The 475152-nt window shown below is 43.0% G+C and overlaps 5 protein-coding genes and 2 non-coding genes across 9 annotated transcripts in view; 2 read left to right on the forward strand and 5 right to left on the reverse strand.

Moving 5' to 3' along the window:
• DENND4A (DENN domain containing 4A) overlaps positions 1–53269 on the reverse strand; it is a 119320-nt gene extending 66051 nt beyond the window's left edge. Inside the window, exons 1-7 of one of the 2 annotated variants that reach the window (XM_034783867.1) lie at positions 52646–53269; positions 51986–52106; positions 31647–31781; positions 8378–8707; positions 7176–7425; positions 2791–2860; positions 733–902 (exon numbers count right to left, since the gene is read on the reverse strand). In XM_034783867.1, the coding sequence (XP_034639758.1) occupies positions 733–902; positions 2791–2860; positions 7176–7425; positions 8378–8685 (798 nt within the window). In that variant the 5' untranslated portion in view covers positions 8686–8707; positions 31647–31781; positions 51986–52106; positions 52646–53269. Of the gene's footprint in view, positions 1–732; positions 903–2790; positions 2861–7175; positions 7426–8377; positions 8708–27903; positions 28040–31646; positions 31782–51985; positions 52107–52645 lie in introns of those variants that run through there. The other variant, XM_034783868.1, reaches the window with a different exon arrangement.
• TRNAQ-CUG lies at positions 52713–52784 on the reverse strand. Its single transcript has one exon. It is a non-coding gene; the product is annotated as a tRNA-Gln (tRNA).
• Positions 53270–53425: 156 nt separating the features above from the next.
• RAB11A (RAB11A, member RAS oncogene family) lies at positions 53426–77840 on the forward strand. The gene is made up of 5 exons (XM_034783872.1): positions 53426–53584; positions 63893–64088; positions 65470–65663; positions 68720–68800; positions 76232–77840. The coding sequence occupies exons 1-5, from the start codon at positions 53545–53547 to the stop codon at positions 76369–76371; spliced, it is 651 nt and encodes a 216-aa protein (XP_034639763.1). The 5' UTR covers positions 53426–53544; the 3' UTR covers positions 76372–77840.
• A 3036-nt stretch (positions 77841–80876) lies between these two features.
• Positions 80877–337736, reverse strand: MEGF11 (multiple EGF like domains 11). The gene is made up of 26 exons (XM_034784777.1): positions 337648–337736; positions 331272–331395; positions 327531–327632; positions 325597–325697; positions 303261–303353; positions 203631–203877; positions 201450–201570; positions 194127–194263; positions 187607–187819; positions 178272–178446; positions 155513–155633; positions 153268–153431; positions 152745–152847; positions 135778–135924; positions 132976–133110; positions 128314–128442; positions 125463–125591; positions 124644–124772; positions 120110–120238; positions 119764–119997; positions 111836–111954; positions 101420–101486; positions 93833–93889; positions 85391–85573; positions 84213–84419; positions 80877–83762 (listed from the first exon to the last, which is right to left on the reverse strand). The coding sequence occupies exons 2-26, from the start codon at positions 331385–331387 to the stop codon at positions 83602–83604; spliced, it is 3519 nt and encodes a 1172-aa protein (XP_034640668.1). The 5' UTR covers positions 331388–331395; positions 337648–337736; the 3' UTR covers positions 80877–83601.
• A 106803-nt stretch (positions 337737–444539) lies between these two features.
• Positions 444540–460922, forward strand: DIS3L (DIS3 like exosome 3'-5' exoribonuclease). Of its 2 annotated transcripts, XM_034783046.1 has the most exons (10): positions 444549–444917; positions 446627–446788; positions 447620–447867; positions 448932–449024; positions 452161–452694; positions 454361–454515; positions 454617–454795; positions 458565–458710; positions 460065–460239; positions 460321–460922. In XM_034783046.1, exons 1-10 carry the CDS (start codon positions 444717–444719, stop codon positions 460624–460626), a joined length of 2199 nt encoding a protein of 732 aa, XP_034638937.1. In that variant the 5' UTR covers positions 444549–444716; the 3' UTR covers positions 460627–460922. The 2 variants fall into 2 exon arrangements, with proteins under 2 accessions (XP_034638936.1, XP_034638937.1); XM_034783045.1 differs by having other exon boundaries at positions 444540–444917; positions 460065–460922.
• Positions 460923–461518: 596 nt separating this feature from the next.
• TIPIN (TIMELESS interacting protein) overlaps positions 461519–475152 on the reverse strand; it is a 20463-nt gene continuing 6829 nt past the window's right edge. The window contains exons 4-8 of the mRNA XM_034783047.1: positions 474450–474525; positions 471937–472059; positions 470416–470479; positions 466501–466704; positions 461519–462722 (exon numbers count right to left, since the gene is read on the reverse strand). Coding sequence (XP_034638938.1) covers positions 462568–462722; positions 466501–466704; positions 470416–470479; positions 471937–472059; positions 474450–474525 — 622 coding nt within the window. The 3' untranslated portion in view covers positions 461519–462567. The remainder of the gene's footprint in view (positions 462723–466500; positions 466705–470415; positions 470480–471936; positions 472060–474449; positions 474526–475152) is intronic.
• On the reverse strand, positions 468370–468505 carry LOC117884575. The gene has a single exon (XR_004647596.1).

A 475152-nucleotide genomic window follows, 5' to 3' on the forward strand; every position in this document is an offset into this window, starting at 1 on the left:
CTTAGAGACTAACAAATTTATTAGAGCATAAGCTTTCGTGGACTACAGCCCCCTTCTTCGGATGCATCCGAAGAAGGGGGCTGTAGTCCACGAAAGCTTATGCTCTAATAAATTTGTTAGTCTCTAAGCAAATCAAGAGTATTCTATAGTGTGATAAATTGGACATATGTATCTTCTGAAATTTCTTTAAAAATATTCTTATGATCACATATGAACCAGACCCTTTTAAATGAATTTAAAAAAACAAATATAAAGCCATATATGAAAAGGCAAAGTTAAAAGCTGTTCTTAGGGTACACAAGGAAATAATGATACAGAGTACAGCTGTCTCTGTCACTGCCCTTTAAGCTACCTTTTGGGCTGCTCTATAAGCAAATTTACTTTACTCTCTTTTAGATTTCTGTTTTCACACACTAATGTAATTGAAAAAGGGGGAGGAAGGGAATTTTGTTTTAGGGGCTGATCCAGAACCCATTGAAGTCAACAGAAAGACCCACTATTGTCTTTAATAGTCTTTCAGTCAAGCTCTTAAAGAACAGGATTCAAGTTTTTTTTAGTTATCTGGGTGAATGTCTTTTATTATCACTCTAACAAATGTCAAATTGTGTAACAAAATGTTTTACTGATGTAGTTTTCTTGTGCTTATAATCGGTTACTTTTCTGAACATTAACTATACAAGGTTATTAAAAAAAAATCACAAAATTTAATATTTGTTAAGTTTTTTCCAATACCTTTTCAGCCGAAGCTCCAGTTAGTACAAATGTAGAAAAAACTGGAAGGGGGTATTTACTGTTAGATGGCCAACACTCAATAGATGCACCCATGGGTAGACAAAAAAGAGGCACTGATTCTGGTAATGGGAATGACTCGTAGTCTTCTTCAGGATATCTGCATATTAAACCTATTAAAGCAATTGTTAAAAAGGCAGTTACAGAACAAATCCTATGTTAGAAGTGTGTGAGTGTGTATATATGAACGGATTTCACACTAACACATTAATTATATAAAAGTACAAATTCACGTCAGGAGATCTAGAAGAAGTTTCAAAATGTCAGGCCTAGCGTATGATTATCAGGTTAACAGCACAATTCCAAAGAACAGGAATCACATGGCTAAGCACAATATTATGAATTATTTGATTCTCTAGGTACTACACAGTAAACAATCTTATTAATTTATTTTTCCATACCTACAGGCTTAAGTACATTTTCATCTATAAATATTATACAATTTTTATCACAAATATCAATGAACAAATTAAATTTCAGATCCACAAAGAAAAAAAACCTGAATGTGATGAATAAAGGTAATAAGTCTTTGAATAAAAGTTAGTCTTCTAGTAAGATTTAACAATGTGTTTAAAAAAATATATAGGGAAGAAAACTTTAATGGTAATTATATTAACTTTATATAAACTTTAATGGTAATTAAAAGCCAGAGAGCTCTTCAGGGGACATAAATGGGAATAGCTCCATTGACTTCAATAAAGTCATACTGATCTACACTAGCTGAGGATCTCACTCTAAGTTTTTAAGATATATGAGAGTAACCATTTTTATTTCTAGCTACAACTTCAAAATACATCAAGTTCTAGAGCAAAGGTTTTTCAGCCTGGGGGTTCTGAACAGGTGTCAGGGAGTTGCAACCACCTGTCCTTTCCCTATTACTAGACAGTTGGGAGCATTCGGGGGTCACAGTATGGAAACAATTGAGAACTGGTATTCTAGAGAAACATGAAACCCTATAATACAAGGCTAGTCTCAGGAAGTATAATGCACTGTAAATTAGCAAAGAATATTTTCCTTCAATCAAATTTAACAGAAAAGCATTTGTGTTTTATATATACAAAAAATCTGTGCAAATTTACTACTAGAGGCACAAAAATGTATCTTTTTTTTTTTACATTAGTAAGTACCTATTAGCCAGAGCCCTAACCTACACTAGCATATGTGGGACATATTCTTACCACATCCCGGTAAAAACACAAATGCATTTAAGACCACTCCCATCTAATGCTGACTTCAGTGGGAAACAAGGATGCTTATCCCCATGCATCATCAGGCCCTCAGTGAATTATATTTCCTCCCCAAAACAGGAAGTTTCAAAATACGGTATAATTAAACAGATCTCAAGCCAGTTGACCTTTAGGGCACTACATAAGCCTCTTCTATTCCCTTCAACTTCTGCCACAGGCAGTGTGAATGTGAAAGAAATATTTCAGAATTGAGTTCATTTATTCTGATATGGTCAAAAAGTCTTGGTATATGCACTCAGGGTTACAGTACGAGGGGTTCATGACAAAATGAAAAATCAACTATGTTTTATTAAATAAAATTACAAGACTATTACAAAACATTAGGTGAAATCTTGACCTCACTGAAGTCAATGGGAGTTTTGCCATTGATTTCCATGGGGCCTGGTTTTAAACCCAAAAGGTAATTACAGTACCTTTGCCATATTCTGCAATAGAAATGGGAATTTACAGTAAGACTGAGAGCACTACAATGAATTAAAAAGAAACACACACAAAGATGACTAAGCCTATATTTAAATACAGATTTTTTTTAAAATGAAAGACATAATGGTACAAGACAGTAGTCTGGATTTTTTTTTTTTTTAAATTAGAAAGCTCTTTGGGTCAGAGGCTTATTATATTTTTTACAGTGCCAAAGACAATGCCTGTATTTAGATAAATAATTCCCACACAAAACTCTGTCAAGATGAAGGTATGGCTGAGTGTACATATCAGTAACTTAAGAGAGCAACAAAGCTATAAAATAATTACTCACCAGCTTTATATGATATGGTATTGGTTTTTGCCACAGACTTTTTGTAACATAGGTATACTGCTGAGCCCCACTGTAAAAAACAACACAAAAGTCAACACATTCTTATTGATTTACTTGACAAGGTGTAAAAAAAAAGAAATGAAACAGAGAAAAGAACTAGTTTAGGGAAGGACTCCTCACAACTCATTATCTTTCATAGAGTCATGTGCTAGGAACACAGGAATTACCATATTAGATCAGACCCAAAGTCCATCTAATCCAGTATTCCATTTCTGACAGTGGCCAGGAGCAGACAATTTAGAGGAAGGTGTAAGAACCACACAGGAGCACATGTGAGAGAATTTGCCCCTCATTTTAGGTCTCCTCCTATCTCTTATAGTTAGAAATTGGCTTAAGGGTCAAAGCATGAGGTTTAATACCCCTTCCTAATTTTGTTTAGCATTAACTATAAAACTCTAGATATTCTTGGTACCCAGACGCATGTCTGATCCCTTTTGCTAAACTCTTGGCTTCAGTTATGCTATTTTACTCACACTGACAGTCATGCTGATTTCAGTGGGAACTACTCACATGAGTCAGTATAATAGCATGATTTGACCCATAAAGTAATAGATTTTTCTCTGCTAGCTTTTCCACTAATCATGTTGACGCATAGTCTTAACAGGCTTGCTCCACTTAACCTGTAATTTCACACTCTGTGAAACATTTTCAGCACAAATGTCATAATATTTTACGATTTTCAAACAACACTAGTTCTCTTGTTGGTAGTGATTTTTAAGCCACAATAATTATAACTTTTCACTTAAAGGAAAGTGTTTTCGTGCCCCAACTCCTAAATGGGAAGGCCTTAGAAATAAGAGCCAGGTCTGCTAATGAATGTATGCAGAACATAGAAAATCTTCCAGGGAGGAAAGGGAGGACGCATGCAAGTTAGCTCACTGGACATTTAAGTGTCAACTACGCAAAGTCGACAGAGTGACTTTGGTAGAACTAAAGGAGCAATTTTAAAATATCTGTTCTTTAATAAATTTCAGTCGATAAGGCAACATTGAGAATTAAAGGGACAATCAATTAAAAAAAACCCAGAAGTAATGTTTTTAAAAATCTGCTACTGTTAAAAGTAATACCAATAAATTACTTTAGCACAGAGATCAGAAAAAATGTCTGATTTTTCGGGGGTTTTTTTGCATATGATAACATTCAGTGTACAGAGTCAATATTTTTTGCCTGTTTGTGTGGGTTTTTCCCCCCAAACAGCAGTAGAGAAGAGAAACTGAAAAAAAACAAAAAACAAACAAAAAGGAACAGGAAATGTCGGTAAAACCACAAAAACTGGCAATGGGCTCAGAGAAATTACTTTTAAACTCGAAACTGACAAAATTTCAAGTTGACAGTGTCCCTTTAATACCAAGTACAGGTCTGTCTCCTCTTACGCAGGGGTTCCGTTCCGCGGTTAGCGCGTAAAACGAAAACTGTTTATAGTCAAAATTCCATTGAGTTCAATGGCGGGCGGAATTGCACGCACTACAGATATAGTATTAAAATTGTTATTTTTCTCTTATTTTTTTGTTTTTGCCGACCACGTAAAGTTGAAATCGCGCATGTTAAATGCGCGTAAGATGCGACAGACCTGTATGCATGTTTTCCACCATTATTACTTGACTCTACATGCTGATTATTCACAATACAAAGAAAGCCACATTATACTCAAATTTTAGCAGTCATCTTTCCTGTTACATATTCATTGGTCCATGTTTAAGACTGTAATATTGTATCTGTAATATGGGCGCTGGTACCCAGTATTTCCTCACTCCTCTAATAGGAGTGGAAAGTCCGGTCTTACACAGATGTGTAACCATCAGCTCTTTCAGAATCAACTGCTTTTAAGTATTTCTTTGCTGTCATACCAACATATATCATGCAGGGCAACAGCAGGATCACAATGTGAAACAAAGGTCACATTTAAAAATAATGAAAAGCCTTTCAGCACATGAAAACCCATCTTTATGTGCCTATCCAATCTGCATGCTCAAACATGGATTTTCATATATGCAAAATTTGGAGGCATAATTTTACATTGCATTTTTGAAAACCTGATCACAGCATTCTGTCTTCAGAGTAAAGAGTGGATATAGCATACAACAAAACCCAGTATGTTTGGCTCTTAGACACCTGCTGGAGCTGTTTCTGCACTGTTAGCTACTATTTAAGGACTGAGCCTATGCCCAATTGAAACGAATGACAAAATGTTCACTGATGGGAGCAGGATCAAGCCCTGAACATCAACCTACATGAAGCCTGAGGGCTTGTTTACATGGCCCAGCAAAGTGTGATAGAGGGTTGTGATTTGTAAAACGCACTACCGCACTGCACTCTAATTGCCTCGTGTACACCCTGCTGGCACGCTCTAAAAGCCACTTAGTTTCTGTTAATGTTGTCCTGTTTGAAATGGGACTACGTGAACACGAACTAGGTATCTTTTAGAAGGCACCAGCAAAGTCTACACGGGGCAGTTAGAGACCAACACACTACAAATCAGATGCCCGGCGCTGTGTAGACAAGCCATTAGAAAGTTCTCACGTGGAAAAAAAAGAAGGAAAATTGCCTGACCACAAGCCACAACATGAAACAGTAGAATGAGCAGCATAATGACTTAGACTCAGAAAGTTAACAGTCTGCTGACAGTTTATTAATTTAAGCTTCAAATAGTTATCAACTATCATAACAGCAGTGTTTCTCTTCTAATCCAGAAACTGAGTGGCATTCTTTGAAGCAGCTGTCCCAAAAAGGATCAAACACTGCTCAGAGAGAATATACCTCTGCAACATTAAGCAATAAATAAGCTCATCTTTTATTAAAGAGACACTGTCAAAGTTGGTACGCCCAGAATAACCTATTTTTCTTTTTTGTAAAGTCCATGAAATTGTTTTTTCTCTTTACTACTATCCAGAACATACACCACATACAAGATCCCCCCCCCCCCAAAATCAAAATAATTATAAATAAATCTATCAACAGCTATCTTTACACCATGCATATCACTGTGGTGTCTGAGTGCCTTTCTGCACAATAAACTAACAATAATAAGAACGTAATAGTAACATATACCAAACAGTATTCAGTCTGCAAGTTAAATAAAAAGGGTATGCAGCTGTTTAGCTGAGTAACAGAGATTAATAGATATAGAAGCAGTATGCTTTCATCCCTTTACAAGTGTTCCACATTCACCACTTGCTTTATCCACACAGTCACAAACTTTGGCATTCTTTTATGAAGACACTGTCAAATTTTCACTCATCTCAGGAACAGAAGATTTACTGAACAACTAAGGCAAAAATTTATTTTTGCCTTTTTAATTTTGCCAAGCTGCAGTTTAAATATTAAATTAAAATATAACCAGAATATTTGCGTGCTCACCAACATTATGCCAGACTTAGACATCAGTTAGTGCCTATAGAGAAAGGTGGCTGGCATCCATGACCAGAACCATGAATATATAATACATAATCTCCTTTTTTTAATTCAGCTAGTGACTTTTGTCTTCTTAAATATTTGTAAACTGGCAGAAATAAAGACTCAATTCAGTTCTTGAATTGATTAATGAATCCTGTCTTATTTAGGTAATTAAACAGAGCCTCTACCCAAATGGGGATCAAAACTGCTAATAAAAATTTTCCAACACGGTTATTGCTAGCAGTAGTCTAACATGGAACTATATGGAACAAGATTTTCTTCTGAGCATAGTGCTGGTGAAACTGCTAGAGAAGCTACCTCCACTATCTACTCACCCCTTATGTAGTCTATAGCATAGTTTTGCAATATGGTTAAAACACAGTTCTCAGACTTAGAAATCCCATTCTACTTTGAGGGTGGGTAACTGTGTTGGAAATCTCACTACATACCTCCATGTCTGCACATGGCTATACAGTTGTACATGACTGTACTCTAAGGCCTGACCTAAAGCCTACTGAAATCAACATACTCCTCTACCCCGATATAACGCGACCCGATATAACACAAATTCGGATATAACGTGGTATAGCAGCGCTCGGGGGAGGGGGGGGAGGAGGGGGGCGGGGCTGTGCACTCCGGTGGATCAAAGCAAGTTTGATATAATGCGGTTTCACCTATAACGCGGTAAGATTTTTTGGCTCCCGAGGACAGTGTTATATCGAGGTAGAGGTGTATATAATCCAGCATTTTTAGACATTCCCACATAGGGACAAAGGAAATGTTACCCCCTTCCAAAAACACCTTTTAATTACTTGCTAGAGATAAATCAGTTCAATTATTCACCAGCGTCTCTCAAAGATTCTTGGTATAAATTCTCTATAAACATTAAAGCGTTAAATGTTAACCGAACAAATCCAGACATGTAATCTTACCATACTGTTATTAAGATTCTTGTCAACCTTGCAGAATGTATGTGGAGGGCTCTCTCCCTTACTCGGTATAATTATACATATATCTGTGACAGCCAAGGTGTTTTGGGTCATATTTTCGGAGGCTCTTCGGTAAGTGATGTATACTCTTTGTGATGAGGCACTGCCACTAATGTTTGCAGGACGACCAGATGGAGTGGCTTGAATGATTTCACAGCCCTGTATTAATCTCTCTTTCCCATCATATAAAACCCTATATTAAAAAAAAATATCAAAGGGCAAAAGTAATTGTTTAAACACAGTGAAGACTGATCCAGAACTGTAATTTAAGACTATATGTTTAAGAACAAATCCTGTCGTGCCTCTGTTCAGAATATATTTTCACTGAAAAGTAAAGCTACTTCAGTTCACATTATATAAAAGCATGTTCCAACAGGAAACTTCCATTCTGATGCTAGATTCCCATTTTCTTTGTGTATAATTACTCTTTAATGTGTATTCACATGCAGTTTTCAACCACTGAAAGCCTCCTAAGCTGTAGCTAGAGCTCTCATTATTGTATCTGTGCTCATAATTCAACAGATCACTATTCCTGACATATGGGAGGGAACCATCGCCCAGTGGTTTGCACACGGGTGTCAAGACTTCTTTGGTTCTATTTTCAACTCTATTACTGCTTTATGTGATATCCTGGGCACATCACTTAGCTTGTGCCTCATTCATGTAGAAAATGAGATATGATGTTTACCTATCTAAAGAACATGTTGTGAAGCTTAATTTTGTAAAATGCTGCAAGTCTCCCCAAAAGTGTAGAGGAGTATTGCTGTCATTAACTAAGGGCTTTTTGACACCAGCGCCAGACTTTTACTGAACTGTAGCAGGGTCACACAGTGAGTTAGTACACAGCAAGCTGGTGCACGGTAGATTCACACCTCAGCTTGCTGCACACTAACTTGCCACACAGACAAGGCCTAGGATCCAACATTTACTAAGTATGATGTTCTTCTACAATAGAGGCCAGATCTAAACCCAACTGAAGTCAACAGGACCCCTTCCTTTGAGGGCATTGGATCAGGTCCTATATGTGTAAATACATCAAGTTCTTAGTATTGCATGTATTTTTGTAAAACATGTACTATGTTTGTTAATCGTTGGTACCACTTAAAATTACTCGAATCAATAGCACTAATAAAAAAATTACTCACCCCAGATCAGTAAGTGGAGGCTTGTCCCTTCCTCTCCTGTAGCAAAGGAATATCTGTGGACCCACAAGACTCCCATTGTTGAGATCTGCTGATAGTCCTGATGGAGTAACATCTATGCATTTATATCCCTGAGGCACTTCCTCCCCAAGAGATTTAATAATTACTGTCACATCAGTGATGGGTTCTTTTGGTTTAGCTATTTTATGGCAAGCATCATTGAAGTGGATTTCTTCTTCTAGTGGTTTTGAAATATCTGTCAATCCTGCTACAACAAAGTAGTCAGCAACACGAGCGCCTTTGTCTTCCATCTTCCATCACAGAAAGTTATATCTGGTAAGTAATAAATATAGATATGTTTTTGGAAATAGAAAATTCTCAAATATGTAAGAAAAGCACATTAAGCATAAAAACCATCACTATAACTATATAGTTAAAAAAAATCAAAAAGTGTGCATCATAATATGAACTACAAGCCACAATATGGAGTATACTAAAAAGAGACACCCACACCTAAAATTAACTGCTGTAACATTTTTCATTTCTAATTACCAGTTTGCAACACTTAAGAATTCTCACATTTTGTCTGTATTGATTTTTGGCTCATACTATTTGACACAGATTTTTATCTTTCTAAAGGAAAGGAGAACTCATATGGCCTCCTTTTGTTATTTACATACTAGTGTATCAGCATCATCAGCGAAAGCAAGAATGTGCAGTTTGGGAAAAGCTCGTTAGTAAATCTCGCTGCAGAGCCAAATGTCAGTGCTCACATATTTAGCATATGCTCACATATTTCAATATGTATCACAAAAGTGGATTTATTTTTGTATAATCTTCGTCAATTAATTTACTTTTTAAATATATATACACACATGGGCAGGAAATGTCCTCCATATTCTAAACATAATAGGTTATATTATGTTTGAAGTCATATCACCTTGCACCATGAGCTCATCAGATCTTACAACATAACCAGGATTAAGGCCAGACCTGCAAGGAATATTTTGGTGTCCTAATAACTGGTACCAATTCAATAAATGATACAGCTCCCTTGGGTCTGTATTCACACAGAGTATCCAGAATACAACTAGATTTACTGTGCAGCTGGAGAGGTGAGCCTTTGGATGACATGTAAAACCAAGAACCTGAACATCTAGTCCCTTCAACAATCAAATGATCAGTATAGGGAAAAAAAAAAAAATCACATGGAATTTTTCGTAACAGTGGGGGATGCTAATCCTGCTGTTCTGGACAGATCCCAGTTTGGGAAATTATAGTCTATCTACCTAAACTACCCCATTATATCAATTGAACAAGGAAATCTTCACATCCAATCCTAATTTGTTTTGCATAGTATTATTGTGCAGTGTTTAAATAGCTGTCATTTTCTACCCTAGGGCGGGTGAATTTTAGTGCAGGATGAAGTGATCCCTGCAAGATGAAAGGATAGCCTTGAAATTAAGTCCGGGGACTAGATATCTAGAGCAGGGGTAGGCAACCTATGGCACGCGTGCTGAAGGCGGCACGTGAACTGATTTTCAGTGGCACTCACACTGCCTGGGTCCTGGTCACAGTCCGGGGGGGGGGGGGGGGGGGGCGGCTCTGCATTTTAATTTAATTTTAAATGAAGCTTCTTAAACATTTTAAAAACCTTATTTACTTTATATACAACAATAGTTTAGTTATATATTATAGACTTATAGAAAAAAAACTTCTAAAAACGTTACAACGTATTACTGGCATGCGAAACCTTAAATTAAAGTGAATAAATGAAGACTCGGCATACCACTTCTGAAAGGTTGCTGACTCCTGGTCTAGAGATTTAGGTTTATTCCCAACTTTATGCCATAGATTCCTAAATGACCTTGGGCAAGTCATCTAACCTCTCTGTGTCTCATTGTCTCTATCTGCAAAATAAACATAATAATACTGTGTAATGCAGGGGTCGGCAAGCAGCTCACCTGGGCAAGCACCCTGGCGGGCCGGGCCAGTTTTATTTACCTGCTGACACGGCAGGTTCGGCCGATCGCGGCCCCCACTGGCTGCGATTCGCCGTCCCGGGCCAATGGGGGCGGCGAGAAGCAGCGCGGGCGAGCGATGTGCTGGCTGCGGCTTCTCACTGGGGTGCTTACCCTGGTGAGCCGTGTGCCGAACGTTGCCGACCCCTGGTGTAATGGGTCCTTATGGACCATTACCATAAATCTTTGGAAAGCTGCCTAAAAATCATTTATCAAAGTCACACTAAAAACCACCCAATCCATGCTGAAACCTTGCCAAAGCTTGTTTCACGAACTAGACATCTGTCACTTTGTTCTGGGGCTGTGAGGGGAGGCATGTTCTGAAATTACTCAAGGTCCTCTTGTTTTTGAGCTATCTGTGTCAGAAATAGCACTGGAAGACCCTGTAAGGGACTGCTGTGAAGAACCTAGCAGTAGACCATGGAACAGCATTGGTCTTCTGTTTATTTCTGTCAGTTTTGTTTTGATTGCTTTGTGGCTGTTTTTTCTTTTGCTTTTCATTATTTTCTGCTCCAGGTTATGGGTATCAAGCCTCACATCATGGTATTTATTCAGTCTTACTCACAAACCTTAGCTAGTCCTAAATTTGTTTTGCTTGGTCATCTAGCATTGGAAAGGAGGGAGAGAGGAGAGAGAAGTGAGACGACTCTGTCCAAAGTGGAGACTGTACCTTTGATCCAGCTTTTCCAACCTGACTTCAGACGACTAGAGGAAAGAACCATAACAGGAAAACCACCCCCATCATCCACCTGACCAGAAGAGAAATTCAAATTTTGTTTTCCTTCTCCCATCATCTTTTCCGTGTTCGGGTGGAGTAAATGACTTGACCTATTTATAAAGTTGCACGTAAACTGAGAATCTTTTGGTTGTATGCAATGTTGTTGTAGCCATGTTGGAAGAGCTCTGCATAAGCGCGAAAGACACTACTTCACCCACTTTCTCTCTCTAATCTTTAGGTTGTAATTTCCATAGTTTAAGATGAGGGTTGTGAAACAAAGTTGGCTGTAACTTGCAATTTTTCCTGCATACTGAGTAAATGAAGTAAAAGAGTTTAAAGTCACGCATGGTTACTGAGAAACTAATGCCCACAAGTGCAATAAAGAATCTTGAGATACGGCACTCGTAGTAGAGTGCAATAGTTACATCTAACTAAGCCTTAAAGTACCTAGACAGATATTGACCTATATCAGAGAATAAACATCTTTTTTATCTAGTTCAACCTTCAGGACTAATTTGATCAAAATAAATCAGGGTTCTGGTATAAATAATAGAATCAGGAGAATAAGAGAGAAGGTATTGCTAACAAGATATATATGAAAGTAATGACTCTATAAACTCAGTCAGAACCTGATGCTGAAGGAATACATCTGAGGACTTACAAGTTCAACAATAATGTAATATGTGCTGTATCTGATGCCCTCAATAAAACCAGCACAAGCTAGCTACAGTACTTAGAGAGATAAGGCGATTTAACACAGTGTCTCTAACCTAATTTAATTCCAAACACTAATATTTTGCAGTTATGCAAATTCAAATAAAATACTGTACATATTGTGATACTATCATCCTCTATAAAACTTCCCTACTGTATATTAAATATTAACAGAGAAGAAAACTTTCTCCTTTTACCAAGCAGCTGCCACTCTGAACCAATGAATGAATGATCACAACATTTTTTAGGATACAGTACACAAACATCTGTTACTATCAGCATAAAAACATACAAAAGAGCTTATGCAATTGCCTAAAAATATCAAATCATTTTTGAGAGTGCACTGAGAAACGTATCAAGAGGAAAATGCATGCTTCATAATGGAGATCACAAAGTAATAGTGGTCAAAGACAGTCCACCAGGTAAATAATAGAAAGGATTTCTTGAAATACAAAGAAGAGCAAAAGGGTTACACTGAATGAGGCAGGGGCCCTGTGGGTGGAAAAAATAGTATGTGATCATGAATTAATGTAAGTAATGTGATCATGTAATTAATGCATACGCACAAAGGGGACATATTTAAGGTTGCACAGGACTTAATTCTGGCATTTTCTACCTTTTGAGTGCTTGACTTTGCAACCTTAACAGCCTTTTAACATTTTGGGGAGGGGGGGTTGTGTGTGTAATATTACACATAGTTTGTAATGCATTTTGAGATTTAAGGTGCTAAATGATATGTATGCTATACAAGGCTATTAATAAGCCAATAAAATCTCATCAGCATGTGACAGTAAATTGGTGCTGCTGGATAGACTAGAATGAAGCTACATAGCACCTCATAGGCAACACATTAGACTTAGGTTACGTAGCAAAGAACATCTCCCTGAATTTATATTCCAGTGTGCATAGAATTCTGGCAGGCTGCTTCCCCAGATGCAAGACTCCTACACTGTGCAGGAGTGTGGCTATCCAGAAAGGAAAACTGCAGGATGGCTGTGTAAAGATGGGAGAACAGGCAGTTGTCAAACAGGCAAAAGCACATGAAGAGAGAAGGGGGAAGTGGCTGCTATCCAGGACACACACATTCACACATGCTCATTAAATAATACAAATGACTGTTTTTCCTGCAATGTATATTATAAAGCATTTTTTAAAAATTCAATAAAGAATACAGAAATAAATGTTATTCTTTAAGCTCAATCAACACTTAAATGTAGTATAAAATTAGCATAGCTGCTGTGTTGAATAATCAGTTAAGCAGAAAAATGGAGGACACTTTCTACTATGATCATCAGTTTAATAAAATAGTCAATTTTTAGTTGAAAGTAGTATATACTTTTGTGAAAGGTCTTTAATTTGGATAGGCTGGGAAGTGTCACTCAAGCTAGTATTAATGCAAAACAGAATTGAAATAGCACTTCCCAAGGATTTCATGAAAATGTGGTGGTAAGCGTGGTCAAAGCACTGACCTGAGGATGTGGGCCTGTCTTATATAAGGGGTTTTTTGTTGTTGTTGTTTTTAAATGTACATTTAAGACACAGACATTTATTTATCAATGTTCTCCTACCTATGCTTGACTCTATATTTATATTGCCATTTAGCATGCAGGGGGTTCTTGCCTAGAGCATCTCTCTGAGCATTCTACAGCCATTGAAATTCTCACCCAGAGCATCCCCCTAGAATGCTGTTGGTACTTGCAGGAGTCAAACCAAGGATTCAAGTCAGGGAAGTTGGGCCTCATAAGAGGATGCTGTGAAGATCACACCTATGGTCATTGTCACTTGAGATGCAGGTTGTTCCAAGAGAATATTTTATTAATCATGTTTCTTATGGTAGTGCCTAAAGGCCAACCAAGAATGGGTCCCCGTTAGACACTGTACAGAGTAAGAGAGACCCATGCCCTGAAGAGCTTACAATCTAACTAGATAAGAGAGACACAGGGTGGGGGGAAGGGCTATACCACACAAGTAAAGTAAACAATGTGTGATGGAAAATGGCATGTTAGTGCAACAATTTTTGGGGGGAAGTGAGGTTAGGTAAGAGGAGATCAGCTAAATGGAAAGAAAAGTGAAGGGAGAGAGGACATTGAAAGGAAGGGAGAGAGAGGGACAAGGCAGGAGAGAAGAGGATGAAGGGGCAGGTTGGAGTGAAGGTGAGGTGAAGAGACTCTGAGGGAAGAGGAGTGGAAGCGTTGGAGCAGACAGCCAATCAGCATAGGGCAGAGACAGCCCAGTCAAAACTGAAGAAAGTTCTCCATATCTAAGACCAAAAGATGTTCTCTGCCTGCTGCTGCTGCCCCTACTGGCTGGAGTCTATGTCTGGCTCCTTGCCACAGTTTTCCCCCACAAAGCCACATTTTTGGGAAGCTACCACCTGGGTCCTAGTGCTTGCAAACTCAAAGTCTCTGCTGCAAAGTTCTGGGTCCAGAGGAGTGGCCCTGGCAGAGTCACATTTTATCCCCTCTGCCTCTAGCCCAACAGTACATACTTTGGCTTCTTCTGCCCATGTAAGCTGAAGTCTCTGTCTGGTTCCTCTCAACAGTTTTCCATGCCAAGGCTTATCTCCCCCCTCCCCTACCTACAGCTAGTATAGTGTGAATTTATTTCCCCCATTCAGAGCAAGTAGCATATAAGACTCATTGAGACATCTGAAATTTATCTGCAACTTTTGGAAAATTAAGGCGGTGGGGGTGCCCCCTAAATTGGGTGGGATCCTTCCCTGCACAAGTGAGACCTTTGAGACTTTAGCTGCTACCACTGAACCTAGTGGCCAAACTGAAAATTGTGGATCTTCGTAAATGTTAGAGATATTTTTCATTCATATTTTGTTTTTACGAAGTTGGGAAGGATAGTGACCCCACACCATACAACCATTTTTGGGGCGAGCAGAAAGGAATGCTGAAAATGTACTTCAGGAGACTGAATAAAACTAGCACAAAACTAGATTTTGAACTGAAATGTAATGCTTGCTAGAGAGCTAGATTTCTGAGTTCCGCAAATTTTACATTTACATTATTTTATGGCCTTCTTCTGTCACCTTCAATAGCAATTTGTAGTGCTCATTTATAGGGGAAGTATTGAAATGTTGCTTTATCATATCAAATAACATACACACTATGATTGTTAAAACTACAAATAAGAAACCATACACATACACAGAATACGTATGTACAGATGGTAATGTGTTGTAGATATCCCCTTCTAACATCTAAGCATCACATTTATTTCACTTAAGATCCTTCTGTAGAGTCATTTCAGCACTATGTTATATTCAAAAAACTATCAGCTCCAAGGAGAGGTGCTGGCAATGAGAGGTTACATATAAATATGTGATCAAATTAATTGCGCTCCTACTCACTGAACACTAGGTTCATTATAAATTACGTCTTAACACATCTGTGAAGCTAAACATCCCTTTCTATTTTATTGATGCTCTGCCCAAAATCTAAGAATCCCCTAACCAAATTAGTAGCATACATTTAATCCCAGACAGACAGATTCAAAAAGGCAGAGGCAAACAGCTACCCATTTATAATAGACATTTTCTATATAAATCTTTTCCATGTCAAGGCTTATCTTAACCCTCCCCCCACACATACTGTATGCCTAGCATAGCCTGAATTTATTTCCCCAGGTCAGCACAAGTCTCGATGATTCTTAAATGCTACTTCTGTCATTTAATTGCAACTTTTGGAAAATTAAAAAAAGTAAGTCTAAGTGATGCCACTGCTCCCCTTAAGATCTTTATTTTTCTTGATACAAAGCCTTGCAGCTATTAAATATATGATAAAACAAAAAATAGGTCAAAAGTTAATTCAGTGGTTGATTATTCAAACAGATTCTTATACTTATAGATTTGCTGAGAAGGATTCAAATGCAGTTTTTGATGTGATGAGATTACATGAATTGTACACTTCAGTCCTCAAAAAGGGGAGAGAAAGGGGTAATACTCAGGTAATGCAGAGTAAACAGTCCTTGTGCAAATATAGTACACACACAGATTAATCTGAACAACTGTAACAATATAGCTAACAGAGTAATGAACATTTCTATAGCAACTTTCATGCCAAATGACTCCAAAGTACTTTATAACTATACACATACGATACCATTCTGCAAGTAGATCCCATGGAGGGAAGAGACAAGGTACAGCACACCACACTGCACAACACTTGTGGATATGAGCACGTTGAGACAAAGCTCTTATGAAGAAAGCCATATGGTCTTAATGTAACCGGTTACAGAGCTCTCTGGAGGTAACTATGGGTTTCCACTCCATTCATGTAGCCTCTAAAACTTGAAAACAGGCCTTAAATTATACAGATTTGGGATATTTTCCTTTTTAATTTTTTTTTTAAAAGAATAGAGCCCTATCAGAGGTTCGACACATATACCTAAGAGTGTACCGATATAGCTTCTTTTTAAGGTAAGGAAACACTAATTGTGACAGGTGAGAACAACAAAAGGCGATATTCCCTCGTGCTTAATACCCTGCTTTACTTTTTAAAGTAATCTATTTTTAGATTAACGCATAAAGAATTTTTTTATTTTATAGTTAAAAAGCAAACACTATTTCTCAAACAAAAAGCAGCAATATTATTATGGACCTGATGGCAATTATGCAAAAGGAAGAGTCTTGAAAAGATAAGACATTTTAAGACTCATTAAATGTATGTATCTTATTTTAGTGCTGAATAAAGAAACCAGGCTACCATGTGTATGGCGTGAAACATTCTGAGGTTATAAACAGATGCTTAGAGGCGTAGGACAGCATAATAGACATACTTTTTCAGCCTTCAGAGGGGTAGCCGTGTTAGTCTGAATCTGTAAAAAGCAACAGAGGGTCCTGTGGCACCTTTGAGACTAACAGAAGTACTGGGAGCATAAGCTTTCTCTTGCATCTGAAGAAGTGAGGTTCTTACCCACGAAAGCTTATGCTCCCAGTACTTCTGTTAGTCTCAAAGGTGCCACAGGACCCTCTGTTGCTTTTTTCAGCCTTAATGACCAGGAACTTAACAACTGGAAAAAGTAATTTAAAAAAAAATCATGTAGTTTCAGAAGCTGCCAGTAAAGAATGGCAAATGGCAACACACTACTACAATACCTATCATACAGAAAAAGCTGACCCTTTTAAGACAAGTGAAATATCACTGGGATTACAATGTACTGCACACATACTAGTTTCACCATTACACTTCCAATAAAGGCAAGATGTGGTTTTCTGTTGTTTTTTAGAACTGTTTGCAGCTTCCATTCAAACAAAATGAAAAGAAAAATCACAAACAAAACAGTGGAATTAGTGGGTATCTAGACAGCATGCTGGCCCTCAAACCAGTTTATGTACATTCTCAAGTAAGAAATTAAGAAAAATGTTCACCAACTAATCGATCTTCAGTAACAAACATATTTAATAGTTTAAGTGATCCCACTGATCTTGCAAGATCATCTTTTACTCTTTCTGTCCTGATTCCCCTTCCTGCCTGCATTTTCCTTTGAGAATATTCAACAGCTTGTTATTAACTAAATTTTCCTGTTAGGGGCCAACTGGTATTTGTCTCTGCTAAATATGTCTGAAGTAGAAGAGGTTTTCTTTGTTTGCCTAGCTGTAGAGCGATGCTCTACCAAAGAACAGGGGATAAAAATCTCCATTAGCAAGTAGAAAACTTTCTCTGCAAAACATGGAAGACTACATCGTCAGTTTCTGCATAATTTACACACTTTCATTTAGCAAAAAAACCAAACCAACCACACAAACAATTTTAAGGCCAAAGTTCTCAGGCATATTCACTAATACTGCAGTCTTAAAAAAGAAAAAAAATCTTCAATTTGGATCCCCAAAAATTGAAAAACACAAAAGAAGGCAGTGGCTGCTTTTGGAAATTTGTCTGCAAGCTTCTAGTAGCTCTCGAGCCCTCCAAAGAGGAGCCAAATGCAATATTTCCTTCCTAAGCATGTAAACAGAATACTTCAGGGCCTTTACTGCTGCTCATAACTTTGCCAAGCAGCAGGAGAGTGAAATTAACAAGAACTGGTCAGTTTCACTGTGGCCATTCAGAACTATTTATGGGAAGTAACATGGTCATGAATCATGTCACTATGCACTGCAACTTGGTGAAACTATGAGGAACTCCAGTTATTCAAAGCAAAGGACCCACAACTCTCCTGTGGCAAAAAAGAGACACCGAGTGAGAGGTAGAGTACTAGAGGCCCCATACAAATAATACCTTATCAGCAGCCATAAGATTCTGGGAGTGGATGGGTCATTACACAAAGTAAAACCTATTTCCCCATGCTATTTTTCCCCCCTCTCCCCTCTACTGTTACTCAACTGTTGGAAATGGGCCATCCTGATTATCACTACAAAAGTTTTTTTTCCCCTCCTGCTGATAACTGATTACTCTTGTTATAGTAAGCATGGCAACACCCATTTTTCATGTCCTCTGTGTATATACATCTTCCTACTGTATTTTCCACAGCATGCATACGATGAAGTGGGTTTTAGCCCACAAAAGCTTATGCTCAAATAAATTTGTTAGTCTCTAAGGTGCCACAAGTACTCCTCATTCTTTTTGGAAAGAAGGCGTATCAGAGCCTCTCCTCACTTGCTGCCCCCCCCCAAAGAAAAGTTACAGAAGAAGTGGAGCTTCAAACTTATTAGCCAGTGTTATCCAGGGACCAATGTTATCCAGGAACCAGAATAGCAATGTGATAGAAATATCATCAACCTCTCCCATCTGGCTACCTATTCTGTTTTCTAGCAATGCTCTCACACACTGTGCTGTCTTCACTGCTATTGTTATCCATGCTTGGTGGATTCAAGCTCATTTGAGTAGGCTAGCCCATGCACAACTTCTGGTGTGTAGACATAACTGTAATTTGATTTCACTTCTTTCACTGTCTTCTGATATCCCAAATGCTCTTTCATCCTATTCGGGAATTTTCTATCTTCCTCTCTGAAGTGTTTTTTTGCACTTATTTTAAAATGAAAGTGTGTTTTGGGCTTGGGTTAATATTCTTTTGAGGTTTACTTTACAATGTCATTTCTCTTTTCAAGATCTTTATATTCCAGCAGATTCATCTCATCCCTCCATCCTGTTAGCAATGCACATTCTCTATCCTGCCCCTAGTTTAGTACTTTTCCTACTATAATTAGATGCTTCCTGCCCATTTGCCATTATTATTATACAGATGGGATTAGTTGTTCTTCAGATGTGGTACAGTCTAACTATTTCTAATCTAGAGAGACAAGGTGGATGAGGTAATATCTTTTATTGGACCAACTTCAGTTGGTGAGAGAGAAGCTTTCAAGCCCCACAGAGCTCTTCTTCTGGTCTGCATATTTCTATTCTAGACTATTTATTTCACTATCCTCTCAATGATTTCTTCTGATATATTTAAAGATTGAGTTGACTAGACACATTCACTGAATAAGTGTTAACTTTTATTTTACAATGAAACATGCATGAAAGGCCACCTCCAACAGGCAACCCTCTGTTATATGTAAATGCCTCAAGGCAGTAATTCTACAGCATTGCTATTCTGAAGACCACTTCATAAGAGACATACTCAGAGGCTTTCATCCTCCACTGCTTAGTTCTCAAAATGTTTCTTTCTGTGGACAAACAGAAATGCTCCATGGATCCAAGATTGAGAATGCCACTCTAAAGTATCCCTAAGCTTTTGGGACATTTCTAGTGATAAACCTGCCTGAGCCAGAAAACTGATTTTATGGGGGGGGGGGGGGGGGGGGGTCACTTGCAGAGTTAATGACAGATTTCACTGTACTTAAAAAAAATGCATACACATGAATAAGTTTTTGAAATATAAACTACTTGTGTTGGCCCTAATCCATTTAGATTTCTACTTACTAGTAAGTTTCCATGTTGTGTATCATCTGACCTCAGCCCAGTTTTTGTCATTACCATTTCTCCAAATTAAGTGTTCATTCCTAATAAAACAGTTCAGTGCTTTAGGGGGAAAAAAAAAAAAAAAGGCAGACCCCTCAAACCATGTAATTACATTTTATAAAATATTCCCTCGATTAGCAATTCATTTCCAGCTGACTTATCTCATAGATGTGCATAACCATGTCCTTGCTAGGAACGGCCTCTTCCAAATAAGTAGCTGTAGTTTAAACGTAATGCCTGTCAGTGCTAGGTAAACAAATTATGATTTTAAATATATTCTCCAAATACTCACTACAGAAATTACTTCCAATTACTTTGCAACATCTCACTACTACAGAAGGTAACTATTTCACTTTCCTATTTCTATACTGGATGAAATAAGCAACAATTTTACTTAGTCATTAGAAGAATAAATAATACAGAGGGCCAACCTCTCCCTATGAATGAAGGCCACTGGCTATATTTACTCTAGATTTGCCCTGCTCATCTTACCATTGCTACCAAGGGTACAGTTCCTTCAGTGGTAACAGCAGAAGATCCAGTGTCAACTGGTCATCAGCATTTTAGCCACTGTGTACTTGACCAGAATTGGTCTAGACAACACTGTGGTTAAAAAGATGGCACTGACTAGCATCTTATCTATACTAGCATTTCTATCATTGCTGCCACTGGTGGAGCTGCATAGGTAGAAGAATTGAGGAAACCAGTCTAACATAGACAAGGCTAGTGAGAGCAGAAAACTGTAGGAAGAAATTCTTTGTGTGTTTCAACTCAATCCTTCCATTAAGGAGTAAGGAGTAATTTGCCCTGCCTAAGGAATGAGTAAAGAGTTCTGCCATCCAGACATGAAGTTTTCAGGACACTTGCAAAGAACAGTGACTACACAAAGCTTCCAGACTACTACTTCACCTGTGGGAAAACAAGGCTCAGTGCACTGCCCCCAACACCCCCAAAGGAATTTTCATGACTAACACTAACACACAACTAGTGTAAGGTAATGCCCACTCCACCTTGGTTGGTAGGGCACTGACCCCAGGGTAGATCTACAAAAGCCTCCTTCGCAAGACTGAGGGAAGGAGAAGCACGCGAAGCAGCCACTACAATATTCTGCACTAAGATGCACTTGATCCAGATCACCTCTGCATCCAGTAACAGAGGGCCAATAAGAGCTCAGTTATGTGCATCAAGTCCCCCACTCTGAGACATGTGGGGTACTGAACAGTTAAAATTCAATTTAAACAGATGGGTATTTAAAAGATAAACAAATGTGGCATAATTATAAAACGGAGGATGGAGTACCGCATAGGGGCCAATGGTAATCAAGATGCATTTTAAGTGACGGGCCCTATTTTTCAGAATGAATGTATGCACACTAAATGTAACTACAGGCAGTTTTGGTAACTGCATATGCAAATGGCCAATTATATGCGTAACTGCTCATTTGTGCTCTTTCCACAACTGCATGTGCAATCACAATAAACATACATGTTACGGCCAGATTCTCAGACCCCATTATGCCCCACATGTCTATTAAAAATGGGAAGTGAGGTGATATAAGTGTCCAATAAGATGAGAGAAACCACACTTTAGGGAATAATTAAGCAAAAGCGTTATCATCTGCAGCAGCCTTAAGAAATGTGTGGTGTCAGAGTGCAAACAGTCTCCTGGAGCTTTGATATGTTGGATGGGTCAAACCCCTAGCCCTTCCCATTGAAGGCTCTGAAAACAGCAGGAGCCTGCAGGGTAGAGAAGCCAGGGTAATATGATCACAACAACCGAAACCAGAGAAATGTACTGCTGTGTCCTATACATAACATAAGAACGGCCAGACTGGGTCAGACCAAAGACCCATCTAGCCCAGTATCCTGTCTTCCGACAGTGGCCAATGCCAGGTGCTTCAGAGGGAGTACAGGTAATCATCAAGTGATCCATCCCCTATCACCCATTCCCAGTTTCTGGCAAAACAGAGACTAAGGACACAAGCCCCCCTGCCCATCCTGGCTAACAGCCATTGATGGACCTATCCTCCATGAATTTATCTAGTTATTTTTTGAACCCTGTTATAGTCTTGGCCTTCACAACATCCTCTGGCAAGGAGTTCCACAGGTTGACTGTGTTGTGTGAAGAAATATTTCCTTTTGTTTGTTTAAAACCTGCTGCATATTAATTTCATTTGGTGACCCCTAGTTTCTGTGTTATGAGAAAGAGTAACTAACACTTCCTTATTTACTTTTTCCACACCCGTCATGATTTTACAGACCTATCATATCTCCCCTCCTTAGTCATCTCTTTTCCAAGCTGAAAAGTTCCAATCCTAATCAATCTCTCCTCATACAAAAGCTGTTCCATACTCCTAATCATTTTTGTTGCCCTTTACTTAACCTTTTCCAATTCCAATACATCTTTTTTGAGATGGGGCAACCACATCTGCATGCAGTATTCAAGATGTGGGCATATCATGGATTTATATAGAGGTAATATGATATTTTCTCTTATTATCTATCCCTTTCTTAATGATGCCCAACATTCTGTTAGATTTTTGACAGCCGCAACACACTGATTGGATGTTTTCAGAAAACTATCCACAATGACTCCACGATCTCTTTCTTTAGTGGTAACGAATAATTTAGACCCCATCATTTTATATGTATAGTTGGGATTATGTTTTCCAATGTGCATTATTTTGCATTTATCAACACTGAATTTCATCTGCCATTTTGTTGCCCAGTCACCCAGTTTTGCAAGATCCCTTTGTAACTCTTCGCAATCTGCTTTGGACTTAAACTATCTTGAGTAGTTTTGTATCGTCTACAAATTTTGCCACCTCACTGTTTACCCTTTTTCCAGATCATTTATGAATATGTTGAATAGTACTGGTCCTAGTACAGACCCCTGGGGGACACCATTATTTACCTTTCTCCATTCTGAGAACAGATAATTGATTCCTACCCTTTGTTTCCTATCTTTTAACCAGTTACTGATCCATGAGAGGACCTTCCCTCTTATCCCATGACAGCTAGTTGCAAACAGCAAAATATGCCTGCTGAAGCCCAACTCTGAGGAAGTTATACATACAGCTCTTCGCAGTCTGCTTTGGACTGAACTATCTTGAGTAGGTGGCTTTCACCTTATCAGGTAGGCTAACAATGAATTTGGATTGCCATCCTTCTCCACCCCAATGCCTTATTTTCACCCCATGCTCCAGATAGCCTGTCCCTGAATTCCTTATGTACCCAACACCCTTTCACTATGCACTGTCTACATTTGCTTTTTTTCTTAAAATTTCCTACAGTTGGACTACACTGCTGCAGCTCCACAAATGGTAGCAATAGGGAGAAGTACCAACACAGAGAGAGCTCAGATGGTCACTGTTTGATTTTAAACCACTACACTGTATAGGTCTCCTCTGAGCAGGGGACCAGCCTAGACTAAGCTCCCTCTTCCCCAATGCTGAACTGGAGGTGGAACAACTGCGGGAAGTTTTAAGAAACACATTAGTATACAAAGAGCCAGTGAGTAGATTGGCAAGCCTACATGTCAAGTTTTGTGCAGCTCTGTAGGACATTTCTGCACCCCAGCAGAGTACATAAGAGTCCAGGCTGTGGGAATGTGTGAAAGGTGGCCTGCATGCTTGAATGTCACATAAGGTGAGTTCAGATCCAAGTGCGACTTAATCCAAACCAAAGTTCAAAGATAAAGCTGGTTAACATTTTTCAAATGAAAATTTGTTAAAAAAAATTAAAGAAGGGAAGAAAAGCTTTGTATTTTTTGGTTTTCCTTTTAGTCCCTTTTTTGGGGGCAAAATGGATAACAGAGAAAAAGAAGATGCGAGAAAGGAAGAGGATGAAATCCCCCATACTCCAAGTTTTCAGAACTAAGAGCTCTCAATGTTTTCAATGTTCTAATCCTGTAGAAGACTTTTTTTTTTTCCCAAAAAGACTTGAAAACGTCTACCATTTTCCACCCATCTCTATCAGGAAGTGCATGTGAGGCTTAAAATACAAAGTCTGTTTTGACCCATCTCTTATTTTCAGTTTAGTAGCTCAGTTACGTACAAAAAGTTGTACGTTTAAAAATACAGAAGATAAAAAACATGTGCATTGCCCAGAACTTAAATTCACTCAACACCTTCGAGCCAGAAGCAGAAGTAAACATGTACAGCAAGGAAAAAATACGCAATGTCCAGGGCCAAAGCTGTAGTGAGAAACTCACCCTCCAAACACCTAATGAATGTGAACACACTGCCTAAAATATAACTAAGTATCCTTTCACCATTCTCCATCTTTGGCCAAGAATAGTGATCTTCTGAGTGCGTTCTTTAAAAGTGATCCAATGGTAGGAAATTGGTGGAAAAATCACAAGGAAATAGTCTTTCTGTAGAGGTTTCCTTCCCTGCCTGAGTAAGAGCTCAAGCATGCAGTCTGACTACAGGATTGCACACTTGGTTTCTACATATAGGTTTGGTTAGCATGACTGTAGTAGGGATCTAATTACTTTTGCACTTGCAGCATTTGAAAGGAGTTGGGTTTTTTTCACTAAGTTTATGCAATTATACAGCCAAAGCTACCTACTTTTGTAAACGGACAGCTCAGAATCTGGCCCAGTCACACAACTGTATTTTCACAATAATTCCACTGAAGGTAATGAGCTCATTCTGAAGTTACAGAAGCATGACCAAGATCAGAATCTGACCCAACAGTCATTTTCTGCTTACTTGTATAAGCTCGCTTCAGCAAAAGGGGGTTTCCCTCGGACTTTTTTTTTTATTTGCCTACAAATTAATCAATTTCATGCCTTACACTTACTGCTGGGTTATTTTTAGCAGCGCTGTGAAGTGGGCAGTGTAGACACGCTTTATCACTGGGGGAGAGCTCTCTCTGGCAATAAAAAAAAAAAACACCAAACCACCCGCTGTTTAAACTGGCACTTTTTTTTTGGGGGGGGGGGGAGTTTCACACCCCTGAATGACTAAAGTTTTAGTGCTGAAAGTGGAAGTGTAGACTTGACCAGAAGAGCATGTTTATTAGATCTGTATGAGCATTGGCATGCTTCCCCTCTAAGGCTTTGTTCACAAGGCAGTAGAATTTATTCTACTTAAATTCCCTCCTATGTCAAACAGGAAGATATTAGGAAACTGCTATTTTGCTACTGGGAGCTAAGCCATTGTTTCTGAACACATATTACATCATATTTTTCTTTTTTATTAGACCTGACTTAAGTTGTGCAACTTGCTTTAATCTCCAACTTTTCAAAAGCATGCTGCCACTGTGCTTATAAATATGTTCACAGCAGAGTGAATAAATGGTAATCTAACAAAACAGAAGGTTTTCTGTAAGTATTAGTTTCACTAGTTAGCAGAAGTCCTTTCAGAATTGTTCTGCTTTCTGAGACATACCAATTTAACTTTCTCCATGATTACACTGGCTTCTGTAGCTATTGTTTTATGAAGTACTACAACCTGTCCTGACTTGCAAAAGAAGTTCCAATTCTCAACAAATATATGTAAAGGGAATGGAAGAGGAGAGATTTTCTACATTTTAAGTATAATATTTGTTTGTCATAACTTCAAATTTCAACTTTAGAAACCTATTAATCCAATTACAATTATTCAAATTAACCAGATGACAACATTCAGACTAGAAAATGTGCATATAGATGATTCAGTGATAAACTATTCATCTGACCCTGTAGCACAAATTCATGCTACGGTAAATAAATTGTTTAATGTATTTAATTGTGGCAGCTCGTGTCAAAATGGTGGTGGCCACAGTTCCCAGTGGAAAAGTGATGTGGGGTGGCAGCATGTAGAACTTTCCCTGATGTACCTTTAATATATCCACCACAGTAACAAGAATGAACTGGGGCCCCATCCTCTCCAAAAAAAAGAAAGAATGGTTGGCCAGACTTGTGTGTTTGCTGCCTAGCAATTATTTTAGAACAGAAAAATTGCCCCCCAATGCTATCACTAGATCAGCTACAACAGTGGGAGCCCTATTGGAGACAAGGCTCTGTCAACTGTGACAAGGATAAAAGTGTCAAAAGCTAAGTGTGCTCACATATAGAATGTATATCTATTACCTCCACACAGACAGAAATTGCCCCAGAGATGTTTTATAATCACAAATGAAAAGCAAGTAGTCTGCAAGAATGTTAAAGTGTGGCTGATACTGATACAAAAATAATCCAAGAACTCCAGTATATGAATCTTCTTAATATAGAAGTATTTATCAATAGATAATTGTTACTTTTGAATGAATACTGAACAAGAAAACCACAAAGAGTTCTGGTCCTACAATAAGCCGGAAAACCTTGTCCACACTAGTTTCCATAAGTGGATACTCTCCTGACCTGATTAGACTCTTAGATAAAACTTGCTTCAAAGGGATGGAAGCTCCTCAGCACCTTTGTAGGAGACTCCTCACATCAGTGGGCCCTTAAATTTCAGACTACATTATTTAAAAATCAATTCTGATTAAAAGATGTGCATAATAAGAGTCTAATAATCAGAAACCATGCAAAGGCTGTAGGTCATTATCCTTTTTTGTCCTTTGTATCTCTTTGCAGACTATGTGATTCTTTGCAAGAACTGACCACAAAAGCTTTAAGGCTCTATTTCCTATAAATAAATAGGAAGTCAATGCCAGGAATCATGAACAGCCCAATGAAACCTGAATGTGTTTAGAGGGATTAAGCTGTCAAGGAAACAGTTTGGTTTTCACATTCATTTTACAATAAAACTATACTCAAGATCCCTACTAGTTGATTCATTTTCAGCAGCATGATTCTGAACACCTATAGGTTAAAAGATTGTTGCAAAGCTGGGCTTGCACATCCAGCACAAAGCAAAGTTCACCCGTGTACTCCTCGACCCCTTTCTTGGCTAGACTGATTCAAATAGTTTCCCTAAACCAGAGGGCCTAATAACATGATTAAACACAGAAATATTTAATCTTTCTGAAAGTGAAAGATTATGTATAGTACATTTTATTTTTTTGACAGAAAACACTGGCTGAGCAACAGTTCAAGAAGAAATTGTGAAATGAAGTAAAAAGCTGTCCAAAACATTACTCTTCTGATCAGTTTAATTCAAACATTAAACATCAGCTCTAACTGCCAAGTCCACATCTCCTAATTTCCATTGTAAACAGACCCGTATTGGGGTGCTGGGACCGAATGCATTCTTTAAATAGAATTTGAGATTAGCAGTGGCTCAAAGCCATCAAAATAAATAACAATCCATTAAACATTATTAGCATGTGGCCCACTGAGTCTGTAGTAAATTCTGACATTAAGACAGCACAAAAATCTCAGGGCTCTAGAAACTACTTTTTTTTTTTTACCATGATGCTGGATGTTACACTAATCCAACAAAATTGCAGTAACCTGTATGGAGCCAAGGGAAAATCATGGGGGAGGAGGAGATAGCATAGATCTATGCTTGTAATCCCCATTAGTTATCTAGTAAAGTGAATGGGAATTTACAGATTCCGTGAACGGAAATCTCAACCCGTTTCTTCCCCTGCAGCTGCCCAAGCCAGCTCTCCCGGTCCTGCCCTGCGTGGGGAACATGGCAGGGCAGCCGGCGCTCCAACGCACCGTGCACACGCGATCTCTCGCAGCAGGGGATCGCTGCCCCTGCACGCTGCGAGGCCCCCACGTCTACACAGCGGCGTTACACCAGGGCCATTTTAACGCCCCTTTGGGGAAGTCACACGTCTGTCCGCATCAGACAGCGCTGCGGCTGCTGCCGTGCAGCCAGACACCCCCACCCCCGCTCCCCGGGGCGCCCACCCCACGTTGGCAGGATCTTGCCGGGAGCGGCCCCGGGGACAGGACTGGCGAAGGAACGCCTCGCTGGGTGCCCCAAATCCCCGGCGGCTAACGGGCGGGCACCGCTTCCCTTCCGTCGGGCGCGGGATACACACACACGCCGCCCCCGCCCCATGCACGCTCGGGAACCCCCGGATCGCCCTACTCCAGGGTGCCCCCCCCCGGTCGTCATCGCCAGGCCGGCTCCCTGAGGGGTTCCTGCCGCCTCACCGACACGGCCCCCGCTGCCCCGGCCCCGGGCTAGCGCCCCACGGCGGCGGAGACACCCCTCCCCTCCCCTCCGGCGGTGACAGCTCCGCACGTTCCCCCCGCCGGCCGGTGTATACCGGCGCTGCTCACCTCAGGCCGGGGCTGCGCTCCCCATGGGGGCGGCTGCTGGGTCCGCCTCCGCCCGCCCTGCGCGATGGAGAGAGCGAGCGCGTCGCGAGCCGGCCCCGGCGCCCTTATCTCATCCTAACGGGAGCCCGAGCCGCCGCTGCCTCCTCCCCCGCCCGCCTGCCCGCGTGGGTGTCTCAGGCGGGATCCCCCCTCCCCTCAGCACCGCCTCCTGCCGCCGCCATCTTGCCTGGCTGGAGGGGGGCGGCCGCCGTGAGGGGAGCGAGACCAGCGCTCGGGCTGGGCCCGCCGGATGTGGCTGTAGGGGCCGCCCTCGGCTCCCCTCCCGCGCACGGGGCGAGAGCCGGGTTCAGGTGGGGGCAGCAGCGCCCCCAACCGCTTCCCTCTCCCCGCGAGGAGTGCCCCTTTCCCCGCTACCTCCAGCCAAGCTGTGCCCCCTGCCGCTCCCCGGGGCACCCGCCTCCACAGACCGACACCGCTCCTAGCTCCAGGAGCCTCAGAAACCAGTACCCAACAGTCAACAGTACCCGAAAGAGGCACAGTCCTGCGACTTCATACTAAATGAAACACTAGGACTATATATTCCGCTTCAAACACCATGCCAGGGGAACTATTGAGTTTTTATATACATGTATATTAGTCTTACAATAATATCTGGCCAGTCAACTGTATCAACTACAGTTGGTTAGTAACATAATAAAACATCCTGAGTGGCTAATAATTAAATCACACAGTGTTTTGATACCATATGCTGCAAAGAACTACAGGAGACCTTAAAGCAGGGGGTCCTGAGGTTATTATGTGGGGGGTTACAAGCTGTCAGCCTCCACCCCCAACCCCGTTTTGCTTCCAGCATTTATAATGGTGTTAAATATATTTAAAAGCATTTTTAATTTATAAGGGGGGGGGGGGAGGGTTGCACTTAGAGGCTTGCTATGTGAACGGGGTCACCAGTACAAAAGTTTGAGAATCACTGCTTTAAAGAGTCACTTGCAGCTCAAAAGCAACAGAGGGTCCTGTGGCACCTTTGAGACTAAGGCTAGGTCTATACTACCCGCCTGAATCGGCGGGTAGAAATCGACCTCTCGGGGATCGATTTATCGCGTCCCGTCAGGACGCGACAATCGATCCCCGAATCGGCGCTTTTACTCCACCAGTGGAGGTGGGAGTAAGCGCCGTCGACAGGAAGCCGCAGAAGTCGATTTTGCCGCCGTCCTCACAACGGGGTAAGTCGGCTGCGATACGTCGAATTCAGCTACGCTATTCATGTAGCTGAATTTGCGTATCTTAAATCGACTCCCCCCTGTAGTGTAGATGTACCCTAACAGAAGTACTACTTCTGTTAGTCTCAAAGGTGCCACAGGACCCTCTGTTGCTTTTCACAGATTCAGACTAACACGGCTGCCCCTCTGATACTTGCAGCTCAGGTGCCTCACTCAGAGTATCACTGGCCTAGCTGATTCAGTAAGAGCCCCTGGCTTGTTACCAGGCCCCCCCCCAGAGAACTTTAGGGCCCCACTTCCCACCATTTTACATTATTTACAGGATTACAGACTTTGGGATGGGTGTCCCCTGAGCTCAGGCCCAGGTGCACTTGTCTCTCCCCTTAATTCCCCCTCCCAATCAGACCTGCCTGTTACAAACTATTTGAAACCAGCTCACACCCAGATGGGCGGTATAGCTTCACCCAGCTTCTAGAGAGACAATCCCCATCCCCTCTGGGGACAGAATGGTTTGTACAAGAACAGTCCATGCTTTCCCTCTCCTTGTAGTTACACAAGGTTGGTCCGTGCTGTTCCCTATTCTCATCAGTTGTAGAGTCTAGTCTTCAGCTACCTACCACTTCTCTATATACTGCCTGCTCCTTGAAGAGACTATGCCCACTTGGTCTGTGCTCTGTAGAAATACTGGCTAGTTTTTACACATTTCTGGGTTTAAGAGTACATGGGGCAGGGACCAGGAGAAGGAGATAAGAATCAATCTTAAATTCACCCTAGACTTACTTCACCTTTAAAAGCATCCCACCCTTTCCTAGCCATTACACGATCTGTATCATTAGATTAGTAGGACCTTCCTACAGCTGAACACATCAACAATAAAAGCCAAGGCTTCTGGTACCCACAGACCAGATATTAATGGCTCAGGGACAAGTAACCTCCCCTCTGACCCAGCTCACTTACAAGAGAGAAGTCAGGACAATTATTCCCTGAAATTTCACCCCAGCAAGATACTTTGTGTACAGTGACAACTAGAATTCTACAGTGCTGTACAGTCAAATGGGTTTGAGGAAGCTTTAACATAGTAAAAAGAACAGGAGTACTTGTGGCACCTTAGGCCTTGGCTACACTTACCCGGTAGTTCGGCGGCGAGCGATCGAACTTCTGGGTTCAACTTATCGCGTCTAGTCTGGACGCGATAAGTCAAACCCGGAAGTGCTCGCCGTCGACTGCGGTACTCCAGCTCGGGGAGAGGAGTACCGCGGAGTCGACGGGGGAGCCTGCTTGCCGAGTGTGGACCAAGGTAAGTTCGAACTAAGGTACTTCGAACTTCAGCTACGTTATTCACGTAGCTGAAGTTGCGTACCTTAGTTCGAATTAGGGGGGTAGTGTAGACCTGGCCTTAGAGACTAACAAATTTATTAGAGCATAAGCTTTCGTGGACTACAGCCCACTTCTTCGGATGCATATAGAATGGAACCTTTAACATAATAGTCATGAGTGCTATAGTAAGACAAGATGTTTTTCCCATTGCCCTCCCTCTATTTATAGTTCTTGAAGATCAAAGGTAGGGAAAGTTTCTTGATAGAAGCATACCTCACTCAACTTCAACACAACTTTCTCAATTCCTGCTCCTGGTATCAGGAACACCAACAGAACTAGTAGTAGTTCTTCTGGTTAGTCCCCAATGGAATTGCAAATGCTTTCTCAACACAATTGCAGCAAGGCCTGGGGCAGAAAAAAACCCAACAACAGTCTCTCCCCTGTGGGAACAGGTTTTCAGGATCAAGTGATTCATATAGATAGCAACACAGCTGACTAGATTCTGAAGTTTTACATATATTCTTTCCAACACAAAACCAATCCTAATTCTTATTCTAAGCCCCTGAACCACACAAATATTGTATAGGACTCCTCATTGTCCAAGCAGTTTCCTTCACCAAGCCCCTTCCAAGTCAGCAGACTTGCAACTATACTTTAAGAAAAATACATGATAAAATTTAAAATATGACTTATTGATCATTTCCCTGATTCCTATTTCTAAGCCCACATGTAGACAGCTGCTTCTTTCTCGTAAGAGATCTAATAAACTCATCTCTAGCCCCAGAAGTTTATTGTGGCTTCTGAACTCACCTGAATATGGTGAAACCAATTAGCACCTAATCAGGTGTCAGCTATCTTCAATACACATGAACAAGCAGCCAGAGAACCTTAGGTTTCAGAGTAGCAGCCGTGTTAGTCTGTATCCACAAAAAGAAGAACAGGAGTACTTGTGGCACCTTAGAGACTAACAAATTTATTAGAGCATAAGCTTTCGTGGACTACAGCCCACATCAGGTTGTAACATCAAAAGTATAAAAGAATAGGCACTGACATTGTTCAGTGCTAAAGATTATAATAAATCCTTGTTTTGAGCAAGGAATACAAAACACCAGCTACCTGCACAGCCTCACCACAAAGACCTTCTAGGGCCTCTTCTAGACACAATGTTCCAGGCACAGAGTCAATAGAAGTTAGGAGCCTACATACCTCTGAGGATCTGGGCCAATGGGATCAACAAGACATCTATATCCAAAGCCTCTTGTAGTTTGCTGCAAACTGGATGAACATTCTGCAGCAACGTCCTCAGACTGTGCAGTGCTCTGGCGAAAATTCTTCAAAATTCTGTAGTGGATTAAGATATAATTTAATAATAGAAATTTGTATTTAATTAAATATGAACATGAATAACACAATCTATGCAATTACCTATGTTATTTATTTTGATAATACATTCAGAATATTTTATCCTATCTGTACATGCTGAGTTTTCAATTTAGTGTCGTCTTCAGGTTTCAGTTAACACCTGACTGGGATTAATGGAGCATTTCACACCTCTCAGAGCTATTGTTCCAGGCTTTCTGCATTCATGCAGACCATCTCTGCATTGATTCACAGCGGGATCACCTCTTTGAGGTTGTCTCCACAACACTCCATCACTAGGAGTAGAAATTTATATTTGTAATGAAAGCTGAGATTCTGAAGACCATTATTTAGCAAGGGGAAGAGTCTATGGCTAATTTTGTTGTCATGGAATCCAATGGTGTCCCTAGCCTCTGTTTGCCAGAAGCTGGAAATGGGCAACAGGGGATGGATCACTTGATGATTATCTGCTCTGTTCGTTCCCTCTGGGACACCTGGCATTGGCCACTGTGGAAGACAGGATAGTGGGCTAGATAGATCTTTAGTCTAACCTAGTATGGCCATTCTTATGTTCTTATACATCTTGGAGCCCCTGCTGCATGGAGCAGGACCCCATTGTGCTAGGCAGCATACAAATAAAGTGTACACTGATCACCCCACTCAGCTCCAACCTGCTCTCTGACTTTGACCCACCTACCACTCTTTCTTCTTGGTCAGTCAGGGTACCCTCAGATCTGCCCCAAGCTCTTTGCTACAACGATTTAGTCTTTTACTCATACAGTCCCGGGTACTCAGAATATTCTCCCTTCCTCTGAGCCATCAAGCCATCTCGCCCACTTTAAAACAAGCCTTAAAAACTTTTCTGTTTGGCTTGTCATTTACTTTCTCTACAAAGCCTTGTGTAATGCCACATGTGAAGACAATGAGTATAATACTGTATTTGTAACAATGATAATCAGAACCAGTGAGTAGAGTGCTCTTGCAGGCTCATTACACAGAAGTGATTTGTTAGTCAGTTGTGCAAAGCCCTTCCCTTCAACAGAACATTAGAAAACTCTAGGGAAAACTCCTGGAATTTCCTCTAGACAGATCTTGCCCCCACATGAAATCTGATTCAAAGTTAATTGAGTCATTAGGTACCTTCCCACTTATTCCAGTGAGTTATGGATTACATTCTTACTGTGCACAGTAAGTAAATTGGGAACAATTGCCACATAAGTGGGCTGGAAACATGAGTGCCTAAAGTGGTACTAAGTATCAGGGGGGTAGCCATCAGGGGGGTAGCCGTGTCAGTATCTACAAAAACAACAAGGAGTCTGGTGGCACCTTAAAGACTAACAGATTTATTTGGGCATAAGCTTTCGTGGGTAAAAACCTCACTTCTTCAGATGAACTTTCACTCTATACATCTGAAGAAGTGAGGTTTTTACCTACAAAAGCTTATGCCTAAATAAATCTGTTAGTCTTTAAGATGCCACCAGACTCCTTGTTGTTTTTAAAGTGGTACTGTAATACTTAGTCCTGCCACGGGTGCAGGGGACCGGACTAGATGACCTCTCGAGGTCCCTTCCAGTCCTACGATTCTATGATTCCGCAGCCTAGCATTTCAGAGTCTGAAATACTGGGTGGAGCCTCATCAATCATATTTAGCCTTCTCAACAGGGCAGCCAGGGAATTTCGACGAGCCAGCAGCCACAGAACCGTTTCTTGTCCATGCTGCAAACCAAAATTTCTAACTTGTGGTTTTAAAGTCATTTTCAGAGCATGGATTTTATTTTAAGTGAATTTTACACATGGGTAAACTGAAGCGAGACAGAGGTTAAGTGGCAGATGGTCAGTGGAAGAGCCAAGAATACAACCGAGAATTCGTGCATCCCAGTACCCTGCTTTAAAAATTTTTATCCCAATGTTGTGAGGCTTAACTCCATAATCTTTGTGATGGGTTTAAAAGGTGCTAAGAATGCACATTATTATTACTACTATTATTACTTCCCTATAGAAATTGTTTTTTTCACTGGCATGACAGGTTTTTTTAACCTGGAACTTTGGGGCCTTATTCTGGTGACACTCACACTGGTTTTACTCCTGTGGAACTCAATTGGTTCTGGTGTATATACTCCTGATATACATTGATGTGAAAGGAGAATCAGATTTCAATATGTTGAAACAAACAAAAACCTGACAGAACATCTTTTTAAAAGATGTGACATATCCATAACCTTGGAAAAAATAACTATAAAGATAATGATAATGGGTAATTATAAAACTTGTAACTGACAAAACAAGACTCTGCATTTCAGATGATAAATTACCTTATTCTCGCCAGTAATCCACTTGCAATACAATAATGTATCTATATCTTGAGGGTTATGCACTGAAATGGAGGTTTTGGCAAACTATATTCATACTGAAAATTGGGCAGCAATTTCATGAGGAATTTTTAAAAAATAAGCCTGTTTGAAAATTTGGCATTGATCCCTTTTGACTTTCCCTGGTTGGAATGATTAAACTTTAGCAGGAGGGACAAAATAGAGTATTCAAATGTTATGATGTGGCAGTAAACTGGTGCAATCACCCTTCACTTGGTTGCTCTCAATGCAGTGTTTTTCAGAAAGGCTTTTAAACTGCAGGGACACTCACTGCCTATAAATTATAAAAGAGGCTACAGACTATTGTGCATGCAAAAACAAAAACAAAAAAAAAAACAAAAAAAAGATTTCAAACACTTCTCCAGATATGGAAACTTGGAAAGTGCTACGGCAGCTAAAAATGTGAATAAATTAATCAAACACAGGGCCTGATCCAAAAACCACTGAAGTCAATGGAAAGTCGCCCATTGATTTCAATGGGCTTTGGATCATGTCCATATGGTTAAGGCCATTTATGACATGAACCAGTTGATTCACAAAAGCACAAATTTCTGCCTTCAGTGATACGTCTCTTGCCCCTGATTGCAGTGCAAATAACAGTGCAGAATATTGCCCCAAATGAGCAAGGATGACAACCACCCTACTGCACAGGGATGTGGGCTAGAATAATGAGAACCAGCAGCTGAAGCAGCACTCTGGTCACTGTACATTCAATTAGTCCCACCCCCCTGCATCCCAAGAGGGCCTAGATCAGCCTGAGCTAGGGGGATCTAAGGAGATAACTAGCCCATTAACTAGATGAGTAGAAAAGGAACACAGGAAGGATGAACACAGGAGAGTAGGGAGCAAGTAGCTAATCAGGAGAGATCTTTGCATGGATGGATTTCTCCTCTTTGGTAAAAGGGGATAATAATTATATGTCACTGTAAATAGCCTTGTTGCATTGAACTGTAAAAGGGTGGTGGCTGATATAACACAAATAAGGTACACAGCGGTGGTAATAAAGTGGAGGTGTCGGCGCCATTTCTGCAGGAAGCCAGGAGCGGACGACCATGCCGTGTCACTGCAGAACACAAGGCCCGCTCCACCATTTAGTTTGTCAGGGTTTGGCCCTCCAGTCATTGGACTCAGTGGTTGTGCTTGCTTGAGTAAAATGAGCAGACGTGTCCCCTCGTGAGCAGATTGCCTTGGCAAGGCTTTCTGTGGAGTACTGATGCAGGACTTCAGCCAGTAAAGGAGGCCACAGACGCAGACATGCAGAAGGACTGGGAAACACAAACAACAAGGAAAATATCTCTAAAGAAGTGACCTACATTTCGTTCTGTCTTTTCTATAAACAAGAGTCTGATAAAAACTCACTCTCGTTTCATTGTACAGTGAGGGTTTATGTCCTCAGACTTTTAGAGCGAGCACCAGGAAATTATTCTCCACTAATGTTAGAACTATTTGCAAGCTGCTCCAGCTTTGCAACTTTCTCCATGCAAATGTCAGGAGGTCCAAATACACTGGCAGGATGTCTGCACTAATGGGAGGGGAACAGGGGACAGTTTTGCCATTGTGCTTAGCTTTGTGGCTATGATAGGACGTTGGGCTAATGTGACACTGAGCATACGGGATGCCATACATCTTCACTTCTTGTTGCTGTTGGCCTATAAATACCTACAGCTGGACCATACTAATTGAATGGCCCCTTCAATGTCAGTGATAAGGGGAGACCTTCCATGAGAATGAAGCATATGTAATAGCAGCCTGCATCCACACCATCTTTGCTGTGCTCCTGTCAACTCACACAAGAAAGGCCAAATCAGTATTGAGGTGGAAAACTGTTCAGAACTGTGTGCTCTGGGAAGGCATGTAGGTGATTCATCAGGTGGCATTATTTTCTCTGAGTCAGTAGAGAACCTCCTGCCCAGAACAGTGCTAGGAGGTACCACCATGCGGGAGATACCATCCTTTAGAGAGGAGATACAAAACAAGGGTTATGAGCACCTTTGCTCACTAAAGATCTCATGCTTTTACCTCGTGGAAGAATAAGTCTTCTCTCCAGAATCATGGCCAGACCCCAGTCCATGTAATTACACTCTATATCTAAACTTTCCATGCAATTTCCATTGGTCAAGATAGTCATTTTCCATCCTAAACTTTTATGCAGTGTTAGACTGAAATACTTTCCTCATGGACTGTATTTTCTAAATGGACAACCTACCTAATTCTCAATTACTGAGGGGCAATCTCCACTCATTGTTATATTTTGCTTTCCACAACCAAATCTCTGTACAACTTTTCATGAGTGATGTACCCGAGTATTTGGATTCTAATATCTAAACTGTATTGTTAAATCTATTCACCTAAATGTGGGTTATTGCTGATTATGTACTCTGTGTATCATACAACTTTTAAAAACTAACTTTATATTTGTGGATGATAAGCACTATACCTAGATGCACAGACATTCTTTTCCCAACCTATGTATTACATAATTTTTTAACATTAGCTTTAATAACTTTTTAAATAGCTGCTGCATTCCAGAGACTACTATATATCACAGTGGGTTAACTGAATTATATGTGTCACTTACCTACTTCTTAGAGATTTTATGAGGCTTAATTAATTAGTGTTTGTAGAACATGTTGAAATCCCCAGAAGAAAGCCACTATAGAAGTATCATTATTAATTTACAATCTCCTGTTTATGAATAATAGGCTAATATCTTGGCAGACATGGGGAAAAGAGAGATGTAAAACTGTTTTTGGCTGAGCAATCTTAAAACTATACTGAGAACCAGGTCTCCATTTACTACTACTGCTATGTGGTATGTTATGATAGTAACCTTCTGTTGTTCTGCCTTGATCAATACACTTAAAGAACATATTTTCTTTAATCCATAAAACAGTCTCCACCACATGTATGGCATGTTAAAATAATACAGGACTCAAAATCAACTAACTAAATCAACTCAAAGACACAACACATCATGACCCGTCTCTAATTTATTAATTATTCAGAGTATAAAGCACCCCATTTCTGTACATATCTGGGGGGTATAACCTGACAATTATAAACTCAGGACACCTAAAAATCAGACTGAGAGCTGTTAAGATACGACCAGGAGATTTGTTGCTGGGTTTTGATGTGCGACCCATGTTTATAACTGTTCACACAGATAAGAAGCCTTTTATTTTCTTCCAAACAAGCTTGAACGGGACACCTCATTGGAAACACAAAGAGCACTCCATCCAAATGACATCACTGAGCATAACAATTATTTTGTATGGCGAGAAAACACTGGATGCCTCTTCTGACTAATTGTCATGGATGATTTCCAAGAAAATGCCTCTTCAGAATAAAATGTAACCCAGTTATCCAACCAAAATAACACCATAACTTCCTCGCTAGCTTGTCCCTAGAAAAACCCAACCAAAGTATCCTCAAAATCCAGTCCCTGCTAACTGTAGGAGGGCAGTGCTTACTTTGTGCCAGGGTTTGCAGGGCTGAGCCCTGGGACCTCTGGCAGTTCATAGCTCTAGCACCACTGGGCTTGCTGCATCAGTTATGAATGTAAAAAAAATTGCTTGAGCCCTGGTACCTAATTGCTTGATCCGTGGTACCTCTTTCATTACAAACGAAGCACTGGGAGAAGATGTGTACACTTCTTAATTTTGGGAGACACTCAGATACCACAGTTCTGAGCATCATGTAATAGCACAGACAGACAGGGATGTTATGGATTGATTAGTGAATGCTTGTACACTTCCTCAAACATGTAAAATTGGCTGAAATAACCCCTGAGTATTAGTATGCCCCCTGATTCAGGAAAGCACTTGGGCATGCATGCAAGTGTTCTGAATAGAGATGCTTTTGTGAATCAGGACCCGGTAGCATTATGGGATACCTTGCACACTGAAGGAGCTATGTAAACTATACTTCTATCTGGGTGAAGATTAATGGAAAACTGTGGCTTGTGTGTGAAACACACCCATCCGTTTGTGGCACAAAATTGCCCTGAAATCTGGCAAATTCCTTGAATCACAGTCTGACTTGCTGTACAAAAAAAAAAAAAAAATTAACTATAAATAACAATAGTGGGGGAAATGTTCTTGGCAAGTCAGCTTGTTTCACGCTGCTGATAGTTCCTGTTAGTGATATGTATTTTTCTTACTGAGAAAACAATGGAAAACAGCTGCTAAAACACTAACAATGGGGCCAGGGAAAAGCAGCTTTTCCAAAATTTGAAGCATGCAGAGTAAAGCCCATTTAAAATAGAATTAATTATTATTAAAATAGAATTAATTATTAAACCTAAATCCTTTTTGGTAAAATGAAGCCCTCTTAGACCATCTAGTTTGTCTCTCAGACAGTGCAAGACTATCTCCTATTGTACATTTACTAATGGTTTGTCCAGTCTAAGTATTAATATCTAGTTTAAAATATCAGTTATGTACAGATATTCATTATCATTACCATCCATACTAACATTTCTTTGCACTTATAGCATGTCTTGAATCCTTAAGACTCCCATGTGTGCAAAATGGATATTGTTATCTCCATTTTACAAATGGGTTAGACTGTGTTACAGGGTGTTAACACAGGCCTTGCAAAAAGTCAAGAACGAAGTCAGTGAAAGAACAAACCCCAGAAGAACAGAACAGGAGCTATGAGTCCACTGCTCTAACCATTAGACATACTCCCAATTGAAATAGACTAGATTTCAGTGACTCCTATAGGACTGTTCTTGTGCAAACCAAGGTTCTACCATGCACGGTGCTGATCACGCTGGTCTTGATCCAGCAAAACACTTGAGTCAATGAGACTACTCACATGCTTAAAGTTAAGTAAGTGCTTAAGGGCTTTGCTGGTTTTGGGGCTAGAGTGCTTAGCACCTTTCAGGATTGAGCCCCATATGAGTTAGATGTACCAGTCATTCACTAAATCAAGGACTCTAACCACAGCAGAGGAAGAGGGCTACTTGCATGCATTATAGTCTAGCTCTGATTCCTCACCAGAATTTTGTCCCACCTACTATACAGCTCTTCCTAAGCCTTCCGCTTTTCCCACCTTTTATGGTGATTTCCATTATGTCTGAAACAGTCTCCTTGTCCACATCCAGCAAGTATCCTCACTCCCCTGAAAATCCTTCCTCTTCAAATGGTCCCCCATCTCTTCTCCTCCTCACCACTCATCTCCACAACCTCCCTCTTCTCAATGCTTGTCTTGTGTCTTGTCTTGTACATGCTTAACTTGTCTCTTCAGGGCAATGAATGTGGGTTATCTATAGGTCTGAGCCAACATGCTCCTAGGCCCAGATCCTCAGACATTTAAGCACCTACTCCCAGGCTTATTACCATGAACAGTCCCATTAGCTTCAAGGTAGTAAGCATTACTGGTATAATTTTGCAGGATTAGGGCCCATGTTTGTAAAGTGCCATGTAGCTTTATAGTTCTATAGAAATAAAACATATAATAATAATTTCATCAATAGATGTCTATATACCTACAGTGACAGTCAATGCAAGAACTCTTCTTCAAGGCTGCAGTCCAATGCCCCAGCTGCTAGGAAGGTTGCAAAAGTGAAATGAATTGTGCCCTTTCTCCTGATAACATCACGTGTAACACTATAAACACCTATGAAGCAGCAGTTGCTCTGAAACCTCTCATTTCCCATGGACAGTGTATAATCATGTCTCAGACAGTCATGCCAGATACAAGATGTTATTTTTGATCTCCAACATCAACCTCTGTCTACAGAGCCAGAGGAACCACTCCAAAACTATTTTTGAACTTAACTTTTAAAATCTCAAAGCAAAAAACATAGCAGCAGAAAGTCATGGCAGATACTTCTGAGAGGGAAAAGAAAAGTGTTTGTGAAGTGGTTGTCCTGATTATCTGCAGCCTGATTATCACATGCTAGGAACATGCCTTGGTTTTACTAAGTCAGTTTAAAAATCAATCTAGGTAAACTGATACAAGCCCCTAATATAGATGCACTTGGTTAATCCTTGCTTATATCAATTTAAATTAAACTTGTAATTTATGAATGGAAGCTAAATCCACATAAGCAAGGATTTATACCGGTTTAACTGCATCTACATTAGGGGCTAGTGCTGGTGTAACTAAATTGATTTTTCAATTGATTTAGTTAAATGGATGCTCTTTTCTAGTATAGACAAGGCCTCAGAAGAACACACTGGTCTGGGATATATTGCTGTTTATTTCAGCATGCAAGAAGCAATATACAAAGAATTAACACATTAAGACCAAACTAACACATTTGGTGACCATAAAAGTGCAGGCAAGCAGGCTGAAGTTAATAATGGGTTGCACAGCAGGAAATTTATGCAAGCAAATGCTAGTTCACATCTTTTAATTACAAGCTTGCAATTAACACCATTTAAACAGACTAGCCATGCCATTTACCAATTGTTTAGTATCATGAAGTTGCATTACACTGACTCTGCTCTGGCAATTGTCCGAATGAAATGGACGTGTTACTTACTTATCAGGTCTTCAGTTAAAAGGATTCCATTGTAGGTGCAGTAAGCAACAGTAATTCTGCGATATTTAAACCCATCTTTACTGAATATAGTAGTAACATTTGACTTATTTCCTGTACTGTCATTTGATTGTCATTAGATTTCAAGTCCAGTGACTAATGAACTTCCTCAAAGTGTTCAGGGAGATTCTAGTAAGAACAATTCTTTGGTTGACTATTTCAAACCAAATATACAGTAAATCACTCAATGTGTCAGTGTTGCATAGACTGTGTTGAATCTCCATAGTTATGCTCAACATAACAACTACAAAGGAGAAACATTTTTATAGTGGTTGATAAGTATACAGGAAGTAAGCAACATCTGTTACAATTTCAGGAGGTTTTGCCTTCAGCAACTGCTGAAAACCTTCAGATCCTGCATTCCTGATACCGCTTGCTTGGACTTTAATACTAGCAGCTGTTGAACAGCATATGTGCAAAATTGTAACTTAAAAATAATATGTAAAGTCTTTTCTAAAAGATCACTGCCATGTAAGTTGTTAGCTGTTTTTAATGTATTTTTTTCTCTCCATTGTCTACAATACCCATTAGAAGGTTGGGGAAGGGGGAAAAACGGAGGTGGGGGGAGATTTTTTCTGCAGATTTTGTCATTTTCCATTTTGCAAACACTGATGTTTTTTAAATTCAGTGTTTTCCCTTGGTGCAGAAATTAACATGCCTGTTTTTGTTTTTTTTAAAGAAGACCAAAAATATATTCCCTGTTTACAGAATAACAACTAGAACTCTGCTTAGGAAACCACATCCTTATGTGCTTTCCTGAATCAGGGCCTATGGAGACCTATCTACTTGCAACCTAATATCACTGCTAAGGTAAACCCTTCCAGCTACAATATGTAGCACTCACAGCTAAGGAAAAGGTAGTTAAATATGTACAAATATCAATCAATTCTTAGTGAACAGGACAGAGCTACGCCCTCCCCTGCACAACACAGATGCACCAGGAATGCATACTACATCTATTTTTCACTTACAGCTGGATTGAGCAATTTCGTGCAAACACTGTTTCTCTCTAAAAGATCAGGGAACAACTGTAGAACATACAAATTTAAAAAAAAAAACTTAAACATATGGGCTAAATTCTCTGCTGGTGTTAATGGGCAAAACTCTCTGGCAGTCAGTGGAGCAGCTAAACTCGTGGAAAATTTGATCCTATATTTTTGTTTGCATTTAACCAACAGCAATTATCACATACTTGTTACAGGACTGGGGTTCGTGTACTGTAAACACTTACGTTTTCATATACTTCCTTTGAGATCGTAACTTTCCCAAGGAAATTGCAACAGTTATGTCGAAACTGTATTTATCCATATATGGTAGACACTTTGGACCTGACACTAGTGAAATGGAAATGCATGTCAAAGCTCAGAGAGCTAGATTCTGCTGTTACACCAGTGAGGTCAAAGGAGATTTGCACATGTATAAATGAGAGCAGAATTTGGCCATGAAAGTCCATAGTGTTATATTTTGGAGTCTTACGGAGTTCTTTGTGTGTTGTGTTCTTAACCTATTGGTGGATGCCCTTTTATTTGAAAATACATTAAATAGAAAGATGCCTTCAAATATTTATTTTCAGAAAACCAGGACCTTAGTTTGGAAAACAGACACAGCAATGCTACATACTAACACTCAAACTGAATTCTATCAAGTGCCATTGCTAGTGAGATCATAAAGGCTGAGACATACTGATCAAAGCAAGAAACGTAATGCCTGCCATGTCATCCTTAAATACAAAGCACCCTCTTATGTCTAGAACCAGAAGTTTATGTGGGACAGGGACATCGTAAGAGGGTCTAAGGAAATACAACATAGTAGATACTTTGGCAGTGTATATTGCCTACTATTACATTTTAAATAATGTACATAGGAAAATGCACTAACTTTAAGTGGTTTTAAACCCTGGAGATTGGTGAATAATAAATAAAAGCTTTTATCCTTTTATCAGTGACTCACATCTGCTCATACTGGTCTGGTGTGGAGAGTGCTGAGAATGAAGCTGAACTATATTAAGTTGGAAGTGTTGTATTATTTGCATAAGCATAACATTCTATTACTTCTTCGATTTCACAGCAAACTGACTTTTTCAGATTTATTCTCAAGGAGCGTGGCACCAGGAAGGCTGGTCTGGATTAATCTGAGTATTGTATCTAACCATCTTGGAAACAGGCCAAACTCTGAAATGATCTTTCATTAGAACTCCCATCATGGAACAACAAACCCATCACTTGTTTTTCTCTGTTCTATTAATTCGGTGTCTGGGGAAACAAACTTGCACCTGCCTCGGGTGCGTACTTGCACTGTGCAGACTCCCAAACACAGGCACATTCTGTATGCCTGCTTCTCTTATGCTTTGTGGACATTAGAAACCAGCTACTGAGCTGCTGTAAAGTGGTGTAACTCCACGATCAAGCTATAACTATCTCCAGCAGCGCAGGATCTAGTCCTAGACGCACAAGAAACCATCACCAAATCTTAGCAGTACCAGACCCTACCACCCTCTATTTGGACTGCGTTCCCTGATGCATCTTCTGGTAATCCATCTCCTATTGCAGCCTAGGATTTATCTGAATTCCTGGATCCTCTAGAGCTGGGACCATCTAAATAAACTAGGTGTGACCTTTTTTTCAGTCTGTCAAAACCATAGGGCCCGGCCCTGCATGGTGTTGAGCAGATACTAATGACTAGTCATGCAGGTAGATTAATAGTGCAGTTTAGGACAAATCAGAATTCTAGATCAAACAATGTTTTATGGAATACCCCAGGGGTTGGCAACCTTTCAGAAGTGGTGTGCCGAGTCTTCATTTATTCACTCTATGTGTGACAGTAATACATTTTACGTTTTTAGAAGGTCTCTTTCTAGACGTCTATAATATATAACTAAACTATTGTTGTATGTAAAGTAAATAAGGTTTTCAAGCTTCCTTTAAAAATAAATTAAAATGCAGACCCCCTTGGACCGGTGGCCAGGACCCAGGCAGTGTGAGTGCCACTGAAAATCAGCTTGTGTGCCGCCTTCGGCATGTGTGCCAGAGGTTGCCTACCCCTGGAATACACTCTACACTGAACATCTTGCACAGCTTGCTATGACACAGCTGATTAATGAGAAAAGCCTTATCCCACTGGGTTTGTCCAAGCACATGAAACCCATTTTTAGCATCCCAAAGGTGTTCACACTGACAGACCTAACAACACAGTCTGCCTGACTGTAACTCTCTAGAGTAGCAGGAAGGATGAAATGGGTCATGAAACCAGTCCCCTAGAGGGAGAATCTCGAGTAGAATGTCAACAGATCTTTTTCGTCTCCCTCACTTCAACGGTTTGTGCTTTTACAAATGAGGCATCCACGGTGTTCCAGTTTGCTTCTAAAGATGCGGGACCAGATGGCTCCCACACATAATGTACTGACTCATGGCAGGGCCTGAGGTATTTGTTATGTATGACAACAAATATATGTGCTGGACCATTTTGGATTCCTGAATATATTCCTTTTCAGGGTGAGCTGTGCATCCCATATGGACAGCACCAGAACAGCTATCTCTGAATCACAAACGTACGGTTGAAAGATTAGGCCTTCTTTTTCCCTCGCAGTGTGGTGAGGAAACACTCATCAGGCACTTAACACAGAGGGCAAGAAAGACACCCAGTAATGAAACATGCAGTGTGGGAGATATGCAAGGCATTTCCTCGGTGGCAAAGTATCAAGCAGCAGAGAATGCTGATGGCCCAAGGCTGTTGTCAGAACCCAGCCCCATTTAGGGTGACCAGATGTCCCGATTTTATAGGGACAGTTCCGATTTTTGGGTCTTTTTCTTATATAGGCTCCTATTACCCCCCACCCCGGTCCCGATTTTTCACACTTGCTGTCAGGTCACCCCAGCCCCATTCCCCTTATAGATAATGCCATAAGCTGTTGTAGACACCCTGTCTAGTGCCTATTTGTCCAGTTAATAGCTATAAGGATATTTCTGGCAATGAAGCTTCCTAAACATAGTAATGAGAAGGTGCTAAACTCATTGTCTGACAATCCACCTGTCTCCTGCATTTTCAGGAATATGGGCCTGATTCCCTACTCCCTTACCCGGAGTAAATCAGGAGTCACTCCGTTACACTCAAATGAGTTACACTGTATAAAACTGGTGTAAATGAAAGGCAAATCTGGCCCATAACGTAGTCTTAGTGCCAACAAAGTTTGCTTAGTGGAGGGATGCAACATTATAGCGCTTCTGCGGAGGGTGATTTGTGCTTCAGTGAGAGAAATGCCAAAGAAGCAACTTCGCAACCATCCCTCATTGAGGAGTTGCACATACCCCCCTTGGGTAGATAACTGAACCCTGAAAGAGACTGGAATGCTAGTAAAATGCTCTGATACATCTACGAGTATGAATCCACTAAGAAAGTCTGGAATCCCAAGCTGATATTCGAGGCAAACAAGAGGGTCTCCTGGACAAGAGAAGCCACTGTTTGCTCTTCTGCAGCCTGTCTCTCTTACCAGCTATTTGCCAGCCACACTGTACTGGAACTGACAGAACACCTTCTGAGTGGGTACAGTGACAGCCTTAGCAGATAGGCGTGAGTGCTGGTATGCCAGAGCCCCAGTTTGTGCATTGCGTTCAAGTGCGAGGGGCTGGAATCTTGTCCAGGAATGTCAAAACTGCACTATTTGAAGAGCTTCTGCAATTAAGAATGTGTCATCACTGCCTCCAGGTCAGCACAGGACTCACTTTAAATCTCCTATAAATAGCTTCCCAAGGCGGAGTAAGGCAAATATTTGGCTCTGGTGAATCTAAGTTTTGCATTCTCTAGGGAAGGAGGCAGATTCTTTAAAGAAACCTCCATCCTTGCGCAGGTCTTTGTGGAAAGCTCTTGTGGATATTCACCAGAATGAGCCAAGTTTCTTGCTTGAATACCTCAGCAAGGTGCAGAAAGCAGAGCTTTCTTCACCACTGAAAGTCCAGGTTTAATATCTGCTAAAGAGAAAAATGAAGCCCAAACTCAGATACTAGTGAGATACTCTCTGCATCTTAAATTATTTGAAAAGGGTAGGACACCTAGTGGATTTCTAAGGAATATCTTCAAGAAGGATTATTATCAGCACTTTGTCAGACATTTTCCTGACATAATGAACCATGAATATGTTTGTAGAGGAAGGATAGTAAAATCAGGATCTGTTTGCTAAATGAATCTAGATACAGCTCCCCATTTACCTTAAGAGGCAGCTACTATTATTACTAGACTGTATTCAAATACTATTACTTTTATCTCAGTGTCTTTAAAAAAAGCATTATGGGAAACTGGCTGTATCTGAGGACTGGAATCGTGATAGAGAGCTCTTCACCTGATCAAAACCAATGTTGTCTGGCAGCAATGGATAGTGGTCCCAGCTGATGACTGTTCAATGATCTAAATGTGATGAGTTTGATAGTCTCAGTCCAGTTCTTGGCAGACAGGTGCTTACGTGGCAAGGAATAGCACTGTGCTGGGCACTAATTGCCAACATTGTTGGCCGTCTCAGCAGCAAGAGCAGGGATTGAATTGGCCGTGATGTTTAAACTGCTTTCTCAATCCCCTAGAGCCGGTCCCTTCAGATTAAAATCAAGGTGTTTTGGTGGGCAGGATAGAGAAGCTTGTTCTGGTGCTGCCCTTGCTGCACTTGTCCTGTGGATTGTATTTATACTCAGATAATCTACCTAGATGTCAGTGAAGTGCAACGGGTGTACCTGAGAGCAGAATTTGGCTAGTTGTAGAAAATAACAAGCGGTACGAAAAGTTGTGGAGCTGAAGCACAAACTTCAGAAATTACTTCTTGACCAATATGCCATCACGGAGGAGCCAGCGCTCTCTTTCAAAATGTGTCTGTGGAGGCAATAGGCCAGGGAAGTTTGTTTGTGGAATCCAGAATGGAGACAGGGAATAGATGATTTCACATCATGACAGACTCACCTCATCAAGCACTGAGTCATCTGGTCAGCTGCATTAAATTCCTGTTCCCCACAGAATGGAGAAAGTTTTTCTTCCTTCCCATTTACTTCAACACTGATCTACTTTAACATTGGTCCCAGAGAACTGCTGACTTTTTCTAGACCTACTCCCTTCTCTTTCTCCAGCAGAGATACACAGATAAGTAGGGAGTAGCAAAAGTAGGGCTAGTTTTGAAAACATATCTAGGGTAATTTCAGATCCGGGTCCCACGTTATTCAAACTCTGCAGTTTGGGGAGAGGAAGGTTGATTTACAGGAAATGACCTAGTCAGGGCCCACCTCTTGTTAAATGAGCTGTAGAACTAGAAAGTATAGAGTTTAGAGCTGTAATTCAGTTAGGTAAGCTATTGACCGCTTTGCATTTCTATTACGTTCACCAGTGCCAGGGAGAGTGGAACTCCTTGTACACCATAGTCCCTTTAATCTGGTCAGGTCTGTTTAAAAAGGAAGTTTGTTATGTAAGCGGACAGATTTTATACTCAGTTCTTTTTCTGAGTGACATTATGTGAGACTGAAGCTGGTGAGGCCTAAAGTGACTCTTCTCTTCTATAATTTAGAGGCTTGATTGGAAAGCTGAGTGAATTACCTCTGCATCATTGTAATGACTCATTGCTTGTTAGAAAATTGGAAAGTATTGACTGGATTTCCCCCCTAGGAAATATTTCTCCTCTGAATGAGTAGTGTAGGTTGTGTTGCTCTGCTTTTGTCCCTCTTGCCTGTTAACAGGGAAAGCCAGTTGTCCCTTTGATTGGGAAAGTGGGAACTTGGGTCATCAGCCATTCAAGGACAATTTTGAATTATTGTCACTTGCTGATCCAAATCATTCTCTGAACTGCTCATTGTTTGATGGGATTTGCAACACATATACTGGAAATGTAGGGCCAAGTTCAGGCATCTGCCAGAAAACCTGCAACCAGAGATGGTAGTGCTGGACAGTTGCCAACCTTCATTTTGTTTCCTTCAAATCCCAGGTAGAGACCAATCTGCAGGGTGAAATCATAGCACCATTGAAATAAGTGGGAAAACTACTATTTAATTTAGTGGGACCAGGATTTCATCCTAGAAGTTAAGGGTAGATGCCTATGTGTTTTTGACTATATACCCTTAACCCATCAATGGTGCCTTGTTGATCTGTGCTTCTTGCAGGTCTCATTCACAAGTCACGGACATGCACGGCCTAGCTCATAGTTGTAACACAGATACCTACATGCATACATCAATGGTGCTGTTGCAGCATGTTTCTGGGCTTGTTTTGGTAGCTAGTCTATGAATTTCCAGAACATAGCCATAAATGAACAGTTATAAGTGCGACCTGGTCTCCTTTTCTCCTGCACATAAAACATTCAGGAGCTATGTGAATCTCATATTTTGTCTGTGCTCTAGCTTTTGGGAATGTGCTGTGTCTCTCTGCTCACTACAGAAACATGTGCGTCTAAAGGAAGAATGGAGAAACTATGATGTGGTGTCTGTTTTAGCCACTCTGGTCATCACTTTGAACTCTACTGCCCTGCCCTCAGGTGACCAACCGTCAGACCCGCCCTTTAAATTCTCTGGGAATTTTGAAAATCCCATTCCTGTTTGCTCAGCAAGGCGGAGTGCTCTCAGCGCATCTTTCCAGGTGACCATGCCTCCACGGGCCAGACGATCCCCAGTATGGAGCAATGGCGAGGTGCTGGACCTCATCAGTGTTTGGGGGGAGGAAGCTTCCAGTCCCAGCTGCGCTCCATCCGTACGAATTACGATACCTACGGGCAGATATCAAGGGCCATGATAGAAAGGGGCCATGACTGGGATGCAGTGCAGGGTTAAAGTGAAGAGGCTGTAGAATGCCTACCACAAAGCACGGGAGGCAAACCGCTGCTCCGATGCTGCGCCCATGACCTCCCATTTCTACAAAGAGCTGGATGAGATGCTTGGGGGCGGCCCCACCTCCACTCCGAAGAGCACCATGGACACTTCAGAGGCTGTGGAAGCCCAGAGTGCAACAAGGCAGCAGGAGGAAAGTGGGGAGCGAGGGTGCTGAGGAGGAGGGGGGCCCAGAACCAGAGGATGGCCCAGCATCCATAGATGCATGCAGCCAGGATCTGTTTTCAAGCCAGGAGGAAGGTAGCTAGTCGCAGCGGACGGTGCTTGTGGAAGAACAAACAGCAGAGGAGGTGCCTAGTAAGCGGCTTTTATTTTGGGAAGGGAGTTGTTCGGTGCAGGCTGTTGGAGCAAGGAGGGTTGCAGAAAGAAGCGTTAGGACTGCATGCATGCCTAGATGCGGAATAGGGCATTGATGTGCTCTCTCACATCGCGGTAATCGGCCTCAGTGACCTCATCGAAGGTCTCATGCGGAAGCTGGGCAATCCGCTTGTGCAGGTTCCTTGGCAGAGCTACTATGCTCCTTGTCCCAGTCAGTCTAACATGTCCGCGCCACTGTGCCATGAGGGGCAGGGGGACCATTGCTGCACACAGGCAAGCTGCATAAGGACCAGGGCGGAAGCCGTATTGTACTAGAAGACCCTCCCTTGCTTCCCAGGTCACCCTCAGCAGTGAGATATCTTGCAGGACGAACTCATCCTGTGGAAAATGTGGGGACAATGTTCAGTATAGGGGCCCCCTGCAGCTGTTGGCTCTCCCCAAGGCACAGAACCCCAGAGGACAATATGGCCTTGAAACAATCAGTCCCCCTTGCCCCTGTGGTTACTCACCATTTTGGGGCTTTTGTGGGTTACGTATACTCGCTTTGGGATGGGCACTTTCTGCTATTGTGTGCACTGTGCTTGTCTTTAAGTTCGGCCGAATCATTGCTCTGTCTAGCGTGAACAATGCTACCTCTGTTAAATGTTGCATTTTGGCTTTACAGATACAACCTTGAGATCCCAGCCATCCTTTATCAACAGCCGAAAGGCTGCAAAGAATGAGGAAGCGGCCGCGAAGAAGCAAGGAGGACCTTCTGCACGAAGTCATGCAGCAGTCCCTTACTGAAAATCAAAAAGTACAGGAGTGGCGCGAGACTGAAAGGAGGCTCCACTAGGAGAATGCGGCTCGCCAGCAACAAACCACGGAGCGGCTCCTAAGCATTATGGAGCGCCAAGTAGACTCGATGCAAGCGCTCACAGCACTGCATACAGAGCAGATCCGCGCCGGCTCCCCCCTGCAGCCCTTGTGCCAAAACTCTTTCCCTTGTGCCCCCATGTCACTGCAAACACACTTTCCCCAACATCCAGTTTCTTATCACCACCAACTGCCTGCAACACCTATACATTCACCACCCAGCCCTGCAAACTACGACCCTTACCCACTGCACTCAACCCCCATCACCATGCATTTTAGCCAGCCTGAAGAGCAGCACTCATTGCACGGCACTCCAGACAGGAAGGCTGAATATGACAACAGGACATACACAAATCTGTGATTGTTCCGTTCCCCACCCCGCCTTCTTCCCTCCTCCCACACAGCACAGATGTGTCATGCCATGTGTGTTTCCCCAGCAGTTGTGTTTCTTTTCAATAAATGAATTTTTTGGTTTTGCAAACATTCTTTATTGCATTAAGTAAAAGAGAGCATAGCCCAGGAAAGCAACAGGCACTGCAAGTCAGTGCAGCAAACACAAATGCCTACTAGCATTGGAACCATTGCACTTCACTCCCGTGCAGGGCACCAAACATTATTGGTGGCTTTCAGCATTAAATTGCTCCATCAAATCATCTCTAATCCTTACAGCCCTGTGCTGGGCCCCTCTACTAGCCCTGGTCTCTGGCTGTTCAAATTCAGCCTCCAGGTGTTGAACCTCCGTGGTCCACGCCTAAGTGAAGCTTTCACCCTTCCCTTCACAAATGTTATGGAGCGTACAGCATGTGGCTATAACTGCAGGGATGTTGTCATCGGCCAGGTCCAGCTTCCCATACAGACAGCGCCACCAGCTTTTTAAATGGCCAAAAGCACACTCAACAGTCATTCTGCACCGACTCAGCCTGTTGTTGAACCAGCCTGTTGTTGAACCTTACTGCTGTCAAGGCTCCCTGTGTAGGGTTTCATGAGCCGTGGCATTAAACGGTAGGCGGAGTCTCCAAGGATCACAACGGGCATTTCGATTTCCCCTACGGTGATCTTCTGGTCTGGGAAGAAAGTCACGGTTTGCAGCTTCCTGAACAGGCCTGTGTTCCGAAAGATGCATGCGTCATGCACCTTTCAACCTTTCAGCCTGCGTTAACGTTCGTGAAACGTCCACGATGATCCACAAGCGCCTGGAGAACCATCGAGAAATACCCCTTCCGATTTATGTACTTGGAGGCTAGGTGGTCTGTTACCAGAATTAGAATATGCGTGCCATCTATCGCCCCTCTGCAGTTAGGGAAACCCATTTGTGCAAAGCCAGCCACAATGTCATGCATGTTGCCCAGAGTCACGGTTCTTCTGAGCAGGATGCCATTGATGGCCCTGCACACTTGCATCAACACGATTCCAACGGTCGACTTCCCCACTCCAAACTGGTTAGCGACTGATTGGTAGCTGTCTGGAGTTGCCATCTTCCAGATCGCAATAGCCACCTGCTTCTCCACCATCAGGGCAGCTCTCAAACTCGTGTCCTTGCGCTGCAGGGTGGGGGTGAGCTCAGCACACAGTCCCATAAAAGTGGCTTTCCTCATCTGAAAGTTCTGTAGCCACTGCTCGTCATCCCAGACTTGAATGACGATGTGATCCCACCACTCAGTGAGTGTTTCCCTGAGTCCAAAAGCGGCGTTCCACTGTGGTGAACATGTCTGTTAATGCCACAAGGAATCTCGTGTCATATGTGTTATGCGTGTTGACATCATCGTCGGACTCCTCACTGTCACTTTGTAGCTTAAGGAGTAACTCGACTGTAATTCGTGATGTGCTGGTGAGACCCATCAGCATATTCCTCAGCAGTTCGGGATCCATTCCCGCAGACCAAAAAGGAAGACAGAGCACGCAGTAAAAAAAAAACCAAAAAAACACTGAAAGATGGCACCAAATGTGGACGGAAGCACAGGGATTGCTGGGATGTGAAGCGATGCATTGCGGGGCATTGGGACAGGACCCAGGATGCCCCGTGCTCTCTCCCCCTTCCCACAAGCCACAGCGCCAGAATGGGAAGAGGTGCTCTGTGGGCTAGCTGCCCATAATGCACTGCTCCCAATGCCACTGCAAGTGCCACAAATGTGGCCACGCCACTTCGCTTGCAGCTGTCAGTGTGAACACATGGCAGCGCTTTTCCTGCTGCTGTCTCCGAGGGCTGGTTCAACTTTCGGCGCTCTACTTCTGCAAGTGTAGCCATGCCCTTACCTTCACTGTCCTTGTTGATGTGACAGTTCTGCCAGATCACCGACATCTCACCGGAGACTCCCACAACTGGAGAGCATTTCCTTCAGCTGACTGTTGTACGGAGTGCCGTGCTTGGTAATACCTAGAGTACAAAATCCACCATGTAAAACTCCTATGCTGTTGTTCACACCTTGTGGGTGATGAGTTACTTGCATGTAAAGCATCCCTCCAGAGGGTGCTTTGTAGTCATAAGGCCAAAGAAAGCTATGTGAAGGCTGCACATTTTCAATTCAAGCACTTCCCTAATAATACCTGTATTGGAGAGATTCGACCTAGCCTAGGCAAAGGGACTCAAACCCCAACTCAGCTTTGATTTGCTTGTAACTTGGATGGCTTCAGCCCACAGGGTGCTATTGCTGAGAGGTTTGTGAGAGCTGACCTAACTCTAGGCTGCTCTTTGTAAAGAGACTGCTGCATGGTTTCACACATTGCCTCCTTCTGAATATCAACCCACCCCTAAGGATACATTAATAATAATTAATAAGGATAATAGAAAAACTATATTTCAACTACGGGGATGCAAACAATAACTCCCCAATGCACTTAGGCTGGGTAAGGGATTCCAAACGGATAAATACCGTATTTTTATTGAAAATAATGATTCTGTTATTATAAACTCACGGGAAAGGCTGTGTAAGATACAGAGGAACCTTGCCTCGCTGTAGCTCGGGGGAGGGCGAAAAGGAACAGGTTCCACCGAGATTTGAACTCGGATCGCTGGATTCAGAGTCCAGAGTGCTAACCATTACACCATGGAACCGCCTTGGCAGTAAGACGCCCCGGCAGCCTGTCATCCTTGCTGCGGGCGGGCTCCGACCCAGCGCCAGAGACCCCCGGGTATGTGCCCCGACCCCAGCACCCCCTGCTCCGGCACAGCCCCCTGCCCCCGCCCGGTGATGCCTGCGGCGGGACCGCCCTGCGGGGTCCTGCCCGTCCGGCGCCGAAGGGAGCAGCCGAGTCCGGGCCCCGGGGGTCGGAGCAGGAGGGGGCGAGCGGCGGACAGACCCAGGGGACGGGGGGCAGGCGGGCCGGGCCTAGCCGGGGGCAGCCTGGAGGGACGGGCTATCGCCGGGGCTACGGGCGGGTACAGGGCTGGGGAGCGCCCGTCTCTGGGGGACGGAGGGGAGTCCGGGTGCCACAGCCTATCGCCACGCCCAGGGGCGGGCCCGGTCGGGCGCTCCCAGGCACGGGCACCGCATCGCCCCGTGAGGCGAGGCGCGGCGCGGGACAGCGCTGTCGGGCCGTGTCGGAATCACGGCGTGAGGGGCCGTCCGCAAAGCGCGGGAGGCGACGGCGGTGGCAGACCGGCCCCGCCCCGCCGGTGGGCGGAGTCAGCGCGGTGACCCCGGAAGGGCTGCCTCCCCCGGCCCTGCTCCCTGGGCGCGGTGACCCCGGAAGCAGTTCTCCGGTGGTGGGGGGGCGGGGCGCCGAGAGCGGAAGTGCCGCAGCGGCCGTAAGGAGGGGCCCCGGGTTCGGCTCCTCAGTCCTGCGGCGGCTCCCGCTCTCTGGCTCCGCGCACCATGGGCACCCGCGACGACGAGTACGACTATCTCTTCAAAGGTACGCGGGCGGGCCGGCCGCCCGCTCTGCCCACGCCCCGCCGGGGCCGGGCTGGGCTGGGCTGCGCTGCCCTGGGGGGGGGGGGGGCGGGATCGCCTCCAGGCCGGGCAGCGCTCAGCACCGTCCGCAGCAGGGACAGCTCAGCCCGGAGCCTCCCCGCCGGAACGTCCCTTCTGGGCCTGCCTCTCCTCCCCAAGGCGTGGGGGGGTTGGGGGGAGCAGCCCCCTCTCCCGGGCCAGCCTTGTGCCGCTGCGAGATGCTCCCGGCTCTGGGCCAGGTCCCTGCATTGGCATATCAATGCCCCGGGGGGAATCGGCCCCCTCGCCTAGCCGTCCCCCCACCAACTCTTGTCCCGGGCCACAGCTTGGTGGTCCTGATTGGTGCGCCCCAGCCTTTGACTGAGGGGATGCCGTGAAGTGTAGTCCGGTGGTGGTTGCTTCACTATTAAAAGAAACTTGTTTTTGTAAACCCTTTCCGTCATCATCACAAAGCAACTTCAGTGTCTTTGATTTCTCCCTGGGGGTTGAGTAAACCTCAAGCTTGGTTTTCTGTTGTGGGGCCGAGGAAATGGGTTGGCCGAGATGCTTATTCTTGGTTTGATAGGGTAACACGTGATTTAACATTTACATTTCAGTTTCTAATTATAGTCAGACTATAAGATGGAGACCTGCCATCTGTTTTGGAGGGAGCCTTGTGTTGTCAGGTTCTTATTCGTGCCCAAAGAAGGCTGAATGATGATCACCAAAGAGAAAACTCCAGAAACCCTTTCAGATTTTCTCCACTTGTAGAGTGTTGGTTTTAAATACGGAGGTGTGAGTATTGCTATACTAGCCTTGTAGGGGATGGCTGTCGCTTTGGACAAGCCCACTCAAAAGTGACCAAATAAAACTAAATCTTGGAGCAGTTTTAATGTGAAACAGTCATCCTGGGCTGTGATCTTTGTGCAGTGCTGCTCTGCTCCTGAACTAAGAGAACAGTCAATGTGCTGAATAAAATAACTAGTGGTTGCACAGAGGGAAAGTAGAAGTCACTTCCTATTACAGTTTACAGGTTAAACAGCATTGTTAAGGCAAATTATGCCTTTTTGGAGGTTGACGTTGGCATCATAAGCACAATTAGTTTCATGCAGTAGTAAATATTGCATTACTTGCCTCATACTGTGCTTGAGTTCTGCTCCAGTGGTTACTGTAACCATTATCTCTCACCCACTGACCTCACTTCCTGTCTTGTCACTTCATAAAGCTCCCGGAAGATTAAGGCAGAAATTCCTTGTTTTCCAGGGTCTAGGCAGATTCTTCTCATTTTGGTTCAACTGAGTTCTGTTAAAGATGCATCAGAATGTAGCAAATGGTCCATTTAACCTTTATCTTTCTGACAAAATGAAACGGCAGTTGTTGGAAATCTTCATAAGTAAGACATGCTGCAAAAGCACAGTGAAATGGTGACATTGAGTATTTACTAACTTTAAAGCGAACACTTAAATTGCCTATTTTGAAAATATTTCAGCGGTAACTACATGCTGTAATACTAGAGTGGAAATCTGCATGTATTGAACACTGGATTTAAAATATTAGTTTGTACCTTGTAATAGCAAAGGAGCTCTGAAATGTTACTGTCATAGCAGTAAGGATGGACCTCAAAAGGGAAAATGCAACGATTTTCTCTCCCTATATTTAATTGCAATAACTTAAATAAACTTTTCTGTATGTTCTTCCATTTGGAAAGCAGTTTTTTATCATACTTTTCCTTAAGTACAACATCTGTCAGGGTAAATATATATTACAACTAAAACCAAGTCAGGGAATCTGGTTACAACAGCAATTGTTACCTGACAAGGTTACAATCCATTTCCCTTTTGCAGTGTAGAAAAACTATCTTGGTGGTCATTAATTTAAGCACATCCGGTGCTCTTGTCTTGGTTACACTACTGTTTACACTGAATTATTACACCACCATCCTAAATCACGAGCACTACAAAAATTGTATAAATTGGACATATTAAAGGATGTCTTTGGTATGGAAAAATGCAACATTAGTTTAAATGTATATAAACTGATTACTTCTCTAATCCAAATGTTACACATGTTTATCCTCAGAAGAAGGAAAAATGCAAGAAAATAAAGTGAGCATAAGGGAGGTCTTATGGATGAGGAGATTGAGTTCAATCTTCAACCTACCTTAAAGTAACAGGGGTGATATCTTCTATTCCTGCTCTTACTCCTCCTCCCCTGTTTGTATAGGACCTACAGTATTAGTTCTATAGAGTCAGAGACTGACAACCTTATCTCCAAATCTGTGTTGATAATGCTGGCGCCTAGGGTATGGGCCAACCTGCACTACAGTGACAACTAAGTCAGAGGAGCTGTTGCAACTTAGCTGTCTCCTGACTCTGTTGTTCAAGACTTTAGCATGGTTCAGTGGGACTTACAAAAAGTTGGGTTTTGTCATTTCTGGCTGTCCCGCTCCAATGTGTTGCCCTTCAGGTTCCTATCTTTGGACTGCTTGAAAGACAGCAATGGCCTGAGTACTCGGAGGCTGCACAGCAGAAAGCAGATGAGATCTATGAGCTTTAGTCACTTGATTTTTTTTTTTTTACTTTTATTTTAGAAAAAAAGTCCTTGTGACAGCCACTGCCCTCTTATGACCCTATTTAGGATTAGATAGAAATTTATCTATTTTTATACCCATGTTGTAGAACCAGGCTGTTATCTAAGCAGCATATCACTCCTTAGAGTAGACAGTGCAAACTGTTGCCCACTGTGAGTTTATGTATTGGATATGTTATACGAATCTTAAGATGACTTTGCTGCACATTGTCAATTACACCCTCTGTGAAACTCTTTCATGCTCATCCTGATCTTTCGGTTCTATAAAAATCGTTCGTAGGTACTAGTCCAACCAAATATCTCCATTTAAAAAAAAAAAAATGATGGTTCTGTATTTATGGAAATAAAAGTTGTCCAACTGGCTGGATGTTTCGTTGAGCTACAGTTCAGTGAACTAGCAAACTCGCTTCCCCATTTCTGAATTTGGGCCTGACTGCACTGACAATCAGCTGACTGGTAGATATGCTTGACAGGAGGAGGAGTTATTGCATCTTGCTCATTTTTCTCCAACTTGATTGCTAAATCAAAGAAGCTCTGCTAAAGCTGCACAAACCTGTTGGTCTGGGTTTCAGACCTCTCATTACTGTCTCATACTTGCTCTGTTCATGGAAAAACCTGTCGCCTGAAAGCCACTGCTATTTAGAATGCTAGCAAACCCTATTGGGGCCTCTCTCTCCATTACAAATGAAGGCATTTTCTTGTGATATAGCAAATCTCATTGCTGCCTCTGATGAATGTGGAGAACAAGATTTGTATTTATTCATTTGTATTATGGTATTACCTAGAGGCTCCAGCTGGGTTGTGTTATGCACTACAGATACATAGAACAGACTGTCCCTTAACCCAGAGTCCTCTGGTGTTAGTATAAGATGAGACAATTGGTTGACAAAGGGGGAGGGCACAAGATTAACACATTATGTTTATCCTCTCACTGTTATCACTGCTTAACAACTGCCTAGCCATTATAGAGAGGTTTTTTTGGTCATCACAGCATAAGTGGGTTTTAAGGAGAGATTTGAAGGATAGTATAGTAACTTTGCAGACTCTTATAGAGATCCTCACATGTATAAGGGATATAAAGACACAAAATATAGGAAAGGTTTGTTATTGGATACAACTGTCTGTGGTGGGAACAAAAGCATAAATAATAAACCCAAGTGTTTTCAGAAGTAACCCTTCAGTGCTTGTAAATGTGTCCTAAACTTTGATGATGCGGTTAGCTGTTGTATTCCACCCCAATCTTTATCAGTGATACATTAGACAATGCAAATTTGTAGTTATAGGGTCACCATTAATGTTTAAACTGGAGTCTGAAAATATAATTTCTCAAGTGTTTCAACTAGCTAGTGAAAATGGTTGCTTTTAAGCTTTAAGGCAAAAGCTAAACATGGGTTTTCATCTTAATAGTTTGGTTTTCATGCAGCCTAAGATGCTGAATTTATATACGTTTTAGACTTGTACAGAACTCTAGAGAATCTAATAACCAAACAAACAAACTACAATTAAAGGCATTTCATTTTGTTCACCAAAATATGGGATTTGCTATGGCAGTAGCAACAGTAAAACTATTAACATTTAGCTGAATTATTATTGTAAAGTGTTGTACAAGTGCTTAGTGTCATGCTAACACTAATTGCACTAGCTAAACGTAAGTCACATAAGGACTACCTTTTAATAGGATGGAAGCTCGGTATTAGAAATTGGAATCTTTCATTAATTTTTTTGATCTTCTAGATCAGTGGTTCCCAAACTTGGGACGCCGCTTGTGCAGGGAAAGCCCCTGGAGGGCCCGGTTGGTTTGTTTACCTGCTGCATCCGCAGGTTTGGCCGATCGCGGCTCCCAGTGGCCGCGGTTTGCTGCGCCAGGCCAATGGGAGCTGCTGGAAGTGGCAGCCAGCACAACCCTTGACCCGTGTGGCGGAACAAGTTTGGGAACCACTGTTCTAGATGGTGGACATGCTAGCTTTGGTGGTGTCACATGTTTAAAGGACCATGGCAAGAGTTTTAAGCCTGGTTTGATTTCGTTAATTGCCACTCACAAGAAAGCAGTCTCCTAAACTGTAAATAGATTTAGGTGATCAACAGTTCAGTTGCTTTTACAGTAGATTTCAGTATGATTTAACAAAAGTATAATATTTTCCCTGTTGCACAGTGGTTAACTATAAATAGCCCCAAAGATCTGTTCACTTGGATGCTGCTTTCATAGAGATTTGGTCATACTGAGGATTAAAAACAAATAGCCATATTTTTTACCTTCATTCACAAGTAACAATCAGATACAGCAACCTGGCAGGGGAGAGTGAACTCAAAGGAGAAATGTTTTGCAATCCGTCAAGGTGACTAAAAATGAAGTGTCTCAATTGAAAACTGGGAAAACACTTGCCGAGGCGCCTTTTAAAAATACTGTGTTCAGTTTGTTTGCTAGCAAAGAGTAATGAGCTGAACTGTTCAGTAAGAAAGTGGCTCTTGGGAAGCTGGGTTATGGAAGCACTCTGGGCCTCGTTCTGCAGCTGTGAAGGCTGCGGCTGGTACAGATGCCCAGCCTTAATGCTCTGTAAGCCTGAGTCGTCTTGTAGCTTTTTTTTAAATATACCTTTTCTCCCATCTGCTCTCCCTACCTTGATACTTCTCCGATCCCGATTGCCATGTGCAGCTATAGACTGCTCCAGAGTATGGGACTTACTGGCTTACATCCTAGATCAGTGACTGCTAATGCCCATTGTGTGGCAAATGTAGGGTATGTCTACACTAGAAACTTCAAAGTGCTGCCGTGGGAACGCTCCTGCGGCAGCGCTTTGAAGTGCGAGAGAGCTTTCTAGCGCTCCTGGTAATCCACCTCCAGCACTTGGAGCCTGTCTACATGAGCACTTTAAAGCGCTCAGACTTGCTGCGCGCAGGGGGGTGATTTTTCACACCCCTGAGCCAGCAAGTTACATTTTATAGCACTCTCAGTGTAGACAAGTCCGTAGGTCTTGAAACAAATGCCATAAAACCCACTGGAAACCCCAGAGTTGCATACATAATTACTTTCAAGCCCTGATGGTTAGGACCTTTGAATTACACTTTGATCATCCTTGTTTTTCTCCCACACTTCAGTTTTGACCAGAATTTTAGTAGCTGTTCACTTTTGGAGCTAGTACAGTGTGTTTCTATCTGAAAGCATGGGATCAAGCTTCTGCAGGATTGAAAATGTTAATTTTTAAGGATTCACAAGAATATTGGATGGTATCAAAATGCCAGAATTGAAGTGGGTATGTGTGGAGGGACGAAGAGACTATTTTAAAAAGTGTTACCAAATTTAGTTTTCAGTATGTGTGTGTGTGTGATAGCTATGAACAGCTTCTTAATAGTTTTTAAAGAATAATAATCTTGCCTTTGCTTTGCCTCTGTCAGGCTTAGAGCCCAGTTGTCTGCTGATGTTGTGCAAAGTCCCCCTGCCATGGACAAGGGGAGCTACAATGGCCCAATTAAGTGGAGAAAATACAGAGATGGGGGAAGAGTGTCTGATATTTTCTTCACTTAATTGGATCACTGTAGCTCCTTTTGAAATTTGGCACAGTAACTGTTCACTCATGTCCGCAACAGCATGGGACTCAGGCTAGCTGAGAGAGAACCACGGCAAGTTTTGTGGAATGACTGAAGTTTTTCATGTTTAATACTCAGGAAAAATAGCAAAAACATTGGTGATGGTGGGAGCAGGGATAGCTAAACTAGCTGATATCCATGCTGCAGGGTCATACTACACAACCTGCTGGGGACAGGGAACTTGGGGAAAGCAGAAATCTACCTAAACAAGAAAACTCTTCAATCCCTAGCGTAACAACTGGCTGCTAGGAGATTGATTATAGGCGATAGAACTTGGTAAAAAGGACTTTGAAGGGTTCCCTCTCCCAATAACTTCTACAGGTATGCAATTTCTGACATTGTAAAACTTGGCCTAAGCTTGCCAGAATAGATTAATAGATTTCAAAGCCAGAAGAGGGACCATTGTGGTTGTTTAGTCTGACCTCCTGTATAACAAAGGCCATAGAACTTCCCCAAAATAATTCCTAGAGCAGATCTAGGAAAAAGTCTAATCTTGATGTTAGAATGGTCAGCGATGGGGACGCCACCATGACTTTAGTAAAGTGTTCCACTGGTTCGTTACTTTTACCATGAAAAATTTACACCTTATTTCCAGTCTGAATTTGTCTAGCTTCAACTTCCAGTCATTGGATCATGTTATACCTTTCTCTGCTAGATTAATTATCTGTTACCCATGTAGGTACTTGTAGACTAATAAGTCACCCCCTTAACCTCGTTAAGCTAAATAGATTAAGCTCTGAGGCGCCGTCTACAGTAGGAACTTCAAAGTGCTGTGGCGGGAAGTGCGAGTGTGGTCATGTGCTCCTGGTAATCCACCTCCACGAGAGGCACAGCTCTGAGCGCTGGAGCTCACACCCATGTGCCAGCAAGTTAGAGCTCTATAAAATGTAAGTGTGATGAGCCCTCCGTCTCTCAACATACCTTTTAGTTTCTAATAATTCTCATGGCCCTTCTGACCTCTCTCCAATTTATAACGTCCTTCTCAAATTTGTGGGGACTGGAACTGGGTGCAGTATTCCAGCAGCGGTTGCATCAGTGCCAAAAGCAGAGGTGAAAACCTCTCTACTGCTACTTGAGATTCCCATGTTTATTCCAAAAATTGCATTGTCCTGTTGGTTACTGAGTTTTGCCAACAAAAGGAAAACCCTATGGTAAATTGTCAGGTGACACTGATACAATTAATACTCCTGAGGGAATTCTGTGCAAAAAAAAAAAAAAAAAAAATATTCTGCAAATTCTATTTGTCAATAAACAAATGAGGCTCCACTAGCTGCACAAAGGTGGGAGATCAACCTGCATCCTCTCCCCCCCAGGACATGGACTCAACAGTGATGTTGCACCTGACCCAGCCCCAGTGCAATGGCTGGCCTGCCTCAGAAACACCCCGGGGCCCTCCCCATCCCTGTCAAGCACACTGGGTGTGGGCAGGCAGGCTCAGCCCAGCAGGATCCAGGTGTGGAAGGGCTTAGTGTGTGTGTGTGTGGGGGGGGGGTTTGTGTGGGGCAATCTGGGTGTGGGCAGCTTAGTGGGGATCTGGATGCACAGGGACTTGTTGGGAGGGTTCCGGGTGCAGTTGGTTAGGCCTCAGCGGGGGCAGAGAGGTCTGGGTGCAGAGGGGTGGGGGTTGCTGGGGGGATCTGGGTATGGGGGCATCCAGATGCAGGGGGGCTGGGTGGACAGCCCCCCATATAGTGACTCCTCCTCCCTGCAGCTAAGGAGTAATGGGGCAGGAAGTGGAGTGTGTGTGGGGGGGGGTTTTCTGACCAACTCCGTAGTGGAAGTGTGTTCCTCCCCCAGCCCAGCTGGGAATAGCTGCTGAGCCCGGTGGCAGGGTAGGAGCCACCACATCCCCAGCCCTGGGTAGGGCTCGGTGCGGGAGTTCTGGGTGCATGGTGTGAGGCTCGGCTGGGGGTCTGGATGCATGGAGGGTGGGGGTCTGACCTCCATGCATGAGGGTGGGGGGCACCAGTCAGGGCATCCCCAGCCTCCCCACAGTGATTTACCTCTCAGCTGGCTGCTCTGGGCACCCGCAACCACTTGCCCACGCTGCTGTGAGGGGGGGCATGTGACCACTCATGTGGCTTCCCTTTGCTTCTGGGTCAGAAAGACGGTTTTCTGCAGGGAAGCAAAGAAATCTGCGAATTCTGCATGTGCACGGTGGAGCAGAATTCCCCCAGGAGTAAATTAAATAGACTTGTCCCTTGCACCTGGGTTGTTCCAATCCTGCATCTCCTGTGTTAGCAAAATCAGCTATGGGAGGACAACTGAAATTTGACAACATTGAGCTGTCATTCTTGACTAAAAGCCAGATTCTGTCTGTATCAAATGTGGATGTCACAAGCCTAAAATTACCCGATCTCTAAACAAATGGTTAACGGAGACTTTGTGCTGCGTATGGCTTCTGCAGCATGGCTAGCTTCTTGCTGAGTCAGCTGGCAGAGGAAGCCAGAGAGATGTTTTCATGAAGTACTCCCTCTAAGGCCGTTCTTAATGCTATTGTATGTGTTCCTTTTTGTGGCAAGGGGGGGAGTTCAGAAGATGCGTCACTGGTACGATGGCTTTTATAATAAAGGAAAATTCCTCTTACCAGTGTTGCTTTTTGAATTTTTTTAAATTAGGCCCAGAAGCCTCAGAAGCAGTGGACAGTAACTGGGAAAGCTGCCGTGTTAAGCTGCAGCAGGTCTCTCTGCAGACGTAGAACTCAGCCCGGGTTTGGTTTTTAATACTTGAGCTGTGTTTAATTACACCATTCCACTCTTCTTATACCTTGAAAGAGTGTGACCCTTTCAGAAGGCATCCTCAATGTACTTGTGCTGGAATACCTCCATTTTTAATGCTAAATCGGAGGTGCTAGGAGGAAATATTGCAGACTTTAAAAACAAAAGCTGCCCAGCAAAATCACTTGCCATGCAATTGTGGGCTCTCCTTTGCTGTTGCTGGCGTTGACTCACTCCCAGCTGTCAGGTTATCTGCCTTCCTTCTCTAGGCCCTTATTTATCCTGTTTGTTTTCCCTGTTATCAGTGCAGTGTTTTATCGCTGTCCGGGCATAGGATCATCCGGCTGGTCCATTGTTGCTGTGAATCAAAGGAATGGCATGGCTAGAGTTTGAATGTGTCACCTCCACGCTGTTGTGAGCCCTTAGGTTATACCCAAAGCTGTATCTTTAACCTCAGCCGCACAGCCAGCTCCAAATAACCCTCACAAGATCATCACTTGCTCCAGGAATTGGATTTTGGACCTGCTGTCCGTCTCCTTTCTTCTGCAAATGTATCCATAGCTGAATCCCCAAACCATAGCTGGGGTGAGGCTCATGGTGTAGCCCTAAGGGGGCAGGTTCCTGGGTCTGGATGAGCTGGATTTAATCGGCAGGCGAAATGGTGGGGGCTCTAATATCTTTCTGCTCCACTCATTCTGGAGCTGGGCAAAGGCCAAAACGGCTCTGGTATGATGGACTGCTCTAATTTTTACACTGGAAAGCAGCATCCTAAAGCAAATTCTACCAGCAGAGGACTGCTGAATGTGTTGGGTTGTGGCTTTGCTTGCACTCTACCAGGCTCAAGAAGGTGACAAAGCTGATTGACCATGTTGGTTTTTTGCATCCCAGGAATTCCCCTGGTATTAGGAATCCCTGACTTTCCCCTTGGGGAAGCTCGTGGTTCCCTGCCAAAAGACACAAAGGAGATCTAGTTGAGAGCCCACGGACTCTGGTTACAGAAACACAACTGGCAAATTCCAGCTGACTTTACTCCAAGGATCGCCTTGATGTGAAATTCAAGTTGTTGGCCCTTCTGAGGTGCTCAGATATGGCTCATTACCGTAATAAGTAGCTAGATAACTATGGAGTATTTTACTGCACTGTGGGAGACTAAGATTTGAATTAAATAATGGTAAAAAGACCCTGTTCAAATGGTGTTGGATTTGGTATCTCCACTTGTTTGGAAGCGTGGAGAATATTTGAGCAGTTAAGACAGCTGGCTTGGCTTTGCTGCCTTCTTTTGCCCACATCTCATTGTGTAAAGTAAATGTTTCTGTGAATAAAGCTAATTATAACAATTGCTCGGAGTATATTTCCGGATGATGTGCAATTCTGATGACATTTTTTTGTCTTGTCTTTAGTTGTACTTATTGGAGACTCTGGTGTGGGCAAGAGTAACCTCCTTTCTCGATTCACTCGCAATGAGTTTAACTTGGAAAGCAAAAGCACTATTGGAGTGGAATTTGCAACAAGAAGCATTCAAGTTGATGGCAAGACAATAAAGGCTCAGATATGGGACACAGCAGGACAGGAACGATACCGAGCTATAACATCAGCGTAAGTGATAAGCACAGTGTATATTTTTACTGGAACTAGTGTTTGGTTTCAGTTTTCTCCTGAATCTGAGAGAAATTAGAACTCCGAATCCTTTGTGCCGTAATGAATGCTTGAAAACATCTCCCTGTAAAGTGGTTAAACCGGAGACTGGTAAAAGCATGGTATTTTGTAGGCAAACTTACTGGGTTTCAGGAGTAAAAATTGTCTTCAGTGTTATATATTTCTATTAAAAATTCTGAATTGGATTAATTTAGCACCCCTTCAGATACACTGAGTATATGGGGCTATTTTAATATTGGTGAGAGGAAATGGGATATTTGGGATCTTATAAAGTACATCCGATGTCACTAATATATGGATGGAAGTCTGGAGTAGCAGTCTTAAACCAAACCAAACCCCAGGTTCTTTAGCCAGTCCCTGACCAAGGCATCTTACTTGTCTGCTTCTCTGTCCATCTGTAAGTAGCAATATTACTTACCCACTGTGCAGGGCCAGATTAACTCTCCTGTGGGCCTGGGGCTATTAGATTTTTGGGGGGGCCCTGGGGTTTGGAGTGGGCTGGGGCAGGGGATTAGGGTGTGTGTGTGGGGGGGGGGGGGTGCAGGCTTCGGTCAGGAGGCGCTTACCTCGAGCGGCACCTGGTTGATGGCGCAGCAGGGCTAAGGCAGGATCCCTGCCTGCCCTAGCTCCATGGTGCTCTGCTCCCTGGAGTGGCTGGCATGTCTGCCCCTAGGCATCGGGGGCCAGGCTGATCTGCAAGGTGCAAGCTGCCCGTGCCCACAGGTGCTGCTCCTGCAGCTGGGGGCAGTGCACAGACATTCCCTGAAGGCCCCTCACCTAGGAGCTGCAAGGGCACATCAGCGAGCCAGCACTCGCAGCTCTGGGCCTGGCGCCGAGGCTCAGGGACTGGTGTCCGGCCCACGGCATGGAGACTTGCCGTGGACCGGATGAAAAGAAGCAACGGGCTGCATCGGGCCTGCGGGGCCCCCCTTAGCTGCAGCCCCTAAAGCCCCTGCATTAATTCAGCCCTGCCACTGTGTAAAGAGCTTGGAGACCCAGCTACCTACAAACTATTTATAACCCTTTTTAAGTTTTTTGGACTTTGAGGTTTTATCAGTTTTATTGTAAAAGCCAGAAACCCTAATAATGCTGTAATGGACACCACTAGTCCCCATGCAGCAACCTTAGCTAATTGGAATAACTGTCTGGCTTAAAGTGTAAGGTAAATGAGAACAAAATGGAATTGGGTCTGCTTATTCTAAGAATGGATTGTCAAATAGCACAGTCAGTGAGATTTGATTCACCTTCTGTTACGGCACAGAGGAAGACTGTTCGAATCATGTTGTTCGTTGCTGATTCAAGAATACATGTCTGCCCACAGGTACTACCGTGGGGCTGTTGGGGCTTTGTTGGTTTATGATATTGCCAAGCACCTTACCTATGAAAACGTGGAGCGATGGTTGAAAGAACTGAGAGACCACGCTGACAGTAACATCGTCATTATGCTGGTGGGTAATAAGAGTGATTTGCGTCACCTGCGTGCAGTCCCTACAGATGAGGCCAGAGCTTTTGCAGGTTAGTGGATTAAATGTAGTTTGTTGATGGTAACCCCTCTCTGGGGATTGGAAATCCAGACAGGCTTTTAAAGAACAAAGGAGTGAGTTGTTACTTGCCCTCTCAGCCCACTGTTAACACACTTTCCCATAGACATCAGTGCTTTGCTCTTGGCAAGCAGTCTAATGGCACCAATCCTGATACCATTCCTTGGATCAGCCAGAGGCATTTGGGCTGTGACAATATCCATTTAAACCCAGGTGCAGCGTCTCATGTGTTCCTGAGCTCCAACACTCTCAGGGATGCTAAGACCCTAAGTCTCTTGGGCAGTAGCACTGCCAATCCCTCTAACCCGCCTTTATTTCATTGGCGGCATGTAACCTGCCGGCTGGGTGAGGCTAGCCCCCAGCCCCACCCCTTCTGCCCAAGGCCCCTCCCCTTCCGCTCCCCCCACACACAGCTGCTGGCCTCCACCTCAGGCTAGCGTCCCCAGCCCTGGTGCCAGGAGGGTGCGCGCCGTTGAGCAGGAAGCAGGATAGGGTAGGGGCAGGGCCACGCCTGGCTGTTTGGGGGGTGCACAGCCTCCCCCAGCCTATGATACCCACCACCCATGCGTTATTTAGTGTTTACAACTGTAGACACAGCAGTGAAGGCAGCAAATATACAGACATGAGACTGGTTTCAGTATTAGTCTGTATCCGCAAAAAGAACAGGAGTACTTGTGGCACCTTAGAGACTAACACATTTATTAGAGCATAAGCTTTCGTGGGCTACAGCCCACTTCTTCGGATGCATAGAATGGAACATATATTGAGGAGATATATATACACACACATACAGAGAGCATGGAAAGGTGGGAGTTGTCTTACCAACTCTGAGAGGCCAAGAAACATGAGACTGTTCAACTTGGTTTTGAGCACCCCCAGCAGGTATCAAACTCAACTGGTAAGGCCTTTTCATCAAATGAGAGCTTTGTCTCTCAGATCATTGACTTTAAGGCCAGAAGGGACCATTGTGATCATGTCAGTAATGTGCAATTAAATTCTGGGGTCACCTGCCTGGGTCAGTCATTGTCACCTTCATAAATAACAAGTTTCAGGCCAAGTTTCTTTTGTACTGGAACATGGATTTGGGTTCCCTGCATGAATAATAGTTAGTCACTGATTTATGCAGGTGCTTGCACACAGCTTGCCTCACAGGCTAAGTGAGGATGTTTGCATGCAAGTAGGATGACACCAGAAAACTGCATTTCTGGACTCAAAATCCCTGAGGATCATTCCCCTCTGACACAGGGGACAGCTTTGAGATGCTTGCAGGGGGGTTTCCCTCTTTCATGTAACACTTAACATCCAAACTTGAGGTTGAGAGAATGGAAGAAACCACAACATGGAAGTCAAACTTAAAAGAACTAAAACAGACTCCTTGCCCCTTCCTGCACTCTGAGTGATCACTCCTTGCCTGAGGCGACTCACACCTCAGTGCTCTGGTGACACTGAAGTGAGGTTCTAGAATAGCTTGGGGGGAGAGGGGTAAAGTTTGGATACCAAGCTCTCCTTTACAGGACACTGGAACAACACCCTAACCGTACCCCTGCAGAAGCAGCACTACCTCGTTCAAGAAGTTACATCATAGAGTTGCTGTGGCAGGGCGGAGATATGGCACTAGCTGAGGAATAACCCTAGAAGCCCCCCTCGCCCCCCCACTGTGTGGATGTACTAGAAAGCAGTGTCTCAACCTTTCCAGACTGCTGCAGTCCTTTCAAGAGTCTGATTTGTTGTGTAAACCCAAGTTTCACCCCACTTAAACTTACAAAATCAGACAAAAAACAAAAGCGTCTCAGTTCACTATTACTGAAAAGTGCTGACTCATTTTCTACCATATAATTATAAAAAATCAATTGGAATATCAATATTGTACTTACTTTTCAGTGTGGAGTATACAGAGCAATATGAACAAATCATGGTTTCTGAAATGTTAGTTTGTACAGACTTCGCTAGTGCTTTTTATGTAGCCTGTTGTAAAGCTAGGCAAATATCTAGATGAGTTGATGTACCCCTTGGAAGACATCTAAGTCCCCCAGTGGTACACATACCCCTGGTTGAGAACCACTGCTATAAAGTCTCACTAGCACATACTGGGGTAGACTGGTGCCTAAAACATGCAGCATGTGAGTGTGTTGTTACTGGCACTGGGCATTCATGGCAGGTGGCCATCCTAGTGTCCCCTCATGGTATGGGGAGGCCCTGCAGGCCTGGTTCTCTCAGCTACCTCTTCTGGAGTTCAGAAATAAACCACCTTCATCCAGAGTCTTTAAACAATATTCCCCTACTTTTAGGGTCTAATTTATTTAGTTTAATAAAGAGAGCTTCCCTTTAGGTGCAGGGGTCCTCCAGCCTCCTCCTTGGTACAGAAGTCCACAGCCCAACAAGGAGGGCTGTGCTCATTAATTCAGGACAGCTGTGGCCTCTAACTAGCTCCTCCCCAGCTGGCCCTTCTTACCTGAGTGCTTTTCTCCCTGGGTTTGGAGAGCTTCCTGGGTAGTAACCTTCTCCTGGTAGTGGCTCGCTGCTTTCAGAGAAGAGGCAGAATATATACAGCCCTCTTTCCCAGACCTAGTCCTGGTTGGTTAGAAGAGCAGGGAGCCTTGCCCCGCCCTCTTTACAAGGCTCCTGGCTCTGGACCCTTAAAGGAACAGTAGCACACATTTTCCACAAACACAAAGTATTCTCCCCATGACCACTTCCTCTCCCCCCATAGCTGCCTCTGCCATTTTCTTAATCCCTTGAGTACCTCAGAACTCCCCAAACCTCTCAGCAGGGCCATGCTACAGAACAAGGCTTGGCTGACCCCCTAGGCTCTACTGTCCTTATGGGGACAGACTACCCCCATTACAGCACTGTTCTCCTTGTCCCCTTTAGAAGAGAGAACATTTGTTTTCGTAACTACACTTATATCGGTACACAAGGTTTTCAACACTAACTGCAATAAATCCAGTCTCTGGCACAGGAGGACTGCTTGATGGGAATCACTTGTGCGATGCCTGCACTGTAATTTACGATCTCTCTCTGCCCACACAGAAAAGAATGGCTTGTCATTTATTGAGACATCTGCTTTAGACTCTACGAATGTGGAAGCTGCTTTCCAGACTATTCTGACAGGTGAGCCTTGTAGTGCTTTGTGCAGTCTGTGTGCGCTGCTCAGGGGAGGAACTGCAGATTGTGTGCAACTTTGCCATTTAAACATGCAATTTCCCCTAGATTTAGAGACCACGGGCCAGATTCTCTAGCCTGCTGGTTACAGCACTAGCCTAGGTCTTGGGAGATCCGGGTTCAATTTGCTGCTCCGTCACAGACTTCCTGTGTGATCTTGGGCAAGTTGCTTAACCACTCAGTGCCACAATTCCCCATCTGTAAACAATGGAGAGAGCAGCACTACCCTACCTCCCATTAGGGTTGTGAGGATAAATACCTTAAAGATTGTGAGGCACTCAGATAGTATGATGCTGGGGCCATGCAAGTACATGAGATGTCCTCTACTCTGCACAAGCAGTACATAGTGGCTGGAAACTGGCCACATCTGGAATTCCCAGCAGGCATAGCCAGCTTGAACCCCACCTCCTGCAGTCCATGACATAGTAGGGCAAGAGGAGCCATGTCTGCCTGCAGCATGTGTAATTCCGACAGTTCCCTAGTTGATTGCTCCTTACTGGCTATAGCCAGCCAGTGCAAATTAGAACAGCCCAGAGGGCCCTCTAAACTGCTAGAATCTACACCAGACCAGGACTGGAGTAGAACCAACCACAGCATCAGAGAGCTGCAACCAGCTCCTCTGTGGTGCCCCTGCAACTGTATTCAGCAGTGAGTCTAGCCCAGGGGTTCTTAAATGGGTGGGGACCCCCCAGGGGGTCGTGAGGTTATTGCATGGGAGGGGGGTCACAAGCTATCAGTCTCCACCCCAAACCCTGCTTTGTCTCTGGCATGCATAATGGTGTTAAATATATAAACAAGTGTTTTTAATTTATGAAGGGGGGGGGGGGTCGCACTCAGAGGCTTGCTATGTGAAAGGGGTCACCAGTACAGAACTTTGAGAACCACTGGTCTAGCCCATATACCTTTGCATCTATCCTGTGCCTGGCTGGCTGCCCTGCCCTGGTAGGAGTGCAGTCCTACTTCTAAATTATACCTGTCTCTGTACTGTTCAGCACCCGCCCACGGTCCATTCCTGTGGTAGCAGGCACTAATCTGTTTGAATGTGTTCTTCCATGGAAAATGCCCATGTATAGGCCAGAGAATTTAATACTTTGCGTCTTTAAAATGCACTGAAGACTACCAGACTGTCAGCAGCTATATTAGAATGTGAAAATGTAAGTGAAGATAACTTGCACCAATCATTCAATATTCATGAATTACCTTGGAGATCACTTTGAGGCAGGACAATTACTTATAGCAATTGATCTTGTCTGAGTTTACATCTGTTGTAGGAACAATGAAGCAGTCCTTGCTGACTCCTAGGTAGTTTGCATGTTTTGCCAAGAACAGACAGGTATTTGTTTAAACTAGGGAAGTACCCCAAGTGTCAGGATTTTTTAAGAATGCTACATGTTTGAGACAGATTCTCCTCTTCATGAATTTCCTGTTTAATAGACTTAATTATTACTGCAATTGAAATTACATTTTTAATGTTTCTTGGAGGCTCCTGAAATGCTTTTTTAAACCCCAAATCCCTCAGCATCCCTGTATAGTACATAAGTGTACCCATTTTACAGACAGGTGATCGGAGGCCCAAGGAGGTTAATTGACTTGCTCAGGTCCATGTAGAGCTGGGATTAGCATGCAGGAGTCCTGATTCCCAGTTTCTGCTCTAATCACTGTTCGTGGCTCCTTTTTAAAAAAACTTCAGATCAGTCAGTGGTGATTGCTATGAATACTAAAATTAAGGCTGAAAGAGTAAACTTCATAAAACTGGACAACACACGGAGCATTATCAACCTGCATATCTCTCTGCTGAGTATCTATCGATGCTATTTCTGGGTGTGGGGCAGGGGAGTGGTTGACGTGTAATAGGTAGACAGCATTAGACAGGTGCTAGCAAGCTTGTTGGAATTCCATTCATTTTCATTTCAGGCAGTCTGCAAGGTTCAGCCTGAGGCATGCCAATTTTGCACAAGTGTTTTGGGAGAAGCAGTCTCTCCAACTGCCCTCCACCAAGTCCCAGCAACCAAATACCTTTGCCATCTCTCAGGGTCATGTACATTTCAGCATGTGATCAGAATGTATGTCTGAGTGTGCAGTGTGTATTTATGGATGTGTTCTACACTTCAAACTGAATAGCTTCTTTTCAGCTACACTGCCTGCCCTATCTTGACTGGTAGGGGTAAAGACCCTTGGCACAGGTGTTAGTATTTAGCTTATTAGTTCAGCTCTGGCAGTGTAAAGGAAACCGAAATCTGGAAATCCAGCAGATAGAATGCTGTGTAAGTTGGTTTCTTCCAAAGCTGTCAAATTCTGTATAACTCATCATCAAATTGCCCCTAGTTTATTGCTGCACCGTACTGTTCCATAAAGGCGTTTGTTGTTTGCACCAGGCTGCTGTCTTAGCTACACAATCAGACTAATATTCTGCTAATGCCATGGGGAAGCAATGTACTTCTTGGGGAATAGCTAGATGAATGAAGGCTGTTCTCAAAGCAGCCTATACTACCTTGTCTTACATGCCCTTATCAGCATTTTTTATTCCAGAAGTTGTTTTGGATTATAATTAGTGGATGTTCTATTTCCCATGCTTAATTTTCCTTCACGAGGTGCATTTTGTAATCGGAGAATAAGTGAATCAAATCCTGCCCTCACTGGCTTCAGGAAGGTTTGGTTGCTGCTCAACAAATGTAGATGTTCCCTGTGTGTTGTGGTGACAGTATTTTAGATAAAGAATTGTCGGGCATGCAGATGGTGTTCCTGTTCAGGGGGAGTTGGATCATGTTTGAGGAAACACTTCTACTGATTAGAGAGCATGTGGCTTGTTCTAGTTGAGCTCCTGTGTCAGGGAGATAAAATGAAGTAAATATATTCGCAGCAGGTTGCCTCCATCCGCACTTCAACTGGCGTGTGAAGGATGAATGTTCTCCCGGTAAACTTCTTGATAACACTTGTCATAGCTGGCTCTTTCCAGCCAAAACCTACTAATGATTATGGGGGGTTACTTCAAGGGTGTGAAATTCAAATTGGTTGGTGCTACCCAGCCCCTACTTGCTCTGCACAATTTACTCTTAGCAAAGAGTTATGTCCCTGACACCTCTACGAATAGGGTGTTGAGGGTGAAGCGTTTCTTTTTCTTCTACAAAGCAAATCAGAACGGAGCCATAATAAACCTAAAACCCGACAGGCTAATAACCAGTGTGACACACAGAAGTAGAGACTGACTGCTCGGTCACGTCCCCCAGCGTTAGCAGGGCTGGAACCGCCTTGTAAACAGGCGACTGCTGCTGTTTTCCACATCTAGTTGCTTATGCAACCCTGCACAGAGCCGGTCTGACGTGGTGTTTCAAAGCACTGGCAGCCAGCCTGTAGTAGGGCTCCCAACGCTGCTCACTGCACGTCAGCTGAACTGGTGTTAGTTATAGCTAGAGCCATTTCTCTGCAATGTGTAGGACCAGCGAGGCCAACTTCAGGGTTCTCCAGCACCCGATAAGAACAGTGTCATTCACGGCCTCTCCTTTTTTTAAAAAAGCAGCTTTAAATGTTAGGGTTCGTGGGTATGGGAAGGATGGGTCCGCTGGTGTTATGGCAGCTTACATTTGTGCACGTACTCCACCCCGATTGCAGGTGGAGAGGGGCAGAATGCCCTTTCGTAGCCTGGCTGCTCGTGACAAGGTGGAGCTGGAGTAGAAGCTCAGACCCAGTGAGCGCCCAGCTTGGTGCAGGGTTCAGCTGCTTAGGAGTACAGGTTCTGGACTGTTATCAAATCGGGCAATGTCTGTCCTTGCAGATGATCCAAATGGCCTTGTTAACACGGCAACATTTAGCCCTCCAGGGCCCGATTCCCACGGGCACCGCTGCACACTGCTCTGGCAATGCACGGGGGCCTTACAGTGAGTATTTGTTATAACTACAGCCACTGTCAAATCCTCTGCATGGCCAGAGCAAGGGACAGTGGCCTTAGTGTAAATGGGAATCGGGTCTCAAGTGTGTGACGTGCTGTCTCCTCTTCTGCCCTCCCCCACCCCCATCAGCCTCTTTCTTGCTGCTCTGCCCTTCCTCTGGGGCTGCCTTCTCACCTAGTGATTTGTAATGTTACCTCTATGGGGGGTTCCCACCAATGACGACAACCTGGGGATTTTCCCGTTAAAGAGCTTGGTGCGCCTAAGAATGAGGGCAACATTGCAGGCCCTGTGCAAGGTTCCTCCTAGAGCAATGTCACTTGCCCAGCCCTGTTGCAGTGCAAGGCCTTTTCTGAGCAGAGATTGCCAATTACAGTGACCCGTGCTACTGACCGAGCACTTGATAGGGACTTGGATTTTGTTACTGAATGGAGTGTAAACTAGTAATCTCTCTCCTCCTGCATGTCTTCATTAGCGTGCAATCCTTAGGGACTGGCTAGTTGTAGAGCATAGGCCTGGAGATGTTGATCATCTTCGTGCAGGCCTCAGAGCCTCTGCTGCTGTTGCCACAGGATGATGCCGTGCGGCAGGCAGGCTATAGATATCACATGTCAGACCAGGGTAAATTTCAGCACCCAAAGGAGGAATCAACAGTGCATCAGTCTGTGAAATGCCATCCAATTCTTGGGTAGTGGTGGTGAGGGAGCTTGAAGCCTGTAGGATATGGGGATGTGAAAACAGAAGCCTCTCTTGTGTAAGTTGCAAATCTTTGCTCGCAGCTGTGGAACAGGACGGGTGTGATGTCTAATGTTACAGGACTGTTAGTGCTAATGCACTGGAGTGTGTGCTCAGTAATGCTGCTTCATGAAAATACTGTTTTCAAGCTTGGTGTCGGCAGAGGTTATCCACTGGTGAAGTGCTGCTCGTGAGTTATAACTGTAAAGGCAGCGGCATTCACTTGTTCTTAAATAGTAATAGGTCAGATTCTGCCCTTGGACATGCACAGGAAACTCTACTGACGTCAGTAGGAGCTGTGTGATGGTAAAACTTGGCCTGAAGATCTTGATGCCTGAGGCGCTCCGATTCCACCCCACCCAGCAGTACTTCAGGGTGAAATGCCCTGATACATGATGAGTTGCATGTGTTATCTAAAGAAGAATTTTCAAGTGTTCCATGGGAGGTGATGTGTGTTGGTTTTTGGCTTGTAGAACAGACTTTATATGATGCATAAACTCAGAGCGTGGGCCCTTAGAATTGCTATCTCCGCAATCCTGGGGACTTAAGTGCTGGAGACCTGTTGGAGGAATGTGTGTGTTTCATTGAAGTTCACCCCATTTACAACCTGAATTTGCTCCTATGCACAAGAGACCATTAATGCTATTTCAGGCTGCTTTGGAAAGACCTGACTGAAAACTGTAGTAATTCTGAAACCAGAAACCCTCTTCCTTTCAATGTGGCAACTGCTGGGTTTGCTTAGATCAGCAATTCACGTGTGTAGCCAACTGTGTCAAACTGAGATCATCCTAACAGGTTCTTCCTCTTGTATTTAATGAGAGGTGGGATGTGGTGGTTCTGAATCCCCAACTTGCTGCTCTTCTCTGAACGAAGGTGCCACTGGCAGATAGTGGTATTTTCTTTGTATTATCAACAAGCCTTGTACGCTGGGCTCATGTGATTTTGTCCGTTTACCCTGCTAGTCAGCATTCAGATGCTGTATGCACTTGTGCTGCCTGTCCTGCAGGAGAACTTCAGGTCTGACTTGCCTGTTCGGTCCCTGGGTGACTGCATTTGCTGGGGTTTAATTTTGTTCACAACTTGTTCAAAACGCTGCCCTTTGCCTGCACCTTTATCCCAGTCCCATTTGCTGGAAGACCTCTTTCTAGCACACTTCCTATTAGCTACAGAAGCAGACACAGAGCTGTGTGTATTCAGCCCTTAGCAGCAAATGTTAGACTTATCTGCACGTTTGCTCAATTTGCTTGTGTTGAAATGTCCGGCTGTTCACTTCTAAGCAGTTTATTGCTCACATTCTGAACAAATGCTACTCTCTAGTGGAGGAAATATTTCTTGGTTTGGGGTTAAATAAGGTGCCAGTCAGGCAATTGTTACTGTACCGATAACTGACTGGGACACTCCAAGAGAACTCGGATCACAGCTTTTTGTGCAGCGAAGGATATTTGCTGAGCTATGCTTTTTCCTCGTTCTGCCCTAGAAGAAAGAGTAAAGTGCAAATGTCTCGTGCTCCAGCCCTTGGAACTCTTGGTGTACTGCGTAGTCTGGAGCAGCAAACTGCTGGGTGGAGGAGTTCATTTATTTTCACCCCCTCCCCAGAAGAACAGTTCCCCTGGCTGTAGCAGAGGGTGAGGCAGTACCAATTGGCATACTTACTCTAGTTTGAAATCCGGGTAGCTTTGGACTGATCTCAAAAAACTTGTCCACTTACCTAAGAAAAGCTTGGAAAGGGACTGTAGTTTTGAATAAGAATTTGCAAGAGATTCTCTCATTTACTCCTCCATTTTGAGGCAAGTAGTAAGTTTCCTTGCTAAAGCCAGCGCGGTTATAGTGTCCTTTCTTTCTCTTTGAGCATTTGAGATGCATTCACTACAGCTGCAGAAATGCTTAATGCCCATGGTCTGCTTTGCACTCACTAACTCCAGGACACTTTGAGGTGAGGCTTCAAATCCAAGTATGTGCTGCACCTCTGAGGCACTAGGAATGGAACAAGAATTTGAGCTGAGTTTTCCATTTCAAGCTTTATTTTCTTTTAGTTTGGAGTCCAAATTTTGTCTGTAGATTTAAAGTCAGAGCTTTGCTGTTCAGACATGGGGTACTTTCTGTAACTCTCCCCAAGTTGTGTGTTCTGGATCTAAACATAAACAAGGCCTGTCCCATACTCTGGACACCTCTAAATAACTTTTTTACAATCTAAGACTGCTTCTCCCAACAGCAAATACATCAGACATAAGATAGGCCTGAGGGTCTTTTGGAGCGGAGGAGCAACTGCCTCTCTGAGCCCTCTCCAAAAGGTGGGAATGTAGCAGCCACCAGCTCCATTCAGCCATGCTAGCATCTGCAGATGTATCCACAGCCTTACGATCATCAGGAGCAAAAGCCATATACAGCTCTTAAAAACCAGCATGGGCATTTCAGTCTCCCATAGCCTAATTCTCTTGCTTGCAAGTTCTGGCTGCAAAATAGCTCTCTTCAGGGGAAGTAACCATACAAGCAAAGGTGTAGGGAGCTATAAGTAGTCCTGTAAAAAGCAAATGAGCCTTGGTCACAGGATAGTGGAAACGTGGTGGTACAGTTGAACTGATTGTGAAGATCCCTAGATGATGTAACCTACACAGCTGTGCTTCTCATTTTGTTACCAAGTATTGACCAACTTTGCTGGTTTATATATAAAGTCCAGAAGATGCTAAACGTGAGTAACTTATTGGTGTTGCTGTGATTGAAAATATGTGCATAGTAACTGGTTTCTGTTCTCGTTTTGCAGAGATCTATCGTATTGTTTCTCAAAAGCAAATGTCAGACAGACGTGAAAATGATATGTCTCCAAGCAACAATGTGGTTCCCATCCATGTCCCACCAACCACTGAAAACAAACCAAAGATGCAGTGCTGTCAGAATATATAATTGTTTCTTCTTTCCTAAAAGGCTGTGTATATTCCCCAGGTCCAAGATTTAAATCTATTTGTAATTCTTGTGGTTACTTCTTTGTGTTCAATTACTTCCTCTTATTATTCCTTCTGATCTTTTTCACGTCTTAACACTTTGATTTTAGTGTTAAAATCATTATTGCTTCCAAATGGCTGCAGCATTTTCACAACTCTGACTCGCCAGTCTTGGTTTAATAAATTGTTTGAAGTTCTGATTACTTTCCAACATGACTACTAGTTGGGTTACTAGAATGTCATTTTGTAATCCAGCTCAGAAATGTTAATTCTGACCTTCCCAAAACATTACTGTCAATGTTAGTGAATATCTCTGGGCTATTTAAACTAGATCATCTTTCTCCACTCCAGCTGTTAGGTCTTGCATCCAAAAATTGCTTATGAAACACCCATTGCTCTTAAATGCAATTTTACAGTAAAGCTAAATGTTTCGGTCACATCTTGAGGTGATCAAGGTATGTGGATTTTTATTAGTAAATATTATGGCAAAAACGATTCTTGTTTTGCATCGAAGCTGCAGACTTCATTATGTGCAATGGTGCTCTTGAGTTCTAATTACTGTGCAAATGAGGTCATCATGGGCAGGAGGAAGTGCTGCTGGGAGGCTGAAATGGGAGATAGTGGTGGGAGCTCATTCAAGGTGCCTCTTCTGAAATAAGACAAAGCAACATGAGTTACTTAACGGATTCACTTTTCTCTCTAAGATTGGAACTTGCCGCACTTTGTGTTGCCCGGGAATTGCACTCCATGGTACAGGCAGTATCCGAGGATGAGACAGTTCTTCCTTTCCACCAATGAGTAGAAAACTTGAGGGAGATTGTGTCATGTACCCAGAGTTTATTTATATTTGCAAATGCTTAATGCTGGGGGTCACCAACTTCCATGATGTTTAAAGTCTAATAGACTGATTTCAGTACCAGTCAGTCAGTCAGCAGTTGCCATAGACTGTTGAGGGATAAGGTTGTGAACTGTGCCTTCTGTCACTAGACTTTTGAAAGTACTCCATAATACTCTTATCTCCGAACTGTCCAGTAAATGGTTTGAGTTATTGGCACTTAAACTCCTACAGTACTTAAAAAGCTATGAAAAAGTATTGGAGCGGCGTGGGTGGGAGGAGAGACATTCCTCAGCCAGTGATACAATCAACCTGGAACATCTGTATGTGGGCATGCACAAATTGCTGCATTTATTAGCCAACTTTTCTGTCTTGCGGTGCTCATGATGTGTAAGGCACACGGAAGGCATTGCTGTAGTCAGTCATTTTTTTTTAATTCATTTCTCCTGTTCGTGTATCAGTTCTGAAGATGCTATTGGATCTGTTTGTAAATTACTTTGTATTTTATGCACGTTCTGTAACTTGATTCTTTTTTTTAAATATTGATTTAAAATACAGTCATTCATGATAATAAAGATTTACAGGGGACTATTCCAGATAGTGTCATGGGTACTTTTTTGGGAACTGGAGTTTGATTTGGCAAAATGATGGGTTGTCTTTCAGGGTACATGTTATGTATGCAACTAAGGATGTGCATTGTAATGGAAGAATTTCCCAAGGGTACATCTGGAGTACACCTAAAGCAATTGACAAGGAAGGGACAATGCTGCTCAATTTATCTCACCTGCGCTTGAAGTGTTTTGAATCCAGGCCCACAGTCGTCTGTTTCAGTGACATACACATTCACCAGAGATTGGCAGCTCCAAGACATTTTTGTGCCCTCAGCTGCACTCCATGCCTTGTCATTTTCACTTGAAAGAAAGCTTGCAGAAGCTATTTACAAATAATGATCATGTAGCCAAGAAAATTAGCAATAGTATTGGAGATCAAATGCAACACCCTGCCAACTCTTTCTTTCTTCAATTCTTTCAGTTCCTTCCTGCCAAAGTTACTCTTGGAGCACTAGAACTGGATAAGGTGTTACCTTTGCCAGTGTTAGGGACGCTGACCGCTGTTCTAAGCAGTCTCATGCTTGGTCAGTACAGATGGGAGACTTCCAAGGAAAACAGTGTGGCAGGCAGTACTACGGGTGATCCAACAGGTGGCACTCACCCTTCGGAGTCAGCACTGAGCCAGTGACTGATAGGGTTTCTGAGGAGAAATAACACTGAGGCTCTGCCAATGGTTGTGACCACTAGAGTAGTCTCATCGTATTTCTTACAAGACTTGATTCGTTACATGGACAATGACAAACTGCAAACACTGGAAGCCTTTTCGCTTTCCCCACAAACTTTTGTCATGTTGTGACTGTCCAGCTCAACAAATAATTCACCTCATGAAATAGATAGCCATGCTAATGCTTAACGGCAGGTTGACATAAGCCTTCTATGTTGCTTAGCATACCTTATGTAAAACATATCCTTTCCTTGCTGATGCCACAAAAAATGAAACCCACCAAAGTGCAGAAATTCTCACTGAAACCTGCCCAGCTTGTCTCCCCACTTGGCCCCTCTTAGCATGGAGGGTGACTCCAAAATTGCCTTGTGCTTGCTGCATTATTGGTGCCAAAAAGGTAGGATAACTGTAACGATCTGGGCAAGATTTAAAAACATTAAATCTTACACAGGAATCCCTTGCAGGGAAAAAAACCCCTAGATTCTGTACCTCTCATGGATTGCTGCAAAATGGAATTATAAATTAAATTTCATGAAATACTCTGCAAAGAAAAATCTTACTAAATGATAGATATGCACATTTCAAATATAACAAAGCCAACGCTGCTTGCTTTTCTCCTACTGAGGTGAGTTCTTACCCATTAGAAGCCTTTGCTGGTAGTTCCTGTCTCTGCAGTATGTTTTGTCCAAATATGTAGCACCAGATTAAGCTCTGATCGCATCCACCCTCCACCTGTAAACAGGGTTGGTCTTGCCTGTTACTCAGCTGGGAAAACCCCCAAGGAATAAAAAAGGTGCTTAAAGTCCCTTTAAGTATTCACTAAGTGTAACAGTGCCTTCTGAGCTGCTACTGAACAAATGACCCAGCAGGGGCCTTACTGCCCTTCCATTACAGATTAAGCTCTCAGCAGTGTAGGTGACACTGAATCTTCTCTTCTCACATAGGTGACTTTTCATTATACTATATAGAGCTTGGGCACCAGCATAACTTTAGAGGGCCCTACAAGTTTTTCATTAAATTATGAAATGGGGGTTATCTAGCAGAAGCCTTTACTTACACATTTTTTTTGAAAGCCCAAATCTTAGCAATTATAAACCCCTATTGCAAGCATCAGTAGTTTCCACCTTGTATTTGTGGTAAAAGGTGCAGAATTATTGTCTATAGCACCTTATTACAATTACTTACATCTAGCTGTTTAAACCTGATGAATTTCCAGAGCTGAATAGCTTAGTGAGTGGCAAATAAGAGGATTGTGTATGTGGCTTTGATTAACAAGATTTTTTGGACATTTGAATTACAAATATTGAAAGTCTCAATTTAGCAGCTCACTACACGGCCGTGGAGAGAGCTTAATTCTGTAGCTGCTTCTGCTGCACAATTTAGCTTGTAATTTACTGATTAGCATTAATACATACAATAGACTAGGCCCTGACACCACATGGCTGGACTACAGTGAGCCAGCTGAAGTCAATGGGGCTCCCTGTGGGTACAGCTGTGTACAATAATTAAGGCTACATTTGTGTCATGGAAGTCACGGAATCTGTGACTTCCAGAGACCTCCATGACATTTTCTGCTTCAGCCCCTGGGGCCGAGGCACTGGAGCTGGCAGCCAGCGGGGCCCCCCTGTGGGGTTCTAGCGACAGGTGACAGCCGCCTCAGGGTTCCAGCAACAGAGGACAGCCTAACACGTGCAGGGAACACCACAGCTCCCAGTCACCACGGTGTCAGAAGAAACATGGAGCTGCAGCAGCAAAAGTCACAGACAGGTCACGGCTTCCATGAATTTTTGTTCATTGCCCATGACCTCTCCATGACTTTTACTAAAAATAACCATGACAAAATCTTAGCCTTAACAAGAATGTCTGTTGCAGGATCGCAGCCTCAGCGTACTGCATGAAAAGCCTAAAGGGACCTCACCGTTGCACCTTGTTTGAAATAGCTCTTACAGCTGTATGTGAGCTGGGTCAGTCTTTGACAGCACCATTATGATGCTCCATTCTGCTTATGCATGTTTAACTTATGGGCAAGGAAAAGTTGCCAGAGCAACTGATGAAAAGGTACTTACCTGGTACTTACAGCTTGCTTTAAAGCTAGGATGTGACTAGCCCCTGGCTTAGGAATTATTCTCTGATTTACTTCATTTTGGGGCTGAGATTCACTCATTCTCAGAACTGTTGAAATTAACTTTTCTACTTTCCTTGCCTGATATTGGCTTGAATGTTCTCAGAGTTGTTTGGGTAGCCAAATGTAAGCCCTTTGGTAACCAGTCCTGTGGTACGGAGCATGTTCATGCCTCCAACATGTTTAGGCTGCAAATGAGTACGTTTGAGAAGTGCACATTGAGAGAAACGCCATTTATTTTGTACAAGGTAGAAGTACCTTAGCACAGTGAACAAATATATTACAAATCTGTCTTGCTTTAAAAAAGTATTGCCATTTCAGTGTCTAATTTCTAAACTAATGCTAATGTACAAGAATGTATTTTTTCCCCCCTCCTGTTAACCTCTATGCACATCATTTCATTTGGTTTGGAAATCCAGCTTTGAAAAAGTCAAGCGTGTCGCTGCTCTCCAAAGTCCCATCTCAGACTGTACAGTAACACAACATACACGTTGTTTAGGCTTGCAGCTTACATTGCTGTGTGCTAGTGTTAGACGTATGGTAAGTCTCTAACAATAGCCGTACGTAATTAACTGCCTTTTTATTGATATTTCTGAGGTAAGTCTTTCTATATGCTAAGTAAAATATATTCCTACCTGGCCCTACAAAAGAATTGTCTAGTTACATCTTGAAGAAGGCTTTTCTGGAAAGCAAAATTACTATTGCTGATCAATCATTTGCCCCCATGCATACATGCAGCATTCATGTAAATATTTATGTATTCCTTGCAACGTGAATATCAGCTTCTTTTGAACCCTATGGGGAAAGAGCTCTCTGGAGTTCTGTCTGAACTGCAGAAGTTGCCAGTTGCATAAAGGGTTTCTGAACTTGTGCCCACCTCTGCCTATGAAAGATTCCAGCTTTTTTTTAACGCTGTAGTGCCAGTGCTTCCCCCCACCCCTTGCCAAGAGAACTTAGTACGTTACCGGATTGACAGCAGTGAAGCACAAAGAAGTAGAGTACAGGCTCAGTCAGCATTAATGCAAGCTTCTTTGCACAGCCCTGGCGCTAGGCCTCGATCCCAGCACTGAGCAGGTAGTTCAGTCTCCACAGCACATTTGGCTCCTGGCCTCTGGGCGAGTACCATCAAGGGTTCAAACTGCGATGGGCTTCTCCATATGACATTAAACTCCTGTCTGCTAGGAACTAGACTGGCCCCCGGACCAGTTCATTTCCTGTAGGCCTATCATCCACTAACATGACTCCCAGCTGGAGCTGGATTCAAACCGGGGATCTAGAGGTGAAAGGCTCTGAATCTTACTACCAGGCCCTTAGGCCACTATTTCCTGCATTATTATTTTTAACTAATCAATTCGTGCGTTAACAAACTGATCACAGTTGCTTTTCTTTCTCTTATAGTTCCATCAGAACAGCAAAAGCGCAACAGACTTTTATATTTAAGATGCAATCAATTTGCTACTCCCACATTTGCCTAATAAAATTACATACTTAGCATCAATACTACTTCATGCTCAAGATCTACAAGAAACTGCTTAATAGCAAGTATTCTATTTTCTATGTCAAGGACTACAAAAAATAATCTGGGAGGCTTATTCCAAAGCCATACCACAGGCAAACCTCATGGTAATTATTCCACAAACAGCTGTTTAAAAAGGAAATCCGGTCACAGCTCAGTTTAATGACATTTCAGGTAGACTCAGCGGTGGATAAAGTTGCACTACATGGTAATGCAGATGAAATTAAAGGGTTTATTATAAATGGCATGCAATTAATTTAGCTACGATGGAGTGGCTTGTAAAGATGGTCTAGAAAGCCCATGATGGCTTAGAAAGCATTGGTTTGGGTGCAGAACAGAAACAGGGTTAGATTTTTGACACACTGACAGTGGAACAGCTTCTCAGCCGCTGTGAATCTGCAGAGCTCCATTGAAGTCACTGAAGCTCTATGCCAATTTAGAGCAGACGACAGTCTGGGCCACTGTATCGAATAAAGTAGCAGCTGTATAAGGCCGAATAAAACACCACCAACAATCAAAGGCTTTCCATAGTTTGTTAAAAATGTATTCCTAAGAATCTCACCGCCAGATGCTGGGGATGGATCACTCGATGATTACCCTGTTCTATTAATTCCGTCTGTTGCCTCTGGCAGGATACGGGGCTAGATGGACCATTGGTCTGGCCCAGTATGGCCATTGTTATATATGTTGCGCATGAGAGCTCTATGGTTTAGATGAGCTCTATAGTTAAAGATCACTGGAGACTTGTGAAGATTTACATCGCTTAAAGTGAGCAGGAGGCATTGAGAATAACCATAGACGGTGTATATGTAATAGTCCTCTACTAAAATATCTTGGCAGCCAGCAGAAACAGGAACTTATTACAAAACTAATTTACCAAGAATAAAATCGACATGTACATAGAATGGATATGACGACAGCATGAACCAAGGTTTACAAATTATATCAGCTGAATTAAACAGCAGTCTTTCCTGGGTTTTTTGAGTGTATCCTTTTCCACGATGCGTATGTAAAATATATTCCAGCATCTTTTTAGACATCTTGTTTCTAACAGTAAAGGTCTCTTTATGTGGGTGGTAGAAATGTACATCTGTAGCTGTAAGTACTTACAGTTGGGGGTGGGTGGGTTGTTTTTAGTTTACAGTTAAGAGAACACAGTCTGTAGAGTCTTTGACTGGACTATGCAAACTGCTTCCTTGAGTAATTATTCCAGTCAGATGGAGATGATGGTTCTTTATTTTTCTGTGATCTGTATAAAAACATCTTTTTCCATATCATGCAGCAGCAAGTTGGCCCAAACGAATGTTCTGTTAGGTTAGGTTCCTTGTGTAATACTATTTCAAGTCACGTCAGTGTATTGCAAAACCAAAAAGGATTGTCTTCGTTTCTTTCATTTAGTCAGAGAGAATGTTCGCAGCACATTGCGACAGCGAAGCGTATCCCTTTAAGACTGCTTGTCCCAAGATGCCCCATGGGTAGGGCTGTGTCTTACAGGGAGAAGGTCATAATGACTAGGAATGTGGCTGTTCCTCGGCAGGTCATATGGATTCTGGTTGTAATTAGCACTACGACCACGGGCTTCTTGGACCACACTGACAGTGGGCTCTGAAGATACAATGAAAAATGGGTTACAATGACTAGCAGGCTGCTAGTTCTGATTGTCCGAGTTTTACATGCTCACGTTAACACATGCATAAAGGCAAATCCTTTCCAAGCTCTTTCTGCTACTCCAGACTTAGTTCCAAGGGCACTGCAAAGAACGCTTTCAAACGATCTGCCATTTCTTTTTTCATCTTGCCATTGGGATTTGAAATTCAAACCAGTTTAAAACCAAGCAAGCTCACAGAAGGGTTGTGTTCCTCTTTGATCCCAAACTTGGGACCCTAGAGAGGAAAAATCAACATCGTCCCTATCCCATAAAGCACAGTTGTCTCTTGATTCTGCCAAGTCCTAATGACGACTGCCCCTAATGTAAAACTCAAGAGAGAATACTACTAAAATTAATGTTTGCTTCTGCTGAACTACTGAGCTTCCTTGGTTATCTAGGACACTTACCAACTTCATATATATTTTTATTAGTCGTTGATGAGGTTGGCATTTCTGAATAGGGCGAATCCCTGTGAATGGGTGATTTCATTTCCACATAACTGCTCTCCGAGTGTTTACATGTCAAGATGGGTGGATCCTTAATGGTGGCGTATGGGTTTTCGCTGCTGTTCAGAGAGCAGGTGCTTGAACTACACACAGATTCTTTCATATACTCTGCAAAACAAGAACAGAGTAGATTTCTTAGAAAGGCCAGATAGATGTGAACGGCGACAACTGAACCTCTGCAGAGAGGGGGAAGAACTTTAATCGTTGAGGCATCTAGTACAAAAATCCAACACTTACACTTTGGGCACATCCAGAGCATGACATCTAGAAATCATCCCTTTATCCAAACTCATCCACAATCCATCTCAACATTTAGTAGGAAAACCCCACTTGGTACCAAGGCCATTCCTGTAAAAGGGTCTAACTGCCCTTCATGACACTATTTGGCAACATCATTTAATTTCAGATGGCAACTTTCCCCAGCCCTCCAAAACCCTCAAGGACCTACGTGCTAATGTCATCCCTTCTTTATATGCCCTGACCCAGGGAAGCATGCACAGGTTTGCTCTGAGCCAGCTTTGAAAGTAGTCATTTCTGTTGGTACTTGGTATGCTAGACAAGCTACAGGGTTAGCGTCCCGAGCTGCAGTCAATAGCAAATGCCGTATGTTTGAAAATTAATTTTTCCAGCAGCCCTAGAACTGCTTCACTCAAAGTGGTTAGTGGGTCTCTGTGAGATGTAATTTCAGGGGCTATCCAGCACTGGAAGGATTAGATTTCTTCTTCATGTTCTCTTCTGATGATAAAAATTCTGTAAGGGAGACCCCTGTTCTCAGAGAAATTCTTCAGGCTCTCCAGGGGGATGAAGCCCATCTTACGTCTCTTGGGGTTTTTTGATGCTGTAAACACTGATCGTTCCCTTCCCCCAATACGAAATAAAGACATCAGACTGTAACACAGGCAAAATTATAAGAGGAGAGAAAAGTTGGCATGAGACAAGGAAGCCGCCAAGAACTACCCAGTCCTGAAACTGGCCTGAGACTTTCAGCCTTCTACAACCAGTAGTGCCAGTCGTGCTATTTAAAAAGAATAAAAGAAGAAAGAATAAACAAGTCTTAACATTGACTTTCAATAACGTGCCATTGCTGCCGTGTGCAGTCCTGCTGCTGTGCATTGCCATTAATTTAGAACTAGAGCGATGCAATGAAAGATGAGGCATTTTCTTGTGCTGGTTTACAGTACAAAGGCAGATCCTGGTATCTATGAAACACGCCCGGTGCAATGGTGGGACTTGCAAAATATCTGAATTCCCAGTTGCCCCCGCTGTCTAGTATGGGAGACAAAAAGAGAAATTCAGGTTAAGAAATAAACAGACAACAAAGACATCTCTTCCCCTTTACAAATATTTCTCTGCTGCTATTTGTTTCCACTACTATGAGATACTTTGTCACTTGATGATTACCCGTTTTGTTCATTCTCTCTGGGGCACCTGGCATTGGCCACTGTCAGAAGACAGGATACTGGGCTGGATGGACCTTTGGTCTGACCCAGTATCGTATGTTCCCTTTAATCTGCTGTGTAATCATCTCCATATAAGCTTTGGGGATGCTGTACCAGGAGTTCGTGTGTATGTAGAGTCTAGTACAGCCCCCGCCTGTGGGATAACGATGTTTGGGATAATACATGAACCAAAAAGCGTTGTCTGATCCTGTGAGGTGCTGAAAGCTTGTGACTCCCACCAAAGGGGATGAGGGCACCCGGTATCTTGCAGGATCAGCCCCTCAGCTGAGGTCAGCAAGGAGCAAACTCAATCTCCTCTCTTCACAGACACAGTCTGGGTACCAATCCTTGTGGGAAAGTTTGCTCGCTGATTCAGCGGTGTGTGTGTGTGTGTGTGTGTGTGTGTGTGTGTGTGTGCGTGTGTGTGATGTCCCAGGGCCCTGCTACACCTCCCCACCCCTTCCTGACAGCATGATTCCATTAGGACAGGGGCCCAGATCCTCAAAGGTATTTAGGCACCTAACTTCCACTGAAATCAGTGCGAGTTCAGTTCCTAAATACCTTTGAGCACCTGAGCCAATGTGCCTTCCCCTCCACCCTGCCTCCCTGCTCCTCCCACACAGCTCTTTGGACCAGAGGTGTGCCCTCCCTTTGGAAAAGGCAACTCCACGTAGAGGGGTTTGGGGGAAGGGCGGGGCATTCAGGCTGTCTGTACTTTCCCATTTCTATTCTGATGCTTGGCTTCAACTCCAGAAGGAGATCTCAGATTGACAACAAAATCCTGGAACCCTCTCTAAGCAGCATCTGCTTGGGAAATATTTTGTCCTCCCCATTTCAATGAAGGTCTGTGACTGAGCAAAAACCACCCATCAAAAATTAATGGCATCCCTATACTAGCTACACTGTGAATCTCACAGGAGGAGTTGAGCAGAAGCCAGTTAACTCATGCTAATGACCAGGAGACCCACAGTGCATTTCTAAACTTTGATCCTGCAAACCCTTGCTCTTACAACCATCCCACTGGCGGTTATTAATTACTCGTGTGAGTAAGGATTTACAGCATCGATCTGTGTAGCAAGAAAGCTAACAGCAGGGCAAAAACAATTCCAGAATCCTGCATCACAAAACACACATTACTTCTTTTGAAAACCGCAGCTGATTTTTCAGTTATTTGCAACCCTTCACAATGTCCAAGTAAACCTGCTAGAGTGCATTTTGCATAAGCACTGGAATCTTGGCAACAAGGGACCTTCATTGTAACACTCGGCTCTTAAACCTTTGGTGAGAAGTCAAGTGGGGCGAGACCAGTGGGGGAGTTTGGGGAGAACGAGCAGGCTAGCAGATCAGCGAGGAGAGACGTGGAGAGCTGAGCTCCACAGACCAGACCCACAAGGCGTGTACATAACGGATGAGAGCACTGCAGGAACCAGGGTACCAATGCAGTGCATACAACCATCAAATTAAGGCTCTCCTACCGTTACAAAACTACAGGTTTGGAAGGATATAAAACAAATCAATTCTGCTCTGTTACATCAATGTAAGTGTGGTGTTACCCCACTGACTACAAAAGTTACTCCAGATTTACACTGGTGTGAATGGGAACAGAATTTGGCCCTCTGACTTTAAGAGCCTGGTTCAGCATCCATTGAAACCATCAGGAGATTTCCACTCCCTTCAATGGATCAGGCCCCAAAAGATCAAAGCCTCCCACGCTCCAGCGACTTTGTGTTTTGTCCCTTTCACACTGTATTTGAGTTCATAAAGATCTGTGGTGCATTCCTGCTTAACAAGCTGAGGGACGATATACACAAAGAATACAGGAATCGTGCAAAGAAATGGAAAGCCCTAGAATGAAAGGACCTGTATGCATTGGGCCCAATTCTGCAGCCCTTACCAGGGCAAAACTCTCATTGACTTCAGTGGGAATTTTGTCTGAGTGAGGATTGAGGGGCCTGATCCTATAAGATGCTGAGTGCTCCTGGCTCCCATTGGGTTCACCTCAGTGAGGGAGCGCTCAGCACTTTAGAGGGACAGGCCCTGACTAGGACTGCAGTATCAGGAACATTGCTTTTAGTCCATTCTAGCAAAAGGAAGCCCCAGCTAGCGATCAGCAAAAGACATCCTCTAGTGGCTAGTAAATATTCATAGCAAAGACTGTTCATGTGACAAATTACCCTTCACGAGGAACTGATGGACAGACCTTAATAAAAATGGGCTATAAATTCTATGGAAACAGAAACTGTTTAATCAAGTAAAGTGATTAAAGTAGCAAACCTACTTCCCTCGCCCCATTCATGGTGATGAATGGGTGTACCCAGGAGACGAAAGGCAGTAATCAATAGGCGCCCTGTAGCCTTAAGGACCAACAAGAACATCATAAAGGTCAAAGCAAGCTGAAAAGATAACCAGCAGATTTCAAACTGCCCAAGAGTCCACCGGCTAGAGCCGCCCGAAGGCCCAGCACAGACCCGATCTGCACAGGTTTGGGGATTAAACTCTTGAAAAGTAGATTCCAGCAGAACAATTTCATCTACAACTTTTAAAAACATTTATTTCTGTTCTGCCTGGAGCAAGTAAACAGCTGAACTAATCTGTGCTGTTTCTTACTTGAAAATGTGCCCATCGGATCTGACCCAGGCCATTCCCACCCTACAGTGAACGTGATTCAATCCGGCTCAGATATTTGTATCTCCCAAATGAGGGTTTACAAAGAACTGCTGCGAGAACCGTAACTAAAGTGCAAGCAGGGCCTCAGAGCCGGGTAAATCAGAAGTAACTAGTGAAATCAATGGATTTATGCCATAAAGTATCGGAGAAGTGTCACACTGACCACATAGATTCATTTGCACCATTCTGTGGCCAAATGCCTTTAGCAGTGGGCATGGAGAAGCAGTATCTCAAAGGGAAGATCCCTGCTGACATTAATGGGAGTTATGTGCCTAAACAAAGAGACTCGACCCCTCGCTCTGAACAGGATGTAATTTATAGAGCACGGCACGTACCTGGAAACATGGTGCACTTGGGAGCCATTATCAGCTAGGTACAATATGCACTAGAGCACAGTGAGTTTAAACTCTAAGAGGACTGAAAGAGTCCGTGTTAGTTTGTTATTAAGATGATTTGGGAGAAAAAAAAGGGCTAACACGAGGTGCTAAATTTTGTTACAAGACCCATTTTTAAATTAAGTTTAACTCAAACCAATTTACTTATAATTCGCAGAAAATTCGTTCTGTGCTCAAAGCATCAGTATGGGGGGCTTTTTGGGAGAGGGTGTTGCTAAGAGCTGGTAAAAATAAATTTCCTATCACACACAAAAAATCAAGATTTAAAAAATAAAATTACCCAAGTTCCGAACAAAATGCCAAAATTTCAACTTTTTTTGTGAAATGAAATTCTGAAAAAAAATGTTCATTTCAAATTAATCCGAATGTTTCTTTTTGATACATTTGGAATGTTTAATGTTTCATGATACATCGGAATGTTTCAACCCTTTTATTTAGTTTTTATCTTTATACAATAAAGTAACTGTCAAAACTAAAATAATTTAGAAATGAAAAAAATCAAAACTTTTCATTCCAAAAATGTTCAGTTTTTTTTCCTAAATGAAATGTTGTCAAAATTGATACGACTGCATGAAAGATTTCAGTTTTGTTGAACCAATGGAAAACTGTTTTGACAAAAGAATTCTGACCAACCCTAGGTATGCTGTATTTTTTATACAAAGTGGCTGAATCCTTGAGTTAAGTGCAAAACTCAACCTTAACTACGGGATCACAACCAGCACGTCTATATTTTGCATTTATGTTCAATAAATATATTAAATGGGACACAAATAGAAATCAAAGGAATGTCTGCTCTTCATAGTTTAACCCCCTGAGCCCAAGTTCCCCAGACACTGTGAGGACCATGCCACAGAATGAGATTTCATTTTTTCTACTAACATCAGAATACGCTACTCCCTTCCACAGATCAGCCTTCATGCCCTTTTGCTACACACTTCCTGAGTATCCTAGGGCATAATAATGACAAGACTTAAAATGTATAATCATGAATATCAGAAACATTATTTATAAAAGCCATGACAATTTACATCCACCCACACCCAAAATACACACCCATGCAAAACACAGTTTGAGATGATTGCAGACTTTACTAAGTTATGTATCATTGGAAGCTGTTTTAAAGCAGACTCAGAGCAAAACAAGAAGAAAAGGGATGAGATGGGAGAAGGGGAATGCAGCAGTATTCACCATAGACCTCGTGCTAGCTTCCTCCTTTTTATGGTTGCTACTGTCACCTGCTCTCTGCTGCTGAGCTGTATGCAACTCTCTGAACTCATCTGCCGAGAATGAAAAGTCATTTTAAAATGCAAAGCAGGTTTTCTCCAGAAACAATTGACATGGGCAAAGGCAGAGCTAAGCTCGGAGACAAGCATGGTCTTGTGGAGCGGGACTGCATTGGGAGTCCAGACACTTCTATTCCCAGCTCTACCACTGAGCTGTGTGTGACCTTGGGTAAGCCACTTCCTCTCTCTGCCCCTCTGTTTAAACAGTAAGCTCTTCAGGGCAAGGGGGATCTCTTCCTGTGTGTCTGTACTGCTGCCAGCACCATGGGGCCCTGACTGAGACTGGGGCCTCTAGGGGCTGCTGTCACACAAATAACAAAAAGAATGCGACATTCCTTATTGGGAAATAGAAGGGTCAATGGCCTGATTCTCCAAGCCCTGCTCAGGTTAGTCATCCCATTGCTGGGAGACTTGGGTGAGTAGGGTCTGCAGGATCAGGTGTCAGCATTTTGTATCAATGTTTCTTTACGTTTCCTCTCTGTGTATGTGCAGCAGTAGGGGAGCCTGGCACAATCTGTCCCCATTGAGTGATCTGGATTTCTACCACCAACAGAGCTCAGGTGAACCCACGCCTAAGCAACCATGACTTATATGCATGGTTAGGGGGATAAATGCCAAAGCTTTTCTCTGTGCCACTCCAATTGTCCTGGGACTGTCTTTTCTGAGTGACTCAGCCTGCAGACATGCTGCTGCTCTCAGGGGCAGAAGATGGGTTCGGAGAGTTATGTACAGATCAGAAGCCTGGGTGCTGTGAGTAGAACATGCCCCCGCACAGAACTGAACTCATCGGATGTTTCATATACTGCCTTCTATTAAAACAAGATACTTGCTGGATTAAGAGCAATAGCAGTGTACTGCCTACACTCCAGGAGTTCTTCCTCTCTTCCCCTCCCTTTTTTTCACCCTCACCGCACTCCCAAGGGCCCAGCACCCCAGACCGCAGTCTCAGTAGGATGCACACATTTCTGTCGTTTAACTGCCTGTTCGCTGCAGAAAACCAGTTACTCTGAATACTTGATGCATGAATCACATTAACCGTATACAAATTACTGAAAGTGTTCTGGGGAAAACCTCATGACCGGGTAGAGGTCTGTGACACAGCTCCCTATGCGCTGTACGGCATGGAGGCTAACCTACACAGAGTGACTGCACACAAACAATAAACCCGGACACGCTTACGCAACCCCACCTGCCCTGCTGGTGTCAACAGGCAGAATTCCGCTCACACCTACTGAGCTCTGCCCACTGAGTGCAGTTCTTTTGAAATTCCATCACAGCCCCTTTTGAAAATCCCACAAGGTGCCTCTCTGCATCTGCAGGCACCTAAACTCCTTTGAAAATCCAGCCCTGTCTCATTGCTTATTGCAGTCAGTGACACACCCCTTTAACGATCAGCTGTGTGTGTTTATAGTGCTCGAACAACGAATGAAGACCTTTACTTCCAAGAGAAGTAACGGAATTCTCAGTGGCCTGGACCACTTGCAGGTGTGAATTTTGAACAGCAACAAGCAAAGTGAACTGATCATGTGAAGAAAAAGGCTAAAATCCTAAATAAGTAATGAAATATGTGGGGAAAACCTTCCATAGACCATTGGGACTGTGCTTCTTTATCTTCACATATGTAGTCATAAATATGTCTCTCTCTATATATATATTTTGGCTAGGCTTGGAAGGATTTGATTTTTAATCGATAAATGTCGATTTCACCATACACACACACAAACTGATGAAAAAATATTTTCATCAATGATCATGAAAATCGGAAGCTAGGCAAATAAGATGAATGCTGCTTGAGAATTTATTAGAGTTTGATTGAAGGATATTTACTTTGTATATTCTGACCTGTGATAGGGACAATTTGTGCCTTAAGGGTTCTAAAGCTTTAACTTTTTGAATATCAGTGTCTACTGTCACTGTATTGCCTAATCCCCCATAATTGTGAAAAATTAAATCAATACCAGAAAAAAGCTTAAAAATAAACATCAATATTATCCCGTTGAAATTATAAAACAATAAAATTTGAATTCTGCCAAGCCTAATTATTGAGACAAGATGGGTGAGGTAATAACTTTTATTGGACCAACTTCTGTTGGTGAAAGGGACAAGCTTTTGACCTTACACACAACTCTTCTTCAGTTTAATTATGAGGTGTGCAGGTGTGAATTCAGACTGTGTGTTTATATCATTATTTTCACTTTGTAAAAATAAATGGTGATTTATTTTAATCTACTTTTGTACTGATAGTTTCTTTGACGATACTGTGAGTAATTTATTGTACAGTAGATTTTCTTTCATTGGAAGATAAAGGGCTTTTGCTGAACAGGGATATCAGTCAAGTCACTGGAAGCAATACCAGTCAATGGAATAAGGAAAAACATATGGAAAACTAACATTTTTTTCTCTTAATATTTTGACAGATCATGTATAGTGAGTTTCCTTGAAGCTGTACTAACTATTCTCACTTAAGGCAATGGGATAAATCAATCTTTTCTTACATATTATATTAGTTATTTTTATGAACAAAAAATATTTTCATTCTCTAGGCCTGGCTAAGGGCTAGTAATACACCTCTCAGGGCTGGTCATTGCCATATATATGTTTCAGACTCATGGGCCATCTTCCATCAATTTAATCAAAAAGGGCCAGATCCCGCAACTCTTACTCACATAGGCAGTCCCATTTGGTTTCATGTCAGGACAGCTTGCACAAGTAAGGTTGCAAAGTATCTTATTGAAGGAGACTGTCAAATATTTAGTTCCCCAAATCAATACACAGGGCCAAATTCTCAGATGGTGCAAACTGAGGTGACTCCATTGAAGTCTACACCAGCTGAGATTTTGGCCTCATAAACCTGCATATTCTAGAGGGATACTGAGTCCTCCTCGTTTCACCTTCTGGACCAACCCTGCAGTCCTCACTGGCCCAAAGGTTCATGGAAGTCAATGGGAGTCTTGCCTGAGGAAGGGTTTTGTGGGCTTAGGGCTCACTATGTGTGTGGTTCTCGCCTTCAAAACCGGAATAACCCAAGTCAATTAGCAATAAAGCAGCCCCTGGGTTTCTGACATATAAAGAAAGCTGGGCTCGGGTCTGAGCAGTGTTCAGGCAAGTCCTGTGTGCTCCACAGTGCAGTGCGAGCTGCACTCAGCTCAGTGTTTGTTCAATTATTTAATGCTGCAGTGATTGATTAAAATGCCTGTTGTGTACATTCTCTTTGGGTAGCGCACAGACAGAAGCCAATTTGTTTTTATGAGAGTGTTGTGCACACTGAAAGGTCCCCTAAAGAGCTTTACCATGCAATATGTTTAGTGACTTAGCAGGCATACACAGCAGCCGTTACATATTCAGCCATTGGTCCCCAAAGCCTTGGTAGGAATGCAGGCTTAGGGTCTTCAACTGGGCTAGGGACCTTTAACTTCCACCTAGCTAGACACATCTTGGTCTACCAACTCATCCAAATGACAATGGCAGTGCAGCACCCCTCCAAGTATTGCACTAGGTATTAAGCCTATGACCTCGTGAAGACTTGCATCCATCATTTAAGGGTCATACACCTCTGGCTCAGAGTCAGGAGGGCCACCCGCTGAGCCATGCAGGCGTATTTTGTACCTCATCCTTCTGTTGCTTTCTTTTCATAGGCAACCGTTTTTCAGGTGTTCAGGATTCCTATCTCACCTCTTCTACCACACCCCTCCTGTCAACCTCCTTGCTAGGGTTACTGCAGGCATTCAATACTATACCTTTGAAGTTTTTTTCCATTATGTATGTGTTCTGACGTCTATCCATCCCACAAGCACCTGCATAAAAATGATATATAATGGAAAACAAATGAATATTTATGTAAATTGGAGTGCTTTGACTAATGCGTAGCATATATTCTTTCCCCTCTGTTCATTAAGGATCCTATTCGGGGACACGCTTAGGCATGGGCTTAGCTTTAAACATGTGCTTGAGCCCCATTTTGACTTCAACAGGACTTAAGCACATGCTTAAAGTTAAGTTCCTACTTAAGAGTTTCTCTGAATAGAAGTGCTTTCCTGAATCAGGACACCACTTCTCACCAAGAACAAACTACCCTTCTGGAGAACAGAAAAAAAAATCTGCTGATAAGTTCACTCCTGAAGCAATTAGTTTAGAGATGTATGCAAAAAACAAAACAAAAAACCACCCGAACAAACCAATATAACACTAGACGTTTCAGATTATGGACCAGGTTATATTGCAAGACAGTTAATTTTAGGGGCTATTTCATCTGTGGATTTGAAAGTTATTTATTCACTAGCTTTGGTTCAGAGACGTTGACTTCATTTATCTGCACATGATTTAATAAACAGACAAGACAATTATCCTGAAGTGGTTGCACAGTGGCTCAAAGTGTAGCAATTTACAGCAGGCTGCCAATTTCAAAGAAATCGACGTATGAAATTCCATAGGAACATGCCTCTCAAGTTACTTGCGGGGGAGGGGATCCTATTTGAGTTTACTAGCTGGTGTTGCTTAAAATCACCCCAGGTAACAACCAGGTTTAAGAGAACACCAACTGTAGCTCCTACATTCTTCTTAACTCCATCGTCTGGCATTTCTTACAGTCTAGCAGAGCCAATGCAAACTCAGTTACAGAAATAGCCCCATATAACTTCTAACATTCACAAGCTCTGTTATTCGAGACGCCCTGTGAATAAGATGTTCAAGGATTCTCCATGGTTAGGAGAATCCTTGAACATCTTATTCACAGGGCGTCTCGAATAACAGAGCTTCCTTGGTCTCTGCAGAGAACAAGAATAATCTCTCACCCCACCCCCCACAGCAGCAACCTGCAGTGTCCACACGGCTCCTTCTTCATGCCAGAGGCTGTGGCTGCAGCCTTGTTTTTCACTGAATAAGTCACCATTGCCCTCAGGCTACCAACAGTCCAAAGTTACAAACCATCGGCCCTGATTCACAACTGCTCCATCCCTGAGCAGAGCACAGGAAAGGGGGCTGGAGGAGCAGGGCAGAGGTGGCTCTGCACCACCTTCGTGCTCCCTGTATTCTGGGGCTGGTCGAGCCCCTGGCAACAGTAAGGCAAACTTGCACTTTGCTTCCCATAGCCCTCTATGAACCACCTTCCTGTCCCAGCCTGCCTCCTCCTTGCCCTCCGCCCTCTCCCAGCATATCCTCCAGGAGCTGGGAGCAGCGGGAAAGGGCTACGCTGGCAGTTCGAGGCCAGTGGGGGAGCCCTCTTACATAGGGGGATTCCCTGGGGGTTATTTCTACCCTCTTGAAGACCCTTTTATTTCGCCAGAGTTGCAGAAAGGGGCTCTAAGCGCAATGGAGAACTGGTTCCAGTGCAGCTGAAGTGGAAAGTAACCTTGTAAAAACGGCACTTTCTCACTCAGTCCAGCGTCTCCTGGTGTGTATCAGAGTCTTATCTGCTTACATGCATGGAGCTATAAGTGGGCACATGTCCCCTGGGGTTGGTGGTGCTCCAGGAGGCTTCCCCTTTGAAGTGGAGTGTGCACCAGCTCCACAGCATCCCCAAATGTGGGGCACTACCTTAAGGGGACATTGAGCCCTTAACAGTGTCCAGAATAACTGTCGAAAGAGTCAACATTCAGAGCATCAGCACAAGGAGCAGAGCTACCTGGCCAGCGTCCTTGCAGAAGTGGGGATGGAGAATGAATGGGGGGGCAGGGTACTGTTCAGGGTTGGGCAAGGAGATGGAGCCCGATTACAATCAAATAGTAATTGGGATGGAGCTAAGCAGTTCGGCCTGCATGGAATAGAGATAGCGGCAGACACCTCGCTTGAGGGTTAGTGAGGTGGAGTGGGTTATCCCAGTATAAAGGAAGCAGCAGCAGAGACAAAGCGGAGTCCCAGTCTACAATGAGCAATGGGTGGGGACCATAGGAAGGGACACGGCTTATGTAATGCAACAGTATCCCGTGAAGAGTCCCTGACCTACAAAAGCAGTAGCAGAGCAGAGAGAGGAACCACCTTGCTTGGTGGCCCAAAATCCTCAGAACATGACCTAGTCCCTGCAAACGGCTTGAAAATATTGACTAACGTCATCATATTTAGAGACAAAACAAGAATGGAAGAAAATTGGAGCGATGCTGCAGGGCGGTATCCCAGTAGATGTTAGGGATTAATGAGCAGATAAAGATGTCTGTAGAGAGGAACGGCATGATTTAGTGACTTATCAGGTCAAGTTTTACCCCAAGAAACAAGAAGTCATCTTCACTGAAACATGAAGTCAGTCTATGTACGGTACTGTTATATCTATGCTGGGTGCCCTCGTGAGATGTATACAGAAATCTCTCCATTACACCTATGAAGATCTAAAGCAACATCCTGATGAAGAGTTCTGAATAAATGATCGGTGACTGTTGTCTAGATCCACTATCATGCTCCTGCAATTTGGTAGTTCAGAAACTAAGCATACTGATGATTAGCTAAAAACATAAAATCGGCCATACTGAGTCAGACCAATGGGCCACCTAGTCCAGTATCCTGTCTTCCAACAGTGGCCAGTGCCAGAGGCTTCAGATGGAATGAACTGAACAGGGCAATTTATCGAGTGATCCGTCCCTTGTCATCCACTCGCTGCTTCTGGCAATTAGAGGTTTAGGGACATCCAGAGCATGAAGTTGCATCCCTGACCATTTTAGCTAACAGCCATAGATGGAATTATTCTCCATGAACATCTCATTTTTTTTTAACCCTGCTTTACTTTTGGCCAATCACAACATCCCCCGGCAATGAGTTCCACAGGCTGACTGTGCGTTGTGTGAAGTACTTACTTATGTTTGTTTTAATCCTGCCTCCTATTAATTTCATCAGCTGACCCCTGGTTCTTGTGTTATGTGAAGGAGTAAATAACATTTCCTTATTTACTTTCTCTACATCATTCATGATTTAATAGACCTCCATCATATCCCCCCTTAGTCGCCTCTTTTCCAAGCTGAACAGTCCCAGTCTTTTTAATCTCTCCTCGTATGGAAGATATTCCATATACCTAATAATTTTTGTTGCCCTTCTCTGTACTTTTCCAATTCTCATATACCTTTTTTTGAGATGGGGAGACCAGAACCGCACACAGTATTCAAGGTGTGGGCATACTATGGATTTACAAAGTGGCATTATGATATTTTCTGTCTTCTTATCTCTCTCTTTCCTAATGGTCCCCAACATTCTGTTTGCTTTTTTGACTGCTGCTGCACACTGAGCAGATGTTTTCAGAGAACTCTCCACAATGACTCCAAGATCTTTTTTGACTGGTAACAGCTAATTTAGACCCCACCATTCTGTATGTAGAGCTGGGATTATGTTTTCCAATGTTCATTACTTTGCATATATCAACACTGAATTTAATCTGCCACTTTTTTGTCCAGTCACCCAGTTTTGTGAAATCCCTCAGTAACTTTTCATGAGGGCCAGATTCTTGATCTCAATTCCCTTGGTGTAATTTCAGTGGAGCTTGTACCATTGACATTGGCAATACACGTACTCCTGATTCACTCCAACTGAGAGCGGAATTTAGTGTGTGAACTGCTTGGAGCAGGGACCTCAGCTTTTATTTGTCTGTCAACCACCATGCACGCTTATGGTAGTACAGGAATAATAATGAGATCTGCCTTTTCCAATTACTTTCCAGGCAGGTCAATATTTTGCTGCATAACCTTGAATATATCCTTTATATTTAAGATTTGTCTATTTCTCATTAAAAGGAGAGAAGAGGCTGAATCAAAACTCATGATCCAGACGCCCCAATCATCCCAAATGTTCCCATCCAAATCCAGCTTGGGCCCGTCTCTAACAGTCGCCTCACCTGTTGGTTTTAACCATTTGTTAGACCAAGCTTTTCTGAATGCACAGGACTCAGTCTTGCAAACTCTTACCCATGGAAATAGGCCTTACCAAGATGAGTGGACCATACCTGCGCAAGTCCCACTGAACTCCATGGGGCTACTCATGTAAGGACTACTTGCTTGAATGAGGGTTTGCAGAATTGTGCCTGTAAAGCCCAATTTGTAAACAGAAAGAACCTCTGGAGATTCTCCTTGATTACCGAGTTTTCTGTGAGTGTGTATTTGTGTACCGTTAGGCAATGGGCAGTTGAAATGGAAAGGCCAGGATTTAGCAGGCTGGGTTAGCATAATGCACCTGCGCTAAAGGTAAGAATGCAGCATGGGCATGAGGAAAGCTGCTATCTGCCTAGTGAAGCACTAACCCTAGGACTGCAAAAGTTTAAGTTAGGTCTCTTTTACCTATTGCAATGTCAATCATTTCCTTATCCCCCAGTGGAATCAAACGTGATCTTTCAAAGAACCCCACAGTGTAATTTTCATGACTTTTCCCCTCTTTTCTATTGCCTAATAAGCTAAACACAAAACCAAAACAGGCCGGAGAAGTGGAACAGAGAGGACATGGAGCCCAGAACAGATCATATGTTCACTAAATGTTGCGTAAAAGTGTCAGAAAACTAGGACGACTAATGTTTTAAAAACATACTGGTAGGTGCCCTGTGGTAAGGCAGCTGCCAAAGACAATAGAATTGCTAGTTTTATTGTTGAACAGGATACCAGACAGACCAAAATAATGATCAAGTCACCTTCCACTGAGCCAGAGAGCACTGGTTGACTGATCCCCATGTATATGTATTCCCCATGTGTTCCATACATATTGTATATTTCATAAATGTTTCTTTTGTTGTAGGTATCTGGACTCAAGATTTGAAAGAGATGAACGGAAAATTAACAGGAGTAACATCAATACAATTCAACCTAATTTCCAAAACCGTATAAGCAAGTTAACACACCCACCCACCCACCCACTTTGTCTCTGCTACATCATGCTTTCATAACCCTCTTTTGATACTGGTGTTTACAACACTCCTCAACATTCTCCTGCAGGCCCCCAGAGCTGCTGAGAGATGTGTGCTCTAATATTTTAACTGGAATGTGAAAATACATAAATATTCCAGTTCTGGAGATCCTGAATTTAGGGAAATTTTAGGTCTGGGTCTAAATCCGGTATGCTACTAGCCTCTTCTATTACAGACTACACCAAAATCCTGGATTGAAGCATTCTCCCATACATCCTGACCTTTGAAACAATTTTGAACCAAATTTGGATCCAAACATTGTGGATCTCAAACAACTGAAGCATATCTGCATTTGTAATGGCTGTTTAGTTGTTGCAAACATACCCCAAACCAGGTGCTCAGACACTGCATTTGGGGACAGTCTTATAAAAAGCCCCATGGCAGACAGCATCAGCCATTCTTGTTTACAGCATGTTGCTTCTAAGACTTGATTTAATTAGCAAAATAATGTGTTTTTTTTGTAACCTTATTGAGTGGTTTGAGACTTTGGACCTATTTAGCATGGGCTCCGGAGGCTAAAATCTGTACACTTACTGGTATTTTTTTCTCCATGCACACACGTACTAGCTTGTTATTTTAGGGCAGTGGTTCTCAAACTGGGGCCGCTGCTTGTGATTCTGAGCCTTTTATTGCTCAAAAGCAGCAGCATTTTCAAATGAGAATCTGCTAATTTTTCATGCAAAAATGGCCTTGTTTTGGAGCAAAAACCTCAACATTTTGAAAGTGAGGCTGGGTGATCATCAATTTCCATGCTAAAACTCAGAGAAAATGCACATTTTTTTATGCTTCCATGTGAAACTGAGCGTTTTCTGGAAAATTTGGTCTAAAACAAGACATCTGGGCAACAAAATGCAATGAGATCTCTTACTAATCTGCTCATCATTATTGAATGTCACTCTTTTCATATCCAAAGGCACCTAGAAATGCTTTTGCTAGTAAAAAAAAAAAACACGCAGGTGTGCAAACCAAGTCTGGTACACAGGAGGTGCAAGAGGCCACAACCAAATGAAAACAGTGTTTGCAAGTAAAGGAGTGATAAAGTGGTAGAGGAAAAACTAAGATGAAGATAAACTTCATTTGTGCAGAATTCATATGCCTTCCCCTCAATCTCTATATACGATAGGCAAACACACATCAGGATAGCCAGCAGCTCTATGAATTACCATGCAGATGAGCACATCAATGGCTGGTGAGACAGAAAGCTTTGCATTGAAATCCTACAGGTTTGTGATTTTCCTGAAGCAGGAATTGAAAATGACACTTGGTCTATGGGTGTAGGCATTGCTATCCTCAGTGCCAATAAAGCACTGTTTAACCAAGGGAATAGTGACAGATGTAAAGCCCAATGGTATTTCACATTCATTCCTCTGCCTAGAGTGTTCTGAGATCTCACATAATTCTGCTTACCACTAGCCTTTCTGCACACTTTATTTCCAGCAAGATTTCAGCAGCCAATACCAGAAGTAAGAGACAAATGCTTTCTGCCATTGACGAGCTACATTTCAGGTGTTCAGACAGGATAGTTTTTCAGCAGCATATAAAATATGGCATTTTACCTACTTGGAGATGCCAGCTGCTCAAACCATGTCAGAACTCATGCTGGGGAATGGAAAGGAACATTGGGCCTGACACACTGTTATAGTTGGGTTGCTTTCTACCACACTGGTGGTGCCAAGCAGATCTAAAGCTGGCCACTGGAGGATTAACTGGGATGTAGTAGCGCCTACCTCACCCCTCCTTTCTAGCTACAGGCTTCAAAGGGAATTTTACTGAGTAAGGCTTGTAGGGTTCCCAACTTATTTAATAATTTATATCACTTAAGCAGGAAAGAGGGACAGAAATCTTAACTTGAATATGTTTCACTGTTCTAAGTGAGTTCCGAAAAGACATCCCATGCATGGAATAGATCAGGGGTCAGCAACCTTTCAGAAGTGACGTGCCGCGTCTTCATTTATTTACTCTAATTTAAGGTTTCGCATGCCAGTAATTTTAACGTTTTTAGAAGGTCTCTTTCTATAAGTCTATAATATATAACTAAACTGTTGTTGTATGTAAAGTAAATAAGGTTTTAAAAATGTTTAAGAAGCTTCATTTAAAATTAAATTAAAATGCAGAGCCCCCTGGACCGGTGGCCAGGACCCGGGCAGTGGGAGTGCCACTGAAAATCAGCTCGCGCGCCGCCTTCGGCACGCATGCCATAGGTTGCCTACCCCTGGAATAGATCAATGTGGTTCAACAGACCAAACCAGAAAGCCAGACCGTCCGCTCAATTTCCACAAGGTGTGGTTTGTGGTAAAGAAAACTACTGTCAAGTCTAGATCTTTCATCGCTAGTAATTCTTTTAGTGAAATAAAGACAATGCCAATATTATTTTATTGTTAGTGCCTTTATGGATGACTGAACTGGCCTTGGAATTGCTCTAAATTCTACTTAAACAATTAAATTGTTTAAAATTACTGACCTAGTTCATTCAGATAGCTGTACGGTCTCCGGTCTGCAGTTTCTCTGTCAAGGACTTTGTTACTGAGCTGTTCAAAAAGCATGACAATGAGTTAACACTGAAACAAACAACCCCACCACTCAAGACCTTGACCCTACTATACCATAAACCAAAATGGTAGGTGAATATTACTTCTGCCTCACCAACTCAGTTCTTCATATATATATAATTTGAAAGTTTTTAGCTACCATACGGGAAAAATCACAAAGGAAGGACACTTCACTAAGCAATGTACACAAGCATGCTGGAAAAATGCATGACTTCCTAGGGCAACCATTAATTATAAATCAAATGTTTGTGCAAATGGAGAGACATACTGGCAGCTTCAAAGCAAATGATGACGATGAATATAGCAAAAAAACCTACATAAGCATGCAGGCATGAGCTGTTTGGAATAAGGGGAATTTAATTATGCATCGATATATTTAGTGAACAGATATAAAAGATACAAGATTTCTCACAATTCAAGGAAAATAACATCAAGAAGAACAAGGCATGAAGCCACAGGCAGATCTGCCAACACCATCAGAAGAGAGTCCAGGGCTTCCATCCATACACCACTGCTGGAAAGTTTTATCTTAGAGACTGGCATCTGGGTCATGCCATGTGCCAAGGCTGCACTAGCAGCTGGCTTCTGGGCTAGAGCAGATAGAGAAAGTCGAAAAGGAAAACAGCCCAGGTTGCCAGCAACAGAAAACAGCAGCGGCCGGTGAAGGCACGTTACCATATGCTCTTGAGTTTGCTGCCATTTCTAGAATGTATGTCAAGAGAAGCTTAAACTGAGCCAGACTAGCATTTAGCCACAAGCCTGGTCTAGGGGGCACTGCAGAGACATCATGGCCCAGAAGCAGCACTGGAGAAATCGGCATCTATCTGAGGCATGATCTCCCTAGTACTGTTCTAGGGTGGGCACTTTGCAGCAACCATTGAGTTGATGCACAATGCTCCCCTTGTCTGTTGACCTATGCAGAAGGATTAGGACTCCATCCCCACACTGGAAGGAGCAGAAGGGAAGAGTCCTTATGCACTCTGGTGGTTGTGCAGGGCTCACTCAGGTTCTGGGTCTCTGTATGCAGAGACGTTAGCACTATTGAATTTATGGACCTTACATTCAGAGCCAAGGTGCCTATGGATAAACAGGAAGGGCCTGTGATTTGCTGTAGCTGGTTGGGAATTTTCCAATGAAATGTTTTGTCAGAAAATGACGATACATTGAAAACAAAACTGTTTGCAGGAAAAGGGCCATTTGGACATCTCTCCTGATTCAAAACATTTCTGGAAAGAAAAAAAAAAGTTTTGAAATCTGTCAGCCATTCCATTTCAACCTTTTTAAATGAAAATTTTGGGGTGTTTCAAATTTTCAATTAATTTATACAAAAAAAAGCAAAGGTCAAACTCAAAACAAAACCTTTCAAGTAACATGATTTGAAATTTCTCTTGGATTATTGTTTACAACATTTTCAAGATTCTGATAGATCTGGGGCCAGGAAATTTTTTTGAAATCTTGAAGACTCTGCTGGGATTGGAAAATTGTTTCCTGCCCAGCCCTAGCAGTTATCTGGTTACTGTGGACACCATTTTACAAAACACATTTATTTCCCATGCTCCGGTGTTTGACTTTAGCCCAGTGTTTCTGGCATTCCCTATGGTTAGAATGGAAATGCCATGGTAAATTTCCAACTGCACGCAGTGAATCTGATATACAAGCGTCCATTTTTATTTCAAACTCAGACCAAAAGCTACCTCAGACTAAATTCTTCTATACGATATCTATTGCCGTGTACTGAACCGTATGTAGTGTGCTTATGGCTAACAGCTTACTCACAAAATGCATATAAAGTGGCACTTTAGTGGAACAATCTGAAATTCGCTATTCCTAGTGTAGAACAAAACTTCACATGGTACTGGGTGAATGCTCCTAGTGCCATAGTGAGACTGGAACTGTGCAAAGCTCATTCACGCTGAGTGTGATTCTCATGTGTTCGTACCGCCAGAATTTCACTTTGTTCTGGGTTTGAATGGATCCATACCTCCGTGTGAATTCCAACTGAAACCGCCAAGTTTCACCTGGCCTCAGCGCAAAGATGTCCAAAGTCACAGTTCTAATGTGAAAGCATGAATTGGATTTGCCTGAAGGGCTCAGGGAACTTTCCTAAATCACGGCTGAGTTTGGAGTTAGTAACCGCACATGGAATCGGACAAGATCCTTAGGGGCTGGGGGCTTGTTATTAGCATTGCACGCAGCTCTGTACTGACGCTCTCTTTTAGGGAGTGCAAGGGATGCATTTGTATTTTTACTGGTGAGACTTAGTTTTGTGCAATTAAATCTGTATGGATATGGTAGGGGCTGTGGGCACGGTAGGTTTAAAAAAAAAAAAAGACTGGTACATGGGAATCACAAACCCTGGAGCCATTTGAAGCTAGTGCAGCTCGTGGTAGAGGACAAGGCAGATGCACACTGCTCCAGTGGGAGCTTCAGAAAGCCATGTGCCTGCAGCATGCACCATGCTCCCCAGAGCTCAGGGGAGGCATGGCCACTCTGCCACCTGTTGGAAGTCTGCTGCCAGGCACTCCCTTCTGCGTGGGGCAGCTCAGCTAGCTGCTGTAGAGGTGGGGAGCAGGGCAATTGGCTCATCCCATTTAGGTGCCTAGCCCTGTAGGGTCTTTGTGCTTGGGTGGGTCCAATTCCTGCAGCCAATGCACAGGGGTACAAGCTGGGGGGACTCCTTACGCCATCTCCCTTTCCTCCTGCACCAGGGCAGGGTTGGACGCTCTTGCTCTTCCGTTTTCCTGGAGTTTAGTTTAAGGGAAGACTTGTAATAACCATGGACCAAATCATGCAGTTCTTGCTCCCCCACACTCACTTCTAATTGTTTGGAGGAGTCCCAGGTGTTTTATATATTGAGTACCAATGTGCATTAGTACACCCACGGAGAACCCATAGAATCGTAGAAGTTCAGGACTGGAAGGGACCTCAATAGGTCATCTAGTCCAGTCCCCTGCACTCAGTGCAGGACTAAGTAATAACTAGACCATCCCTGACAGGTGTTTGTCTAACCTGTTCTGAAAAACCTTCAGCAACGGAGATTCCACAACCTTCCTAGGCAATCTGTTCTCGTGGTAAACTACCCAGGCAGTGCTAAACTACCCAGACCTAATGTCCAACCTCAATCTCCCTTGCTGCAATTTAAGCCCATTGCTTCTTGTCCTATCCTCAGAGGTTAAGGAGAACAATTTTTCATCTTCCTCCTTGAAACAACCTTTTATGTACTTGAAAACTGTTAGCATATCCCTCCTCAGTCTTTTCTTCTCCAGACTAAACAAACCCCATTTTTTTGATCTTTCCTCATAGGTCGTTTTCTCTAGACCTTTAATAATTTTTGTTGCTCTTCTCTGGACTTTCTCCAATTTATCCAGATCTTTCCTGACAGGTGGTGCCCAGAACTGGACATAATACTCCAGTTGAGGCCTTATCAATAGGGAGTAGATTGGAAGAATTATTTCTTGTATCTTGCTTACAACACTCCTGCTAATACATCCCATAATGATGTTCGCTTCTTTTGCAATAATGTTACACTGTTGACTCATATTTAGCTCATGATCCACTATAACCCCAGATTCCTTTCCACAGTACTCCTTCCTAGGCAGTCATTTCCCATTTTGTATGTGTGCACTCAATGTATAAAATACAAGAAATGATATCTACATGTACACATGTAAACCCATAGTACTGTGGTTCTCTAATTGCTTTCTGAAACAGTTGAGCTGAAAATAAACATGAAGACATGTTACACTGAGTCCCCATATCTGGAGTTATAAAGCGGGGTATTGTGTACACAAATGGATACTTGGGCCAACAAATGCTGGTTTGCACATCAGAATAAGGGTTCAGGCCATAACAGGTGGGATTACACCCATTAAACACACACACAATTTGGACTAATGCTAGAACACTAGATTTGAAGGAAAAGAATATCCAAGTCGAATTTTTTCCTAATCTCTGTGAAAGATATACTTCAGTTCTACCACGACTATTAATCCAGGGTAGTCCTATGACCTGTGCTAGGCACAAGGTCAGACTAGAAGATCACAATGATCTCTTCTGGCCTTAAAGCCTAAGACTCTATTAATCTAACATTAGATAGACCAGACAGAGCAACAGTAGCAATGTCTGTTGCTTTATTCTATTCCTTCAAATTTTCTGTCTACAAGTGCCTTGCTCAATCAGCAAAGCTAAAATGTGTTATCAGCCCACTAGTCATCTCCCTGCCAGCCTCTCTTCTCATTCCCTCATCCCCAAAAGATAGACAGAAGCAGAGACAAAGATGATAAACCTTCTGGTTGTGTGTGATATTTCTAATCACAGTCATTCCGCCTGAGAACAGTGGCTGGTGATTGGGCATGCTCACACCTGGCTGGCTCCTCTGTGTATCTGGACTGCACTAATAGACAAGACAGGAGTCATTCGGTTTTTATTCAGCATTTCCTTGTTCTCTCTCTCAACCAAGGAAAGCATTGACAGAGATGATCATATGCCACGTGCAGAGATGGTACAGTCATAACAAACACAGACAAGTAGCAATCAATCACTAAAAAGCAGATAGCTTTGCAACTAGGCGTGGAAGGATTAGATTTGTATCGGTAAATGTCAGTTTCACTGTACACATGAACCAATGAAAAAAATATTCCACAGATAATAATTGATATGTAGATAGGCAAAGTACGAAAAATGCTGCCCGAGGACTTCTTAGAGTTTGATTTAAAGAATTTGCTTTGTTTATTTTGACATGTGATGTTGACAATCTGTGATTTTTCAGTGTTGTTGTAGCCATGTTGGTCCCAGAATATAAGAGAGAGAAGATGAGTGAGGTAGAATCTTTTATTAGACCAACTTCTGTTGGTGAGAGAGACAAGGTTTTGAGCTACACAGAGCTCTTCTTCAAGTCTCCGGAGGAGGGAGGGGCAACATGTTTCCAGGCACAAGCAAGAGATCCCCAGCTGCTTAGCCTGGATTAGCCCTATAGGGCATACAGAGCTTGCTAATTATAGAAGCTTCTATTACCTTTTGAAACTTAAAATTGTAACTCATTTGTGTATCTAAGTTTATCTGCTTTAACCTTGTAAACAACTCTCCTGTTTAAGGAATCTTTATAGAGCTTATTATAGTATTGGCTACAAGTGTTGTCTTTGGCGAGAGATCTAAGGTGCAACTGAACTGAGGCAAGTGACTGGTCCTTTGGGACTGGGAGTAACCTGAATATTGCATCTGAAGAAGTGAGGTTCTTACCCACGAAAGCTTATGCTTCCAATACTTCTGTTAGTCTCAAAGGTGCCACAGGACCCTCTGTTGCTTTTTACAGATTCAGACTAACACGGCTACCCCTCTGATACCTGAATATTGCTGTGATTCTTGGTGTAAAGGACCATCTATCACAAAGGCAGGCTCAGCAGGGGGGCGAGATAACTGGAGTATCCAAGGGGGGCTGTCTGTGACTCCATGTTAAGGCTGTTCTAGTGCCTGAGTAGTTCCCGCTAAAATTGGTTGGTGAAATCTAAATATAGAACAAACAACCAATCTGGGGTTTGTCCCCTGGTATTTAACAATCTGCCCTGAGGTTGGTTGTCTGACACCTTCCTCCCCACTAATTTTGCACAACTGTGAACATTTAAAATCAATAGAAATAAAAAAATGCCTTTAAAAATAAGCCTCAGTATTACCCACTGAAATTATTAAAAAAAAAAATAAAAAACAATCAAATTCTGCCAAGCCTATTTATCACATTGTAACACAGAAAGGAACCACACAATTTGGGCCACATCCTTATATGGTGTAAGCTGGCACAGCTTCAATATCTGTTTGTACCAGCTGAGCCAGTGGCCCCCTTCTTTTGGTTTGAGGCTTTGCAGTAGCAACACCGAGTAACGAATGGTGATTTCTAATCCAGCTGCACCATTTGGGTCCCAGAGTTTCATTAAAAGCTTTGTTTTCCCAGGGTTTTTAAATAGGTCTGGCAGAATTAGATTTAAAAATAAAAAAGAAATTCTATGGGTAGTATTGATATTCATTTTTAAATTTTTTAAATTATTATTGATTTAAAATTTTCACAGTTGTGGGAAATCAAGGGGAGGTTCAGACAATAACTGTTTAATGACAATAGACATTGAGATTCAAAAGATAAAAGCTTTAACACTGTTAAAATACAATTTGTCAATATCACATGTCAAAATATGTAAAGTAAATATCCTTAAGTCAAACCCTAAATTCTCAAGCTGCATTTTTCTTACTTTGCCTATCAGTAAATTTCGATTATCATCAATGGAAGTATTTTTTGTTGGTTGGTTGGTGTGTGTACAGTGATTGACGTTTACTGTCATTCACTGATAAAAATCTAATCCTTCCAAGCCAATTTAAACTCAGCCCACTGAACGAAAACTGGACATAAAAAAAAAAACCAATTCTGGTCCAAAGCTGTTCAATTGAATAGTTTTGGGCCATTTCTGAATTTTTACTATGCAGTAATTGCATGAAGTCTGATTACAACTGTCTTTTTGTGCTATGTTAAGTTGTTATTTTCTGCAAAGATGGAATATGCTTTTCATCTTCCGTGGAGAGCAACTGTTTCTGGAATATTTTTCCCCTTATAGTAAATTTTCCCAATGAAAAAAATCCTAGCATATAAACTTATATAAGGCTGAAATCTAGTTCTTATCTGGGCAAAACTTCCATTGAGATCAATGAGAGTCTAGCCTGAGTATAAATATCTCTAGGACTATCTGGCCAACCATTTGCAATCTGACAAGGATGGAATTTTTGAAGAAGCTTAACGTTAGCTAAGTAACTAACTCCCTTAGGCACTGATCCTGCACCACACACGTCAATGGCAGTTTAGCTACTGATTTTAATGGCAGCAGAATCAAGCCCTTAGGAGCCTTTCACAGTCCAGCCTAAGTCTCTGTATAAGCTACCGAGGACCAAGTGAACACAAGCCTCCTTTTTCCATATTTGCAACTTTCATTCCTTTCTTTGGTAAATTTAAGTCAAAACTACTTTAAAGAGCTTTTTTGTGTGATCAAGTTAATTTTAACTAGTGGGGCGTCCCAGCGACCTCTGTTTTGCAATTTCTTATTTTATGTGAAGCTTTTGGTGAAATTTAGAAACTGCTTTAACAGCTGCAGATAAATCGGGAGTCTACGGGATTGACGCTTCAGCGCTTAACAGCACTAACAGTCCTTCTTCTCATGAATGATCCCAGTGAACTCAACGGGAGGTTTTGGTCCACAGCACATTTAAAAATCAGGGGAGGCAACTAAAAGGACCGACATGAAGAATGCAGATACGGAGTTGAATGCCCAACTCCATTCATCCACACTGGAGAAATTTGGCCCCGCAAATGTTATGGCACAGTTGCAGGGAAGTCAATGGAGTTAATACCAGGGATAAATTTGTTCAAAAACCAGCAGAACCTGAATCATTATTCTGATCTGGTAAATACCAGCAATATGCTTGGTGCCATATAAGACCCAAAAATAAAGACAGTCCCTGATTGAAGGGGCTAACAATCCAAGAGACAGGTAGAGACAACACGAAGAGTGAAATTCTGACCATACTGAAGTCAATGGAAATATTGCTATTGATTTCAGTGGCAGCAGAATTTGACCCAAGTAATTGGACTAGTAACCTCACTCTTATGGAAGGAAGATGCTAACTTAGTGTAACAGGGTGTCCCATGGTCACACCCTGTACAGAGGCATAGAGCCCTTCTATTGCCTCACTTTGGAGTCAGGAGCTAGGACCCTGCATGTAGATGCTGAATTGTTCTGCTGACTCACACTGGCAACCAGACCAGGCTCTCTCTCTCACTGAACTCAAACTTCTAGATTAAGGGATACTTTTACAATCTGCAAGGACCAAGCAACTGTCAAGACCCAAAAGGGGAAATCAGGACATAAGCTGCCCCCCTCTTTCTAGTTTCACTGTCAGAAAAGAAGACAGACTTGTCTCTCAGACTGAAGTCTGGCAAGAGAGGGGTCACTAATGGCTACTCACTTTGCTTCTGCTTAAAGCCATCCCCACCCACCTTGTTTCCCAGTTAATCTGGCCAACATCCTGACCTCTCTCACATTCGATGAAACTGACTTTCTGCTGCTGCAAGCTACACTGAGCGGGGGGTGGGGGGGAAACAGGGACATAGTACAGGAACTGGGGAAGGAGAGAAAATAGGCGAGAGGATGGAAGATAGAGAAAATGCAGGGGGATGAGACAGGACACAGGTAAAGGGATAAGAGGGGGGAATGGAAAGGATAATAAAGGGAGGGGACAACAGGGAGCAGGAGAGGGAGTGAAAAAGAAGAGACTGGTAGTGGGAGGAAGGGAGAGATGGGGAGAGAGAGACAGCACTAGAGAGAAAAAGAGTTCCCAACCTGGACCAAGGTTTGTCCTCTTCTCTTACCCCTCCACCCATGTTGTCCCCTGCCCTCTAATAAGGAAATCTTAGAAGAACAGCTCCCGCTCAGTGCCTCCAAGGCCTGCTGCCTCTTATCGAGTACAGGGATGGTTATAAATCCAACTTTCTCTGGTCTAGGCACACTCAACACCCCAGGGAATTCCTGTCATTTTCTTCTCGCACTTTTCTGTGCTCTGTCCCTGGGACCGTTGTGACCCCAGCCCGCACTGTAAATAGACATGTATTCCGAGTACGAAGTGTGCACATTTCACTGCAGAGAGGTGGGATGGCATCAGACAAACTGATTAGGAAATGAAAATCGTTAAGGTGGCCGTTAGGGGATTTATATGCTCTTTTGTCTTACTTGTCTAGAAAACTGCATAGAGAAGCAGCATATTAGAGGCCAGCCTAGCTAATACAATGCGGTAGCACATTCTCATGAATAAGTAAGACAGTGGGGAATCTAAAAGAAAAGCCAGGCCATATATTTTGATAAGTACTCTAAGAAAAATATAAAATCCATTGTTTTTCCATTTAACACACCGTGACAACCTTTTAACTGAATGATTGACAGAGGGCAGTAAAGGAAAGGAAATGGCTTCCAGTCTGGTCTAAAACGTTCTCTGGGTTTTATTCCCTTCCAGCAGCTGAATATTTTAAGAGGCGAGGTGACAAACTGGCACTGCAGGCTGGGAATCCAAGCTAGGTGCTTGCTTTGACCTTTTCAGAATTCATTGCAATTATTTCAGAAGGATTAGCTGTGAAGGCTCACGTTTGTGGAGATGAACCTCAATTTTGACAACTATTAGCATTTGCACTTTCAATCTGGGGCGCAAAACCGTATAATGCGGAGGGGGGCATCTGCGTGTAAAAAAGAATGCATTATTAACAAAAAACAATCAATCAATTGAAAAGGCAGTTCCATTATTTACATATCTGCCTTAACTTTTCTCAACGAAATCTGGGGAGCCAAATTTTCTATTATGTTGGAATGAGATTTTCTTTTAGTATTCAGGAGGGAGGATGCGTGCAAGCATTTTGCATATCCTTTGCAGTAGTATAACTCTTTTTTTCTTACTATTGCCCCGGCGGCTTTCTGGTTAGAAGCGCTACATTTGATCAGAATGACACGGACCACAGCATACCAACACTTTTTGAGCAGACGTCCCCAGTTAAATCAATTACGACTTTTTCCTAAAAGAATCGCTTGCTTGGTGTGGCCCCACAGGAAGAGGTATTCTCACCAAAGAACAGCGTCTAAATGTCATGCCAAGGTGTCACATTCTGAACCCTTTATTCACAGTGAGTAGTACCTTAGACTATGAATAAGTCCAACTAAAGTCCATGGGAATGTGTTGAGTAAGACACTGCACAATGTAAGGGTATTATACTCGACCTGAAAGAACCCCTACGGAGCAGCAGTGAGTATCAACAGAGCTGTTGGTGCTCCCTTAGAACAGCATAACATTCACCAAGGGGCTAGATAACGTCTTGCAACTTTCCTTTACATCTGAGTATTCTGCACAGGGATCGATCAGCTAAACAACTAACAGTGACGTTATATGGCTTACTGAATTTATGGCTCATTCATTTACTTTTGTTTTATTCAGAAGTGGAGATTTAAATTTAAATAAATGCCAGGACAGCTATTTGTTGGTTTTTCCATGAAGTAAACTCAGATTGCTAAAACATTGAGGTCTATTGTCCCCTTGTTGCAGATGCTGAAGCTCCAATTAGCATGCACAGAGATCATGCAGATACACATATGGGACAGCAGAGGTTTTTTGCTGTAACTTAGGCTGAAGCATTAGGATTCGTCATTATTAGAATATTACAATCAGGCTGGGAGAAAGCAGCAGTCAAAAGGCATTACTTTGGTATATTTCCTTGAACTGATAAGAACATTGCTACATTGGGGTGTGATAATATCTACCTTACTGGAGCTGTTTCCATCCAGATTATTGGTAAAGAAGCGTGAAGTCACACCACATGACAGAGTGTGGTAGCTTGGATTGGAAAAACAATGTACACTGCCGCTACCTTGAGATACATCTGGGAAGAAAACAAGTCATCACAAAATACTTTGGAAGCCATAAAGATAATTTGGAAGTCGCAAATGGGTAATACACTTTAGGGAAGATCAGGTCCCAGAAACTGATGAGCATACACTAGTAGATATATCATAAATTTCCAGATCAGTTAAATTATCTTGTATTGACCTAAGGTTGGGCTGGATTCTTTACTATTAACAGACAAACGATTACAAATCAGCCACAAAAGCAAAATATTTAAGGAACATGTCGTTTTATCTTTTTGAAGATCATCAATAAAAAAATAAAACTATTTTCTGGTAGACAAAGTGCATTATATTTTAAAGATGAAATGCAAAACTTGGAGAATGGCAAGTCTATCGCACACTTTCTTCTATAGATTAAATCATCTAACAGTCAGTTAATGAAAAAAATATGTAGGAAACATTTAATTACAACCTTTTATTACGCGTGTATAATATTAGAAAGAAAGGTCCTGTCAATGTCTGTCCCAAGGGTTAAACATCTTTTCTATACCTGTCTTTGATCAAAGGCTTAAGGGAAGGAGTGCTATACCACTGAAATGCAAACATCAGTAATTGTATTGGTGAGTTAAAGGCACATTTCCATATTTCTTTTGTTAATTAAGAACACACTTATTCATTGTACATAATATTTTACCAAGAGTAGCATGGTATCTATCCTGGCAGTTCTCCTGTAAACACCAATCCAGATTTTTTTTTTTCAGTTTAACAATAAATTGTTGAAATGTGTCTTTGAAAAGCAAAGGAAAGGATGACAGGTTAGAAAGGTTAAAAATAGAAACAGCACAACAAGCAAAGCTCTGTAAAGAGCAAACGGATTAGTTTTACACAACACATGTGCGTATTCATGGGAACATGTACTTTGCTCTGCTGACATCTTGTGGAGATCTAGTTTGCAAAGGGTTCAGTTGTAGGGTTTCATCTGTACTGTGCACCTAACAGAAGAGCTAGGGCAGAATACAGAATAAAGAGGCACATATGAACCTACACCTTTGACCATGCAGACTTGTTGCTGGATCACCCAGAGCAATTTAGTGAACAGCTGATGGCAGCAAATATACTTTGACTGCAATATAGAGCTGAATTCTTGCATTAACTGTGAGACAACCTTTTCGTTTCAGATATTTTTGTGAACCTATTGCCAACAAAGTACATCACACCAGAGTATTGTGATTCCAGGCCTGGAGGATTAAAGTTGGTGCACTGTATTCTGGTCACATCTTACACAGGGTTTTGTTTACAGGTCTTTGTATTTAACCTCCTTCAGCTCGGATTTGTGCGTTTGTCTTTAACCACAGCACCCAAAAAGCTAAACTCTTTCCCCTAAGTACTCAGCTACCACAGTGCGAGGGGCGATATAAGTATCTAAATATGCAGACAGACAGATCCAGAACGAATATACAGTATGGGCAATGCTGCACATTGCAGGGGACAGGGAGCCTAGACGGCCTGCCAGGACCTTGCCATCTCTTAGGACTATAATTCTGTGACATTTACAATCGAATTTAACAAGACATGGCCACCGCTGTGCGACTGCAAACGAGAACTGCAACTGGAGCACAAACGTGGTAGCCATTATGTGCTCATCAGAAATACAGTAGTTCACACACAGCCTGAACCGGCTTTATTGAGAGACTGAATGTTCTCCGGGATACTTGGGTTCTTCCCCTCTTCTAAAAGACAGAGGATCTTTAGCTTTCACCGAGACAGCCTCTACAAAAGATCAGATGGGGCAGTACCCCTGAAGTATGGGTCAGTATTGTGTATGTCCCAGTTACAGACTTGAATCCATAACCTCCTGGCCTAGAGGTGAATGCAACCAGCTGAGTCATACTGACATGTAACCGTCACTGTTATCTGTGATGCCCCTTTTCATATCGGAGAAGAACCAGTAGCTAAAAGCAGCTGAAAAAGTGTTACCAGGCTGCCCGAATACCAAACTCAATGCCGGATTAAGGAGTCTGTAGTCACTGAGAGATACATACACAAGTTTGAATTGCCAAAAACCTTTTCTTCCTTTACTACCGGCACCACCACATACCCAGAATGACAACGTCTATGCAATTCCATTAAGTATCCGCATAGGCTGATTCACCTTGACTAGCAGTGTCCAACTTCTACACACTTGTTCAAGAAGCACTAATAAATGCTGGCTGAAAATGCGTCAAGTGCAGATCAACTGCTGTCCCCATTGAAAAACAACTTCTCTTGTATCCATTCCAACCGGTGAAAACCCAGGGATGCCAGGCTAGGGTTAATGCACATTAGAATGGAAGGATCTATCCTGCTCAGGGGTCCATGAAGATAGCCTCTTGTGCTTGTGTGGAGGGGATCAATTCTGGAAGGTGCTGAGCAGTCCAGTAAAAGCACTTAAACACATATTTAAACTGCATGAGTAGTCCCGCTAACACCTGGATCAGGGCCAGAGTGCTCAGCACCCAGGGGTGCTGGAACAATTTGTATAGTGGGGGCGGCTGAGAGCCATTGAACCGTGAACCCTGCATATGATGGAAACCACTTCAAGCCAAGGGGTCCGGTAGCCCCCCCAGCACCCTAGTTCCAGCATCTCTGTCAGCACCTAGCAGGATCAACACCCCCCTCCCGGACTTCAATGGGACACGGTACAGGTGTTACGATCCAGAGTCTTGGTGACGACAGTGGGACAACAGGAGGACACAAGGATCTGCTCACACATGTCCCCTGGTGAAATCAGGCCAAAGAATTCAAAGTGAGGCAGTGGCAGCCAGGCCCAGAGTCTGGTAACAAAAGAGGGAATTTGGAAGCAATGAAATAATTAAAAAACAAACCACACACCAGTGTATTGTTTTCTTCCATCGCTTGGCCATGATCCTGGGATAGGATCTGCTGCAGCAGCCTCCTACACCCATGCAGAGACTCACGGGAGCATGTGGACTCTGACTGTGAGGGTTGGTGCTAGCAGATCACACGGCAGCACCAGGGCCCTCATCTGTAAATGTCTTTGTTATATTGTGAACTCTTCGCAGCAGGAGCGGGGTCAATTGTACTTATCGGGCTGGTGCTTGCACAATTAGGGGGTTTCGGGGCGAAACTCACCCCTGAGCCAAGAGTGGACACCACTTAGCCCCGTAGCACTTTGTGCTGGTCCTCACCCTTAGTGCAAACAAATGAACAAAAACATGTAGTTGGAGGAATCCTTAAAATAGATCATAGAAACGAAAACCCCCTTAGCTCTAAAGCATTATGGGGCTGTTTATACTGAAATTAGAAACCAGCGGCTGGCCCAGAGGTGCCAGCTGACAGAGGCTTGCAGGGCTCGGGCTAAGCGGCTGTTTAATTACAGTGTAGACGTTTGGGCTCGGGTTGGAGCCCCGTCTCTAGGACCCTGCTAGGTGGGAAGATCCCAGAGCTCGGGCAGCAGTATGGGCCCAAATCGCTCCATTGCAATTAATCGAGCCCGTAGCCTGAGCCCAAGCCCAGTAAGCCCGAGTTGGCTAGCACAGGCCAGCCGCAGGTTTTTTAATTGTAGTGTAGACAGACCCTCAGACACAGTAAAAATAACATGACCCTCTGTTATAGCTCTAGTTCTGTGATATGTGGTTTAAAATACTCTGCCGGAAGTGAGTGTATAGTTCTCATCTTTGGGCGTATGTACTTGCTTTCAAGCTTCGGGGAGAACTTTTGCTTTCAGATCCACGTGATGCAGTTCAGAGCCAATATTTTGCTCTCCCTGCCTGGGATTGCTCTCTCTCCCATCGTTAGCCAGGCAGAGCTGAGAGCAGAGAGTCTATTTTACTGCCACATTCTTTGTCCACTGATGCAAAATAGTCTAAGGGCTGCCCATGGGGCCCTCTGTTTTTATAATCTCTACTACACATGAGCATGGATTTTTGGCCTCAATAATGTCTAAAAGTCAAAGCTCTCACTCCATCTCTCAAAACTAAAATAATGTGTGACTTTGGAAAGGAATTTCACTGTTTACTCTACATCTCTGGGAGCCAGCAAGCCGAAAGGGAGCAGACAGACTCCAGACACAGGAGCAGCCCTAGGCCACTAAAGAAAACTAGCAAAATAATGGTCTTGGCATCACAATTTGTGCACAGCACAGAGGATAACCATGTTGTGGAGCTGACCCACTTAGGGCTTGATCATGCAGTCCTTATTCAGCCAAATTCCCACTGATGTCCCTGGGCACTGACCCTTCATACTTCCTAGCTGGTGGCAGTGTGGCTACAGCTAGGTAAGAAGCTGCTCCATAGGGGTGAGGAGGACTAGAGAGTCACTGTAGGTACCTGGGAGTAGAAATGACCTTATCCTATTGTGCCCTCAATCCATGTACAGAATTCCAGTGTCAGCCTGAGGTGTAGGTGACATGAGTGGTGGCACTGAAGTCATAGAATCCTAGAATATCAGGGTTGGAAGGGACCTCAGGAGTCATCTAGTCCAACCCCCTGCTCAAAGCAGGACTAATCCCCAACTAAATCATCCCAGCCAGGGCTTTGTCAAGCCGGGCCTTAAAAACCTCTAAGTCCTATCCTCAAGGTTCACTGCCCCCTTCCCACCACAATCCCCCGGCCCTACCCCAACCCTCCCGCCAGACTGCCAGCCTTCCCTATCTGTGCTCCTGTCTGAATCACTAGCCCCCTATTTCCTTCTCTGTGCTCCACCTCCTGGCTTTCTGGGCTATAGAAGGAGTAGGCAGCAGAGGTTGCCGAGCATCCCAAACAGGTGAGGGAAGGGGTCAAAGTTCAGGGCGTTACAGACAGGCAGAAGATAGCTGGGGGCGGAGTTGACGGGCCCAGTCATAATTGGGCAGGGAATTGCCTGGAGTCCCCATGTGTTACTTCGCATCAGGCCCTATGAAAATGAAGGCCTCTGAAAATGAATAGCTCTGCAGAACTATTTTTGACACCAAGAGGAGATTTTCACAAAGAGAGCGGATAGGACAGCCAGGTCAGACAGCATGATATATCTTCCTACCAGCACATGGAGACACCGGGGGGAGGAGGGGAAGCCCTGTTCTTGTGACCCCTGCAAAAAGGTTTGGCTGACCCTTCTCAGTTACAGGTTCCTGAGCAATAACAATTCTATTGTCAAAAAATCATATAAGGAAAAATTCAAAAACATCCAAACCCAGACCTAAACCCCCCCAGCTCTAGCTTCCATCGGACAGGATGAGATGGACTTGGAAGAACTAAAGTAATTATTATCCAGTGTCCCTCAAGGGAAGCCTAGACAATGACGCCGAGCCCCAGTATCTGTTACTTGGAACAACAAGGAGCTGGCCCGTCAGCCTGTAACTGGGCCACCCTGGAATAGGGCACGACTGTCACATGGAAAAGGATTTATTTTCTATCCTGGCCCCAGGTCCCGAAGGTGTCCCAGACGCTGCAGCACGTGGAAGATGTAGAGCTCCTATATTTGTGCAGCAGCCTGGAAGTCACCCATTCCCAGGACCCTTTCCCGCGGCATGTGCGGCTGCTCAAGAGATAGGCCAACAGGAACAAGTGACAAGGGCATAATGAGTCCTGGGATGGAAGTTACAAGTCAGGGGGGGATGGAGAATGTGGTCTAAAGAGATTCAGCAGCCTGCGAAAGCAAGGTTTCCTGGGCTAGTCCTGGGCTGCCACAATCTTAATGGCTTTGTCTACGTGGCATGGGCAGAGGAGATGTTGGTTAGGTGTAACTTGCAGGGATGAGAGAGGCCGTGTTCACTCCCAGCACTAGCAGATCTTTTGACCTGATGAAGAACGTCCGACTGGGAGGCCATCAGGTTTAACTGAGTTCTCCATTTGCAGCAAATCGAAGAGGAAAGGGAATGGGTGCAATTCTCACTCCCCTGTCTGGCTGGACCAGCTCTGCCCAGCAATTCAAAACTACAGCAATATTCCTCTATTTTCCAATGCGCCTCTTGCACATACTGGGTGCCATTAATTATAAAACCAAACAAATATATTAAGTTGATTAAACCTTGTAAAGAAATTAAAACCAACCTGAAAGAAAATGAACGGCCAAGAGGATCAGAACGTTCCTCTCCACTTAGGGGAGGGTTGGCTGGCTTTGACTTCATACCTATTCACCGTCAGCCCTGTTGCAACACTTCTCTTATTGGGGGTTCACAGCTTGGCTCTTCCGATCCTGTTGAAGTGGCAAACTGCATGCCAAACTGTGCTGGTCTCTGGTCTGATGGTCAGAGGAGCCCTCTTTGGCAACTGTCCCACACTACAATCTACCCAAATAGGCAGCTCCGTCAGAGAGTTACGTACATTGTGACTAAAATCCAACAAGAGAGACAGGCAGAGGGGATCTGAGGACTATTGTCGGCGGATTTTATCTTGTAGCTACCAGGTGAGGAAGGCTAGGTGGACCAGAGAAGAGCTCAGACTGAGTGGATGAGAAGCCAAAGTCTGAGATGCTGCATATCATCTTGTCTCATTTTTGGGGGTTAGCCTAGATGACCCTTGTGGTCCCTTCTAACCCTATGGTTCTAGGATAGCCAAGCATGCAGATGCCATCAGAACTGAAGTCTTGATACTTTTGTAGAACCCAGCACCTGAACACATCCAAGTTGTGAGTGAGTCTGACCAGCTCAGACTTTGTTGGACACGGACAGGCCCCCTTCCATGTCCTTCATAGACAGTTATATCCACAAACTGGCAGCAATTCACACCCAAAAGAATTCCTTTCACACAGGGCATGATTTCTCCATGTCGCCATGGTGGCTACCGCAAGTCAGACACTTGCATCTGAAGAAGTGAGGTTCTTACCCACAAAAGCTTATGCTCCCAATACTTCTGTTAGTCTTAAAGGTCCCACAGAACCCTCTGTTGCTTTTTACAGATTCAGACTAACACGGCTACCCCTCTGATACTTGACACAGCAGTGAGTAGCAGGACTCCGAGAGCAATGCGGGACTGGTGAAAACACACGTGCTAGATCTATCTCCACCAGTTCCTGAAGTCTCTGTTCACCTCAAGAGCAGGAGCTCCAGCCTCTCAGCCATTTAAGGGACAAACCACAGCTAGAGGGCTAATGCTTATAGGGAGCTCCCTACAGGGGGCAGGATACAACCTTTCAGCAGAGAATTCACCATGGAGCATCCTACTCTATGTTAGTGAAGGAAGAACCGAGAGGGGGAAAAGGTCACTAAAGAAAAGGGACATTTCTCCAAAACCTAGCCAAGCCAACAAGAAGAGCTTCTTCCAACTACTGAAGATAAAGAAAACAAATGAGCAGAACTGCCCAGCTACTATTAAAGCTCCCTTTAGACCATCACAAGAGCTTGGTTTTTCTCTCACCCATCTTCATCAGCTGGTAAGAGGATGGCAGACAGGAGCTGCGGAGAAGAAGGTGACACCACCTGGGAGGGGGCAAATCTTCCCTCCCAAAACAAAAGATGCCACTGTCAGATAAAATCCCACAATTAACACAGTCATCCCGTTCCTCACTTGAATAACCTGGATCCTGCAGCTCCTCCCAGGGGAAACTCCTATCGACTTCAATGGGGAATGCAGTCCATGTAAGGGCTGCAGGGCTGGGCCCTATATATTAAACACTGCACACATCGTGCCATGGTCGCTGGCAATATACTGTAGTTATTTTTTCATATGCTACCTAGTTGATATCAAGCTGTGCGTTAGGCATGCCCCCCAATCCCTTAGTGAGTGTAAAAGCTCACAGCATTTGGAGGAAGAATATAGGTACAATTATTCCTGAAGCAAAGTGCTGCATATTGTACACAACAAACTCATTTTTTCCAACTGAGAGTAATGTGAATCCCCATTTGATTAACATAAAAAGACCCTTACCAGAAAGTGAGTAATCTGTATTAGTCATCCTCATGGCTGGAGTGTAAGATACACTTGGCATGTCATGCCCCTTCTCCTTCTGTTTCCGTCGATACCACACAAACAGTGCCAGCAAAACCATAATAATTAGAAGGAGAATAATAATTCCAATGATTGCTCCCACTGAGTGCCTCTCTGATCCGAGAGCGGGGCTAATTTTAGTATAGGGATTTAATTCTTCCATCATAAGAGCCGCTGTTAAAAATAATTCATAACACACTGTAAATTGAATAGGACAAGTCATATTTCAAGGTTTATTTTTAAAGAAAGCACTTTTTTTTTTAAAAAGCACAGAATTTCATCATACCTTGATCGCACCTGATTCCTTTGAAGCCTGGACTACAGTAGCATGTACCAGTGACATGATCACATGTAGCATTATTCATGCATTCGCATAGCTGTTTGCAACCATAACCGAATGATCCTGGTGGACACTCTGTAAATTCAAATACAAGGATTGGAAAGAACCTTATTACTTTTATCAAGGAAGGGGGAAATCTGAGCTTGACATCAATGGGGCCAGGATTTCACCCACAGAGTTCATCTTAATATTTTAATCCAGGAGGTAAATATTCTATATTTATTGTTCCCTTCTACAACCCTGCCTGTCTGTATCCACCATTGTCTCTTGTCTTATACTTAGGATTGTAAGCTCTTTGGGGTAGGGTCTGTCTTTTTGTTCTGTGTTTGTACAGCGCCTAGCGCACTGGGGTCCTGGTCCCTGACTAGGACTCCCAGGGGCCATGGTAACACAAATAAACAACAATAATAATAGCCTGGTGTGCTAGTTAGTGGGTTTTAATTTTACTTCTGGAATAGTGTGATATGACTTTATGGGGATGAAATCGATAGGGTTCTACAGAAATGAAAAAATCTCCCTAACAATTGCATTAAATGCCTACAGGTCCATTCTACAGAATTTCAGAAGCTGTTTAAAAATTCTAGTCAGAGGTTATCATTCTCCATTAAATTCTGTAGAACTTTTCCAGAAGAGTTTCAAATGTGATTTTTAATGTATATTTATAAGAACCCAATAGATTTTTATTAAAAGACCACATACATTCATAATTACCTCCACTAATACCAAAAGATAGACAGAATAGTGCAGATGGAATTACAAAATTGAGCATCTGAATGGTTCGGTTTGCTCTGCTAATATGATATTAGACTTCCTGTATTTCTATCACAGACAAAATGATTGAATGTCTAACTGAGAAATTTATTCATACAATTACCATGATGGCCTATTATAATAAATCTGTAGGCAGCTTATTATGCTTCTTCAGGCAACATTCAATAACAAATTGAAAGAAAGCCCGTAAACAAGTTCTGGCAACTCCTACTACTTTATATAAAGAAGGCGCATTATTGAATATATATATATATATACAGTTGCTATGTTTCTCTATAATAAATGTTACTGGTTTTAAGATATGACTTCCTATATTTTACTATGAGCAAATGGCACCGCATGATGACACCTTCCCAATGTCAACCTTAGATAAGTAACTTCTTGTAACCAAATGTTAATATTAAGTATTGAATATTAGCCAGTATCTGTATAATGATTCATAACATATTTAATAAATTATACAATTGTTTCTCTCTCTCATTATGCATGCAAATTCCTAGATGAGAAAAATAAAATTGGTCTAATTAGTGCCCGGTTTGATATCAACGCAAAGGCTGAGTTTTCAGAATGAGGCACAAAAAAGGTATTTGGATTTGTATGCTGTGTCCGATCTTTGCAGGGTTCCAAGAAAGTTTACCCTTTCGTAAGGATATCAAGAACGTTGAGAGTGACTGTAAATATTAAAAATAAAAACGAGTTTGGGAAGCATCAGAAACCCTTAGGTTTCAGGGCATCAGGCAAGCGCCAACTAATGGGGGAGGAGGAAGCCTTCAGTGAAGGCAGGTTACCCCATAAATGCCTATTGCATCTTCCTCTGCAGCATCTGGTACTGCCCACCGTTGGTGACAGGATGCTGGATTGACCAGACCACGCGTCTGTTCCAGTATGGAATTTCCTATGTGGTTATGTTCCTATTGCATGCGCAGTTGCAATAAGTGTGCATACAAATGGACAACTAAGATGGCAATGAGCCTCTTGTACGCAATCTCTAACTCAGCATACTGAGCTAACGAGTTACACATGTTCTTGCGTGGCACACACAGGCAAACACATTCACGCATCTCATCAATATATACACATATATCTGAAAGGATGAATAAAAGAACACATACTTAGAAGCTCGCGGATATTATTTTCTAGGATTTTATTTGCAATTCTGGCAGAAATGTTACAATATCATCTGAAGCAGAGCTCTGTGCAAGCTCAAAAGCTTGTCTCTCTCACCAACAGAAGCTGGTCCAGATATTGCCTCACCCATCTTGTCTCTACAATTATCAGCTAGGCATACACCAGTATGCAGGCAAAGAAATCAATCGGACTAATGTCATGAAGAAGATGAGCTGGATTTCACCCTATATTTGGAATTCAAATAAGTGTGTGGGAATTCTCTTTTGATTTACTACATTAGACAAGCTGGTAATTATTCAAGTACAACACATGCAGGATCCCCTACCCTATTCTTTGTTGTTAGAACAGTGTTTCTCAAACTGGGGTCGCCGCTTGTGTAGGGAAAGCCCCTGGCGGGCCGGGCCTGTTTGTTACCTGCCGCGTCCGCAGGTCTGGCCGATCGCGGCTCCCACTGGCCGCGGTTCGCTGCTCCGGGCTGTGGTTCGCTGCTGGAAGCGGTGCAAGCCAAGGGACGTACTGGCAGCTACACATAGGAGTAAGTGAGGCTACTTCTTTGCTTGCCACCTCCCCGGACAGGGAGAGGAAGGGAGTGGGCAGAGCCGCCTTGCTCCTTCCCACCCAGACCTCACTTACTGGGCAGAATGACTGAGCAGTCAATTTATTGCTGGCAAGAATATACACCAGGAATAAATTACTAATCTCTGGAAGCAAGGAGGAAGCAGGGGAGGACTTGTTACTCAGAGGGCTGTCCTTGAGACACGACGCCACCTGAGGCTGCTTGCACACTACCCCTTGCCCAAGGCTGTGCCTAAAATTCATCTCTAGTCTCTAGCTGCTGTAATATCATATTGGTTATGGAAGTCAGAGGGTGACTGTGAGAGTCCTGGTGCATTGTAGCAGTGATATCTGCAGGTGTGGGGCAGTGATAGGGTGGTGCACAGTGAATACCCCTTAGTGATAGTAAATAATTCCCCAAAACGGCAGGGCTGGCAACTCACTAGAGGGAGATTTTTCAAAGGCATAAAAGGGCCCTAGGTGCCCAGCTCCCATTGACTTTCAGTGAGAGTCAGGGGCCTAACTGCCCTGCGTGCCTTTGAAAATTTCCCCCACGGCATCTAAATCAGAGAAGACTGGTGAAAATGCTTCGATGCAAGGGTGACTGGGTGCTAGAGAGGGTGACAGGTGCTACAGAAATCCCTAAGGAAGGAAGGCAGAGATATAAATAGAAATGTCTCTTTTTGACAGGCCTCCTCCTGTTTCTTAAAACTCTTGTGTGTGAATCGGCTGCTTGGGCAGCGAGGCCCTCCTGACGGCTACAGCTGGGGATAGTGTCGAATGGTTCAGAGCCAGCTTTGCCAATCAGGTTTTTTCCTGACATCCCAACACTCCCTGGGATGCAAAGACAGTCATTTGTAAGGTTCACAAATGGGACATTTCTGTTTTAGCGGCTCTTTGCTCCCCCGTGGCTAAGGAGAGCCTGCGTTCTTTGCTTTCCATAGCATGAAATGCATGGCATGCAAACCACGCTACAGTCCATGTAATTCCGAAAGCCAAGGGTTATCTAGGAACGATGCACACATTCCAAAAGTCAATGAACACATGACCACTGGGTCTGCAATACCTCACATTTGCATGTACAGCTTCCTGACTGCATGTCTAACTAGCTGATTTGCATGCACAACTGTGGATGCAGCTTTTGCATGGGCTTTTGAAAATCTGTCACATTATTTTATTAGTACTAACAGGAGCTCCGCAGCAAATGCTCTGTGTACTGAGGTGAGATAAAGGACTTGTTGGGATAACACCGAAGGGCTTCAGGAAGCAAAAATCATTGAGCACAAATTTGAGAGCATGCCTGTAGCTTCTTACTAGGAAGGACTGCCCCACCCCACCCGACCCCCTCTCCTTTTTCATCCAGCTGTCCCAGTTTTACACTGAATTCGCTGTACTGTTCCACAGCCCCACAAACAGGCTGAAATGCCTCAAAGGACCAAATGCAGTATTAGTTTAATATCTGATAGACCTGCCTCCGGGAACTGACTCTATCCCTGCACTGTCATGAGGATGTATTCCATGAATTCATAGGTCTCTTCCATCTCTGATATCCCTCCATGACTTACGAGTATTTTAATTTTAAAAAGCATTATATTTGGAAACATCAGATTATTCCATATTTTGCTACTTAGCAAGCATTTTGTCAAGAAAAAGCATGATTTGTTACTAACTGCCCAGTGCCAAGTTAGAACCCCAAGACAAATAAAGCTCCAGGAAGCCTGGCACTGTTGGAACCCAAAGGCAGAGACGCTCCATGAAGCCTGTCATTCTGTATTGATTTCTATTTGGGAGACAAACCCATGTTCCATTCCTTTAAACCTGACAAACTACAGTAGAAAACAAAGAGAAGATTAGTGATCAGCCTGAATATTTCCCAGTTTGTCAAAGAAATTCAGGGAATATATTCATTACAGCAAACCTCTTTCAAGCTGAATTGCGAGCAGTACCACATCTATAATTTCCACCAAGGTTCTAAAGTGAAAAGCACCTCAGGAGACATGGGAAATGAAGAAACGTTGCTACTTACTTTGCTCACACTGTTTGCCCGTAAATCCAGTTCTGCATGTGCATTGCCCAGTGATGTGGTCACAATCTGCTCCGTTCTGACACTGACAAACATTGGCACAATTTCTTCCATAAAAGGCAGCTGGGCAACCTGTCAAAAATCAGAACAAGGAAAGAATCAGAAATACACAAACATAAACTTAGTAGCATTAAAAGTACAAAGTGTTTTAAGATCTACACATTTTTAATAATATTTTTGGTTACTCTAAATGCAGAGAGGAACCTCCAGTCAATGTTCTTGGACAGTGTTTCCCTGCATCTTTTAGAACTGCCTCTTTAGTGATTCAAAGGAAAACCTGACCATCTATATAAACTGTACTTTTAAAGAGTACAAGAAGATGGTTACAGAGAGAAACGATCTTAAAGGCTACAGATCAATCAGTTATTTGCAAATGACGGCAGCTTCTTGCATGCCCTCCAAAATTCCACCTTCTCTCTTACAGGAACCTGCTCAAGGCTTGAAACCTGGCCTTGACAGGTCAAGAAGCCTGCTGTATTTTTGTCTGGAGTAGGCTCTAGGTATCAGGGCATTTAAAGGCCTGGATCTTACTTATAGCTTGTGAAAATATGAAAATAAGTCACAAAACTATGTGGCTGGTGCCCTTTTATTAGGGACGTTCATTACCGACGGGCCTTTTTTGTGGGTGATATGATAAAATGATTCGCAGATGCTAGTATGTGTATTAACACACAGTGTTGTAATGCCCAGAACTGACACAAGGTAGCAGCATATACTCTGGTAGATTCACCAACAGGTGAACAGTGTCTCTAAAAGCCTTACGCTGAGTACAATAGAGCCCAGTCCAACCAGCGGTACATCTACATTCTCCATCGTAAGGATTGCACATTGCTCCATTGTGGCAGTTGCACGTGTGAAAGCAATCTGGACCCCAAAAACCAGCTGGACAAGCTACAAAGACAGAGAGAGAGAGTGCAATTAATAACTCAGACTAACATGTGATTATTACTGATGGTTGTTAAGTGATGACAACATGCTTGGTGCTGCACAAAGATACAAAGACAGCCTCCTACACACTGCAGAGCTTAATTTCATGACAACAGCAATTAGCTTCAAGCCAAGGAAAACCTTCTTCAAATTTAGGCCCACATCCTGCAACCTGATCCATGCTGGTAGATCCTCACACCCAGTGAAATCAGTGGAGCTACATATTGGTACACTGGTCCATCAGCCAGGTCATTTTGTAGGTTCAAGATTTTTGATTCATATGTGCAGGGGCATTGGCCTAGAACTTGGGAGCCACTGGTTCAATCCCCTATCTTGCCATAGGCTTCATGTGTGACCAGGGGCAAGTCGCTTAGTTTCTCTGTGCCTCAGTTTCCTATCTGTGCAATGGGGATAACAGCACTGCCCTACCTCACAGGTGTGTTCTGAGGAGAAACACATTAAAGTTGTGAGGTGCTACAGTGGTCTGCTAAACCCAGGGTTGTTAGTTCAGTCCTTGAGGGGGCCACTTAAGGATCTGGGGCAAAATCAGTACTTGGTCCTGCTAGTGAAGGCAGGGGGCTGGACTCGATGACCGTTCGGGGTCCCTTCCAGTTCTATGAGATAGGTATATCTCCATGATCCAGACAGCATATTGCTCTAACTATTCTATTCAATCTTATTGCCTCACTGGCTTTTATTTGCAGAGTCAATTTAGACAGAGTTTTAAGATACGAAAATAATTTAATTTCCCCCCTCATATTCTGGAATTCCTGCATAATACAACACAGCTATTCACAGTTTACATTTGATTTGCAATCAAGTACTAAAACTCCTGACTTTGTTTGTACTACAGAGCAGTAGTGAAATGTTGTAAAAGAGTAAACAACATAAAGTGTAAATTCAAATCCATAACATCCAATTGTTTATGTTGATGAGGATTTTTTTTTAGATAAATTAAGGTCTTCAGGTATGCTAATGCTTTTTCAAAAATTAGCGTGTCAAGCCTCCTCCTGTGACTGCAGTAAGTCACATAGTTATTGGTACCAGATAAAAAGATCCAACCAGTTAATAACCCTTCAGCATAACACCTATATTTTTGCTGCCTTTCAAAGAAAAAACATTGATTTCCATTGATTCATACTGAAGACATGAATTTGTAAGGCAAGAAATAGTTCACAGACAACCTGAACGTAGAGCAGTGGTGAACATTTCCATGCCGCCTGATATGCAGAGTTCTCCCTCTTTCGGTGTTGTGGGCACTCAGTTTGTAAGAGAGGGATACAACCGCTGTGTTAGGGTTTGTGGAGTAAGCCATGCTGCCACATACGTTGTACACAAATCTCTGTGCGCTAGCCAGCCCATGAAATTCCACTGGCAGCAGCTTGGAAGGTAAATAACGGGGTTCTGGTGTATGACAGACCTACCTAAGTGGGTGGCCAGGATATACAGATAAGATGACTTAAACTGCAGAAAAGATCACTGAATTCACAAGGTGCAAGTTAGGGGAGGATCTGGTGCAAGGTATTCACACTAGAACCCAGCAGAAATGCCCATCTGGCTACATTGCCTTTGTGAGAGGAGACTTGCACACTTCTCCAGCTGCTTTAGAACTGGCTTTGGGACTCAGGAGCCACAACCGTCTCCTTTGCAGCTCCCCCTCTCACCCGCCCCAAGTAACTTTCGGTGTTTGGGAGGTCTGATCCCATTTCTTTGTGGGAGAATTTACCTATTGACTTCAATGATTGCAGTAGACAGCCCTAGAACTATATCAGCTAGAATTCAGAGTTCATTTTGGTGACTTTCACATTTTCTAACCCCGAAGAAACCATCAGGTCCCACTCAGCAAGCAAAAAACCCAATTTTTTTTCAAGGTTAACAGACACTAACAGTCATTTCCCAATTACATGGTTAAATATAATGAACAATCCATGGAGTTTACAGCTTTTTTATTTTTTTGAGTGACAGCAATATTCTGCCGGTGGAAGACGCACAATAATAGCAAAATTACAGCCATCTGTTTTTATCCGATTCATACTTTATCACCCGAAGTTTAATATATTTTATTCTGAATGCTGTCTAATACGCTAGTTGTATCCTGAATATGAAGTAACGTTTCGGAATGATAGGATATTGCTTCCCACTGTGATCTGTCTTCAATTAAGGAACATGTTCAGGAAATGACACTTTGGAAGATCAGCAAATGTCAATCTTCTACCTGGGCAATTTTCAGCAAGAAGCTATGCATCCCTCCAAACCCACATTGCCTTTTACAATTAAATTACGTTTAATAGGAATATATCATCTTCTGAATTTCTCAACGGTGTGGGCCTGGTACCTAAAAACATTTATTGGCTAATAATTTCTCATGTAATAGGTGAAAGATTAAAAATGGAATTCAACTAGAAATTAAAAGGGAGCATGGATCTTTCTTTACCGAGAAGAGCTTGTGACCTTGTTATACAATCATAGGAGCTAGTAACTATCCATGCAAATTCCAATGCAGAAGCTAATTCAAGCCAAAGCTAACAGATTAATTAAAAGAAATAAGCTATAAAGAGAATAAAGCACTGGCTGCTAGAACACTTTAGGGATTTCCCTGGAAATATCATTTTTGTCCTTAACTTTAGAGCATTTAAAACTCAAATAAACTTAAAATAAGATATGTAAAAACCAAAATTTTGCTTACTCTGAGAGCAGTCTTTCCCTATCCATCCTGGAAAACATTGACAAGTTCCATCAATAGGATTGCATGTGCCATTGTTGGTACATTGACAGACCTCAGCACAGTTCTTCCCATACCTTCCACTGGCACACACTGTAGAAATACAAGGCACAAGTGTTAGGAAATAATATGACTTAATGGCTAGCGATTACTGGTTAAAAGTAATAATGATATTCACCTGTCCTAGAAAGGGTGTAAGTCAAACAGGGACAACTCTTACTCCAAAAACAAAACAACACAACAATAAAACAAAATAACCCTAGAAGGAAGAAGCTAATCAAGTCCATTTTGGCTGGCAACATTCTGGGTATAAAACATGTTCTTGTAACATTGGCACCTCAAACCCCATATTTCTGATTGAAAAGGTGGTTACCAGTAACACCTAAGATTACAATAACTGAAAGAAATTAAAGAAAGGGAGGGGGCAGACCAATCAGTTGCAGGCACTGCAGTACCAGAAAGAGAAAAACAAATTGAAGGGAATTCAGAGACATAATTGAGGGGGCAGAAGGGACTGATTTAAGGAGTCAGCCAAATGATGCCTACAGAGGGAAGAAAACTCCAAAGAAGGAATGGGACTGTTAAGGTGGCTCAAGGAATTATAACCAGGCATACATCTGTCAGGGACAATCTCGGTATACTTGATCCTGCTTTACATATGAGGACCTCTTGAGGTCTTTTCTAGCCCTACATTTATTTGATTCTACAATGATTGGGATTAAATTAAGGAAAGGAATAATTTACGCTGAATATCAGAAAAAAAATGTCCTAATGGTGGGCTCTCCTAGGACGGTGTTTCCCAAACTTGGTTTGCTGCTTGTTTAGGGAAAACCCCTGGCGGGCTGGGCCGGTTTGTTTACCTGCCGCGTCTGCAGGTCCGGCCGATCGCGGCTCCCACTGGCCACGGTTCGCTGCTCCAGGCCAATGGGAGCTGCTGGAAGCAGCGGCCAGTACATCCCTCGGCCCGCACCGCTTCCAGCAGTGCCCACATTGGCCTGGAGCAGCGAACCACGGCCAGTGGGAGCCGCGATCGGCCGGACCTGCGGACGCGGCAAGTAAACAAACCGGCCCAGCCCACCAGGGGCTTTCCCTACACAAGCTGTGTCCCAAGTTTGGGAAACAATGTCCTAGCAAAATAGCCTCAAGAAGGCTAGACTTATTCCCGTTGAAATCCAGGAATGTGGACTGAATATAGCTGGAAGCTACAACTGAGGCGCTAACTGCATCTGCCCTGCATGCTACTGCAAGCTTTCTGTGAATAAATCTTTGGAACACCGAAGAACTATACTGCACATCTTTCGGCAGAGCACTGGAAGTTATTGACACACCAATTATCTGTGCTCTGCCTGTCTGGCCCAAGAATGGGAGTCTCATTAATGTGATGCATATTATGAGGAATCGAAAACATTTCTTTTTAACCTGGCACAGATGTCTTAGGTGGAAAGGTAAACAACCGGAGTACCTGAAGTCATTAATGCACAGAGTGTAAGTCTCTCATATTGGGATGCACAGCAGCCTACAAACCAGCAGGAAGTTTGCCTATAATATACAATCCCCCTTCACAAGATCACTAGCTGTACAACTAAGCGTATACGTGTGAAGAAGTGTAAAATTATTTTCACGATAGAAGAGACTGATGTGACAACAACACTGCATTAAATCCTGCAAATCTCAACATGACATGAGGAGGGAGATATGGAACTTGTGCTTCTAAATCCTTTAGGCACTTCTAAAAATCTCCCCCGAGCTTCCCAACTCTCAGCAAAGTCAATGGGAGTTGGGACCCTCAGCACCTTGCAGAATCAGGCCCTAGGAGGATAATGGAAAGGCATGACAAGCCAACAAGGCCTGAATATTTACAGCTTGGAGAAAGACATCTGCCACAAGGAAGCACAAGTGCTACTGCTGAAAATTCAGGCTTCGCTCAGTCAGCATCTATCAAGCTATCTACACAAGCGCAGCCATCACTGTAAGCTAAGTTTTACCATTATGATAAAATCATAACAAATAATCATGTTTATCAATGGATCACAACAAAAGTCTTAGATATGCCTGTATGTGCTTTATTAAAAGAGGTATTCCACAAATTAAAACAAACCAAAACTATTCCTATAGGGTCACCTGGCGCAGTTTACTCAAGAAGATGGGGAAAAAAGCTGTGTCTGATTTTTCTCTGCAGTGTAGGCAAAGAAATATAAAAATGAATAGATAGGTATGTCTTTAACTTCCTACAAAATTATAGAAAATCTTTAACATTAAAACTGATGGAAAGCTTTGCTCCGTATTTGTCTTATTCTGCACAATGAATGAATTGTTGGGTTCTTATTGGCTGTGCTCCCTGACAAAAACAGATGTCTGTTCAAAACAAGATAAAATACACAGTCCATCTCTGTGAAGAATGTAACAAACGGAACTGGACTTCTATCCTTGTAAATAATAGTGATGTCAAAAAAGGCACTTCTCTGAATTATTCAACTATTTTACCATTTCAACTATTCTCGCTTTCTTATATGCATTCACTGCAGATGACCTCAATCTATTCTGAATGTGAATCAGTCGCAGATTGGAATCCTGAGCTGTGATTCATTTGCTCTTATACAGTATACCATCCTCTACCCTTACTACAACAGAAACCTAAGAATGGTGAAGAGGACAATAGCATATAGTCTAGCTACAGACTTATCTCCAAGAGGGATAAAGCTGACTTTCAAATTATGTACTAAACAGAATAGTCCTCTAAATGAAAAGAGATAAAACTACACAGAACAAAGAAGAAGAAGAAAAAAAGTTAGAAAAACCAGCAAGCCGCAGAAAGAACTAAAAGGCTCTGTCAACCTGTGCTCTGTCCCATTATTCCATCCCATGCTCTATTCATAGTACTTCAATTCAATATTTTTATTGCATCTTTAAGATGGAAATAGATAGCATCACTTAAATGAGAGCTGGATTTTTTTTAAATTAAATAACAGTTCTCAAAAAGCTTTCTTAAACATGTAGTTGATTTACTCTGCAATATGGAACACTAGTGTCTGAGAATAGATTTGTGATACTAATTCTGACACTGACACAGGCAACAGGCTACATATCACACAAGTGAAACTTCCGGTTACAGGAGATGGAGGATAGCGGTGGGATTGTGTGAGCATCTGCTTGTCTTTCCTCCAGCTCGGAGACTGGTACCATGTACTACAGGATGTTAACACAGAACGAGTAGAAGAACTATTCTGCTAACATGGTTGCTCTCCTTAGGCTTGGAAACCTGGTTACGATCTAATATGACGACTCTCCTTTCAAGTGGTGAGCACCAAACAAACATTTATTATTAGCTTCAAGATATTTTTAAACACAGCTCTGAAATAAGGACTACTAGTGCTTCTATATGCAAGTATTGTGTGGGTAGAACAACCCCGATTGTGATGTTAATTAGTTATAGAAGCTCTGAAGTGGGACTAAGAGTCCCACTGAGATGTCAGGTGTGTTCTGGCAGCCGCAATGTATCATCAATCCAATTTGATACATGATTATGAAAAAATATTTATAAAAACAGCTGCTCAGTTGCTTGCTGCTTAGAATTCTAAGCAAAACTGTTTCAATACATGGAATTTCTGATGTTACAGAGTGTACTGTAGGTATGAACAAATGCTAGCATTCTTCTTTTTAGAAATATAAAGTTACATGATAACGCATTAGGACAAATTGCAACACAATTTGATTTTAATTAGGACATTAATATTTTAAAGTGATTCTGCTGGAGAGATCAACATTTCAAAGTAAACCCAGAAGTACTCAACAGTTAAGCAAAAATAAAATTGAGTTTTCTTAACCAGATAATTAGCCCAGTTCTCCACTTTGAAATTTGGCTAACTTTTCAGGTCCTGCACAACATGGCAATGACTTTGCAGGTGGTGTAGGATACAACTAAAAAATGGAGGCCAACATTTTCAAACATAGGTGCCTAAATTAGCTAAATAAGAGTGGCTGGATTTGTAAAGGTGCTCAGAGGTTGACTTTAATGGGAGCTAGGGTCACTCTGCACTTCTGAAAAATCAAGCCACTTTGATTTAAGTGCCCCTGGAACAAATTTCCTGCCTCCCTTCCTTGTGTTCAGTAATACCTGATTTCAAGGCCACCATTCACGGAGTCAGGTGCTGTTCACTGCCAAGAAGGGTCGCATAAATTATCTGGCCCTATATTTAGATTTAAGTACCCAAGTTTCAGCATGTTGGCCTTTATATTTATATTAACTGATGTGAGCCTCTTAGGTTTAAAAAGTGTCCTAGAAAGTGTCACCATACCTTTAGGATACACTAGGATTAACAGGAGGAAAATGAAAAGGTAGAACAGCAGATTCATTTACAGAAAGTGTCACGTTTTATATGCGCTTCAATACTGAGCTGCAGAGCTGTTTTATTTATGCATGTCAGAGTACAACATATTTACAAAAAGATGACTAAGTACCCATTTGCATTTCGCCTGTGAAGTAAAACAGTTTCTTGTGATCTCAACTGCTGAGACTAAAAAACAAACCAGATAACTTGAAAGTGGTCTGTAAGAGTTCTTGCTGCAAAGAGTCCCTTGCACATAAATGTAGGAAAAAGTAGCATGAGAGTATCTTGGGATTGGTACCTTGGTTGCAGAGTGAGCCAAAGAATCCAGGCAAACAATCACAACGTCCAGTAACATGGTGACAAGGCCCGCTGCTGTGCACACACGGGGGACATGCTTGACTGCAATGATGCCCATAAAAGCCAGGTGAACAAACTAAAGCAAGAACAAGATCAAGTAGTCACTGGAGTTCAGAGGTCTTCTCATAGACTTTAAGATCAGAACCTTCTCCCTTAATCAGTTTTATAAGGCTCTCGGCCTGTGCCATAATCTAAGGCAAACAACCTCATTTAATTTCTAAAAATATCAGATAAAATATATTAGAAATTGCTTTCAGTTACTTCCACCCCCCTATATTAAGTGCCTGATTTCTAAACAAATTAGATGCAGAACACATGCGCAACTGGACATCTAATTTGTACATGCAATTGCAATGGCAGCACCCAACGAAGGTAACTGTGAGAGTAAAAGGGTAATTATGGTAGCGACATGCAAGATTACCCAATTTGCATGGGCAATCACAACAGATGCCTATATCAATTAGTACAGACATTGCGAGCTTAACTTGTTTAAAACTTAAGTCAAAAACGCTGTAGGATTTGCACACAAATGAATAAAAACAGAATTAGGGCTAAGTGTCTTTTCTAAACCTGCACTGTTGTTCTTAAGCATGTGGTGTATGGAAAACCCTGCAACAGGCAAACTGCAGTAAGAAAAACGCAAAAATTATATCATGTGTTTCCCCTTTTTTACTCATGAGATTCCCCATTGGCTCAGTTTTAGAGCCAAACGATGACTTCTCTGCCAGCTCATAAATTCACTATGGGATCGAGGTCCTTATGTTACTACAGATTCCGCAGTTGAGACCTGGCTGATAATTCTGTTGATGAGACAGTAGCCATAAAGCAATCCGAATCCCTCTCCCAGATGGGTCTGCAGGGCTAACAACTATCCAATCTTTTTGTCAGTGAAGTTATTCTGGATACACACCGAAAGCAAACCGGCTGAGGAAGAAGGTACCGTTTTAGCAAAATTGCCCTTTAGCCCTGGATTCCATCCCTAACTCTGAATTTCCTGAAGGGGAAGGGGAAGGATTCTGAGAACAAGCTTAGGGAGGCCAAACCCTCCTGCAGCTTCAGAGCTGTACTCTTTAGGGGAATTGTAGGGTCAGCGTGGGAGAGAGCTGGATCCTCTAGCCATTCCACCACAGAAGGGGGTTTCAGAGGCTTGGAGCTACTGCACGAACAGCCACGGATTCCCTCTGTGGCTTAGGGAAGAATTCCTCTTCCCGCAAGTACCCAGTGGATCTTGTCAGGGCACAGCCTCATTACTGGAGCTGTGCTCTGGGGACAGGAGATGCCCCTTACGGCCTCCATGCCTCCAGCTGATAAAACTAAGCTGTTTTTCAGCTCAGGAAGGCCAGAAACTATTAACTTCCTTTGCTTTTGCACTCTTAGGGCTTCAAACTTGTAATACAATTTCCTGCCCAATTCCCTGAAGCTTTGAGTGCCATGTGTCAGCCTTGGAGAGGAGTTTTACAGCGGCACAGATATGCTGAAGCACCCGGAAAGAGGGGTTTTTAATGAAAATGCTTATAGGCCATTAACTACAGCAGTGACAGAGGTCATCACTATAAGGGCTTTAAATAAAAACTGGCAGCTACAAATTATTTTTAGAGATGAGTGTGTGCTGGTGGCAAGTGTTGCCTGTAAAAATCAGAGGAGGCGTGTGATTTGGGGTTGGACAGTGGGTGTGAAGGGGTACTGCAGCAAAAGAAATTAATAAAGGTGAATCCATCTCTCTTTAGATAGCAAGAAAGTGGTGTGTGGCCTCCATAGATGTATGAAGAGCTTCTAGGCATCAAATGTGGGGTACAGGGGAAGAGAAGTGGTTTTCTAGATAAGGCAAATGAGAAGATTTTATCTCCTTGGCACATTTTAATATGCAGCAGGAGACTGCAGCTATACCAGGTTGGCATCTAGCCTGTGGGTTTCTTTTTCTAGAGTGCAGGATCTTGAAACTAACTTTGGCATTGACATGATGTTGCCACATGATTTTGATAGCCAATGACTAGCCACTCTTCAGTATATAACAGGCCCGATCTGACTTCCATTTATCATTGTGCTGGAAGGACGATGATCTCTACTTCCAGAGTCTGTTACATTTGTTCACTGGACCTCATGTGACACTCAAGCACAATAATAAAAATAAGCATAAAAAGCTCCTCCATCTCTCCCATTTCTGTTTGTGCGCAGCCTGTGCTCTTTCACTGAATCCCAAAACAGAGCATCCTACAGTTACCCTGGCACAACGTTTAATTCCTGAGTTCTGTACCCACAGAGGTTGCGCCTTTCCAGCAGTAAATGTCCCCTCCCTAATGGCTATGGAATGCCGGATAAAGCATTGTAAAGCCGTCCCTGCCACCCCGCCACCCAATTGACTATGTCAATGAGGCTCTTGGGAAGGACAATGGGGGACTGGTTATTAGGGCTGTGCATTCAGGTTCTGCCTACATCTAAACAACTTATTAAACAAGAATATCGTGCCCTGTGGAGTCCTTTTTTATTCTCTAGACCCATTTATGGAGCTAAAATAATACAAAATCTGGTATTCTCTTGAGAACTCCACCCTCCAGGAACTGAATTACCATGCTACAATCCTTCTTGTGGGCTGGGCAGTCCCTAATGGGTGAAGGAGGCAGGAGCATGGTGCTATGAGATCTCTTTCCCCTTACTACCACAGGGCCTTTTCTGGGCCTCTCTTTCGTCCTGCTTCACTTTGCTTCAGAAGCACCTTGCCCACCGCAGAAATGGTAAGTCTTACTTCTCTGGCACATGGGTCCTCTATATCCTGGCGCACACTCGCAAGTCCCATCCTCCGGCGAGCAGGATCCCCCGTTCTCACAGTTACAAGAGATGGAGCAGTTTGGTCCCCAGCGGCCCTGTGCGCATACATTATCACAATGGATGCCTACAGAATGCAAATGCATACATTAGCTTTCAGCGCAGCTCATTCAGTTCGCTGATAAAACAGATGCTTGGGTAGGCTCTTAACTTACAGGGCATTAGAGCAAGCAAGGAAGCCTGGCTAGAAAATAACTATTCTCCTACCTGCCTGATAGGTTGAAGGTTCAAAATGCACAACAGTGAATCCTGCAAGTTGGTGAACGCCATGCAGGATTGAGCCCTATGGGTATGTCGACACCACAGCTGGAGCAAGCCGCCCACCCCAGGTAGACAGATTCATACTAGCGGAGCTTGAGCAAGAACGCTAAAAATAGCAGCGTGGATGTGGCACCCTGGGCTCTCTTGAAAGCCCGAGTTGCAACCCAACGTCCGTCCGTCCACACCGATATTTTTAGCATGCTAGTTCGAGGTCCGCTAAGGCAAGTCTGTCTGTCCAGGCTGGAGTCTCACTCCCCGCTGCAGTGTAGACGTATCTTAGTCATCTTCGGTGGGATCAAGGACTAACAATTTTTAAAGATCACCAAGTATCTCAAATAATACGTCTTGAAATAAAGAGTCAGTTGAAATCCGGTCACAAAACCATTGCTGTGAAATAAGATTGAAAAAGAAAAACGAATCACAGCACCATGAAAATACTTTAGTTCTAAAATTCCCCACTGTACTTAGATTCAATTATATCCAGTATATTTGTCATTTTCTGTCCTAAACCGCTGTATAGTGTCTGTGTTATTGCACCATTGCCATATTTCACCCCAGAGCTTGCTGTGTTTTCAACAGAGGGTCTGTATGTTAATACGTTAATGTCCTGATCCCGCAAGCAACAACATGTGGGCAGGAGTTTGTCGGCACACAATTTGACATGTAAACAAGTGGAGACTGGCAATCGCAAATTCAGCCTCAAATTATTCCCAAGGCAATTGTTTGACATTTATTCTTATGACAATCAAAGCTTCAAAGGGGCAGAAAAACCCTGCCAGGGGACTTAAAAGCTGCATTTCTTTAGTATTGTTTTCACTGGTGACATTTAAATACAATCCTGTGCTGTGTCTCTGTAGACACCTGAATCAAACTAAGGACTTGACCCTGCAAACCCTTACCCCCATGAGGAGCCCTTACTCATGTGAGTAGGCCCACTAAGATCAACCAGGACCCGTTACTGAGATCAACAGAACTACCTGCATGATTAAATGCTCCTCAGGTGAGTAAAAGGTTGCTGGATCAGGAGCTGAGACATAAAGGGCTGCCAGCAGTAGGAAGTGGTATTAGCTTTGGCACATTGTAGATATCGATATAAAAAATATCTATTGGCTTAAAAATTCTCCTAACAGCATTACCACACCAGGTGCTTTACAACTGCTGCGCCAGGATTTCATGGTGTACACGTGCCCCAGCTATTTTCTCAACATGAAGAAGTTCTTTATCATCCATGCACATGTTCCCACTGCATAATGGGATAAATGCAGACAAAGATGCTGAAAGATCCAGCCTCAGCCAGAGGCTGGATTAATGCACTACTAAGGATAAATACAATCCCAAGTAATTTCCTACACCTCTGATATCTTCATCTGGATGCTACAGGTAATGTACTGTATTTGTGAAGCTGTAATCTGTACCGTCACCAAATGTTGAGGATTATTAAATCAGCTAAAAGTCATTATAAACACACTTACAGTGCAGTTTCAAGTTCATTTTATAACTCTCTGAAGTAAATACACTGAGAAATATCACAGAGCCAAAATTTCCTGTTTCTGAAGATTAATCACATGATTATGATGAACCTTCCTTGAAAATCTTAACCAAGGTCGGCAGGGGTGGAAAGTTAAAAGTTCAGTTTAAAATGGAGTTTCTAATAATACATCCTCAGAGCTTTACTTAAAGAGCCACAACCAAGGCTGTACAACTTAAAAAGATAAAAAACAAATGAAGATACAAGAAAACCCATAGTCAAAACTCCCCCTCTTCACATTTTAATACACAAACCCAAACAGAAAGGGTTCAATATAAAGACAAGGGACTAGAAGAACAGGGGAATTTATATGAGCTAAATAATACAAGGGAAAGCTGCAGTCATAACAAAAATATCTCTGAAATAAAAGAAATCGTTTGGCTTGTTTAGGTTAGCGAGAGAGAGAGAGGGGAGTAAGTATATAATGTAGTATAATTAGTTCAATAAAATAAAGTACACATTTTATATTTACACACTATAAACGTTTATTATTTATACTTTTAAATGCCCCCATTTCAGCTCCCAAAATTAAACCCAAGACATACATTTAGAGGGATGGGTGCCTTTTCCTCCCGACTGCAGTATTAAAAATACAATTCCCCTCCTGTGGAGGGGCTATTTATAAATGGAGACAATTAAGCAGCATTATTTCTGGTCTCTTTTCCCAAAGTTGAGAAAGAATGACATGGACTCCTCTCCTTTCAAAGTAGCTGAATTAAAATGCCATAGATGTTCTTTGCAGCAGAAAAGACTCTGCCTAAGTAATGAATAATGAGGGATGTCTTCTCCTTCCTAACTGAGGCAATGAGTAATTGTGAGGCTGATTGTTCTAACAAAATGTAGAAGGGGGGAAAAAACCAGCCTTTGTAGAAGACAAATTCCACACATTACACCTCCTTATTTATTAATATTCAAAAGACCATTGAAAAGATTCTGCAATACATTTTTACAGAAGCCCCTTTGTATTATTTCTAAAGTAATTCTTCTGGAAGACTTCTCTTTTGGAGGCTCAAAAACAATACCCACCTCGCATTGCAAGTGAAAACAAGCAGTTAAATTTGAACCTGGGCATGTGCATTGTATGGAATTTTGCTGAAGAAGCACCTTCGTTTACACTTCCCTAATTTGACAGTATAGTAAGGTTGAGTATATCACACCGAGCTACTTCACAATCAGAGTTACTGGAGCATGAAGCTTCCTTAATGTAAAACTTTAATTTTACTTAGAAATTTGCAGATGAACGTTTTTGATAAGCAATTAGTGTTCAATATGTAATTCCCAGAAATATAAAAAAAAATGCTGAATTCCACACATTTCAGCATAATTTCAACTTGCAACCAAAGGTTCGTGATTTATGAACAAATGCCTCATTTCACATGTGTTATGCACAAATTAGGAAGACAACTACCATAAGAATACATTCTCAAAGCTGCAGGAGGCAGTTCCACTCATGAACCCCATTTCCTGAATGCTAGGAAATGACTTACTGTACCAGCGTCTTGTTGCAATTGCTGATGTGAGAATAAAATCACGCTTCCCTGGTAGCACACCAAGAGCTTTTCAAACAATGATTTGGGGATAGATAGTGAGTGAAATTCATGGTCACTCACGTAAAGCCAGAGTCATGGGCTGTATGTGAGCAAAAGATGCAGGTGCTGGGGGCCAACGCAAGATTCTTGATCCCAGTCCTTAAGCCAGCTTGCAAAATGGAGTACTGGCCACTGTCCCCTCTATGCCATTGAGGTATGGGAGTGTTTAGGGTCACTGGATCTGCATAGTCAATGATCCCAACGCCTGTTGCCATGATTGGCATTTGAGCTGGTTGATTGTATTTGTGGTCTTGTATAGCCACTCTCCCAGTGGGAAGGGATAGCTCAGTGGTTTGAGCATTGGCCTGCTAAACCCAGGATTGTGAGTTCAAACCTTAAGGGGGCCACTTAGGGATCTGGGGCAAAAATCTGTCTGGGAATTGGGCCTGGTTTGAGCAGGGGGTTGGACTAGATGACCTCCTCAGGTCCCTTCCAACCCAGATATTCAAAAGCACACACCACATGGCCTGAGTGGTACAGAGAGCCTAGCATAGTCATTTACATCCAATAAACAAACCTCTCTCAACAGACATGGACCCAAGCGTGTGAAATGCTGATTTTTAGTTGTTATTATTTTAAAAGGGCAGAATTTATTCTTAGCACAAAAGGCAAGCGTGACCACCCTCATATGAAGCAGCTCCAGGGCGGTTATGTGCTACGCAGTCTCCCCCCAGGGTTCCGTCAGGGCACCTTAATTCTGCCTGGCAAAACACCTGCTGATCTGCATTTCATCAGCGTTTGGCCCATCTTGAGCCCAGGCATGGGTGAGATGGGGAACATACTCCTTAGGCCGCGCAATGAGATAATCTCACTCTCTGCAATTGGGAGGATTTGAACACAGGTCTCAAAAAGGGAACGGTCAGTGCCTTTAACGACGGCACTAGTTCTGCATTAACCCTCTGGTGCCAAGGCTTCCTCTGGGAAAGGAACATTCACTGAAAAGCTGGGATTCGTGCTCCTGTAAAAGAAAAAACGGTTACGCACCTTCTCGTAAAAATGGTTACTCACCTTCTCGTAACTGTAGTTCTTTGCGATGTGTTGCTTATTATCCATTCCAATTAGGTGTGCTTGCTGCATGCACAGTTGTCAGAAAGTTTTTCCCCTAGCAGCAGCCGTCGGGTTGGCTGTGGAGCCCCCTGGAATGGTGCCTCCATGGCAGTGAATATATGACCCTGCTGATCCGGCACCGCCTCAGTTCCTTCTTGCTGGTTACTCCAAGAGCAGGGAGGCGAGGGGGATAATGAGCAACACATCTCAACGAACAACAGTTACGAGAAGGTAAGTAACCGTTTTTTTCGTCGTTGAGTACTTGGTCCTATTGATTCTGAATAGGTGACTCCTTACCTACGCGGTGGGGTCGGAGTTATGGAGCACCACTCTGCCAAATGCTGCAATAGTCTCTGGTGTGCTGGGTAATGGTGTAATGAGAGGTGAACGTAAGAACCAAGGACAACGTTGCCACCCAGGGGATTTCTTGAATTGGGACCCGGGCTAGGAACGCCGCGAAGGAGGCCTGTGCCCTTGTGGAACGCACCGCTGGTGCCTGTGTCAACCATGGGGTCCTCAGGCTCAACCACCTCCTCCGCCTGCAACTCCATATTGTGGGTGATCCTGTGTAGCCGGCCCCGATGAGCCCTGCTATCGATGGGGGGGCGATCCAGAGACAGAAGATCCTGTCACTGCTTCGTCAGGTGATGAAGTCGACGAAGCCAGAGGCGGCATCGTGCCCTCCTAGCCTTCCAGCTGCCTGTTGTCGTCCCGATCAGCCCCATGGCTCTCGCTGTCGACTGCAGTCTCGGTGCCGGGCGCAGGTGCAGATGCTGGATCTCGCAGAGTGCCACGAGCTGACGTGGTCTCGGAACCCCAAGGAGGAGGACAGTTCCTGGCTGGTGGGGGTGCGCCTCCCTCAGAGGCCACCGACTGCGGGCCCCTGGAGAAAGAGCCATGGGCCTGGTGGTAGGCCCACGAGGTCCAAAAGGACCATTGTGCTGGCGGCTGCCACGGCGCCATACTAGCGTACTGCCTGCGCCTGCCCAAACGGTACCGACTGCGCCTCGAATAGCAGGAGTCAGCCTCTGAGTCCAATGACCTGGACCTAGACGTCCACGGTGGTGCCGAGCGGTACTACACCGGGGAGCAGTGCTGCTGATCTGGTGCCAGAGACCAGTGTCTCGGTGCCGGTGAATGGTCCCGGGAGGTTGGTACCGGGGTCCCTCACTCCAGATTGCTCATGCTCAGTGGTTGTATCTTTTGCTCTTAAAGAAGCCTGCTGTTGTTTTTCTAACTTGCCTCCAGAAGAACAAAGGGGAGAAAAAAGTGACCGAATACATGAGAGCCAGTGTCCTGTTTTGGGCCAATCTATACTTGACATTAGCTTCTGCAGCACGATCCATGTACTGCACAGAGTAATTATTTTCCGGGGATGATAAATGATAGGAAGTAGGTTTTTTCCTATGTACTTTAACTATATATCTATTGATGTACAACTGTAATTATTTCTCTGAATGAGGTCTTCAACTTTTTCTCAATAATCACAATCCAAAGACAGATGTAATGTGAATTAGCAATGACAGGCGTGATTTCCATAGACATTTTGGATCCAACACAAACATTTCACTCTCTTCCACCTGTCTCTCAGTATGATATGATGTCATAATAATCTCTTATCCTTGGCATTTAAATAGCTTTGGAAAGAACTGCTTTTCTATGAACAAACAGGCATCAAATTTGTGCAGGAAATACAGTGGAAGCCTGAAGCTTGGTGTTTCACGCCTGATTTTCTGGGTTGCCAGCTGACCTTTATCTCCATCAGTAAAATTCTTAATGCTAGTTTGTGGACACCTTGAAACCATAATAATATCCACTTTAAAAAACGGGTAGATCTCCTAATGACCACAGGCTGAAAGACTGCTTTAGACATGTATTTATTTGCTGACTTAGGGCCAGATAGTGCCTTGTGTGGCTTTAGCTCCAGTGGGAAATGTGCCTTCACAAAACACAGTCCTGCCCGCCTTTATCATGTGGGGCAACCTGCTTGCTGCACCATGCTTAGGAAGCAGCCATGTGCCCCAATAGCTGGCACCCAGTTTCACACCAGGGAGCTGTCTTGGGCACTCAGGCACCCAAATACCCAGTCTAAGTCCTCACCCCATGAAGCCCACTGAATTGGAACTCTCCTACTGACTTCCAGGCTTTGAAACAGGCCCTTAGGCCCAGATCTTTAAAGGGATCTAGGCGTTTCTCCGCTCACTGCTGCAACACCCAACTGATTTAGAAGCCTACAGCCCACTGACTTTCAAGTGGCTTTTGGAAATGAGACTTAGGCTCCTAAATCAGCTGGGTGCTACAAGGCTGAGCAGATCAACACCCACATACATTTAAAACTCTGGGCCTTAGTGTCTAGGTGCCAGTGTTTGCCCCTCACTGTAGAACCAGGCACCTAAGCAAAGGTAGATAGCCTGGCGTGTGAAGTTCTGCCATGACTGAGTTATGCTTTTTTGCCATCCCCTTGACTTCAGTGGGACAGCAAAAGGAAGTCAGAGTGCAATTAGCCCAACGTGTTTAATTAACAAGGAGATGCCATCAAGATCAGAACAGAAAAGGGTTTCACCAAAAGCTGGGAATGCTAATTTTCTGATACATAACAATCAAAGCAAATGTCTCAAAAAATCTATAATAATCTCCTTATCCTTCCCTCTTCTCCTCCCATTGTTCATTTAATATGGCTATACTCTTGTTTTAACTATAACATCTGCTTAAATCTGTTTCGTATTACAGACTGGATCTTTGCTACGTACTGCTTTGCTACGTACTGAATATGTTGCTGCTTCCGTCTGCATTAGGTAAAGGAAAATTCAATAAGAACACTAGACCGAACTGTGTCTGATTAGCGCTTTACCATTCATTCAGAAGGGATTATGGGTAGCACAAATAGAATGGCGTAAAGAATTCTTGATGCTTTCCTTTTTTCCCCACATCTCTCTGTTTATTCCAGTTTCTAGACTTGCCTTGAGTGGCTGATTCAGATCCAATCAGGAACACCAGAGTAAAATTCAAAAGGACAAAATCGTTCAGCTCCTGGAACGCCGGAGAACCAGAAAATTCTGTTTGTGAAGAGCAGGAGATAGAAACAAATAAAACGGGATCTCCCTTAAAGGGAAAGGAAAACACTAGCAATTGATAACCATTTGTGAAGTCTGCAAAGTAGAAGCGATTTTTGTTTTTACACAGCGAAATTATTCTACAGAGGAAACAGCCAAAACATTCTTTGTAGTCTTCAGAGTGCAATTCTAGCCAAGAAGCCATCCTAAGCATTAAGTTGTGGAACCAGTTACATCTCACCAGTCAGAGCAATGGTTCCATAGCCTGGCCCTAAATGATGAAGTACAAGGTTTGCTCCAGCAGCCAGTGAAAGATTAAATTGTCTTTTCTCTCATCAATGCATGGGGGATATAAACGCCCATTACTGTAAGTGTTTTTCTGATTGTAATTCATTTACAGCCTACTGCACCTCTATGGAGTGCCACTCCTACCACCATTTTCAATTATCTATAGAACAGTTCAGATATAAAGCATGGAAACCTGGGAATTTGTACAATAAAAACTTTTAAGGTTTTCTTTCTGCCTTAAGGATTGGCCAGTTTCCAGGATTATGAGATACTCTCTGGGGCTCACTAGGGAGGAGGGAGAGATTATGGCCACCAGGGAGAAAGGATGATGAAGGGAGGAGGGTTCTGGGCGGGAGTCAATTTCAGCCCATTCCTTTTAGCACCTTTCCATTATACCTCACCCCATACTCTTGACATGACTTCTGGCCAGGGAGCAGCAGGAATGAAATGGGGCAGAACCAAGCTATCCATCTGCTGGCAAGGGAGGGGCTTTTTAAAGGTAGCAATTTAAACTGTTGTCCAGTCCTTTTATTGATTAATCCCTACAATAACTCATGAGCTGGGAAGATCGTTGGCAGGATCTTAGTCTACTAGTAGAGCTGGGGAAATGATTTATACTGAATAATGTTTAGTGAATTTCAATCTTTTCTCTTTTTTTCCCCAAAGTTCTTCATCAAAAATGTACATGAAAATGTTCAGCCTACTAGTTGTTTTTCAAATAGCTTTTATTTATTTCTTCCTTCCTTCCAAAACACAGCGCTCTGACATTCAGTATTTAATGAACTGTATAGTGCCTAACTTATTTGCACTATTATTCACCCAGATCTACTTACAGAATAACTTACCGTACACGTATTCAAACTTTTATTTAACATACATTCGTGTTTGTTAAGTGAAAATAGCTGCATATATCTAGCGCCAAGTTAAACTTTTTGGACCAAACCCTCGGCTGGGTTAAGTCAGCATAGCTTCAATGAAACCAATGGAGCTACATCTACTTACACCAGATAAGAATCTGACTATGTATGAAAACCAAAAGGAATTAAAATTGTACTAAATTATGTTCATACTTTCCCTATTTATGGCCCTGATCATGCACAGCTTACCTTTAAGCACAAGTGTAGTCTCATTGGAGTCAATATGCACTATCTTCTTGTACTCGGATCCTGCTCCCACCGAGCAGGACTGGACTGTGCCCTAAATTTGGTTCAGATTTGGCTTAAGACAAACACAACTAAGTCTGCTTTAGATGAGATTCTGGGGCCCCCTAGATATCGGTCAAGGAATGCCACTGCCATAATTAATAGTGGGACATCAATGAAGTCTTTGATATAACTTCATAATTTATATTTTTGAAAATTTGCCTTATATCAGCAGGAACCATACTTAAAGGATCCCATCAAAGAGAGAATGTTTAAGCACAGAATGACATTAAAATCTTATCAACTCACTTGAAATTAAGTCAATGAAAAATTAAAGCTAATTTCTAATAGGCTTATGTTACATTTATAGACTGAAGGGCACTTGTGGAAACCCAGAGAGTAACCACATACCTTTTCAGATGGAAATGATTTTTACATTTGAAAGGCACCATCCAGAGGATAGAGAGAATGAAATGACTCCTGAAATGTCTAGTTTTCCCATCTGTTTAAATCTAATATAAGGATACAGAATAATCACAAAAATAAATTATTAATTTAAAAATCTGGGATAAGACTGCCAAGAATGATAAAGTTTAAAATATGGCTTGTAAAATGGTATTAGACATCTAGAAATTGCATGTTTAATAGGAATTTGCTGTTGCTTCATTCTAATATTTTATGCTTAGTATCACAAACCAAGAAAGTGTGAAACAGTCTGATTAAAAGAAAAAGGCTTATTTGTATCACAACATAATGCACTTTGAAGTGCTGTGTATCAACCTACTGTTTATTTATTTGGCATATGCAATCCGGTCAAGCCAAGCCACAGAGATCTTATTAACGATGTTCAAGGCATGAGGACTTCCAGGAAGTGGAGTTAGTTTGCAGTCCTCAACAATATGTGCCATTGTTTGTGGCTGCCCACACCAACATAGTAGCCTGTCTCAAACGCCACTGAAATTCTGCTGCAGCACAAATTCCATGTCCAGTATGAAACCGATTCCGGGGGCTCCATTGCCTTTGCGGTTAACCAAACCCGGGTTGATGTTGATTGGGGTCCGAGACAAGATAATTATTTGTCAGTTTCTCTATGGATCATGAAGCTCTCCACACGGTCTCTATCGTAAATCCCTCACCTGGTAAACTTACCCACAATGGGTGCTCTGAGGGCAGACGACTATGTGGTAGATTAAACAAGTTTTTAATTAATGGTCGATGTGGCATATCACGCGGTTTTGTCGCAAGCTTTGCTACGCTTTCCTCTCTGCGAATACTGAGTGAAGCAATATTGCAGAGAACTAGTAACCACGGTAAAGGAGTAGCTTTAAGTGTGCCTGAAATAATATGTATCCAACTACTTAAAAACCTAGTGTAGTTACTTTAAAATGCACAACTTCTAGATTTTCTCCTGGTTTTAAATGCATAGGGCCAGAGTCTATCCTCAGTTATGGAAGTGTAAACCTGGAGAATCTCCATTGATGACAACAGAATTATTATTACACCGCTACCTCGATATAACGCGACCCGATATAACACGAATTTGGATATAATGCGGTAAAGCAGTGCTCCGGGGGGACGGGGCTGCGCACTCCGGTGGATCAAAGCAAGTTCGATATAACGCGGTTTCGCCTATAACGCGGTAAGATTTTTTGGTTCCTGAAGACAGCGTTATATCGGGGTAGAGGTGTATAAACCAAATATTGCAATAAATGGGGAAGGATCATGTTAATATAAACATTCATTTTTATGGCATTTTATATTTTTTTAATGGAAAGTCTCTCTCTTTCCTCCTTCCTTGCAAAGTGTATCATCTTTTCACAAAGAGCCCAAATAGAGAGAAGTTAAAAATACCTCAGAGCTTACTGTCAAAGTGGACACTGTTTCTTTAAAATTCAAAAAGGCCTTCCCTTGAGTAAAAGGCTTATCAGTTTTACTGAATTAATGTGTCCACAGGAGAGAAGAAACATGTTTCTGTGTTTGAGTGACAGTGCAGATGTCGCTTGCAGCCTGCAAATTCTCTCCAAGGCAAAGTCTCATGCCTCAAAGCTAACCTTATCTGTGACCAGCCTACATTTCCTGACCCCATTAGCTCACTTATACAACCACATGAGGAAATCCCTACAATTTGAGACTACCACACCCACTGTACCATATTTCTGGATGTAATAAGAGACAATTAGGCTTTATATGGCTAGCGATTTATGAAAGCGATTAAGATTATGGATGACAGTAAATTCATATTGTGACTTTGTATTTGTTATGTCAGAGATGCAACTTAAACTTGTGAAACACAAACAAACTGAATTGTTTAAAAGCATCAGTGAAATAATGGGATACCTTTTTCTCAACAGCACAATCATTTCCCGGACTGTGTTTGCAGTCCTGATTAATTAAAGGTAAACAATCATGGGACCGTGTATAAAAAAACCTGCTGATTCTTCCCAGTGGAGTTTATAATTAGCCACACTGTTGAGTATTTTCCATTTTATGTTTACAGTACAACCCCATTTATTCTGCATGTTTTGGGGACATCAAAAGCATTTGGATAATCAGAGGAGTTACTGGCTAAACTAAACTATTCGCATTGGGAGAATCTAGATATTATTGGCATTCTATAAAAATCAGAGAAACAGAAAAGAAGACAATCAGGATTCAGATTAGAGCATTTCAGATTCAAGGAATTCAGCTAAACAGGATTGTGCTGACCTTAACTTTAAAAGGATCTGAAAATTTCCCACTATCTTATTTAATCCCACTGCAATATCAAAAAGAATAGCAAAATGTACACCATCACCATTAACTCGAAGGGTTAGGCAGAACATTCCGAGTCAGAGCAGAGAGGAATTAGACACGTTGTGTGTGTCAGCACAGACTGATGGCTTTGTTTAAGTGTGTGTGTGTGTGTGTGTGTGAACGTGGTGTGCAATTGTGAAAGGTGTTGCAATGTCGATCTTGGAGATGCAGCGCAGCTCTGGCAGTGCATGGTTCCACACACAGTCCTGCCAATGTCCCTCTGTCCTGGCACGGAGTGTTTTTCCCATCCTGGGAGAAATTTTCAAGATTTGAAAATTGTTCCCATCCTGAATCACGATGAAAAGTTGAACTCTCAGAAATTTTCGCAAGCCTCACAAATATTTTCAGTTTGCGTCCATCAAAATGTTTTGATTGGATTTCAACCCTTTTTTTCTCCCTGTTAGTCTAAATTTACTGACATTTCAAAAAGAAAAATCATTTTGACTTAAAACCCCAAAATTTTCCAATTCAAAAAATGTCAAAATGGAACCATTTCAATTTTTTTCCATAATTTTTTTTGAGTCGAGATTTGTCAAAACCGACCCAGTTTCGTGAACAGTTTCTGGTTAACAAATCGGCACTCCTTTAGAGGAGCCACCTGCAGTGGTGAGAGAACAGATCCATGTCCATGACTAATTCAGCCCTTGGCCTTTCTACTGAGACTACCAACTAAGTGGCCAATTAATGACAACTGGATGCTGGTATCTGTGATGAGGTCATTGTCCTTGCAGAACTGAGCTGCAAACACCAAGCTCATTGGGCCAGACTGGGCTCATCTCCTGCATGAGGGAGGGGATAGATGCAAGAAGCTGCCCCACTCTTGTGCCTCTGCGCAAGAGTTGGGCCCAACTGTAGTCCTTGAGCTTCTCTGTGTGCAAGGCCTATTCCTGGCTCACACCACTAGCCACAACAAAGGAAGGGAGGGCCAAGCAGGCAGGGCTCAGAGAGGAGCTCCTGCAGCACCTCCCTTTTATAAGGGTGGCAAAGTAGCTGTACTTCCTGGGACCTGCAGCTGACATTATGCCTACTTCATGGATAACGTCTACCAAAGCTCACCCTGGGCTGGGCCACCAAGGCAAATGAGACCATTATTTCTAATTTCTAGTTACAAAACCCCAGAGGATCCTGGCCTGAACTTAAGTCCAGAGCGCAATGCCTGAATGCCCCTGGCTTTCACCAGGTTATCTAGGGACTCTTGATTCTCTCTGCCCTGTTTGCTTGCACACTGCTGCAAACCAGCAAATATTCCAGCCTGCACTTATCCTCCAGCGTTCACTATCTCACACTACAGTGTTTACTATCTCACAAGGAACTCAATGTGCATGACGTCCCAAATTAACCCACTACAATTAACATTAAAGCACTCCATGTTTCCTCTCCTGTCTAGCAATGAACTCAAACATGTGCTCTACTTTAATTGTAATGAGACTACTCAAGTGCTTAAATGCAGTGTTGACTCAGGGCCACGGGCACTCAATTCCCTGCAGGATTGAGACCTTATTTCTTAAAACATTTACCACTTCCTCCATGTGGAACAAAATTCAGCGGCATGTGCACATGTCTGAGATCTGATTTTGGCCCAGGTTGAACACGTCTCACTTGGCTTCTACCATCTGAGAGCCCTTTGCCAACTTTTCTTGTTCTTTTAATCACAGATGCCCTCCAAGAGATCTCCAAAGCTACTAGTAACATGATATTTATGTGTATCAGGCCGAGGTGTCCTTTGGGGGTTAATTTTCAGTAATAAAGACATGGAGAAATTGTCTCAACTCTCATCTGTTTAAGTGGGTCCAAGATCTACCTTTGAACGTGTGTGGGGGACTCCCACTGACGATAATGTACATCTCTCTGAAGGTGGGATCTGGGCCAGAGTGAGCCCTTACAGTTTGTTGCTGACATGGTGAATTGCTTATTTATGCACACAGCTGGTCTATGCAACTTTGTGATTCCATTGCTGATGCTTCTGACTCCCTCCACCCCGCTGTCTGTCACAACCACTGATTGCATCTTGTCTTAATCTAGGCTGTATGCTCGGCAGGATACAGACTGTCTCGTGCATCGTACAACTGAGTCTCAATAGGTGCCATCATAACATAACAGGGGGTTGGGGGACTACTAATAAGTACCCTTGTATACTCAGTCCTTATGAGGCTTCCCCCCCTCCCCCCGAGTTTTCTTCCCCAGTCTTTCCTGTGTGCTCCTATCATCTTATCTCTCTCTGAAGGTTTATATCAGTCACATCTTGAAAACCTACTTTAAAGAACATGGGCTGCATCTTCCCCTTGATCTTTGCACAGAGCACTGCCATCAATGGGAGTCCCACATGTAGCATGAACATACAGAATATGCTATTTCAGATGAAGTTTTGTGGCTATTAGGATCGGAAAGTCACATGAATTTCTCTGCCTGGTGTGAGTGGGTAATACAAATCTTCAGATGTTCCTGAACTTTCCTCATCTTTTACAGGCCATGTCTAATTAGTAGCAAACTCGGAAAGCACAAACTTTATCCTGAATTATTTATCCCATCGTGTTTGTAAAGCACACATCACAGAGTAGTTCACAACAACTTCAGACCATAAGATTAATCTTCTCTGATGACATACTCACCAATGTGAACATATAATTATCTAACTGACGAGTCTCTGAAATTACATACTTTCAAACACAAATGAGTCGAATTTATCCTTTTATTTGGTGTGAAGCCAAATGGAAAAACATTGAAAGCAGAATTGACAAAATACCTGTTGGCTCTGTCTATCAGCATTTTTTATGTATCCATCATTTTACCATCTAGATGTCAATTTCAACCGGGGCTGAAATTCTAACCTAATATTTTCTTCCCTAATTGGAACGTGATCCTGAAGTTACTGAAGTCAGTGGCGTTCCATGCCTGGAGAATGTGCAGGGTGCAGTTAGGCCTTAGCAGGTAACAAGTATGTATATTATCCAGTAGTGAAAGAAAAAACAAGGGCGGTAGTGTAGATATTACCCTTACTTTTAGCAAGAGTGGCTTGCGCCTGCGTGTGTGGTACATTTGCAAGTGTGCCTGTGTTTGTGAGAAGGGTAGAACATTCATTGGAAATCTTCCTTTTGGCTATATCAGCCTGAGGTACAGAATAGCAGTTGAGGACAAGAAACACTTTTTTGTGGAATGCTACATGCAAAAAGGCGTTCAAAAAAAAATATCCTAGAACATAGTAAACTCTCCTCCTTCCTACCTCCAAAACTATACCCAATTCTGTGATTAACTGTACTTTCATAAGATCATTTAATCTCTTTTGAAATGGTGGCCAAAAAACGGTCGGAAGGGAGTACCCTCTAATTCAGGGGGTGGCCAACCTAAGCCTGAGAAGGAGCCAGAATTTACCAATGTACATTGCCAAAGAGCCACAGTAATACATCAGCAGCCCCCCATCAGCTCCCCCACCCCGCTCCCAGTACCTCCCACCCACTGGCAACCCTGCCGATCAGCGCCTCCCCCTCCCTCCCTGCACCTCCTGATCAGCTGATCCGTGGCCTGCAGGAGGCTGGGGTGTGTGTGTGGGAGGAGCGAGGGTGGAGTGGGGGCAGGGCCTGTGGCAGAGCCAGGGGTTGAGCAGTGAGCACCCCCCCGGCACATTGGAAAGTTGGCACATGTAGCTCCAGCCCCGGAGTCGGGGCCTATACAAGGAGCCGCGTATTAACTTCTGAAGAGCTGCATGTGGCTCCGGAGCCACAAGTGGGCCACCCCTGCTCTAATTCCTCATTGAAAAGTCATCAATAACACACGATCAGCCTGATGCATGGATGTACTGATGGCAGAGAGGCACAAGGACAGCTGAACGCCTCTACTCCACTCTCACGTAGGTATACTGAGCGAGGAATGCAAAGCCCAGAGTATGTTAGTGACCTTATAAAACAGATCTTCTTGGGGAAGGCCGGTTTTAAAGTATGCGTGTCCAGTATGCTGTTTAAAAAGCAGCCCAGTTTTTAAACAGTGCACTGCACTTTTTATTTTTACATCTTATTTAATTATAAAAGTTGTTTTCAAATGTTAAACACTTCACGTGGCTTTGTCTGCTTTTCTCCTTAGGAACCTGAGCTGCTGTGCTGAGACGTCCACTCGGCATGAGGGGGGCAGTGGCTTATGCCATTAATTAGGACTTGGGTTGCAGGACCCTGAATGTGCTGGCTGCTTTTAGCTCAGACCACCGAGTGCCGCTCCTGCTCCAAATCTTACATTTCTTAGGAAAGCAGCTGCGTTCCCCAAAGAAGCGACCGTTAATGCACCTGCATTGTTACTGCATCTCCATTGCTACTGCCACCCTTGGGCAGCCGGGATAATGATGTGACTTTGCATTCAAAGCCACGAAGATAAACTTCCATTTTTTAAAAGCAAGTCTCATAGGTTTTCCAGCTGCTGCTGCCCTGCTTCGAACAGAGCAGGGGCTTTGTGTAAGCTGTGGGTTATTTTCATTGCTGTCCTCTTAGAATCACATCAATATTCAAGGACCCAAGACCAGCAATGGCCACACAGACTCTTTAGCACTAGACTTTCAGTTTGAGCCAGACAGCGTTTTGGGATCTCCAAGGCTGGCCAGCACTCTCTGAGATCTTATGGAAAGCCTCTCTCTGCTCCTTCTATGCAATCAGGAGAATGGATTGCAGAGCCAGCATCAACTTGCTCTCCAAACCTACTGTTCTTGGCAGCGTGGTTAATGGGTAAAGTATAAATATAGAGGAGACAGCTCGCGGCCATATGATTCCCATAGGAGCTACGCTGCCACAGGAGAAGCAACAAGTGTAATGCATTTCTGGATCCCTGTGTTTGCTAGCTGCTTTCCCTGATATGCAGGTCCCAGGCTCCACAAGGCCACAAATGTCTCCCTATGGAGAGGACAATAGAAGAGAAAACTGCACAAGGAAAACTTTGCAGGTTTCCAAAACAGCTCCTTCGTGACCAAGAATTCTTTTTACAGAAGGGTAATACCTGGCTCAAGGATTTGAAGCCTTCTTCAATGAATATGAATACAGATTTAATCAAAGCCATTTAGCCTATCCCATCATCATGAGCATTTCTGATCGGCGTATTCTTATAATCTCTCGCCTGTATATTTGGTTTAAAATTATACAGCCAATTGAGCTAAGGAGGTGATAGAAGAATCAGAACCGTGCATATTACACAGAATAGCTTAGTAATGTTACCTGTCCACCCGGCAAGACAGCAGCAATAACCAGTGACAGCATCACACCCGTCTGCATGGCTACAGTCACAGTGTTCACTGCAATTAAGGCCATATGTTCCATCCTTCCAAAAACATAAATTTAAAAGCGCCTTAGTAATCAGATTTTGGTCCTTAAATGTGCACAATCATCTATCATGCCCATTTTAATGCTAAGTTGCATTTTTTTAAATTAACATGCGACAGTCCGGGCGAAAAAAACAGGATGCCTACCACTTCTAAAAAGAACCAAACTCAGAACACAAAACAATGTTCAAGAGACACCGCAGACGACATGATCATAGCTCTGATAGCATGTAGTACAAAATGTAACTAGTCTACCCGACTACTTAGAACTTTGATCGGTTATTTACAGATTGCTTTCTTCATTCCTCCATTAGAGCCCATGACAAAAATGTTCTATCGATCTATCATATATATGTGCCATGCACATCATCTGGGGATATTACTGAAAACAGATGCAAATGTACTCTACTAATACTTACAGGGCACGCCTGATCACAGTACTCTCCTTGCCATCCAGGCGAACAAAGACAAAACCCATCCACTGGATTGCAGGCTGCTCCATTGTTACAGTAACATGTTTGGTTACAGTTAAGACCCCAAGTTCCACTTGGACATGGAATGGAGCAGTCAACCCCCTGCCATCCTAAAGAGACATGCAACAGAAACAATGTGCGGTGATGTTTCCTCAACTGTCATTGTTAGAAAAAAGAAAAATGAATGCAGAGCTACGGGGCGTCCATTTGTAGTATGACACTGTTCTCTACAGCCAGCAGGTTAATAAGCACAGCTTGTATCATGTGCACTTTCCACACAGACTGAATGGCCAAGATTCTCTGTTGCACCTAGGATCTGTAAGGTGCAATAGGGTGGAGGTGGCAGGGAGGAAGAGCACAGAAATTGCAGCTTTCTGATTCTCGCTGGCCCTGGCAGATGTTAGAGCTGCCTCGAGCTAAGGTGTGCCTGCTGGTTCTGACTCCTAAGGGCCAGGAGTTGGGTGGGGGAGACACAGGAGACAGCTATGCTGGCTGCACCAGCTGGGGAGACCTGGGGGCTCTCTGGCCCCAGCACTGCTAAGGGTCTGAGGCAGGGAGAGAATCTGGAACAACCAAGACCTTTTGCATACTGAAGAGCTGGTATACAACATAAGCGGAAGAACAGTTACATGACACTGCTGGTTCTTTACATGCTATTTTGGTGGGAATGCTCTTTAATATAACACACACACACACACACACACACACACACAATTGAGGCTCAGCTCTTAACTGCCAGACACCGAGTGGAATTCAATACGCTGCCACTACATGTAATGGAGTTCAGCAGAAATACCATGATTTAGGCACAGTAGTGAAATGGAGTTATACAGTGATTGATTAATTCCTGCTTGAAATGCCAGCTTTTATTATTGTGTGCAGCGTTGTTGTAGCCATGTTGGTCCCAGGATATGAGAGACAAGGTGGCTGAGGTAATATCTTTTACTGGACCAACTTCTGTTGGTGAGAGAGACAAGCTTTCAAGCTTACATAGAGCTCTTCTTCGAGTCTTTATTATTCTTTGCTTCAGTGTGGGTTTAGGGTTCAAGCCTGCCATATGAGGCCATACAGACACAGCTGCCTGTCAGGGGCAGTGAGAAGATGCACAATCCAAAGAGGGCTTGGAGAAGGCACTGTGGGTCAGGAAGGCCGAAAGCCCCAGAGCTCCCCACGAAGGAGGTGCCGCAGTCTGCAGAGAGGTGTGTGCAGAGCCGGCTCCAGGCACCAGCCGACCAAGCACATGCTTGGGGCGGCACCTTGGGGCAGGGCGGAGCTCGATTTTTTATTTTATTTTATTTTTTGATTCGGTGGCGCGGCGCTTGGGGGGGGGGGGGTTTGGGGGGGGGTGGGGGGGTGGGGGGGCGGGGGGGGGGGGGGGGGGGGCGGGGATTTCGGCGGCTCTCGCGGTGGGGGAGGACGGCGGGGCGGCAAAAAAGTTAGAGCCAGCCCTGGGTGTGTGTATCTGAAGGATGGCCCAGTGGCAATGCTAGCCACATCAGGGTCTGTGTTTGGGGAAGCACTATGGCTGCAGTTGTGGAGGTCTCTGGATGGAGGGAGGTTCCGGTTACCCAGATGGGAACCAGCCGCATTCAATCAATATTTGCAGTAAGTTAACTGAGTAATAGCACAGGGCTAGACTGGCACAGTCCTTGCTCGGCCACACAGCGGAAGAAGAGGAGGAAGGAAGGCCTCAGATTGTGGGAGAGCACGAGCTACTCACCCTGAGAGAAAGGGGCAGAGAGTGTGAGGGGCCCTAGCTCTGCTCCCTTCCATTTGCCAGCCAGAGAGGCAGTCCAGGTGCACACCGGGGAGTGAGCTGCTACACAAGACGCGAAGAGGTAACTAATTGCCCCTAGAGCAATGGGCAGTGGGGGAGGAGTTGTGACTCTGAATCACAATTTGTTTGCTGGTCTACTAGAGAGGCAGTACAACTCCACACCGCCCCTTCATCTGGGCAGATTGTCAAATGCAATCTGGCCTGTAGTGAACCCTGCCATTTCAGACTCTTTCAGAAACACATGGAGACAGTTAATAATTTACAAATGGAACACACTGGAGCTGCTGACGGCGCAATTCTGCTTAGTTGCAAATCAATTACAATTTACATACAGTTGCATTGTTTTAACTTAAAAGGGACAGCGACATTTACGGCACCCAATGCAACCAGCTCTTCCATCTGAATTACGTTTACCTTCTCTGCAAAGACAAAAGCCATCCACGGGGGAACATGCACCATCATTTTTGCAGTTACACACTGACGAGCAGTTGGCTCCATAGGTTCTGGCCCCACAAGTAATGGAGCAATCATCTCCCTGCAATCCAAAATAAAACCAGCGTCAGGCAGAAAAATATGGATTTCAGGAAATTCTCGTCTGCACATAAAGGAGGCTTTCACTTTCAGCAAGGTACACAGCACACTAAGACTTGATAGCTTAGTCTTCAGTGCTTGAACAGTCACCTCTGAGGCCTGTGATTATGATGCAATTAGTGGTTTGATTGACTTGGAGGAAAGGGACAAGTTTCTGGCTGCCATTCAACAGGAGGCATGAAACTTCCAAAAACAAACTGCCTAGAACAGATGTTAGTGCCTTAACCAAAACATCGCTTACGAAACACTAATCACAAAACACAGAGTCTGAAGCTCTGCAGAGCTCGGTCGCATCTGAGCCGACACAAATGCTCCAAAGAAAGGATTTTTCAGTAGCCGAAGCCTAACAGAGCTCATGTGTATGCATCCACCACAGATCATGGACGTGAAAAATTAAGTAGTGAAGTGCATTAGAGCTTCATATTGATACACTAACCTAGCTGGCGCATGAATTTGTTTAGGGCTGGACTGTGACTTTTGACAGAGCCTTGAACAAGGGGTGATGCGTAACCTGAATTGCTGGAGAAGCAGCTATGGATGCATTGTGACTCAGACACCTCTTTGGGTGACAGCCTGGCCCCTGTTTCTGCCTAGCTCTAGGGTAGGGGCTCTAGTAATTTGGCGTGCATTAGCAGTAAATTACAGTGTTCCCTGAGCTGTCTCAGTTGTACTGGTCGGCAAGTAGGGAGATGGAACCAAGACTTTGTCCATACCCTCTCCACCTGCTGCAGCAAGGGAGTAAAATGGTGAGCAGTATCCCCTTAGTCCTGTATGCCCAGACCCAAGATCTGAGAAGCTCGCGGAAGTGTACAGGGAAAACATACCCTGTCTTCTACTCCCTTGTGCAGCAATGTTGTGTAAGTCACAATAAGCTCTTAAACTAAAGCTCTTCTTCAGTGAATTCAATTAGAATATGCAGTTGTATGTCACAGAAAGCCACCATGCACTGCACTGACACCCACATCTTAAAGATCAAAGGTGCAGATTTCATGTGTGTATGCCCAGGAGAAGAACCATCACTCCTTTGATGTGACTACGCATTTATCAGCAGATACAAATGTACAAAATGTCAATTTGCTTAGGCTCTAAAAAAGCACCACCTCACTGGGGGAAACTACGTATTACAGCACTAAGCAGCAAATGAGACATCAAAAGGAAATAGGGTCAGATTTTATAGTACTACAAATCCACAATGGTTAAGAGAACTTTCAGCTTTCTATTGTACAGTAAGAGACTGTAAGTAAGAGACTTTCAGCCTTTGCTGTACAGCGAATCCTTGTTTTAAGGGGATGGTAGCTAGATCATACAAATATGCCCTGTCCAGAAGCAAATCCTATAGTTTAATTTTTTAGTGAATGTTGTGTTTGTAAAAGGTGATGGTTTTAGTGGAGACCTTAGTGGAGAGAGAGAGAGAGAGAGAGACAAGGCCCCCAAAAACGTTTGGCTGCACAGAGGAGTCGGTTTGACAGCCAGGGTGTCTGAAGTGCTCTCTTCACCCACACTGCCATATGTGCCTCCAGACTGATGTGGGGGAACCGGGAGTTGATCTGGATGTTAGAGAGACATTCAGTCTCTATGCCCGGTCAGTCCTTCGCCTTTCTGCTGAGAGCGACAATGAGGTGGCCAATTAGTGCCACTTATAGATCAGATTGTTGTGATGGGGAAACCTGAATGAGATTTCCAACTCATTTCACACAGGAAATGGAACAGCCAGTGGTCACTACTAATTTTTGATGACTACAACCTGTGCTGGATTAGAACCGGTGATCTAGAAGTAAAAGCGATTTTCTTGTAGAAGGAAAGAAAAGCAAAGCTATTTGTAAAGTCTCGTGTTCAGTCACCCCATTGTGGCAATATAGGGCATGGATCTAAAATGCTCCAGTAAGTAGGATGAAGGTGTGGCCTAGAGATGGAGTGTCTGGACTTCTGGTTCTGTTGCTAACTCGGTGACTATGGGTATGGAGATGCAACGTCCCCCTGTGCCAGCTGTACCATGGATACCAAGGGGCAGATCCTCCCGTGGTGCAAATTCCCTGCAGAGTTATCACTATCTGCACCAGCTGTAGGTCTGGCTCCAATAATATTTTCCCACTTTAGTCACAGGGATGAGGGGTGTAAATGTTTATAAAGCACTTTGAGCTCGTAAGAAGAAAGGTGTTATAAAAAATGCCCAGTACCACCATGACAATTCAGCCTTTACTCTAAAAGTCTTTGGGTTTTGGGGACCATTAAGGTACGTAATTTAAGTACACCTCTACCCCGATATAATACTGTCCTTGGGAGCCAAAAAAATCTTACCATGTTGTAGGTGAAACCGCATTATATCGAACTTGCTTTGATCCGCTGGAGTGCGCAGCCCCGGCCCCCCGGAGCGCTGCTTTACCGCGTTATATCCGAATTCATGTTATATCGGGTCACGTTATATCGGGGTAGAGGTGTATACTGTACTTTGTGGCTTAACCGCAGTTAGCTACTTTGTCCCTTCGCAGTTATATTTATTGTGTGAACAACCTTGAATTAAAAAAGCAAAACAGAACACCTTGTCTCCCCCACCTAGCTGGCTTAATGAGATTTCTCTCCCTGGTTATAACTAGCCAGACCTCCAGAACGCTTTCTGAGTGACAACTGCCACATACACTTAACTTCTTAATTATATAATAGGAAAATGCACTTGAACTGTAGCACTGGCTCTAAGATATTATTAATTATAAATGCAGAACCAGTTATTAACATTTTGAACTTGATTTGGGAGACTGACCTGTGAATTAAATACATTAAGGTACTGTTAAAGATATGTAAATTCCATGCACCTCTTCCCACCTGCCTCACTGGATAATATTGCAGTACATTTCTATCCAGTTGTTAATGAGTTATATGTTCTATTAAACTGGAATCAAATGTTGTTTACTGGATCTTCCCTCTTGCAATATGGCACTTTATATTTCTATCCTATTTAGTAAAATTAATCAACAGCTGTGCACCTTATGTTGATTATTCTTTTTTTTCTGTGAAGTTCAGAAGGTTAATGAGTATAGTGAAAAGCCTGAATCTGGTATGTGAGATGGGAAGGAATAGCTAATTCAATCAAATGTATACCCCTGAAAACATTACAGCGATATTAAAAAAAATCTAGCTATAAATAACCTGATATTTAACGTCTCTCTTCCATACCAGAGTGATCCATATGGACATCATAAACGTTCAGAAGCGCTTCATTTGGTTGCTCCGGTATTTCAAGTTGAAGGCTCAATTCATCAAAATGTATGCCCCGTATCCATCCGAACAAAACTTTATGGCTTTAAGGGTCAAATTCGACTCTCACTTACGTCAATGGAAAGACTGACTGGCTTTAACGGGAATTGGATCAGCCCTAATTCAGGAAACTGTGACATTAAAGTCCATCTCCCCTTGTAAAGCAGCGTCTGCCTGATTCATGTTCTCTCACTTCCCACAACATCTTCTTCAGCCCCAATCCTGTGAAATACTGAACACCTCCATTCAGGGCTGGCTCCAGGCACCAGCCCACCAAGCATGTGCTTGGGGCGGCGGGGCGCTCCGGCCCGAGAGAGGGGCCGCGACTGGGCTCGCCGCCCTCCCCGCGGCGCTCCGGCCACCGGGGAGGGGAGAGCGGAGCCGCAGTGGGCTCGCCATCCTCCCCCCAGTGCTCTGGCCGCCGGGGGCTCTCCGCCATCCTCCCCCCAGCGCTCTGGCCGCCGGGGGCTCTCTGCCCTGCTCCCGGCGCTCCGGCCGGTCAGGGATTGCAGGCCCGCAGCCGGGCTCAGCGCCCTCCCATGCCACGCTGGGGGTGGGGGGCCGGCGGAGGGTGGCTTTTTTTGCCTAGGGTGGCAAAAAAGCCAGAGCCGGCCCTGCCTCCATTTAACAGGAGCGAGGCTACTCAGCACTTCTTGGCATGCTCAGCAACTAAAAAGAGCAGGCCCTTCATTTGCTCTAATTCTGAACATGATGGGAACATCACAGTGCACCAAGCATACACACATGGGATGTCTGACACCGGTGACGCCAAAGAGTTGACTTGTAATCAGAATGAATAGTTGATTAATAGTAACAATAATACAGGAAATATTAGCTAATTGTTGCTAAAACTAAATGATAGGCTTTTACATTCCTTGGCAGAGATTTGGGCATGCAACGCTCATTATTGTTAATTCTCCCCTAAGTATTGATACGCTAGGTCCAAGGAACCCAATTCCATCAATAATGCAAGCTGCCAGTTCACATCCATCAGCATCAAATATTAATAGACTCATGAGGGCCAGAGCATCCATCTTCCCAGATGGCAGTCGATAACATGTCTTGTTTCTGTTCACAAGTAAGGTGGAGATTTCCTTTCCCCAAAACAGTTATTGTAAAATGGGAAGCAGAGCTTATAAACACACCCAGGCTTTAAGTGCTATTGTGTGAACAAATTCTGGATCCTTAAAGAAATAAGCACTTTTCCTGTTCATGATTGCCTTAACAGCATGTGTAAGCTTATTTGTTTCTGTTAAAGGCATGCTCTTGCTATACTTTAAACAATGGCGCTCACATTTTAAGGGCCTGTTACAAAGCTCATCGAAGTCCACAGAAAGACTCTCACTAACTTTAATGCCCTTAAATGCCTAAAAAGCAGCCTTCGGGGGGAAAAATATTGGAAATTGGTATCCAGTATTCTGATGCCAGCTGTGATTCTAAAAATGAGCAACTGTGCCAAGCACAAAGCTGTGGCCATAATTGGTGGCTTTTGTATTTTGAACGTTTAAGAGATGAGAAATTAAAACTTTGAAAAGTGGATAAAATCCAGCAGAAAAGTTTACACTGCGGGACCAAATCTAGATCCATTGAAGCCAATGGGAAAACGGAAAATCAATTTTCCACGGCTTCTGCAGTGCAGAAGGCTAACAGAGTTGTTACTGAGTGTGGTCTTAAGTTCACATTTTAAAAACCTAGGCGACAGTTTTGTGTAAGTGTTCTTAAGGTCCACGCAGCACCCTCATCGCCTAGCAGAATCAATAGAAATTTAAGACATTTACTGTCCCACATATTTGGGCCAATAATAAACTGTACTCACTATATGGCTAATTTGATATTCTGAAAACTGAAAGATTTACAGAATATCTTTTTTGCACCACGTGAGTTATATATGCAGTTCCTATCAACCACAACCTGGGATGTCCCACGCACAGGCTCTCCGAGTTTACAATGCATGCATAAAATGGTTGCAGAAGGGCAAGTACAGTGCATTAGATATGTAGAGATAAAACAGATCAGGAAGACAAAATATGGATGGATGCTGTTTGTGGCTGGTGTCTGTGTGTCCAGATAAGCTGATTGCTATGGATTTACTCTATCAAAGTACATATTTATATGCGCATATATACATAATAGGACACACCAACGTGCTGGTATACAGGATCTGTGCACTGGTGCAGATCACAGATACAGCTCTGTAATATTTACTTATTTAATTGTGACATTTACAATCAACCCAAAGTGGTTCTCTCCAAACATTCCCCCAAGGTAAACATATGGTATCCAGCAAAGTGAACTGGTGGAACTGACTAATTTCCCTAATGACATTCCAATGGAAATTTTAACGTGCTCTTCTTAGGCACATTAACAGAAATATGAAACTTTGAACTTTTTATCTGTTTTCTCCTCCACCCCAGACACCAGCAATTTATTCATGACCTTACGCTACAACATCTTTAGTTTTCCAGACATAATGATGTCCTCCGGCAGAATTCCTTTCCCCTCTGGGCGATACTAATTACTCCCTGCAGATGTTGTTATTGGTGCTAATGATAAAATGCAGAAAAAAGGTTAGTGCAACAGCCATAAGGTTCTTGTTTCTAGTATAATCTAGGGTTTAAATTTGCAGATAATCACTGTTCCTGAGAAAGGACACATTTTCCTTTACTCGGTTTGTTGTGTCATTTGATGTAGCTGTGCCAGATATTTAAATACACATACATACGGCAGTAGCCACTGGGAAACCTTTTCCAGTGACAGTTTCACTTCATTATTTCACTCTTTGCTTTTCTGTTAGATGGGGAGGGGATGGGAGAGGGAGGGTGATGCTTGTTTAAAGAGGGAATTTAGTGCTCCTGAAAGTTACAGGCCTTGAAGGTCCTGGAGACCGAAGTCCTCTATTTAGTCATAAAGCAGTTTCAATATGGCATCAGTGAAGGCTTCCCCATTCTACTCCTCTGAGGGCATCATATCTCTTCTGGAGACATCAATTCTAGAAGTGAGGGGTGAGTTCAGTTTCTCCACACCCAATCAATCCCAGGGCATTCCAGCGAGACTAAACACAACTATACCAATTAGTGCCACATGTGGCGGTGATGCATTTGGATGTGGGTGCGATGTGTTGCTTTTTCTTCTAAAATCTGACCCCTTTATCCCTTGCTGTTTAAATTACATCCTCTTATACTGATTTACCAATGGATGTAACTGACATTGGCATTTACTTCACCTCTGAACTTGTCCTAATATATTAATGTATACAGTAGATATAGTAAATGCAGAGTTCAAAAATCTGCCTTCCTGGTAATAATTCTGAAATTTAGTTTATTGTAAAAGGGTTTTAGTGAAACAGAAACAGAAAGCTTGACTTCCTGGAAAGGGTTAGTCAGTAAAATAAAACATACTTTGAGTCCTGTTGGTAGATATATCGTGAGATCTGAGATACAGGTGCATAAATCCCAAAGATCAGAACAAGGAAGTACTGGCTACATTTCTAATGGTGTAACAACCAAAGCCCCTGCTGTGCATAAACAAAGCAGAGAGAATTGAGTGTGGAAATTGACAACAAAACTAAACACTCCTTGGTGTTTTGTTTCCAATGCAGTCTGGATGACAGTTGTATCTAGTGAATTGGAGCCCAAATGTTTTTTCTATGGGCCTATTTCCGCCACTTTACTCATGGTGAGCAGTACTTTACTTCACAAGCAGTCCCATTGAAGAAAATGGGCCAGAACCTTGAATGTGGCCAGACTGTGCTCTAAGCTACCTTTCCACTCCCCCATTGGGGCCACTTTATTTCCCAGTGTCAATTAGAGCAGCCTAAGGGCTGCTCTCGGCTACACTAGCAGTTCCCTAAGGATGTGCCAGTTTCACAGAATAGCACAAGCTATTCTGGCCACACTCTGTCCAGTGCTTAGTACTAACACACCTCATGCATCAAAGGTGGGAAATGTTCTGGCTCAATGAAATTACTCGTGGCATGAAGTAATGCTCAGTGTGATTAAAGGGCGGCAGAATCTAGCCTTGTGTGATTTTTTTCCTCCTTCACATTATCAGTTACAACAAATTTTCAATAAAAATAATTTATTCTGCATATTAAAACCATGGGCCTGATTCCAGGAGTAGTTTTATTCCTATGATCCAAATCATCTAGACATGCACGTTAAACAAAATACATACTGAATTGAACAAAGATAATGGGCCAGATCCAGAGATGGTCTAAATCAGCATTGCTCTGTTGACTTCAGTGAAGCTAATTTACACCAGCTGCATGACAAGGGAGGGCAGAGAAAGTACCACTGGCTGCTCCATGAGCTGCTTTCCTGCCAGGCTCTGGGAGCCCCAAGGAGAGCACACCAGAAGCTCACCTAGCTCTGACCGAGCTCAGGGAGTGCCTAGTCAAGGAGGGCTTCCCTTCCTCACATCACTGCCCAGGGCAAGGCACACAGAGGGGAAAATGAGAACCAACAACTAGCTGAGGCTCCCTGATTCTCTGATCCAGCCCTGGCTCAGGGTAACTCAATCTGGGGGTGGCTCTAACTTTAAGAAACCATACCACCAGCTGAGGATAGCCAGAGCACACTGCACTCCGGCCCCATCCCACTCTGCTCCCCGGACAAGGAGGACGATGTAGGAGCTGGCTATGCCAACTCTGCATCGGCTGTGAATGCCTCCATGTGGGGGAAATCCCCAGCTGGGAATTAGGAGTGGTTTCTGCTCATTTTGCACTGCCAAAGTGGCACAAAGGAAGGGGGATTGGACAAGGATCTGCCTCCAAGTATTGATTGCAGCCTCTTGCCTTTTTGGAACTAGTACATTTGGCCCCCAACTGAGAAGGCTGCACAGCTCTGCAGTAGGGCGGTCAGCATAAGCAGAGAGCTAAACGTACAATCTAGCACTCGAGAGCATCCTGTAGTTTTTGCAACACTCCCCGGAGGTCCAGAAGTCAATGACTGGAGTCCATCATTTCACAGATGTAGTCTTTTTCTCTGTTACAGATCTACTAGAGAACTGGCAGTATTCTCCGACTTTGTTAACCACCTCAGGACACCGCTGGTGAGAGAATTCAATGGAAAGCAAATTACTTCTCAGAGAAACACTGACATGTAGGGCCAGAAGGGACTGGGGCCTTGAACCTGGGCCCATGGATCCCTGGGCAGAGCTCAGCCCATGGCTGCCACCAGGCAGTTCACCTGAATAACTGGAGATGTTAGCCAACAAAGCGCTAGCTCACAAAGGGACCTGCCCACAAAGCTCCCGACTGGGGGAAACTTCCAGCATCGCTAATTGGCTGGGGAGCTCTATTTAAACCAGAACGAGGCAAAGGAAGTTGTCTGAGAAATTAGAGGAATCCCTGACTGGTTGCTGCCACGGACTCTGCCTGCTTACCTGACTCCAGAGCCCTGCCTTCCTGCTTGTTCCTATCCTCCTTATCCTATCCCCATCTGTTCGTGGTCCCTGCTTTCCTGCCTCACTCCAAGTCCCAGTTCCTATGTCCCACCCTTGAGACTGACTCCATCTCTGACCTTTGTTGTGGCACCTGACTAACCCATTAGACATGACTGCCCATGCCCGAGTCACTACAGGTCATGTAATCCAGCCCGCTGTGCCGAGTCAGGACCAAGTAAACCCAGACCATCCCTGACATGTGTTTGCCTACCCTGTTCTTAAAAAACTCCAGTGATGCTCTGTAGGTGAGAAGGTGCTTTTTATGGCAAGAACTGAACAGCAGAGCGGGTGCTGGCTTTAGGCTGAGGTACATCACCTTTTGAGCAGCCAGTGTAACATGACTTCCTCTTCAATCATCCCACACTAAGTGCAGCAAGCCTGTAGTACAAAATGTGACAATATACTGGGCCAAACCCTTTCCTGGGTGAGTCTACTCACTGCAATGGGCTTGCACCAGGGATGAATTCGGTCCATCACATTTTTCAGTGCTACGTATTTAGGGTTCTACCAGTTTGAACTGGGCAATTTAATATGCATATATTGCATTGTCTACTTAACATAATTCTGGTCACTGCTACTATCTGATCTGTGCATGTTCATTAAAAAAAAAAAGACCAGGGTTTCAGCTCTATATTGAATTGTCAGAATACTGAAGACACACACTATAAAATCATGGCAATACCTCCGCGGTTAAGAATGTGCGCGTGTTAATACAAACATGTATGTACACACACAGTAAATATGGCTTCAACACTAAACCACGTTTAGCCGAAGCAAAGAACCCATTGACAGACAAACAAGACATACCTATGCACGCACACACAGCCTGAAAAAACAGACTAGTATCTGGTAGAAGTTCTGTTGCCCTCACGAGAATGCAAAATTACGCTGGGATTTTGGATTTACGTGCACTTTTCTAAAAAGGATAAAATCGAGCCCTCAGAGACCACAGTTAAATAGAAAATGAAATGAAAAACTAACCAATGATTTACATTCTATTGTAGTGGTTTTAGCAACCCTTAAGTTTTCAATCTGGAATCTGAACTAGAAAGAGAATCAACTAGCAACTATGCAAAGACATGTCCACAGCTACGCAAATAGCACCAATGAAGATATTTAAGTTTAGAAGCTTAATAGTTGGAGACTAAACAAACAATAGATTTCCCTGCAAAATTCGTATAAAATAACTCAGTCTGCAGTTAGGTACTGAGCCCCTCTGGTACTGGATGAGGCTACAGAAATGGAAATACAATTTGACATAGCCACATTGCCAATTAAAGGTGAAACAGAAGCAATATGTCAACTGGTAGCAAAGAGAAGCATTCTGAGTTCCTATATGAAACTAGCTCCTTTGGACCCACTTACAAAATTCTGGAGTACTGAGGTAAATAGAACAGCAGCAGAACTTACAGGAAAAAGCAAACAAAAGAAGAAAGAGGAGGAGAATTGGGACTTGACTACTGCTGTTATCAGATTATACATGCTGCATGTAACTGAACAAGTATTAAAAAGGGGGACAACAGACATGGCTCATTAATAGAGGAAGGCAATTCTGTTCTCCTGTAAATCTGGGGCAATGCCATGGAAACCAATAATTGATGCTAAAGTAAACCTGGAGTAACAGAGCAGAATTTGGCCTTCCCAGTACAGGGTTCAAAGGCTCCTCCACTGGAGAGAGAAAAACAAAACAAAACAAAGGAAGTTCGTAACGGAGATTTGAAAAAAAACTGCAAGGATTTCAAAGCAAGAGGCATAATTTCTGCAAACCATGCAGAACCACTGTGAACTGCATCCATTGACCTTGCTAAATATTTCAGCACAATAGTTCACCTCTTAAAAAGCACACAACACATGCCTGTGGGTGTAAGGGGACCCTTCATTATGTCCCCTACAGCCAGAGGCTGATGTGAACATTGTCAGGTTTACAGACACAAAGATTCCCAGACAGTGTAGCTGCCAGTGATCCAGCAAAAAGGTCTAATTGGTCAGCAGAAGCTCCAGGGGGAGAAGGAGGACAAGTTTAATAGGCAGCAAGCACCTGGTCTGTTGGTATAAAAGGCAGCTGGGAAGCAGCTGTATCTGAAAGCCTGGAAATGGACAGGGGGTCTCCCAATAATGACCCTACTTTGGGATCAGGTTGCAGGATGTCTTATTGTTTTACATTCTGGGGCTGAGAAAAAACTTTCCTCTCTTGCAATTGGCCCTGATTAAACTGTGCCTGCCCAACTTCCAGCTAAACCATTTCCCCCCCAATTCTATAGGCTGCTGCTCTGGCGGTGCCATTCCACAGGGGACCAAGTTTTCAAAAAGGCGTTTACAATGTAAGAAAAACAGAACACAGTTTGGGATGAATGTAATGCTCGTGAAAGGCGCCAGATTGACAGTTCTAAGGGACGGAGTTCTCTATTTATCCACAGAAACACTTCAGCCCTGGATTGGTATTATAAGCTTGGTCACATGGCCCCATCATTGACCTTGACCTTGAGGGTGAAAGGGTGGTTCAGTCTAGCAGCAAGCTTGCCAATCAGTGCCAACAGAGATGGGATTAGTGATGTGGACACATGCCCACTGGGAGCTGGACTGAGACCAAATTCATTTCATACAGGCCATTGAACAGCCAACAGAAGATAATTTCCAATCTGTACTGATTTAGCCCAGATTTGCACCAGTAGCCAAGGGATGAAAGGCTTATCTCCTGGAACAGCCAGTCCCCTATGCCCACTAAAATGGCCAGGGCAGCCATTTTGGATATGCAGATCTTTTGTGCATGCAAGCAGATAGGTTAGCAAATTCAGAGATGATAATTTTGCAGGGGTATCAAGGTGGGACCCAACAAGGACCTTCCGTTGATCTCTGAGCATTCAGTGGGGGACTCCCAGGGATTACAAGTCATCCATCTGGCTGAGTGCATTTTTGCACAGGAAAGCCAAGCCTTCTTAAACCCTTTGCCACATTAGGCATCCTTGCCAATAACCAAATGAGAGTGGCTACTTCACCTGGACATGAACAAAGACAGTTCCTGGAAATGGTTTCAGATGTCTGCTTCTCAAAAGCAACTTGTGACAGGACGGTGGCCTCCAACTGCTGGTCCTGGATGGGGAATGGTAAAAACGAGTAAGGTGGACCCTTGTAGAGATGCTGGAACTTATTAGGGTAGAACGGTGTGGTAAAATATGGAACATGCCACAGAGGACTCTCTTGGACACCAATGAATGGAGGCCTACAGGCAGGCAGTCCAACTGACAGAGGAACTTTCTGTATGACTTGGAATTATCAATGACTAAAAACACTTCCTTTCACCTCTATCTCACCAGAAAACTCCATCTCCCACTTTCTGGATGAGGGTCAGGCTGGTGCAAGATGTAGTTGCCTGCCTCCTCCATGGTTTAGGTTCATAGAATCATAGAATATCAGGATTGGAAAGCATCTCAGAAGGTCATCTAGTCCAAACTCTGCTCAAAGCAGGACCAATCCCCAACTAAATAATCCCAGCCAGGGCTTTGTCAAGCCAGGCCTTAAAAAACTCCAAGGAAGGAGATTCCACCACCTCCCTAGGTAACCCATTCCAGTGCTTCACCACCCTCCTAGTGAAAAAGTTTTTCCTAATATCCAACCTAAACCTCCCCCACTGCAACTTGAGACCATTGCTCCTTGTTCTGTCATCTGGTACCACTGAGAACAGTCTAGATCCATCCTCTTTGGAACCCCCTTTCAGGTAGCTGAAAGCAGCTATCAAATCCCCCCTCATTCTTCTCTTCTGCAGACTAAACAATCCCAGTTCCCTCAGCCTCTCCTCATAAGTCATGTGCTCCAGCCCCCTAATCATTTTTGTTGCCCTCTGCTGGACTCTTTCCAATTTTTCCACATCCTTCTTGTAGTGTGGGGCCCAAAACTGGACACAGTACTCCAGATGACATACCAATGCTGAATAGAGGGGAATGATCACGTCCCTTGATCTGCTGGCAATGCCCCTACTTATACAGCCCCAAATGCCACTAGCCTTCTTGGCAATAAGGGCACACTGTTGACTCATATCCAGCTTCTCGTCCACTGTAACTCGTAGGTCCTTTTCTGCAGAACTGCTGCCTAGTTATTCGGTCCCTAGTCTGTAGCAGTGCATGGGATTCTTCCGTCCTAAGTGCAGGACTCTGCACTTGTCCTTGCTGAACCTCATCAGATTTCTTTTGGCCCAATCCTCTAATTTGTCTAGGCCCCACTGTATCCTATCCCTACCCTCCAGCATATCTATCACTCCTCCCAGTTTAGTGTCATCTGTAAACTTGCTGAGGGTGCAGTCCACGCCATCCTCCAGATCATTAATGAAGATATTGAACAAAACCAGCCCCAGGACCAACCCTTGGGGCACTCTGCTTGATACCAGCTGCCAACTAGACATGGAGCCATTGATCACTACGCGTTGAGCCCGAGGATCTAGCCAGCTTTCTATCCACTTTATAATCCATTCATCCAGCCCATAGTTCTTTAACTTGCTGGCAAGAATACTGTGGGAGACTTTAGCAAAGCTTTTGATACGGTCAAGAAATAACATGCTTTCCCCTCATCCACAGAATCAGTTATCTCATCACAAAAGGCAATTAGGCTAGTCAGACATGACTTGCCCTTGGTGACTCCATGCTGACTGTTCCTGATCACTTTCCTCTCCTCTAAGTGCTTCAGAACTGATTCCATGAGGACCTGCTCCAGGATTTTTCCAGGGACTGAGGTGAGGCTGACTGGCCTGTAGTTCCCCGGATCCTCCTTCTTCCCTTTTTAAAAGATGGGCACTACATTAGCCTTTTTCCAGTCATCCGGGACCTCCCCCGATCGCCATGAGTTTTCAAAGATAATGGCCAATGGCTCTGCAATCACATCCGCCAACTCCTTTAGCACCCTCGGATGCAGTGCATCCGGCCCCATGGACTTGTCCTCGTCCAGCTTTTCTAAATAGTTCTGAACCACTTCTTTCTCCACAGAGGGCTGGTAACCTTCTCCTCATGCTGTGCTGCCCAGTGCAGTAGTCTGGGAGCTGGCCTTGTTCGTGAAAACAGAGGCAAAAAAAGCATTGAGTACATTAGCTTTTTCCACATCCTCTGTCATTAGGTTGCCTTCCTCATTCAGTAAGGGTCCACACTTTCCTTGACTTTCTTCTTGTTGCTAACATACCTGAAGAAACCCTTCTTGTTACTCTTAACAGGTCTTGCTAGCTGCAACTCCAAGTGTGATTTGGCCTTCTTGATTTCACTCTTGCATGCCTGAGCAATATTTTTATGGTCCTTCCTGGTCATTTGTCCAATCTTCCACTTCCTGTAAGCTTCTTTTTTTATGTTTAAGATCAGCAAGGATTTCACTGGATTTCACTCAACAAATCTGTGCTCTAGTCCCTCCATTGGTTCCCAGTGCACTTGTGCAACGAGTCTTGGGCATTGGTCGTAATCTTCAAAGCAATGAACAGGTCTGGTTCCAGCTACATTACAGACTGCATCTCCGTCTATGAAGCACCAAGACAGAAACAATTAACTGGGCAGTGCAGATCACTAAGCCCAGAACCAAGTGTGTGGGAGCTGCGGATAAAGCATTCTCAGTGGAGTGGACCTGGCTGTGGAACGAACTTCCAGACAAGGTCAGATTAATTCAGAGTGGACAATGTTAGCATCCTCCCTCTCATTCAGATCCATAACCTGGGCATCATCTTTGATGTGGCCTTCTCTCTAGACCCACACATCCACAATGTGTCTAAATCTTGTACTTCTTTCAGTACAATATCTATATCCACACATCTAAAACTCTTATCCAAGTCTTTGCTACCATGCATGTCAACTAGTGAAATCTCCTTCTTTCTGGCCTTGACAAAAGCACCTTGGTTCCTCTAGAATCCATTCAAAACACTGCAGCCAAAAATCATCTGCCTCGCTCATTGGTTTGATCATGTTACTCCTCTGTTTGCATCTCTACATTGGCTCCCCTCCCCCTTCCACCACCGCAAATTGGTCTTCACTTTTATAGTCCTTCATGGGTTACCCATGTCCCACATATGATCCCTGTCTCTTAACTTCCTGGGTAGCTGAGATAGTGGAGATGGGTTCAGATAGGCACTCCTTCTCTGTGGCAAGATACTAAGCCACAGCTGACAACAATGCCCAGCAAAAGAGGCAGAATACAGGAGAGGTCACAAAATGCCCCATTTTGTGGCCTCACTCCACCTCAGACAGTTAATCCCCCTAGGGACAGTTATAGGACTATAAGGGAAGGAAACAAAGGAGGGGCAATAAATGGCATGTTGAAAAAACATCCGGGGAGGAGGAAGAGTGCAAAGGCTGATGGTATAAAGCCAGGTTGCTTCCTTATCATGCTCCAAGCTCAGACTCTGGCCACACAAAGTCCTTTTTATTTTAGGGACCTTGATGCAGGGTGGGTTTTTTTTGGTCTTGCAACTGATTATTGATTCAGCCACACCTTGCTAGCACCTGAGCAAAAAGCCACATGTGCAGCCTCACTGTTGGCGGTTGCCACTATTACTAGTACTAGGTGTTCACCTTCATTCTGAAGCAGTGGATTATGAATACAAATGGGCAAGCAGAAAATGCAACTTGTTTGTGCCATTATGTAATTCGTGAAATAAGACAGGGCAAACTATTTTTGTTGCCTGTAATATTCCAGCTGATTCGACAATCGCTGTGCCACAAAACCTTCCCCGCCCCCACCAGCCAGTAAAATTTATATTGGTGATTGGTAACAAAAACACCATGATAAAAGAGTTGAATTTATTTGATACTTGTAAATGAAAAGAGCTGTTCACAAAGGGGGGTAACCGATATGCTCGGTAAATCAAGGATAAAAGGAGAGAGGCTCTATTGAAGATTTTTCCCCCTCTTTTTTTTTTTAAATCTTTTGATGAGGTGCCCTGTTGCTCTGAGATGAGCTTCCACTGAAGTACTTTCAGAATTGCCTCAAAGAGAAACTGATCATTTAAATGAATTAAAGACCCCAAAACAGATCCACTATCTCAACCCTAGGATCATTTTTCATAACAAGAATCCTGTGAAGTTTATAAAATACCTTTACTACTGAATCAAGGGTTTATGAGACCATGAAGAATCTCATTCATTTGCCAATATTGCTTCTGAAATGGTGAAGGATGGTACATTTATAATAAAGGTGAAAGCAAATATGTGGAAGAATGTGATTCTTCTGATACATTTATATTTATCAATCATGAGTGTTAGAGAAAGCACTGGCCCTTTAAATTCCTCCTGATCTGCATGGGATTTCTACCCTGCTTGGTAAATTCAGCTGAAGAACACTAAGTTTCTGTAAGATGCTCCCTTCCTTCAAGGAGGAGGAAATTTTAAAGGGCCAGAACTGGAGAGTACCAGACGTAGTTCTGTTTTGCAGAAAAAGTATGAGGGAGATTTGGTGTAGGTTGAGACAGTTACACCACATAATGCAACGTGACAAGACATGAACCAACATTCAGGATAGAAAGACAGTCACTTTCTGTACGTTCATTTACACAGTCAAGGTAAAAATACCAAGGATGTTCTCATTTGACCCTCTCTACCATGCTTCGTTGCTAATTTAAGTTAAATTCTGGCACAATGCATCTCTTCCCCCCAATTCTTTCCAGGAGGTTACTATCTTCACTATTGTGGTCCCAAGACTCTTTGCTCTCAGGCCAAAGTGATGGGTGAATAAGGGCTGCAGATGAACGAATGGCTTTCCTCGCTTTTGTGTATTCCCTTCAAGGATCGAGGAACAGATGTTGTGTGCCAGAGTCCAGAGGGAACACTCAAAAGACCAGTTCAGTCCCCCTTTACAGATTTAGAATGTGAAAAAAGGTAGTTGGTGGTTTTATTCATTTTGGTGTGGGCTGTGCGGGCCTATCTGTTTCTTTTATAGGAGCTGAAAACTGGCCAGAGATTTTTGTTTGTGTTAACTGATAGATTATTTGTTAGGTTTGTTCTGTATATTGTAATAGAGTTCTATTTAATTATATTATACAGTGTTTACCCTGTTATTTATGGTGTGTTATAGCGGACAGATTCTACTCCAAACATGTGCAGAAACGTATATGTAAACTCAAAGGCTGAATTTGTTTCTCAGTGGTGGACCAAGGATTGCATTCAGAAACTACCACTTAACACACAAAATTAAGGATTCAGACACACTTGGGTCCAAAGTCCTCAAAACTTGAAGTCCTTCTGCAGACAAAATCCCCATTGAGCTCAATGGGAGTTACATCCACATAACAGTTTAAAGATCAGGATAGAAACTAAGGACACCCCTTTATTAATATTTTTAAAATCCAGTTTTGATGGAGTAATAACAAAAGATTCAAATGACTATAGATGCATAATACAGGGTCATAACTGGGCAAGCCTAAAGGACTCAGAGGAATATTCCAAAAGAAAAGTCATCTCTTATAAAGAGATATTATTTTTATAGTTTCCATCCCTTTCCTTACCATATAATACAGGGATGGGCCTCTATCAGAACTACCAATATAGTCAAGAAAAAGAAGTGTCAGAATGAATTCTTTCATTTCGGTGATGAAGTGCTAGCTTTGCTTGCCAGCATGCAGGGTTCAATAAAAATAGACAGGTCTTCAAAAAACTGCGGCATAAATAGATGAAACCTTTAAAGTAATATAAGTTCTGTCATCCAGATATGAAATATAGACTTTGCGCACCCACCGAAGTAAAAGCTGACCAAACACTCCATCTACAAGTGTTAAAGTTTGCTGAAAGTGTCTTAGCCTGAGAAATGTTCTTATGCCGTATCTCCTTACAACACCAGATAGCAAAAAAGAATCTGAAGGTAAATACGTTTTTCAAAGGAAAAACAAAACACCCCCAAAGAAAAAAGGCATAAAGCCAAGTAAGATCTCAGTAGCTAGTTAACCACAGTTTCTCAGAGAGCTGCAATTATTTGCAGAATGGAGAGTGTGAACTTTTCAGCCTGATTTCAGCAGCATATATAATGACTTGAGTAACTGGAAAGCTGATAGGTATGTGCTGGGGGTTGGTTTCAAGATTTCCTTGCGAGACAGAAGGTCAGGATTCCTGTGGTCTTGTGTCATATTTAATTCATATCCTCTGGCCTTCTTTGCCTCGTTTATTGAATTACAGAAATAAAATTCAGTGAACCAAAAACAAAAGAAGGGTCAGGGCAAATCCTGACTTCACTTACAGCCCAGTAGCACCATCGCCTTGCGTGGGCTTGTAACAGTGTAAGTGAGGGCAGAATCTGGCCTTTAGACTTTTGGAAAACAGACAAAACCCTAAAAACTTGGGAAGGGAGGACACAGCGAGTCAGTGTAAACCCTACTGCCACCTCCACAATTACTTTCAAGTCATTTATCACGAGGAATACAGAGTGACTTTCTGTGGCAGGGGTGAGTGGGTGGAATTTCTACCATTAGAGAAGTTTCCTCTGCTTTACAGTGGCTTCCTGTATGTGTTTATCAGATTCTTCCGTATCACTAGTGTGCATTCCCAATATACAGGTACGGCTGGGGGAGGGCTTTTCAAATCCATGATTGGTGCTTAAGCAACTCAGTAATCAGGGACTGTCCTCATGCATGTTTATTAAAAGTGCTGCATACTAACTTCCCAGTGGGCTTGCTTGTCATTACAGTGCTCCATAGTTGTCTTAACGGCACAGCTGCGCCCCTCAGATCCCCTGCATAGGAGAGACTCAGCAGCTGCAGGACCAATTACAGCCCCGATGTTGCTGGAGCAGCTGTGGAGCCAGCTCTGCAGCCAGCGGGGAGACGATTCTGTTCCCCTCAACTCCCCTGGACCCCCCCCCCATCACACAACCCACTTTCTGCTTGTACACTGGGGCCAAGATCGGAACTGAAATGTATTAATAATCATTCGTCTCCCCTACCCAATGCCCCATTACCTCAAAACAGACAAAAACACTTCCATTTGTATTATAAAGAAGACACCGTCTAGGCCACCTCACCACATACACACGGTATCCTGCCGCCGCCGTCTGGGCCACCTCACCACATACACACGGTAACCTGTCACCACCGTCAGACAAAGTTCCTATCTGCTGAAATTTGCCATCTGCCCTATACATTAGCAGATGCGTAAAGATACGGACATAGGCATGTCCTTGGTGGCTACATTTAATGTTTGGAACCACAGGTCATCTGCAGGGCTAGAACCGATAGACTTCAGCACCACAGCACAGACTTCTACCTCTTGAGCTAACAGAATAATTCTGTCACCTTCAGAAGTAATTGGCTGTTATCTTCCATGCTAGCCATGAGACAGGGATGTGACACACACCTTACATGTGAGTTACATATTCATCTGAAGACTCTGTTGGCAGTGGGCTAGATTCTGTTCTCACTTCCACCAATGTAAATCTGAACTCTGTTACACTAGTGCAAATCCACAGTAAGCGAGGGAAGCAATTAACTCCAGTGAGTTATTCCTGGCAAGGTCAGGACTCAGTTAAACACAATTAGGAATATGGGAAAATTGCACAGATCAGTTAGGTTTTTCAGACATCCCTTAGGGCTGGTCTACACACAGTTTTTGTACCACTTCAACTATATTGGTCTAGAACCCAATATTGTTAAAGTGGTCTAATCCCCTAGCGAGGACAGAGTTTTACTTACTGTACATTTGCAGAAACAAGCAATACCCCTACAGGCACCTTTAATACCAGCATTAGTCACTTTTTGGAGACATGTATGTGGAGATCTGGCAGCAGACTTTCATCCAAAATGTCCATCAAGGAAAATAAAATGATCTGAAACCCCATCCAAGATGTTTTAGCTGGCCAATATTTTGCTTTGGCATTTGAATTTTTAGAAGTGGCACACCTAATAAATATTTTCACAGCGATACTGTACGTTTTTATTTTAAAACTTAAAATCTGTTTAACTTCCAAAAATTTAGCAAACTGCTCACACGCATTTCAACTTATGGGATGGCTGTATTTCCACTTAAATACATTTAGCAAAGGTGACCAGATGCTTTGTGTTTTTAATGGCTTGTTCTACGTCCCAACAAAATTTCCCAGTTTTGGCTGCATTCGCAGATGACTCATTTTGAAACCCTGCCCAGCTGCCCTGACACAGACGAGCCATGGCACAGTTAAAAAAACAGACCATCTGTGCAAGAAAAGTGGGTAGAGGGAGTTCTTTGCCAGGAAAAGGCCCTGCCATTTCTTGGTCACTACACTCTCTAGCTATCCAACAAACTGAAACGTTCTAGTTCCAACCTATCTGCCTTTCCAGCTATTGCACATTAAACAGCTTCCTATCTTACATGAACCCTTTTCCCTTACCCTGCTATGGAAACTTCTGTTTAGATCCAATACTTTTGCAGAATGTCTGATTTTTATCTCACATTAATTCTTTGCAATTACATGTCACAATTACTGCCCTCTGGGCTACAGCAACCAAGCTTCACATTAGGGAAAAAAAAACACGAAACAATTCATTTATGCCAACCCCGACTAATTAGTTCTGTCCAGTTCCATACCAGCTGCACTCTATTGTCTGTGCTGCCATGTGCCAGCCACCCACATTCAGAAACACTCCATTCACACCCAGGGCTGCTGGAGTCCAAGGGCAAAATTCTGCTCTGACAGCTCCCCACTGCTCCAGCCAGAGCCGTGCGTGCATACCTGGGGCTGAATCTGGTCTCTAGCCTGTCACTGAGATGATCTGCTTTGTGACATGAGAAGGTTCTGGCCCCACTGCATCTACAGCACAACCTGCAGGCTGCTCCATGGTGGAGCATTAATATTTGCTCCACACCCGGAAGATGGAACGTGCCGGAAAGCTAGTTCAGTGGGGGAAAGGGGTTCGAGGTGGGGAGAAAAGGTGGCTGAGATTCTGCTGAATCTTCCTTGCAGTCTATACTCTCTATCATCTGAAAAAACTATTGTAACTTGATTCATCTGGCATGCGTATGAATGACAAATACACTTCAGAGGCAATAAATTAGCAATTTCAAGGCTTTACATCCCCTCATGGACTAATTGCCAGAGATTATAGTACATTATGAGAAAGCAATGATACTAATGCCTAAATATGCTTCAGTGACTATAGAGCTATCCTCAATAACCACGCTGCTTAAATGTCTGTGCAAGAAGCCTCTTCATTATGAGATTAAATATTATTTTGAAGCAAGATTATAGGAATTTACTAGGCTTCATCTGTGCAGTAATGCAGCCTGGGAGCACTATATATTGCAATATATATTTTTACTAATAGGAAGAGTAAAGGATCCCAAAATATTTGTATGTTGTAAATCTGAATGGTATTCCTGGTAAGAAAGAGGATCTTTATTTTACAGTTGCTATTAGCATGCTGTGGGCCTGATTTCTCCCTCTTTCTTACACTGGTTTCTCAGTGGTGGATAGACTCCTGATTTATTCCTGAGTTAATGAGTGGAGAATTAGGCTCCCTGGGCTATATTTTTCAAAATGCCTAAGCAAGTTAGGTGTCCAACAACCACTGACTCCCCACAGGAATTAGGCACTTACCTTCCTTAGGCACTTTGGAAAATCCTACCCCACACGTCTAAAAATATATACTTCATTGAGACAACTGCTAAAAAGCAGACTGGGACTCCAATCCTCAGGTTCAACTCAGAACCTGCAGTAGGGGACAAAGGAGGCTTAAATCATCGCTGCACTCCCCCATTTCTGGAGACAGTAGCTGGGGATCATCAGAACTCATAGACTCATAGACTCATAGACATTAAGGTCAGAAGGGACCATTATGATCATCTGGTCTGACCCCCTGCATGCTGCAGGCCGCAAGACCCTTCCCTGTACTCTACCGTTGAAGTCCCCAGTCCTGTGTTTTAGTGACTTCAATCGGCTGAGACCCTCCTGCTAGTGATCCCTGCCCCATGCTGCGGAGGAAGGCGAAAAACCTCCAGAGGCTCGGCCAATCTACCCTGGAGGAAAATTCCTTCCCGACCCCAAATATGGCAATCAGTAATACCCCGAGCATATAGGCAAGAGTCTCTAGCCTGACCCTTGTTGGCCATTATGTTGTTCATGTACCATTGCTTGGTTTTCCTTGACTACTATGTTTTATCATTAAACCATTCCCTCCATAAACTTATCCAACTTAATCTTAAAACCAGACAGGTCCGTCGCCCCCACCGTTTCCCTCGGAAGACCGTTCCAATATTTCACCCCTCTGACGGTCAGAAACCTTCGTCTAATTTCTAGCCTAAACTTCCCCCCGGCCAGTTTGTATCCATTCGTTCTCGTGTCCACATTAGTACTAAACTGGAATAATTCCTCTCCCTCCCTTGTATTAACCCCTCTGATATATTTAAAGATAGCAATCATATCCCCCCTCAGCCTTCGCTTTGTCAGACTAAACAACCCAAGCTCCTCTAATCTCTTTTCATACGACAGGTTTTCCATTCCTCTGATCATCTTAGTCGCCCTTCTCTGCATCCGTTCCAGTTTGAGTTCATCTTTTTTAAACATTGGAGACCAGAACTGCACACAGTACTCCAAATGAGGTCTCACCAGTGCCTTATACAACGGAAGCAGGACCTCCCTATCTCTACTAGATATACCTCGCCTAATACATCCCAAGACCGCATTGGCTTTTTTCACCGCCACGTCACATTGCCGACTCATAGTCATCCTGCGGTCCACAAGGACCCCTAGGTCCTTCTCCTCTTCCGTTACTTCTAACCAATGCGTCCCCATCTTGTAACTAAAATTGTTATTATTCGTCCCCAAGTGCATAACCTTACACTTTTTACTATTAAATTTCATCCTATTTCTAATACTCCAATTCACAACAACAGGACCAATGAGACCAAATTCCTCTTTTATTGTTTGCAGGCACCCCATGTTAAATACCCAGTTATTTCTGTCTCTCTCTCACCATATATCCTGGAGCACAGGTGCATTTTCCTGTCACACTACCACAATCTGCACCGTTCTGGCAAAGGCAGGTGAGCTGGCAGCCTTCGCCATAGGATCCAGGAGGACAGGTGTCGTTGCAATAGAGTCCAGCCGAGCCAGCTTTACAGGTACATTCTCCAGAGAGTGGATGGCAGCTAATGAAGAAAGACAGGCGTTATGGAGAGATACAGATGAATAAACAATGCTCTTTGTAAATAGCAATAACACCTTAAAGTAGAAAATTCCAAGTCAAATATCTGCCAGAGTTAGATTATAAATGACAAAAAAGCTAAAATTTGTTCAGGGCGGCTATAAAAGGCAGGAAATGAAGGTGACGTGACGCCAACCTGTCACAGGCATTCAGAAACCTGCAAAGAGCAGAGGATTTCACACATCATGGCGTTTGCTCTTCTCCCCCATTCAAATCAATGTGAGATTTGGCATAGACATCAATGGAGGCCTCACATAAACGGCAGTATTTAGGCACAATATGGTCAGTTTAGGATGGGCAGGGGCTCGGAACAATTTGAAGATAACAATAAACTAAAGGAGGAGGAGATCGCTGTGTAGTGATCAGAGAGGAAGGGAGCTCTGAACAGAATCCTTCCAAGCCTCCTGGCACAGAGGTGAGTGATGACAGGGCAGAACCTTTCAGAAAGGGCAGCTAAACTAGACACAGGGAAAGTAGATGGGGACATCTCTTCTCTCGCAGAAAAGACCATGCCCAGAATCCTCAGCTAGATCAAATGGGGCCCAGCAAAGCCACAGTCCTGAAGCTGTGCACAGGGCTGGAATCAACGGGAGTCCTGTGACAAATTCTCCACTGAGCAGAGAGGCAGGCCAGGGCCTCTGTGAGCGTGACACAACAGAACTCTCTAAGGTACCTGAATGCTGAATAGCGAGTGTTTCCACTAGCCATTAAGGGCCTGAATCCCATTTTCACGAAGGCCCCTTGGCACCCATCTGGCAGCAGAAAGGGGCCAAAGTATAAATAAAAATCAAGCTATAAGGGCCAGATTGTGCCTGGTCCTCATACAGGTCCCAAGGTGGGTAAGGGACAAGCATCCTTCTTCCCTTTGTCCCTGCATGCCTCCCCCCCACACACACACACAACATGGAGCAGCCAGTGGGCACCCCCTTGTGCTTCCTCCCGCACTTCCTCCTCTCTGTGCAGAAACTGCTCCCTTCTAGCTCCCCCCATCACCTTGCCGCTCCTCTACACTGACCAGTGAAGCCAGCTGGATGCAGAAGATGTTACATGCTCCAGGGGATGAGCTTCTCCTGGGTGCTGGGGTACTCAGGGAAGCACTATTCTCCTTCTGGGCCTTTGCACCATAAGACTTGGTGCCTTAATGGCACCATCTGGCCCTCGGGTAGAGAGAAGAGGAATAACTTTGCGACAAGTGGGGATTTCCTCTCCTATTCTCGAACATAAAATCTATAGAGAGAGAGAACATCCTAGGAATCTTTTTCCTGGTTCCTACCAATCCAGACTCTATTTACTGTTTATAGTTACTCGTTGGCATGGCTTGATTGAATGGGTTTCTTCGTAGCTTTACCATTAATATCCTCTATGTTCATTTTAAAGGTAACCTCATAAAGTCTCGCTTGTGAGCCTATTTTATGCACTCATTGGTAGAAGAGATTAGTCACATATTGTTGTGACTAAGAATCACCACATTTTGCGACTGTCATATGTTTCATCATAAATAGTGTTTTACTGACTAATTAAAACAATTCATCAGCCTAATGAACCACCAGCCATGAAATTCTTCTGACAAAGCATCCCCTGAAATGATGGTTGCTCACGCAGCACCTCTTAACATTTAGATAAAAATAATAAAAGCTCATTTTTTCTCCCTGTGCATCTATTCATCATTATCTAATGGGAGCAGAAAGCCAAACATTAAAGGAATATTTCTGGAAAGGATTTTTTTTTGTTTGTTTCTTTGGTTTTGTTTCTACTGCACGTATTATAGGGTTTCACCGGTGCGGCATCTGTTGTCTAAATTAAATCTTTCAAAAATAATATATGATCACAGCAGTTTGAATCAGTCTATGACAATTCAATTGAAAATACTCTACCCCGTAAGCATTTCTGCTTGAAGGCTGGCTCCTTTATCAAATAGGACAGCTTTTTTGCATGGGATGCAGGCTATTTATTAAGGGCAAAATTCATCCTAACACCCGCAACAAAACTAGAGTAAACTGGCATTGTGCAGGGAGCGGCAAAAGAGTTGGGGGAATGGAATCCACCCCCAGGTCCACTAGCAGGTATGTGGAAGCACTGTCACCCCTCCATGGATCCAATTCCACTTCCAGACTGGAAGAGGGCAACGATCTTGCACATGCCCGACAGAAGCTTATGGCCTCTAGATTCACATAATCAGCCTTTTCTTCCAAAGTCCAAGCATACTAGAGAAACGAGACTTTTTCCCTCAGGCCCGGTGCTCGTCTTTCTTAGGATTCTTCGAAAGGTATGTCCTATATGTTCCATTAAAGAGTGCTGCTACCAGAGAACCAGGAAAATCCTCTAATAAAACGGAGCTTTATGGTATCTTTTTTCTATTCTGTGGAAGTAGAAACAGTAGGTGAACATCCCACAGAGATACAGTGCACTGAAACATAACATTAATCTTTGATAGCCAGGTTGTATTGATGGACAGCCTTACTCGTGGACTTAGATTGGCTCTATGCCAGAAGTCAGAAAACCTGAGTTCTCTTCCTGATTCTGCCAAGACCTTGGTCAAGTCACTTACCTTCGCTCTGCATCTCAATTTTTCCACCTGTAAAATGGGATGATGATGCCCTTTGAGATTTGTAATTGATAGCGCCATACAAGTATTGAGATATTATTGTTGAGACTCTGGTACTTGTGAACTATACCACTGCATTCTAATGTCAGTAGAGTTACATAATAATCTAAATGAAGCCCCTTGTCATGAAAACAGAGACAGATTTAGGAATCTCCTTTTCTGTTTCTTCTTCTTTGTGATCACCATTCTGTAAAAATCCAGTCCATGTGTAAACTTAACTATATATATAATTTAGTGAATTTAATTCACCACATACAGTAGGTCAAAGTGACACTGTATTAGACTTTAGACACTGGAAGGTAAAAGTTTTAAAGTAATGCACAGGAAATTCCATTAACAATCAGATAGATGTGCATAGTTCTTCTCTCCCCATTTTGAAAATGTCCCCTTCAAGCCCATCTGTCTACATTATGCTCAGGCAGCCTGATGGATAACATGTAAAAGAAATTTCTCCCTGCCAGCCAATAAGCTGAAATTAAGAAACACAAACAATATAGACAATCCAATGAGCTGGTAAGGGAACATGAGACCTGTGGACAAATCGGAGAAAGCAATCTCACTAACATCTGCTTTTCAATCTCTTGCAGCAAGGGGACATTCGTTTCCCCTCATGCTCTTGCAACATCTTGCAATGTGTGTTTCTATGTTAAACCAAGTCTTATCAAATACGATTACTTAAAATGTCCCCCCATGTTAGGCCGGAGAGATGTGGAAGAGACAGAATGAATGCAAAGGGCCAAACATGTCCCTGGCACCAGGCCCAAGTAGCCAGGCTGGGGGCAGGGGAGAAATGGAAATGGGGAGTGATCTCCCCTCTGACCCGGCATGACAGTGGAGTTGCTCTGGTGCAGCCCGTAGGTTAGAACAGTCTTCTCCGCTCCTGCACTCCCATGTAAAAGCAGTACATTTCCCCCACTCCGTTATTTTGCTATAATGAACATCAGCCTGACTCCTATTAATTATTTGCTGTTATTTTACTATTGTTGGTGCCCCCCCCCGCTCAATTTCCCTTTAAGAAATGCTTTTTAGGGTACGTCTACTCCGCAATCGTGGGGTGCGACTGCAACTCGTATGGACAAACCCCAGCTAGCGTTAATCTAGCCAGCAGAGCAGTGAAGGCACAGAAGCACTGGCTTCAGCATGGGTTAGTCATTACTCAGGGTTCCAGGTGGGCTCGTACATGTGGGCTGAAGCACAAGGAGTCCTAGTCCCCTTCTTGCTCTGCCTTTGCTGGCGGGGACAAAACGTTTGCCGCTGGCCCATGCTAGCAGAAAACTGCTAATCCCTGTCGCTGGCTCAGCTGCACTGGCCAGCAAGTTGGGGAGATGAAGCCAAGATTTCGCCCATCTGCTGGGCATAAGGGAGTAAAGCCTTTTGTACTCTTGCACACCTGCTCTCAGTGTCCAGGTAGACTCTGGGCAGGAGTGGGGGTTCTTACACCTTTACATTCCTCTGCCTCATCGGGTATACAGTTCAAGTCACAATTGAACCCTTTGTACTTAGCGCTGGGATTGGCTGAAACCCTGTACGGGAGTTCCCAGAATGCCTTGGTGCAGGAATTATTGGGCCTTTGTTATGCAGGAAGCCAGACTAGATTATCATGATGGGCCCCTCAGGTTTTATAATCTCCGATTCTATGGAAAGCTGATCTTGTATTTCAAATCATGTTCTCCCCGCCTCCCCTCAAAAAGCTACAGTTTAAGCTAGTTGTCCAAGGACTGAACTCAACAGGACAAAACTATTGACAGAAAAAGAAGCCGGCCTCTCCCATCCATCCTATCCAGTGGCTAATAACATTATCTCAGATTGTTAAGGTCTCAAAACAAACTAGGCATCAGCTTTTAATGGCAGTTTTGGAAAGCAGTTGGCTGTCAGAAACTGAGTCACTCTGGAAGCCAGCAGCCCCAGGAGAGATAAAATCTGGGTAAGGAATGCACTACATGGGACCAAGTAGAAAGTCTGTACAAAGAGTTGTTCAAAATATGGAATGTCTTTGGAGAAGGTCATTTCCTATCAGCTCAGACACTCCTTGGCTCAGAAATTGGCAGGATTCTGTGGAGTTCATTGAAAAGTGGAAGGCTGAAATACCAGGATGAATGAAAAAACATTTACAGCTCTACAGCTTGCTGGTATCTCTCTGTTCCACAACAGTGGTGATAAGATGCAGGGAAAAGACAGATTTTTATCAATGGAGAGACTAGACTCATTTATTAAGGAGAGTGAGATACCATCTTGAGCAGACGCTGCTGCAGGTGAAGCTGATGGGGCAGAGATGGAAGGAAAGGCATTGGAAGCACTGGCTGGGCAGCAACCCAGAGCAGATCAGCTGTAGACAGTAACTAACTATTACAGGGGATCAAAGCTAAGAGGGGCCTCGATCCACCAACATTTCGAGTCTCTCTAAAAACACGTGCCCTAACCCTCCTTGAGACACTGTTCATCCTAGCCCGTCCCCACGCAATGCAGGTTCTTCCAGCCAGCCCAACCAGCCACTCCAAAAGGATCTTCCTTCTACTCCCTCAGAGTGTGCTCACCTTTCTTACACTCCTGCCTGAGTCCTTCATCTTCCTCCATGGGCACTGGGTGAACTCCCCATTCGGTGAGGATAGCCCCCTGACCCCGCCCCTTCTGCCTGAGCCGCCCCCACCCCCGCGGCCGGAGGAGCCCCGGTCCGCACGCTGGCCGGCCCCAGCCAGCCCAACCCCTGGGCTGCCGGCCAGCTGGCTGGCCCGAGCACCATGTTGCCGGCCAGCCCGACCACTGGGGCCCCTGGATGCTGGCCTGAGCCGTTAGGGGAGAGGGAGAGCAAGGGCAGGGCCTTGGGGCGCAGACACGGCCTAATTGGGGAGGCTTAGCCTCCCCTGGCCTACGATACCCGCCGCCCATGTCTTCCTCCCAAGTGAGACAGCCCTGACCACTCCAGCCGGCAACTGAGCCAACAGCAATCAAGCGGGCCTGCACTTGTTCTGCCTCACTACTACACTCAGTCCTCCTCGGAATAAGGATCCGGCCTTAACCCGCCGTGTCTAACTCTCAGCTAGACACTCCTAGCACTCTTATTCACTGCAGTGGCTTCCATGCTGTTCTATAAAATACTTGTGAGCTGTGTGAGCCTGGTCTTAGCAGGTGCAGACTCTCCTCAGAGGCAAACCACGCAGTGCAAGCAACAATTTCACTGGGGAGAACACACCTGTAATTGTGGCTCTGCTCAAAACCATGGGGTTTTTAAGTCACCCATAGTTGCTAAAGTAAAAGTGCCAAATCTTAGTGTCGCAAAGTCTTAACACTCACAATTGAGCTATTCCACGTGAAAGATCACCTGATTGTTTTCCAGATTGATACCGTCTATGTCAAACACAGCAACAGATTTGCCTGAAGTATTTTTATATGTGTGCAAGAATTTAGTTGTGCCACTTACATATATAATTAAGGAGTAAGGATTTGTGTTTTAGCAGGCTGCAAGATTGCAATGTAGGTCTGTCAGCAGCAGCAGTCAGGTCTCCACCAGTCTGGTTTAAAATTGAAGAATATCTATATCAAGGGCACATCTGCTTGAGCATCAATTATCCCTACCTCTTTATGAAACCTACAAAACCCTGGCCGGGCTGTGAATGTTTAACGGTAAGGGATGGGACATCAGGAATCAGAGCAGGAGGGAGAGTAAAAAAAATCCCTTTCATTTATTAATCCAAGCCCCTACATTATCCCGTTCTATTGTTGCCTGGTAGAAAAGTGTCAACATACAATGGCGTTAGTCTGGCAGATGAAGAGCCCAATTCTGAGCACTTCCTGCTAGGTGTTCAGGAACTCACTGAAATCAACTGGGAGCAACAGGCACTCAGCATCTTGCAGGAATTTAGTGATCAGAACCTCGCAGGATTGGGTCTTAAATGAAGCAAAAAGGAATAAAAAATTAAGAGCTGACCTTTTCAGTAAGGTTTATTCCATTTCAGGTACCCTTCCCTGATAATTATTTTCTTGAATATTTTACACATGCACGTACTAAACGAAGAGCAAAAATAGGCACATATGAGAAGGGGAGATAAGTCTATTTTGACAATGTTGACTTCGTTAAGAGTGCGGGAGAGTGACTGGGGGATATTGATTTACGTCTATTTATACATCTGCCTCAAGTGTTTTCAACAAGGTAATTTGCCATGAGACATAAGATGAAGCAAATTAGATTTCATTTTGCAACTGTGTTTGGAGTGCGTAGACTCAACAAGGAATTTCATGTCATAAGCCGAGTCTGAGAGATGGAAGTTAGTAAAAAAATTCTGTTTTTTGAACTTCTGACAGGTTTTTTTTAAAAATAAAAAATGCAAAATATTTTTACTGAAAATTTAAAAATGACGTGTTCAGCATCATGGTGTTATCCATCCAATCTTTGCAAAGTTTTTATCCTTCTGATGCTTTATGTGATGATAAAACATGTTGTGGTCGGCATCCTTTCATCTGTGAGAGACAGTGAGAATTGCAGCCTATGATACAGATGGTTTGCAATGTCTCTAAAAGGGGTAGGCATAGCTATAAAGGGCCTCATATTACAGCCTTTACTTGTGCAACTAATCCTGACTTACACGAGTAAGGGTTACCGGATTGGGACATAGATCAGAATGTGCAGGACTTCAGTGGGACTACTCGTCTTCCTAAAGTTAGACTCGCGCTTAAGTCTTGTGCTGAACTGGGACTTAAGATTCCAAGCCTGCAGACACTCAAATCAAAGAAATAATTCACAGGCGTTGGATTGGACCCTAAGGAAAACTGCTGGGAGAAAGGGATGGAGTCAAATACAGATTTTTTTTCCTCAATGCTTTCTTATTTGTATCTATTAGTCCTGCTCAGGGGCAGCGCTAGGCACCAGCAAAGCAAGCACGTGCTTGGGGCAGCCCATTTGCAGGGGCGGCAGGGATCCAGCGTGGGAGCTGAGAACCAACAGGGGCCCTGGGAGCTGTAGTTCCTTGGTTAGCTCCCTGCCTATAGAGCCAGCCCTGGAGCAGGGAAAGAACTACATTTCCCAGCATTCCCTTGGCCACTACCAACAGGAAAGAGGGGGAGGGAGTGAGGAAGCTGAGACCTCATGTTACAGCCTGCTATGAATGGAGAGCTGCACTGGGAAGGGAAGGGATACCATATTTTAACATTCAAAAAATAGGATACTCCACAGGGAGGGAGGGTAGCCCCATCCTGCCACCATCCACTCCCTCCGACTGCCCCCCACAGAAACCCGAACCCATCCAACCCCCCTGCTCCCTATCCCCGATCACCCCCTCCTGGGACCCCTGCCCGTAACTGCCCCCCAGGACCCCACCCCCTATCTAAGCCCCACTGGTCCTTGTCCCCTGATTGCCCCCTTCCGGGACCCCACCCCCTATCTAAGCTTCCCCTCTCCTTGTCCCCAACTGCGCCCTCCTGAGACCCTCCCCCAAGTTCCCCCCTAGGACCCCACCCCCTACCTGTCCCCTGACAAACCCCTGGGACTCCCATGCCTATCCAACTGCTGCCTGTCCTCTGACTGCCACCCCAACCCCTGACCCATCTACCCCCTTCTCCCTGCCCCTGACTGCCCCCCCAAACCTCCGCCCCATCCAACCCTCCCTGCTCCCTGTCCCTTGACTGCCCCCCCGGAACCTCCTACCCCTTCTCCAACCTCCCAGCCCCCTTATCGTGCCACTCAGACCAGCGTGTCTGGCTTTGCGCAGTGCCAGACACGCTGCTGCATACATGCTGCCGTGCTCCCCTGCGGAGCCACAGCCCTCCCCCGCCCCAGCACCTGCCTTCCAGATTTGAACACCTCAAAATTCAGGAGTGCTCAAGCTCAGTTTGGGCAGCTGTTACTTCATTTCTCCCAAATCAAATATACTGATCCACTGTAACTTGCTGTAGAAAAAGTAGGATAAAATTGAGCAAGAAATGCTTCCCAGTGGTTATTAGGACTGGAATTGCTATTTTCAACAGCCATTGCCTTTTTGTTTGTTTGTTTAAAAGGAAGACAGTGATATTGCATTGGCAAATTCCCCATAGAAAGAAAGAGTGGAACAAAAGAATAATAAAGGCACCTCAACTTTTCCTCATTTATGGAGGATAGTCTTACAATATGCATCCAGATATCCTCCAATCACACAAGCTGAAAATTGTTCCACTTTACTGCAGTTCTGTAACCATATGGGAACCAATCCTGTCTGTGCTCTGTGCACATCTAAAATTCCTGCTGAATGACCTGCCCTGGGAGCGAGTTACCAGTGACCCAGGGCTGCGGCGGAAGGAGGGTGCAGGTGTCGGGGGATGGGGGGGAGAGCCCAGGGCTGGGGCGGCAGGAGGTGTGTGTGTGGGGCAATGGTGGGGGGGTAGGGAGAGCCTAGGGCTGGGACGGCAGGGGGGTGCGGCGAGGAGCCCAGGGCTGGGACGGGGGGGCAGCCAAAACTTTTTTTGCTTGGAGCGGCAAAGAACCTAGAGCCGGCCCTGGTCCTGCTACTAGTAGAAAGTATGATGTACATACCTGAGAGTGTTGTTAATATTACAAGGACATTTCTTGTGGCATTTTAGGCCATAAAGCCCTTCTGGACACATTCTTTCTTGGCAACGAATCCCTTTAAACCCAGGGTCGCACATACATGCTCCGTTTATGTGGTAACACTTTGCACCATTTTGACAGTCACATTTCTGAGTGCACTGAAAGCCATATGTCCCAATAGGGCACTCCTCTTGACACCTGCAAAGAAATATGTGAGATCTGATGAAGGCCAAATGCTAAAGAGAGGATAGTCCATTTATGAGTTTTCTAAGGGAATATTTTGGCTGATATATTAAGCATAAAATCATACCTCATTTATTTAAGTAATGTACTGAACAAATGAAATCATTGAGGTGATGTGTTATCTTGAGCATGTAAATTGCTGCTAACCTAAAGTGTATTTAATCTTTGTCCAATTAAATTTCACAGTATTTACACTAGTGTTAACAAAGTGACTGCGCTATCACTTCCTCAATAATTACGTTCAGAAAGCATGAACAATTTGATACACAATTAGCTACTTTCTTGAAAGAAAGTCATCTATATTTGCTTTTTTCAAATTTTCAAAGCACTACACACTTCCTTAAATGTGTACCATACACTTGGAATGCTAATCAGGGCTGAAAAATAAGCATGATCAATTAAGCAATCTTAAGAAAAATGTGCTACAACAAAGAATGGTTTTATTTTCCCTTTATGCTGCTTTTGCACCTGCTTTATACCAAAAGTGAATCTGGCCCCTTGTCTTGTTGCATATGTACTGTCTATTGACAGTAATTTGAACTTAAAATCCTCTTTTCATTTATGATTACAGGGATGGTCACTAGCACAAAAGCTCAGACAGACAGTTTTCACCCTCAGTGTAGTTTCTTCTCCAGAATTAACAACATTTGTAATAACTGATACACACAAAACTGGAACCCCATGAACAGTATATACAGATAGTTTTTAACTGCACCTTTCCTGTAATATTTCAAATATTTCCCTACTGGATGATTTATGAAATGTTGGGGCAATACATTCTAAACAGTCTGTTTCACAGTGCTTGTGCAAAGCAATCCAAGAGATCCCATTTCCTACTTGAAAGGTTTTTTGCTGTCCCAAGCTCAGAGAGCGCAATTGTCCAAGAACAAAGAAAGGGGGGGGGCCGCAACAGCCCAGAATGCCCCCCCCCTGGAATTGTGCCGCCCCAAGCACGTGCTTGCTTTGCAGGAGCCTAGAGCCGGTCCTGAATAAAAGTCCTAGAAAATGGAACTGTTTCTGTGCCTGGTGCAACTTGATGGGTTCCGAATTTTACAAGGTATTAGTACCTCAGTTTACATGATTCATCATGAAGCACAGCTATGCTTTATTCATTTAAAAACCCAATTCCCTTATCTCATGGATACCAGATATTGGAAATAGCCTATCAGCATTAATTTAATCCCATGCATTGACTGAAATGTATACTGTAAATGCAGTGGAGAGAGGTCAGTGTTAAATGTCTTTCTGCAGGTCATTTCACAGCTGGCATGTGAGACTGAATATGTAAAAGATTAAGGTACAACGCAAGCCTAGCAAATTGAAATGAACACGCTCAATATTTAAGAAGAGAAATCACAGCGGCAGCCTCAGATGAAGCTGTTTTACTAAAAATAAACAAATAAAGTAAAGTAAAACAGCCCAGGTAGTGATTTAATTACAGCATATGTCAGCATGGTCGTTGTTGCACTGTTCAAGTTCAGACTTGGGATCCAACGTTAGAGGAACCTGTGGGAAAAATGGCCGTGAAAGAACTCTTAAGAGTCACCCTGAGCTAACTATTGGCTGCTCGCTTTGCTGTCCTCAGTGTAGTCCAACTGCGGAGTAATAGCCAACAAGGAAGAATGGGAATAGGACTGAAACACTTAAAACAAATGAAATGCAATGAATGTATTAAGATGTCTTATGTTTCCACTGCCACATGCAGCTCTACTAGTGAGCAGGAGACGACTGTACTCAACAAGATGAATGCACAGTCGATGGTGCACTATATCATTCTATATTTATAGAAGATGAAGCATTACACAGAAGGGAAAAAAGCATCTGGAAATGAAATATTGACGACCTAATCCATTTACATAATTAGCCATTTTCTACTAACAATTTAACCAACTTATTTATTTGGAGATCAAGCAGCTACTGCTAATGAATTTTATACGAAGAATACTAATAACGATTCCTCTGGAACGTAAGGATAATCACAGCAGGAATTAGCTTTCTACTGAAACATCCTTCCTTAGCAACATATCAATCTAATGTGTCCATAACACCATTAACAACCAGATACATTGCTCAATTAAATTACAAAATGAGCTGCTAAGCCCTAGTTGTGTTTCTTGTTTAATTTACATGGCTTTCTGCCTATCTGGGGAGACTCGCATTATAATATCTACTGAACTTTAATATGTTCTACAATTATTTGGGCTGGGATAATATGGCTGTCACCTGTAGAATTAATGGAAGCAATTTCACAAAATATTAAACATAAGACAGCCTGTTTAACAGAAGAAAATATTACAATCACCTACATTATTTTCCAATATTAGTGCTAGGAATGGTTCTTATGGAAGAATAATGGCTCTGTTTTCTTTACAAGGATCACCTTTTGTACAATAGACAAAAGCTGTCTGAAATACACTTAAAAACTGTGGAGATCAGTTTTCATAGCTATGAAATATTTATACAAACAAAACAAGAGAATAGGTTTGCTTATTCTATCATAACAAATGTAGTATTTATCCTATTAAGATTCAATCTATCGGCTCGATGGCGAGATGGAAAACCCAGCTAAAATGGTAGGTTCACTTTTTTGTTGTCAGCCATAGAATTTTCATACTTTTATGTCCAGCATCCAGTTGTGCTTTTGCTATTATTCCATTCAAATAATTTACAATACAGACATTTACATGGGCGCTTAAGTCATTTTAGTTCAGCACAAAGCTATCTGGAACTATCAATAGTGCTTGTCAATTTGCTCTAGGTAAGTAGTGTGGTCCCACTTCCCAGAAAGCAGGGAGTGAACAAAAAGTGACAATTACACTTCTACAGGCTTTTGTGTCTTAGTTAAGTCCACAAATATTTATCTAACTATATGTCATTATCTGTCTTACAGGACTCCAGACTGTATATGGCTATTTACAGACCATTAAAAAGGAACATCGGCAGATAATCAAGATCTAGTAAAAATGATTTTACAATATCTAGTATTAATAGAAATATTCTCCCGATTTAAAAAAAAAGTCAAAGAAAACATTGTTTTGTTTGGAAACTATATTCCCCTGCTGCGGCTGCAATGAATGTTGTAGCATTATGATAGTATGAGACCCGGAAAGCAAAATGGACTATAGCCCTAAAATGAATCTGATTAGTTTGTCCCATTGTCCCAGCTGAGTGAAATCACAGCATTAATAGGTAACGGTAATTTAGATTTGTTAAATATTAAGCCTGCTCCTGCTACCATTAAAGTCAATGGGGGATTTACCATTAACTACACCGCTACCTCGATATAACGCGACCAAATATCACACGAATTTGGATATAACGCGGTAAAGTAGTGCTCGAGGGGGGGAGGGGGGGACTGCGCACTCTGGTGGATCAAAACAAGTTCGATATAACACGGTTTCACCTATAACACGGTAAGATTTTTTGGCTCCCGAGGACAGCGTTTTATCGAGGTAGAGGTGTAGTTGTATTTGACAACAGGTAAAAGAAGTGTGCCCACCTTAAGAACAAATTTTTACAGATGAAAACCTGTCCCCACTGAAGTCAATCGCAAAACTCTTCAATGACTTCAGTGGGGCCAGGATTCTACCCACCGATAGGTAATTCTTTGGGCTTCCCATAAACTTTCCGGGGTTCATCTAAACTGAAGAGTCTTTTAAATAGGGGGTGGGAATCTCCAGGCTGCTCCCAGCCTCTCTTGCTGCTAGAGAAGTTGAGTGTGAAAGTCTATGCATATTGGCTTTGAAAACAGATGAATCTCCTTTCCTCTTATTCTTCTCCTATTCCCTGCTTCCCTTTGGGATACCCTCACTTCCTCTTGACCCCCCTTCTCCTGTCCTTCGTGTCTATTTTGCTCCTCACAGCTCCCAGTCCAGCAAATCATATAAGCATCTGAGCAGTTCCATCAGGCCCTACTTACTTAGGAGCTTTGATTGGATCGGGGCCCATATTCACACCTCTCTATCTCCCTGGCTTGCCCATTTTCCATTGTTACACCTTCCAGTTGGCCCCTATTATTTCCTTTCTCTCCCCTCTGAGATCCCACCTCCTTCCAGGGGCCACATCCTCCTTATTCTCTCCCCCCCCACACCCCTCTAAAGCACAACCTGAGTGTGCTCCTCTGTCCTTCCCCCCATCACTAGGTTCCCCCCTTTCCATTCCCTGGCTCTGGGGGTTGCTGCCAAGAGCATGGGCAAACTCGATCGCTTCTTCCTTTGCCCACTGCTTGCGGTCTCCTCTTCCAAATCCCCAAGGGACTGATGCTGGTCCTGTTGCTGCATGCACTCTGCCTGTGTTGGGGGGCGGTTCCCTTTATTTCTCACAGAGCCAGTTCCTTTGCGGCGCCATCCCCCGTTGTGGCTGGCAATGGAGTGAAGGAGCTGGCCTATCTGTAGGCTGCTGGCTGGGAGCTCATGACAACTCTAGCACTGTTGAGTTTCCCAACTAACAAACCAGGGACCCAGAGCCATTGGCTGGAGAGGCCTCAAAACCAGTCCTTTGTAGCTGAGGCTAAGGGTATGTCTACCCTTACCTCTGGAGCAATCGATCCAGCGGGAGTCGATTTATCGCGTCTAGTGAAGACGCGATAAATCAACCGCCAAGCGCTCTCCCGTCTACTCCGGAGTGAGAAGCGCAGGCGGACTCAACGGGGGAGCGTCAGCAGTCGACCTACCTCAGTGAAGATACCGCGGTAAGTAGATCTAAGTACGTGGACTTCAGCTACATTATTCACATAGCTGAAGTTGCGTAACTTAGATCAATTCCCTTCCCCGCCCAGTGTAGACCAGGCTTAAGTATACAAAGAGCCTCTGATTTCAGGCACAATCACCATGATAGACAATCAGCCCTGGCGATCACTTTTCATTGGAAAGCTATCTCCATAATTAAAAGAAAGTTAAAGCTAAGATTAGCCATGACATTTAAAGGCTCCCCCAAACTAAAGGGGCACTGGCTTTGTGCCATGGAGGTCCCAATCACCAGCTTTATAAAGAGCGCTGCTGTAATAACTGGGGATTTTCCTTAAAGCAACGTTCCCTAGAATGACTTCTACTTCTATCTGCTTTACCTAGCTGCAGCTGCTATTTGACACATTTCCCAAAGCAAACACTGGTATCAGTTACATGAAGACACCTGATTTCAACAGAAGTTACATGGCTGCAACACAGCAGAATGGCCTTCTAAATGTAAGTGTAGCATTTACGGCTAGTTTGCTTGTGTCCTTTGAATAGCTGACAGTTACACAAATAAAGACGAAAGGAAATAAGACACTCCAACAAACTCTAAACGTCCTTATGCACTAGGGCGGTGGCTCTCAACCTTTTCAGACAACTGTCCCTCTTTCAGGCGTCTGATTTGTCTTGCATACCCTCACTTAAAAACTGCTTGCTTACAAAATCAGACACAAAAAAACAAAAAAGTGTCTCAGCTCACTATTACTGAAAAATTGCTGACGTTCTCATTTTTACCATATAATTATAAATAAATCAACTGGAATATAAATATAATCATTATTTCAGTGTATAGTATATAGAGCAGTATAAACAAGTCATTGTCTGCATGGAATTTTAGTTTGTACCAACTTCGCTAGTGCTTTTTAGGTAGCCTGTTGTAAAACCAGGCAAATACTAGATTAGTTGATGTACCCCCGGAAGACCTCTGCGTCCCCCACGTACCCCTGGTTGAGAACCACTGCATTAGGGATAAAATTCAGTGGGCTATCACTTAAGATGGACTTAAGTGATGTATAGGCCCTCTGAATATACTTCAATGAAGTCGCTTAATCCAAGACAGCTTTGTAAAACAATATCATCTTTTCTGATCAAATTAAGGCAGCTCCTCTGGTTTATAAATGTTGAGGATTTATTACTTTTTGCTGATGTCAGAGACTGCAGCAACCCAGATGGGAAGGGAGGGACATATTAAACTGCTGCATTGCTTACTCTTGAGGATATTAATTTGTATAAATATGGTTCATTTACATATCTTGTAAACATGTAATGCTTTCTATTAAATTTGTCGCTGTAAATATCTAAATTTAATTGAATCCATTAAATTTTTTAAAAGTTACAGTAAAAAAAAAAAAAAAGAAAACGAACAGTAAACGGCGAGCACTGCCACTGAAAAGTAATAACAAAGGCATATTTATAAAGCCTGAACCGCTCTAGGAAGAGGCACCTAACTGCAGCAATAGGAATGTAACACACAGTTTTCCAGAGAGCAAGATTGTCTAAGATTAATATTGAAGAGCAATGTGTTTTATTACCTGTCTCCCATATATCCAGCGGTACACAGGCATTTTCCCGTCACATGATCACACTGTCCTCCGTTATGGCATGGACAATCCTGGCTGCAGTTCATTCCAAAGGTTCCGGAAGGGCATGGCTGGGCACATACAAAACCCTAGGGAGGTGCAGAAAGAGCAGCGTTTCAGTGAAAAGTTGCAACGTTCTGAGCTTATATTTGTGGCTAGTACAGCGGTAGGCAACCTATGACACAGGTGCCGAAGGCAGCACGCGAGCTGATTTTCAGTGGCATTCACACTGCCCGGGTCCTGGCCACCGGTCCGGGGGGCTCTGCATTTTAATTTAATTTTAAAGGAAGCTTCTTAAACATTTTAAAAACCTTATTTACTTTACATACAACAATAGTTTAGTTCTATATTATAGACTTATAGAAAGAGACCTTCTAAAAACATTAAAATGTATTATTGGCACGCAAAACCTTAAATTAGAGTGAATAAATGAAGACTCGGCACACCACTTCTGAAAGGTTGCCGACTCCTGGGCTAGTATATTTATTTGTCCGTCTTGCAACACCTTGATTTAAATGAGCTGGCAATGTTTCTTGTGGACGTGGTTTAAGGTAAGATCAAAACAAGCCTAAAAATTCTGCCACCCAAATTAACTCCTGCCTTCCAGCCCTCCATTTACAACATGTCTCCCTAGTGATGACAAGTCATTGGTTTCTCTCTGGGGGCTTCCTCAAGCAAAGGCAGCAGGTGTAGCAGGAGGCAAGAATGCTACGGACTCTGCGCCCCTCAGAAGCAGAGGTGGGAGGGCTTGAGGAGTGCCAGGGGCAGCTGGTTTCAGCCTGTCTTGCCTTTCAACCCCTGGCCTCTCCAACACTCCTGCCCCAATCCTACTCCCTTCTACTGGCCCCTCACCTCCCCTGCAGCAAGGCACTGAGGGTATGCCTACACTACCCGCCGGATTGGCGGGTAGCGATTGATCTATCGGGGATCGATTTATCGTGTGTAGTGTAGACGCGATAAATCGATCCCCGATCGTTCTCCCGTCAACTGCTGAACTCTAGCTCAGCCAGAGGCAGAAGCAAAGTCGACGGGGGAGCTGAGGCCGTCGATCCCGCACTGCAAAGACGCGAAGTAAGTAATTCTAAATCGATCTAAGATACGTCGACTTCAGCTACACTATTCTCGTAGCTGAAGTTGCGTATCTTAGATTGATCCCCCCCGCCCCCCAGTGTAGACCAGGCCTGAGAGACAGAGACGCCTCCTCCTCTAACCCAGGGGCACTATGCTGGCTGCAAACCAGCAGGAGGAGTAGACAGCTGCCAGACAGGTGGCAGAGAGGCCGTCTGGCTGCCAAGGCCCATCACTACTGCGGGTGCCTAGTGGCCAGGAGAAGTAACTGCAATGAAACCTCTGCTCCGTCCCTGCAGCCATGTGGGGCGAGGACATGGGGGCCTGCTGACATGACTGATGCCAAAGCGTGATGCAAGGCACAGCTACCTGGCAGCTCTCTGCACGGACAAACCAAGATCCGTAGAGATATAACTGGATTCCTCACTGATGTTCATCTGCATGGCTACAGAGCCATGCCCCAACTTCCTTCTCTGCAGCCTCCAACCTCGACCTCTGCAGGGGACGATCCCTCTGAATTAACCTGCATACGCCATGACTACTTAAGGCGCTGTCCATAAATGATGTACCACATTTTTTGGTGATTTTCAAAATCCACCCACCTCCTGTAACACTGAGACAAATACACACATTTAAGGACCCACTCACCCCCTAATGCATTCCGTAATTTGTGAACAGCCCTCAACCTGCCACTTCAGTATCTCTCTGCACACCTATTCCCAGCCTTTAGACCGGCTGAGCATTATCCAGCACAGACCGACGAGCATCATGTACAAACCCCATCGGCCTATAAACTAAAACATGTTCATTTAAAATATGCTCCTGCAGCCCCTTTTCACCTGAAAGTGTTAAACCTAATAACAGTCAGTTTAGAATGCTCTTCCCACTGAAATCAAAGGGGAGAGAAAATATTCCCATCACAACTCAACAAACAACAGGCTGTTCACACACGGTGAAACTCACCCTGGGGCATCAGGCCACCAGCAAGCCCATACACCACCCATGGCCCATTTGGGCCCTCCACATCCCAGTCCCAATCCCATCCCCTTGGCTCCATGTTTCCCATCCCTCTGCTCCTCCCACCCCCTTGTTCTCCTCCCTCCTTCTCTATGCTGTCTGGGCAGTAGCAGCAGAAGAGCTGAAGGCCGGGAAGACAGCCTCCCTCCTCTCGGTTCCAGGGCCGGTACCATAACAACCCCCCGACAGCCAGGAGGAGCAACTGCTGTGAAAGTCCTGATCCACCCCGGTAGCCCTAGGATAGCACATACTCAGCATAGATCGCGTCTTGGGACAATTGAGCTGCCAAACTCTAACAAATCACTACAGAGCATGTACCAACTGAGATTTCCAGAGGCTCACAACTTCACCAAATTTGAGCAGGTTTTTCCAGGGATGATTAAAGGCACATCTGTAACTCCAGGGCGATGCCCCTGCCAAATTTCAACCCCCTGCTCCAAAGCATGGAGGCACTAGAGCTCCACAACAAAAAGGTTATAAGACTTTAACATGGGCAAAAGAACAGGTTTTCCCTTAACCTCAGCCTGAGGCAGACACCTAGCATGCAAAATTTCAGCCCAAACCATTCTAGTTGGACACGGTATAAGCAACTGAGGGAGGGTCTTACAATGGAACGTGCTGGGAAACCTGAAGCATGGGGGGTACTGCCTGCACCACCTACCACACACAACATCTGACAGAAAAGCAGTGAGGATTTTCCTTGAAGTGTTTTTTTTTTTTTTTTTGGTCTCTGTGAAGTCTCATTTCCCCAACCAAGTGCCAGGGCTCCTCGTTTTGAACAAAGCACCTATTGAATAAATCTTACACAAGAATGAAAAACGGAGCATCACAAATGAGGATATTCACTGTTACAGCTCCTCCTCCAGGGCCCAATGTCAACAGCTTAGGAAGTTCTGTAATAGCAACACACCTGCAATGGAAAGCCTGCCCCTCTCTCTAACCATAAACCAGATCCCTCAAGCCTTTCTCAACCTTGTGATAGGTGGTTCCCTGGCTAGAAAACAGACATTTTGGCCTCAGTTCAAGACCGGTCATATTCTGCTGTAACAAACATGTCTCTCCAGGCTTGAGTAATAAGCAATACTATATTTTTGGAAATGCAGGTATCCATTTATCTGGATAAATGCATTTTCACTTCATGTCTCAAAAAAAAAAACAGGATTTCTATCAAACAATGACAAAGTAATACTCTGAGATCTATCCCCTGTAGCCAAAGGAATTAATGTGTGCTAAGAGAATATAAAACGCACCTCTGTGGAAGATCAACTGTCAGACCAAAGTTTCTAGTAATTTACGCATCTTATCAGCAAAGTTTATTTTTGAAGACCCCAAACTCTCGGGCTTCTGCTTTTAATACAGTTTCCCAGCATTATTAGGAAGATTATTATTCCCAGCATTATTAGGAAGATTATTAGAAAAGGTCTTCCCACCCCGTCGTTTATTTCATTTTACAAAAACCACAACAAAAAACCTGCACATGGCTGAGATGGAGGCTAAAGCACCCACCAACCAACACCCACATACACTGGAGTGAAAAATGCCCAACACATTTTAGCATTAGAAGCCACTCTTCTAGTGTAATACTTCATACAATAGGCTGCATGCTGTCCTGGTGAAAAAAACACGGGGAAATAAATACTCAACATAAAACATGGAGTTATGTAACTTGCTGCATTTCTGTCGGATTCCCCCTTCACAGGAGAGGGTTTTACAAAGCAGCTTGAGGGGTAGAATAAACAGCCTCCCTCAGAGGCTGATCCAAGGGGAAACCAGAGACTACCTCCATAGACCACTTTTACCCATTCAATGTGGTGCCTAGTCCCCCAGCTCCTAAGGAAGCAAACCTGTTATTAATAACTCCCATGTCTGCAGCCCAGGAGGAACAGAAAGTACAGTGGGGCAGGTCCCAGGAACTATAAAATCTGAGTAAATTTACTCAGTACTGGAGTATAAATCCAGAGAGAATTCTCTCTGTCACACATGCAGTGTGTCTCCAGCGCGCACGCGCGCACACACACACACACACACACACACACACAGTCTGAAGTCTCCTCTGCAAGTAAACTTCCGGTTGTCAAAGAAAGACTATCAATACTATAAAATAAAATGAACACAATCTAGCAGCCCCATCTCTTCTGCTCATTTATTGCCCACCTGTGTCTGGCTGCACAAACCACGGCACATGCAAGAGTTAAAACTCCAGCAAGAGAGAGGAATTAGTTGCTCTTTCTCTAGGCATTGGATTTTCAGCCTTTCATGAAAACCCTGGAGAGTCCCTTTAAATTTAAAATCCCAACATTTACAAGCTGAATTCTTCTGCTTATAATTTCAGTTTCTTCCCTCAGAATATTTGATCTCTCACTTCAATTTTTAGTTATGCTCAGTTCAAACACATCAATTGTTAACTCCAGGTTTTGCTCTGGAGACTAAGCAGCCAACAACAGAGTTTTCAGGAAAGTTCCTCTGGGACATTGAGTATTGCAGAGAAAATTCTAAGCTTCAAGTTGCACAGCACAAACGGGACAGAACGAATAACTGCACCTGCTCCGCAGTATCAGCCCACCTTGCACCTTAAAAGACTTCTAAAACTTTCTAATCTTTCTCTACATACTTGTTTTTCTTTAGTGACATTTCCACCCTGCGAGAAAAGGTCTCCTGCCCAGACAGCAGATAAGGGGGAGTCCAGTAAGACAATTTAGATTCTCAGAAATGCTGGTATGTGGAGTACAAATATTAGGGGAGCACTGGTGGCAGAAAAAAAAATCCCTGGGTGGCATACTGATGCTCATTCCTTTTTACTAATCATCTATCAGGGGAACTGCAGTGTGGCAGCATCGCCTGCCAGCCTGAGAAAAACAACGGGGTTGCCTGCCTCATCTGTTAGCTACCCACCCCTCAGGAGGAACGGTCTTTTGCTCACCCACTGAATGCCAAATGAGGGTGACTTACCCTGTTGTTTTTGGACCAGCTTCGTGCCATCACTGTGTCACCACTCACTTTGGCTATGAGTGTCTTATGAGAGAGCTCCACTAGGAGTTCTTAACATAGAGAAAGACTTAGGTTGAAAAGTCTGTGAAGGGATGGTTCGCTCATGCATCCCTATCCTCTTGTGATATCTTACAACCTGCCACCAGAATCTCGAGGAAAGTATCTTATCTGGAGCTAGCACCATGATCAAAATGTCTTTGACAAGCTAATTCAACTCTCTCGCAACCAAAGTTTATCTTCCAGGTAACGTGGCTTTTTTAAACCTCTTTGGGGCCAAATTCCTTGTGGTGTAAGCTGGTCCAATCCCACTGAAATCAATGAAGGTGCACTGTTTTACACCTTGCATGGTGTCAAGTATCAGGGGGTAGCTGTGTTAGTCTGTATCTACAAAAACAACAAGGAGTCTGGTGGCACCTTAAAGACTAACAGATTTATTTGGGCATAAGCTTTCGTGAGATGCATCCGAAGAAGTGAGGTTTTTACTCACGAAAGCTTATGCCCAAATAAATCTGTTAGTCTTTAAGGTGCCACCAGACTCCTTGTTGTTTTACACCGGCAATGACTTTGCACTCAGTGTGTTGGCAGATTCCTATTACTGACAGGGGATGAAAAAAAATGTCTTGAATCAAATCCATCTCTGGTTTAATTCTGCTGACTTCAATAGTTACACCACAGTGACATTTAGATCACCATCTTTCAGTGTTTGGATCCAAACACCAGTTCTATTCCCCTGCAAGCTTGTGACTGCTAACAAGGAGGACACTGTTAAGGATCGGGCTACTTGTCATAGCAGAACGATGCATCTAGAAAAATCAAAGAAGCGGCACCTGGATGTCTTTCTGGGAAATGGAAGATGCTCATTTGTGTATCAGAGGAGGGAACTGGGTGAACCTACTCTACATTAGCATTCCATACACAGGATATGCTGCACAATTCTCCCTCTTCCATCCTGCACATGGAGGTATTTTAAAGAGCTAGAGGAATACAAAGTCCCCTCTCACTCCCGCACTTCCCAGGTGGAATTAGGTCCTCATCAAATTGTAATGTGTGATGATCTTTATAGCGTACCAGGTATTAGAAAAAATCACAGGCATTGTTTTCCATTCAATTCTGGCAGGACTGCCAAGAGACTAATTGCTAATACTGGCAAAGTGCCAGGTAACGAAGCACAGCTGAATGGTGTGCAGGCCTGGGAGATTTGACAAATCCGGAGAGAATTAATTATCACATTATTGATAAAGTTAAGGATTTTTAAATGTTTGGCCTTGCTTTCTCGACACACAGAACGAAAGCGGAGGGTAATTTGCTCTCTCAGGGCCAACTGTTTCACGCAGGCAAAACTCCTATTAAAATCAATGGGAATTATGCCTGTGTAAGGACAGTAGCACTGACCCGATCTCCATGGCCCCGTGATGCTGTATCTATTCTCTCTGTAGCATTGCCTGTCAAACCACGGCTGTCCTCTCACCTTCTCCCTCTCCCGTTATGAAAACAACACCGTGCTTAGGACTTCGTTGGGCATTTGCTCAGCGTTCTGAGTAAGGGTGGCATGTAGCTGCACTACCCCAGGAGAAGGCGCAAGGAGGAATTGTAACTCAGAGAGGCCCAATTCCTCCCTGCTCCCCGCTTGCCCACAGGGGTGCTGTTGGAGGAGGGGGAGAACTGTGTGCCTCAGCTCTTTGTGGGGTGTAGCACACTCCCGCTCCTAGCACAGGCTCAGCCCTGCTGCTCAGCACTTGAGTGTGGGGGAACCATGCTTCTGCCCGCTCCTTACCCCTCTCTTCCCTCTCCGTACCCGGCTGCTTAGGGAAGTAGCACAGGGCATGCAGCCCCTGCTCTCCTCTCCACACGTTCAGCTGTGATGTGTGTGGGGGGGGTCCATATGGGGGTGCAGGAACCTTATTCCTCCTCGCTCTCCTGTGCAGGTGCATTAAGGCCAGTCAGTCTCTTATGTGTTTATTGCTCTGCAGTAGTGCCTCGGGGCCCCACTGCGGTAAATGCTGTACATGCACATACTGAAAAGACGGGCCCCACTGCAATGTGTTGACAGTCAAAGCCCATGACAAGAGACCGCCGGTGGATACCGGGAGCAGACAGAGGGAGCCCCAAGGTACCGACGGTGAGTAAGTAAATTATAATGTACTTTCAAAGTAACGATAAGCAAAGATCTACAGGTGGGGTGAGTAATAACTTGTTACATACCATCCATCCAGGAGGACAGGAGCACTCGCCGGTGATATGGTGACAGACTCCCCCATTCTGGCACGGGCAGCGCAATTCACACTGAGCTCCGTGACTGCCTGGAGGGCAGTGCTCTTCACAGCTTGGCGGGGGGCAAGTGGGGTGGGGACAGGGGGGGAACAAAACACAAATCAAAACACGTTAAAAGCAAACATTAACAAGAAACGGGCAAATCCACACCACAGAGCATCATGGGAGCTCTTATGCAAATCAGTGAAGTTTCAATGGGCAATGTCAACAGTAAAAATCAATTAACTAAGAATTCCAACATTTAAGTTCCTCCAAGACGCTGTGTCTGTGTTCTGAGGAGCCAGTCCTGCAAGCCTAGTTCACATGTGTACTCTTTGCTCATGCATGAAGTCCCACTCATGCACTTACTCAGTCAAACTGCTCCCGTGAGTAAAGACAACTCGTGCACATCAGGGTTGCAGGATCAAACCTTTAAAGCTTAATTACGCAACGCAGCAATAAAACAAGCCGCAAACAAAATAAAACAACAGGATTAAAATGCTGCAAAACGTTGAAGTGTTTTGTTCTTCCAAAATTATTACAAAATGTCAAATGAAATTCCCCCCTGTGCAGAGGGCAGGCACAAGGCCACCTGAGCCCCGAAATTCTCATCCAATGCCCGCTGAGGTCAATGCAAGGACTGCATGGCTTTCATGATACTGAAGTGACCCAGATAGGCATTATGCTAGCTCTCTGCACCTGGGTGCTTTTCACCACATTTGGCTGCTGCTTTCTCATATTACCAGTTTTAACAGATTAGGCTCTTCACAAGCAAACAACCGACTATTCCTCCAAATAGAGATGCTCATGCAACATATTAGTTGCTGACCCTGCAAACACTTTACTGCGGTGAGTGGACCCATCAATGTGAATGGGATTACTCAACAGTAAGCAGAACCTTTGGTAGTAAGTGCTTATAAGATTGAGTCCATAATATTGCAAGGAAATCAGATAAGTAGTAAAATATTTAAAGGTACACAATTTATTGGTACAGGTTAATACGATCTTTATTTTCTATCTAGGCATAAGCATTCTTTCCTTCATGCTGACCCATAAGCAATGCTAGATTACAATACCCCTCCCTCCCCCTGCAAAAAAAAAAAAGTAGAGAGACAAGGTGGGTGAGGTAATAACATTTATTGGATCGACTTCTGTTGATGAGAGAGACAAGCTTTTCAGCCACAAGAAGCTCTTCTTCAGGTCTGCATCAGTGTCAGTGGGACTGAAGAAGAATTCTTTGTAGCTCAAAAGCTTGTCTCTCTCTCCAACAGAAGTTGGTCCAACAAAAGATATTACCTCAGCCACCTTGTCTCTAATATCCTGCGACCAACACAGCTACAATTACCCTGCATACAGAAAAAAAGTAGGGCATTTGTCATAGATTTTCAAAAAGCTGTAAGTAGGCCTCAGTGAACAAAATACCCCTTCCCCCCTTCTCCCCCCCAGGAAATTCTCCTGTTTCCTTTAAATAATTTTGGAAAGCATAATTACTACTGAAACTACTGCAAGATCTCTAATGAGAACCGACGTTACACCGTGGGCAATTTTAAACAAGAAGCTATTGCTCAGATGCCCTAAAATTAATATGCAGATTTGGTGAATCTAACTCGTAAACTTTCAGCGTGGGATATGGGGATTTAGCGACATGATTCTCGTCACAGTTAACGGGAGTCACAAAGCTAGAAATTTGCCTCCTAGATACTAAGCTGATCGAGTTATCTTCAATTCTTCCTAAGTTATATTGAAAGTCAGATAAGCCAGAGAAAAGGAGTTCCATTTGGTACTGCATTGGATCGCTAAACACGTATATCCGATTGTTTGTAAGTACAGCACTATGGTTTGATTCTCATATTCACACCACAGATACAGTAATTTTACTCACAGGTAAATCTCCTCAATTTTTAATCTCTCTCTAGACTAAAATTTGATTTCCACATGTTGACAGCTGTAATTAGCAGTGATAACCAATGCTCCTTTGTTCAGTCTCCCATAAATCCTGTTACCTGGTTTCTAGAGAGTAAAAAGTATAATGTATCGATTGTGTACATTTTATCAAATATGCATTGCACTAAGCGGGGTCAAAGCAAGGCTGTTAAGTGATGCACAGTAAAATATGCCTGTCATTGAACTTACAATACCCCCGTGTATCCCGGAGCACAATGACATTCTCCTGTTTTATGGTCACAGGTTGCTCCATTGTAGCACTGGCATTTAAACTGGCAGCCCTTTCCGTAAGTCCCAGGGTCACAGAGCTCTTCACAGCGCCATCCTTTGTACCCATCTGCACAGACACAGGCGCCAGTGATAGGGTTGCAGAGAGCCTCGTTCTGGCATTGGCAGCGGTTGCTACAATGTGGTCCCCAGTGATCGCTATCACAACCTGTAAAAGACACGTTCATTTACTGAGCTGATTAGGGGAGTGCATTAATAGAGTCTCATTCTATCCTCCGTAGCTTAGGCTGGCACGCACAGAAAAAAGGCATGGTTAATATCAGGCACTTACTCAAAGGTCTTTACGCTTGTTTAACGAAGGCTCTGATCCAGCAAGGTACTTTAGCACATGAGTAGTGCACAGGATTAGTCCTGTGCTTAAAATTAAAAGCACAGTGTTAAGTGCTTTGCTGGATTAGAACCTACATCTTTTAATCTCCTCTCTGCCAGTATGCCTGAGAAAGCTGGAAGGAGCAAACCCAGGGTGGAATTAGATGTATAGGTTGAAATCCTGGCTGCACTGAAGTCAAGCTACACATGCTTCGTACTGCTGTTGCAAGACTTCAAAATGTAAAATGTAAAGCCAGTGTCATTGGAAGCACTCGTCCTACAATCAGCAAGGTCTACTCTACTCTTCAGATAGCTTCCATCAGAGGTGGAGTCTCTCCCATGAAAAATAGATAATAATTTATTGTCCTTCTTATTTCTGGAAAGTTGCGTATTAGTGGCTTGGAATGAGGAACTTCAGCAAGGGTGAAGAGAAAGATATATTATTCAACCAGCATTGCTGATCTTCAATTTTTTTTTAAATAAAGCCTGTATTGAATAGCATAAAAGGCCAAAATCAACCTGGGAGAAGGAACAACTCCACTGGCTTCAAAAAGAGGTGCAGCTGAGCTACCTGTCCTAGGCACAACTTTATCTCATTAACTGTACACCTACATGCTGCATGGAGAGAGGTATATGGCCTAGTGACCTGAGCACAGGACAGGGTGTGAGAAACGTTGGCCTAATCCTCGCTCTGCCTTATGCAAGTCACTTTATTGCTCTGACTCAGTTCCCTCAAGTATACAACAGGGACGATGCTTATCAAAGTTGCAGGTAGCAGCGTAAAATGGTCTGAGAATACAAATCTCTCTGTTCACATGTATTGAATTAGAATCATGGACTTGTAGGACTGGAAGGGACCTCAAGAGGTCATCTAGTCCGGTCCCCAGCACTCAAGGCAGGACTAAGTATTATCTAGAATTATTGAGTGTCTGTGTGAAATATATGTATGTGTGTATCTCGTAAAGCATTAAGAAAAGTATTGTATGTAAGCTGGAGGGGCAGGGAAAGTTGTCTATGTTTATACAGTGGCTAGTCCAGATTGGTCCCCTAAACACCACTGCGATATTACTTCACGTTTATATGTGCCCATTTTATTTAAACCTTTATTTCAAATTTCTCTCTTTCTCTAGCTTTGCCAAATTTCACTCCATGCTATAATCATAGAATCACAGAAAGGTAGGACTGGAAGGGACCTCAAGAAATCAAAAGGTCCTACGGTGAGGCAGGACTAAATAAACTTAGACCAAACCTGTTCTTAAAAACCTCCAAAGATGGGGATTCCACAACCTCCCTTGGAAACCTATTCCAGGGCTAAATTTATAGTTAGAGAGTTTTTTCTAACACTTAACCTAAATCTCCCTTGCTGCGGATTAAGCCAGTTACTTCTTGTCCTACCTTCAGTAGATATAGGGAACAACTGATCCTTTTTATAACAGCCCTTAACATATGTGAAGATTCTCAGGTCCCCCTTCATTCTTCTTTTCTCAAGACTAATATGCCAAGGTGTTTTTATTCACTAGGAAGATCAGGGTGCACCAGGAAGGAGTAGCAACTCCTCTGACTGGCTGTAACATTTTAAAAAATTCGGATAGTAAAACCGGCCTGTAGTGGATGGGAAACTGGCTGGCCATTGGATGGATTTTTCAAAGGCTTTTAAACACAATGCCTCAATGCTCACACATTACACCACTCGGTATGTTTAGCTCAAGGTAGCCAGCCAAAATGTTTTAATTTTCTATTAAATAAAACAGCTTGGCACATAACAGATACTGAGAATGGGAATTTCATTGGGACAAATTTAAAAGAAGACATACAAATAAGGATTAAAAAGACAGCAGACTCCTCATGGAAAACACTGAGGAGAAAAAAAAAAAAAGATGTGGCCAGATTTGTTTCTCATTTCCAGTGCCCCAGGGACCAGATCCAACTCCTGCTGAAGTCGATGGAGCCTTTTCTACTTTACAGAAACTACAGGCAGGTTTGAATCACAATTTCGGAAACAGTACATGGTCAAGCTATAGTCGGTCACTCTCTGTCGCCCTCTAGTGGCTAGATCACATTTATGAGTCCACTACTTGCCTCTGAGTTTGCAGACCGAACCCTTTATCTCAAGCAATAAAGGTTCATGGGTTTAGATCCAGGGGTCTCTGATTCCATCCCTATGGTTACATTCAGCACTGTTCACCCAGTGTTGATGCCTATGGTCAGCATAAAATAATTTTCATGGTATAGATAACGCCTAGGAGTCTTTCCACTAACTTCAGTGAGAGCTGGATGAAGGCCTATAACAGAGGTAAAGCAGGTGAACTCAGTACCACTGTGCTGTTGTAAAACGGGTGTTAGAGGAGTATCAGCTTATTGTATTCAGAGGTGTCATGGGGATTTTATACAAAGCATTTTGGATTTTCATTACCTCCATCTCCTCCAGGTTTAATGTCTGAGCAATTTAACATGAAAGTTGGAACTTTCTCGCTCAAAAGTGTATCAATTCCTGTTGTTTACTCCTCACTTAAAGCCATAAACCTCTGTGACAAACTGTGTCGTTGCTAGATGGATCATTGTAAAATAAAAATAAAGTTTGGGGTTTGTGGGCCAGATTCTGGTTCCAGGAACATCAATATAAAATACTTATATTGGGTCACCCTGGATTTTCACCTCTGTGTCTGAAAGCAGAATCTAGCCTTAGGACTTTATTTTATATGATATAATATTTATATTGCAATAGTTTCCAGGACCCCCGTTGTGCTAAGCACTATACAGACACATGCAAAGATACAGTCCTTCCCCCAAAGAGCTCATACACTAAAGCCTAGATCCTGCAAATATTTACGTCTGAGTAGTTCCACTGTGCTTAAACGACTACCCGTGTGTGTAAAATTATTCATCTGGGTAAGTGGTTGCAGGATCAGGGTCTAGCTAGCAGTTCAAGTTGGAGAATAAAACACTAGCAGCAGATGAAACCTTAACCAGAAAAGAACCTTTTTCCATGGAATGTAGTGTGTGAAATCCTAATTTATGTCCCAGTAGTGGCTCCAGATTCAGATACCCGTGAAACCAGTGTAAGTGGCCTCAAGTCCCATTGCGTGGACTCAATTCCAGGTGAGGATGATGGAGTTCAGAGCACTCGGCATCACACACAGTTAAGCCTCTAGGCTGAAAGATCCTTGGGGCAGAGAGCTGTCATTTTAAAATCTTTCTGTAAAACATTGTGTAGGCCTGGCACAGTTTAGCCCTGGTCCTGATGGCGCCTCTAGGCCAGTGGTTCTCAACCTGCAGGCTGCTTGTGGCCCAATCAACTCACAGCTGCAGCCTATGTGACCTCCTCAGGGCCATACAGGCAGTATATCTATTGTGTGAATGCAGCCCACATAATGCATAGAACGCTGCAGACATGGCTCACAATGGTAACTAGGTTGAGAACAACTGCTCTAGGCTCTACTGTAATAGAGAAATAACAACAGCAACGACATGAGAGTGGGAGACTGATCGAAGCTTACATAGGAGCTATACTGTAAGTGCACGTGCTATTTAAAATGTCAAAATGATGCACAGACTGGAACCGCAGCATCAGTAAGAGAGCCAGCTGAGAGCGGTGATGTCAGGGAGATATGAGTGCTGCTTCCAGTGTGTGTGTGTGTGTGTGTGTGTGTGTGTAAGTGTAAGTGTAATCACAGTTGTCTGCATATTACAGATCTACAGGTGAGCAAGTCATGCCTCTGCAATACACACGGTTCCAATAGAATACAAAATATCAGGCCTAGTTAAAGTGTATGTTAATTATATCGTGCACTGGGTTCTGAGAGCTACTATGACATGTATTATCATATCACCCAATTCTGTTCTTCCACTGTCAGTTTAGTTTCACAATACACACCAAATAGGGACATGTCTGAGAAACCCATCCACCTCGGAACAACTGTATTCTCCCACTGTGTTCAGGGTGAGTAGATCTACCGAGAATCTAGCATGGCAACACAAGTTGGACAAAGATGAAGCAAACAGAGAGGTCTAAAAATCAAGCGGATAAATAAAATGACTTCCAAGGAAACTGCTCCATTTATCAAACGACTTATGCCAATGAGAGACAGTCATTAGTGCCCTTGTGGTGAATTTCCATCACACTCTAGATACACTATTAATATGAAAAAGACACCCTATATAGCACCAGCACCACAGCCTGTACCCTTAAGGGCTGTGCTTATTTGACCCCACTATCATCATTTTACGTGTGTGGTGGGTTCTTGTTTTTTTAAACAGTGACCAAATTCATACTCTATGTGCGTACAATCAACAGAATCTTATTGACATTCTATCAAAGATAAAGCAGAGAAAAGTAACGTAGGCATCCTTATCTCAGTGTAAGAAAAAAGGGCCAAATTCGGCTGTCAGTTATGCGGATGTCAATCTGGAGTTACTACATTACCTTCAAGGGATTTACTCCAGATTAACACCAGGGTAACCAAGAGCAGATTATAGCCCATAATCACTATTCTGGAATATTTTTAAATTCAATTGGGAATGTTTAAATAAAACACTAGCCTTGTTATATATCCTCTTAACAAATCAAACGAAACGACCTGAATCTGAGATGAGAAGGTGCCTGTAAAGTAGGATTATCGTGAGTTATTTAATGCATTTTTTGAAACCACGAAGAGTTTCTGCCCTTAATATAACTGTACACCTGCAACATTACTGAAGTTAATAGGACTGCATGGGTATAATTAGTGCAGAATTTAGTTCTATATTTGTCTTTAACTCTGCCTTAGGACATAATTGCACATCTCTATATGACACTGAGTCTGGAACACATGACCCAAGCCTCTAACAAACATGAAGAGACAGCAGTAAAACCTAAAATACCCCACGCCAGGACACTAGGAGCAAAGAGTTAAAATAATCCATTAGCTTTGCAAATCCTGTACTATGTCAAGAGTAAAAATCTGGTGTGGTCAAATTCTTGTACTCAGCTGACATTTACCCATGTTATAACCACACCATTCAGTTTGGCACGATTCAACCCAGTTGGCAAGAGATGCCCAGGACTGGAACAAGATGCAGGAAAGGGGAATCTTTGGGGTCACAAAGGCAGTTCACACTACCATGCATTTGGCTCCGGCCAGTTCTATTAATCCCTCATGTTAATGAGCATTAAAAATCACATCAACATCTGTTTTAAAGGAAAGATCCAGGAGGATACAAATCTCTTTCTGATCTGCTTGAATCTAAACCCAGAAGACTGCTTATCCTAACAGCTTCCTACACTTGCCTTACAAATCACAGCTGTCCTCAAAATAATCACAACTTCAGAAGATCCTTTCAAAGAATTTTGCACAAAAGCTCGGTGGCAGAAACATCAAAATTATGCGATGGCAAAATAATGGAGAACCATGTCAAAATGCCAGATTTCTAGAGAATACAGATGGATAAAGATGCACTATTGAAACAATGCTTATTCCCAACACTATCAAGATAGTGATGATAAACTGCAAGTCGAGACACATTGCTCAATCCCTACAGAACTGAAAGACGTTACAACCATTAAAGAAGTTAACACATTGAGTTTCTGTAGATAAAAGATCTACTGGGACATTGGGACGTTAAAAACTATATTTTAATACTCTGTTACAAAGATCGTCTTAGATTATCAGAAGGGTATTGGTTGGTGGATGCAATAGTTGCTGACATAATAAACTTCTGTAAAGCGTTGGACTTGATACCCAAGAACATTTTGATTAAAAACACTAGAATGCTACAAAATTAACATGGCACACGTTAAATGGATTCAAAGCTGGCCCATTAATAGGTCTAAAAATTTAAGCGTAAATGGGGAATCATCATCAAACAGGTGGGTTTCTAGTGCGGGTTCTGCAGCGATCAGTTCTTGGCCCTATGCTATTTATCATTTTTATCAATGACCTGGAAGAAAACATAAAATCATCACTAATAAAGTTTGGAGACGACCCAAAAGTTGGAGGAGTGGTAAATAATGAAGAGGACGGGTCATTGATTCTGAGCGATCTAGATTGTTTAGTAAGGTGGGGACCTCTTTCCTGGAAAGCAGTGACCGTCAAAAAGATTTGGGGGTTGTAGTTGATAATCAGCTGCATATGAGCTCCCAGACACTGTGGACAAGAGAGCTAATGCAATCCTGGGATGCATAAACAGGGTAATCTCGAGTAGGACCAGAGAGGTTATTTATTTTACCTCTGTATTTGGTACTGGTGTGACCGCTACTGGAGTACTAGCTACAGTTCTGATGTCCAAATTTAAGAAGGATGTTAATACATTAGAGAGGGTTCAGACAGCCATCAGAATAATTAAAGGATTAGAATACATGCCTGATAGCTGGAGACTAAAGGAACTCAATCTATTTCTCTTAAACAAAGAGAAGGTTAAAGGATGACTTGATTACAGTTTATAATTATCTACATGGGAAATAAATACTTGATAATGAGCTCTTCAGACTAGCAGAGAAAGGTGTAACAATTCAATGGCTGGGAGTTGAAGCTAGACAAATTCAGACTGGAAATAAGGCATAAATATTGAATGGTGAGGGCAATTAACCACTGGAACAATTTCCAAGGGGTCATGGTGATTTCTACATCACTGGAAATTTTGAGATCAAAATTGGGTGTTTTTCTAAGATATGTGCTCTAGGAATTATTTTGGGGAAGTGCTATGGGCCGTGTTACACAGGAGGTCAGACTAGATGATCACAATGGTCCCTTCTGGCCTTGGAATCTGTGGACCTATGAATTATAGGCAGAACTCGTACCACTGCCTATAGTTAAGATTCTCCATCACTTTCCACTATAAGACCCTGCTTTCATTTGTTTATAACACTGCCATAATTTAACTCATCAGTCTAAATTTTCCCATGCCAGGTGTCTCCCTCAGGATGACTTTTTTTGGATAGTTTCAACCGAAATGATTCTGCTGTTTCAGAGACTGAAAGCAGGGGAAAATATATTGTTTTGCCCATGTTAAAAAAGTCTTACAACTTTTGCAGAGGAGCTCTAGCACCTCTGTGCTTTGGAGAAAGGGATTGAGATTTAGCAGAGAGTTGCCCGCATGTCACTGATATGCTTTAAGTAATCCCAGTGAAAATCCACCCCAATTTGACCCAGTTTTAAAAATTGCAGTTTGCTTGTGCTAGGTATACATTTGTTATAGTTTGGCAACGAGTTCTCCTAAAATACCACCTGCACTGTACATGCTGTAGCCAAGCACTTCAGGGACTTAGTAGGACTTTCCTTGCAATTGCTCTTCCTGGCAGCCCGGGGTAACGGTCTCTCTCATCCCGCTCTAGTGACTGGTGCACATAGAGGACGACAACCTTCTACTATAAATTCATTAGATCAAGTGGCAGAGGTCTATGCTATGGAGCTAAAGATTCCAACCATGCTGATGACTCATGTGGATGTCAATTTGTTTCTCACTTGATGGAATATCTGTTTCTTTCAGTTTGCTTTTTTAAAAAGCTATGATATTATACCCAAAAAACGATCATAAAAGAACTGCAAAGAATTGCAAAGAGTTACAAAGCCCAGCACTCAAATGTTAGGATGTGTCAGAATTAAAGTCGCCTGTGCAACCTTAATTCAGGCCCCTTGTGTGTATGCATGATGATAGTCTTTCATTACATGATCACATACTATTTTTCCCCACATTCTGGCATTTCCTAACTTTTGCGTGCTTGACTCTGCAACCTTAATGTTCTTGTTATGTCGGTTGTTGTGTGTAATAATACTATATATACACACCACGCTTTGAACTTGTTGGAACCTTTATCTTGAGTGCCAAATTTTCAGCCCTGGTGTCCAATATTACACCAAAAGAAAATGCTCATCTTAGTCTTTACATCTGCAAGACTGGGTGGGGCACACACTTTCCACACGCAAACAGGCATTTGAGAGATCATATGCCTTAGTTGCGTGTGGGAACATAGGTGGACATAAAATCAGAGGTTGATTTGAAACCCACTAGAACTTGAACTCAATGTAATTTCCCAATGCTGGAGATCTTCCTTCATTTGCGAGAAGGGAAAAGAAGGGAAGGTAACTTCAGTAGCATCAGTGATTTTCCCCTAAACTGATTAATTTCGTCCTGTGAGGAATAATCTATCTAAACTTCATTTTTTAAATGGATGCAAGGAAGTCCTTGAATCCTTCAGGGAAAGATTGTACTGATTAGTTCTCTGTCTACATCTGACAGGAACTGTATGGTAATACAGGTCATGATTTAATCTTGGATGATGATCTTACTAGTCATTGACTCTCCAAGACGTGGAGCCTAATTCAATCGCTGTACATTTGAGACCTCCCGGTTTCCTTAGCTAGTGCTCCTTGTGGAAATATTTTCTTCTCAAAGTAATCCTAGTTTAAAGAACATCCCCACAGTGTTCTGTGAAAAGGCTAAAACATTTGTACGATTATTCTCAGACATTTTACTCCTTGTTCAAATAAAAAGAAAATCATCCTAAGTCCTCCTTTAATTGGAAGAGGAAAGTTAGAGTGTTTGCAAGTGCTATAATGATCTCTCTATATTTTGGAAGCAGTAAAATGGCGGGGGAAGGGAGGAAAATGAGACCTACTCCTGATAGAGACATCAAAGAAGCTTTTTAAGAATTTTCATCAAGGGCTATTTCAGGGGAGGATTTGAAAGACCTGAAATTTGATTTTTTTTTTCCAGAGAAAGCCGGTCATTTCCTTTGTAGAAATTACTGCTCGGTTAAATGAGCCTTTAAGTCTTCTGACATTCCAGACATTACCAGAAGTTCAAAATCATGAAATGCTTCATAAGAGATTGAGAGAGAGAGAGAGAGAGAACATTGTATACAACACTGGCTGCTTTTCTTTGCATTATAAGGTTGGTTTAAAAAAAAGATGCTACAATCTTTAAAATGTTTCTTTAGAGTCATATTAATGGGAGGTAGGATCTGTTCTTTAATTAGAATTTTACTGCACTGGAGGAAGAACGCATGGGCACCAAGCGTCTAATAAAACCAAATGAATTTGCTGTCTTTCCTCTGCTTGGTTCTTGCTCGGACAAAACTCGCATCAGTCTCTCATTTTTTCACTGGGAGTTTTGGCGGAGCAAGGACTGCAGTATTAGGCTCTGTGGAGTGAGTAAATCCCTCCACTAATAAGGCAAAATCCTTTTTTCACACTGGCAGTGGGCACCTATACCTGCCAGGCACATTACCATTTGCTGTGTATGGTTGCATGAAATTTGCTCTAATGCCTCTGCAGGGAAGCATTACTGGTTTTCTCTTTAGGAAGACTCTACAAGGAACAGAAACAAATTTGGATGTGCCTAAGGCACTTTGGATTGGAAACAGTATATTGAGAACCGAACAGAAGAGAGGCACAGAGGAAATGAACGAACAGATCAGCTTCCTTCTAGAAGGGCATAAACCAAAGCCCACTGATGTCAATGGAAAGTCTCCAGTTGACTTCAATAGGCCTTTTGGTTCGGATACAAAGACAGTGTCTGCAGTCAGTAAGGCAACACAGATGTTTGGGCAATGCAATAGCTATGGACTGGAGCACTACCAAGAGCATGCAAGAATAGGGCTAACAACCCACAGCCTTTATAACTTGCTTTCCCCCGACCTTCAGGCACGCAACACTTCCAGCAACTGAGTCTACACGAGACTAAGAGAAAAATCCCTCCCTTTGTTTCCATCTTTCTTTCCTCTTTTTCTTTAGCAAACAGCTCACCGTTTAACAGGAAAGGCAACTGGGGTCAAACTGCTGAATTATGGAGCATACAGCTGTGGCCACCATATCCCTGGGAACAAAAGTCTCCACCCTCAAGGGAGGTGGAGGGGTCAGGCATGTCGCTGCCCCAACAGGAGCTACACAATGCCGATGTAGAGATAGAGGAAGCCCTCTGGCACTGAGCTATGGTGACCTATGGTTACAACGTCTAAGCTCCATATACTGCAGAAAAGACAATTACCTTTTTCCATAACTGGTGTTCTTCGAGATGTATTGCTCATGTCCATTCAACTTAGGTGTGTGCGCTCGCAACATGCACTGGTGCCAGAGGTTTTCCCTCAGCAGTATCCATAGGGGACTGGCTCTGGCACCCCTGGAGTGGCGCATGTATGCAGCGGCATATAGGGCACTGCCGGCCCCCTCCATCCTTAGTTGCTTCTTGCCGGAAACTCCAACGGTGGGGAACGAGGGCAGGTCATGGAATGGACATGAGCAACACATCTCGAAGAACACGTTATGGAAAAAGGTAACTGTCATCTTCTTCTTCGAGTGATTGCTCATGACCATTCAACTTAGGTCACTCCCAAGCAGTACCCCTCGGAGGTGGGTAGACGTTCACGGACATGTACATTGCAATACAGCTCTGCAAAACCCAGCATCGTCCCTGGCCTGCTGTGTGATGGCATAGTGGGCTGTGAACATGTGTACCAAGGACCACATCGTGGCTTTACAGATGTCCTGAATCAGAACGTGTGCCAGGAATGCTGCCGAGGATGCCTACGCTCTAGTCAAGTGGGCTCTGACCATCGGCAGCGGAGGGACTCCGGCTAACTCATAGCAGGTGTGAATACAAGAGGTGATTTAGTTAGAAATCCTCTGCGTGGACACTGGGAGGCCCTTCATCCTATCACCTGTAGAGATGAAAAGCTGAGTCGACTTATGGAAAGGTTTTGTCTGATCTAGATAGAAAGCCAGGGCCCTTCTTATGTCCAAAGCATAAAGGCGCCTCTCTTTACCAGTCTCATGGGGCTTAGGGCAGAAGATTGGAAGGAAGATGTCCTGGCTCATGTGGAAAGCAGACACCGCCTTGGGAAGGAAGGCCGGGTGGGGCCAGAGCTGGACCTTGTTCTTATAGAAGACAGTGTATGGCGGTTCTCAGGTCAGGGCTCGCAGCTTGGAGACTCACCTCACTGACGTCACCATCACTAGGAAAGCTACCTTCCACGATAGGTGAGACAGAGAGCACGAGGCCAAAGGCTCAAAGGACGGACCCGTGAGCCTGGACAAAACCAAGTTGAGATCCCACTGAGGGGCCAGGGATGAGACTTGAGGAAAGAGCCTCTTGAGGCCTCTAAGGAACCTGACCATCATGTCATGGGAGAACACCGTCTGCCCCTGGATTGGTGGATGGAAGGCCGAAATGGCCACCAGATGCACCCCAATAGAGACGTGCATCAGGCCCTGGTTCCTTAAATTAAACAGATAGTCCAAGATTGACTGCACCGAAAAATGCAAAGGGGAGATGCCCCATTCGGTCACCCCGTGGGAGAACCTCGTCCACTTTGCCAGGTAACTCTGTCTAGTAGAGGGCTTTCTACTCTCGAAGAGGACCTTCTGGACCCCGTCCTAACAGGCCCGTTCATCCGGGTTCAGCCACGCAACATCCACGCCGTGAGGTGGAGGGACCCGAGGTTGTGGCGCAAGAGTCGGCTGTGATCCTGTGACGGCAGGTCTGGTCGGTTCGGCAGGAGCCAGGGAGGGATTGCTGACAAGCTCAACAGCATCCCGAACCAGTGCTGGCGAGGCCACACCGGGGCCATCATGATAACCTGAGCCTTCTCCCTCTTGGTTTTCTCTAGGACCTTGCTGATGAGCGGAATCGGAGGCAAGAGGAAGGCGTCGGAGAGGGAGCCCTTGCCCAGACCCCGTCCTGATCTGCCTGGTGGTGAACAAATCCACTCGGGGAGTTCCCCACCTCTGGAAGATCGTGCCGGCTACCTCTGGGTGGAGCACCCACTCATAGTGAGAGGAGAAGTCCCTGCTTAGGTGATCTGCTAGCGTGTTCCTGGCACCTGGAAGGTGACACGCTGCTAGATGGATTCTGTGGCCGATGCAGAAGTCCTAGAGACGGAGTGCCTCTCGGCAGAGGGCCAAGGATCGCGTTCCGCCTTGCCCGTTGATGTAGAACATCGAGGCTGTGTTGTCCGTGAGGACTCTGACCACTGTGCCCGACAGGTAAGGTATGAAGACCGTGCATGCTCTGTGCACTGCCCTGAGCTCGTTGACATTTACGTGTAGCATCGATTCCTCTGGGGACTGCATACCTTGGGTCTGGAGATTGTCAAGGTGCACCCCTCAGCTGAGGTCTGAGGCGTCCAAAACCAACTCGACTGAGTGAGAAGTGCTGACGAAGGGAACTCCTTCCAGGACTTTTCTGGGGTCAGTCCACCATCGCAGGAAGGTAAGTACCGTTGCAGGGATGGTGATGACCTTCTCCAGGTGGCCCCTGGACTGGGAGTAGACCGTCGCCGGCCATTGCTGCAGGGGTCGCATCTGGAGCCTGGCATGGCGCACCACATATGTACACACTGCCATGTGACCTAGTAGGCGCAGGCAAACCCTGGCCGTAGTCAGGGGAAACGCGGGGACTTCTGCAATGAGGTCTAGCAGTGCCTTGAATCTCTCCAGTGGCAGGCACGTCCTGGTGCAGGTTCAGTCGAGCACCGTCCCGATGAACTTCAGACTGAGGGTGGCATACCAGTCTCCCGGATCTAGGGAGGGGATGATGGAGGCCAGGGAGACCATGTGGAACTTCAGTTTCGCTAAGAAGCGGTTCAAGTCCCGCAGATCTAGTATGGGCCACAGACGGCCCTTGGCTTTGGGGATTAAAAAGTATCGGAAATAGAACCCCTGGTTCCTGTACTCCTCAGGAACTACCTCCACCGCACCCACCTGTAGTAGACTCTACCTCCTGTACGAGAAGATTCTCATGAGAGGGATCCCTGAAGAGGGACAGGGAGAGGGGGTGGGAGGGGTAGTAGAAAGTAACTGAAGGGTGTAACCCTGCACCAACATATTGAGGACCCATCGGTCCGATGTTATAGACCCCCATGCAGGGAGGAAGGAAGAAAGGAGGTTGGCAAACAGAGGGAAGGAAGGATCAGGGGAACATTCCGGTAGGTCGCCCTTGGATGTACCCTCGAAACGGGCGCTAGCCCGTCTGCTTACTGCGAGTTGAGCCCGCCTGGGATGTAAATGGGGGTTGGTGGCCAGGGTGCCTGTTGTAGCCCCTGGATCTTTTGTGGGGAGGCTCCTGGCGAAGAAGGTGGCTCCCCTGGCTCTGAGGCTGCTGCAGCTTAAACCATGAGGGAACCTTTCAGGCCATGGAGTTTATTGTCCGTGTGTTCTGCGAACACGGCGTGCCCGTCGAAAGGGAGGTCTCGCAGTGACTGCTAAGCCTCCAAGGAAAGACCAGAGAGGAGCAGCCATGAAGCCCTGTGCAACAAGATGGTCGATGCTATGGTACGGGCGGCAATGTCCTCCATGTTCCACCACCGTCTGGAGAGTTGCTCTGGCCGCCGGCGAGCCCTCATCCAGGATCGCCCGGAACTCCTTCCTGGAAGCCTCAGGAAGGGCGCACTCGAACTTGGTCATGACCTGCCACATATTAAAATCATAGGGGGCCTAGTAACACCTGATGGTTGGCCACCTGCAACTGTAGACTGGAGGACGAATAAACTTTATGCCCAAACAAGTCCATTCTCCTTGAGTCTTTATTCTTAGGGGTAGGCCCCACTTGACCCCATCTCTCCCTGTGATGACTGCCTCTACCACTAGGGAATTGGGAGCAGGGTGGGTATAAAGGTACTTGGGGCCCCTGGATGGCACAAAGCACTTGTGCTCCGCCCTCTTGGAGATCGGAGGCAAGGAGGAGGGAGTTTGCCAAAGAGCATTTATAATTTTCGCAACCTCCTCATGTAGGGGCAAAGCTACTCTGGCTGGGGCCACAGGGCAGAGAACATTAAAGAGGGCATCTGCAGGTTCCTCTAACTCCTCTGCGTGGAGGCCCAGATTGGCGGCAACCATCTTTAACAGCTCCCGATGAGCCTTAGCATCATCCTGGGGCACTATGGCCTCGTCTGGTGACGAGGAGGAGGAAGCCAGTACCAAGGGGTCCGGTGGCTTGCTCGCCCACTTCCTTCTGTGCTTGCAGGATGCCTGCAGTCGAGGCCTCTTGGGCTGGAGGGGGGCAGGAGAGGGCGGTAGCTGGTCTCTCCAAAGCTCCGGATACCGAGCGGGCGGTCTGAGAGGGCTGAGTGAACCCCCATGGGTTCCAGGGGTACCACTGTGCTGGCCATGGAGTCTGAGGCTATGGGCTCAGCCGCGGTGTCGCCAATGCCGGAGCCTGTCCCGCTGCTAGGGAAGTTTGCTCCGAACCTGAGCCAGAGCCTGAGCGGTCACTCCTCTGCAACCAAGATGGGGCTGAGTGGTGGCTCTGTCCCGATTGGTACTGGTTGACCTCGACGAGTGTCTGGATTGGGCCTTGGCGATTCGCGGTGCTCGGTGGATCCGGGCCAGGGATCTAGGCCTCACGGTTAACGAGTGGTACCGAGGCAGAGTCCAGTTCAGGACCTACTAAGTCTCTAACTTAACAAATAGTTAAACTAAACTAGAGGGAAACAATATGCAACAATATTTGCAAGAGGTAAATGAGTTCGAACGAACGAGAAGCAACAGCTCTAGCTGAAGCAGCACCAGTTCCGTGCACCGTCATTGGCAGCAAGAAGGAACTGAGGGTGGAGGGGGCCGGTGGCACTCTATATGCCGCGGCATACGCATGCCACTCCAGAAGGCACCAGAGCCGGTCCCCTATGGATAATGCTGAGGGAAAATCTGCCGGTAACGGTTCATGTGGTGAGCACACGCGCCTAAGTTGAATGGACACAAGCAATCACTTAAAGAAGAACTAAAAACACCTAAGAGGCATATATTGCAGAATCTTTTTGTACTACAAGAAATGTAGGGCCAGATGCTCAGCTGTTTTGGTCTTATGCCTGGCACCCTAGGGTTGGGTGAGGAGAGGCAGATTCTCTTCCCCTCTCTGGGATATTAGGGCCACTTAAAGCAAGGGCCATGAGACCTTCCAGCAGCTGGGGATGGCAGTAACACAGAAGCACACCAACCATGCCGGCTGTTCCGTGGCCACGCCCTCCAAATGCTCATGGCGTTGAGCAGGGCAGTAGTGTGGGCCCTCTGTGGATTGCCTATGTGAAGGGTAACCCTAGCTCACTAGTTTAGACACCTCCTTTGTAGGGCAAAGCAGGCAGAATGGGGGCCAAAATATGGCCCGCAGCGTGCAACTCCTCCCGAAGCATGACTCAATGCATGCCTGGGCCCAGCATTTTAACTGTCCCTATTTATTTATTTTTTAGCAGCACATAAACAGAGCATCCAAAGTGCAAGTCCAGAAGGTAACTCTGATGATGCTCTCTATGGCAGTCAGGCAGTGTAGCTATAGCTACAGGTACATTATTAAGGGTAAAACTGAATACTCTGTCACAAAAACAAGTGTTGTAGAATGTGTTTCTTCTCATTCTCCAGTGTCAGCCCAACTGCTATGCCGAGGGCATCTTTATCCCTTCAGTTCCACATAGGGTGACCAGATGCCCCGATTTTATAGGGACAGTCCCGATATTTGGGGCTTTTTTTAATATTGGCTCCTACTACCCCCACCCCCTGTCCCGATTTTTCACACTTGCTATCTGGTCACCCTACTTCCTCTGAACAGGGCAGTATGCAAATTCATACAGTCCATTATTTAATTGGCATTTTAAAACATATGAATGATCTATGAAAAAAATGGTGCCGAGATAAAACAGCGCTGGGTATAGAAATGCCACAGCTACTAATAAAGATTCCCCATCAAGGGGACAAAGAACCGTATCCCTTACACGTAGCGCAGCACAATGCTAACTCATCCTTCATTTTTAATGTGATCAATAAGCAATTCATTCTAGTGCCACACTATTAGATACCAGAGTAAACAGTGTGGGTTCTGATATTTGGCTTTATTTTTGACAGTGTGGCTGTAAAATTAACAGTGCTGCATCTTCCCATTTGCCACAGCACCTACGCACCCTGTTCTAGCAGTTGTGCGCAGCTCCTTAACTAAACGAGTTTAGTTTTAAGGGTGCTGTGCCCCCAGTGATCTGTTCCGGCTAGGATCTTAAATGCTCTAAAGCAGTGGTTCTCAAACTAGGGCCGCCGCTTGTTCAGGGAAAGCCCCCGGCGGGCCGGGCCGGTTTGTTTACCTGCCACATCCATAGGTTCGACCAATCATGACTCCTACTGGCTGCGGTTCACCGCTCCAGGCCAATGGGGGCTGCAGGAACGGTGGCCAGCAAATCCCTCGGCCCGCGCCGCTTCCTACAGCCCCCATTGGCATGGAGCGGCGAACCGCAGCCAGTGGGAACCACGATCGGCCGAACCTCAGACGCGGCAGGTAAACAAACCAGCCTGGCCCACCAGGGCCTTTCCCTGAACAAGCGGCAGCCCTAGTTTGAGAACCACTGCTCTAGAGGGAATTATGTTCCCTAAGAACTTCAGAAGAGAATTAGAGCAGCAGCATGCCTGATGGCCTTTGAAATACGGGTATCTTTCATATCTAAAAGAGTTCAAAGATTTATAAAAGTCTAGATGCAAATATCTACACATGGCTACTTGCTGTTCTCTTTTCTAAGAGGCATATTTAAATCTTCACAGGTCTTTAACATTACATAAAATCTTCAAGGTAGCTTAAATACACTGCTGTCTTTCTCTGACAATAAACTATTAACACCAGTGTCCCTTTTAGACACATAAAAGGAAGAACTCTTTTTTTTCTAAAGTCCTGGTCAATGCTTTACATAAGCCGGTGAAGACTAGGAAGTTCAATCATCAAAAATTTATTGTAAAATTGGACATAGCCTCTTCGAAGCAGCTTCTGGTATTTATCATTAGAAAACAGTGGAGAAATACCAGCAAGCATGAAAGAGACCATCCTAGTAACAGGATGAAAAAGAAAAATACCAGTACAGGCAATTAATCTTCGCAAGGTGAGAATAAAACCTATTTTTATTTGGAATATTATACCTCCTTTTTTACTGTTTTCCAGGGTCTAGGTACCAAGGCGATGGGTGTTACAGTAATACAAAAGATAGATACAGCAAGATAGAATGATACTGTAAATGATATCTAATTGCAAGGGGTGGAATTGTTTTACCCTCATAAAGCCCAAGTAATTATGGTTTTATGTGGATGCTGCATGGCAGGTTTGAAGGGACAAAATGCCCACCGCCAACCCAACAACAGGGCATAGGAACCAATTCCCTTCACAGCTGCTATGCTATTCCGAAATAGGCTGCAGCCTCTCCACACCATTTGCACAGGGTGCTAAAGCCAGTGGATCTGAACCACCGCAGATCTAGTGACCTTTGTCCAGTGCCAATCCGTGTAGGATCAGCACATTCATTATCACCTTCCATGACATACAGCCTGCCCTACTGCTCCCCTGGTGGCCCCTACCACATGCAGTCCCACTGCAGGGCTTAAGTTGCATGGGGTGGAAGGAGGCAGGAAATCATTTTCCTGTCCCACAGGAGTTTTTGAGATTTCTAATCCCGAATCAGGACACAATCAACATTTTCACAAACTGATCATCCAAAACCAAACTGGAGCAGGTCAACTAAACATTTCATTTTGATTAGTTTGACATGCTTCATTTTGATTTGACCATTACTACTTTTTTTTAAACCTCCTTTAATAGTATAAATTAATTACAATTTTAAACCAAAATGTTGTTTCAAACCAGAAAATGAAACTTCTCGTTTAGAAAATGGGACGGTGCAACAATTTCAGAACTCTTTTTTTCCAAAAAGTTTCTGAATTGGGAGATTCGTCAAAACTGCCGCTTTTGGGCAAACTGTTTCCATTTCACCAAATCAGCATTTTCCAGTGAAAAAAACATTTCATCAGAAAATTCCTGACTGGCTCTAGTGCGTAGTGATAGGTTCGGGCCCTGTGCACTAGAATGCATTTCACCCATCGTGGACTATTGCTCTGACTAGCCTCATGTGGAAAAACAACAGTAATCAATAATTAGTTTACCCCTTTCTCTTCAAGTTTATGCCTCACGGGACGGTAGCTCAATTTATGTATATGGGCCCAGGCCCACTGACGGTAATGAAGCTGGAAACATTTACAGCAATGGAAGCTCGGCCTGTAGCATCTTGCTGTGTTGAGCGTCGGTGTCAAGGCTAGCAGTCTAAAGCAACTAACCTACTGTAACAGTGATTGTCTGGTCATCTATCTACTTTTTAAAATGACAGCTGCCACTGGGAAAATGAAAAAGTGAAATAATAGAAGCATGCGACTTCCTGTTAGAACACCAGCAAGGGAACTGCATGTGATTGCACTATGGAGGACAGATTATTTGTATACGAGGCTGGGAAGAAAAATGACCATGACCTGAGATCATATCATTTTCCTAGCTGTTAGACAAGAAACATCTAGGGAAATAGTGAACCCTATCTGGTAAGTTTGTCAAGAACAAGGTGATTCAGAAATTCTTCTGACGTGTGTACACAAATCGGATGAGACAGAAAATTGGCATTTTTTTTTGGAAGACGTTACTAAAAATAACTTATATTAAGATTTAAGTTTATCTGTAGCATGTTTTTGTTATGAAGGTCTTCCTTCCTGATCATCACAGGCTGAATTTCAGTCTATGACATTCAATTTTCAAGGGATTTGTGTGTTTTATTTTTACAAACAATTGCTAATTGCAGGATTTTCAAAATAATTTATAGAGAGGTGCTGGAACAATTTGTATAGTGGGGGAGCTGAGCGCCATTAAACCAAATTGTAAACCTTGTATATGACGGAAACCACTTCAAGCCAGGGGGTGCTGCAGCACCCCCAGCACCCATAGCTCCAGCACCTATAGAACAAAATACTACATAGTTAATATTAATAGCAAATACTAGCAATGATATTATGCAATAGTTTAGGGTTCTGATCCTACAATCGGTCAGGGCCCATGGACCTGACTGCAGGATCAGGGCCTTTATTTTCAAAGTATCGTACAAACATGAACCAAACTTCATAGCATCTTTATAAGCCAAATATGACTGCTATGTTACAGATGAGAAACTGAGTCAGGCAGGTTGCAGTAAGTGACTTGTCTGAGGCCATGTGGAAAGTTTGTGGCAAGGCTGAAATAGATTCAGATTGCAGAAATAAGACCCAGAGCATTTGATAAATACTGTATAATACATTCCTTAATAATTTTTCTAATTCCAAGCTTTACTGAATTCAGAAAACATAAGGTTAGTTAATGATTAATCAATATGTTGAAAGGTGTTTCTTTTAAGCATATAGAGATAGCAGCTGCAGATGGAAAATTTTTTCTTTATCTCATCAATATTACTGTATAAACTTTTTTTTTAAAATAACCAACCCTAAAACTGAAGTAGCATATGCAATATCTTTATCTATGTTATTTCATTTTCTGACTATGGCAGTTTCATTAGATAAGCTGTCACTTCTAATTTGCTGAATAGTTTTAAAGATATTTAATTATCAAATAATTGACTTGTTCAATCCTTTTCAAACAGTAACAAAGAAGATATAGCTGGCTGGGAAGACATCACAGTCCCCAGTGACGTATAATTTATACAAATCCAAAAAGGAAGCTGAAACATATGACTAATAAACATAGCAACACACACTACCATTCCCCTGATGTCTATTTGAGAAATGATAGACTCACAAAAAAATAACCAGTCACACATGTCAAAGAAAAGGAATTCAGAGTAGGTATAAACTAACTCTGATCAAAAAATGAAGAAGAAATGTTCTGGACAGCAATACAGTTGTGTAGAAAATGGGGTTTCACAGAAATTGTAGATGAAAACAAAATCCTATTTTTCATCAGAAAATATTTTCATCTAAGCTTTTCATACCAGCTCTAGTTAAGATACAAAAAATGCTAATAAGTGACACTTAGGCCTGGTCTACACTGGGGGTGGGGAGAAGGGGGATCGATCTAAATTACGCAACTTCAGCTATGTGAATAACGTAGCTGAAGTCAGCTTACTTAGATCGACTTACGTGGTGTCTTCAACACGGTGAGTTGACTGCTGCCGCTCCCCCATCGACTCTGCCTGCACTTCCTGTGGTGGTGGAGTACAGGAGTCAACGGGAGAGCGCTCAGGGATCGATTTATTGCGTCTAGACTAGACACGATAAATCGATCCCTGCTGGGTCTATCGCTGCCCACCGATCCAGCGGGTAGTGTAGACATACCCTGCGTCAATGATTTCTTTACAGGAGATTTTGATTCTACCTAGAGAAGGCTAAAACAGTAATCACTTTTCTGTTTTATCTACTTCCCCTCCCTCAAACTTGTGGAATATGAACGAAATGGGACCTGGATGGACAAAAAAAGAGATAAGCAAATGGGCTCTCCCTAGTCATGGAGCATTCCTGTTCCAGATTTAGATGTGAAGCTAACAGCTAACATTTTCACAAATATTAAACCGCATCTCAACACAATGAAGCTTGCAGAAACTTCCAAGGCCAAGTTGGAGAGTTACAATGAACGCAATGCAGAAATTGAATAAAAAGATTCCAAATCAGGTGATTCTCATCCCCCACTTCACAATGCCATGTTTGAAAAGAACTACAGAATGGACACAGTTAGAACACTCAGTCCCCATTCTGTTTCTTTATACTTTCATCTATCAGCATTTTCATGCACATTACGCATATCAGTTCTCAGTACCATGTTGCTTTCCTCTTTATTTAGTCTCCATTTCTTTTGGATCTAATAAAAAAAATTCAAGAGCAATGATTCAGTATTTGCCACCATTTCCTTCAAGTTACATTGGGACATTACATATTGTTTTGTAACTGGGTGGCAGGCTGGGAGAATTAGACTTTGGCAAGCCCAAGAATTCAAAAGGCCGTAAAACTTTGTGTTTAGATATTGAAGGAGCTGATACTCATTTTTATTTTAAAGTCTTCTTTAATTAAGATCCAGGAAGTGTAAAAGGAATTAAGTTCACACTGTAGCAAAGAAGCTTTCCTCATTCCTTACAGAGACGTTCTAACTAGCAAAGCTTAAACCCTGTATTGTTCTAGAAATCACAGGTACGCAGGCTCTTCTGTTCAGCATATCTGTTATTTCTGGAGTGCTAGAAGGATTTTAATAGTCTCACTTGTAAAGCCAGTGTAAGTACTGACTGAAGCGTAAATGTCCAAATGTTGAGCATATTTCTCTTTCTTCCCCTCACCCCCAGTGAATACGAAATAAGAAAGACTTGAAAGTAACATCATGAGTCCAAGATTTATCCCTTCTTTTTTGATGGCATGCAGAAAATTAGTTTTCAGTATTGGCATTAAAGTGATGGAAATAGTTGGATCTACAAGCTTAAAGACGCAAGAGGGTACCCTTCACAGACAGGTTTAAAAGGAGGGAGCCCATGAATAGTTTAAAAAAATAATTTGTTTTTACATTTTAAATTTCCTCTCATAAGCAGATCTTGAGGAAACACAGTAAACGTAGCAAATCAATCCACTTCCTTTGAACTGTATTGTGGATCTCTCACTATTCTAATTCTTTAACACTAATGGGGCAGTCAAACATGGCAGGTCTTTTGCTATCTAATTGGAACATCATCGAAAACAGAAGCTGAATGGAGTTAAAAACAACTCAAAAACACTGTTAGTAACTGCATTACAAAATCTCTTTTAAACTCAACGCAAAGGTGGATCCATTACAGGTTTTATGCCTAATGTCTCGGAAAACCCTAATGAGCCCATAGTTCATGCTGTCTATAACTTCGAAGTTATAAATGATTTTAAGGCAGCTAGTTCTGTAGTTAGTTCTAACTGGGTACCTGTCAATGTTCCAAGTTGTTGTTATTAACACAAGCACTATCTTGTCTCAATGTTCACTGTAAGAGGATGCTAGTAGGAGAAGTAGAGCTAACTTTCATAGCAAACTGGGAACGTTAAATGTTAAAAGGTAACATTTAAATGAGCAGTGTGTTATTTTACCTGTTTGCTTGAAATGAAGGACTATATAATCAACAAAATGAAAAAAAAGACACAATATACTTTAAAAAAAAAAATCTAAGCTCCACAAGGATAACACACCACTTTGTTGCCAAGAAACAATAAACACACTTTACGCCGAAGTTAACTAACAAATTCTATTCCCTGAGCTTCTGGAAAAAAAGTTTGTAGATCACTAGCCTTAAGCATTTTCTAGTTCTGGCCAGAGAGTTGATGGTAAGATTGACAGCCGTTTGCCATCAAATTGTAGTCTAACCATTGTTACTGATTAGTATTTGAATTGCACTAGTGTCAATGGGCCTTAGTTATGGACCAGGGATCCACTGTCATAGGTACATACAAATAACAAAAAGCAGGTTCCTGCCCCAAAGAGCTTACAATCAAACCAAGGGCCTGAAGATAAAGCCCTTTGAAATGAATGGAAAGAGTCCTTTCATCTTAAATGGGCTTTTGATCAGACCCTAATGGCAAAGGAGACCACAGAAGTCTTGTTAATTGGGTCTAAGCACATGCTAAGTGAGGTTTTCAGTTTAAGGAAATTCCACCTGATAATACTCTTTTGAGACCATCACTGAAAATAAAGAGTTGGAGTGTTGCACTGTCATCCAGTTTATCCATTGATTTGTTCTGGTAAGATCTAGCTACGGACTATAAAATATTACTGGGTCTAGACCCTTACTTAGCAAGGAAGATTCAAAACTGTTGGTCCAAGTCCCTGTTGTCTACGGCTCAATTATAGTAACTTTTCCCACGGGGGTGTTCTTTGTTAGGTCCCATTCGGCACACAGTTCAGGATGTGGCTGCCAGCGTATATACCTGCTCATGGGTTCTGATTGCTTGAACACATCCAGCATATTTTACACTATTTACATTTGCTCCCTGTAAAATTAGTTCTTGATGCTAAAGTTTCGCAGCTTATTTTGCAGGCACTCAACAGTTGTGTTCCAACATATCTGAATGATCCTCTGAGGTATCCCTATGTTCTCAATTGTTAGTGAGGTCACAACTGACAGCTTGCTCGGTCTGCCCAAGATATAGCCATAAGTCTTTGGAACCAGGGCTTTTAACAACTATACTTTTCCTGATTCCTGCACAAAGTGCTCCATCTGTCTTGGCATTTAAACTAAAGACATTTGTATCTGCTGCTGCTACTTTTGACTGTTCCTGGAAATATACTTATATAAAATGTGATTACTATTATTACAAAATACCTTAGAAACCATGGATGAAGAGTACCACATAAATGCATCATAATCAATCAAACAAAAGTAGTCCCATTCAATTACATCATATGACGACAGGCAACTAAATATTGACAAATTTTATAAGTGCTTGTATACAAATGTTAGACATCTAAATACTAAGATGGGTGAACTTGAGTCCCTCGTATTAAATGAGGATATTGATATAATAGGAATCACAGAAACTTGATGGAATGTTGATAATCAATGGGACATGGTAATACCAGGGTACAAAATATATAGGAATGACAGAGTAGGTCATGCTGGTGGGGGTGTGGCATTATATGTGATGCATGGAAACTGTGAAAGAAAGCATAGAGTCAAATATATTAAAAATCTTTAATGAATCCAACTGTACCAGAGAATCTCCCAGGATAGAAATCCCAGGCTTGAATAAGAAGATTATAGCAATAGGAGTATACCACCGACCTCCTGATCAGGATGGTAGCGGTGATTATAAAATGCTCAGGGAGATTATAGAGGCTCCAAAACCAGAAAATTCAGTAATAGTGGGGAATTTCAACTGTCCCCATATTGACTGACTACGTGTCACCTCAGGACATGATGCAGAGATAAAATTTCTAGGAGCATCCAGTCGTGGAACCAGGACCAGCTCCAGGGTTTTTGCCGCCCCAAGCGGCGGTAAAAAAAAAAAAAGAAGCCGCAATCACAATTGCGATCGGCGGCTGCTCCACCGCGCTGCTTTCTTCTTCGGCGGGAATTCGGCGGCAGGTGCTTCCCTCTGAGAGGACCCGACGCCGAATTGCCACCGAACAGCCCGACGTGCCATCCCTTCCCCTTGGCCACCCCAAGCACCTGCTTGCTGGGCTGGTGTCTGGAGCCAGCCCTGCGTGGAACTCACAAAGGGAGAGGCAATTCCTGATTCAGTCCTAAGTGGCATACAGGATGTGGTCTAAGAGGTGAGTATAGCTGAACCACTCAGTAATAGCAACCATAATATAATTAAATTTAACATCCTTGTAGGGGCAAAATACCAAAGAAACCCACCACAGTAGCATTTAACTTCAAAAAGGGGAACTACACAAAAATGAGGAGGCTAGTTCAACAGAAATTAAAAGGAACAGTCACATGAGTGAAATGCCTTCAAGCTGCATGGAAACTTAAAGAACACCATAATAGAGGCTTAAACTATATGTATACCCCAAAATTGAAAAAAACACAGTAAGAGGACCAAAAAAATGCCACCATGGCTAAACAACAGAGTACAAGAAGCAGTTAGTGATAAAAAGGCACACTTTAAAAATACGAAGTCAAATACTAGCAAGGAATATAGAAAGGAGCATAAACTCTGGCAAGTCAGAGTAAAAGTATAATTAGGCAGGCCAAAAAAGAATTTGAAGAGCAACTAGCAAAAGACACAAAAACTAACAGCAAACATTTTTTTAAGTACATCAGAAGCTGAAAGACTGCCGAACAACCAGTGGGGCCCCTGGATGATTTGAGGTGCTAAAGGAGCACACAAGGAAGACAAGGCTGTCGTGGAAAAGGTAAATGAATTGTTTGTAGCGGTCTTTACTGCAGAGGACGTGAGGGAGATTCCCACACCTGACCCATTCTTTTTACATGAAAAATATGAGGTGTCAATAGAGGTGGTTTTGGAATAAATTGTTAAATTAAACAGTAATAAGTCACCAGGGCAAGATGGTATTCACACAAGACTTCTGAAGGAATTCAAATGTGAAATAGTAGAATTACTAAGCATGGTATGTAACCTATCACTTAAGTCAGCCGCTGTACCAGATGACTGGAGGGTAGCTAATGTAACATTGATTTTTAAAAGAGGCTCCAGATTAGGGATCTGGAACAGCTTCCATCTGAAGAGAGATTTCTAAAACCTGGACTGTTCAGGTTAGAAAAGAGATGACTATGGAGGATAGGTAGAGGTCTATAAAATCATGCATGGTGTGGAGAAAGTGAATAGGGAAGTGTTATTTACCCCTTCACATAACACAAGAACCAGGGGTCACCCAATGAAATTAATAGGCAGCAGGTTAAGACAAATGTAAGGAAGTACTTCTTCACACAACAGACAGTCAATCTGTGGCACGCGTTGCCAGGGGATGCTGTAAAAGCCAGAAGTATAACTGGATTCACAAAAAAAGAATTAGATAAGTTCATAGCGGAGAGGTCCATCAATGGCTATTAGCCAAAATGGTCAAGGATGCAACCCCATGCTCTGGGTGGTACACCTCTGACTGCCAGAAGTTGGGACTGGAAGACAGGGGATGGATCACTTGATCATTGTCTTGTTCTGTTCATTCCCTCAGAAGCATCTGGCACTGGCCACTGTCAGAAGACAGGACACTGGGCTAGATGGACCATTGGTCTGAGTCAGCACGACCATTCTTTGGTATTTCTTAATCATCTTCTTCTTGTTCTCTCTTACATGGTACAACTAGAATTCTATATTAGTAATAAATAGCAACTTAAAGTATTACTTTAAGTCTGAGTGTAATATAATACCCAATAAACAAGTCCATTAATTATAATTTAAAAAACAGTAAAGTTTTCCTGTCAGCATCTCCCCACAAAACACTTCCTTATTTTATTCTGTCAAAGTTATTAAGCCAAATTAACTTTAAGTTGATCATAAACAAATATGGGGCTTGAATTCCTAAATATTTTAAGCTTGGCACAACTGAGCTGATTAGATTTTTGCTGGCTTTGGATTTCCTACAGTGTGAAGACTGTAAGAATAATTTTTTTTACCCAGAAGAACAATTCAGGTCGTCAGCTACTTACTACATGCTAAAATAAAAAGAGCCATTCCTTGGAAAAATAAGGACATTAAAAACATAAAAATAAAAATGCCAGGGTTTGTAAGAATAATGTCTATTACAGTTCCCAGTGGACTAATGAAAGCTCATTTAGCGGCACTTGAAAAGTGCACTGTGACATTAGGAAGTACCATAGTATCTTAATATAGAAACCAAGTAGCAAAGCTTCTCTCAATGGAATAGTTGTAAACTTGATTCTTAAATCTTACTGTGGTACAAGTTTTCAGTAAAGGCTCATGGCCATTCATCGTATGCAAATGGCCCAGAAACTTTGCCACTCATAATTCAATGTCTATAAAAAACAAAAAATAAATCACTCAACTTATCCCAAAGATAAGAAGAGACAAGGTTTGCTTCTGTGCACACAAACTCACTCCACTGTTCTTGGTTAAGGATTATTTCCAAGGTAACGGCCTCAGATTTCATTAAGCACATTTTCTACATATGCTAATTTTATGCTGCAGGTGACCAAGACTTCTATAGCAATTAAGTAATCAGACTAGATTGATATCATTAGGAAACTAATAATACCACTAAGGATTAGTAAATACACATCACGTTATGCTCTGCCATCCACCTACCCAGTCTCTCTGCCTCCAGGTCTCTCCTGAGTCTAGCTCTCCTTTTCAGGACAAGTTCTTCACTCAAGGTGCCAAATCCCTCCTGTGTCCCTCTTCAACAAAACTTCCCAGTGTTTGGGAGGGATTGCAGAAATGTGTTTTATGCATCTGGTGGCTGTGATAGAAAGTTCATTGCATATACATGCTGTATCTAGCATTGTTCTGTGAACCAGTGAGGGCCCATATATGGCCAAATCTTTGTGTGGCAGAAAATGTCTACTTACAGATCAAGATGCGTCAAAGAGGTAGTGTTTAGATCCAGATACATACCCAGACATGGTACCACATGAGGTTGGGTTTGGTGTAATGGTTTGAGGTTGGAGAGTGCTGAAATCTTACAATATTTTAGCCCCAAATTGTGGAATCTTGGGAGATTCCCTGTCTCTCTAAACTGGATCAAGGAATAGACTCGTTCTGGATCTGGATCTGACCCTGAACCAATAACTGTTGGAGCAGGTTCAGATGCAGGGGTTTAAATTTAAAAGCCACCCCCCGCAAAGGTCATGGTGAGTTCAGCTTTGAGTTTCAAGCTTACGTCTCTACTTACAGCCTTAGGCCTTGATCCTACTGTCCTTCTTCAGACAAAACTCACATTGATTTTTAAATCAATGGAAGTTTTGTCCCAATAAAGACTGCAGGATCAGACCCTTAATTGCTTGCATATAAACTATCTTGCAATTTGTGCCTTGGGGTTATCTGAGTTATGGGTTAATATTCACTAGCTACCATTAGTTTCGGAAAAGAGCATATTACTTAAAACTAATATTTTACTAAGCATAACTATGGCAAAGTAGCCAAATTCTGCTCTCAGAAACACTGGTATAAATTCTGAGTGTCTCCATAGACCTGAAGGGAGTTACTCTAGATTTACATCATCATAATTGACAACTCATTTTGAACCAGTTTCTAACTTCACCTATGGCAACAAAACTTGGCACAAACAGATGAACACTTTAGGATGGGAGTCACATGCTAACTCTAACTGGAAGTCATTGGATACAGGTATCTAACTGGTTTAGAACCCATTGAAAATCACTACATGCATGTACTTATTAAGAGATAAATGCATGAGATTCCTTATTCCCATATTTTATGCAGGGGATCATAACGAAACATGAAGATTAGCACTTATCCATTCCTGACCCACTGTCAAATCCCATTACCATTTGAATATATCAGAATTTATTCAACCATAATTCAGGAATTATATACTTAGCCTCAAAACACTTAAGAACACGTTTTCCCCCAAACAATCAATGTGGTGCATCAACAACAAAGTTTCTTGGCCCCGTGTCATATATAAGCACCTGACCATGCTTCCCAACAGCTAGAATACCCTTTGAATGCAGGTTATTGCAAAACACCTGGTATTAGCAGCAGATATAAAGTGCCCAAGAGCATACTGGCTGTGCATTGGTGCCATTCTTGCCAGCTGCCATGCCCAAAGTATTCCTGAACGTAGTGTTGCACTGCTGGAAAGAGGATAAGGAGGAGGAAGAAAATGTAGGAGAGAGAAAAAATTAGATAGAAGAATGAAAAACAAACAACAAGGCAAAGAGAAAGGAATGAAAGGAAGTCAACAAATCTGAACCCGCCCCCCCAAGAAACAGGAAAGAGGGACAAGGCTGGAAGAGAGGAAGGGAAAAAACAGAAACAACTAGAGAGAGAAATAAAAACTTGAGAGAGGAGAGGTAGAGACAGTTGGAGGTGAAGGGGGGACTTTTATTCCTACTGCCCTTGCAAAAAAGCTTAGCAAGGTTTCTCCATGTTAGTGGCCCACATAATTTGGCCTAGGCGAATAATGTAGGTCACCACCACATAATAGTAAGTTAGCAACAGTGGGTAGCCCACTAGGTCTACTATGCAACGAATCAATCTGTTTACCCTTGTTAACCGAGAAAATGTAGAACAATGATAGAAGGGGTAAGCTACAGCCTGTACCCAGCCATAGAGTCTCTAGCTATTTTCTTTTCCTCACTGATGCTCAGATGACATTTACCTGTCACCCTTCAACACGCAGGAAATGATTAAATGTAATAAACAAATGATCGTTTCTCACACAGGCAACCCCTCATGTCTGCGGTGACGATTTCAGAGGCACCCGCTACGTTTCACCAGACAGACAGTTTTTAAAACACGATTCTTACTTTTAAAAACTGACAAATGAGTTCAGTCACATCCATGTTGTCACAGTTGTCAGGGCCTCTGGAGACAAGGTCAAAGAAATAAACCAAATTTCTTTTTTGCTTAATTTGTGTCAATTGATTTCCTATTTTTAATTAATAATTCTAATTATGATGCAGCAAATTTACCCAACAGACACCACTGGTTTAATCAGAGCTTATTGATTGGAAGAGTAGAATGATCCCAATGTTCCTGACAGAATTGATTTCCTGTTGAGAAAGCGTAAAAAAGACCCACGAGCAGGACTGACTCTGTCAGCTAACCAGCCTGAGGATCCCTAAGCTATGAGCTGGTGTTCTTCAGCTTACAAATAAAAACACAGGCACTAGCTACTGCTTCAGCACTTCAAGAATTGAATCTGGTGCTTTATGGTTCTGATACAACCTAGGGCATTTTCATAATAGCAGCAAGCTGCGGAAAGCAAAGCTAGAAGACATTCATAGAATCATAGAAGATCAGGGTTTGAAGAAACCTCAGGAGGTCAACTAATCAAACCCCCTCCTCAAAGCAGGACCAACCCCAACTAAATCATCCCAGCCAGGGTTTTGTCAAGCCGGGCTTTAAAAACCTCTAAGGATGGAGTTTCCACCACCTCCCTAGGTAACCTATTCCAGTGCTTCATCACCCTCCTAGTGAAATAGTCTTTTCTAATTGCCAACCTAGACCTCCCCCATTGCAACTTGAGACCATTGCTCCTTGTTCTGTCATCTGCCACCACTGAGAACAGCCGAGCTCCATCCTCTTTGGAACCCCCCTTCAGGTAGTTGAAGGCTGCTATCAAATCCCCCCTCACTCTTCTCTTCTGAAGACATTGTCCACCGAAGAAAAGGAAAAATTTAAGAGAGATCAGGAAAAGCTTCCTGACAGTGACCTCTGCAGCCTAGTCTGAATTAAGGCCCTGATTCACCAAAGAGCCCCTGTTCAGGACAGCATTTAAGCACATGCTTAAAGTTAAGCACACATTTAAGTTGCATTGAAGTAAGTGGGATTTAAGCATATGCTTACGTGCTTTTCTAAACCAGGGTCTAGCATCCTCCCGACCCCATTGGTACAACCAATATAGCTCCCCTGTGACAGCAATGGTTGGAGCACTTCCATAAGCTGTATGCATGTCTGCAATCAGATCAGAACTCTGTGCCTACCCCAGCGAGAAGGAGGGCATGCCATGTAAACCACTGCCTGCATGCAGTGGGGAGGTGCAGAGGTACATTTCCCAGGAGCAAAGGGAAACGTGGGCCAGAACATCCCTGGTGACAGCCTTTAACAAGTGTTCCTCCCTCTTCCCCCAGCTCTAAAAGCCAATGAGGAGTGGCAGCTGACCATCTCCACGCCCTTCCCCACACAAGGGACCCAGTACTGTGGTCATCACTAGCCTGGTGTTTGGGGCAAAGGGCTGGGATTGTGAAAAGTTATTGTGCACAGGAGCAAATGGAAAAGGCTCAGTCTGTCCATTCTTTGCATAACACTGCAGGGCGAGTTTCACTCTAGTGATAGGAAACTTGCCCAATCTTCCACTTTTCACAATTCTCTACATTACAGTCCAAGCAGCCTCAGCATACCACTTGTACGACAGAGCTCAAATCGCTAATATTAAAGAAAATACAGTGGTTAATGCATACGAAATATCCTTTATTTCTGCTTACTCCATCCATGATGTGTCAGTAATAAACATGTGATTTGTATTAAATCAGTTTTTGGCTAAAAATACTTGGAACAGTAAACTGATAGATAATTACAGTAACAGTTATTTATTTCCTGCCAAACCTGTAGCGAGGCCTGCCTGCCTGCAGAGTTATGTCTTTTTAAGCATAAAAAGATAAGCAGTGCACAACATACGTTCTGAATAATGAGAAAGATTTCCTATGGCAGGGTATTTGAGAGGGGGAAACAGAGTGTGATTTGTTCCAAACCATATCTATTTATGTAAAATGGGATTTTAATTGGCACTACTTATCCCACTGATATAAACTAGGCAATGAAAAATGATTGATGCACTCTGGTAATTATTGTTATACCACCTCACAAACCACAACAAAAAATTCTTTCATGTACATAATGGCTGTTTAAATTTTAATAAGATACTGAAATGTACTTTCGATTGCAACACATTAGTGCTACTTTTGGGGCAATTCCTATATTTAAAATTAAATATATATTTAATTGAAAAAAAAGCAGAATATACATGGAACGTTGTATGCTTTTATTTAAGCAATAAATCAATCTATTTTGCAAATATACAAGGAAGAAAAAGAAAGTGTTAACGGGTTACTTTTGCTGTAAGGGAGCACAGGCATGATATAGCATAAACTCGTTGTCTCCCAGAGTACAAATGGTGGCAATAAGTATTGTGCCACAAACACATAAGATGACTTTGTAGTCACTACTGCTTCTTCTTTATTTCTATCTAACAGCAAAGGTTAAGAGTGCAAAAACATTTTCTGTTCATTATTATAGAGAATGAATAGCAATATAAATTCGTAATAATTGTTATACCTAAGGGGGAAGTAAAGCAGATCTGCTCATTTACATGGAATGGAGGCTGGCCACTAAAGCCATTCTTCACTTCTTCCCCAGCTGCAGAATGACGCCCCACTAGAATGTAAAATTGTGCTTGCTCTCCCTGTCTCGTCCACATTGGACTTTCCAGAAAACTAAACAGCCAATAAAGCTTGAAGACACCATTACAGAGTATGAGATCTGAAGGATGAAGAGCAGCCAAAGGCAATGGCCCCATCATAACCAAGTCTCTTAAACATGGAAGAGAATTCAGAAAATAGTCCAGCCATAGCATCTACTGATGTATCATTTTTTACATAAGAAATGTCTTGGCTATGTACAACTGTCTCAAAAAAAGGTGTCCAAAAGTTGCCTGTAACAGAAAACTGCATCAAATAAAAGACCCAGAGCAATCAAGACTCTCTCGGGTTATAATCTCATTTGCGCATTAAAGGTATTTCAGTCAATAGACTGTCAGACCCTAGCTAAGAGTTATATTGTAAACAATCTTTCCACAGTCATACTAAGTTTCATAGCAGATACCCTACAAGGTCAGACTGTGGAACCATTACTCTTTATTAGGGTGATTGATCATACCATAAATTTAGCAAAATCAAATTTTACCTTGGTGTCTCCTATAAAGTCAAAAAAAGACACAAATCATGTGTACCGCTGATTTGAGCAATCCAATGAGATCAAATTACAAGAAAAGTATTGACCTACTACGCATATTCTCATAAGGCACAACACTGCTGTCGTTGAAATTAATTACGAAGTCCTCATTTTCGTCAATTGGACTGTGGGGAGAGTATCCTGGATTCAGGTTTACAAAAGTCATTCATACATTTTCTCAGTGGTGATTGATGGGGGTTAGCACCTCTTGAGTTTGGCTGTGTGATTTGGACTCAAAACAAAAGGGAAAGGGAAATGATGCCAAATCTCCCATGTTTCACCTGGTTGCACGTCAAAGTGTGAGGAGATTTCTTTCATTTCCACCTGAAACCATACACCATTCCAGACTTGCTCCAAAACCAGTTTGGACCTCTTACAAACTAGGCCTGGGCATTCCAGCGTACAAGTGGGACTAAAGCAATGCACAGAGGTCTGTGCTAGTTGATAAACCTCTCAGTGAACCTGGATCAACCACTGGAAATTGGAAGAAAACCTCAAACCAGCTCATCTGGTTTCAGGGTTTGTTTTTTTTTTATTATTATTATGATCACTTGCAGAATGGAATAGTAAGAAGGACTGGTCTCACTGACCAGAGGAACATATTGAATTGCAGGCTCCAGAATGGAACATAACTATGTTGCTTCTGAGTTCCTCTCCATTATAAATACAACATTAAAGAACCATGCATATCATCCTATGCATTTTTTTAAAAATCCCCACTAACAGTAAGGATAGAACTCTGAAAATTATTCATCTTCCTAATTCTACATTAACCTCCATAATTCTACTTCATTTAGTCCTATGGGTTGGAAAAAAATGTCACCCCAAAAGCATAATATATCAACAAATTGTTAAATATGGATCAAGGGCATTTTTTTCTCAAAAATCCCTGATTTGATCAATTCCAGATATGTCTCTCTTGTACTCCGGTAATCACCTGGATACAGATTTAGCAACAAACTCTAATTATAGGGATGTTAAGCAATGATTCTGAAAAGCGAGAGTTATGCTAAGGAGGGATTCATAAGTAGAAGCCAGTGTGCTCAATCAATTAAATTATCGTAAGAGAAAAAGAATCCAATGAAGGAAGGGAATTCATAAGTGAGGCTGATCATTAGTACAATTGAACAGTCACCTCGGGTGTAGTCTGTGGCCATGTTCCAAATGTAGATTGATGGATGGATTTTGTTCGGCTGAGCGCGGCCCATTTTGAATTGCTGATAAATCTCAGAATGTTACAAGCTAAGAGGAAAGGCAACCTCTGTAGCACCCTCCTGGCTACCCAGACTTGGGGTTCCTTGCTGTTCCAAGGAAAGTTACTTCTCCAGTGCCTCCAGCAGCAGTTGTGCAGTGTTGGTTGGAACACTATGTAGCTGCCCACAATAACTAGAAGTGGAATGGGAGGTTAGTAAGCCTGGGAAGGTTTGTGATTTGTTGTATGACCCAAAGATGTTTAACATCCCCAGAACTGGTGTCTTTCCAAATGACAGATTTGTGTCAGTCAGCCACGGAGAAGAGGGATGGCCACTGGGCCAAAGTGGACTCCAAAGGTGAGGAGGAGAAATCCCCACTAGCCTCTTTGGCAATGGTATGATGGAAAGAGCCAACAATTTGATGCCCAACCTTATGGGGTACTGCCTCCCTCCTCACTGATTGTTTGGCAGGCTTCCTGCTTCTGATATACTTAAAAATATTAGGGAAAACATTCTAACTATAAGGATAGTTAAGTTCTGAAACCGGCTTCCAAGGGAGGTGCTGGAATCCCTGTCGTTTTTAAGAACAGGTTAGGCAAACACCTGCCAGGGATAGTTTAGGTGTACTTGGTCCTGCCTAAATGCAAGGGGCTGGACTACATGACCTCTCAAGGTCTCTTCCAGCCCTACACTTCAATGAGGCTATGGGGGTACCTGCATTAAGAGCCTGACCAAAGCCCACTGAAATCAATGGGAGTCTTTTCATTGATTTTAATAGGCTTTGGATTAAGCCCTAAGAGCAGTATTGAGTCCAGTCAGATACATGTTGTGTCTGTATCTCTGCTGACCTGGGTCATAAAAGAACTGCTGTCCTGGTGATGAAATGCTCTGTCTCCCATTACCAGTGTCCGCAGCCAGCAAGTTATAGATTCATTGAGTTTAAGGTCAGAAGTGACAGTCAGATCATCTAGTCTGGTCTCTTGTATGACACAGGCCATTACATTTCAGCCAGTTACTTCTGTACTCAGCCTAACAGCTTGTGTTTGGTTACAGCACATCTTCCAGGAAGGCATCCAGTCTTGATTTGAAGACTTCAAGAGAAGGAGAATCCACCACTAACCTGTGGAGAAAACTACCAAAGGAAAGCACCCTCACTGTTAAAAATACGTGCCTGATTTCTAATTTGAATTTTTCTGGCTTCAGCTTCCAGCCTTTGGTTCTTGTAACGCATTCCTCTCATAGATTAAAGAGCCCATTAGTTCCGAGTATTCACTCCCCGTAAAGGTACCTATACATTGTAAGCAAATCACCTCTCAATCTTCTTTTTGATAAACTAAAAGGATTGAGCTCTAAGTTTCTCAGTGTAAGGCATTTTCTCCAGCTCTCAAATCATTTTTGCATCTTTTCTCTGCACCCTCTCTAAGTTTTCAACATCTATTTGAAAACATGGACATCAGAACTAGATGCAGTAGTCCACCATCACTCACACCAGCACCATACACAGAGATAAAATGACCTCCCTGCTCCTACCCACTACTCCCCTGTTTATAGAGCCAAAGATTGCATTCATCCTTTTTGCCACAGCATCACACTGGCAGCTCACACTGTCCACTATGATTCCAGATCCTTTTCAGAGTCATGTTTTCCAGGATACAGCCTCCCCATTCTGTAGGTACGGCCTGTATTTCTTGTAGATGTATTAAAACATATTTCGTTTAAATGGGCACAGCTTATCAAGTGATCCAGATCACCTTCCATGACTGCCTTGTCATCATTCCTGATCATCATTCCTTGCCAATCTTTGTATCATCCGCAGTGATTTTATATTTATTTCCAGGTCATTGATGAAAATGTTGAATAGCATTAGATCTAATACCAATCCCCACAGAACCCCACTAGAAACACTTCAGTACAATGATGATTGCCCACTTTTTGAATTAGCATCAGTTAAATATATTAAGAACTGGCTTTACAAAAATTGTACAGTTGCTAATTTTTTTTTATTTAGAATGTTGTGCCGTACTAAGTCAAACGCCTTACAAAAGTAAGTATATTACATCTACGTGGTTACCTTTATCACCTAAACGTGTAATCTCCTCACATGATGAAATCAGGATTGTTTGACAAGACCTATTTTCCATATAATCATGTTGACTGGAATTAATTATTCTCCTATCCTTTATCAACTGAATCCCACATCAGCCCCCTAAATAATAATTTCTGGAGGAAAATTGCACGTACCCAGGACTGTGAAAAACACATGCAAGAAAAAGTTATTTAAATGATTGAGACAGGGACTTTTCAGTTTGGAAAAGAGATGGCATATGATTGAGGTCTATAAAATCATGACAGGTGTGGAGAAAGTAAATAAGGAAGTGTTATTTACTCCTTTTCATATCACAAGAACTAGGGGTCACCCAATGAAATTAATAGGCAGCAGGTTTAAGACAAACAAAAGGAAGTATTTCTTCACACAATGCACAGTCAACCTGTGGAACTCCTTGACATAGGATGTTGTGAAGGCCAAGACTATAACAGGGCTCAAAAAGAACTAGATAAAATCATGGAGGATTGGTCCATCAATGGCTATTAGCCAGGATGGGCAAGCAGGTGTCCCTAGCCTCTGTTTGCCAGAAGCTTGGAATGGGCGATGGGAGATGGATCACTTGATGATTCCCTGTTCTGTTCATTCCCTTTAGGGCACCTGGCATTGACAACTGTCGGAAGACAGGATATTGGGCTAGATGGACCTTTGGTCTGACCGAGTATGGCCGCTCTTATGTTCTCATGAGAGACATACCCAGGAAGAAGAGAAAGGCAGAGGAGACAGACTGCAGCTATGGGAGCACCCAGAGCAGAGACCTTGGTGCTGGGCTGAAGCATCAGGTCAGTATGTGGGGGTTGGGAGGAGGAGTATTTGAGTCATCCCACAAAGTCTCAAGCACAAATCAGACATTAATAGTGAATTGCTCACATGAGGCCTTAAGACAGGCAGGGATTGATTTCCACCTGCACAATAGCACCAATGCCTATGGCTTTGCAGAACAGGAGCTGTGAGGGCCATGGATGGCTCTTTCGCCTTTTGGATGGACAGATAATTAAGAATGTAGGTCTCACTGATGTGTTCCATTATGCATGGCCTTACAATCCCAGCTCATTTTCATTCTAGGCTCGTTTCACAAAGGAAGATGTCTAATTTAAGATGTAAATTATTTAAATTCATTTTTAATGTTTACTATTCTTGAAATGGCAACGGAAAAGCAATAGAATGTGGAACATAATCGTGCTGTTAAACTGTTCATGTATTTTTTCCTGTATAATTTGTTTCTGGTTTTATTTAGTTTAGAATATTATGGCAGACTTCACATACAAACACTGTGGGCCAAAATTCAGCCCATCTGTTAGCAGATACAAGCTGCATGCTGAAATGTGAAGACTACAGTTGTGTATACCTTGTTTTTCCAGAGTCGTATAAAAATATCCTGGGCAACGTATGTATATTTTACATACAATACCATGAACGAGACAAGTCTTTAAAATAATAACATACATACACAGTGCATGTAGGTATATCACATATACAAAGCCATTGGTATAGAAAGAGACAGACAGATTGAGCATTATAGTGAGAATCTATTGCCCTAGAGGCTGGAATAGTCATTGACACTGAAGTCAGAGGCCTGATTTCCCGACTCTGGATAGACACGCTCTTGCAAATGTAATGCTTTGACTCTGGTAGGCACTGAACCCTGGACCTCTGGATCTATACGTGTGAACTTCTACTACGTCAGCTAAGAGACTCCGCTCACAGGCTCTACAGACTCATAAACGTGTACATCGTACAGCCATCAGAGGACGATAGAGAGCCCCACTATGTGAGCACGGGTCTTTTATTTTCGGATTGATTTCACGGGGACATTGCCAGACAAATATCTCTTTGATTGTGTGTGTCGATTCATAGATGTCATGACCCGAAGGGACCACTGTGATCATCTAGCCTGACCTCCTCTATAACACAGGCCACAGAACTTCCCAAAAATAATTCCCAGAGGAAATCTTTTAGAAAAAAATCCAGTCTTGAGTTATAGATTGCCCTTGATGGAGAATCCACTACAACCCTTGGTAAATTTTTCCAGTGGTTAGTTACGCTCATTGTTAAAAACGTATGCCTTATTTCCAGTCTGAATTTGTCTAGCTTGTGTGAAATCCAGAATTAATCCCGGGGTTTCTGGCTGTTATGCGACCCCCTATGGACTTATCACGCATGTCTGACCCCACTGAGGGCAAAAACTAGTCCACAGCCTATAAATATATCACCTAACTTTTTATTATGTAAATTCCAACTACATCACAACTTTGTTTCTGAACGTGTCCAGATTTCATAAGGGAAAGATCAGTATTCCAAAGATAGGTTCATTACACTAGCAACAGTGTCATTGAGGGAGATTCTGCTCTCGATTAGCCAAGCATAACTGAGAGCAGAATCAGGCCCTGGCCTGCCTTTTTTTGCTGTGTAATATTGCTGGCATTGATCCTAGATCAGAGCAAAAAACAAGTGTCTGACTTTAATCAGTCAATGTTACTTGGCAATGCAAGAAGTTTTTATGCATACACATATATATATTTGTCCTAGCAATGAAAGAGTATTGGAATTTATCTCCAGGAGATAAGGGAATACCTTTTCACTCATGCGTAGCTAATGAGGGAATCACTATTTTGTGCAAGCACAATAAATACCAAATCCTTGGTCTGGTTATTATTACAAACTCCATTTTTACAACTTCCCATTTTTAAAAATGTCGCTTAATAGATTTTGTAAATATATTTTCCACTGGCATTTAAATGCCCATGCAGTGTGAATACGCATACATGCATGAAAAAAATAAACCAAGGTTACAATAGTAGCAAATACAGGTCCATTGTAAATACTGTTTTAACAGAGTTTAGTCAAAAGAAAGTCCCATGCTTTCATAAGACCACTTTCAACAAGATCAGATTAATTACTGGTGTAAGTGGGTGCAGTTCTGCTGTTGTCATTCCACTTATACCAGTGGTGCAGCAGATTTGGTCCCAGTGTGTTAATTACACACATCATCGTTCCATTACCACTTAGCCTCAGTACCTGTTACTGCGAGCCACCCACACATAAGGGGAAACAGCGTAAAAAAACAGTAACCACCAGATTCAACAGTACACATCAGTTGCTTCACATTGCCTTGGTGATGCAAAGCAGCTGTGAACCCTGCTTAGCTGGCTGGATTTGTTTTGCCACAGCAGCGCAAAGCAACTGGAGTGAGCCTGTGAATCTATCCCTAGTTTGGGATCGTTAGTCAAGTCCTTGAAAATAATAATGCAATCTTCGTAATAATATCTTTCACTCATACAGTGCCTTTCATGCCAAAGGCTTGTAAGGCATTAGATAAACTAATACACAGACAACACAAAGCTCTTTTTAACCGCTGGGGTAAGACACAGCAACTGTTGGGTGGCGAGAAACACTGCAGAACAGAATACAGCAGCAAGCAAAAACTGCTCTATGCGATGGAAACTGAATGAGAGCCGGTTTCACTAGGGCTCTGAGTAAAGAATTAGTAAAAACTGAGCAAGGACCTCAAGGTTTGTCCTACATAATTACCCAAGTTGAAATTTGGCCGGGATATGCAGTTAACAGCTCTAGTCTAATGAAAAGTGTCATGGGATCTTTAATGACCTCAAGGGGTCAGGACATCAATTTTATCTCTCAGCAACACCACGCTGGGAAAGAATGCAGGCACTAAATCATCAACCCCATTTCATGCAGCATCTAGCTGGCCTTTTGGAGGCTTCTCAAACAACCCTGCCTGAGCTTGCTCAGCTTGTGATGTCGGACAGGATCGCAGCTCAAGATATGGAGGGGAAAAATACGGACCATAAATCACATCCATCAATTGCCTAAAACACAGGAGTGTAAAAGAGTCAACTGAGTTAAAAACAACAAAGGACCAAATCCTGAAAGGTGCGGAGCACCAGCTGAAGGTAGACAACTCCCATTGGCTTGGAGCACAATTGCAGGTGCTCAGCATCTGTCAGGATCGGGCTCCAAAGGAACATGGTCAGTCAGGGCACATGTAGGAGAAAAACCATGCACAGGGAACAATTTGGACCAAAACACCCTAATTTCCCCACACACACCCAACCACCCCCCAAAATTAGACACTTGATATTTTGAAACCACTCACTGTTGTAGCTGCGGTTTCCACTAGGCTCTGCCGGCGTGATGCTGTGCTCAACCAGACCTCCAGAGGTGGCCATTCCTGACAGTGAACGGGAAAAGAAAGGGGAGCAGGGAGGAAGAGTGGACATGGGAGAGCAAAAGATGGTAAAAGAAGGGAAAGGTGCATCTGTCACTGAACTCTATCACCTTCATTTTTCACATACACTGAGAATACTTGGGGCAGACCCAAAGCCCACTGATGTCAGTGGGAGAACTGCTATTGGCTTTAAACAGGCTTCATTTCAGGTCCTGCGAGAGTAAAGCAGGATAATAAAAAATTATAGTTAAGCAGCCTTTTCATGCAAACACAGGCTGTCTAAGGGCTCTGATGAAACCACCCAAGGAGGAGTTTCTTTGTATCCCATGTTTGCATTGTGGTTATACAGAAAGATGGTTTGAAAAAAAAAATTTCCCAGTGGAAATTTCAATTTAAAACGATGGGAAAAAATCATCAAAAATTTCCATGGAAAATTTCTACTTTTTGTCAAAAAAAAAAAAAAAAATTTTTTTGGTTTTTGAGCTAAAAGTTTTTGATTTTTGATAAAAAGCCAAAAGTTTCTGAAGCAAGAAGAAACTTTCCACAATTTTTTTCATGTAACTGAAAATTCACTTTCCCACTGAAAAACAGTTATGATGGAATTTTTTTTTTAACAGCCCTAGTAATAGGATTCTCAGAAAAAGTACGGACCATGAAAAGGGTCAGATTCTGCACTAATTTTATACTGTACAAGCTGACTGAGCTGTATGGCAAGATGTAAAGGCCACATGGAATTTCATCAAGGTAGTGTTTGTTTACAATCCATACTAGTCTTTAGTGTCAACATGATGCCACATGGCTATTAATGAGACTGCAAATCATATCAACAGTCATGTGGAAAGAGACTGCAAACAGAAAAACAAAAGGGAGCGTTTAATTAACTTGCAGGCTTAAAAATAATCACAGAGGCTAGAGGTTTTTTGTTTTGGAAAAATCCAGTCCTCTGTGCTGTAGAGCTTCTAAAAACCACCGGGGTGATGAATCCAAGATGCAATTCACTCCAATGCAGAGCCAGCACAAAACCAACGATAGCACTTAACTTCTACTTAAGACCAACATCGAGGGCTTAAGTGGCACCTAAGTGGTGTGCTACTGTTATTATAATTTAATATTTATACTGTGGTTATAATAATACCTAACTGTTCATCAATAGATATCAAAGTGCTTTACCAAAGAGATCAGTATCATTATCCCCATTTGACAGATGAGGAAACAGAGGCACATAGTTGAAGTGAATTACCCAGCAAGCTAGTGGCAAAACCAGAAATAGAACCCAGGTCTCCTGAGTCCCAAGGAAGTGCTCTAGCTACTAGGGCACACTGGCGGTGCCTGCCAATTGTGCTCGATGCTGTACAAACACTAGTAACTGACAGCCCCTCCCCCAAAAGGCTCGCAATCTAAAACAGGCCTGGTGCAGGCTCTCTGCACAGAGGGAAATTTCACTCAAGATGAATTCATTCATGCCATTTACTTTCCTTTCACTCAAACCTGATTTAATTAAGGGGAGGTATACATTTTTGTATGGGTGACAAATACTCATTTTATTTTTCTCCTGGAGAACAATCCTTTCTTCATTCTCTTCTTTCTGAAGCATTCACTGTGCAACATCTTTCCTCCTTCACTGGAGTTAGAGGGTGAGGTACAGGAGCTAAAGGCCCAGAGCTGCCATTGCATGCAGAACTGTCACCAAAGGCACCTGGAAGACTCACAGTACTAAGGATCATGCATGATGAATCTAGGTCCGACTACTGCTCTATCCAAAGAACTCAACGGCTTCCTGGCTGACAATTTTATACCTTCTAGTGCTAGAAATTTAGCAATTAGTGAAACATAGAAATGAATCAGAATGACCAGCAGCAGATACCATTAGATAACAATGCACCCACAACTCATTACATTACTTTGAGAATGTAGGGTGTGCCACAATCTATAGGAATATTTAAAGAGCTCATTACCAAACTGCTTGAAGTAAAAAAAAAAAATCTAACTCTGGCTACAATGGATACTATATTTTCACATCTCTGCACAAGCATGCAGTAAAAGTGAGTAAACAGAAGGTGCATGTAAGAGTGATTCAAATACACATTCAGACTAGATCACGTCTGGACAAATGCAGGTGCTTAAGGGGGACAGAAAGGGTACAGGGATCCTATCTTATGCCAACATGCGGGAGATGGGCAGAGCCTTGGGCACTACTCTCAGAAGTAGCCTGCACTCGAGAGGATACTGGCAAAGATGGTGAAGGGACAGCTAAAACCACAGAGGTGAGCACATGCTTTCCTTCGAGGGATTTCTACTGCAGGGTTACAACCCTCCATCATCAAGATCCAGCCCTTTTGGAGATGTGACTGAATCGGTGTATTGGGATCCTGCTTTCACAATGAACAGAGATGATCGTTGCTATGCTGATGATAATCAACCTATCTTGCTGCAGCAGCAGATTATTATAGTTGTCACCATTGTTTACTTTTATCCTGTCTGTTGGATATTATTCAATGGGGGGCCTGCTACCCGGCTTTGGAATATTGTTCTTACTCTGACACAGTTATATCACTACTGCAGGTGTTGCTACGAATATGGATTCCGTTCTTGAGACAGATATTCCTCCCAGCATGATATAACATCTGTAGCTGGAGCATCTTTCTGTCACCTAAGAAATTGTTGCAATACTTGTATGACAGGTACTATATAAATCTATATTTTATTGTAAATATGTCCATATAGATGTCTTTATCTAATACTGAGGCAGTAATCCATGCTCTGCTCCGTTATTATCCAGGGTCCCAGATATATGACTTGTACAGAATGCTGAGGACAAAGTTCTTAGTGACTCTAGGGATCTTAAAATTGCCTTTTTAAAATGCAAAGGCCTTCCTCAGCTCAGCCTGGTCGTCTCCGTGACATTCCCATGCCCTGTATTATGAATCTTGTCTGCAGGTCAAATAAAGCTGGCTTTTTAGTCTTCCCTGACTAACGGTGATTAAACTTCGGGGTTAAAGCTTTAGTTGTTATGTCCCTTGGATTTCAAGTTCCCGTCTTGCACTTGTTAGGAATACAGGCTGTCAAATCAAAGATCAAATTGGTCTAGTCCATTTCATTCCAGCCTACTTGAATTGAGGACTATATTACAAGCCTGATTTTCTTAAACATATGTGCACCCCAAAACATCCCTGACTATTTTTTAATATTCCCAGATGGCTATTTATGCATCTAATTGTCCATGATTCCATAATCATGGTAAATGCACATACAAATTAGAAACACAACGGCACATGTACTACAGTACTATGTATTGTCAAGCAGCTTGCTGCACACAGCAAGAAAGCTTCAAATATGTAGTTAGCTGTTGGGTTTTTTTTCTTTTGCAAACTGCCTGCTCAGAGGTCAAACTCAAATGAAGGCATTGGCTCACAAACAAACGAGATTCAGCCACGTGATGGGAACCGTCGCAACAGGAGCTAACACAGACCCTGATTCTGCTGTCCTTGCACATTCAGAATTCCCCAGCGCTCCCATTCTACTGTCCAAGCGGCCAGGAGACAAATGTTATGACACCATTTAAAAATCATTCTTGGGCTTGCGGTTGACGTGAGACTGGGTTACCATGAGAAACCTATAAGCATTCAGACAGATCAAGTGACGCAGGCAAAATAGACTGAAAGGAGCCTGTTTTTTCATGACCGATAAAACAGAACAGAAGCTTAAGCTTTGGCTTCTGATGCCAAGACTGGCAAAGCATTTCAGAGTCTGACGTTTATTTATCATGTCAACTCAGCATGCCATTTCCAGAGTTCACAATGTACACACCAAACGTACGCATAAAATACAGCTTCCTAAAATGATGTTTGCTGGGGGAAGATACAACACAAATAAAGATCCACTTAGTAAACATGTATCCGTGGTGCACAGCTGCCTAAACAAGGAAAAAATACGGAGTGGTTTGCTTTCCACATACTATTTTGTCTCCCATGAAGTTATCACACATTAGGGTCCCATGCAATCCTTACTCAGGCAAAAATCCCTACTGAGTTCAATGGGGAGAGTTGCCTGTCTAATGATTACAGGATCAGGACCAGGGTTTCAGTTTGAGGGCAGATTGTGACCCTTGCCATATGACCGGGCAGTGGTATACGGGGCACAACGGACCCCCTAACTCCCCTTGTGTTCACTACCTGGAATGCTCATCACAGGGGGAGGGGGAGAGCAGCCTCTCTGGGGGATGCTTTTCCCATCCCATTCAAGTGGCAAGGAGTGAGCTAAACACAGCCTTCATCCTTCTAATGAATTGGCCAGCACAACTGAGCTGACACAGCAACCTGAGCCAAGTATGGGGCTGGTGCAGATTAACTCCCTCCACCACGCGAGCCCCAGAACAGCTCATCTTCCAACTCCCTTTTCTCAGGGCTGGTAGCAGTCACCATCCGGCCCTGTGCTAGTAAGTCATTTTTTATAATAGAATAAAATCAGTTTCCATAATATTCTGAAGCTGCTGCTTTGATTATTTAAACTCTCCATAAATAATATTAAAATATTTACAGTATTCAATAAGTCGATTGGCTTATACATGCTTTGTAATTACTTCTCCACTTGTGTTCTCTCTTTGTCATGGCCACTGTGAACGCTGATATAAAATCACATGCCACACTGGAAAGTATTACACATTGCACTGACTGGAGATGTGACATTTTAAACAGCTTGTATCATTTTAATGTTTGTATTGCAAATTTCATTCTGAAAAACAATTCTCCCCCTAACGCACAGAATTAGGTAAAGATGTTCAACACAGCTACCAACAGGCAATGTTTAAACATCAGAGATTATCTCTTTCCAGAGTTTACAATAATGAGAGGCAGAGTCTGCAAAATTCGGAGGCCCTAATTCAGTAAAAAGGACCTAAGCACTCACCTAACTTGAAGCATAGAGATAATCTCATTGACTTCAGTTGGGCTACCCATGAGTTTAAAAGTACCTTGCTGATCTAGGGCCTGAATTCCTAAAACTCCACTGACATCCACAAGAACCGAGGGCACTCAGCACTTCGCAAATTCAGGATTTGATCCAGAAACGGGCTGAATATACCAATTACAATCCACCAGAGCACTTAAGAATGTGCTTTTGTCCATGAGTAGTCCCATCCAAACCCGGCACCTAGCAGCACCCAGCCCTCAGGCTCTCAAGCTGGGGTTTGGAGAGCTGCATATAATGTATATTGCAGAAGAGGTGCAGAACAGACGTTATTAATAATAATTATTATTTGTATTACCATGGCACATAGGAGTCCTAGTCATGGATCAGAACCCCATAGCGCTAGGCGCTGTACAAATCCAGAACAAAAAGGCAGTCTGTGCCCCAAAGAGCTTACAATCTAAGTAAAAGACGAGATGCAACCCATGGATATAGACAGAGTACAAGGAAACAACATGACAATGTTGGTCGGCATGATAGTCAGTGGTCCCAGCACACCAGCAACCTAGACACTGGCAAGTTTTTTGGGGGCCCCCATGGAAAAGTAGAGTTTTAAGGAGAGTTTTGAAGGAGGATAATGCATTATTTTTGTGAACGTTTGCAGGGAACTCCTCCCAAGTGTCAGGGGCAGCATGGAAGAAAGCACGAAGGTGCTTGATTGAAAATTTAACAAGTGGGTGATGGAGGCTGACATCCTGGGCCGATCAAAGGAGGGAAACGGACATCTCAGTAGTGAATTAGAGATGATAGGTAAGGTGAGGACAGGCTGAGAATGGACCAATAATTTACGCGTGATGTGATACAGAAGGGAAGCCAGTGAAAGGATGACAATGTCAAAGTGAAGTCTAGGAAAATGCTTCTGCAAAGATCATTCAGAGCAGACATGCACAAGACAAGGTTGTATTTGTCAAGGCCAGAGACAAGGAAGTTGCCATAATCAAGATGCGACATGATGAGAGTTTTAGCTGCATAGATGGCTAGGAAAGGCCATACATTAGACACTGTGCAGAAAGAATCAGCAAGATTTAGAGATAGCCTGAAGGTGAGGACCTAGAGAGAGGTCCAGGTCAAAGATGACACCCAGGTTACGGGGCTGAACAACAGGCAGGATGGTGGTGGTGTTTACAGCAGTTGAGATAGGAGGTAGCAGAGAACACTTGGGGCGGGGGGGAGGTGTTATGATCTCTATTTCCCCATGCTGAGCTTGAGTTGATGGCTAGACTTCCATTAGATGTCAGAGACAAGACGAAATTTTAATATGGACAGAAGGAGACAAATCTGGAGTAGACAGGTAGATCTGTGAGCCATCAGCATAGAGATGGTAGCTGAATGTGTGTTTGTGAATTAGATTACCAAGAGAGAAGGTGTAGAGGGAAAAGAGAAGGGGACAAGGACAGAGTCCTGCAAAACCCACACACAACGTTGGAGAAGGGACGAGGAAGATCCTCCAAAGGACACACTAGAGGAGTGACAAGAGAGGTAGGCAGAGAACCAGGAGAGGACAGAGCCAAGGGAGGACACGATTCCAAGAAGAGCATTGCCAGCTTTGTTAAGGGCCGATGACAGGTCAAGGAGGAGATGGATGGAGTAAAGGTTCTGAGCTTTGGCTAGGACGAGCTCACTAGAAGACCTCGGTGAGAGCCAGGGCCTGGCTAGGACGAGCTCACTAGAAGACCTCGGTGACTGCCAGGGCCGGCTCTGGCTTTTTGGCCACCCCAAGCAAAAAAAAAAAAAAAAATGGGGCGGCCAGAATGGCAAAGCAAAAGAAAAAAAGAAAACCTGCGGCGCGGCCGGAGGACGAGTGCAGGGGGACCGGCTGGGGGCGGGGGAGGGAGCGGGCGGGAGAGAGAGAGAGAAGGGGGCGGCCAGAGCTACAGCAGGGGCAATGCCACGCAGCCCCTCCCACTGCGCCGCCTCTTGCCGCCTGCCGCGAGGGCTCCGCTCCGGTCGGCGGGGAGGGAAGGAAGAGAACTGCCCTGCAGGGCACTCTGGTTCTCCGCGCCGCCGCCCCCTACAGGGCGGCCGGTGCGGAACAAGAACAAAAAAAAAAGCGGCTGTGCCACCCTAGGATTGGGCAGAATGCCGCCTCAAACAGTCTGCCGCCCCAAGCACCAGCTTGCTCAGCCGGTGCCTGGAGCCGGCCGTGGTGAGAGCAGCTCCAGTGGAGTTCAAGGGACAGAAGCCAGAGTGGAGATGGGGCACGGTGGAGTTGAAGGAGAGGAACTCCAGACAGAGATTGTAGACAGAGCATTCAACGAGACAGAGAGCACCATTCAAATTCATGTCTGGGGAAAAAAGACCATGACGTTTTTTGAACTTAAAAGCCCTCTTAGGCAGAAAAGACAAGAAAGGGGAGCACTGCTGACAAGAGCAAATAAAGTAACGTGAAGGGCACCAGCTGCCTCCATTTTAGCAAAAAGGCTCTTTTGAAAGGACTATAGAGTAGAAATAAGGGTCAGTAAAAGGAAGTGACATGAAAGCCAATAAAGCTAAACCCTGGCAAAATGGAAGAGTGTCACTTATTTCACTCTACGATATGCGCATATGATTAGAGTCTTCATTACACATTAATAGCCCTCAGGAAGCCTGGAATTATCATTCATTATATACAGAAAGTCTATTTTATATTACACACAAACACACACACTCATACATGTGTGGCTGTATATAAATACATATCTGTAACATGCATATGGGCATACAATACATCCAAACACACATAGATAGTTTTTAATACCGTATCAATCCATTCACATCCACGTATGTGCACTCAGATATATTTACTGCTCATGGGCCCAATCTACCGCCCACTGAAGTCAATACAAATGTTTCCATTGATTTCAGCAGGTGTTAGATCATGTCCTTACATCCTAATTCAGGAAAGGACCGAAGCACATTCTGAACTCCACCTCTTAAGTATATGATTAAGTGCTTTTCTGAATCTGGGGCTAAATGACAACATATTAAGGAGGCATCAGTAGTGTTTAAGTCAACAAGGGATTTAAGCGTGTGCTTAAAGTTATGCACACGTTTCGGTGTTTTGCTGAATGCAGGCCGGAGGCTGTGTACGTTTTAGGCCAAAGTGAAAATCCTCATTCTAAAATCAAAACATCAGTATTGGAAACCACTCAGATTTTCATTAACCAAATAAAAGGAGAAGCCGACATTTAAAGTAACCTTCGGACACATTCATTACAGAATAACCGAAAGGTGAAACTGACTGACAACTGTATTCGTTCATTTAAACACCACAGTACCCATCGCCTCTGGCCCAAATCCTGAAATCAGAACCTAAGTGTACCTCTGTGTCCATGCAAATCACTATTGCAGGCTGGCGTTTTATGACATAAGTGAGGAGCCTCATGGCAAGGCTAACAGAAGGTATTTGAAATTCTTCTTCATAAAGACCCATATGAATGTTTTTATTATCTGAAATGCTCACCTAACTCACCAAAATTATTAATTTTTATTTGAACTACATATCATGGTTTTATTAATCACAACATTTTTAAAAGGCAATAATAATGGAACATGCATTTATAAGAGAAAAGAAGAATTTTTTGTTAAAATTCCTCAATTTGAGAGATCAACGTGTGTCTAATTTTTCATAAATCCTTGAACAGCCTAAAATGACAGACTGCCCATAATCTGTTATAAAATCTCAGTGCCAGAACATGACAATAGATAGCACCGTGGAGTGTCTTGGATATCTCAAAGGGAATAATTTAATGCTATCCAATAGCAAAAGGGTGACCCAGTTTGGAGAGGCCTGGAGAGCGGTACCTTGCTGGTGATTTTAGCCATGTGCGGCTGCATGCAGGCACAGTTAAAAGGCAGATTAATAGGCAGTCAGGTGTGAGGGAAAAAGCCAAGGAATCCCACCGTGTAACACAAGGCATTCATCCTATTTTGTAAAGCACTTTATGAATTAACCTAGACTGCTCTTTTTTTCCAATAGTAAGTTTCCTAAGGTTCACACTGTGTTTTGCAGGCCTAGTTTGTATTCTAAAACAGTACAGTTCATATAAATCTTAGTGTTGTTTTTATACTAGAGAGCGAGAGGGGGAAAATGACAAGCGAACACCAAATCAATAGGCTGCATTGCACAGCACACAATAGTATGGTAATAACGCAGTACTTCTCATTTGCGCTGCCACTCGTTAATTTCCTTAACTTACACTTCATTGTCCTTTGTAATATGTTTACAATCAAAGAATGACAAATAAAGAGCCTGCTTCTGCTACATTTCCAGCGATCAGTCCTCACTCATGGGACCTGTAGCATTGACTCTAATGGGGATATTTGTGTAAGGGCTGCAGGATTACATACAATAAAAGATAGAGAACTGCCTTAGGAAATGTTTTCACAGAGACTCTTCTGGCATCACATGGGGCTAACACAAAGAAGCCCTCCCTCGTGCTCCAATCCTCACCATGTTCTCCCTCAGGCTATGTCTACACTAGACACATGACAGCAGCACAGCTGTAGGGTAGACACTTATGATAGCAATGTCACTGAAGTAAATCCACCTCTCCAAGAGGCAGTAGCTAGGTTGATGGAAGAACTCTTGAGCCGACCTAACTTTGTCATGTAGACCAGCCTGAAGTTACACTTCAGAAAACCTGTTTCCTGTTAACCATTTACTATACCTAATAGCTCCACTGAATCAAATCTTACAGTTGCTCACACACTTGAGGGGTGTTTTGATTCTAACTTAGATACTGTAACCAATAAAGTTGCCCAAATTGATAATGGAGCAGAAACAGAGAACAGAACCTTGGTAATACAGAGAAAAGGTTTTTGGCTCTGGCAACAGAGGTGAAAGTACTAAATCATTAACAAGTGTCTTTATTGCATCAAAAAATAGGAACTGTAATAAACTTCAGTAAAGCATCCAATATTCACGTAACAGTCACTGCACCTTTGGTTGCGTGGGGTGGGTGAAAAGGGTCTCCTAATTCTGATTTGTGATTCATAAATTGTTTGAAAGAGTTTGATCCTTTCCTCCACATGTCAAAACATTTTAATGAAAGAACGAACCTTGACCACAAAATCGTGACTTATGAGAATAGTTCTTACAAATGCCATTGGTTCCTTTCTAAAACATACAGAAATACACGAGACATCAAAAAGGAAAAAAGACCAATAGTTTCACTGAACATTAACAGGTTTAGATCCTGTATTGTATATAGTCACAGCAGCCATCATATACATCTTATGTTTCTAAAATCAGAATATAAATTAACCATATACAACATTTGCAGATGGCACGAATATCTGCCCAGAACAACAACTTCATTGTTACCAAGGCATACGTGCATGTATCTAATCTATGTATTCATATGTGAAGAAGCAGAAGGAGACTAGAACAAGGAAAAAAGTGAACAAAAGTGGTGTTAAGCCATGTTTTAATTATGTGATCAGCTCATACTTGAAGCAATTAACTTTATTGCACATGGAGCTACAACATTGTTGTGGTTGTGAGACAGTTTCCATTCTAACCCTCATTTTAATTACCCTCTTCTAAACTTCTGCAAGAAAGTTCCTTATAGCTGGAATTTTTATGTGCTTAGTCATAAGCCAGGGGATAATTATGGGGGAACTTTCAGGATAATTTAGGCAACAGAAACCCATAAATGCTAACAACAGTTATGCACAGACTCATGAACTAAATATTTAAGCAGTATAAAAATTTATAAACATGGGCAAATCTAAACAATACCATAAATAAAATCACTATTTGCATAAATCCCAAAGCTAAGACAGTTAAATGACTGTTTTGTAATCATTAGCATGTGTTCAAGAGTTTGATCAGTCTAATAATCATTGCTGTAGTGATTCAAGTTTGCATTACAAGAATGATAACACTTCCCCCGGCATTATTAAGAAAAAACTGCATGTAAATCCACTAATATTTCTTTATTTCATACAACACTGGTAGTTACAGCATTTCCAAACTTAGGGTCAAATTATGCCCTTGGAGAATTTGAGCATCTACACCTCTACCCCGATATAACGCGACCCGATAGAACACGAATTCGGATATAACGCAGTAAAGCAGTGCTCCGGGGGGGCAGGGTTGCGCACTCCGGCAGATCAAAGCAAGTTCGATATAACGCAGTTTCACCTATAACGCGGTACGATTTTTTGGCTCCCGAGGACAGCGTTATATCGAGGTAGAGGTGTACTTAAGAGTCTCATGTTTTATTGGAATGCTGAAGACATCAGTTTACATTACACCATACTTCCTTGTGTAATCATCAAGTATTGTACATGATAGATTCCTGCAACATCCTCCTTTCTGAACTTGATAAATGCAACCTTGCCCCAGTCACATCCACACAGAATGCTGCTGCAAAGATCATTTTACTAGCCCATCTGTTTCATCAGGTCTCCTCTCTCTTTGCATCCTTCCACAGCCTCACTCCCTCTTCTCTATCACATCGTACATAAGCTATACTTCCAAGGTCCTTCATGGCCGGTCCCCACTCTACCTATCATCTCTCATTCACTATCAGGAAGTCCACTCCCTCCATCATCCCATGATGCGAGCCTCCATTGCACCTTGGTGCTGTCTCTGATATTGCCTCTCACTTGGGAGGAGCTTCCAGTAAACATCAGCAAAGCTATCTTATTATCCTTGTTCAAATGGTCCTTTTCTGTGATGCCTACAGAAAACTGGGCCAAGGTTAGCCTGCTGGTGTGCTGATACCAGAACCTGTCATGCTGTCCAATACTGTCTCACTGTTTGCTTGCGTGCCTCGTATCTGTCTGCATCCATCTGTTCTCTCGTCTCATAGACTACAAGTTCTTTGGGGCAGGGATAGTCTTTTTGTTCTGTTTTTGTACAGTGCCTAGGGGTCCTGGTCCATTTTGAGGGCTCCCAAGTGCCACATAATAAATTATCATAGAATATCAGGGTTGGAAAGGACCTCAGGAGGTCATCTAGTCCAACCCACTGGACCAATCCCCAGACAGATTTTTGCCCCAGATCCTTAAGTGGTCCCCTCAAGGACTGAACTCATAACCCTGGGTTTAGCAGGCCAATACTCAAACCACTGAGCTATCTCTCCCTCCTCCCCCTATTCAGCTTCACACTGATCCTTTCTATCGCCCTCTAGAAATTCAGCATGCAGCTTTTTTTCCCTTTGCAATTGTATTGTATTTATACTGTACTAAGCCAGATTTTCAAAAGCCTTTTTCTCTATCCATATCTTTTAAATGTGAAAATCCAGAGCTATCTTGGGACACCCACGCTATGGTGGACAGCTTTAAATAGGAATCATTTATCTTTGCAATGCATTGACTTTAGCCTGAAAAATTACTTTAAAAAAAATCACTTAAAATGTAGTATCAGTGTGGTAAGGCGTTTTAAAGTTGCTCACTGTTGCAGAAATGGTTGAATTATTTCTCACAGTACATTTACAATTTTTCTACTATGTGTCAGTGGCAGTGATGGACATTTTGTACTTCTAAATGTGGGGGTCACATCACAGCTCAGCAGCTCCAAAGCAGAGGCAGTACATTAAATTTCATCACTCTTCACTTGTAGGTAAGTGATATGACAGACACCTACCTAGATATCAATTTCAAGTCTATTGTGCTAATGGTTTGCGAGATAAAAGCATCTGTAAACTGCAATTTTATGCGGAACTCCCGATCACAGCCTATCATGCAGCGACTCCCATCGCCGTATAATAAAGATGAATGCAAGCCAGTGTTGCTCAGAAAGACCGTTAACTAAATGAAGAAAGCAGTTCAGTGACTGTGGAATTTGTACTAGTGCCAAATGTAACTTCCCCTTGCAACTCAGAGATGCAAAATTTGGGCAGTTGCCCAGGCAAGAAGAGAAAACCCAAGGCTGCATGAACTATTATTTCTCAGTGACTATAAGATCATGGTTATAAATTCCAAATCCAGTCTTGCTTTCAAGTCTTGTACATGTGCTGTTCCACCTGGTTTAACCCATCTTTTCTTTATTATAGGAATTTAATTGCTATTCAGCCTATATTCACCTTATTATGATAACCCTGGAGTTAGGGGATATATCACATCACATTCACTCCAAATTTCAGCACAATCCCATACTAAGTGGATGGGAGGGTAATGCACATATTGAGAGGAAAGGAATGCAAAACAAGAGGGTACATTAGTTTTTCATGGTCCACAAGGTGCCACCAGTTGAAAGCTCAAACAAATTGGAGGCATTTGCATTAGACTCCTATAGATCTATGCATTTCTGGAGGAATCGCTAACTCAATGAATTCCACCAACACACTGAGTTGCATCTATGTCTCTTCTCACTGTTCTCACCTCCACTTGCAGTTTTTAATCACAGTAAGACTTCCATAGGCACTCAGAAATTGCACTTGCAAATGCAACTGCCAGCTTTCATGAGACTAAGATGGACTCTGCTCATTCAGAACACTCAGTGGATGTATTTACTATATCTCAAATAGAAACCTTACCCATATCCTGTGTGATCCAGAGGATAGAAACTAGGAGTGATCCTATCTATGCACAGGTACGTTAGGAAAGGACAGAGGCCTGACCACCAGTATATTCTCTCCTCATTCTGTGGTCACAAGGAAGAGCTTGCCTTTCATAGTGGGTTCCTAATGTTGGCATTCAAATAGTCACCCTGAGGAAGCAGAAACAAGCTTTGGAAGACATGAATTTAGGCCATCTAGAGATTCTTACAATGAAAGCTTTGGAAAGAACCTACGTTCGGTGGCCATACAGGGATAGCCAAATTGAAACACTCATCAACATCCAACATTTCAACAAATACACAATACACCAGATGAGGCACCAGCTATTCTTGAGGGAGGCTGAGGATACTATAGCAGCATGTGGATTTCAAGGGACATTTCCAGGACCGGGCTGTGAGGGACTCCTACCCGAAATGGCCAGACGTATTCATCAGCACATACCGAACAAGTACTATGCACTTATGTCCAGATCTTCTGCTGATGTAAATTGTCCTAGCTCCAATGGAGCTGATTTATACCAGCTGAGGAGTTGGCTCTTACAAGAACTGGTATCCAAAAGCAGACCACCAGGGATAATGGTCCACAATTTACTTCATCAGAGTTGAGGAATTTATAATGTTAAATAGAATCACAGACCCAACAACTGCCCCCCACTACCTACACTCCAATGGCACAGCTGAGCTGTTTGTTCAAATGTTAAAGGGCAACTTGCATCCCATGAAGTCAGAAAAGGACACTCAGAAAGAAACTGCTCATCATCTTACTTATTAACGGAAACATTAGATACAGAACAGAACAGCCCGCCAGGCACCATCGGTTTTACTTTTTGGACTAAACTTTCTCAAGTGGATCTCCAAAAACCAGAATTTTGAGGAATCTTTTATAATAAGCACGTAAAAGAAGCTGGCAGGAGACAACCTGCCATCTTATGTAAATTGATACAGACCAAAGAGTTTGGCAGCAGCCTTCCATGAAGACAAATATGGGAGCTAGGTACCATTCAGTCACAGATAAAAAGTGTTATACACAATAAGAGATCACTGCCTATCATGCTGACCAGCTTTGACTCATTCTTAACTTGTGCTCCCCCTGCCTGTCTGTATCTATCTGTTGTCTCTTGTCTCATATTTAGATTGTAAGTTCCTTGGTGTAGGGACCATCTTTCTGTTCGGTGTCTGTTCAGCTCTTAGCACCGTGGGGTCCTGGTCCGTAACTAATGCTACAGCAATACAAATAAATAAAAAGATGATCAAAGGTGACAAAATAGGCAAAATTGCATGTGGCAAACTACTACCTAATTCTAATCAACTAGTAACACAGACTCTTATTATTACCGACACCACCACTGACGGGGTTACAACAAAGAAAGGACTCCTGCAGGCTCTCCTGCTTGTGAAGGAGCAGGGCAAACACTAACTCAAAAGCTAACTATAGATACCACAGTTCAGTGGGGCCAGGAAATTGCACCTGAGGAATCAAGAAAAGATCATCCAGGGACTCATTCAAAGCCATGTTTCTCCATTAGAGGTGGACATTTATCTACCTACCCTAAAGATTGCTAGTTAAATGATTTTTATTTTACTTATAGTGCCGTTTATTCAGAGCATGTATGCGGAGTAATGTTTTAAAAGCATTACACAGCATTTGTTCATGATATTTAGTCAATGGCCCGTTTGTGGCTTAAGTGCTTTGCTGGGTTGGGCCTCAGTATACTACAATGCAGGCACAAAAATACACACAGATTCAAGCAGGCATCTGCGGCAGATAACCTCCCCATGCTACCTACTGGGTTCTGAAGGTACCTCACTGTCTCCCTCCCCAATCGACCTGGGCTGACCTTTCACACAGCTCCCCTCTCCCCTGGCAGTTTGGCCAAGATTGAAGCAACTCTTGTGCTCCACCCTTGGTGCTGAGATCAATTGCAAGCAGACAGCCAGTGCGCGACCCACCAGATTGCATGGTTGGCATAATGCATTTTTCCCCAAGGTAATACCCCTTTTTCCTCCCTGGATGAGACCATATGCTGTTTTCTTCACTACTGTGAATAGGAATGCATTCTTAGCTGTCTGCATTTGTGCAGCTGTACTTTTCTGTAGAATAATGTGCCCTAGGTTTTTGGACATACACCTCTACCCCGATATAACATGACCCGATAGAACACGAATTCGGATATAAAGCGGTAAAGCAGCGCTCCGGGGGAGGCGGGGCTGCGCACTCCGGTGGATCATAGCAAGTTTGATATAACACGGTTTCACTTATAACGCGGTAAGATTTTTTGGCTCCCGAAGACAGCGTTATATCGAGGTAGAGGTGTACATTTGAACCTCAGAAGATAATTTCACCCTCTTCCAGCACCAGCCTGTTGATTCACCAACCAGGTAGCCATTGTCGTTTGCGTCAAGAACGGCTGCTAAACAATTGCTTGACCTCAGCTGCTCAGAGCATTGCCTATTCTGTTCCAAGACTGCTTTGAAATGGGCTTTTAACATTTGTGACTTCCATTCTAAAATGCTTCTATTAGTTGATCAAAAGGTTTTCTTGACCCCGTTTGAAGATTTTGTAGCTGTGACTGCCTATTGTCTTCTAATTAGAGTCACAGCTGTCCGAAGCAGGCTCTGTTTTCCAAAAAGAGTTAAGTGTCTGAACAGCGAATAACGGAGTCATACAGTGGGTTATTGATAACTTTATAGAGAGCACCATGAAGTACTGTCACCTCCTGCGAGGTCACAAGTGTGAGCTGATGAGATTGTGTTTGCTTTATTGTTTCCTTGCTGCAAGCACCAACAAAGAATGTAATAGCTTTTTTAAAACCTTGCGTTTGCGTTAACTGATAATGTGTTCTAGATGGAATGACTTTTCACTGTAATGTCTTAATAACAGCTTAAGAGCCTCAAAAATGCATCATATTAATATACAACATGTTAGTCTCTTCACATATTTGATTTTTCTAAACATTTTCCAAATATTGCAAAAAATGATAAAAGCCCTGCATACGGCATCCCACGGGTTCAGTTCCAAACTATGCGAAACGCTTAGAAACCAATGCCCAGGAAGTCCCCTCCCAGTTTTAGTGACTGCGTAGCTAAGTTATTAAAAAGAACAGCAACTTCAAATTTACCTCTGTACTAGTGACTTTCAGCAATCACAAACACAAAAGAAAATGCCCATCATACTCACAGTAAAGAATTGCACAGATGCGGTAGCCTATGGACTTGTTTAATTTTTATAATTAAAATACTGAATTTAGGGTCAAATTTTCAGAAGTGCATTTATTTCCAATGACATGTAGACACCTCAGTCAGATTTTGAAAATTTTACCCCCAGATCTTTTGTTGTTGAGACCACTACATTTGGTCCAAGTCCTCTTTCCTCCTTTACAACTTCCTAATACTCCTCTTCCTTTCCACCTCTAACTTAACTTGGTCTACAAAACATTAATGTCAATGAGTTACTCCAGATTCATACTTGTGTAACTGAGATTGGAATATGGACCAATGGGAATTGCCTGTTTGTGTCCGGAGTCAGGATTTGGTTAGTTAGTTCCCTCCTTTTTGCTCTTTTCTTCCCTCTCCTTTCTCCTGTGGTCCTCCCTTGTATGCATTTTGCAGTCACTTTACTGGACTTAGTATTTCATGAAGAAGCCATGCACCAAAGATTTCCCTTTGTATTACCGAGACATTGTTCAATACCATCTTGCTTTCCTTGCCAAAATGATCTCATCAGTATTGTAATAATAATTCTTGGTTAGGAATAAACTTTCTATGTTATTTATTGTATATACATATGCACACACATACATATTGTGACAAAGTTCCTCCTCTATCTTGGTGGGTCCTGCGCTTATTGGTGGATTTTCTTGCCTCACAGATTCACCATGTGGGTTGGGGAACAGCCCAGAGACCTTCCCCTCTGGAAGAACCCACAGTCCAGGTCAATTGGGAGGTTTGGGGGGGAACCCGGGCCCACCCTCTACTCTGGGTTCCAGCCCAGGGCCCTGTGGACTACAGCTGTCTATAGTGCCTCCTGTAACAGCTGCATGAGAGCTACAACTCCCTGGGCTACTTCCCCATTGCTTCCTCCAAACACCTTCCTTATTCTCACCACAGGACCTTCCTCCTGGTGTCTGATAACACTTGTGCTCTTCAGTCCTCCAGCAGCACACCCTCTCACTCTCAGCTCCTTGCGCCTCTTGCTCCCAGCTCCTCACACTCACACCACAAACTGAAGTGAGCTCCTTTTAAAACCCAGGTGCCCTGATTAGCCTGCCTTAATTGATTCTAGCAGCTTCTTCTTAATTGGCTCCAGGTGTCCTAATTAGCCGGCCTGCCTTAACTGGTTCTAGCAGGTTCTTGATTACTCTAATGCAGCCCCTGCTCTGGTCACTCAGGGAACAGAAAACTACTCATCCAGTGACCAGTATATTTGCCCTCTACCAGACTCCTGTACCCCACTGGTCTGGGTTTGTCACAATATCTAAACACACATACATATATTCACCCACACGTACAATATGAATCCATGGGATAAATTAGTTTATCATGAAACTGTCCATCTCACCTGCGATCTGCTCACTAATCCATCTTCCTGGGGACTGATTCAATCTTCCAAATCCCTACCTGACAAGGCACCATTTAAAAAAAAAAAAAAAAAACGAAGGTCAACCCACCACTAAAATATTTCTGCCTTCTACCCAAACTGTGAAATTCCCTCTCCCCTCATCCCCACGTGTCCAAAACTACACCCAATTGCCCAGGGTCCAGCATGGGAAAGATTCGGCCTGAAACACTAACAGGTTTTCTATACATGCCATGAGCTAAATGAGAGTTTTGTACTGCTGGAAAGGGGAAAATTCTCAGTTTCTTATTGGCAAAGGCCCCACACTAACTCCTAGCCTGGAAAGTCCCAAGGGAACAGACTTTAAAGTCATGATATTCTGCACACAGAAATGCAAAGGAGCATTTAGAGGGTTTGATTTGCTTTTTGAGATTTTTATACAGTGACAACCATAGCGTAACTATGACACCTGGTGCAGGGATATGAAAAATAGTCCCACACAAGTGTACTAGAACTCTGCAAAGCATTTGCAAACCAGTTTTTCTTAATATATGCCGAATATTTTACTTACACACACACACAAGAGATGACAGTGTGACACACGATGTAGGTTTTAGTGGCATGAGTCTGAGACGGCCCACATAATCTACTAATGGCTTTGTCACTGCTGGGTTATGTAGTAACCCCAAACTCATGTCAATAAAAGCCTTCTGCCACTCCACCGGAAGAACTATTCTCTGTACCACACCTTGTGGGCAAGGAACGATGACCAGAGGGTCATTTTCCACCTTCACATCATGCACTCAATTCCCACTGAAGTCAAGGAGAGTTTACATAAAAATCAGTGTCCGGATATGTCCCCAGGTGATAACTTTTCTTTAACTATAGGTTACATATTTGGCAAGGAGCTCTCATTACTGTTGACAAGTTTTACAGCCTAATTAATTCCCTGAGCTCCCTATTAAAATTTGACCCATAGTCTGGCCTCAGTTTAGAGGTGGCCATGTTGCTGGGGAGTGTGTGTGTGTGGGGGGATCAACCTATTTGATAACTGTCCCTTTCACTTGTCGCTAATAAGGGACCAAATCCTGGTATTTGAGTCAATGGGCGTTGACGAACAGCGTAAAGGTAGCAGAACCTGACTGCGCACTTTCTATACAACGCTTGTAAGAACGGCTCATTTGTTTCTTGCAATCTATCCACTATGCTACACAGACAGGCAGAATGGGGGGAGGGGCATGAATATTCAAGGCAGGATGGTACCATATATCAATGTAACTGATTATTCCTTATTAAACTGTAAATAAGGCTTGATAGTTTAATTTCGTTTTCTAGCCAACTCCAGCTGCTGAACATTCTTTCTGGGCAAGTGCTGCTTACTTGCTGAAGTAAATGACAGCTTTAGATGCACAGAGATTGAAGGACAGGACCCATAATTGTCAGGGCACAAAATCATAACGAAGGCCCTGATTCAACAAGATAATTATCCAAATGCTTAACTTTCAACGGGTGTCTAAGACCATCCCCATTCAGCAAAGCATTTAAGCATGTGCTTAAATTAGTGCTTTGTTGAATCGGGGCTTAAATACAGCAGGCAACATGAACAGTGAAAATAGCGTTCCTCTGAATAAACAGGTAAGATTTTTAACCCACCTCAGTCAAGATTCAGTCAGAGCCATGCACAGCAAAGGAGAAGCCAGTTTTCAGAGGCCTGGGGGAAAATGGGGTACCATCCTATCCCAAACCATTCCCCACAATAACACAGGCTCACTTTTCACACAAACGGCACTATGAAAATGTAAAATGTTAGCTTAATGTTCCAACTTAATATGAGAAGCTGGTTTTCAGATGGCGGTTCGATATTCTATACAGCCTCTGCATTGGGGTCATCAAGAGTAATACGTATGTTTTAACAGACAAGTGAAAATGTAAGGTTGGTGCCTCCTGGAGCATATCCCCATCCTCTGCTCTGTTGTGTAACTGCTCCTCTTAGCTTAAACAGAAACAAACATTTAGGGCCAAGTTGGGCCACTAGCTCTCCCTCACGCCTTGCTCCTCATGGTATCATTGAGACTACTTGTGAAACAAAGTTCAGCTACACAACACGATTATGATCATCCCGTTGACAACATTCCTTTCTGGAATGTCCAGAAGCGACAAGGACAGAGTGGAGGGGACCAGGGCCCAATTTGGACCAGCTACTATCCAAAGCCACTTCTACACCAGAGATGAGGGCCCATTTAACGTACATCTTTGTAGGAGGGGGGAGTAGACAAGCTTATGTTCCGTTGCTGGGGTCTCCATTATTGGAAATGATAACTAGCTAGTAGGCAGGTGATGGAGCTATTTGATAATTATCTGACGTTTTTAAAAACAATTATTTTTCAACACCTCTTTTTATTATCTAGTTAATGACAGCACTTACTGATGCTAATTTAATGTGTAATAAAACTTCTTTACTATCATCTCTCTTCTGACAGAGGGTGGGAGAAAGAAACCAGGGAAAACAAGGACAGTTAAAAAGCAAGAAACATATGGCTGCCTATTCCTTATCAGCCTTCCATCTGTAAATGACACATGAAAGGTATCTTACTCCCTGGCTGCTGCTTCCGTATGTAAGGTGCTGTATTCCAGCATGTCAGAGGTCACTTATCAAATTCCACTATTCATTTTTTTCTGATCACAAATCAATGACGGAGGACAACAGAAGGTCAGGTCCTTTCTAAATATAGCGCTGATGTTTGCGGTTTGCTTATTCAAGGTCTGCCAAGCCTCTCTCAGGCAGGCACTCCTAAGCAGTGTTTTCCAAATCAGCAGAAACTGGGTGCTTGCCGACTCCCCTCACATATGCAGCTGAGAGAAGGTGGATTAAACTGTCTAAGCAAATTGACTTGCTCCAGCTTTCAGATTCTTGCTGGCTTCTGTCCGAGTTGCAATTGGTGTTAAGATGCGAGGGGGAGGGGAGAACATTGTGTCACAGCTGAAGGTGACAAAGCAGACTTGGCTTTTTTAACCCTTTACCAATCAAGAGTTCTTTACCGGGGGTTTATTTCAATTCGAGTGGATCTGGCTGTATTAATCATCATAATTAGCTGTGATCATTGTGGCAGATAATTTAACAGAATTGATAGCTGTTCTCATAGAATAAACTCAAACGCAACAGAATGATTGAAATGAAGGATTATAAAGCATTAACAGAGAACTCCAACTCTGCATATGACATTCTCATGGGTTTTTTTAAACATAAAGAAGGAAGCTAGTAACAAAGGTTCAATGGCACGCGGGAACATCCTTTAAAGAAAGGGAAGAGGCTTCCACAGTGGGAAACTTTCAGATGTATCAAAACTGCAGCACAAATCTATTCTCTTTTCAGATGCTTTGCATGGCTATTCCATCCATGTTTACTAAGCACTACTGAGAGCTACATATGCCACTTTTTGTGCTTAAACCAGTGGTTTTCAACCTGTGGTATGTCTAGAATTTCCAAAGGGATCCGGACCTGCACTTGAAATTTTTTAGGGGTCCACAAATGAAAAAAAGATTGAAAACCACTGGCTTCAACGATAGTTTGGTCCACTGATATCACTGAAGCTGCACAGATTAACAGCACTTGAGGCCCTACCTGGTTATATTGCTTCATTGCAGGATCAAGCAAAATAAGTTGGACTGTGAGGGAGAGGCCCTTAATAATATACAAACACTGGCAGAGTATATTTTGTTCTCTCTTTTCACACGTTTGTTCTAGCATGATGGGCCAAATTCAGCTGTCAGAAAAAAAAAGGTACACGCCCAACGAGCCAGACCCTCAGCTGGTATAAACTGACAAAGCTCTGTGGCTCCACAGACTTTGGTGCTGAAGATATGACCCCACTGTTTATTTTACTGGCATTGCACAGGGGTAACCAATAGCAGAACGTTTCCTCCCCTCCCCCAAGATCTTTAGTTTTGATTTAAGCTGAAGCACCTTCATGAATATATCTAGACACGAATCCCTTTAGGACGGTTTTGTAAACTGAACAAGAGAGAGAAGAAAGAAACTATAGATCTGTTTGTCCAGGCCCTAGAATACAGGCCCATCACAATGAGCATGGCTTTATGCATGCAGCACCCTGGCAGGAAGATGGGAATAGACGCCTACATCACAGCAAAAGTCAAAGGAAATGACTGGAACAGCCCTCTCAAAAAATCACTTTAGATTCGGATCCAATTGTTCTCCATTCTTTGTAATTGCTTTAACTTTTATCATCAGCGTTGCCCCCTGGGTAACTTAGTAAGCAAATCAATCTCCTGTCTTCCTAGGAGGACATCTGGTTAGGTTTTACTTCAGAAATCAATGTGACGTGATATTTCAGATGTGTGTTCTGGATATGAAAACATCTTCACAGATTGCTTTAATAGTGTGGGTATACAACACATCTATATTATCTTCTACCCATACAGATACATATATCTACGCTCATTCTATCATATATGTGCTGGTGAGATCCAAATGATATATTCTATGTAACTGGAGACTCCCAGCTTGGAAATGAACTTGCTTCTAGCCATGGAATGGGCCAAGATATTGGACCTTACAATGGTGATTTTTTTTTTTAGTACAGAAAAGTTATTACAGATCATTTTAAGAAGGTGTTCAAAGCCTCCCTGAGTTCTGTATAGTTGGCTTCATGCTAACTCAGGCATCTGACTTCAAAGACAGATGCACATATAGGAATTCTAATAAATGTTCCATCCACCGAGGAACATTTGTAAAATTCCTTTTCTTTTTTTTTTTGGTCTGGAAAGCATGTGCCATGTACAGAGTTATGTGATGGGCAGTGTGGTATAAAGATGCAATCAACACTCATTTGAGATGGTCACAGAAATCATGACTGGCTTTGGTACTTGTGAACAACGATGATACAACTTTTAGAGTACATCTACATCGGCGGGTAGCGATCGATCTATCGGGGATCGATTTATTGCGTGTAGTGTAGACGCGATAAATCGGTTCCCGATCGCTCTCCCATCGACTGCTGAACTCCAGTTCGGTGAGAGGCGGAAGCAAAGTCAACGGGGGAGCCGCGGCTGTCGATCCCGCACCGCAAGGATGTGAAGTAAATGATTCTATGTCGATCTAAGATACGTCGACTTCAGCTACGCTATTCTCGTAGCTGAAGTTCCATATCTTAAATTGATTCCCCCCACCTCCAGTGTAGACCAGGCCTTAGACAACATCAAGCCATCAGGTTTTCCCTCTGTCCCTGATTCAACAAAGCATTAAAAGAACACACTTAGCTTTAAGTACATGCTTATGGGACTTAATAAGCATGTGCGTAAGTGCTTTCCTAAATAGGGATGAACGGCTGAATCAGGGCTTAAGTATAGACACACATACACTTTAAAAAATGTAAAAACAGTAGAAGGTCCCTCTCCCTTCACAACGAAATAAAAAAATATAATAGAAAAAAATCATACATGCTGTACTATAGTTCGAAGATGGAGTATGATTTAGGGGTATGAGCAGGGACCTGGGATTTAGGACCTCTGGGAAAAATTACTGACTGCCACTGATGTTCTGGGTGACACTGGAGCAACTCAACCTTTCTGTGCCTCAGTTTACCTGTTTGGAGAACTGCTGCAAAGCTTAATTAAGGTTTGTAACATGCTCTGAAATCCTCCGATGAAAAGGGATTTAAAAGTTCAAAGTATTATTATTACTCTTGTGTATGCCATCCAGCAGTTTTGACACAGATGTGGGATCACAAGTTCAGGGTTTTGGTTTGGTTTGGTTGACAGCTCTGCACTTCACCTTTAACAGCCTCAGCAGACAAACATCTTTTCTTTTCTGGACAGTGAAGCATTCCTTCTTGTTGTTAATGTGCCTGTCACCATTATCTCTAGGTGCCACAAGCAGGAATTAAATGTACGTTCATTTTGCAAAAGAGGTCCAAACCCACCATCTCTTCTTCAATTTGGGCCCAAACCCAGCATCCAAAGAAGTGCAAAGAGGCACTTTAAGAGCCGATGGGGACAGCTGCACAAAGAAGCCCTCTGCGGGCACAACACAATGAACTTTACCGAGCCTACAAAACCCATGAACAATGCTACATATTTTTGATCACCATCTATTTGTGCATTTTTTGTTAACTACCTATTTACACACACACACACACACACACACACACTGCACTCTTGAAACTATCACTTCCACCAACTTCAATAGGACATAGACTGGGTCTTTCATCTGCTTTTCTGTACAAGCTCCTTCCTGCCCATTTCATTTTCTTTATTCATTCCTCCATTTAACAAGACACTTGTTTACACACACTGTGAAGAAATTATTGTGCTTTTGTCCTGGAAGACTAGGATTACAGACCATGAGTTCTCTTCTACAGTATATTTTCCTACCTCATGCAGCTGTTTGGGAGAACTCATTAGTTAATGTTTGTGAAGTACTTTGAAAATGAAGGAAGCTATATAAATGCTAAGTAATCATTAATTATTATTATGTAGTGTCAAGCAGGGGTCAGCTAATAAAACTGGAGATGCAGTATATATTTTCAAACCTTTAGTCAGATCCCTGCAGAATAAGCAGCACCCTCCATTTAGTACAATTACAGAACTCTTCCAAGCTTTATCGAAAATTGGGAAATTGTACATGATGTTTTTGCAACTGGATCATTAGTAGATAGTCTCTTTGAAAGGATCCCTCAGAAGCTGACCTTTTTCCTTTAGCAGAACTCAGCTGTTTCAGTCATTACAATATTTATGGTTCTAATGGTCACTTTTTAAATCCCAATTTTGCAAAACATTAAAGATTTTTATTCTATGCAACATCAAAGAGGTGATCTGGTGCCAAGCATCCTCAGCTTGATAACAATTATAAGAGTAATGAGACAATTACATTTTGCGATAGCTGTTAAAATAAGAACCTAGTTTTGACATTTATAAACGTGGCATTATGAAATGCTGAACTCAGGACTATCTCTTTATCATACGACTAACACAATTACAGATGTTCCATTGATGTATGCTGTGGCCCTCTTCTCAGTACAATAATTATCTTTTAATGAGCCCACATTAATGTAAATTGGATTCATCAGGAAATAAATTTCACAATGAATGTGAGGCGCTCTCCAGGTAACCTTTCATGAAAGCAATGCAAATACTAATTTTGATCGTTTGTGGCCTAGAGATTTCCTTTCAGACAGGAGGCAAGTAAACAGTCCAGGTAGATCACACAATTCCTTGATATCCACAGCACTTTTATGGTTTCATAGAATTAAGTTAAATTAGTTTGTGGCTTTTGTAAAGCTTCACCTTTGATTAAGCATGAATTAATGGCTCATTAATAATGCAAATCTGTCCTTGTTTCCCTCCCTTCTTTCCTATCAGCACAGCCTCATCCTCCTCATAGATTTCTACCAAAGTCCCTGCTAGTGGATGGTTTCAGAACCAATGGAAGCTGTTCTATACAGTCATTCCAGCTGCAGTGATATTCTCAGCATATGCTTGCTGTGTTACTGCTATTCCACGCTGTACCAGTTCTATCCTACTCCTTAATAGTCTCTACAAACCAAGCCCCTCTAAAAAGCAAGCCACTAACCTGCAGTCACAAGCCCTCAAAAATTTCAAATAATTATAGTTATGGTACTCTGATTAATTATCCCACCTGCTCACAGCCACTTTGGAGACTTCAACAACCCATGGTTAATAAAACACTGCCCAACCTACTTGGGGGTGGGTCTCATGGTTTATGTTTATGAACCCTGTTTGTGGAGTTTCCCAAATTAACACCAAGTTGCTTCCTTCCTTTTATTAAAAGTTTCTTTTCTACCCTCAGACTCTGTGCTTGCGAGTGGGGATGTATTGCCTCTCAGAGGCACCCGGGGTGGGGGGTAAATTTCCCAGGTTACTGGGTGGGGGCTTGAGCCGGTCCTGTGTTGTATCAATTGAAAGGAACCCCTAGATATTGAACCGGCCCTGGTTGCTGCTGGCTCCACCAGGCAGAAGGGTTACACAAGGAAACAATCAGACAATCCTGATCAGCATAAGAAGCAGCGCTCTTAGCACACCAGCTACGTAACTGTTGTTAAGCTTCTCGTAGGTAGCACATCAGCCCTGTTTGGAGGGCAGTAATTCTGGCCTTCTGCAGAGGGTGAATTTCATCCACGTTGGGTATGTTTAAAATCATGCTCATTAAGTCCTGGCTACTACATCAGCTATTTTTCTCCAATATAAAACAGCCCATTAAAATTCAGCACAATATATACATTAACATGCATGCAAATTATATATACCTATACACACCAACACACACACACGACAGAAGTTCCCTTAAAAAAATTCACTTTCTTACTGCAGCATTTGCTTGCAGATTCCAAATGTCAATATTTTCCCCAGCGCAAAGAGGAAGGAGGTTGAAAGGTTAGTGGTTTAGAAAGCTAATTGCCATCTGTAAATTACAGTTATGAACATACCATCCTTTTTTCAGCAATGGAGCACAGGAACACAGCAATTTTAAGTGTTGCAGCACAATCCAGAATATACAGTAGTGTGTTTTGTACTAGTGCATGATAGTCATAGGAAATTAATTCATGTCAGTAAGAAGGTACCTCATTGGACTGAAAGGATGTTCTTTAACAGTGTATTAATAATAGACTCTTTGAAATTAAAGTGGACAAAAGTCCCTGTGTAGAACTTCTGTTTACTGATTGTTCATTGTTTTAATCACGGATTTAAACAATAACCAATGAGTGCTTGGCAGTAAAATACAAGCTTTAAATTAAGCGAGGGGGAGGGATAGCTCAGTGGTTTGAGCACTGGCCTGCTAAACCCAGGGTTGTGAGTTCAATCCTTGAGGGGGCCACTTGGGAATCTGGGGCAAAATCAGTACTTGGTCCTGCTAGTGAAGGCAGGGGGCTGGACTTGATGACCTTTCAAGGTCCCTTCCAGTTCTAGGAGATGGGATATCTCCATTATTATTATTATTATTAAATTATTAAGCTTTAAAAAAAAATAGGATTTCACCTTTAAGAAATAACTATCTATTTAAAGTAACAGTGATCACCAATTTGACTTTACATGGAATACCCCGCCAGGCTTTAAATCTGTATTTATGTTCAACAGTCAGAATTTTTTCTCTCCCTCACTTGCGTTAAAAACTTAATAGTCAGAGTTCTTCTTCAGTAGGAAGACAAGATATGGCAGAGGGCAGTTTAAAAATTATGGGTTAGATTCAGCAAGCATCTGATGTGTCACTGCGGACAATGTAAACTCAGAGAAACGTACCCGCTTTTAGCCGAACCAAGAATGCCATTCCCTTTGAAAAAGCAGCCTTTTATTGCAACAGTTTCTCCCAACCATCTAACTTGAAATTTAGTTTGGCTCTTTTCCACTTCTCAATACGTCACTTTTACTTCTTAAGCTGGATGTGTTCAGGGCCCGCTACTAAATAAGTAACTTTATCTACTAGCACCACCTCCACATCATGCTCTAACCTCTACCTTTCCCAGTGGTACTCCCTGCAAAGCATCCCTGAAAAGCAGTTCTTTTTCAGCAGATAGTATGTCTACACAGCAAAAAAAAAAAAAAAAAAAAAACCATTGCTGGCCCTTGCCAGCTGACTCGGGCTCATCCAAGGCAGAGGGATCATTGCTAGAGGTGTAGCCTGTATGCCAAGTCAGTCTTTTTCCTCTGCTGAGATTACCAGCAAGGGTGACAAGTGTGATTTGGAGTAACACAGCATGATGTTACAATTTCATGCTCAGTTTGCCATGCTTACAAGTAGGCGAGAGAGAGAAAAGAATAAAACCTTTAACTGGCAAACAGAGTCAATTTGATATGGAAATCACTGAGAGAGGATAAATACGGAGTCCTACAATGTCATTTTTACAGTCAATTTTCTCCAGATAACTGAACTTTATACCAAAAGAAGGGAAATTACACAAATATTTCATCTGGACTGTAATAGTACTAAATTGGGTGCTCTAGAGATAATTTATATAATGTAGACAGGCAAATATGAGAATTCCATTATCATTGAAATGGAGAACCCTCCTTAGTTCATGTACAGTAGTAAACAAACACAGCTTATGAAATTTTAAAATAAACATATTTATTATAGGAATATACCAGCTGCAAAGCCAATGTTCCAGCCAAACACTCTTTTTTCCCAAGACAGTTATGAGATAATAATTCCTGGCACTTATTTAGAATCTTCCACCTGAGGATCCCAGTGTGCTCTACAAGCATCCAGCCTCACAACATCCCTGAGGTGAGTGTTGTTATCCCCATGGTACAGGTGGGGAGACTGAGGCATAGAGAGGTAAAACAGCCGCTCGAGGTCACACAGCAAGTCTGTGGTAGAGCCAGCAGTTCGGAAGTCTTTGCCAAATTGCTTGGCTTCCCATCACTAGACACATTCCCTTCCCCCCCGAAAAGTCATGTGTCTGCCCATTATGGCATCAATAAGCGCAAGTGAATCACCATAGCCTAGGCAAGTTCTTCCTCTCAGTGCTTTGTTGGGATTCAATATTAGAAGCAGAGCTAGAGGACAAATTTTACATCTTAATCCATTCCCCTTTCCACAGCTCAAGGGGCACAATGGGATGGGAAAGCTGCTGTACAAGCCCGAGTAGGAATACCCCCAGAATGAGGGAGTCCCCCGAAGCTACAGATCTGGTGAAGCCAATGCCTATGTCTACTTCCCACAGCTCCTAGCGCAGGGGACGAGTCTGGGGCAGATTATGAATGGATGGGAGACAGGAACCGTAGTGGGCCTAACTGGCTTATGGTCATTCAGCAAAATGAATGGGAGTTAAAGATTGGAACTTGCTTAAGCACTTTGCTGAATCAAGGCCTAAATTCTGCCCACGCTTGGCAATTCCCCGAAGGGGCACTGGAGAAACAGTCTGCCCTTCCTTGGAGGTGGGTCACCCCTTGGGGCATTGTAGGCCCTGTTAATGCAGAGGCCGACTGGGGCCCCAAGTACTTATTCTTCCAGCCCTTCACTCACCTAGTGACAAAAAACAAATCAGTTCTTTTCCTTTCCATGGACACAGCTTCACGGCGCTTTAGTCATTAGTCAGTCAGAGAAGTGGGAAGTTCCATCACCTGCAGCTCCTTCACATAGGAACAGCCAGGCCTAACGTGTGTGATTCACTAGGGCTACTTCATGTTCCTCTACATTCTTAAATGACATCTACGAGATCCCTCCCCATAAGCAATTATTGGGGAAGCAGCAGATGCATGGTAAATAATACATTACACTACTGTACTTCAAAGGCCTGAACAGCGCAAGTGCAGTAGCTTCCCTAGATTTGCCAGCGCGGTTCGATTTATTTAACGCTTTCCCTGAAACAGTTTTTTTTTTTTTTTTTAACCACAATGCTTCGATTCTGTGTCATTACATTTTTAATTATATTGCATGGTGACCTGTCTGCTCCAGTATGGGCAAAGGCCACACTAGAAAGAAAATGGGTAGAAATACAATTATTAATCATCACGGCTTACTGCATATGAGCACACTGCAAGGGGCAGAACCCAAAGGGTTTAAAAACAAAACAAAAAAAGCAAGCATGACATTTTCGGGAATGCCACTGGGAGCTGTGGCGAAGTCTGAGAAATGAGATAAGGAGATAACATTCATGTGGTATGGGTGAATCAACAATTGAAATACCATAAAACCCAGTCTGAGGGGAAATGTCCAGAGGTTTTAACTGTGAATTTATATTTTGCACCATTTAGTTCCATTCAACTCTACAAATCTTTTATGGTAAAATTCACTTCATGGAAAGGCCCACATCGGAGCCAGACCATGGACAGAGGAGCAGAGCTACACAAGGTAACCGGCACACAAATGCATTCCAGAGGAGAGTCCTGGCTCCAAGCAGATTGGTTGGAAGGAAACTGTTGGGGATTGGCAGGGTTGGATAGCGGGAAGGCTGCCAATCAATCAGCAGGTAGATGGGGTGAGGGGGCAGGAACAATATTTTCAAACAGGGCCCTGATTTTCAGAAAGTGCTGAGCCCTTTGAAAATCAGGGCCCTTGGAAGTGTCAAGTTCAGCACCAAAAATGGAGGGACCCCAAATCACTAATCATTTGTGAAAATTCTGGCCAGCACCTTGGCTCCACCCCCGTCCCCCACCCAGAGCAGCTGAGCCAGTGTGGGGCTGGTATAGGCCAATAGCAAAATTACTGCCCCCTCCCCCATCGGTGGCAAAAAGTAGGCCTGGAGGAACTGTATCCCCCTACCCCATGTCTCCCACCGGGGAAGTACAACTTAAGTATTCCTCATGCTCAGGGTGCACTTACAGTAACAATCTAGCCCAGTTTATCTAGGCAACACATGTATCTAGTGACAGAAAAATCTAACTGATGCATCAGTAAACTAGGTTATGGTATTCGGAGGCTCGATTCCAATTTTAGTGCCACCTCCTGCCCTTGTCCAGATATGGAATTTCTATTGACAACAGGTGCCTGCAAGGGTGGCAGTGATTTTCTCAACATCAGTCCCAATGTGCCATGTGCAGCTGACATTGGAATCCGGCCCTCGGACAGTAAATGCCGTGTGAAAATGTTTCTGAGCATCCAACTGCCATTACAAATGAATAATAACTTTCAAATTCACATTTAATTGACTTTACAAATCTTACCCCTCTACAGCCATTCATATATTTAAAATGTATTAGGGCTTTTATAAAAAAAAATTCCAATATTTTAAAACAAGATAATCTGTTTGCAACTTTAAGGCACAGTAAATTCTCTCCACTGCATCAACTGCATGGTGCTCGGGAGATAATATGAGAACAACCTAGCAAAAACTTTAGATAGCAATTTATAATAGATTTATATGTACTATATGGACATGTTTGCCTTTTTTTATTTCCTCATAAGTGATGCCATTAATGCTGCCATAACTCTTATTTACTCGACTTCCAGATTTTCAGAATTTACATCATCCACGCATCATAAGAAGCAACAAAAGAGCCTAGGTATGATTTATTTGGGTCAGTGCTAACATTCATCGTATTCACTTTCATGTTAACACTGTCTCCCCAAACAGAAAAATTAGGGATCTGATTTTCAAAGATGCTGAGCACCTGCAGCACAGACTGAAATAGGAGCTGCAGAGGGAAATATCCATATAACATCAGCCTCGTTTTTGCTCATTGGAAGTGGACTGCCGTGCAGGAAAATTCCCATCGGAATCCTCTCATATTCCCAATGTATTCACATCCAAGACACTTTGAGGATTTTATTTCTCATTAAAAGTGCATTGCATGTGACTAAGGGACATCGTTCAGCTCAGTATGCAGGGAACTCGGTTAACAGCAGCTGGAGAAACAGGGATAGATCCTGAGCTGGTGTACATAGGACTGGAAGGGATCTTCTGGGTCAATGAGTCCAGTCCCCTGCTATCACAGGCATGTCATGTAATTCTCTTCATACACTTATCAAGCCCCAGCTTCACAGTAGCTAGGTTGTTTGTCCCCACTCCTCCTACTGGGAAGTTGTTCCAAAGCCTTACTCCTCTGACAATCAGAACCCTTCTTCTAATTTCCGGCCTAAATGTATATATAGTCAGTTCACAGTGTTAATCAGTGGAGCTTCACTGAAGTGAATGGAGCTGTGCCAGTTTACCCTGGCTGAGAATCTGGCCCACAAAGTTGAGGGGACAATATCTCAGATGCCCATTTCACAAAGACTCCTAATTCTATTTTGCTGGGGCGCCCTAAATACAGTGTAGTTATTCCCCTTCCTCGCATGTCCATTGTTTAAAGCTAAGATGTCCTTACATGGCCTCAGCTGGTAGGAGGAAAAAAACCACCCACTGTCCTCAAGGTTGGTGACATGCCGTAGAGTCCAATTCACCAGTGGCACGTGCTGGCAGAGCTCCGCTGAAGTCCGGATTTGGATTTGGCCCAAAATTTCCATGGACTTCAATAGGACCAGGATTTCACCCCATATATTCTTCCTACAGCTACTTACAGTAGCATCTTCCCTGTCCCATTGTTGAAGGACAAAGCAGGAAATATCAATGACTCATCATCTCTGGATTCAGGAATGTTTGCTTTAAGAGGGCTTTTTTTCCCCACACACAATATGAAACACATGTTAATAAATCCAGAGAAAAATATTCAATAAAAGAATGGAAAGATTTGTAGTCAGAGTGGAGCTCAAATAAAGTTCATGGTTTTTAAGTAAGGCTGCTTTCAATTACCTTACCCTTTTTAAATTGTGAAAGATGTAATGTTAATCAAACATGTAATTTGCAAGTGTTTTTCTTTAGTAAATGTCATGTACAAGTAGATATTTAGGATGTAATGCACAAAGTAATTGCAGCTGGATAACTTTCACTACTGGTATTTATTTACATTACAGCAGACATGAGCAACCCTGACAAAGAAGAATATCTTGGGTAAAATCCTGGCCCTACCGAAGTCAATGGCAAAACTCCCAATGATTTCAAAAGGGCCCAGATTTCACCCTTTCATTGTACATGTTTTATCAATGGGTCCCTATCTTTCTTTGTAAAACAGAGTGTTTAAAAAAACCACAAACTAACACCAACAGTAAAAAGTGCAGCGTTTTTCCAATGAAAACGAAGATGTGCAATTAAAATCTTTGTGATGCTTCAGATGCACGGCGCTAGAAAACTGCACGCATGGTCCGAAGGGCACATGGTCTGGACAGGGACTAAAGAGACGTGAGTTCTAATCCTGGCTCCTGCTGTGTGACTTGGGCATGTCACTGCACTTGCGTGGGCTGGCTTTTCAAGTGTTCAGCATACACAACTGGGCCCAGATCTTCCAAAGCGCTCAGCACACAGCAGTTCCCATTGTGCCACTAATGGCTGGATATTTAAATGAGTTTCTTAAACTCTGGCCACTTATTTTGACACCTAAAGTGGAGCTGAGCTCTTTTGCAAATCCAGCCCCAATTTTGGGTGCTGTGCTTTTGTTTGAAAACCTGGCTCTTGGGGTCTCTGTTTTACCCTTTTCCCCCCTAAGCTCTTTTGGGAAGAGATTATTTCTTACTATGTATGTACAATGCCTATGACCATGGGGCTCCAGGCTTGATAGGGGATCTCTAGGTCCTACTTTAATAAAACAATTACCATTATTTGTATTATTAAAAATTGCACTGTGGGAAATCCAAAGCTGCACTGTACAGAGTTATGAAATTTCTACCTTCACTATATTTGTTCTTTGGAACAGTCACAAAGTAATTCCGATATCAAGTATTGCCGGGTGGATATTTTAAATTAAAATACTGCTCAACAACAATAAATATTAAGAGCATTTTGGAGGGAAAAAAACGGTCAAAGGAAGAGGAAGTGGCTGGACCCGGCATAACGCTCCGAGAGAGAACAGCCTTTATAGTCATAGGAGAAGGTTCTACAGTGGGACATCCTGCACTTTGACCTGCAGATGCTCAGACTGTCCATATAGGTCCCTACTATGGATGAACTAATTGTTAAAAAGCAACCATGAAATCTTAAATGGAGGCTTTCATTCAAAAGCACAGATGTTCTTTCAGGAAGTTCTTTGCCAATGGCACATTTAAACTTACGCAACATCCTCTCAAAAGAGACTAAGGTCTCTATTCCAGCTTTCCCAAGTTACATACACATGTTCCCCCCACCACCACCTTTGCCCCCTTCCTGTACATCTTCTTAGCAAGAAGACACGCTCAGTGTCTTCGCCACAGGGCATTCAGCAAATGAGCGCATCCAAACTGGATAACTGTGCGCCGAAACCAAGGGCAGTGATTTGCTTGACCCTCTGTTTCAGTGTCAAATTCCAAATATCGGGCACAAGGTTTCTTCTTCTACCATACGATGAATACAGTAGAATAGCTGAGCCTCAGGACGGACTATGTTCTTTATGCTGTGTTCAGCAACTAGCAGGAAGCCTCAGATAAATACGTTGTGCACAGAACCTGACTGGCTTCTCAGTACAGATCAGATTCCGCGTACTGATATTACTGATCCTATCCCTTTAAATATACTGAAAACCAACTTCGTCTTTTAACTTGGTTTATTGTTGGTGCCACAACGTATTTCCAAGCAACAGGTCAAGGGACGTGCAGCTGATCACGCACCAAGAGGAGAAAAATCAATGCGAAGACTAAAAAGGAAGAACGACTGGGGTAAAGGATCCTAACGGGTCCTGCTGTATTTACCCCATGGCAAAAGAATCGTTACACAATTCCTTCCACCAGCAATATACTTCTACTCATTTACACTTTCAAAGCCACTGAAGAATCTTGGAGCAAGAGGTACCACTGTCATAAACAGGGCTCCATGTATTTGGCAGTCTCACAGCTACAGACTCCATGTTTTTTAAAAGATGTTTCTAGGCACCACAGTAGGGAAGAGAACCTTAACAACATGAATTGAGTATAAACAGATGCAGCATTGCCTTCCTGAGTCTGCAGACAGCCTAAAACAATAGGTCTGAGCAGTGTCAACTGTTACAAAACCTCAACAGCACAGGCCAGGTTCATGGAACTATCTAAACTGCACTCAGGATAGATCCAAAGGGGTAATGGTAGCTCAAAGCTTACTTTGCCGTCCACTGAGCCCAAGGGTGTAAATTAGAGCCGTCTTGGCGCACTCCCAATCTTCAAGGGTATTGCAATCCAGACTTGGATCCAGACATGAATTTTGCAGCGTGAGCTCATCAATAGTAAGTAGATTTAGAACCCCAAAGTGGAAGATGGCCAACGGATTGGACACCACCAGGAATAATAATGTGTAACACAGAAAGTTTTTGGTGGCATTTTTAGTGTAATCACTTTTTATGAACGATATGCTTGAACACGGATTCTTTGCACATGCACATCCACAGTTCCTGCTAACGTCAATGGGAGTATTGGGTGCACAATAAAAGCAGAATCTGGAACAGTAATCCGATAATAGAATTTTGACATTCATGGACTTGGTTTATTTTTTGCCCATTTTTAGCATATTGCAGTACAACAAAGGAGAATGCATAGTTGAGTTGTCATGCGAGATAATTGATTTTGACAGGACTACAGGTTAAGTTGCAAACCAGTGACGAATTATTTGGAAATTCTTCTGCAGCAAATGTCCCAGGGGACAGCTTGTAATCGTTTGTAAGCTCAAATTAGGTCCAGAGTTAAAGAACATTAGATCTCAGGTAAAGCCACAGTTCAGCATGGGACTACTAATGTCTTACCTTAACTTTTCCTATTACATCAAGGACACAATTGTAGCAAAGGTTATGAAGATTATTCCTCAAGCTGCAAATTGCTTATAACTAGAGAATTAAATTGAAATACATTCCCAGACAGCCTGCAAAACGTGTGAGAGAAAAACCACTGAACGGATACCTTAAAAGTCATAAAAGTCCTTATACCCTGCATTTTTTAAACTCTCTCTTGCATAAAGCTAAAAAATTAAATGGAATCAGATGAGGTGAGTTATTAAGCCTCATCTTTGTATTTGAATTAATATAACTGAATTAAATCACTACTCAATATGGATGTCCCAGTGCTTTATTACAACGGTTTATAAGGAATAGGTAGATAATTTAATATCATATTGCTAAGACTATATTTTGTGGCAGTTTTATTTCAGACAATGTTAAATATTAATTGCTATACAAAAGGGAGCATAAAAAATTACGCTGGAAACAAATAATTCAGCTCCCCACAAGTTAATGCAATATTTGCATATTCACCTTCTTTCAAGCTGGAGCCGAGTTAACTTTGGCTAGTTCTACAAAAATAATAAATTTAGAGTAAAGTGAGCACAGAACTGAAGTGAATATTTGACTTACACTTTAAGGCTGAGATTTGGGCAGTTCCATTTGGAAATCTCAGGCCAAGGCTCCAATCTGTAAGGGATCCTTTGGTATGTGATGAAAGGTGTTACACAAATGAATGGTAACACATCACACACCTACGCGTGCGCACACACATTGTCCGGCGCTGAGCAAACGATCAGCTGAGGGGGAACTCCCAAAGGGACCGTGCTTTCAGTCTGCCTCCTGGAACTCCGTAACATACCAAGAATGCACTTGCTGTTCTGGTCCTGTAGCCCAATCCCCAGGCACACACACAGCTAGCGGGGTTGATCGGTACAAAGAGGGTGGGGTGTCCTGTGGAGTGGTTTATGCACTGGGGTGGCAGAAGAGGAGCATTACTGTTATTATTGCCTCCTCTTGTGTGGACTACACAGGGAGGGGAAGCTCTTGGCACGCTCCATTTCATGCACCCACTGGGGCAGGGCACAATTTAGCTCCGTATATTTATTCTATGCACAGCAAACACAGGAGTTTACATGTGCATATTCTGACCCTGTTGAGTTCCAAAGGAAACAGCTTCATCAGGAAATAAGTTGGGACAAACAAACAAACAAACAAAAAACAGCTTTAAAATATTCAGTATGTTACCCCCAAAAGAGCTCACTAATTCCACTAATTACTTTTTAATGATCATAAGTAATAAAAGACACCAAGTAAGTGTCTATTTGCCAGGAGACTTGGTGCAATATATGGCCAAAACCAGAAACCTCATCATCTCCACCTGTTCTCAGAGTACGCCGGCATCCCAGATTGGTTTGGGTTCAATTTCTAACGAAAAGGTGATTCTGTTCATTCTAATTATGCTTTTGGAGCTGGAGCACCTGTATCAAAGAGCAATGTGAAATCAGGTTCAGATGGTAGCGCTAATGCGTTTCAGCAACAGCCACTGATTCTGCAGATATGAACTTGTGTCAGTTAGTAAAAATACAGTGAAACAATAAACACAGCAAGCTTGCTTGTGCTTTACAGAGTGTCTGCTCTTAGTTCCCAAATTTTAAGAAACATCTGGTAAATGATGATACATTTTTTGGGGTGGGTAATTAAAGTTCAAGTATATAAATAGATGACTTCAGTCTCCAGGGCTGTCAGTCTTGCATCCCTCGCAAGTACTAAATTCACTTGTAACAAATTACACTAAGTAAGTGCTTCCCGTTGCCCAGCTCTGCTTTGAACATATGATACGCAAATGCACAGTAATCAGAGAGGGAGACCACAACTGCCTGATTGTTCCCACTTAAACAGTGATTCAGCTCAGAACGCAGCCACGCTGAATAAATATTATTTGTATGAATGGCTTGAAAAAGAGTTGTGTCATTTTGAAATTCATTTGGGACCCTGCCCATGATATAAAACAGTTTCCCTATCCGTGGGGTAGGCTCCTCAGGCCGCACCAGACTAGTGGGTAAAGCACAAGGAGAGGAGCAGCAGGGTTCTAAAACATATTGCATGGATTGAGAGCCATTTAGTCTCTACTGAAAGTAAGTTGTTGTAGGTAAAGCAGTGGGCAGCTCCTTGAAACCCACTTTACTCTCTGCCCGTGGTTGTCTCTATCCACAGGAGTAGCTCGCCCATACAGAGATGCAAGTTCAGAAGCAGTTTGCTGGCCCAAGCCTTACGTCTCTCTAGTCCCATAATGCAGCTCAGAGGGGAAGGCAAATGTCCCAGCACTGGAGCACTCACCCCAAGTCTCATGTGGTATTAGAGGGAGCAGGGAGGAAAGCAAAGAAGAAGAAGAGAACGAATGAAAATAGAAAGTGAAAGAGAAGATGAGAAGAGAAAAAAGGGCTGATGAGAGAGAGACACACACACATAGCAAGTACCCTCTATCCCGATATAACACGACCCGATATAACACTAATTTGGATATAACGCGGTAAAGCAGTGCTCCGGGGAGTGGGGGGGCCGGGGCTGAGCACTCTGGAGGATCAAAGCAAGTTCGATATAACACGGTTTCACCTATAACGTGGTAAGATTTTTTGGCTCCCGAGGACAGCGTTATATCGGGGGTAGAGGTGTATGTCTGAGCCTAGCACGAGGGGATTGGAAGTTATCTATCCACTAACCTGTAGCAACAAAGTCTCCAACTGCCCGGATTTACGTCACAAGGACTTTTCCTAAGCAGTAACCAGGAAAAGCTGGGCTTCTCTACAGCCTTTATGAAATTTATAAACAATCACAGATTTTTCTTCTTTAAATTCTAGACACAAAAATCAAAGTTTTAGAAACTTGACATTTATGAGACTTATAAACTGAGGGGGGTTGCAAACTCTTTGGAGGATCAAACTAAAATTCAAGGGGATCTTGATAAATTGGAGAACTGAGCTATAGACAACAAAATGAAATTCAACAATCACAGATTTTTCTTCTTTAAATTCAAGACACAAAAATCAAAGTTTTAGAAACTTGACATTGTTTGCTTTGACTAAGAGTTTTAATGAGGGATGGGACTGCACTCCAACTACTAAAACAAAGGGACTGATTCATGTTTAGCATGTCCAGAGGATCAGTGTGCTGAAAGACTAATGGACATAAAAAGGCAGACAAATGAGAAAGCCTCATTAAGGTGTCGTTCTGTATTTCCCATTAATTGTCAGATATCCCTTTGCTAACAACAGGGGGTTTGTGTAAAGGACTTCAGCCACGTAGACTTTTGTCTTTAAAAGGACTGGTGGCGCTATCAATCTGCATGTTACATAAGTTAAGGAGAACACAAAACTATCCAGACTATGAAGCAGATACATTTCTGGAACCACATCGCTGATATCAGTAGGCACAGATAGACAGTCCTGATACAGCCCCCAGGGTGGGACAACATTGCATTACCAAATTAATATCCATCTGTTGCCTGAACTTAACATCCAATGATGTACACGCTTTTAGCTCACAAGCAGAGGAACTGCTAAACTAGATGGATCTAGGTTTCTGTCCCTGTTTAAAACCTCAGCATATCTAGTGTAACACTAACAGTCTGTGCCCTTCCGCGGGAGTTGTTTGAAAGCTTCGTCTCATTTACTCGGAGCCTAATAGTCTTGTAAGTTTGACTCACCCTAGTGATCTTTGTATTTTAAACCTTGTCAGCACAGTGAATAGCTAGATTTGTCATTTGCAATTCATTTCAGAAGAACTGCACTGTGCACTAGAAACTTGGTGATTAATTTAACTAATTACGGCCAAACAAATAATCCTGCATCTGAGGCCAGTCTGTTCACTTACTTAAAAAGCAATTACACACAGCCAGCATATAGGTAGAATCAACTATATCTCGGGTTAGGGCCGAGATAAAATTCAAATGATTTCTTTCAACTATTTTTATAAGGGTTTTCCAAGCCTGTCTCCTCGGAAGCATCAGAGGCTGTTGACATTTAATTTCAGTTTCTAGATTGCATCCATGAATACACATGGCTCTAAAGCAGGGGTCGGCAATGTTCGGCACGCGGCTCGCCAGGGTAAGCACCCTGGTGGGCCGGGCCAGTTTTATTTACCTGCTGTCGCGGCAGGTTCGGCCGATCGCGGCCCCCACTGGCCGCGGTTCGCCGTCCCGGGCCAATGGGGGCGGCGAGAAGCGGCGTGGGCGAGGGATGTGCTGGCCGCGGCTTCCCGGGTGCTTACCCTGGCGAGCTGCGTGCCGAACGTTGTCGACCCCTGCTCTAGAGGAAGACACTCGGAGTGAGGTAAATAAAAGCTAATCAGTCAAACAGCCATTAGTATATGATAATGACAAAGCTTTGGAAATGTAACCAATGCACTGTGTACTGTAAGAGTGAAATTCAGCCCCGCACAGAGGAGTCACACAAGACCAGTGAACCACTAGACTCAAGTATCAGCACCAGGCCCTTCCAGCACTTATGCCCTACAATGAGGGCTTAAATGAGACTAAATGTGCATAAACTCACACTGGCCCTTTACAGAGGAGCAAATTTCACCCTAAGTGCATGGACTTACACTATAAAAGGTAAATTTTTGGCAACAGAAATAAGTCCCCCAATCAGAATATTTAAAAATATTTTCCTTCTTTCCAACGTGATCTTTCAATGGGAGTGTAGGGGATAAAGCTCAATATTCGAGCAAATATATTAATTAAAGATATTATGAATACAGTTCCAATTTATTATGATAGTTTTAAGTTATTGCAAACTTGCCTTTACTGAATATTAGGAAATATAGTTATTCTTATATACACGATGCATGAAGAATGACAGCTCATGTGCTTATGTTTTTGATTGCTTGTTTTATTAAAGGACACATTAAGGCTAATTAAAGACACTGGTAGGAAATTTCTGCTCTCTCTCGATAAGGGACAGACACAAAAGATGCCAAGAAGAATACCACCTCCTTGGCCATAACTTCTATTGGACCTATGACCACCAGGTTTGATTGCAAAAACTCCAGAATTCAGGTTTATACTTTATATTTTACTTAAATATTGTGATTTTTGCCTTCCATCGAGTATTTGGTAGAAGCCTTTAATTACACACTGTGGGTGAAGTTACTGTACATTGTAATGTTGGGAACTGTTTGATTAGAAGGCAAACAACTACTAGGAGTGTCTTCTCTAAAGAGCAGGACACCACTCCCTTGTTAAAGAACATGGGCACATTTTTCTAGTACATCTCAAAGAGAAGTGATGTGTAGCACCTGGTTTATGGAGACCACAAAAGCTAAACCAAGAGGCTTTCATCACCTTCTCTCCCCCTCATTTCTTCAAGGAGAGAAACCTCACTTTTAAACACACATAGAAAGTATTCTAGAAATATTTGTAATGAGACTTTCATGCACACTTTAAAACGTTCCTTCTTTTACCCTTAAGGAAAACATCTATAGTTGGGAAATGTTTTGGTTACTCCTAAACTCATGATTCCATATAAAGGTGAAAACTTTTGTTTATTCTTTAAATGCTTAAGGTAGTATAAGCTTAATTTCTGATTTTCATTTGCAAATTCTTTCTAAATGCAAGCATCTAATGCAACAACTTCCTGATATTGTTGTTATGTGAATAATGGGATGTTTTAGGTGCCAATATAGAATCAAATGACCCCACTATAAGTGGTTATTAATATAAGAAGTCATTTCACTATACAAATATTTACACTAATTAGTTATCTTAAAGCAACTTCCTTTCCAAACTCAGAAAAGACAGGAAGAACCTCTCCAAGGACTGTTAAGAAGAAGGGACAATACCTTCTTTAATGACCATTTAAAAACCTCTCTTTAAGAATCTTTTAAAAGACTATTTCAAAAGCTGAAAGACTTTCTCTTAGAAAATGGGATGTTTGAATTTATTTGAAACAGAATTTCAACTGCTATTAATGGAAAGGATCACTCAGAAAACCAACTGAATAAAAAAAAGTTAAAACGGAGAAGTTTCTTCCACAAAGACAAAGCAATATAACCGCAAAGTTAGAGAAGCTACAACTCTTTTGCATATGCATTGGTACATTGTGTATTCATGAGCTGAAGACGCTACCAAATCCATCCCATGAAGATGTTGGGCTGATGAAAAGGTCAAAGCAGTTGATATTTGGATCCAGACAAGCTCCTGAAAGAGGTGTCTTCTACCTGCAGTGAGACTTACGGAAAGAGAAGAGAATAAATCTCTCTGCATTGAGGTACTAGATGTCAGCATCCTCATCTCAACTCCACCTGTTCATCTAACCCAAAAAAACAGCAACAGGATAGCTAAGAAGAACCAAGAATAAAAGAAGCATGCCACCAAGGATGTATACACGGGAATAGCATGAGTGTGTACGGACAAAAATCAGGAAAGTCAAGGCAAAGAACGAGTAACAGCTGGCAAGAAATGCCTACTTTGCTTCAGTCTTCTCAAAAAAACATGTAACCAGATGACTAGCAAAGTTAACATAGACAAAAAAGGGGAAAGGACGCAGATCGGGATAAGTAAAGAACATCTCACAGGTCTTCTATTTTCCATTAATTCGAATCAGTGGGGCCTGATGCTATTCACCCCAGGGTGGTGAAGGAATTAGCTGAAGAAATCTCAGAGCCCCTGGCAATAATATTTGCACACTCATGGATGACAGCAGAAGGGCTAAGGTAGTGCCCATCTTTAAAAAGGGGGGAAAGAAGGAGTTGGGGAACTATAGACCAGGCAGCCTGACCTCAATACCTGGGAAGCTACTAGAGCAATCTATAAAACATTCAATTTTCAAATACCTGGAGGATGAAGGGGTAAATCACTAGCAGCCAGCATGGATTTACTAAGAACAAATCATGCCAAATCAGGTTGATTTCCTTCCTTGACAGGGTTACTGGTTTGGTGGATAGGGGGAATGCAATGGACATAATATACCTGTGTCAAAAGCCTTGCTGAAGTCCAGTCTCATATGACATTTTTATAAGTAAGCTGGAGAACCACTGGCTCGGTGGAACTACCATTAAGTGGATATATAATTGGTTAAACAGCCGCAAACAAGTAACTATTAATGGAATGATGTCAGATTAGAAGGAGGTCTCAAGTGAGGTTTCACAAGGACCTATTCTGGATCTTGTATTATTTAACGTCTTTAATAATGATCTGGATGTAGGACTAGAGAGCAGACTGATGAAAACTGCAGCTGACACAATGTTGAGGGGGTTTGCAAAGACTTTGGAGGATCAAACTAAAATTCATAGGGATCTTGATAAATTGGAGAACTGGGTATAGACAACAAAATGAAATTCAGCAAAGACAAATGTAAGGTGCTATACTTGGGGAAGAAAAACCAAAAGCACAAATACAGAATGGGGGATAACTGGCTTGCTGGGAAGGATCTGGGAGCTGTGGTGGATCGCAACCTTAACATGAGTCAACAATGCAATGCTGTTACAAAAAAAAAAAAGCAAAAGCTATTTTAGGTTGCATTAACAGAGGCATAGCATGCAGGTCATGGGAGGTGACAGTACTGCTCTGTTCAGTGCTGGTTAGGTCTCAGATGGAGTACTGTGTCCAATTTTGGTCACCAATGTATAGAAAGGATGTAGAGAAACTGGAAAGGATGCAGAGATGAAGCCATATGAGCAAAGGCTGAAGGAACTGGGTATCTATAGTTTGGAAAAGAGATGATTAAGAGGGGACATGATAGCAGTCTTCAAATACTTGAAAGGCTGCTATAAAAAAGATGGAGAAAAGTTGTTCTCTTTTGCTGCAAAGGGCAGGACAAGAGGCAATGGGTTCAAACTACAGCAGAGAAGATTTAGATTAAATCTCACGAAAAACATCCTAACTGTAAGAACAGTAGGACAATGGAATAGACTTGCCTGGGAATGTTGCAGAAGATTAGGGTGACCAGATGTCCCGATTTTATAGGGACAGTCCGATTTTTGGGTCTTTTTCTTATATAGGCTCCTATTACCCCCCACCCGCGTCCCGATTTTTCACATTTGCTGTCTGGTCACTCACTTTGAACACAGGAGACTCTTGCCCTCGGTTTTACTTGGGAAAACTACATTGAGCCCTTATTAAACTCTCCTCTAATCAATTTTTCGTTATTTAGAAACACTGTGGCATGAGCAGGAACACTGCAGTAAACTCCAGCTCTTCTACAGAGAGTTCTGTCAGGGGAATGAATGCTTGAGATGAGATCTAAGCCCCTCAACCTCTTATTATTAGTATCAGTGTCTGTCACTTAGGCTTTAGCTAGCTCTGCTGAAACCTGAATTGTGCAGGATAATTTCACAAAATCAATATGCACCACATTAGACAAACATTATTTTTATCCTTCTGGCTGGCCTGGGAGGGGCTAACCGATAGAACATGAGCAGGCATGGCATACCAGACAAGAAAGCCAATGAAGAATGATGAACTGGAGAGATGCAGGTACAGGACATGGAATATCCACTCCCCAACGATGAAGAATGAATGTTTCATCTCTTCTCTTCATAGGCAAAGCCCACCAAGGATTTCTTGATATAAGATCCTCTCAATGACATTACAGAGATAAATTTCCATTTGGCAGTTATTGTGATCCCCATTGGGCCCAAAATCCTTCTTTGAACAGCATACACCATCGGGGTTCTGCCTTTTTTTCCTAACTACCATGCAGTAGCCATGACTGGCCACTACTAGTTTCATGCCCTCTCTCACATCCCTTCTCCAGAGTCATTCCCAAAGTTCACTAAACATCACTCCCCATGGAGCAATCATTCTCTCTCTAATGCGCTCCATAAGTCACACAAGCACAGGAACGCCACATCTGCTCCACTTATGCAGCCCTCCTCATTCATCAGATTTCAATATACTTGCCATTGCAAAGATGACGACACCCAAATCTATAACTCCCAGGATCTTTATCAGGTTCCCTGATAGTCTTCACCACACTATCTTCAGGAAGATGGAGCATTTCTGGACTCTCACTTAATTCCAAAACTTCCTGATTTTTGCTGGGTTTAGCATAGGTCTGTTTAATAAATGAAAAGCTACAAATTCTCTGGACTGAGGCAAGTGACTTTGAACTGTAGGGAAGTGACTCAAAGTAGTGCTGGTTAAAGACAGGATAGGAAAGAAATCTGTGATGATCAAAGGGTTAAGGGTAGAGATGTGCAAATGGTTTCACAAGCAAAAGAACACCAGTGAACTTCTCCCTTTGCAGAAATACTCCTTAAACTGCAAAATTTCTGGTATTTCACCCAACATTGATGCCAGTAACAAAATAAAAACTGACAACTGAAAACTGCATTTTCTTCCTGCAACATTCTTCTAGAAGAGAAAAAGCAGTTTTGGCAGTTGAATGCACTGTAACTTCCAGCATCCCACTTCAATACGTCATGTTTAAACATTAAACAATGTTTATTGAGGCTATAGTGCTGATGACTACTATAAAAGAGAGCTTTACATTCTTTCATAAACACTTTAACAGACACCTTTGCGGGCACCACGAGGAGATAAATGCCTCTTTAGCTGGAATACTCATCTCTGACTCCTTCTGCTGTCAAATTATTACTGCTACTTTACAATCATACGGTCCATTCTTTCAGCAGGTCAGCTTCCTCTGTCTGAGATAGTCTTACACACTTATGAGGTTCGTCTTCTCTTAATCTACCTTTTCTCTTGTTTTCTCTGTTCCCAACATCATTGCCCTGGCTCTGCTAGTTTTCCCACCGTCTCTCTCTATCATTCTGATGCAATTTATAATTTACATTCAGCAGTGTCAGCCACCAACCGACTACTCAAACGTCCGTGAAACTCTTTTCCCCACATATGCAGCATGCTGTTCATCTCAGTGTTTTTGAGCCTTGCGATTTGCTATCTCAATTCCAGTCATCTGTCCACTTCCCACTTCTATTTCCACTGAGCTCCTTTTCCATCCCAAATGGTTTTCTCGTGTCAGTTTACCTGTTTGCTTGCTCTGATTTAGCTGTTTCCTTTCCCCAGACTTCTTCCCTGCCCTGTCTCATTTTAGTTCTTGTTGCTTCTGATTTCATGTTACTGCACTTTATTCCCCTGAGATCTTCTTGGGTTTGGCCCCTTGTTCTCAACCACAATTGTAATTTGTAGCTTTACTACTCTAATCTCCTCTAGAAGCATCAGGTATGTGGTTAGCACACCATCTGCTCATTTATTTTCCTTGGTCGCCACACCTTTCCTCATCTTGGATGCTTTTCCCTGTAGATAACCCAAAGCTCTTCTACATTTCCTGCCAATGCTAGATTAGCAAGCAAAGCAAAATGCCCACCACTTATGGGTATCCAGAGCAGAAATTCTCTTCTGCCCAATCCTGGATTCACAATCAGATTGGCATTTATAATTGTTCTCCACGTTTTAACCAAGTTCACTTACTATTATCAAGAGATGGTGGCAACCTGATTGCACACATAGTCACATGACCCAGAGATATAAGATGCCTCCTCCTATGGCTACCCTTCAGGTCATCCTTTTGCAGAGACTCTTGACAAGCATGAGGGCATAATTTGAGGGCTCTGGGTCCTATTTTCCAAAGAGCCTAAATGACCGATTCCAAGGCCAGAAGAGACCATTTTGATCATCTAGTCTGAACTCCTGTACAACCACAGGCCACAGAACTTCCCCAAAATAATTCCTAGAGCAGATCTTTTAGAAAAACATCCAATCGTGATGTAAAGAAATGTCAGTGACAGAGAAATTAAATTGTTCCAATGATTAATTATTCTCACTATTAAAAATGTACACCTTATTTCCAGTTAGTATTTGTCTAGCTTCAATTTCCAGCCATTGGATCACGATAGACCTTTCTCTGCAACTCTGAAGACATTATCAAATATTTGTACATTTGTATTATGCAAGTACCTATAGATTATAATCAAGCCACCCCTTAACCTTCTCTTGATGAGAAATAGATTGAGCTCCTTAAGTCTATCCCTATAATGTATGTTTTCTAATCCTTTAATCATTCTTGTGGCTCTTCTCTGAACCCTCTCCAATTTATCAACATCCTTCTTGAGTTGTGGACACCAGAACTGAATTTAGAAGCACTAGTCCCACCATATCTGAGGAATACATCCCTCTGTTCTTCGAATTGGAGAAACCGGCTTTGTTTTTATCATCTTCCATAATGACAGTATATTAATTTAGGCCTCTCTTGGGGCTGATGAGATTTGTACAGATTATCAGGCACACTAGTAGATTCAAAACACTGGTTCCAATGGGAATCACATATACAACCTAGCGCAACATTTGGCCCAGGAATTGTAAAACATTTTTTTTTTCTTCTGAGAGCAAGATCCGTTTCCAATCTAAGCTCAAATTTATGTTTAGAAAGTGACTCTGGAAAATAAAATTTAAAAAAATATCAAATTTGCTTAAAATGTTCTTAAGGTGATGGGGTGAGTGTTTTGCATTTAAAATTAAAAAGTATTGGAAACATATGCATTTTATAAAGTTTGCATATCGAAACGTTGTTTCCATTAGCAGTCTGGAAATGCATTACATGGGTAGAGTGAGAACTCAAGGTTGGCTCCTTGGGAAGAGACAGAATAACCAGGAGTTATTCTTTATGAGAGAAAATATTAGCACTCTCCAAACCAGATTTTCCTCCATGGCTGTTGGTTCATGAAAGCTCTGAGAGCTACCAGGCAACTCAGCCATGGATTCTGCTTGGTATTCATTAGATTCCTTCTCCCTTAGAAACAGCTGTCTAAACAGATTTCAGCATTCCGGGGCTTCCCAAACCTCCTGTGTGACAGGAGTGGAGACATATACTCTATCCAGGTCCATTGCTTTTGTAGGCAGGTTCCTAGGAACAATGGCATGTATTTTTGTATAGAGATGCAGATCAAGATATCAAAGAAGGCTTTACAATTGTGCTTAAATTATGGGCCTGACTGACCAGTGTATTGCTCCCATGTTAGGCTGACGTAACTCTGCTGTTTTGGATACAGCTGGTGTACACACACACACACTCACTCTCTCTCTCTGCATGAAAAATGTTCCCATCAGAAAATGTAGATCCATTGAAACTAACATTTTCCAAGGGAAAATATTGATTTCAAATAAGTTTTTCAATTTTTTGATCGTAGGGTGACCAGATGTCCCAATTTTACAGGGACAGTCCTGATTTTTGGGTCTCTCTCTTATATAGGCTCCTATTATCCCCCACCTCCTGTCCGATTTTTCACATTTGCTGTCTGGTCACCCTATCTGATCGCGAGAATCAAAATGAAAAAATTCATTTCAAAATATCAAATGGTCTCAATTTGATCAAAAATATCAACATTTGTCATTTCAACTTTTCTGATTTGAAACTTTTTGGAATGTTGCGTTCTGTGAAGTTTTAATTTTTTTTTACTTTTTGTTTCTTTGAATGGAAATTAGTTTCGGAAGGTTGAAATTTCTCATGGGACAAAAACTTCAGTTTTCCAAACAGTTTTAGTTTGTTTTGAATGGAGTTACACCGACATAAGGTTGGAGTATTACAGTGATGAATTAGGCCTCAAATTGTTGCAAGTGGTGTGCATAAACACACACACACTTACTTTATGGCAATGCAGACAGTACAAACGAGAAAGCCCATTGCTGCTTCCCATTTTTAAAAGAAGTTATTTTCAAAAGCATAGCAACTACTTAGGGCAGTGTTTCCCAAACTTGGGACGCCGCTTGTATAGGGAAAGCCCCTGGCGGGCCGGGCCGGTTTGTTTACCTGCTGCGTCCACAGGTCCAGCCAATCGCGGCTCCCACTGGCCGCGGTTTGCTGCTCCAGGCCAATGGGAGCTGCTGGAAGCGGCGCGGGCTGAGGGACGTACTGGCCGCCACTTCCAGCAGCTCCCATTAGCTTGGAGCAGCGAACTGCAGCCAGTGGGAGCCGTGATCGGCTGGACCTGCGGACACGGCAGGTAAACAAACCGGCCCAGCCCACCAGGGGCTTTCCCTACACAAGCGGCATCCCAAGTTTGGGAAACACTGACTTAGGGCCTTGAAAACCTGTCACAACGACAAGCAGTGGAGAGGTTATTATAAAATGCCTTTGGAAACTCCAGAGAAGGATCTGACCTGAATTTTACCTGTTGTAGAGTGACATATTTATTACTAATTTTGTCTCTTGAAAATGTCTTGCATTTATGCACAAATATCTCTTACATGGAAATAACTTCCATAGCAACATTTAGTAAAGGAATGGTTTATGTATTGTTGTATATCCATTATGCAAAGGAGCACACAGTGCTTGTAATTCTCTCATTTTGAACTGTCATGATCCATAATTTTAGTGTATTCTTCTGAAGACATAAAAATATGATCTATGTATATATTTAAAGTTAGCAAATCAGTTGCCAGACTGCATACTGAATTCCAACACATGGTATCAATGCTCGATGCCATATTCTACCTCATTCTCCTTTCAAGAAGAACTTCCGTTGATGGCAAACATGCGTTCTTCAGAAACGGAGAACTCTTACCAACCCACCATGGTCTCTCAATTTTTGATTGTGTTATTGATCTGATTAAGGGCCTGATTTAGGAAGGTGCTGATCACACTCAACCCCTATTGAAGTCTGTGGTAACTACAGGTGTTCACCGTTTCACTGTAGGACCTTGTATTGGTTCCACCCAACATCAGTGTGGAGGTGGGGGGCAAGTTTTCAGCACGCAACACTCTGCCGGTAACAAGAGCACTGCCCTGACTTCACAGACAGACCTATGCCCAGGGTAGGAGAGCAGTGAAAACATGGGAGGGGTCGAGAGTCTAGCTGCTATTGGTGGAAATACAGCATTGTGGCCTCTTTGCACATGTATGCAAGAAATTACAGTTAGCCAGCCAGCCAGTAGGGGGGTGCTGCATTCCCAAATCCTTACTTCCCACCCACACACCTTTCCTGGCATCCGGGATACATCTTTAGGACACATTCTTTGAGAGTATTTTGAATGAGGTCACTGAATCTGTGCTCCTTTCCCCCAGCATAAATCAGGAGCAACTCCGCTGAGGTCAGTGAAATTACACTTTTTAAATGAAGAGCTAAAACCTTCATAGTGATTCAGCTGAAGCTGATCTCTAACCAAGTGCTCGAGCTAGTATCAAGGTCACGAGAAGCTATTTTAAACCATTTAGATTTACTAGAAAGTAGCAGAACAATCACTCGATTTATAGGCTCTCACCCTAGGGTTTAGAAACTCAAGTACTCTTTGGCTGCTGTTGGATCCTATTAGCTTTTCTGTACTTTCAAGGAACCATCTGCTCAAAGCACCTAATGCCGGATGATGAATGACTAGGCCTCCAGCAGGTAAAATTTGCTGGAAAATAGTTAAAGTGCATTCCAAGTCTGTCCCCTGAGCAAAACCTTTCATTTTTCCTTTCCTACTGTAACCTTTAATCACAGTCCAAAGAATAATACAATAGCCAAGTGGAGAAATAGTGTCCCCTGACCCCTTTGGAAAGTTGGGCCAGATCCCCAAGAACAGCAAATGGGGAAGAGCGCAGCGTTGTCTTTCCCCCACCTTTCGACATTGCCACTCCTGGGGCATTTGGGGTGCTAGAATAGCCCCCAGTAGCTGTTACACCACCTGAGGATCAGCCAGAGTGCTCTCCAAACTCCCGTGGAATGGGACAGAATGCCCACCACGTTCAGTGGCCAGAAGCCATGTGGCTTACAGATGGCTATGCCCCTGCTTTAGGCTTCCCAGCTGTGGAGAAGGAGGGGGCAGTGCCTGCTTTCCTCACAGTGCCCTGCCTGCAGGGCCAAGTGAGGAGACACAGGGTATGGAGTGGGATGGACAGAATGGGGTACATGGGGCTGCTGGGGGGGGTCACAGACTGGGGTTCAGAAGGACTAGTGGGGAAGATAGACTGGGGTGGGGGCACAGGAGCTAGGAGGTGACAGCACTGAGCCAGAGGCTGACTGGGATGGGGGTGCAGAGCCACATGTGGATGGGATGGAGGGGTGTCTGAGTGGGGGTGCAGGGACACATGAGGGAGGGAACATACAGGGACACATGGGGATGGGGCAGTTGTGCCTGACTGAATGGGAGTGGCTGGGGTCAGCCAGGGTCTGCATGGGGGAGGCTTCCCACCCAACTCAAAAACAACCCCCCCCCCCAAAAAAAAACTGTTCCATACTTCTCCCACCCACACCCAATAACCCTCCAGCTTCCCTTCCACGCTCCTACCCAGCAATTTACTTCCCTCTCCCTCAGCTCTTCTGTTCCCCCTGACTTCCTTAACGCTTTGCACTGCTTCTGAGGGGTGCGAGAAAGACGTTTCTGTATTGTAGTTTAAACAAATTATTACTCAAAATTCTGTATTAATATGCCTAGTAAGGAATCTATTTGTCAAAAAACATTTCCTGAATCTTTTTTGTTGGCTGTATTGTTATAGACATACTGCTGACAGGTATTTTGAAATAAATTACCAAAATAATTGAAACTGGCATGATTATATTGTGTTATTTTGACAAATAAAATATGCAGAATTTTAAAATATTGTGCACAGAATTTTTAATTTTTTTGGTGCAGTATTCCCCTGGGAGTCATATATGCTATTTACCATGGAAAGTGCCATGAGACGTTTTTTATTTTATTTTATGAACAATCACCATACGTTCTGTACACCTTCAAACATAAACTAATTAATATACCTCTACCCCGATATAACGCTGTCCTCGGGAGCCAAAAAAATCTTACTGCATTATAGGTGAAACCGCGTTATATTGAACTTGCTTTGATCTGCCAGAGTGCGCAGCCCCGCCCACCCCAGAGCGCTGCTTGACTGTGTTATATCCGAACTCATGTTATATCGGGGTAGAGGTGTATTTTGCAAGTTAGCCACAGCTCAGGGTCTCTGATTTACGTCTTACCAAAAAGAGAGCGGCCAAGATGTCCAAAGTCACCTGTGTAATTCAGACACCCAGTTCCCATTAGAAATAAAAGGGGAATTGGGCATTTAAATCCCCTCGGCGAGTTTGACTTTCCCATCCAACACCTCCAGAAGCACAACAACTTCTAGTGCAATTCTGAGGCCTTGCTTCCATATTAACTGTGAAGGGGCAGCGGGACCTTCGGAGTCACCACAGTATTTCCTGACGCACCAAGATGTTCCTTGGAGGTCTCCCAACTTACTCATGACCCATACTCCCCCCCTCAACACGTGAGAGAGCTGACAAGGTGGCATGGCACCAGGACATGTGGACAGTACAAGCTGTTACCATAAAGCTGTTCCAGCAGGTGCCACTCTGACGGGATACAAATAGAAAGAGGATTTTAATAGACCAGGAGTCCACTGCCAGAAGATTATCTAAATTATACACGAATATTCACTTCAGCGCATAACCCATTACCAGCTCACCTCCTTAACCAAAGGAGCCAAACATGGAAATAACTGGTTGCTTCCATAAAAGCAGCGACTCTTGTAACCTTAAGATAATTGCATTGAATTATTCCAATAATATATTACAGTTTTGAAATCTTTATTAATTATACAACGGTAGGCCTGGTAAGCAACCTGCCTTCCCACCCCCTACCCACAACTTCAGTTGCTGTTAAGTTAGAATAACATCACTCTTTAAAATGAACGAGTAGGTTCAGCTCACTGACCTGCTGGCTGTGCTCTGCCATGCAGGATATTTGGAGTCAAGCTCCAGCCTCTCTGGATTGGCACGACCTGGGAGTGCTAGTCAATCACTGGAGGAACTGCCTTGCATTGTTCAGCAGTAAGGGCGGGGGGTCATCATTATGGTGCCCCATCTTAGCTCCTTAGGCTGTGATTCAGCAAGGGACTTAAGCAAATGCCTAACTTGGAGCACTCAAGCAGTTCCATTACCAACTTTAATGGGACTATGCACATGTTTAAGCACATTGCTAGATCGGACCCTAACAAAGGGAGCTAGGATCCAAGGAAGTCCCCTCCAGAGCCCGACAAGAGGGGTCAGGTCCATCAACTACCCTTCAAAAGCACCTACCCTTCAAAAGCAAAGAGGGACGTCTCAAAGGAAGGTTGCTGTTGCTAGGAGAAAACTTCTTGCCACGCCCTTGATCACAGATGCCAATAGCTGATTTAAGGAGCAGGGCTCAGAAGAAAGTCCTCTGGCAGCTGGAAGAATGCAAAGACTAGCATCGTTTGGTGTGAAAAGGCAGAGTGCACAGGGAATGTGAATTGTGCCTCTCTCCAAAGCAGTTGGTACCAGGCTAGATGGACACATTTCTAGCGTGCGAGTCATATAAAGGTGCACAGCCAGTTCTGTCAAAAACATTCTTAAATGCTTTATCCTACTCATTTTTTTTAAACCACAAGCAGCTACCGTCTTCTATTGGCTCTGGGAAAGGCTACACCAAAAGACGAGCTTCGCATCTTGCCCTGAACATGACAAAGATTTTGGCGTTTCTTACTTGGCTCTGTTACAGAGGTTGCAAAGTGGAGAATATTCCCCAGCCACTAACAGTGAGAAAAATCTATTAGGCAGATTTTAATACCTACCAGCAGGAAAAAGAATTCCATGAGCGGCATGGAAGGAGAAACGATAGATCAGGCCAGTTTGATTCAGCCAAAGTTTAAAACCCTACAGGAATATCCCTACGTGCTCTTGTCCGCACTAAAAAGCAGCTTGTGTTTACATCTTCACTTCTCTGGACCCAGAGAGCCCTGCGTAGGCTGGGCCTATGCTGGCAGTGAGACACTGTAAAACACACACACGCACACACACATACACACACACACAAAATGGGCACATGGGCCCATTTGCGTGGGCCCAACATCCAGCAGAGGAAAAACATAAACACAAGCTGTTAACCTTGGTGTGATTACACTAGTTTGGCAGCGGTTGGATGGACTGGGGTGTTTTTAAAAGTACTTTTAAGGAAAGAGCAGATTGTTGGGATTGAAAAAGACAAAAATCAATTCTGCTCTTTAATTACTACAGGAAGCTCCTTTGCCTATAAAGGTTGGCCAAGAAGGCTCTTCAGTGGGTTTTTGTTTAGCAGGGCTTCATTTGAGCATTAGCTTCTGTTCTGATCCACGTGCATTTGCGTCCATTTGCATGATGCAATCCTCACATTTAATTTTCAATTCAAACTAAAATAAAACACAGTCAAAGTTGGACCTGGTTGCACTGAAGACCATGTTAAAACTGCAAACTCCACACATGTATAAATCAGTCCCAACTTCACTCAAGACTTGACCAAGATTTGAAAGACTTTTAGTGGCCCAGAGATCGCGAAGGGGCAGCCAAAGAGCCTGGTGGGCCGGACAGAAATGTTAGACGGACCGGATCCGGCCCACGGGCCATATTTTGCCCACTCCTGGTTTAGACTCTCAGAGTCTTTTATTAAATCAAGTTAGGTGGAGAAAATGAACATGTTGAAGGGCACAGGAACTGGATTTCAGAGCTCTTTGTGGCTAGCATATAATCAATAGATTTCATCAGGTGCTCCTCCCGTAAAAGAGAGATTCTTCAGTCCAACAGGAGTAAGGAATGACAATGTTATTGGACTACAAAGCAGCAAGCACAGATAGGCAGGTATCTTCCATGTGAGCCCACAACTGGCGCTCCCCCAAGAACTGTTTTTATTTGGGCCAATTTTAAATTTTCTTCAGATGAAAAGAAATTTCTAAATTCCTTTGTGGAAGTGTGTTTATCTTCAGGGACAGATCCTCGACTGATGTAACTGACTTCAATGGAGTTATGACAATTTTCATTAGCTGAGGATGCGCCCCTTAAAGTCCAGGTCATGTGAGTGGCCCAGGTCACAACCACTTATTCCACCAGACATCCCCACTTGCTTTAAAAAGCTGAGGATAGAACTGTGCTGAACTTTTGACTCAGTCCTTGAAATCTGCCTTGATTTGAGTTTGACCTGTACTCACAAATCAGTAGTGGTTCCCTAGAGCTTTTATTGTCCACCCAGAAACTGTCCAAAGCTTTTTATGAACATTTGAGCCCCCCCCCAAAAAAAAATCAAGCCTGGAAAATGTCAGACTCATTTTAAAATATTCCATTTTCCTCCTCTGATTTTTACCACTGTTTTCATGGTTAGTCAAGCAAACCACCTTCAGGTTTAGCAAACCAGCTACCATTCTCATTCATCACGAATCTCAGAACTGAAGCATTCCAGCTGCTCCAGGGCTATACCCTTAAAAGTGATCTTGCTGAGATGTTATACTTGCCTGTTGTTATGACCTTCGCTATTTTTTGACACAGAGATAAAGATGAAATAGGTTCTCTCTCTAATGACGGTTTGTATAAAAAAATTCTGATGAAAACTAAACTACCTGTATATATTGCTGACCAACCTGTTACAAGTCAGGACTGTTAGAATCTCGGTCTCTCAAACGAGGTGATATGAAGGATGCATTCCCCCACTGCCCTGTGGCAGTAATATGCAAACACTCCCTAAATTAACTATTTGGGTGAGTCCTATATTTGCTGCCCAAACTGATACAGTAAAACATCCTGAAAATCTCATTTATTACCTGCTCCCTTAGAGTTAAATTCCCTGATCCTGGCACCCAAACTCTCAGGAAAGTCAGCTCACAATCTCAACTGTGTGCCTCACGCCCATCCCCAGTTAGCCTGTCAGTTTCTTCACGCATGCACATGAATCCCACTGCTGGGAGGAAGGGGGGGGTGGGCCGCAAGTTAATGTTCCCCAAAATGAAAAATACCCACCCCATTAATTCCTTTCAACAGTCTGGCCTGATGAGTCACAGTATTTTAATAAAAGAAAAGTCTTACTTTTATAAGGGCCTGACCCAAAGCCTGTTCAATTCAACAGGCGTCTTGCCACTGACTTCAATGGGCTTTGGATTAGGTCCTCAAGGCCTGATTCATCAAAGCACTTAAGCACATGCTTAACTTTAAGCCCATAAACAGTTCCATTGTCACTCACCTGCTTAAAGTTAAGGATGTGCTTAAGTACTTGGCAGGATCAGGGCCTAAATGCTCGCAAATTGGGAAGGCTATTATTCAGAACGGTGAAGACAGGTAAGCCTCCAATACCAAATCACTTTCCTACTAGAAATCCAAGCCACTATGTCATGCTGTTTGAAGTTAATTGCTTTGAAATAATTGAACAGGTGATCAGGAAAGTTCACATGGAGCATTTGCTGTCTTCCTTTGCATCTGAAAAACCATTGCAGATTGCACGGCCAAAATGAGCAGGCTTCAGAAAGCAAGTTTAAGAAAGGGGGCAAGAGTGATGTTTTAAAATGATTTTTCTTTTAATGAATGAAAATTCTCTCTTTTAGCATCATCAAGACCTTGAAAAACATTTTATTCAACAGTTTCTTGAGTTAATACCTCATTACTCCCCTTTTTATTGTTATGGTAATCGCGCCGTAATATATTGCAGCTTTATAGTATGAAATCAAGGCTAGGCCTGCAGGCATCAACAGATGTCCGACAGCATGCAGTAAAACAGGTATAGAAGCATGCAGAGCTGAATATGGCACAGGGTTTGGGGGAGGGAAGGTTGGAATTGTTTAGCAATTCATCCAAAGTTATTTTAACCTTGGCAGCAGTTGAACTCGAACACGCAATATGATCCGTCATGGGGAAGTTGCAGAGAATTGTAACTTGAATGTCGTCCTACCAGACGAGTTATCAGCGTGAACGTCTGCAGCTGCCTGAGTAATTACAGCCATGGATGCAACTATTTAAAAAACATTAACGGTATCTATTCCAGTCAACTGACACGGCTAGCGGTAATGATCTAAATTTAATGTGAGAGTCTTGCCTATGAGTAAAAAAAATCATAGCTTTGTGCTCAGTGTCAGCACCTCGACTCATAATCCTTCCTGGCAGAGTGAAATTCACCCATGTGTAGGGCCAACAGAAAGCCCATGCACCACCTAAGTCCCGCTTCAGTCCAATGTTGAGGATTTAAATGGCACCATTGAGCATAGGGGTGAATTTCACCCATAGTGCAGCATTTGGTTTTGGGGAGGTGCTAGGATCCACACCTAGGAAGCGTCGTTTCTCCTGCAAGAGGTTGAGCGGCCTCAACTCCCACTGAAGTAAATGGGAGTGGAGTGTGCTCAGTACTGAATAGATTCTAACCCTAAAATGAGATTGCCCAGGAAGCAGTTAAAAGATCCCAGAAAGTAGGTGGCGACTCAAGTAATCTGCTCTGCAATCCCTCTGCCACTAAAACAGTTAAGACATCCAGCGCTGAGAGCGTAATGGCCACTGTCTTTGCCCACAAAGATACCAGCAGAGCTACGCTCACTGTCCCATCCCACAAATATTTTCAAGATGTCAAAAATGTTCCCATTCAGCATCAGGACAAAATCAAGAGACCCCCACCTCCCTCAGTAGACTAGTAGCCAGGGCACTCACCTGGGAAGGGGGACACTCAGGTTCAAGTCCCTGCCATACTAAATATTTTTTTTTATATAAAAGTGGTACAGCTCTGCAGTGGGGCGGCTGCCCCACTCCCTGAGAGTGTAGGCTGCAGCAGGCCAGTGTGCCTGCACAGACGGGCCGCCAATTAGAAAAGGGCTTGTTGGGAGCCAATCGGAGCCAAGATTGGAGACAGCCAATCAGGGTTCAGCTTGGCCTTATATAAAGGCTGCCCAGGAAGAGAGCAGTCAGTCTGTCCCAGACCTTTAACAGAGGAAGGTCTGTCTCCAGGGCTGAGAGACTAGCACCATGGACAGCGCAGTGCTGGCCAGGCTCAGGGAGCAGAATGGAGCTCTAGCCTGTAGCCTACCAGGCTGCAGGCCCTGAAGGGAAGGGCCTAGCAGGTGCAAGGGGCTGAAGGGGAAGTGGCCCAGGGAAGTGGACAGACGAGGGGAGAGAAGGAGGACAGTGAGGCTGCTGCCAGAAGGTCCCTGGGCCAGGACCCAAGTAGAGGGCAGGCCTGGATCCCCCCCTTCCCCCCTTGCAGTACATCCAGCCATCAGCTGTGGGGAGCGGCCATCATAGACTATGCCAGATCCCTGACAAGAGGGATTAGACTTTGGGGGTGTGGTTGGACATGGTGGCTGGGGCATAGGAAGACTGCTGATCACACACCCCTTAGAAGGGGGTGTGGATGGACTAAGGGGCACTGCCGGAGGGCAGTGGTCCTGAAGAGGACGCTGCGAGCTAGTGAGCGACGCGGGCTCAGACACCAACCAAGGGCGAGACGACAGACGGGACACCACCTGGAGAGGGCGCTCCACTGGACTGAGCTAATTCCCAGAGACAACCAGTAGGAGATCACAAGCTCCAACAGGAAAGATGGAGAGAGACCCATCCCAGAACAGCCAAATAGGGTTCAAGTTGCTGCTCTACCTTATTCAGAATAGGGATTTGAACCTGGTTCTCCCACAACCAAGGTGAGGACTATAACAACCAGACTATTGGCTATTCTGGGTCAGGCTCAGTCTCACTAACTCTCTCTCTCAGCTCACCAGAAATTAATTCCATCCTCAGAAAGCTTCTTGAGGCACCAGCATTTGACCAGCTCTAAATTACCAGCACATAACTCATAACAAAAGCTCTTTTGGATTCTTTGTGTACTATATAGAATCAAAATCTATTGTGTACGTGTTAATCTAAACAAAATCAAAGCCCCTTAGGATTAAGGGTCCAGTCTTCGAATCACTAACCACCAAGCACAACACTTTGTACTGCGAGGAGCTCCATGGACGTCAGTAATAACTGATGTCCATGGGACCATTCACAGTAATAAGCACTACGCTTGGTAGCATAAGTGCTTGTTGAATCGGCTTTAAGACAAGAATGCTTGTTGCACTACATATTATAAATGGTATGAGACACAATGGACACTATAGTCCAGTGAATACAGTAATTCTATTAATAAAATGAAAGCTTAAATTTTGAGGCTAATCCTGGGAATATCATTTATAAAAGTTAACAGGGCATATTTAATTTAAGAATTGGCTAACTCGCCTCTCTTCGCAGCTGAAATCTCATAAATGAAATATACTGGATCGCTGCCCAGTGCGGAAATAAAAGTTATGAATAATGTTTCTATCTCAATCATTGTCAGTGCTTTAATATTCCTAATTACTTTAAAAAGCTAAATATTCAATATAGGAAAAACCCCTTTTTCTTTTTATCTTCGCTTGCAAGATTAGTACAATTTAATAAAAGGCACTGGGCAGTTTTAGTCCATGAGACCCATCTCCATGTTGACATCTCATCCTTTACTGTTTGTTATTACACAGAATGGAGCTTTTATTACTCTGTATGTACTTTATCACAAGGTTTTTTCCCCTCCCAGGTTTGTTATTTAACATCTCTACAACCATAAGTGAAGTGCTTATCTATATACGGCACAAATACTGAATGACTGGGGGCAAAAGCATTATTTTTTAAAAATAACCAAAGGGTAGAATTCGTTCTTGAGATTCTGGGCAATATTTCATAATTGAAGGAGTTTTTTCCCAAGGGCTTTAAAAAAAAAAAAAAGTTACTCGAAATAGCTATTTCAATATTTTATGCTGCCTTTCTGATTCTTTTCCCCGGCGGAGAAGCCTTAGAGGCCCTCCCATCCCCTAAACAGAGTGAATCTTTACGTCCTCATGAACTTCCTACTCTCTCCATCCCACAACTGCCTCTGCTCCCTCAATTGAAGACCCTGCGAGAGCTGAACACAGAACATTCATGATGTCCTTGGCCAAAGTTCCATCGCGTTGGCTTCAGGCAACACGGTAAAATCTCAGGAACTGTTTTTACCCCGGGGGGATATTTAACTGCTACTGCCCTTTGAGCCTGTCAATATCGCTAACCTGTCTCTTTCTACAGTTACTTTGTCTATTGTCTTGATGGTTGGTAAGAATGTGTCTTTTTCCAGCTTCCAATCAATTTGGGAAAGCGGTGGGAGGAAACATGACCATTCAGTCCGTGACTTGCAGCATCTTTCTAGAATGATGCAGCTTTATGTAGTTGCCTGCCACACAAAGAGCCTTCATGTGAACTTATTCCCATTATGCCAATAATGGCTGGAGCCTACGTTGCATAACTCTCCAATGTTTACTCTGGAAATAACACTAGCCGTTTCATTCTAGCATGAACTAATCACGTGGGCAGAAACCTATTTTTACTAAGAATAGCTCTGACATATGCAACTTCTCCAACTGAACGACTCTTGAGCCCTAAAGTATAAATGAATCTTCTAATGAAAATATCTAAAATGAGCACAACACCCACCAGCTACCATCATCCATTCCTGCATTTTGGATAAAGGACAAGTGCGCAAGCTTAGAATCAGGAGGTGAAATCTTAGCTCTATTGAAGGCAATGGCAAAACTCCCATTGGCTTCCACAGGTCCAGGATTTCATTTCCAGGAAGTGTTTTGATGAAGACTTTGGCATGGCTAAAACACGAGGCAAAGCAATTTCACTTCAGAGACAGTCTTGTATGAGCATCTATCATTAATGTTTGACTAACAGGAAATAAGAGTTTAAAAATATCCTCCGCTGCCTTGAATAAAGCTTTATAAAGACAAGAACAAAGAAAATTAAAGCCATCACCTCTTTATTAGCAGGGCAGGAGTGATTCCCCAAATTAATTAACTGTTGCAAAATAATCAAACTGATGTTTCTCATTTTCTATTTAAAGTAACCGTGTCCTAAGCCACCGATTTAATTCAGACTTGTTGTTTTTAAAAACAGTGTGTGTCTTTAATATACCCATATTTTTTACTGGGCCTCTACTCACCACTGGAGCAGTCAACGCCTCCCCAGCCTGGTTCACAATGACAGGTATCTGGAGATATACATCTTCCATGCACACACTCTTCTGTGCAGAGAGCTGTGAAGGAGAAACGTCACACGGTATTGTCAAATGTGGGAAATGATTGGTAAGCAGAACACTTAAATTGCATCATAAAGGTCAATATTTTCTTTTAAAAAAACAAAAGCGCTACTTGCAGATTTTAATTAATACTAGATTATTAAAGTAACCATATAGGTCTCTCTTGTTAGACATTAAAAATCTCATATCCCAATCTGACTTTTTGTAATGAAAAAAACCCTGACACCAGTAATTACTTTGTGTAGCAATTATTATTTCATAATAAATAAAACCTTTACCAAATTGACCCTTATGATTGTAATTCGAGAATGCCAGCTTCTTATAACACAATCAGACAAGTGTTACAGCTCATAAGGAAAGAAAGAACTCGGTGTTAAGATGTATTAAGATCCAAAACAGATTTGTCAAAATAGACTGAGGAAAAGAAATAATTTTACACATAGTGCTACAGTTGTACCCCTGTCTTTTCAAGGGCATCAGGTTTTCCATAACTAAAATGTCCAGAGCTTAGTGGTTTTTAAAACAAGGCCATTATGAGGGCTGACTCTGAAAGTATCTTTTTGGGATACTCGCTGTGATCACCAAATTCTTTTCACATTAGCCAGTGAACAGCCATCATGTGACCATAAGAACGGCCATACTGGGTCAGACCAATGGTCCATCTAGCCCAGTATCCTGTCTTCTAATGCCAGGTGCTTTGGGGGGAAATCACTCTGTGATCACTACCTAGGATCCCCACAAATTAGGCATGTGTCCGAAAGGGCTCTCTTATTTGGCAGTCTGTTCTGAATACCAGCTAGGAACTCTACAGCCATGTTTCAGCACAAGTTGGTATTAAACCCTAGGTGGCCATTCCTCTGAAAATTCTGGGTTTGGATCATTAGGGACACTGTTCGGATTTCACAAGTAACAGTTTCTCCAGCTCCAACTCGTAAGTGGTTTTCCTATAATCCTAACTATAGGACAAAATGTATAGACCTCAGCCAGTCAAATCCTGCATTAACATAAATGGGAATTTTGCCTGACTGTAAAGACTGCAGGATTTCTCTCTATTAGCTTCTGTCCTTTGTGGGTTCTGTGTGTGTCAAAACTGTAATTCATTCATATTTCATATCTTTTGTTTGGACACCATTGCAGGGAGTATGAAATATTGATCACTAATACTCTAGGCTCTAATTATCCTACCCTATTTTGTGCATTTATTTTATTTCCATAAGGGTTTCCAAAGACAGGTATGCATTCTTCTGGTCTGTAAGCATGGGATCAAATCCATGCCAGGGCAAGCGAGAAATGGAGATCATTCATACAGAAATGTGAGCCACCACACAGTTCAGCAAAGACATTTCAGGACCGTTGGTAATCTACACGCAGGAGGAGATCGAGTATGGACCAGCAGTGGAGTTACAGGGCAATATAAAGGCTCAATATGTTGGAAGAGCTGTGGAGAGTACTTTGAACAGCATTTGCACATGCCATGCGTAGTTGTTGCAGTCTGTCACAGCTGTCCCCCTGCTGGATTCTGAGTGGCCCCCGGCCATGGAACTGACCAAAGTCACAGCCTGGCCCTGCTCATGGAAATGGCTTGTGCAGACTGACTGGAGCCATTGCTTTGCTCAGGGAGGTGGGGGCTTTTCGCTCCTTTGTCTGGCCTTTTTGTTCAGACCCAGCTCGGTGTAGGGTGCTCTGCCCAGGTATGCGAGACCTCAAGTGGCCACATAGCTAAGCATATGAGTCATACCTGTCACTCAGAGCTTGCCCAGACAGGTCCTGTGCCTACCTGCAGTTTCCCTGCCTTCTCTCCTCCCCTGGATTAAGGGGAACTAATCAAAGTTACTGGCGGGAAACTGCCTGAGTTTGCCCTTAAAACCAGACCTTTTCTGATCAGACCCCCAGAGAAGGACCTTGCTTTGCCACCTGGTCTGATCAGCTAGGGATCTTTGGGGGGCCCTCTCCCCGCTCTCGTTTGTTTTTGAGCATACTCCCCTCCCACGAACAACGAATTTGTGCCTAGAGATCTCCTGATTATTGTAAGCGAATCGAGCCCTCTCTGCGTCCTCTGATGCTGAAACTGCTGTTCCTGCTGCTGCTTTGGGGATTGGTAAGGAAAAACCTCTTGCACACTCCCCTTGTTCTAGCTGCTGGCTTCCTTTCCCCAGCAGGCAGACCCAAGCTAACTCCTTGGTCTGTATCTGTAATCTGCTTCTAGCTCCGCAGCGTCTTTGCTGCTAGAAATAAGCCTGCTTGCAGCCACCACTAGTTAAACAACCCCCACCCCCCTTGAAGTTGTATCCTGGGCACACACCACTCTGCCCTCTGGAAATACCCCTAGTATAAGGTGCACCCATTAAGTTAGATTTAGCCTTTAGTCTAGATAAATTGTAATTTCATTTTGCATAGTTGTGGTTAAGTTGGGTTTAGAAAATTGCTTGCATTGTACTCTGTAAGTTAGGCTTAAAGAATTGTTGCATTGTGTTTTGTTACTTGCTAATTTGTGTAGTCTTGGTTAAATTAAATCATAGATAAGATTTTGCTGTGTTCTGTATAATTGTCTCTCTGCTGTTTAAACTTGCAGCCTGTCTGCTCTCTCTCTCTCTCAATCCCTTCCCCCACGTGCTCACCCTGCTCCTACTGCTGCCAAACCTCAACTGTATTACTGAAGTCTAGCATAAAACCCCATTGGTTACCCTTTTCCTTTCTAACACCCCTCACATTTTACATTTACACCACTGTGAAACATTTTTACCTAGAGTTGTTGGTTATTTAACACATTTTACCCATAACTGTTAGTTGGTTATATGCTGCTGTGACACACCCTTTACATAGAAACTGTTAGCTACTGGTTCCATTTATATTTCACTGTTAATTGGTTACCCACTGTATTGTACCCCACTCTTGAAACCTCCCATCCTATTTACTAAAAGAAACCCCTCCCCAATTGTCTACCTTAACAAACCCCATACCCCTCACTATTAAATTTTCCCTGTTTTTACATTTTCTTAATAAAGTTTATTTTACACCCCACCAGTGCAATAGTTGTCCCCCAAGATCCCCTACCTGCTGGCAGGGTCAGTAGCCTAGAAGCTGATTCTGTTCTCACTGACACCAGTATTAGTCCTTTGACTTCGAGAGACCCCCCCCCTCATGATTTACATTGGTGTACAGGAGAGAATCTAGACCGAAAGAGTCCAAGAGCTTCCTGTTCCCTTTACGTATATTTTAAACAGCAGATCATCTTCTTTCTATAAAACTGTGCAGCACTTTTTTTTTTTTTTTTTTTTTAAAGTGGGTAATTATTTTAGCTCCCGGCTAAAGCATACATTGTGAGGCAGAAGGCTGACCAGGAGACATTTCTGTTCCCTCCCTCACCAGGATTTCTGTCTCCTAAGCAGTTTGTGAAACTGACTGGCATTTTCAGTGTGTTACTGGTCTATTATTTAAGCTTAAATGGCAACAGACATAGAAGCATATTGTAGCATATTTTATGCCTCAAACAGATGTCTACTAGGTAGAGAAAGTGAAACATTACAGCCCTTAAATAGAGGTCTACTGTTACACAGCACAAAAGAACCTTGCATCCTGCATAAGAGCTGCACAAAAAGTCTTATTTTCACCATTCTGTGAAATGTGAAAGATAAGTTTTTCACTATAACAAAAAAAAATTTGACATGAAAACATAATGGGAAAAATCTGCTTTTTCCATCGGTGAACATCCCATCCCACTAGCTGGTAAAGTTAGGCACATCTTAGCCTTTGTTGGAAGTCCAAGAGAAATGAAAACAAAAATTCCACTGAGACTCATGCCTAGACACCCGCACAATTTGTATCCGCTTCCAATCCATGTTACGCAAACATGGTCCGTGGATATCCACATCTCATTCCACGGACATAAAGCAGATATCTGCAGGTTTGCAGGACTCTACTCATACTACCCCACAACTCAGTCCCTAGCTTTCCCTTTTGGAGGCCACCAACTTTCTGAGTTGGTTTGACCCAATTTGTCTTTTTACACAAGGACCTGCCCAAGACAGAACAGAACGTACTAAATGAATAGGCAGAGCCCCAGTTCTAAATTTACTGAAGTAAAGCCATTTAAAGAAATGGAATTACTGCTGACTGGCCCTGTGTGTAAAAGGTACAGAAAGCCCCTGCCTTAAGTGGAAGGCTAGTTTGACATAAGCCAATTTATTCTAGGATAGGTATAATTTGGAATGCTGTTATTGTCTTTGATCTGAATCAGATCTATAGCATCCATATAAAAGGTCAGAGTAGGGCATTACTCCAAAATATCACCATTGCAAGTAAAAATTTCAAATTCTCCCATATAAAATGGGAAGTCTTGTCTTGCTATAATCTTTAGAGTTTAATTTAATTTTTCATTCTATTAACATTCCACATTATAAGATACAATAGGCCCCAAGGCATTCTTCATAATAAACTTTGTACAGTGGTTTTCAAATGATCTTACTAGTTAATGGAACTATAAAAATCACTTGCACAGAAAGGTCAAGAAAAATAAAGATGAGTGCGTGCGTTCTGACACTGTCCTGTTTGACACACAGCTAGAACGCCCTGGAATGAAGAAAACTTGCACTAATGCAAGTAATATAATCCCTCCCAGCACAAAGGCTGACACTTCAACCCTTGGAATTCCAGTGATTTTATGTCTGCATTTTCCTCCCCGATCACCTTCTCTTGAACAATCCAGCACCTCATTGATCAGTTTATTATTAGCATTCTTGGCATGAGTATGAGATCAGTTTGTAGTTTGATTCAGCCTGGTAATAAAATGACCTACATCAAAGTCCTGCCAAAATGCCAACTTTGTAGCAATGCGTTTAGCATGAGTTATTTCACCATATTCAAGGTCACACAGCAACTGCTCCTAATCATGGAATAAAGTCAACAAAGGGAGTTCTGAAACAATTCATTTGATACTTATCACTTATTCACTTTATAATTACAAACACTGATTCACTCCACATGTAAGGTCATTCCTCAGTGAAATAGACCTACAAATTAAATTCTTCCCAGACTCTGCATTGTTATTCAGCTTTCTCTAACTTTAGTATCTGGAGCCCAACATTACTACAGCAATTAAAAATAAACACTAAAGAGTTGATTAGAAAAATTTAGTGTTTTGTCTGATAACCTGAAAGATCATCCAGGTCTCCTGGTTGTGGAGCTTTGGAAATACCACAGTGTTCTTCTCTTGCATGGCACCATGCTATGGGTGGGCGTCTCTGCTGCTTAAAGTATGTCCTCACTGAAGAATTAACTTAGGTGATCAGCACCTGGGTCTGAGCACCTGGGTTAGCCTGGCCTGGGAGTGAGCAGCCATACTGCAAAGCCTTACCTGAATTACTGTCTCCTCATTTGTACCCTGCTCTCCGTGTGGTGCTAGGACTGGCAGGGGCACATACCCTGGTTCTTTGTGCTGCAGAAAGCTGAGTCACTCTAGGATTCTTTGCCAGTAAATTGTGGGAGAACTTGTCTGTCCCGGGCACTAGAGGACTATCAGCACTTGAGTGATTTAGCCTCACTGCAAAGTGGGCAGGTTACCAGCCCATGTGAAGGCCGCACTCAAGCTCAAGCCTATACCATCAGCCACGCCAACTAGGTTGGGTTTAATGAACCACCAACCTCAGGTGAGAGGGTTTTCTGTGGACCAGACACAGGGTTAGGAGAACACCTAAGTAAGAGCCCAAGCTAACTCTGCAGTGAAGACATATTAATGTCCAGTTTCAAGAGTGCTAAGAACATAGTCATATTTAAGGGGGAACCTTGAGATCCATGCAGCCAGGGTCCAGGACCCACAGCCTCCATATGGATGGCCCTGGCTTCCAGGGATCCATGGGAGTTGGGGAGGCAGGCCCTGTGATGCTGGCATGAGCTGGCACCTGGCCTGCCAACATCACCACCTCTCAACTGGACACTGACAGACACATAGCTAGGATCGGTCTGGCTCACTCATGCGTTAGTATTGATAAAATAGGCATTCAAATTATAGGACTGCATTTAATGTTTAGGCTGTATTGAATACTTGTGAGTTGCTGTATTTATTCATCTTACTTATAATATCAGTGTTCCAAATCGTAATGTAATATTTGAGTGGTTGTGTTGTGAGCCTCTGTGACCAATGAATCGCCATACAGGAGAGGGACGTTACTTAGTGTGACGAGCAGCTCTTCTACAGAAATTGGTAAGACCCTCCAGAAAGAGGAGACCCATCAATACCAAATGGGCTGTGATTGGATCTTACAACTGGAAACTCCCTACATCTGGACCGAGAAACCCCCAACAAAAAGACTAAAAGTTTGTAGCTCAGAGCACATGGCAGGAGAGGGATAAGAACCCCAACCAAAAGGAACTAGGGATCTCCATGCTGCCTGAACTCGGGAGGAGTTTCTAGACATAAACAAGAGATCCCCAGCTGGGAATTGCTCTAAAGGAAAGCAGAGCTTGCTGAATAATGAAGCCTATATTATTTTTAAAACCTGACTATTCGTTTGCTTAAGCCTTGTAAATAACTCTTTCATTTCCTTTTCCTATTTAATAAACCTTCATATAGATTACTATAGGATTGGTTGCAAACATTGTGCTTTATGTTTCACACCAAAACTGACCTGGCGTAAGTGACTGGTCCTTTGGGACCAGGACTAAACCTGAATATTGCCATGATTCTTGGCATAAGGGACCATTTATCACAGAGACACGCTCTCCTCGCTGGCATGACAGATGGGAGTACCCACAGGGACGGTCTGTGATGCCGTGTTAAGGCGGTCAAAGTGCCTGAGGAGTTTGCACTTGCTGAAGTTGGTTGGTGAAATCTAAATTTACAGCTCACAACCAATTTGGAGTTTGTACCCTGGTTTTTAACCCTCAGACTCTTGTGTCAGTGTTGGGAGTGTCACAGGCCCCACAACCTGCTCTGTGGAGTAAGGAAGTAAATTATGCCCCTCAATGATGTGTGACTCTGGGTGACATCCTGGCCCTATCGAGTCAGGGGGAGTTTTGCCATTGGCATCAATTGACAAAGGATTTCACCCTCTGCAAAGAATCCTCAAAAAGCTTAACCTCACCCCCTGGGTTTAGCCATTGTGTGAAGGCGGCAAACTCATTTCTTTGTATAATAGCCTACAAGTATTAGGCCCACATAGACCCTGTCACTTTTAGGGCCCAATCTTTTCCCTCTGTTCTCAAGCCAAGTAGGGTTGGGCCTGCAAAGACTCTTTCAAATGCAAAGATTCTTTCAAAGTGGTTTAAATATTAATAGTTGTGCATCAGTGAAAGTCAGCAATTGGTTTTATAAAGTCCCTGCTGCTGCTCCAGCTAAAAACAATCGTTTCCTCCTCCGATGTTCAGGTGAAAGCTGCATGGCTTCAATCAATTCTGCTAATCGATGTTCTAGTACAATAATATTCTTGGGGATTATTCTCAGCATTTAACGGTTTCTGATAAATGATTTTCCACTCCCGACTGCAAGGTTTAAAACAACCATTAGCGCACTTGGCAAGGAGGAACACACTTGTTCAACTTGTTAATGAGGTTAAAACAGGGGCGGAATCAGCAGAGCACAGCACCTGACCTAGGAAAGGTTCTTTTTTCTCTCTTTTAAATTCACCAACAAGACACTCTTCCAGTCACAGATTTTCTTCTGGAAACTGATCCTTGGTATCCGCAAGGTTAATGTGATTTTACCTATGAATAGTATTGTATGTTGTAGCTGTTGTGAGGTAACAAATTGTATTTTCTGAGCAATAGAGAAATATTTAACACTTCTCTCTCGTGCTGTGTGCTGCAAATTATTGATTTTGAAGGATTTGATCCTGCTGGCCTCACTCCAGCAAAACTCTGACGTCAATAGGAGTATTGCCTGAATGAGGCCCGGAGGGGAAAGCAACTCTTCCTGCTCTGCTAAAAGCAAGATTGCTGCCCACGCTCCTAGGATTGGGGGAATGCAGCTCTCCCTCCTCCTGTGCGGAGGTAAGATCTCACCAGGCTGCGGAATCTGAATTAGGAAGAGTGAGAGGAGCTGCTACCTAGCTAAGGAGTTTCTGGGGCATCTTGCCAGGACATAGAGAAGCACCAGCGCCTGATGGAGGAAGGAGAGGTGTCCCCATCGAGCGGCATGATCTGCACCATGTGTCTTCCTGGTATAATCTGCACAGGTTGAACTTGATTCACCCACACAAGCCCAGGGAAGGTGAAACTAAACTCACACCCTGAACAAGCAGGGGCCCGCCAGAACTCACTCCTGGGGGAGAACAGGTGGTGTCTAGACTGGTGCCCTCCTTCAAGGGCGTAGTTGGGGAGGGCAGTTTTAAGTGAGGGCATAGGCGCCAACTTTCTCCGGCACTGGTGCGTGCCCGCGCTCCCCGCGCCGACTTCACCCCCGCCCCAACGTCCCTACCCTAATTCCACCCCACCCTGCTCCTATTGGATCCCTTCCCCAAATCCCCGCCCCAGCCCCGCCTCTTCCCCAGTGCACCGCGTTCCCCCTCCCTCGCGAATCAGCTGTTTCGCGGCGCAAGCTCTGGGAGGATGTGGCGGCACGCTCGCGGAGGAGCGGAGGCGAGCTGGAGCAGGGGGGCGGGGGCCACAGGGAGCTGCCGGTGAGTGCTGAGCACCCACCAATTTTTTTTCCATGGGTGCTCCAGCCCCGGAGCACCACGGAGTCGGCGCCTATGAGTGAGGGCAGGGCTCCATAGGAGCCCTGTAGCAGAGGTGGCCCAGGGGATGGCTTCAAGTGGGAGAGGAGTCCCGGCTGCCAAGTACACAGCTAGAAGTGGTAACACAGCCAACATGCACAGTATCCCTCCTGTGGCTAAAAATGGGATGTCAGAGAGAAGTGAGCACTTCCCTCACCTACAGAGGTTGGAGCATACCGAGACCTGCAGATGAAGCAGGAGCCGATTTCTAGACGGTCACGTAAATACTTCTATCATGTACGGGCAGGGACACACAGAACCCTTCAGCTGAAGGGAGATTCTGTTCCTAGACAGCAGGGCCTATTATTTTCCAACACCCTGCTCTGATTTATGCTTAGTCCTGGTTTATTCCGATGACGGCTTTACTGAAATAATGCTGAGACGTTCTACATTCCGACGTTGGTCTAGTGCCTGTCTGATTTCAATTGTGATAAAGGAAGCATGTGAGAGACTGCCAAAGTAAATGGGCTACTATCAAAAAAGCAATTATAACATCAATTACAAGGGCCAGATTCTGCCCTGAGATGTGCAATTGGAGCCATGGTGACAGGACGTAGGCAGAACTTGGCCCTAAATGTTCTAATGCAGTCTCAAAGCTATGCAGCCTTGGAGATCTAGAAATTACTTCAGAACTGCTCTGCTTGCACAGTTTGCTAGAAGTTACACACCCAGGATATTAAGTGAATTCCCCTGTGGTACAAATTCAATCTATCATAACCTAGCTCCTGTGAAACATATTGTTTGTATCCTAAAACATTGCCACATGTCCATAACTCCCTGATTTCTGGCTTGCCATGAATTATGGCCCTCTTCCCCTGAAAATCATATTTTCTGTCCGTGAGTGACACTGCTTCACTGCCGACTGATCTTCATAGGCAGAATGCGCGTACTGTGTATGTGAGCGAGAATGGGTGCCCAAAAACGTTATTACAACAGAAAGATCAAAAGTAGACAAATTGAGAACTCCTGGCCACACTATGCTTTTTGCGTTCTTTGCACTGCAACGCAAGACCTAATAAAATCGAATTACACAGATTTCCCTAGATGACTTTTAGCCCTGTAGTGCACGGAGCAAAGTATTGATTTTTCAAACGAGATCCTTGTTCGGTCATATTCCAACTTCCATCAAACAGATCTAACAAAATCCTCCTCACCCCACCCCCCTCCAAAAAAAATAAATAGGGTGAACGTGGCCAAATTGCTAAAGTTAGAGCTGTGACTGAAGCTGGGATATTATACAACACGTATCCTACAGGGCCAAAGTCAGATTTCATTTCAGATGAGTCCCCACACTGCAAATGGAGGTCATTCCGATGAGATCAGGGATAGAGGGGCAATCAGTTTGAAGATCATGCTAGAGTGTTTTGGGAGAGCTAGACGAACCTTAGTGGGGATGCAATATTTATATGAATACAATAGTTTTGCCTTTAAAAGAAACTGTGGCAAAATACTAGCTACATTTCAAAGTAATTTCGAGAATTGAGCTGAAAGAGAGATCCAGGACATAAATTACTGTACAACTACTGGGGCTGATTCTGATCTCAGGCCACCAACGTAATACTTGTGAATAAACGGACACAAATCAGCCGTCAAGAATTATAACATTCAAAAACCAGTCGGAGAACACTTCAACCTCCCTGGACACTCAATTGCAGACCTAAAAATGGTAATTCTTCAACAACAAAGCTTGAAAAACAGACTCCAACGAGAAACTGCAGAACTGGAATTAATTTACAAACTGGATGCATCAGATTAGGCCTGAATAAAGACTGGGAGTGGATGGGTCATTACACAAAGTAAAAACTATTTCCCCATGCTAATTTTTCCCCCTACCATTACTCACACCTTCTTGTCAACTGTTTGAAATGGGCCATCCTGATTATCACTATAAAAGTTTTTTTTCCCTCCTGCTGCTATTAGCCCACCTTAATTGATTTGTCTCGTTAGAGTTGGTATGGCAACCCCCATCTTTTCATGTTCTCTGTATATCTATCTATCTCTTCCTACTGTATTTTCCACTCCATGCATTGGATGAAGTGGGTTTTAGCCCACGAAAGCTTATGCCCAAATAAATGTGTTAGTCTCTAAGGTGCCACAAGTACTCCTTGTGCTTTTTGTTGATACTGACTAACACAGCTACCACACTGAAACTTGATGACCCTCGGTTACTCAAGTGCAATGAGGGCAGACTCAGGCCCATTGTCTTGCCTTCGTAATTAATCGCTAAGGGGAACCCTTTACTATCGCGACAGTCAGATTTATGGTCCGATTCACGACCCACAATCCATGCACCCACTCCAAACCAGAAAAAAAAAGCCCTTGGAGACAGAGACTTCTTTTCCCTCTACATATATTGTCAGAAGTTACTGAGATTCTGGTCAACCTGCGTAGGCCCCCTTAAAAGGGAGGTAAATCTTATGTAGTATTTACATAAAGGTAACTGTTATACATCATTTTAATAAGGAGTGTGGAAGTGGCTAGATCTAGATTACAGAAGACCCCAAAAATCTGAGACCTGTGAAGGTGGACAGACAGTTTCTGATCCTTCTTACACCTGTGTTTTACCAATAACTTTTCTAACTTCAGTGCAGTTCATCCATTGATTACTGTATTGAACCTGCGAGCAGACTTTTGCCTATTTATGTACAGTATTTGTACAAAGATGCTGCAGAAGATAGCTGGTCTGCTTTTAAAAAAAACTCGAGTCTTTTTTCAAGACTGCATACATGATGTGCATCTCCCTAGGTACTAGGGTAGTTGCTGATTCCTTACTGAGGCAGTAAAGATCTCAGGATTTGGCCCAATATATGAACTTGGATGGTGGGCAGGAAACCATGTGTTTGTTCTGTGTTTGTCCAGTGCTTAGCACACCGGGGTTCTGATCTATGACCAGGGCTGCTAGGTGCTACAGTAATACAAATAAATCATTGTAATATTCATCAGGGATGGTAAATGGGATTTGTATTTTTAAAGCACAGTAAACTTTGGGCATAAATAGGTTGAGAGTGCCTCTTTTCCCACCATATCCAAGAAAGTGAGGTTTGGAAAGTATAAATATCAATGGTTGAAATACTGAGCTGGAAATAAATTGAACCCTCCAACCCCAATTTTATTTTTTTCAATGAAATCTCTAATGTTCCAAGTTTCAATTTCCCTGGAGGACTTTAAGAAATATTTATTAAGGAGAATGCATGTACCACAATAGAACCAACCTGTAATATAGGGGTCTTGTCTGCTAGCTCCCCTTTTGTGGCAAGATAGGGGGGTACACCAACCTGGTGCCATTACCCTTTATGCCACCACACCCAGTTTTGCATTTGTCAAGACCTTGTTGTGACCTGAGCCCTCCTGGCCAGGACCTCAGTAGTCTCCTTTCCCTTTAGGATAGTGCGGAGTCAGAAGCTGTGGCTCTAGTGGGGACTAATCAGCCCTAGGTCTCCTGCCTTTAAGACCCTTTCCTCCAAAAGCCCCTGGCTGGAGTTGGTAGGGGATGGATTTCCAGCCCTCTCCACTGGGTTCCGGCTCAGGACCCTTGTTCGGCACAGCCAGAGCCAGCCCCCCTCAGTCCCTTGCTGCTCCCCCAGCCTCTGGTCCTGCCTCTGGAGTGTTGGATTTTTCTGGAAGCTTCTCACCCGTCTGCTGCAGAAATCCCTTTTCAGTCTCTCTGGCCACCCCCCTGCCCTCTTAGCCTCTCAGCTGCTGTGGGGCTGCCAATCAGCTCTGACAGAGTAGACAGTTGCTTCATTAACCCTTTGGCTGCCAAACCACCATGGGGTGTATAGACTTCAAGACACAACCACATGCACATTTAAAGTGAAATGCTACAGTCTTACAGAAAAAAAGCCTGTAAGAGGAAAGCATTGGGTGTGTCTCTGTACCCAACCCAGAGAGGAGTTTATACCAGGCCCAGCCGTGCAGCAAATATAGATTTCTCCATGGTGATCTAGCTGTGGGTAGATCTTGATTACAGATACAGTAAAACACACGGGGGAGAGGGGAACCTGACATCGGTTTTGATGTCTTATGGGTTCTTTTACACAGCACTCAGTTCAGAATTGCTAACAGACGCTTTTCTACAATCCGCAAAAACGAGCCACAGATATAAAGAAGCTATCTGCAGATTTGCAGGGTTTTGGATATAAAATTTGGGTCCGCCTCCATCCACAATCCACAAAAAAGGGGCTACAGATATCCTGGATTTTCAAAGCTCTACTTTCCAATCAATTAGCCAATTTCAGCCTGTTCCCTGGCTGAAAACAAGTAAGGAACCAGAAATGAGCACCAATTTCATGAGTGGCTCCCCTGCAAACCTACAACTGATATATGCATGCAAGTGACCAGCCCTGAATTCACTTCCTCTGGCTATTTCAACCTATCACACATTTTTCAGTTTACTTTTGGTTACTAAAGTTTCCTGCTCCTTTGCTCAGTTACCTTCCACCGGGCCAAAGCGACAAATGCTGAACGCACAGAAATTACAGCACTATATGAATAAATTAAAAGCTAGCATGGCCACCAAGAGCACCACTGCAACCAGCAGTTGGCCAGTTAGTTTCACTCTCAAACCGAGCACATATTATTGTTCTTCTTTGGGTTTGCTTTCACAGATGCTGAGCGCCCACAATTCCCAGAGAAGTCAACAGAAGCTGCCGCAGGTACTCAGCACCTTTGAAAAAAATCAGGCTAATATTGCAAAAGTGTGTTTGGTTCTTTACAGTCCTGAACAAAGACAAGAGGCTTGCTCCTGCACCCAGCGAAGTCTATGAGCCAGATTCTACCTCGGTCACTTATGTGGAGCACTTGCTAGTCATGGGGAAAGGGAGGCAGAATCCAATCCAATGGCAGAACTTTCGTTGGCTTCAGCACTTAGTGAGATCAGATCCGAACGCCCTGCATTCAACATTTCATTTATCTATGCTTGTCTTGAATTCTTGTCTCTGAGATTTTAAGTGAATTTAGTGCTCATTGATTTCAATGGGAGTTCAGTGCCAAGACACTTTTGGAAATCCCACTCAGCATCTATATGCATCTTTAGGCACCTAAATACTTTTGCAAATCTGTCCCTAAGCCACTTTTGAAAGCCACTAAATCACAGGCTTTTTTAAACACAATTTCACCCTCTGTGGTTACTTGCCAAGTTCCACACACATTCTGAAGGCCTGTTTAATAATTAAAATACAATCTATTTTCATTAATAGCCGGGTTGTTTTCCTAAGACATCTTGCAGTATATTGCACAGCAGAACTAATGTCACTGGATGGAACCATTTTGACTTCATACTTGAAGTGACAGGCTCGGCTGGCATTGCTGCTTTCCAGCAAGTTTAATACGAGTAGGATCTGTGGTAAGAAATTCAGAGGAAGTGGTAAGACAAAAGAATCATTCATAGCATGCAAATTCCTAATGTTAATGTAAAGGGGAAATACTGTATATGATTACTGCGTTCAGCATTTAAGGTGGAAGTGGCATATATAGGTTATTAAATTATCTTGGGAAATAATTTGAAAGATTGTTTCACACCAGCTTTCTGAATGGTTCTCTGTTGCCATTAGAACAACAGAGCTACAAAGACTAGGTAAACGTGAGAAAATTCACTTAGGGTCCGATTGATGACCCTGTTTTATCAGATATGGCACTGCTGGATGTCACTTTTATATGCTCGTCAAACGTCCTTGTAGTGATATTGATTCATTTTCAGTGAGAGTTTAAAAAGGTATAAGGCAGCCAAAAATGGGAAGAAAAAGAAAAAAAAAAAAAAAAAAAAAAAAAGTCACCCAGGTTACCAGTAGCTCTTTTTCTGAATCAACGAGGGAATCTGTTTGAGATTTGTCCCCCTATTTCTGATCGCTCTAAACATCAGGGAAGCTATTGTATGACAAAGAACAAGGGACCAGTCAGGGGAGGGTCACAGCTGGAGGAGACTACAATAGGAGAAATTGAAAAAGATGCTAGCTCAGATTTTGTATGTGCACTAGGAGTGCTTTTTAAAGGTTATCTTGATTTAGTTGCTATTTTTCCTCTCTCCTCCCTGTCCACCTCCCCTCCCCCCACTCTAAAACTAGATCAGAGCAGAGGAAAATAATTCCATTAAAGAGGGACGGAAAGGAGTGGTTAAGAAAACAACCTTAAATTTAAACATGGATTTCATTTTACATGTCCTTTTGCTTTTCAACCTTATTGATTTCAAGATGTCTCCACACTCCCAGTCTATCAATCATCTTCACAATTCCTTTTTGGGGTGACAATGTTTGCCATCTTCTGGAGATACGCGGTGCCCACTGAGGGTAAGTGCCTCCCACACAAGCGTGCAAGGAGGCAGTGATGCAAGGGAGCTGGTCCACATAGGGACAGCCAGAATCCTGCTGCTTGCACTCACCTCATGCAACTACTCATGTGAGTAGATGCTTATCAGCAGGAGTATGGGCCAAGCATCCTAGGCCTTTGACTGCAACATGTGGGCCATGGTTAGAACCATCAGCAGCACCACCCATGCCAAATGGGCCACAGCCTTGCTCAGCAGCTGATGGCAATACACTGATGCTGAAGGAAGGACATGATGCACCTCCCCTAGCAAAGGGCCAGCCCTGCAAGCCACAAACACCACAGCAGCTATAGCTGCCAGAGCCAACAATAAAGCTTTAAACTTCTTTGCATTAAATTGTAATTCAAAGATCCATATACAACCATTATCCATGCAAGGGTAGCAAAAAATGAGAACTGACACAGACTGGACTAAGTCAGTTACTTACTCAGGAGTGACAAGCCCATAATAAACCTGAATTGATTGCATAGGTGGCAATTATCACTTACGATGATTTCTCAATAATCATATTGCACGTGTTATAATCCAGTAATTGTCTTATTCAGGATAGATCTTTCACTAGAGCAAATCCGCATAACACCACTGAAGAGCAGTGATGACAGAGGGGGAGGAAAGTGGGAGAAGACTAAAGAATAAGGTGGGGAGCAGAGAGATATTAAAGCAAAAGTGTAGCGGGGAGAAGGTTATATAAAGCCTCAAAGGCAATACACAGACTCCATTGACAATGATTGAACTATGCTGATTTCTACCAGCCTGTCTTTGGGAACTCTCCATTTAAAGAGAGGAGGGATAGCTCAGTGGTTTGAGCATTGGCCTGTTAAACCCAGGGTTGTGAGTTCAATCCTTAAGGGGGCCACTTAGTGATCTGGGGCAAAAATCAGTATTTGGTCCTGCTATTGAAGGCAGGGGGCTGGACTGGATGACCTTTCAGGGTCCCTTCCAGTTCTAGGAGATAGAGAGAGAGAGAGAGAGAGATAAAAATAAAAAAAAGGGCTAGTTAGAACTAAGCAACTTAACCCAAGAAATAGATCCTTGGATATTGGACTTTGAAAGTGAATTCACATTTGACTATATCTGTGACTTTCATGTTTGCTTCCCACAAACCCTCCTGCACTGGAACGCTGCTAACACAAATACACACATGAGCATTGTTGAACCTTGATCCTGCCTGTTGTGTCCTTCTTGATTGTTATATTTCCTGCCTATGCAGAAAAGTCTTTGTCATTCTACAGAAATAGCAATTCTGCCTCCTTTTCCCAGATAACCAGGGTGCCGTAGTTTTTAATTTAAATGTTTATCCACTTTAAGACTTTCTATAGCCGCACCTCACCCCTTGTGCTGTTACATTCTTCTCCTCCACGCCTCTCTCTTTTCATGTCCGTGAACTGTCCTACCTCTCCTCTTTCCACCCCATCTTCTCCATATTACCTTCCCTTGGTGGGACTTCATTATCCTCTCACTTACACTAGTGGAACTCCATTGACCTCAAGGGAATTACTCCTGATTTATAATGGCATAAGTAGAAGAGACTCATGCCTGTCACATCTTCACCAATGAGGTCTGCACACACTCCCTTACCTTAATAGTTGCCCTACACCTTGTCTGAATCACAGGGTACCCTGGCCCTTTCAGAGGGCTGGGGCTCAGTCTCACCTGCTCAAGGCCTAGCCTACCTCCCAAGGTGATGGGAATGAGCAAGCACAGGGGTCTGCAGAATAGGAGCATGTGATCAAGAACCAGGCCTGCTGGGAGATAGAAAGGTCAGCATGAGCTCAGTGAGAGACTGAAAGGGACCAGAAGGCTGTCTGAGCCGCTCTACAGAGAGATTCTCCTTAGCACCCAGACAGAGGGGCTGTGGGAGGGCTAAGCTGCAGGGAGCAGAAGCCAGCTAGGAAGGATGGAGAATGGGGAGCTAGTCCCTTAGAGGAAAGGCTCAGCAGGGACAGGAACTAAGAACACTGCCCCAAAGGCGTGTGTAGCTAGGAAGGCTTGGGGGGGGGGGAAGGAGGAGAAGAGTTCTTGTGTATCCTTGTTACTCAACACAGGAGAACGTGGGTGAAGTTACACACAAAATGGGCATAAAAGAAGGAATTCCAAACAAACTGTTATATCTGAGCTGAGAACGTGTTTCCCATCGTCACTTCAATTCCATAGTTACTAAGGCCACAGGAACAATAGCCTTCCCCACCGTGTGTGTGTGTGTGTGTGTCCTATAAAACCAGAGAGAGAGAGAGAGCGCGCATATATGTTCCCTGCTATAAAGTGTCTATGTATAGTTATATCATTTCCATTTATTTATGATGCATTATTGATGCACAGAATGCTGGATGCCTGAATAATGTATCACTAAGGCTCTTACAGAAAGCACTAACACTGGCATAACACATTTCTACAAAGATGAAAAAAAATATTGTTTGAAACCTGTTAAGATTTAGAAAATATACTTTGTTACAGGACTGCTGGCCAAGAGCAATTTAAAATCACAGGCCAACATTTAAAATTTTAATGATCCATGGGCAGTGGGGGGGGGGGGGGAAGGGGGGGGGAAAAAATTAACAAATCTTCTGACATGATACAAACAACAACTGCTATGAATATTCAGGAAGTTAAAACCGCTGATTCAGTGTTTTCCTTGACTGTCCAACTTTTGCACTGATCACAGATGCTATTATTTTTCTTTTCATCATAAGAATCCTTGACTGCTGTGTCAGTGTGTTGTTGCATCACATGCATGAAACTGCAAGTATTGGAATTCATCCAGATAACAGGACGCTTTGGAATTGTTACTTCTACTATACAGATGTTTAACAATCAGGCCATATGGCGCCAATAAAACAATCTTTTCACAGAATTTTTTTAAATAAACGACACTATATTGCAAGATTGTAAACCCAGTATAATGCTAAGGTATGAGTTGTCATACGAGTAGAATACAAAATTATATACTGCAATTTGTCGCTTGTATTATTTAAAATATTAGACATGGAATATACGATTTAAAAATCATGATAAAAATCAGTTTCCAAAACTCACTTGTACATAATACCATCTTATCTTACTATTGTAATAACGGTCAGGAACCCAGATGTGGGTGGTCAGGCCTAGTAGCTGGAACTGGAATCAAATCTAGTGATCAAAGCAGGAGCAAGAAACTGAAGCCAGGGGCCACAGCCAGTAATCAGAGCCAAAGGGTCTGAGCCAGTCAGGAACCGAAGCCAGGACTCCAGTAGGGAAGCAGGGCTGGGAACAAGGCAGGCGCAGACGCAATCATAGCTGCGGGCATTAGCATTGAGCAACCAGAGATCAGTTGCGGCCATTGGGCTTAAGAGACTTGCTGACTTCCACAGCCAGCCAGAGGGGTGAATCAGGCGGGTCCTACTGTATTCACAGGCTGCCCCTGATGGGAACGTCATTCTTCATTTGTTCAAAAGTGAATTCAAAGGTCACGACTTGCGCTGGCAACTGGATGAAATCCTTCGTTTATTGACAGAACAGACCGACCCACAAACATCATCATGTGCCTAGACTGACTGTGATGGAGCACCACTCTGGCTGACAGAGTGGAGATTCCACCAGTGGAATCCATTGTTTCTCTATAAAGACTCCTAGCAAGGGGGGCAATCAGTAGTAATACGGACAATATTTTTGTAACACAAATAATTGCTCACTGGAAGCAAGCTGTGATCACCTAGCTTCATCCCAGAGAGCACCACCAAGACACAACCAAATTCAGACACTACTGACCTAGGTCAGATTTGAACCAAAGACCTAGAGAACTCCATTTGCCATTATCAAATCTCTGAGCCATCTAGTCACACTGCATAGGGATATATATTAGAAAGTGAATGAAAACAGAATACTAGCCTTGAAAATGAAAAATAAAAAACTATCTGGTGATTAAAATACTCCATGACCTAAAATGTGAATATGAAGAAAAAGTGAATTGCCATCCTCCTGTCCTTTGACTATTTTTCCTGCCTAGAATCAATATACAAGGGTTGGGGTGGAGGGGAGAATATGCTGCTTTCTGCCTTCCCCTACACTTTTCTCATGCCTGGATATCTGCCCCTTGTGCTACCTAGAACAAACTTCTCCTGCGGATGCTTTATATAAATCTGACCTGCAAGAAAAGATTAAAAGGGACAGACTGAAGAAAGCATTCGTCTCCCAGACAAAGAGATGTCCATTTAGTGAATTAGGGGCTCTTTCCACCGGATGCACTTTTTAAAGGGAAATCCTCAATCACACTCTGCTCAAAGGGCAAAACAACAAAAGACCCATGCAACATTCTTTTTTAAAGCAACAAGGAAGCGTTCAAAGCTGCTTTATCTACCACAGATGCTAATCTAGTTGGTACAATTTAAAAATCCTTCCCGAAGGGCATTTGAACCCTTGTCGTCGTTTTAAAAAAGATTTTCTGTAGTTTATGCACTTGCTTTGCCAAAAGCTTCCCTTAGCAAACAAAGTATACTAAATCATAGTTGCTCTGATCTACTACCCGGAGGATGCAGTTTGTTTTCAGAGGCAGCTCAGTGGAAAACTCTGTCATGTATAAATATATGCATAGAGGGGGGAAAAACATTTTGCACAACTACCAGACTGGTAGGGACCATTTCTAAGACACCAACAGGGAAGGGGGGACAAAAGCGTCCACTTTTCATGTTTGATTTTTTTAAATCTTGCCTAGTGAGGCAATAAAAGCAAATGCCACAAAGACAAACTCCTCCCTCAAAGTTAAATTCCCAAAGCTATATGGTTAGATGCTGAAATAGGTTAATTCTCTAACCTTTCACCTGTGCACCTGCAGTCACATCCATCTTAGGTCACCAATAAAATTAGATTGATGGGCTCAATGTACTTCCTAGTAAACATACCTCCATAATGGAAAAGCTCTGCTCAGTACAATTCAGCCCCAATGGCAATCTCTGTTGAAAAATTACCAGTATTTAACTAGCGAGGGGGGTATAAGTTGTAACCAAATAATTCTGCCAGAGTTTCGTGAGAAGGAATGTCACACGGCAGTTGTCGACGTTAGACCAACTCCTTAGCAACAACATTGATTCTTTGATTGACTGTATCCCAAATTCATTACTAACAACAAAATGATCCCAGCCACAGAGGCCGGCTCGCACTCCTGCTGAAGGCAATGGGAGTTTTGCTGGAGACTTCAAGGAGCTAAAGATGAGAACCTACATTGATAGCTTCTCCCGTAGCAGAGACGGGACACTGAATTAGCAATTAGTGTTACACTGCACTCCAAACTGTCCTATGCATTTTACAGACATGTAAAAAGACTGGTCCCTGTCCCGAAGAGATCTCACTCCAACTAGACAATGCAGAATTGGGCAGATGTCCAATTCAAAAAAGAAAAAAAACATATTTGACCCCCTGCCTATCTGCCACTTTCCACAATGCATCATCATCATCATCACTGACATGAGAAGGGTGAAAAAAGCACCACGGAATGAAAGGCAGAGCCAAGCATCTCCGGATTACTTGAGTAGCTAAAACTAAGCAAAACGGATTATATCAGTGCTAATTCACACTGGAAATACCAACACAACAGGCGAGAAAAAAAAAATCTGACATTCCTCTTTAAAGGGACAATAAACGAGAGGGGAAAAGGATCAAAACAATAACAAAAAAGCCTTCTCTCCTGCTTTTAATCCAAGAGCCAGTAATAGAAAGTTAAACTCAGCCTTCAGCAGCCTAAGCATGTCATTGTTAATTACAAAGCTATTTAACTTTTGCAAGAAATAAAGGCTGCTATTAATGAAAGAAGACCCAATTAGCCTTTAATCTACACACTGTTTTTTAATCAAACTTTCTTTTGATCATCATACACACTGCGGGATATAGTCTCCCCTCGCCACATGACATCGACTCCCACTAATCCTAATGAAATAGATTTTAAAGGACTGGCTGAGTGAAGCAATGTGGAGGAGCATCTCCTCTGTAGTGGCTGGAGCTTCCTTTCCCCAGTGGGACCCAGGATCTGTGTAGTTTGGAGGCTGAATCCCAGTCTCCAAACCATTCCCCCTCCTCTCATTAAGGCAGCATTGGAAGGGAATTCAATAAGGTGAATTTCTAGGTGACCCTGGACCTCTTCTTGGGGGTTCTGCCATGGGAGGGAGCAAGATACTTTACACCCCTAGGAGCAAGATGGTCCAGGGATAGTAGCAGGGTAGTGATCACCATGTAAAAAAAAAAAAAAAAAACACAAACAAAAAATAACCAACAGAGGAGTGGCAGGGTGGCTAAAAAAACAAAACACAAAGACAGGGTGGCGGATGAGAAGGGGAAGAGATGGGAAGGATCTCAACAGTAGACACAGACCTAAGTCGTCTTCAGTGCTGAAAAGGGGGTATTTTGCACATCAGGGAAACCAATGCACATAAATGAGTGAGCACTATCCCTTGGTAAAACATAGTGAAGACCAGGCACTTTAGTTTTAATGGGAGGTAAACTCACTGAGATCAACCCCTGGAAGGGGCATACAGCTGTATACCTCCTGGTAAAACTGATGTGCCTGGTCTTCACTGTGTTTTTACCTCGGGATGGCTCAGATGGATTCATGCACATTAGTTACACGGAGATTTAAAAAAAAAAAAAATACAGCTTTTTTAGCAGTGAAAACAAGGCCACAGTCTGCTCCACCTAAAATCACTCTCCTGGAATGAGGAGGGGGGGCGGGTTCTGTGATGACTGCAGTTAAGGATCAGTGAAGAACCTGATCTTTAGAGTGGAAATAGCTCTTGAAAATGAATATGGACAAAACCAGCGTGGGACTTGACACATTAGAAAGAGAAAGAACCAGGTAGAAAAATATGACACCGGAAAGATACACTGTGCTATCATGCCCTGATCTGTTGGAGACTCAGTATTACTACTTTTTAAAGTAATGTGGCAAACATCTAGCACCTAAAAATAATGCCAACTATCTGGGATTTAGGCACATGTTTAAAGTTAAGTGTGTGCTGAAGTTGGAATGATTTCCTGAATCAGGGCCTCAGACTGTAAAGATCTGACCTTCAGAGATGCTGGGCACCCACACTTCTAACTGAAGTCGGAGGAGCGGTGGATGCTCAGTAGCTCTGAAATCAGCCCTTAATTTTATTGATACTGTTGTATTAGCATCTTTGATTTTTCTACTCTTTCTGGGTGAAGATATTTTTTAATTGTAATGTATGAATAAAAACTGTATACGTACGTATGCAGAAGTCTCCACTTTCATAATAGCCAGGGCAGCACTGAGATCTTCGCCGATACATTGTTCTTAGTCCTCTTCGATATGCTGTTTTATAACTTATTCTAAATTGCAAGACAGAAAGCCATTTGACAGTATTGGAAATCAATGCCTACAGTTGGAATTATATTTGTGTTAAATTATAGCAAGGAGAGCATTCAATAATTACTTTAAAATGCATGAAGGCTTTTGATATTAAAAAAACACCATAAAAAAAATCGATATGTATTTTGAAACTTGCAATAGAACATGTATTATAAACACAGTATTTGCGATTATCAGCCTACATAGCCCTTCGTGGTACTGCTATCTGAGAACATAGTCACAGAACTAAAGAGAGGGCAAGCAGCTCTTTCAGGAATAACCATTCTTCTCTGCATTTCAGCAAGGTCAGCTATGAGCGATGGGATCAACACAATCTTCTATGGAAACTACGTTTTCAGTATGCCACACAAGGAACTATTGCAAAGCATGCTGTATCTCTAGTTCTTGTTACAGGATACTGGGAAATTAACCCCCAAAGTGTATTGTCTCCACTAGGTAATTACTCCCAGACTTCATTCCCTTGCAAGGTGGCGTAACACTGCAATCAAGAAAGCACCATAAGGCAGCTTTCCCTATCAGGAGCCTCTAATGCGCAAAAAAAAGAGCCACCGTACTGAGCGTTCTGTAGGAGTTTTAGCTTTCTCCATGCAGCAGAGAGGACAATACTTTGGAAAAATGTACTTTTGGCTCAGCCTTTGTTGTTCTTTCTATTAGACAAGTCAACCCCACCTAGTCTGCTATACTCCAACCAAACCAATATTCTTGGCATGAGCAGTTCAACTTCTGTGCTCAGTTCTGGGCACCAGACCACAGAAACTAAAATGGAGTTCCAAACCTACAAGGTGTTGAGTGCCCTCAGTTGCCACTGAGTCAATGGGAATTGAGCCCAATTAGTAGCTGCTGGCAGGAAGAGACCCCAAGAGGATCAGTTGTGCTGGGTGTTTACTTGAATGGCTTTCCACTGGGAGCAAAGCCACCAATAACTGATTTCACACCACCCAGGAGAATCTGATCAGATGGCAACAACTTTCACTCCGTGATAGAGATGGAGATGGGCCCCAAACTCCAAATTTATGGGAAGTTCAGCTTCAAATTTGGATGCCAACTTTGTAGCTTGGTCCCATTTCTAGACATCACCAACCTGACCCATATTCAAACTAACAGTCTAAAAGAGAAAGATTCTGTGATACATCCCAAGCCATTTGGTCCCATCTTGCACTATTCTGTGGAGATCAGTGGTTCTCAAACTTTTGTACTGGTGACCCCTTTCACATAGCAAGCCTCTGAGTGCGACCCCCCCCCCATAAATGTAAACACTTTTTAATATATTTAACACCATTATAAATGCTGGAGACAAAGCGGAGTTTGCGGTAGAGGCTGACAGCTCATGACTCCCCATGTAATAACCTTGCGACCCCCTGAGGGTTCCCGACCCCCAGTTTGAGAACCCCTGATGTAGCTGGATCAAAGTTCAGGAGAGAGTCACTGTCCTTCTCCTGCAAAAAGAACAGGAGTACTTGTGGCACCTTAGAGACTAACAAATTTACAGTCCACGAAAGCTTATGCTCTAATAAATTTGTTAGTCTCTAAGGTGCCACAAGTACTCCTGTTCTTTTTGCAGAAACAGACTAACACGGCTGCTACTTTGAAACCTGTCCTTCTCCTGGTTTCCTAGATTGCCCTGAACTCTGGATTTCTCAGTACAAAGGCTTCTGAAATAGTATCAGTCACGAGGATTTTGTTGCAGAAAGGCCTGTATTTCCTTCAGTATCAGGAAGGTAACACAAAGGTTTGGATATACGGGGAGATGAAAAGGCAAAATACAATTAAAATATCTTGGCAACAGCACTTACCGATGTCTAGTGCACTTGAACCAGTTCAGTATATCAGTACATCTCGTATAATAGATCTGATCGAAAGGGTGCGCATAAGATTCCTGCACTGTCACAGCATAGCTAGGAATAGACAATGAAAGAGGGAAAGGCAGTTCTTTACAACGTGAAAAAAACCCTCTGCTTCCTTGACATGCGCCCACACCTAATTCCAGCCTGAGAAATAACTAAAATCAACAGCCTTGGAAACTATGGGCCTGATCCAAAGCCCAAAGAAATCTTCCCCCTCTCTCCCCACTTTCACCTAGAGGCAAAATCCTTCCTAGAGCTTCTGCTCCCAGCTCGGACCATTGCATATAAAGGCACAACTGAAACATTTATGGAGTATTTTCGACGGATTTAAAAATCCATTTCTTTCAGAGGGAGCAATAAATGTTCCCCAAAATGCATTACGTGTTTTAAAATCTGGGAAGGGCAACTGGTAAACGCTTTACTTTTTCTAAAACAAAAAGTATGTAGAGCAAAATGGTTTGGCTTAGAAGAGCTAAAAAATCCTCCATGTCTTTAAAATCGTATCAGAGGTCTTCCTATTAGGACTGTTAATTTTTCCTTATACCAAAATGCTAATGTGAGCACATGTTAACTTAATGCTGCTGAGTTTTACCAGCATGGTGGGATTCTTACATTTCATTTTATGATGAAGGAGCGTCATTACTTCAACAAATATTAGGAGCACCAATCAAACCAGGGATAATTTATAAAAGGTCTCAAGGGTGTTTATTTTTAAACTGCACAATTTTTAATCCTATGTAATTTGTAGCAGAAATAACCTGGGAACTAATTGCAGATCATAAAATTATGAGTTAAGTGCTGTCTGGGCATGTTAAGGTTTTGAGATTCGGACAGAATGTGATATCTTTTACAGACCTGAACAGATTGCAATAGGCAGAAATTGGGTAAACTAGCTAAAAATTACAAAGAGCAAAGACATTGGGAAGATGTCAGCAGTCATCCCCCATCCCTACATATTACTTATTTTGTGCAACAGGTACTACCTTACTATTATTAATTATATTTATTTGGATGAGGCTGGTATTTTCAAGCGTTTAAGTGACTTAGAAGCACAAATCCCACTGATGTGGGAATGAGATGTATGCCAATTTCCTGCAGCATCCTTGAAGAACCTTACTGAATTAAGTTTAAGTATCTTTGGAGTCCATTGTATTAAATGCAAAGGTTATGCCTTATTGTGGGTTGGGACTGCATGCAACTTCTCTAGCGGGGCAGATGGGATTTGAACCCTGGGAAGTGCTATGAACTTCAAAGAACTAGACTGAACTATGGGCCAGACAAGAATGGACTTTTGGGACAAACAGTGTCCAGTGTTAGCCTGGGGAATCTCTAGGGGGAGGTGAATGCAAATACCCCACCTCTAGTGATGCAAAAATCCAGCCTTTTGAAGCTACTCCCAAAGGAGAGAACCACTGTCTGCGGATTACCTATAATCTGAAGATTAAAGGCCAAGCTGTGTAAAGGAAAGACTAACCTCTTCATGGGTGTGCCTGGTCTGAGCTAAGGCGGTTATGAATTTATAACCGCAGAAAGAACCATTGGTTGGGTGTGAAGGACTGACTCCTACCAGAGCCCTTGTTGGAGTTGGGGTGATCTCTGGTAAGCTTATCACATGTGTGTAGGTTCTTTTATTGTTTTCAGTATGTTTTCTCTGTAAGGCTTTCACCTTAAGAATAAATGTATTTGCTTATAAAGAGCTGTGTGGTAACTTGTAACCGTCGGCAATTCCAGCTGTTCATAAGCCTTCGCAGAGAAAGCAAAATGCGGACTTTTTAGGCAGTCTGACTTGCGGGGAACAACTCATTGTAGGCAGGGAACTTTGGAGCCTGGAAAAACCCCAGTGAGAAGGGGGGGGGGGGAAAGACGTGGATCTCTACCCGAGATAGGCGACAGCTGAGGAATTGGGAGCCTAGAGTTGGGTGCCCTTAAGGGAACAGGGAGGGGAAATACTGAGGCAGTTCATTAATTGTGATACAGTGCTCCTAGATCACTTAAATGCTTTAGAAAATTCCACCCATAGCCCCCTAGGTGTGCGTGTTGCACACAGGCAAACACAAAGCTGAGAATCTTGCACTCTAAGGCCCTGATCCTGCACTGATCTTCCCTGCAGAAACCTACCATCTTTACTAACTGCAGGACCTGGACCTATGAGCTAAATCCTGCAAGCCCTTAATTAAAATCAGTGGTCTTAATCATGCAAGCAATCCCATTGTAGTCAATGGGACTGCTGACGTGATTAAAGGCTTCAGAACTGCACTCTTAATAACAGACAAGGTCACAATATTTGCCTGGAGAGTTGACTCCTATTGAAGTCAGTCGATTGGGCTCTTAATACATTGATCTACCTGTCATATTTCCCTTCTACCTGGGCAGCCACAAGACAATCACTTTTGTTCTCTGTATAACAACTTGCTGGAGGTTTTTGTTGGTGGTGGGATTTTTATTTACATTGGTCGTTATAAATGTATAACAATAACATCCACAAATCATTATTATTATATGAACTTATTTGTTACCCAGCGTTACACCAAGTTCATCTTTTTCAGTTGATTTATTAACATCTAAGTAACAAAGTCGTCTTGGTCAGTACAACCAATCAATTTTGCTATTTAATTTTTGTTTCTCCTTCACTGGGTCTCTAGGTTGCTGACTTTCTTCACACAAAATCAATATTTTATTCCTGTGCTCTGAATGCATCTCCCCTCACCACGACTGCAAAACACCATTTCTGCACATAAACATGCTTCTCTTTGCAGCTGCATTTGTCCTGTAAGCCACTTCACGCTCTAACAAAGACCTCCAAAAATCAAATCATAATGAACTTCATAAATGCCACTGTGCTACATATGCATATTTACTCTTGTTACAGGAGCCATGCTTGCTGTAGTATAAGCTATGGAGAAATGTCAGGGCCCCATTCACTCCTATGCTGGAATAATACACGTAACTGGGATGGAAGCTCCATGAGTTAAACCTAAAAGTGCAGCAACTTTAGTATCTGTGGTCTCTGCAAATGGACCCCAGCATCCATATGGAGCCCCACTGAAGGCAAAAGGGCTCCATGCAGACACAAGAGCCCACCAGCACAGATCCAGTTATAGGACGACAGCACATCCCTATAACAAGATGTGCTGTGAGCAAAATTCTCCTAATTCACAATTGGGGTCTCTAGTGCATAGAGCTCTCTAGTCTAGGGGGCTGTGTTGCATATTCCGCCTTCGTCTCATATGCAGAACTTTCACTGGTGTTGATGGCAATTCCGCAGGCGAAACCAAGAAGTTCAGAATTCACAGTACAAACCTGCACGTTGTACCAACAAAGGATCAAGACTTAGTGCCAAACACTGCGCTCAGCCACCGGCCAGGAACTCTGCACCCACCAATAGAAGAGGGAGACAGACTCAAACCCTGAATGCATGGAGAGAGCTCCTCTTCCGAAGGAGCATTCCAGAGCAGAACAGAAGATAAGTACTATGGTACTATGTTCACTCATGCATAGCCCTGGTGCTGACTACTTTGGCTGCTCTGAATTCAGACACAGGTGCTCACTCGTGTTGCCTCTGCAGCATAGATCAGTGTCTGTTCGTGCGTGGTGGTGGCAGAATTTGACTCCTGGTGATAATACTTCTGCCTTTACAGTGTACAAATCTGAACTGGCTATCAAACGAAGGAGACACTGTTTATACATTACCTTTCCCAGTGACTACAAACATTGGGATCATCTGGATTTAAGGACAGAGCCGTTTTCAGCAAGCAAGACAGGGTAAGCACTTTTAGAATCCACCACAACAGTATGCAGACCACCATCCTTGTTTCTAGATGAAGAGAACAAAACAATGTTCATTAACAGATCAGTATGAAAGAACATCTGCTTAATATTTCCAACACTAGGCCTGAATTTCAGCACAAACTCATTTTGATCCCCTTCCTCACACTCATAATGAACTGCAAACAATCTTTCCAAGGGACAATTATTTATTATCATGGTGTGGACAGAAAGGCTTATCAGTAGAAATGTTAATAAAATACTGACACCGTAATAAAAAGTCAGTAAGTGGCCTATGCCTTATATTTTGCTACAATCTAGACGAGTCAATATTCAGATCTGAGCAATCAGGAATGTATTTACTGGAAAGCTCTGGAAAAAAAAATAGATGAGACTCACCAAATAATTTCTTAAAGGAACTATATTAACATGCTTATAACTCAAACTAATTTACAGAAAAATTCTCAAAAAGTTCATCCTCTAATCAGAGCCATTGCTGTAAATTCGTGAGGGATACATTTTATTATTCATATATGTTCAAAGAGGATTTAACTTCTGCTTTAAGTGCAAATCTCAACACAGCCTTAATAGTGGGGCTCATACCTGCAAAAAGGCAATCAGACCACTACTAAGTGCAGAGGTATGTCCTAACGTTAGGAATCTAAACAGATTTCAGTAGGTTTCAGCTTACATTTGAGGGTGAAGCTACCCAAGATATCAATACCCATGATTCTTCCCAAGAAGATTTTTGATACTGAAGATCATTAAGGCTGCTTTCACAAATAAAGAAAATAATTGAGCTATTAAAATAATCTATACTCCCATCAACCCATGGGTGAAACCCACTCCCATTAATTTTAAGGGGATTTACATGTGTTAGAGTAGGCTAGATCTCAAAGACACATGCTTATTACATGACGGAGGGAAAATCAATTCACTTTTCAGCTTTTATTAAGAGGCGTCCATTCGGAGTGACAGAGGTCAGCTGATTGCACATGTCATACTAATGATGAAATAAATAATAGCCATGTTGAACGTATGAAGTAGAAATGCCTGAACTCATTTGGTTTGGATTCTTCGTCATCTAAATCGATGTTATAAGGATATATGTATCTGAAGAAGTGTTAGTCTATATATACACGAAGATTTATACATAGATCTATAAATATAAATTGAACACACTGTATTGGTCAGTGTTGTGGTCACTGAGGTTAACTGAAAATCACCTAGAGCCAAAATTCCTCTTATCTTATTCATGAGAACAGCTTCCAAAGAGACTACTAAAATGAACAAGCAAAGTAGGATACGACTCCAAAGACTCCCCTGTAACCTCTTCACACTCCTTGCATCAACTATCTTAACCCATACAAGCCTGGGGAAAAAAGGCTTTGCAAACCTCTTCTTTACAACTAGGCTACATACTTCGATCTTCAGACCAGAGTGGTGCTACTAATCAAGACTTCTCAAACAACTGTCAAGAACTCCAGCTGGATGGAAAACTTGGGGCTAATGTGTCAACCCTGCATCCAACAATGCAGCCTCTTAAGGAAATAAAGTATTAAAACTCAGTGAACAATAAAATTACAATTTCGATTTCAGGCATTTGACATAAATATGTCCTCCTCTAATATAGCACTGTAACCAACATGGTTCCATAACTTAACCTCAGACACTGCCAGCAGGCTTCCCCTAGCAACAGAACAGATCTCCCTTCTGCTGTCTACAAAACACATGGCTCTCATTACATTACCTCACTGCAGGAACTGGCATAAAGACCACATTAAGGGGTTGATCCTGCCCAGCACAGATGTCGCGTTGAGCATATAAGCACAAAGTAAAATGAACAAGAGAGGGAAAGCGGATCCCGTATTGGGGCCTGATCCAAAGCCCAGAGAACAAGATGGAAAGAATCCCATTAATTTCAATGGGCTTGGGATCAGGCCCTTCCTGTGAGGCTCCAAAGCGATTCCTGTCTAGTAGCTCTAATAAAGAGAGGAACACATAGCAAAGTCGCTCGTTAGCACGCTGAAGAATACACTTAAGCCTGTGTCTATTCAGACATGCCCATTTCCCACCCACAGCCTGCTCCGAAGCTCACTGAAATCCATGGAAAGACTCTCCTGTCCTGCAGTCAGGAGATGAAGGGAGCTGGTGATGAGAAGGACTCAGTCTTACTTCCTCAGTGTGGAGTGTTTAACCAGACCCGCCCCCAAACCCTGCCTGGGCATGGAGAAAAACAACATTGAACTCCCAGCTGCCCACCTGCAAGGGCTTGTGCAATAAAGGCCTAACCATACTGGTGTTTAAAAGTTTGCTGAGAGCTGCTTAATATTTCTTCCTAGAGAGCAGTATTTCATCTTGAAACGTAATGCGCCACAGTAATGCACAATGTAATATAAGGGCAATTCTTTAACAAGAATATCTACAAAGAGGCACCTACGATATTGCACTGATTAGCTACCATTTGGATAATTCTGAAGAACAGAGGACAGGCTCTAGTGATCACGGTTTTTATCAGTTGCAATTTACCCCATGTAGATTTGCTTTGGCTTTGATACAAAGTAATGTTGTATAAAGAGTTCTAAAGGAAAGACTACTTCTAAACAAAAGAAACCCTCAAAGGAAGTACAGAGCAAACCCACTGAAGTAAAGACAATCATCCAGGGGATTTTTTAAATTATTTCTTATTTTTAATCAACACAATTTTTGCCCCGTTTGTTAGATTCTTAGGAACACTAAAGTACGTGTTTCTCATTAAATTAACGAAGGACGGAAGAATAATCTTTTCTCATCTACCCACAGCAGCCCTGCATTAAATCCAGTAACTCTCCTAATGTTCAGTTAGATTCCTAAAGTGATAAAATGCCAATAGGTTTTCTAACTCAAACAAATACCTAAATTGTCATTACGTGTAATGCCAAATAGCCTTTGGAACAAGGGGGGGGAAATTTTAGAATGTATTGCAGGAAAGATTCAAAACACTTTTCTGAACTTTTAATACTGTTTTATTATTTGTTTATAAATACACTGCTTTCTGCAAGGAATTTTCCCAACCTTTTAAATCAGATTACAGAAATATGCAACTTTCCAAATACAATAGAACCCTCATTTATCCAGAGTGGCTCGTACCCTAACGTTTATGAAATATTTTACTTTCATCACGTTTGATAGAAAATCTCTCTCTCTCTCTCTCTCAAAGGCCAGATAGTTTATATTACAAGATTTAGAATAAAACTCTAAAATTAGGATCACATATTAAAAACGATCACCCAAAACGGACTAAGACAATGACCTATTGTCATAATTATAAAGGGAAGGGTAACAGCTCTCCTGTGTACAGTACTATAAAATCCCTCCTGGCCAGAGACTCCAAAATCCTTTTACCTGTAAAGGGTTAAGAAGCTCAGGTAACCTGGCTGACACCTGACCCAAAGGACCAATAAGGGGACAAGATACTTTCAAATCTTGGGGGGGGAGAGGGGAAGGTTTTTGTTTGTGCTCTTTGTTTGGGAAGTTGTTCACTCTTGGGACTGAGAGGGACCAGACATCAATCCAGGTTCTCCACATCTTTTTAAACAAGTCTCTCCTATTTCAAACTTGTAAGTAAACAGCCAGGCAAGGTGTGTTAGTTTATCTTTGTTTTCTCAACTTGTAAATGTACCTTTTGCTAGAGTGTTTCTCTCTGTTTGCTGTACTTTGAACCTAAGGCTAGAGGGGAGTCCTCTGAGCTCTTTAAGTTTGATTACCCTGTAAAGTTATTTTTCCATCCTGATTTTACAGAGATGATTTTTACCTTTTTCTTTAATTAAAAGCCTTCTTTTTAAGAACCTGATTAATTTCTCCTTGTTTTTAGATCCAAGGGGGTTGGATCTTGATCCACCAGGAGTTGGTGGGAGGAAGGAGGGGGGGGATGGTTAATTTCTCCTTGTTTTTAGATCCAAGGGGGTTGGATCTTGATCCACCAGGGAATTGGTGAAGGTCTCTCAAGGCTACCCAGGGAAGGGAATTAGCTTTGGGATGGTGGCAGCGGACCAGATCTAAGCTGGTAGTTAAGCTTAGAAGTTTTCATGCAGGCCCCCACATTTGTACCCTAAAGTTCAAAGTGGGGAAGCAGCCTTGACACCTATGCTATGCTTTTTAACTATAATTTTCATTGTTCAGTATAATATACGCCACATTCTTGTGCTCCTTTAACGCTGTGGATATCTGCTTAAGGAGGATGCGACACCTTTCTGAGGGAAAGGAGCACATTAATAAAATTGTGGTCAAAGACATAATTAATCGATTGCTGTGAGTACTGTCTACACCCCTAAGGGCAAGTGCAGCCAGACTCCTAACTGTTGGCAGCTCCTTGAGCTTAATGAGAAAGTGCAGGAACTTCTCATGGTTCGTAGAAGTCTGCACAGCCCTGGCCATCTGACCCAGACCAGCATGTCTGACAATGCCCTGCAGCTACAGCAGACACCAGGCCAAAACCTGGCAACCCCTAAAGTGGGTTTTTTGAGGTCTTATGAGGCAACTCATCCCACAACAGACCAAGAGCCAGACTGAAAGGTATTTAGGTGCCTAGTGGGATTTACAAAAGCACTTAAGTCCCACTGATTTCAAGCCCTTTTATAACCCCACTCCGTACCTTTAAGCATCTAAATACCTTTTTAAGTCTGGGCCTAACTTCCCCACCTGCAGAATGACTGAAGGCACTAACAACTGAGGGCAGTAACATGGCTCTTAAGCCATCGGCTGTGTTGGACGCACTTGCATTGTAGGGAGCCCTGCATTGCTGGAGGGAAGAGGGAGACTGCTGCAGTATGCAATTCCTCTCTTCCCCCTCTTCTGTCTGACGTGGAGGCAGATGGGCCCTTGTGCTGCATCTCCCCTTGTGCTTTGGAAGCGTGGCGCTACATCCTTGGACTTCCTCAGCCCAAGGACTGGCTTGGGACCCAGCCTCGGTGCTGAATGCAAGCCTGAGCAAAATCTGACCTCTTGTGAAGGCTACCTGCCCTCAGCCTGACAGCAGACAAAGCTGTGACCTTCGTCATGCAGGGTGGTAGAAATGAAGCCATCTCACCAGGCTAAACACGCACTTCAGGAAACGCAGTGGGTTACTGCCAGTCACCACTAATAACAGCATCCCAATTACGTCAGACGCCAGACAGAGCCCTAAAGCCACAGATAAGAACCCCAGTCTGGTCCAGCTCACCAAGCAGGGAGAATGAGGAACAACAGGGAGAGAATGTCAATTTGTGCTTTTCCAAATCTCTCACCTCAAGGCTCAGTCCCACAAGCCAGCCATCAGTGGGTTCTTTATGGGCCAGTAGTGGGCCATCAGGGATGACGGACTGGCTGGCCAACATGGAGCTCCAGAGGCTTGCTCTGGGAATTGAAGGTGCACAAGGCTAGGCATGATCTGACAAAATAGGGGCCCTTGCTGTCCAAAATGTTCATGGTGTAATTTTTCCCATGGTGTCGCTCTCTGTTAATTACAACGGATTGGGTCATGTGTCTGTTATACATAAAGCCATTTTCACATACCAGGCTCTTTTTAGAATTAATTTCGTGACCTCAGCTATAGTACTGACACAGGAATATTCATCCTGAAACCCACTCCACTGGTTTCATCACAGCAGAATGGTAATGCATTCTCACTGTTAACCCACTCATCTTAGCTACAAAAAACCCACTAAGTGGCAAGCCATTGATTTATTTGTCAGAGTTCCTTTTGCAAAATGCTTTGTTGGTGAAACGTGGTTGGTTTGCAGAGACAATGAAAGATGCAGATAATCATTTAAATTGAGTGAAGTGTCACACAAACAGATAAAAACAGATTGTTTCCCCCAACCCTCAGCTCATGTTACATATACTGAGATCACACAGCACCTAGCAGGATCAAGGCCTACAAGCAGAGGGGACAAACTCAATGGACCCCTGCTGAGTAGAGCACACAGGTAGCAGAAATATTCTCTTTTCAAAGGTGGTGGGCACCCATAGGTCCCATTGATTTCAGTAGCGTTTGGGGTTCCCCAGTACCCGTGAAAGTCAGGACACTTGCATTTTAAGGGAGAGGATTTTAAAAGCATCCAAAACTCAAGTGACCTTTCAATGGGATTTGATGTTCCTAAATCCCCAGGGTGCTTTTGAAACTCTCCCCCTTAGGTGCCTAAATGTAGATTCAGGAAACTAACCTAAGCTATGTTTTTGAGGTAGACATCCACAGATTCCATCCAATGCAGTGAACAAAGAGACATTTCTTCCTCTAAAAACCCTATAGGAAAACAGAAGCATCTGTGTTACACTGCCTTACCTCAGTGTGTTGAAAATTCCTCCTGGATCCTGTGTCTACAGACTATCAGGGCTTTAAGGAACGCACACTGCATTGGCAGAGCTGGGCTCTTCAAAAGTTCGTTGGGCACTGCAAACAGTCAAGAGGTACAAAAACAAGTCAATAAAGAGTGGTGAGAGGGAGCAGAAGTGGCTTAAGGTAGAAATGGGAGGAACATGCATACATAAGCAGATATCCTAACCGGATAAATCAATAGGTACTGGGTTAAAAGGTACTGGGGTGTTTACTCATAAATGTATGTGAGCAGTTTTGCAAGACAACAGAACTATCCATTTCAGCTGAGGCAGATAATGAATTAGACAGACACCATTGAGCGAAGTATGAAAAAAGTGCCTGTGTGTTTGTTGATCATACCATTTTACTGTCTACAGATGGAACCCAGTCCTTTCTCCCCATCTGAGGGTTTTGTGATAGTTTAAAGCAAGGGACCACTTGAACAGACACTTGGCTTCACACTAGACCTTGTTAAAAACAGGTGGTTACAGAAACAAAGCTTGGCCATGTGTTTCAAAACTGACTAGCAAGTTTATGGTTACCAACTTCAGACACCATAAGGAGGGCTGATATTCAGACATTGCTGAGCACTCTAAAAATCAAGTTGCTTCAAGGTGTCTCGACCAAAATTTGGGGAACTCAAAATCACTAGCCATGTTTGAAAATCTTGGCCAAGATCCACAGAAATATTTCCATAATTTATTTTTAATTCCCCTGGAAAATAGTTTTTAAAAACAGGTAAACTTTTACTGGAAATGTCTGTTACCCAACATTAAAACACAGATTATCTGAAACCAACTCAATTGATTCTCATTGTCCAAGCTTTGATAAGTGCAAACGATAAAGCCATCAGTATAAATGCTGGATTGGGCATTGGATTTCTGAATTACTCCTCTATTTATTATCTAAGGTGTTAATAGGAATACACGGCACGATAGGCAAGGAAATATTTCTGCTAACAATCGATGTTTCGCTGAAACCTTTGGAATTCATTGCCATTCCAATTTTGTTCATTAAAGGTAAAAGCACCTGGCTTACAGTAACAGGGCACCAGGCAAAAATAATGCTATCATAAATCCATCTCCTCCCTTATTCCCTGCAGTCACAACCAGGCCCTGGTGTGGCTTAGAGCAGCCATGGGGCTCCCTTAACTTGTGCTTTCCGCCTATGGCCTCAAGGCGGCAGTCCAGCCACTGGAAATAGCTGGGGTACAGGAATGTCCCTCATCTCTGCAAAAAGCCCCAATATGATTCATGCCCTGGGGGTACCTGCGCAAGGTGACCTAGACCAGATCTGAATTAGCATAAAAGAGCCATAGCATAACCATGAATGGGACCTATTGGGCCTACAGGAGCAGAAGGGAAGGAGAGCGCGGACACACACACACCCACACCCACACCCACACACCCATTGTGCAGGGCTAGCTTGTTCCCAATCCCTCTGAAGAGGACAGTGCCAGCAGCATTAGCAGTCTGCCCTTGTGTCTAGCACCAGAATTGCTCTTTCCTCATACATAAGTACAAAATCTGTCCTTCCAGACGTAGAGATGTCCCAGCAACAACAGGAAACACATGTTTTCAGGATAAATCATGCTATCAACTACACAAAAAGTTACACACAAGAGCCATGAACCCCTGCTGCTTGGCCAACGTTTTATTGCAGGAGCAAAAGTGAACGGCAGGAATGAAACCGAAATTAAACAAGGATCAGGTGACATGTTAGATAATTGATGTGGAATAGGAAATAGAAAGAAAAGAAAAGGGAGATTACAGGGTTTACACATTTATTGAGAAATCTGGGGGGGGGGGGGGGGGAGGCGGGGAGAAAAGAGGGTGAAGCCATGTAAAGGGCCAGGTCCTGATTCTCTTGCTCAATTTGAGGAGAATCTACTTCATCAGGACTCTTCCTGGAGCTTCAGTGTGCTCACAAGGGTCAGAATCTGCTCTTCAAAAATTGAAGGAAGAAGTTACATTTACCAAGACCTATTTTTAAAGGGATTCTTTTAGACTGTAGAAAACCCTACAGGACCCCTAACCTTATGGGGAGTGGGGGGTTGATTGTATTTAAAGGATGCCCAGTTGTCATCTCTTAGCACATTTTCTGACAGATATCAGCTGAGTTTTCCAAAACAGACCAGGGGATCAGGATGCCCATTTCTAATGGGAATGGAGCATCCCAATCCATTAAGCAGCTTTGAACGTCTCACCGGTAAAATATTTCAGTGTCAATTTAAACTGTTACCAAGAGCAGTACATGGGCCATACTGCAGAGACATCGAAAGGCCAGATTTAAACAGTATTTAGGTGCCCAACTCCCATTAGTTTAAATGGGAATTCGGCACCTAAATTCCTTCAATAAATCTGGCTCTAAAAGCCTAGTTCAGCAGTCTGTAGCGATCTCATTGAGAAAGTTTCCATTGAAATCATTGGGAGCTTGGCTGGATAAAGGACTGCAGGATAAAGCCAATGCCATGGAATGAACAATAATTGAAGAAGTTTCATCAATCTATTGCAGATTTTTGGAAATGCATGGAGTTTCTCCAAAACCCTCAAGGGAGAGTGAGGCCAGAGTGCCACATACAGACCATTATTCATCCGCTTTTTCAATGATCTAGCAGAAAGGAAAGCAAAAGAAATATATGTAACTGGTTTTGTGTAGGGCTACAAAAGCCATTCGATGCGAGGAAGGTTGGGATAGTGGTTAGGGTATTAGTCTAGTACTAAGAAGATCTGTGTTCAAATCTCTTCTCTACCCCAGACTTGCAGTGCGCCCTTAGGCAAGTCACTAAGTGTCTCTGTGCCTTAGGTGCCCATCCAGAGCATGGGTCTAATAGCACCACCCTATATCTTAGGGTTGTTGGGAGGATAAATACATTAAAGATTGTGGGGCACTAGGGTAACAAGGCAGACATAGATCAATATGTTAGGAAATTGGGACATCATTTGGGGTCAATACTTGTGATTTTACATCTTTAACGATCTAATTTTAAAAAATACAAAAAAATCTTTTCCTTAAATAACTGAGTAATTACAATCCATGGACAGCCCAGCGTAACTATAATGAAAACTCTACATCAACAGCACATAAAAATGTCAGCGAACCACAGCCGAAGTGCAGACAATTGCTGGTTCCCTTTCAGGGAGATTATTTTTCAAAAATTGGGTTGTCATTTTATTTGGAACAAAATTAAAATGTTATCTTGTAATTTTGCGCTTGAAATCAACAACTGGCACAAAATGAGCAGTCAGGTCTTTGAACGTTTGGACTTTTAAGTCATAATTCTAAAGTGAAGTTCATTGGGACGTGAATGTTCATTCTTGACACAGAGGCTGATGGTGGATTCGACTGGGGAAAAAATAACTCACACACACACAGCAAACGCTTCAACAGCGATTTCCTCCAAAGGGACATTGGCAGGCACTGTGGGTAAAATCCAGACACCCAGAGGTATCTCCGAAGGGGAAGAAGGCTTGCGGGCTATGGACCAGCTGGCAAGCCCACCCAGTGTCTGGTGAAGTCTTCCATGGTCCCAACGCACCCATGTTATGGGTCTGGCAATCCACTGGGTGGATTCTCTGGTCTCACCCCTCCTCAGCCCATTCTCACCTGCTATTGTGCACTGCCATGCAGGGAGCTGTGGAGAGTGTAGGGAACCCCAGCACTGTCCCTTCCTCTTCCCACTTTAGCTCCACGGTGCAAGGAGATTATACAGGCACTGCTGTTTGCAGCTAGAGTCGGCGTGTGTGGCGGGGAGGAGTGACCCCATAGAGATAACAGTACCTGGGCACCCTCACAGCTTTATGTACATTCCCTCCTGTGATTTAATGCTATAAACTGGGACTCAAAATAGAGTGAAAGGCACGTAAGCTGATCCGCTGCAGGACTATGTCCTCCCAAACCCCTCTGGTTAGTGCTTCTACAGTATCAGGGACAAGAATCTTAATTACATTGTTTGACCCAACTCCATGCGCTGACTGTGTTATTTTGCTGGCACCTACATCAGTCCATGAAGTAGCCAACCACACCCAAAGCATTAAACTGTTCTTGTAATGAGTCTTTCTAGTGACACGTACAAACCACTGAACCTTTGTTCTTTTAGTTTATATGGTTTCTCTCACTAGAACTACAGCGTTATTTGTCATAGGCTTAGGCAGAATGGGCTTGATTCAGCCTGACTCGAAGACCAGAAACGACCATTGTGATAATCTAGTCCGACCTCAGCGTGGCCTCTGCTTTGGCAACCTGCGATCACTGCAGGTACAAATAGCAGTAGCTAAGGATGGGGTTTTCAAAAGTACTCAGCAATGGCCCAACTTTGCTCCAACTGAAGCACTTTTGAAAAGCTCACCCTACATGATCACAGTGAGGTATAGCCTCAAGTAAGCCTTAGATCAAGTGTAGCAATCACAGTCCCCAGCATCCTTCACACTAGAAAGCCACCCAATCGCCTCATTCCTGATACAGGGCGAGATTTAAAAGTTACATTAAAACACTTGCAACCCTTGCTTTACCTGCTACTTCAAACAACACAGATCTTGTATCCCATACATCCTACCACCGCCAGGCTGCAGTATGCCTAGGGTAACCACACATGTAGGTCTTGTCTATACACAAAAGTCGTATTGCTTTGACTATATACTAGTATAGTTAAAGCTGAGTACCCCATTGTGTGAATGCAGTTATACCAGTACATAGTTGCTTTATTCCAGGATAGCTCTTCTTGTGGGGAAAGAGGAAGACATTATACTGGTATAAGGCACCTTTAAACAAGTATAACTGCATCCACAGTAGGAGATCATACCAGTGTAATTATTTTGGTGAAAACAAACACACACACACACACACAAAAAAAAATCACACCTCTAACAGAAATAATAATACCAGTGCAAAATTACGTACGTAGATGTTGCCTGAACTACAAACCCATGTATGTTTCTGCTATGGGCAAGATTAGTGACAAGTGACATTGACACAACTGAATGAAAAATAAGCAACTTCAAATATGTGTAACTGAACAAATACAGCAGCATTCTAATGTAGCACAAAAGTCAAGCAGAAGCCTCTGTTAGGAAGTGTAAAGTTTCCTCTGTATTTTCATTTGAATACACTGCTGCTATTTATCACCTCTTTTTTTGCCTACATTTATCTTGGAGGAAATTATAATGAACCAAACAACTAAAAAGCCCAAGTACAATGAACAGTTGAGCAAGTGACAAATTAACTAAATTAGATTGATGGCTGCTGATCCATAACAGTGCTATTGAATCCCAATGCTACATCTCATTTTTCACCCTAAGGCCCCTCTCTTCTATTCCTGAACAGTGCTGTGTTTCTGGGAGAAGTCTGGTCTGTAAACCTGGAGACATCAACGCGAGTCCAGATTCAGTTTTTCCAGTCTGGTTTCAAAGCTTGCTAATGCCTTTTAGTCTCCAAAGAAACTCTTGAGATCGTAATCCAAATAAAACAAAGCCGCTGAAAACTGAACTCAGATTTTCATGAAATGCTGCGGACAGGTCAAAACTGTTTCCTTAGTGTGTATGAAGGAATGTAAAACAATCTGTTTCTCCTGCTTCTCCACCCTTAGAAACCTCACTGGTCCGACAGAGTAAGTCTTTATCTGATCTCCTTCTCCGGATCACTTTGTTTCCCCAGCACTCTATCCTCTGTAGTATTCTCAGTTACAGCAGCAGTCAGACTTCTCTTCCAGCATGCAATTTTCCCCTGGGCCTCTAGAAACCTTAATCCAAAGTTTTCCAACTTCATATCCATTAAGGCATTGGCAGGGCAGCCAAGAGAGAAACTTCACTTTTTTTTTTTTTTAAATCACCATCTGCCAAGTTCTTGCTAAGTCTGAGAGGGTTGTTTAATCACTTTCTACATTTCCAGTGGTATGAAAATAAAGGGTAGTGATGGCACTTAAAAAAATTGCCCATTTTACCTAACACACATGAGGCTATCCAGCTATAGTATTCCTTTGTACTTCCATATACTCCCCACTGGGGATCCCTGGACTACAGTAGATATTGGAGTACAGGGATTTGCCCCACCGTGTCAAAGTTGGAAGTCTGAAGTTAGGAGCTTAAATTCATATTTAGACACCTAAATAAGTGCCCTGATCTTCAGGGGTTCTGAGCACTCTTAAATCCCTGTGTCTCCTATGCTCAGCACATCTGAAAATCAAGCCACTTATTTAGGTGCCTAAATGTGGATTCAGATGCTTAGTTTCAGCCACATAACTTTGAGAAAATGGTGACGTGTTATTTAAGGCCTAAGTAATACAACTGGCAAGTTAAAGACCATCCGCCTAAACAGGCCTAAATCTCAACTAATACAACCCTGACAGCTAAATACACAGGCCAAATTCAGAGGCCCGGGGCTTCTCTCCCATGGGTGGGGAAAACACACTGAATATTCTAGTCAGGCCCTTGTCACCAGATCATGCTTTCAGCCAGGTGGGGATGACAGCTCACTGATGAAGCCCAGAGAAAGGGTTTCAAAACCCACCAAGGCTGGGGAAGATACATCTCAAATCCCCCAGCTAGATGTATGGGGCAGTTTGCTCCTCCATCTGCCCAAACCTTGCTTTGATAGCATGGCTTGTACACACGTCTCTTTGCGACTGGCTCCCCAACCAGCCCCACACAGCAAAGGGGAGGCGGACTGTGGAGGAGATAGCGAAGGCTAAAGAAGTGCTAGTTTTCAGAGCTGTTTGCAGTTGCTTTTGAGCCCTTCAAGGGAATATGCTGCCCAGTTACTACCTCACTACTGACCCCCCATTAGTCACACCCTGAATGCCTACAGGACCCAATCATATATTCATACAGAAGGGCTTGGAGGGAGTTGAGAGTCCTCCGCTTCCATGATGTGTGGGGATCGTTTCTGCTCCTTTGCTCTCCCTTGTGCCGTGTGCTGGAGAAAGGTGGATCTGGCCAGACTTCCCAGCAGATCTAGGCAGTTGGTTGGCCCCATAGAGTATCCTCACCTTTCCAGGAACCACCATTTAAACTTTCAAAATTTGTTCCAAGGCTTTGAACTGTTAGAATAATGAAGAGAGAGACAAAACGAGAACGTGACCCCAACCCCTATTTAATTTCACATAACTGTGCTAAGCTCTTCACTCTGCTGCCTCTCTGGCCTATTTTATCTATTGTTTATTTCATTTTTTTCCAGGAAATTGTTCATTAAGGGTAAAAGCACCTGGCTTACAGTAACAGAGCACCAGGCAAAAAAAAAATCTGTCATCAGGGATGGGGAAGAACATTCATTAATACATCAGACAGAGCAAACCCATAATGAACCAAGGGACTGCAATGAAAGGTCTTAAATATAATGCAGAAGAAGGGCCACATTTTCTACTGGTGTAAATGACACAGTTCTGGTGAAGTCAATGTGTCAGTTTCCACCAGCAGAGAATTTGGATCTAGCAGTTCGGTCTTTGAATGCAGATGGCGCAAGGGTCACAGGAATTAATTGAAGGGCAAATGCAGATCTCGTTATCTGGCCTCTATAGGTGGCTGTGATCCATCTCTCTCCCAGGCCTTGCCCTTTTAAATTTGCTGTCATACACTGTTATTGTTATTCCCCAAGTCGTTACACTGTAATAGAGATAAAAGTGGTGGGCTGAGCTCTGGCTTTCAAGGGGATTTTAGAGCCAATACATATTAATGTTTTCTGCACAATTGAGAACAAGTACATCTCTCTCTCCCTCTGATCAGGAATGGCACAATAAAAAGGTACGATCTTTTACTTCCCCCTCCATAGCTGGCTCTCCCCTCTCACTTTCAAACACCTGGCACTCAGAGGGAAAACTCAATCGGATTTTCACCCAGCTTGTGCGAGACAGTTTGTTTACATTGGCCGTCCGCAGGCACAGCCGCCCACAGCTCCCAATGGCTACAGTTTGCCATTTCCGACCAATGGGAGCTACAGGAAGCGGCAGCCAGCATGTCCCCCTGGCCCGCGCCACTTCCCGCAGCTCCCATTGGCCGGGAACGGCGAACTGCGGCCACTGAGAGCTGCGGGCAGCTGTGCCTGCGGATGGTCAATGTAAACTGTCTCACAGCCCGCCAGAGGATTACCCTGACAGGCCAGAGGTTGTCCACCACTGGTTTAGACACAACAAATCCTACATCTGTGGTTCTAGGACTCTAAATGTAAGGCTGACCAAGTTTCTGTGTTAGCGAACTCTCTCCAGCTAGAACGGATGAGTTGGAATCTGCCTACCTGCTCAGAGGAAAAAAGAGCCCCGTGACTTGCCAAAAAGTGATTGAGGATATGTCCCAGGGAGGAAATCACAGCAGTCCAGATCTTAATAGTACGCTCTCACATGTTCCTTTTTTGCCCCAAGAAATCTAAAGCCTGTCTTTGTAGATCTAAAAAAAGAGGGGACAGGTGAACCTCAGACAAAGGAATGTTTTTCAATAGATCACTACATGCATGCCCCTCTCTTGCACTGACTAGACACCAATCCACAACCTCAATCACTGTTCAGCTCAAGTGTAAGCTTGTGAGCCTGTTTTATTTAACACCTGGCCTGTGGAAATCCTGTGTTTTCCATACAAGCTACTGTTTCCTCTCCATGACTCACATAAATGAAGCACAGAATCATAGGACTGGAAGGGACCTCAAGAGGTCACCTAGTCCAGTCCCCTGCACTCACAGCAGGTCTAAGTATTATCTAGACCATCCCTGATGGGTGTTTGTCTAACCTGCTCTTAAAAATCTCCAATGGTGGAGATTCCACATCCTCCCTAAGTAATTTATTCCAGTACTTAACCACCCTGACAGTTAGGAAGTTTTCCTAATGTCCAACCTAAAACTGTCCTTGCTGCAATTTAAGCCCATTGCTTCTTGTCCTATCCTCAGAGGTTAAGGAAAATAATTTACCTCCTTCCTCCTTGTAACAACCTTTTATGTACTTGAAAACTGTTATGTCCCCCCTCAGTCTTCTCTTCTACAGACTAAACAAACCCAGTTTTTTCAATCTTCCCTCATAGGCCATGTTTTCTAGATCTTTACTCACTTCTGTTGCTTTTCTCTGGACTTTCTCCGATTTGTCTACATCTTTTCTGAAATGTGGAGCCCAGAACTGGATACTATACTCAAGACACCTAATCAATGCTGAGCAGAGCAGAAGAATTACTTCTCGTGTCTTGCTTACAACACTCCTGCTAATACATCCCAGAATGATGTTTGCTTTTTTTGTAACAGTGTTACACTGTTGACTCATATTTAGCTTGTGATTCAGTATGATCCCCAGATCCTTTTCTGCAGTGCGCCTTTCTAGGCAGTCATTTTCCATTTTGTGTGTGCGCAACTGATTGTTCCTTCCTAAGTGGACTACTTTGCATTTGTCCTTCTTGAATTTCATCCTATTTACTTCAGACCATTTCTCCAGATCATTTTGAATTTTAATCCTATCCTCCAAAGCACTTCCCTCCCAGCTTGGCATTGTCTGCAAACTTTAAAGCGTATTCTCTAGGCCATTATGTAAAATCGTTGATGAAGATACTGAACAGAATTGGACCCAGAACTGATCCCTGCAAGACCCCACTTGATATGCCCTTCCAGCTTGAATATTTAGTAATGGGCTCTTCAATCTAACAAAGGTATAACGTGATCCGATGGCTGGAAATTGACACTAGACAAATTCAGACTGGAAATAAGGCATACATTTTTAATGGTGAGAGTAATTAACAGTTGGAACAATTTACTAAGGAAGAGTTATGTTGGATTCTCCATCACTGACCATTTTTATATCAAGAGTGGATGTTTTTCTAAAAAATTTGCTCTAGGAATCGTTTTGGGGGAAGTGCTATGGCCCATGTTATCCAGGAGGTCAGACTAGAAGATCACAACGGTCCCTTCTGGCCTTGGAACCTATGAATCTGTGGGCAGGAGCATGCACTGTGCCTACACTTAATTAACCTCTTCCACAATAAAAAAAAAGAGAGTCTAACAGTCCTCTTGCTAGATAGGGCACCATTAGTAAAAGCTCTGGGCATGAGGGGGGATTTGATAGCAGCCTTCAACTACCTGAAGGGGGGTTCCAAAGAGGATGGAGCTCGGTTGTTCTCAGTGGTGGCAGATGACAGAACAAGGAGCAATGGTCTCAAGTTGCAGTGGGGGAGGTCCAGGTTGGATATCAGGAAAAACTATTTCACTAGGAGGGTGGTGAAACACTGGAATGCGTTACCTAGGGAGGTGGTGGAGTCTCCTTCCTTGGAGGTTTTTAAGGCCCGGCTTGACAAAGCCCTGGCTGGGATGATTTAGCTGGGAATTGGTCCTGCTTTGAGCAGGGGGTTGGACTAGATGACCTCTTGAGGTCCCTTCCAACTCTGATATTCTATGATTCTATGATTCTATGATTTCCAGCCAAGTAACCTTTTATTCTCTGCTTCCCACCCAATAACGCTGAAATAAAAATGGCTGTAACAAGGTAAGACAATAGCAAACCCAAAACACACAGCTTGAACTTCTCTAGAAGGCTGGTCCCTCCAGGTCTTCGTATGACCTGCTGTCCCTTACTGGACATGTGAATGAAAGCATGTAATGTTTGCCTAGACTTTTGACCTTACCCTTTCTAACTGAACAGTTCTCTAGCCTGCTCTGTCAAAGTGCTCTTTCTTCCCCACACTCTTCCTGAAGTGCCGTTTGGATTCATATAGGATGGTCTTGCAGCTAAAGAACAAAAATGGGAGTCAAGCGTTCAGAGTTCTATTCCCAGCTGTGTAGCAGACCTGATGTGCAAAGCAGGGCCTTAGTTTTCCATGTGCTTTTGTACATGTGCCCAAGTTCTCTCCCTGGGGAGAAGATGAGAGAAAGAATGAACCACGTGACAGACATTAGTCACATCACTTCATGTACCACTGGAAAGTGCTCAGATACTTTGGTGATAAAAGTAATAGAAGAACGTGTATAAAATAGAAAAGAATCGAATAGCATATGTTTCGCACATGCAAGCTGAGGGCTGCGTATGCATATACCTTAACCTCTCGCCGCCTCTGTTTTCCAGTCTGTAAAATGGGGCAAGTACTTCTTCTAAACCTCACAGAGGAGATTGTGAGGCCTCATTAATGTTTGTTAAGCACTTTGAAGAAAGGTGCTACCTAAATGCAAATGCGAATTCATTGGCAGACCCAGGAATAGAACATTGAGTTCCTCGGTCCCAGCACAATGCTCAGTCCACTAGATCTCTACCTGACAGGAGGCACAGTGGTACCCTAACTCTGCATTTCCATGCTTTCTAATATTTGGGTTATTTTCAGTTTAACATTAGCTTTTAAAGTCCTGGCTTTAGAACTTTAACACACACACATTTCTATAAATGGGGTATTTCCCCTTACTGTTACCGATACATATTTTCTGAACAAGCAGAACACCAGCTTCATGACATTATTTGGCTGGAAATTCAATAAATTATCTGCTATAAGAAGAGCTACAACCTTTATTACTTGATTTTTTTTTTCCCTCCATGGGAAGCAGAGTTCAAAACAATCCCTTAACTAATGGCATTGTCACTGTGCTACTCTCAGTCCCTAGGGGTAGTTCTTCTCCTGGTTTTTAAATGGCTTTATAAAATGTGCCAATCAAACAAATGGACTCCTTTCTCCATCCCTCTAATACAGCCTACAGTGCCTGGATACTATGATGGCATTATAAAAATACCATAAATAAAGAGATACAGAGCTAGCAAGATCAGCTAGATAGAATGATAGATACAGAGCTTGCGAGATAAGTCAGACAGAATAGCAGATACATAGATATGTAGATACATTGATAGACAGCTCTTACTCCCAAATTTTGTCAAGAAAGAGAGCTGGTTTTTGAGCTAACACAACTAAAGACTATTTTAGACTGATGACACTTATTTTTTACCCATTTGGACTCTCCAGTATAATATAATAAGGGGGTGAAAACATTCCATCTATTGCTGAAATATCAGAGAGGTGTGAGTGATTGTTTGGGGGGGGGGGGAGGAAGAGAAGGTGTCACTGTTTGCATCTGTAACCCACCTATTTAGGAACTGTCCTAATATTACCCTACAGGCTGTCTAAAGTTTCTGACTGACCCAATCTGTGCTCCACAAAACATCAGCAGGAGAAGGCCGGGTAGCTGTGGTAACATCCCCTGTCCCCTTCTTCCCCTCTCAAGGCCTGAGAAGCAGATCAGCAACATTTTTTCCAGTGTTTACATCCCACAAAGGGCTTCCCCATTTAAAACGGTCACTTAGAGCAGGGGGGTCTCAAACTTCATTGCCCCGCAACCCTCCCTCTGACAACAAAAATTACTACATGACCCCAGGAGCAGGGCCCGAAGCCTGAGCCCCGCGGCCCCGCATGGGGGAGGAGGGGAAATCCAAAGCCCAAGCCCTGCCACCCCGGATGGAGGGAGCAAAGCTGAAGCTCATGGCCTTCAGCCCCAGGCAGGGGCCCATAACCTGAGCCTTGCTGCCCAGGGCTGAAGCCTTGTAACCCAGCAAGTCCGAGCCAGCCCTGGCAACCCCATTAAAATGGGGTCACAACCCACTTTGGGGTCCCGACCCAGAGTCGGACAACCACTCACCTAGAAGGAACTGAAATTCTGCTCCTGTCAGGTGTGCGCACCGTGCAAGGCTAGTTGACAACACCCTTTGAGGTGGCAACACAACATCATACCTTCGCTGCCACATTAGTGGAGATGACAGATCTAGTGGCTGCTGAAAGGAAAGAAAGATGACCTCTCTATTGCACCATCTCCTTTCCCCCTGTAGGCTCTAGTTCAAGAACCAATACAGGGACATTCCTGTGGCCAATACAGAGAGGAGGTCAGATTATATTGGTCCCTTCTGGCTTTATAATCTATGAAAGCCCCTCTGTGAGTGCCCTCCATGGGGACTGGGATTAGGGTTACCACCTTTTAAATGCAAACACACCACACTCCCAACCGGCACACATACATCCCTCCACACAAGGCAAACCTGCTGCAACCCCAATCCCCAACCACAAGGCAACTCCGCAACCTCCCCTTCAACAGCCCTTTATAGTCACTCAAACCCTCTCTCTCACACACACACACACACACACACGTTGGTGGGCAGACAGCTGCTGTATTTTCAACAGTTTTGATCGGTTATCGCATAAACTGTGGAAGTGGGAATACTGCAGCATCTTAAGCTGCACACAGAAACTTTTAATGGCAGATATCCCAGTGTATTGTGGTAACAACGCAAGTCTTTAGACCCACATAAAAGAAAACCAGCAGATTACATTATTTTTCTGGCAAATACCAGCCAGGCTGTAACCCTGACTGGAATCTGTGAGAATGGCTAGGTCAGCCTCAGCAACACTCTCTCTCCACAAACTCTGTGAGGATTAATCAGAGTCTGGTAAAGCTGACCCTATGGATGGTGCCCCTTGAGCTCCAAAACCCTCAGAAGGCGGGGAAGTCAAGGACAGCCTGGCAGCGCAGCTCCTGAGAGTCCTGGTTGTGCCTACATATTATGGCAGCTCATATAAGCCAAATCCTTCCCACCCTATGTGCACAAGTAATCCCACTGACTTCAGCTGGGGCCTCTCTCATAAAGGCCAGTAGAGTGTGCATGGGCCTAAATCACTTTCTGATACAAAACTCTCCCAATATTACAGACAGTAACATCAGCCACACAACATAAGGCCAAACACTGGCCCCCATCAATAGGACTTTGCCATTAACTTAAGCGGAACCAGAATTTAGAATATACAAAAACACTTGAATTTCTTGGAGACTAATCAGGCGTCAACTCACCCCATGGCGCCTCCTACTGGTCATCTCGGGAATTAGCTCACCAGCATCCAGAGCACCCTCTGCATTCCAGGTGTCCCGCCTGTTGTTGGGCCCCCCCGTCCCTCGGTGCCCTTGGCTTGGGTGCTGCCCCCCCTGGCAGTACCCCACTCTCTCTGAGTCTCCCTACCCAGGGGAACCCCCACCCCCCATCCCAATGTCGCCTCAGTCATGGCTACTGCCTGTCACCATCTAGCCCCCGCGACATGGGGCAGACTGCAGTCTATCAGCCAATCATCACAGGCAACAAGGGGTTTGAACTAGCTGCCTTTACCCACCCTCAGGTTGCCCCTCTGCAACCCCAATACCTATACGGGCCTAGGACCAGGCCCTGCAACCTGGGGAGTTGCAGGCCTAGGGCTTCCCAGTCCCCCAGGCCTTTCCCCAGCCCTGCCTCACTCTAAGTCCCTGGGTGAGCTCCCTGCAGCCAGGCCTGTCTCTCACTCTACAGTCAGAGGGAGACTCCTCAGTTTCTGGCTGCCCTGGCCTTCTTATAAGGCTGAGTTACTCAGCTGGAGCGTGGCCCCAGCTGCGGCCACTTCCCCAATCAGCCAGGGTTTTGCCCCCTTCCACAGCCCCAGCCCTCTGCAGGTCTTTTCCAACCCCTTCAGGGCTGGAGCGGGTGTTCACCCCGCTACAGTGACCATAAGGCTAAGAGCAGTCCTTTTTGCTTATTGCAATTAGCGCTCCTGGCATTTACTAAACATCCGACAGTGTTATTTCTGCACCATATTCCTATCAGTTCCTTACAGCATCCCAGTGTGAAATGGAGAAGTGGCATATAAGTGACAGCTGAAAAACTAAACATCAGGCTGCAGCCGGAATAATGCCCAGCATTTTACAGTTTAAACAAAAGATCTGCGAGTAATGTCTTACCTCCTTATTACGATGAATTAAGCGTAAACTGCAATGTCATGGAACTGCATAGATTAATTACACATATGCGCTGTATAAAACAGGGCTTTTCAAGTTCTTAAGCATAAGCCATTAAGGGAAAGGAGTAACATTTTCTAATTACGTCGCTGATCTAAATTCCTTGTCTCTCTCCTGTGAAAGCATTTCACTCCTTCACCATGAGCCACATTAATGATAATTTCTGTTACTTGATATAGCCTTTGTGCTGATCAAATTGTCACCAGCTGACATGTGTTTTTGGCACATTTTTACCTTTCCACAAGCCCAGGGGTCGGCAACATTCGGCACGCGGCTCGCCAGGGTAAGCACCCTGGCGGGCCAGGCCAGTTTTATTTACCTGCTGACACGGCAGGTTCGGCCGATCGTGGCCCCCGCTGGCCGCAGTTTGCTGTCCCAGCCCAATGGGGACGGCGAGAAGCGGCGCGGGTGAGCAATGTGCTGGCCGCGGCTTCTCGCCGCCCCCGTTGGCCCGGGACGGCGAACCGCAGCCAGTGGGGGCCGCGATCGGCTGAACCTGCCGCGTCAGCAGGTAAGTAAAACTGGCCCAGCCCACCAGGGTGCTTACCCTGGCGAGCCGCGTGCCGAATGTTGCCGACCGCTGCACAAGGCTATGCTTTCAAACATTTGAAATTATTGTTAGCTTTGAAGAATGTACTAAAAATCAATTTTTTAAAAAAAATGTTGTTGGGAGCTTTGGGAAAATCTGTATTAGGATGGCCCACTAATTAAAATAAACTAATCACATCTTACTTCTACTTTTCAAATGTATCTGCCTACAGATCTAAAATCTCTTTCAGAACGATTAAAATCAGAACTAAAAAAATCCCAACGCGCTTTCCTCTTTCATGCGGAGTCAGATGGAACACACTTTTTCAGATTTCAAAGTCCATTAAATCATCATCACCTTTGAAAATAGATGCACAATCAGCCCCAGAAGTGATTTATACAAGTGAGATGCTGAAAACTGCCAGGAACTATTCATGTTCAAAGTTCCCCCAGCAGGCTCAGCCAAGTCCAGTTTGCATCACATATAATTAGGACTTTTCAGACCATAAAGATCAATAATATAATTAGTAAATGATATGTTATTTCTCAAAATACTGATACTATCTTTGATCAAGTGAAGTTGACTGACTGCTCCTGACATTTAATGTTAATTAAGGAAAACATGTGATAAAAAGTTCCTTGGAGAATTATCTAATTACGCTACATAAAAAAACAAAAATATGTAGTATCTGTAGTTTAAGGTTTACTTCAATGACTATTGTTTAGGAAACTTTAGGAAGGAATTAGCATTAACATTTTTCTTCTTCTCTACAGAAATAATTTGTGACATTTGAGTGTATAGATCAGATGGCCCAGTTTAGTAATGAGATATGTCCTACTTATAACATCTGAATTTGTAGGTGAGTTCTCTCCCAAATTGTGGAACAGCACCAGCCACAAGGGACCATTTCACAAGTTTTATTTTTCTTTTGCCTCTGGGCAACTGACACTGATCTATTATGACCCAGGCTTCTGGCAATGCAATAAGACTGTACCAACAGAAATGAGGTAGAGAGTTCAAAAGAGTAAGTAAGATTCTTAATCAGAGATAAGAACAGAGCAAGAGCATTTAATAATCTCCTGAAATATGACATTTCGGCTACAAATAACAGAGCTTCCAAGAGCAGGTATTGAGGGAAATTTATATTAAAAAATGTATTTCCAAATGATTTCTAAAATAAAATGTCTCTGTAAATGTTTATGAGCGTCAAAGTTTTATGGTGAAAAGGAACTTTAATTTCACTATGGTGACTTGGTGAAGGATTTCTTAAGAACTTAAAGACACAAGATCACCTGGCTTCATGTGACGACAGCACAAAGAATGGATAGAATGCCTCACAGTAACACAGTAGGACAGCTGCCAGGGGGTGATATTTACAAAACTCACCTCATTTAGATCCTGATTTCCCGCAAGCTATGGCCCTGAACCTGCAAATGCTTACGTGTTTCCTTATTAATTTTATAACAAACGTATTGGAGCATAAGCTTTCGTGGGTGAATACCCACTTCGTCAGAGGCAGGTATAAATATGCAGGCAAGAATCAGTCTAGAGATAACGAGGTTAGTTCAATCAGGGGGGATGAGGCCCTCTCCTAGAAGTTGGGAACCATGATGAGAACCAACTGCTAGAAGAGGGCCTCATCCTCCCTGCATATTTATACCTGCCTCTGGAAACTTCCACTACATGCATCTGACGAAGTGGGTATTCCCCCACGAAAGCTTATGCTCCAATACGTCTGTTAGTCTGCACGGTGCCACAGGGCTCTTTATAACGCTAAGCGTTTGCATCAACGTTTCCAAAACAGGGCCTCCATCTTGCTTTTGGCTCATCAACCCAAGCTACCGTGGCATGAATAGTGGTCAGTAGCATAGTCCCTCCTTTCCCTGGGGTTAATGCACATACAAAATATCACACCGTTAGTAGGCGCTCATGATGCGGTGCTATAGTTCTGAAATTCCAAGTATTATTACAGTGGCCACGCTAGCTTCCACTTGGAACAGGCGGACATATTCTGGTAGTGCAGTGGCACATCGCTGTCAGTATGGGCAAACAGCAGCGAGCTCACAAGCATGCCGAGGCTTTCATTTTGACCGGTTTAGAATCTCTGGCAAAAGAAAGAAAAAGAAAAAGCAACCTTGCTGCAACTCTAGCAATTTGGTTTACTTTGAAAGCTGAAGAATGAAAGCGCTGAGAGCAGGATGTTGGTTAAATAGGTGCCGCTTGTATTTGCCCCAGATGCGATGGAGCTGGCATGCTGTTCAATACAAAATGATTAATGATTGCTCGCAATCAGCCTTAGAAATCAATTGGCATTGAGTGACATAATGATTCTATGACATCAGAAAGCCTCACAGCTGATGCTCATTCTTTGACATTTCTCCCCACGCTGCCATTTTTAGCAGTCTGAGGGTGTTCACAAAAATGATGGGTTTTAGGATGTTAATGAATGAAGGAGTTTTCACATCAGGGAGGTCTTTATATTCCTCACGGCCAAATTTTATTTTTGTGGGCACTCATCTTCCCTTCCACCATCAGCCTTCATACCTCTTAGTCAAATTCAGCCACTTTAGTACTGTAGAGAAAAAGTCACGTGTTTGGGGAAAGATTCTGCGCTGGGTTCATCACTCGGATGGCTGGAGGGGAATATAAATATAAATGGGGAAAGGAAACAAAAAGGCTTATTTCTATATATTTCCTGAATTGAAAAATGTACCTACTGCAAGTGTTGAGAACCATCTGATTCTATTTCGCTAAGTTACAAGTGTACCAAGTTTGTGTGACTGGACAATCGTTTTTTCTCTCTCATAATCATTACTGGCATATTTTTCCACAAGGTACCTATCTACAGCAGACAATGTTTTCAAGTAGTTCCCAAAGTCATTTTTGTATGCATTTTAAGCCATCGTAGTGTGCTCGTACATTCCACAATGAATGAAATGACACTAAAAGTACAGTGTAAGATTTACTGGTCTCCTAGAGTGTAAATTCGGAGAATCAGTCTCACAAGTAGCAACAGCGGCCACTTAAGAATTTTAGTTCCTTACAGCTTTCGCAGATTTTCCTTCCCCAGATAACAATTCCACAGCATATAGAAACAAATAAATAGATCCATTATTAAAAATCTCCAGGGCCACATACATACACAGTTCTCTAAAGCAACCCTTTCTCCCAAGCTACAACTAAAGCGACTTCCAGATTGGAGGAGCTGAAATACCAAAACTTTTCCTAATTTCATTTGCTTTTCCTTCATCACCAAATCATGAATCTAGAAAATGAAGACAGAAATTTAAACTCAAAAGACAGCCTTTAGTGACTGCTTGCATGTCTGCCTCCAAAATAAATTGCAGGTGTAAAAATGTAGGCACAAAACCCCAGGCTGGTTTTACAAAGCCGTTCCTGTCTGTTGCATTAATATCTATAGTGTGCTTCAGCAAACACACAAATTTGCAACACAGGTAACTCCTCCCATATCTGAGATACAATAAAGCAAAGTTCTTTGCCCCTCTTCATTCAGTATACTGTTTTAGCAGGCACACATCACTGCAACAACATAGCACAGGTTGGCTTATACCAGGCAGCACGACATCAGCTGATGTATTTGAAGTAAATGATAGTGTAAGTCTTACTAAAAGGAAGAGCAACATCATAACTGTCAGAGCAATTTTCCACATCAGTAGTTGAACACCTGAACTATTGCTTATTTTTGCAACTGAACGATTTCCCAGTTTCTAGCCGTTCAACTCTGAAACATCAGTTCTGAGATGTGTCAAACAACATTTGCCTAAAAAGAGACAAACATACCTCTGAGATGGAGACTTAATCAGGAAACAGTGCTTCTTTCAAAATAAAAACGCTGAGTGTCTCAAATTCCCGTTTACTTTTCTGTAACCAACTGGGCTGTAAATAATCCCAGGTTTCACAAACACTAGACTATTAGGCGGCCTCTGACTCAATATCATAAAGAGGGAGTTATTTATTTTAATTTCATACTACCTTAATTCTCACCTTTGTAGATGAGGATAATCTGTAAGGTCCGTTACCAACTAGCTCAACTACACCTTAGAAAAGAAAGAGAGATAATGACATTCTTGCGCCATGTACTTTGGACATGAACAACTGGCCAAGCTTCTCCACTTGTCACGCTCCACTAGTTACTGATCTGTACAGCTGCCATTTTTAAGGTGTGGAAGTAGAGCAAGAACTGACAGGGATTTGAAGGGGATTTCAATGTCTAAATAGTCTCTTCTGTGAGCAAGAGTCAGGCTAGCTGTTATCCTAATAACACGAGATTTGTAGAAGCGAGGATTGTGTGAGGCGAGTGGGAAAGAACTGTGTGAGAAGTTGTTGCAACCTTGTGTAGATAAATATGGAATGTAGACTAGAGTCTAAATAGATGTGAAAAATAAGATATAGGATGACCTATGTATAAACAAAATGCAGCTGTTGCGCATTATTGTATGTAACAAAAAGGTATAAATGCTTGCTGTAATTGTTTACCTGGAGAGACACTTGCCTAGGAGGGGCAAACAGTGTGTCCTAGTGCACTCTCTCCCTCTATGCAATTGCTTGAGAATAGAGTATCTGACTTTGCTGCACCCAACCAAAGAGAGTGAGAACTCTTTTTCTCCGACAAAGGGCTTCCTTACATTCACAAACTAACTAACAAGATTCAGTTTCAAATGGAAAAGATGCGAGACCATTTAATATACTACATTTCCTGACTTTGAAGAGGGCTGATTATTCCCAAGGTTACACAAGGAAAAAAAAAATAGAGCTGATTGGGAATTTTTCAAAAATGTTTTTCCACTGGAAAGCACCAATACATTACTGCAAAAAGTTCCAGTTTTGATGAATCAGATTTGACCAAACTTTAGTGAGCAAGGTCCAGGATGGAATTTCTGCTGCATGTGAGAGAGAGACTCTCCTAGGATGTTGGAAACTCATGTTCAGATTCCTGCTCTGAAAGACCAGGGACTTAAACATGGGTCTCCTACATCCCAGCTGAGTGCCCTAACCAGCAAGCTATGGGCTATTCTAAGAGCTCTCTCTCCATCTTGCCTGTTGGGGCTGCTTCACTTCAGATAAATTATTAAATATGTATTATGCTAGAGAGACTGATGCCATAGCCTGGTGGTTAGAGCACTCACCTGGCATGTAGCAGCCCCAGGTTGGGATGTAAACCTGGGATTTCCCTATCCCCAGGGGATATAGTGTGATGGGTGACGGTCTCTCTTGCTCCTGGTTTTTTCACAAAAAAATTCAAAAGGTCTAAGTTTTGGTCCAATGTGGAACAAAAACAAGCTCTGAAAACTTGATATTTTTCATAAGATGGAATTCTGGTTTTTGAGCCAGTCCCTGCTCCACCCCACCCCAAAAAAACAATACAGTTGTGAGAGTTGGGAGTCTCTTATTTAGAGGCTTAAGGCTACAGAAAGACATGGATGGAGAGGGCTGAGTTTACAGACTGGGTGTGCCAGCCTCTGTTCTCTATCCCCCCCAAGTTTGAAGGGACCTGAGTGGGTGGGTTGCAAGGGAGAAGAGTAGGCAGCAGACAGCCACAGCCTGGTTGCAGGGCACTAGGGAATGCAAGCCAGGGATCCAGTCCTGAATACAACACTCCATGGCCCAAAGGAGGAGCTTGAGCGCAGGAGGGGATTGGGAACCATTGCCACCTTCATGGACTCACAGGTAATGCTGCCTGGATGGTCCGTTTGGGTGCAGATCAGAAAAAAAATAGTTTTGGATCAACCTGGAACTAAAATGTTTCAAATTTTCTGACACAATAAAGAAGTGTGTGGCCCGTCAATCAAAAATGTTCCGATTGACCTGAAACTAAATGTTTAGTTTAAAGTTTTGAGAGTTTTTTCAATCATTTAAAGGAAATTACAAAAAACACCTTTTTGAAATGAAGTTGAAACATTTCATTTTGGAAATGCTGAAATGAACCATTTTGACATTTCTGGGGGGTTTTCCCCCCCACTACCAAAACAATTTCCCAACACCAACTCGAATTTTTGAATTGGTTTGGTCTGCAAATTTTTCCTTTATTTTGGTGAAAAAAGGTTTTGCGTGAAAAATTTCACCCAACTCTACGCACAAGCCCTAGCAAGGCCACTAGCAGCAGGAACACTGGGCACCTTTTTAAAGGTAAAGCAAATGTTGCTTGCCCCACTCTTCTTCCTAGAGCCTAGGAGGCATTATTCTTAAAGAGGCACAATGCCTGACACTGCAGCGCTTGGTCACAACTCAAATCCCATTACATAGCTCTTCAGATTATTTACATGGGAGTAACACATGCCTCAACTACAAACCTAACTTTCCTGCAGCAGTTGTTCTTCTGGGCAAAAATGTAGAGTGTGCACATGGGCAAGCCCATGCAGGTGTATCTGCCTTCAAAATATGTTGCAGAAGAAACATGGTAATACTAGTAAAACTAACTTGGTTTTTACTTGACCAAAAGTAAAGAAACACCCTGCACTGTATTAAAGATAACAAATCCACATGGAAAGTACTTTGCTGTTTAATGCAGCTGTCTAGCCAAGTTATCAGGAACCACACCAGAGAGAGGAAAGGGGGACAAACAAATGAATAAGCTGTGACAAAGTTCCTCCTCTATCTTGGTGGGTCCTGCGCTTATTGACCGATTTTCTTGCCTCAGAGATTCACCATGTGGGTTGGGGGAACAGCCCAGAGACCTTCCCCTCTGGAAGAACCCACAGTCCAGGTCAATTGGGAGGCTTGGGAGGGAACCCAGGCCCACCCTCTACACCGGGTTCCAGCCCAGGGCCGTGTGGACTGCAGCTGTCTATAGTGCCTCCTGTAACAGCTGCATGACAGCTACAACTCCCTGGGCTACTTCCCCAGGGCCTCCTCCAAACACCTTCCTTATTCTCACCACAGGACCTTCCTCCTGGTGTCTGATAACGCTTGTTCTCCTCAGTCCTCCAGCAGAACACCCTCTCACTCTCAGCTCCTTGCGCCTCTTGATCCCAGCTCCTCACACTCCCTCCACAAACTGGGGTGAGCTCCTTTTTAAAGCCCAGGTGCCCTGATTAGCCTGCCTTAATTGATTCTAGCAGTTTCTTCTTAATTGGCTCCAGGTGTCCTAATTAGCCTGCCTGCCTTAACTGGTTCTAGCAGGTTCCTGATTACTCTAATGCAGCCCCTGCTCTGGTCACTCAGGGAACAGAAAACTACTCATCCAGTGACCAGTATATTTGCCCTCTACCAGACTCCTGTACCCCACTGGTCTGGGTCTGTCACAAAGTATAGAGATCACTGAAGCACTGGTTTGGATTAGAGGTAGATCACCAATTGTTTTCTCCTCTTGGTTTTCCTAGGGGAAATCTGGTTTATTTTCCCAGCTTATTTTTTCCTGTGATTAAACTAATGTCAAATATTGATTATAACCTAAATCTGCTTCAAATGTGAGTATTAATGCTATCACTCAGACATGACCTGGAAGAAAACCTCCATTTGCCTTTCTCCACTCTATTCCCGCCTCTTTCAACAGGTTGTCTTTATACTGTACAGCATGTTCAAATTTGTAAACATCAGTTTTCCTGATTAAAGTGTCCGTGAGGGAATTTGTTAAAAACATTAAATTCATGTTGCTTGTGTGGCTAAGCACAACTAAAAGCCATGTCTCCCAACTATGAGAGTGGAATACAATAAATCTGTGGAAATACTGTACGTCAACATTAGTTTCAATTTACTGGGGGTTAAAAACAAATATTCTAGTCTAGTCTAAATGTTGCATATTTTCATGAAGAATATGGAGTGAAACGTCACAGCAGTAACTTTAAAAGAGCACCGCCGAAGTTTTTAAACTGAACTGACCTCACCTTGACAATGGCCCCATCTGGAAGGTTTTGCTTTCAGGAGCCCAAACTACCCTAGTATGTTTGTTAGTTTGACACTAAGGTGTAGGGAACTGGTTGACAAGTAAATGCCCCATTGGTTTTCAGACGGGGCTACAATATTTACAGAAAACATGAATATTGTGACTTAAAGCCTGGAAAACACCCCTTTAACAGCACTAGCCTGCTTTCTCTACTTTGCCCACAAACATCCGACACTGGCTGGAAATAATATGTGCTGCTTTTATATACAATATTAACGTCCAGGGACTGTTCCGCTTGCCACTGACTTGAACGGAAGCAGGATAGAGTCCTTAATTAACACATTTTAAAAATCCATAAATTAAGCTAATGATTGACTCTCACAGCAGCCCTACTTGAAGGACCCGAGTGAATCGGCATGGTTTAAATTCCCCACAGCACTACCGAAAAGCAATCAACTTCCACCTTCCCTGAGCGCCAGCCACAGGGCGAGCTGCACATTAACCTTCCTATCACGAACGACAGACCACTGGCATTCCTGGGGCTGGACCCTGCTCACCTTACAGGAGTAGCCCATTTTCTTTGTGCGAGTGAAGCGCGCAGGATTAGGTCCTCTCTGTGCAAGGAATCCAACCACTACCCCATGATGAGTTTTGCCAGCAAAACCCCCCTGAATTGATCCAAAGGCAGAACACCACAGTCCCAACCCTACATGAAGCCACAGGGGTGTCACAGCTGCACGGAGCTCTTGGATGCTTTCAGGCATCTACATCTTCTGGCTTATTTGCTGTGACAAAATCCTCTGTGGTTGCCACGTCCCAGCCACCTTCTCAGTTCCCAAAGCCACACACAGCGGCTCAATACCCCAGCTGCTCTTTTCTTCCCTCTAGCAATATATTGCAAGTCATCTCATTAGGGACCCAATCCTACTCCCACAGAAGTCAGTGGCAAAACTCTCTTTGACTTCCAGAGAAACAGGAACACTTAATGTGGCAGGAGAAGGCATTGCGTTTGCCTGACTTCCCACTTCAACTCATTATTTTGTTTCTTTTCCTTCATTCTCCTTGCTGCAAACCAAGGTGTTTTATTTATTAGGGGCCTTTGCCCAGACTGCCACTACAGCTACTGAGCATAGATATGGGCCCTGTCTGCAAAGTTCAGGTTCCTGACCAAAGCAAAAGCCAGGGAGCCAAAAACCCTTCTCTGTTATGCTGCTGGAAATGAGGCACAACTCATTAGGAGATACTCTGAATTTATACCAGAGTAAGTGAGAGAAGGACGTTCATATTGAGAATTCTCCTCACACTTCCAAAGACAGACAACCCTCAGGATGCAATGTACTGCACAAGATGATGTTACACTCCTGGTCGACTGATACTAACAATGTCTCTATACTCTCTCTAGGAGTGTTAAGACAGATGTCCACTCCCATGATTTCTAGGCTACAAAAAAAAAAAAGAAAAATGGGCAAAATACTGCACAAGCTTTGCTGAAAGGGTTTGAGCTCACGTCTCCTAAAAATAAATAATGCCAGGGCGGCGTTTCCTTCTCACTTAGCTCCTCAGGGAAGAGCAACGGTGAGTTTCCTGAATATCCTATGCATGCTTCCTGGTGCGAGTTACTAACTAATGACACAGATAGAGCATTTAATGCCACTGCCGCACTGCTCCTCGAGCATCTGTCCTGTCGATGCCTGACAGAGGAAGATAAATATATTTATCATATACAGCAAAGTGAATAACAAAGAGTTTATATAGTTGTCTCTGACAAACCTGACAAGCCATGGCTGGCAGCTTTAATCAGCTCCCAGCTGAGCCTGGAAAATCAGAGGAAACACAGAGTTGACCTTTCTGATGCATTTCTTAAAGGAAGGTTCAAGTCTTTTTTTTTTTTTTAAATGGGAAGAGGTGTAAAGTTCCAACACAATACGGGAAAAAGGAGGGATCCTATGCCAAAAAGATGAGAAAACACGTAAAACAAATAATCACTTTTATTGCCCAAGCTGATCATTAAAATAAGGGAATATGGGATAACAGGTGCACAGCTAAAAATGCTCAAAGTCTCATGCCACAAATCACTTTCTCCAGGTGTCCAAAATGTACTAAATACAACTCTCAAGACACTAAAATGACAACTGCAATATGAATTTATTTTAAATTATAATCCTACGGATAGGTAACTCAATATCTCAAACTATGAATCTGACAGATGTTCTCTTCATACTTGCTTTGTATATGAATGGTGCTATTTTTCAATACCTGCATTTGTTTGAATGGTGCCAAGAAAAAAATATAAATAATGAACATAAGAACGGCCGTACTGGGTCAGACCAAAGGTCCATCCAGCCCAGTATCCTGTCTTCCAACAGCGGCCAATGCCAGGTGCCCCAGAGGGAGTGAACCTAACAGGTAATGATCAAGTGATCTCTCCTGCCATCCATCTCCACGCTCTGACAAACAGAGTCTAGGGACACCATTCCTTACCCATCCTGGCTAATAGCCATTAATGGACTTAACCTCCATGAATTTAACCAGTTCTCTTTTAAGCGCTGTTATAGTCCTAGCCTTCACAACCTCCTCAGGTAAGGAGTTCCACAAGTTGACTGTGCGCTGTGTGAAGAAGAACTTCCTTTTATTTGTTTTAAACCTGCTGCCTATTAATTTCATTTGGTGACCCCTAGTTCTTGTATTATGGGAATAAGTAAATAACTTTTCCTTATCTACTTTCTCCACATCACTCATGATTTTATATACCTCTATCATATCCCCCAAGCTGAAAAGTCCTAGCCTCTTTAATCTCTCCTCATATGGGACCTGTTCCAAACCCCTAATCATTTTAGTTGCCCTTCTCTGAACCTTTTCTAGTGCCAGTATATCTTTTTTGAGATGAGGAGACCACATCTGTACGCAGTATTCAAGATGTGGACGTACCATCGATTTATATAAGGGCAATAATATATTTTCCGTCTCATTCTCTATCCCCTTTTTAATTATTCCTAACATCCTTTTTGCCAGATATTTTAATATAAATTGTAATGTACTATCCTAGCAAGGGTCTACAAAGTCTCCAGGCACCCCAGTGTGTAGACCAAAATTTTCACAAGTGACCCAGAAGTTTTTATGATGACCAGGAGACACCTCAACAGGGCTGGTTCTCTGAAAGTACGGAGCACCTTCCCTCTGAAAAATCAGCCCCTCAAAAGTGTTTCCACCAATCAGGCACCCAAAACTTGAGGGATCCAAAACCAGTAGAAAAATCTTGGCCCTAAAGTTTTAGAAGCCTTACAAATGTTACCAAAACCCCAACCACACACTGATTGTTTTTAAAAGCCTGAAAATATTTTCTGATGAACAGCTTTGGAAGCATGAAAATATTCTGCTCACACATCCTGCTGATATCACAAGCTCAGAGACTACTCCATATTGATCGCTGATGTGCGCTTCCAAAGAATGCAGGAAAGCGGATTTCTTCTAAATGACTACCAATGGTAGGTTTTTGCAATAAACAAAAAGTAAACCTTTAAGGCTTTTCTGCAGCCTAATTTAAACATCACTTTCCCTACATCAAGTTTTAACAAGCCATCCCCAGAGTATGTTTGCTGGACCCAAGCCACACAAGCAACCCCAGCAGCTGTTAAAATGGAGTAACGCAGCTAGAGATTTACACAAGGCTGGTGTCAATCCAGATTAAATCAGAACCCCTGGGAAAAAAAACCCTACACACTGAAGATGACAGTGTTCAACCCTGATTTTTTTCCTCTTGTTGTCCACCCCTGGTTCTGAGCCACCTGGATTCAGTGGCAAATGTGGGACCCAGTAGATTCTATAGGCCAAATTCCCCCATTCGCACACTTTGGTTATACCGCACTGACTTCAATGGAGTACAATCTGGTTTACATCTGCGGGAGTGGAAAATTGGGCCCCACATGTTTTGGGGACATGGCACACATCCCCACTACCGGAGGAGTGTCTCCATGAGCAAGTTAGCGGAGCGGCACTGACTAGAGCCAGATGTCATCTACTCTGCCCTTCTTGGAGCAGAGCAGTTTGGGATGGCTGAGGGAGTGGTGAAGAAATAAACAGGAGAACTGGCTTAGCTCACACCTGGAACAAGCTGTGCACTGTTCCTATTCTGAGGAGCGGGAGGTGATAGCAAACCTAACTAGAATAAGATCTTGGTGTTAGCCAGGGGTTTCAGTTTCCTAGGGGATAGAAACAGCAGGAGTAAATTATGTCCTTGAACTAGGGGTGATGCAATCTGTGGATTATCAAACATGTTTAGCAAACAGTGACTGGGAATGGCCGGGAGGAGGTAGTTTTGCAGCTCCCGTCACTAGTCTGAGGACCAGCTCAAGGAATTAAAGGACCGTATGAAGGGTGCACTAATAGAAACTAGATCTTTGTACTATTACAAAATTAATATATTGCCATTATAGATATATGTCCTCATTTATCTGAGTTACACTCATGAAAACATATAAACAACACAAGTGAATATCATTACGGGATATCAATCAATACCATTCCCACTACCTTAAGCATAATAAAAATCAATGAGTTGATTTTTCACTAATAAATCTTCTCCTTGAGCCTGGGTAAGAGAATATATTTAAGATTTGGAATCTGATTACAAGAGTTTAATTCCTGTGATACAAGGCCAGAAGAATCAGAAGTTTTCCTTAAACTGATAAGCCAAAAACTTACTGCACAGTAACTATCATTGCTGTATTAGAGCATTCCCTACACTGAAAAAGCTATAGGAACATAAGGACTAGGAACTGCCACACTGGATTAGACCAGTGGTCCATTTAGACCAGCCTTCTTTCTAAGATACTAACCAGTGGTCAGACCAGCTGCTTGAGAAGTAGATGCAAGAAAACTTGATGGCAATTATTAATAATAATAATTATTATTATTTTATTACCACAATGTTGCAAAGCCCTATTCATGGACCACACCGCTACTGTGCTAGGAGTTATACGAACAGAACAAAAACAGTGGTTCCTAATAAACTACCCATAAGTAAAGTTTCTTCCTGACCACTATTAGCTAGAGGTTGGCTGATGCCCTGAAGTATGACTATTTATATCCCATCCAAAACTCAAGGTTCTTTTTCAACCCCTATCATTATAACATTGGATAGTCTTATTATCCATATAAATTTCCAGTCCTTTTTTGAACCCTGCTAAGCTCTTGGCCTCACCAACAACTGGTGGCAGTGAATTCCACAGACTAATTGTGCATTGTGTGAAAAATATATTTCATTTTATCAATGTATTTGGCACCTTTCATTTTCACTGGATGACCTTTGCTCTTGTGTTATGGGAATAAGGTGAATAGAAGTTCCTGATCTACATTCTCTAGACCACTCATTTAGTAGATCTTTATCGTGGTCCCTCTTATTTGTCTCCTCTCTGAAAGCAAACAATCCCAATGTTTTCAATATAGAATTTCCAAGCCTCGATTCATTCCTGTCATCTTCCTCCAAATCCCTCCATCTCCATACAAGAGCTAACACTGCAAGACTGCCTTTGAACACTCAAAACATTTGTGGGGGGGAACACATTTTTAAACACATTTTTCCACACGCAGAGCTGCCTGCGATTTTTAAATAGGCTTTTAAGGGGATCAGACCTTGCCCTAAATTAAAGCATCACATGATTGCCTGATCCATAGTTAAAGGGGACAGATAAACTGCCTGGGTCAATTCACACTTGAATTGACTTCAATAGAACTATGCCGATTTACACCAGCTGAGGATCTCACCCCAGGTGCTTGCTTTGAGAGAAATGCATTGTGTGTGCACACACGGCAATAACAGCTAGTCGCTTGTTTCTGCTCTCGCTTTACATCCGTTTCAGACCAGAATAACTCCACAGACAGAAGCAGAGTTCACACTGGTGAGAGGGAGATCAGAATCAGGCCCCGGCTTAACTTTGAATGTCCTGGTTTGTGTATGCAAACCCTTCATCATAGCACAGCATTCACCTCATGTTTGCATGGTGTGTATATTATGCAATTACACTAGCGACAGGCTCAGGGAACAGAAGCACTGAAATATTTCCAAAGGATAAAATATGGTTCCCGAGAGGCATAATGCCCAAAGCAGAAGGTTAATTTTAGCCAACACATTCACTGTTTGGTTTATTACTCTTTTGGATTGTTGTTCTAATATACTGAAGTCATCAAGGACACGGGGCCTAATCCTACCTCCCCTCTGCACCTGCAGAAGGCCCTAAATGCAGAATTTCAGCTCTAGGACGCTCCTGTACATGGGAGCAAGAATAAAGAAGCAAGGCATAGAGAGATCATGCAAGGCAGGCCAATCCCGCAGCAAAGAGCAGCGAGGGATGATGGACATGGGTAATTGGTCCATGACTGTGGATCTGAGACTATGCAGCAGACAAAACACCCAGATCACCAGCTGATGTAAAATGACTTTGAAAGACCTTTGATTTACAACACTAGTGGGGATCTGGCCGCCTCTATGTCTTTAAAGATTCATGCAAGAGCCTAGGATTTGACCCATGGCAACTCCAGCACAAAGATTTCTGCACCAAAAACATAATGCACTGAAGTTGCTGGGCCTCGATCTGCTCTTGACACGGCAGCTCAGCACCTTTGATTTAAGCTCAGTTCCTCCTGATCTCCACCAATGTAGGTCTGAGGAGAACCAGGCCCCCTGTGTGCCCATGGACTACAGTGCATACAACCCACTCCCGTAAGTAAGCAATGTTTGGGAATTTTGCTGGCTCCTCTTGCTAGTAGGAGAGGGCAGGGCAGCTGTTGGGTAGGACTCTCTAGGAGGAGACATTGGTGGAATTGATAGACAGCCCTTGGGGGAAGACAGGCAGCCTTGTTGGCCAGTCTTCCAACATTATCTATGGCAGATAAAGGCATCAAGGTGAGTTATTCATATGTTCCCTTCAGTGCATCCTACCTCTGCTTAGAGCTGATAACAGCCTACTCATGTCTGAAGGCTATAAACACCCAGGAGGGAGAAGAATTGCACAGGATGGCATGAGGGGTTATAATTACGAAGAAGAAGAAGAAATTAAGAATGGGAAAATTTAGACTGAATATCAGGGAGAACTTCCGTATGATGAAATCTATCAGTGGTCGGGGCGGGGGGGGGGAGGTGCAGCGGGGGGGGGGGGGGCAGCCTTCCAAAGGGAAAAGGTAGACACACGATCACTGGACGGAGCATTAGAAAATGTCATGTAGAGAAGAATCCTGTACAGGCCCAAGAGAATTGGACTGGATGATGTATTATTATTTACTACTTGTATTACAACAGCACCCAGGTCCCATTGTGCCAGATGCTGTACACATACATATTTTACCAGAGGTTAACACCTAGGCTATGTCTACATTTAAACACTGCCATAATACTTCAGTATAGACACTACAGTGTCCAGGGGGGTTCTCCTGTTGCTGTTGTAAATCCATCTCCCCGAGAAGCAGTTGTGATGGGTTGGATCACAGAAACCCCCTTGGGAACTGCCAACTTATGTGCCAAGACTATTTCTGCCCCTGCTTTCCTGCCCTGGCAGCTTAGGACTTCAGTGCCCTGCCTGGTTTGAGCCAGACCTGCTAGCCTGCTGCAAACCCAGACCCAGGGTTTGAACCACATCCCCTAATAGCTGTAGGCTTAACTGAAAGAAACTTACAGAAGTGTTCCTGTCTTTAACACTCAGATGTCCAACTCCCAATGGAGTCCAAACCCCAAATAAATCCGTTTTACCCTGTATAAAGCTTATACAGGGTAAACTCATCAATTGTTTGCCCTCTATAACACTGATAGAGAGATATGCACAGCTGTTCCCCCCCCAGATATTAATACATACTCTGGGTTAATTAATAAGTAAAAAGTGATTTTATTAAGTACAGGAAGTAGGATTTAAGTGGTTCCAAGTAGTAATAGACAGAACAAAGTGAATTACCAAGCAAAATAAAATAGAACACGCAAGTCTATGTCTAAGAAACTGAATACAGATAAAAACCTCACCCAGTAAGCTTTCTTTTACAGACTAGTCTCCTTCTAGTCTGGGTCCAGCAATCACTCACACCCCCTGTAGTTACTGTCCTTGGTTCCAGTTCCTTTCAGGTATCCTTGGGGGTGGAGAGGCTCTCTCTTTAGCCAGCTGAAGACAAAATGGAAGGGTCTCCCAGGAGTTTAAATAGACTCTCTCTTGTGGGTGGAGACCCCCCCCTCACGCCTATGCGAAGTCCAACTCCAAGATGGAGTTTTGGAGTCACATGGGCAAGCCACATGTCCATGCATGGCTCAGTTTTTACCATCCAAGCCACATTCCTGGGAAGGCTCAGATGTGGATTGGCATCTTCAAGTTCATTGTTGGCTTAAATGGTTTTTGATTGGGCACTTAATTTGCACTTTTCTCAAGAAGCTGACCAAATGCTCTACTAGGCCAGTTAAAATCACGCCAGTACACAGCCAATATTCATAACTTCGAATACAAAACTGATGCATGCATACAAATAGGATGAATACATTCAGTAGATCGTAACCTTTACATAGATACGTTACATGGCATATATAGCCTAAAACATAGTCCAGTTATGTCACATATACATTCATAAGCATATTCCATAAAGCCTTATGGGGGGTACCGTCACAGTGGTAGCTAGATTGATGGAAGAATTCTTCCAGCACTGTCTACTCAGGGACATCGGTCAGCTTAACTACGCCGCTCAGGAGTATGGATTTTTCACCTCTGAGTGACGTAGCAGGTTTGATCTAATTTTCTAGCATTAACCAGTCCTTAGTCTTTTTCTATGATGTGACCAATTTTTATCCAGGTGAACTAGTCAAAAAACAAAAGCAGTTTATCCATACCTTTCACTCTTATTCTTGCTACATATAGTAAACTTTACCATTTGCCTCTTCATCCCCCGCTTATGAAAAAGCTACCAGATCTGTAAAACAAAGGCTGCAACAGGGGTAAAATGTGGTGATGAGCATTCTGTAAGGAGAGAGATGTCTGACAGACGGATGGACGGAACACCCCAGCTCTTGGTCTGGGCAAGTCACCAAACAAACCAACCAAAGGCACTGGATTTATGGCAAATGGGGTGTTCACATGCAAGAAGTCTTGTCAATTTCAATCCTTTGCCAGGTCTGGAGAATGTAGTTCACAGGGATAGCCCAACCTTAGTCTGTATGCATTAATCATCTTCCTCCCCCACACACGCCCCTGCAGCCAGCCCCCACTGCCAGGGGATTGCTGGGGTTGGGTTGTCAATATAGGGAGTGGGGATCTTTACATTATGGCAGCCTTTCGCTCTCCAGGATATTTAAAAAAAAACAAAACGCTGTTAGGGTGAAGGATAAAATATTGGCCCAGTCAACCTTGACAATGTCCTTATAATGTATTTCCAACTTTTCTTCATGTTGACTGACTGGCCTATAAATCTGCCAGTTAGAGCTGGATTTAGCTGCTTCTGGCCCTGCATATACTTGGGGGGGGGGTGTGAAGAGAAGTAATGAAAAGACTAAAATAATTGTTTTTAAAAAAACCTCAAGATTTACACATTACAGTCTGGACAGCTCCTGATAGAGTCACCAGTATCACCAAATGCAGAAATCACCAAGGCAGCAATAGGTGACTGGAATGCTAATAGAAAGGGAAAGCTGATAAGTTCCCATGGGATGAGATTCACCCTTGTGAAAAGGGCCTTTGCAACACAGACAGGAATGGCATGGGATCTAACTGGTGCATCGGCCCTTTGCTGCCCCTCTGCACCAGGTGAATTTCACCCATGTAGATTCCTCTTATCCCAGATATCTACTTGACTAATTCTTAGAATTCCACATAGTGCCATAAATTAACCATGCTTTAGGGGAAGATATTACACTCTGAGAGGGGCAGATTCTGACCTCAGTTATACCAGTACCAACCTGCAATACCTCTATTCGCGCCAATGGATTTATTCTGGGTTTCTCATGATTTATTATTTGTATTGTGGTAGTGCCTAGAGGCCCCACTGTGCTAGGCACCAGACACAGACACACTCCCCCAATAGACAATCGCTGCCCCCAATCCAAGTAATACCAGTGTAATTGATTTCACATGACTTACTCCGGGTTGATGCTGATATAACTAAGACAAGGAGCTTCCTGCTTTGTTGATATTAACAAGGTCACTGCATTCTCCTTAGATAACATCACTGTCCGAGGCCCTGGAAGGCAATTTCTTGATTACAAAAAATAGGACAAGGCTGTACAAACTCGGCAGGTTGCTATACCCTCCTTCAATCCTCAGGAGCGAGTGAAGGCAACAGAGTGCCATAGAAACAAGAACACGGACATGCAGCATGTGATATTATGAATGGGTAGCACTGAAAGCAAGGACATCTTCAGCTCTCAGGGAGAGAACTTTTTTTTGTTGAAATATCATTCCTCACTGTTTGGAATGAAACCCATTATTACCAATTAACCTGCTGTGAACCCATATCACTGGCTGAATTGAACATAATTATTCATCCATAGTAATAGCTAAAGTAAATTCTGGCAATCTCGGCTAACATTGACTTCTCCTTTGGGAAAACTTTCAAAGATGGCACGTCCTTGGCTATGTTTTTAAACCCTTCTTTTTGGTTAAGTCGCAACAGAAGATTTATCATTATGAGCCATTTCTTAGTCTTCTGTAATGTTCTGTTTTCTTGTTTTTATGCAAATATCTGTAACTAACTCTATCATCAATTGCAAAACTGCAGCCATGCATTCAGAAACCTGATTTCCCTTAGACGAAGTGGTAGCATGGGTATCCCATTGCCTAAAAATCAATTTTTAAATTAGTTGTTACTTTTCATAGCTTTTTAACCGTACAATCTGATGAACCGAAGCCCTGAGAGCAAATGCAAGCATAAATCTTGGTTAGAATTTATTTCAGGTTGTCAAATGTAATTTACTAAGAGAACATCTGCCAAAAAAGGATCCAGAAGCAAACCTAAGTTGTCATTTTAAATTAAGTGTGGTTCCTTTTTGTTAATCTTTCTACATAAAAGGTTGTAAAGCAGTGCATTAAAGATGCAGCAGTCCTCTTTCCTAATAAAAAGGCAGAGGGGAGAAAAGCAGAATGAAGACAGAATATTTCTTTAGCTGAGGGAACATGTGCTCAAGACAATTAAGTGCTCGCTCGCTCTCGCACTGAAATCTGCAGTCTTCTATTTATTCTTAGACCATGCACAATGTGTGAAACCAGCTACCTGAGTGTTCTGAAGTTGAGGAGTAGCTCAATGGCCGTGTCAGCTTGGCCCTGGAATTTTGCAAAGTGGATGTGCTCAGTGTAATGTGTGATATTCAGGACGGGCACATCACATCCTCCACACATTCAGCCTGGAAACTAATTTCATTAGTGACAGGTTGGATTCGGGATCCCCTCGAGGCATCGTTTTAACTTTCATAGCCAAGCTGTCAGACACTGTGATGGGGATAGGTCAGGCCTAGTGGTCGGAGCTAGAGCACACAGGCCTAATGGTAGGAGGCCGAATCAGGCCTCGGAGTTAGAGCAGCACTAGGAGCAGGCTAGGAACTGTGCCAGGGCAAGTGCAAGGCTGCAGCAGGCTAAGGACTAGAGAATTCTGAGCCCCGGAGTCACGTTGAGCAGACTCAGGTGCTGTTCCTCTGGTGAGGCTCATATACCTAGTCTGGGAGTCACAAGACCAGTTCCTGGCTTGTGGATTGGCTGGAGCCTAGCACAGGACTGACTCATCACCTTAAACAAGCAACTCCCTGAAACATTAGACTTTGTCTTTCCCCCTCTTTGAATCCCTCCACTGGCTCCTCTTCTGCCCATCGCATCAAGCTTCTTGTCCTTGACAGGCCCTGTGTAACTCTGCTCTCGTTATTTATCTGCCCTCGTTTCTTTTCGAATGGTCCCCTCCATCTCCTGTGCTCCGCTAATGACTCCAGCCTCCCTGCTGGCAATAGTTTGTCTGCTTCCCCCAGGGGCGTCTTCATGCTTCTTTCCCTGCTGCCTCCTATGCACGGAATGACCTGAGCCCATCCGCAAAGCCACTGCCCTACCTGCCTCCAAATCCTTCAGGAAGACCCACTTCTACCATGACACCCACGGGAAATTATGGATACGTCTACACTGTACCATAGGGGCCAACTTTCCCTTGCCCCTTTCCCTGCCCCGACACCACCCCAACTCCACCCATCCCTGCCCCTGGCCCCGCCCCCATTCCAACCCCATCCCAACCCCACCCCCCAAGACCCGCCATAACTCCGCCCCCTCCCTGCCTCTATTGGATCCCTTCCCCAAATCCCCGCCCCAGCCCCGCCTCTTCCTCCAGTGTGCCCCGTTCCCCATCCTCTCCCCTCCCTCCCTGCCCCGCGAATCAGCTGTTTCGCTGCGCAAGCGCTGGGAGGGAGGGGGGAGAAGCAGGATGCGGCGGTGCGCTCGCGGAGGAGGCGGAGGCGAGTTGGAGCGGGGGGCGGGGCAGGGCCACGGGGAGCCGCTGTGCACCCACCAATTTTTTTCCGTGGGTGCTCCAGCCACAGAGCACCTACGGAGTTGGTGCCTATGCACTGTACTCTTAGCCCATGTTCCTACACATGTTTTTAGCCCAACCCCTACAAGCCACACACAAAACCCTCAGGCAGTGCCTACTGTCACTTTGAAACAGTGCCTGCTTGCACAGCTGGGGGGCTGGGTTAAAGCCCGAGCTGAATTTCAGCTGGCGCTGGAACTGGCCCACGCTTCAGTGAGGCTGCAAGTAAAATCCCTCGAGTCCACTGGCCTTCCCACAAATTCTTCAGCCATTCCCCACCCCGAGGCACAGACAAGTTCTCCCATGAATCTCCGAGCATCTCAGCACGCAGGGCCACGGGACATGCCGCCAGACACACATGGTCAAGGGCAGAAACAAGGAAGACGCAGTAACGTGGGTAGGGCTTTGTCACGGGGATGCTCATATTCAGACTAGGCTAACCCAGGTAGCTCAGATCTGGGTACCAATCACCAGGTTAAATGTGTAGCGTAGACCTACCCTTTATGGCTGACTGCGGGGTGAGGTAGTGGAGGTGCTTAGGAAGAAGATTTTTTTTTGGTGGGGGGGGGGTGTAAAATATATTAAGAAAAACAACTAAATATTTAAGTTACCACCAATATACTGTATATTCCAGACATGGCTATTCACCACCTGATCCAGTTATTTCTATGTCATCTCTGTCCCGATTGTCTTGTCTTCTAGGACGAACCCTTCTTTTGTGTCTGTGCTAGCACGGAGCACTACTGAAAACAAGCCAATAATAGGTAATATTGATACATCTGAGCTGAGATATTCAAAAATAATGATCCAAGACAATGATCCAAGCCAGAGGTGGCCAATCTGTGGCTCCGGAGCCACATGCAGCTCTTCAGAAGTTAATATGCGGCTCCTTGTATAGGCCCCGACTCCGGGCTGGAGCTACAGGCGCCAACTTTCCAATGTGCCGAGGGTGCTCACTGCTCAACCCCGGGCTCTGCCCCCACTCCACCCCTTCCCACCCCCTCCCTGAGCCTGCCGTGCCCTCGCTCCTCCCCACTCCCCCTCCAGAGCCTCCTGCACAGCTGATTGGGAGGGAGGGGGAGGCGCTGATTGGCGGGGCTGCTGGTGGGTGGGAGGCGCTGGGAGTGGGGTGGGAGAGCTGATGGGGGGCTGCTGACGTATCACTGCGGCTCTTTGGCAATGTACATTGGTAAATTCTGGCTCCTTCTCAGGCTCAGGTTGGCCACCCCGATCCAAGCCCTTTCTGGGTAATTCATTACCCCTCTCTATTGATGGTTGATACAAATTTCAAGGGAAATAACTACACTCTAAACTAGGTGACTAAAATTGAATTGGATGTTACTATAAAACTCTGTTTATAATACACCTCTTTGGTGGTGATGAGGCGATTTGTGTGTTCATTATCCTGATAATTTAACACAATAATATAGCACCCTGCAAGTGAGAAAATAAAAAGGAAGGCACGTTGGATTCAGGCATGTTATATTTTCCTTCAGTCTTGCAGTCTAAGGCTTATTAAAATTAGATATTTCTGGAGAAAGTGAGCCTCCCCCACCCCCAAGCTAGTGAAAATACTTTCCTTTAAAGGACACATTTTAAAAAAAGTAGAAAGCCACTTATAGGGACAGTACTTGAAGAAGAAGGTGAGGTAACTTACCTTGTACAGTAACTGGAGTTCTTCAAGAAGCGTGTCCTATGGGTGCCATGCTCTATGTGCACATGAACCCTATGTATCTGTGACCCGAGATTTTTGTTAGCAGTGTCTGTGCGGCCTGCACGAGCACTCTAGAGTCCCTCATGCCCCATATCGAAGATATACAGAGGTGAACCGTCCTCATTTTCCTTCTCTACTGTAAAGTACCGAGAGGAAAGATTTCCAAGCAGAGGGGAAGGAGGGCACCCATCTCAAAGAACTCCACTTACTGTACAAGGTAAGTTACCTCACCTTCTTCTTCAAGTACTGTCCCCATAAGTGGCTCACTTCAGGTGACTCTCGAGCGGTCTCCCCTGAAGGAGAACGGAGATTTGAAGCCAGATGAAAGACTGATGAAAAGACTGCCATGCCAACAAGAGCATCTGACCTGGAGGCATATACAAGGGCATAATGTTTGGGGGAAAAGTGTGAACTGATGTGGGAATTTGCTAGGCTGCAATTTGGGCAACTGGTATGTTTTTAAACAGGGCCATGGGGATAGACTGGGATCCTGCAGAGTGGGCTGAACTTTCGCAGACTTGTAACAAGAGAGAATATACCCAGAAACCTACTGTGAAAGTCCTTGGGTGGAAATCAGATTCTCTGGATCAGTCCACTAACGAAACAACAGAATCTAAACAGTTTGGTTCTGTCCACATAGAAAGACATTGCCCTTCTAATGCCCATTGTATGGAGTGCAGCTTCCTCTCTGATCAGGTCTTGTTTTGGGGGAAAAATAGGAGGGTGGATAACCCTGGTTAACGTGGGCAGTACAGGCTAGTGAGGGGCTATGTCTCCCTGCCCTTCAACCTAGGGTGCCTCACAATGCTTTGCTGCTGTAGCTCCCAACCTGGGCTTCTCACAAACAGCCAAAGAGCATGCGGGTCCCACCCTGAGTGTCTGGGTGTAGCCACAGCTCTGGTCCAGCAACTCTGAGCCCAGCAGCCTGTCAGCACACACCAGCCGCACTCTGGCTTCCAGCAGCCATGGTTACTACTTGCAGGGTAACCTCAACACACTCCCAGGCCTGGATTTTCCCCAAAAAAGGCAACATAGTGTCTGGTGGTGAAAAAGGTTGCACCTTAGGGTTGCCAGGTATCCAATTTTCAACCAGAACATCCAGTCAAAAAGAGACCCTGGCGGCTCTGGTCCGTACTCCTGACCAGGCCGTTAAAAGTCCAGTTGGCGGGGCTGGCAGGCTCCCTATCTGGCTCCGGGCAGCTCCCAGAAACGGCAACACATCCCTGTGGCTCCTAGGTACAGGGGCGGCCAGGGGGGCTCCGTGCGCTGCCCCCACCCCGTGAGCTGGCTTTGCAGCTCCCATTGGCCTGGCTGCCCCTACGCCTAGGAGCCGAGGGATGTGTTGCCGCTTCTGGGGAGCCCCCCAAGGTAAGTGCTGTGCTGGAGCCCGCACCTCCTCCCGCACCCCAACCCCCTGCCGTAACCTGGAACCCCCTCCCACACCCAAACTCCCTCCAACACCCACGCACACACCCCTGCCCCAGCCCAGAGCCCCCTCCCACACCCTGAAACCCTCATTTCTGGCCCCACCCCAGAACCCACACCTCCAGCCCAGAGCCCGTACCTCCTCCCACAGTCCAACCCCCTGCCTCAACCCAGATCCCCCTCCCACACTCCAAACCCCTCAGCTCCACCCCCCAGCCCAGAGCCCCCTCCCGCACCCTGAACACCTAATTTCTGGCTCCACCCCAGAGTCCACACCCCCAGCCAGAGCCCTCACCCCTCCTGTACCCTAACCCCTGTCCCGGCCTGGTACAAATGAGCGAGTGAGTGAGGGAAAGCGAGCGACAGAGGGAGGGGGGATGGAGTGAGCGGGGTGTGGCGTCTCGGAGAAGGAGCAGGGCAAGGGTGTTCAGTTTTGTGCAATTAGGAAGTTGGTAACCCTATTGCACGCTGTTTCGTCTAACCTCTGTTAGCTGAAATGCAGATTTTCCTGGTCTCCTGTTGTCCTCCTCTCGCTGTCTGAGAGCCCAGTTTACAACTTATACGTAAACTGAGCTACACACACATTCCTTTGTTTAAGACCTGCTTAAACAGTCCTGTCTAATTGGGGCTATGTAGATTTGAACATGTGCCACCATCATCATTCAGAGTGAATTCATAACTTCAAATATAAAGTTGCCACATACATTTCACCATGATATTATCGACCAGTTTTCAAATGATACTTCACATATTTTGTACAAAGATTATTACAATGGTGTTTAGGGTGTGAATACAGGGGTGCATTCGGTCACAGGAGGATCAGCCATGAATTCCCCTAATTCTCTGACTCTTTGGGCAGAAGCGATGGCCACCAAGAATGCTTTCTTTCGTAAGTGTAGCCTAGAACACTCAGCTAGTGGTTCAAAGGCAGGTTTCATGAGAAAACTCAGGACCAAGTTCATGTCCCATACAGGAGCAGGTTCTCTAATCTTCAGGAAAAGGTTAACCAATTCCTCGATGAATCTTGCTGCTGTGGGGTGGGCAAACACTGAGAATTCCTGCACAGGAGAATGAAAGACTGTGACAGCTGCCAAATGAACTCTGACGGTACTCACAGAAAGACCTGACTTCTTTAAATCCAGAACAGCAGACCGGGAAAAATGAACAGGTAAAAACTCTCTAAATATACCAATGGTGAAATCGCTTCCAGTTTGGAAGGGAAGTATTTCCAGTAGAAACCTTCCTGCTGTTTAGTAGGACTTCTTGTACCTCTGTCAAGCCAGAAACCTCTATCCCCTAGAACCATCAAGGAGCCAGTTTCCATTCGTAATCTTGGGAGAAGTGCCTGCTCAGATCCTCGGCCATGATGTCTGGAAAGATGAGGCTGTAATTGGCTATATGCCAGTTCCCCAGCTTTATTGCTTTGGCACAAAGAGAAAGGGAACTCACCCCTCCTTGACGATTTATGTAGAACATGCAGGCTATGTTGTCTGTCATGACTTTGACAGCTTGGAACTTGATTAAGGAAGGAAGTGGATCCAAATGTTCTTGACTGCTCTTAATTCCAGGAAGCTGATGTGCAGAAGAGACTCTTGGGCAGACCATTGGCCCTGAATGGTATGCGTCCACCTCATGAGGGACACATCTGACATCATAGTGTTTTTAGGAGGTGATTGGGTGAAAGGAACTCCTGCACAAACTTTGGACAGATCCTTCCACCAATTGAGTGAGTCTAGTACCCAACAAGGGACATACACCAGTTTGTCTAGACTGTGTTTGTTCAGAATATAGACTGTCCTGAGCCATCCCTGGAAGCAGCGGAAATGTAACCTGGTGGGTTGTGTTACGAAAGTAGAAGCTGCCAAATGACCTAGCAGCTGAAGACAATTTCTTGCCATTGTCTTATTTAAACCTTGGATACGAGGTTTGTTAGTGTTGTAAACCTGTTTGCAGGTAGGTAGGTAAGTTCTGGATGTTACGGCATCCAGAGAAGCTCCTGTGACATCTATCTGTTGAAATGGGAGTCAAAGTAGATTTTTCAATATTTAGTTGAAGTCCTATCCTGTGGAACAGGCACATCGCTGTCGGTACTGCAGAGAGAGCTTTGTCATACGACCGGCCCTTGGACAGCCAATCATCGATGTAAGGGAAGGTGATTATTCCCAGTCAACGAGAGTGAGCAGCTACCGCTGCCAGGACTTTTATAAATACCCTTAGGGCTCAGGAGAGGCTGAAGGGAAGCACTCAATACTGGAAGTGACCCTGGCTGATTCAAAGAAACCTCTTGTGAGAGGGGAGAAGAGCGACGTGGAAGTACATGTCCTGAAGGTTGAGGGCTGTGAACCAATGCCGGAAAACTAATGGTGGAATTCTAGCTGCAAGAGTCACCATTCTGAATTTCTACATTTCCACAAAGGTGTTTCGGAGTCTGATATTTACTGGTCTCCATCCCCTGTTCTTTAATGGGACCAGAACATACTTGGAATAAAATCCCTTCCCCCTCTACTAGACTGGAACTTGTTCTTGGTCCCCTGCCCTGGAGAGAGATGACTTCCTGTCTCAACAAATGTTTGTGAGATGAGTCCCTGAGAAGGGAGAATGGCGGTGAAATGGATGGAGTAACCAGATATTATAACCTCTCACTCTCAAGTCTCAGAGGTAATTTGCTCCCACACAGGTCAAAAATGTCAGTTTCCAAATGTGTAACGCACAACAGGTCTAGGACCCAAGCCCGTAGAGGTGCCAGGCAGTGGACACCTCTACGTTGCCATCTAATAGTAGTTATAACCAGCCTGTGCTCCACTACTCACTACCTGCTGGGCGGACACAGACCATGGAAGTCCTGCCTCCAGGGGTCTGACAGGCAGCAGCCTCATGGCTTCTGATTGACTCCCCACCTTGTATAAACCCAAGGGGCATTGCAGGAAGTGTCCACGCAACAGTATGGATCTCCTATAGGTGCCATGACCATTTCTGATCCCTGCTCTTGAACTCCTGGTTTCGACCTCAGCTTGATTTGGACCTCACCTCCTGACCCAGAACCTGAAACCTGACTTGGACGTTGATACTTAGTATTGATACTGGCCTGGAACTTGACCTCAAACTCCCTTGGTCCCAAATGCCCTTGTCAGGATCCTGACCAAAAGGTGGGAGGTGGGTAGAGTGATGCATCTAAGGATTCATGAGGTAAGGATGCTCTGGACCACGACCAAACCATCAAAATTGGTGTTTCGATGATGAGGAAGGCTGGGTGGTGTTAATGGTCACAGTTGGAGGTCTCTTGGTGTCTCAGTCTCTTCTTATGTGGTTCAGCAGATCTCTGGATGCTGGAATACTGGAATGGACAGGATTTCTGTATCATCTGGGATCTCCTGAATTTTCTTTTATTTGCAGGTGTGTATATGCCAAGAAACCTGAGTGTAGTACCTGAATCCTTCAGGGTGTGCAGGGATTCAACAACGGGCTCACTGAAAAGTTTCAGTCCAGCAAAAGGGAGGTCTTCTACAGTATTTTAAACTTCCTTAGGAAATCCAACATCTGGAGCTAAGATGTTGTATGAATGATGATAGCAGTAGAAATGGAAGGAACTGCAATGTTGGCAATATCTAGGGAGGCTTGCAATGAGGTCCTCACTAAGAGCTAACCTTCTGCTATGATGGCCTGGAACTGTTCCTGATGTTCTGAAGGAAGATGTTCAATACAAGTGCAGAATTTACTGTAGCTGGTGTGGTCATACTTTGCCACCAGAGCCTGGAAATTTGCAATTATAAATTGAAGGGTCGTGGAGGAGTAGGTCTTACAACCGAAAAGGTTAAGGCATTTTTGGTCCTTATCGTATGGCATAGACTTAGTATGGTGTTGTCCACCGTGTTCATTGACCATGTCTACAACTAAAAAATTGGGTGGAGGGTGCAAAAACAAAAATTCGGAATTGGTGACGGGAACATATTACTTTTTAATCGGCTTGTTTACATGTAGGTGGTATACTAGCCAGAGTCTGCCAGATGGTCTTTGCAATGTCAGATAGAGCCTCGTTCATTGGCAAAGCCACATGACCACAGGTTGTCGTGACCAGATTGTGCCAGAACCAAAGGTGTTGAAGACTTTAGAGATACCAGTGCCGCAGTCTGAAGCACCGGTTTAGGCACTGGAGGTGGCACCGAAATGCCTGTAGATGGTGCAGACTTCCTTGACGCAATGTTTAGAGCGTCTGCTGGTGTGGCCACGCTTGGAAAATACTGAGGACCTCTTTGGTACTGAGGCATGTTTGGTACCGTGGGTCCTGGAGGACCTCAAGGTCTTTAATGAGCACTCAATACCGGAGACGCCTGTAGCCTCAGCGAGACTGGGACATGAGGTCTCCAAAACAAATCGATTTCTGCAGTGACCAAGGCCTTCTTTGGAGCAGGCTTTCTGTGAGGAGATCTGGATCTCCTCTCTTCTTGGGAGCCTTACCAGGACACTCCATGTTCTTAATCCATAAACATCCAGGCAAGTGGGGTACGGAGGTTGACACGGCACTCTGGTCACTCGGAGGTCAATGGAAAGGGGTATCTGGGCCTGGTCAGAGGATGGTCAAAGGGAGTGCTCCATCATAAAGAGCCTCAATTTAATCTCCTGTTTCGCTGCACCACCCCCCCCCCCCCCCCCCCCGGCGATCTGCTCTTAAAAGCAGAGCAGATTTTGCACTTAACTGGAATGTGGGTGTCTCAGACAGTGGCTGCACCAAGAACGGCTATCGCTGACAAGGACAGATCCCTGGCAGGTGAGGCAGTGCTTCAATCCAGGGATCTCGGCAGGCCACGTCAACAACAACCCCCGAAGAGAACCCCTCAGATGGGGGGAGGAGACTGAAGGGGGTTTTAAATGAAGACAATCCCAATAAACTAAGTAAATTAAACTAACACTAAGAACTCTATGGCTACTAGAAAGCAACAGAGGGTCCTGTGGCACCTTGGAGACTAATAGAAGTATTGGGAGCATAAGCTTTCGTGGGTAAGAACCGCACTTCTTCAGATGCAAGTGCGGTTCTTATCCATGAAAGCTTATGCTCCCAATACTTCTGTTAGTCTCTAAGGTGCCACAGGACCCTCTGTTGCTTTTTACAGATTCAGACTAACACGGCTACCCCTCTGATATATGGCTACTAGATGCTCCATCTCAGGATATAGGGCAGTTGAGGGCAGTTCACCCACGCAGCTCTATCTAGCTTCAGTATGGGGCACAAGGACCTCTAGAGCACACGCCTAAGCCAGAACAGGCACTGCTATCAAAAACGTCCCAACAAATGGGGCGCATGCGCACCTGAAGTGGGGCACCCCTGGGGACACTCCTCAAAGGAGCCGTCAACATTTCGGCAACTGCCAATGCAAACTGAGTAGGCGCATGCTGTAAATGGAGTCACGCTATATAACCCCTGTTCAGCGTGTCACATTCCCTTCTGTGCCAGATATCAGAGGATGGGAGTCTGTTACAGCCCCACCTACAAAGCACCGCTCTTTAGCTCCGACTGCCGAGACCTGTGCTTTCAGCTCTGGAGGTCACTGGCATTGGCCAGCACACATGCATATTTTTCTGCATATGGACTTGGAGCCTCTATTTTTGGAAACTGGGCCTTAACAACCTCCCTTCTGTGGGCACAATTTGTACCATTAACGGCTTCACCCTCTCAGTTGGAGTGTGGATGCTTGCATCGTTAACAGTCTGCTGGCAGAGGCTAATAAGGAAGTTCGAGGCACAGGCATTGTGGTTTTATTTAGATTTAAAACTCCCTCTCATGCCCTACACTCTTTGCATAGCTTAAAAAGACAATATTCTACACCACCAATTAAGATCTTATCATATTAACTGAACTGCCATTATAACGTTACCACAAACCATCCAGGTAATCACGCTAATAACTCCCTGCATCCCAGCTCACCAATCCATGAACCCACCTGCAAAAATGATGGCTTTTGCAGCATGTCTGGAAGGTTCACAAACGTGGCCTCTGGTGACCAAACTGGGGAAGCAGGTTCCATAGTCCAGAGGCCTTCCCTACGTAAACAAGGGACCTCCAACTCCACTGATCGCACCTACAGCAGTATTCTATGGAGAAAGTGAAAAAACTCTCAGGTAACCAGGTCTCAAGCCACTTAGGGCTGTGGAGAAGGAAGATATCTGTATTATTCTGTATGATTATTATGTGCAGCTGAGTCTACCTGTTCAGTATTATTCTGGCTGAGTGCATGAAGGTAGTTGGGGAGAGCAAGCAGGAAAGGAAACAGTAACAGAGATAGGTATCTCCAGGGAGAATCCTCAGGGTCCTTGAGAGAAAGAATGGATGAGCTAGTCATGGGGAAATCCCTACCTGCTTGTAGCCAGAAGGGTGATAATCTCTGGACTTGGAAAAATAGGCCTATGAGCAAAAGAACACCAAGCTGTAAAAAAAACCCTGGCCAAAACGAAAAAAGGGAGAGCAGACAGCTGTCCTGGGGAGAGAGACAGACAGGTAGAACAAGCAGCACAGATGTGGAACTAAGACATGCCTCAGACCGCTGGGGTCGCCTACGTTTTGAGAGGGGTGACGAGCTGCAGGCAAGCCCCAGCAGGTGTGGACCTGCTGTGGGTCTAACCCTTTCCCCTGTGGGTCTAACCCTTCCCCCTGCTTGCTCTTTAGGGTTAGGTACATCTGTTTGGAAGAGGTTGTTATGGATCACTTTCATCAGCCACTGGTCACAGGCACCCACAGACAATGTCTTGCAGGTGCTAACTGCAGTTGGGCCTAACACAGCTGGAAACAAGGGTCTGCCACCCAGGGATCCTGTCTCTGAGTGGCTGAGACGGGGGTTCCACCCAGAGAGAGGGGTGGCGGAAGCACTCACCAGAGGGGTGGACTCATGAGGGGCTCCCAAGGAGCCGCTCGCCCTGTAACTGTGGCCACATGGTGGGAATAGAGGCTGCTGTAGCCAGGTGGTCCAGTCTAAAATGGGATGAGCCCATGGAATTCCACCCTGGAAGAGCGCAGGCAGAAGCCTGTCACTTGGAAAGAGCAACCCCCGGAGTGCCTGGAGGAGAGATCTCAGGTACACCTGGCCTCTGAGGCATCACAAGGGCAGGTAGGTTAAAACCAACTCTTCCAACTCCACCTTAGAATTACTGGCTAGCGGTGCCGATTACTAGAGCCCTGCCCGGATACAAAATTTGTATCTGCATCCGATCCGCAATCTGCAAAGATGATGGGCTGATATCCGCAGATTTCCAGGGCTCTAGGGACTACAGGGCCCTGCGGCACGGTGGCTTGAGCACGACACACAGCTCATTAAGCTGGCAGCCACATTCTGTGGTTTCCACATGGTCTCCCCGCTGCGGAGCACAATGCAGTAATCTAATCTCAGGGTGACAAAGCCATAGGACTATGTGACAAACTCCACAAGAGGGACAAGTCCCACTCCTACAGACAGGCGCAGATTACACAGCCCTAGTGCACTGCGTGGGTGCAAACTTTGCCAGCCCAAATTGTGCACAAATTGTAGAGACTCCAGGCTTTTGTCAAAATCTGCTGCTAATTGCCTAACATACAGTAATAAGCAGCGACAGAACCGAGTCCCACACCACGCACTATGCATATTGCACGTTACAACAACCACATAATAATACCACTTAGCACTTACACAATGATTTATACAGTATTTTCCAAGCACTGTGCACACATTCATTAATCCTCACAACACACCAGGGAGGCGGGTAAGTAATTATCAGCACTTCAAGTAGCAAATACCCAACTTAGTTTGTTTAAAGCTCCTAGAAGAAGAAATGAGGAGGGCAGACACTGGACTTCTGGTAGTTCTCATGAGTATACATTATATTTTAATTGGAAAGATTTCTAGCAGCTGACAGGAAGATTAATAAAATCGGCTACCAATCACAGAGTATGATTTTTCACCTTTTATAACAGGAGGGCAGAAGCGAAGAAATTTGAGCGCTACAATCAAGTTTTGTTATAGTGAGAACAATAACGATGGGTCTTGAGGTAATTGCAAGGTGAGGGACTTCACACTGAAGTGAGGGATAGATGGACATCTCAGGATGTCGTCACCAAGCACACCACTACCAGCTTATCTCTATGCCATCACTGCTGGTGGCCTGTACCAACAATCCCTTCCATTCGATATGTAGTTCGCCTCCCATTTGTACTTCTTGCAACAATGATTCTACCCTATTCAGCTTTTTATATTGCACTCATCATCAAATCTGAGTGCCTAGTCTCTAACTTCTTCAATCCTTAAGATATTCAAATAGAACAGTGTTGCCAACTATTGTCAGCCTCACTATATCTGATGCTTTGCTTAAAGCCCCAGCTCCTGGAGTCATGTGAATACATGAGAATCTTACCTTTCATTTTAAAAAGTTTTTAGCCCTTAAGGTTTCAAAGAAAAATCTTGAAAACATGACCTCTATTGGTTACGGCACTAGAAGACTCAAACATGAGACTCTTTTTATTGTGTTAAGATCCCATGATTTTTAAGCCAGTTTTATGATTTGGGGGATCTTAGCGTTATTTTTGAATGCCTGTGTTTGGCAATACTCGATAAGACTGCAAGCTTGGTTACACCAAGGTAAATGCAGACAGAATTCCAATTTGGAAAGTCCACCAAATGGAGCTGGAAAGTGGCTACAATTCTCCACACACACACACACACACTGGAGACCTTATAAAAACTAGCACAGGTTAAAAAGTGAGGAGAGGAGAGCAGACCCTCCCTGACTATGCAAATTCAACACATCCCCTCAGCAGCCTCTGCCCGAAAGGCTCTTCTGGATCCAACATAAAGTTGGGAGCACACATCAGCACAAGGGCTAGAAGAGGCTAGGAGCACAAGGCAGCAGACCAGCCTTAGCCAAAGTTTTGTTTTACATGAAAGAGAAGCAGCTTTTAGAGGAAAATCGGTTAAACAAGCCAGTTCTAAAACTAGATCCCAAACAAGAGAGAGCTTTATTAGCCTTAATGTTAAAGCACACGGAGGTGGGGTGCATGGTGGGAAAGGGAAAGGCTAAGAGGTAGAACTCCTCAACACATGAGCTTACAGAAACCTAGGAATAAGCATTGACATTTTGGGAAAACAATTTTTTTTTTTTTATAAAAAATGTACTTGGCCGTCCATCAGTGCTGGAGAATGGTCTGACTCCTAAGCACAAGAATAGACCCTCTTATATGGCCTAATAGGCCCTGTGCAATGGGAAGATTGGGCCCAGGGTTAGTTATCTTGAACTTCGTCTGCTGGCTGCCTATTTGCATCTGTAGTCCATTTCAGCAGAACATTAATCCCAAGAGTTGGCTTGTATGTTTTTTTTTCCGAATTCAGTTATGGGAGTGGTTTTTTTTTTCTAAAAACAGGTATCTTAACACTAGAGGATATTCCCCCACTAAATAATACCAGGGTTAAATCAGGTGAAATGTCTGGTCTAAATTACTTGACGATGTCCATTCCTTTCACTTTTGGTTTGACATAGTAATGTTGCAAAACAAAAGGAAGATTTAAACAAATCTCTAGCAGTAGCTCGGAGGATCCTAAAAATTGTTTGCAGTTCTATTACGTTAGCACTCATTTTTCAGAGAAGACACATGGAACTGTGACAGCCTTAGTGTTTAGCAATTTTAAAAAATACGACCCTCTGCAAATCTGCTGTCAAAATCCATATTCCACAGATAGGTGACAAGCCGCCTTTATTCAGTCTTATCCTCAGTCACCCAGATAAAAGACACCACCTCTTCTTTTGCATTGATGACCCACCAAAGTCACTGATTATAATGCAAAATGATCATGCCCCCATGCAAGCCTTCAACAAGCATCCAATCTGTCTGACACCATGACTATACCCTTTTTAACGTCAAGTGATAGGTAAACTAGCCATCATGTTGCTTTCCATTCCAGGTATTTCCACTTGTTCATTGGTTCTTGGCTATTATGTTATTCATAAGATGCCATTACTGGAGTTCTCACTTATGCAGTACCCAATCTCAGGTGCTAGTCAAATGCTATTTAATTTACCATCTCAAGTCTCAGCCATTGATTACAGGTCACACACTCTTGCTGAATAAGCTCCACTATTAATGACATGACACATAGGAGACTTCACCATTAACAGATAGATAACAGATAGATCCATAAGGTCACAAAGTAATAGTGACAAGCTCTGATGCAAGTTGCCAGAAATACCAAAGGTCGGGCTACTCAAACAGCCCCCTCCCTCCACTTTGTTGGGTTTTAAATTGCTTCTCCCACCTACATCTTTGCTCTTGTTTACTGTCACATCCCACTTTGTCTCCTCTGCTCCACTCAGGAGGCCAGCCTCAGGGCTCTCTTCATTTCCTTCTCCCACTCCCCTCTTCAGACCTCGTTCCACCCTGTCAACCTCCCTGTCCCAGCATGCTAAAACCACATCCTCTCCTCATGCAAATCCCTCCTGGAAATACTTCTTCAGCAAGCTGGTCAAACATTAACCCCTCTCAATACAATCCAGTGAGCACCCAATTTAAATACATAATTTTAATCTAAGTTATTACTATCTTCTGTCTCTCTCAGTACATTTTTGTCTGACCTTTCTCTGTCTTTTAGAGTCTGATTCTCTTTGACACTCTGGCCCCTTTATACCACTTTGGCAGTGCTAAGGGGACTTATAGATTACATTCACTCCCACTTTAAGCCCTTCTTCGCTGCCAGAGCAGTGTCCAGGGGCCCGGGTGTCAATGTGTTTTGTACAGTGCCGAGCACAATCTCGGCACTGAAAGTTATAAGCAATTATAGTCATCTAGATCTAACTAAACACACTTCTCAAAACCATTCCCATGGTCCTTTGTTTAGAAGTTACAAGAAGCTGGGCTAAAGACCAGATATTTCTAGTGCGTAACAAAATCGTTTCCTGTCTTCTTAATAAATCAATGACCAAACTATACCCAAGTCACTCTGACTACAGTGGGAATGTAGGCCTGTATCTGAGGCTAGAATATGCCCTTTAACATACAGCAAAAAATCACATTTTAATAACATTTTAAGTTAATTTAACGCAAACTTTTTTTTTTTTTTGTGCTTAACCTGTGGACATTGTAAATCCAGCAGCATTGAACAGAATACAACTATAATTCAACCCAGCGATTTTGACTGATGTCATAAACCTGGACAGCAAAGCTCAAGAGGTTTATGAGCAATGAGAGAACTTTGAGACTGAAAGAAAACCCCAAACCTCACAAGGTTATTCATAATTCTCTTGAAATTGTTACATTTTTTTAAACTATTTTATATATAGAGGCAAAATGTTTGATGTTGTAGGAGGACGTTCACCACAGTGAGAGGGAAGCAGGTAAATGTGTCAACCAGAAATTATAAGAAAATTAAACTCAAGCTGTCAGCGGTAGACAATTTACTATAGGTTGACCCAGTAATATACGTTATAGGCAACAGTTATTTTCCAGTGAAAGTTTGTATTTAATTTTGTGTAGCTTCTCCTTTTACATCAGGCATTCAGCAATCACTCTTCCCCTGTTTAATATGCACAGTGATCCTTCTTCTCCTTTGTCACATAGTCAATAATTCGTCTCTTCCTACCACAGGACCTTAAAATGTAAAGGCCATTTCTTGCCGTGTGGGTAGTGTAGGAAGGGATAGGTGCACACACACACACACACACACACACACACACACACACACACACACCCTCTGCTCAAGGAATCCTGCCAGCCAGAGGGCATGTTCTGGGATACACACAGCAAGGAAACAATGAATTCCCTGGCTAGCACTTGCTGCCATGAACAGCATGCTTGCTAGCTGGTCAGGGGACTAGACATGCCTGGAGAGAGATGACCATAGGTTCTCTTCAACCCCACAAGTCCCAGGACAATACCAGCAATGAACAAGTTCTAGCTACAATCAGTAACTGGCTATCGAGGGGGTGGAGGGGCAGTGTTATTTATTTGTAACCACACAAACCCTTGTAAATAATGTCTGACCCTCAGATTCAACAATTCAAGCCCCAATTCAAGAAGCTCACGTGCCTAACATTAATCACAATGCTAGACCCATTGAAGCCAAGGGGACTACTATTCACATGCTTATAATCAAGCATGTGCTTACTACTTTGCTGAATCCGGGCTGAATGCGGAAACTCAGTTCAGTGCTGAAGGTCTATTGCAGTTTCAGTGAGATGCTGTGTTTACTGCTTTCCCATTGGCTATCTTGGCAGGGCTTTGGAGCGGAGCCGGAGCATGGAGCAACTCTGGAGCAGTGGAGCTGCAGGTTTTTGCCTAGAGCTGGAGCGGAGCCGGAGCACAGCTCCAAAGCCCCAGGGTTACTTTTTCTAAAATCATGGTTCAAGTGCCAGGGACAATAATGTGGGTCTTGAGTTCATACCCAGGATGCCATGAACCGGGAGACGGGTTTGTAAGATTCCAGAATCAGCCCAGCAGGAGGGAATTATCTGATTTACCAAATGCTGCCTGACTTCCTTCATGTGAACTCAGAAGATATTAGTTGATGCTAAAGAGTCAATCAGCTCATAGTTGTAGATGCAATGAATGAGAAGTTTCAAAGCTTCACTTGAAGGCTATGAGAGGCAAGAAAAAAATGGAGCATAAAGAAAAAAATTATAGGGCATGATGCTTTCCTAGCTAAGAACAGGCATTTTTTGTTTTTTTCGCTCATAACTCAGAAATGCTATAAATTAAAAAAATAAAAAATTGGCAAACGATCAGTCAGAGGAGACTAATTGCTTTTGCTATTTAAAAAAGAACCTAATTTTATATGGCTAAAATGTTGTGGCTTAAAAGGAGCTATTGTACATGAACACTAATTAATTTCCTAAAGATTTTTATTACATCTCCATGACACAGGCGGCCTAATTATCTGATAATGTTTTTTCCATGTATACAGGAAAGACATTGTTGCAGCATGTACTTTGATTGCACTCAAAGAATCTGGAAAACGTGACAATCTGCCTATTGTGCCAAACAGCCAGATGATAGGAAGCACCAGAGCAAAGTTCTCCCACCGTAGGTGAAAATGAGATAACCATGGACACACCAGAGTTGGAGCCCTACGTTCTTCCCTGCTCCCTCACAGACACACACACACAGCACTATTTCACTGCCTTATCTTCAGCCAAGAGGGTGTTCCATTAGCAGGTCGTCAGGAAGGCTGAAAGAACAGAGCCAGCAGACAGCCTCTTGCCCTCTGCTTCCCTCCCAAAGCTTGGAAGTGTCCCTCCTTTGATAGATCTGAACTCCCCAACACTGGGGAAAGGAGGTTGTTCCTGAGACCAGGCCTTTTATCTGGCAGCACAACAGGGCACTGGGATAACATTCAATGGCTGAAGCAAACATCCACAGATGGTGAACCACAGGGAACCTACAAATACAGGCCGATACTGGGGAAGTGCCAAACAAATCTGACCTATAGTATGCAGACGGAGTTCCAGGTTTTCATCTGGGTCTTGTTTTGCTTCAACCAAATCCTAGAACTACTAGTAGGTAGAGACGATCGCCACGGAGACCCCTGTAAGGGAGCGACCCTAATGGGACTCTCTCACACCTCACGCTGCAGTGGAAAAACTAATCTGGGGAGCGTGGGAGAGATAGATTGGTGGATTATGGGTAATAAATACATGCTACTCTTTGAGTTCATCCTAGTGACTGCAAACAAGTAGTGCAGATGTATCCAGAATCAGAGAGAGATGGGGATGACCGTAGCCCAGAAAAAGAAATAGGTGAAAGCCCCAAAATCTTCCACTCTATAAGTCACTGAAATGGGAAAGACCCCAGGAGTCAGATACCACAGTGATGGGTGAGCTAACAAAACCCGAGAGAGACAGATAGATTGATACAAATCTCCAGGGCAGATCCTGGGGACCTTTTTTAAATTTTCACTCCATCCTCCACTCAGGCAAAATTTCCACTGAGCTCAAAGCTTGGCAATAATTACAGACTGAACACACTAGAAAACGGTAAGAGTGGGCTGCGCTGCTAAACCGGCACAATAATAAATAAATGCTTATGGTTATGTTTCAGTGGGGCATAGCTAGTGAATGCTGGAGTCCAGTCTTGTCTCAAAATGCATGTAATTTGCCTAGCACTAAAGGCAGTTCACTCATTTGCATCATGTGTACATATTGAGTGACTCAACCTTGAAAGTGTAATCTATTTGCTTTGGAACAGAAACTGCATCTCTAATCAAGGTCCCCCTATTTTCCTAACCATTATCATATGCTGTTTTACTGAGTTTATATGGGTAAAAATCAAACAATACAAAAACACTGTATGGCACACGGAATATAACGTGGGGAAGGGAAAACTGGAAAGATGACAAACCAATCTGTGAAGTCTAATCTCCCCTTGATGCAAATGAGTAACTCCCATTAATGCTAAGGCAAAAAACTTTACACAGAAAGGAGACTACACTCCAAAACTGACTAGCTACTGTACACTTTTCAGCAGCACAGCCTTCTGTTAACGGCATTTAACTTGTTCAATTAACTTGTCAAGGATCGACTTCAATGGGAGTTTCACAGGAGTAAGGGTTGAGTAAACCACAAAAAGAAATATCCACACATGTTTTAGGCCTACTTCTTACATCTGTTAGGGAAGCTTTGTTCCCTTCTCCCAGTTTAAAACTGCCTCAAAGCCAGCAGATAAGCCAGTGAAGGATTCCCCCTGCACAGGGAATCTTCCAATGGAGTAGAGGCATCATACACCCATCTCTCCCAGCTACCAGTTAGAGAGAGTAGCCAGGACACCCTTAGGGAGCATTGGCAGCTAGTTTCATTTACAGCAGCCTTAAGGCTGCACTGATTTAATCCAGGGCCTAGGAGGCAGTGCAGCCCCATGATCAGAGGAGGCAGGTGCTTGTGCGCATGCAAACACACTTCTCTTAGAATTGTTCTGTTCATAATTACCTATACACAATACTTGAGAAATAAGGGCCCAGTCCCGCAAGGTTCTGAGCACCTCTAGTGAGGTGCTGAGAGTCCATTGACTTCTTTGGGAGATGAAGAAGCTTAGCACTTCCCAGGATTGGGCACAAGCACGTAACACAGAAAAGAGAAGGAAAAGTATGATCGCTGAGCACAGTCTGTAGATTTCATTTTTCTGTTTCCTAAAACTGTATGTGCTTGGAATGAATGCATGCCCTCTCTGGCAGAGAAAAGACTATAGAGTGAAAAACTGAGAGCAGTAATCCATTGCAACACTTTAGGGGAAACTGCAAGCAATTTCCATTCTATTGATCCTCCCTGGGCATCAATGACACACTGAGTTTATTTTGAAAACTAAATTCTAGGACATGGTGCAGAACTATACTCTAGTCAAGCTATCTGACTGAATGGCTGCAAATTAATGATGTATGTTGGGACACTTTCAAACATGGTATGGTACACATGTGCATGTATATGTATGTGCAAGTGCATGTGTAAGAGAAAGAGCAAGCTTTCCTTTCCAGGGGCACATACATGATTAAAAAACCATTACAACTTATGAACTATGTTGCTGTATTAAAAATAAAATAAGTTGAGTTATGTACTTCTGGAAAGAGTCTAGAATTCCTCTATACTACTCCAGGGGGAATTCTGCGCCACTGCTCATGCGCAGAATTCATGCCCCCCACAGATTTCTTTGCTTCCCCGCAGAAAAGTGACTCTCTGATGTGGAAGCAAAGGGAAGCCGCAAGAGCTGTTACATGCCGTTCCCAGCAGTGTGGGTGCATTGTTTTGGGCGCCTGGAGCAGCCAGCAGGGAGGTAAATCAGTGGGGGTGGGGCTGGGGATGCCCCAGCCAGTGGTTCCTACCCTGTGCCAAGCTAAGCTGCTAGTCCTGGCTGGGCTGGGGAGGACAGGAATTCCTCTTTCCGTGCAAGGAGCAGCAAGGGCTGGGTCAGACCCACCCACAGAAACCTCTCTGGCTGCAAGAAGCTCCACATCACCGCCCTCATTGCTCCTCAGTCATGGACCCCATCTGTAACGTTATCTGATTAAAATATGACCATATAGACCACTGTTGCAACCACTGTTATATATTTGCTGCAAATCTTGTACAAAGGTTGTCAAGTGAGGTGTCTATGAAGAGGCTATATTTGCTGGTTATGATTATGCTATCTGTATGCATGTATCATTTTTATATTTGAAGTATTGGCTCTATACTTGGATTTCAAATATTTGCTCCTGGGGTAACACCCACAAGGTAGCTAGCCAGCACATCTTGGAGGGACTATTCAAATTGAGTGACCCATCAAAAGAACATGTAACTGAAAATGGACCATGGGAGACACCCCTCTACACTTCATGCATTTCGCCTAGTCACAGCAGGAAATTCCATTGACATGGGACTTGCCCATGTGACTCCAAACCCCATCTTGTTGCTGTAATTTTCCACAGTAAGAACAATAGGATGCCCTCCACATGGCAAAAGCTATAAAAGACCCTGGAAACACCTCCATTTTGTCCTCAATCCTCCATACCTCTGGAGGAACTTTGCTACAAACTGAAGCTCTGAACAAAGGACTAAATGACCCATAGGCACCAAGCTCTGCCCCACCTCCTCCCCCGAGCGCACCGGGTCCCTGCTTCTCCCCCTCCTTTCCAGTGCTTCCTACCCACCAACCACCTAACAGCTGTTTGGCAGCACTTAGGACTTTCCAGGAGGGAGAGGGAGGAGCTGGGACCCAGCACACTCAGGGGAGGAGGCGGAGAAGAGGTGGGGTAGGGGCAAGGACTTGGGGGAAGAGGGTGAAATGGGGGCGGGAAGGGGGCAGGGCTGGGGTGGGAAAAGGCAGGGCGGGACGGGACGGGAGGGTCGAACACCCACTGGACAGAGGGAAAGTTGGTGCCTATGGAATGACCCATTCAAGCTGTGGCTGTACTCCAGAGACTTGACTTAAGACAGCAGTTTATACCATCAGTGCTAGAAGCTTGAACCAAGAAGTTTGCCATTACTGTATGTAATTGATTCCTTTAACCAATTTTAACTCTCACCTTTCTTTCCTTCTTTCTTTTTATGAATAAACCTTTAGATTTTAGATACAAAGGGATTGGCATCAGCATGATTTTTTGGTAAGATCTAAGTTATATATTGATTTGGGTGTGTAGCGGGTCCTTTGGGATCCGAAGAACCTATTATTTGATGAGACTGGTTGTAAAGAACCACTCAGCTCTGAATCCAGTGTTTTTGGTGATGATTTAAGAACTGGAATGCCCAAGGAAACTGCTTTTATGACTTCCTGTTAGCCAGTGTGGTGAAACAGGAGTTTACTTTTGTAGCTGGTTTGGTATATCTTATGAAAGATTAGCCACCAGTTTTGGGTTATGTTTCCCCTATTTCTCAGCAGTTCGTCCTAAATTTGGCATCCTCAGTTGTGACCCACGGAGGCACAGTTACACCACCTCATATCCAGATCACCCAGCCAAGCCTCATCCCCTTCACCCAGAACCTCCCCCCACTGACCCTCCTGAACCCAAACCCACACCCTAAGAAGCCTCACTCTCTGCATCTGGAGCCCCCCTGCACCCACACCCACATTTATTTATTGACAAATAAAATTTGCAACATTTTGCTGAATTTTAAAATAGTGTGCAGAATTTTTAATTTTTGGCGCAGAATTCCCACAAGAGTAACTATACCTGTTAAATGTAATATCCAATCATATGTTCCAACATTAAACTGAAAAATTTCTCAAAAAACACAAAAATGGCTATTCTTTTAAAAATAATCTCATTATGTATAAATCGATTTTCTACATTCATTTTGCTGAAATGACAAGGAATTTTCATGCAAGTGATTTTGCATAAAGACAATTCTTATTTAATTCCTTTGCTCACTTAACAATGAGAGTGCATATAAATAAGACAGTTCTCTTTGATCAGCATTGGCAGACATAAGTGGATGTATCAGCAACATTTGACAAATGTGTCTGGGTTCCCCCGAGTCGAGAAAATCATTATCTGATCCATAAATGATTACACAGTGATGGGATCCTGTCACTCCCTTCACCACAATTTGCAAAAATCTGTTTTTTAAACAGACCCAGAGAAATCCATTCACATTGGGTTGCATATCACAAAATGCCCTTGAGAGTGGTGATTTGGCACTTGAACCTGCCCTCATTACACTGACAAACGTCCGCTTTGAAGAAACTGGAGTCTTTCAGTTGGTGCAAGGAATACAAAACTGGTCTTAGTGTCCTGTAAAAAGCCCCAGCCCAGTGTTCCAAAAAATTCCATGGAGCCAAACATGGAGCTTTGGTTTATTAAATATTCACTGTACAGCTTTGTTCCAAGAGAGGCTGTGCTGTAGAGAGTTACCTTGACATTCTTGCTTTTACTTATGAGTTCTTTTTAATCTTTTAGCACAATTCACCTCTTTTGAAATCTGCTCACAATCTTGGCTTGTTTTATTCTCCAATATTCTGAATGTTAAGATTTTTTCTGTTTTCATCACCACTTTTTTTTTTTTTATTTTAAGATTTCACTTAGTTATAGTTATAACGGTTACCTCCAGGGCTATATAATGCACAGGATGACCCCCCTCCGATTCGACACAAAACAACACTGACCCTAACTGGAATACTGTGTGGTCATAAAAACTTGGATGCAGCCGCTCTTCTCCCTCCCACTTCAGAAATGGGTATTCCACTCTGTGCTCCTGTTATACCTATACTGTCCTTTGGAAGCCACACTTCTGACCATCTGGGAGCATATGGTGGGGCTGTTAATGAACGCATGCACCAACAGCTTGATGTGTAGGAAACCCCATGAGTTCAAATTCCCAGTGGTCCTGTCATTATTTTTCTCCCAAGTAGGGCACGGTTTGGGCCAAAGTTGGTCTGAAAGATGCTGTGCAATCCAAGGCCCCAATCTTGCAGAGAACTTGGCATGAATACTAGGGTGCGTCTACAGGGAGCAGTGTGCAGAATTAGGGCCTAATGCTGCATTGTCATAAAACCATATTGCATAATGCACGGCCATGAGGAATAACGTCCTTTAATAATCATGTTGTTTAATATTTCTAGCGTGCCATGAGCAAACAGGTCTCTTTCCAAGAACACCCAGAAAGAAAAGATTCCCTGTCCCAAGGAGCTTGCCGTGTAACTCAGAAAAGATACACTGCACAGGACTAGAGCAGAAAAGTAAACGGCAAACTGCGGATGCTTCTTGAAATAAGTGGGTTTTAAGAAGAAGTAGGATGTGAATGAGTAGCCACAGAGGGCTTGGCAGGACAAGTAGTGGGAGACTGTTCCAAATAAAAGGAGCAATAGTTTGTAATCAAAGTTTAAGGATGAAACATTGATTTGGGACAGAGTGGAGGTCTCTTGTTAGAAGGAGATCTGGTTGAAGAAATGAAATAGCAGGTTTTCTCAGCTGATACTAGTGTTTCCTTGGCACAGAGCGGATTTGTACATTCATCAAGCCACCTGTCCAAAGGTGGATTCAGTATTGTTCAAATAAACTCTTAATATGGCCACACAAGGACCAGACTAATCCAACGAAGATCTACACAGGTGCAGAAAGGCTCTTACTCCATCTGAGCCTGGGTCCACGCTCCCAGGAGGAAGTGTTTCCACGATGCGGCTGAGTCAGAGAAAAATGCTAGGTGTCCGCTGAGCGTCAGAAGCGGCCTTGACAACCTCATTGCCCCCAGGCTCTCTTCTAAGCTAAGCAAAAAACCAAATGCCAAATCCATGGCTGTTCTATTAAAAAGAGTTCAAAAGGTCATTGCCCAAAGTAGACAAAGAGAGGCTCGTCCGGTCGGTTGCCATGAATCAGGGATCTAGACCAGGGGTAGGCAACCTATGGCACGTGTGCCAAAGGCGGCAAGCAAACTGATTTTCAGTGGCACTCACACTGCCCAGGTCCTGGCCACCGGTCTGGGGGGCTCTGCATTTTAATATAATTTTAAATTAAGCTTCTTAAATGTTTTAAAAACCTTATTTACTTTACATACAACAATAGTTTAGTTATATATTATAGAAAGAGACCTTCTAAAAACGTTAAAATGTATGACTGGCACACAAAACCTTAAATTAGAGTGAATAAATGAAGACTCGGCACACCAAATCTGAAAGGTTGCCAACCCCTGATCTACACTAAACTCTTGTAGCTGAGATATCACATAATGTATGTTCTTAGTAATAACCCAGGGTAAGGGATTGGAGATCCAGTCATCACTAAAAACACACACCATTGCATCATCTCCAACGCTTAATGGTATTCAGCAAAAGGGAGGGCAGCACCCTTCCCTGTTGTAAGCTCTATGCTTCTCCATCCGGGTTTCTAAATGCCAGATCCTAAGAGCATTGCCTCTGAAAATGACTCAAACATAGTCACTTTCAGGTAATGGTCTCCGCCCCCAAAGTAGTTGAAAACATTTAATCTGACCTGTAAAATGGGGCAAAATTCCAATCCCAGCTGTGCATAAATCACTGCCTGAAATGCATGTTTTTTTTAACCTCCTTTAGTAAGACTGGGAGTGGGGGGGGAAATGACTCAAAGTTCCAGGAAAAGATCCAAAAATAACCAAATAAATATATTAAAAAACAGTGTATGAAAAGCCTTTCCATTTCCTGAAGTTTTCCACTAAAATGTCACAATCTAAAATAAATCCCTCCTCTATTTAATTTGCTCTCTTTCTCATCTAAGGTCTCTGTCAAGGAATCAGCATGCTTGAAAGGACCTCACTGCATGAGTTCCATTGACGGTTTATTAGTCGAATTAGGTCGCTGCTTGTACACTATTCAATAGTCCTGAGTGTGTGCAGCACGTGTCTTCGTTCAGGAAATTTATCATTCTGAATGTGTTGCCCGCTTTCTTTTCTTTGCCTTCACGGATGGTAGCTAAACAAGCTACTGGGCCTTAAAAGCTAGTTTATTCACCAGCCAGTATGTATGCTCTGCTGCAACTTGTTAGCCATTTAAATAATAATCAACATATCTACTTAATATAACCTAACAATGGATTTGTAAATAGAGTTTGAAAAATATTTCTTATCAATCTATCAGATTTAACTCTATTTTTCTGTTATCACAGCTTGGTCAATTTACTTTCCTAAATCTCCCTCAAAGGCACTTTCATACGGTTTAGATTTAGACTGACTTCCCCTGGAAAAGATCAGGACGAGTCTAGCAGCATGCAGATCACCTAGCATAGGCCCTGTAGTATCCAGTGTAGGATAAAACAGTAGGAAGTCCTGTCGTACCTTTTTCTCCTGTTTAAAAACAACAGCAAAAAACGTTGGCCTTTCAGGTGTTTTCAGACTGCCTACTTGTGTCAGCAGATTTGCTGTTGACTATGACTTACAACCCATAATCTTCTTTTAGCAAATTTGGCCAACTGCCATTTGAGCAAACCGGTGGGTCAGTCGCACGCGCGCACAAACACACACACACACAGAGTTAGGATTAACAACTGAAAAATCATTAACGTAATAACACTCCTTATAAAAACTTAATTGAAGCATGACTTTTATTTATATGCTAACGGACAGAAAGCCCTCTCTTCAGCAATACCCAATGCAATCAAGGTTTTGGGGAGAAAAAACACAAGTCATTAAGGCCTTGACCCAAAGCCCACTGAAGTCAAGGGGAGGCTGCCTATTGACTGCAGTGAGCTATCGATCAAGCCTTTAAGATACAAAATGGAAAGCAATACGCAAAATGCAACCCACCATCCCCACTAATGGAAAATGAGGTTACCTCATAATGGAGACTACTGAACTACTTAGAAGAAACTTAAGAGTAGGCTCGCTGGTGGTCTATGCTCAAACAGGAATCCCAGATTCACAGGCTTGCAGAACCAAGTCATTTCTGGGGAAACAGTGCCCTGTCTAATCCCCCACTCGAAGAAGGGAACGGAGGCAGGATGCGGGGTGTAGGTGCAGATGGTGAGGTGCGTGTGCATGCGAAGATGCACTGCTCAGATGCCAAGGCTATTGCAGGCCTGAGTTTGCAATAACCACCACAGCATGGTTTGGCCCCATTCTCCAACCTGGCCAGGCAAAGTTGTCATCCCACAGCAATTTGCCACCATGATGTTTCACTGGCTCCAGAAGTTTTTTGTAATTTCGTATCATCCTACAAGCAAGCTTCACAAGCCAAAGGGTTACCGTGTTGAAAATGGGCATGTCCCAGGAATACTAGACAGCAGGGATTAGGGGTGCAGCAGAGGCAGATTTCTCTTCTTATTGGGGAGAAAGCAGCTCATTTTCATGTTGCTCCTCTTTGGCTAGCGCCCTGTAAGGACGTCGGCTGGGAGTTACTTACAGCCCTCGTTGCCGAAGAGAGGAAGTGATATGGGCATTAGAAATGGGAGGGGAAGGAGGAGAGTCCCAGGAGAACTTCTTCCCATCCCAAAGCAAATCACAGAGATCATCTCTGTGTCGCATGCAGAATTTATTTTAAGATATGGGTGTTTGATTTAAATAAAACAAAAACCTGCTTAACATTCATTGTTCTGTCTGCTGAGTAGCAAACACCAACACCATAATTACATCAAAATCGATTGGTTTTAAAATGTCCACTTTAATTAATTTATTATAAATACTTACAGAACAGTTTCAGACAAGGTCTAATGCACCAAGGATTAAATGTCATTTACTTGGAATGCTTGGGGGGGGAAGGGGAAAAAAACCCACCCGTTACTAAAACAAAACACTGCTGACTTGAGTCAACGTAGCGTACGTTTGTGAAGGAGAATTGGATTCCTCCTCTCAGACTCGGACATAGCTATGGATTCAGAGCGTGCTCATCATTTTAAACATTTTCAGTCAATATTGATTTTTTTTTAAACTTACACATTTTGTACGGGTATTTTTTTCATGCTGAGAAGAACAACTTAGCAGAGTTTTAGACCCCAAAGCTTTGGCAGGATCAGAGCTTTATTTATTTACAAAGGGCTAGACTGGGGCTTTGCCACAAACTCAGTGAGAGACGAGGCATGTGTAACAGATAAGCAATTTCCTCCAATATCCTGAACAAACCTCAATGAAAGGAAGTTAAAGCTTATTAAATTAAGTTTAAGTATGTTTGGAGTCCACTGCATTAAATATGCAATTTGAGGTATTATTGTGGGTTTGCAGGGAACTTCTTGGGGTGGGAGAGGACGTGCCCAATATAAACCTGGGGAAGTGTTATGAGCTTCAAAGGACTATTTGAAACAATGTGCCAGACAAACCCAGCAGGTTTCGTAGGAAATACCTGCCGGAGGTGAATGCAAATGACCAGCTCCGGTTACGTAAAGACCGTTTTGAAGCTGAGTACGGGACCATTGTCTGGCTGACCATCTGTTCATGGTCTCTGCGGTCCCGAGACCCAGACTGGACAAAAGAGGGACTCTGATTCCTGGGAGGGCCTGTTCTGAGCTAACAGTTGTCCTGAAGCGGTGACCACAGAAAACCCCCTGGGTAGGGTTTGAAGGACAGGTCACCTGCCAGAGCCCTGGTTGGATTTGGGGTGATCTCTGGCAAGTTTATTAGCATGTGTGTAGGTTCTTTTTGTTTTAATGTTTACTCTGTAATGTTTTTATCTTAAGAGTAAATGTGCGTGCTTAGAAAGGGCTGTGAGGTAACTAAACTGTGGGCAGTTACCCTCTGAGGAGAAGGCAAAGCAGGCCTTCTGAAGCAGTCTACTTTGCTGGGGGACTCACAGGATAGACAGGGTATTGTGCAGCCTGGGGTGGGAGGAGTAATTTGCTGCTAATCCACACCAGCAGATTATTCTCCCCCTTCGGGTTTGCTGGCTGGCATGTCCGGGGAAGGATTCACTCATTCCCTCTACACCTACTCAGGGGACAGACATGGGCACTGAATACATGTGTACTCCTGCTTGCCTGGACCAAAGTCTGGGTAGCCTTTGCAGTGCATATGGCAGAGTTTTACCCTTACACCCCTATGCAGGCATGTAGTCCAAGGGACAACTGAGCTGTAAAGCATCTCTTGCACAGATGCAGACAAACCCCTGTACTGCTGTCTCCCTTTCTAGGCTAACACACACAGGCACCAATCTACAGCCAACCATCATCATTACCCACTGATTTTCAGTGGCTTGCTACTTTCCTATCCTTGCACTACAATCTTTGAAATAGACATGAACTATCGCCGTGGCCCGGCAAGCAAAAAATGCTCAGAAGTAGATTTCAGAAGGCAGACCCCTGGAAAGGGATTCATGTGTAGAACCCAAGGACTTCTATTCACAAGGATGTTTCAAAAATACAACAATTCCCATTGATGTATCTGGCTGTGTGGGACGGGCCCTCCCCTATACCACAGAATGTCAACCTTTCCCAGCAATGCTCTGAATGCTGCCAGCCAGCCATTGGCTCTGATTGTTTTTCAACAGCACCTGGAGCAAAGCATCCCAAAGTCTGTGAGAATGCAACCCCAGCACCCCTGCTGGCCAGGTAGAGAAGGTCACCGGGAGGAGAAAATGGATTTACACACAGCAGCTGCCGAAAAGCAAGTAAATTTTTCCTCCTCCTCTTATCAGCCAAGAGGAGAAAGGAAGAACAGAACCTGCATCCACACATCCAATAGTCAAGGGACGTAAACCGAGTAACCAAGGCTGTACTCTTACAGGGCCACATCAGGAGAAGATCAGTACCTGATACCTTCATAAACTTCCAGCAGAGATCCATCTTTGCGATCAGCAGTGGCTAACAAGTCTGATCCTTTGGCCAATAGGTATCCGGTAAATTCTCCCAGGCCTGTCTCAGACTGAGAGTCTTTATTTCCAGTTCTGCATGGAACGCTTTATGCCTCCCATGCGTGACTGAGTTTTAGGAGGTTATTATAGCAGGTAAGGACGTGTGCTGTGCAAACAGTGGATTCTTTGATTCGCTGGTAATTCCAAGGGGTGGGATGGGGAAATCAGTTCAACCTGACACTGAAATCTTTTGAAATTTTCAGCAAACGGGAAAAAAAAAGTCATTAACATTTTGTTTTGGGTCTGTAACGGGGCAGCACCCATCCCTTGCGAGCACCTCCTTCTGGTTGGGTGTGTCTGCAGTCTTTCAGTTCTGGTGACCCCCTGTCGATGGTTCTGAGGCAGTTTTCCAGTTACACAGCCCTCCAGCCAAGTCACACGCTGTCTGTATGTGAATCAGAACAGACCCCTTCCAGGATACACAGTTCACCAGGGGCATCTCTCTAGCCCTCCCTGCGCTCAGTCTTTTAGTCCCAGCCCTGGTATGGGGCCATATCCCCAGGGCTTCCTCCCTGGAGACACTACCTTTCTACAGCCCTCCCCAGGCTCAGTCCTAGCACCCAGCCCGGAGCTCCTTTGTTGTTCCCCCTGGTCCCTGCCAGCAACTGTCCTGGGCTCACTCCTGGCAGGCAGGCAGCCACTCTATCACTCCCATGGTCCCTGCCAGCAGACTGAACTCACTGTGGCCCTGCAGCTCCTTTTATATGACCCTACTGGGGCATGATTGGTTGCTCCCTGCAGCCTCTCTCATTGGCTGCTTCCCTGCAACCACTCTGCTCGCAGGACTTCTCTTCTGCTCCTTTCTGGGACAGGGTGTGGCAGGACCCTGAGGCCTCCAGGCCTAGTCAGTCCTGTCACACGGTCAAACAAACATTTCATTCAACCCAAAACTAAAATGTTTTCTTTCAATTACAATTCTTTTCATGTTTTTTAATAAGCTGAATGAAATTGTTGTTCTGAATCAAAAAAATCAAAATGTTCCATTTAAAAAAAAGTCAAAACAAAATGTTTCAAATTTCTCCCCTCCTTCCCAACCAAAACAACTAAGCAAAATCTACACCAATTTCAAAATGTTCTGGGTCAACCCAAATCTGCATTTTTCATCAAAAAAAATTTTGATTGAAAATTTTCTCCCAGGTCTATTAATGACCATCGTTTTGAGGCATCTGGGATCTTATATTTTTCATATAGCCGTGGACTAAAGTTTACCACACAATTTGTCAGTTGACACCTCAATGTTGTTTGGGTGTAGCTATCTGAAGTGAAAAAATAATTTAGTAGGTTAAGGGTTAAAGCATCTATAAAGTTGAACCAACACTTGAATTCAAATGCTTTTTCCAAGCTCACGCTGAAAAATTGCCTTGACTTAAAAAAAAAAAAAAAGCGTGTATAAGTTCCAAGGGGGAGGGATAGCTCAGTGGTTTGAGCATTGGCCTGCTAAACCCAGAGTTGTGAGTTCAGTCCTTGAGGGGGCCACTTAGGGATCTGGGACAAAAATCAGTACTTGGTCCTGCTAGTGAAGGCAGGGGGCTGGACTCAACTCAATGACCTTTCAGGGCCCCTTCCAGCTCTATGAGATAGATATATCTCCATATATTATTATTTATCCTGGCTCGGGGAATCCTCAAGGCTCTTGCTTCTCAGGCCAGCTTGAAGCAGGAGGACTTCCAGAAGCAAAGCTCGCATTCCCCAGTGGCATGAGAAATATCACACCTCGTGCCACACAAAGAGCAATTTTGTCTTGGAGGAATCTGCCTATCCTCAACGTTACAGACCTGTTCTGTAGCTCTCTCTTCACCTGCAAACACAGCTGCCACTGGTGCGAGTGAGAGCTCTGCACACAGAACAACAGCAAGATCCAACCATTTACCAGCTCATCGGAAACAATACAAAGATTTGCCATTGTTACGATTCTGATTCCCTAGTCACCTGAGAGGATGTCAATACAAGCATGAGGAATGATAGCAAACTTAAGCTAAGCAAAGAGAAGCCAGGGCAAGTCTATGACAATCATTTTGCAACACACGAACAAAACATTGACATGAAATCGAACGGATTTTATATCCCGGTCTAAAGAACAAAATAAAACTTGGTTAAACTGGAGTTAAGGTAAGGAGCAAATATTGGTAGCTTAAAGTTATAAAAGCTTACAAGAACATTAGTTATCTCACAATTAGAAATCAGAAAATTCAGAGATTAGGTGAAATTTAGAAGAAACAACTATTTGGTGACAGAGTCCAACACCCCCAAATCCCATGCTGATGGGCACTGTGTAAGAACCCACATAGGACAGAACAGTCTATTCTAATGTGCCTAATTTGCCAAAAGATTCACTTTTTCCTATCTCAAAACACATCCCACGTGCTAGATCTTGGGAACACTTTTTGTAACCAAGTACACGCTCTGCTCGGAGCCCCCTCATGACCAGCATGGCATAGCAGCTCTCTCATTGGGCTAATGCCCCCTACCAACTGTCACTCGGGCTCCACTTCCAGAGACTCACCCTCCAGCCAGGTCACCCTCTTTAGTCGACCCCTTCCAGGGTCACAACTGTGCGAACTGCAAGTCCCAAAAATTGTCCTTAACGCAAACAAAAATTTCTCCCCCTCTCTGGGGCTCTGCCTCAGCCTGTAGCCCACTCTTACTGGGCTGGACAACCTCTGTGATGGGCTTGTATGTCCCTTCCTTAGGGTCGATGGGGGAACACAGCCTCTGAAGTTCTCCTCGGTCTCTTCCCTGCTTAATCAGGGTCTCTCCCTGCCTGGGGAGTTTCTCTCACGCTCTGACCTTTCTGCCTGGCTCTCTGCCATTACTGAAGCCATCTTCTGCTCTTAATGGGGAAATTGCCTGGTTTCCCTCAGGTGGGGCTCAGTCTGTAATCGGGCTGGCTGAACTCCAAGCTCTCCAGCCCAAAGGGCAAGACATTCTGTCACATCTTTCATTTGAAGTTTTTAGGACAAGCCATTTTTGAGGCAAAGAAAATATTAGAAGAGTTTTCAAAATATGGGTAACAGAAAATACTTTCAGAAGCAAGTGACTTAGGAACTTAACGGTATAAGTCTGTATACTTATACATGGGATTGGGTGCTTCTGAAAATATTTCTTGTTTCCCGTATTTCAAAAATGCAGATAGTGTTTTCTTTGCTCTATTTTAGGACACAGAAGCGCAAGTCCCATCAATGAGATGTAATCTCCTAAGTGACTATGTCCCTTCTGAAAATGGGACTCAGGCTCCCAAGTCACTTAGGTGCTTTTGAAATTTTTACTCTATGTCTTTTTCACAGCACCCCTCTCCCCCATCTCCAAACCAGTTTTGTCAAAAAAAAAGCTCAAAAATGGGCCAAGTGTTCTCTGCTGCTGCAGACCACACACAGGAAATTTGAAGCACAGGAGGAATTTTTCTGAGGACTTCAGTGTGTGGTCCCATATTGTCTCCTCTTGCACCAATTTCCGCCATTGGCACATACTGTATACCAAATACTGGATCCACCTAAAAACCTAATTGGTAACGCTCATGAAGATGAAGTAAGTATATGTGACTGAGTTAGTGTCACCACGAGAAACTTTACATTTTCCTGACTTGTTTTCACATTTTTAATCTTAGGCCTGGTCGACACTGGGGGGGATCAATCTAAGATATGCAACTTCAGCTACGAGAATAGTGTAGCTGAAGTCAACGTATCTTAGATCGACTTAGAATTACTTACTTCGCGTCCTCACGGCATGGGATTGACGCCCGCCACTCCCCCATCCACTTTGCTTCCGCCTCTCACCGAGCTGGAGTTCAGCAGTCGATGGGAGAGCGATTGGGGATCGATTTCTCATGTCTTCACTACACGCGATAAATCGATCCCTGATAGATCGATCGCTACCCGCTGATCCGGTGGGTAGTGTAGGCGTACCCTTAACGTTGCATAAACATTTTTTTTATTTAATTTCCGTTTGTTTCCTTCTTGTAAATAAGAGAATTTGAGAGGAAACGACAATTCTGAGTCATCTTTTCTCATTCCATTAACGTCCTCCATCCTTCCCTTTGGCTGCTAGGAGGAGCCTAGACGGGCGATAACTCAACTACTGGAAGAGCTCTTCTCTTCCTGACTTGTGGGAACTGCAATACTATAGTGATGTGTGCATGAGAGCAGACAGGGCCGGCTTCAGCAAGAGCGGGGCCCGATTCCTGGGGGCGGGGCTTGCTGCAAGCACCGCCCCCAGGACCCGAGCCGCGGGGGGGGACCCAAGCCGCACCGCGGGGGGGGGGGCGGGGGGGGCCCCCGGCCGCGCCCCGGGGGGGGGGGGGGCCGGGGGGAGCCGAGCCGCGCCGCGGGGGGGACGGGGGGAGCCAAGCCGCGCCGCGGGGGGGACGGGGGGACCTGAGCCGCGGGGACCGGGCCGGGCTGGAGCCAAGCCGGGCCAGAGCCGCTGGGGCCTGCGGGAAGGGGCCGCGCCTCCCCGGAGCCCTTCTCCCGCCCCCACCCCAGCTTACCTCATGCTGCCGGCCGGCCCGCCCCTGCTTAGTCTCAGACTTCCCGCGAATCTCTGATTCACGGGAAGCAGGGGAGGGGGCGGGGCGTGCAGGGAAGGGGAGGAGGGGGAAGTGAGCTGGGGGCGGGGTGGACAGCTGCAGCGCGGGGCCCTCTTGGCGCGGGGCCCAATTCAGCCGAATCGGCTGAATCGGCCTAAAGCCGGCCCTGAGAGCAGAAGAGGATCAGCTCCATTCTTCCACACTGGGAACATCTGAGAAGGATGTTGATTTCCAAATAAATCAATTATCCAAGCCACATTCATGGGTGCTGCCGCACCCCTTGGCTTGAAGTGGTTTCCATCATATACAGGGTTCACAGTTTGGTTCAATGGCTCTCAGCCCCCCTCCCCCACTATACAAACTGTTCCAGCACCCCTGGTCATGTACATTTCCTGGGTAGTGTTTCAGGTGCTGTGCAAACCACATGGTAGGAGACAGTCCACAGGAGAGCCAAGGACTGAGCACAAATCTTCCAAGTCCCAGAGCAGTGCTTGATCCATAAGCCCACCCTTCTTTTCTATCTCTTTACATCCTAAGGTCTTCATCACTGGTTACTGAAAATGCTCCTCTACCTGAACAGCAGTGCTGAAAAAAAAAAACCAGCCAAATTCTTTAACAACGATAAAAAGAAGAGAAAGCAAATTTAACAAAAACTCAGGAAACGTGATCGTTTTATCAGACTCTTCCTCTACAAAACTCCACCTGGCAACCCCTAATCAAGTATGAAGGCATAATTTCACAACCCACTGCAAGGACAAGAGTATTTCTTTGATCGAAAGTCAGTTTAGGTTTCTCATCAAGTGAACACAAGCTTTATTTCTTTTCTTGTTTATAAGCAGGAAAGCGTGATGCCACAAAGAGCAAAAAGCCCTCTGTTGGTATATAAAAAACTGCTGTGCTAGTGAGTAAAAACTTGGCCTGAGCTGCAGTCCATTAATAGCTATCTGTGCTAGAAAGACATTCATGTATTTTTGTTTGTTTTTGTTCACCAGTTCCTACTCTCCTAAAGACAGCCAAAGGCTACATAGTGCTGCTTCTAATACAGATTAAACAGCATGCAATTCAACTGGCGGCACTACGCTTTCAGCTAAGAAAGGGGTTATGTCATGCTAAAAGGAAGAGGTTTTCTTTGGAAGTGTGCATTCTTCTTCTTTCATGACATGATGAAAGGGAAGGGTTGAGTTTTGTAGCTATGTATCACCATCATCAAATTTACCCACAGATCTACTATTTACAGAGTGCCTAGTACATCGCTAATGCCATGTTCCCACTGAAAATAAAATGAGAATAATAAACAAACACAAATTGTCCATGAGTGTTGTAGTAGCCATGTCAGTCCCAGGATATTAGCAAGACAAGGTGGGTGAGGCAATATCTTTTATTGGACCAACTTGTAGTGGGGAGAGACAAGCTTTCAAGCTTACACAGAATTCTGCAGGTCTGGGAACGGTACTCTGTCACAGCTAAACACAGGGTAAAACAGATTGTCTAATATAAGTAAACACATATTTCAAGGGACCACTCAGGGTGAATACCTCTCCAGTTATAGGAGGGAAAGGAAAGGGCGAGAAGGCAGCTAGGGACAGGGAGGTTAGTGGGTTACAGATTGTTATAATAAGCCATAAATCCAGTGTCTCTATTCAGTCCATGATTTCTGGTGTCTAGAAAAAAAAGTTATGAATTTAAGCTCCCAGACTCGTCATAAAAAAGTGTTGTGCAGGTTTCCTTTGAGGATGAGGACAGAGGTCTCACCAACAGAAGTTGATCCACTAAAATATATTACCTCACCTATCTTGCCGTGAAATTCAGTATATATTATATGCACACATTTTCCCCTTTCATTTCATGGCATATACTGCCAGCTTCACTCACACAGAGTACTACCTTACTCCTTGAGTAGACCTACAAGTAAGTGCATCAGAATCTGTTCCACAACAAGTTAGCAACCCAAGGACCTGTTTCAGATCTCAGTTGCACAGGGGTAAATCCAGAGTACTCCACTGAAACCAGTTGTGCTACTCCAGATTTACCCTGGGATGAGTGAAATCACAGGTTAGCCTAGATCCTTTGATGGAGAGATACAAACAGTATTCTTGCAGTAACGGTGGCGTGCAATATGCAATTTTGCACCAGTAGTTTTTAGTCAAGCTCTTTGATGAGTGTTTTGGCTAAAGACGACTAAGCAAACTGCATGCAGTGCAACAAAACAGGATCTAAATTGGCTTTGCAGTTGGAACAGTTATACTTCCCTGCCAACTGCGGACCGTTTGTAATTCTAATGAGTACAGTCAACAATCAACACTCTCTCATTAATCAGCACTAATAAACTTCATCGATCCTTAACACTGGGATTTCCACCCCAAAGCATCCCAGAAACAGCACCTCGTTTTCCATTAAATAAGGTAGTGCAGAAGTGGGATAGAAGCAGCTTTGGGACAAGAGGTAAAAAAGCCACTGAAGCCAGTATGCTAAGAACCCTACCCAAAACGATGCACTGGTATTAGCTCTCCTTCTCAACAAGGCAAGCTCCTATTAAAAAAGAAAGAGGGAGCAGATAGCACTTCTGACTTTGGCAAGTACTGGTTTGCAGTTCGTTTGGTTACTCAAGGCATTGTCCTGCATAAAGGAGAAAACAGCAGAGGTAGCTATTGGTCACTCAACTGCTCGATAATTTCCTAAATACACCTCTACCCCGATATAATGCAATCCGATATAACACGAATTCGGATATAACGCGGTAAAGCAGCACTCCGGGGGGGGGAGAAGAGGGCTGCACACTCTGGCAGATCAAAGCAAGTTCAATATAACGCGGTTTCACCTATAACGCGGTAAGATTTTTTGGCTCCCGAAGACAGCGTTATATCGGGGTAGCGGTGTATACTGCCTTTGTATGAGGTCTGTCACTATAAATGTATATACTGAACTCCCAATATGCCCTATAATTACTATTACTGATCATTACCCTTGCAATAGCATCTAAGGGACCCAATGAGGGATCAAGGCCTTACTGCGCTAGGCACTGTACAAACAAGGAACACAGACAGTCCCTGCCCGAGACTGCTCACCATCCAGGATTTTGACTAATCTGCAACAGGTGGATAACATAGAATATCAGGGTTGGAAGGGACCTCAGGAGGTCATCTAGTCCAACCCCCCTGCTCAAAGCAGGACCAATCCCCAGACAGATTTTTACCCCAGATCCCTAAATGGCCCCCTCAAGGATTGAACTCAGAACCCCGAGTTTAGCAGGCCAATGCTCGAACCATTGCACTATCCCTAAGCAGGCCCATGGGAGGAAAAAGCAATGATAAAAGCTAACATTTGTCCAGGGCTTTCAGATGTCACAGTTAGCCACTAGTGTAACGAGTACCACGGGTTTGTTATCTGAAGGCATCGCAGCAAAGGCAGGCTCGAAGGAGGGATTTTAGGGTTGCTAAGGTAGTAGATTTCTGAATGCTGACCAGGGAATTCAACTCAAGAGGGATTCTGCACAGCACCTCAACAGGTTTCTCATCTCTAAAACTGACAGTGCTTAGGAAAGGGTCATGTAAGATTTACAACACCGCTAATGAGCAGGGAAGGGCCATTCTTTGAAGCCATTATAACCAGGCAAGGAAGAACAAACAAAAGAGAAGGAATTAAAAGTAACAGTGCTGCTAAACCAGCATGTGCAGCAGGATCAATACAGAATATTGGAAAGGCAATGCTCTAAAGGAGCATACAGCAGTAGCACAGACTGTCATGGCACTCGAGTGCATTTCTTAAGGAACCAGTAAAATATAACCTTCAATACGGCAAACTGAGGACTGTAGGAAAAAAATATGAATACTTTTTTTGTATTAAAATCACTAAAAGTTATTTTATGTCAGTGGCTTTGGCTTTAGGGAATCTGAGAATGGCTGCTCAGAACAGACTGTTTAACTTGGCTGTGACAGTGACTTGCTGTATAAACTTGCGCAAATTACTTCACCTGCCTCAGTTTCCCCTACCTATAAAACAGGGCCCTTCTTCCGTAAGACACTGAGTTCTTGGATAAAAAGCGTGCCACAAGCGTTCAGTATTAGGTCCCCAGGTGCAGCATGAGCACCTTTGACTGCAGAGTAAATCACAATCAATGCCGAAGTTCTGTACCTGGCAAACTTTGAACATCTGCCATGAGCTAGAAAAGGGCCAAATTACCAACGGTATGAAGGCGAAACCAGGGAGCATATAAAAAAGAGCTATGTTTGATTGGAGAGCTGACTTTCTCCTGAACTTCAGCTTAAAACACTGATTCAAGCAAGACTAAACTCATGGCACGTGTGAATTCCCAAATCTTTTCCAGTTGTTCCCACTAACGCTTTGCTTAGCTTTCTGAACAAGGAAGTGTTCATGGAGGATACAGTAGTACAAAGCAATTCAACCGCAACGTGGCAGTGAGAGAAGCCTACAGATGACTTATAAAGACAAATATACAAAGATTTTTCAAGATCAAAGTGGCTCATTCGGGAAGTAAATACCCAGTACTGTCTCTTTCTATTTCCTGCCTCATGTCTTTGGACAGCATAATCAACAAGGCTGCCTTTGTATCGTATGTTGTGCTTGATTGTACATTAATGCACTAGATGGTACTCAATCATCTGTTCTTGTCCACAAGCAGTGCTGGGGATTTACAGCCATATAAAGGAAGTTAAAGATTAAGTATGAGCAAGGCTAATCAGAAGAAAGGCAAAGTCAGCTACGAACAACAGTCCCCATCAAAGGGGGAAAAATGCAGAACCCGCTCAACACTTTATTCTTTCTAAAGTGTGGGAAAGGCATTGATAACCACTGTCTATTATTTCTATTATACTTTGCTCATTAAGATTACACCAGGGATGAAAGAGAAAGCTTTTAGCCTGCTACCACCCAGCGCACGAGCACTAACCGAACTAGAGCCTTGCATCAAATACTGAGCTATAATTTCTCAAGCTCTCTCAAACATATCCTGTCCCCCTCCGTTGCCTGACCCTTTCTAAGATTAATAATGTTTGGAGTAATAGCCAGTTGATCTGACTGTGATAAGATTCTTCCCCCAGAATTAGGCTACACCGAACTAACATTCCAGAGTTCAATATCTGGTGGGGAGTCTCGGGGTGGATGTCAGAAACACTCACATGGAAGGCAATGTAAAACCTTAGACATCTTTATTAACATAACGGATAAAGCTAGAAAAGGCCCAAGACACAACAGGATAGAGATAATACAATATCGGGGTTATCTGTGGTATCATTCTATGCATAAGCTCTTAGAATTGCACACTCACGCCCTTTGTTGAGGACCTGGGGTAAGAGACAAAAGGCCCAGCCCGGTCTGGCGTGCCACAGTGTCCGATGGGCCAAGCTCCTGAAGGAGCAAGTAGTAGAAAAGCAGACAGCAATGGAAGTAGTCTAGGAGAAATCAAGCCCCAGACCACATGGTGACTGCCCTGTTATAGGGCGAGTCCTCCATACCTATATTTAATCTTTTTACCCACATAATACTGAGGTGTACTTATTCTATCGCAGGGGTCGGCAACCTTTCAGAAGTGGTGTGCCGAATCTTCATTTATTCACTCTAATTTAAGGTTTCGCGTGCCAGTAATACATTGTAACCTTTTTAGAAGGTCTCGTTCTATAAGTCTATAATATATCACTAAACTATTGTTGTACGTAAAGTAAATAAGGTTTTAAAAATGTTTAAGAACCTTCATTTAAAATTAAATTAAAATGCAGAGGCCCCCGGAGATGAGGCCAGGACCCGGGCAGTGTGAGTGCCACTGAAAATCAGCTTGCGTGCCGCCTTCAGCACGTGTGCCATAGGTTGCCTACCCCTGTTCTATCGGTTAAGAGAGTGATACATGTAACTGCCATTTCAGCTCATCCTCAGACCCGTCAGCCCTTTCTTAAATGGATTTGTGGTTATTACATCCATGTGCCTTGTGGTAGCACTTTTTGGTCCATTCTAACTCCTATGTGAGTAAGCTCTCCTTAGTTCCCAAAATCTAAAAGTAATTGTTAGGCCATTAATCTATGCCAAAAGTTATGGCCTACTTAACCCCACTTGTGCTAATTTATGCTTTAGTAATGTCTTACAGGATACGGGCCTGTAGGTTTCTTGCATTACAGCTGAATATAACAAAAGCAGCTAAAATATAGTGAAGGCAAGCCAGTGAGTATAACAGGCAAGCTTGCAGTAGAGTAGCACATAGAGATTATACTACAGGCCCTGGATTATGGCTGGACTCTAATGGAGCTGTCCATGGTTTCTGCAGTTTTGTTGTAGCTGTTTTGGTCCTAGGATTTTAACGAGACAGGGTAGGTTAGGTGATAAGCATGTCTCTCTCTACTGACAGACAAAGCAACAATCGGGGAATGCTGCAGGAATTTGAGGGAGCTGAAACCACAAATCAGTGTCCTTTTACACAATGGGACCTTTGATGGACACAGTTCTTAAATGAAAATGCTACTGGACGACGTACAAGCAAGAACACGGATACATCAGATCCTGACTGCTACTCAGAACCAAGTTTGGGAGGCAGCCTGTAGAGTGCATGGCATTTGGTGCTGTATCAGCAAGTGGACAGTACCGCCAGAAACACATGTTCAGTTCAGGAATCCACCAAAAATCTCTACAGAGGATAGAGTGAAGACGGACAATATGCCTACTCAACCAGACATTATGATGCATCTCAGAAGTGTAACCACCTTACTACTGACAAGGACAAGGTGCAGAGCATTTCTCGAGAAACTGCCAGATGAGCAGGCAATTCAGTGGTTTAAATTACGAAAGAATTTGTAACTATGAAATGTATAGTCACAGGGCTACCAGGGAAGGTGAACTGCGATGGCAGATCTTTCCCCCAACTCTGTGTATAAGAGAAGAGTACATTTCTGAACCTAACTGAGCAGGGCTGTCAGACATAAAGGACAGAATAATTGAATTCCGGTGAGCAATATATGGAAATCTGATTTGCCCTGTTTCCACAAGCGTTCATGCATTGTGGTAATAAAGTTAAGTCTTCGTAAGTCATTCCTCTCTGCATGCTTGGGACTCCCACGTTTCTGACAGCTCAGCTAGCAAAGGTTCACCTGAAATTAGAATCTCTCTCTTAGGATCCAATTCAGGAAAACTATAATCACATGCTTAACTTTAAGCACATGCTCATGTTCCATTGAAGTCAATGCAACCTAAGCACACAATTAAAAATAAGCATGTGCTTGAGCGCTTGCCTGAGTTGGGGTCTGCAGAGTGTATCTAACACCAATTTGTGTGTGTCCGAATAGTCCAGATTAGACTCTAGCCTATCACATCTGTTTCCACGGAAATGCAGAGACATCAACTCACACCATGCGTTGTGCAGTGTGTCAATGCCTCAGTCTTCTTCCCGGAAAAAGACAAACCTTCAGATCCACCGTTACCATCCAAGGCGAGGTGGAAGCACCAACCCCCTAGTTGCATATATTGAGATTTCCAGCTGGTCTGAGCCAATTCATGGAAAGGGCCAATGGGGTGATGTGCAATTTGGAAACACAGGGCCACCAGGTGGTGCCTGGCTAGCCAGAAATTCTCCATACATCACAATACAATGAAAAAACTCAATTCAGGAATGAAATTGCAAAATAATCACCACACATTTAGGTGCCCCCCGCTGTGACTTATCTGAAGAATAGGGTCCTCGAGGGATGCTATAAATCCTCAGAGAAATCTGCAGGGCCCTTCGCAGTATCCTATACTAGCCTAGGGCAGCTTGAAGCCTGCCATGAAGTTACTGAAGCCATCGAGTAGCATATTCTGGCCCAGATCCTCACCTGATGTAAATCAGCATCGCTCTGTTGAAGTCAATGGGCCACATCTTCAGCGGGTGTAAAGTTTACCTAGCTCAACTGAAATCCAAGGGCCCCAGCTGGTATAAACTGACATAGTTCCACTGAAGACAACATACCTACAGCAACTGACACCAGCTGAGGAGTTGGCCCTCGGAGTTTCTAAATAAACAGAGCTATTTCTTGGTGGCCACCCTGAAAGAAGAAATAGGACAGGGGCTACAACTCAATGGAAATCAACGGAAGGTAGGATGAGCTGTGGCCGCTAGCTAGAAAGGTGGAGAGACAAAGTGAGAGCCTTTGCCAGATATACAGCATGTGGTATGTTTTGCCCCAGGGGAAGAAAAAAAAGAGAGGCTTAGAAACAGCACAGTGCAATCTTTATTGTGCAGTGAACTGAATGACATTGATATTGAATGACATTCCATCAAGAAAATGAAAAGCTAAGGACTAACTTAACCATGCAAATCCTGTTCAGGCTTCATAATAAGTTGCACACATCATATACTGATTGAGTGTTCTGGGGATCCAGCTTCATGTGATGCAGAACAATACACAGTCCTTCAGCTGTGTCATAGAAATGAAAGGCTAGATGGGACCTCGAGAGGTCATCTAGATCAGCCCTCTGGTGCTGATGCAGGACCAAGTAAACCTAGACCATCCCTGACAGGTATTCATCTGACCTGTTGTTTAAAACCTCCAACAACAGGGGTTCCACAACTTCCCCTAGAAGCTGATTCCACAGCTTAACTACCCTTTGAGTTAGAAAGTTTTTCCTAATATCTAACCTCCATCTCCTTTGCTGCAGATTAAGCCAATTACTTCTTGTCCTACCTTCAGTGAAGATGGAGAACAATCGATCCACAGTCCTCTTTAGAACAGCTCTTCACAGATTTGAAGGCTGTCCTCAGGTTTCCTCTCAGTTTTCTTTTCTCAAAATCAAACATGGCCAGTTTAGCCTTTCCTCATAGGTTAGATTTTCAAAACGTTTTATCATTTTTGTTGTCGTCTGGACACTCCCCAATTTATCCACATCTTTCTTAAAGTGTGGCATCCAGGACACAGTACTCCAGCTGATGCCTCACTAGTACTGAATGGAGCAAGGGAATTGCCTCTGATGTCTTACATACAACACTCCTGTTAATACACTCCAAGATGAGATTAGCCATTTTCACAACAGCATCACATTGTGGACTCATATTCAATTAGTGATCCACTAACGCCTAGATCCTTTTCAGCAGTACTACTGCCTAACCAGTTATTCCCCATTTTGTAGCTGTGCATTTGATTTGGCCTTCCTAAGTGCAGTACTTTGCACTTGTCTTTATTGACTGTAAGCTTTCCGGGACAGAGACTGTCTTGTGTTTCATTCCATACATAGTTTTAGAAATGAACTTTTTCATATGTAACTGGAAAGTCTATTAGGTTCCTGTAGAGACAGGGTAAGGTGTGACCTACAGGGGTCATGTGTAACCTACAAGAGACCCCTTTAAAGAATCCTACCCAAGTATGAAATTGGTACAAAGGAAAGGAGCAGAGGTTGGTAACTGAGTGTTAGTTACTTCAAAAAAGTAGTCACTTGCAGGCAGTATGAAGTGAAATCAACATTTCAGATCATATCAGAACTTGAAGAGACTTCTGTATACACACCAGAAATGCTCTTGTCCTGATCTGAAATAATTTAACAATGTCTGCAACAGCAACCTTAGATTTGAAGCAATACCCCCAATGCACCAGAGAAATACTCTTCAAAGATCATCAGTCACCATTTATCAGAGAGAAACTTTCAAAAGGCGTCCCAGACACCTGGCACACTTTCTGTCTTCAGAGGGATAATCACATAAAAGGGAGGAGGGTTTTTTTTTTTTAAATCCATGGTATTTGCAAATTACAAAAAGGTTTTGAGATGTGCAGCCCAGCAGTGAGCCATCCAATTTACCATGGTCTGTGCAATTACTCTACTTATTTATCAATCTCTGCCTAGAACTCAAGCTTTGAACCTTGCATAAATCTTCTGATGTATTTTTTGTGCAGACAAAATGTTAACTAAAATTGTTACATCTTTGTTCTCCTAAAAGCTTCATGCCTGACTCAGAAAATCAAATCCAGACTAGACAGATTGAAGGAGACTAACGGGGAGTTTCACATGGGCCTCCCTTCTGGTGGAAAGAATTTTGTGCCAGCAAATAACTACACCTGCATCTTTATCACCTGCAATCTGCAGCAGAACATATGAATAGTTAGATGTTTAACCAGCTGGCTGGTGAACACAAACAGATATGGGCAACCTCACCTACTAATATTTTCCCCAGTAATTCACCGTGGACACAATTAGTTGTGGTGCAAACTGTGTCTGGAACAACAGGAGCTAGGCTTGACATTCTGGCCCTTATCATCCCCTGATTGCAGAAATTGATTTCAATAAGGCAGATGATCATGCAGTAATTAACCTAAAATAGATGATAATTCTAGAGCTCAGGAATAAAGAAACAATGTTAAATAAGCTAGAAAACAAACAATCATTAGACCCTGTTAAAACTCCTAGGCTTTTGCAATGAAATATTTAACTGAAATAAAGAGCAAATCACCAGAAGAGTGATTGAATGCAATGACTCTCAAAGCTTCCGACTAATAGTCACTTTTGAGAAAGAAAACATGATCTGCTTCCTTATAAGAAATGGAAATATACTCATGGCGTGCAAATGTTCACCCTAGGAGGGCAATGACATTAGCAAGGTTTCTGGTGGGCTAAATCACAGATGCTGCAGCAGGTTAAGACAATGCTTATGAATAAAAATATGCTAGCTTCATGTTTCACCCAGTAAGCATTAGTTTATGCTGATGCTGTCCAACACAGGAACGGTGATGGAGGATGGTGACAGAGGTGAATGAAGTCAGATAACTCACTTAAAACATATCAGATTAAATTCATCCCTACTGTAACTCCACTGAACCCAAGAGACTTGCCCCACAGATTAATCTTGCCCAACGTTTACATATTTGACCAAGGAAAGCTCAAAGCAAATGCATCAGTCAAAATTAGCATAAACTTTACCAGCCGAACGTTAAAATGAAGTGCAAATTCAATCACACAATTTGCTATATGTTTATAAGGGATGTTCCTTTTTTTTTTTTTTTTAAAGCAGTCAGAAAAAACTTTCACACTCAGCTGACAACTTGAAAGAGTAAATACCATGCCTTCTATCAGAAAGATGCTGCTAGCATTTTCAGTCTCGTGCCCAAGATGTCCATTAAGATAAACTCACTTTACTCTTGTGCTACAATATTAATGCAACCAAGTGGGATTATGGGACCTTTAAAGTGATTCAAAAACATTGATCTTTAGGACAATAATTTCACTAGCTCTGATTGGCCAGCCCCATTATATAAAGTTTATGAGAAGTAATAAATCCTATGGAAGATTAAGGAATAAGAAAGCAATTTTACTCAGTACTGATTAGTTTGGGGTGTTTTCCCCCCCTTATTGGGATAGTGGTTGGGATGGGGTAATATTTTAACAGATTTTTAATACTGATTTACTTGAATACTTTAAAAAGATCACAGAAGACTTTTGTCTTGACCATAGTATGCCCTTGTCAGTAAAACAGAGCCAAAAATCCATCTTTGGTGTAAGCTGAGTTACATCAGGCTACTTTTGGTCCATTCTGTGTCTGTTAAAAGCAGGGAAAATTGCAAAATGCAAACAGCAAGAACGAATACGAGCCTAATGCATGTTTTACTCAAACGTAATGTCTTTTACGGTGAAAGAGGAATGTGTTATAGAACCAGCCACACACGTTTGAGGACACTTTTTATACACTGCAAGTTAATAGCATTTAAAATAAGAATAATGAATAGAGTTCATTTCTTCATGGGTATTTTAGAAAGATAAAATCATACAAAATTCAATTTAACATCCATTCAGGAAACTCAATATATGATGAAGAGAAAGATAAAAGAGCAACAGTTTAACGTGGTACATTATGCCCATCAGTTGACAAAAAATTGTTAGTTATAACATTTGCAATCAGATACAACAATTGATACAATAAAAAAACCATAACTGCGGGAAGAAAAAGACTGTAGAAATGTGTAAAATTCCAATAAAAGTTAGTAGTAGCTAAGCTATAAAGTTTCCACGCACTCCACTCCTATTGCCCAGGCATTTCAATGAAGCGACGAATGTCTCTATTCATGAACGAATTGCATAAAACTCAAGGTTACATGGGATGTCAGTTAACCAGAAAAATTGTAAAACCACCTACTTCCATGAAGTTGATACAAAAGTAATACACTGTATGCATTTTATGGCTTTAAAAACAAACTTTGTATTTGTGGATAATCTAAGGACTATGCCCAAATGTACAGACTCTCTTTTCTCAACTTGTGTACTATATAATTTTTTAACATTAGCTTTAATAAAATTAAGGATCATTGCCATTTCTCAGAACACAAAGTTTTTCCAGTATTCAGTCAAAGAAGCTAAAAACAGTGACTGATAAAGATACTGATGAAAATTAGCACCAATATTCACACCATGCCATTCAAAATGTATGAAGATGAATATTTGTGTAATAAAAATACTGATGAGTAGGGCTTCAACTGTAATGAGCTGTAATTAACCCCTACACTGATTTTTGTTAGTGTAGTGTCAAAATGTATGCAAACTACTGAATATAATCACCCCACTGTGACCCCGATATTATTAACTTTCTCTCTGCACTCTTTAAAGATTCTGGCTGCCTGGCTCAAGTGTTTCCCCATAAACCAATAGCCACTAGCCAGATCCTCAGCCTTGGCAAATCAGATTTTCACCAACTGAAGATCTGGCCCCGAATGTATACAATTTGCTCACAATTAATGAGCAATATGAGGTAAAAAAAATTACTATTTAAAAATAATCCTAAAATATATTGGCCAATATGCACCCTCCTTGCCATGATGCCATTGCAGTTTTCTGAGTTTTTTTATGTCCATCATAAAGCACTGCATAACAATTAATAAAATTTTATGTTCTGGATTCTATTTCAGTCTAGATTAGTATCTCTAACTTTATTATTCTTTTTACACAATATGAGAGTGACTTGGTACTTCCTAGTTTTATTGCAAGGTCCCCGGGGGGTCTTTGTAACTTTATTTAGATATGTGCTCATGTGTTGCTTTTTCTTTGATTTTGTTATATGCTTAGCAAAAGCCATGAATTTATGGCCACCCCCCACTACCTTTTTGCATATTAAAAACAGCCCCAAAGCTCTATAAGGAGTTGTTTTGAGCACTGAATATTCCCGATGTGCTTACAGCAGCTCAACTTTAATTTGCCCATTTTATTTTTAACAAAACAGACTGTCACAACAATACAAACATTAATTCATTCTATTACAGTACCATGGAGCGCATCCGAAAAGGACTTTGTCCTGATGGGAAAAAATTACATTTCCTATACAGGCAAACAAAATGTAGAGTTAGACATTTATAATGAATGTTTTTATCAGCAATGAAGTGAAATGGTGTATTTCTAACCAAATAAGAAGAAAAAAACCCTCTAATTTGAAGTTTGGAAAACAGAAATTTAAATTTAAATATAAATGTATAATCTCCAGAGCTACGTGGCATAGTGCTCTAATACAAGAAAAACCGACTCTGAAGGGCCGCTAACATAACTACACTCCCCCTAGTCGATAGTCCTGCATTCAGAGGCACAAGAATAGTAGTCCTTTTGGCGACATGGAACATGACACAAGAAGGCAATTTTCCTGATGTTTCATCTCCCACAGTTCTCCGTGGAGGATTTCAATATGAAGCGGTTCTTAATGCTCTGAAGTCTCCCCAGGCTTCAGATGATAGTACTAAGGTAATTCATTGCAAATTGTCCCTGTAATTTACGTCCTAATTTTAAAAGCCCTGTGCAACAGGTAAACTGTGCAAAACGCATGTGCATCCTTTGTGAAATCAAAGCCCCACATTTACACCCAGAAATAACCATTTGCACGCTAAAATGTGAGCATTTCTGTGGTCAAGGAGTGCACCCCTCTTTTGTTTGGCTCACGCATTTTGCAGGCTTTGAAAATGTTGCTTGCAGTGTCCTTATAATGGTGGCATGCGTGTACATCTGCTGCAGAAATATATCTTTTATAGTCAAGCTGAGACTTTGAGAACACCAAGAGGTATATTTTCTTCTTGATGTGCCAATACATTAAAAGGAATTATGCATATAAACTCTGGCAGATTGTACTTCTTACCGTGCACTGAATTTGATTATTCAGATAAAGTTAATAATGAAATGGAAGCAGCAGCGGAAAATAAAATATAGCGCCAAAGAGAAACAAGATCTTCACCCCTGAAATGTTTTCACCTGAAATCTTACACCAAAGCAATCTGGATGGTCAACAAACTGCAGCTAGTTCATAAACAGAGCAAGTGCGTTAACGGTCACTTTTGCTTTTCTCCCCTATAGGGCTGGTTTAAAGGCATTATGATTGAAAGATGCAGGGCCCCAACAGCATACAATCATTTTCTGCCTGCCATCAAGCCCCAGGAATCTGACATTCACATGTAACAAGCTAATTGGAAACACTCCCTTCTCCCTCCCCGTGTGACCTTTGGTGGGTGAACTCTTTCAGTGCAAGAGCAGACTCGGACAGCCAGAGGAAGCAGCCAGTTATCCACACAGAAGTTGAGAAAGGAAGAGAGACGGGACAGCATGAAGAGATTGGTCTAAAAAAAGTAAGGGAACAACATGTGGGAAGGAAAGGAAGGTCTGATCTAGCCCCACAATAGGCTTTTAAAAATTTTAAAATATCCTCATTCTATTAAGTACACATCCTCTGGGACAGTCGTGTCCAAACTTACTACACAGGAGGGAGGGTCACATAAACCTAAGCACAACCTTGAGTGGGCCAAACAGATTCTACATATTTTAATAAGATTTAAAGTCACCTGTACTGATTTATATTTTAAGTTCAGCTTGTTTCATATGTATTTAGATAGAAACAACCTATGTACAGTATTGCCTTTTTACACACTTGTTTAACATCATTTTAGTTTACACGTGATGACAAAAACGCTAATGAATTGGCCGTTAGTATATTGTGTTGAAGCAGGTCACGGGCCTTATGAAATGCTCTGGTGGGCCATGTACAGCCCGCGGGCCGGAGGCTGGGCAACCGTGCTCTGACAGACGGCAAATAGAAAGGTAGAGCACTACTCACTGCCTGCAGCCATGTTACAGTGCATTGAGAATGAGCTTCCCTCATCTCATGGGTCTGATCTCTCTGGATAGGAGACGTCACAATAATGTGAAAGACTGCAAGAAGCGTTATAGGCAATATTCTTCCTTCCCAACCAGACTTTAATCCATCCGAGACAGGAGACACTGTGCCATCTTTGTATGAGATGGACAAGAGAAGTCCTGATGATCACTTATAGTCACTGAAGGTCCAGGGGCACTTTTTGCAAGTCACTGAAGCATCCTGACCAACTGTAGTATATACATTTAACCTACTTAAATCTCCCTTGCAATTAACCGAAGCATTCTTCTTCACATGCTATCCTAAACTGTACTTTCACTCTATGCATCCGAAGAAGTGAGGTTTTTACTCACGAAAGCTCATGCCCAAATAAATCTGTTAGTCTTTAAGGTGCCACCAGACTCCTTGTTGTTTTTGTAGATACAGACTAACACGGCTACCCCCTGATACTTGTGAATTGCTGTGTTCCACTAAAGAGGCAGGTGAAGTGATCCAGGTATGTCATCAGTGTATAATTTATAATTATAACGTTGGGACCCTTTGGGGATACAAGTTGCTACCAAATAATTATTAACACTCAGTTTATTAACTCTGCTATAACATGCAGAAGGTAGAAAGTAAATATATCTCGTAAGTCAAGTATGTGTTTGACATATCCCTCACATTACTTGGGAGCACAAGCAATCCGCCAATAAATCAGCCCTTTTGGACTTTTTCCCATTAGCATGATGGTAATTAAGCAGAGAAAGGAGTCTTAGAAACACACAGTTGCTGAAAGTCAGGCAAACAAGTCAGAGCGCTCGGAAACATATGACTCCCTGAAGTTCCTTCCACTGGATGAATTAGTGGAGGCACTCAGCTAGCTCAGTGGTAAAAGGCCTACATTTCTGGAGTCAAAAGCATGAGGATTACCAATGCCACCAGCATGCAGTGGGCTGATGACCATGAAGTTTGTTGTCATGCAGGTCACCACTGGACTCCCTCTGAATACTGACATACAGCATGTTAGGGAACAACACTTCTTGCATGTACCAAGCTAGAAACCATTCAAATTAGCAAATATTTTGCATTTAGAAATGCAGTAGATAAGAGAGGTTATCAAATTATTTCCTGGCCAGAATAAGAATGCATCAATAATATATGATCATGGGTGAATTCTTCTGCAAATCCAAAGCAAATATACTGAAGTCAATAGTGTGACTCTGGATTCTCGCCAGTATAAACGAGAGCAGTATTTGGCTCCATGAGGACGCACTGGTATCAGTTAAAATGTTTCATCAACACGTTAACAATACTCAGTGCTGCATCTCCTTTTCCACACATCCTGAGATTTCTCCCCCATCCCCTCAATGGCTGAGGGACCTGAATGGAAGGCAGTTGGCTTCAGCTCCGTCCAGTAGAACTATAATGGTCAACGGAGGGATGCAGTCTCGTGAATTGGCAAAGCTCGCACAGGCTCCTTCAACTGAAGGTCTCTGCCCACCTCAGTTGTGAAAGTAATTCAGTCTTGAAGTCTCATTAGGCTCCTCACTGCTCCCGGAAGCACAGATATTGCAGTGGCCAGAATTGGCTTCTTTTATTTCCAGCTGGTCAGAACGGGCTCACTATGGTAAGCCGCCCTCTTGCCACCTCCCGGCCGGACTGCTGCAAGGGGTTCTAGCGGAGGCTGCTCTGGGAAGGCTCCACCAAAGCTCCAACTGGGGTGGCAAAGGACTGCCGTGCATTGTCCACTGGCTGCCACATCCCTTCTGGATGCAATTCAAAGTGCTGCTTGTGAGCTACAAGCCTTTAAATGGTCCATGCCACGTTTATCTGAGATCCCAACCCCTGTGACCTACCAAGGTAAGTGCACTTGGACTACATACCCACAGGCTGAAATTTGGGGGAGTCAGTGGCATCCACGAGATGACCTCCTGAGGTCCCTTCCAACCCTGATATTCTATGATCCCTATGTCTGGAACGAAACCTGCTGGAAATATACCTGAGCGCCTGCCTGCCCATGGTCAGGGTGAGAAATCTTTTCATCCAGGATTTCCAACAGCACCAAGCACAAGGTTTCCCTGATGCTGAATCTTCTGGATACTATCTACTTTGACAGAACTCTGAGTAGGTGGTTACAGAGGCTCCCCCTTCTTGTCATGGTGTTAGTCCTTTCCTATGGGAGGAAAGTGCCCCAGATACCATGGTGAAGGGTCCTTAATAACAGCGGATATAAAAATGACAAATGATAACCAATCATAACTAAATGGCTTTGGCCTTACTAAAATCAGTTTAATTATACCTAGCAAATAAAAACTCCTTCCCAGTTTATGGGAATTTTGTAAGTGCTAAGAGAACTTGATCTAAAGAAGTTGGCAAATCTCCCAAAAAGTTCTACCCTGCTCTGTCCTATGCCTCATATAGTGTCTGGTATATAAATTGGCTGCATGTTTGGTTGATTTACATGCCTGAGATGAAGCAAAGCAGCGTAAGGAAGCCTAGGGTTTGTCTAACACAAACAGCACAGCAGCTGTGCCACTCTAGCACTTAGTGACGACACTACCTACGCCAACAGGAGAGCTTCTCCCATCAGCGTAAGTACTCCATCTCCCCGAGAGGCAGTAGCTTGGTCAACGTAGCACTGTCTACACCAGGCATTCGGTTGGTATAACTGCATCACTCAGGGGTGTGGATTTCCCCTGAGCGATGTACTTATACAGACATAAGTCTGTAGTGTAGACCAAGCCCTACGCGCCTTTCCTCTACTACAAGCTTAAGTGAGATCAGCATTGGAGCTATCTGGTCTGCAGCTCAGAGAGGTTTCCTTCCCCTCCCTTATCCTCCAGAGTGAAAGAGGACCAGGAGCACACTGAGGGCTGGTCTACACTGGGGGGGGCATCGATCTAAGATACACAACTTCAGCTGTAGCTGAAGTCAAAGTATCTAAGATCGAATTACCTGGGGTCCACACGGCGCGGGATCGACTGCCGCGGCTCCCCCGTCAACTGCGCTACCGCCGCTCGCTCTGGTGGAGTTCCAGAGTCGATGGTAAGCACGTTCAGGGATCGATATATCGCGTCTTAACGAGACGCGATATATCGATCCTGGATAAATAGATTGCTACCCGCCGATATGGCGGGTAGTGAAGACGTACCCTGACAATGAGGAGGATTCTAACGCCTGCCTGCTAAGCAGCTACTGAACCTTGGGGGTCATTAAGCAGAGGGGGAAGTGGGAATTGTTTGTTAAAGATAGAAACTTAGAAAGCTCTGATCGTTGAAATAACAGACACATTGTTTAAAATCACCAGAGAACATCACAGAATTAATAGAAAAGTCTAACCCTTTATCACAACCCCACAAGGATTTCACAGACTTCTTCAATCTCACAGACCACTCTGACCCTCTAGTCTGACCTTGTGAGTTACACAGCGAGTCCTGCATTGCGTTTAATAACTTTCTATGATGCTGTTTCTGGGGTGGCCACATACATATAAAGGGTTCAAGTATTTACCTTTGGACCATGTAGCATAAAGCTCTGGCCCGAAGCCTGCCCATAAGTACCATAGCTCCCTTATTATTTACTGGGGGGTATTGTAGCCCCCACAAGATGCAGTCCCTGTTCCGAAGAGCTCACAGACTGAGGCCCCTACACAACACCCATTGGAGTCAATGGAAAGATTCCCGTTGAGTTCAACAGGCATTGAGTCAGACACTGAAAGGATGAGAAAGAGGGAGAACACATACATTATTTTCAAACAACTAACAGCTATCCCCACTGGCCATCTACCTAGCCATTATGGCATGGCCAGGCTCTAACACGGTCACAGACGCACTTTGCCATCTATCAGTACTTTCACTCTCTATTCCCTTCAATTTGAACATCTGCTAACTGAACCACTACAGCAGGAGAGACCTCATGACACACTCTTCTCTTGGTTTCACCCACGCACCCTCAGTAAAACCAACAAGGCTGCACAAGTATAGCAGAGAAAAGTCTTCCCCTTTGCCCACTGCCCTCCCTTTTGCACATCTGGTCACAACAGATCAATGTCATCGGACGTAAATTGTCTGATATCAATCAGGAATGAACTAAAAGTTCCTTTTACATCTATGTGTTTACTCCCACCTAACTCTGAAAATACAACTTAATTTGATAAGAATTATTTGATTGTGGGACAAATTCAACCCTGGCGTAACATCATTGATTTCAATTAAAGTACATTACGGATGCATGTTTCTCCAAAAATTAGACATTTTTATTGTTTGCAGCTGGTTTATTGTGGCTGACAATTGTTTATCTATGTATTCCTAAAAATAGCTTCTGTCATTTACATTGATTTGGCTAAACCCTGGAAGCAAATACAATTAACCATCACTGAAAGGAACAAACTCAAAGCTGACTGATGAGTTGCTGTTTTAAGACACTCAGTTCAATTAAGCTAAAAGCATTCTTTCATTGTTGCAACAGCGGTTCCAAAATCAAGTCTGCATTGAAATTAAATTAATGTGAAAATCTACCAAATATTTTAATAAGGATTTTAAAATTGCTAGGTTTCCACTATTGCAAAACACTACTGAATATCAGACGGAGTCAACATAAGGATTTAATTTAGTGTTTTTTCTTGGTGCATCTGAAAAAAAAAAAAGAAACTTGATAAGCAAATTTCCTCAATGGGGGACTAATCTCAAAAGCATTGGTTCTTCTTAGAACAAAACAATAGTGTCTTTGGTGTTAGGCATCTAATCCATTTAAGCACTTTTGAAAATCCCATTCAGCACCTATCTGCGTCTTTAGGCACCTAAATGTCTTTGAAAATCTGCCCCTCTAGGCTCCTAAGTCAATCAGGTGCTTTTGCAAATTTTGCCTGATGGGCCAGATTCAAAACCCACTGAAGTCAGTGAGCTTTTCTTTGAACTGAATGTTCTTTGGATGAAGCCCAGTGTGCTGCTCTACATAATTTAGATAATAGAAGAACTGACTGATGTTGATGTTTATTACACAGCCGCTGGACACAAATATACTCAGTGTAATCAAATAGCCACTTCTCTTATTTCAATAGATCGGAGAAACATCTTACACATCAGGCCTTCCTTCAAAAATAGGCAACTTAACAAGACCTAATAATTTTGAATCAATAGGAATACTCAGAATTAATTGTCTGTGTACAAATTAGCTTTTAAATAGCAGATTCATTTCTCTGGTGATCTAATTTAGATTTTGGTATCAAACTAGGTTTCAAACTGCATAAAAATCCTTCTCTGGTAAAATCTTATCCCTGATGTTTTCAAGCTGCTCTCTAATAACTATTCCTAATTGTGCTTATTAAAAAGTGGATTTATGAATCTCAATTAGGTTGCTTTCACTTGTCCTACAGCAATTTTCAGTACCAACAAAAACTGCTTCAAGAAAGAAAAAATTTAGGTGGGTGACAGAATAATTACTGAAATATGAAAGAATATGCCTATTAATTCAGCTTACTTTTCAGTAATTCTGTTTCGAGGTCTCCAAAACAAAAACTGCAGGGTTATGATAATCATTCTGGGAACTATGTTCCTCCCACAACTTTGTACGTACTTTTAAATTAGGATATTCAGCTTTTCTTGACTGCTCTACAGTCAAGCATTTACTTACCTTACATAATATGTTGTTGTTATAGGGCTAAATTCTGCTCTGGGGTGTGTTGATGTTCATGGGTGCTCTATTCAAATTCACGCCGGGACAGAATCGGACACTTGGCTGTGAATCATCAAAGCACTTAAACACATGCTTAAATTTAGCTTTTGATTTCAACAGGATCTCAGCGTGTGCTTTGCTGAATCAGGGCCATAGGTTTGAAATTAAAATAAAAAATAGATCCATTAAGAATGACAAGACTTTTATTCCCCCCCCAATCAGCAGCAAACCAATACATTCCTAAACAGATCTCCTCTTTCTAATTTCGAAGCAAACATGCACCATGACTAGTGTGGCTTATATGGCTATTGGTCCTGATTCTCTACTGCAACTTTTGCACCTGCTGTAAATAATAGTGCTAAAAAGCTACTAAACTAGAACTAAGACTCCCACAACAAATGTGTATTTAAGATCAAAGCCCATCTGCCTGGCGCACATAGACGCATGCCAGAAAACCTTTTCTGTTATCCTGTTCTTGATGTCTCTCGCGAGAGGCTGCTTTGCAGGACCTCAATGACAGCGCTCGCTAAGCACATTACAGGTTAGGATCCTGCAGGCTAAGATTATGTCACGGAGGCTGCGGAAGTCATGGAATCGGTGACTTACAGCAACCTCCTGACCAGCTGCTGCAGGCAGTGGAGGACCCCACAGCAGCCCAACTTCCACAGGCAGCAGGGGACTCAGCAGCAGAAACCCCCGCAACTGACTGGCCGCCGCTGTCGGCAGCGACCCCTGAGCTGCCCGGTCGCCGCTGGCAGGGGTTCCCTCTACAGCAGTTCAGCTGCCACAAAGAGGCCCCCACCCTGCAGCTCCCAGCTGCTGCCAGCAGAGGGACCCCAGAGCTGCTCTGTGCTGGCAGGGTCGTCCCCCCCATGGGTGGCAGGGGACACCCCCCCCACACGCAGTGGGGGACCCCCTCGCAGCTTCCAGCCCCGCAGGACAGCTGGGGACCCCTCCCAGACACCGGGCAATGGGGTCCCTGCACCTCCCAGCCGCTGCAGGGGGGGCAGGGTGCTGGACCCTCCTCCCTCCCCATTTTGTCAGGGGTGTTTTTAGTAAAAAAGTCAGGGACAGGTCGCAGCTTCCGTGATTTTTTTTTGGTTATTGCCCATGAGATGTCCGTGACTTTAACTAAAAATATCCACGATAAAAATCATAGCCTTAGGCATGATCTACACCTCGGTATCCGGGAGCCACCTGCGTCCCACACAAACACAGGCAGAATATTCCAACTCTGGGCAAGACTGATCTGTACCCAGGGTGTGAGGGGACGAGGCCATTTTTATGAATAATCACAACAGTTAACAGTTCTGGTAAATAGGGTTAAAAAAAATGTAGAAGTGATATAAACCTTCCTGCTTCAGAGCACAGGCTACCTATTCGCTGCCTGAGATTGGGAAGAAACCTTTGCTATGGGCATGTCTGCTCATTATATACCTCCCTCTGGAGCTGCGGACTGGACCAAATGGCTCTTTTTGTCTGATCTGGTATGGCCCGTTCCTGTGTTCCTCCAGCCGTTGTTGAGGAGAACATGGACATGAAGCAGCGCTAGTTCTACAACATTGTGAACATGACCCTGCAGTTGTGGTCAAGCAGTTGGAAAATTTAACCCTAAATGTGTATTATAAAGCAACTTGCAACAAAATCACTTCAACAAGAAACATTTGTAATTGCAGTGTGCATGTGACCTCCAGAACGGTCCACAGAACAGCTAATGCATCTGCCTGCTGTCCACAAGATTTACTTAAAAGCTGTACTAAAAATCAAATTTCTCCCCAGAAGCATGATGATTGAAGGTAGTGATTTGAAAACAACACTGTTTTTGGACTCCTGCAAAGACAATTCTCCAGCACTCAGAACGATGAATCCACTCTTCTCTAAAATACGGATCCCAGTTTTGGTAATTAAAATGTTTCCTAAATTATTGTCCCTCAGCTGGAGGAAAGTGATTGATTTGAATGCATGATTGTATTTTAGCATACAACGACCTTTTTGTGGTGTTGTAGTATATTTCACCACTTTGCAGATGGATGATTTAGACTTGTCTACTGTATCGGGTAAGAAACTCCAGAGGAGCAGGTAGATAAGTCAAGACAACATCTCAATTTACACATTCAATTTCTTGCTATTTGGAAAACGATTACCTGGGCACATCTCTTTGGGAGGAGGCAGGACTAAGGAAAAATTGATGGCTTTTCCAAGTTTTACATATTTAGAAACACAGATGCAATTTTTAAGAGGTGTGCTTCTTTTAAAACCAATAGGTCTTTTTGTAGGCTAGAGGAATTTAATTTAATTGAAATGTTACTGAATAACACTGATTCCACTTTACAAACTTGGGTGCCTCTTTCGACACAAATCCTCATCCAAAGTCCAAAGAGGCTCATTGACTGCTGCAGGTTTTTAATCAGTCCGTTTGACATCTATATCCTCATTTAAGTTGCTTACATCAGCACTTGCTATGACTAAACCAGATATTCAGACACTTAACTTCAGACACTCAAATTTGAAAACGAGACCTATGTGGCCTCATGAAAAACAGATGGGTAGATATAGCTATCTTCCAAGGCTCTCTCAGCAAGCAATATTTTACATAAAAATAATTAAACAATCCTCTGCTAGTATTCCTCACGTATTGTAATTTAAATCCAAGTAGAATCAATGCTGACGTGGATGACCTAATGTTTAATAGTTTATTGAAATGGTAGTTCTGTTGCTCCCAACAATTTTTACACATAACTCTGTTTGATTAGAAGTGCTATCTCTGGGAAGAAAAGTCCATGATGAGTTTATCAAACAATACAACTGTGCTTACCCATCTAGTTTTATTTTGAAGCAGACTCCATTTGGATTGGAATGCTGATATATAATCGGGTCTGGAAGAAAACTATGGTCATCCAATGGCACAAAATATAGCAATAAATTGGAATAAAACTGGTTGGTTTTGGACTTACTAGCATCTGACAGGAAAGTCAGTTGCATAAAATCTAAAGAGAACTGAAAAGAGCTAGATGGGTCTATAGCTAATATCAGACTAAATCGCCAAGGAACATAGAAGATACTAGTAAGTACTTTCCACAGGACCTTGGAGCACCATTTACTGTCCAACAGCAGCTCTACCTTTTAAAAGAATACCAAGAATTCTGTGCAATAGTCTAGTGGCCTGACAGGTAGCACTTTGCATTATGGCAGACCTTGGTTTTAGGTAAGATTTGAAATTTGACTCTATTAGCTGGCAGAGGCTGGGAACATTGCAAAGGTGACATCCTTGGTTTAGTGAAAGTAAGAATGCTGCTGCAGGCTCGTATATTCAGCATGCATTAGCAACGAACACAGAACAGCACCACGTTCTCTGCAAAGGCTGCCAGGGTTTGACAGACTGATGTATGAGTGGAGGAACGTGACATTGAGTTAAATAAATAGCTGTATGTTATGGAGGGGTGAGTGAAAGCTACCTGACCCCAATTCCAAGCAACCTGCTCTCTGAAGCTCCTGTGTGGTTAGTGTTAGCAGGAAAAGGGGAAGCTCTCGCTGTCGATCTTGCAGACAATGCATAGCAAGCCACTAAATCTAATCTATAAAGACATTTGTGTAAATAAGCAGTATTGCTTAGTTAGTTTTTGATGTGTATGACAGGGAACCTATAACCGGGCACTTTTTCTTTTTGTTTTTTGTTTGTTTGTTCTTGCATGTAGCTATTGAAGAAGTGAAGTGTACCATTACAGGATAAAATAGTGTCAGACTAACAGCTGTAAGTACCATAAAATACGTGCATTTCTATATGCCCTACTTGATCTTTAGGAGGATCAATTGTTCTAATTTGGTATCAGATATGCTTGCAAAGGAATATCCTCCACTGTGGCTTAAGAATTGAACTGAGTTGACAAATTTTTTTCTTTTCTTAAGAACGCACTCTTCTTGCACTGCAATCCTGAATACTTCAATGGAACAGATGCTCCAGCTCTCATGCATAGGTAGCTTAGCTTGTAATTTAAGATATTGCCTACTAAATTTGACTATTTTGCACACACGGGCATTAGTAATTTCTCCTTTAGTGCAGGAATGAAATAGTTGACATAATTATTACTTCTCTTTTTTTTGAGCAACGTAGTGAAGACGCTGCATGCAAAAGCAAACCAGAATGTACAGAACACCAATTTTAAAATATGGAAAATGATTTACCTATAGATAGAGTCACATGCTCACAGCTAAAGTGAACACAACATCTACAGATCTGCAATGCTGCCTCTTAACAGAACAAGCAAAACAGCAGTAGTGAGAGGAATGATTTTTAATTATGCTTATAAGTGACTTTAGTGTTCATGAAAGGTGCTGCACCGGCAGCAGTGGAAATTGAAGTCCATTCTCCATCAAACAGGTCTGACACAAGCAACAGCAACGTAAGCTTTCCCCACAGTGCCCTCTTCAGCGTGACCCGAAAAAGCTTTCTCTGGGGGTGATCCAGTGCTTGGTCTCTGCAGGATAAAGCCAACAAGACTCATGATGGACACTTTTGTAACATGAACTCCTGACAGCTACACAGTGGATTGAAACCATTCACTCGTTTCACAAAGGCCACCAAACAGCCATCGGATAACGCTTTTGGGTCCCTAGCTGCTTAAGTCACGCTCTAGTTCATGGCCTCAAGTTGAAAAGCTCTGTACCCCATTACCAAGATCACTATGGGTCAGATCCCACTCTTAATGAATTTGAACTCAATTAACTGAACGGGAGGTTTACATCACAGTGAAGAGTTCTGAATTAAAATTATTCAATTAAGAAAAAGCGTATAAAGTAAAAATCCATTTAAACGGATTCATCCCAAGTGAGAAACACCCCTTGGAATAAGCAATACTTCCACTGTATGAAAAAGAAATACCTTTTTATCCCCTGTCCTGGCCCTTTCTGGGGACAAAAAGGAAAGTTCCCGTATTTACTAGCTTATAAACCAGATGCTTCCTCTATTAAAGGGGCTTTTATACTAACTGTAAACCCACATTCTGGCCTCGGCCCTCACATTACTCTGACAGGGTCAGGAATAACCTGAAGAAGATGTGGGGCAGCAGGGTCAAGCAGCATCATACATATTAGCATACACGGACACGCGCACCCGACCCTTCCCTTGAGCATAGGCCTAGCCCCAGAAATCTCCCGACAGTTCTGGCTCAAGAATTCCTGCGAACTGCATGGATTTCCAAGAAGCCTGTAGTAGACCACAATAGTTGCATGTTGCAGAAGAAGAACCAGAACACACATTCTCGTGTAGGGAAAAAGTAGACTAAACTTAGGCCCACGTAATATAAAATGAACACAGGTCCCAAAACGGACGTCTGGAGACAAGCCACTGTTCAACTTGAAAATTTTCTCTTAGGCCATATCGACCCTACAGCACTAGTGGCACAGCTCCAGCGTGGTAACTATACTGCTGTAGCATCGTACAGTAGATGTTTCCTAGAGCGACAGAAGAGATTTTTCTATCACTATAGGAACTCCACCTAGGGTGACCAGATGTCCCGAGTTTATAGGGACAGTCCCGATTTTGGGGTCTTTTTCTTATATAGGCTCCTATTACCCCCACCCCCGTCCCGATTTTTCACATTTGCTGTCTGGTCACCCTAACTCCACCTCCTCCAGCGACAATAGCTAGGTCGATGGAAGCTTTCTTCCAATAGTCTAGCTGCAGCTATACCTGAAGTTGGCTTAGCAAAGCTACGTCACTCAAGGGTATGAATTTTTCAAAGCATCATAATTATGTCAACCTAATTTTGTACGTATAGACCAGACCTTAGAAGCAGCCCAGAAATGCTGGGGAGGATGAGAGAGGAAACAAACTAACTGGCAAAGAGGGGGAGAATCACACAGCACCCAAGAAGAGGAGGAGAAGGAGACTTGGATTATGTATAAAACATTGACTTTTAATGCTGAAGGTTATCAATGTGGCATCACCACACTAAATACTTCTGGGGGTTTTGTGAATCCAGCACAGAACTGGTTTCTTACCTTCCCATTTCATTCAGCAACTCCTGGGTGAACCCTTAATCTCTCATCAAATCTTATTTGTCCCCTTCTTTCCTCTTGTTTGTTTGCTTAATTGTGGTTCTCTATCTTGCCAGTTTGTACACATACATTTGACCTTCCCTGTCATTGTCCCCTCTGCCGCTCCCGCCCACCTTGATGTTCTCCTCTGCCTCTTCTATTTAACACACTTTTCCCTTTAGACAGTACCTCCCTTTTATTTTTCCATTTTGCAGACCCATGTGTAATGAGTGCTGCTCCCCTAGATTGCCATCAGCCCCCTCCAACTCCCAGATGATCCTGTGCACCAGTCTGAGAAGCACATGTTGGTTATATTTTTATTACTCAAACTGGTAAAATACACGGGAAAGAAAAGCCTTTGCCAAATTCCTGTAGACTTAAATGGACAAAAATTCCTGCTCATTGTTCAAATTGCCCAGAGTTTTCAATCAGTTTTTTTGTTAGTAGGTGTTTTGCTAACACCTTTATTATTTTATTGTTAGCGGACTAGATTTTCAGCTCGGGTAAACAGGCATTATTCCTGCATCTGACCCATTTTCATTATTTGTAGAGCAGAAGCACCCAGAGACCACACTGTATGTGGGGAAAATACAATCCCTGCCCCAAAAGGCTTACAATCTAAGAAACCAAGAAACAGAACACTACCATTACTGTAACTCTCATTCCATCTGCAAAGTATAAGAATTCTTTTGATATTTCTAACCATCTTTATTTACTATCAGGCAATGTTTTGTAAATGTAATTTGCCACTGCTATAAATTACTTGTGACTTATTCCCAGTAGCCCTCGCTACAGATATTGCATCTAATCAATCCTCAATTACTATGCAAATATATCCTATAGGCTACTGATGTCTTTCCTTTCCAACACTTAATACATAATTAATGATCATTCTAATGGCATAGAAGACTCCAACCAAAAGAACCTCTCACTACAATTTATACTTACACAATTAAAGAAAATTGGTTTATTGGGGTACTTATCAGTCAGGATTTTTGCAATCTCCTGGGAAAGCAATGGATGGTATTTCCTGATACTGTACTTCGGGCCTCAAAATAAAACAAAATATGAATGAGGAGGAATTTTCACAATTCTAACATTACATAGTGTACATAGACCTGGATCCTGAAATCCTTACTCAGGGAAAACTCACATTACTACACGCCTTTACTTAAAAGAGTAAACACATCCATCTATGCAGACAATATGTACTGAGTCTGCTAAGTGATGATCCACCTTTTCACAATAAAAAGAAGGCACCTATAAAAATAGTTTGCACAGGGCCATCTCCCTTTAAATGGACAGGTACAGCAGAAATTCACATTGCATTAAATTTAAACAAGAGCTGGGTGAATTAACCTGGTCTTCGCACTGATTTTTATACGTTCTGCTCTTTGGCTTTTACAATAGTAAAATGCATCTCTCAAACCATTTTTATACTTGAAAGGCTCCAATTAGCATTTAGTGAAAGTTTTAAGAATGAAAGAAAATTCTAATATTGTGCATCAGATGCATGTTAATACATGCAAAGTTCTACCCAGTATAACATTATAGGATTATCCAAACCCAACACTTAAACCACTGCTCAGAGTTACAGACGATAATTTTTTGGAATGTATGAATGATCATTTAAGAGACCTCACCCCCTCCCAAATCCCAACCCACTCTCCCAGCCCAGTGAAAATGAGTGAGGGTGGGGGAGAGCAAGCCACCGAGGGAGGGGGAATGTAGTGAGCAGGGGGCAGGGCCTTGGGGAGGGAAGAGGCAGAGGGCATGGCATCAGGGAAGGCATGGGGCTAGGGGGTTCAGTTTTGTGCAATTAGAAAGTTAGCAACCCTACGGGGCTGGCTGAGCCCAAAATGATCCCTTAACCCCTTGTTGCTCAGTGTGGGTTTTGTACACCCCATCACATATGGATATGTGCATCTGACATAAATTATTCCAAAACAGCTAACAAAAAAAAAAAAAACACTATAGAGCCCTTTATTAGGAAAGACTGGCTTAAAACACTTTGTTCTTCGGAGTTGCAATGGATGACTGTTCACCTGGTGCTGTGCAGAAAGCAATACAAAACAAAATCTGGAAGAGGTAAATTTTGTGATATCTATAAAATGACTAATTGGCCCTGTTTACTTGATAAAATGCCTAATTAAAGGGGGCATGAAGGGAAAAGACATTTTTACTGAGTTTGAAAAATGGTAAGCATTGTACTTTTAATGGTTTTGATTTCCTGTACCTGTTTCTACAAGCAGAGGTTAAGTTTTGTTTCAAATTAATTGCCAGGGCTTCTTTGAATAAAGATTTACAGCTTTTACATTTAAATTAAGACAAACAAAAGTGTCATTTCTGCTATAATAATGCCACATACAGTACCATGGTTTTAATTCTTCATTAGAAATTAAGCTAGCTGTGGCAAGTGAATTAAACCCTTTAAAGACTGAAACATTGCCAAAGTCTGTTTTGACAGCTCTTCTGCTTTTAAAAGCATTTCACTTTACCTGAGAACTATAAATGACACTGCACGTCAAGGAGTGTTTCCCTCCTAATACAGGAGGGTAGATCATATGTCGAGCCTCATGAAATTATGATTATTTATAATTTTTCATTTTTGGGGAGGGAAATTGATGTTTAGTTTAATCCATTTTATCTACATGGGGCGGAGCGAGTGGTCCCTAATGATCCTGCACTCAGGGGTGAGTCCCTGGGGGAAGTGTTGGATCCTGCACCTGGGAGACATGGGAGGCTTTCTGGAGGGTCGACTCCTGACCCTGGCCAGGGATGGGGGTCTGGGTTGCAGAGCAAGCCCACCCCATAGCTATAGCTCCTGTTCTAAGGCCAGGGCCTGGCTCCCCACTCTGGTCACAGTCCCGTTCAGGTTTGACCCAGCCTCCCCTCCTCCATGATGAGAGAGGCCAAATTTGAGTAAGCAGCTCTGTGACCCTCTTTTTCGACTCAAACTCCTTTTTGAAAGATTGCACATCAATCCAGGTGGTGATATGAACATAGTGGTATTATAAAGGTACCAAATGCCAGTCAACTGCTTACAAATCATCCATGCTGCCCGTGCTTGGTAGATTTTAAAAACAAAATATAGAGTCTGATTCTCCACTCACGCGGATGTAAAACCGAGATAAGCAATTCCACATACTCCTGATTTATGCTAGGGTTGCCAACTTTCTGTTTGCAGAAAACCAAACACCCTTGCCCCGCCCCCTGCCCTGCCCCTTCCCCTTCCCCAAGCCAATGAGAGCTGTGGAGCCAGCACTCGTGGCCGGGACAGCGCATGGAGCCTCCCTGGCCGCCCCCGCACCTAGGGGCCACAGGGACATGCCAGCTGCTTCCAGGAGCCACACAGAGCCAGGGTATGCAGGGAGCCTGCCTCAGCCCTGCTGCGCCACCGACTGGACTTTTAACAGCCAAAAACTGGATGCCTGGCAACCCTAATTTACGCCGAGGGGAAGGGAGAATCCCCTCTACTGCTCAAATGGGTGCTCCCAATCTTTTATTATTGTAACAGCTCATGCCAGCATCATTATTCCAGGGTCTGTGCCTGCTTGTGCTAACCCACCACGACAGCTAGTGCAGGTATGTCTCCTCAAGCTGGAATTTACATCTCCACCTCTCCATGTACACATACCCTATGGTGCTGCTCAGATCCCAATATCACCAACCCGAAGCACTAAAACCCAGGCCCTCCCGAAATCCTAAATTTAGATTAAAAATTATGAGGCTTTAAAAATAATAAAAGCGGGGTTCTTTCCTCTGAATTTGGAGCTTTTAAGGGGTCACGTTTTCAAGCTTTTCTCCACAACTACAAGGGCTAGAAATTTCCTCTTTTTTTTTTTTTAAATTGTACATGAAAACTGAGATACTCGTGCATTCACAAGACTCCAGAAGCTGAGGCTTTAACTAAAATACCAAGAATCACAAGACTTGTGATAAAACTGTGAGCTGGCAAAAGTCTAGATCTAAATGTGGAATCCAAAACCCCCTGAACTTTGGGGAAACTCAAATCTGGATTTGTACTTTACAACTTGGACCCATCTCTAATCAGATCTAACCGTGAAGTAAACAGAGACTTTAGAAGGATCACACCTCTCACATTTGACACACCTTTAAGCTGTTATATCCTAACACAAGAAGTTCTGTGGTACCTTTTTAATCTTTTAAAATATGTTCAGAGCAACTTTCAGCACCCATAAAAGGTGTTGGGTTGACAGCGCTGGAGAACAAAGTCACAGAAGGCACAGCAGAGCTGGGTTCTCCATACTTCTAACCACTGTGCTTCAAAACCTGTTCTGGAAGAAGGATGTCTCTAGTAATGAATGCAGTTTAGCCTGTGTGCCCATTCAAGTTGCTAGCCTCTCTGCTGAGGCTGTTGCAAAGGGTAACAGTCAGTACCAGTTCTGATGGCAAATAATTTAAAGATTATTAGACCTACCAGCTTTGATCTTGTTTGCAATGGTGGGCAGGTACCAAGGCTCTCATCTCTGCCCGCTGAATTGCTGTAAGCAGGCAGAGCGTTGACATTTCTCTTGGATTTCTTTCTTACAGAGAGAAGGATTCATGTAAGTTTTAATACTCTCCCTAGCACAGTGGTTCTCAAACTGTGGGTTGGGACCTCATGGGGTTGGTGTTAGACTTGCTGGGGCCAGCGGGCTGAAGCCTAAGCCCCACCACCTGGGGCCAAAACCTATGCCCAAGCCCCACTGCCCGGTGCAATGGGGCTCGGGCTTTGGCTTTACCACCCCCACCCCACCCCCGGCCCCGTGGGGCTCAGGCTTTGGCCCCCTTGCCCGAGGCAGGTGGGCTCAGGTTTTGGTCTCCCCTCCTGGGGTCGTGTAGTAATTTCTGTTGTCAGAAGCGGGTTGCGGTGAAACGAAGTACTGTATGAGAACCCCTGACTTAGCAAGTATAGACCAGGTAGCCAGAGAACAGTAACTGCCTGGATTACATGTTTCTATCATTTACACACACTTATTTTTAGTCATACAAATCCCACGGCATTCTGGATTTGGTTTGGGACAATTTGGCTGAGAAACTGGGATTCTCTTTATCCTGCAGCCATCACTTTGGAAATACTGGGCCAGACCCTCAGCTGGTATAAATCTGTGATGCTCCAGAGACCTGGCCTATACTCTCTCATTTCCAAGGTCAGTATCACATCTTTTTAAAACAGTTGGATGCACATGCACAAGTCACACTGCAGCCACCGGGAGTCACAGGGGAGCACCACAGGGCAAGATCTGACCTGCAGTTTTTACAGCAGGTTCTGTTTGGGGTTTGTCTACTTTGTGAGTAGCCCTTGCACTCTTCTACAAACTTTTTCATCCCTCTCTTCATAGCTTATAGAACCTGCCCAGTGAGTTTACCACATCAGTTTGCAAATTGCACTGTACAGAGCAGAGCCAACTCGGACATCAGTTCTGTCAGCCTTAGCAACACTGCTGAGTTTTTTTCATCCTTTTCATTAATACCTGACGGTCCTTCATGGTAACTCATTTACTCATGATGATACTTATAACTACTTCAGTTGTCTCAGGCTTTTCCTACTACTCGGTCCAAATCATTTCTTAGTTACGCCTGAGATACAGACAATACATATATGCCTCTGAGACATAGGCAACACACATACTCACATAGTGTCTGATCTAAAGCTGACTGAGGTAAGTGGAAAGACTCCCAAGGACTTCAGGGTGCTTTGAATCACAGCTAGATTCCGACTGTCACGGCGTGTGTGTGCAACATGAGGAGACAACAGGCACCACTTTGCTCACTAGAGCACCCGGGCAGGTGGCAGCAGGAATGAGAGTGCTTGTACAACCTGAGCACAAGGTGCAGAGGTACATCCAGAGATACTCTACACCTGAAGGGGTCTGGCTGGGCAGTTTAGGGGGAGGCCACCACACCTTTACTGTGCACCTGACAGCCCTAAGAGGCCAACAGCAGTTGGGAGTACATGCGCCGACCCTTAAAGAAAGGTGTGAATGGTAATACTTCCTACATGTGAATGTGCTCCCCCTACAGGCTTTCTGCTGGGCTCCCCAACTTCTGCAGTTCTGGTACGCCAAGTAGACAAGAGCTTATAGCTTTTATAGAAGTAACTGTGAACTATATACTCCATTTACATTCCTGCCCCCAGGGACTTTGCAACAGTACTGCAAAAAATAGTAATTATATAGGAGCATTTAGTATGCAATAGTAGGCGGCATTTCTCTTTCTAAACTGAACCATCAAAGCAGTATCATAAATATTATATTTAAATAGTAGCTCAGACCACACGATTTTGAAAACAATAACCAGGAGCATGCTTTGTAGTAGCATGGAATTAGAAATGATTTTACTGACATAGATAAAAGGCTTGAAAGAACTGTGATCTTAGTACAGAGAGGTAGTTTGTACAAATTGCATTTAAAAGTTCGTTTCCATTATAATCCCCTATTTTCAGGGATTTATAATTTTACTATGTATATTTTCTTTAAAATGAAATCTGGTATTTAACATCTAAAGCATGATGGATTTTTCAAGCAAAGTCTAAACTGTTCATTTAGCCATTTTTATGTGAAAAAAAAAAATTCCCCCACCCACATGCACAAAGGGGGAAAAGATCGTGCCTTCCGTTTTATAGCTCTGACTAAAAACACAAACTTCATTAATTTATTTTTAATTATAATGATAAGCACCCATCCAAATTGCTGAGTGCTTTAATTAAAGCCACGACTGCCACATAAAATACGTCACTATAGTACAGTAAACTGTCCCAGCCACCCACTTGTCAACTGAAATTATGGAAGTTTATAAAGCAAGCAGTGATTTCTTTTTGGCAGGGTGCGAAGAGGGGAGCACAAATTTTTGTTTTGAAAAATGACTAATCTGTACATGGCCATAAACGTTTTCAACAAAATATCCCAATGAATCTTTAATAAGCAGACTTAGTGAGATGCTTCACAGCTGCCTTTGCATAACAGAAGGTGTTATGAAAACCAAGTTCAAACAAACATTTGCTATTCAAGGGATTCCCTGTAATTTAGTTGTTGACAAGCAGAAACTCATGTACTTCCACCAAGAGGGATCCTGCAAACATGTGAATAACTTTATGCACATGGGTATAGAATCACTCACCGGCCTGATAAAAAGCCCAATGAAGTCACTCCCACTGACTTCAGTGGGATAGGGTCCCATGTGTGTAGTCACTCATGTGCGTAAGAATTAGCTGGAGTAGAGATTTAGATTGTAAATGACCACACAAACTAATATTCCACAGTGGGGTCTCCAACACACTTCCACTGAGATGGGTACAGTTGGTTCATTTCACTTTTATCTAACACTATCACAAGCAAAAGCCATAGACTGTCTTTGGCTCCGTTAAAGTGACATCAGAAGATCCAAGACAAACTAGGAGATAAGAAAGTTAAGAGTGGGGTTTATACCACTAATACACAGGGCAGAATATTACGGGGGTCTCCCCAGCCTGACTGAATTTGGAACCTAGATGGGTTTTGGAACCTTCTATGTAATAACCAGCAGGAGAGGCATTCAGATCTGAATTTCAGCCCCCTCTCTCTGTCTCTCCGGTTAACCCTGAGCATCCTCCGGCTAGTGCAGGTTTAAGTCAGACCCTTCACGTTATTTAAGGATCACTGGATTTGTTTAAATACGATGCGGTACTTTGAGGCGCCCAATGTCTGCAGCGGAACGTTAATGGCACAGAACTTAGGAGCATCTCCGCGAGGCGGCTGGTTTCCTTGCCCGGGGCATCCAGGCTGCTGATGCTCCGACACTCCCCAGATTCCTCCCTGCCGGTTGGGAGCCACCGGACCCAGCCACCGCCTGGAAGAGCCTCCAGCCGGAGGCAGGGCGCGTCTGGCCGCACTGAGCGGCGGCGATCAGGCGAATCCCTCCCCCGCCGGCAGAGGGGGTCCCCCGCCCAGCGCCCCCCGGGCACCCCAGCGCCCGGTTACACCGCTGCGCTGCCGGGGCTCCGAGCGGCGCGGGGCAGCCCGGGCTCCAGCCGGGGGAAGAAAGTTGGTCCCGAAGCAATGCCCCCGTTAAAGCGCGCTGGGAGAGCGGCACCCCCCTGCAGCACAGCGGCCGGGGGGACCCCCGGTCCCTGGACAGCGCCAGGGAGCGAGAGGCGGAGAAGCGGGGACCCCCCCATCCCCATCCAGCAGAGAGGGCGCTGCGTGCAGCGGGGCCCCCAGCCAGGCCGGCGCTGCAAGGGGAGCCCCTGCCCGGACGCGCCCGCGCCCCGGGGGGGATGGACAGCTCCACGCTCACACCTACCTCGGAGCCTTCCCTCCCGCGGCGGCGGGGCTCGGTGCGGAGCGGCTGCCCGGGCTGCAGTGGGGGGAGCCGGAGCCGCTCGCTCGCTCGCTCGGAGCCGCTCCAGCGGATGCTGCCGCGGCTACGACTGGGGGCTCCGGGCGCCCCTTTGGCTCTGTTGGGAAAGTTGCAGCGGCCACGCGACGCCCCTTAAACCCGCCTCCCGGCAGGACCCGGGGGAGGGGGGGACTCGGAGCCCTTCAGTCCGCGACGCAGCTCCAGTCACAGCCACGTCTCTGGACCGCCGCTCCGGGATGCAACTAACCCCACAGCAGGCTGGGTGCGTAAAGGCAGGTGCGGCTGCTGCAGACGCGCGGGGCTGAGGCTCGGCTCCGTGGATTCGTGCATGGGCAGACGGTGCCAAAGCGGAGAAACTTTCCAGTTCCCTGGTGGGCTGGGCGTGGCTTGGGAGACGTGTCCGGGGGGGTGGGGGGGTTGTATTGCATAGGGTAATTGTTCTTTTATATGAAGATTACACGAATAGCATCGGAAGGACAGAGATTCAAGCCTGCACCCCACACCGAGCACAAGACTAGACCCAAACTCTTTGCAGATGTGTCTGCACGAGGATGCAAACCCCCCCACTGCAAAGGGACACTTGGCAGTCTAGCAGCACGTAGGAGACAAAGCAATATTGCTCCCTGTTCCCCGCTGCTAAAAAACCCAGGGCTCCAGCCCTAGCCAGTTCTGCGGATGTGCTTACCAGGGGATCATGCAAACTTCTGGCCCGACTTCAGGGTGCCTGGATTTGCAGGTGCAGATACATGCATTTCCCATATCAGGGGATAGCTGTGTTAGTCAGTATCTACAAAAACAACAAGGAGTCTGGTGGCACCTTAAAGACTAACAGATTTATTTGGGCATAAATTTTTACCCACGAAAGCTTATGCCCAACTAAATCTGTTAGTCTTTAAGGTACCCCCAGACTCCTTGTTGTTTTTGCATTTCCTATGTGGCGCCTGCACCTTCATTCCCACACAAACGCACGCAGCTTTCTCACTGCCTTGTTCAAATCAGTCCTGGATGGACAGCAGCTGCCTAAACCTGCCACCAGGCAAGACTGGGGATGCTGGTCAGAAGAGGGAAGCACTATGACAAATTTGCCTCTTCCATAGAATCCCCTCTTAACCCAGAGCAGCAGCCTTCCGATTATTACATTGGTCTGCAGCATTAGGGTGCTCTTGGACTCTTCAGGGCTATTAGATGCCCACATAGCGGGGGGGAGGGGGTTTCTCTCGCTTTCATTGTAATTTCTCCTCAGAATGATGTATTAAAATAGTCAAAGGTAATATAAAAATTCCTTTAAAGAAAATGTTTGTGATCTGTGATTTCAAATATATGCACAATCCACTACTAATTTACTTACCTGTTGAACTAAGTGATGTCATGCTTGTAAAATTTTTTGAAGATGAAAAACACTATGTGCGCTAAAGGTTAATATTTATCATTTTCTAATTGCTGTAACAACCTTGGGTCTGATCCTGCATTCCTTAGTCTCCTATTATGTTCATATGTAAGGAACACAAGAGCAGACCCCTCTCTGTAATACAACTACAATGCTCAGGGGCCTATTTTATTATCCTAGCCGCATCATGGAATTCCAGCCCACAGAATGCTTTATGTATGTATTATGGGCTCCCGGCATCCTTTGCCTTACATTGTGGATTTGTTGGTAACATGCCCATTGCACATTTCCAGGTGATAGTGAACTATGTCCTTTTTGGGGATTTGCTGAGGCCCCATTCAGCCTGGATTTTCAATGAGAGACTCTCCATTTCAGCTGTAATCTCCCAGCTTCCTAGTAAACTTCTTGATTTCTGACAGGGCACTTGCCCCAATGATTTTTTTTTTCTTTGTGAACCCAGCTCTATGACTTCCCTAGATCCCCCATCAGCCATTTGAGCCAAGACAAGGAGGAAAGATTATGTGACCGCTGGCTTCTTATCCACCTTTCTCCAAACCCAGCTCCTTACTCTCTTACTATCTCCAGAAAGCTGTTTTCCCCCCCATCACCAGTAGTTAAGGCAACATGATCAGGAGCTGAAGAATTGTGCGTCTATAAGGTGACTTCTCCCTCCGTCCTCATTTTTAATTATTTTTACCAACTTCCTATTAACTAACAACATCAATAATAAATTAGCAACCATGTTTATTAAATTATTTTCAATATTTAACACTGAATATTGATTAAATCTTGAAATAAATTTATTGAATAAATAGTCAGGTTAATTATTTTACTATTTGTATAAGAATATTAAAAACTGCAGTTGTTCTGTACTTATGACACAGTTTGTATCCCACTAGGTTTCACAACTGCCCCACTCTAGAAAAATCTCCTGCTTTCCAGATCTTCAACTTTAACAAGTACATACAGGTTATTCCACAAATGCTCTCTGAAACACGTGAAGCTAGAACCCATTTATTGGACATAATTTAGTCCAGACCCTTGCTACAGCAAACAGTTGTCTTAAGCCTCCTAAATTGTGTAGCCAACAAGGTGCTACATTATTTGTACAGGTCTTTCAACTAATTCAGAATTCCCAATTAAGTCAGGGATACCATCTGAAATTGTGACAGTCCTTGGCATTCTTGGTACCAAAGATAAAAAAAATGTACACTGTTCCTAAATGTATTTTTTCCCCCCCATGATNCCCCCCCCCGGAGCACTGCTTTACTGCATTATATCCGAATTCATGTTATATCGTGTCGCGTTATATTGGGGTAGAGGGGTATTTTTTTCCACAGGCCCCTCTTTCAGTGCACCGAATGGACAGTGCTCATTAAATAAACAGCTGTTCTGTATTGTTTTCACATTGCTCAATGTGTGGCTTTATGCCTTATTTACTGCAGTCTATTCAAACGAACGCCTGTTCTCACTTTCAGGCGACATTGTAAATAAGAAGCAGGCAGCATTATCTCCCGTAAATGTAAACAAACTTGTTTGTCTTAGTGATTGGCTGAACAGGACTGAGTGGACTTGTAGCCTCTAAAGTTTTACATTGTTTTGTTTTTGAGTGCAGTTATGTAACAACAAAAAAATCTACATATGTAAGTTGCTCTTTCACGATAAAGTTGCTCTTTCACGATTGCACTACACTACTTGTATGAGGTGAATTGAAAAATACTATTTCTTTTATTTATCATTTTTACAGTGCAAATATTTGTAATAAAAATAATATAAAGTGAGCAGTGTACACTTTGTATTCTGTGTTATAATAGAAATCAATATATTTGAAAATGTAGAAAAACATCCACAAATATTTAATAAATTTCAATTGGTTTTTGATTGTTTAACAGTGCGATTAATCACGATTAATTTTTTTGAGTTAATCGTGTGAGTTAACTGCGATTAATCAACAGCCCTAGTCGAAACTATTCATTAATTTTGGGTGCCCAATTTGAGACACTTAGGACCTGATTTTTCAGAGAACTTATTATATACAATTTAATATGGTCAAAGTACAGCTCCCACTGACTGCAAAACAGATCTTGTTAGCAATCCTAGTATTAGCTTGTGGATGCACAAGTTCATACTGCAGAGTGATGCATCCACCAAACCTCCAACATACTTACTTTACTATTTCTGCCTAATCAAGTGGTCCCCAAACTGTGGCGCACCCACACCTGCTAGAGGGGCACAGCAGGGCTCAGGCCAACCCCCATAGGGGGCAGGAAGGGAGCCACCCCCCCCCAGCCCTGCTCTGCCCCCAGCCGCAGCCCTGCTCTGCCCCCCAGCCCAACTCCAGCCACAGCCACAGCTCTGCCCTCATTCCCTTTCCACCCCCAGGTCAGCTCCTTCTCTAGCCCCAGCTCCTGCTCCATCCCCAGTTCTTCCCTCAGCTCCACCTCTGCTGAGGAAGCCTTGGCTGTGCAGTAATGGAGCAGGGGCACAGGAACATTCCGTTACTGGTAACGGTGGCGGGGCACAACAGGAAAAGTTTGGGCACCACTGGCCTAACCATTTGATGTCTAGCCAACGGTACTCCTCTTTCAAAGGTAGAGTTGTTGGAATCATCCAGAAGAACTGGCGAGATTATGTGGTCACTTTTCCATCCAAAGAAGAGAGTCAGTCTCAGGGTAAAAATGCCCAGAAAATCCTTGTTACACCTTGGGATTACAGAATTCCTAAAATCAGGATCAGCACACAGCAGGCTGAGGCACTACAGGTAAATAATGATTGCTATTTCTGCATTGTGTATGCCAATATGGTAGTGTAGGTGTCGTTTGTTTTAATATAATGATTTCAATGGCAGTGAAAGATTTAAAACTATTAACTTAAGCCACTAACAGTAGTCCAAATTTTGGCCTCACAAGTGTGTATACAACTGGTTGCTTCATTTCATGCTAATGGGAGCTTATCAGAATACTGAATTTGGGCCATTAACTAGTTATTCAAACAACAATTTCTTTTGGCATCTTCAATTAAGCAATTTGGACTGTTTCTTCATATTTTCAAATTCTTCCTTTTAGGATGATGATGCCATGGTAAAACCTAATGAGTATCTACCTGAAATCCAGTTTGAATTACGTCTTTAATACATTTTAAAGAGACCTTTTTAAGATAAAACTCATATTTGTTTTTTAAAAGTTGTCTTTGTGATACTAAATCTAGTGTTCTTTAGTATTACGCTGTTTATTTTGTGAATTCCTCTGAGCTTGACCATTGAAATAACTAGTCAACTTCTTTTTGTTTCTAGTGCATTTCTTTTTCTGGTTGTTGTGCATTAACAACATGCTGCAATGTTTGGGTTGCAAATACTTTAGAGGGATGTTTAAATCTCAAGCTATCTATTTTCATGTAATCTTTAAACAAATTATATGAAAATATTTCTGTTAATATTGGGTTTCATGTAACCTTTTGGGGTCTTGGGAGGAAGGGAGGGGGAAGTATAATCCATCTGGCATATGTCCTTTCAGACTGAATCCCAGATGCAGTATTATTTGGGCAATGCTTATAGATGTGCAGACAAATAAAAGAAATACTCACTGCCCCAAAAATCTTATATGTAAAATAAATGTAAAATAACTACATGTGAGATGAGGTAAGAGTCTGTGTTTTTGGTATATGTAGTTTTTGATAGTTGCTATATCCACCTTTATTTAAATTTTCCTCCTCAATCTCAGTCAGTCCTCAGAAGCATATACAACATCTTATTTTCATGGCAGTCTAGGAACAGTGAGGACATAATGAATACATGAAGTGCCGTCATACAACTATTACTTATAGCATTAGCCACAAATGCACTACATGTGAATTAAAACACAAGGGTCTCCTTCCTTCCGACTGCTGGTTATAGACTGTAATATATTTTGGGACAAGTAGCTTCAAGTAGCTAATATATTTTTTTTAATGATCAAGAAGTAAATTCTAGTAGTTTGAATAACAAATGCTAATTCCACCATGGAATTAAGAATTTATCACTTATCTCTGACTTTTTTTTTATAGATTATGACTCACGTATGCTAGTATAAAGATTGTGTGGGATAGTATGAATGACAGCACTAACTTTAAGTTAAAAACAACATGGCCTAGATTCTCTGCTGCAGCCGAGATCTTCTGGAGGCAGCGGAGGTGCCATCAGAAAGGAGCTATGGCTTCCTGATTCTCTGCCCCATTGTATGTCAGAGCCTGGGGTATGCATGAATGTAATATATATGCATCTTGATTTTTAATTTAATGATGCAGATTCTGTTATTAAATGCTTAGCAATGGTCTTTGATAAGGAAAATGCATAGTCTCCTTCAGTGCGTATTTTATTTATTTGATGATTGCCAGTGTCTTTGGATTTCCCCATTTGTCTCTCAGCTAGCACTTATGTTGATTGCTTTTCAGTAATGCTTTGCTGCCCTAACGTGAGTTATTGTCTTACTGCAGGACTGTAGAGTTATTGTGCGTATTGATTCCTGGGAGTCAACATCTGTGTATCCAAATGGACATTTTGTACGAGTTTTAGGACGGATAGGAGATCTCGAAGGGGAAACTGCAGTTATTCTAGTGGAGAACAGCATTTCTGTTGCCCCTTTCTCAGAAGCCCAGGTTTGATTTCATGATTAATTATACTCTTTAATATTCCATTTCCCAAACTGTGGTCTCCCAAAGAGAGGAACCCACTGATGGTTTGAAGAGAGCTAACTGATCACATGGTACCATCTGTCATCCCACCTATTTCCAGTGTCTGAAAATACAAGATACTTTCCTAAGAATACTTTTACACCTAAGCAATTGCTATCGTTGCACCAAGCTTATTATACAATTGCAAATCACAGGGAAAGTGGTTTGAGATAAGCTCTCTGTTAAGATGTGCTTCACACTGTGAAAAAGTTTGAGAATCTCTGCTGCAATATAGTCATTCTAAGTGGAGTTTTAAAATAGTTCTGTCTTTAATATGAGGTGTGCATAATAATGATCCTTTATAGCCCAGTCCTACTATTGAAGTCAGTGTCACAATTCCCATTGATTCCAACAGGAGCAGGGACCTGCTGTCCAAGCAAAGTGTTTTGATTCTGTCCATTGTATACTTTTATAAACTGAGTGCCATAAACAGATATGCAAAAGACATGATACATTCTTTATATTTCCCAGATCTGTAATATCACTCAATTATTAGTCTCTAAAGGTCACTTGGAAGATTACCATATTAAAGCATGGGACATTATTACTTTCTTTAAGGCAAACATGAAGGAAAGACTTGGAGAATAAAAAGAGGGAACATGTTTCAAATGTCTGTTTCCTGAATGAAAAATTATAATTCAGTAATAGATACCAATATTTTGTGGTACTGTAAGAGAAAAAGGGAATTTTAAATCTAGTTTGTAACCTCTGTATGTAGAAAATTTATAAAAGTATGATTGCCAATACTCTGTGCAGATGTGTGAAATGCCTTCCAGCACCTCAGAGAATCCATGGAAGGTGAATCCAGAGGAGGAACTAAAACGCATAGACTTGAGGAATACACATTTAATATTCAGCATTGACCCCAAAGGCTGTGAAGATGTGGATGATGCACTGTCCATTAGAACATTAGCCAATGGGAACCTAGAGCTAGGTGTTCATATTGCAGATGTAACCCATTTTGTGGAAGCAAATTCTTACACTGACATTGAGGCCAGAGCAAGGTAAGTTTTATTTACTATGGAAAGTGTAAAGCATACTGGGGAAGGAAGTTTGTAGTGAGGCTGTCTTAAACAATATAAAGAGATTACTGAGCGTGGGAAGCCTGTTGCTTTTCTAAAGAGTAACTGACTACAAGAACAGTTTTTTAAAAAATAAACTAGGTAGATAAGGTGTCATGTTCACTAGGCTCAGCTGCTGCAAAAATATTTAGTGGAAGCCGCTGGTGGCCTGCTGCCTGCTCTGGAGACAGCAGCATTGTGGGGGAAGGAATCCCTTTTGACCAGCCTTGTTTCCTTTTTTATCCATAAAATGTCTCTTTCTCAGTGAGTCTTGAAGTTTAGTAAACTTAATTATTTGATGCAATTAATAGAATTGTCCTGTATTGTTTCAGTGCTGCTATACTTGTTTATTTTTGGAGGGACTATCTTTACAGAAGACAGAACATCTGATGCACAAGAAGCAGCCCTTACATGAATTCCAACATATAAACATTGTTACTAAAAGCATAAGAAAGGCTCTTTTGTGCTATCACATAGCAGAACCAACAAGTAAAATTTCTGATACTTAGAATCATTAGCTGGAAAACTTATGACTGAGAAGGATACTGACATGTACTGGATTTTCATTTGCCAGATACATCAGTCCGTTTCTAGTCTTGCCATGATTTTGAAATTAAAATATTCATACAGTTTTTATTAAATATATTGCTTTATGTAATTGCAGAATTATGTAAACTTGATAGCCAGTGAAGATACATGGTACAGTCTATGAATAATCTCTTTTATTCCCTGACTGTTTAGGCCTTAACTCTGCATTCCTTGTGTACCCACAACTCCAGATTGAAGTTGTGTGAGGAAAGCAGGATTGGGCCCATAATTTGTAAATGAATGTTTATTTAACTTGATTGCATTACTGCCCTTGTGTGCATTGTGTAAAACTAACCTTTTGAAATCATGCTGACATTTGTATCTTCTTATGCTGAAGCTGTGCTTATGTTGCAAACTGCTTAAGAGATGTATTTGAATGTGTCCCTGTGAACAGTACAATAAATGTGTTTTATGTTCAGGGCAACAACCTATTATTTAGCTGATCGTCGTTATGATATGCTGCCTTCCATCCTGAGTGCTGACTTATGCTCTCTTCTTAGCAGAGTTGAAAGGTATGATTTTTGTAATATTTATGACTAAAGAGGGATCTAGTGATGCATGAGGGATTTACTCAAATAACTTTATTATTGCTACCAGCAGCTACCTGAGTACATCCCTTGTACAAACATCCAGTATTAACATGTTTGGGATCATGTATATAAATATCTCATGTGTAGTGAGATTAATTCTGTAAAACTAATAAGGAATTGTGGCCAGGTGCCTAGAAGGGCCACACTGAGAATGCCATACTCAGGGCAGACAATCCCCCAAAACTGGTGGCTTATTCTATAATTAGGTTCACCAAGCCAGTAACAAAAGAGCTTCTGCAGTACCACACTGGTTAACCAGAAGCCAAACACAGTCCCCTGTAGGCATTCCAGAGCCAAGGGCCAAATATCACGCTATCCGCCAATCCTTAGTAAACTAACTAAAGATTTATTAATAAAAAAAAGAGTGTTATAAATGGTTAAGGAATCATATACATACAAGTGATTGAAAAGTCCTAATATCAGGTTTGTAGCAGTGATGGAACAGAGTGTTGGCTTGCAGAAGTCTCTCTGGTAACTTCCAAAAGGTCCACAGTTCAAGATTCTCCTTTTAGCTGTAAATCCACAGTCCAGAGAATTAGAGCAGGAACGAGGCAAAATGGAGGGGTCTCAGAGGTCTCTTATACCCTTTGCCATATGCATGGAAGTTTACTGTCCCAAGCAAAGCCCACAGCCCATACCCTTTGCCATATGCATGGAAAATTACTGGCCCAAGATGGAGTCAAGGGTCACATGAGCATATCCCATGTCCTTACATAGTTTGCTGAATCATAGGAGGTGGCCACTGGCTATCTGGGCAGAATGAGTTTCTTCTATAGCCCATTGTGAGATTGGAGGGTCCTCAAAGGCCATCAACACATAGCTGTCTAGCCTTGATGTAAATCTATCTGGAGGGTGTCGCCCAGGAATACAACGCAGGTTTAAGATACAAGCACATAGCAAATATTCATAACTTCATATACAAGGATGGTACATGCATATAAACAGGATAATCATACTTAGCCAATCATAACTTTTCCATTGATACCTTACATGATATACTTCGTATAAGATTTATTGCAACTTGGTACCCACGGTGACTGTATTAGTGTAACCAGTCATTTTTATACAGCATCCCGGGAATCACTTCTTTAAAAAATTAGGAAACATGTACTTTTACTTATTTACTTTGGAGGAGTAAGTTAATGTGTATTTGCATTTTTTTAAATCCACAAATTAGAGAGTTACATGCATTAAAAAAAAAATCCCTGTGAAAGAACTGACTTAGACCATGGTCTTACAAAGATTTATACATGTGCTAACCTTTTTATTTAGTGAGAATAGTTCTGTTGAGCAGTCCAGCACGTACATAAGTCTCTATAGGATTAGAGCGTTAGCATGCAATCACAACTGAAATTGAGGTGGGGCCTTTTTATTAAAATGCAATATATTCCCACAACATTTTTTGGCACGTAAGTGTCCCATTGGTAATGCTCCCTTAATGGCCATTCCTCTCCATGTTTAAAGAGATTTTTTTTGGATGAATTTCATGCTAACAGCAATTCTATGGGTCAGCGTATAGTTGGTTTTTATACCCATTCAAACATTGGCACCTGAGTCTGTCCACAAAAGGGTATCAGTTGTGGTTGATATTTCCTGATGTGGACGCCTCTACAATGGGAATTGCCATCAGATGTTAATAACTTAGGCAACCAGAACTTAATTTTAGAGATGAAAGAGTCTTCTCTTCTTTGAGTGACTGTCCACACGGACTCCACTCCTGGTGTGTAGGTGCCCCAAGTGTGCAATATAGGTGTCTGTTGGGGCTCACACCTATGCCCTAGATGTCCTCAGCCCCCTTCCTCTCATGAAGGCAGAGGGCCCAACCATCCCTCAGTTCCTTCTTCCTGCCCAGGGTTGTGAGACAGAACCTCTGCAGCGTCTGTATTCTCTGTGCACTATTCTACAGTTAGTTGTGTTACAACTTAGTTAGTTTCTAGTTCCTATAGTTATTTGCCTGTTGACCAGAAAAAAAAAATTTTTTTTTCAATTGAGGCTAGACAGCCCTCCCCCTCATACAAGAATGCTAGCAACATGGCAGGAGCTAAATCTCTGGGGTTCCTGTGATGCTTCAGTACTGATTAACAATGAGCACATAGGAGAAGGACCTATTCCTGAGAATGTTGTTCTCTTTAAGCAAACTCCGAAAACTACAAAAGTCGGTGTGAGGTTGTTCCCCCTTGAGACCCTGATGCAAGCCTCCTATGGACACTGTGAGGAAGGACATTACTAACCACAGTCTCTCTCCATTAGTGGCCGGGTAAACCAAGATTCCACCCCAAGCTCTTGAGCTTGCCAAGAGTGGAATCCATGGGGGCAATAATGCAAAGAAGAGAGAATGGTCCTTTGAGATGTGTTGTCCATGTGGATTCTGTGACCCACTCTCCTTTCCTGCTAAGACAGAGTCCTTCTCTGGGATTTTGTATTGTCAAAAGAACTGAGGGATAGCTGGGCCCATTCCACGCTTTATGCCCTCAGATTGGGGAGGTGCAAGGGCATATGGGGTGTAAGTGTGGCCATAACAGACACTGCTAGCTAAAATAATCCACTCATGCACGAATGAGGCACATGCACCCCAAGAGTGGAATCCACGTGGACAACGCATCTCAAAGACCCACAGTAACAACTGTTCTTTCTAATTACCAATCACCTGAGCCAATGAGAAATAGAAATAGAAAACATGGACTTTTTATAGGTTAAAAATAATAAAGATCAAGATGCTCTTTGTACATTTCTCTAAGATGCCTTCAAAGTAAATGAAAACATTACAGTACAACTGCACTTTAAAAACAAAAGTGGCTGTATTTCTTAGAAATAGAATACCTCCATTGCTGATATAATTAATCTTCATTGATGAATTGGCCACGTTGTCCCCAGGGTTGAAAGGTAAGGGCATGAAAAAGTGGCACTACCATGCCCGTTTGTTTCATAAAGTATAATGATAGAGTTGTTAGTACAAGAAACAAAATGGAATCTGTAGGCTTGTCACATGTTGATATCTTTCAGGTTCTGTTTTATGAAAACTGGAAGTGGTTGATTAACTGAAGTTTTTATTTTTAAGGTATGCTGTCAGTGTCATGTGGGAGCTAGATAAAAATTCCTATGAAATCCTGAGAGTCTGGTACAACAGAACCATCATTCAGTCTTCATACAAACTGGTCTACGAGGTAGCTCAGGGATTATTAGATGGTGACCTAAGTGTTGTTGATGATATCCTAGAACTCAAAGAACTGGATGAGAGAACTAGACAACAGAAGCTGGAAGAACTGGTCTGGGCAATAGGAAAACTGACGGATGTAGCTCGACGTGTTCGGGCTAAACGTGACCGCTGTGGCGCTCTAGAGCTGGAAGGAGTAGAAATAAGAGTGCAGCTGGATGATAAAAAGAACATTCATGATCTCATCCCTAAACAGCCACTGGAGGTGCATGAGACTGTTGCTGAATGTATGATCCTTGCTAACCACTGGGTGGCAAAGATGATTTGGGAGAACTTTCCTCACCACGCTTTGCTGCGCCAACACCCTCCACCACGACAAGAGTTTTTTTCTGAGCTCCGAGAATGCGCGAGTGCCAAAGGCTTTTCCATAGACACACGGTACCTTTTACTTCTCTTAGTTTATTTTAAGCACTTAGAGTGAAATTCCAGTGGTTAACGTTATAACATAGACAAATATTTACAAACTATTACAAACATCACTGTAATTGATGATTCATATCACTTCTTAAAAATGACTTCTCATTTCAGCGTAGCCTTTCAGTGAATTGGGTGTTGCCATTCTAACTGAGGGATGTTATCGGAAGCTCATTTGGCTGGGCAGGGAATAGATATTACCTGAATCATCTGGAAGTAGTGGGGGCAAAAAACCTAACTTGTTTTAAGACTGACCTTGATAAAGTTTATGGAGGGGACGATATGAGATTGCCCACAATGGCATGTGGCCCATCTGTGACTGCTATTAGCAAATAGCTCCAGTGGCCGGAGATGAAACAGTACAGTGGGAGGGCTCTGAGTTACTACTGAGAATTTTTTCCCAGCTGTCTGTCTGTTGGGTCTCGCCCACATGGTCAGGATCTAACTTATTGCCATATTTGGGGTCAGGAAGGAATTTTTCCAATGTCAGACTAGCAGAGACTTGGGGGAGGGTTGTCCTTCTGCAGCATGAGCCACGGGTCACATGCTGGTTTGAACTAGAGTAAATGGTGGATTCTCTGTAACTTGAAGTCTTCAGATCAAGGTATGAGGACTGCATTAACTCAGTCAGAGGTGATGGGCTTATTACAGGAGCATGTGGGTGAGGTTCTGTGGCCTGCAATGTCTAATAGGTCAGATTAGAAACTAGATGATCATGATGGTCCCTTCTGGCGTGAGTGTAAATGTGTCCAAACCTTCTGTCCAGTCAGTGTGGAAGGGCCAAATTGTGTCCACTCTGATTTTTAAGACGGTTCTAGCTTTGGTTGCTCCCTAGTTCCTCTGGTAGCAATCTGAGGGATTGCCCTTGTTTGAGTCCAGGAGATTCAGTAGAATATGAGTTAGTATTTAAAATTTAGGGAAAGGTTGTACCTGTGAAGGTCGTGGTATGGACCAGTGTGACTCCAAGGGAAGCACTAAGGGAAGTACTTTCTGGAGCTCCTGGGAATAGCTGTGTATTCACAACTACATCCTTTTGGTTTGGGTGCAGCTTACCCCTTCTGCCATATGTGGCCTGCTCTGCAGACCAGTGATTGTAGAGTGGGTGAAACCAGCTCCTCCGTCCATTTTATGATACTGGGCAACCTCACGGAAATAAGGATAGAGTAGCCCCTATGCTCCAGTCCTGCCTGGGCCCTCACATGGCATGCATAAGAGGAGCAGAAGTGGAAGAGTAACTAAATGAAATTCGGCGTTTTCAAGTAAGAATACTGTTCTAGGGCAGAGGTGCTGCTACAGTTTTTGGTATAGAAGTACACCTCTACCCCGATATAACGTGACGTGATATAACTCGAATTTGGATATAACGCGGTAAAGCAGCGCTCCGGGGGGGCGGGGCTGCACACTCCGGTGGATCAAAGCAAGTTCGATATAACGCAGTTTCACCTATAATTCGGTAAGGTTTTTTGGCTCCCGAGGACAGTGTTCTATCGAGATAGAGGTGTAGTAATGACTAAGCAGAATGCAATCTGATTATTAATTACTTGAATGTGTATTCCCTTGCTATTCTTTAATTGCACACTCTAATATTCAGGGACAGCGTAATTAAGAATTAATGGTTTGTTTTTGGTAGGTCTAATAAAGCACTGGCTGATTCTCTGAGTAAAGCAGATGATCCTTTAGATCCAACTGTGAATAAATTACTGCGGTCCATGGCTACTCAGGCGATGTCTAATGCACTGTACTTCTCGACTGGCTCGTGCCCCGAAGAAGAGTTCCATCATTATGGTACCGTGTGTGTGTGTCCTTGTCCTTCCATGTATCTTTGTTAAATCACTGTGTTTTTTTTTATTTACTTTCTTTTTTGTCACTGTCTCCCTTTGTCTTAGGACTTGCCCTAGATAAATATACGCATTTTACTTCTCCAATTAGAAGATATGCTGATATTGTCGTCCACAGACTGCTAATGGCTGCCACTTTAAAAGATACTAAAGTAGATGTTACGGTTAATTTGTTCAGCAACAAAGCTCTTGAGGAATTGTGTAGACACATCAACAACAGAAACAGGGTAAGATGGACGGCGGTTGTGTCTTCAGATGTGTTTGAACAACACCTTGGGCAATGGGCCGTGATCCTGATTGGGAACCTCTGGGTGCTACAGTAACACATAGTAAAGTTAGTCTTTTAATTAAATAATTATTAAATGTAATTAAATCCCAATGTAAAATGAGACAGGAAACAAAGTAATACAAGTGAAAAACTTGAAATTGTCATTACAGCTTACACTGAGGCAAAACAGGAAAGTATATAACCAGGCATGCAAAGTTTGAGTCCTCTTGAGTGTGCGATGAAGCATGAGAAAGGCAGGGTACTTCCTACACTTAAAGTATACAGGAACTTGCAACATGTGCTTATTCAATGAGGGATATTACAGAAATTTTAAATAGTAATTCTTTGTTTTAAATGATTAACAAGAAACCCCAACCATTGTAAAAGATCATGTTTCTCAAAGAAGGCTCCGGAGTTGTAAGGATTTGAAAAACACAAACCACAGTTAGGGTTTTTCTGCTTCAGCCTGAGCCTCAGCATTTTGACAACACAGTAACTATAGGGAAGCTGGCCCTGTTTTGCCTGTGCTGAAAGCAGCTTTGATGGCAGGAGATGCTAAAGTTTGGACTGAAAATACCAAAATGTTTTTTGATTTTGGAGGGTGAAGTGTCTTCAGTCTGTGGGCCCCTTGCCGCAGCTGAGCAAAAATTGGTACCATTGAGCTAAATTTTGTTCTCAAAGCCATGTGCACATCTGAGGAATATACTGTGGCCTTTTGTTAACCAGGTTGGTTCCTTTCTCAGCTATTGTATTAGTGCTAAAAATGAATGACTGTTATTTTAAGAAGGTTAACAATACTTCAGTTTCTTTGATGGGGCATCTCTCTGAGTTCTTCCAGTTCCTTCTCTAATGTTTTTCAGACCTGAAAACTCTTATTCCCAAAATTTTAGTGAGTTTTCACTGAAGTTCTGATGTTCAAAAATGTACAGCTTGATTCTGAGAATATGTAGCTATCTTCAACCTTGGGATAAAAATTTGGGAATTAACCTTCAAAATCTTTTGGTGTTCCTGCTAGAACTACATGCTTGACTTTTTCATTAAAAAAAAAGTTTTTGCCAGTTCATGGCCTGACTTGGGTCAGGCAAGTTCTGCTGATGTAAGTAAATTTTCCTGTATCAAGCTTTTAACAGAGCAGCTAACAAATTTGTAAATTTTTAGGGACAGAGTTTGATAAGATCTTTAAGAGACAAAAACGTAATTTAGGTTTAAAGAGTAGCTGGACTTGCATCACTTATGAAAAGGGAGGGTCGGAGAGAATAAATCATAGATTTTAGCTACACTTTTTGCTTTGGACATCTTGCAGAGGCAGACTGTCCCTCTCTCTGGGACAGGAAGCCCCTTCTACCTCTGCAAAGATTGTGTCATCAGCAGGGCCTGCAGCAGAAGCGAGCTAAAGGTAGCCTAAGGGCTGGTCTACACAGTGGGGTAATGCTCACTATCAGGGTGTGATTTCTAAAGTTCACTAATGTGCATTAATTGGTCCCTGTGTAGACCCTGCTGGTGTGCACTAAATATTCCCTAACGTGCTTTAATGTGTAAAAAATAAATAAAAAAGAGCTTGCTGGAACTAGGGCCTCCTGAGCCGCTTAGTGGACCAGTTACACTGAAGCCAGCCCTCTGTACTTAGCTTCTGCTCCAGCTGTACAGGCCTAGTCCACCTGTTAATTCTTCCCATCCCTTGCTCGTAATGGAGGAAATAATGGGAGTAGGGTTGGTGATAGTGGCTTCTCTCTGCAAACAGAAAGGAAAAGGTTCTGATATGGATTTCCCCACTCCAAATAAACTATATATATATTTTTTAAAGCTGTGATGTGCTTGAAGGGGCCTGGTCTACACTACAAAGTTAGGTCAATGACCTAGTTGTGCATGTGTCTACACTTAAATTTGTACCACTGGTGTAAGTGCCCCATTACAGCAATGCAGTACTACCACCTCTGCAAGCAGCATTGAGTCATGATCGATGTACTGAGACCGATGCAGTGGGAGTGCATGGAGACAGTTGCACACTGAGAAGTTGACCCCTGGCTCCCAGTCACCCCTGCACAACTCGTTTCTGCCCCACATGCATTGCCAAAAGGTCCCAAAAGACAGCGTGTGGGATGGTGGTGGGTTGTACACTGGTATACCTACCCATCGAGCACTGCACTAGATGTCAACACAAGCACTCCTGGTGAGTACATGCAGCGCCAATGTACGGAGCCAAGTATGCCCACACACAAGCCATATACTAACTGTGGCGGCTTTATGCCAACATAACTTGCATTGATCAAAGTTTGTAGTGTAGACATGGCATTAGGGCTGGTCTACACTGGGAACTTATACTGGCATAACTACATCTCTCAGGGATGTGAAAAATCTGAGATGTGTAGCTTTGCTGACCTAACCCCCAGTGTAGACAGTGCTAGGTGGATGAAAGAATTCTTCCATCAGCCTAGCTCCTGCCTCCTGGGGAGGTGGATTAACTGTTGCGACAGGAGAACCCCTCCTGTTGCTGTAGTGAGTGTCTGTCTATGCTTACGTGCGACCGTGGCACAGATGCAGCACTCCAAGTGTAGACGAGCCCTAAATTGAGCTTTACTGCCAGAGAACCAACACAGGCCTGACAGTGTTGCAATAAAGAGACAAGGTGGGTGAGGTAATAACTTTTATTGGACCATTTTCTGTTGGTTAAAGACACAAGCTTGTGAGCTTACATAGAGCTCTTCAGGTCTGCGAAAGGTGCTCAATGTCATAGTTAAATAAAGGATGGAACAGATAAGGAATTAACTGACATAAGAGACCATTCAAGGTGAAGTGGGTAGTTAGCACCTCTATAGTATAGGACAAAGGTGGGTTAGTTGGTTACAGATTGTTGTAATAAACCATAAATCCAGTGTCTTTATTATGTCCCTGGTTTTTGGTGTATAGTAGAGTTATGAATTTAAGTTCCCAGGCTCATCTTTTGCAGGTGTTGTGCAGGTTTCCTTTGGGGACTGAGAGGTCAGATATGGAATGACCATTTTGTGAAAAGTGTTTGCCCATAGGAGATCAGCTGGTTTTTGTCTTCTATTATTTTTCTGTGTGAGTTCATTTGAGAAGGTAGTTATTATGTTGTTTCACCCACATAGTTGTTGGGGCATTTAATGCCCTGGATGAGGTATGTCTAGGATCCATGGGCTTGAACGGTGTTATAGGAGGGTATTGATCAGTATACCTGTGGATATATGTCTGCAGGTTTTGCATACGTTATTGTAGGGGCTGGTGCTGCTTTTGGTTAGTTAACACTCCATTAATTTTTTTTGTCGTTAACACTCCATTTATTTCAGTTTCTATAAGAGACATTGTTAAATACAGACTTCTCAGCCCTGTACAAGATGGTAGCACAACATTTCAGAAGTACTTCATAATGTGTTTGCACTGTAAATGATATTCTGTTAACTTTTGCAAAGCTGTCTGTCGTAAGGCATTTAGTCTTTGAATACCATTCTTTAAGATAACTGCAACAGAAAGATATGAAAATTATAAAATTGAAGAGTTTGGCCAATTTTTCTTCCAGGAGTTATGATGACTTTAACTTTATACTTTTTTGTCTGTGCTGTATGTAGAATGTCCTTGAAGGTGTTTAAAAAAAAAAAAGTGGAATGAACTTTCTAGAGACTTACAATTACTGAAGTTAAATAAGCTTCTTTCTTCTGGAACATTTTATTTTAACATCTTTCTCAAGTCTTTATGGGGCACTCTTTTGACAGGCTGCACAACATGCCCAGAAACAGTCTACGGAGCTTTTCCAGTGTATGTATTTCAAAGACAAAGTCTCGGAAACAGATGAGCGCTGTACAGCAGATGGTGTTGTTTACTCCATTCGAACAAATGGGGTACTTGTTTTTGTACCAAGGTAAGTTAGGGCTTGCAGTTGGTAAAGAAAGAAGATATAGCAGGGTGTGTTACTGCTGTATTAATTTAAACTTCAGGTTCTTGAGAAAGGCAGCAGTAGCTCACTATAGCATAGTTTGTTGCTGGAAGATGGCTCAGTTTTAACGTCTTTTTTTTTAAATTTAGGCCCAATGGCTTTCTAGCCTTTGACTTTAAAAAGCATAAAAGTTCCTAAAAGGAAGAAAGAGGGGGTGATATATTCAGTATATCTATTCTTAATTTCTGACCTTAAATGATTGTCTGAACCCTCCTCCTTCCATTGCCCAGCTTCCTTTTAATTGAAATTTGTGTCCCTAACAGCCACTTTTGCCTTTACTTTGCACTGCATTAATTCCCCCCCCATTATTTAACATAAGGGGTATTTAGATTTTGGGGGCAGGGGGCTAGAGTTGATACCAGCTGTACCCTATTTTTCTTATTTTAATAGCATCCCATCTGTGTCTGAGGATAAAAGGGTGGTGATGGGGAGAGTGAGTAGATATGGCAACACTATATGGGTTGGGAACATTTGTGGCTCAGCTTTCATGGCCAAACAGATGGGGTAGCAGCACCCAGGGGAATTGCCTCCATGATGCGAACATAATTCTAGATCTGAGTTTCTGTAAGTGATGGTACTTTAGCATCATGTGCTGGGGAGATAGCAGCTAAGGAGCTCTTACGTGACACAATTTCAATCTTTAATTTCTGATCTTTGAAATGAGTCTTTAAAATAGCTTCTCAGTCTACTAAGTGTGTTATGCATGTGGTATAGCAAACTATACTGAACTGAATGAGTTGGGAAAAGCCCCTGCGTCTGTGCAGAGGTTGGACAGCCCTACCTTTCACAGGAAGGAGAGATTTCTCCAGTCCCCAAATACCAGGGAAGAGCAGCTTGTGCTGCTAATGTAGCAGGGCCACCCTACTTTCTATTGACTTTGTAGTTAGGCTTCTGATTAGCTTCTTGAGAGGGGTCTGAGGTGGGTGGTGAGGTGGACTTTAGCACTGGCTAAATAGAGTGGGGAGATATGCACAATAAGTATGTTTTACTTTTTTGTAATTTTTTGACAAAGGGTCTCTCTTCATAACTATGACACTTAGCACACTGTCATTGCTTGATAAATAACTTCCCTCAAACTCAATGTACCTGAAATGTTAGGGGGCATTATGATCAAGATACAATACATTCCTATTCTGTATTACTGTTTACATTGATTTAATCCTTCCTCTTCTTCAGTGTGGGGATGGTTTAAAATCATTAAAATGATTGATAGTTCTTAATGGTACCATAATATTGTTTCTCAAAATACATTTATATTTTCACTTTGTGCATCTCATAGGTATGGCATTAAAGGTGCTGCTTATCTGAAAAACAAGGAGGGTTTGGTCATCTCCTGTCAGTCTGATGGCAGTTGTGTATGGAAACCTGGTTCTCTTCAGCGTTTTCAGAACAGAATTACTTCCACAACAGTTGCTGGAGAATCTGTTACATTGAGTCTGTTTGACCATATAACAGTAAGTCTTAATAAATTCACTAATGGAAGCACCAGAGCACAAATGAGGGGAAAAATAACATTGTGTACTTTTGTTTCTAAGGTAAAAGTATGTGTGCAGAGTTCACGCTGCCATCCTGACACCATCAAGCTTGAAATAATTAGCAACCTACCTTACAAGAATACAGCCACAGAGCTTTACCAGAAGAATATCCACATAATGAAAGCCGACTTAGTAAAAGAAGTAACAAGATCTGCAGAGGAAGCGCAACTTGCCCAAGAAAAAAACAGAGTTGAAGTAATCCAGGAAGAATATCAGGAGTATTGCCAAACAAAGGGAGTTAGCTTGTACCAACTGCTTGAGGAAATTAGGGACTTAGCTCTACTAGACGTATCAACTGGTAATTGAGCATGAACTAGTATGTGGCTCTGTGCCGCTTAAGCAGCTTTGCACAATTTTAAATCTTGTTTTTAAAACTGATGTAAGTTGATAAACCATTTTTAATATTTTCTGCTTTTGCTAATTTGAACTGTACCTTAACTAAAATTTAGCACTGATTTTTAGAGTGAAACAGGCCTAGCTGATTTAAGATGTTTTATACACTGTTATCTACTGTATTCTCACTGAAAGACTAAAGATTGTATTGTGGTAAACTACTTGATGTCTTTTTAAAAAAAAAATCTGATCTTGATCTAAAAAAAAAATAGGTGACTGGACATTGTTTTCTAAACTAGATTCTTGTAGCCAACCTAAATATATTTGCATAAGCAATACTGCACTGATATAGCCAGACCACCACTAATCTTGCCCCTTCAGCTTTCATCAAATTAATTCAACTTTATATACGTTAATTCTACAGCTCTATTTATGTTAAACCTGAATGAAGCAGTTCAGCTCCACCCCTTATATGCTTGCTACATAAAAGTGCACTTAAAAAACCCCTCAAAGCTGCCTAAAATTACAATACAAATTAAATCACACTTCCAGGCCTTATTCCAAGATTATCAATGTAATTGTGGATGGTTTTCACTGGCCTCTAACTCAGTTATTGCATAAACAAAAAATTTACTTGTACATGTGGTTTTAACCTCATTACTGGAACCTCTGAGGGTATTTATAACATACTAATGGAAAGGAGACTCCTGAAGAGCCTTGCTGCCACTATCAAAATCAATATGGAGCTAAATGTAATATTGTTTGATGATTGACTTCAATAAAGCACGAAAAGATTGTCCTCTAAAGAAACAATTTCTTTGGGGGGGCTTTCAAAGGCAGAAAAGGAAGTTAAACACCCGGTTCCTACAGAGTCCATTTCACTTCAACTTTATTGTATTAGTATACTATCAACTCAAAAAAATCTATTCTAACTTAATTGACAATTAAGTTTTTCAAGCTTTTAGTGCTTACTCCCTTCCCTAAAAAAAATTTAATTGCGTTTATATAGTCTGACCTTGTCCCTTCAACAGAAACATAACTTCCCCTAAAACAGGGGAATAAATACATACCACTTGTTGTAGGAGGCAAAAATCCTTTAAAAAGATAACCAGAATTATCAAATACCCCCCCTTGACCACAGAACGCTTTAACAATTGTAAATCTGAAGCTACTTAACTTCTTGGCATGTGATTTTCTCCTGACTTAAGCACCATCAATGAGTAGAGTATGTTTAGAGCACATTTGATTGACAAATTTGTGCCACAGAGAATGTGTGGGCCATTATAATGTTATGTAGAGAATATTTTTCAAATTTGGTTTCCAAAATTTAATAACGTTCAAGGTGCTGTATAAAATAACTTACTAAAATACAAGCATTTCATAACATGAAGTATTGTTACAAAATGCTTCAGAAGAGTGAAGATGGTGAATGTTCATACTGAGCAAGAAGTTCCTGACACTGAACCATCACTTATGTTCTATTAAAAAAAAAAAATTAACAGGATGTAAAAAAATTTATACAAACTCAGGCTTTCAAGACCCAGGTAAGTTAAGCTTGAGAAATGTCAATCGTAAAAAAAAGTCACTTCATAGTATAGTTTCAAGAAATTAATGTCAATATTTTCACTGATACCTTTTGTCACTTTGGAAAAAGCGAGTTTAAAAAAAAAAAAAAAACAGTTGAAATGCAGAGTAGTTGTGCTCCTTTCCTGAATAGTAGCTGTTTTCTCCAACACCTTAAGAGCTGATATCTGCTTTTTTACACAGGGAAACTGATTAATTTTGTCCAGCTACATTGATGTCACGAATAAGATTTCCATAGAATGTCCGGGGGGGAGGGGGAGAGAAGTCAATGACACTTGAGCACATTAAGATATCTGGGTCTTTCTAAAACATCATTGTATCCAGACAAAGTTATTTGATTTCTTCTGCACATTTAAGTTGTATATCTTTGTCCACAGCTTCAATATCAGCAACTTCGGCTTCAGCGGCTTGAATTTCTACTTCTGTCAGGTCATCCTGAGCCTCCATTGTCTTAAATTCTTCATTTGGCTGGGTGGCAGGCAGATCTATTTAAAAAAGTAAAACATTACTGCCTATGATATCAAAGTACTACAGTTTCATTTACCTCTGAGCCACCCTCCTCAAGGATTCAGGATAGTCACTAATTTGAAATCTGTGACCAGCAAAGATAATTGTGCATAGGGTTTTGTTGGGAGATGGATAAAGATGCAGCAATCAGCACTTTTTTTTCTAAAATGTAGAAAGGAAGTTATCCCTAAGGTAGAAGTCTAGCTGCAGGTAGTAAAGCAGGGATCAGCAACCTTTGGCATGTAGCCTGGCGGGGTAGGCCATTTTGTTTACCTGCCACATCTGCAGGTTCTGCCTATCACAGCTCCCACTGGACGTGGTTTGCCGCTCCAGGCCAATGGGGGCTGCGGGAAGCGGCATGGGCTGAGGGATGTGCTGGCCGCATCAACAACTAAGTAGTATTAGGTGAAAATTGACTGTTGATGCCAGAGAAAAAGCCCTTAGCTATACAAACCAGGCATTTTATGGAAAAGGCAATGTAAGTTCTTGACTCAAAAGCTTACAGGTATTCAAGAGCAACATATTCTTCCACCAATTAAAAACAATTAGCAAAAGATAGCTATGCACATTAATGAAATGTGTGCTACTTCTATTATAAAAATGTCTAAACCTCAGATACTCCAAGGTCTGATGTTATTCAAATATCTCTAGAAGTAGCAGACTTGCCAAAGAGAACAACATGGATCAAGATATTGAAGAAGAACTTAAGACTATACCACATATGAAAAGCGGTAAAACTCCAGGGGCTGGTCTACACTACTATTGTAAATTGATCTAACTTACGCAAATTCACATAACTGAAGTAGACGTAGTTAAAGCCACTTATCGAGGTGACTACACGGCGCTGTGACAATGGCAGAGTGTCTCCCGTTGACTTCCCTTACGCTTCTCGGGCAGATGGCGTACACAAATCAATGGGAGAGCACTCTTCCCATTGATCTAGCGCAGGGGTCGGCAACCTACAGCACACGAGCAGATTTTTAATGGCACGCAGCTGCCTGCTGGGGTCATGTCATTTATCTAAACTAAATATTTCCCTAAAATTTAGTATCTAAAGAAATCCATGACTTTGGAAAAGCATCTGGATTTAAACTAAGTTATATCAGATCTGAAATGCTAGCTATAAATTTGCCAGATTGTGAGAAGTCCCATTCCTCCAGAAAACATTTGGGTACAAATGGGCAAGAAATTCTATGATACACCTGGGAATTCAAATCTCAAACAATCCAGAAGAGCTCTATAATTTAAATATCAAACCTCTACTTCAGCAAATGATGCAGGAAGTATGCAATTTCTTGGTTAGGAAGAATAAACACAGTCAAAATGAACATTTTGCCAAGGATATCTTTCTTATTTCAAAATCTTTCTATAATAATCCCAGATAAAACCCTAGCAGGAATACAGAGGATGATGATAATCTTTTCTTATTTCACATAAATTCTAAGAGTGAGTGCACATACTTTGTACAGACCAGAAATATTCTATGTTACTATCAAGCCAGCCAGATCAAAGCAGTACTGGATTGGGGGTACTCTAACCCAGCCAAACACTGGGCCTTTACACTGCCACAATTTTCTTGTTCAATAAACATTGCTAGGCTACCACGGATTAATACAAAATAATCACACCTTCCAGAAATGTATACACATCCTTTAGCAAAGGATACTCTATGGGTTGAGCTAGAACTAGAGAAGAAATTATTTTCTCTTGCTAATGACATCTGTTGCTAATAATCCAGATTTTAACCCAAATTGCAAACCACAGTGATTTGAAAACTGGAAAAGTCACAGAATACAAACAGTTGACTAGCTATTAAGCAATAAATAAATAAATAAATAAATAAATAAAAATTAAAACTAACTTTAACTGGCACACACTCCTATGGCAAGGTTTCTGAACCTTTTTCTTACTGAGCCCCCCACTATAAAAACTCCACGGCCCAGCTGTGCCACAACTGTTTTTCTGTACATAAAAGCCAGGGCTGGCATTAGGAGGTATCAAGGAGGGCAACTGCCCAGAGCCACATGTCACAGGGGGCACCACAAAGCTAAATTGTTCTGGCTTTGGCACCTGGTGGTGGGGCTTGGGGCCCCAGGCTGCAGTCCCATGCAGTGGGACTTTAGATTTTTCTGGGGCCCTTGGAAGAAAACCAATGATAGTCATACTTGGTGGACCCCCTGAAACCTGCTTGCGGCCCCTCAGGAGCCCTGGACCTCTGGTTGAGAACCACTGTCCTATGGTATCCAGTACTTTCAAGTTAGGCATTATGTTTCTCAACTTTCTAGAAAAGCTGTTTTATAGACAGCTAACTTAAAAAAAAAAAATGGCATCTGGACAAAAAAAAAAAAAAAAAAAAAAACTAATTTACATCACCTTTTCAGACAACTTTCCTAACCAAAAAAAAAAAAGAAAGAAAGAAAAAAAGTCCATATGACATGCTGGGAATGGATCTGTACAGACTAATCACATCAGAGGAATGGGGTCTCGTCTACAAAAAAGGACCAGCAAACTCAGTCTGTAGCATGATAAAATGTATTTGAGATACTGTTTCAGTGGTACCCTCACACCCATCAGGTTAATAGATAGATAAATTCTGGAGAAATTGTGGTGAAAGATTTTTATGCACAGCTGGTGGCCATGTCTAGCCAGAGAGTACTGGAATGCAATTTGTAACCAAATATCACAAACAATTGGATATTTATTACCAATTTATCCTTTGATAATCCTCCTGGGGCTTCCTAGTGGAAACAGTCACACACAAGAAAATGAAGAATTATCTTATCTACTACTAGTAGGCTATTGATAGCCTCCCACTGGGAGAAGGGAGGGCAAAATAGTGAACTCTAGAGGAATGTTTTTAAATGTGGGAGATGGTTGTTATAGGAAAATTATACACAGCAAAATAGAAAGAAGACAGATAGATATTTGGTTACCACTCTAAGTACAGTCATTGGGGGGAAAAAACATACCTGTCCATTTTTTTTGAATATTAACATTTGATAGACAGATCTGATTTGTTAAATGTGTAATGAGAGATTTTCACTCCATCTAATAAAAATCAAGTCGGGGTAGTGTCAAGATATTCACTCTAACTGTGATCTGTTATAGATCACCAGATCTCTCTATATTACTGTATAATGTTTCTCTAAGCAAAAGCTCACTGTTGTAATGGTTGACGTATAGTCTCCGATAATTACATAGCTAGAATCTGTAACCCTGTTAAAATGTCCTAAAGAAAAGAAGAAAACCTAGCTCCAAAGAGGCTTTTTGAGCCTGCCACTTTCTAATAGGAAGTTAGAGGCAAGACTACTGGATCTGCCTCTAATGTGTATCCATTACATCATCATTTAACCTCTCTGCTGTATCAAGAACCACCACATTAGTCAAGTTATCTTTAGAAACATGAAGACTAGAAACGCCCCCCTCCAATATGAAAGATTAATTGACAGGTAACTTTCCCTGGGGAGGGGTTTATCTGTGTGGTTTTCTGAATGGTTAAATCTCAACTGCAATACAGTGAAAGCTCCCAACTTTGCACAGATAAAGGTTAAATTCTGGAAAATAGAAAAATCTCAGTGAACAGTTAGGTGTCTACTGCTCCATACAACCACAACCCCCTAGAAAATTAGCTGCTTTTTAAAATATATTTTTAAAGCATGTCCTGTTCTCTTCTTTGGTTTGAGGGTGTGGGCTTTGAGATTAAGCTACGAACATTACTCATCAGCATTTAAATTGCAAAATTCTGTTACTATTTACCATTTTCTTGTGACTGACTGTTAAATTGCATCTTTGCCTGTCTTCTTTCCAAGGCTAGTTGCCGGTTCCTCTCAATTCTTCGCTGTTGCTCCTCTGTTAAGGCAGTACTTGAGTGAGAATCAAATTCTTCCTTCACATTTTGAGAAAAGGGGTCTAATTCTTCTTCAGGAGACATTTTGAGCCCATTATTTCCCCCTCCACTACCTGTATAAAAAGGCATGAGCAAAAACCATCAGCACTTTTGAAGCCAAAGCTTTACTACTAGTGAAACCAAAAGTTTCAATGTAGATCTAAGACCGTAAAAACATGTTAGAAAGTACATTTAAAGTTGTAAATACTAGATTGGTAGCTAGAGATAATTCACTGTTTAAACTGAGGCTAGATGGTGGCTCCCTGATTTCTATGAAATCTGTATTTTTTATCCCTGGAATACTAACAGTGTTGACTAGCACCAAATAGACCATATTAAAAAAAAAAAAAGTTCTGAATGTACAGGGTTTTTTGTGGGTTGTTTTTTCTGTTTTTGGCTGCACCCTTGTGCTTGAAGGTTTGAGGTGAATCAGAGGTAGGACAAAGGGCTTGTCTTCACATAACAGTCTTGCAGTGCTGCAGCTGTGCTGCTGTAGCACATTAGTGAACATGCTACTATGGCAACAGGAGAGCTTCTCCCATTGGCTTAATTAATCCACCTCACTAAGAAATGGTAGCTATGTGAACAGGAAAAGCTCTCCCACCAACATAGTGCTGTCTACACTGGGGGGGAGAGGGAAGGGGGTGTTGGTATAACTATGTCACTCAGGGGTTTGGATTTATATACCAATATAAGTCTGTAGTGTAGGCCCTGGCCAAAGCAACACATTAAATCCTTGTTAAAAGGTCCAAATTCTCTAAGGTGCCACATTTCCCATTGGTGCAGAAAAATGGAAGGTTAGAACTGACTGATTCTCTGATGCTGGGAATCAACAGGACACATGTTCAAATACATCTGTTAATTTAGCTGTCTTTAAAATGCATAAACAGTCACTCTTTAGAACTCCTCATTATGTTACTACAAATAGGGAATACATATCACCATGATTGCCATATTTTACAATATTCAAAATGGAGGTAGAGAAATTGAGTGACTTGCCCAAGTGCACAGAGAAGTGCTCCAAGGCAGTGAGATGGCAGAAAATGTTTTTGAATAGAATTTTCAAGCTGACTTCAGCCAAGAAATTGCTCAAATTTTTCCAACTACTTCTGAAAATTCTCTATGAAACATCTCTCTTTGAAATCTGAAAACTGGTCTACACTAGGAAATTAAGTCAGTATATTTACATCGCTCAGGGGTGTGAAAAATCCAGACATCTGAGTAATGCAGTTAATGACTTCACACCCAACGTAGACTGCGCTAGGTCGACAAGAGAATTCTCCGGATGATCTAGCTACCACCGCTCAGGGAAGTGGATTATCAATGGTCAGGAGATCCCCTCCTGTTGGTATAGGTAGTAGTGCAGCTGTGCCCTGAGGCATCTATGACAGAGGTATAACTGGTAGTGCCATTAGTCTTAATCTCTTTTTTTTGTTGTTTTTTTTTTAAAAGAAAGAATCTTGATTTTATGAATATCAATTTTATGAACAACCAGTAATAAAAACTATTTCCCCCCAATTCGGGGGGGAGGGGAAGGAAATAAGTCACATAAATGTGTTGTTGAAAAACAAGTCAACATCCCTGCAAGTTCTGATACCTTGAGAACTGCTTGGCATTGGTTTGAAGGACAAGAAGAAAACGATGCAGTGCAGCATCCTACTGTAATTTTGAGTTGTTCAGTTTTGTTAAGTCCTCAGTTTGTAAAATTGGTGTTCTACTATAACATGATTTTAAAAACTAGTGTATGGAGCCATCGCACAGAAAGTCTGATAACTAGACAGACTCTGTCGGCAGGAACCATATGTTTTAATGTATGTGGCTGCTTAGGGTTGCATTATATTACTAACAAATACAACCAACAGAAAATACAGCCACATTTATGTAGTTGCACTAATGTCTCACACAGGGTTTGAACTCATGTCTCCTGCATGTCTCACAAAATATTTGATCACAAAGCTAGTTAGCTTTTTCTCAGCACTATTTTTCATGGCACTGAGTCACCTGAAAGTATGAACAGTGTCATTCACACATTGTCCTATGATCTTTTTTTCCAGAAGCACTGCAATGAAAGTGTGATTGTTACAAAACACTGTCTGTATATTAACATCTGCGTTCTCTAAAGCTTTTCTGCATTTAATGATAAAATGGTCTATGGACATGTTTTTTGTGTCTATGCTATTCAGTAAGATACCTCATATTTGCACATGATCAACTAAAATAAATAAATAAAATAAATAAAATAAAATAAGCCTCACTATTTTTCTAGTATTAACTCTTGTGCTTATAGTTTGTATGTCTTGGATTTACATGCCAACGTTGTTCCATTGTCACACGGAAGAGAAGTTACACAATATTAATATATCCTTCCCAAAATGAACTAGATAAACTGGGCTACGATAAGGATTTGCCCCAGTAACAGTATCTCCCTCTTCAGGCTGACTCGCTGTGGGATAATAAGGAGGCCAGAAGACAAAAAACACCCAACATGAAAAGGAACAAGTATAAAAAGAATTGACTGAGAAGAAGAGAAAGAGGACTGCAACCTTCTATGGACACGGTGATTTATGAATGGTGTAGCTCCAAGACATCATCTAGACTGGAGATTTGCCCAGATTATAGTCACTGGTATAGAGGCAACAGTGCCTGATCACTAATCCAGTCAGCTCCCCATGGTAACTAACACCTCATCTAGATAATTTAGAACTACTGAAGAAAGTTCACAGCACAGCCTAAACAGATTTTATCCACAATGAAATAAGCAGACAGAGAAGGTAGTAATATGTTTCACTAGTTCTGCCACAAAATGATCATTGAGAAAAAGGGAAAGATTTCTTACTGCTTGCTCACCATAAGCAATGAGGACTCAAGAGAAAACTGTGGTCTGTTACTTCTCTCTAGTGTTACAATTTCTTTCACAACACTAATTGAATCCAACTCATTTTTCATGCAAGGAAAATATTTTTCCACAGACTAGTAATAAAACTACTTTCTGGTTCACCTGAAGCTCTATTTGATTATATAAAGAACTGCTGCATTAGCCACTTCAAAATTCCCTATTGCTTTTTTTTTTTTTTTTTTTTTTTTTTTTTAAAGTGGCAGGATCTTGAGATAGTGGAAAGAGTTAAAAGGAGTAGTAAGTATACAGACAGCTAAACACAGTAGTGGCAGACACCAATAAGTATTTTTAACAAGAAAAGAATCATCATATAGACTGACTGCTCTGTTAAAATGGGAAACTTATACATACATAAATCACTTGATGTACTTAATGAACCTTCTATTTCCTATCAATCACAGACTCGTAAACTGCAAGAGCACTTCAATTCTGCACCTCTATAGGTGAAGTGGAACCCTAATGTTAATTTTATGTCAAAATAGAAAGTTTCTTGAAGGCTCTAACAATTCAAACATTGTTGATGTCCTGCTTTTGGGTTAACTTATTATCCACTACCTATTTTCCAGCTGAGAATGGATAATAAGATGTTGAGAAACTTCTCCTTTACTGAAAGCTACTCATCTCTAGAGATATATATAGCCTGATCAGGATGTAGAGGATAGACTTAAATTTGATCAAAGAAAATTTAGCATAATTCTGTAAGTCTTTTACAGAGGCATGTTATTAAAAGAGAGGACCAGATAATCCTAGGAGGTTTCTTTTTCCCCTGTACAAGGATGCAGATGTGTTATTTTTCCATTGTACCTTATTTTTTCATTGACTGTGAAAGCTGAGAACAAGTTAATTTTTAAATAAACTACTGGAACAGGCTGCAGAAAAGCATACATGCCTTCATTACTTGTAAAATCTTCATGTAAAATTGGAAGATCAAGTCTAATTCGCTTTAAGCAGGTCTGAAATGAGAAGAGATGCTATTTATTACAGATTAATGTTTTCACCTAAACATCTTTGCACTATTTCACAGTAAAACAATAGTTACATAAAGCTTAACGCAAAACCTGAAACTTCATTGGTAAACTTATATACAACCGAGAATACAGGGTGTAATCACAGGGCTTCCTGCCACCACACCAGGCGTGCACACCTTTACTAACATTTCAATCATTGATGTCCTGCATAGTCCAGAAGGAAGAAAACCACATTGGGGCGCTAGGGAAAAGAAAATCAGCTATATGGTATGCTTCCTTCCATTTACTCACCTCTCTCACACCTACATCAGAATGGAAGAGAAGTTGAACTTGGCAAAAAATTTTAGTATAACTTGTGGAGGTTAATACCAAATTAATTCCTACAGCACTTGATCTTCCCCTGCCTTTCCCCAAACCCGAGATGCTGCAGAGTGCAAAAATGGACCTGCAGTAAATAGCATAGTTACTGGTCTTGCCATACTGATGCAGCCTGAAGCAAGTACTGCGGGTTCTCTGGCTTCCACTTTTTTTTTTTGCTCACCCTTAACCAATTCCACTATGCTACACCCTTGTCAAAACTTGAGAGATTTTCAATTACTTTGTTCCCCTCCATATGCTCCTGTGTTAGAAGAGATGGTTACGAGCCTTTGTATGTATTAGACCAGGTCAGATAAAATTTAACATTGACTCACAAATCAGCTTTAGCAATATTACCTGAATGTCTCCAACAGCCAGGCTAAGAGAGGAACTGGAGCACATTTTACTTTTAGCCAATAGCAGAGGAAAGTAGACAGATTGTTCACAATTGCTTTTTTTGTTAGGCTTTGGGGAGTAAAAGTTTTCCTACTCAGGCCTCCATCCACGTCTGGTCATAGGATGATGATGCTATTTTCACCTGTGACATATCATCTCTTTCTGGGTGATGGTAAAGTGTTTAATTCGCTGCTAACCCGCTTTCACCCTCTTTTCCCCTCCCAGGAAGGTCAGTGCCTTTCTTCACAGTTCCTTACAAACCTCTTCTCTGTTTGGGCTGAAACTTTGTGTGCTTAGAAGTTTTTTTTTCTGTGTTCCCCATCTTCCCTTAAGTAATGCAGGAAACAGCACATCCACTAAACACTCTGTTGCAGATGTAAATGTAAAAATAAATTCCAGCACTTCAAAATAACTTACTTTGGTAATAAAAGATGCACCTACAAGTTACAGCATGTTCTCTGAAATATTGTGTTTCGAATTAAAGGTAACGCATAATGCACTCCTAAATAATTTATTCAACACTGATTGAGATTTTTACTTCAATTAAATGAACATGTGCATTTAATGAATTATTTAGGAGAGCATTATAACTTGTCTTCCTTTTTTGCACAGTATTATCCTCCCAAACTCTGCCACTTGTACAATATGGTATTTGTAACAAAACAGAAAAGGACATGACTAGCACTTACTTGAACTTCCTTTTTATTTCCCAAAGACTCTACTCTCTCCATGAAATCATCAAACTGCAGTTTTGGAAACAGCCTATGAGCCCAGTGTTCCATGTGTCTTAAAAGTGTCTTCAAGTCCTCTGTCTGACATAAATAAAAGACATGCAATTCCAACAGTTGGACAAATATGCAGATTTTACAGTGAGAAGCATTTTCAAAGACACTAGCATTCGGTTTTTGCAAGGCTGAAAGTCTCCTGGAAACTGAACAGGTTTAAGTATATCAGGTGATCTTACATTGTACTAGATAAGTTCATGATTGCTATTATGGGCTATTACAAAAGAGCGTAGCCAATCTATAATAAGAATTGTGATCAGCATTCAGATACACACCTGCATAGACTTTAAAATCACCTTTTCAGAAACCTATAAACTGAAAATTAAATATTTTTGTAAACAAAAGCTCTTAAACAGAACAGAAAAACAAACAAGTGGTGAAAGATTCATTGATCCAGACACACCAAGCAGAGAACAGAAGGTTTAAAAACCCCAAAAAGAGCAGATGAAGCAACTGATTGCATACTGTATTATTATACCGTGCAAGTGTATTGAGTAAAGTCTTATGAAAGTTTGGAATGTTCTGAACTTGATGATCATGAGGTATGTAGATTCTGGTTATGAAACTGCACATTTAGGCATACATACGTATATGCTCATAATCTATATTACAAATTCACCAGCATCTCACAGAAGGAAGGGGCATTTCCCAAGGCTGGTAACCTGGTATTTACACAAAACAGCTTCAAGTACGACCACTGTCCAGCCAAGAAGAGACAATGGTAGACTACTGGGGCTAATGGAAAGATATTGAGACATCCTGGCTCTCAAGACAAGAGAGGATTTTTTCCACACTCTAAATAAATATGTATCACAGACTGAAGGAAAAAGTATTTTAAAAGCAGGCTTGCAATTGAGGTTTTCTTCCAGAAACGCTGGATTGTCCCTATGGCTAGAGGTACACTGGGAAACTGTTCAAAGGCAATCCGTAACTTGTATTAGAAAGGGGATTTTATCTTATATGGAAGTGTAAAGCCTAAGGTTGCATCTTTTTTATTATACAAGTTACACAGTAATGTTTACTCTCCCTTCCTATTTCATCTTTGAATCTGTGGGTTTTCTATTAAATCAACCTTTAGTTTATTTTTACTCCAAGTAAACTGTGTTCCCCCAAAGTCAACTGATAACTGAGGGGCTAGACTCATACTTTCAGGGGTGATGAACCAGAGGGGAACAATCAGAGGAGGTCTGGTAATTAAGAACTCAGGGAGGATGGATTTGGGGAGACTTGGGAATAGAAGGGCTGTTGGTGTCACCCTGCAAGAAGTAACTAGGCTAGGAGAAATCAGGGTGAGACTTTGTGCTTGTGAGCAGGTGGCTCGTGTCAGGGATCTGAGCAATAGTAGCACAGCATTAAGGGACCCCAAGGTTATGGGGCGGGTGATAACAGAACCCCTAACTAGTGGGTGAGCCTTAAGACCATCACAAAAATAGTGAAACATTATCAGTGAAATAAGTACAAGAGTTAAATATATTTATATTTTTTAAATCATCCCATTCTAGCAAACATTTCAGAACAGATCCTTAGTTTTGTCCAAGTCCTTTTCACGCTACTGCTGCTGTGATACAAAGAATTTAAAATGACCTCAGACAGCTTTACCCCAAATGCTTTTCCCACCATTTCAAGTGGAGGATCATGTGCAAGGGGAGACCATAGCACACAGCATTTCAGCTGATCCGCTAACAATGGAACATTCCAACTCAGTGTCATTTAGAACGGCTCCCAAAAAAGCTAAGTACATGCAATGTTGTAGCTAAGATTTTACAAAGTCAAGGAATTTGGTGGTTCCCATAGCAATCATGCCCGTCCACATACATAGTATGTTCTATTCTAGTCACATGTTAATTTATTCTTTAAGATTAAAAATTAAATTATAGCTGTTGTGGGAACAATAACTTTGAATTTCCTGGTACTTTCCTAACCTTTGTATGTGTAAAACTTAAACCACAATGTTATTAAGGTAAGTCATCAAACTATTCAAGGACACTAACAATATTTGTTGAGGACAGAATAAGCAGTCTTATTACCCTCCCAAAGTTAAAAAACAATCGTTCTGTGGGCACATTAAAAAATCACACATTAAAAGTTCCAGCAGAATGGTTCTAGTTTGGAAAATTAACTAGAAATAGTTTAAGGTCAGGATGCATTTTTCCAATCATATTTTTTCAATTGATGTAGCTTAATATGATTGAAAAAGCCCCATCAAGATGCATTTGAAATAGCATTAGCTGGCCCTATTTTAGTCTAGGGTGAAGTCTTTATACATTTTTAGAAGGTAATATTTGATTTAGTTCTAGAGTTATACTTCACTCCTCCCAATTACCAATAAAGAAAGAAAGAAAGAAAGAAAGAAAGTAAATCTTTCATCTAAACTATGTTCCTAAGAAACAGGATAAGAATTGTTCAATATTTCTTACCTCATGTCCTTTACCCTTAAATTTTGCATTATCAAATACATGTCGCAAGGCTGGAAGTCCTCTCTCTGAAATTAACCTGTGAATATGAAAAATGTCCTGAGTTAATATGGTTTTCAACTTTTTTTTTTTTTTTAAACAGTTATTCAACTAGAAATTCTAAAGCTTACTATTTGTGATATTTTTATTAGGGTTGTCGATTAATTACAGTTAACTCACGCGATTAACTCAAAAAAATTTAATCGCGATTATTCGCGGTTTTAATCGCACAGTGAATAAATGTCAATTGGTATTCTATTGTTTAACAGTGAGATTAATCGCACTGTTAAACAATAGGATACCAATTGACATTTATTAAATATTTTGGATGTTTTTCTACATTTTCAAATATATTGATTTCAGTTACAACACAGAATACAAAGTGTACAGTATTCACTTCATATTATTATTACAAATATGTGCACTGTAAAAATGATAACAAATAGTATTTTTCAATTGACTTCATACAAGTACTGTAGTGCAAACCCTTTATCATGAAAACAACAAAGAGTCTGGTGGCACCTTAAAGACTAACAGATTTATTTGGGCATAAGCTTTCGTGAGTAAAAACCTCACTTCTTCGGATGCATAGAGTGAAAGTTACAGATGCAGGCATTATATACTGACACATGGAGAGCAGGGAGTTACTTCACAAGTGGAGAACCAG

Source organism: Trachemys scripta, chromosome 10 (assembly GCF_013100865.1).
Source record: "Trachemys scripta elegans isolate TJP31775 chromosome 10, CAS_Tse_1.0, whole genome shotgun sequence".
NCBI classification, from domain to species: domain Eukaryota; kingdom Metazoa; phylum Chordata; order Testudines; family Emydidae; genus Trachemys; species Trachemys scripta.

Bases quoted from the DNA above. Each gene is read 5' to 3' on its own strand.
- RAB11A (XM_034783872.1), top strand. From the start codon at position 53,545: ATGGGCACCCGCGACGACGAGTACGACTATCTCTTCAAAG. The intron at 64,089-65,469 runs GTAAGTGATAAG...GTCTGCCCACAG, and splicing joins TACCGAGCTATAACATCAGC to GTACTACCGTGGGGCTGTTG. The intron at 65,664-68,719 runs GTTAGTGGATTA...CTGCCCACACAG, and splicing joins TGAGGCCAGAGCTTTTGCAG to AAAAGAATGGCTTGTCATTT.
- MEGF11 (XM_034784777.1), bottom strand. From the start codon at position 331,387: ATGGTGGTCTGCATACTGTTGTGGTGGATTCTAAAAGTGCTTACCCTG. The intron at 178,447-187,606 runs GTATGTACATCA...TTTCTTCATTAG, and splicing joins AATATTAACAACACTCTCAG to CTGCCATCCACTCTCTGGAG. The intron at 135,925-152,744 runs GTAACATTACTA...TGCATTCTGTAG, and splicing joins CTGTCTTGCCGGGTGGACAG to GCATCCATTGTGATAATGTA.
- DIS3L (XM_034783045.1), top strand. From the start codon at position 444,717: ATGTCTAGCCAACGGTACTCCTCTTTCAAAGGTAGAGTTGTTGGAATC. The intron at 454,796-458,564 runs GTAAGATGGACG...CTCTTTTGACAG, and splicing joins ACATCAACAACAGAAACAGG to GCTGCACAACATGCCCAGAA. The intron at 458,711-460,064 runs GTAAGTTAGGGC...TGCATCTCATAG, and splicing joins GTACTTGTTTTTGTACCAAG to GTATGGCATTAAAGGTGCTG.